This window comes from Carettochelys insculpta, chromosome 7, assembly GCF_033958435.1.
Source record: "Carettochelys insculpta isolate YL-2023 chromosome 7, ASM3395843v1, whole genome shotgun sequence".
Classification (NCBI taxonomy): Eukaryota; Metazoa; Chordata; order Testudines; family Carettochelyidae; genus Carettochelys; species Carettochelys insculpta.
The window spans coordinates 66,233,903-66,810,618 of NC_134143.1; the positions used below are offsets into that span (position 1 = coordinate 66,233,903).

At 43.9% G+C, this 576,716-nt stretch overlaps 5 protein-coding genes and 1 long non-coding RNA gene across 14 annotated transcripts; 2 read left to right on the forward strand and 4 right to left on the reverse strand.

The window, feature by feature from the left end:
• Positions 1 to 30,354: 30,354 nt before the first annotated feature.
• On the forward strand, positions 30,355 to 31,937 carry BBIP1 (BBSome interacting protein 1). The gene is made up of 2 exons (XM_074999866.1): positions 30,355 to 30,523; positions 31,629 to 31,937. The coding sequence occupies exons 1-2, from the start codon at positions 30,478 to 30,480 to the stop codon at positions 31,790 to 31,792; spliced, it is 210 nt and encodes a 69-aa protein (XP_074855967.1). The 5' UTR covers positions 30,355 to 30,477; the 3' UTR covers positions 31,793 to 31,937.
• A 7,794-nt stretch (positions 31,938 to 39,731) lies between these two features.
• On the reverse strand, positions 39,732 to 73,700 carry PDCD4 (programmed cell death 4). Of its 6 annotated transcripts, none has more exons than XM_074999190.1 (15): positions 73,580 to 73,700; positions 69,137 to 69,222; positions 68,691 to 68,798; positions 68,487 to 68,583; positions 67,886 to 67,990; positions 57,425 to 57,724; positions 56,335 to 56,429; positions 51,695 to 51,805; positions 51,243 to 51,464; positions 50,294 to 50,391; positions 47,599 to 47,713; positions 46,843 to 46,950; positions 44,897 to 45,007; positions 43,789 to 43,928; positions 39,732 to 40,417 (listed from the first exon to the last, which is right to left on the reverse strand). In XM_074999190.1, exons 5-15 carry the CDS (start codon positions 67,923 to 67,925, stop codon positions 40,357 to 40,359), a joined length of 1,401 nt encoding a protein of 466 aa, XP_074855291.1. In that variant the 5' UTR covers positions 67,926 to 67,990; positions 68,487 to 68,583; positions 68,691 to 68,798; positions 69,137 to 69,222; positions 73,580 to 73,700; the 3' UTR covers positions 39,732 to 40,356. The 6 variants fall into 6 exon arrangements, with proteins under 6 accessions (XP_074855291.1, XP_074855293.1, XP_074855289.1 ...); XM_074999192.1 differs by having other exon boundaries at positions 68,691 to 68,943; XM_074999188.1 differs by lacking the exon at positions 68,487 to 68,583.
• Positions 73,701 to 99,706: 26,006 nt separating this feature from the next.
• RBM20 (RNA binding motif protein 20) lies at positions 99,707 to 263,187 on the reverse strand. Of its 3 annotated transcripts, XM_074999197.1 has the most exons (15): positions 226,713 to 226,916; positions 222,000 to 222,228; positions 137,338 to 138,541; positions 136,045 to 136,106; positions 135,828 to 135,919; positions 135,088 to 135,185; positions 124,366 to 124,509; positions 122,965 to 123,096; positions 120,501 to 120,580; positions 116,891 to 117,572; positions 114,367 to 114,465; positions 110,433 to 111,096; positions 109,054 to 109,173; positions 107,692 to 107,813; positions 99,707 to 104,253 (listed from the first exon to the last, which is right to left on the reverse strand). In XM_074999197.1, exons 2-15 carry the CDS (start codon positions 222,011 to 222,013, stop codon positions 104,143 to 104,145), a joined length of 3,624 nt encoding a protein of 1,207 aa, XP_074855298.1. In that variant the 5' UTR covers positions 222,014 to 222,228; positions 226,713 to 226,916; the 3' UTR covers positions 99,707 to 104,142. The 3 variants fall into 3 exon arrangements, with proteins under 3 accessions (XP_074855298.1, XP_074855296.1, XP_074855297.1); XM_074999195.1 differs by lacking the exons at positions 222,000 to 222,228; positions 226,713 to 226,916 and adding an exon at positions 262,934 to 263,187; XM_074999196.1 differs by lacking the exons at positions 222,000 to 222,228; positions 226,713 to 226,916 and adding an exon at positions 257,603 to 257,640.
• On the forward strand, positions 262,408 to 319,523 carry LOC142015581 (uncharacterized). Of its 2 annotated transcripts, none has more exons than XR_012646192.1 (5): positions 262,408 to 262,663; positions 270,768 to 271,650; positions 271,852 to 271,973; positions 284,306 to 284,424; positions 319,004 to 319,523. It is a non-coding gene; the product is annotated as an uncharacterized LOC142015581 (long non-coding RNA). The 2 variants fall into 2 exon arrangements; XR_012646193.1 differs by lacking the exon at positions 319,004 to 319,523 and adding an exon at positions 285,130 to 285,195.
• Positions 303,013 to 360,962, reverse strand: SMC3 (structural maintenance of chromosomes 3). The gene is made up of 29 exons (XM_074999198.1): positions 360,851 to 360,962; positions 348,088 to 348,163; positions 341,621 to 341,659; positions 340,356 to 340,423; positions 339,303 to 339,374; positions 339,063 to 339,142; positions 337,307 to 337,385; positions 335,119 to 335,236; positions 332,106 to 332,281; positions 331,826 to 331,906; positions 329,841 to 330,005; positions 328,981 to 329,102; positions 328,101 to 328,314; positions 325,437 to 325,540; positions 325,110 to 325,209; positions 321,350 to 321,510; positions 318,247 to 318,388; positions 316,898 to 317,048; positions 315,376 to 315,528; positions 311,647 to 311,798; positions 309,427 to 309,585; positions 308,876 to 308,983; positions 308,284 to 308,392; positions 307,132 to 307,379; positions 306,794 to 307,006; positions 305,596 to 305,787; positions 305,238 to 305,415; positions 304,110 to 304,216; positions 303,013 to 303,550 (listed from the first exon to the last, which is right to left on the reverse strand). Exons 1-29 carry the CDS (start codon positions 360,863 to 360,865, stop codon positions 303,479 to 303,481), a joined length of 3,654 nt encoding a protein of 1,217 aa, XP_074855299.1. The 5' UTR covers positions 360,866 to 360,962; the 3' UTR covers positions 303,013 to 303,478.
• Positions 360,963 to 406,980: 46,018 nt separating this feature from the next.
• DUSP5 (dual specificity phosphatase 5) lies at positions 406,981 to 421,116 on the reverse strand. The gene is made up of 4 exons (XM_074999872.1): positions 420,466 to 421,116; positions 415,248 to 415,390; positions 412,014 to 412,233; positions 406,981 to 408,527 (listed from the first exon to the last, which is right to left on the reverse strand). The coding sequence occupies exons 1-4, from the start codon at positions 420,854 to 420,856 to the stop codon at positions 408,127 to 408,129; spliced, it is 1,155 nt and encodes a 384-aa protein (XP_074855973.1). The 5' UTR covers positions 420,857 to 421,116; the 3' UTR covers positions 406,981 to 408,126.
• Positions 421,117 to 576,716: the final 155,600 nt, after the last annotated feature.

A 576,716-nucleotide genomic window follows, 5' to 3' on the forward strand; every position in this document is an offset into this window, starting at 1 on the left:
AATAAAGGAAACCGCTAAATTCCGCAAGAGAGGGAGTAAAAATAATGAAAAACAGAAGCAGAACAAGCATGGTCCTGCCCCAGCGCCACAGACAATCACGTGGCCTGGCCTGGCCAGGGGCCGCCTCTTTCCGCCAACTTTCTGAGGGACAACCACCAAAACACCCGTGCCCCTTCTTTGAGGCCCCGCCCCACTCATTCAACGCCCCCCTCCCCCAATACTCCAGGCGGGGGCCATGTTCAGAGGGCTGGGGAGCACCTTTCCAACTGCTGTTTGGTTAGTGAAGGGCCACAAGGGTGTGTTGGCACGTTTGGGCACCAGGCCCCACTGCTCAAGGTGACCACATTGCCCTGTGGCAAATACAGGCCACCAGGATGTGGGGGCTGCTATCCCATGTCAGGGCTCCGTGACCATGGGAGCTGCTGCCTCATGGGGAGGCACCAGAAATGGGGGCTCTGCAGCCTCCTGACAGGGAGGATGCTAAGAACAGGGGTTTTGCAGCCTCCTGACAGACGGGCAGCAGGGAGGCAACAGCTGCCCTGTGGCAGGGTCCTTGGCAGCAGGGGCTGCCAGTCCAGGGAACAGGGCAGCTGTCTCACCAAATTGCATCCCTGAAGCAGGGGCTGCCTCCTGAGGCACAGGCAGCCAGGGAATGAGGCAGCTGCCCCGGCGGGAGCTTGCCAGCAGCAGGGGCTGCTACCATTAAGTGCTGGGGAAGGGGGCAGCTACTCCACAGGGGCACTTCCCTACATCATGAGCTGCCACCCCAAGATGCAGCCAGGGCACAAGACAGCTGCCCAGGAGAGGAGCTCTCTAGCAGTGGAGGGCCACTGTAAGACAAGGGGTGCCGTGGAAGAGGTGCTCTACAAAATACAGGGCAATTTGCCCATTAAAAAGTCAGGATGCCTGTGAGACAGCTTAAATAAGGGACTGTCCTGGAAAAACCAGGATGGATGGTCACTTTTCTGCTGCTCTGCAGACCAGAAGCCCCCAGAAGCCAGCACCACCAGGTGAGCACCCACCCCACTTAACCCCTTCTGAACCGCAACCTCTGCTCCAGTCATGAGCTCCCTCACACAGCCCAACCTTCAGCCCCACCCCTGAGCCTCCCTCAACAGCCCAACTCTCTGCTCCAGCTGTGACCCCCCGCCATCTCAACTCTCTTCCACTGTCCTGAGCCCTAGGTCCACCAAACCCTCTTCCTCATCCTGGAACCCTCTACCCTAGAGCCTGATCTCTGCCACGCCTTCAGCAGGCCAATCCCTTGCCCCAGACCAGTAAAAGTAAGTGAAGGTGTGGGAGACAGTGAGTGATGGAGGAAGGGGAGAAATAGAGTGAGCAGGGTCAGGTCTTAGAGAAATAGTGGGGCAGAGACAGAGCCTCAGTGTAGGGGTGGGGCAGGAGACAGGGCAAGGGTGTTTGGGTTTGTGCAGTTAGACAGTTGTCAACCCCTGTGGTGGACTCTAGACCCAGGCTCAGTCCCTCACCCTCCTCATTATCCCCAGCCCCTATTGTCTTCTCTGGCTGCAGTCCCCATCCTGCAGCACTGAGTGCTAGCCTTGGATTCCAGCCTCCTACATCATTCACTCTACCCTGTCCCCCACAACACCAGGCTTAGGTAGCATCCTCCAGTCCCAGCTACTGGGCTTTGGCCTCATAATCTGGCCATGCAGAGGTGGATGTCCATTCCTGGGCTTACACACACCCCCTACATCCAGTCTTCCATTGCCACCCCCATTTCCTCACCTTCCTCCTCCTTGCCCCTACCCCCTGCTGCCACTTAAGCCATCCAGCCACCCTCAGCCCCAGGGCCCCCCAGCCCTCTATTCATTGCCCCCATTGCCCTGGTTTCTGATATCTCCCTGCCCACTTCTCCATCCAGGACTTAAGCTGTTGCCAGGGTTGAATAAGGACTTGTCTCGGCTATGGCTGTGATGATCAATCCACTGAGGGTCAATTTAGCAGGTCTAGTGAAGCCCCACTAAGTTGACAACAGATCTCGCTCCTGTACTTCACCAGAATGAGAAGCATAATGTTAGTCAGCCAGCAAGTTTCTCTTGTTGACCCCGCCCAGTGTACACACCATGATAAATCAAACTAAGCTATGTTAACTCCCGCTACATTAGTCACATAGCTGGAATTATGTAACTTAGGTTGGCTAAGCTCTTTAGTGTAGAGCTGCCTCAAGTCACCTGTGAAAAGTGATATTTGTATGAAAAGTGGTATTAGCATACACGTATCACTTCACAAGGTAGCAAATCTTTTAAAAGAGAAAAAAATACCCCACTCCTCCAAGAAAAGAAACAAAAAAAGGCAAAAATGCTCAAAGCACCATGTGTGTTTCTATTCTGTTTAGGTATAATAAAAATGGAGACAAAAGAACATTAGTTTTATTACTATGTCAACGAAAACCCATACACAAAGCAAATACAATGATTTGGATATATATATTTCCTAAAGTGAATTAATTATTGTAGGAAAAAGTGCCAAAGTGGCCACTAACCAGAGTTGCAGTGCTACTAAGGATCTCCTGCATAATGACTATGCATAAGTATAGTGGGGAGATGTACGAGACCCTTGTTGACCAGTGAATAATAATTCTTTTAACACCAGGACTAGCAGCAAATACCTTTGTGTTATGGTATCTATAATATCTAGGCATTGGCCTGCCGATAGTGGGGACAAAAGGGGCAATTGCTTCAGGGCCCAGCACTTCAAAGGTCACCCAGAGCTCTGGCCACCACTGCTTCTGCTTTGGCAGTGGCTGGAGCTCCAGGCCCCGTTAGTGGTACAGCAGTGCTGTTCCTCCACTGTGCATCGCTGTGAGGAAGAGGCAGAGGGGCCCAGTGCTGCAATCCTGATGGCGCTAAGGGCTGACTAACCTAGGCCCCACCCCTTCCACCCTTGAGCTCTTTCAGGGGCACCGAGCCAGCCCCTCCCTCCCCATCTCCTTGCACAGGGACACGCTGGCTGTCAGCTGCATCGGTCAGGCAGATTCATTAGCGATTAAAAAAATAAAGAAAGAAATTAAAAAAAAAAGCAGGTAATTTAGGTATTATGAACAGGGATATGATTTGCTTCCTTGTTGATGTAGTGTATAAATATTGAACAGAGTCTTTGTATTAATGCATCCTGATATATTCCTGTTTCTAATGGCGGGGGGGAAATGTTCTTTATGCCTGGACCCCAATAAGTCTGAATCTGTCTCTAATCCTGATAGCAAGTCCCACAAGTAAAAATCTCATGATTTAAAGACACGCTCGTGATTTCCTTGGCACCTGACACTTGATTTTTGAAGCATCAGAGTGTTCTTTAAAAACAGTCTGACTCAACTACCATCCATTTTCAGTTGCTGCAGCTTCAGTCTCCTAGTTACAATGTCACATTTTCTAGACCTGATGGGAGAACGGTTGTCAAAATCATGTTAATGTTGCCTCTCCAAGCAGTAACAGGTCTTTACAAACCTGTTTCCTTGTTGGAGCAGAAACTGGTGACATAGATCTGGTTTATTTTGTTTAAAAAAAAAAAAATTTTTCCCCCTACCCGCTTCTGTTACAAAGAAGCAGCTTTCTTCCTCTGTCTTGCTTTGAGCCCTGAAGAGTCATAGCCAAGACTGACTGCACAGGATCACACAGGCTTTCTGCAACAACTAGTAGTTCAACACAGTTTAACTCATGTAATTTTAACATATAGCCCTTGCTCTAGCTCCACCCCCGAGACCACAAAGTCTGAAGGCCATGCATCTGGGTGTCAGTCTTCCTTTTGGATTAGCTGCTTTGCAACACAAAGGCCGTGTCTACACGAGCCCCAAACTTAGAAATGGCCACGCAAATGGCCATTTTGAAGTTTACTAATGAAGTGCTGAAATGCACATTCAGCGCTTCATTAGCATGCGGGCGGCCGCGGCACTTAGAAATTGACGCGCCTCGCCGCCGCGCGTCTCATCCCGACGGGCCTCCTTTTCGAAAGGACCCCGCCTACTTCGAAGTCCCCTTATTCCCGTCAGCTCATGGGAATAAGGGGACTTCGAAGTAGGCAGGGTCCTTTCGAAAAGGAGGCCCGTCGGGACGAGACGCGCAGCGGCGAGGCGCGTCAATTTCGAAGTGCCGCGGCCGCTCGCATGCTAATTAAGTGCTGAATGTGCATTTCAGCACTTCATTAGTAAACTTCGAAATGGCCATTTGCATGGCCACTTTGAAGTTTGGGGCTCGTGTAGACGTAGCCAAAATGAACTTAAGTTTCCCAGCTTGATTAGGAGAAGCCAAAATGATTCTCTAGATCCAATAACTGTGTCAATGAGCACTGATGACAAATTTATTACAGTATTATGAAAAATGGAAAAAGTTCTCCCATCTACTACTCTAGTCACCATACTGTCCTTCAGGGGACACGTGACCTAAAATACTAATACAAGTTGAATCTCTCTAGTCCAGCACTCCCTCATCTGACAACATCCATAGTCTGGCATGATTTTAAGCTAGTTGGATGGCCACATAATGGGTGTGGCCAAGTTTCCTGTAGTCCCATAAAGTTTTACGGCCACCAGTCCTGGTTCTCAGTCTTCTGTGCTGTTATTTTGCTCTAATTTACCCCTAAATGTCTTCCAGGAAGCAGTGGAAATACTGGTAATGCTGCCAGACAATATTGACCTCTCATGGCTCAATAAATTCTCTCATTCAGCACTGGTCAGTGAATGTGGACAAGAGAGAGGTTCAATGCGTATAACTAACAAAGCAAAACCTTTTCAGTCAGTCATTCTACATAGATTATCAATAATAGAAGAGACAAGTCAAATTTTCCCTATTGCAGGTCACGTTGAACTATTGTTCTGACACACTAGAGGGATGAAGTAGAAAAATTCTAAAGTATTTGCTACAGACTGGGAATTGTCACTGGCTGGCATTCATAATGGCTTCTGTTTATCAGAGGCTTTAAAAAAAAAAAAAAAAAACAACCCACACCCCCACCCCCGATAGGAGAAAAGTTGCTTGATGGTTGTCTTCAGTCTACCTCCTCTGGGGCTCCTGACACCGGCCACTGGCAGCAGATAGGATGCTGGGCTAGATGGACCTTTGGTCTGACCCAGTAATGGCCATTCTTATAATGGCCATACAGCAAGGTATATTGGATTATGCTTACATCAGATCTTACAAGCTATGTGAGGTCAGGCTACCACTGAAAGGAACATGTGGGTACTGCAGGGAGTGGTTTGGGTTTTTTTGGCTGTGCAGTAGGGCAACAACCTGCCTTCTGAGTCAGTAATGAATCCCAGGGTGCCATGTAGGTCGGGGAGGCTCTACCAAAGTCTGAACCCTGAATCTCTGAATTTCATACCTCAGTTCTGCTTATTGTACTGGCCTCTGTCCCAGAACCTGCTCTTGACGGAAATATTTCTTACGTTGCTCTCAGCCTAGCCTTTGGGGCATGGAGTTTGTTTATAAACAGAGGGAAGCATGGTGGTTAAGATAACAAAAGGCTTGTCATTAAATTATTTGAAAGTTGTTAGATGACTGAGAAACTATTGCCAGGTATGCCACTTAAAAAAATAGGACCAAGGGTAGGAATAAATGATAATGGGGGGAGTTAAATAGCGGCATACTCCAAGGGTTTGTATCCAATCCCATTCTCTCTGCATCCGCACCAATACTGTTCAACTTATTCATAAATGATCTAAAAAAAAAAAAGGGGGGGTAAGCAATGAGGTGGCAAAATTTTTAGATGTAAACGTCACTCAAAATAGTTAAGTCCCACTGTGATTGCAAAGAGTTACAAAGGGATCTCACAGAACTGGATGGCTGGGCAACAAGATGGCTGATGGAACTCAGTGTGATAAAGGCAAAGTAATGCAAAATATGATCAATTATACATACTAAATGATGAGGTCTACATTAGCTGTTACCACACATGAAAGTCATTGTGGATATTGTCCTGAAAACAGCTAGTAAGACAAAAATATACTGCCTGTATGTAAATTCATGGTATGCCCACCTCTTGAATACTGCATGCAAATCTGGTTGCCTCATCTATAAAGATATATTGGATCTGGGAAAGGTACAGAGAATGGCAACAGAAATTAGTAGCCAGGAACAGCTTTCATGAGGAGATGTCAAAAAGACTAGGATTTCACAGCTTGGAAATGAGATAATTAAAGGGGCTTTAGAGGGGCTCAGAAGTGCAGATCCCAGAAGAGGGACAATCCCCCATCCAGTTCCTAAATGGAGGCACAGCCAGGTGGCTCTGCACGCTGCCCTGACCACAGGCACTGCCTCAACAGTTCCCACTGGCCAGGGTTCCTGTACATCCAGCAATTGAGAAAGAGGCAGTATGCAGAGCTCCCACCTGCCTGTTTCTGGAGCCACAGCACATTGGGAATGGAACAAGCCCCCAGCTCCACTCCCTGACTGGAGCCAGAGTAAAAGGTCAGATGGGTGGGATATAGCCCACAAGCCATAGTTCACCCACCCCTTCCATATATGGCATTTGTCTTGATGATGTTGAACAGTTTTCCTATATTGGCTCCACTGTTACCAGAAACATAGATCATCATGTTGAGCTTACTCGTAGCCTCCGCAAATCACCAAGAATCTTTGGTCTTTCACAAGATAGCTATCGTTCCAGGCTCTAATTATCAAAGTGAAAATCCATATTTAGGAGACTTATTTTAGCCTCCCTTCTACGTGGCTGAGAAATGGGCGACTTGCATCAAACATACCAAGAGACTAAACAGCTTTCGTATCCTACACTTGCTTCAAGGACTGAAGAACGTGTTGCACACTGAGGCTCAGAGAAGGAGGCAGACCACTGCACAGATTTCAGCATGCTAGCAAAGAGGAGTGTGTACTCCTTTTCCAAATCATCCACAGAGATTCCAAAGAGATACTAAGTGCCACTTAGCTGGGGGCCACAGCTTGTAGGTGGAGTGAAGTATTACAACGTGGACTGGTTCAAGCTTTATGATAATTGCCATTAGAGAAGGAAGCTGCTGCTGCGATTCAGAGCATTGCTAGTGCATGTGTGTGTGGTACCCATTGATCTCACACACACACACACACACACACAATTGGCAGCCCATCAAAGAACTCTTCAGTGCATACACCATGCTCTGAAAAGAGCAACAGTGCCACTAACAGCCCAATTAAAATGTGAGCACCTACGATCAGATCCCCCTTCAAGTTCAACTGGATTCTTTACTTCTAGACCAGTGGTTCCCAACCTGTCACTAGTGTGGACCCCAATTGCCCCCCACACCCAAACCAGGGGTCAGCAACCTGATAATCCAGAGTCATATGCAACTCTAAGAATTCAGTTCCAGGTCTGGGCGCTGCTGCTGCTGTTGTTGACTCCTCTTGCGGCTCCCTACCCTACCGACGTTGAAATAATGGAACTAAATTGAATTGGTTTAATGGGAGCCAGGAGAACGCCAAACAAAACCTTGTATCAGAGAGGTAGCCGTGTTAGTCTGTAGCTTTGAGAACAGCAGGAACCCTTGTGGCATCTTATAGACTAACATATTTTGGAGCATAAGCTTTCATGGGCAAAGACCCACTTCATCAGATGCATGAGTGGGAGGGGTGGGTTTCAGAGGGGCATTTAAAAGAGTGCGGTCCCACTAAGGGGGGGACCCACAGCTGACAAGGTCTATTCAGAAAGGTGGAAATGCCCCAGTATCAACAGTACTTATCAAAAGAGTTAAAAAACCAGTCAGATCAGACAGGGGGATGTGAGCCTTGGTCGTCAGAGTCTAATGGGGAGATATTAGCACCCAGAGCAGAGAAGCTGCCTTTGTAAGCTGCAAGCCACTCCCAGTCTCTGTTTAATCCATGGTTAATGCAGTCAAGTTTGCAAATAAATTGCAGCTCAGATTTCTCTCTCCATTTGATTTTTGAAGGTTTTTTTTTTTTTGTTTCAGGACTGTCACCCTTAAATCTGCCACTGAGCATCCAGGGAGACTGAAGTGTTCTCCCACAGGCTTCTGTACATTTCTGTTCCTGATGTCTGATTTATGTCCATTTATTCTACCTGCTACCCAAAATCCATAAACCTGGAAATCCTGGACGCCCCATCATCTCAGGCATTGGCACCCTCACCACAGGATTGTCTGGATATGTGGACTCTCTACTTAGACCCTATGCTACCAGCACCCCCAGCTTTCTTCAAGATACCACTGACTTCCTCAGGAAACTACAATCCATTGGTGACCTTCCTGAAAACACCATCCTGGCCACCATGGATGTAGAGGCCCTTTACACCAATATCCCACATGAAGATGGACTCCAAGCTGTTAGGAACCTGATCCCTGATGAGACCGAGACACAGATGGTCACAAAGCTCTACCACTTTGTCCTCACCCACAGCTATTTCAGATTTGGGGACAAATTATACCTTCAAATCAGTGGCACTGCTATGGCCACCCACATGGCCCCACAGTATGCCAACGTTTTTATGGCTGGCCTGGAACAACCCTTTCTCAGTTCTCATCCCCTAGCACCCCTCCTCTACCTGTGCTACATTGATGACACCTTCATTATCTGGACCCATGGGAAGGAGGCTCTTAAAGAGTTCCACTGTGATTTCAACAGTTTCCACCCCACCATCAACCTTAGCCTGGACCAGTCCACACAAGAAATTCACTTCCTGGACACTACTGTGCAGATAAGCAGTGGTCACATAAATACCACCCTATACCAAAAACCCACGGACCGCTATGCTTATCTACATGCCTCCAGCTTCCATCCAGGGCATATTACATGATCCATTGTTTACAGCCAGGCACTAAAGGTGCAACCGTATTTGCTCTCATCCAGATAGACAAACATCTACAAGATCTTTACCAAGCTTTCCTCAAACTACAATACCCACCTAAGGAAATGAGGAAACAGGATGATAGAGCCAGAGGGGTACCCAGAAGCCACCTGCTACAAGACAGGTCTCACAAAGAAAACAAGAAGAACACCACTGACCATCACATACAGCTCCCACCTAAGGCCACTGATGATGCACTGGAGAGATCTGCAACCCATCCTGAACAACGATCTTTCACTCTCATAGACCTTGGGAGGCAGGCCTGTCCTCACCTCTAGACAGCCTCCCAACCTTAAATCACAAACCAGTGACTCTAGGCCTGGAACCAGCCCCTGCAACAGTCCTCGCTGCCAACTCTGCTCACAAATCTACACCGGTGACATCATCATAGGCCCCAACATCAACTATACCATCAGGGGCTCCTTTATCTTCACATCTACTAATATGTCATCATGTGCCAGCAGTGCCCCACTGCAATTTACATTGGCCAAACTGGACAGTCTCTCCATAAAAGAATAGATCGACATAAATCAGACATCAGGAACGGTAATGTGCAGAAGCCTGTGGGGGAACACTTCAGTCTCCCTGGACACCCAGTGGCAGATTTAAGGGTGACAGTCCTGAAACAAACAAAAATCAAATGGAGAGAGAAATCTGAGCTGCAATTTATTTGCAAATTTGACTCCATTAACCATGGATTAAATGGAGACTGGGAGTGGCTCACAGCTTACACAGGCAGCTTCTCTGCTCTGGGTGCTAATATCTCCTCATTAGACTCTGACAAAGGCTAACATCCCCCCTCTCTGATCTGACTTGTTTTTCCCTCTTTTGATAAGTACTGCTGATACTGGGCCATTTCCACCTTGCTGAATAGGCCTTGTCAGCTCTGGCCCTCCCTCTTACTGGGACCCCACTCTTTAAATACCCCCCTGAAACCACCCCCCCACTCATGCATCTGATGAAGTGGGTCTTGCCCATGAAAGCTTATGCTCCAAAATATCTGTTAGTCTAGAAGGTGCCACAAGACTTCTTGTTGTTCTTGAAACAAAACCTTGTGGACCAAAACAAACCAAAAGCCAATGGAAGCCCACATCACGAAGAGAAAATGGTGATGGGCAGGCCGTATCCTGCATAAGGGCTTTGAGGAATGTATCATGAGACAAGAGTTAGAATGGAATCCAAAATGGGAGGAAAAGGGGACATCACAGAGAAACTTTGGTGACAAAGTTTCCTGGACACAGTAAAAGCAGCTGGTTTAATGTGGCTCAGATCAAGATTATAGCCAAGGATCACAAGAGATGGAGAGTGACTGGAGGCCCTATGCTCCACTAGGAGCCAAAAAGATTAATCATCATCAGGGGCTGGCAGGGCAGCAGGAGGGATCTGTCCATTAAACCAATTATGTTTAGTTCCGTTATTTCAGCAGTGGCAGGTCAGGCAGCCACCCACGCTGCAGGTGGGTGAAGTGCTAAGCCCACAGGAGAGCTGGTGGGAGCGATGGCGAAGTCTGCCCCTGCTGGAGCTGCACAGCCTCGCTGAGAAGGAGGCAGTAGCTGCAGAGGAGCAACAGCAGCACACACAGCTGAAGGAGCTCTTTGGTTGAGGTGGGTTAATCCTGCGAGGCAGGTACTTGGGAGAGAGGGGGGACAGGTTTGCAGCTGAGAAGTGTTAAGCCTGGGGTTGGGGAGTGAGTTTGTGGGATGGGGGGCAGGTTTGGGAGATGACAGGGGTAGAGACTAGGAATGGGAAGGAAAGAGGGCAGGCATGGAGGGTTGATGCCAATATTGCTCCTTCCTGCTTAAGAGCCTATCCACAGGCTCTGTCTTTTCCTGGTCCTCATTTGCTCTCCAATCCAGGGGTGAAAGTAACAAACTTTCTAACGGGTACAAATCACTGTGTGTGCACTGGTCTTAAAATAGGGGTTACAAAAAGTATGGTTTGATATTTATCAAGGACTGTCTCATTCACATGCATGGCGGCTCTTCAAGTACTGATTTGGTAACTGAGTTGGAAAAAAAATAGCTCTTCACTATTTTGGTTGCAGATCTCTTCTCCAAACCATTCACAGATACCCATCAAAGCCATTTCTAGCCCCTATGTATGCTTCATTAAGTGAAAAAAGAAAACCACAACAGAGATTTTCAGACAGTAGTTAACATTATTGGAAGATGCAAAGCTGCAATCATTTTAATTTCTTTAAAACTAATTTTTTAAGATCATTTTTATTTATCTTTTGTTTTTCCTCACAGACCCCCAGGGATCTGCAGATCCCAGGTTGTGATCAGTGTTAAACTGTACCTTGTACAGACTCTTAAATTGTTCAAAGCAGGGAAAAGATCCAAGGATGTCATTTTATCCTAGACATCACAGAATGGAGTCAGAGAAATGATATGCACATGCTTTCCTTTACATCCAAAGCACCGCAGCCAAAGTCCACTGGAGTCCTTTAATTGACTTCAGAGTCCTTTGATTAGGCCCACATCAGACAGGAGTGTGTAAAATTAAGTACCTGCAGAAATTTCTGCAGGAGCCAAGCCATGACATGTTCATGTTACACATGTTAATATATCCTGAATCAGGATACAAAATTGCTCATCAAAGCTTTGTCGTTATTTTCAGGGCTCCTGGTAAGGTTACACAGATATAGCAGCAAACCTCATAAAAGTAATGTTTCTAATGCAGACTACTAGAAATTTAGTTTTATGAGGCAATTCTAGTAGAATGAGGTTGCATTTTGATCATTTCCGCTCAATGGAGAACTTAGCAGTGTACTCACAATGGCAGACAGCTATGAGCAGTATTGTTTCTATGTCACCATCAGTGTTCCCTCTAATCTTTACAATCCACATACAGAGTTTTTCCATCCATGTGCAGAATAATTTGTCATGTGCAAATGTGCACCACCAGTAGAAACAAAAAACCTAGCTGGGGGCACTCTGCTAATCACCTGGGTGGGATGTGAATCTATCCTGAGTGGGCCACACAAGCACACAGCTTACAGGGAGCATTAGTCACCATTATTCTTGCAACCATCTTCTCTTGAGTGTGAAGGATTTACCTTCAAGCTTCTTTGCTCTTCTTTTTCTTGAAGTTAGAAGTCAATCCAAAGAGACAAAAGGAGAAGTCAATCAGATGACACGACTGTCTGTATAGCCATTTTCATGAATTTTTTACGGCAGAGCTACAAAATAGGGCAATGTCAACCTTATTTTTGCAACTCAAGCTAGCTAGATATCATAGCGTGAGTCAAGGTACCTTAGGTTGAATTGCCACAAGGCTTCTATCACGTGTGTCTGCAGGGGAGGAGGTAGCGGGTAAATGGAGACACGTTCCCATTGACTTCCCTTCTGCTTCTCCTTCCAGTGGGGTACCAGAGTTGATGAGAGAGCAATCAGCGCTTGAGTTAGCAGACCAACTTGTCATCCCCACACCTTTGGTTTGGCCTAGAATGATGTGACTGTGCCATTGGGTACTAGAAGCCATCTCGTACCTGGTATTATATCATGGGGAGGAGGAGCAGGTGCTGAACAAAGCGTTCCCAGCATGGGGGAAGTCTATTTAATGGGAATCTCTCAGTCCTTTGGAACTGCCTGGCTTGCGCTAAGAGGATACATGACAGAGAACTTTGAAAAGCTGCAGACCCAGGCCAGAGTAAACAGTAATTCTGAAGTTTTTTACCTGGGATGAGAACAGCTATTTAGGGTAAGAATTTGCTTTGAACACATTCTAAGCATTTGTTATGAATTCCAATTAGTATCTTCCTTTGATTTGTCTGGTTTCACTTACAATCACTTAAATCCTTTTTATAGTTCATAAAACAAATACATATCATCAAGCCCAGTGTAAAGAACTGTAACCAGAGGGAGAAACTCACCTGTCCTTGGTAAAGTAGATGGAACTCCTTAAGAGCTTTCTCCGTGTAAAACTTTTACATAGAGTAAAAAGGATTTGTTTGCAGTTTTAGTCCCTCCAGGGGATTGGTATCCTTGATACTGAGCCTTTAAAGCTCAGCCCTCCCAGAGCTGAACTTGTTCAGGATGTGTTGCTCTGCAAGGGGGTGGTAACCCCAAATGTGTCCTGTCTGGGGCAGACCAGGGAATCTGGCCCAGCAGAACAGGGTGGTGGAGAGCCCCAGAGAGAAGGAAGATGGGTGGTAGTGGCATGATCAGCATACCGGGGGACAATTCCATGTGGATTTCTGTGATTCAACCCATCACACCATTAAACTGACCCCTGAGAGAATTGAATCCCACAGCACCAATCCCCTGGTAAGTGTAGGCATGACCTTGGTAGTGAACCTAAGGCTCCCGCAGTCCCTGTCTGTATGAGTTTTCTTCCAGATAGTAATTGGCAGCTTCTTCCCTCTCTCCCCTTTTTGCCTTCTAACACCACCCTGACTTAACCAGGCAGCACAAATCTAATCATGCAACACAGACTAGTTTGGCAAGGTACACACAACTCTTGCTTGCTGGGAGTGGCTAACTAGGTCATGGGTTGAGCCTAGGAGTAGATCCTCAGCTGATGTAAACTGAAATCAATGCAGCTGTGACAGCCTACTTACCCAGTATCTAAACAGCAGGTATCAGCCACAGAAGCTAAATTTCCCTTTCTTCCTGTGTGGACATGCACACGCGCATTTGCCCTCTCTTAATGGAGCAAAATATAAAAATTTAAGAAGAAGAGTATAGAACTGACTTTTCCTATTCTCCCTGTCAGAAAACAAAAAACAACCCTCCCACCAAGAGCATGTTTCAGATTTCCACTAAGGATTTTCCTCTTTAAATAGGAACACACAAAACAAAACTAAGTAAGTTGGATATTGTTGTTAGTGTTAAGATGAAGATTTACTGGAAGTTTGAAATCAGTTGATATTATATTTTAAACAGTTTAAAAAAATCTGGTTTGATTGTAGAAAAGGGAAATTAACTCCTGGTCAGCAAAATTCCAAAACCAAAGTTACTGTTAATGTTTTGGTAATGAGAGAGGCAAATAAGACAGCATACGATTTTTATTGAAGCTAATGCTGACAAGTATACATAGTACACAGGTTGAGAAAAAGTCAGGACAGGAACTGGTTTTATATTTGGCTAGCATGGAACACATTGCTGGAACTTCAGAGAATTAACAACAGAAACAATTGGGTAGTAACCATAAGGAATGCTGCCCCCAGAGCATTAAACCCCGTATGTTGTATTTTAATTAAGTGTTTTCCCTGTGACCCAACTGCAAAACTGTTAATTCTGCCCATGACACCATCTAACATCTGTTAGCAGAAAAGCACAAACAAGCCAATTTCTCAAACACTTCTATGAAGGGAACTAGCAGGATGCAGCTAACCAAATGCAAGGTTGAATGTTCTGGGGACAGCATTTCTGCCTGTTTCCCCCATCACCCCTGGCTCCCAATCCTAGTTACTCTCTCCACGCTCCTCATCTAATCCCAGCCTCTCCTCCAATATACTCCCTCTGTCTTTTTGTCCCTGTGTCTGTGTCCCACCAGTTCCAGTACTCCCACCCCACACTGCACCTCCTTATCTGATCCACTTCCTCTCCATCATGCCCATTCCTTCCTTGTGGTTCCAATCCCAGTCTAGTCACACTTCCCAGTTCATCTCTTGTCCACTCTACATGGGAAAAATAAATAAATAAATAAAGTTTCCTTCCCCCATGCTGCCTGCTGGGTACCAACATTAAAACCACAGGAGAGACTGGATCCTTGGTTTCATTTCCAGGACATGGCCCCATCCTGGCCCAGAAAGCAGTAGATAAAAAGGAAAGTTCCGCTTCACCTCTGTAGCCCTGATCACATTCAATCAGTTTGTCGGAGCCTATTTTTAACGTTGCCTGAACTTTCCATTGTGGCATCCTGTTTTTGGTGCCTTCTAACTTTGCTGAACTTTTACCATTGGCAGCAGCACCGATAGCCTCCATGGTCACCAGGCCAAGGTGGGGTGAGGGGAAAAGTCTGGCTCTGTGCGCTGGAAGGGGAGGGGCCAAGAGCAGTCAGTTCTCACACCTGTCTTCTTTTCTCAGTGTAAAATGTTTATGACAAAAAAATGCTTAAATTAAGGAAAAAATAAATTCTAAACTAAAAACTAGTTGAACTTGACATATAATTTTCAGGGTCTTGAAAGGACCTTGGCCACTGAGTGGAACTTCTGGAAGAAAGGAATCCACATGCACCTGGCACCTGCTGATCAGGTCCTATGGAAGGTAAAAGGGGAATGCAGGCACAAGAAGTTGTGCCTATGGAAAGGGACCTGTAGGAGAAAGGGCATGACTGGGAAAATGCACCTACAATGGAATTTTCAGGGATTTGCAGCCAGGTGAAGGGGCTAATGGGTGAAAACACTTTGTGCTACATAGTGTAGTTGCAAGTGCCTGCCCCGGGGACAAATCACATCAGCTGCTCTCCATGGGGTCATGTCTATTACGGTAGCACATCGGCACCCTGATTGACAAACAGGGGCCCTTTAGCTTGCAGGCATCACAGCAGAGGTACAATGCAAGGTATTTTACACAGAGCAGCCGCCACAGAACAGACTCTCACTTTGGAGCAGGTTTACTTAGCATTGCAGCTTAGGCCAGTATCAGGGAAGGGGAGAAAAAGCAGGTAGCTTGAAGGCTCTGGTTTGCCTCCTTGTTTGATTTGCCTCAGTACAAGTCTTTCGGGGACCTGGGTGCTTCAGGTAACAGCTGGGAACACTGGCACGAGTCCATCCAGCAACAGAACAAAAAGCTCTGCCAGTAACTAGAGGCCTTCAAAGCATTAAGGCTTTGCCATAAATGAGAGTCCTCAAATATGAAAAAAAGAAAAAAGCCAACACAGGCACAGTGAACAAAAATAAATTTATTCTCCCTCTTCCAGCATCTCACTTTTGGCACTAAAGTTACCTCACTTACAACTCTCTGCACCTGGCCATATTGAGAAGAACCGGCAAACTGAACATCATTATCTTCAGTGTCCTCCTCTTAAGTCTATAGTGATGTCCCCTTACCTACTGCATCCAAACTGAGGCACTATTTAACTGAAGGTGAGGTGGAGAAACAGGCATAGGTGTTTCCTAGATATGACCCACTAGCCCAGTATCCCATTTACCAGCAGTGGCCACTGCCAAGTGCTTCAGAATGAATAGAACAGAGCAGTTACTAAATGGTCCCTCCCCAGCATCTAGTCCCAATTAGTGGCAATCAGATGCTTAGGGACGTGCAAAGCAGGTGTTTGCATCCCTGACCACCTTGGCTACAACCAGTGATGGACCTGTCAAACAAAAGCGTATCTAAATTCTTTTTTGAATGGACTTAAGGGTTTGCTTTCATAACATCCCCTGGCAAGGAGTTACACAGGTTAGCTGCACTGTACAAAGAAGTACTTTGTTTTAAACTTGCTGCCTATTGATTACATTGGGCAGTTCTGTGTTATGTTAAGGGATAAATAATACCCCTCTTTCCCCCTCCTCCAGTTTCTCTACATCAGTCATTTTCGACTGCTCTCATCTTCTACCCATAGGGGCTTTTTCCAAGCTGAATGAGGCCACTCTTTTAAGCAGTTTCATACCCCAGCTTTTTTTTTTTTAAACTATTATTACTGTTGTTATCTCTTGTGGCCCTTTTCTGTACTTTTTTCGAAAGGGGAGGGAACCAGAACTGGATGCCATATTCAAGGTGTGAGCAACAATTTATATTGTGACAATGATATTTTTTGCCCTATATGTATCTTGGGGTGACCCTAGGGGGGAGTGGGGCTGGGGTGAAGCAGAGCAACCGAGCTGAGAAGTGGCAGGGCAGAGCAGAGGCGGCCACATAGCGAGGGCAGAGGGTATGGAGGACCAACCCCTGCTACTGCCCACTGCCAGGCCCCCCTACTAATCTCCCAAGCTTAATTCCATGAGGGACTATCCCATACAGGGCTTTTAACATTAACTATTTTGCCTGCCACTGCACACTGAGTAGATGTTTTCAGAGAACTGGCCGCAACTCCAACATACCATTCTTGAGCGGTAACAGCTAATTTAGATCCCATCATTTTGCATGTAGAGTTGGGATTCTTTTCCATTGTGCATTACTTTCCATTTATCACCTTCTATTTGGTTGTTCCACTGCCCATAATTGAGGGAGTCTTTTGTAACTTTTAAAATCTGTTTTGGATTTTAAACTACCTTGAGTAACCTAATATTGTCTGCCTGCTTTGCCACCTCACTTTTTGCCCCTTTACACAGAGCATTTGTGAATGTTGAATAGCACTTGTTACAGTACAGATCCTTGGGGGACCCCAGTAGTTACTCATGCCACTGCAAAACTGAACATTAATTCCTACCCTTTGCTTCCTGACACTTAACCAGATGCTGATTCATGCAAGTTGTGATTTCCCATTTGATAAATTCCTTTATTATTATATTTTCCTCAATAATATACAAATCTATCTAAAGTATGTTGAGCTAAAGATGTATTATCAGGGAGGCAAAGTAACTGCTTGATCATTTACATCGTTCATAACCTTGGCTTGGAAATATCAACTGTTTGAACTGGCTGACTGTCAGCTTGCACAAGAGACATTTAACTTGCTTGATAGCCTGTTGGATTTGCTATTTTCCTTTCCTCTAAGCCAAAAGTGAACTGAGGGTATTTTATGGAGCCACAAAAACTTAAGAGGCTACAGCTGTGAATTTGATCTTTTTCAGGGCTAGAGTTCTAGGTGACTGAAACAAGACAAAAATAATTATGTTGGGGGTCTGATTATAAAGAGCATTTACAAGACAGAACTAAACTGAATCAGATTAATTGTATGAATGGATACCAAGTACTGTACATATTACTTCCCTCTACATCTAATTTTTAGACCAAAAAAACTTGGTAAAGTTCGTGCATTACTTAAAAAAAAAAAAAAGTCTATTATTCCCTGAGAAGGTGACTGCAACGCAAGATAGTCTAATCACTGCTCTTATTACAGAACAGAGGAGTAAAAAGAAATTTTTTGAATTCTATACCTACTACTTAAACAAGTACAATATAAAAATAAGAATAAGCTGTTACCTTGAAGCTGGAGGACATTGAAGATGATATTTGAGAGACAGGAAATTCTGCTCAGTATCTGAATGAGAGAGAGAGAAGCAGGTGAATTTCTGGGCTAGATGTTTCCAGGTGCCAGACTGCAGGTATCAGCAAGGTCTGGCAAAGGCAGGGAATACAGGCACCCAGAGAAGAGCTATCACCCATCAGAAGGAAAGAAGCAGAACTAAGAGTTGGGAGTGGGGAGCACAGGCAGGGAAATCACAAGTTATGGGAGCCACAACATGTGACATAAGTGCTGGGTTGAGTGTGAACGGAGGGGCTCAGCTGCTTGCATCCTATGCAACTGCAGGCATAGGTCACTTTTCCCCATACAAGTTAGGCATTGATACCTATTTTTAGAGTATCTTGTTTGTTCATGGTGCCACCTTCTTTCAAATCTACCATACAAAACAGTATCACACATGTATAAAAGATGATGTAACATCTGTTAAGTTCTACCTCAAGTAATGTTTTGTACTGGCCTGACTGATGCACCAATCTTCAGAAAGGGACGGGAAGAGTTCAGAGCAGCTCTGCATCCAGAATGGAGCAGGTTAAATTACTTACTCAAGGCCACAGATGTACATAACATCAACACCAGCATTAAGAATCACCACTTTTGAAAGCTCCACCATCTGAGCTGTACAGATCAGGAACTAAGCATCTTTGGCAGTGTTACCATTTCAGGATAGTTGTATGGCCCACTCCCGAAATATCCAGTCATGTCTTAAGCTGTCCCCTAGCTCAACAGGGACCATTCACCCGCTCCTTTCTGATTGGGGTTTTAAGGCTTCACACACTGTAATAGCCACCTGTGATAGGGTGTGGTCCCCCAGCTAGTCCTGAGAGAGCTGAATTAGGTCAGGTGAGCTTAATCAGCCACTTATGAAGCAAAGAAGGGAGTTAGGCTGTGTGGAGGAAATTGCCTTCCTACAGAATAGGCAGGGTTTCCAGAAAGTCAGGAGCTTGGCAACAGTTGCAAAGCTGCAAGAAGAAAAAGGAGGAGGAGGAGGAAGAAGTAGGGAAAATGAACCTCCTTAGACAGACTTTACTTAGCAGGCCTAAGAGAGCAGGGGCAGACTAGGCCACAAAACGAAAAGCTTGGGAAACATGATAGGATGTAGTCCAGGGAGACAGCAGTAAGACAGCTGTGATGTAGTCAGGGCAGTGGGCATGAGGCCTGCCTAATGCTGGTAGTGCAGTAGGCCTTTGCGAGATGTGCCTTCACATCTCTGTCCCTTTTGCCTCTGGGCAAAAGAGGCAGCAAAGCACAGCTGCCAGACTCTACTGGCAAGACCACTGACAAGGAGGAAGCAAACAGTTCTCCATGTGCAATAACGAAAGAGTCGAAGAGAAGGATATTGGTGTTCGAAAGGAGTTGTTATAGAAAGATCCTGAGAACAGGAAGGATATGGAAGGTCACCAATGAGGAATTATATAGAAAGATACAGCCAAAAGAGAGCCTGCTGCAGAACGTTATAAAACTGAAACTACAACTATTTGGGCATATTTGCAGAATGAACAACAAACAAAAATCAAGACCCTGGTATTCGGCATAATGGACGGTTTGCATAGGAGAGGCAGACCCCACGGAGAATGGACAGATGTTATAGTAGATTGGCGCAGAGGTAGCCTATAGAAACCAAGCCACTCTGCACTGGATAGGGAAAGATGGAAGGAAATAGTGAGAGAGGCATCACATAGCGCACTTTCACTGCCGATTCATTCGCCTAACGATATAGTCCACGGAGATACTGCATGAGGTTGCTTTATCTGTCACAAGCAGAATGGGAGAATTTACCAGGAAAAATACTTGCACGTAAAGCCGCAAAAGAGACGTCATCTAAGTTTCTTATTGAAGAGAACATGACAATAGAAATTTGTTCTAAAAGTAAGGCTTTGCAGGGAGCGGTACTTGGGAAAGGAAAAAGAAACAGGATGTTCAGGCTGAATGTTTGGGAAACAGCCTGAAAAGAGGAGACTATTGAGCTGTGCAATAGTCTTCAAAGGAATGTGTTGGAATGCCCATCAGCTGGAAATATTAAAACCAGAATAAGCTAAGTACTTGGCAGTACCATAGGAATGATCCTACACATCAGAAAGAATAGTTTGATAGGTATCTTCTACCCCTCCAACTTCTCCGGAGCTGTGTTTCAAAATATAGCACAACTTTGTTGTTTGCATCGCGCGTCTGACCATTCGTATGTTATACTGTTAATTTAACGTCCAGTAAATCTTTAGGTATTGACATCACTCTTTTTGGTAAATGATTGACATCTGTGTCTGGAAGTTGTACTTCTGTAAAGGATCCACTGATTCATCACTTATTTTTTACATAGGCAGTAAAGGCTGAGTCTCAGACTTTTCCCAACCAGCTAAAGAATTATTCCCAAACAAATGCTGCACAGCTGGGAAGAAGTGAAATAACAAACATTGAAGTGATGGTGCATTTATGGCCAATCCTAGCACCCTTTTTCTAGTTCTGTAAGGCACCAGGCTAAAGCTCAAGTGATTTTACCAACACATGTAATGCACTAATCACATAAAAACTCCAATCTGGAGCATCTGGCTTGAGAGCACAGATTGGACTTTATCTATAACAGGCAGGCAGTGAGATCTCAGTATTTACTTGACAATAGCAAGTGAGACCGAATGAAAGCATAGCCAGTTACAAAACTAATTCTGTGCCCCTGTACTATATGTCTTCAGCTATTCAGCATGAGTGTAGCTCACACGCACTGAAACTCAAACGGTTTCTCTCACTGTGGAGTGGATCAGCTCATTCAGCAACAAAAAACAAGTTCTTCTACCAAATCAGGGAACAACAAAAAGTCCTGTGGCACCTTACAAACTAACAGATATTTTGGAGCGTAAGCTTTCGTGGGCAAAGACCCCCTTCATCAGGTGCATCAGGTGATCTGATGAAGGGGGTCTTTGCCCATGAAAGCTTACGCTCCAAAATATCTGTTAGCCTGTAAGGCGCCACAGGACTTGTTGTTCTCGAAGATACAGACTAACACAGCTACCTCCCTGATACTTACCAAATCAGGGGTCTTCCCTCGGGTTTTTATTCTGGCCTCAAGGGGCACAGGTCACAACCACCAAAAAAGCTCAAATACAATTATTAAATCAATCAGAAATAAACCCACGCCCTAATAGGGATTTTCACTGGCATGCCTAATCATAAATGGGTGAGGCTTACTGGGATGGTTAATTGGTAGGGGCTGGAGTAGTTGGGTGTGTCTCTGGTTCTGTGGGGTGCTCCAGCATGGCAGGAGCAACCCCTTCCCCTGTCCATAGTGGGGAGGCAGCTCCAGCCCAACAGCAGAATATCCCCTCCCAGCCCTATCTCCCAACCCCCCATTTAATCAGTTAACCAGTTAAACAATGTTTAGCCAGTTAAGTAACTAAACAGATTTTACATCCCTTGCTCCTATTAACTCATTCACAGAGGCAGAGCTCAATGTCTGACCACCTTCCAGTTTTTATAGCACCTTATGCTCTTTCTGAGAACCAACCTGGACTTTCTGTCCCTGAAGTTATCCTGTGCACTGACCCTGTGTACCTTCATGAATAAACCTTTCTTTGTCCCTGGGTGAGGATGATCTGTATTCTGCTGCCTGCCCAGGTTGCAAGGAAATAAAAGACCAACATATGTATGAAAACCACAGGACTAAAGTGTACTTGTATGGGATGAGACACACAAGCTGTATCTACACTTGCATTGCTCTTTCGAAAGAGGCATGCAAATGAAGGAAATTGAAAATGCAAATGAGGCGCTGATTTACATATCTGGTGCCTCGTTTGCATAGTCTCTTTTCGAAAGAGCTTCTTTCGAAAAAAGAAAGCAGTGTAGGCGGGGCTGTTTCAGAAATAAACCCCATCTTCAAAAGAACCCTTCTTCCTGAAAGATAGGAAGAATGGCTCTTTCGAAGACGGGGTTTACTTTCAAAAGAGCCACCTCTACATTGCTTTCTTTCTTCCAAAAGAAGCTCTTTTGAAAAGATTGTGCAAATGAGGCACCAGATATGTAAATGAGTGCCTCATTTGCATTTTCAATTTCCTTCATTTGCATGCCTCTTTCAAAAGAGGAATGCAAGTGTACATACAGCCACTGTGTTTTTATACCTGGCATAAAACAATGCATCTTCATGTTGTTATTTTGATTGCTCACAAGAGTGCTAGATAAAAACCAAAAATAGAGATTTTAAAAACTGACATTTCTGAATCCGACCAGCTTGTACTAGTTACTCTTTACTGAATATGGGATGGACATGATCGACCGAACAAAAGCCATCCCTTAAAATGCAGACCAGATGGGTCACCCCGAAGGTTAACAATTCTACCAATATTTGCTGCTTTTAAATTTTCTTAAAACCCCAGGTTATTTGATCATGCCAGAATCTCAGCCTATGGTGAAGTTGCAAGCCCTCACAGTTTGAGGAAAAAGGTGGAAAGCATGACCTCAAAAGGCTCAGAAACCAGAAGAGAAATACAAAGAACCCAACAGGTAATACTTTGTTAAAATCTCATGATTTGGGGAGCCTGACTCATGATGATGAACACTCAGAACTAGCCACATGGCTACTACTAAGCCCATCCTTCATCCATGGTGCAAGTGACTTATCCTTGGTGAAGGTAGATGTTTTTCATTCCAGACTTAAAATAACCATTCCTTTTCTAGCTGCAGAATTGTGGGGCTTGGAGCAAATGGCTACAATGTTATGAAACTCACTGGATTCTAGCAAGGCATATCTAGATGCCGCCTACTGTCCGCAAATATCCTTGGGAAGAGGAGGAAAACAAGCATACAATGTGTAAAGCTGTTGCTTATGTTGTGATTGTGAGGCTTTCTGCAATTACAAGAATGATTCATTTGTGACACAACAAATACAAAGTTGGTGTCCAGAATATATTATCCTCATGCTCCACAACGTGTCCCACACTTGAAGGAACAATGCTAGGTTTTATGTTAAGGTCTGTCTCATGTCCTTTGAGAACCATGTGGTTAGAGCACAGGACTTGGTCTCAGGCCATTGGAGCTCTGTTCCTGCATCTGCCACAAACCTGGGGCCAGATCCTGCTACTTTTGGCCAGTTTCACCAGCCACCTGGGAAGTGCACTTTCATAAGGGTAACCCCTCAGTGGAATAAAGACAGCATAGTGGCTCTGTTTATGGCATTCCCAGCACAACTGGCATTCATAAGGAACAAAAGATGTGAGCAAAGTACCTCTTTTCTCTGGCTATTTCTAGCAGTTCGGTTGGCCACTTATACAATCAGTTATATGTCAAAAAGGCCTTCACACAGACCCACAAGCATGGAACATAAAAGCCACTTTTCCTTTCCTTAGCCATGTCTACACGTGCACGCTACTTCGAAGTAGCGACGCCAACTTCGAAATAGCGCCCGTCATGGCTACACGCGTCAGGCGCTATTTTGAAGTTAACATCGACGTTAGGCGGCGAGACGTTGAAGTCGCTAACCCCATGAGGGGATGGGAATAGCGCCCTACTTCGACGTTCAGTATCGAAGTAGGGAACGTGTAGTCGTTGCGCGTCCCGCAACATCGAAATTGCGGGGTCCTCCATGGCGGCCATCAGCTGAGGGGTTGAGAGACACTATCCCCAGCCCCTGAGCTCGATGGTGGCCGCGTGGAGCGGCCCCTTAAAGCTCCCCGCCCCCTCCCTTTCTGTGCAGGAAGCTGAGAGAACGTGCAGGCGGCAGCCCAGACACGCGGCTAGCCTGCACGTCCCTCAGCTGCCACAGACACCCCCCCCCAGCTGCGATGGCCGCACACCAGCCCCCTAAGCACCCCCAGGGGACCCCCCCCAAGGGGAGCCAGGGCTCTCAGCCCAGCAGCCAGGCGGGGAAGCTGCAGCGGGGCCCCTCCTGGACGGAGGCCGAGCTTTGGGACCTGCTGGGGCTCTGGAGCGAGGAGGAGGTGCTCCAGGTAATGGGGAGCAAGAGATGGAACACGGATGCGTTTGCTTGGCTGGCCGAGGGCCTGGCCGCCCGGGGTCACCCTGCCCGCACTCCGGATCATGTCCGGAGTAAAGTGAAGGAGCTGCAGCAGGGTTACGCCCGGGCCCGGGATGCGGCCAGCCGATCTGGGGCTGCCCCTGTCACTTGCCCCTTTTACAGGGAGCTCAGGGACATCCTGGGCCCCCGGCACACCTCCTCCCCTCTGGCCACTCTTGATACCTCGGCCGAGGAGCCCCAGCAGGCCCCGGAGATGGAGTCCGCCCCAGAGGCAAGCCCCGCACCCCGGGGGCCCCCCCAGGAGCCCACTCCTGGGGCACCGAAGGAGGTGGAGGAGGAGGGGGAGTCCTCCTCCAGCGACACCAGCCTCCAGATCATCCTCCCATCCAGGAGCTCCAGCCGGGCGTCCGCCCCCCCGGTGTCCCCCGACTGTGGGAGTGGACCGTCAGGTATGTACCCCCCCGGGGCTGAGGGGCGGGGGTAATAGATATGACCAGGGCCCTCCACATGCCCAGATGACCATGGCCCCAAGGACAGCAGTGGCATGTCCCTCAGAAGAGTGCATCAGCCCCTGCCCCCCCCAGCACGACAGTGCCATGCCCCATCCCTGGGGCTGGGGGGAGCGGAACCTCTCGGGTCCCCCGGGGGGGAAGGGGGTGAGACACCCAGCAGCAGCAGCAGCAGCAGCAGCATGTGATGGAGTGGGGGGAGTGCAAATGCGAGACTCAGGCTATATATGAGAAACAAGCTGAATAGCTCCCAGTGGCTAAGGATGACCCTGGGGCTACAACTGGCAGGTTACACCTCTGCCCTGAACAAAGAGGAGGGAGGAGCCGAGCTGGGTTTGAATCGGGGGCAGCAGTTACAGGCTAGGGGAAGGGAGAGCTAGAAGGCAGCCAGCCTGAGGAGGAGGAAAGCTACACCCCAGGGGGGCACCCCTCGGGGTCTTCTCCCCAGGATGGGTTGGAAGGACCATCTCTGACTGCTGTACTGTTGCTTCTGTGAGAAACTGGGCATCTGTTGCCTAATAAACCTCCTGTTGTATCTGCTGAGTGAGAGTCACTCCTGCCAGCGGACAGGGTGCAGTGCAGGCGGACCCCTGAACCCCATCACAGCAGCATCTCCCGGGGACGGGAATGGGGAACCTGCAGCAGAGGGGTAGAGGGACAAGGGCCACGGCTCAGGGCCCACACTAACGGCCGTATCCACTCTTCTTCCCCCCTTCCTGTGTTCTGCAGCTGCACCATCGGAAGGACCGGAGAGCGCCAGCGAGGCGTCAGTGGTCCTGGAAAGCCCTCCGGGGCCATCACTCCAGGCCAGCCCCTCGGCGGAGGACCGACCGGCCCCACGGCAGGGAAGACGGCGGACTCAGCACCACCAGCCGACAGCGACGGAACCCCAGTTGCTGGCCCTCCACCGTCGGCAGCTGGAGGTCGCCGAGCAGCAGGTGGAGGAGCGCTGCCTCCATCTGCAGGAGCGGGCGCTGGCCTGGTGCCAGGAGGCATGGGGGGCCTTCATGCGGACCTTCAACCGTATCACGGACTACCTGGCCCCCCATGCCGCGCCGGCCGCCGCAGCGCCCGCCCTGCCTGCTCCACCTGCTGCTCCACCCGCTGCGCCATCCGCCGTCGCACCGCCACCCACCACCGAGGGCCATTCCGCTGAGGGGGACCTGGGGCCAGCAGACACTCGCCGGCCGTATCTCCCAGTCCGCCCGGCCCCCAGCCAGCCCCGGCCAGGGCTGAGGCCGAGGCGGGGATCCCAGCCACCCACTCTCAGCACTGGACTTTAGGGGCATGGGGCCCAGGACGTGCCCCCCCCTCCCCCTTTGTATATATTCCCCCCAGTTTTAAGTTACTTTGCTGTAATAGTTTGTATATTTGACCCCTGTTACAATGCTGATCCTTCCCCCCCCATGTAAATAGTTCTCCCCTTCCTTGTCTTCCCTTCATGTTATCCCTATTTTTATAATATATATTACATAGGTTAGATTGTCCCTGTAAATAGTTAGTCTGGTTGATAATAATAATAAGAGTTCTAAAGATATTTGAGTTGACGAACAACTGTCTGCTTTTATTTTTACAAGAAAAGTGTCGGGGGGTGCTCTTCGGTGCTCTCTGGTGTGGGCGTAGGGGCAGGGAGTGTTGTGGAGGATGGGGGGGCAGTGGGGGGCCTGCCAGCTTTCACCCCGCGGCCTCATTGAACTGGGCCCGCAGGGCCTCCCGGACCCGGGTCCCTTCGGGGTCCACCTGGCAACTGGGGGCAGCGGGTGGCTGCACATCGGCCCTGCCGGCCTCCACAGCCCAGCCCTGACAGAAAGCCTCCCCCTTGCTCTCGACGAGGTTGTGTAGGGCGCTGCACACGCCCACAATCTGGGGGATGTTGGTGGGGCCCGCATCAAGGCAGGTGAGGAGACACCTCCAGCGCCCTTTGAGGCGCCCAAATATGCGCTCCACCACCTGGCGCGCGTGGTTCAGGCACAGGTTGAAGTGCTCCTGGCTGGCAAACAGATGGCCCGTGTACGGGTGCATGAGCCAGGGCTGGAGGGGGTATGCTGCATATGTGATGATGCAGAGGGGCATGGTGGTGTCCCCCACAGGGATCTCCCGCTGGGGGATGTAGGTCCCCGCCTCCAGCCAGCGGCACAGGCCCGAGTTCCGGAATACCCGGGCGTCGTGGGTGCTGCCAGGCCAGCCCACATAAATGTCCAGGAAACAGCCTCAGCTGTGCACCAAGGCCTGGAGGACCACTGAGTGGTAGCCCTTCCTGGTTAAGTAGCGTCCTCCACTGTGTTCCGGGGCGCGGATGGGGATGTGAGTCCCATCCAGAGCCCCGAAGCAATTCGGGAAGCCCAGGATGGCAAAGCCCGCGATGGCGGCATCCGGGTCCCCAAGCCTCACGAGCCTGTGGAGCAGCAGGGCATTGATGGTGCGGACGACCTACAGGGGAAGCACATGGGAGAGCAGCAATGAGGGGTGTGTAGGGTGTGTGTGGCCCTCCCCTGCCAGGGCCCCCCTCCCATCCCCTCCCCTGCCAGGGCCCGCCCCCCACCCCGCCAGGGCTGCCTCCCCCCGCCCCCCCCGTGGGTCCTCTTACCTCCATGAGAACAGCCCTGACGGTGGCCTTGCCGACGCCAAACTGCTGGCCCACGGATCAGTAGCTGTCAGGAGTGGCCAGCTTCCAGACAGCGATGCCGACCCGTTTCTCCACACTGAGGGCACGCCGCATGGCAGTGTCCTGGTGCCTGAGTGCGGGGGTGAGCCACTGGCACAGCTCCAGAAATGTCTGCCGGCTCACGTGAAAGTTCTGGAGCCAGCAGTCGTCGTCCCACCCTCCGAGCACCAGCTGCTCCCACCAGTCGGTGCTCGTGGGGTAGCTCCACAGCCGGCGGTGTGTGCAGCGGGTGGGGGCGGGGTGCTGCAGGGTTGCGGGTTGCATCCTCCTCCCCTGCGGGCAGCTCCTCCTCTGTGGCAAGGAGGTGCTCAGCTGCCTCCTGCATGGCATGGAGCAGGGTGAGCACTGCTCCTGCAGGGGCGGCTGTGTGGACCTCTGGCCGCTGCTGCTGCTGCTGCTGCTGGGGGTCCATGACTGTGTCGCTCGAGGTGTGTGTGCCTATGGCTCTGCAGACCGCGTGCTGTGCAGGGTGAGTGTGTCTGGGAGGGGCCCTTTAAGGGAGCGGCTAGCTGTTGCCCCGGAAGCGCTAGTCTGCCCTGTGACCCTGTCTGCAGCTGTTCCTGGCACCCTTATTTCGATGTGTGCTACTTTGGCGTGTAGACGTTCCCTTGCAGCGCCTATTTCGATGTGGTGCTGCGCAATGTCGACGTTGAACGTCGACGTTGCCAGCCCTGGAGGACGTGTAGACGTTATTCATCGAAATAGCCTATTTCGATGTCGCTACATCGAAATAAGCTACTTCGATGTAGCATTCACGTGTAGACGTAGCCCTTGTTTCCAAAAGTTGCCAGTGGATTTATTCTTAAAACACCTTGTAACACGTGGGCTATGTCTACACTTGCATTCCTCTTTCGAAAGAGGCATGCAAATGAGGGAAACTGAAAATGCAAATGAGGTGCAGATTTACATATCTGATGTCTCATTTCAAAAGAGCTTCTTTCGAAAGAAGAAAAGCCGTGTAGATCCAGCTCTTTCGAAAGTAAACCCCATCTTTGAAAGAACCCTTCTTCCCATAAAAAAGGGAAGAGCTGCATCTACAAGGCTTTTCTTCTTTCGAAAGACGCTCTTTTGAGAGAATATGCAAATGAGGTGCCAGATATGTAAATATGCGCCTTGTTTGCATTTTTATTTCCCTCATTTGCATGCCTCTTTCAAAAGAGGAAAGCAAGTGTAGACATAGCCCTGGGCAGCACCTGTATTTTTTCTGGGTGGCTGCCCAAACTTTCAGTTTACAGGAAACACTGCTGTTATCCCACAAATGCATTAGAAAGAGCAGCCAAAGATTATCCAATGGGCCCACTGCACAGCATCAAATCAGAAGAGGAACACATAAGCATGTGAAATCAATACCAGAAGGAAAACTTATTAGGAAAACAGTTATTTCCTCATGCTCTTGTTATCAATGAAACTATCCATTGTTTATAATTTCCATGTACAGCTAATATTACTATGAGGACTGTTACCAGAATCCATAGTATCTTACTACATCAATGGTATATGGTCACTAAATCTAGCTGAGCGTGTGGCTAGTAGGTTAACAAATGTTAACTGTGTTCCTACTTGTGAGCTTTTCCCTCTTCAAATTACTGCAGTAAAGGGACACGTGTACAGACCAGCCAAGCAATATCATTAGCAAAATCTGAAATTACTTTTCAGCTTGGAATTGGAGTAGTACTTGAATGCCATATACATGCAGAGCCAGGAAGCTGAAACTGCATCTGTTGACATGTGTTAGTGTACCACTTTCAAGGGCTCTTCAATAAAAGTTGCTACTAAATGGTAAAGAATTTTCCAAAAAACAAATAAGTCCCATGTGCATATGAATGACAAGAGGAATACTGGCCAATATGGTTTTAAGGCATTTGTCCTTTTAACATACAGAAATAACTGCAGCCTTTTATTACAGTTTAAACAGTGACACCACTCATAAGACATGTTCTAAATCAGGTTAAAATTTTGGTCAGAATGTGAAATCTGGGAAAAGCACAAATGGGCAATATCTGTTGATGTTTTCAAACAAGTATAAAGTGAATTTGCGGTCACTGATGGACTGGTGTCATGGTTCTAGAGATGGAAGTTCTGCCCTTGTAAGGTACTGAAGGCCCTCACCACCTGCTGATGTCAGTAGGGACTGCAGAAGTCCATCACTTTTGGACAATGGTATTACATACTTCTCCCCATTGTCCAGCCAAAGACCTTCAGTGCTGACAAGGAAATAACCAATGGTGGGCTTTCCAGTTCAAGTTCCCCAGTTCATTCAGGTTTCTGAGGCAGGTAAACTTAGGCACAATTCAGGATAAGCATGCTGGACAGCCTCTGTGCTGCAGAGCCCTGTCCCTCAGGAACCAGACAGAGGCTCACCAACTCTTTCAGACAGGTGTTCATTAAATAAGCTGCCAAGTGGCAACTTCTTACAGCTTCCAACTTGGCTAGTGTAAAATAGAGAGCTCAAGACAAAGGGCTATCCCCTCCAGTCTCCCTTCATGTTTTTCCAGAACATCCAACAAACATGTTAAATGGGAGCCCTGGATGTTTTTTCACCCATCTGCACTGATTTTGTGGTGCCTTGTTAGTTCCTGATGAAAAGCTATATTGTGCTGGGTTTGTTTTCACTTGGGACCAATGTGTCCTGTAAAATGCCAACACATGCAACTGTGCATCAACCTTTAACTGCAACACATATCACACCATGGAGGGGTATGGCCTGTCCCTGGGTCCCCCCACCCCATGTTCTGGACTGTCAGCCTGTTGAAACTACAACACACCAAAGGGTAATGGAGAAGGGGCCAGAAGAGAGCCCTCAGGGCCTGAGGTGGGTTCTGTTCCCAAAGGAGAAAACAGCTGCAGCAGAATCTGGAGTAGCAGGAAGCCATGTACGCAGACTGAAAACAAATGTGGGTCAGGTACCACCGAACCAGGCTGCTAAACATACCAGCAGCCCAGGCAAGGCACCCCTGGCAATAAACCAGGGAGACCAAAGTGCCATTACTTACGAAGGTGCGGCGCGCACGGGACTTGACTCCACCAGCACCCACACAGACTGTGCCTCCTGCACACAACAGGCCTGGGACAACAGCCAGTCTTCCACATTTCTGTGGTGCTACCAACACAAAGGCTGTGCAAGCGAGACACGCACCCGGGACTACAATTCCCAGCAGGCACTGAATTAGCCCTGGACTACAATTCCCAGGATGCAGTGGGATACCCCGAAGATCACGTTTCCCAGCGTGCGGTGAAGACGGGGGCGCTAGTTATTTGGGGCAGTGCGCCTGCGTTCGAGCCGCGACAATGGAAGGGGCGACGCTGATTGGCTTGTGAATGACGTTAGGACTTTACGCATGCGCAGCTGCACGGGAAAGTGCTGGTTGCCCACGGGCGGCTCCAGCAGAACCCCCAGGGGTTACCTCGCCGCTGCTAGGCCGCGCAGCCGCCACGTCTTCCTTGCTCGCGGCAGCTAGCCGGACGCCGCCATGCCCGAGGGCAAGTCCCTCTTCCGGGAGGTGCTGCCTAAGCAAGGTGACCGCCCCACCGCCTGTTCGGGTTGTCCGCGTCTCTCCTCCGCCCCCGCCGCGTGCCAGAGCACAGCCGGGCGGGGGCGGCGGGGCCGGCTTCTCGGCGGGCCGCTGGCCCAGCTCTGCCTACCCGCCCCGCTGCTACACCGTTACCCGGGGGACGGGCCGCCCGCTGAGAAGCGCGTAGGCGGTGACCCGGTGTTTTCTTAAGGCTCATGCATAGCCCGGGTGGACAGGGGAGATGTAGCGCTCGGGGGCACTAAGTCCCCCGCCATCCCTCACAGCACCTCGACCCTCCCGCAAACAAGCCGCCTGGCGCTGGCCAAAACTCGCGAAGGCGGAGTAGGCAGGTTCCCAGTCACAGCACGAATCCTGTTCGGTCTCTGACCACGGCCCTGCCTCCTCACGGCCTTTGAGAGCAGCTGCGGTGGTTTGTAACACTCGCGTGAGCCCTGACCGTCACCTTATCCCACTCTCCTCTTAGCCAGAAAGTAGTTTTGACAACTCATGAAAATTGCTAGGTTAGCACCGTACAGTAGTTTGAAAGCTGGCGTTCCTAGGCTGCTTTTAGATGACATATAGCACTGACTCATAGCAGCTGTGCTGGTAACGATGTAAGAAAGGAAAAGTAGGAAAGCTGTAGCATAAGGAAGTAAGGCATTATGTTATATAAGCAATCAGCTAATCTGTTTGGCTATCAGTGGAAAGCTACAAATTCTCGTCATTTATTTATGTAGGAGATAAATTTGGGAAGTGTTTGTCTAGATGCAAATCTTTACACAGATCTGAATATATAAAGTGCTATGCCTCAGCTATGTGACTCTTCAGTTCATTGGCGGGGGGGTGGAATTCAGTGGTTATAAATCTGCTTCTGGAAAAAAAGAAGTCAGTCCATCAGCTGAGGTTAATGACTCATGCTCTTGCAAACCTTTTCCCCAAAAGAACAGTGTACTCTTTCTGAATGCTAATGCTATCTTGTTCAAAATTATCTTGTGTGTACACATTAGGGTTTCCAAAATGCTTGTTGCTTTTGGGACATTTATATTTGGTTGTAAAATTCATGCCAGTTATATAAAACTTACGTACTCATTTGTGTTTCTACATTTCAGGGCAGTTGTCAGTGGAGGACATGGCTACTATGGTTTTATGTAAGCCCAAACTGTTGCCTTTAAAATCTGTTACTTTAGAAAAGCTAGAGAAAATGCAGCGAGCTGCACAGGAGACAATTCGCCAGCAAGAAGTGGCACAAAGGGAACAACAAAGTCAACATTAGCATGCAAGATGACTCGCCCTTTTCAAAATATTTCACCTAAAATACTGTACCTTAATTTGTGTGTATATTATTCTCGTGATTTTTTTGCTGTATAGGTAATAAAAAGAGCTCAGGAATGGTAGAAGTTCCTTCTAAACTTTTCTTAGCTCCAGTCTTATTGTATTTTATTACAGATGTCCATAGATTTTTGCCTTAACTGAGTCTTTTGCTTAGTACGCCTACAACCTTCTGTGCAGTTGGTGTTCCATAACTGTAGTTCTTGTTTGTGTGTGTCGGGGGAGGGTGGGAGGTGTTTCCTTCAACTTACTTAATCTATTTTTTCCTGTAAAACTATTCACTCGTGGCTCGAGCTGTATAGTTAACTTTTCTGAAATGTTACAAATCCTGCCTGGCTATTCTGGGTCCACATGTTATGAGAGAAGCAGCTCTAATTAAGGTAAAGACTGAATATTGTTTACTGTTTAAAGTCCTACATAAAGTACTCCACAGTCCACATGGTTACTGGAATTGTCTTGAATTTGTGTCCAGAGCCCTCCCCTCCATAGAGGCAGGGCTTGAGGAGCTTGGGGCAACACCCACTCCCCTAGGAATGGCCCTGACTCTGCTTAATGGGCAGTATCAGATAAAGTTGATGATCCAGGTTTGGGGATCAGGTGACCAAGGGCTTCCTAAAGAAATCCCCCTTAACTTTTTTCATCTGCTAACATGCTAAGGTAGCAAAGCTCTAGTAAAAGGGACTGGATATGTTAAAACTCCAAAACCAGTCCCTTATTCCTAACCCCATAGGATACCTGCCTGGTTTTGACATTGCAGTGGTCACTGGGGAACAGGTTCCAGTCTTTTGTCAACCAGTTGCACTGGGGCCTTTGTGCAGCATGATGCAACACAGATGATGCACGGTTAATGCGTGCCTGCTGCCTGGGTTCAAATGTCTAGAACCATGGTTTCCCACCAGCTTGGGAGGGGACGGGGGGCTACTGCTATTAGCTGCATTAGTCTGACCATACATCTATTCAAAGTAAATAGTCACATGGGGGTAGGTAGCATGTTGGACACCACAGCTCAAGAACTGCATGACATCCCTGCAGTTGCTATGACTTGGCTGGGGGATTAGTGTGTGCATAAAGTAAATGTTTCACTGCAGGTTTTTAGTCTGAAACCCTCCAACTTATTTCAGCTTTTCAGGATTTATTTTAGCCAATTTGTTGCTTCCTTTTAACGGGTAAGATTTGCTTACTCCTACACCATGGATTGATACGAAATGTGCTTGTCTAGTAAGACTACCGCTCTGTTGGCTACTGTCTTGCTGGGTTGTAATCTGCCCCAGTAATTGGGTGGCATAAACTGACCTACTCCCACTGCTGAACTGAGTTCAAGCCCTATCATCAGTCAAGCAGCTTTGACAATGTGTTGTGCAAATGTTGATTGTCCTCAAACCAGTTTCTAACTTTAAGTTTACCTCTAAATTTATAAAAGATTCGAATAAATTTAATAGGGGGAAGAAGACAGGCGAATAAGCAGCTGGATACTCCAACCTTTTCCTTTAAAAAAAAGGGGCTGGGGTCATTTGTTTAAAGTGCTAATCAATGCATACACACAGCAACCTGAAATGCTCTTAAGATATTCACAGCTTCTTTTCATACAGAGGAGAGCAAGGATGCATAGCAGGGAGCTTTATACCTTAGGGTTGTGTTCTCTCACAGCTAGTGAATGTACAGCCAGCCACATTCCCTGACAATTTTGTATTAGGGCTCATCCAAGCATTAGGGTTTTTTAAAGCCCAATTTGATGACTAGGGCTTTGGATAACTATTTCCAAAAATGAAGTTTTATAATAATGCCTCAACAAATGGTGGCTGGTAGCACTATCCCTGACTGAGCAGAAGCAAGAACCATTAGGTACCTTTCTCTCTGCTGTACTTCAGATAGGGAATTGGACCTATATATGCCCATCCCAACCACATACAACCTTGCCCGACAATTCCTGCCTACAACTGAGTTACCAGCCTATAGGCTCTCCTTTCCCTCGGTTGTTGCTTAATCTGAGGAAGGAATCCAGAACTCCCCCTTCTTTCTTATACTAGCTCCAGATTCACCTTTCCACTGCTCATAGAGAAGAAAGCTGCACAAAAGTGTGGAGGACAGGCATGGCTCAATATCACTGCAGAAGGGGACAGATGTAGTCCAACATCTTATGCCTCTGATATTTCCCCTCTCCTCAAATCATATCCCCCACTGACTCCATGTCAGCCCCCTGCATCCTCTCCCAAGTGCCAGTCCACATTCAAACCAATTACAATACGAAAGTTGCTGTACAGACACAAAATAAACCATCAAGCAGCCAGTGACTTCTGAGAGAGCTTTAATCATAGCAAAGGAGGCAGCACTAGAACTGGTTACTGGAACATAAGGATGCTGAAAAATTACTTAGAAAAATTAACTGCCCAAAAACTAAGAGTTAAGGTTATCCAGCAGTGTCATACCAACACAACACACTCTAACCCCTATTTTAACAGAGGTTATAGAGCCCACATGCTGTAGGACAAAGTAGCACATGTTCATTTTGCAGCAGCAAAATTTGGCCTTAGGTTCTTAGTCTTAGCTAAGCTAACACCTCAGATTTGCAAAACGTTACCATCCCTTCATTTTTGTCTCATACAGATTTCTTTTTGAGGCATTAATGCTGACATTCCCTATACAGTGCTACTGGCAGCCTACAACACTCACTGTTGAAATAGGGTGTACAACCTCAAGCTATACATGCACTTCTCATCTCAGACAGCTTTTGCCAGCCTGGTCTGCTTAATCCATCATTCAATACAGCTGCACCTAACAGTTAATGCAGATAAACACTGCAATTCACATCAGTGGAACATAACACAAACCAAGGCATCGTCCCTTATTCATTCTTCATGTCACTTATTGCGATACTGCCCTTCCTGTCCTATTCAAGTGGCTACTACTAGCTCCAGGGGGGTGGAGTTCAGGTTGTGTTGTAAGGGAGGCAGGCATCTTTACACTCCTTCTAGATTTCCAGAGTTTTACATGTAGCTGAATCAACCTTCTGGAGGGGACAAGACACCACTGTGCAATCATATTCTGTATTAACCAATGTGGTGGTGGAGCCATACTTGTCCCAGACTACTAAGACAAGGCAGGTAAGATAATATAGCTTATTAGACCAGTGATCCTCAAGCTGGGTCAGAACCCTCTTTGGCATCACCAAAGCTGGCTTAGACTAGGTGGAGCCTGGGACTGAAGCCCCAGCCCCACTATCCAGGGCCTCAGCCAAAGTCTGAGGGCTTCAGCCATGGAAGGCAAGTTATAGGTGCCCTGCCTGGGGCTGAAGCACTTGAGTTTCTTCGGCTTCAATGCCTGGAACAGTACTTTATCCCCTCCCAGCATGTCAGCCTCTGTTGGTCTGAAAGAAGCTACACAGAGCTCTTCCCCAAGCCTGTGAACAGTTACTCAGAGCAGTGTAGCTAACTACCAGGTGGAAGTGAGATTAGCACATCAGTTGGCACATATCTCTAAGGGACAATTCAAGGTGAAGTGGTCCCTTAACATCACTGTAGTCATTTAAAAAAAAATTAGTGGGTTACAGATTGGTGCAATAAGCCATAAATTCAGGATCGTCATCAAAACCAGGAATTTTTAGTTTCTGTCAAAATTATGAGTTCAGACTCTCCAGCTTGCCTTTTGAAAGTACTGACATTCTGGCACCACTGGGCAATCTTAACTCTGCACTAAGTTTTGGACAGTTAATTTCCTTTAAAAACAAAAGGAAACAAAAACATCCATCACCCCCCCGTTCCACCTTTCATGATCCCTGGATCCTACACATGCCTATCACAACATAGAATCATAGAATGCTAGGACTAGAAGGGACCTTGAGAGGTTGTGTCCAGCCCCCTGCCCTCAGGGCAGGACCAAGTACTGTCTAGATCACCCCGGATAGACACTTACCTAACCTGTTCTTAAACATCTCTAGAGATGGAGATTCCACAACCCTCCTAGGCAATTTACTGCAGTGTTTGACCACCCTGACAGTTAGGAAGTTTTTCCTAATGTCCAACCTAAACCTCCCTTGCTGCAGTTTAAGTCCATTGCTTCTTGTTATATCCTCAGAGGCCAAGAAAAACAAGTTTTCTCCCTCCTCATGACGCCCTTTTAGATTCCTGAAAACCACTGCCATGTCCCCCCTTAATCTTCTTTTTTCCCCAAACTAAACAAGTCCAATTCTTTCAGCCTTTCTTCATAGGTCATATTCTCTAGACCTTTGATCATTCTTGTTGCTCTTTTCTGGACCCTTTTGAATTTCTCCACATCTTTCTTGAAATACAGCACCCAGAACTGGACACAATACTCCAACTGAGGACTAACCAGCACAGAGCAGAGCGGAAGATTGACTTCTCATGTCTTGCTCACAACATACCTGTTAATGCATCCCAGAATCATGTTTGCTTCTTTTTTCCCCCCCAACAGCATCACACTGTTGACTCATATTTAACTTGTGGTCCACTATAACCCCTAGATCCCTTTCTGCCATACTCCTTCCTTGACAGTCGCTTCCCATTCTGTATGTGTGAAACTGATCGTGCCTTCCTAAGTAGAGCACTTTGCATTTGTCTTTATTAAACTTCATCCTGTTTGTCTCGGACCATTTCTCCAATTTGTCCAGATCATTTTGAATTTTGACCCTATCCTCCAAAGCAGTTGCAACCCCTCCTAGCTTGGTATCATCTGCAAACTTAATAAGCGTACTATCTATGCCCATATCTAAATAGCTGATGAAGACATTGAACAGAACCGGTCCCAATACAGACCCTGGCGGAACCCCACTTGTTATACTTTTCCAGCAGGATGGATAACCAATAATAACAACATTATTAATATGGTTATCCAGCCAGTTTTGCACCCACCTTAGAGTAGCCCCATGAGGTGTACCTCATCCAGTACAGTAAATGCCCAATGACAGTATGGGTGCAACTAGACAATTACTGTGCTCTTGAATGCTTACTTTAATCACGCTGTCTTTTTAAAAGGTTTTGGGTTGTTAATACCACTACAGCTACTAATTCTTAAAGGAACAGAGGTATACATACAGGAGCCTGGATAATGATTGCTAGCATTGTTGGCTGCCGCTTTACTTGTTACAATATGGCATACAATATCAGTTCTAGAATAGTACTGGTATAGTATGTGCTTCATGATTGAAGAAAAGTACCTTCTGATTTGGAACACTTGTTCATTAACTGTCCCACAGACATCAAACTCTGTAATTATCACCCTTGTTAGATTTGTGATCAAGAGCAGTCACCTTTGTTTTTCTACATTAAGACAATAGCATAATATACTGTTAATTCCATCTAATGTTTGAACTTCCATTATACCTCAGTGAATCCATAATAGTATCTCATGCCAAGGTGTGATTATTTTTAAAAGATAAACCTATTATAAAGCAGTGACAGAGAGATAGCCATGTTAGTCTGTACTGTATCAAAACACAAAAGCAGACATGTAGCACTTTAAAGACTAACAAAACAATTTATTAGGTGATGACCTTTTGTGGGACAGACCTTCTTCTTCAGATCATAGGCCTACCAGAACAGACTCAATATATAAAAAGCACAGAGGTCCAAAAATTATTATCAAGGTTGACAAATCAGAAAAATTATCAAGGTTGGCAAATCAGAAGAGCAGAGTGATGGCAGGGGGAGTTAAGAGTTAGATGAAAACGAAGTACGTAAAAGAGTCCTGATAATGGGTTAGGTAAATGGGTCTGTTCAAACCACATGTTAACGTGTTGAATGTGAATATGAATGTTAGTTCTGAGCATTCCCTCTGTATACAGTTGTTAAAGTCCCTTTTCAGTAGAACACAAACTTTCAGATCTGTAACAGAATGGCCCACTCCATTAAAGTGCTGCGTGACAGATTTGTGTATCTGGAGTTTTTTAATGTCTGTTCTACGTGCATTCATTCTTTATCTAAGAGCATTTTCAGTCTGCCCTATGTACATGGTGTGTGGGTATTGTTGGCACTTGATGTTATATATGATGTTAGTTGAAGAACAGGAGAATGTGCCCGTGATTCAGTAATTAACATGGTTAGGTCCAGTGATGGTATCTCCAGAATAGATATGTGGACATAGTTGGCAAGGGGGCTTGTCGCAAGGAAAAGTTCCAGGATTAGTATTATTGTGGTATAGACTGTGGCTGTTGGTGAGAATCCTCACAAGGTTGGGAGGTTGTCTATAGGAAAGAACAGGCCTGTCACCTTGGGCCTTCTGGAGTGTGGCATCATGATTTAGGATAGGTTGTAGGTCTTTAATGATGCATTTCAGTGGTTTGAGTTGGGGGCTGTAAGTAATGACAAGTGGTGTTCTGTTGCTGGCTTTTGTGGGCCTATCTTGGAGTAGTTGGTTTCTGAGTATTTTTTTTTTCATTTCTTCTGGGGGGTAATTCAGGTTTATGAATGTGTGGTAGAGATTTTGTAGTTTTCAGTCTCTGTTAGTAGGGTCAGAGCAGATGCGAATGTATCTCAAGACTTGACTGTAAACGATGGATCATGTGTGTGCAGGATGGAAGCTAGAAGCATGTAGGTAAGTGTAGCAGTCAGTGAGTTTCAACTAGAGTGGTATTGATCAGGCCTTCAGTGATTTTTACTGTAGTGTCCAGGAAATGTCTCTCTCATGTGGAGTGTTCAAGGCATAAGTTGATGGTGGGATGTAGCTTGTTAAAGTGTCTGTGGAATTCTTCTACAGTCTCTTTACCATGGGTCCAAATGATAAAGATGTCATTGATGTATCATAAGAAAAAGAGGGGAATTAGGGGATGAGAGCTTAGGAATCATTGCTCCAAGTCAGCTATAAATATATTGACATTATGAGGCCATGCAAGTGAGATACATTCGCACCTGCCCTGATCCTATTGACAGAGAATGAAAACTACAAGATCTCTACCAAACATTCATAAACCTGAATTATCCACCAGGAGAAATTTAAAAAAAAAAATCAAAATCGACAGGACCAGATGAATACCCACAGACCAGCTACTCCAAGATAGACCCAAACAAGCCAATAACAGACCACCACTTGTCATTACCTATAGCCCCCAACTCAAACCACTGCAACACATACAATAGACATCAAAAAACTCCAAATACACAAACCTGTCAGCCAGCACTTAATGGAGTGGGCCATTCTGTTAAAACGACCTGAAAGTTTGTATTCTACTGAAAAGGGACCTGATCCATTATAAGGACTCTTTTACATACTTTGCTGTTTTATCTAACTCTTAACTTCTCCACTCCACACCCCCTACCGTCCCTCTGCTCTTCTGATCTGCCAACCTCAATACCAATTTTTGGACCTCTGTGCTTTATATATTGAGTCTGTTCTGGTAAGGCTATGATCTGAAGAAGTGAGTCTGTCCCGTAAAAGCTTCACCACCTAATAAATTACTCTGTTAGTCTTTAAAGTGCTACATGACTGCTTTTTTGTTTCTATTCTGAAGCAATTTTGAAAGAAGAGTGAAACAGTAAATATAAATCTGGAGCGACTACTAGCTTCAAAAGCCTGAATAAATAGGATGTCAGCGACTTGCATAAGTTAATTTTGGAAAAGCGTACGTTATAACTGAGGTAATTGCATTCCTGGCAGCAACTATGAACTGAAATTTTGGGGTTTAAAAAAAATGCATTAATTGCACAGTTAACAATATGGAGGGAAAAGATGTGATTGCATAAGTTAAACCCATTTTCAGTGAAGTCTTTGTCTAAATGTCCCTTTCAGTTTAGTTATTCATTAATCCTCTGCATAATACTACACAAAATGGTACTTTTAGACCATGTATTTTATTGGCACCTGGTTCAAAGATTATCTGCAAAGGACCTAAAGAACTTTGCAAAACTGCTTATATAAAAAAAAGGAAAAAAGAGTAACTTTACAAAAATTTATTTTGTAATACATTCTACCAGAACACTTTGTTTTTTTGAGTTTTGTAGAAAAACAGATGTTCCAGCCACCTTTACCGCATGAGTCTTAAAGACAAACAGTGCATTCCCTGGAAAAGATAATACATTTTATGGCCAATCAATTTTTTAGATTCTTTGAAGAAATAACCATTTTTCTTCCCAAAGCACAGCATTTCAACAGCAACAGCCAAAATGAGGTTACAGCAGCTTAACTTGACTCCTATAGTAAAGCTTTGCATAAACCAGTGATTTTACTACAAAAACACTGTCCTTGAAGGAAAGGAGTGGCAGTCAGATGTCAATGCAGAACATGGAATGATTAGGTCATAAACATATGGCACTTATAAACGATAGATTATTTGAAGGCACCGCCACTGAAATGTGGTTTGTTCTGTTCTACTATATGCCCAGAGAAAGCATTTTTTTCCCTGAATATAAGTTTACAAAATTACTTCAGAAATGATTTGTACCCAAAACACGCGCTTCTAAAAAAAAATATATATAAACTGTGCTAAGCATCTCTTACAATTTAGATAAATATATATTTTTTCTTTTAAACATCTAAGGCTGCAAGAGTTGGTTCCTGTACTCAGTAGCTCTCTAGCTTAAGACGACCTCCATCTCCTTCACTTACAAAGCGCTTCCTCCCCCTGCAAGGAAAAACAAAATACCTGATTATAAATGACACATTAGTGTCAACAGTCTTTTCTTATTTATCATCGCTTAGAGCGATCCCATGCACCACTTCACTGGTTCTGGGAGTAACATGGAAATGGCAATATTGCCTAATCAAGAAATTAACACATGAAAAGGCCACATGAATTAGTCTGAATATTCTCAACAGAACAACACATTTATAATAGACTTCTCAAAATTTGTCTCAAGCTTTTTCATAGGCATAATATTTCTCTCCCCCTCTCCGGGTCTAACACTCATGTGGAGTTTTAAGAGAAAGGTGCTAGCGTGACAACCATGATAATGCAGCTCTATTTAGCCAAAGAGCAGGAATAGCACAAACTCATGCAAAGCATTCTTGCCCACACTGTCCTGTCCTTGGCCTCAAGCCTAAGTGGGAGGAATAATCTTTAGGATAGAAAGTTATAATCCTCTGCACATTTTATAAAGCCTTCCAATTACAGATCTCAAAGTGCTCTGCAGACAATCTGGGGAGGGGAAAGGTTTAGTTAAACATTGCAAAAAAGCTATTTTGATACTGCTGCTACATACAGTCACTAGAGCTGAAGTATAATGGAGCTTTAATTTTAATGATTTAAAAAAAACATAGGTAGTAATGTCGGTATATAATCTAATGGATTTAATCCTCAAAGAACAGAAAAAAGGATAATTTTAAGTTCCTAATTTATGGATGCTGACTCTATCTGGGACGAGAATACAGTAAACCCCCAAAATGCACAATTACGAGTTAAGCGCAACTCAAAATCCTGCCCCCCCCAGCCCTGGCTCAACACCCCAGCCTTGCGCATCTCCAATTCACACCCTGGCTCACTACCCACACGTGGCTCTGGTTCACACACCACTCCCGCACCTGGCTCTGGTTCTGGCTCACCACCCCTCATGTGTGGCTCCAGCTCAACCACCCCCAAGGCCGGTTCAAACCCACCGCTAGCTCACCACCCTGTTCACAGCTCCAGCTTAACGCCCCCCCCTCACCTCGGTTCCAACTTCCCCAGCCCCGTTCAACCCCTGCAGCCTGGCTCACCATCCCTGCGTATGGCTTTAGCTCAAACCCCCACCCCCGCCCCAGTTCGACCACCCCCCCCACCTGCAGCTCCAGCTCAACTCCACGCCCCCCGCACAGCCCTAACCCACCGCAGGCTTAACCCCCCCTGCCCCACGCCGATGGCCCCAACCCACTGCCAAGCTTAATCCTCCCCAACTGACCCCTCCCCAGAACCACCTTCCTGCTGCTTCTCCTGCTGCAGAAGGTGTGTTGCACCATGGTAAAAAAGCCCCCCTGACTTACGTGAAATTCAAGTTAAGTGAGGGTGCGTGGGAACACCACCCTCCTGTACATTGAGACACTACTGTAAACTCACTCAGATTTTACAGACTGAGCTTACTGACATTAGGAAGATAACTTCTGTGTAAGAAACCTAGTTTTCAAATGAAAAAGGACCTTTAAAAATAAAGTATTTTAATTGTTTGTTTAGCTCAATGGGTGAGGCAATGTAACATGAATCATGTGATGATGTTATCTACATCATGGTTTCCCAAACTGAGGGGCATGCCCCCTCCGGGGAGGCATGAAGAAATTCTGTGGGGGGGGTGAGGGGCAACCCAGCCCCTCCCGTCATTCCCCCCACCCAAAGAAAGAGCTGGCATTTGCTTCTGGCTCTCAGCCCCTGCCATTTTACATGGGTGACCCGATGCAGCCACTATAAAAAGCAGGCAGCTGGGAAAGACCCACATACAAAGATGAATGAGTGTGAGATGGGGGTGAGGGAGAAGGATGGGATTAGATGTGGGGCTGGGATGCCTGGGTCGGGTAAGGGGGATGGCGTAAGAGCAGGGGGCTGGTGGTGCCTGGCTTTGTGGGAGGGGAGGGACTCAGGCTGGCAGCTTGCAGGGCTCAGGTGGCTAGCCAGCCTGCAGGATTCACAAAGCTTGGCCAGCTGGCCTCGGCATTGCAGGGCTCAGGCAGCTTGGGCTGACGGGTGGCTGGGTCCTGCAGTGTGATGCTCGGGCTGGCGGGCAGGCAGGTGACTCCAGTAGTGCAGGGCTCAAGCGGGTGGCTGGCTCAGACAACTTGGGGTTTGGGCAGGTGGCTGGCATGCAGCTGAAGCAGGCAGCTGGTACATGAGTGGGCAGCTGGGCCCAGTGGTGTGAGACTCAGGCAGGTGGCTCTGGCAGCGCAGGTCTCAGGTGAGCAGGCAGCTGGCACATGACTCAGGTAGTTGGCCAGCTGGGGCTGCACCAGGCACTCTCAAGGGGCCAAAGAAAACTATTTGTGCTTACTTTTAAATAACATTTTTGTATCAAGTGTTTTGAATTTTTTTTAAAAGGAGGTTGGATGATGGTAAAGAAGAGGTGGGGGTTGTGTGAAGGCTTCTCAAAAATCAAAAGAGGGGGCATGATGCTGAAAAGTTTGGGAACCCCTGATCTACATTATCCTGACGAGTTAGCATCAGTACATTGGCAACATGACCAACTAACTGAAAGTGAGTTAAACAGCATATTGTTCTTGTGATGTATGAATGACAATGATTACTTTTCACTTTTGACCATGTCTGTCATCTTAATGTAGTATAAAAAGTTGTCTGTCCATAAACTTTTCCCATTTTTTCCATAAACAAAATTTCTGTGGGTAGACAACCCTGATTTCCAGCTAAAATTTGAATTTCTGCTCCAAAGAATGGGAGATCTAGAGCTTTCCAAAAAAAAAAGTTGCCTTTTTAAAAAAAAAACAAAAACAAAACACAACACTGACCAAACGCTGTATTATTTCAGAGGTTCATTTTCAGCAACTGCACCACCCTTGTGGCTAATACTTTCCAAATAATTCAGCCTGATGCAGACACCCAGCATCGAAAGTTTCAGTCTAAATGCTTAAAGTTTGCCGAAGCTGTAAGCATCTGATGACGGGATTTTATAGGGTTTGTCTACACCAGAGGGTTTTGTTGGCAAAACCTGCCGAGTGTCCAGATTCCCAATGTATTCCGTTGACGGTAAGTCGACAGCTGTGCCCCACACCCCACAGAGATCTGTCAACAGAAAGTTGGTCTGGACATTCCAGGGAACGTTTGTTGACAGACAGGGCTTCTGGGACACCAGGCACCCCTGTCTGCTGTGCTTCTGGTTGGCTGTTTTGCTGATAGAGTGGTGGTACAGTCTGGCCGCTCTGGATGATGGAACGAATTGGTCTCGTGATCCACTTGGCAGTCTGGACATGATGTCGACAAAAGCTTCTGTCGACAAATCCCTGGTATTTAGACATACCCATAATGGGAAACTTCAGGCAAAAGTAACCTATCAGCCCTCGTTATAATTATATGAAAAGTACCTTGAAGGACAGAGGTCTCTCAGTGGTTTAGAAATGATTCCAGCCTGAAAGCATTCCTCTACAAACCGCTCAAGCATCGAGTATGAATGTGGCACATCCAGGTTAATATCTGGAATTTCACGGTAAACTCGTTCATAACCCTGCAATAGCAGAGTGAGGGTAATGAAGTCATATTTTGCTACAAGAAAAGTTACCCTTTCATAATGTGAAGGGATTATAATAATTTATTAACTTTTTAAAAGTACTGAAAATAATTTCCTGGAATCTACAACACCTTGGCTGCAAGTTACCAGCATGCTATAGAACACAGTATACCTAATTGTAACTACTTACTCAGTTAGATGAACTGACTTTTAAATATCCCAAAAATCAAAAGGACCTGACTGGGCATGCTAACTTGCCTGTACACAGCACAGTCTCGTAAGCAGCAACATCAGAGAGGGAGCAGTTTCTGGAGTTTTCACTATTCCTCCCATCACTGAGCAGAGAGCGGGTCATCTCCCCAACAAACTAGCTCAAGCAATTGAATAATATGTTCCTAACACAAACACTTCCCTTACTTGGGGGGAGGGGCATTGGGATAGGGAAGAGATGGACTGGTTCCCAGTGAGGGTAAAACAACAGCTATATGATGGCATTTTTCCACGCCTTATAGCAGAAACACAATTTTATTCAGCTATAACTAAATTATTTTGTTTTTATACTCAAAAAAGTAATTTTTTTAAAATCAAGTAGACCTAAATAAGAATGGCTTGTCAGGCTCCATAAGAACATCCCTATTTTATATTGCAATATTATGAAATATTTACATTTTTAGTAATTAAACTGCATTATTCAGTAAGATATCTCAAAGCTTCCTCGTTATTAGAACATATTTTAAATTATTCTCAAGTTGCAGTTCTATAAGACAACACTGTTAAAGCTCATTGGTACTCATCTGATACATAACATATATTGCTGTGTTTTTGGTAACAGGTGCAGTCACAGGACCATAGCATTACCATTGATCACAATCCATGGTATAAGGGAAGGTATAAAACAGGAATGATACTTCAAAACACAATTTTTTATGAATTCCTATTCCAGTATTTTGGAAACATACACTTACTCTTTTCATTTGGTCCAGAGTAATGACAGTAGATGTCCACAGGGACTTCAACAAATCAAGCATCATTTTAAAAGTAGTTTCTCCAGTTGATTCTAAAACCATGACAATTGCCTAAAATAAAGCGAGAGGGAGTGTTCACCTAAAAGCCAGTGCCCAGAGTACATCTTACAAACAATGAAAAGTGAATGCTGCAAACAGAGTTGTAAAGTTTCCTCATGGAGAAATGTGTATTTACCACACGCACACATAATGTAAGTATACCACCATATAACAACAACAAAGCCTATGGTGGAAAAGTTCTTTGAGTAAGGGTAAAAAGCACGAAAACAAAGATGTTACCATAATATTACAGCCTCCGCCAAGTCAAGAGGAAAGTGAGAACCAGAGCTTTCTGGACTCTTTCGAGAGGTACTCTGAATCACATGACTCAGTTGTCAGGCATCAGTTAACAGCAGTATGATGAAATAAGAATTAAAATTTACGTGCATTTAATGAGTGTAAACACCAAGACAAAAGGAGCTTCTTGAGAACGGAGTTAATTTATAAGAGTGAAAATATTTAGGTTCAAGATCAGCAAAAATGTTCTGAGAAAAAGCAGTATTACACTGTGTAATAAGCTCTCAAGTAGGAGGGACTTTCTTCTACTGTTCTTCTCTCGGGGCCTTAAAAACAGGTTAGACAAAATAGTAGTGAGTATACTACAGCGAGCAATCCTCCACTGATGAAGCACTGACTGTACAGCCCAGTGTTTCCCAATGTTATTTAGCCATGGAACACTTTTAAACTGAAAAGAATTTTGCAGTACCTCATTCCCAGGCTCTACCCCCCTTGATCCCCAAACCTGTCCCCATCTCCAGGTTTTACCTGCCTCAGCCCTCAAATCCACCCCCTATCCCCAAGCTTTACTTCCCAGCCTGCAAACCTGGCCCTCCCATCCCCAGGCTTAATTCCTCCGAGCCCCAAACCTGTGCCACCCCATCCACAGACTTAACCCCTCTCAGCCTGAAACCCACCCCCATATCCCTAGGATTAACCCACCTCAGCCTCAAACTGGCCCCCCAGGACTAACCAACGCATCCATGGCACTGGCTGGGAAGCCTACACCAGGTGATCAAATGCACCCAGCAGAAGGAAGGTTGACCTGGAGGTGTTACGCTGGCAGGGGTGAGCTGAGCTGCACCCACCAGTGAGGTGTGTCCACCAGTGCAGTGGGGCAAGTGAAAACAATGAGAAGTCCCGTGGCATCTTATAGACTAGCAGATTTTTTGGAGCATGTTTTCATGGCCAAAGACCCCCTTCACCAGAAGTGGCTCCCTGCCCTGCTACAGCTGAAATAATGGAATAAATTCAGTTGATTTAATGGCCGGATCCCTCCTGCCACCCTGCTCGCCATTAAATCAATGAAATCTAGTTCTACTGTTTCAGTGGTGAGAGGGCAGGGAGCCGCAGAACAATTTTCACTTCATGGAACCCTGAGGTTCTGCGGAACAACATTTGGGAAACACTGGTATAGCCTAACGGAATTGATAAAGACCTATTAAAAGAGCAATCCATCTGCTGAAACCTTGTGTAATAGCTCACAGCACTACCAACACGAAAGTCTAGTTTTAACAAGCTACAGAACTGAAGCCTGAGTTTCTCGCTGTTATTCCATAGCAGACAACTCTAAAATGGCTTTTTCAGTACAAAACAGAGTTAGTGCCTCATTCTCGTAATAGATTAAATTTACATCTTCCTGAAGACAATAGTTCACCTGTGCACAAGTGTAATACACTGTACTTACAGAATCTGGATATCTGATAACATTAATGTACAGGAGCTGAACTTCAGATTCCAGTTACATTACTTACACATCCACACTGAAATAAAACCTAGAGTCTCTCATTATCCACAATAAAAAAAAAAAAGTTACAAAAATAAAAGGAGTCATCTGGTTTCCATCTTACTTCATATACAAGTTCGTGGTGAAAATGGGGCACTTCTAGTTCCTGAAGGCAACGCTCAGCTTCTGATACATCTCCAGAAAGTAGGTACTCCTTCAGCAACATATCAATCTATTGGATTTATTAAAAAAAAATAGGTATAGTTTAAAATCTTACAATTAATCTGATGACTCTGCTGTGGAGACCAGCAACAAGCTAGTGACATGCATTTAAAAACCTTCTTTCCAAACTGCAACTAGTATTTTAATAAATACACATCTTAAATTGAGAAGTTATGTCTAACTATACAGACAGTATGACATTAAACACTTAAATCAAGCTCTAATTCAAAGCATGCAGTGTTTTCATGAGATGTTTAATGTGCAGCCCATAATTAGAAATAATGTTTGATAATGTCCAGGAGCCACTCAAGCTTAACATGGCTAAGATCAAAATAATTTTTCTTTCCTTCAAATCTTCCCCTCACCCACATTTTTGTTATTTATGGTTGCACTGTCATCCTTGAACTAAGGCAGGTTTGCAACCTCAAAAATCAAGTACCAAACAAGCCTATAGAGGACAAACATCCTTTTCAGTCAGTGGTCAACAGTGTTACTTTATAATACACATTTCAAAAACAGCAAAACACTGTTTAGATGTGGGGTTGACGCATCTCTCTCCTCCCTCCCAAGTCAATCAGCATGAGCGTTGACACACACACGCACACGCACTCCCTGTTCGTCTCTCCTCCACGAGACATATTTCCTATAAATTAGCTACCTCTTTAACAAGATGTTTTACAGATTGCTGGCCACCGCCTGATCCCCATACGCTGTCTATACGCTTTCCACCTTTTGTCATACTCAACATCACAGTAGCTCGGTCCAGTGCAGCTCTACAAAGCAAAGGTTTGTTACGAAATTATTCTAATAAACTCACTAGAGACTTAGTGGAAGATAAGGGAAACTTCTTGTTCTCTAGGTCAAGATTTGGTTCTGTGGGCCAGGCTATGTTCCTAATTTCATCATCATCATCCAGATCATCTAATATACTTCTCTCATTTGACACAAGAGGACAGAATAACTAGCTCCTTCTACACAGCTAGTAATAATTTCCCACAATAAAAGACTAGCAAGAAACTCCAAGAAAGTTACCCCTTGTTTCATGGCAACATGACAGATACACATCATCACAGATGCCATCCTCCTCAGGAGAGGTGCTCACATATTGGAGTAGTTCAGAAGACCCTGGAATGCAAGGTCCACCTTGATGCCTGGAATGAAGCTTTCTCATGATCTCTTCCCTACCAACTCCCTTGCTTCAGCTATATTCTAACAGAGACAGATCACACAGTAGTAGCTACCTACTGGAATTTTCAAGACAAGACAAGACAAGACATCAGATGTTCCCCTACTCCAGGGGTGTGCAATAATTTTTGATCGGGGGCCATTCCAAGATTTTGGTAAGTGGTCAAGAGACTGTTGGGTGTGGGCTCAAGGTTGGGTGAAGAAGGGAGCTTGGGGTAAGGGACTGGGGTGCAGGGTCGAGAAGTAGTTTGGTGGAAGGAGGAGGTTGTGATTTGGGGTGTACTGGGATGCAGTTTTCGGGGGGTGGGAGAGTATGGGTGTGGGAAAGAATGTAAGCCTTGGAGAGAGGTGTAAGAGTAGGTGCAGGGCCTGAAAGGGAGGTGAGGTGCAGTGCCAGAGGCAGGCTCTGGCCAGGAGGCACTTACCTAAGCAGTTCCTGGACAGCAGCACTCTCACAGTAGAGAAATGGTCAATGGGAGCTGAAAAATTGTGCTGCGCTGCACTGCCCTGCCCCCAGCAAAATCTCTCAGCTCCCATTGGCTGGTTTCCGTCCAATAGGAGCTGAGAGATTTTACTGGGGTGGGTGACAGTATGTGAAACCAGCCAATGGGAACTAAGAGACTCTGCTGGGGGCAGGGGCAACACCAGCAGTCCCCCACCTCCACAGCCACAGGCTGTATGAAAAAGGCTTGGTAAGCTAGATCTGGCCTGTGGGCCATACCTTGCCTGCTCCTGCTCTGCCCACTTGAAAAGTATGTTGTATTCCTTCTAGAGTAGAATTGGGGTCTCTCAAGGCCCTTCATTTGCTTAGTAATTTAAGGCTCCAAACCTATTGCTAAACTTAGAGTGCCTTTACCTTACAGAATGTTTACACCCTTAAAGAGTTCTCAAAGTCCTTAGGTCTGAAGACAAAATGGTGTTTCAGCAGAGGAACACCAAATACAGAGTTTCTAAAGAAACAGGAGAACTATAAGAGCTTGCCACCCCTCTAGGACGACTTAGGTAAGAAAAATTCTAGATCCCAATTGGCTACCACATTCTTACACAAGCAAGAGTACTCAGCCATTTGTTCAGGATGGTCATAGCTATATTATGGACATAATATTCACTACTTGGAGAGGCTAGATGAGGTGAGAAGTAAACTGTCTCAGAAGTGGAGATGGCCATAGTAAATGTATGGATACTTAAACATTAGGGTAAAAATCTTTCAGCCACAAAGGATTTGCATAATAGGAAAACAATGTTTTCACACTTGGGTCCCTAAAGTTAGGCAACCTAAACAGTAGCCTAGTTTTTAGAGATACCAAGTACCAACAGCACTGACATTAGTGGAAGCTATGGGTATTCAATACCTCTGAAAGTCAAGCATGAAAGGTCAACATCGTACAAAAAAAATTATGTACCCAAAATCTGATTCACACCCTCTTTCCTACTGACACCTGGCACATGGGCTTCTCCTTTAAAACAGTTTTGTCTCTGAAATATAGTCCTCTTATCCACATAGGATGACAAAGTCTGAAAAAGTGCTGCTCGAAGAACGTTAAACCTTCACAAAGCAAGAAGCAAAAAAGGTCTAATTGTTTATTTCATAAAATCAGTATGTTGCTTCTCCTGACGCTGTATTTACCTACTGATCATATGAAGTCTTTTTTAAAGAGAACCCTATCTAACAGTTTCTGATTCCATCAGAATTTCTCTTAAATATGGAGTTAATGAGCTCTTCTCAAGTGGCTGGGGAAAGGTTAAACTGTAAGACTTCAGCATTTCAAAAATGCTAGTCAAGTTTAGTTTATTGCCAAGTTACGCAGATTCAACTATGTACTACAGACTGAATTTGATAAAGTATTTAGTATCTCTCGGCATAAAAGTTTGAGGTGGGATTATTTTTTGGCTGTGTGTGTGTGTGTGTGTGTGTGTGTGTGTGTGTGTGTGTGTGTGTGTGTGTGTGTGTGTGTGTGTGTGTGTGTGTGTGTGTGTGTGTGTGTGTGTGTGTGTGTTGGGGGGGGTGCTCCCTTTGAGTTTGCTGGCTGTTTTGTTATAGACTTGTTTTTATGGTAGAACAGAGTGCCACACCTACTTTATTTTAAAAGTACAAAATTACAGGTTTGCTTGCCTAAGATTTTTCAAAACTGCACTATACATGCTAATTAGAAAGAGCAATCACTTACCGAGCCTGGACACAATCCACAGTACCTTTGTAGCTGTCTATGTAAGTACTACATAAAATCCCGTCTCCAACAGCCCTAGCAATGAATTGGCCCACTAACTGCAATGGAAGAGAAATATTTTTGAGACACTGAATTCCATGATTTCTACGTAGACAGTTTAACTTGTATCCTTATTTATGTTTTGTTTGTAAAGCAGGGAGGTTATTCAACTTAGGAATTAGCTGGAATTATTCAAGAGGTATGGCCCTGTGTGCGCTTCATTTCAGGTGCTCCACGTCACTAGGATTCTTTGATCTGAGATTTTCAGTAGAAGTACCCTTATGATCCAGTCACAAGCTTGTCATCCTCAAGCCCTGTATCAAGGCTATATGGAGCTGTGTAGGCAAGAACCCCTCAGCTCCTTGTCTACCGTGAGGTCCCACAAGATAAAAACTATGTAGCAGAGGGGAAGGGAGGCAGGTGGTGGAGCACAAATAAGGACACACTTCTTGAAGAACTCCAACTAATGCACTGAACAGATAACTTCTCCTTCTTTGAATATCGGCCTATGGGAGTTTCACTACAGGTGGATGTACTTTGAAGGAAGACGGGGCTTTGGAACTGGATCCAACGCTGAAGAAAGGACTGCTGTGCCAACAGCAAACCACCAACAGATGTATGTATCAGTCTTGAGAAAGTATACACTGATGCCCAGGGTGCTGCTTACCAAATTGCAGTAATTGGTACATTTCATATTGCCAGAGCCAGAGGAGGGAGAGAGAGACCAGAATCGTGAGAGAGCAGACAGGAAACCTTTGGCAAATGACAGAAGGGAGCTACAGAATACAAATGATAATGCCACTAAACTCTTTAAAACACATTACACCTTATTTCATGAAGCAGTTTAACTGAACAACATTAGCCATGGCAGTTAAAGACAAAGATCCAGTGCAACAAGGCTTTAGTATACCTGAGGTGCTCTGGGAGAATCCAACACTAATTCAGGTAGTTCTTTAAGTAGCATATCAAATGATTTCTCCATATCACTTGTGCTCACTACTGTCCTACAAAGGTCTGAGAGGAGCTTAGATGTCATTTCTCTGTGACTAGCTTTCCCCTCTAATGACAATGACACAGCCAACACAGGTACACTGTATTTCATTTCACCAAGATTTAAATCCCTCAGCATGTCCTAAGAAAGATTTGAAGAAAATATATTAAAATTTTAGTAAGAATGTTAAAAATTTTACAAAAGAGCATAAAGGTTTAATAAACAGTTTTCAAATAATCACAGCAGTAGAGGGAAGATTATCTGGATGCCTGAACTATGCATTTCCATATTAGTACCTCCATAATCTCATTTGTAATTGGCTATGATTTCCCATGTATGATACTTTTAAAAATGCAAACCGTAAGACATACCACAACTTCATTAGTATCTCCATGTTCAAAGTATTCCTGTAAGATTGGTGTTAAAGTTTTCTCAAAAGCTCTTTCATCCAAAGGTGGAACTACAGTTTCATAGACACAGTTCTGTGTAAAGAAAAGAGGTGTGGGCATGAGGGGTGAGGAAAAACCAGATGCTGCATCTGTCTCCTGCTCACTTTATTGCCAAACTTAAATGCAATCTAAATAATTAATTATTTTGTACTGGCAGCCAGGACTGCTATCAACAATGAGTGCATTATGCCTTTGTAACCACTGTGTGGAAACCCATTAGTTCCAGCCTGAAAAATAAATTTCCCCAAAATATAAAAGCTGAATTTACTTTCAAGCAACATTATAACTTCCAACACTGTAAGCAACTAGGATTCTTTTGGCACCATACTGTTCAAAATAAGAGTTTTTGTTTATCATACGTGGAAAGGAAGGTGACAACTTCACATCCAGCTCTGCAGGAAGGCAAAAAACAAGTGCACCTGCAGAACTCCTAAGTTTAACCAGACAACTTGCATCTTTCCCCACAAGACACCCTCTCCTCCCCAACAAAGCAGCAGCCTGTTTTTCCTCTTCTCAAGCAGTTACCTGGCTAGAGAGCCACTAACATGTAAGAAGTGTGAATGAGGAAAAGGACTTGTCATTTAATTTTCAGGATGTTTGATAAAGTGAGTTAGAGGCACTCACTGAAATGGAAACCATCATGCAGCAATTGGCCATTGGGCAGCCTGACCTTACAGGCAAGTATAGGCCTAAGAACCAGAACTCCAGCATAGTCTGTCTTCCTCCATATTCCTCAGTTCCCCACTTCTCACAGAATGACCTGCAAATATTTAGAGGTAAGTAGATGAGTTAGGGGTGCAAGAATGAGTGTGTGAAAGGAATGGGATGGACAGACAATTCCTTAACAGATGCCCTGTGCCTACATGAGCCCCTTCCTTTCGAAAGGGGCATGTTAATGAGCAGGTTCGAAAGATGCTAGTGAGGCACTGCAATGAATATGCAGCACCTCACTAGCATAATGGCGGCTGCAGCTATTCAAAAGTGCGGCTTTTCGAATCGCATGCCGCCCGTGGAGACAGGACCTTCCGAAAGGAGTCCCCCCAGTTTTTGAAAGCTCTTCTTCCTAACACCAGATAAGAAAAGAAAGGGCTCGCGTAGACCCAGCCATGATGTCTGGATGACAGGAAAAACAGATATCTTAATATGCTGCACCAAACACCACCATGACGCAGTCTGTGCTGCACACTGAATACAGTACTCATTTGTAGTTCAGGGTAGTTCAGCAGCCTCCCTGTATAGGAGAGCTAGCAGATGGGGTCAGAAGGCATGACTGAAAAGAGCGCAGCTTCAGCAAAAGGTGTATCATGATGATGCCAAACAGGGAAGATAATGAGAAACTGGTGCTTATGATTTAAAAAAAAAAATGCTGGGGTGTTCATCATGATCTGAGTAGCAGCAAGCTCAGCTTGGTTTTTTAAATGTGGTTTGTTTGGTTAGCATTTTTTTTTTGTTGGGGGGGGAGTGTGTGGGGGCGGGGAGAAGCAGCTGCTTTGGTTTGGTTTGTTTTTTACTGAGTCTAGAACTTTTTGTGACTCACTCAGTTTAAAGCAGCGGAAGGGAAAGCCACACTTTAGGATGGACATTTACAGAGACCTACAGATGTGGATGTGGACATCTGTGGTTCATTTTTTTGTTGATACAAACTTTCTATTCATGTAAGGCTCTACATGTTTATATGCACATCCTAGGCCAGTGGTCCTCAAATTTCAAGTCATGCCTTCTCTGCCCACCTACAACCCCCTCTTCCAATCCCAAGAGTGCATGCAGACAGGGGAAAGAAGCCATGGCTGGGTCCAATGATGGGGCTGAGACAGAGATGGGGTTGAATGAGGCTGAGTAATGTTCCTGTCCCATTCTCCCCACAACCATTGGGGGCTGGCACTGTTGCACCCCCCTGAATATCCCCTCTATGGTCCCCTAGGAAATGCACCCTAATGTTTGGGGGCTCTTAAAATATTGGCCAGTGCCCTAGGTTTGAACTGTCTACTTTCAGGTCTCAGCAAGCTGCTATGGACTATTTTAGAGGGCCCAGATAAAGCAGTTCCTACCTTATACCATTAGTTCTCTTTTTAGTTGTCAAAATACACCTCCCGTAAATTCTCAAATGCTGTGTGGGCAGTGGTGTCAACCTCACTGTAAGATCTTCTGACTTCAGCCACCAAATAAGACAGTTTCCTCTTCTGTAACTGGTCTGCGATACTGCGCTCAGTGCCTGGGGTACAGCGTCTGATAAAAATGTGGGCTGCATTATGGGCACATCAGGGTAGTTCAGCACCTGGGATGGCACCAGGCCTGCCGGTGCCGTTACCGCTGGTGCCTGCAAGCGCGGTGCCCAAGTTGAGTCAATGCCATCTGTGACAGTGCCGATGCTAGTGCTGAGCTCGCCACAGGAGCCTCCAACAGGGTCAGCCCTAGTGATTGTTCTGGCAGAAGCACCCCAATGACACCAACAGTGCCGTCCTCAGCACCTGGGGAGTGCCAGGTGCCCTAGTAGGGAGTCCCACAGCCTGCCCTTCCATTTCATGGACTGCTCACGGGTCCAAAAGGGCCATGTGAGTGTGCTTTGAGAGGATGCCTGCCAACCCTCATCCACAGGGCAACAACTCCAGTGCCGACATCTGCTGTGGCGCGACGATCTCGTGCTCACACTACAGACTAAGCAGGAGAAATAAGAGTCAGACTGACTCCGACTCTGATGCTGATGACCAGGTCAGCACCATGGGCCCGTGGTTTGTGCAGGCTCCTGTCTCCCTTGTGCCATGTGATAAGGCATACTGAACGGGTTCACCGTAGGTCTGCCTTGTGGAGGCTGGTCCAGTGCCAGGAACTGCAAAGGTGCCATAAAAGATGACTCCTGCCCAGTGGTCTGCGTTGGTGCCTGCGCCTGGGATGGTCCCTCTGGTGGTGGTAAGGTCTCCCGACGTGGTGTCAGTCCCAGCACCGTTATCTTAACAGGCCCCGTGCCACAATGAACGCCTCTGGCACCGAGTGCAGCCTCGGAGAGCACAGGCTCCCGCCTCATGCTGCCGTCCACGCCCATACTTCATGACCCAACTCATGGTTGATCTGGCAGACACCTTGGAGGGTTCTTGGTGCTTGACCCTTTCAGGGGACCAGCCCTGTTCTCGCCTCTTTTACTTGCGACGCACTGGTGACCAGCTTCTTAGTTGCCTTGTAGTGCCAAGCTCTGACCCCTGGTCCCGATGCTGGGAGTCTTCTGATGGCACTGACAGTGCTGGAGCGCTCTGCACCGACAATGCGCCACTCTTAGCTTCCAAAGTGGAAATGTCTGGGTGCAAGGCCACTTCCATTAGTAGGACTTTCAAATGTTGCTCTCTGTCCTTTGGAGTCCTAGGTTTGAATGCCTTACAGAAATGCCAAGAGGGTTTAAAGTCCCGCCTCAGCTCACTAATAACTAACTGAAAACTAGTTACTTATCCCTTGTAAATATCTAAACTATTTACAACAATTTACACTAACAATTACTAACTAATTCACAAGTGATGGCTACCAGCCGGAATCACAGAAGAAGAGAGATCTCCAGCAACTGACAGTGTGGCAAGAAGGAACTGAGCCAGGGGTGGGGTGGGCGGTGCATATATTGGTCGCCATACAGGGACCACTCCAGGGGGCACCGCACCAACACTATGGTTAGGGCAAAAAGCTTCTGGCACCTGGGCACGAGCCAGCGCACATCCAACTTGGAATGCACAAGAACAAATCAAGCGAAGAACTATGTTTTATTTTCAAATGAGAACAGCAAGCTGATTTCCTAGATTTGATGTGTACCACTACATCAAAAAACACAGTGTTCCACCCTGAAATGGATTTTATCTTGGTTCATACCCAAATACCAAAGACAGGAACACATGACCGGTTTTTCCCCCCTACCAACTGGAGACTGTATATAGAGCAACTGAAGAAGGAGCTAAAAAAACTGCAAGCTGTACTCTTGTCTGAAATCCTTCAAAGACCTGAAATATTTAGTATTCATCTACTATATGTCTAAGAAAGTTTGTTTGTGAGGTCCTCTTGTGCATGAGTAACTGGTTAAAAGATAAGGAACACAGGGTAGGAATAAATGGTTAATTTTCAGAATGGAGAAAGATAACTTAGTGGTGTCCCCCAGGGGTCTTACTGGGACCTGTCCTATTCAACATATTCACAAATGAACTGGAAAAAGGGTAAAATGGTGAGGTGACATAATTTGCAAATGATACAAAACAACTCAAGATAGTTAAATGGGAAGTAAACCATGGGTAAAATGGACAACAAAATGGCACATGAAATTCAATGTTGACAAGTGCAAAATAACGCATACTGGAAAACATAACCCCAACTATCCAATAAAAATAATGGAATCTACATCAGCTGTTACCATTACTATCTTTTCCAGTTAATGGGCCTACTCACATGCTTAATGATAAGTATGCACTGTATCAGGGCCAGAACGTTTAACCTCTTTAGGATCATGCCTTTACAAAATGTCACATCAATTACCAGGAATAAAAAGGCCACTTCCACCTCAGACTTCCATTGTATAAAGCAAAACATTTGCTCACCTGATCGTCATCGTAGTTGGGATCTTTAACGTCCACTTCTTCCACATCATACACTTGCCCTGGTGTACCCCAAACACCTTTACCTCCTGCACCACCTGGCCAAACATGCAAAAGTGAGGGTGGGGGGGCAAAAGTCTAGCTTATGGTGGATGCGCTACATTGAGTTCAAAATACCTCCATATTATCATCCCTCATTTGGGCATGTGTATGCAAGCCTCATATTTTCTGGCATATGCAGCAATATTTTCATACCATTTTTCCACACCCAGCCACTTAGGCTTTGCACCAATTGAGTCACGAAACGATAAGCAACATGAAGAGTGCTAAAGGTTGAAATAACCATGCTTAAATTTAAAAGGAGTCTCCCTGATATAAACTCCATTATAACCCTTGAGATCTGTAGATCGTACTGCACATTATAAAATGAGTGAGCAAACTTTTTAAGTCAGACCCTCCTTTCATCCCTGCAATTAGCCAAGGCCCCCCAACCTGTCTAATAAAATCCAAACCAATGGAAATTTCAGTTATGTTCATATGAAGAAATAAAAATCCCTTTCAGCATGTATTAGAAAATAAGTATATGTAGAATGTAAAAGCTTTATTAAATCAGTATATAAATGTGAATATACATACAAAAACAGTAACATACTTCAAAATTGTAATGAGATGGAGAGTGCTTTATATATATATATAAGGCAGGGAAGCAGGCAGTGCTGAACAGAGCAGTTGGGCTGACAGGCTGTGAGAAGGAAGCAAAGGGCCCCCATGGGGAGAAGGGAGCCGATTGTGCTTCACCCCTCTTTTGAAAATTCCCACCACCCTAAGGGGGTGCCCTCCCCAGATTGGACTCCCCTGAATGATGATATAACAATGTAGTATCCCAAAGAAAGATGCTGATTGTGCTTGGCCTAGTGAATAATACATGTAAGCATGTATACCACAATCCACTACTGAAGATGGATACCCAATGTGGCCATCCCCATAAAATCATTATAAAAAGCATTACTGAAATGGCAGAATCCAAATAGAGAAGACATGCCTTGAGATGAAACCCTGTAAGGAGAGCTCCTACTCAGAAGGCTACACCAACCTTTCTTCGGTAGTCCCCTTCCTTTTCCAGATCGGGATCGTCTGTCCAGAAATTTTCCCTTTGGGCTAGTTGGTTCAGTGAGTCCACTTTTCACTGCCTCTCCATTATCACTGACAGAGTCTCCTCTCCCAGAATCTCGAGAAGAATTTTTCCTAAACCTTCTCTTTGCTCTAGCATTAATTTTAGCTTCATTAAGGGAAGATGCTGGTATCCAGTTTCCATTGACTTCAGCCTTTATTTCCTCACTTCCACCATTTTCATCATCACCAGAAAATGGAGTGTCACTTAGATGATCAAATTCTCAAAAGAAAAAAAGATACAGAGAAAACTGCTTCAAGTGGTAACAAGATTTATCATAAAAGTTATTCTAAACACCCACCATGATTACATTTAAAATAGAAACCTGTAATATAAAATTATTGGGTTTAAAGTTGCTGAGCCAATTACTTTATTTAAGGCAAAATTTGTTGTTTTTCCATTGCCTGTGTAGTGATATAATTTACTACATATTTTAGAGTGTCAATAACTCCTCTTAAACCATAAGGGATATGACCAAGAAATGTGGTATGCAGCTTCCTCTTACCCTAATTTAAACTAAGGTCAGGATTCAGTTGCACCTAGAAAGTGGGAAATGCCTGAATCCCAGCATTTTCCAGAACATGAAAAGGGAGGTGCACCAACAGGATGGACAACATACTTCAGACTCACCACTGGTGGGAGTGAGCGAAGGGAACAGCCATGCTGCACAGTGACCACTGGGAGCAGCTGTAGCAGCAAAAGAGTGGCCATGAGGAGACAGTGCTCTCTGCCCTGCTGGAGAGGTAAGTCCCCCTCTACCTTAAGCTCCTCTCCCTGGTGCTTGGCCACAGCACCACACAGGTGAAGCACTGATCCCGCCCCCCCCCAGCAATGCCTCCAAACAATTATTCCCTCCCCCTGGCTATGGCCACAAACCCCAGCCTTGCTTCCTCCTCCTCCCCTGCCCAAACTCATGCTGGGGCTGAGAAAACCACCCCAGCCCCTCCTCTCCATCCCCCACTCTCCCTGGGGCTGGAAAAAACAGCCACTGTGCCAGGCTATGGCTCTTTTCCATGGCCCCAGCTCACCTGCTCTTCCAGGGCTGTAGCTGGGAAACAAGCCTCAGCCCCAGCTCTGCAAGACTGGGCATGGGACGGGGGAACCCACAGTTCCGCTCACTCCCGAGCTGGGGCTGGGCAAGCTCCACAGCCTTAACTCCAGCCCCAGCCCTCTCCCACCCCCACACTGCTGGGCAGGGATCAAGGGGGTAAAAAAAAACTGAAGCCCCAGTCCAGGCTCCACCCCAACTCCACTTCCACTGAGCCATGGCTGGGCAAAAAGCCACAGCCCTGGCTCAGCACTCCCAATCCTGCGGGGCCAGGGCTGTGACTAAGTTAGAAACTGCAGCCCGGCTCCCTTCCTCTCCTCCTGAGCCAGGAACCACAACCCAGACTCCCACAAGGAGATGCCAGGGCTGGGTGGCACAGTCCTGGCCCCCAGAGACCAGCTCCACCTTGCCACAGTGGCCACCCCCCAGTAAGTCACCTGAAATGTCTGCTGTAAATCCCCCGCTCTGCAGCCCCCCTGCCAAATCTCTGCTCTGAGCCCCCACTGCCCTTACCCTACAGCCTTCCAGCACCTGCTCTGACCCCTGACCTCCTACGCACATCAAACCCACCTTCCCAGTCCCTACACTCCTCCACTCCCACTCCCAACCACAGCTCACCCCCACTGCCCAGCACTGCTTCTAAACCTCCCCCCCCAAACTCTCATTTCCCCAGCCCTCACTCTACCATACTTCTTCCATGCCCTAAGGTGCCCCCACCCCAAACCCCTTCTGTGTGACATTCACACCCCCACCCCCTACCCAGTTCTCCCCACTCACACCAAAAACTGTACCCTGAGTTTCCACCACCCAATCCTCACCCAAACCCCCGTCCTGAGCCCCCCAGGCCCAAACCCCTGCCCTCACCTCTCCACCCCACCCCATACCTTCAGCCCGACCACCTCTTCCCTTCCCCTCCATATCTCCCAGCCCCCTGCCCTTCCTTCTATGCAATTCACCTCTTACCATCAGCCCACACCCAGCACGCACCTACCTCCTCAATTTGTTCTAGCAAAAGGTAGAAAGACTGCAAGTGTTGTTTATCCACCAGCTCTATGTCATTAATACAAACTTCTGCATTTTTGGAAAATGAAGGAAAAATTATTTGCATAAACAATATACAGAAAAGCCTGGTTATCCGGCATTCAGATAACTGGCACATTCAATGCCACAGGGCCAGTGTCCTGTCCAAGGCTGGATGCCCACAGCCTGGCTGGAAGTAGAAGACAAAGCAGGGCCAGCTGCTGGCCCCAGCTCTACCAACTTGCACATTTTATTATCTGGCATCCCTGGGGAACCAGGAATGCCAGATAATAAGCTCTTATTACTTTTTTATTTTATTTTCCAAATAGTGGAAACAACACACACACACACACACTCTCTCTCTCTCTCTCTCTCTCTCTCTCAAAGAGACAAGCAATTCTGGGTCAATTTGCTGACGGGAAATAAAGCTCCCCCTTGCTCCTCTACATAAATCACAAGCTAAAGAAGACGTATATGCGTGGGTAACTGAAAGGCAACTAAATGAGCAATTTACAAATAAACCAAGTAAAGTGGTTGTGTAAACAAGCAAAAAAACTACTTTAGTTTGCAATGTTTCTAGAACCATTAAAACACATCCATTGTCTAAGTAAAATTCTTGGAGCATCACTTGCCGCAACACTCATAAGCAAGAGCAAACTGCAAGAGTACACACTTGGATGTTTCTTAGCATGCCAGCAACAAAGACCTGACTTACAGGTTGATGGTAATTGTGACACTCTGCCTTTATATTTTTAGGGAAATGTTTTTGAATATTGATATGTTTTATACAAAACGTGGCATCTAACCTGTCACACTGAACATCTTGTAACCCCCAAATGTGTATACTTTATTTGTGTGCATGGATCATTCTTGTATGAAAAGTTAGAAATATGAAGTGTAAACCTGTTTGTTAATATAATACTTCTAGTTAAAGCCATTAGTGGTACTTCAGGAACTTAATAGCCCAGTGTGTATAATAATTTTAAAAAGGTATTTTAAAAATAGTAAGATATCTTTCCTATAAAGCTAAACTATTGTTGGCCCTACAAAGACATGTGACCATGCCACCTGGTGCTGAAATCCACCTTGAATTTTGTACTTTTTCACAGGGTTGGAAAAGACTTTCTTCCCTGGGAAAATACAAGAAATGGAAAGCACATAATAATTGTCTTCAGCTGGCTTCCCAGATTGGATCCCACCCTAAGAGGATACATGAAGATACCTGGAAAGAAAAAGAACTCTAAGGACAGGTGTACAGAGAAGCTGGGTCAGAAAAAAAAAAGATCAAATCTGGCTTGAGAAGAACTATACCTGAAGAAGTAAGAGTTAGGGCAAGAAATCAGATTGTCCTGGCAGCAAACTACTGTACCAGCTCTTAAGTGCTTTGAGAGTCAGCGTATCCAGACACTACAGAAAAAGTGTAGGATCCAAAAAGAACATACACAACACTTGCAGTTGGCAGCTTTTCTACATGAAGTCTGCAATCAGCTCTGCTGATCAAAGACTGGGTTGGTCACCAGTAGCGCCAGAGAAAAGGAGATCTATCGGTCAACAGCTCAGTCCAAGAAGAAAAATAATGGCAACCACTGTTACACACTGCAATAAATCATGTGCAAAGTTTTGCTGTGTAAGCTATCACTGGAAAAGTTGTAATCTGCTGAACAATGTTATCATGTTTACATGAGTGTGTTATCATAATGTATGACACTAACAGTATTTCCTATGTTTCTGCATCTCAAACATGTGCTTCTGTGTAACACACCTAAGAGAGATTTACATCAAACCCAGCCAGGCATGGTTTAGGCAAAGATTAATCTGCTTAAAGTGCACCTACACTGGATTTAATGCCATTAACTTAGTTCATTTTTTCTAGCATGAAAAAAAGCCTGAGACTTTACTTGCTACTTAAGTGAGCAAGTATAACCAGTTCATCATAGACTATACTTGCTACTATACTTATCTTTATCTTTACTATACTTATCTTCTACTATACTATAAGACTATACTTGCTACTTAAGTGAGCAAGTATAACCAGTTCATCATCTTCCATATTAACTTTATGATCAGGATGAATGTAGAAATACAGAGGCTTTTGTGAAAAAAAAAATGTGTTTCTCTGATCTATTAGCATTCTTTGAGGCAAGAAGCATGTGGAGGACAAGAGTGAGCCAGTGGATATAGTGTACTTAGACTTTCAGAAACCCTTTGACAAGGTCTCTCACCAATAGCTTTTAAGTGAAGTAAGCAGTAATGGAATAGGATGGAAGTTCCTCTCATGGACCAGTAACTATTTAAAAAAAAAAAAAAAGATAGAAAACAAAGCGTAGGAATAAATAGTAATTTTTCACAGTGGAGAAGGGTAAGCAGTGAGGTCCCCTGAAGACTGGTAACAGGATCAATGCTGTTCAACATATTCATAAATTATGTGGAAAACAGGGAGAATAGGTAAGTGGCAAAATTTGTATGTATGTGTATACTCAAGATCATGGTCAGCTTTGGACTTCGCTAGGAGTTATCAGCAACAAAATGGCAGATGAAATTCAATGTTGCTAAATGTAAAGTACTGCACATTGGAAAACTATCTCAACTATACATATAAAATGAAATGGTCTAAACCTGCTGTTACCACTCAAAGACTGGAGTGATCACATACAGTACTCTGAAAATGTATGGTTAGTGGCTGCCAAACAAAAGTGAACTGAATGTTAGGAAACACTAGGCAAAGGATAGAAAGATAGTAAGGCAAAAAATATTGTCATAATATGAAACCATAATATGGCCACATCTCAAATATGGCACACAGTTCTGACAGCCCCATCAGATTTATCAGAAATGGAAGAGGCACAGAGAAAGGGAACAAAAAAAGCTAGGGGTATGGAACTGCTTCCCTATGATACTCTTGGAGGGAATTCTGTCTCTCTGCATACATTCAGAATTCTCCACCCCATGGATGCCCAGTCTACTGAAAATACACTTTGGCAGAGAGTCATTGCAATTACACTTCAATCCACCAGGGGATGCAATGGCATTAGAAGAGAGCAGCCAGCTCATAAGCCTGAGCAGCCAGCCATGGAGAAGGGAGAGCCCAGGTGAGGAGACAACACATGGGAATGGCAGGGGGACTGAGCAAAGCAAACTGAGCTACTGGTGGGAAAAGACTGACATGAGGGCACAGGAACTACTGAAGAACAGCACTGAGCCAAAGCTGAATGGGAGGGAGGTGCTGGGCCATATGGGAACAGAAGCACATGTGCCTGAGTAAATGGGAGAGGCTACAGGTCAGACAGCCAGACTCTGCATGTAGAAGTCTTGCCAACTCCCTAACCATCCCTACTGAAGCCCCACCTTCTCCCTCCAAAAAACCTGTTCCATATTTCTCTCACCCACCCCCTCCACTTTCACTCCCAGGTTCCTTCCTAGCAATTACCTCCCTGCCCCCCAAGTCTCTGCACTGCTTCCAAGGACTGTAAGAAATACATTTCCGTACTGTAGTTCATAGAACACTAGAACTGGAAGGGACTTCAAGAGGTCACTGAGTCCAGTCTCCTGCCCTCAAGGCAGAACCAAGCACCATCTAGACCATGGTTTCCCAAATGGGGGGGGGGGGCATGAGGTGGCCCAACTCCCCCACCCCCCATCATTCCCTCTACCCCTAGAAAGAGCCAGCCTTTGCTTCTGGCTCTCAGCCCCTGCCATTTTACGTGGGTGACCCAGTGCAGCCATTATAAAAAGCAAGCAGTTGGCGAAGACCCACATGGAGCTAGCTGCTTGCAACAAAGGGAGTGTGCACTGGGAGCAAGGGAGGAGGAGGATGGGGCTAGATGGGGGGCTGGAGGTGCCTGGTTTGAGGGAGGGGGATGGGGTAAAAGCAGGCATCTGGGGGTGCCTGGTTCAGGGGAGGGGCTTGGGTGTTCAGCTCACAGCTCATGGGGCTTGGGCAGCTGGGGCAGCTGGTGGGCAGGCAGCTAGCCTGGGCAGCATGAGGGTCAGGCAACTGGTGGACAGGTGGCTGGCCCCTGCAGTGCAGCTCAGGCAGCTGGCCCTCATGGCTGGCCCACCCTGGCAGCACAAGGCTTGGTCGGGCAGGTAGGTCACGCAGGCAGCTCTGGCGGCTGGAACGGGGCTCAGGCAGCTGGCCAGCTGGGGCTGCATCAGGCACCTGCAAGGGACCAAGGAAAACTATTTGTGCTTATTTTTAATTTTAAATAATATTTTTATATCAAGTTTGTGCTTATATTAAATTACAAGCTGAATATTTTGTTACAAGGGGAGTTTGGATGATGGTAAAGAAGAGTTGGGGGGGGGGGGTGTAAAGGTTTCTCAAAAATCAAAAGGGGGACATGAGGCTGAAAAGTTTGGGACCATCCCTGATAGGTGTCTCTCTAGTATGTTCTTCAATAGCTCCAGGTATGGAGATTCCTCAGCCTCCTACAGCAATTTAGGAAAAACTTCCTAACTGTCAGGGTGGTTAAGCATTGGACTACTGTCCAACCTAAACCTCCATTCCTGCAGTTTAAGCCCATTGCTCCTTGTCCTATCCTCAGAGGCCAAGGAGAACAATTTTTCTCCCTCCCCCTTGTAACCCTCTTTTAGGTACTTGAAAACCCTTCTAAGTCTCCTCTTTTCTAAACTAAACAAGCCCAGTTCTTTCAGTTTTTCCTCATAGCTCATGTTCTCTAGACCTTTAATCACTCTTGTTGCTCTTCTCTGGACCTTCTCCAAATCTTTTTTGAAATATGATGCTGAAAACTGAACACAATAACCCAACTGAGGCCTAAGGAGTGCTTAGTACAGCAGAAGAATGACTTCCCATGTGCTGCTCTCAACAGTCCTGTTAATGCATCCCAGAATCGTGCTTGCTTTTTTTGCAACAGCATCACACTGTTGACTCATGTTTAGCTTGTGGTCCACTATGACCCCTAAATCCCTTTCTGCAGTACTCTTCTCCAGACAGTCGCTTCCCATTTTGTATGTATGAAGCTGACTGTTCCTTTCCAAGTGGAGTACTTTGCATTTATCCTTATTAAACTTCATTCTCTTTACCTCAGATCATTTCTCCAGTTTGTCCAGATCATTTTGAATTCTGACCCTGTCCACCGAAGTAGCTGCAACCCCTCCCAGTTTGATATCATCTGTATTCTGTGCCAATATCAAAATAGTTGAAAAAAAAGATACCGAACAGAACCAGAACCAAAACAGACCCCTGCAGAACCCTACTTGTTATGCCCTTCCAGCAGGACTGCAAACTATTAATAACTACCCTCTGAGAATGGTTATCCAACCAGTTATGTACCCACCTTATATAGCAGCCCCATCTACATTGTATTTTTCTAGTTTATTGATAAAGAAGATCATTAAATGCCTTATTAAAGTCTAGGTATACCACATCCACCGCTTCTCCCTTATCCACAAGGCTTGTTATCCTGTCAAAGAAAGCTATCAGATTGGTCTGGCATGATCTGTTCTTTAAAAACCCATGATGGCTGTTACCTTACTTTCTTCCAATTGTTTTCAGATGAATTCCTTAATTACTTGCTCCATTATCTTTCCCAGCACAGAAGTTAAACTGATTTCCTGGGTTGTTCTTTTTCCTCTTTTTTATAGATGAGCACTATATTTGTCCTTTTCCAGGCTTCTAGAGTCTCTCCAGGCTTCCAGGACTTCTCAAAGATAATAGCTAAAGGTTCCGATAACTCCTCTATTAGCTTCTTAAGTATTCTAGTGTGCCTTTCATTGGGCCCTGGTGACTTGCAGACAGCTAATTTTTCTAAGTGATTTTTAACTTGTTCTTTCTGTATTTTAACCTTTAAACCTTCCTCCTCCCACTAGCATTCACCATGTTAGGCATTTCTGCATCAGATTTCTTGGTGAAGACTGAAACAAAGAAGTCATTACACACCCCAGCCATTTCCAAGTTTCCTGATATTGTTTCTCCCTCCCCACTGAGTAGTGGGCTCAGTATTTGAATAGTAATTTGAATTGTGAGTCAAAGTTCTGTGTGAATATGTTAAAATTACTTTCTGAAACTTTGTATTGTCACAGACGTATTTACTCTGACATATTGATTGACAGAGGCATTTTGAAATAAATTACCAAACTAACTGAAACTAGCACAATTATACTTTGTTACTCTGACCAATAAACCATGCAGAATTTTAAAATTTGTATGGGGGAGGGGCAGAATTCTCTCAGGAGTAATATGAGGAGAAATTAAAACCACCGGAACTGTTCTGTTCAGAAAAGAGATAATGGGGAGGGAATATGACAGAGGATTGTAAAATCACAACTAGTGCAGTAAAAGTGAATTAAATAGTGTTATTTACCCCTTCATGTAACATAAGAACCAGAGCACACCCAAAGAAACTGAAAGACAGCAGGTTTAAAAACAAAAGAAAGTACTTCTTCACACTAGGCACAGTCAGCCTGTGGTAGCCATTGCCAAGAGATGTAGTGAAGGCTGAAAGCATAACTCACTTCACAAAAGAACAGGATACAAAGATATGAAACAAAGGGCAGAAATAAATGATCGGTTTTCGAAATGCAGAGATGTAATTCACAGCATACCCCAGGCAGGGCTGCCAACACAGGGCTGGCGGGGAGAGAGGGCCCGTTTTTCCCTCAGGCCTAATGTTTCAAAGAGCTCTAGAAACTGCTGGTTTGGGCCCCTCTGAATTGCTGTACCAGCAGTGGGGGAGCAGGGAGGCAAGCAAATACATGGTCTGGGTGGCACTGAGGACCAAATGACAGACTCCAGTCCTTCTGCCCTACTCCTTCAAGAGTGCAGAGCTACTCCCCTCCCCCACCCCACACACACCATCCCCAGGGCCTGCGGCAGATGTCTGCACCACTGACCCCAGTGGTCTTTACTGGAACCAATTCTACTCAATATAGTAATAAAGGATCGAATAAACAATGTAGTGGCAAAATTTGCAGATGATGCAAAACTGCTCAAGATAATAAATCTGAAGTAGACCATGAACAGCTTCAAAAGGATCTCAGAGAACAAGTAGTCTTGTGGCACAGTTGATCAGACAACAAAATGGCAGATGAAATTCAATGTCAGTAAAGGCAAAGTAATGCATACAGGAAAACATAATTCCAACTATATTTATAAAATGATGGGGGCTAAATTAGCTGTTACCACTCAAGAGAGAGATCTTGATGTAACTGTGGACAGTTTGCTGGAAACATTCACTCAATGTGCAATGGCAATCAAAAACACAAAACTGAACATTGGGAATCATTAAGAAAGGGATAGAGAATAAGACATAAGAGATTCAGAAAAGGACAACAAAAATGATTAAGAGTATGGGACAGCTGCCACATAAAAATACATTAGTCAGACTGGGACTTACAAACCTGGAAAAACAAACTGCTAAGGAGGAGCTGGTGACAGAGGTCTCTAATACTTATGACTGGTATGGAGAAAGTGAATAAAGAAGAAATATTTACTCCTTCCCATAACACAAGAATGATGAGTCAACAAATGAAGTTAACATGTAGCAGGTTTAAAACAAACAAAAGGGAGTACTTCTTCACACAGTGCACAGTCAACCTGGGGAACTCTTTGCCAGAAATGTTGTGAAGGCCAAGACAATACAGTTCAAAAAAGAACTAGATAAATTCATGGAGGATAGGTCCTTCAATGGCTATTAGTCAGGATAGGGTCCTTGCTCTCATCTCTCAGAAGCTGAGAATGGGCAACAGAGGCTGGACGGACTTGATAATTACCTGTTCATTCCTTCATGGGCACCTGGTGTTGGCCAGTGTCGGAAGACAGGATACTGAGCTAGACAGACCTTTAATCTAACCAAGTATGTCTGTTCTTAAGGTGGACCACTGGTCTGACTCAGTATGGCTATTTGTATGTTTTTATTATTCACTTCCTCAGCTTTTAATTCTAGCAACATGTAAATGAAAGCAAAAACCTCTGCTCCTAAGAAGTTTATTTACTCTTGTTTAATCTTGACTTAAAGTCACACTTGTTTTTGTGACTTCACAACTAGTCGCCATGACGGTAATTATGAACAGACTATGACAACTTCAAAGACACCATCATTTAATATTCTCATCAACCAAACCACTTGGGATGTTGAATAAATAAACCAAACAACAAGAACAGACTTCCAACTTTTACATCTGCTGCCTAATGTATGTTTCTTATAAATTAGTAGAACTGTTTCTAAATAGCTTATTTCTCCAAGTTTATTGTGAAGCTCTTAAAATACATTAAAAAACCACTACAGTGTTATTAAAGAAATTCCATTGTCAACTATACAATAGTTTAAAATACAAAAACTGAAGACATTATATACCTGTTGAGTTAATATATATCTGCTCATTTTCTACTTCCATAGTTGTTTAATTGCAATTCAAGTGAACTGACAGTAAATGGAAATCTTAATGCTTTCCTCTCAGGCCTAAAAAGAGAGAGGAAAAAAGGAAATTAAAGCCCACACACCTGTGATGCTTATCAGAAAAGACTGCAAATGCAATTACACTGAGCACAGAAATACATCTGATGTTTTCCAGTTGGCCAAAGTCTAACTGAGTTAGAGTATTAGTCTTTCACCTAGTCAAGATTCTTTTCCATTCAAATTCAAGTATTATGAATAACTGACATTTTGCAGGGGGGTGTTGTTAAAGGTACAATAACCTGCTGGTACTTGTGAAAATGGGACAGTGAAAATGTAACACAAAGTACCACTGATAAACAGCACAGATAACAGCAAAGAAACATGACACCAAAACTAAGATCAAGTAAAGCTTAAAAGCTTTACCAGTATACTTTGATTTCAAAAACAAAACAAAAACAAAACATAAATCAGTTAGGGGCTATGGTTTTTTTTGTTAGTAGTTGTACTAATAAAAGTTCTAAGGCAAGCATAGTTATACCAATGTAAAAGTGACTTATACCAGTATTTTTACTCTCCTGCCCACACAGATAGCCATATGTGGGTCTACAGCATCTTTATGACTCCATTCTGAAAGGGATGGCACCATCCACCTCACTCTTTTTTAAAAAAAGATTTCAGTCAGTAAGATCACAATATGCAAGTGAATCAGATGGGCAGTACACAAAAATATACTGGCTTAATCATTTATCACTCTCACTCTTACCTCCAAAGTTTTCATGAATCACTTTGTAGTCTTGTGAATACTCCTGGCAACTATAGTTCTCCCATGAGATTTCAATGGCTCTTCTTTCCCCGTTTCACTTGTTGCTTCCTGCAAATACTTTATTGTTGAGTGGTAAGTTTGAGACACTAGATGACATCAACCCACACCACTTCTCTTCTAGTTCACTTGCCTGGTACAGACTTACATACTACAAGTGATGAACAATCAGCAGTTGAAGGTGCAAATCTTGTTTCTACAACAATTTGCACATATTATTCAAATGTCTCATATCACACTCATTTCAAACAATTAACCTCGAATAACACAGGGTTCTCCCCCCACCCCCATGCAGTCCAATTCTTCATTTGTGTGTCTTTCTTGCAGCATTACTTCAATAATTTAAACTAAGTGTTCTGAAGCACTACGAGTGTTCTCATACTACTCACCTCAGGAAGGGGAATCAAAATCATCTGACTAGCTTAAGAGGTTAATATTCTTTCTAGTAGAAGGTTCCATTACAAATATGTTTCTCCTTTAAAAGGAAAGGAAAATATAATGATTTTGTAGTAATAAAGTGACTGCAAAGAAAACACCAGAGTGAGGAAAAGTAATTTTAACATTGCTATATTATAATAAACTACCAGCAAGGAGGACTTTTTCCCCATATAGGACCTTCCGCAAATCTAATTCTATTTAAAAAATCTGAAAGGACACCTGTCTGTTACATTCCTTAAAGAGTCATGACTCTCAGGTTCAGAGCACCACCTCAGACTATGAACACTAACAACATAGGTGCCTGCACACATCAGCTTTACAGGTCATGCCCTCTGACCCAGATTGTGTGCCTCCTCCATTAATATCTAGGGAAAAATACAGCTCTTGACCACTTATCAAACTCCTGGAGTATCCCCCATTCTACCAAAAAATATTGCTCACCTGAGTTAAGATGTGCCATGTTAGTTTTACATGGTTCTAGTTTTAAAATCAAAATGTAATGGGGGACCAATGCAAAGACCTTAAAGAAATCTAAATATATTTATGTTGACGTATTATCTTTTTAAAAACTGGCACAATGTTAGCTCTCTTACAGTCTTCTGGAGCTTCCCCAGTGCTCCAAGACTCATTGAAAATCCATATTAATGGTCTAGCAAGCTCCATAAACAGCTCTTAAATCCCTGGGATAAAAGTTATTTCAACCTGCTCAGTTCAAAGTGTTTACATTTAGTAACTCCTGCTTAAGGTTGTCTAGAGATACTAATGGGATGAGAAGAATTATAATCACAAGATGTAACTGCATCATCTGTTTTCTCCTCGTATACAGAACACCAATATTTACTGAACTCTTCTACCTTTCCTGCATTATTACAACTAATTATAGCATTTCCTCCTAGTTATATAGACCAATACCATTGTCAGTACTCTTTTTGTTCCTAATTTAATCAAAATGCTCTATATAAAATTATTGCACTTGACACTGTTTGCCATAGCGTTTTCCTTGCGTCGTTTTGCAACTCATACCAGTTTTCTACCCTTCCCATCTTCTGGTTTATATTTGTTACTGTCAGCTTCTCCCTTCTCCAACCTGCATATTTTTATTGTTAATAGCACCTTCACTACTCCTCTAAACCAGGCTGCTGTTTTTAAAATCTGTAAAATTTAGGGGATTGCTTGAACTTTTTAATGCTAGTATTCAGCATCAGATTTAAGACTAATTAAAAATCTGTTTTATTTATCTACTACATCTGTACAAGAGACATATCGGCATCATGGGCTATGGCTACACCCTCTCCCTTTTGGAGGGGGTATGTAAATCTGCAGGATTGAAACTGCAGATGAGGCGGGGATTTAAATATTCCATGCCCCATCTGCATACTCCCACGAGATGTGGCCTTCAAAATGCAGTCATTTCAAAAGTGAAAGTGCCGTGTGGAGGCCAGCACTTCAGAAGAACACCCCGACTTCAAAATCCCCTTACTCCTTATTCCAATTCCACACCTCTCTGTTCCACAGCAATGATACTCTCTGCTCGACCAATAGACTAAGCAGATACGACTACTGAGAAAAAGATGGAACCAACAGCAAGATAGTATTTTTCCAGGGTCACTTGATATATTGTGAACATACTTAAGGAAACAAAACACACTGGACATTCAAGAGTTAACACTCAGACACACACAATCCATTCAGTGTGCCTTAACAGAGACAAGAACTGTAATGCAGAGACAAAGTAATACATCTCAACATTATGTAAGTATTAATAACCTGTTACAGCAGTTCTCAAACTATGAGTCACAACCTCATTTTAAGGGGGTCATCAAGGCTGTCTTAGACTTGCTGGTCCAAGGCCAGAGCGAAAGCCCAAGGGCTTCACCCCTGGTCAGGGGCCTCAGGTTACAGGCTCCCAGCCTGGGGCTGAAACACTGGGGCTTTGACACCCCCACTGCCTGGGTTGCAGGGCTTTGAAAGGCTTGACATCCTCTCCCTCCCACTACCCAGGTTCAAGCCTCAGTCCTCCCTCTTGGGGTCAGGCAGTAACTTTTGTTGTCAGAAGGGGATTGCAGGCCTATGAAGCTGGAGACCCTGTCTGGTCTGACCCATTATTTGAAGTACTATGTGGCTGTGGTTCGAAAGGGTTATTTTTGCACATATACTCATGAGACTGATGCCACCTGAGACCTGAAAAGTAAGTGCTAAAATTCCAATATCTCAATTTATGTTTGAAGGCAACCCCAAAATATTCTTGAAGCAGAGACTTGTTCAAGGTTTAGGAGACTGCTGAAGACAGCTCTACAACTTATTACACTACTAGCTTCCTCAGAGCCAAGTAAGAGTCCTGCATGGGGGAAGCACCTGTGTCGGCCTCATTTCTTCAGTTACATGGATTACTTCCAATATCTACAAAGGTTAGTTCCTTAAAAAACCCAAGTCATCCTGAGAACACCAGCACTCCCACAGTGGAAGAGATGAGACCTCAGCACCAAGAGAAGGTATTACATTCATGGACTATGGATCCAAATGTCACAGATTTCCTCATTACCAGTGTCATTGCTGGTTGATGTATCTGAAGCTAAACTGGCTTACTCTCTGTGACAATTTTCTTAGAATGGACTGCCAATACATTGATAGACCCAAGGACCGGGCTTGTAAAATCTCTTTGGAGAGGAAACTGACAAGTGTTTACCAACAGGTTTTTTAAACTGCTTATATTATGGTAGCATCAATCAAGGATCATAGTATTCATTGTGCTGGAGAGTTTCCTGAAGTCTGTAAAACTCTTAGAAATTTCTAGATTGAAAGTCTTCTTTGACCTTGTTTGGTATGGCAATCGCTTCTAGAACTATATTTCCTCCTTCCCCCAACTTCAAGTAAAGGTTCTAATCCTTACTGCCATATCCCATATTAAACTTCAGCTATTTTGCTATGATTGTTTTTTTAAATTTTATCAGATAAATCTTGCTTAAACATCCTGGATTTCTCTCTCCCTTTAAGCAGAGACCAAGCAAGAAAACTTACATCTTGAAACGTTCCTATGTCAAGGTTACAGACTTGGAAAAACAGTGTTACAGCAGAATTTTTTGTGGCCATTTGCTACTCACCATAGCACAGTAAAAGGATCAGTTTCTACCTGATGCTTACAAATACATACACTTATTGGACAGAGTGCTAGTTTTACACAAAAGAGTTTATAAACAGCTTAAATATTAAATTATTCAGAAAAGACCTCAAATGTTACAATTAAACATATACAAATCCACCTCCCACACAAAAATCTTGAAGTGCACACTTTAAAGTATCAGAAATAATGGAAGTGGTTTTAATATAGATGTGGGGGGTTAGTTTTGTTGTGCAGCAGTCAGCTCAGCCTTTATAAGAAAAGAAAGTGACTTTATACCTTGGTGGGGTCAAACTATAAATCCGAACCAAGTTATTAACCCTCAAACTAGAAACCAACAGGTCTCTTATAGAGCAGTAAAAACCAGGCTCCCTTATCCCCACTAACCAATTCAATCCTAGTGATGTTTGGGCACAGCATAACTGTCACCACATCCTCTCCCAACCAAACTGGAGTGGGGAACCAGTGCTGGGGGAATCACCATTTCCGGCCAATGCAAATGACTCTATCTTTATGAAGACCACCACAGGCTCCAATAAGGAACCCACTTCTCTCCAGGGGTTCTTAACTGAGGGACAGAAGAAAGGGATTAGGATCCTGAAATAAAAAGGACAGGGGAGAGGAAAATATCCCTCACCATCATCATCCTGCCTACTAGAAGACAGCTACAGCAAGGGGTATTAAGAACTCACCTCCTCTCCCTATGGGGGTGGGACCACCAAGGACCATCCCCCAACCCTGCAAACAGAGGGAACCCCCAAAGACCCCACCCCCATCTCTCCTGCAGGTGTGCAGGGGGGGACCAAGGGCCCCACCCTTCCCTCTCTGCACCTGTGTGGTGGGGAGACCGATAATCCCCCCCTTCTCCTGCAGGTGTGGGGGGGTTGGGAGGAGACCATGGACCCCGCCCCACCAGTGGGGGAGAAGACCAAGGACCCCATGCCCTCTCTCCTGCGGGTGTGGGTGTGGGTATGGGGAGACCAAGGACCCCGCCCCCTCTCTGCCGCAGGTGGGGGGCTGCAAGGGGACCGAGGACCCCGCCCCCTCTCTGCCGCAGGTGGGGGGCTGCAAGGGGACCGAGGACCCCGCCCCCTGCAGGTGTGGGAGGAGACCAAGGATTCCCCCCCCGCCAGCAGGTGGGCGCTCTTCTGCTGAGGGGCGAGGAGCCCGGCCCCGCCTGGCTGTGGCGACTTCCCAACAGGCCAAGAGCCCGCGACGCCCCTTTCCCCGGGGAGACTCCCTGGGGCCTCGAGTGGGGGCGTGGGGTTCCCATTACCGTAGGCAGCGGCAGCGCTCCTCGGAGCCGCCCCGTCCCCGCCGCGCGCTGCCCACAGCCACAGCCGCGCGGCGCGCGCTGCCCGCTTCGCTGCCCTGTTTGTTTTTGTTTTCTTCTGCCCAGCGACACCGCCACGAGCCCCCGCCGCGGATTGGCCGGCTCGCTCCACCCACCCCAGCCAATCAGAGGGCGAGGGGGTGGGCAAGGGGCGGAAGAGAAGGCGTGCACTCAACCGCCAAGGAGGGAGGGCGACACCATCCGCTCGGAAGTGGGTATGTCCTACGGGGAAGGCACCACTGTGGTGGGGGGGGGGAGGATACAGACTACTGGGGAAGAAGGGTCAAACATCACTTTTTGCCCAGGATATGGGGCGGGGGGGAATGAACAAACTCTCCAGGCCTCTGAAGAGGAGAAGTGCAAAGCTATGGGGCCCGGGGCACCTTGGGCTCTCATCCCACCACTGTGTGGATTTTTTTCCCCATCCATGTGTGGAATAAATTTTTACGTGCAGCAAGGCATGTGCAAATGCGCACCAGCGGTAGAAGTTGTGGGTGCTGTGCTAATCAGCCGGGCATGGTTTAAATCTCTCCGGGGTAGCTGCAGTAGCACTCAACCAGCGTTCTGTCAGCTATCAGTGGTTAAAATCACACACAGTCTGCCATCCTCCCACCCCTTTGGAAGAGCATTCATTGCCCCATCAGCCAGCAATTGGTGGTTTGGTCATCCACTGTAAAACTCAGTCCCATAAATGTCTGGGGGCCAGTGTTCTCACAGGGATAGAGAGAAAGCCAGTTGCTTTCTGAAAGAGCCTTATCCACTGGGATCTAAAGCAGAGGAATAATCATTTTCCACTCCCATAAATGTTTGTGGCCCATGGCACAGATGCCCTATCATCTATTACACATAAGAAAAAAAGAACAGAATATCTGGGATGATGCTGAGCCTATAAAACTGGACAACAGGCAGTGTGCATTGAGCACCCTTGCAGATTTCACAGGACAGCTAGCTCCTGGAAAAACCTGATTAGGTGACAACCTTAAATACATGCAAGAAAAAATACAAGTCAAGAGGCCATAGAGTGGGTGTTGCAGTCACTGGAGATCATTAAAAAATATAGTATTTCTCACTATAAACAAGAGGAAATTTAATGTGACATAGTAGGAAAACTTAGGGAAAGATTCCTGCTGTTAAGCCAGAGAAAAACCCCCACCATCGTGGTACAGTGAGTTAATATCACAGTGAGTTAATGCATCCTATGCTCTTTTCCCCCATCCTTAGTTTAGCCCAGCAGAATGAATAAAAGTGGTTTTAAGGCAGCCTATGTGATCTATGCAGCTGCATAGTGCACAGTACTTCTGGGGGTTGCTATCACATATGCATATGGAACCCCGTTCTAGGTAAAGCCTGGGTCTCATGCAGGTTAAATTACTGATTCTCCATCTATCACCCCATTGAGGACTATGGTGGATACTTGGTTTGCTGCTTCCCTCATCCAATAGTAAGGTTGTGCCTTAGCATTATATCCTGATTTCCCAGCCTATTTAAGAGGATTATTAGAGCTAACGTGACATTACACAGGGAGGTGCATAGACCTCAAACAGACAGACCAATTTAGAAGCAACAAGAACTCCTGTGACACCTTAAAATCTAACAAATATATTTGGGTATAAGCTTTTATGGGTAAAACACACATCATCAAATGCATCAAAATAGAAAACGGAGGGAGATATAGATCTAGATATATAAACACAGCCAATTCAGCTAGGGTTGATGTGGATTACTCCCAGCAAACTGATGGAGAAGTGTGAATACCACGAGGAGAAACTGTAGTGAAATAACCATTCTAAATCCTTTTTCAGTCCACATACATCCAGAGCTGGCCTCATTGACGCTGGTCCTATGCTTGATAAGTATCTCCCTTCTTTTCATATACTAGTGCATGTGTATATGCCTACCTCTGTATTTCCACTTCAATTTAGCCGATGAAGAAGGTTTTACCCACAGAAGCTTATGCCCAAATAAATCTATTAATCTTTAAGGTGCCACAGAACTTCCTGTTGTTTTTGTAGATGCAAACTGCACAGCTACCCCTGTGATACTTGCGACCAGTTTAGTTTAGATTAAAGCCTGCTGAACCCAGAGTGTGAGACAGTGAATACATCTTGAGTAGAAAGGGAGGAAGTGGCTGGGGGAGGCAGAATGTCATATGTAAAACACAATATATACAGAACCCAGACGTGGGAAGGAAGATGAATGGGTCCCGTGCCAGTTAAATCACAAGACCTACCAAAACACAAAAGCAGTCCTGTAGCACTTTAAAGACTAAGATAATATTAAGTGATGAGCTTTCATGGGACAGACCTACTTCCTCAGAGCTGGAAAATTCTGATAAATGAAAACTGAGCATTCATAAGTTAAAAAGTTGCATTCTAAAACAAAGAGACTTAAAACACCAGATTACTAAAGGAGACATTCGTCTCAAGTTTGATACTTTACACCTCGGTCTCAACAGAGATATCAATTACCTTACACATTACAAAGACAGTTTATCCTTCTTTGATATTCGTTGTGATCCTAGGCAGCCCACTTAACTTAAAATTGCAATAAGTAATTTTCTTCACCCTCTCCCCTCCCTCCTTCTGTCCTAACTATCTGATTTGCCAGTTTTTATTTCATTTTTTTCTATCTTTTTGTTAAATTCCCTTCATCTCAGTTTTCATTTATCAGAATTTTCCAGACCCGAAGAAGTCAGTCTGTCCCATGAAAGCTCATCACGTACTAAATTATTTTGTTAGTCCTTAAAGTGGTACACAACTGCTTTTTCATTTTGTGAATATACAGACTAACATGGCTACTTCTCTGTGGCCGTTTCTACACAGGCCACTTTCTTTGAAAGTGGCATGGTAATACGCAGCCCAAAATATGCTAATAAGGCATGGATGCAAATTCCCTGTGCCTCATTAGCATACAGTCACGTGATCTGGAGTCCAGAAGACCGTTCTTCCGGACTCCAAAACGCCATTTAGAAGTGCAGTCCCGGGGGGTCTTTCGGAAGGAAGTGCTTCTTCCGGAGGCCCCTTCTTCCCAAACATTTTCGGGAAGAAGGGGCCTCTGGAAGAAGGACTTCCTTCCAGAAGCTCCCCTGGGGCCGCGCTTCTACACGGCGTTTTGGAGTCCGGAAGAATGGTCTTCTGGACTCCAAATCACATGACATAATGCTAATGAGGCACGGGGAATTTGCATCCACACCTCATTAGCCTGTTTTAGGCCGCATATTACCATGCCACTTTCAAAGAAAGTGGCCTGTGTAGAAACAGCCTGTGACTACTCTCTCTAAGACCTATCAAGTAAGGCTAGCCACTCAATAGCTGTACACTCCTGCTTATTTGCTGACAGTGAGGAAAATGAAAAGCTTGAGCTTTTCATCTTGGCAACCCTTCAACACCTGACCCCAACTTCTCTCTTGAGCAAGTGACCAAAATAAATGGAAACTAACTACATACAACATGTATTCAGGGTAGACAGCAAAACCGAAACCACTATGTTGCATTGAAATGCTATGAGCTGTCGCTCGCCATTTCAGTTCTGTTTTTATTGATCTCTCTTGCGTTAGACATTTGCTGCGAATTGGATTTATTCAGTTACTGGCATCTGCAAGCTCCTCAGTTAATATAATGCAACTTTACAGTGTATTTCCCACTGCAGTCAACAGTTTGGTTGAAATTAGGTGCAGAGAAGGGTTGGACTCGAATAATGAGGAACTGCAGAGTAAGAGTTTTGTCAAAGGCACCCAAAACACCTTTGCTCCCATTTCCATTGCATCCTTTGAAGTGCTGTGTAAAATTGCATCAGGAATTCTGGAATGTCATTTAGAACTGAACCATTTGTGAGTAGCTAAAGGATGAAAAACCCTAATGTTGTCCTGGGTCTTTCATGCAGTCACTGCGAATAGGAAAGCTGGGGAAATTGTCCTTGTAATGCCTGAAGTATCCCACTTAACTTAATAGACACTTGCAAAACCTGTTTTTCTTCCCCCATTTTTCCTCCCACTTCCTTCTGCCCTATCAGTGGATTCATCAATTTTTATCTCATTTTTTCTCTTTTTCTTTTAAATTCTCTTAGTCCAGGTACCAGTTATCAGGATTCTCAAGATCTGAAGAAGTGGGTCTGTCCCACGAAAGCTAATAAGTGATATTGTTTGTCTGCGTCTACACTGGCCCCTCCCTTTTGAAAGGGGCAGGTTAATGAGGGAATTTGAAAGATGCTAATGAGGCACTGACATGCGTATGGAGCATTTCATTAGCATACTGGTGGCCATGCGCAACTCGAAAGTGCCGCTTTTGGAGCGCCGCCGTCCATGTAGATGTGGGCTTTTGCAAAGGACCTCCTGACTTTGAAAGTCCCTTCTCCCTAATAGGTTTTAGGAAAAGGGGCTTTTGAAGTCGGTGGGGGGGAGTCCTTTCGAAAGGCCCCCATCTACACAGGTGGCATACGTTCCAAAAGCATCACTTTCAGATCATACGTGGCTGCCATTATGCTAATGAGACACTGCAAATTCATGCCAGTGCTTCATTAGCATCTTCCAGACTCACTCATTAAAATGCATCTTTCGAAAGGGAGGGGCCGGTATAGACACGGACTGAGTGTTTAAGGTGCTACGGAACTGCTTTTTTTGTTTTGTAAAAATAGGGACTAACATGGCTATCTCTCTGAGACTATTCACCAGATCAAGTGCAGTCTTAAAAACTGACATATCTGTGCAAATGTTGAAAGACACTGAACCAAAATGACCCAGAAAAATAAGATGAACTTGGAACAGGATTGCTTCTCTCAATAAACTTTGCAGCAAAGTGATAAAATGGAGAAAGGTGGAGTAGTGCTGTTCTGGCACAGCTATATCAATGTTTGAGGTTTGAAAGCCAGAAGTAAATGTTCTTGGAAACCAAATTAACTATTGCCCTTTTTTGTTAAAACTCAGTGAATGATAGGAGTTTACAGCGATGAAGAAAAAATGCACTTGATGGAATTCACATTTTTTAAAAATTAATAAAAAATTAAAAGGACAAATTTTAGCAATCCTTTTTTAATGAAATTCAAAATAAAAATTAATGTTAAAAACACAAAAAATTAACTTCATACAAATACTGTATTTTTAAAAATATATAATCATTTAAATAATAATAATAATAGTAATTTTTTCCTTTAATTTAAAAAAATTAATTGAGTTAAGGACCCGAGTAATGCTGGTTAAATCTGCTAGTAAACTATATAGGAAAAATCAAATGATCTGATTAGACTATAAAGAATGTCATAAAAGTAAATTTAGTCAAATGCCAACAGCATTGACACAGCACATCATCCTTGTCTCATGATTAGGGCACTTCCAAATTCATGGTCCATTTTGGTCAATTTCCAGACCATATGATTTTTAAAATGATAAATTTCATGATTTTGGATACTTACACCTGAAATTTCAGTGTTGTAATTGTAGGGGTCATGACCCAAAAAGGAGTTGTGGAGGGTTTGCAAGGTTATTTTATTGGGATTGCAGTATTGCTACCCTTAGTTCTGTACCATTGCTGGCAGTAGCCTTGCCTTCAGAACTGGGCAGCTGGAGAGCGGTGACTGTTGGCCAGGAGCGCAGGTCTGAAGGCAAGGCTAACCAGCAGCCATGCAGAAGTAAGGATGGTATTGCTATCCTTCTGAGCTGCTGCCTACAGAGCTGGGCCCTTAGTCAGCATCTGCCATCCTCTGGCCACCAAGATCTGAAACCAACAGCACAGAAGTATGGGCAACATGGGTTCATATTACCACCTTCGCTTCTGAGCTGCAGCTGTCGGGATGCTGCCTTCAGAGCTGTACACCTGGACAACATTACAACTCCTGCTCTCCAGTTGCCTGGCTCTGAAGGCAGCAATGCAGAAATAATAGTGGCAATACCGTGACCCTCTTAAAATAACTTTGTGATCACTGTGCAACTCCCTTTTGGGTCGAGATCTCCAATTTGAGAAACTCTGGGGTCCCCAATGAAATGTGTATCATACAGGGTAAAAGAACACAAAAGGCCAGATTTCATGAGACAACATCAGATTTCATGGTCCATGACTTTACAAGGCTGTGAATTTGGTAGAACCCTAGTGAAGATATTTGTTCTTTTACTCTAGATTATTGCAGGAGAAGCCCTCCAGGAGTCATTTATAATTACTAGCTGGATTATTTCCTAACAAGAAGAAGAAGAAGAAGAATGTGAGTGACTGAGGGCCTATGATATAATGGGTTATGTAACCAGTGAATCATGCACCAATTGCAGTTGTTCTGCATGTAAACTTCATGTTTCTGTATTTCTATGGACAACTGTTTATTTATTGCTGTACTTTTTCACTCATCAGTACTGTTTAAGGAATTGACATTCTGAGATTGTAGTCATCCCACGAAAATCCAGTTAGATCTATTTGGAATGGAGAGACGACGATGACAAAGTCTCTTCCTGTCTAGAGAGCCATACGATCTGGTAGGCAGTCACACCAAATAAGAAGCAACTGACAGATTTGGAAAAAAAAAGTCACCTTTGTCATCTACATACCATCAGCAGGTTTGGTTGATTATTCTAGGGAGAAAGAGACAGAAGGTGTCAAATCAAATGTATTCCAAACAAAAAAATAATCTGTGTAAACTGTTAATTGTTGGTTCTGTGATAAGAATGTTACCAGAATCATAGCACCCAATCTCTGTTACATCTCTAGGAATTCACCCGGACAATTTGTTGTTTATTTTTTTCCAATCTGTCCTTGTATCCTTATGCACTATGAGTAAGGGTTCTTGTTGACTAGTGAGGCAACCCTTAGAACTTCTTGGAGGGAGGTTGGAATATATGACCTTTGAAAAGAAGCATTCATTTCTTCCACAGGGCTGTGCCCTCCTATTCTTTTCTATGATTGTCGGTATTATAACAGTATTATAATTTTAAAAGGGAGAGAGATAAAGGGCTCGGTTTTCCCTTTCCCTTTTTTGTTTGTTGTTGTTTGTTTGTTCTGTGCAGTACATTAGAAATTTAGGCTTTGTTTGAACTGGAAGACTCTGTGGTGAACAAGTGAAATCATGACATAGCCTGCCAATGAGTGTTGGTTACATGCCCTACTCTGTGCCTCCTTCACAAAAGAAATGGAGCCATTACAGCTCTTAGCTTGAGATCTTGTCTCTTTAGCTTAATTGCTTTCAGTTTTGAAATGATGCTTTTGTGTCTGAAAGTTGTCAGTTCGTTTCCCAGTATGGCAGCCATCACAACGACAGGAACCTGGAAGGTGAACTGAGATGGAGAGGATTCTGGTGACAAAATGTTTAAAATGTAGATGTGTTTGGTATTAACAGGCATTTAACCCTAACTCCTAATGAACACATGGGAAAAAGAAGGCCTATGTTAAAATTTACGCTCATACACAACTTAAGCAGAAAGAAAGCTCCCAGAATACATGAGACCTCCCTGAGCTCTCCTGCAAAACTAGGCAAAACAAAATGTGACATTCCTAGTATGTCTAAAGAAAAACCAAACAGCAAATACGGCTTCAGTGTGAGGAAAATAATTTTCTGTCCTTTTTTGACTATATCATTACATTGTCAAAATATCTTTGCAGGTCACCTTTAAAGTTGCTTAATAGTTCACCCTTCAGGGTATTTTATACCAGCCAATCAATGGGAACATGGCCAAATAGCATTCTGAAATCTGTAGATGGTAGAAGAACCTTGTCTATCTTATTCCCATTTGCATGTCTCCGTCTCCCTTTTTTCTCCTTTTTGATCTCTCCAACCTCTTCCTCTTTAATCTCTTCTAATCTCTCCTCCTTCCCTGTGTCCCTGTCTCTCTCTTTTTCAGCATCCCAGACTTGTACTGACAGTTTGTAGGCAAGACAATGTAATGAAAGATGCTGAATTTATCAGCATATGAATGGCTGAATTTTCAAATGGGGTGTTGCAAGTTCATAGGTTTTTGGCAGCTTACGCAACTCCCTAAAGCCCAGCTGGCAAAGACAGCAAAATCATTTAACATTTACAACTGAACTTGTAGGCTCCTGGCAGGCCCAGACTAGTGTGCCTTTCACCACAGCTGTAGCAATTCAGTAACAGCAGCACTTTGAAGTGTACTCTAAGGGTATGGAGGAGAAAGCGAAAGAGGAGTGGGAAATGACTTAAACAGGACTTTTTTGTCTGCAAATGCTACTTTCAAGGTTGTTCTTTCAATTAGGCTAACATCCTTCCACCAGTTTTAAAACCAACTCCCCCCAGAAATACTGTTGTTCTGCCAAGAGACTGACGGCCAGATACATCTTTAGCACTCTGCTACATCAAAGCTTTCTCTGTGGACACTTTGGACCAGATCCACCACTCACAGGGAGATTGCAAAGGGACTGGCCCAGTTCTCTGGAGAGTTCCCCAGCCTAGAACATCTGTCCTGCTTCCCTGCCACCCTTAGCAGCCTCCAGATAAGGACTATAGCCATGGTTTGGAGAGGACATGTTGGCACCAGGGGTAGCTGCTGTCCGCTGCTCTCCAGTCATTCAGAGCTGTCCACAGACAATGCAAAGCTGCTGGAAGTTAGAGCAATTTGTGAGGCTGTGCTGCCCTCCGAATAGAGTCTGCACTGTCTGTGCTGCACTGCCAAAGGGGCAGAGCGCTTAACCTGGCTCTGCACTCCAGTCACACACTGCAGATGCAACAAATAAACCAGTAGTAGTATCTTAAGTGGTGTGTTCTAGTGTTTAAGGCTTGGGATTTAAAACTCAGCAGTTCTGGGCTTCGGTCACACCACTCCTGCCATTGACTGTGCAACCTCAGGCAAGTCTCTGCACTTCTTTGCTCTCCTGGCTCCACTCTGCTAAATGGGGATGATACCTTGTGCGGTGCCGGGGAGCTAAATTAGCTGATGTTCACAAAGTGCTTTGAAATCCTTGGATGAAAAGCTGCTCGATAATTGTCAAGACATATTACTAATGTAAATACACTCATCCCTTGTTAAACAAGTACTTTATTTACGAGTACTCGCTTAAATGAGGGACACACATACCTCCCCTAGTTCACTCAATGAGTGAGCTCCCCCTGCTAATAACAGACTTACTCCCTCCCTGCATCTTAAACCTGCTGCAGCCTGACACCTCCCCACCACCGGCCCCACAGACACCAAACCGCTGAAACCTAACCCCCCCCCGACGCCCCTCTGCACCCAAACCACTGAAACTTAAACCCCCTGCTGCCCCTGCACACCAGGAACTGCTGAAATTTAAACCTCCCTGCTGCCCCCATGCACCCGAACTGCCGAAATTTAATACCCCCACCAGCCCCATGCACCCCAACCACTGCAGCCTTAACCCCCCCCACCAGCCCCACAGATCCAACCTGCAGCAGCCTGAATGCCCCCCACCCAGCCCCTGCAGATCCAACCCGCCACCATGTTTTAACCCTCCCTCTTACTCATGTCCCAAACTGCCCCCAGTCTTTAACCCCCCACAACCCCAGGGTCACTTACCTTTCAAAAGCAGCGCCATCTGCTGCCACGCCGAGCACTTGGAACCAATCAGAGACTTTTACAAGTATTTTAGTAGGAATTTAGTGTCCCTCTTATGAGTTTTTGCCTACGAGCAAAAAGTCAGGAACCAAATGTGCTCGTATAGTGAGGGATGAGTTTACTTTACTCCATTACTGTATTGCTTTTCATCCCCAAAGATCCTGGAATGCAGCAGAAGCTATGAACAAACAACCGTACTAATCATTTCTGGGTTTTGGTTCATCCCAAGTCCATCTCAGGAATCTCAAGCTGTGCCGGTGACACAACAAAAAGCAGCAAATACGGAAACATGGAGCAGGCTGGTCAGTGCAGCTGGATTTGCGAGAAGTGTTTCTGAAGGACTGTGCTGGCAGCTTTAGGCATATGCTTCTTGCTCACAGGGCTAATAATGGGAGGAAGAGATGAAAGCAGCCATTAGGGGCTATGGAAAAAAGTGCGTACAGAGTGGGTGTAACATACTGGGTTTGCAATCAGACCCAGATGCAGGAGGTTCTATGAAACAGGCCATTATTGCAGCCTGCTCAAACATCACTACCTCAGGCAACCAAAGTAGCAAGAAGAGCCATTTTTTTGCAGTTCGGTAAAAAAATCAGTAATTCAAGAGCCACAATGCTTGTGAATATAACACAGTCCTTAATAAATAACATCAAACCATACTTTTTGTAACCCCTGTTTTAAGAATTGCACACACACTGATTTGTAATGTCATACGTTTCATTCACGTTGTTCACAAACTTTTTACATATTCTATTCCCTCACATTTTACCTGTGTGTTTGTACCACTGTCTTCCTGACTTTCACTCCTGAACCTTCTCTCTCTCTGGAGGATGCTAGGGGGAGTTATCCAGCATTTTGAGATCACATATGGTTTGCTATTTAAATATGAGTTGTTCATTTTAGGGCTTTTAAATGTTCACTGTTTAGCAAACATGATCAAGAGGGTTTTTTTTTCTTACTTTGCAATTACAGTATTGGGAGCCATGAAAGTCCTTAAAGAGCCACATTGCTTTTAATGAAAGCTGAGAGTTTCTGCCACTCTCTTGATTCAAGGAGCTAGAGTTTTAATAAATACAGAAACAATCACAAGACCCGCAATAAAATCATGAGAGCTGTTGATACTACAAAGATCGCCTTCTCTCTTGGGAAGTGGGAGCTCTGGACAGCAGGGAGCTGCAGGCTGCTGTCTGTCACGGCTTTAAGGGTAACTGTGTTCTCTCTCCCATGCTTAGTCAGGTCTCAGAGCTCCACCTGTCACCTGTTGTTGCCATGTATCCCATTCACTTTGGGGTTTTAAAATTGCACAGCTCCCGACATATACTCTGAGCTCCCCAGCAAAATAATCAATGAAAACCAGCCCCAGCGAGCTGCTTTCTCTGAGAGGACAATGAGAAGGTTTTTTTTTTAACCCAGTGATCTCAGATCTTCCTCAGCCACAGTTGCAGGCCCCTGCTTTACCTACACCACAGCTGGATCCACCCAATTGTGCATCATGAGCTGGACAACTAGTAGGCCCATTAAAGACACATTCCAGTAGCAAGGGTGTAAGGTTGAAAAGAGGGCGGAATGTTTGCTAGTTGAACTATGAGCACCTTGAATTGATGTGGAGGGCAAGAGCTGATCTCATTATTGAGGCCCAGAGAGGTAGTACTGACCAACTACATTATTTTGTATTTAATCCTATGAACTGGGCTACTCTGGAAATTTATGTCAATATAGCTACATCTCTCAGGGGACCTGAAAAATTCACATCCCTGAGAGAAGTAGCACTGTACCCCTATCTCCTGGTATAGATAACACCAGGGCAATGGAAGTATACTTCTGTCAGCCTAGCTACTGCCCCTTGGAGCGGTGGATTACTTACACCACTGTAGCATTCTAAGTGTGTATACCAGAGCCTAGGGTGCTGCCTGGTGTTACAAATGTTGTAACCCCCATGTAGCATCTTTGTGTACCATTGTATTAAATTTATGCACGGTTTAGGTCTGGATTTATTCTACCCTGTGTGGGTGGGTTCCCACAGCTCCTCCAAGAACAAAAAAAATGGTGTGAGGTTATTCAGTTGAGCCAGCAGGACTACAAGCAACTTCACAGGCATCCCACCCCCAGCCCTCTGGGGTTGTTTGCATATGTTGGGTTGGGTTAGGGTTTCCAGGAAACTGAGAATCAAAGAAAGGTATGAAAAGATGAGATTGAACTGACCAATGGCCTTCATTTTGTTTCAGCAAATGGATCTGCCTTTCTGTCCAAGAGAAGGCTCAGCCACTGTGAAGGGCTGGGGGGTCACAGACCTATCAGATTCCCCAAGGAAGGTGGTTGATTTCTGGTATGGTGAGTGTGGGGGGTTTAAATCTGTTTATTGTGCCTCCTGTGTTTTCACTGGAATGCTTTTGCCCTGTTAATAAATGTGCTTGCTGGGAAGATCTGAGATAACTGGTTTAAGGAAAAAAAAAACCACTCATTGTCCTCTCAGATAAAGCAACTCACGGGGAAAGGCTTTAGTCAGCTCTTATGCTGGGGAGCTCAGATAGATGTCAGGAGCTGTGCAATTTTAGAACCCCAGGTCCAAAGTGAATGGGATACATGGCGACAGGTGGCAGGTGGAGATCTGAGACTACAGAGAATATAGTTACCGCTAAAGCTGTGACACACAGCAGCCTGCAGCTCCCTGCTGTCAGGAGCTCCCGCCTTGCAAGAGAGAAGGTGATCTTTGTAGTATCAACAGCTCTCATGATTTTAGTGCAGGTCTCGTGGTTTTTTCTTGTACTTATTAAAGCTACAGCTCCTCGAATCAAGGGAGTGCCAGAAACTCTCAGCTTGCATTTAAAAGCAAAGGAAATTCCTAGCCTTCAAGGTGGTGATTGAAAATGTGCAAAACATGCATGCCAAGGGCTCCACAATTGGAAGACAAATGAACCTCAAATTTGGTAGTTTTAAATTTCAAGTTTTTTAAGCCTATCTCGTGATGGGGGTGGGGGGCAGTGACTCATCATTTTTGAATGCTTGAGGGTGGCAATCTTGCCTGTCATCTTTTCAGCTGTGCCCACATGCTGACATGAAAATGACAGCTGCTATGTACAGGGTGTTCTAGACAGGAGTGACATGCTGCAAGCCATAGGCGATTATATTAGAGGCCTATTGTGGCCTGACATTTCAGTGCTGAGCTTTAAAGTAAAAAGGCCTTGAGTCTTACCATCCCACACATCCTGCTGGGAGGGATTGCTTCTTGGTTATTCAATGTTCTTCAGAGGCACTGATCCTAAATAGCAGGAAATCTCCCATAGGAAAGAAGGAGTTTAAAGGCTCCAGGAGCTTTTATAAGGTTATTTAAGGATTCTGAACACATCTTAAGTCTGACTACACGGCCTCATCTCTTGTATTTGTGGAGAGTGATTCATCTTTGTTTTAAGGGAGTAGCCTTTGTTGAAGATATACAGGCCCCAAAACAGTGCTAGTGTAAGCTTCAAAGGCACCAGAAAGCTGCGTCTGCTTACACCATTTACCCCTTAAGGTATGTCTAAGCCTCAGGCTTGGTGCGTGCTGGGCTAAGCTTTTGTTCCCAACCTCCTCCATCAGCCACCCTAAAGCTCTCAGATGCATGTGTTGAACCTGAGCCAGTGTGCTCCTCTGGGGGCACTCAGTAGTGTAGCTTAAGCTGTGATCCTGTCCTCGCCCCTGCTAACCCACTTTACAGTGGGAAGCAGTATGGGCCTGCAGGCCTGGTCTAAAGTCTAGATCAGCATTTCTCAACCTTTTTTTATAAAGTTCCCCCCTTTTAAAAAAATTATAAGTACCCTCAGTACCGACGGTTTTCAGACACACACAATTATGTTCTACCATTGCAATACATTTGTTTAAACAACTTGATTATAACTGGTTGGTTGGAAGAAATTGCCTATAGGCAATAAACTGGCCATCATACTTATGACTGTTCAAAAAAGATAAATAAAAAAATTAGATGAACATGAAATAAGTCAATTTTTTAATTCATAAAAGAAGGTTGACACACACTGAGTTAAGGTACCTTCTGGATGAGCTCTGTGTACTCCCAGGGATGCATATACCCTGGGTTGAGAACCACTGGTCTAGATAGTCCTTCATTGCCATTGCAACAGTTGCCTGTATCTGTATCTTCTAGTTTCCCAAGTCATGGCAGGAGAAGGTTGGTAAACACTCCCCAACATAGCATTATACAATAGCAACCCATTGTAAGAATGTTAAGTAGAAGGGAATAATGTCCCTTCTGGTCTCAATGGCAACATCGACACACAAGCTTTATTTTGAAATAATCCGTTCTGGAATAGCTATTCTGAAATAGTTTATTTTAAAATAACACAGCTACACACGAGAATGCATTTCAAAATAGCACGCAGCTATTTCGAAGTAGCATGTCCAGACACATAGCCTAGATCTACACTAGAGTTTGCTGACACAACTGGGATTTTGTCAGCAAAGCTCATGGAGCGTCCACACACAAAATGAGTTTTGTTGACTGTATGTCAAAAAAACTCGGCATTTTTGTCAACAGCCTTCTGCCTCTCCCCCATGAAGCGGAACGCCTTTCTCGGCAGAATCTGTTGACAAAAAAGCCATGTGGACACTCCAGTGAGCCCTCTGTCAACAGACAGAGCTTCCAGATCACTGGGCAGCCCTTTTTGCTATGCTGCCGGTCAGTTGTTCTGTTGAGAGAGGGCTGGGCAGTCCAGCCATTTTCTGTTGACAGAGCGGATCACTTTTTTGATCCACTTTTGTCCGTGGTCCTACTCTGTTGACAGAAGTTTTGTCAGAAGATCTCTGTAGTGTAGACATAGCCTAGAGCCTATTTCGAAATAGTGCCATTGGACACCGTTATGGCTTATTTCAAAATAGCACTATTCCGTGTCTTAACAGTGCCTATTTTGAAAGAGCTATTTTGAAATAGGCATTATTCCTCCTGCTATGAGGTTTACAAAATTAGAAATAATGCGCCTGCTATTTCAAAATTTATTTTGAAATAGTGTGTGCCTAATGTAGATGCTCTCAGTTATTTCAAAGTAATGGCTGTTATCTCAATATAACTTTGCTGTGTGGCTGTAGCCAATAAGTAAACACACAACTTTCTCTCCACTCTGGTGTCATGCAATTCTCCTGTATATCTGACATTGAGTGTTCATTAATCTACCTGTCTGGCTGACCAGGGCTTGCCAAGCAAAAGCGGGAGGGATAGCTCAGTGGCCATTTAGAGATCTGGGGCAAATTAAAAAAAACATCTGCCAGGGATGGTGACAGGTCCTGGTGTGAGGGCAGGGGACTGGACTCTATGACCTCTCAAGGTCCCTTCCAGCTCTGTGAGATACATATAAGTACTCTTATACCTCAGCTAAAGGTGTTGATGGGCTAAAACCGCTTCCACATAAGTGTCCAGGGAGGACAGACAAGTTCTACCCCAATACACAAGGATCCAAGCCCTAGAGCAGCTCCAGTTGGTGAGGCAATAAGGGCCGTAGCACCCAACATGTAGCTGCTGCTTTAGAGACGGTGTGTAGAGCAATGCACGTTCTTGGAAATGGGTTTGGCTTGCATGCGTGCAAGCCAGGGTATGGGTACACAGATAGTACAGCCATAGCCTTAAAGTGAAGTAGTTGCTATGGTGAGCTATTACCTGAATGATATTTTCATGCATTCACTGCTTTTTTCTGTCACTTGCTATTTTATTTCTTCTCTGCTCAGAATGGGAGGTTCTTCTCTTCCCACTACATTCTCCATGTGCCCACAAAGCTCAGGCCTCTCCTTTCCAGCAGCCATTGGTAAGATTTGGTGACATTTTGAATAGGAACTAATTTTTTTTTGGGGGGAGGGGTTATCAGAACCTGATCAAAAGTCCATTGAATTCAGCATGAGGCTTTCCACTGATTTCACTGGGTTTGGGGTCAGGCCTTGAATAGGTTTTGATACTGTGGGCTTGAGCAGCTGAAATTCTGATGTTTGAGCAAGAGCAGCTGACAAATCAGAAGCACTTCAGCGCTGGCAGGAAGAAGATGCAGCTCATGCAGCCTAAGTATAGACAGCAGCGGAAACATCAGCCCCGTTGGCTCACGCCTGGAAAACGGGCCTTGCAGATCGCTTCTACATGTGGTGGGCTCCCAGAATGCTCTTTGCTGTGCCGATCACCAGAGCTTTTGGCAACCTTGCATAATGGGTGGGCTGTGTTTTCATGTACGCACAGTAGCTCTCCTCGAGACACTCAGATTAGACTTTAACCCTTGGTGTGGCACATCAAGACTGTGCTGCCAGCTGACCCAGAAGAGCCATTGTGACGAAGTACAGCTTCACCTCCTTGTTAGTTTCAGTGCGAGTCACTTGCAGGCTTCTCAGTCCACCTATGCTGCTTTCCTAGAGAGGTGAGTGCAACCAGATGCGAGTGATGGGGGAAGCTGGAAGACTGCCAGTTTGAGCAGGAGTATGAGGTGCAGGACTGGCAATCAGCGGCTTGCAGATGTTCTGAGCATCAGAAACACCAAACTACAGCTCAGGACTAAATAAAGTCCTTCAACCTCTTATTTATGGAAGCAAAGGGACAGGATTCTGTGGCTTATTACTCCATCACTTGCCTATTGCCAGTTTAATATCCATTGTACATATCCTCTCCCTAGGGCCCAACCCAGGAACTGGATAATTAGTTAATATTTCCCATCACTAACTTCCCTGAGTAATCAGACTAGAGACATTGGAATTGCTTGTTCAAGGTAGTGCTGGTCTCCTTGAGCTAGAAGACAGGCCCTTGTTTTGTTTGCTGTGTTTCAGGCTCTGTTCCATGTATTCTCATTATGTATGTTTAATTTGCTCTCTACCTCTGTCTGCACCTGCTGTGTGGTGAGGCTTGCTTCTGTTATCTCACACTTTCTGCAGTCAGAAAGCACAGCCACCAGCCCCTTCTGCATGCAGACAGCAGCCACAGAGCAGTCCAATGAGTATGATGCTGTGCAGTTTACCTCTGGGTACTATACTAGGAGGCAAGAGGGAGACCAGGCTGATTCAGAGGTCAGAACCTCAGCCAGTGCTTGTTTCTTTCTTTTCCAAAGGAAAAAGTGAACACTGGTGAAAGGCAGCAGACTGGCAACTCTCAAAGACTAAACGAAATACCCTCTCCTTAGCCACTGCAAGGCAGTGCATGTTCATTATCTACCCCCGCTAACCTGCCAATATGCCCAGAGGGGCTTGTTCCTGGGACTGAGACTATCTAGTGCATATTCCATCTAACTCTTTGCGGAGGCTGATTTTTAATGCCTCAGCTATTATTTGGTTTCCTTATTTCCCATCACAGATGTGCAAAGCGCTGTTTTGCAACACCTTGCTGGGTCAAGGTGAAAGTTTGCTGCCATCAGCGTGTTCCGCAGCAGTCCAACTGGCTGTGTAGTCCCCACCCAGCCGAGAAGAAACCTGTAAACAAAGCTTGCTTTACGTGCCCGTTAAAGACACATAGGCACTGTTGGAAGACGGAGGAACAAACCAAGAGAGATGTGCTAAAACATGTCTGAGGGAAGAGGGAGACGAGGTCTGCTAATTAGTAGCCAAGGCCTCCAAGCCTATGGGAGTAAATCAGTTAGATAAGCACTGCACCCTTTAAAGATCATGCTGCTGCTACACTCCCAGCTAAAGGAAAGCTGGGCCCAGGAATGCTCCTGCCAGTTGGTTAAAGGTTTAACAAGATGAACTTTGCAGCTCTCTCATGCATGAAAAGCTTTTGAATATAGACTACAGCCAAGTCTACATACAAGTTTGCACAAGTATAGTTAGTTAAATGGGTGGGAACAGCAGGATGTAAACTAGCTGTGAATGAATTTAATTTGGAAATTAGAAGACGGTTGCTAGCCATCAGAGGAATGAGAGGCTGGAACAGCTGCCCGATAGGAATAGTGGAGATAAAACTCTTAACTTGTTTTAACATGGACTTTGATGAATTTATCAGTGGGATTAGATGCTGGAGTTGCCTGTGACAGCAGGGGCTTGACTCAGTGACCCAGATGGTCCCTTCCAGTCCTGTGTCCTTGATCCCTATGCTGAAACTCTTATTTCAGGTAAAGATTGCTGATTTCAGTTCAGCTAAAACCAGTTCCTAACGGATTTAAAGTCAGCCAAAATAAACCTGGTTGAAGCTGAAATGCTCATTTCCCTCCAGCTTTTTGCACCAGTGTCATTTGCTGCATTAAACCAGCATATTTGTATGTGCAGAAAAACTCTAACATGAGCCTCTTTATACTGTCCCCAGGGCCTTGTTTGTTCAGCACAGCTCCTCTCTTGATTACCCGCATGCCTCCGATGTCCTAGTTCCGCACCTCAGTAGGGAGCCATTAAGGAAGGAGAAAGCAGAGGTGGAGGAAGAGAGAAGGGGAGGATTATGGGGATTGGACTACGTTCCATCTACCTGTGAGTGTCTTAGGGTGCCGCTGCTGGCTAACACAACACATTTCAAATGACTGAGGGCCCGATCCCCACCGGTGTGACTCAGCATAGCTCCCCTGATGTCTTGCAGCTTACGCCATGCAAAGTGGATAAGAATATCCATGGCCTGACAAGCATGAATGGGTAGTTTGCCATTCACTTCAACAGGGCTAAATTTTATTTTCATTCACCAGCTCTTAGGGCTGCACCACCCTATAGCAGCTCTGCCACTACCAGCAACAGCTCAGGTATCTGCACCTCAGTGTCATCTCATTCCATTAAGAGCAGCTCTTTCTAGCTAATACAACAAGAACACCTGTACTCAGCCAACCTTCTGGCTCCTGCCATTCTTATCACTGATGGTAACTTCCCTGAACAAACACTAAAATACACAAGGCTTATATTTCTCAGTACATGACTCATATGGCATTGCAGATGGCTCCTGATCCAGGTGCTGGCTGAAGAACATAAATATCTGCCGAAAAAGGAAGCTGGTATCTGCCCTTTAAAAATCATCACGACTTGTGATTGATAAAAAATCAGGCCTTGTGCTTTCATAGCACCACCCATCTGAAGCACTAAGAGCACTTTAACTGTGTGAACAAACCCAGCATTGTACCACCTTTTTTAGAGCTACACTAGCATCATTTTACAGATGGGGAAATTGAGGCACAGCATGGTGATGTGGCTTCAATTAAGTAGGTCCATGGCAGTACTGGCAATAAATCTGTGGCAGAGCTAGTGTAGCCCCCACATCTGTGTGTGGCTAACTGTTCCATGTAGTGGTACCTAGACCACTTCAGAGAGAAAGAATGAGTGTCCGCTACAGCCTAAGCTGAGAGGCAGCTGGCCTTTAGCTCAAGCTGTAGCAGTGCCTGTCCTAAGCTCCAGAGGTGCCATTTTTAAGTCTACCTGCCAGTTGGGAAGATACGCTAATACTAAGACCAAAAACTCGAGATGCCCATGCCTTAATCACCCGAGTGGCCCAAAACCAGGGAGTTTGCTGGGACAGGGGAGGTCTCCGGCCCCCACTCCTGGGCTTTCCTCCAGGCCATCAGCTCACTTCTAGCTGTCAGGACTGGCCACTAGGCTCTGCTCCCAATCCAGCATAGCTCCTGGCTGTTGCCCCACTACCCCTCCACTTCCCTGTTGCCAGCTCAGCCCTGGCTGTGGCTCCCCTGCCGTCAGCCTCGCTGCAGCTCCTGGCTGTCAGACTTTCAGCTGCTCCCCACTCCTGGCCACCAGGGCTGTCTAGTCCAGCAACATCCACCCAGCAATATGCAGCAGTACCGCAGATTTGCCAGACCAGAGAGTCCTGGATTTCAGAGGTTCAACCTGTACTAACCCCCTAATATAATCTCCCAATCAACTTTGCACACAGATGAGGGCAATCTTCATCAGCATCTTCGAGAGCAGTAAGGCAGGGGGGTGCAAAGTGGGGGGTGCGACATTTTGTAAGGGGGAGTGCAACATGATTAGCTCCCCACCCCCAGCTTCCACTGCATCGCCAGCCCTCTGTGCCTGCTCACTGCCAGGCTGAGGCAGCTGGTTTCCGGCAGTGGGAAGGTGTCCAGGCACTTGGGCTCCCCGCACCGTACTGCAGCTGGCCCAGCCCCACAGTGCTTCACTTATCCCACCAGGAGGAGCCGCCATTTGCCCAGCGCCTGAACCCCTGGGCCAGCGCATGCCTCCACCCACTCAGCCAAGCAGCCTGCCTGCCCCGCGCCTGGCGGAGGAAGAGGGGGCACAGCAGCCCTGAGACAAAAAGAGGGGCAGCTGGCAACTTCCTACCTTCATGGAGTGCCCTCTTGGGGGTCACTCTGGGGGTCTTCCTGCCAAGCACCCCCCCTTTGGGGCACCCCCTGGAACTCCCCAGCACCCCCTTCCTGATCATCTCACCCACTTTCAGAGTGCCACCACTCCGCATCCCTTCCCACAGGTTGCGGGGGGGGGGAAGAGGGGGGGACTGGATAATTGCAGGGCCAAAAAGGAGGGTGTAACCTGAAAAGTTTCCTCACCCCTGCATTAAGGCACCCTTTAGTAAAGACCATATAGAGCCCAACCCTGTAGGCAATATGCCCTGGGCCATATTATAAACCCTCTCTCTATGGCAGCATGTCCGTATGTTGTTTAGCAAACACCATGCATACCAACCAGTCCCTCACATTTGCATCACATTCTCAGCATCACTGGTCCAAGCACTAAGGGCGTTAGCAGTTTCTGCGCTCTTCTCTTTCATTTCTACTGATGATCAGTGGATGCTTGTGTGACATTTTGAGGACATACAGACTTAAACGCTAGTGTCCTTTTCACCACAGCAGGTGCTTGTGATGTTCCCCAGAGTGGAAGGGCAAATGCACAGTACAGGTGCAACGACCAACACCACACTAAGTCTCATGGGGAAAAGTCACTCTTCTGAGCACTAGGTGATTCGCTAGTTAGCCTTTGCAGTAAATACTTTGCCCCTCCTAAGCAGTCATTAGTGCTACCTTGCTTCTGGAGCAGCTCCCTAATGGTCTAACATCGGGGGAGGAATATGTGAGCGTGATATTGTGCTGCTGGTGCTGGATTACTTGGGGCTGTAATATTACTGACACATAAACAGGATCTCACACTGATGCTGTGCATTTTGTATAAGAGGGTCCCAAAGGACAATATGCTGGCCTAAGTCATGTTTCCCTCTTGTAACCTGACCCAATGACTGGAACATCTACTAGCACTGAGCCAAAGAAAATGTATTTTAAGTTCAGCTGGGAGAGGTCTGTGATTTTGGTCTTCTGAAACTTTGGGTCAATCCATACTGATGATTGTGGGTTCTCTGGGAATGCAGCCTTGGTTTGCACGCAGCTCTAAAATGTATGCATATTCTTATATACACAGAGAGAAAAATATCTAATCCACAAACCTACAGCGGGCAGAAGAGGCCCCAGCTGTTTAAGAGTTTCGGATGGAAAATGAAGAATCCTAATGAAAGTGCAGTGACATTTCCAGAAAGAGCACATAATTGTCCAAAGTGGACTTCAGCCAGGACACAAAGGATTAACTATTATTGCCAAAAGTGTGAGATTACCAGGCTAATTTCTGGTCCAGATTTGCACAATAGGACAATCCCATTCCTTGCAACCAGAATGAGCTGATGTTGATGAGCTAATTGTTGGTCTTGCTCTTTTGGATGCCAATGCCAAAAATATACAGGTCTAAACAAACAGACAGACAGAGAGACAGACAAGCAAACAAACCCACCCTTCCTGTTAGCTTCCTAATGATAACCCCTAGAACTTGGCTTCAGAGGTTTTGTATCATAGGGTTGATCCTCTAGTCATTCAGTTGAATTACTGAAACTCACCCAAGTGATCTCTGGGTCACAGAATCTTAGATGATTAGGATTGGACAAGACTTCAGGAGGCCATCTGATCCATCCCCTGGCTCAAAGCAGGACCAACACCAAATAAATCATTCCAGTCAGGGCTTCATCAAGCCTGGTATTAAACACTTTTAAGAATGGAGATTCCACCATCTCCCTAATAACCCATGCCAGTGCTTTACCACCCTCCAAGTGAAGTAGTTCTTCCTAATATCCAACCTAGACTTCCCCCAATGCAATGTGAGACCATTGTTCCTTATTCTGTCACCTGCCACCACTGAGAATAGCCTAGCTCCATCCTCAACCCTCCCTTCATATAGCTGAAGGCTGCTGTCAGATCCTCCCTTGTTCTTCACTTCTTCAAACCTAGTAAGCCCAGTTCCCTCAGACTTTCCTCATAAGTCATATGCCCCCAATCACTTTTGATGCCATGCGCTGGACGCTCTTCAATTTGTCCACATCCTTTCTGTGGTGCAGGGGTGTTCAAAATTGGATGCAATACTCCAGAGGGGAATAATCTCTTCCCTTGATCTGCTGGCAGTGCTCCTACTGCTTAGCCCAATATGTCCTTAGCTGCCTTGCCAACAAGGGTGCAGTGTGTTGAGGTTTAAGACCTCTAAAATATTGATACTCCAAATCAAGTGAATCTAAGAGTTTCTGCATCTCACAGGAGGCCCTGTGGGCATTATGCTAGATTCCAGAACTATTTCTCTTGTACTCCAGGCTCTAGATTTAGTTCCTTAATCAGACTCTAGGACAGGGGTTGGCAGTAATTTTTGGTGGGGAGCCACACCAAGGTTTGGTAAGTGGTCAAGGAGTGGGTGTTGGGTCTGGGATCTGCCTTGATCAGTTTGTGAGGCTCAGAAGCAGCCAATGGGATCTGAGAAATTGTGCTGAACTGCCCTGCCCCCAGCACAAACTCTCACCTCGCATTGGTTGAGGGTGGGGGAGGCATGAAACTGGCCAATGGGAGCTGAGGGATTTTGCTGGGGGAGGCACCTGAAACTCTCCCCCTGCCCCCCCGCATAGGAGACAGCCATGGGCTGGATTAAAAGGCTCTGCAGGCTGGCTTCAGTCAGTGGGCTGCATCGGGCCTACCCGTGATCTAGGCCAATACTTCTCTGAACAATCTGGCAAAACAGAACATAAGAACAGCCATATTGGATAAGACCAAAGGTCCCTCTAGCTCAGTATCCTGTCTTCTGACAGTGGCCAATGCCAGATGCCCCAGAAGGAGTGAACAAAACAGGTAATCATCAAATGATCCCTCTCCTGTCATCCATTTCCATAGGGACACCATTCCTACCTATCCTCAATAACAGCCATTGATGGACCTAACCTCCATGAATTTATCTAGTTCTTTTTTGAACCCTGTTAAAGTCCTGGTCCTCACAACTTCCTGTGGCAAGGAGCTCCACAGGCCTAACGTGCTGTATGAAGAACAATGTCCTTTTGTTACTTTTAAACCTGCTACCCATTAATTTCATTTGGTGGCCCCCTAGTTCTTATGTTATGGGAACAAGTCAATAACTTTTTCTTATTCATTTTTTCCGTACCTGTCATGATTTGATAGACTTCTATCATATCCCCCCTCAATCTCCTCTTTCCTGAGGTGAAAAGTCCAAGTCTTTTTAATCTCTTTTCATATGGCACCTGTTCCAAATCCCCTACACAGCCAACTAGAATCCCAGCACTAGTAAATATAGAAATAAATAATATACAAGACAGAGACCGGAGGACTAGCCTCTTTCAAACTCCTTCATTAGCTTGGCTTGCCAACATGGATCCTGGCTTTACATCCACTCTAAATGAACACTGACAATCTATTGCGTAAATCAACTAGGAAGTGTTGACATGAACAGTAGGACCACTTTGGCTGTTTCGTGCAAGCCTCGCTTAGCCATGGAACAAGTATTGATTCAGTACTGACTTAGAGAGAAAAGCATCATCTATTGATTCACCCATGTGACTTCCAGCAGAACTTAGATTTTCGTAGAATCACAGAACACTACAACTGGAAGAGACCTCAGGCAGTCATCAAGTCCAGTTCCCTACCCTCAGGGATGTCTGGGGGAGAGTCAGGTCTCCTGTTTTGTGATTGGCTAAGCCTGGCCCTGCTTGGCTCACATGATCCTACAAGATCACAACACTTAGGTGACTGCAAAAATTCAGTCAAAGATCATTTTAGCCTTACATTTAAAAGCAAACTACCATTTGCTTCTGTGTGCACACTCAGATTTGATAATGTCCCTTTCCTTACAGCAAACAGTGCTGGAAAAGTGCCTAAATAAATGGACTGAATTTTCAACAGTGCAAACAAATTGGATTGCATGTCAACAATGTAGGCATGGAGGGAGTGGATCTGAAAAACTCGACTTCAAAACAAAATGGTAACATATCTGAACTATGACAATAAAAGAACTACTGATACAAAAGCTGCAGCACTTTAGCAAAAGGAATCATACTTTAAACCAGAGCCAAAATTCTCTTTTGGATTCTTCATTGGAAGCCATCCCAGAGAAGAGACCTGAAAATATTTGTACGTAAAATATATTACTTCTGTGCTGCAGCCACAAGGTCAACCTTATCTGAAAGAGCTTAACGCAAAGGATTAGGGAATAGACCTGGGTTCTAATTCCTGGCTTTGCCACTGATTTACAACAGAATCATGGACTAGTCAAGTTGTGCCTCAGTTTTTCCATCAGTAAAATGGGGAGGCAGTTTTTTACTGGCTACTGGGATGGTATGAATCTTAATACATTCTTCAATCATGCTCCTTACCTTCCCTTATACACAAATGCTTTCACATTCTTTTTCCTGGCTCTTTCCTACCTGGCAGAGGAGTCCTGATGGTCGGAACCCATCCATGTTGTTCGTTTTGCTGCCAGAGGGTTTAGTGGTAGATGACACAAGACACTTCCTCTTTCCCTCCTTCAGTACTAGTTCTGAAGCATTCCAGTTCCAATCTCTCTCAAGCGCCGGGGATTATGTTGCCATTGAACCATCAAGCAAGACTTGCATTATAGTCAACAGCAGCTCTGTCCCCAAAACGGAAAAAGAATCCTGGACCTGAGTTAGCTGACATCTGAGCCTGAACTTTCATGCTCCTGAATGACACAGAAAGCAGATGACAAGATGACCAGAAAACAAATGTGAAAAATCAAGACAGGGTGGGTGAGGGGAATAGGTGCCTACCTAAGACAAAACCCAGAATAGCAGGACGATGCCTATAAAATCGGGGCACCTGGTTATCCTGAGTACCCATGAGGCACTGTGCCTCGCCAATAATATAGGTATGATACTAGGACTGTCAAGCAATTAAAAATATTAATTGTGTGCTTAATTGTGCTGTTAAACAATAATAATAATAATACTATCTTCCCCTGAACCCCAGTGGGCAATGCCCCTGGTTTGCGGTGGGGATGAGGCGTCTGTTCTATGGAGATGCAGGATTCGTCCTCTGGGGGTGTCTCAGGAGAAGGGTGCGTCTCCTAGTAGCATGGAGCGGCCCTGGCAATAACTCAAAGCAGCAACACTCAGACAAAGTGTTTGGACCACCCAGCTCCAAAGCATAGTGCAACCTGTGCTCCCGGCAGCCACTAGGGGAAAAGAAAGAGCCTTACCCGCCCTAGGAGCTATCCCCACAGCTGTGCCCCTGGCCCACTCACTTCTTAGTGTAGAGTTCCTCCAGGCGGTGCCACACAGCAGCCTGGCCCAGCCTTGAACTCCAGCTCTGCTGCAGGAAGTTTGGTATGTCCTTCATGATGGCAGTGGGTGGGGAAAGGGGTAATACTGGGCGGGCAGGAAACAAGATGTAGAGACCCCAAGGAGCATGAGGCCAAGCCACCCCACTGCATGTGGAGTGCATGGCCCACATTCCCCAGTGCCATGCCCCCTTGAGCCCAGAGGGCATGCTTCCCCCTCAGAAGGCCTTGACCCCTGCAGACAGTCACTGGAAGAGCTCATGCTGGTTTTCTGCCACCTGTGATTAATGTGTGTTATTTTTTTAATGCTTTAATTCTGCCCTGCATTAATTGCAGGCGTTTATACACGTTAACTGACAGCTCTGTATTTTATATATATTTCTGATGTCATGATAACACTCCAAAGGATTTACACAGTGTGCCTTTTAAGGTGTAGTTATGTTCTAAAAAGCTACTGTGTAACCAGGAAAATGGGGTATTTCAGCCATGTTCTCCACAAGAAATCTGATTGCTGCAGAGTCAGTTTGCATTTTAAATTCAAGCTGTGTGCTTTGTACATCATCAGCTTTTGCCACTATCAACCCAATCACACAGAATCTGCAATCACAACTTTGTGTAATAATTTACCATAGAGAAGGTGGCAAATCAATCTCATCTTACCTCTCTTCTTTTTGTCTTCTTCCTAACCTGCTCCTCTGTCCTTGTTTCCCAATTCTTTCAGCAGGTTAAATACAGTAAGACTCACAGATTTCCCCATTGCATTTGTCCTTTCAGCTTCCTTTAAATTTTGAGAACTTATAATAGTAAAGAACGGAAACTTACCTTTAAATTATTATTCTTTGGTAAACATTTTTCCATGTGGATCCCACTTCTCATGGGTGAAGTTACTCAGACTATGTCTCTACTAGGCTAAGAAAGCTGACCGCAGATACGCAATTCTAACTATGGCAATTGTGTAGCTAAAACTGATGTATCTGTGCTCGGATAACTTGGCTGTCTCCACAGGGGAAAGTCAACAAGAAAGTTTCTCCTGTAGAGCTCCCTTGCTCCTCACATCTCGCGAGGAGTACAGGGGTCGACTATGACTCCTGAGAGGTTGATTTTGCACATTTCTACTAGACATACAAAATTGAACACCAGAAGATCAACCCTGAGCAGGTTAATCTTCTGCAGTAATGTAGACCTGCCCTCAGAGAAAGGGTTTAATGAGAGAAGAGGGTACGACTTAGCATAGATCCTTAAGACACCAATAAGGAAAATGGGAGAGGGGAATATGATCAACCAGAAACAGACAGTACAAGAGCCAGGAGAAGACAGTGTCATGAAAGCCAAGGAAAGAGATGTCAAGTAATCAACCCAGCAGATGAGGGAAGCACGACGTAGGTGGAGTAGATACCTTGAGAGTTGGCTAGTAAGAGATGAGAACGGTTTCAGATGAGGGGAATCCAGGATGGGCATGCAAGTGGAGGAGAGGAATTCAGAAGACACCAGTTGTAGATAGTGAGTTCACTCAGTAAGTCAGGAGGTGAAGTGTAGAAAGGGAGAGGGAGGGGTAGGTGCGGGGCAAAGAATGGCTTACATAGAACCAAATTCTAAGAGGTGTCAATTTCAAAATGAGTATCGCTCAGGACCTGGCCTGCACTAATCAGTAATATATACATTGTGTTGGGGTGCCATATTTTGAAACTCAGTCAGTTCCATATGCATTGTCTGAGGAAGATTACCCATGTGAATTGGTAGGACAAAATTCCTAACATGGATGGGCACTGCAACAATGCTTATGGACAAACAGTTTTTCTGGATTGGTCATGTTATGAGGATGGATGATATACAAAGATGGCCTTCTATGGCCAGCTTGCTCATGGAAAGCACTCTATTGGTGGTCAGTAGAAGTGCTATAAAGATATCTTAAAGTCATGTGGCATATCTCCCAATAATCTGGAAACTCTAGTTCAGGACAAATTGTCCTGGTGACAAATTATCCTGGTAGCAAATCACTATACAGGCTCTTAATTGCTTTGAGAGACAGCATATCCAGACACTACAGGAAAAGCAAAGGATCCAAAAAGAATGTACCAGGCCTGCAGTTGGCGTTTTTTTATGTGACATCTGTAATTGGCTCTGCTGATCAAGGATTGATTTAGTCACTTACCAATGGCAGCATAGAAGATGAGATCCATTGATCGACGGCTCAGTCCAAGACAAAAAATAGAAATATACATATCTATACATTCAAATCCATTCACAGCAGGCCCCAACTTGCTCTTTCATTTATGTGGGATTTGAATGGGTCTTTCCCTGCAAGTTATTGTGAAAACATTGGCACAACTACCAACCCCTACTTATCCTCTAAAATTCTCTTTATTAAAATTCTTTTTAAGAAACACAATCTGAACACTTTGCAATCACTTGCACAGATCAGTTAATACTGGTGACACCTCCTATGTAACTCAACAGGTTCTAACAAATTCCAATGGTTTACAAGCCAAAACTTAAATTAACAAGATTCTATAAGCTCAATAAATAGTATGTCTGGTCCAGTTCAAGTATAATTAAACAAATCACAGCCTTGATAGAGAATAGAAAAACCCTGAATACAACCAGCTTGACACTAATTTAGTGTTCAAGCCAATATTAAAATGTGTCAAGTCTTGTGGGGGAAATGTTTAGATTTTTAAAACAATTTTTTTACCTTGAAGAAAGCAAGTTGCATTGTGACGCTAAAGACTACTTGAGATTCGCAGATAAAAACACATTCACCATTCAGAAAGGCTGCAGCCTTTGTCAAATCTTTGGTTGAGACATGTTGAAATGATTCATAAATATCATGGAAGCTCTTCTTCAAATAAGAATAAATATTTTTTGCTAGACTTGAGACCGCCTGGTGCTATACATATATTCATCAGAAATGCACATGATTGAAGAACTACGCCAACTACCTTTTAAGTTTTAAATATAGCAAGTCAAAAGAGAAACAGCATATTTTACAGCAGTTGAAAGAGGCAAACAGCTACCTGTACACGTGAATTGTCTCTCAGCAGAATAGATATTAGAATGATGTCTCGGAGTCAAATGCCTGCCAGCATTGCTGCTATGGGCTGTTTTGACAGAAAGATATTATACTGCAGGTCTCTAATTGTGTTGGACTGAAAGTTGATTGCAGAGATTGTTAGATTAAACGCTACGATTTGGAGGCTCTTTTCACAACAGTTAAATATAGGGCTTTGCAAAGTATAATAAGATTCCCAGGAATACAGCTGCCTTTTTGACCACATTCATGTGCTGTTTTGTCAGGAGCTAGTCTTTATGGGATAGATTTCCAAATCGCCTATGAAAATGCCTCATTTTGATCACACTTGTGTGCTTGTGCACACACAGATGTCCAGGCACGTATTATGGATGTCTTTCTGGGGGCTCTAAACATTTGGCCCTGCACCTGATAGACAGTAATTAGGCCAGAATCACCCCTTGGGTCCTGCCAGTGGAACCCAGGTTTGCAGGCTGTCAGAAGAGGAAAGGGCACATGTAAAGGAGGGACCCCACTTATTCAAGGTGATCCTGGCTGCCTGAGAGTTGTGCTGACCAGTGTTCCCTGTAATCTGAGTGGTTGGGGGGCTACCTAGGAGAGAGTCAGGAGCCGCCTAGCTAATTAGCAGAGTGCCCACAGCCAGCAGCTTGTGCATCTACTAGTGGTGCACATCCATGCATACCTTGGGTGCACATAACAAAATTTGCTCCACCCAGGGATGGAAAAAATGAGAGGGCACACTGGTGCTGACTCAGTACAGCTCCTGGGGAGCCCATCAAACCTCCAACCTTTGGAGCCATGGCTGTCAACCTCAGCTGATACCCACTTTGAATGTGACCATGTGATCTAATAATCTACCACCTCTCTGGTGAGCATGCCAGTTCCGGAACAGTCAATGATCTAAAGATCAGATGCTTACATCTGGGGTGATTTGAGACTGACATGGAACAATTTTCAGAAAAAAAGACTGTGGTTGCTGATGTGGGTGTTTTGGTGGGAGCAATTTTGGCAGATTGGCCATTTTACATTATTTTACAACATTAATCCTGCTCTCTAGGATGGAAAAGCCATCTGGAGAAAAATATGCGTACTGAACATGAAGTTCTATTGCCAGACATTTCAGTGGCCCAATCAAATAGGAGCTGGGCAAAGAATGGCTGGGTGGCGGGTGGTGGTGGAAGAAATCTGCAAATTGTCCCATTCTCCATTTTTCATCCAAACGTCAAACATTTAAAAATCTTTCCTACTACTTGCCTGGTGACTGCTTGGCAAGTTACAGGGTTTGTGGTGCATTCTGTAAAAACGTAATTCCAGGATCAAATCTGGCAGCAGTTTTAGAAGATATTTGCTTTGCTACACAAAGCCCATTGAAATTAACCAGAAATCTGAATGGTGCATTTCAGCAGGACTTTGCATTATATTAAGCAACAACTCTGAGTATTAACAATGGCATATAATAATATTTATAATTGCTGGTGCATCCTGTGTTCTCTTTACAGTCTTCTGTGAACAGTTGTTATACTTGCCATAAAAAAACGGGAATGAATACAAAACCTGTTAAAACAACATTAAGAGTCTGGCTTATTTCCATAAAGACCAGGAAATTCAAGATTGCAAGATTAGAAGAACATGTTTTAAAACCCCCATCTGAGAATGGATATAGAATTCTACAAGTTACATAAGCTCAAACATGTAGCGGTCAGAAAGCTTCTTGTGCAAGTTTAATCTAAGACACAAAGTGGACACACATTTAGAATATGCCCAAGGAATATTTCCAAACACAGAAATTTCCAAAGACCATCCAGACCATAAAGCACTGGAGAATTGAGGCAATTAACTTTCAGCCTGAACTGTTCTGCCTGCATTGGATTTCAATTGTACTCTCCTGGAGGCAGGGACTGTGACTTCCTCTATCTTTGTACAACAACGAGTATATGGACAACGCTCAAAAACTAAAATTCCATGATGACTATCTTCACCGAGCTCTAGGTGCACATATCCTGATGCCACTAGCATTTACCTTATGCCATGAACAGCACTGGCACAAAGGCTTTAGATGTCTTAAGCAAGGCCTGTTGTTCACTATACTTATGAGTGAAGTGATTTAAAATATCAGTGTTACAAGCTTAATTCAGGACATTTCCTTTCAGATCATTTCCACTGGAGGATGCTAACACTTTGACATACCCAGCCTGACCTAGCATGTGGCATCTGAGAATCCCTGAGAATTCTGCATTCATATAGGAAGCCGCTCCCAACACACAGAGTCTGAGAAAGAATAGCTGAGCTCGTTAGATACGTCAGCATTGCTTTGCTGTGGGAAACTATTTCAGGCTGTATGATTTCTAATGGCACCCTGAGCATAGACACTTGGAATATGCTGTTTAATGCACCTTCCTTCCTCCTGCACCATGCAAACGGATCGTCACATTGTGTAGCGCAACCATGAAATGTCAACATTCACTCATTTGCAAGTTGTCTAGTTCAGCGACATCATAGCTTTTTCTTTTCAAAGTGGGGAACGATTCCAGCATCCTCCTGTGGCCGATGGCTGTCTTCTTCGTCCATTTTCAAACTCTCTTCTGCAAGCTGCGTTAGATACTTCTGTAACCAAGGAAAAACAGGTGGCATTAAGCAGACTGATAATAGTCAGCACACTGTGTTTATAGCTTCAATGCACTGTTACTAGCCCTCTGCAACCCTGGGAGGTAGAACCCCCCCCCCCCCCCCATATACTCTCTGCACAAAGGAAATTGAAACTGATGTAATGGTGTTAATACAGCTCTCCTGGAACAAATTCCCTTAATGCTGACAAGCCCAGGGAGGTTAAGTGACTCGCTCAATGCCACCCAGGAAATCAGTAGCAGAGCTAGGGGGTGGCTGTTCAGGATATCCTGGCTTCCAGACCCATCCTCAACCAACTAGACCTTTTCTCCCAGCAAACAGAAACTGATTGCTCAATTCTACTCTCACACAGGCGTAAACCAGCAGTAAAGCCACAAAAGTGAACCGAATTACAGGTGTCCAAGTGGCATGACTGAAAGTAGAGCAAGTTCCTGAGTTTTGATATAAAACATGTATTTGTAAAGCATCTGACTTAGACACACACTTTTAGCAGGAGGGGACTCAAAACTATTCTTCAGCTTCCAAAGGCACTGTCCCTCCCTCCCTTTTATTTTTTTTAAGGGAGGGGGCAATAGCTGATTCATTTTTCAACCCCAAAATTTGCCCTTCAAGGTCCTTAGAGCTGCTTTTGGATTACATACAATGTTGACTTTCACTGCAAGGCTTTTGAATAAAGAGGTGTGTCGTGGGAAAAAACTCAGCACACAGCACTCTTAATCTTAATCTAACAGGACAAAATTTCATATGGCAGCAGGCCAGAGTAAATGTGACAAGAGTCTTTGAACAGGCGGGGAATTCATGGAAGTTGGTTTAATTTATCCTTAAATTATAACCTACTTTGAGTTACTGGCACACACAGATGGATTTTTATACCCTATAAGTGAATTTTTTTAAGCTCTTGTCCACCTGATGATGGTTGAGATTTTCAAAGCTGACCAGGGGACTAAAAGCCACGCCCCCTTGTTGATTTCAATGCCACCTCAGCTTTGAAAATTGCAGTCTCAGTGGGTCTGACAGCCACCGCAGCCCAGGGAGCAAGGTGTGTGTGTGGGAGGACTAGTGCAACACTCCCCAAAAGGGAGGAGCCTCAGGCAGACAGGGCAGGGCTGAGGGCAGGCAGCCCTTAGCACTGGCCAGAGCATGGCGCTGGGCCCTCCCTCCCCCCAACTCTAAGAGCTATGCAGAGCAGTGGAATGCTGCTCCCACGGTCTCAAAGGGGCACAGTGTTCTGCAGGAGCAGTGGTGGCAGCCGGGGGCTCTGGGCCACTTTGAATCATTGAGCCCCTTTGCAATTGCTCCTCTTACCCCTTCCTGTGCGGGGGCCTGCTCAAACTACAACTGCCACTATTTTTTTGCACAGAACTATAAGAGGGAGAAAATATTTTGGTTTGGTTTGGTTTAAATACAAATTCACTACAAAACCTGTACAGAAGGCAGTCAGGCATGACAGTGCGTTCCATAAAACCACTCCACATTCATATCTCAACCAGAATCCAAGGAGCCTTGGAAAATGTCCAGCCTTCATCTAATTCAGCCATTTGCAAACTTCATTGCAAGTCCCAGGGTCCCCTGTTCCCCGGGCACTTGGGCGGTCACCCAGGAGAGATACAAATGCTGCCCAGCTGATTCGCAGAGTGCCCACAACCAGCAGCCTGTGTTGCTACTGGCACCTGCACATGCCTCCGTGCCCATAACAAAATTTTTTCCACACACTGGGAGAAAAAAATTAGAGGGAACTTTGATATCAACCCCCTTCTGCAAAGAAAAATCACTATGGAACCCTATTGCAGGGACTGAAGCCTGAGGCCCCCCAAGCCTCTCTGCCCCAGGGAGAGGGGTTAAAGAGGAGCCCAAGGGTAAGGGATCTGTCATCCAAGCCCCACCACTCAGGACTGAAGCCAAAGCCTGTGCTCTGCTGTCCAGAGCTGCAGCTCTTGGACTCTGGCTTTGGTCCCTAAGTGGTGGGGCTCAGGCTTTGGCTACAGCCCCAGGCCCAGCCCCCAGCAAATCTAAACCAGCCCTGGTAACCCATTAAAATACAGCCACCACCCACTTCAGGGTCCTGGCCTACAATCTGAGAGCAGCTGATCTAATTTCAAACATATTCTATCTATGTTAGGAACTTGTCCACCCCCCAGCACCACAATCTTTAATGCGTTCAGTAGGAGAAGGAGCAGTGTCCACACTATGCTCTTAGCTTCAGTTGGGGAAGTGAGACACAGACAGGCTAAGTGGCTTGCCCAAGGTCACACATGAAGTTTGTAGCAAAGCAGGTCTGCTCATTCCATACATCATCCTTCCTCTGATCCCTGACCACCCTTCTTCCTCTCTATCTACTCACGTCAGTCTTTAATTACTAACGCCTAGACCATTCTCTGTCTAGAAACAGATCTGAACAAGCGGCTTGGGCCTTTTCTGGAAGTGATCCTCAACAATGGAATGTGATTTTCCCCCATGGTATGCTAGAGGCTGAGATAAACTGCCCAACCACGTCTCTTCTTCCAGGCACTTGGGGAGGGGATGAACTTGGCCACATGGGTGAAAAATGCAAAAAGGGAGGGTTAATTTTGAAGCTGTTATGAACAGGGATTGTTTATGTTCTAAAAGTGATTCAAACAGGGTTGAGCTTGGTTTATTTTTAGATAGGTCAATGATCTTAGTGTGCTATTGTCCTAGTGTGTGTGTTTTAAATATTTGGAAAAATACCCAAAGCAAAGGGTGGAGATTTAAAAGTAAATCTAAATAAATACACAGGCCATGACATGCCTAAGGGATGGGTTGCAAAAGATTTAGCTAGAATTATAATTCAAAATGATCTGGACAAAATAGAGAAATGGTCTGAGGTAAATAGGTGAAATTCAGCTGGACAAATGTAAAGTGGTCCACTTAGGAAGGGACAATCAGTTTCACACATACAAAATGGGAAATGAATGTTTAGGGAGGAGTACTGCAGAAAGGGATCTGGGGGTCATAGCGGACCACAAGCTAAATATGAATCCACAGTGTGACACTTGTAAAAAAGGCAAACATCTACCTGGGACATATATTGTAAGCAAGACATGAAAAGTGATTCTTTCACTTTCCTCTGTGCTGATTAGGCCTCAGCTAAAGTCATCTTTCCAGTTCTTGGTGCTGAGTTTCAGGAAAGATGTGAACAAATTGGAGAAGGTCCAGAGAAAAGCAACAAAAATGATTCAAGGGCTAGAAAACACAACCTGTGAGGGAAGACTGAAAGAATTAGGTTTGTTTAATTTTGAAAAGTGCAGACTAACACTAATCACATGTTCTGTAGCACTTTAAAGACTAACAAAATAATTTTTGTTACTCTTCAAAGTGTTACTGAACTGCTTTTTCGTTTTGATAGAATATAGACTAACACGGCTATCTCTCTGTTACTAATCACATGTTGTGTTTTACCTGAAGATTTTTGTAATGAACAGTACTTCTGCAGTGGCTTGTTTTAGCTGTTTCTTCGTTTGTGTAGAAAAGTCCACAAAGCTTACAGTAAAACCCAGTTCTTGGCACCACAAATTCCACACCTGACAAACAATTTTGAATCACATTAGCATGGCGGATGTTGCCTCCTAAAAACAAGTTTACTTCTAAAGAGAAAAATATAATTTAAAAAATGATAAAGCTAGAAAAGCAAATCCCATATCTACTACTTTCAAGTTCACCTAGAAGGCCATCACATTCTGTAACACTGATGAATGATGGGGAAAAATTTCAATTTAAAATGCTGTGTACTGCAAATACACATTGTATACATTTTCTCTTAGATATTACATGTATCTCAGATACTAGATGCACATCTTCCCAATAAACATACATGACAATATAGCCCAAAGATTTGGGACAGCAACACTACTCACTAGGGGCAAAAGTCACAATTGCATTATAGAGGTCATCCCTAGGGGATGCCAATACTACCCTTACATTAGATCAGGAGTGTGCAAAGAGGAAGTTGGGCTCCCAAGGGGGGAACATGAAAGTTCATGGGGGAATGCAGCATGATCGCGTACTGGCTGTCATGCTCATCTATCTCATTAAAATGTTGACATATGTTACTGTTTTTATGTCTGTGTATTCAACATTTATATACCAATTAATAAAGGTTTTACATTCTACAGACTTTTCTTACACATGCCAAAAGGTTTGTTTTGTTTTTTTTTCCTATGAACATAACCAAAATGCCGTCAGTTTGGATTATGTTAGACAGGTTGGGGGGAGCCTGCTAATGTGAGGGACGAAAAGTGAGGCCCCAGGTAAAAGGCTTGCTCACCGCTGTATTAGTTGACACCACACTGTATTCTGTACCTCCATGATCTGTGGTTATATAGTGCCATCAATCCATTCAGGGGTAAATCACTCTACATTTTCACATCATAGAAGCTCCACAGTGTCCAAAGAACACACTTCAGAGCTCTCTGTGCCCTTCAGATTTCCTTGGTGTGGGCAATGCCTCTACCAAAGCTCAGATCATTTCTTTATGAAGGTGCCAGTCCCCTTATATTTTACACCTTGGAGCCCAATGGCCATTATTTCAGCTGTTAATAAATGCATAATCCCTTTATCAGGGATACATATTAATCTGTAACAAAAATCTCAGTTCTTTTCATATTCCACTGTGTGTTACTTACTGTTTCTTTAAACTGTCCTTGCATTTGTTTTGAGAAATAAATACAAGTAAGTAGCCTTAAAGTGACACCTTGTTGTACATCCAAGGTATTGCAATGGATAATGTCTCATGCAGAGAGAGACATAACTGTTTAGGCCTACCTAGAGGAATGCTAAGCTCAGTGAAAACATCCTCTTGCTCCCATGATGGTGAAGAATGGGTTCTTTTAGATTTCACCTCGGAGAATTCAGGAGATTTCATTTCAAGATACCTAGAATTTGCTTAACAAATGAACAAATGGATTGAATGAAAACAGTTAAATGAACTACTACTTCTATAATCCCCTTTCACACTCATTCTGAATTGAGCCAGAAGTTAAACAAGATCTGGAAATGGAATACTTGCACCCAATCTAGTTGTTTAATAAGGCACTGCTGACAATAGCTAACCAATAAGAAACACCACACATTAACAATGTTTTTTTTCTAGAGACAATTTCATGTTCATTACTGCTCATGTTTATATTCTGAACTTTTCCATTTTGCCCACTTCCATTAGAGAGAGCGTATTAATATTGGACCTATGCCTTATACGTGTCTTAGTCTTACAGGATACTGACAAACACTGTTATTCTGTATTCATATGTTGAATCTGTGCAAGCCCAGAAAATATTGGGTTGATTTACTGGGAAGGATTAAGGCTGGTAAGAAAGATATCCTTCCTCCCACTTCCAGACATATGAATTGTTTATATAAACTACAAAGCCATTCAAGATCCCAAATCACTTCAGCCTTACAACAGAGTCGCGGATTAAGAATAAAGGACATGATTCAGATTCTGCAGTTCTTCCAGATACTGCAGTCTTGACTTGTTTGTTTTCTGGCCGTTAGAGTTTTTAATAAGCAGATATGATGAATCTTATCCTCTTCAAATATTTTCTGGCTTGTGTCACCCTGTGCCTTGCCACATCAGGTCATATTGGAAGGAACATATACGAAATAATGGTACTTGGTTAGTATCCACCCAAGCCCCCACACAAAGTCATATATTTGCATGATCAAGGACAAAGAAGTAACAACCTACAAGCTATTTTAATCTTTTCAGATGGTGGATAAGAAACACCCATTCTGAGTTTCTTTATGTGGATGGGAGGCAGAAAAATATAAAAGATCCCTCTGTTACTTGTTGATATGCAAGAACTGTAGTTCTCAATGACCATTTAAAGAGCTTAGCAGAGGCCTTAAAGAGTTCCGCTCAACTCCTGTGAACCCAGCTGGGACAGTTATAGCTGATTATGCCTTTCAGAAAGCCTGCAAGTTGCATATCGCATTTCCTTTACACCATTTGACTAAAAGCCTTTAAAGGATTAACATGGCTGTCACGGCAGCAAGGCTCTTTTACTGAGTGGGTCCTAGGGCAATCTTGGCACTATTAGCAACATTTATCCTTGTTAGCAGCAGATTAAAATCTAATGCATCTTGCACAGAGAAAAGCTCGAACAAGTCTCCGCCAGCAGAAAAGAAAACACAGAAGTAGTTACCCCTCATCTCTTGACACTCTTGGGTTCCATGGGTTGTTTCTTCAGCGGAGTCTTTTACAAGCATTTCCGTGACTTCTCGGCTCTCAGTTTCTTGTACTCCCATCTGCTTGTATGGAGCAATAAAAGTGCCAGAGAGCTGGTGAGTCTGTCCTCTGAGATGATCTGAAGGTATCTGTCCATCCTCCAGCTCTATGTGAATATCAGAGCTTGCCTCTGTTTTTTCTTCCTTTCTGTGGTAATTTGAATCCTGAAAAGTTCTGTCTTCTTGTGATTCATCTGGCTTCTGGTCAGCGTTCAGCTTTAGGTCTGATGCTTCAGTAACTGCACCATCACCATCATCATTTTCTGGACAGCCACTGGAAACAGCTATGCTTTCCTTTGCTGACCTGAAGCTCGTTTCCGGGGCTTCCTGGGCAGATTCACCTTCGGTCCTGTTTAACTGACCATGGTCATTTTTCAGTTCTGATGCGCTAATTGCATACTGAGGCATTTCTGAGCATGTTCTGTCTTTCGACTCAACTGGAACAATTTCTTCAAGTTCGGTTATATCCGGCTCCATAATTAAGTCATCTTCTCCTACTTCATCCACGGTGACCAATTCTTCCATGTTAGCTGGATACCAGGCCTCACCCTCCATCTCACTTCCACTCTCCCAGTCTCGCTCCTGCAGCAAAGAGCAACACGGGGTGGGAAAGGTGTCACAGATCATCAATATTAGGAAATGGGCTTTGGAGTAGCGATGCTTTGGACTGGCCACCACATCCTACCATGTCCACAATCTGAAGGCACCATACTCGGTGATACCATGCTCTGTGTATGTATATGGGGTTGTATATCTAATGACATGCTAACAGGTGGTTATCACGTTACAGAGAGAACCTAGAGAAAGGCATGAGTTGTACTGGGGTTGATAGGCAGATGCACAAAGTACTCCACACCCAGAAGTTTCTGCAACTGAGCATGATAGCTGGACTCATAGACTCTCTTGAGGACAAGTAGTCAGGGCAGCTGCTTTATAAAGGACGTGTAACCTGCTGGGAGAAATTGACCATGAGAGCAGAAAGCAAGCTAGTTTCCCTGAAGCCCTGTGCAGCAGGTTAGGTGCTCCCATTTCCAAGAGAAGGGAGCCCTGGCAACATTAGTGATAGGGAGAAGAAACTGGGAGGGAAAACCAGTGTCTTTCATTTTAGTGACACACCTTGAATGTGATTTGATTTTAGCCAAACTGATTTAATTTAATTTTCTTTACTGGTCTGCGTCACCATTTTTTTCTTATTTCAGTGTGTTGATGGGGAAAATGGTCTATGTCTGCTGAATTTCAGTTTTGTATTATTCTTGCAGCAGGGTTATTGGTTATCACTTTATACTGATTGGCTGGTTCATTAGTGAGCTGAACAGCTGAATGATTCCATGGTCCAGCAGAGGAGAAAGCCGGCCTCAGAACCAACAAGAGGAGGGATGAGATTGCTGCAGAGCTCTATCTGATCAGATGGTATGGAGCCACTGAACAGACTCTAGGCGTGAACTCAGCCTACACTGTTGGAACTCTGAATTACTTCCCACTGTGTGTTTGTGGGGACCGACCTGTTGAGATTTAAATTTGTTTCTTTTATTTATATTTATGTATAATTGTGAAGATAGCACATGTGGATTCTGAAGTAGCCTTATAGGTAATAGAAACTGAGCTATTATGATGTTTCTTGATTATTATGAGACTTTATGAAGTTGGTACTTAAGAATTAAGTTCGTTTCCCTTTGTTCTTTTTGGAGGTGATTGTGTGGAACCCTTGCTGAAAGCCTGCCCTGACTGCTTTCTGGGTCTCCATGTGTTTTCCTACAGGAGTTGTGTCTAACCACTTGGAGAGTTCCCCCAGAGTTACATCTACACAGATGACTTTACAATAGCCATATACTGTACGTGCTTCTAGCACTGTACTTCTTTGGAGATGTTCTGTAACTTTGCATAGTTGACATCTCCCCGTCTCAGTCTTGTGTTGAATACCACCATGTGAGCATAGCCACAACTGCCCAGAAACCCACAGCCTGCTGTGCCTAACTCACTAAAGAAGTCTTTCTTCAGGGGCAGAGAAAATTCACTTACCTGTTCCTCTGGGGAGAGCAGAGCCTTTCCAGCAGAGACTGCAAGGGCAGTGTGCTGAGTCTGTCCACTCCCCGCCATCACCTGCACCACCCTCTCCCCAACCATCACTGTCTTTTTTTGTTTTGTTTTGTTCTGGCTGCACACTGCCTCAAGCTTCTACAGTGAAAGGAAACTTGTGGCTGACAACTGCAGTCACTCCCTTCAACCAGGGACTTTTCTGTCAGAAGTCAGTTTGGACCCTGAAGGAAATTAGCCTTTAGAGCCGGTGTCAGCCACCTTTCCAAGGTGGAGTGCGAAATGTGACCCTTTGACTTCTATGTGCAGTCCGAGTGACAGTGATACTTTTTAAAGTCACTAATAGTCCTACTTACAACAGCGTAATTAATAATTAAATTCAGAGGCAGAGCTTTACCGTGTAGGAGGTGATTTTGGTAGCATTAGCTGGTCTTTTGTTAATCCACAGGCAGCATGGCTTTGAGCAAGCTCCCGGCTGCATGGGGAAGAAGGGGCAGGGCTGAGCTCCTGCCTCGTGTGCTGATGAAAATCAGCTTATGTGCCACTCTTAGCATGCATGCCAGTGGTTGATTATCCCTGATTTAGAATTACACTAACATTTTAATCTCCTCACCTACCAGATAAATACAAAATGAAATCCCCAGATAGTACTAAACATAAACTCAGTATCCAACAATGGATCTTCCAAAACATTAGCACTGGGGTTCAGAAGAGTACCGATTAATTACAACACATGCTTACTCGTAGTGTGCAATTGAAACAAGTTAGATCTCAACTCCCAGAATCATTTTACATGCCAGACATTGAAAATCTGTGTTTCTCTCCTCTCTTGCCATTTCATCCCAAGCCTCCTAGTGTCCTAGAACAGTATTAAAGTCCCCAGGGTAGATAGACTGTTCTTGACCAGGAGATCAATTTTCCATTGCAACAGATATTGAGAGCTTCCACATTTGACCACCACTGCGTAACTGTGAAGGCCTGAAGCTGGAGAATTCCCAAGGATGTGTCTCTGTGCTACTGAAATAGGAAGTACGTTATGAAATTATTTTATTAGAGAGAAATGTTTAAAAAGACATCATCTACAGTCAATCTCTGGCCCTTGCATGGGGGTGAGGGGAGTGGCAAAGAAGGTCATTGCCCTGAGGTCTGGTGATTCAAAAGGGTGTATGGCTCGGAGCTGCTGGTGTTGCTAATATAGCAATGGTGGCAGACAGAGACCTAGGCCCTTTATGTTGCTGCTAGAGGACTGTGCAGTGCGCTCTGGGTGGCTCTAAGTGCTGCCAGAGGGCATGGTATGGTACACACTCGGGGAAGTGCCGAGAATCAGCTCCCCCAAGCCCTGCCACTTCTGCCCAAGGCCCCGCCCCTTCTGGAAGCACAGAGCTGGGCCCCCCCCCCTACACTTTGCCCAGAGGCCTGGCAAGTCTGTCCGACCATGTGGTCCATCCATCTCCATCATTCTGGAAAGGCTTCATTCCAAAATCACCACCTCTTCTATTTTAGGACACACTTAACAGTTATGTAGTCTTTTTAGGCATACATTGCTCCACACACATAGCACTTGGCAACAGCAACTAGACGTAATCTATACGGGCACACAGCAACTAAAAAAAGAGCCTCTCAGAACCCCGTCAAGCAAAAGCGATCCCTAGAAGCAGAGTTCAGGATGAGGTAAGTTAATTTGAACAGCCCTTCTCAGAGTGTCTGAGAAATGGCATTCAATGGGGGTGTAAGATTTCAGTCTGCAAAATTTGCTGACAAATTCCTGTGTTGCTTCATTTGATAATAGCGGCCAAGCCCAGTTCATGAGGCACTTACCTTGTCTTTTCTTGTGCTTTCCGTAGACTCTGCTGAATCTTTTCCTTGTTTATTAGCCGAAGGTGAGGTGTTCTCAGTAACATGCTCCTCTTTCCCAACCTAAAAAAATACAACATGTATAGCTGTAGAGACACTCAGCAGTAATCCTAAACAGAGAGATTTCCATTACAGTTCTGTTCTGAGTCTTCGTGAGCAAAGGCATTCAACATGGTCACATTCCTTGTTCCTTAACTTTGTACAACTGAACTGCCCTCTCAGGAAACACCCAGAGACTGGCAGCTTCCCTCTAACAGAGCTGCACAGATTTTTTTCTTTTTTTTAAAGAAAAGGACCTTTTAGGAAAATATGGAAATTAAATTATTCATGAATTTCCAATCTTCTTTCCTCAGTTTCCCAATTAACCATGTTAGATCATGACTACAGCGTAATATGCTCCTGCAGGGTCCCCCACCCCATTGATTCATTACTGTAGGGCTGCTCAGCAATGCAGTTCCTTGCATGGGTTATATTTTGGAAAAACAAACCACAAAATCATATGGGGTGCATCTACACTAGCCGGCTACTTCAAAGTAGCTGGCAAAATGTCAAAATAGTACATGTCGCGTCTACACGTGCCGTGAGCTATTTCGATGTTGAAACTGACGTTAGGCACTGAGACATCGAAATCACTATTCCTATCCAAAGATGGGAATAGCGCCCTACTTCGACGTTCAACGTTGAAGTAGAGTGTGTGTAGACGATCCGTGTCCCGCTATGTCGAAATAGCTGGGTCCTCCATGGCAGCCATCAGCTGAGGGGTTGAGAGACACTCTGCCCAGCCCCTGCGGGGCTCTGTGGTCGCCACGTGCAGCAGCCCTTAGCCCAGGGCTTCTGGCTGCAGCTGCTGCTGCTGCAGCTGGGGGTCCATGCTGCATGCATGAGGTCTGCAACCAGTTGTCGGCTCCGTGGATCTCGTGCTGTGCAGGGCGAGTGTGTATGGGAGGGGCCCTTTAAGGGAGTGGCTTGGGGCTTTGCTGGCCCCTTACTTCGACAGGGAGCGCTTGTGTGTGTGGACGCTCCGCACTTCCTTCTGGGGTGGCTCCTTTCAATGTTCTCCGTCGCTACTTCGACGTTGAACGTCAATGGCACCAGCCCTGGAGGATGCGTAGACGATACACGTCGAAGTAGCCTATTTCAATGTTCTTACGTCGAAATAGGCTACTTTGACATAGTGTGCTAGTGTAGACGTAGCCACGGTGTTTTAAAAAACCAGTAGGTGGAGTAGAAGTGTGGGCCATCCACGCTTAAGGGTGTTCCTTTAACCGTATAAGTGATCTTAACCAAAGACTAAGTTAAACTGAGATTCTCAGACGGTCTATGTCTAACACTGTTGATATAAGATGGTTCTATGGCTGTGCACCTAATACTGTAGCCTTCTTCCAAGGAGCCACAAAGCAACCACAAAAAGATAACATGAATGAGACCCCAAAACAATCAAATGACATCACTTTGGTTGTCATCAGGGACTGAACCTGGGGCCTTCAGAATTAAAAGCAGGAGCCCCCACAGCTTCTGCAAAAGGATTAAGATCCAAGCCCCACAGCTGCAATGGCTTCACAGGATCAGGGCCAGGGTTATGTCCAGTCAGAGGAATGACAGCTTTGGGCTCCTCTCACCTTACAGCTCTGAGACTCCAGGTGCATAAGCCATGCATGCCTAGATCAAAGCTTCTGTTCTGTAGCTGGAACAGACAGCAGTCCCTTCAGACTGCCCCAAGAGAAGTGCCACAGGGCCAGGCAGGAGGTGCCTGGATCCGCTTTAGAGAGAGCCCTGTTCCGAGGCATCCTTCAGCCACATTGAAATATGCAGTAAAAGAGAAAGAGGATAAAAGTCCTGTGCAGACAAACATATTGACTGGGCATGGCAGAGCCACTGTCGGCTATAGAGACTGCTGAGCTACAACCCAGAACTCTGGTGATGTCCACCACTTTTTCTCCACATGAGGCAGGAGAGCGATCATCTAAGACTTTCCTGGAGTTTACTGCAGATTTGAAGTGCAGCAGAATCAAGTCCTTGCACATGGGAAACAAGAACAAAATATTCAGTGGCTTCATCACATAAACACTCCCCACAGAGGGACACTTGCCACCTACCCTTTTAAAGACCATTTATTTGGTATAACAGGTACTAACAGTAGTAGTGAGCCCATTCAATATGTCATTATTCTACCATTAAGTGATTTGGTGGGAGAGCTCCCTTAATTAGGACAAGAAGCAAAGGGCTTAAACTGAAGTAAGTGAGGTTTAGATTGGACGTTAGGAAAAACTGGGTGGTTAAACACTGGAATAAATTGCCTGGGGAAATTGTAGAATCTCCATCACTGGACATATTTAAGAGGTCTAGAGGATGCCTGGTCAAGCTGTGAGGAAGGGGACTGGACTTGATGACCTCTTGAGCTCCCTTCCAGTTCTAGTGTTCTATGATTCTATAAAACTTTTCTCCCTTATGTAATGTCCCCTGTTACAACTGAAGAAGCTCCTGTTACCTTGTTCTCAGTGGCATGGCCTTCCTTTGCATTATTGCTTTCAGCAGCAGCATCTTCACCTTGGTCTTTGCCTGGTTTCTTGGTTTTAGATTTATCGCTTTGCTTTGGCTTGGAGCCATCAGATTCCTTGTTGGGCCTTTGTTCTGAAGGCTCCTCCTTATCTAGGTCCTCACTGTGAGAGTGTTTGCGCTCTCTTAACCTTGCCTCTTCTTTTCTCTTAGATTTGGGCACTTCCTGCAGCTGCTTCTGATAACGATCCGATTTGGACTTAGCTGCTTTTCTGTAGTAGTCATCTTCCCGGCTCTTATATCCAGATGAAGCATAAAGGGCACTGGGTGAACCACCCCTTAAGTATTTTTCTCTGTGGCCTCTGGCTCCTTCGATCCGTCCGTCTAAGTCTAGCTTGTCCAGTGGCCTTGCGTAATGTTTTCTCTCGTGAACCCATGTGTCAGTCCAATCCCTTTTCTCCTCCCCATTTTCTCTCCAGAGTGCCGCCTCTCTTTCATCCTCCCTTCGGAAATAAGGGGACTGATCCCATGACTCTCTTCCATTTCCCCAGTCTGTCCTGCTGGCACCCAAGGGGCTGCGAGGGGAACTGCAGGAGGTAAAACTTGGTGTGCGGGACCTTGGTGACAAAGAGCGGCTTATGGGGCTGCGAGACCGTGCCCTCTCAGTCGCATGCCTGCAGTGGATGGAAAGCACACAATTAATCACGTTGCTTTGGAGGAAATCTAGGGACTCTTTAACCTGTTTGGATCCAGCCACAAATTTTGAACCTGCACCCATTTGCAGATGTACTGCTTCCCTGCACGCACCAGAGCCTGCTCAGGGGTGGACTCACAGTCACAGCATTCTTGAAAAACTCACACAGAATCTGGCATAAGAGAACATATTTCAGAGTGCCGCAAGATGGCAGTTTCTAAAGCTTATCAGATGATTAAAACAGGCCATTTATGTGTCCAGGGCGTCACCAAGGTGCTAAAAAGCGGTACATCTACTCTGAGAGGAGTAGCTGTGTTAGTCGGTAGATTCAGAAATATCAAGCAGATGTGTGACATCTTAGAGATTAACAAATGTATTAGGCCATGAGCTTTCTTGGGTAAGACCCACTTCCTCAGATGGCTGGAGTGGACAAATAGAATCTAGGGTTTATATAGCAGGGAAGGACAGGAGATGACCCTCTCCTCAAACCTATGCTACAAGCACTTCTAGCTATTTCTGAGACAGCAGTGACTTCCTCAGGAAACTACAGAACATCCATAATCTTCCTGAAAACACCATCCTTGACACCATGGATTTAGAAGCTCTTAACACCAATATTCTATATAAGGATGGACTACAAGCTGTCAGGAACACCATCCTCAATGATACCACAGCACACGTAGTGGCTGAGGTAGGTGACTTTGTCCTTATCCACAACTATTCTGATTTGGGGACAACTTATACCTTTAAGACAGCAGCATTGCTATGGGCACCTACATGGCCCCACAACATAGGCCAAAATTTTTATGGCTGACCTAAAAAAACAAGAAGTCCTGTAGCACCTTAAAGACTAACAATTTTATTTATGAGGTAATGAGCTTTTTGTAGCTCAGACCCACTTCATCGGATTTCAGCGCCAAAAATAGAATACAGGGCATATATACAGCATGAAGGTGGAGAAGGAAGAAAAAGAAAGGAAAAAAAGAGAGGGGTGGGGAGGTCACCTGCCATTAACAGGACCAGTGGAAGGAATAAATTAAGTTAAGTGGGACGGGTGCCATTCCTGTGATATCAAAGGTGGGGCTATGGTCCTTGTCATGTGTAAGATAATTGAGATCTCTGTTAAGCCCCAGCTTAAATGTGTCAAACTTATAAATGAATTCCAATTCGCATGTCTCCCTAGTGGTAAAATCCTTTTGTAACAAGATGGCTACTTTAAGGCCCATTATTGTGTGTCCTGGGAGACTAAAATGTTCTTCTACAAGCTTATGTGTATTCCAATACCTGCCTCTAGTGTAGACATATAGACAGAACTGGCAATAGGGTTTGTTGCACAGATAGGTCTCTGAGTTAATGTTTCTGTGGTATAGTGTGTGGCTGCTGGTGAGTATTTTCTTGAGGTTGGGTCAGTGGGTCTGCAGGCTAGAACAGGCCTGTCACCCAGGGCCAATGAGAACGAGGGATCATGTTCCAGTATAGGTTGTAGATCGTCAATGATGCACAGGAGGGGTTTAAGATGAGAGTTATAGGTGATGACAAGTGGTCTGTTGTTTACCTTTGTGGGCCTATCATGAAGTAGCTGGCTTCTGGGTATTTCTCTGGCCATATCAATTTGTTTCTTTACTTCTCCCAGTGAGTAATTAAGTCCACGTAGCTATACAAGCGAGATCATGACAGGGCCTAACCACATCAGACACCCTCAGGGACTCATACACATGCACATCCACTAAAGTGGTATATGCCAGCATGTGCCAGCAATGCCCCTCTGCCATGTCCATTGGACAAACTGGACAGTCTCTGCACCAAAGGATGAATGGACATAAATCCAACATCAGGAATTGGAATACACATAAATCTATGGGAGAACACTTTACCCTCCCTTGACATTCAATAGTGGATTTAAAAGTAGCTGTTCTTCTACAAAAGAATGTTACCACAAGATTACAGAAGGAGACATCTGAACTGGAATTCATTTGCAAATTTGACACATTTAAACTAGGGCTTAATGGAGATTTTAACTATCTTAAGCGTTACAAGATAATAACCTTTGATAGTCACAGGAATGGACACATCCTACTTAATTTGCTTCATCAACTGGTCCTACTAGTGAGAAGTAACCTTTTTCCCATACTTCTCCTTCCCCCCCTGCTTCCATTATATAAATCTTGGATTTTATTTCTCTACTTCAATCATCTGAGAAAGTGGGTCTTACCAGGGAAACTCACAACGTAATAAATGTGTCAGTCTCCAAGGTGCTACAGGACTGCTTGACATCTACTCTGGATTTCCTGTTTTAAAGTTGTTTCACTTTGTGACTGTTCCTCCTGTAGAACCACTCACAGTGCAAGGCCTATAAAAGCACATAACAGATAACAGACACTTTGAAAATCTGACCAATAAATAAAAATATTTTTATTCAAGGTGACTCTTTCCTCTGCATCTCTCAGCATATTTAGCTTGTCTGTCTTTGTTGATAGGAGAATGGCTTGAAATTTGTGTACTGAACATCAAGCAAGTTGTCACTGCTCAGAAATAACAAGTCATTACTAATAAAATAAATCATTTTGTTGTATAGCACTCGTTCCACCTGTCATTGTGTTTCACAGCTTTGGCTCTATGATTTATCATAATATTCATTTGTATTGTTTTCCAGCAATAGAAATGAAGTGTAAGAGAGAGAGAATTAAAAGTGAAGAAGTAAACAGAGGTGTAATGATTATTCTTACTTGCCGGTCAGCAGCGTTATCCAAATCCCAGTTTCCAAAAAATCCAGTAACCCTCTAAATCAACACAGGTAATGACCCAGAGTTTGGATTGTACAGAATTTGCTTTCTGTATTGCTCTGTCAGCTTCCTTCTGAATCAAGTTACTGAATACAAGGCATGCCCTCCCAACATTGATGAGTTACCTGTCGGCTTCACGGTACATCTCTCTTTCCTTTTGCGAGTGGATATCCTGTATGATTGCTGCCACATTTTTGCCTGGTTTCTAAGTGGAATAAAAAAATAACTGTTTAGAATTCAAAGGGACTCTAAGCTATTTTAGGTGCGACATCATATATATGAAGTAATATTCCATATAGCATTTCATTACACTAGTTGTGAAAAATATTCCAATACGTTCCCTACAGTCTTATCTAATGTTGGTAACATGGTGACTCATGTATTAAAATTATACTGATAGAAAACAGTGATCTGTTACGTGACAGCATTGTATCTTTAGGCTTATATGATAAGATCTGAGTACTAAACAGTCTCTTTTTGCTGGGCATTCACTGTAGAATATTTGCTAGGAATCTGCATGTAACAAGAGGCAAATTAGGCCACCAGTTTATAACATGGATTAAGCAGATGTGTCATTCATACTTCTGCTTCCATAGGAATAGACAGCTCTGGTATTTAATTTCACTGCTTAGCCCATTCAGGAGCATGGCCACACAACAACACAGGTAGCCAAGGGAGCTTCCAATGAAAAAAAATGCAAGGAAATCTTGTAAGTGAACTTTGAATAACTGAAATTCTTTCAAGGCCAGTTATGAAAAATTACAGAAGGTCAAAGTGCGTATGCCTCTTCAAACACTATAAATAATGCTAGCAGAACAAAATAGTCATATGGGCACTGCAAGCAGTTCATAGCAGTATAACCCATTCCTTCATGGGTTAAAAAATCATTTTTGCTGCCTTTAGGGAAAATATCCAGAATCCCTGTACTAGAAGGTTCCATGCAATTGAAATTGCTAAAAATCGTAGTAAACTTGTTTCCTGAGTAGTTCACATTCAATACCTATCTACTTTACTAGACTAAGAAAGTTGACTGCTGATTTACAACTTTAGCTGTGCCAACTGCATAGCTAAAATTGATGTATCTGTTCTCAGCTAACTTGTTCGTCTATACAGGGGAAAGTTGACATGAGAGTTTCTCTCACTGACCTCCCTTACTCCTTGCATCTCATGAGGAGTACAGGGGTTGACCGCGTGAAACTGAACACTGGAAGATCGACCCTGAGTATGTCAGTCTTCTGTGATTGGGTAGATGTAGCCTTAGAGTCATACCAGGCATCCATTACCAGAGTATCTGAGCACATCATAAGCTTTGATAATCCTCTCATGTCCTCTGAAGTATAGAGGAACTATTCTTCCCATTTTAGGGATGGGGAAATTGAGGCACACAGAGACTGGCTCAAAAGTGCATCTTTGGTAAAACAGGGAATAGAACCAGGTCATGTGAGTCCCAGGCTTGTGCTGTAACTATCTGACCATCATTCTTCCCTTGTCTACCCTACCCTCAATACTACAGCATACCCACAACTCAGCCTGTAAGTAGTTAACTAAAACCAGATGCTATATGGCTTTGGAGAGTGGGTAATAAGCTATAGAACCTTTCACTTCTAGATCACTAGATCCATCCCAGGTTATTCATTGTGAAACTAATTATTCCCTCAATATTATAATGGCAGCATATGTGAAATGCCTTTTCTCAGTCCAGTTCTTAGTGTACAGCAACCTGTAAGGCGGTCAAAGACTGCATGATCGTTCAGCATTCTGATTCCCCACAACAGATCCTGCTCTTCAGTTAAATCATCCGCAGAGGATAAAAACAAGCTATTGCTAAAAATCTTTAGGACAGCCCTGCCAAATGGTTCTGTGGCTCCAGGGGACAGTTAGTGAAGCCATTTCTAATTAAATCACATCTGAAAAATGACAGAAAAAAACAGTAGCCTCTTATTTTTGCCACCACACAGCTCCTGCAATGCTTCATGCATGGCTGCATTTTAGGCTTTTTCTTAGTCGGAGCTATACCAGTGTCTGGCCAGAATAACACAACTGCGGAAGTTTAGAATTAATGGTGTGACAGAATCAGATCAAGTAGAATGGTTGCAAATAACACAAATACAAGAAAGCCAATGGTCGAGTAAATATGTTGGTTAACTTCTGTGCCATCATTTCATATTTTAAATATTTATTGTGGTAAGTAACAACCAGTGATTTGCACAGGATTTTAGACAGGGTTCTAAGGCTAGGTCTACGCTAGGCATTAAAGTTGATTGTAGATATGCAATTGTAGCGACAGCAATTGAGTAGCTAGAATTGACTTTTCTGCATTTGACTTATCTGGCTGTCATCACTGAGAGAGGTTGACAGGAGAAACCCTATAGGTGGCCTCCCTTACTCCTTGTGAGATTGAGGAGTACAGGGGTTGACTACCGATCCCAGGTAGGTTGATTTTGCACATCCCTGTTAGGTGCACAGAATTGAACCCTGGAAGTTCGACCCTGACAAGGTCGTCGATTTTCCATGAAGTGAAGACATACCCTTCAGGTGTGCCTGTTACTCCAGAGTTAGAGTATAATCAGGAACATGTTCATCACTTACCTTCAGTTGAAGCTCCTTGTATCTTTTAGACATTCTAATGAGTAACTTGTCATCGTTTATCATAGCAGGTTTCTCTTGGTAGTACTGCACCATAGCCTGTGCTGCCTCAGTGTATGCCATTTCTAGAAAGGCCTGTCACAAAAAAGAAGAAGCTTGTAGATTTACTGTGAGCTCGGCAATAGACAGCAAAAGAAAAAAAATGTGGTACATCACCTTTAGCTCATGATATTTTTAACAGAAGCTTGTGACAGTAAATTGTAAAAGAGTTTAGAAAAGCCTGTTCGATGACACAAGATTTTCACAGAGCTGTGTAGCTTTTCAGCTTTGGCACTGAAATTGTAACAGTGAGTATTTTAATCAGTCTACTTTTAATTAAAATTGTCAATTATGAAAGATAATAGAGTCCCAAAAACAGAGATGAAGAAACCTAATAACACAATAATAAAAAGTGACTACATCTTTTTTGACATAGGAAATGTTAATTTGCTTTCTTTCCATTCTCTCGGTCACATTTGAATTTTGTGGTTAGTTGGTAAAAGGAGACAGAGGACAGGAAGAGGTGCTGCTCTTGAGATTTTCAACTCAGTTTTGCAGACTCAGTAAGAATCTTGACTTTAGTAAGCAAGACAAATCAAATGTCAATAAGTTAGGAGACATGTCAGTCACCATCAAAAGCTGGAAAAAATTGAAACTCAGAGTGGTGCTAACAAGCAGATTATAACAATTTAAATAGAAATGTATTTTGATGTGGCTTTAGTTTAAGCGGCTACTGTAAATTTCTGAATGTGCATTTACTGGACTTTTACTTTATGATTAAGATGTTACTATTTCCTACACATCCCACTTCAGTGATTTATTTCCATGTAATTTTGATTAGTTTACAATTTAAACACAACATAAGATTTTGCAGACTGCCAGCATGGTGAATTCAACTTCTGATCTAAAAATCCAGACTGTGCTTTGCATGTCATCAAAAATGACAATTCTGTGATCAGCGCTTAGAATCAACAGACTGGAAGGCAACTCATTCTTCCCATGGCTAAAGCAAATCAGCAGATAGAGGTACAAATAAATAAATACATAAATAAACAGCACTCTGAAAATACAGAGGGCACTACTAAGAGTAATTGGAACAAATCAAAATTATTCCAATTTTCTGAAATTACAAAAACAGTTTTGCAAAAATGTTTAACTTTTTAAGACAATGTTTTCACACGTTTGAACAGTTCACAGGCAATAAAAGATTCCACTGATTACAGCCACCTCTGTGACCACGATCACACTTTAAAAGCACCTCTTTTACCTTAATAGCACACTTCGCATATTTAAGTTTCCATTATGAAGAAACAGCCTCACGCAAAGATTGGTACATCTCAATTAACGGCACAAAAGGCAAAATACCTGATTAGTAGATTTCATGAGGATATAATTAGTGACCTTCCCGAAGGGGAGTCCAAGGTTAATGACATCATTCTCTGTGCAGCTTCCTTCAGGGAGATTGCAAATGTGCACAACCCGCCCTGCCGTGGATGTCCTTTGGGGAAACTAAGAGGAATAAACACATTTGTATAGAAGGTTTGACAAAATAGCACCAAGGCAAGCTTTTACATTTCGAGTCGCAAATGAGATTTCCCATTTAGCCCTGAAAAGATTAAAACTAAACTTCCCTCCTTTTAAATGTTGTCAACCTTATAGTTTTATACCTAACTCAAGATGTTTCAGAACATTATACAGTGATAGGCACAAGTTCAGGTGAGGTGCAGTGACTACAAGTGAGCTTTCATGGGCAAAGACCCGCTTCATCAGATGTGTGAGTGGGGGTGTGGTTTCAGAAGGCATTTAAAGTGGGGTCCCAGTAAGAGGGAGGGCCAGAGCTGACAAGGTCTATTCAGTCAGGGTGGAAAAGGCCCATTATCAGTAGTATATATAAAAAGAGGAAAAAACAAGTCAGATAAGAGAGGGGGGATATGGCCCATTGTCAGAGTCTAATGTGAAACCACCCCCCCACACTCATGCATCTGATGAAGCGGGTCTTTGCCCACGAAAGCTTATGCTCCAAAATATCCGTTAGTCTATAAAGTGCCACAGGACTTGTTGTTCTCGAAGATACAGACTAACACATCTACCTCTCTGATACAAGTGAGCTGCGTTCCCTGTAAGCTGAGTGGTTGGGCGGCTGCTCAGGAAATATTCAAACGCCACCCAGCTGATTAACAGAGTGCCCACAGCTACATGTTTTTGGTTTTACTGGTGGTGCACATTTGCACATTCCTTAGTGCACATAACATTTATTTTGCATTAAAATGGCTGAGCAAGAGGAGAGGGATCATTGCAAGAGTGGTATGGATAATGAGGGGTCACATTTAAATCCTTCTGTCTCTAGTTTAAACTAAATTATGCAAGAAGTAAAATCAGCCCTGTTTAGCTTAGAAAGCTGCCACTTCCCTTGTGCTTCACTGTACAGAACCAACAACTGCCCCCCTTCCGCTGTGATGCCAAAACATACTGCAGAGTGTCCTCTTTGCAGCCCCTTTTGAACACTGGCATTGACACTGAAGAGAGTTCCCAAATTGGGTTGGCACAAACTCGAGGCTGGCAGAGCGGTAATCACTTTGACATAGTAGAGCTCTATTCTGAAATGCCGCAACAGTTTCCAAAGCTGTCTCCTGTCTCCCTTAAGTGGAAAAAGAGGCTTTACACTCTGTTCAAAGAGACATCGAGATAGCTGTGACATGTCTGTAATGTAACCTAGCTAATACTACTTGGAAGGCTTCTTGCCTGGGGGATAACTGGAGGTGCACTCTGGAGGAGTTATGCTATTTGCTATGTGGTGAGGTTTTTACTGGTGAAGTAAATCTGCCTTCACTGAGACAAGGCCTACACTAGGCATTAGTCGATTGTAGATACGCAATTCTAGCCATGGCAACTGAGTAGGTGGAATCAACTTATTTGCAGTCGACTTACCTAGCCATCCTCACAGAGTGAGGTCAACGGGAGAAACTCTCTCATCAACCTCCCTTACTCCTCACAATACTGAGGTTGACTGCTGACCTCAGATAGCTCGATTTCACGTGTCCCTACTAGGTGTGCAAAACCAGATGCCGGAAGATCAACCCTGACTAAGTCCATCTTCTGCATAGTGAAGACATACCCTTAGAATGTGCAGTTCAAAGAAAAGCGCAAACCAATTATGCTAGTAGGATCAACTTTTCTGGAGCCACCACAGATGTTTGCTTCATCACCTGAGTTTACAATTAATTAAGAAAGTTCATGTCACCCAGTTTGCACCTCTGACCCATCACCCTGCCACCATCCTTTAACATATTAGCAATTGTTTGTTTTGCATTGCAGTGAAATGTAAGAGGAAGTGATCAGTATACTCTCATTTGCTTCTAACTTGGTAGATACTGGGGCCAGGTCTACACTAGACCTGAAAGTCGATCTCAGATACACAATTCCAGCTATGACAATTGTGTAGCTGGAACTGACATATCGAAGATTGATTTTTCTGGCCATCTACACAGAAGGAGGTTAATGGAAGAAACTCTCCCATCAACCTCCCTTACTCCTCACGAGAATGAGGAATATCAAGGCCAAACGTCAAGCCCTGATGGTTCAATTTAGCGCATCCCCACTAGGCATGCTAAATCAAACCCCAGAAGATTGAGCCTGAAATAGTCAGTCTTCTGGTAAGTGTGGACATACCCTGGGAAATGAATGTTATTGTGACTCTATGGCTGTGTCTACACTAGCCCCAAACTTCGAAATGGCCATGCAAATGGCCATTTCGAAGTTTACTAATGAAGCGCTGAAATACATATTCAGCACCTCATTAGCATGTGGGCGGCCACGGCACTTTGAAAATGACGCGGCTCACCGCCGCGTGGCTTGTCCTGACGGGGCTCCTTTTTGAAAGGACCCCACCTACTTCGAAGTCCCCTTATTCCTATGAGCAGATGGGAATAAGGGGACTTCGAAGTAGGCGGGGTCCTTTTGAAAAGGAGCCCCGTCTGGACGAGCCGCATGGCAGTGAGCCGTGTCAATTTTGAAGTGCCGCGGCCGCCCGCATGCTAATGAGGCGCTGAATATGTATTTCAGCGCTTCATTAGTAAACTTCGAAATGGCCATTTGCATGGCCATTTCGAAGTTTGGGGCTAGTGTAGACATAGCCTATATCTCACTAGTGCTGCTCAGATAACACTCAGTAAATTATTTAACATACTGTGACCTTTTTGAGTCAGTTAACTATTGTTTTCATATTTTCATCCATCATGGAGAGATATTTGTATCTGTTCATCTTCACCATTGTTTTAGAACAGGAAAAAAAACGAAGTTTTACAAATGCTCTCGCTTTGCAATAGGTGCCGTTACCAGGAAGATCCTTTTGCATTATGAAAGCTGGAAAACATCGAAGTTCCTAAAAGGCAGCTGGAGGACTAAAGGCTTGGTTCTGCTTGGTTCTCTCAATGCTCACTGAAGGGAACAGGAATTGAGGAGGCTTGGCATATTGTAGAAGCATACCCAAAGGACCAAAATGGTTATGAAAAGTATTAGTTGTCTTTTATCAAAATATACTTTCCCTGAAATTTTCATGTCATTTAACCTTATATGGATGTCAAGTGCCTAGACCCTAGCTTTTTCGCAAGCTTGAACTGTACATATTATATATATGTGACATATTGATATAAAGGATTTACATCACATTGATCAGCCAGAAATTTGTCCTGGAATCTCAGCCCCATTAAAGGCCGGGTGTATTGCCTTCTAGTTCAGTACTATATCTATTGCACTACAGCTGGGAGGCCATAATCTGCATCCACTCTGCTAGTTGCTCTATGCAAATACACACAAATATCTAGTAAGAAACAGTTCCTGCGTCAGGTGAAATTTTCTATCAATATAGCCCAATTAAAAACCAGCAATTCTGATTTGCCTGAGAATTTTAGGGAACACTTGACTTTGTATTCTCTGCGCCTGTGAACTCTGGAGTTGTGTGTGGTTCTAACTAGAAATGGCCCACCTGAGCTTTGATGAGGCTCAGAACCCAAACCCAGATCTGTATCTAAATTCCATAACTGAGTAAAAAGCTTTCAACCAATTCCAACATTCAGACAACAGTAACTGTTTTAAAACGTCAATAGGCAGGCTCCACAAAGCAAAAATATTACTCCAGGTTGAACCTCTCTTGTCTGGCACCCTTGGGACCTGGCCAGTGCTGGATGAGAGAATTTGCTGGACCATGGGAAATTAATATTGCCTAGCACTTTCATTGCTTACTGGGCTCTAAGGAGACATTTAGGGGTAAATTAGACCTAAATAACAGCACAGAACACTGAGAGCCAAGACTGGTGGCTGTAAACAAACTTTATGGGAACACGGGAAACCTGGCCACACTCACGATAAATGGTTATCCGGCTGACTAAAATCATGCCAGATTATGGATGTTGCTAAGAAAGAGCATTCCAGATTAGAGAGGTTCCACCTGTATTGGGAAATTCATTTTCTTTGTTTTGTTATTGCTGTTAGTTGATGCTATATGAAAATTTACAGAGCTTAAAGGATCTAACTCTTCAACTAGTCTGAGAACACAGTCAAACAGTGAAGATGAAAAATACCTGTCCTGTCACAAATGCCAAATTTACACGCTGCTATTTAAAGGAATAGCTGTGTACTGCTTATTAGGTATGGTTTACACCAGCATTTTCAAATACTTTCTTTTACTGTACATTTCCACGTAAAATCAACCTGTGGATCTGGTCATATACCATAAAAACAGGTTGAATAAATTATTAGATGCACAACTGCAGTGTTCTGTCCAATCTGTTATGTCCATGGATGGAACAACTTTCATTACGTTCACCAGTATGGATCACCCCATGGTTCCTTGTCGTGGTGAGGTGGCTTGTGTGTCTCAGTGACCCAGAGAGCTATGCCAGCAGGAGCTACAGCTCCTGGAAGGGTCACCAAAATGGACAGGGCAAAGGGCAGAAACCACAAAAATTTGGATCACCTCTTCCTGAGGCAAAAGGGATTGGCTTAAGGTTAACAACTCCATCCATTAAAAATAAAAGTTACAGAAACATCTACAAAGAAACCTACAGCTACACAAGTCTTGGGAGGAGTTGATAATCCGCTCGGATTGAGTATGAAGCGTGGTCAGGAAAGCTGAAAGGAAGCTGCCCGATAGATGACCCTTCTCTCACCCAGGACAACCACCCAGTTTGGTACATGGAACATTTGGAGCATGTATCAAGCAGGGAAGACAGCACAGATTGCAGCGGAGATGAAACAGCAAAGCTCGCAGTTGCGGGCTTGTGTGAGAACAGACGGACACTATCTGGGAGCTATGCCTGGCAACAGGTGAAACCCTCATCTACTCAGGACATGAAGAAGAGGGTGCATCACACACAGAAGGCATGGGCTTGATGCTATCAAGGGAGGCATCTGGTGCTTTAATGGAGTGGACAGCAGTATCATCATGCGTCATCACTGCCAGATTCTACGCCAAAGTGAGGGAGGTACTCACTGTGCAATATTATGCACCAACCAACGAAGCAGCTGAGGAATGTAAAACACACTTCTGTGAGAAACTACAAAGTGTGGTGAACCAGAAAGCAAAGAAGGAGCTCTTGATTTTGATGGGTGACTTCAGTGCGAAAACTGGAAGCATAAATACAAGCACAGAAAAGACCATGAGAGAAGTCGTCCAAGGTAACATGAATGAAAATGGAATGTGCCTCAGTGACTTCTGTTCCTTCAATGGAGTGGTGACAGGTGGTAGTGTTTTTCCACACAAAAGGTTCCATAAGGTCACTTGGGTTTCACCGGACCACCAGTCAGAAAACCAGATTAATCCCATCTGTATCAGCAGTTCTTTCAGAAGATCGATCCAGGCCAGGATGGTATACCACCAGAGGTAATCAAGTGTGCCACGGACACCCTCCTGGAACCCCTACATGAGCTACTGTGCCTCTGCTGGAGAGAGGGAGAGGTTCCACAGGATATGTGCGATGCTAACATTGTAACCTTGTATAAGAACAAAGGAGACAGAAGCTACTACAACAGTTACCGTGGAATCTCCCTCCTAAGTATCACTGGTAAACTGTTTGCTCACATCATCCTCGGCAGACTCCAGAAGATTGCTGAGGGGGTGTATCCCGAATCACAGTGCGGATTCCGCTCAGAGAGATCTACCGTTCACATGGTCTTTTCTTTGAGGCAGCTGCAGGAGAAATGCAGGGAGCAGAGGAAGCCACTCTATATTGCCTTCATCAACCTGACCAAGGCCTTCGACTTGGTCAGCAGGGATGGACTGTTCAAACTGCTCCACAAGACAGGCTGTCCACCACGGTTACTCAAGATGATCCAGTCTTTCCACGAAGACATGAGAGGAACCATCCAATATGACGGCACATTATCGGATGTTTTCAGCATCAGGAGTGGCGTCAAACAAGGATGCGTCCTTGCTCCGACATTGTTCGGGATCTTCTTCGCACTCCTCCTGAAGCACGCCTTTGGATCTTCAACAGAGGGCATCTTTTTGCACACAAGATCTGATGGGAAACTGTTTAATCTTGCAAGGCTGAAAACTAAATCTAAGGTGCGGGAAGTCCTCATCAGAGATATGCTGTTCGCAGATGACACTGCTGTAGTGTCACATGCAGAAGACCAGCTTCAGAAACTGCTGGATCGGTTCTCCAAAGCATGCAAGGACTTTGGGCTCTCCATCAGCCTAAAGAACACAAATGTACTTGCTCAGGATGTTGCTGAACCTCCATCAATCAGCACTGACAACTATACATTAGGGGTCGTCCACGAGTTCGTCTACCTCAGGTCCACCGTCACTGACACCCTGTCATTGGACACTGAGCTAAATAGGAGGATCAGAAAAGCGGCCACAACTCTGTCCAGACTCAGCGAGAGAGTGTGGAATAACATCAAGTTGTACACCCACACCAAAATGCAAGTCTACAGAGACTGCATCCTCAGCACCCTCCTTTACAGCAGCGAGTCTTGGACCCTGTACACCCGCCATGAAATGAGGCAGAACGTCTTTCACTTGCGCTGCCTCAGGTGCATCCTTGGAATATTGAGGAAAGACAGAGTGTCCAACAGCGCTGTCCTTGAGCAAGCTGGAATCCCAACCATGCACACCCTCCTAAGGCAGCAGTGACTCCGCTGGCTTGCCCACGTCCACAGGATGAATGATGGAAGCATCCCAAAAGACATCCTGTATGGCGAGCCAGCTTCTGGCAAAAGACCTCCCGGACACCCCCAGCTGTGCTACAAAGATGTTTGCAAGAGGGACCTCAGGGAGGTAGACATCAAGCTGGACAGCTGGGAGGAGCTGGCAGACGATCGCAGCAGATGGAGGCAGGAACTACACAAGGGCCTTCAGAAGGGTGAGATGAGGATCAGACAGCTAGCAGAGGAGAAGCGAGCCCACAGAAAGCACAGTAAGGACCTGCCAGGCACCCATTACACATGCAACAGATGCAGCAAGGACTGTCACTCTCGTGTGGGCCTTCACAGTCACAGTCGACGCTGCAAATGATTCCAAATGGAACTACGAAGGGCGCGATCCATAGTCTACGTAGACTGAAGGATGCCTACTACTAAGTATTTTATATAAAGATTTATATTATTATGTGCTATTATTATTGTGAATAAATAATAAACAGTGAAAATTTATTCATTTTTCATTTTTTATATGTGTTTATATTTCTGGGTTGCAAATAAAAGTACTGAAAAAAAAACAGGTTACAACTATATAAAGCTTGGGAAATCCTGGACTAGACCACTTCAGTTGTACCTTCTGAATTTAAGAGACTGAGAGTCTCTAAATGAGAAAGCACCTCGATGGTGTGCCAACATTTAAAAAGGATAAATAAGATGTTGTGGGTAATTATAGACCTGTCAGCTTGACATCAATCCCATGAAAAATAATGAATAGCTGACTCAAGTAATAAAGCAATAAAGAAGGTAATATAGTTAATGTAACTCAACAGACGTATATGGAAAACAGATACTGCCAGTTTAACTTGGCTTCTTTTTTTGATGAGATTAAACATTTGGTTGAAAATGATGCTGATGTAATGCACTCAGATTTCAGAAAGGTTTTTGACTTGGTATCCACTGGTATACTAATTAAAAAACTAGAATGATATAAAATTACCCTGGCTCACCTTAAATGGGTTAAAATCTAGCTAATAGACAGATCCGAAAATGTAATTAGAAATTGGGAATCATCAAGAGGTTGTATTTCTAGAGGGGTCCTTCAGGGACCAGTTTTTGGCCCTACACTTTTTTTAAAATAATGTCAGTGACCTGGAAGACCATAGAATCATCCCCGAGGCCTTGAGCAAGTTTGCAGGTGGCACAAAGACTGGGGGAGTGACAAATAAAGAAGAGGACAGGTCACAAATACATGGCTTGGTAAGCTAGAGGCATGCAAACATACATTTTCATAGGACTAAATATATAGTTGTACATCTATGCTCAAAGAAAGTAGGCCATATTTACAGGATGGGGGTTCTATTCTGGGAAGCAGTGATTCACATGGAGGGTATGTTATATAATCAGCTGAATATGAGATTGCAGTGCAGTGTGCTGGCCCAAAAGTGCTCACATGATACTTGGATGCATAAGCAGAGGAATCTTGAGTAGTAATAGGAAGGTCATAGTACCTTTGTATTTGGCATTGATGTGCTTTCTACTGGTGTTTACAATTTTGGTGTTTACAATTCCAGAAGGAGACTGATAATTAGAGAGGATCAGAGGATAGTTGAGAGAATGCTTAGAAGAAAACATGGAAAAGAGATAGATGAAACAATGTGAATAAGTTAAGAACTCACTCAGCTCTTCAGCCCAGACTCAAGAGTACTCCAGGAGAGTTAGAGAAGATTAAAGGATGAATTGATCAGAGGCTACAAGTAGCTACAGATGCAATACAAATTTGAAAATGGTCTTTTCTATATAGCCGACAAGAATATAGCACAGTCCCATGGCTAGAAGCAGCAGCTAGAAAAAAACAGACTGTAAATGAGGCACCAACTTATCAGTGATAGTAATTAACCATTGGGACAACTTTGCCAGGGTTGTGGTGGATTCTCCATCACTGATCATTTTAAATAATAATTGGACATTTTTTCAAAATATATGCTCTAGTTCAAACAGTAATAACTCAAGGAAGTCTTATGGGTTGTGTTGCACAGGCAGTCAGACAAGATGATCACAGTGGTCCCTTCTAGTTTTATAATCTATGAATCTCTGAATATCCATGGCATGAGCAAATGATAGCGCAGAAGATAAACGACCATACTGAAACAAACAAAGCTAGCAAGCAAGCAGACAGACAGAATGGGTGACTGGGATTCCTGAAGGTGAAATGGGAACAGAATCAGCTTGGATTTCCAAGATGCCTTTGACACCATAATGTTCAGTAGACCCAATACATAACTATGGAACAGAAAAAAAAATTTGGATATTACTTATAATGTAGCAGCACCCAAAGTGAACCTTTGATTTCCATATTTTTAATCCAAGCTTTTCTCTATTTCAACTTGAACTCCTATCTCTTTATATTTTCATTATTTTTCCCCTTTTTAATTTTAACTTTCGCTTTCATTGGTATTTAACTCTTGCCACTTTCCATTCACTTGGAGAAAAGTTCAGGTGACCCAATGGAGACTGTAATAAGGGAATGTTTTGTCACGTAAGAGAAATGAAGATGAATGCAGGGAAGAGTTACAACGTAAGAACAGCCATAATGGATCAGACCAAAGGTCCATCTAGCCCAGTACCCTGTCTTCCAACAGTGGCCAATGGCAAATGTCCCAGAGGGAGTAATCAGAACAGGTAATCATCAAAGTGATCCCTGTCCTTTCATCCATTTCCAGCCTCTGACAAACAGAGGCTAAAGACACCATTCCTACCTATCCTGGCTAATAGCCACTGATGGATCTAACATCTAACTTCCATGAATTCATCTAGCTCTTTTTTGAATCCTGTTCAAGTCCTGCTCTTCACAACATCCTCTGGCAAGGAGTTTCACAAGCTTATCATGCGCTGCATGAAGAAAAACTTCCTTTTGTTAGTTTTAAACCTGCTACCCATTCTAATGTTATGGGAACAAATAACTTTTCCTTAATTCATTTTTTCCACACCAGTCATCATTGTATAGAGCTCTATCATATCCCCCCCTTGGTCGCCTCTTTTCTAAGCTGAGAAGTCCCAGTTGTTTTAATCTTTCTTCATATGGCACCCATTCCAAGCTCCCAATCGTTTCTGTTGCCCTTTGCTGAATCTTTCCAAAGCCAAGGTATCTTTTTTTAGAATAGGTGACCACATCGGTATGGCGTATTCAAGATGGGGGTATACCATGGATTTCTACAGTGGTAATAAGATATTCTCTTGTCTTATTCTCTCTCTCTCTCTCTTTTTTTTTTTAATGCTGCTGCACATTGAGTGGACAACCTGAAATCATGGAAGAACAGGCAAGGGTGTGAACTTGCTGAAGCATTACAAAGGGTGCTAGCTCATGTAAGATGCACAGAATGTTTAATTAACAGAAAACTAGTCCTTTAGACTGCATGTTCTCAAACTGAGGGCTGTGACTACTCTAGGTGGGGGAGCAAAGAAGTATCCTTGGGAAAAGCATATAGAAACGCTATCCTTCCCAGGTTGCTAAATAAGAAATAAGGGTTCTGGGATGGGGAAAGCTGAACACCACTTCTAGTACTTTATACAAAGGTTTTCATGTTTTTAGTAAGAGGTAAAACATTTTGAATAAGAGCTAACTCAGAGCTTCATCCCAAACCCAAACTGCACCTGAGCCTCTTTGGGGTTTGAAAACATTCAGAAAACCATTCTCCAGTTTCATAAGCTTCCAGACTTCATCTGGGCCCACAACAAAAAACATCATAACCGCGTAAGAAAATCTTGATTCAAAGGAGACCCAAAACATCTAGGAGGTCCAAGTAAATTTGAACAAATTGCTGAAAATTTAGTGTCTTATCCAAGAGGGACCTCAAAATTAGTTCATTGCTAATTTGAGTAAGTATATTCTGTTTCTGCAAGTAAGTCAAGGAAGATGAGACTATTTTGTATTGTTCATATACTCACATTTACGCCAGATGGAGGGGACGAAAATGTAGGACCTGGCTGACCAAAAGATCTTGTTGACACAGTGGTATAAGATGAGCCAGCATTTGATGGGTAATCTAAATAATGGATGGTACACACACAGTGAAAACCTTGACTTAAATTAATGATGTGTATGCGTCTAATGAAAAAAGACTGCTTTTTAATAATTCAGTGTTATCATCCAGGCTTTTACATGAAACAATGAATTATTTGATACTGCACTAAAAACACTAAAGAAAAGAAAAACAAATTCATACTTTAAGTCAGTGCTTCTTAAATTTTTTGAGACCACAGAACATCAAACAATATTATTTTTATGCAGAACACCTTTGAAAATTATCTTAAAAATATTGTCATCAGACCAAAGAAAGAAACAAACAAAAAGAGACCCAGCAACATACACAGCAGAAGCAAAATGAAGTAATTTAATCAGATATCATACCAACAAAGAAGTAACATTGTATCTGGTTTTAATACAAGCAAATATCTCATCTGTGTATTTTTCCAAACATGTAGCACACTTGCAAGTTGTTCACAGAACACCAGTGTTAAACAATACTTTAAGGTACAATCTTTCTTCCCTGTCTTTCTAATACAGAAAGCTTTAAAAGGGACCCCTTAGGATGAAATTTTACAAAAAAAACCCTGTTAATTATAAAATTACTCTTTTTCTTTTTAATGTGTATACTCATTATTAACGAATACTTAAAACAACTAACCTTCAATGCTAGAAGGGTTGAAAACTGCTGTGTTATTTGGAGTTGAATGTAACGATGCCTCCGCTGAACTTAATACACATTGGATACCAGTGCTGAAAGTGGAAAAGAGATTTTCTTCAAGAAGTAGGAATACAACAAACACAATATGTCAAAAATTCAGAGGCCCATATTCATGCCTGGAATAAATCCACCCCAAGATCTCTAAAACAGTACTTACTTTTCAGAGAAAACCAAACATTTTTGGATGTGAAGATTTCCTTTAATGTGTTGATCCCAGTCCTATATTGAAATAAGCAGGACATAACTAATAAATATACAATAAAGGCTGGTTTTGAAATTGTCTTATTTCATATACTAAAGAAATGCTTTCAAATTCAGCATTCTGTCTTCCACAACTCTCAAATAACTGGCATTTTAGCCATAAGTAAATCTGACTTATATTTTCCACAAGTACAGTATAGTAAAAGTAAATACACATAAATACAGAACATACGGTATAGCTTTATATTTATACTACTATTCTTAGTAAATAAAGCACTCTGCCTATATTTTGTTTCTTTCTTAATACAGTAACTAATCTTGTGTTTCTTTAGCATTATGCATTGCTAGGTATACCTCTCTATTATCCAGAATATTTGATTATCCGGCAACCTCCCGGTCCCAGGGCTGCCAAATATGAAAGAGTTTACTGTAGTAGTTTCATTTAACTTTATAGTTCATGGGAAAAAACATGGCAAGAGACTCTGAAGTATGAAAGAATAAAGAATAAGAAAGAATAATTCATGAGGAAAGTAAGAATAAAAAGTTTACTGTATAAGAAGGATATTAAATGGAGTGATTGCAGTTGTGTGTGTACTTTTATTCCATACTGACATCAATTCACAACTGGTAAGTAAAATGCTACAATTAGATGCCAAAACCACTCCAGGTCCTGAAAAAGTTCCATGCATGACTTTTCTCAAGTAATTAGGTTTATGAGAATTAAATCAATTCATATAGCTGGAGTCCTCATCCTGCAAGATGCTCAGTACCATCAAAGTTCATAGTGTCCATACATTTTAAAGGTTCTCAGCGCCTTGAAGAACTGTGACCCTGCCCACAAAAATTCTCTCTTTTCATTTCAGTGTTGAACTAATGCAAATTTCAAAACCTCAGAAGTTGCCTTCAACTGAATTACTGTCTTCCCGTCTGCTCTACATATTATGTTCCTAATTACAGCCAGGTGACTCCAGTCAAGGTTGATGGGGTTACATAACTGGCATAATTTATATTGCAGTACCTTTATTACCTTTACGATGCACAAAGAGGAAGGGGTCCGTCTGGACTCTGAGAGACACGTTAAAAATTGCCGGACTTGTATTTAAAAGTCAACATAGTCATTTTTACTTATGAAAAAAAAACAAAGTGAACATATTAGTGAAACAATATGAAGAGAGAACCCTTAAAGATGAATTTAATCAAATCACTCTGCAGAGTAGACTGACCCCCTTAATGCATTAGAATCGCTTACCTTTAGATCAAAGACCTTTCTGTCACATATTGTGCAGATGTGTGGGAAGTGAAGTGGGGCTATGCCATGAAAGTCATTTAACTCATGAGGCTGAAGAGCTCTCATTGACAAATCAGATGTATTTGCGGTCAACTCCTCATTCTGCCTCATTCGGGAACTACTCAGACTTGGTTTATTATTGTTAAGTCTGTGGAAAGGAAGGGTGGGCCCAGCACCAAACTTTGTGTCAGGTGTCGGTTCTTCAGGGTTGTAGAGCTCATTTCTTATTTCATACTGCTGACCCGTGGGTGGCCACAAGTGGGCACTGGCCATGAGGTCAGGCTTGTTTTGGCTGGAGAAATTAGGAGCATTTTCCCACTGCCTGTTTGCACCTGTGCTATGTACCACAGGGCCTGATTCTCCTTTCTGACTCACAGTTTGATGAGCATTCATCTGTGGCTCACCGGAAAAGCCCAAAGATGGTATTCCTGTGGTAGGCTGTCCTTTAGAATTGGGTCCATAGAAGTCTTTCTGAAATCCAGGATGATTCTCATGTTTCAGTTGGCATGAAGAACCAAAATGACTCTCATAGGGCATCCCTCCAGAGGAGGAGGAGACTGGGTGAGACCCACTGGACATCAAGCCTTGCTGACTGCCCTGGCTTGCCTCAGCTGCATATACTTGAGGGGCAGAAATATTTTGTTTACTGTAGTCATAAAATCCTCCTGCAGCAGATGAGGGGGCAGTCTTATTTAGACTCATAACTACAGCTGGTTGGCTGGATGTCTGAGACATTATGCCTCCAAAGGGGTGCATGACAATCGCATTTGCATTTTGATTCGCTATGTTCCCGACAGGACCAAGGCTTCCTCCTTGTATCGCTAACGCCGGATTCTGTGCTGGGAAAGGTATTCCGCTAGAAGGAAATCTAGTATTCGCGACCACAGGTCCTTGCTGAGGTCCTCCAGCATGCCCCTGGGGCGTGTTAATCACGGCTGGGGGTCGTAATTGGTTGAACAGTGGCTGAGACATGGCCACTTTGGAGAGAACTTGATTCAGAACAGTTGCAGCTGCTGTGTTGCTGGTGACTGCTGTCTGAGCCAATTTTAGCCTGTGCAGGGTAAGCTGGGCTTGTAACTGAGCAAGCTGAAGACTGGCAGGAGAAGGAAGCAGCGGATTTGGAGTGCTGACAGAGAATGGATTTTTGTCCAAAAGCTTGGCCGCACTGAAAAGGAACAGTAGTTAAATTAACCAAAAAGTTAACAGCCGCCTCTTCCTACCATAACGTGACCTTGTCTAAGAAGCTCCACTTGGGACATTTATCCTGGCTAAACTTCTACAAAGAGGGAGAATGGTTTCTGATGCAGCAGTAAGCCATCTTACATAAGTGTCTAGTGCCATATTCATTTCAATTGAAATCTCACTGGGGAGATCAGTGTTGCAAAGACAGATAAAAAGACACATGTTTATCTAGAGTCTGATCCACTAAACTCAACAGAAAGACTCTCATTGACTTCAACTGACTTTAGATCAGGCCCTTTATTCATCTCATGTTTGCAGGACTCATGCCTGGGTTTGTATCAGACACACCAGGTGGGCAAGGGAATATCTTGTATTGGACCAACCTGTATTGAGTTTATGTTCCCAGCAGCAGGACAAGTTTTCCCACAGTGGACCAAAAATTTGCATCCATCTCAAACTCAACAAACCACCAAATCTGCCAGGATTCAAACAAAGTAATTCCTTCACCATAACCCACTCAAGTCTCATTCTCTCTGCTGAGGCAGCACCATTTACGATGGTGTTTTGTGATACAGACAGGTGTTCTTTAGGAAGTGGACTAAGACCACTAGCTCAGTTTTGCTAGAGCCTCCAAGAATGATGAGAACAGAGCTTTTGGCCATGAGTACAGTTAGGCTGTAAATTAGAAGGTTTTGGCCTATCAGAGCAGGAGCCTCCTAATAGGACATATGGGGGCAAGACGCCTAACTGGCTTTAAGATAGTGCTTGATAGGTTTATTGTTGGAACTAAATGACATGGTACCGATGTTCTCATGGTCACTAGTTAGTGTTATTACCACTTGAAAGTTAGGCTACGTCGACAATTACCTGGAAGGTCAACATCTGCTATGTGATTTTTGGTATGCCAATTGTGTAACAAAAATCACCTCTCTGGCAGTCTTCATGAGAGAAGGTTGACAGGAGCACTCCTCCCATCAACCTTCTTTAATCCTTGTGGCTCACGAGGAGTTCCAGGGTTGATGTGGACCACAAAACAACGTCCTGGAAGATAGAATCTAAGCAGTCGATCTTCCAGAGTTAGTGTACATGTAGCCTTAGACACACTATTACACTTAATTACATATTATGAACGATGTATCGCATTGCTAGCAGTTGGCATATCCTTATTTATATTGTGCTAGGCGAGATTTACAATGATCAGAGCTCTTACTTCATTTCTAAGCTGCTAGCCCATCCTGTAAACTGTACAAGCCAAAAAATGTTTTATGAGTGTAAAGCAGCATTGCCTACGAGACTTAGCCTGATGGGCTCATAATTCTTTGAGATTCAGATGAACAGTTTCTAACAGTTTAATTCCATGGTGTTGAAAGGACACACAATAGCATCTGAGCAGTGTAACAGATGCAATGGCTTTGTAACAGCTCCCTACTGGGCACATGGAACTAGCTCTCAGGCAAGACAATAAAATCATTTGCTCACATGTTATCAAACAAAAACCCTAAAGCACTGGGGAGCTGATGTGCCATAAATATAGCAGTTAATTTGTGAGCACCGCTAACATTGCACTACAAAATTTTCTCAACCACGGGGAGAGTATAGCGACCATGGGCCACATATCATTTCAAGGTACTCTGGGGAACTTGCTTGGGCCACAACAGTGAAGTATGTGCCTATTTTAAAGCGAGACAGGAGGGGAGACACAAGGCAACAGCAGAGACCAGTGTTTGGAGTTGCTCTGAGCAGCAGCACCCACTCTCCCTCTGCTTGTGGGGCCACAGATCCCAGAGCCCAGGCTACTGTCTGAGTCCAAATGTCTACACTGCAGTTTTATAGCCCCGAAGCCGGAAACACAGCAGGCTATGTCTGCTAACCTCAGCCAACCCTAGGGGCTTGTCTACACTTGCCCCCAACTTTGAAGAGGGCACGGTAATCGTGGCCACAGGAAACTACTAATGAAGTGCTGCAGTGAATATGCAGCAATTCATTAGGCTAATTTTCCCCCCCCGGCAACTTCAAAGCATCAAACTTTGAAGTGCTGGTGTGTGTGTAGGGGAAATTTTGAGGAGTAAAGGGACTTTGAACTAGCACAGGCACTTCAAAGTGCCCATGGCTACACGCATGCCGGCACTTCGAAGTTTGACGTTCTGAAGTTGCCACGGGGGAAAATTAGCCTAAGGAAGTGTTGCATATTCACTGCAGCACTTCATTAGTAATCTCCCGTTGCCCTGATTGCCATGCCCCCTTCAAAATTGGGGGCAAGCGTAGACCCAGCCTAGGGGTTTTATTGGAGCATAGACATACCTTTTGTGTCTGTCTGCAGTGCTGGACCAGAGAGAAGCCTGAGTGGCCATGTCTACACTGTGTGCTGCTGCCAGCAGGGTCATGCAAATGAGGGCACTCAACAATGCAAATGAGGTGCTAATTTACAAAAATGAGAGATAAGAGGCTGTCAACGAGGTGGGTTTTGGTCGACAGAACCCCATCTACACGGCTTGTTTTGTGGTGACCAAAGCCTCTGCCAGGACAGCGAACATGCAATAACATGCAAATGAGGCTTGTGATTTGTAAATTGGCACCTCATTTGCATTGTCAAGTGCCCTCATTTGCCTGACCCTGCTGGCAGCAGCACGCCACACAGACATGGCCAGTGAGATTAAGCCACCAATCAGCAGCTGCCCTCGCTGCCTAATACTGTCAGCAAGTTAAAGGGAAAAAAAAGGAAGGAAGGTGGGAGAGGAGACCAGAAACCTGGGAGCCTGGGAAGGGACATGGCTTGCAGCGTCTTTCTAAACATTGGCATCTCCAGACTTTTAAGTGCTTCATATTGCAACCTTAAGACAGTTCTCTCTTCCCCTCTGTCCTGCCGAGTTCCCATCCCCTTGCCTTCCTTAAGGGGATATTTTTAAATGTAACCAAGCACTGTAGCTAGGACTGGGGAGGTAAGACAATGGCAAGGTTGGGAAAAAGGTACAGGACGTAGATTAGGAGCATGATAGAACAGCTGTGTTAGGACAGGACCTCTGTGTATAAGGAACAGTGTGTGATATGAAAAAGTTTGAGAACTCGAGCTCTCCTATCTAATAGGGGACTTAGAAGAGGTTATGCAACCTAAATACATATAATTTTAACTATGTTTCTCTGTTTCTAAAGTATTAATGAAATATTTGCATTTATGACTCATTCTTACCAACATAAATATGCAATGTAATCTGAGCCACAGGTTCAACCAAATACTGAAGGTTTTATAAATTGCATTAAGATCCTGCTCAGGAAAGATATTTTGGATTAATAATTTATCACATTTACTTGTACACACACACACTCACACACAAAACAATCCATTTCCTGTTGATCATTTGTTGTTGCCAATATTGCAAGCCTGTGTGTTCAAAAATAACAAGATTGGAGATTAAAACCTAATAATTTTGGCATTTTCTTTTTATTTACCTTCTGATTTTTAACATCTGGGATATACAGATCACAAGTATTTTCCCCACAACCATGATGACCAGAAACTTTTTTTAAAGGAAGGGGAGAAAAGGCAATCCCAAACCAAAAAATGAAAGCTGTGATTCTCCCATACATCTCACAAATATATTCAGATGATTCCAAAGATGAGGCTTTTAAAAATACACCAAATATCATGAGATTCACAATAAAATTGCAAAACCCAGCATAACTTCATTGCTACCCTTAGTTCAGCCAATCTGTTGCTGCTGTAACCTTCATCATGGAACAGACTGTAACACAAGAGTTTGTACTTAAGTATCTGGACACCTGAATCTTATATCCTACCTATGAGACAGATGAAAAGGCTAATGAGAAAACATCCATTAGATGACCCAAAGAATATTCTGACTGTTTATTCAAAACCAGAATTGCTCATAAAGAACTGTTTGGTAAATTATCCTTCTAGTCTGCTTTGAATTACACTTGTGGGGTGATTTATTTAAGGTATGCTTGCTCAGGCCTATATGTTTGGACTCGTGAGTTTAAACAGAGTGGTCAAACATATTAGCCTTCAAAGCTGCGTAAAATTTGATCTGCTTTGTGGAATTCTGCAAGTGAATTTATTGTCTTCTGTGATTATATGAATCTGGCATTACAGGGAATTTTGTTCAGATGACATTTTTCATTGGGAACACTGAGAAAACATGAATTAGTGAAAATTTCCAAAACCACTTGAAATACAGGAATACTATTTCTATTTTCAACTCTGCACTACTCCATAGTTATGATAATTTATGACAGCTGTGTATGCAAAAGTATGCTATTTTTGCAAATTACAACTTTTTCCTGAACCAATTTTTCTGGCATAGCTATCAGCCTTTCATTGGGGACTATAAACATGGTAGCTGCATCTAGATTCAGTCTAACTGCCAGCAGCATGATGCAAGTGAGGGTTCACAAAATTGCAAATAGGTACTCGTTTGCATATTCACATAACTTATTTGCATATTCACAGCTGAAAACAAGCCACATAGACGTGGTTCTGCCAGCAAAAACCACATCTGTCGCAGAGTAAGGCTGCTTAAAACAGGGACACGGGGCTGGTGACAGAGGGGGTTTTTGCCAGCAGAACCGTGTCTACACTGCTTGTTCTCTGCTGTGAATATGCAAATGAGCCACATGACTATGCAAAAGAGTGACAATTTGCAATTTCATGAACCCTCGAGCATCATGCTGCTGGCAGCCAGTGAGTTTGACGACTTTAAAAAAAGCCATTTTTGAGTTGTCTGAAGACACAATATATTGCATACTTCCAAAAGTATGAAACAAAACTTCTCCCCAATGCTCCCTTAGTTCTGTAACAGCTACATTAATGTTTCAAAACTTTAAAAAAAATATTCACCATTAGGCTGAGGGACTAAACAAACAAAATTCAACTATCTATCTATATAGTTCCCTTGCTGTAAAAAAAAAGGAGCTGGTACTCAGCCAGCTCCCCACCCCCTCTCCCTAGACAATCCTATGGCTGGAGCTACTGAAATACCAGTACTCAGTACTGGCACTGCATATATATCATTTTTATATTTAAAGAGCTAACAAAAATCAATAAAGACTTAGTGCCAAACGTTGTCTACAGATAAGTGCACACAACTTCAGCAATCTTCCACGAGCATCTTTGGGCACATGAGGACACATTTTGTCCCCTGGAACGTTCAGGGCTCCAAAACCATAACAGTGAAGGAAATAACGACTGAAGTACAGTGAGAATAAAACCAATATAAACCAGATTAACTAGTAAACTCAAGTGTTATGTTCTTTTATTCTTCTAAACCCCATCCTTTGGTGGCAGTGGTTTTGTGTCCTAGACAACAAACAAGACCATTCAGACTGGCACTGCAGAGAGTGGAATACTTCTCGGAGAACATAGTTTTGTTTTGCAAGACCAGACTGGTACTGAAATGGAGGAGCTAAAGCCTCTTGGGACATAATACCTGAAAGCTAAAAATTTAGCTCTGGCATGGAAGAACTGGAAAGAGGGATTTAAGCTCTGTTCATATTGCTATAGCAGAACATGAGGATGCTGTGAAAATGAAATGGTTCCGGATACATCTACACTTATGGGAAGATTGATGTGCTGGCAGTCAATATTCTGGGGTTCTATTTAGTATGTCTAGGAGGCGTGCTAAATTGAACGATCATGTCACTGCTGTTGACTGCCGGTACTCCTGGCAGTGTCAAGGGGTAAGGGAAGTCAGTGGGGGAATTTTTCCTGTTGATTTCCCACTGTGTAGAAGATGGGAAAAAAACAATTTTAGACATGTCGCCTCCAGCTACACCATTCTCATAGCTGGATTTGCATGTCTAATATTGATTTTATCCCCTACTGTAGACCTGGCCTCTGTTACTGTACCTAATTAGAAAAACGGAGTGGAGGGTGCGGTAGATTCTGTGAGCAGAATTCCCTCCAAGCTCAATGCTTCTTAGAAGCAATAATGGGCTGGTTTTGATACTTGCTATAACCTCTGTAAGAATGAAATGGTGGAACTCATAATTAGTTGGAATAAAGCAGTTGGGGAGTAAGCAGGCTAAGCAGAACACCCGCTTAAAAGTGCTACCAGCCAGCTGTAATTTTGGAAATATTAAAGACTCATTGATAAGAGATTGGACAGTGTTTAGGATGCAAAATTAGAATGCAGGAGAGAGTTGCAGAAGGAAGCTGACTTAACTGTAGGGAAAAAGCTTGGAGACATGCAGGACAACCGAGCTGTTCAGGGAGAGGATTAGAACCCTGTAAGGACAATCAGAAGAAACTGGCCATGGGGTACATAAGAAATAGAAATCCACATCAGATATAACATCAACAGATGACAATGGTACACACACATGCAAGTACTTGGGGAGAAAACATTTAGGATGGACAGAAAAGTGCCTGACTTATGAGGAAAAATGCCATATCTGTGACAAATTTCATTACATTACAGCCAGGTGTTTGCCCAGAAAGAAGAAAAACAAATCCAAGCTACACACAGTTACTGAAGAGAGGAACAGTGAACATGAGGAGGACATTATGTGGTTGACTGACCAGCTGGTAAATACTGTGCAAGAGGTCCCTGGTTACATAGCAACAGAAAAAGTTGTATGCATCTCTGTTATTTGGCAGCAAAGCCATACTGTTTCCATTAGATTGTGGAGCAAGCTGTAACATTATCCTGACCAGTCTGGTGAACCGAGACACATGGCTGGAAGAGACTATCCAGCTGTTAACAATGTACAACCATACCACTTGAAAGCCCATGGAGAAATGTAAAGTTAAATTAAGAAATCTGAGGAGGACAAAGAAATGCAGATGAGACTTTGTGGTCAAAGATGATGAGACAGCAATACCACTTCTGGGCAGCAAGGCCACCCAAGCCACAAACCTGGTAAAATTACAGCTCTGGAATATAATGAAAGTGGAGAGTGGAGTGACTGAAGATACCTGGATGGTATTACCTGGCACTTGGAGATGATACAGAGAATACAAATGTCTTTCAGGGAGGCAGATGGCTAGATAAAATGGAGACTGACACCAGTGTGAGGAAAGGTAAATTGCCCAAAAGAAGGTTACCTATTGCATTATTACAGCCAATGAAAAGTGAACTACAAAACCTACAGAATCATGGAATTATACAGCCTACAGAGAAGAGCACAGACTGGATAAGAACTTTTAAGGGGACACGAAAGACACAAATTTTTCACATTCTGGGAGATAGATTATTTACCAGACACAGGGTCCAAAATGGTCATATGGAAAACGAAAGCAGACTTTGTACAGTATAGGGTGCTGGTCATCATGCATTCCAATAATGGACCACAGTCTGCTTGAGGAGAGTCCTGGAAGTTCAGTAAGGAGTGGGGTTTTGATCACATAACATCGACATGAGGGTATCTCGATAGCAATGACCAAGTGAAAATCACCAATAACAACTGATAAGAAACTGTTGAAAACCTTGAGCACTGCAGAGGCTGATGCTACTAGCAATACTAGATCAGAGAAATACTCCCTGGCAAGGCCTAAATTGTAGTTCAGCCCCAAGACTGATGAGTCTGGGAACGAAGACATGAAGACACTCTTGTTGATGAGTGGAAAGTTGTTAGCACCAGCCTATTGAGGTCCATCAACTGCTAAACTACAGAGAAACCAACAAAAAGAGACAAGTGTTGTGCTACAGCAGGTGTGTGAAAGGCCTGCCAGATCTGGAGCCAGGTGACAAAGTGCACATTAACAAAAAAGGGTAAGTTCTAGTGCAAAGCTTCTGTGGTTCAGCCAGGAAAGCAAATATCGCATCACCAGCAAATGAACAGTGGACACGGAGAGAGATGGAAGCACAGACACCCCAGGAAAATAAAAGAAACCTCTAAGGACAGTCAGAACAACATGTCTTAGGGTTCTACACTGGGAAAACCCTAAGCTAGAGTTCTTCAAAATAGACAATGTCAGGCATACCAGAAGAAAGAGAAGAGGAAGAGGTCATCTCAATGGAGACTCCAGCAACCCCAAGCCCAAAGACTGTGGTTGACCAGACTAAAGAAAACAAGCATCAGGATGCCCCAGCTGTGGGGACAGATACTCAGAAAAAGTGGATATGGAGCCTCCAAAGGAGACAGGGATTTGGAAAACAACTGAGCCATGCTTTACTAAGAGAGGGCGGGCTGTTAACAGACTTGCTCATCTGGTGACTATGTGTGACAGAATTCCCAGTTGTGTGGGCATACCGCTAGATAGACTGATGAGCTGATGAATGCAGTAACCACAAAAACGTTCAGCATCTGAAAGGAATATACTAGATTATGTTATCAGTGGTGTGTGACAGTATTCTTGACATGAGAGGGGGTGTAATGATATTAAAATGCCAGCAGATACTTTCAGAGAGCAAATGGTTTCCTGAGGGGAATTGTTTGGAAGTGACAGCACCTGGAGAACTGACTGAGAAGCCCTGTTTTAAGCAGCCACAAGAATGCTGCAGCTTATAAATTAACCCTGCGCCAGAACGAGCCCTTCCATGGCAGAAAATCCTGACATTACTAAGTATAAAACAGGGGTGAGGCCTCTCCCACAACCTCTCCAAACAGTCTCATAGTATTGAGCAGCGTTTCTTTTAAGGGCTTACTTCTTCCTGCCCGTCCCCTGAGGAAGACAGGCTACTTCCCTCTGCCAGCTACTGCTGGTTGTATTCCAGTTGTCTGCCAGCACCTCTTGCTCAGAATGTCTCATTTCCAAGACAGGGTGGGAGCTAAGGGTGCATGAAGAAGTTGCACCAGGAAGCTTTACCTCACCCCAGCACTGTTGCAAAGACAGGCTCCTCAGTGCTAGGAGGCACATGAGCAAGGGTGTGTGGAGCAGATTGCCTGGGAGGGGATAGAAGGGCTGTGGGTACCTGGGCATGCAGAAGAGTGCAGAAATGCTCTGAGGCAGGTGTGCTGTATAATGCTGGGTGGGACTGAATGAACTGGGGGGTCTACTCATAGGGCAAAATCACGCAAAAGCCTTGTAACATAACACAACAAAACCTCTAATTCAAAAATCCCTTCAAGTCTTTTTTATTCCCCATGATGGAGCAACAACCCAATTAAAAAACCTCCTTTGTAGACAGCACATCATGCAAAGGATGTTACCACAGAAATATCTGTAATAACTCTCTAAATATTTTAATTTGGACCTTATGTACGGTTAAGCTACATAAATAAGATACTTACTATAGCAGCACCTTATAATACCTGAAGGCTTCTGCACAATTTTTGTTATATTTGAAAATCAGGAAGACATACTGTGTTGTACAGATGAATGATGCCTCATTTTAATAATCACAGAGAGGTAGTCATGGTAGTCTGTATCTTCACAAAACAAAAAAATCAGTCTTGTAGCCTTTACAGACTAACAAAATAATGCATTAGGCGATTAGCTTTCGTGGGGCAGATCCACTTCTTCAGATTTGGAAATAGTGCTGAAAGTGGACTGGCATGACGAATATATGAGAGAGAAAACGGAAAACAAAATGAAATGAAAACTGACAAATCAGCAGGGGGTGGAGGGGCAAAGGTAGGGAAGCAGGAGAAGAAAATTACTTACTGCAAGTGTCTTTTAAGTGACTTGCCTGAGATAACTACCAATATCAAAGATGGGGAAGCTGTCTTCGTAATGCATAAGGTAATTGCTATCTCTAATAACAGCAAGTCGCAGTGTCGCGTTTGAGAATAAATTTCATTTCAGATGTCACATATACCACCAGGTTCCCATACTATAGTGCCTTTCAGCCCAGTATCTAAAAGGTCTTTTACAAAGTTACTGTCTCTAATTTGCAAATACGATAACTCATATACGAAATACTGTATTTTTGCAACTACTTTTGAGTGCCAATGTGAGAAAAAGAGGTGCCTGAATCTTAGCACCAAAAATCTGATGCACAGAAGTCATGAAAAGTAGCACAGTTAATCAATGTGGAGACTCATTTTTGTGCTCCAACACTAGACATCTCCCTATCTCCCTAATTATTTCGTCAAATTTATATAATGTAGCTCTTCACACCCATTCAATAGTCTGGTGCCTAGCTTATAGCTACATGCACAAAACACAAGAGGACTGCTCACAGATGTAATTAACCCACCCTTCAGCCCTTACACCCTCCCTGAAGGTCACCTATGGGGTGGGAGGCTCAGGGCTGGGGCAGTCCTGTCCATATGTGGCTTCTGGATGATGAAGTAAACATATACACATGCTATCTAGGTATTTACACTAGGCTAATCAGAATAGTAGGTGAACATCAAAAGAGAAAATATGGGATAACTCCTCCCTCTTACAAGCAGTTAATTGAATTCATCTTGTCCTTGTGACACGAATTTGAAAGAATATTTTGCAATTAGAATAACAAAATGGATCTATTTGTAGAGTTGAATTTGCATAGTTTTCTCAACCAATGTTTTTATTAGACAACTGCATATTTAGGTATTCTTTTAAGTATCCCTTGCATGTTGTGTACTTTAAAAACAAACATTGTTACATACCTATGAGTTATATATGCCCACACTTTACACACACACACACACACACTTTCTAAATATTTCTAAAATATTTTCTAAAATGTGTGTGTGTGTGTGTGTCTGTCTGTGAATCTGCTTGTTCAAGTACTCCTCCTAAACAATGAGAGCTAGTGTGCCTGGAACGGGACCGCTTCTCATAAAATCATACAGAGTAAGAGACAGAATCACCAGTTAGATGAAAGGGACTAGGTGGTGGTGTGTCCCCATCCCCTTTCAGGACTGCCCCAGCCCTGAGCCTCCCACCCCATAGGTGTCCTTCAGGGAGGGTGTGAGGGCTGAAGCTTCCCCCGGCTCAGTCATTGTGGGCTGTTCCTCTTGACCAGGGAGTGAGAGGAAAGCACAGTTTGCTGCAGTCATCATTTTGGCTTGGGAGCACAGGAGCCAGACAACTTGGACCTGCCCAAGCCGGTGGACATGCACCTCTCTCCCATGTGCTTGCTGCAGCTGCAGTAGCCATGCACAGGTGTTTGTGACCTGGTCCCAAGCTGCTGTGGTAAAACAGGGTGGGGTTGTTCCCTCATCACCAACCCCCACCACACCCCCCCTGGAGCAATGATTCAAATGAAGCATGTACGTTTTCATTTTATCTTCCAAAACCAAAAGTTAACTGAGTTACAGACCCTAAAATTGATCAATCAATTGATCTATCTATCATAATAGACACAGAAATGATCTGGCTGCAATGGAAATCAACTGCAAAGTTCCTCGTGAAATCTGTGAGAATAGGATCAACCTTCTTATGTCTCTTTTTGGTTATGTTTCATTTAAAAACATAACAATGGGATGAAGAATAGTCTTCTTTAAAGGTCTCGTCTCAGATTTGATTATTAAAACATGATATCAGTATGGTTTTGTGGGGATAAAATGAGGCACAAATTGAAAAGGAGGTTTCAGTCTCTGTTGTGTAGTTGTCCATTACACAGTTTTCTTAAAAGAATCCAAATTGCAAAGATAAGGCCATCTTAATATGTCTTTTGATACATATTTAATCTGACTCTAACTTTTTAACTTCAAAGCACAATAGTTTATGTGAATCCCTGTACAGTTTAGATAGTATAGCCCTTCATGCAGAAACTGCATTATATCAATCATTAGTTACCAGAATTCTTTGTGTCATACTGAAGATTAATTTATTGTCTTGAATAATCAAGCGTTATTCAGTCAATTTCCAAAACTAATTATACAGATTAGTGTTTAAATCCTTAAATCTTGAACATGGCAAAAGCATTTTCGACAAAGGAGGCAATTTAATCTAAACTCTGTATTCCAAATGTTATACCGTTTCTCTCCTTATGATTTTCCTTTATTTCTGCTGTCAGTCTGAGTTCTGAGTAACTGAGTGTTAATGTGTTCAGAGGTCTCCATGGTAAAAGTGAGCAGTATATTATGTGGGAAAATCAGAAATCAGTTTTGTCAAAGATCTCTGATTCCTCAGACTTGCATGGGGCAGCTGTGGAGCATGAGAAAAAAAAACCTGACAATACCCAGCGCTTAGTTTGTATCAGGAGTCACCAGGGCTGAGCCCTGTCACCTTTAATCTTGTCCGTTCATACCCCTGGCTTGTCACTTCAGTTATGAAAGTAAAAGAATTGCTCAAGCCCCAGCATCTAATAGCTTGAGTTCCGGCACTTCTTTGATTACAAATTAAACATTGGACAATATCAGCCATCTTCACATCATCTAATGATTTTATGACATTATCCTCTCGCAGAAAAACAGACACCAAAACCCCCTACAGGTATTAACTGAAATGCTATATCAACAGGATGAAACTGTGAATTGAAAAGATCTTACTTTATGTTTACATGTGTACTTATTTCCTGTGCACTATTTTGAGGTAAGATTTTCATATATTTACTTGAAAATGCACACTCTTCTCTAGCTTTATGTTCATGTGAAAGGACAGGACTTACTTAGTTTTGCTGGAACTGTATTGGATTATTACCCTTAATGTAATAGTATTGATATTTCTCTATTCTGAAGCAGTTTATTGACAAACATGTTACACGATCTATATTTTAGGAAAGTATCAGTTCTTTAGCAAATACAAACATTTCTAAATTCAGAACAACTTTGAAAATTTGTTGGTGTTTTGATTCATTTTATTTTTAAATGTTTCTGAGCGCAATGGTTTTAAATAATATTAACAAAATTCTTCCTTCTTCTTAGTCACATAGTCATAAAATGTTCAAAGAGTAATTACATGGGTAAAATCATTAGAATATGGAACGTTTCTTAAAGTATAAACGTCCTGGTACACAAATACACACAGCCACTACAAGATTTGGTTTAAAACAAAAGTTAACTTGTTACAAGCAGATCTACAATGTTTTCACTTTTTCTTGAATTATGATAATATCTTTGTCTTACAAATTAACTTTAAAAAGATCACAAGAAGCTACTGAAATACATCATCAGGGTTAGGAGATTAAAATACTGTCAGAGTTTTCGAGATGATGCAATCAGTACCATTTTCACAGTAGGAAGAGAGAGTATGACATTATGCAATCTTACCTTTTTATACCATTTAAGGGTGCCAGAGGAGGTGAGGCCAGAAGCTGTTTTTGAGGTTATGCACACACCTCCCTAATAAATCTCATTATTATTTTATCTGGTTTCTGCAGGCTGACTATATTTACAACCTTCCTCTTACAAAGTCAATACTTTAAGAGAGAATTTAAAAAAAAAACATATTCAGAACTGGAGGACTGGTCACTAGGTTTCTTGCATTATACACATGCTGTGTACATAACAAACAATATTGGAAGATGTTTATGCCATATATTCTTGGCCTCTTCAGAGACCATCACCACAGAGCCAGTTCCATACAGATTTACTCCACAGGACCCTATAAAGGAGGCAGTTCCAGTCCAATTAGGCAAATTATGAAAAATAGTGACAGATCTTGATGAACTACCACAAATGTTAATTTTAAAAGAGAACAACGGAAAATTGTCCTTTGGTCTAAAAGGTCCAAAAGGAATCTCCAAATAATCAGCTGTTGTCAAACTCAAAACACACATAATGTGTTCCACTTCATATTTCAGTTCCTCATCCACTCAGACATTTTCAGAAGACTTGTGACCTCCCAGTAATTCAAATATTGAGCAAAAAAGAAATGATGGTAAAAGAAGCTGCTTTCTGTGCCGAATCAGTAAAAATAACTACGCTGTATCTTCAAATGTAATCAGATATATGAACAGTACCGAGCATGACACACAGTACAGTGATTCTGATCCAAAGGAATAAGGCAGCAGAAAGTGGTGCATTTATGCACAATATTTAGAAGGTCGTCTCTTCAATCTGTCCACTTGGCCAGTCCATTCACTGCTACAAACACAAGCGTTGACTCTTCGCATGCCGGATAGAATGTTCGTGGCTCTTCTCAGGGTATCAAAATTACTGGCTCTCTCATAGTTTATGTTATTCCAAGCTACAGACATGAAAAATCCCCAAAATGATAAGGGAGGGGCTGCCTCTCATCCAAAGATCAATTGGCTTATTCCTTTTACAGCTAATTTACAGCTGTTCAACTTGCCTGCCCCTTTAAACTCCTGGGAAAACCATGTTATTTTTTGCCTCATTTCGTAACGTTGGGAACCCATACACCTTTCACATCATGGCTGGTATTTTGCAGCTTACAAGGCTTTATTACCTAAGATGCCAGTTGCAAAATTATAATTTATGAAAAACATACAAGCAGATCCTGTGCTGAACTGGCAGCTGAGTTTACCTCAGTGACTTGTCATGAGTCATAGTTCTATAATGCTTAACGTTTACACCAGGCTGAGTACTGAAGCATCCCTCACTATTTTTTTTTACCTTTCTTTCTCGTTCTTTGCCTCCTTCCATTAGTTTTTTTTTTAAGGCTGTGGCTACACTGTAGCTGTAATGCAAAATAACTTATAATAATAATAATTCTATTTTACACTATTATTTTTAGCTCAACACATCACTTCTGTGCCAATTGGCTAATATTGCCACCCAGTGCTTTTATGGTGATTCACAGCTTAAGAAAACTGAATTAAAAAGTCATCTGAAGAAACAGTTCTTAACGTGAAAGCTCATGACCTAATAAATTTGTTAGTGTCTAAGGTGCTACAGGACTGCTTGTTACTTAAGAAAACAGACACAGAAGTACTGGAGAATAATTCAGTTTCGGTGATGGGGATACAGGTAATGAAATTTTATTAGAAAACAAGTTTAATTAATGAGAAGTTCTCATGAAAAATATCCACCTGAGGAAGGAAGAAACTAAATGAGCTCTTAGGATTTTATCTGAATAGTCTTACCAATATAAAAGCTTCCCAAATCACTTCTAGACCAGTGCTTCCTATAAGCTGTGTGCTTGTGTGCCTGCTCAGGAGAAATTCAAATGCCTCTTGGCTGATTAGTAGAGAGCCCACAGCTATGTTTTATGTTTTTATTGGTGAGGCACATTCATACACACTTCTGTGCAGACAAAAATGTATTCCACACATGGATGGAGAAGATTAGAGGAAATATTGCTTCGCACTCTGTGGTAGTAACATGGGGCTGGGCTCCAGGCAATAGTTTTCTGTCTTATTATGTATCCCTTTTATAATGATGCCCAACATTCTCCTGGTTTTTTTGAGTGCTACCACACACTGAGCTTTTCAGGGAAGTAGCCACAATGATGCCAAGATCTCTTTGTTGAGTGGTAACAGCACGTTGAGACCCTATCATTTTATATGTATCATTGGGATTGTTTTCCTGTGTTTTACACTGAAATAGGAATCCTGGAATGGGGAGGCTAGGGACGATCTCTCTCTCTCTCTCTCTCTCACACACACACACACAGACACACACACACTTTTATAAGTGGGAGGACTAATCCCATCTGCCTTTTATGGGCCATAAGACTGAGCAACAGGGGTGATGGGGGCAAAGAGGGGACATCAGAGCAGGACATTGAGGGAAGAGGCAGTGCATGGATGGATTCTTGTAGGAAGAGGCAGTGTCGGGGGTGGGAACTCAGGGATAAAGAGCAGGTGAAGGCATCATGTGACTGGGCAGCACAAGAGTGGGACTTGGGGGGAAAGGGTGGTGTGGGGGCACAGCCTCAGTGACAATGCACCACAAAGGGCAGAGCCATGGCTCAGGTGCCTTTGAACCTCCCTGTTATACAGAACATCCACAGCTCCTGCCTGGAGAGCTGCATGGTTACTAGGTCTCCAACGCTTTGCCAGCACCTGTAAGGCCGACTTAAATTTTTATCTTTTCTTGATACAAAGCAAATATGGGATGGGAGAATGAGTGAAACACCTATTCTCCACTCTGCGAAAATTCACCCCTGAGAACAAACAGGAAGGAGCCCAAAGAAGGACAAAATCTGACTGAAGGGCTCGACAGACTGAAAATAAATTAAAACCTCTAGCCCTACTCCTGTAATCCAATCCACCTGGGAAAAGCCCTGTATCAGTATGAAGCCCATGTGACTTCAGAAAGGCACTGCCTTCATGGATAGAGTTACAAGATTGAAGCTCATGTACTAGACTAAGTAAAAAATAGACACCTGAATGGTGTTAAATAATTCTTTCCCTGTAAAGGTACTGTGAATGAATGTACCCCGGATGTCACACCCGACACGCCTTTGTAATAATCTTTGTAGAAAATTGGCTTTATAAAGGATCATCAGAATGGCCATACAGGGTCAGACCAAAAGTCCAGCTAGCCCAGTATCCTGTCTTCTGACGGTGGTCAGTGCCAGATGCCCCAGAGGGAACGAACAGCGTAGGTAACCACCCAGTGATTCCTTCTGTTGCCCATTCCCAGCTCTGGACAAGCCATTCCAATCCATCCTGGCTAACCACCACTGATGGACCTAACCTCCATGTATTTATCTAGGCCTACAATTACACTACAGTGATCTGTTGCCAGAAGTCACTGTCAGAAGAAATTTCCCAACAAAATTTCTGTTGACGGAGCACAGCTACACACAAAAGCCAATCAGGAGAATGCTCCACTCTGTCAACAGAGCAGCCGGACTGCCCAGCTGCTCTCTGGACAAAACAGGCACCTGGAAGCACAGCAGACAAGGCTGCCCATTGTTCTGGATGCCCTGTCCGTCAAGAGAAGGCCCCTGAGACCATCCACACAGCTTCTTTGTGGACAGTATCTGTCTACAGCAGCCTTATGCCTCATGGCTGAGAGGCAGAACACTGCCGACAAAAGTGCTGAGTTTTGTTGACAAAATGTATTTTTTTGTGTGAATGTTCCACCAGTTTTCTCGGCAAAACTCGCTAGTGTAACCATAGCCCAGCTGTTTATGGAACCCTGTGGAAGTCCTGGTCTTCAGAACTCACTCTGGCAAGTTCCACAAGTATTGGATTCTATTTTGCCATTTTGTTGTTTTTTAACAAACCTGGCACTGGTATCTTGGCACAGTCTAGAGGGAGGATTGTTCTATATTTTCAGTTTGCTTAATGTGATATCTGCTTTAATAAATAATTACTCATTTTAATAATGCAGCAATTTATTTTTCACATAGAAACTTTAAGTGAAAAAGATTATGCTGCTTTTGTTCTCTGAAACTTTCCACTATAAAATACATCGGAACATGGCTTATCTGATGTAATTGGGATGGGGCCAAATCAGATGAGCCAAAATGTGGATAACCTAGAGACTAGGCAAAGAGCTTTAGTCCCATGGATCTTGGTTGTTAGCCCCACAGGCAGCAAGGTGGCAAACCCCAGCCTGAGCCCCACAACCTTGTTTGGTGAATGTGGCTGATGTACAAGGGAGGTTTGAATAAATGGGGATCTACTGTAAATATATCTCGTATTATCAGCTTCTATCTGAGGCATCTAGGACTCTGTACAGAAGTTTAAAATAACCAAACAGGGCTACGAGATTCAGGAGCTCAGAAGAGGAAGACACACTCACTTTGTCAGACGAAAAGGAAAAAAATAACTATTAAAAAGAAAAATGTAAATTTATCAGAAGTGAACTGACCTTAACACAGAGCCTTAAATCCATGCCCTCCCACAGCTCTGTATACAGCATTCTTAGATGATGTGGAAGAAGAGGGGGTATACACGGCCTATTCAAATATACAACACAAGTAAATAGGGAGGAGAAACAAAAAAACACCCAAATCCACAATATGTCTTCTTCTGCCCCTATTCAAAACAACAGAAACATTGTCAATGCCCCCCAGTGGAAACAGGAATGGGCTTGCTGCGTCTCTTAGTTCACGCATATCAGCCTGGGAGTAGCTTATGTACTTCCAGCTGAAAGCTTCATGACAGTAATACCTGAACTTCTAATAATAGTACTTTGCAATACTGATGTCTGAGCATCATGCATCACACCAATGAAGAATGGCAAAACCAGACCAAAGTGATTACTTGCAACAAGTATATACCAAACTGACAATATCACATGAAGAACGGTGATCTGAAAAAGATTCAGAAGAGAAATGCCTCAAGAGTTTTACGGAGAAGTCAGGCAAATTAGATTTTTATTCATCAGATGGACATAATTGTGAGGACAGAACCTACAAAACATTCTTGAGATTAACAAGCTCAGTGAAGGACAACACAGCTAAGTCTAAGGACTGTGGGTTAAGGGGTTCAGGGGAAACATCGCTATGCAGAACCTGATGTATGTGTGAGACACTGTCAAACTCATCAGCAGAACCTCCACACGTGAATGCATTTGCACAAGGGTAAGACATTTAAACATAAAGCATTATAGCAAACATCTGGGCTACGTCTACACTAGGACACTACGTCGAAGTAGCCTATTTCGAAGTAAGAACAAAGTACTTCGACAATGATCATCTACACGTCCTCCAAGGCTGGCAATGTTGACGTTCAACGTCGAAATAGCGCCGGGGAACATCAAAAAGAGCCGGCCCGGAAGGAAACGCGGAGTGTCCACACACACAAGCACCCTCTTTCGAAATAAGGGGCCAGGGAAGCCTGTGGACCGGGTCACAGAGCACACTAGACCTTCTGGGGCAGCTGCAAGCCGCTCCCTTAAAGGACCCCTCCCAGACACACTTGGCCTGCACTGCACGAGCAGCCCTGCGTTGGTGACACAAGCCTCGCAGACCTTGAGCCCGCAGACATGGACGTCCAGCAGCAGCTGGAAGCCCTACAAGCCGCCTCCTGTGGAGCAGGCACCCTTCTAGATGCTGCCTGGGCAGCCACTCAGCAGCTTCTGGAATAGGAGCCCTCCCCAGGAGCACCAGGAGACGCCCCCGACCATCAGACCCTCCTCTCTCCCCCACACCGGGTGCCCCGCCGACTCTGGAGCTACCCCTCCAGCACCGAGTGGTGGGACCACCTGGTTATGGGGGAATGGAATGAAGACCAGTGGCTGTGGAACTTCCGCATGAGCCGGCAGACCTTCACGGAGCTCTGCCAGTGGCTCACCCCAGCACTCAGGCACCACGACACCCGGATGTGGCGCGCCCTCACCGTCGAGAAGAGGGTCTCAATAGCTGTCTGGAAGCTGGCCACTCCAGACAGCTACTGCTCCGTGGGACAGCAGTTTGGAGTGGGAAAGGCCACAGTCGGGGCTCATGGAGGTAAGGGGGCCTGGGTGAAGGGGTCATACTCTGCAAACCCTCACAGGCACCCATGTTCTCTCCCCACAGGTGGTGCGTGCACTCAATGCCCTGCTGCTGAAGAGGGTTGTCCGAGTTGGTGACCTGGATGCGGCTGTCGAGGGATTTGCTGCCATGGGATTCCCCAACTGCTTTGGAGCCCTTGATGGGACCCACATCCCCATCCGCACCCCAGACCACAGTGGTGGGTGCTACATCAACAGGAAGGGCTACCACTCTGTGGTCCTGCAGGCCATGGTTGACAGCCGTGGCTGCTTCCAGGACATCTACATGGGCTGGCCCGGCTCTACCCACGACGCCCGCGTTTTCCAGAATTTGGGACTATGCCACCGACTGCAGGCGGGGACCTACATCCCCCAGAGGGAGATCCCTCTGGGGGATACCACCACCGTATGCCTCTGCCTTGTGGGGGATGCGGCATAACCCCTCCAGCCCTGGCTTATGCGGCCCTATACAGGCCACCTCACTGATAGCCAGGAGCGCTACAATGCCCGACTCAACCATGCCCGACAAGTGGTCAAGCGACCCTTCGGGTGCCTGAAAGGCCGCTGGCGTTGCCTCCTGGCACGCCTAGACCTGGGCCTCCCAAACATCCCCCAGGTTGTGGGGGCCTCCTGCACACTCCACAACCTGGTGGAAAGCAAAGGGGAGGCCTTTGTGCAGGGCTGGGCACAGAAGACCGCAACAGCCTATCCTCAGCCAGCCGCCACCCCAAGCTGCCAGGCCCACCAGGACGGGGTCCGGGTCCAGGAGGCCCTAAGGGAGTACTTTGACCAGAGGGCCCAGTGAGCGACCCCCCCCAGCCATCCCTGCACCCCACCCCAGCACCCACACCCCACCCTCACCAAAAGCACACGGGACACAGGCTTTTGGAAAAATAAAACTATCATTATTTACAGGAACAAAAATGTCACCTCTTTTTGGCATGTAATATAAGCAAATAAAACAGATTCAATACAAATAATAACTATATACAAGTGGGGACATCTCTAATAAACTATGTACAGGGGGGTCAACTATAAATAACTATATACAGGGTGGGGACAACTATGTACAGGGGGGAGACATGGGCAGGCCACACATTGGCCCATCATTCTGGGGCGGGGGTGGAAGGGCGCGAGCCCTGCTGCGTTCGGCTGGCCGGTCCCCCTCTCAGCCGGGGTCCCCGGAGAGGCTGGCTAGGGGCTGGAAGGATGGGGAGGTATGGCCGAGGTGGGTCCTCAGCCCCGGGTGGCTCCTGCCCTGAGGAGCTGGTGGGTGGGGTGGCAGGCGGGACATCAGGCGGGGTGGCAGGCGGGACATCAGCAGGTGGGGTAGCAGGCAGGACATCAGCAGGTGGGGCGGTGGGGAGGGCAGCACGGAGGACACCGGGGGGGTGCAGACGGGCCACCAACTCCTTAAAGGTGTCAGCCACCTGGTTGAAGGTGGCCATAAACTCCCGCCAGGCCTCCCGGCGCCAGGCGGCCTCCCAGTCCCCAAATTGGAGCCTCCGCTCCATGCGGTTCACCTGGCACCCGAGGGCCGCAGCCACCTCGGGGTCATATGTGGTGCGGTGGTGGCCCCGGCAGGGGTGGGCCCATCCCGGGGCAGGCGTTGGTGTTCCGGTGGTCTCGGAGGGCTGTCTGGGACCACGGATGGTGCGGCTGCAGAAATAAGGGGAAAGGGGGAAGGGAGGCCGTGAGTACCCAGCCTTGACCTGTGGCCCACCCCCCATCCCCCCAAGGGCCTGTGTCCTCCCCCACATCCATCCCCCATTGGTGTGTGCAGTGATCCTGTGCGTGGCCCCTTCCAGTGGTCTGCCCCTCTCCCCTCCCACCAGGGATGGGGCACAGCACTGTCCATGGGTGGAGATACTGCTGGGCACTGGTGGCTGTGGCACTGTCCCTGTGCCATGGTGTGCCCGGGCCATGGCAGGCTGGGGTGTTGTGGGGATATGTGGGGCCCCCAGTCAAGTGGTGTCCCCACCCCATGCTCAGGGGGTCTGTGCCCTGTGGGGTACATACCTGATGGTGCACTGCCAGGATCAGGAGATGCCCATCTAGCGGACACCTGGCTGGAGCTGCGGGACGGAATGTCCAGCACAAGCTCCCCCTTCTTGCTGGACCATTCAGTGGCTGGGGTTGAGGGTCCCGGCTCTAGCCCTGTGGGGGCAGAGCTGGCCTCTGGACCTGACCCTGGCTCCGAGGTGAGCTGGGGCTCGTCGGCCGTGGTGTCAAGGGTGGCTGTGGGGGAGGAGGTGCCCTGGGGGCCCAGGATAGCCCTGAGCTCCCAGTAATAGGGGCAAGCGGCGGGGGAAGCCCCAGACCAGCTGGCCAAGTCCCGGGCCTGGGCGTAACCCTGCTGCAACTCCTAGACCTTACTCCTGACATGGTCAGGAGTGTGGGCAGGGTGACCCTGGGCAGCCAGGCCCTCGGCCAGCCAGGCGAACGCCTCCACATTCTGCCGCTTGCTCCCCATGACATGCAGCACCTCCTCCTCCCCCCGGAGCCCCAGCAGGTCACGGAGCTCAGAGTCAGTCCAGGAGGGGCCCCACTCCCTACCCCACCAGCTGGAGGCCTGGGATCCCTGGGATGGCCCGGAGGGGGAGCTCTGGGGGCGCTCAGGAAGCTGGCTGGCTGCCATGGTGTCCCTCTGGGCTGTGCAGGGACACCTCATGGCATGGCTGCTGCGTGCACGTTGTCAGCTCCCTGCTATGGGGTTTCCGGGTCCATGCGGATATAAGAACTGCTGGGCGCAGAGATCATAGAGCCCCACAGGGGCTGGCCAGCACGTCTCAACCCTTCAGCTGATTGCCGCCATGGCGGACCCTGCTATTTCAAAGTAGCGGGATGCGGATCGTCTACACACACCCTACTTCGACGTTCAACGTCGAAGTAGGGCGCTATTCCCATCTTCTGACGGGAATAGCGATTTCGATGTCTCGCCGCTTAACGTCAATTTGAACGTCGAAACAGAACACGGCATGTGTTGACGCGACGTGTGCTATTTCGACGTTGTGCCGGCGGCTAGTGTAGACACAGCCCTGGTGTTATAAAATCAAAATTCCCCAGAGTGAAGGGGGGAGTGTGGAGCTGAATAGGCATGTGAGGTCTACCCAGCATTGTTCATCCACAAAATAGAGCTATGTTAATGAAGGCCTCGTCACCACTAGATGGGGATGTCTGCCTGACGTAAGCAGCAAATGCTTAAGGTTGTTAGCCACTTAAAACAATTATCCTCTTAAATAAGACCCGTGTAGATGGGTAAGAAATATATGCAATGAGATTTCCTCTGCATGCTACTCCTGACTATTCCAAAAAAAAGAGGATAAATATCTGAAAGGCTGCAAGGCAGTTAAATAGTACAGATGGGAGTAGACAGAGGTAGAATATATCAAGTTACTCCGCCTGTGAAGAGAGCAGAAAGAAATCCCTACAACAGGGGACCTACCAGATGATAACGAACAACTACTACACTACTACACTGTCATTCTTCCTGAGATCCCAGCTGCTTTTTCACAATGGTGGTCACACCCTCACCTCTCCTTTGGTGGTTTTTCCTCTCTTGCCTTTTGTGACTCCACCTGCTCCGCATCTTCCTCTCCCCTGTTGTCATTTCATCAGTATCTCTCTCACCTGGTCCTCCTCCTGCTCTTTAGGGGTGTTTCTTCCGTAATCATCTTCACCATGTTTCTTCCATAATCCCCTCCTCTCCTCCCTCCCATGTCCAAATTTTACTCCTTCTTCCTCCATAACATAATGAAGATCAACTTTTCTTTCTAGTCATGCAGCTATAACTTGTCCAAGTGCTTGTCTTCTGTCTAGATCACAGCAGCCTTATTTTCTCTCACATCACCAACACCCATATCATGCCCTACCCCAAATCCATTCAAAACTTGGCTGCTAAGATCTTTGTGTGCACTGCTCTGACCACAACACCCACCATTCTGAATTTCCAAAGGCTCCATACTTGCCACAATATCAAGGTCTCGCTTTTTATCCCCGATTTCACTTGACATCTACATCTTCTTATCTACTCTTGCACCACTTTCATCTTTTCTGTCTCTTCAATGAGGCTATTCTCCTTGTCCATCTCTCTTACAATCGTCACATCTTCTTCCACCTTACTCCTCACATATGAAACGTCCACTCTGAACTGACACGTAAGGCCAGTAACTTCACCTTCCTCAGATCCCTCCTGAAGATTTATTTCTTCCATGATACTGACAAACTGGCCAACTGGATAAACAGATGAATTGAGGCACAGACATTAGATTATTAAAGCACTGAATTAAATACATGGTAAACAAGTGCATGAAAAGACATTTTGGGTACATTCTTTCCTCTCTCCTCCTCCCACTTTGCATGTTACTTGGCTTCTTACACAGTAAATTCTTCAATGCATGACTGTATCTTCCAGTTTATGTAGACCGTGTCTATTGAGTTGTGGGTGCTTTCAAAAAGTGAGTGCATATGATTTCAAGCAGCAGCCTAAGACTGTATTTTATCAGCAGAAGACTGTTGTGGTATAAAAATCTATGTAAGCAGTTTGGCATTTGTATTAATTAATAAAAGTGCAGATCCATGTCCATGTTTTCTTGAGCAAACTGGATGTTTACGCTTTGTCATTTGAATCTTATTAACATCATGCATGTTGAGACGTTACAGTAAATGTTACAGAATAGCCTAACAATGGACACAAGATAATTTTATCCTTTCTACTTAATATTTTATTCTTTGGTTTTAATTCTTTGACCCATTTTTTGATCAAAGGGTCTGCAAACTAAAGTAATCAAAAGCCAATAGTATCACTACACCTGAAGACCTATCGGCTTCTTCTTTCATAAAACAGCCCATCTCTAATCAGTGTACGACCAAATCCTGAAATGCTTATTTAAACTATAGTGAAGCAAAACAAGTATGAAATCTGAGTTAAACCCTAAGTGCCTCTAAAGTTGACATATAATTTTTTTTTATCCTCCTATACGTGTAGTGTGCAGAATGGAACTTTCAAAAAGTTCCAATAGAAAATAATCAATATTATTATTTCATAATAATCTTCTTTATTCTTTTCTATCAGAACTTTCTGAAAGCTATAAAGCATTTGGAATACAGTTATTTTCAGCACTATCATTCAATTTCTTTTACCCCACAGTCAATTAAGCTGGGGGATTCCCTTCAGATGAGGCACAAGGAAAATAATTCATAACACAACCATTCAGCATGTAGGATAGGCACGGGTGGGTGTGCAGGCACACAGACTAAATAAATAAATAATTAAATGAGTCAATGTGAGCAGCTGAAAGGACTTCAATTTAGAGTCCCAGAAAAGCGCCTACATATAGATCTCCAGAGGAACTGTGAAGAACAAATATCCCAAAAGGAAACCTGAGACCATTCTCAGAATTATAACAGCATCCAATACAGCAGGGAAGCATGAAATAACTCATTAGCAGCCCTATCCACTGTGAGAACATAATGCCAGCTCCAACATTGCTACACCTGTCCGTCTACAGCGCCTGCCAAATTCCACCAGGGAAAAGAGCACTTTTCACGTTTCTACAGCTGGATGCTGCGAAGTTAAAAGAACACACTCCCCTGCCTGTATGCCGTAGCTGCAGAAACTAGTGCAGCATCACTCAGGTTTTAGGTAGCTCTTAGTTCCCAGCCCCACATGTGGGCTCCCAAGCCGGGGTCCCAGCTGCCAACCTCATACCCACAGTCCTTACTGCCAGTCCGCAGTTCGGCCCCCTTACCACTGTAAGGCTCCCCCATAGGAGACATGGCTCTCAGCCCTGGCTCTTGGGGAGGGTGTAGACAGAGATAAGGGATTGACTTTCAGCATCCCCACTATTAAAAATCTTCCTGTGCTAGTGCCATGTGCAGCGGGATTTACCGCTGATGAATGAACAGGTAGGAAAGAGAAGCAAGAGCAGATGTAAAGGGGAAGATGGACAGGAGGCAAGTTTTCAGATCCTCTCTTGTAAATGAGAACATTTAGAATGCCAGTCCAATTTCTTGAATAGTCTTAGAGAAATAGCCCATGTTTGTCTGTATCTTTGCAAAGCACAGCAAGCAGTTCTGCAGCACCTTACCAACTAACAGGATTATTTATTAGGTAATGAGATATCTTGGGAATGACCCATTTCTTCAGATTCTGGAGCAGAACTGAGAGGAAAACTGAGGAATCAACTAAATATAAAACCTAACAAGTAAAAAGAAAGGAAGGAAGGAGGAAGAGCGAGAAAAACCTCTGGAAAGGGTCAGTTAAGTGGAATGCCTACCATCCCTGCAAATATTAAAGGTGGGGAAATTGTCTTGTAATGTGTAAGATAATTGAGATTTTTGTTGAGTCCCTGGTGACAGGTATCAAACTTTCTGAAGGCTGGAAACAAGTGGCAGTACAGATACAGCATTTCAAAAAGACAATGGCAGTGATAAAAGCAATAGGAGCCTTCCTGTGATGTACTACAGTTAGGAAGAACATAAGAACATAAGAACATAAGAATGGCCATGCTGGGTCAGACCAAAGGTCCATCCAGCCCAGTATCCCGTCTGCCGACAGTGGCCAATGCCAGGTGCCCCAGAGAAGGAGAACAGAAGACAATGATCAAGTGATTTATCTCCTGCCATCCATCTCCTGCCCCTGTACTGAAGGCTAGGGCACCATACTTTACCCCTGGCTAATAGCCATTTATGGACCTAACCTGCAAAAATTTATCAAGCTCTTTTTTAAACCCTAATAGAGTCCTGGCCTTCACAGCCTCCTCCGGCAAGGAGTTCCACAGGTTGACTGTGCGCTCTGTGAAGAAAAATTTCCTTTTATTAGTTTTGAACCTACTACCCATCAATTTCATTTGGTGTCCCCTAGTTCTTGTATTATGGGAAAAGGTAAATAATTTTTCTATATTCACTTTCTCCACACCATTCATGATTTTATATACCTCTATCATATCGCCCCTCAATCGCCTCTTTTCCAGACTGAAAAGTCCCAGTCTCTCTAGCCTCTCCCCGTATGGGACCCGTTCCAAACCCCTAATCATCTTAGTCGCCCTTTTCTGAACCTTTTCTAACGCCAATATATCTTTTTTGAGGTGAGGAGACCACATCTGCACGCAGTACTCAAGATGTGGGCGTACCACAGTTTTATATAGGGGAAGTATGATATCTTTTGTCTTATTATCGATCCCTTTTTTAATAATTCCTAACATCCTATTTGCTTTACTAACTGCCGCTGCACACTGCGTGGATGTCTTCAGAGAACTATCCACTATAACTCCAAGATCCCTTTCCTGATCTGTCGTAGCTAAATTTGACCCCATCATGTTGTACGTGTAATTTGGGTTATTTTTTCCAATGTGCATTACCTTACACTTACCCACGTTAAATTTCATTTGCCATTTTGCTGCCCAATCACTCAGTTTGCTGAGATCTTTTTGTAGTTCTTCACAATCCCTTTCGGTTTTGACTGTCCTGAACAACTTGGTGTCATCTGCAAACTTTGCCACCTCACTGCTTACCTCATTTTCTAGATCATTGATGAACAAGTTGAACAGGATCAGTCCCAGGACTGACCCCTGGGGAACACCACTAGTTACCCCCCTCCATTGTGAAAATTTACCATTTATTCCCACCCTTTGTTTTCTGTCTTTTAACCAGTTTCCGATCCATGAAAGGATCTTTCCTCCTATCCCATGACCGCCTAATTTACATAAAAGCCTTTGGTGTGGGACCGTGTCAAAGGCTTTCTGGAAATCTAGGTATATTATGTCCACTAGGTGCCCCTTGTCCACATGTTTATTAACCCCTTCAAAGAATTCTAATAGATTGGTTAGACATGACTTCCCTCTGCAGAAACCATGCTGACTTTTGCCCAACAATTCGTGCTCTTCTACGTGCCTTGCAATTTTATTCTTTACTATTGTTTCTACTGATTTGCCTGGTACTGATGTTAGACTTATCGGTCTATAATTGCCAGGGTCTCCTCTAGAGCCTTTTTTAAATATTGGCATTATATTGGCTGTCTTCCAGTCATTGGGTACCGAAGTGGATTTAAAGGATAGGTTACAAACCACTGTTGTTAACTCCGCAATTTCACATTTAAGTTCTTTCAGAACCCTTGGGTGAATACCATCTGGTCCTGCAGACTTGTTACTATTCAGCTTATCAATTAACTCCAAAACCTCCTCTAATGTCACTTCAATCTGGGAGAGTTCCTCAGATTTGTCACCTAAAAAGGCTGGCTCAGATTTAGGAACCTCTGTAACATCCTCAGCCGTGAAGACTGAAGCAAAGAAATCATTTAATCGCTCCGCAATGGCACTGTCTTCCTTGATCGCTCCTTTTATATCTTTATTGTCCAAGGGCCCACTGTTTTTTTAGCGGGCTTCCTGCTTCTAATGTATTTAAAAAACATTTTACTATCGTTTTTTGAATTTTTGGCTAGCTGTTCCTCAAAATCTTTTTTGGCTTTTCTTACTACATTATGACACTTAATTTGGGAGTGTTTGTGTTCCTTTCTATTTTCCTCACTAGGATTTGACTTCCACTTTTTAAAAGCTGCCCTTTTCTCTCTCGTTGCCTTTTTAACATGGCTGTTAAGCCATGGTGGTTCTTTGTTAGGACTCTTACTGTGTTTTTTTATTTGGGGTATACATTTAAGTTGGGCCTCTAGTATGGTGTCTTTAAACAGTTTCCATGCAGCTTCCAGGGATTTTAGTTTAGTTACTCTACCTTTTAGTTTCTGTTTAACTAGCTTCCTCATTTTAGTGTAATTCCCCTTTTTGAAATTAAATACCGGAGTGTTTGACCGCTGCGGTGTTCTTCCCAACACAGGAATATTAAAAGTTATTTTATTGTGGTCACTATTTCCAAGCGGTCAAGTAACAGTTACCTCTTGGACCAGATCCTGCGTTCCAGTCAGGACTAGATCGAGAATTGACTCTCCCCTTGTGGGTTCCTGTACTAGCTGCTCCAAGAAGCAGTCATTTAAGGCATCGAGAAGTTTAATCTCTGAATCCCGTCCTGAGGTGACATGTACCCAATCAATATGGGGATAATTGAAATCTCCTATTATTACTGTGTTTTTTATTTTGATAGCCTCTCTAATCTCCCTTAACATTTCAGCATCACTATCACTGTCCTGGTTAGGTGGTCGGTAATATATTCCTAATGCCATGTTCGTATTAGAGGAATGAATTGTTATCCATAAAGATTCTATGGAACATTTTGATTCCTTTAGGATTTTTGCTTCATTTGATTCTATATTATCCTTCACATATAGTACCACTCTGCCACCCGCACGACCTGTTCTGTCTTTCTGATATAATTTATATCCCGGTATGATAGTGTCCCACTGATTGTCCTCATTCCACCATGTTTCTGAGATGCCTATTATGTCAACTTCCTCCTTTGATATGAGGTACTCCAGTTCACCCATCTTACTAGACAGACTCCTAGCATTTGTGTAAAAGCACTTTAAAAAACTACCACTATTTATATGTCCGCCTTTCACAGATGCATTGGATTTTTTATATGCAATTGTTTCACATCTGATCTTGCCCATATATTATTTCCCACGTTCCCTATCTGACTAACTTCTAGGGAATCCCTATCTATGGAGCCTCCTGTAAGAGAAATCTCCGTCCGATCCAGGTGCTCCCTTACAAATGAGTTCCAATTCAGACATCTCCCTGTGTAATCTGATGGTAAAACCTCTTTGTAGTAATACACAATCCTTAAAGTCCTTAATGGAGCGTCCTGCCAAATTAAAGTGCTCACTCACAGATTCCTAGTATGCTTTTTGAAGTTAGAACAAATACCAAAGACAGAAGCCAGCATCAGTCCATCTTATATCGCATCTTTGCAGAGATACAGTCCAGGTGCATACTTTCCATGTACAACTGAACTGCTTCAACTACTTAAAAAAGTCATCCCAGACACCTGGGTCCTTCCCTCTCTGGCATGTCTGTTTTTCAATAATATCATTAAACAGTCACCTACTATTATTTCTTGAAGAGTCCTGACTCATTCAGAATGAATTCTCACTTATGAAGAGGCCTGTACTGCAGCTGATCCCACTTAAACCAACAGATGTGTGTGCAATATGTACACAGGCACAAGTATATCATTATAAATACAGTAGGACCTTCTAATATGGGTTGAACCTCTCTAGACCAGAACACTCTAGTCTGGCAACATCTCTTGTCCAGCACGATTTTAGTTTGCTCTACGACCACTTGCCATGGGTGTGCAAGTTTCTCCTGGTTCCATAAAGTTTGTTTACAGCCACCAGTCCTTGCTCTCAGTGTTCTGTGCTGTTGTTTAGCTTTAATTTACCCCTAAATGTCTTCAAGAGCTCAGTAAAACAGTGGAAGTGTTGGTAATGCTGCTAGACAATATTGCCCTCATGTGGTTCAGCAAATTCTCTGATTTGGGACTGGTCAGGTTCTGAGGGTGAAGGAGTAGAGAGTTTCAACCTACAGACCACCCTGTTACAGTGAAACAATTTATAGTACAGACAAAATCATAACCTCTTCCTTTGTACTGCTATATGTAAATTGTTAATAGGTGATAAGTGAACACAATAGCTAATTTAGGATGCTAACCTCTGGTGCCAAGCTACCAAGCCATAAGTACAACACAGCTGAGTAGAAATTTCAGAGATGTGCCAGAAGCAGCAGTTTGTTGATAATATATAATAGCTTATGAGGCTTTGAAAGATTTGCATGTCTTCCTGATTCTCTATTTTGTAGGAAAGAAGAGAGTTGATGTTCAAATCAACAGAAGAAAGTGGGGATGGCTAAGCCACAATCTCAAAAAGCCACTATCCAGCATAGTCCATTAAGCTTTCACATGGAACCTGCAAGGAAAACGTAAAAGAGGAAGATCTCAGACAACATGGAGAAGAGCTACTGAGATTGAAGGACAACAGTGGGGGTATGCCTGGGGTCAGCGAGGAGGTTTGTCCCGAGACAGAGTGAAATGGAGGAGACTTGCAGATCACCTGTGCTCCACTCAGATTACAAGGTTTTAAAGAACAAAGAAGTGCAGAGTTACAGAACTCTTTACCATATAAACAACGTGGAGTAGGATCTCCTCAGTCTATCCCACCAGGACTCAGCTCTCTGATTTGCCACATTTCTTTCCCCGTCGCATCAGCACAGGTGCAGCATGGTACAGATCTCAGCCCATGAGGGCTACAAGGCCTGGCCTCAGCCAGCAAAAATCACATAAGCCCAAGTCCAGCAGGGCCAACAGCCACCATGTGTTGGGGGCAAAGTGTGGTGGGGCCTGGTTCTATGCCCACAGAAGGGGCAAGACCAAGGGCAGTCAGCCCTTAGCACCACCTGGAGCATGGAGTTACATAAATATAGGTTTATAGGTAAGACTGAAGCTCATAGAAGCCCCATCAGTTGCATAAATAAAAGTTCATGTACTGCAATAGTAAACCAGGTATCATGACAAATCTGTGCAAGGGAGAAAGTCTTGAGAACCTTTAGGTTACATGTAGGACGGCAGCAGTCAACCAGAAATTTAACATATAGGTTTCCACTCCCTGCAATGCCCTTCTTGTTGATTGAAAGATTGCACTTCCTAAAACCTCTGATTCCAAAAGGTGATTTTAGAGTAACAGTAGCAAGAAAATCACTAGAAAACAAATCAGACACCATCCAGCTTTTACAAGATCATGATGTGGATTATGAAGAGGCTATTGTGAGACTGTTTACTGTTTGAAACAAAACCGGTGTTTCCCAGTTCTAATTCTGTCACAGAGAAGCCTTACTAGAAATATTTCACATACCATATTAAGCCACACAGACAAACAACCAGCAACTTAACACACTGGTTTCTGGTTTCCATACAACAATGTGATGTACCCACTGTATCAGAACTTCACATCTGCTTTATTATTTATTATTTTGCAAGAAGAGGACTCTAGATGTTAATTTACACATTCCTTTAAAATCTCCGGACGCATGCTTTTAGTGGATGGTCTAAAATGAATTAAGTAGATTGCAGTGAATCTTCTAAAAAACCTCCTCCCTTTCCCTAGAATTGAAGGAACCTTATAAATGCATTGATGCATGTTTCAGAATGTAAGGACAGAATTTCAGCTCAGGCAGGACCCATCTTTGTGTTTCTCAGCTGTATTTTTTCCTTAGTCATGTACATGTATGAGTTTATTTCATATGCCGTATATGCACAAAGCATTTTGGTTGCTCTTGGTCTTATAATAGGGCCAAGTATTTCCACATATGTGCAGTTTAAAAAATACCAGATGAAGACCAGCTCATTTCAGTGTAACATAATCCAAAAATGTATGAAATTTAAAACAGAAAGATTGTTTATCACAGCTGTAAATGTGTTGACACACACAGTGCAAAGAGAAAAAACTTGCTCAGTGCTAGTAACAGTATGTCAAACAGCATTACAAAAAGAGAGAGGCGTGTTACAGTTGTGTGTGACTTGGACAGCAATTTGAACAGCAGATTTCAAACTGCCTTGATGTGTCTGCTACAAAAAATGTGCCTCCTAATCTTCCCAAGTCTTTGCAAAGTGGTGAATTTTGCATACTTAAGGTCTCAAGTGTGTGCTATTTAATATTTGAGGCCAAAAGATTGAGTTTCCAACCCTCAAAATGCTCAGCGTCAGGGATTTTACAAATATACACAGTCTCTGTGCTCTCAGTTGTTTAGAGTTTGACACAGACAGAGACTTTAGACCTCTGTTAATTTGTAATGAGGTACAGCATTATTTGGAGTTTTCTCATGCTCTCATTTTGCCTTTGACATTGAATTGAGAAACAATATACTTCACTGAGGGCCTAATCCAGAACACTGAGATGTTGAGGGGCCTATTTCCAGTGACTTCAAGGGGCTTTGGATCAGACCCAGAATGAGCAAGGGTTTGATAGTTCAGATGTTCAGTCAAATTCACTGTTAGTGAAAATGCTGACAACTTCATGGGAGTTAGACTTTTTTGCCAGGGGTGAAGCTGGTCCCTTGGTTCTGGTTAGTCTTCTGCAACTACAGACATCCTTGATTAAATCTAGTCATGGACATGTTTTCTGCACTGCAATTTGCTTTGCCACAGAGAGTAACATAATATTGACCAAGAACTGTCAGAAAAATATAAATGTTTTACCTAATTGAAAAAATGGGAGAAAGAAATTAAAAGGAACCATTCAAGCTCACTTATGCAACACTGTAACTTATCACTTGGTTAATACCTACAGGCATATCACGTTTATAAATACAATTCCACACGATGCATGTCATAGACAACAGAATACAGTCAACCCTTGAGTTATGCGGAGGTTGCGTTCGTGCAACCCCCACGTAACTCAAATTTTCGTGCAAGTCACGGGTGGGGAGAAGGAAACAGGCTGGTCAGTTTCCTGGCTCCCAGAGTGGTGGGGGAGCCAGGAAGGAGGGAGCAGTCTGGTTCCCACCTCCCTCCCACTTGCAGGACCCAGGAAATTGATCAGCTCACGGCTGGTCAGTTTCCCAGTTTTACCAGTGCAGGACAGCTGGGAACCAGGCTGCTGCTTGATTCCCAGCTCCCCTCCACTTGCAGGACTGGGAAACTGACCAGCCCCCAAGGTGCTTCTCCCTGACTTCCTCCAGTGGTGCAGCTGTCAGCCTGACAGCTGCTCCGCTGGGGGAAGGCAGGGGAGAAAGAGCCACAGAACAGCTTCAGGTTGTGGTTAACTTGCATTAAAGCGAAGTATGTGCAACTTGAAGCCGTGTATTTCTAGGTTTTACTGTTTATGACAAGTATGTGCACACACATTATAAGATGCATAGTGAATGCACATATGCATGTACATATATATATTCCTATCATGTGATATAGTGTAGCATCCCATAAGCACACATACATAAGGGTGTGGAATGGTATAAAGACTTATCAGTAGATGTTTAGAGTAGGTGGAACAACTCATGAGAAATACAACTAATCTAAATTAGTGCCAACGTAGGTATTTTTATGCACACACATACAGGGCTCAATCCTGTTCCCATAAAAGTCTATGATTTAAGCAGGAGCCTGCCCACAAACAGGTTCTTGTTATGACCCATGATGGAGCAGCTGAACATGCTTCAATGGGTTTAGGATGAGTAACACCTTCAATAGCCTGTGCCTTTATGATACATGCTCTGTTCCTACCATAGCAAAGTTTTAGAGATTCTTTCCCCTGTAACTGGCAGAGGGAATGACATCAATGGGTTTCTCAAGCTGACTTGCTCTTTGGACATCAAGCTCATGACCTCTCCTGCTCCTTCAACTGTTTATACTCTTGCAAGAACTGAGGAGCAATCAAGTCTAAGGACTAAGACCATATTTCGTAGTGAGGTATGAAGATTTTTACCTTCTGAAGTCACCACAGCATCCTAATAAGAATGTGGAGTGTGTCCCTATGGTACTAAAGGATCCTCTTAGGACCTGAATTAGAAGTTGAACTTCTCAGTCAAACTGTAGGAATATGGATTAGCACAAAGGCTGCGGGGTGCTGCTGAACCTCTGGCTTGAAGTGGTTTCCCTCATATACAGGATTTACACTTCGGTTCAGTGGCTCTCAGCATCCCCACACTACAAATTGTTCCAGCACGTTGCCTGTAGGAAATACTTCATCCCCGGCCCCTGCCAGAACCAAATGAGGCATGGTTCACACGATTCCACAACACTTTGCCTGAAATATAAATTCTCATATTTAAACATATTACTATAGCAACTGAAAGCCTTGCTTCAAATGACGAAGAGCAGAATCTTGCTAACATGCACTTAGCTGATGTTCAAGAGTTTGGAGCTCAGAAGAGCCCAGCAAATCCACAGATATATCTGTTTTATATCCGTAGGAATCTGCATCCACAAGGACGCAGAGATCCATGGCTCACTTTTGCAGATACAGAGACAGAGGAGAATACAAACTGTGTATCTAGAACCCCAAAAATCTATGGATACCTGCTTATATTTGCAGGTACCTGGATCATTTTTGCAGAGGCAGATACAGACATCAATTTTGTATCTGTGCAGGGCTCTACAGTTCAGTTACCATGGATACAAGACACTCCTCAGCAAATGGTTAATAGAGTGCTGCATTAGGTCCACATCACGAAGACCTCATTTCAGAGCTTTTACAAAACCCATCACAGAATATACACTCTGTATCGTGTAAGTTTTATTATCAATAATTACAACTGATCAACAAAATGCTGGAGGTATAGCCTAATCATCATGAGACCCATCTCCATTGCGTTCACTTGCTGACTTGTTAAATCTCCCAGGCGTTCAGCCAGCACATCCGTTAAATGCATCTGTAGGCCAACACAAGTCAGTGAGAGTTCTCAAGTGCTTAACTTTAAGCAATGCTTACATTCTACGCTGGACTGAGGTCTTCATCAGGATGACTTAATGAGGTTGTGCTCTACAGTATCTAAGAGGGACATGCTTGCTTCATGTCACAATATGCTCCAGTGTTTGGAAATGGTGGAGACATGTCTGCACCCTCAGTTCAGAGGCAATAATCTTGCAGCATGAGATAAGCACCTCTTCATGCTCCAAGATCAAGTGCAGCAGGCAACAGCTGAATCTCCAGCTTTGTTGATGTGATGTTCCCTGGTCCAGTGCACTTAATCTAAAAGCACCTCAAGATTTTTAGACTGATATGAAATTACAGACAAGCATCCAATACTTGGAAGTCAGTGAATTCTCATGATCCACAGACACCCACAGACTCTGTGACCTTTATTATTATGCCCAATGATAGGATGGTTGACAGCGTGTGAGGGCAATTCTATTCATAGTAACAGCAAATCATGGTTCATTGCTGTCACAGAATTTGGAGATCACTTATCATGAATCTTGTCTTATACCTCAATATTCACAACCCAACACTTGTTTTTGTTTGAGAGTTAAAACAACCTCCATTTATCTGGCTTTGCTTTAATCCTGACCTAGTTATTTAGAACAGGTACCATATTATGCATCACACCCACAAACATGGAGTTAAAAAGGGGGCAGGTACCCCAGACCTCTTTGAAATGCAACAGCAATATTACTCCAACGCTCTGCAAGGCTCTGGGGGTGGAGAGGGGGGCAGTGCCATGGTCTGAGCAGCACTAAGGGTTGACTGCCCTAGGTCCCACCCCTTCTGCCCTTGGCGCCACCCCTCCTGGGACAGAGAGCTGAGCCCCTCTCCCATCTTGCCCCAGGGACCCCAGCGGCTGTCTTTTGGAGATCTATCAGTTAGCCAGTTCATACACCATTTGACAGGTGCTTTATTAATACAGGTTGAATTTCTCTAGTCCAGCATCTTGGGGACCTGCCCAGCGCTGAACAAAAGTATTTGATAGACCCTGGGAGGTCAATATTGTCTAGCACACTACCAACACTTGCTGGCCTCTTAGAAAATATGTAGGGTAAATTACAGCTAAATAACAGCAGAGAACACTGAGAGCCAGGACTGGTGGCTGTAAACAAATCTGATGGGACCACGGAAAACTTGGCCACTCCCATGATAAGAGGTCGTCCAGCTAACTGAAATTATGCTGGATGACGGACGCTGCTGGATGAGAGTGTGCCACACTGAGAGGTTCAGCCTGTAACACAGAGTGCAATTTTGTAGTCAAAATGTCACGTAGGACTACACGAAATGTATCATCAAACCTAAGAATTCTACACCTACGCAACCATCTTTATCGACCAAACTTTTGATCTCCTCATAGAATGAAATGCGGTTTGTCTGACAAGACTTATTTTTCATGAAGCCATGTTAACTGGCATCTCCCAATTTATTTTCTTCATAATTTTCCTCAGCTCTGGGAAGGAGCTGTTCTGGAAGCCCAAGTGTATGCAGGACTGTCCCTCAGGGGTGAAGGGCCTGGGTCAAAGGCCACCCACCCCAGGCCCCGTCCTGCCCTGCCTCTGTCCCTATCCCTACCCAAAGGCCTGCCCCACGCTACCCCCTCCTCCTTCCCATTGCAAGACCCCGAGGTATGAGACCCAGGGAATTACCTGGGGTGCCTGGTGCGGGGCAGCACCTGGGATCAGACCCCTCTGCCTCAATGCAGCAGCAAGAATGACCCAGCCACCTGCTCCACTCCAACACCCAACTTCCAGCCCACTGCTTCACCACACCCATGGGAAGCAGAGTTCTCCAGCCTGCTCCCCGCTGCTCTCCTGAGCCTGGCATCTCTTGAGGGAGAGGAGCAACGGGGCTGGGATGTCTGTTTCCAGCAGCCACAGTGAGGCAGAGTGCAGTGAGATGGGAGGGCAGTGGAATGGAACAGATTGCTGGGTCCCTCAGCTACCACAACTGCAGTGAATGGTTGCCTGGTGGGGGAGGGGAAGCCAATCTCTAGGCCCTATGGGTCCTGTCCATCAGACAGTTGGAGTGGCTACCCCGGGGATCCCCAAAAGACAGGTCATGGGGCAGCTGCCCCAAAGCATCCTATGGATGGGACAACTCTGAATATATATTCCTGTGGGACTGTCATCCATTTGCCTATAGCAGGCAGGGATGGAAAATCCCATTTAATTAGTTAAACATTAAGTTTAACTGGTTCACTGATTAAAAAGGGATGTGGGGACTGCTGGGGGTGGTGCTCCAGCCAGGGTGGGCTGGAGTAGCCCTCCTTTCCCCATCCCCATTCCACCACTCAGGGCTGCTCTGGCCAGGCTGGAGCGCCCCTGCCTGCAACACTGCCAGTCAGCCCTCCCTCCCCAAGAGCTGCTGCAGCCCACCATCTACTAGTGATTAACTCCTCTTCAGCGCCCATAATGATGTCTAAACTAGGTGACCCCATGGCGGGTGCAACACCTTTGGTGTGAAAACATTTCCTGTAATGTTTAAAAGCTCTCCCAATGTTTTGCTCTTGGTTGTGTGAGATCTCCAGCACACATCTCCCGAGCTGAAGTCCCCCATATCAACACATTTTTCTTTCCACTCCTTAGAGACAGGCACTTAATGAGTAATCTGCCCTGTTCTCTAGTTTGGTTTGGTGCCCTGCAAGCAGGCCACCCACAATACTTGTCTCCTGGGCATTGCCTGTTAGCAGACTGATCCATACCGGCTCAAGAGCCTGTTCCTGTGAGTTATCAATTACTTATACCACCCAATGGTGTCTTACTTATAGAATGCCTTGCCTATCCCTCCCTCCCTCCGTCAACCCTTTTCTACCCACCTTATCCTTTCTAATTGGGTTATAATTTTCCAGTTACAGATTGTGAGCTCCTAAAAGCAAAGACAGTCCTTTCTTAGGTGTCGGAAGCGTCAGCTACAGCAAATAAGCTAAATCATAATTAATAATCATTTAAATATGGCTTGCAATATTTGTTTGTATCAGCGGGGTAGCCATGTTATTGTGTACCAGCAAAACCAACGAGGAGTCACGTGGCACCTTTAAGACTAGCCCACTGTTTTGGCCATAAGCTTTTGTGGCCCAAAACCCACTTTGTCAGATGTATCTTTAAGGCGCCACCGGACTCCTCAACATTTGCTTTTGTAACCCTGAGTCTCAGTATTTTGTGCATTCCTCAAAGCATTTTGGTTTTAACTGAAAGTTGCTGGAAAAGCTGTAAGGACGTCAAAAAAAATGTTATTCAGAATGTGGAGAAAAGGATAAACTGTATCCACACAGGAGGGTTTGGAATTAACACTCAGAATAGCAAGTGGGGAAGACAAATCATTGCATGAAATTAACAATAAGACACAGAAGAATCTGAAGAGTAGAGTGATGTTCTGCTGGCAGCAGCCAAAGGAATCCAAGAAGTACATTAGGTCCCTTCCACATCTCTCTGCTACCCATGCCAACCAACCAGCTTTAGGATCTCCTCTTTCCCTTAAGCATAATCTCTCCACAATAGGTGATGGAGTTCCTAGGGCTACAACTCCCGATGTCGAGAACTGCCTTCTGAGTTCCTCTCTCTCTCTGCCCGACTGATTCAGGTCCACTCCTCATATCTCAGACGGGGGGAAAAATCACTTGCGTGTATGCACATCTCCAAATAAAACACAAAGCAGATGCCGATCCCATAACTGGGTTTAACTCCCCCAAAGCATTCTGGGATATGGTTTTTATGGGAGACTGTGACCTAGTCTACACCTAAAATTTAGGTTGACCTACATTGCTCACAGGCATGTAAAATTCACCACCTCTGCCTGCAGGCTGAACTTCTCTAATCCGGAACTCTCTCATCCAGTAACATCCATAACTCAGCACGATTTTAGTTATTCTGATACCCACTCATCATGGCTGTGGCCAAGTTTCCTGCAGTCCCCTGAAGTTTGCTTACAGCCACCAGTCCTGTCTGTTAATGTTCTGTGCTGTTATTTAGCTGTAATTTACCCTTAAATGTCTTCTAAGAGCTCAGTGAGCAGCGCAAGTGCTGGTAATGTGTTAGACAATATTGACTTCCAGTGGTCCACGAAATTCTCTTGTTTGGCACCAGTCAGGTCCTGAGGGTGCCAGACAAGAGAGGTTCAGCCTGTAGTAACATAGTTAATCTTACCTAAGCTGTGACGCAGACATTGCTAAAAGGATGGGAGCATTTTATCAACCTAGCTATCACCTCGTGAGGGGGTCTATTTACTATAGTGATGGAATACCCCTCCTGCTGTTGTAGCAAGTTTCTGCACTGCAGCGGAGTGGCTACAGCTGGCCACTGTAGTACGTGTGTTGCAGCCATGCCCTGTGCATGTAATAAAACCGTATTGTAACTGTGATATACCACGGCCCACACAGAAATTCTGAAAGGCAAGTATGTGGGCAGCTGGGTCTGTGCCTTTATGTTTCCCAGGGACTCAGGCTCATCAAGGATCAGCCTGCTGCAGCAAGCTAATCCATCACCTGAGGCTAATCAAGTACCTGCAGCCAATTACGGCCTAGAGAACCCTTTAAAAGGCGTCCCCTCAGGGAAGGAGGGAGGAGGAGGAGAAAAGGGAACGGACCAGGAAGAAGAGAGGAGATTCGAAGGAGAGTACAAGTGGAGAAGCTGGCTACAGCAACCTGGAGAAGTGTATGGGGAAGTGGCCCAGGGAGAAAGCTGTTCCACCTGGGGCCAAGGGAGACAGCCTCTCCAGCAGCCAAATGTAGGGCCCCTGGGCCCGAACCCCAAATGAGCAGGAAGGGACCGGGTTCCCCCCAGACCACCCCTGCACTCCCCAATGGAGACCCAATGACCAAGTGGGGGTCTTCCCCATTTTTGACTATGCCAATGATAAGACTGGCTCAATCGGCTGTGCCCCACCTCTGGGAAAGAAGGAGGCAGAGTAAAAGGGACACGGTGAACCTCTGAGGCTTTACTTTAATGGCCATGAAACACAGGACCCATGAGAAGCTGCTCGGGACTTTATCACATAACCCATTCCCATAAATCAGATTTGAGAAGAGAAAAGTCTTTGGTAAAAAAAAATCTTGACACAACTGAAGTGTTAGTTGTAATGAATGAAAATCCAGTTTCATTCATCTATGAGAAAACAGCAGAGCCAAGAAAATCTTTGCAACTTCCAGCCCAGGTGAATTGTTGAAATGTATGTTGCATATGTGTTTGCCAGGTGTCCAGCAATCACTTGGCTGATGAAGATTTCGCTACTCTCATTATTTCTGGTAAATGATGATATACGTGTGAAAGACAAGTTTACACCAAGAACAATGGCATCCACCAGACAATGAAAAGCAGTTGACAGTCAAGACCATTTCACCAAAATTTCACGTTGTGAGCTCATTTACTAGGGCCCTGGCCAGTCCTGAGATACTTCAGGTTTATGGAAGCAGACAGTTTCTTGGAACAGGTGAATGTTTCTAGGGCAGTGGTTCTCAACCTTTTCAGATTACGTTCAGGAGTCTGATTTGTCTCATGTACCTCCAAGCTTCACCTCACCTAAAAACTACTTGTTCACCAAATCAGACATAAAAATACATATGGGTCACAGCACATGACAACTAAAAAATTGCCTCCTTTTTCAATTTACCATGTCATTATAAAATAAATCAACTGGACTATAAATATTGTACCGGTTAAACCTCTCTCATCAGCACCTTCAGGACCCAACCAGTGCCGGACGAGAGAATTTGCCAACCCACAGGAGGTCAATATAGTCTAGCACAATACCAACACTGCCACTGCTTACTGAGCTCTTAGAGGACATTTAGGGGATAAGTCATGTAGCACATTTAGTGCGACATGACTGCTTTTTTGTTTTGATTAGCGGTAAATTACAGCTAAATAACAACACAGAACACCAAGTGCCAGGACTGGTGGCTGTAAACATACTCTATGGGACCATGGGAATCTTGGCCATCCTCCCCAACGAGTGGTCATTTGGTGAACTAAAATCATGCCACATGGTGCCATACAAGACAGTTCCAGATTAGAGAGGTTCAACCACTACTTAAGTGTATAGCGTATAAAGCAATATAACCCAGTTACTGCCTCTCTGAAATTTTGGTTTGTACTTCCTTTTACGCTGTAAATGAAGTCCTCAATTGAAACTTTAAAGGGCGCGATCCATAGTCTATGCAGACTGAAGGATGCCTACTACTACTACCTACTTCCTTTGCTAGTGCATTTTATGCAGCCTGTTGTAAAACCAGGCAAAGATCTAGATGACTTGATGAGTCCCTGGAAGATCTCTGTGTACCGCTGGGTTGAAACCCATTGGTGTAGGGGATATGGTGTTGTGGAAGTGCTATATCTGTGGATCCTAGGAGGTGGGATCAGATTACAATTCCTATGACCTGCCTACGCCAGAAAATACTGCCACATAACCAGCTCTTCAATTTGCCCCCTATTTCTGAGTCCATGCCATCTCATGAGAGGAGATAACAGGGGTCTCAGAAAGCCACACCAGAAACAGCAGGAATTTACTGGCCCATAGCCAGAAGTCAGGTTTTGGGGTTACCATTGGGTCATGTTTACCACCTTTTCTTATCAACTATGAGGCTAGAAACATTTTTCACCCACCTAAAAGAAGCCGAGACATTTAGGTAATCACACGACTCCAGGAGCTGATGCTTTAAACATCATACCAAGTACTGAGAGACCTTGTGACCGAGAGTCAGCAACACTTAATTTAGAAGATAATAAGACTCTCACAAGACTGATTGCTGTAAATTGGTGTCCAGCAAGGACAATCTGCAGATCCTGTACTGCACCAGGGTTGAAATTCACCAGGTGAAAACTTATGCATGTCAAGTGTATGAGTAGGAGACTTGCCACAACCTGGGAACAAGGGGCATTCCATGGGTTTCATTAAAGAGCAAAAGAGCAAGAGGGACAGAAGCAAGTATATCAAGCCCCCTACATCACCTTGGAATTCCACTGCTATGTAACAACTCACAGCAAATCAGCCCTCTGGCACCATAATCCTAGACAACAAACTTTTAAGGAAGAATGTTTAACTCCCTCTTCTGACTTTCAACTGGGCCAGTGACTGGGCATTTGCCTCCCAGACTCAACCCGGCTCTGGGACTGGTGTTCCCATTGCTGCAGCCTTAAAACTTGCTGGGCGTGAACATTTGCCGATACAGCAGATTTCCATCTGTTGTCGTGATCAAGCTGTGGCTGTCAATCCCACAGGCTTCCCAGGAAAACCTGGTGTTACCAATCAGTTTGGCCTACTGTACACATGCCACGCAGCAGTAAACCAGAAGAGTATGTTTTTCTTTTTTACAAGAGCAGTGGATTTAAAAAATTGCCCTCCTTAAGTCAAGCATCACAGGGCACTTAGACAAAATAAAATAAAATAAAAGCATGATGCGGGGTGTATTTAACCCTAGTGCTCTTGGAAGATCTGGGTAGCTAAGATAAAGATACTTTGTATTTCTGAAACTTGATACACATAAAAATTAGCCAAGTGTGGTAACAATTAGTTCTGTGAATTAAAAAATCCCGCTATGGGAGCATCTCGGCATATGGGCACAGAAGGATGACAGGTGGGAGAGGCAGGCAGACAGTTATCTGTTAGATGTGTGAAGTTTGTATTTCATTCATGCTATTTGTGAAACAGAATAACATTAGCCGCTAGTCATAAGGCCACAGTTTAGGAAATTACATCACATATTTGGCGATATGTGCAGGATATAAATAACTCAGCACAGCAAACCTTTCATAGAAACAGACGCAAAAGGGGATTCACTTGCCCCTGTGCAATCCATGCTGTAAAAGTTGATTGGTCTCTTGGTTAGTTTCCCAAAAACCAAAGAGGAGTCCGCAAGATTTGGAATGGAAGGGAACACATAAGCAGCACAGCCAGTGACTGGCACAAGCTGCAGACCCTATTCAGGAAGGTTTAATTCAATGCATTATAAAAGCACAAACTCAAGATCGTGCAAAGACAAATAGCTTGTTCTATCACACCATTCCACCAGCTAGAGCAGTAAAAGGAAGAGTAAACATGCATGTTAATCTGTAGCACTACACTCATGCTGATGATGAAGTACAAGTGACCCTGAAGGAAAGGCCACACACTGCCAAGACCGACAACAGAAACATAATTTGTTTTCCTTTCTACTTCAGTTAGGAACCATTCACAGCTTACATTTACAGTTCAACACTTGGGGCCCAATTCTGCAAACATCTACACACACGAGTAATTTTACTTGAGCCAGAGTCCCATGGGCCTCAGTGGGACTCCTTGTGTGCGAAGACGCTTGCAGAGTGAGGAGCAAAACATTCATACCAACCTCTGTGCAATGGCACATTTGTTGTGTCTCGTGACTTTATAATCTAGCGGCTCAGGAGCTGCAGACACAGGCATGTGTAGATTGCTGCAAGAAACAGGGCACTGGCCCACATACCTGTCAACAACTATCGATCATGTGTATCACATGATCATTCATTAAAGGGGACAGTGCGGCTGTTCATTTCACCAGCTGCTGAAATGAACCTGGTATAATTCTATCAGCAATTGAACCTTTACACTGAGGACACCAGGGCTAGAGAACTCCACGTACCTTGAGCATATCGATTCATAACCAAATACTTCAAGTGAAAAGAAATACTGTCAGGAAACACATTTTTTCCAGATAGGTTTTGGAACTTTATCTTCTTCTGCCACCCTAAGAGTGTCTGTTTGTTCCTTCAGTGGGGTCCCTAAAGCAGTGATCCCAACCTTTTCAGTAACACGGCACACTTGAATGAGACAAACAATTACGTGGCACACCCACTTCTTCCAGCTGTATCCATTGCTCATAAACGTCACACTTACTTACATTTACTATGGTTATGACCTTAAGAGAGCAGTTTGCAACACAGTAATGCTTGTACACAACAAGCTAAACAAGAATCAGATGCATTAATGTTTCAAATCTACCATCTTAGATACTGAGCACAGACACATTTTCAAAATTTAATCACCTCTACTATATCTACTTATTCATAGCCCTAAATCTGTTCCACATGCAGCATTCAGTTCAGGCATCTGACCTGAATCTTTCTGTGTTAGGATTTTCATATTTGTGACAATATTTTAACAGTGCAATTTTTAAATAAGCGAAGCAATAAATAATTGAAATTCAGTACAATTGTCACAGCGTACCTGGACAGTTCTCCCAGCACACTGTTGAAAATCACTGCCAACACAGATTAGCCCAGTCATCTAGGAAACACAGGCATAATGCTTTTCAAAGACGCAACAAACCAGTGCTTTTTTTGTGCTGGTACTTGACAACATGGAGTACCAGCACCTCAGCAGCCCCAGCCATGGGACTGGCTGGGGGCATAGGGGACGGAGAGCTGGCTAAGTACCACCACCACCCTAATTTTATTCTATTGAACAGCTCTGAGTTTTTAGTATTATAATCTAGTATTAAATGGTAATACACATTTTACGGCTGAGAAAAATTGAAACACACGGCAATTAAATCACTCAAGCCAGGAATACGACTTAGGCATCTTGAATCTAAGCACTAGATCACCATTTTTCCCTACACAGATCAGTTCAGCAGGTTAGTGAATATCTACCTGCAAACTTTTCTATGTATCTTATAGCAGGCTTCCTTTGTGTGAACAAACCTGGTTATAAAATGGCAACAGAAATGCTAAAAGTTTTAGAAAATCTGACCTATGACTAGGTCAAGGACTAAAATTAATTGTTTTTTTATTTTATTTTATTTCTTTGGATTTAAAAGCAATAAAAAAACCCACACAACTGTTTTGGGTATTGTAACAGTCAATTAATTAGTACAATCACATAACAATAACACTCACTCAGCAACATAAGACCAATTTGCTTATAGGGGAAAAAAAAAAAAAAACTAGCCAAGCAGACAAATGCTACTAGACATTTTGCAGCTGCTACATGTCACAGACACAACACTGGCCTGCAATATCTTTGACAAACCTAACTGAATTTATTTAAACATCACCAAATTAAGTGTGTCTTTAGAGTCCACTGAACTAAAAATGCAAAGTTTATTTATTATTGAGGGGTGTTGCATGCAACATCTCTGGAGAGGTGATATGGCCAGCGTAAGCCTTTGGAAGGGTCACAAGCTCCAAAAGACAATTTTAAACAATGTGCCAGACAAACAAAATTAAGAAGGATTCCTGGGAAATACCTGGCATGAGGTGAATGCAAATTTCCATCTCTGGTTATGTAAAGGCGCAACTTTTTCAGGATGGGAAGCAGTGGCTAACTACCTAAGTCATAATCTTTCCATATCAAAGACACAAACTGTACGAAAGACACAGATCCATGGGTGTACTTGCTCTGAGCTAACAGAAACACTCCTTTGTGGTATTGGCAAGAGGCCTTATTGGTCTGGGATGATCTCTGGTAAGCTTATTAGCATGCCCGTAGGTTCTTTTATTGTTTCTTTGTCATGCTTTCACATAAGAATAAATACGCTTGCTCAGAAAGGACTATGTGTCAACTTATGACTGTGGGTGATTATCCTGTTAACAGCAGCGGTGTCCAACAGCAACTGAAGGATTGCCACCCTTGTGGTTGTCGCCCTTCTGTATTCGCCACAGCCCCCTTCACTCTAACAATGCCCTCCTCCTCCCCATGAGGCAGGCACCTCCAGATCCAGCCCCCAGGGCCAAGGATCCCCAGAGCCAGCCCCCACACCAGACCAACTGCTGGCGATTCACCAGGGCCACCACCAGCACTGGCGCTCGGGGGGCCACATGAGCTTAGTGGGGCGCGCGTGCAGAATGGGTGGAGGGCGCTCCACATGTGCGGCTCTGAGGATTTGCCTTTTGCCACACCCATTTCCAGTTCGCCACATGTGTTGAGTGGTATGCAGACTGGATGCCGTGGGTTTATAGTCTCTGACAAGGAAAGCAAAACAGGCCTGCTTAGGTGCTTTGACCTGCTGGGAAATTCACAGCGTAGGCAAGGAATCTGTGCAGTCTGGAACTGGCCTAGTCAGAGGGAAGTGAGACAGGTACCCCTCACCCAAGTGAGTGATGACTGGTGAGCAGAAAGCCTGAAAATGAACACCCTCACTGGAGCACGGAGGTGATATCCAGCTGCAGGTGCCCTGAACTATGGTAGTGCAAAATAATCGTTTCTTTGCTTCCCGCATTTCGCATCCAGAATTTTAACGTATGATCTTAAAAAAAGCTTTGTGCTGCAAGCCACCAGCTTTGGCATACAATTTCTGCTGCTGGTGCCTTACCCATCTTCTTTCACGCTTCATTTTGTCTCTTGTGCTCCAGTAGTTGCCTTACAGAAAGTGGCACTTTTCCTCAAATACAAAAGAAATCTTTAAGGTAGTCTTCATTGGGGTTGCTGGCTATCTTTAGACAATATGGCACACAGATGCTCTGAAGTGTTTACTACCTTGGACATAGGTCATAATAACAGCCATACAACCAGTATTTTGGCAGTACCACAGGCCACCTGCAGTTTGGATAATTTATTACCAATGGCAACTGTTTATTACAGCCCAGAAGACAGGCAGTTAACCCTTTCCTCACACTCATAAAGCTTCCCAAAATATTACACCAGTGACATCCAGGGTGCATCTCAGCTATGAATTTTAATCCTTACATCCATAGAAATGCACAACTGAAGTGCTGACTGAAGGGATTTGCAAGCTTTCTAATACCACTCATAGCCCCAAGCTGAAAGTAACAGTTATGCAAACTGTGCCAAAACAGCAAAGGCAATTTCCTGGCAGGACTGGATAAATTATCTACAAAATGAAACAAGCCCATCTGCAAATAACTTACAAGATCGGGAGGTAGGTGAGGGTCTTACCTGCCAAGTGCCGATTTAGCGTGCAATTGAACGTGGTTGTATTTCACCCGAGAGTAGCTGCACTTTCTTATCAGTGACACATTTCAGTTCCATAGTAATAATTAACAATTTGAGGTCAATTGCTTCTTCCACTCTTTTATATAATACCTATTTAGACAGTGACATGGTATTCTGTCTATATTGTGCCTAGCCCGTTCTTGACAATATACAAATAATGGTGTTTGCAGTACCTGTTTCAAGACAAAATTAGTTTGCATGTGGATCATTTTAAGAAAAAAATAAAATGGGTCTGGGGGGTTGCCTTGCTTCCACCATTGCCTGGCCACTGGTTGGTGGGTTTGTTTTTAAAATCTGAACAGAGACAGTGATTCTCAACAACTTTTAAAGAAATTGTTCAGTGAAAGGTTTTCACTGACATGATTCATTGCAGAAGAGTTTCCATCATCTGAGAGTAAAAGCTCATTCTGTGCACAGGTTAGTGACACAAAGGTCGGGGAGCTGTCATTTCACTCATAAAAACCTACACTATTATCATTTCATCTGTTATCCCTTCCCCTCCCCGCAGCAGCATGGCTGGGGAACTCACTGCCCTCTCAATTCCAAGTCCTGTGGTTGGTGGGAATGTTGATAATACATCATTGGAGATGGGTTGAGTTGGATATCGTTCCAAAACCTGCAAATGCAATGGTGTCAAACCTGAAAATCCTAGAACAGAAGTGAGACTACGTTTAAAAAATAACTATTTACAGTTACGCTTAACAGGGGGATGCATCATCTACATCAACAAAATACAAGACAATGACAGTGGTAATCCTATGGAGGTTACCACTTGACACACAGAACAGAAAACATTAATTCAGCTATCTAGTCGTCAGTGTGCCCTCCATCTACATTGTCACACTGATGCTCACCCAAGCTGTTCTCACACATCTTTGCGCAAGTCAAGGTGTTGGCTACACATTTGCAGGGTAGTGAGCATTTGGTTCTTGCACAAGAGAATCAAATTAGTTGGAGAACTGATTTGGGAGAATATGGGATATTGCACATAGCTGGTGTGATCAGTTTGTCTTCCACAACCCATCCACACCTGACAATGAAGTGTAGTTTCAGAGGTTCTCTGTCACTCTGTCACCACACTGTTTCATCATTTGCTCCCTTGATAGCAGATATACAATGTGCCCCTTTTCATGGGCAAGTCTCCATTTGTATGATACTTTTAGAAGACTAGAAGACATCTATTCAGATAGCCTCACAAGTGTCATAATGTTGGTCTTCAAAAGGTAAACTCAACCTGTAAATGTCTCTAGTGTATTTATGACCTCTTCAGTGGCTGTCTTGCCTGTTCTGAGCATCTTTAGAGTTAGGCGAGAGTCTTTGTAAGCTGATTCCAATTCGTTCCTGTGACATTAGCGGATTTTTACATTAAATGTAAAACCATTTCTGTACCTACTGTATTAAGTTTGCACCAAATGTTGTGCCAGGTGAGGTGTCTAATGAAAGCTGGTGATTCACAGAATTTGTTTATGCTGCTTGTGTATCTGTATCATTTTTGTTTGTGAAGTCATACATATTGGCTCTGTACTCGTACAGGAAATGTTTTAGAGCTAAGGACCACAAGAGAAGGTGTGGTCTCCTGCTAGACAGGAAGATGGGCTAAAACAAAGACTCAGGGCTAGTCTACACTTGCCCCCTGCTTCGAAGGGGGCATGTTAATCAGGGTGATGGAAGATTACTAATTAAGTGCTGTGGTGAATATGCAGCACTTCATTAGGCTAATTCTCCCCCCTCAGCAACTTCGAAGCATCCAACTTTGAAGTGCCGGCATGCATGTAGCTGCAGGCACTTTGAAGTCCCTGTGCTACTTCCAAGTCCCTTTACTCTTCAAAATTTTGTGCTACACGCATGCCGGCACTTCGAAGTTTGATGCTTCAAAGTTGCCGCAGGGGAGAATTATCCTAACCAAGTGCTGCATATTCACCACAGCACTTAATTAGTAATCTCCCATCGCCCTGATTAACATGCCCCCTTCGAAGTTGGGGGCAAGTGTAGACCCAGCCTCAGACTTCAATACACATCTCAAGAATAGTAACAAAGAGGAAGCCGTGCTAGTCTATACACTATCAAAACAAAAAGCAGTCAAGTAGCACTTTAAAGACTAGCAAAATGGTTTATTAGGTGAGCTTTCGTGGGACAGACCCACTTCTTCAGACCATAGCCAGACCAGAACAGACTCAATATTTAAGGCACAGAGAACCAAAAACAGTCAGCAAGGAGGACAAATCAGAAAACGATAATCAAGGTGAGCAAATCAGAGAGTGGAGGGGTGGGGGGAAAGGTCAAGAATTAGATTGAGCCAAGTATGCAGACAAGCCCCTATAGTGACTCAGAAAGTTCCCATCACGATTTAAACCATGTGTTAATGTGCTGAATTTGAATATAAAAGCCAGTTCAGATGTTTCTCTTTCCAAAACGGAGCGATAATTCCTTTTCTGTAACACACATACCTTCAGGTCATTGACAGAATGCCCCATTCCATTAAAACGTTGACTAACTGGTTTGTGGATCTGGAGTGTTTTGATGTCTGTTTTGTGCCCATTGACCCTTTGTCTAAGGGAGTTAGAAGTCTGTCCAATATACAAAGCATCTGAGCATTGTTGGCACATGATGGCATATATGATGTTAGTAGAGGAGCATGAGAAAGTGCCCGTGATTCTGTGAGTAACCTGGTTAGGTCCAGTGATGGTATTTCCAGAGAAGATATGTGGACAAAGCTGGCAGCAGGCTTTGTTGCAGGGAAAGGTTCCAGGACTGGTATTCCTGGGGTATAGACTGTGGCTGTTAGTGAGGATCCTCATGAGGTTGGGAGGTTGTCTGTAGGAGAGAACGGACATGTCACCCAGGGCCTTCTGGAGTGTGGCATCGTGATTAAGGATAGGTTGTAGGTCTTTAATAATTAGTTGCAGTGGTCTGAGTTGGGGGCTGTAGGTGATGACCAGTGGTGTTCTGTTCTTGGACTGGAACATCATCACTGGACCTAACCTGGTTACTCACAGAATCACGGGCACTTTCTCATGCTCCTCTACTAACATCATATATGCCATCATGTGCCAACAATGCCCAGGTGCTTTGTATATTGGACAGACTTCTAAATTTCCTATTACTATTGATCTTGGGCCTTTTCTTCAGCATCACATCTCTGCAGCTTTTTAGGGAAGGTGCTGTCTTTCACTTCTGTGGATCAGACTGATTTAATAAAAAACAACAGCTATATCCCACAGCTCGTCTTCAGTTACTGCTTGAAGGTCTTTATAGCTCCTCTTCAATACAGGTCAAAGCACAATTTTTTGTCCATAGCTAGTCCTTGTCCTGACCATCACCATCCACTGGAATCTGTGTGAGACAACTCCTGAACTCCAGATGAGTCACTCAGTTGTCATAGTAAAATCCGTATTTCTTTCAGTCACTTTTACTTTCAGAGGCAACATATTACCTGCATTCTTGGTGTAGCACAAAATGGGGTGTCAAAGTGTACTTAAATATACACTGATTTTTAAACGTTTTCTCACATATGTAGCTAGCTAACTGCTCTTCTTTTGTCATACTTGATGTGATTTTGCTTATGGGAGAAAGGGCTTTCAAATGATACCCAGCTTGACACTGTATTATTAATGCTTCCACCAACCAGAGGACCCGGAGCTAGGAGTTGGGGTCGGGGCAGAGACAATGAGTGTTCAATTTACTACTCTGCTCTACCCCCACACTGCAGAAAGTGAACCCACTGAAATTATGATGCTGTAGATTTTTACAAATTAGATCACTGAATTACACATGCTCCCAGACCACCAGCTCTATTCCAACAAACAATCTCTTAGGACAGGCCTACACTAGAAAATAAATTTGACCTAAGATATGCGACTCTAGCTACAAGAACTGCGTAGCTGGAGTCAATGTACCTTAGGTCAAATTCACAATGCAGCCCCACAACAGGCAGTTGACAGGAGAAACTCTACCACTCACTTCTCTTATTCCTTGTGACAGCCAGGAGTACCGTCCTTGACGGGGGTGTTATTAGTTACGCTAAATCGAACCCCGGAAGATCAACCACGGCAGCACTGATCTTCCATTTAGCATAGACAAGACCTTAGTATTTTAAAAAAAAAAACCTCTACATATTATACAAATGTTCTGCTCTTAAACTGCCAAAAAAGGAAACATCATTAGTAGTAAGGTCTAAACCAAAACACCTACTGACAATGACAACCTATTCAGAAACAGTTCTTTACTGAACTCTCCAATTTGTTAAACATGCTGGGCACAGAAAAAAGTGCTAAGGGCCATATTTAAAGTTATTTAAACGCTACAAAGCAATTTTTCAGCTACTTTTTATCCACAAGATTCCAGTATGCAAATTTTCCATAATATATCCATTATAGTTCACCAACGTCACCATTTTCCACTAAGTTTTATTTAGAGTCAGTCTGCCACAACACCTAGGAATAGCAGTTGCTCATTATTCCATATCCAGACCTCTCACTCAAGTCAACAAGAGCTAAAGCTTACAGCAGGGTAGGGCTCATTTTAAGTGTTTATGGCAGAAAGCAGTTATGCTGAATATCACCTTAATGGTAAGATTCACAGTTGTAACTAGATTCTAGTTTTATTATCTGAAGACCAAATTTACTCATATACATACAGAACTTCTGCTGACTTCAGTAGGAGTGGGCATGTATGCACACATACATAAGCAAAGGACAAAATTTGACCAATAAAATGTAATGGGTTAGTTGCAAATCACTTGTGAGTTGTTTTAGCTAACATTCTTACCGGGGCTATTGTCTTGCTGAAGGTTACAATGAACTTAAAACTCTATCTTGATGCAGATTTAAAATTTTTAAAGTCATGTCACAAATCCCCGGCAGCACTTATTGCACTTAAGGGGCTCAACCCCCCCGCAACTCTTTTCCATCCTGTATTTTCAGATATAAGAACCATATTCTTGCCAATATCAGAACAACATTCTCCTCTTCATCATCTAATCCTGCAGGCATGTGGGATTCAAGGGTGATGACAGTTCCTCAGCATGTACCAGTGTCAGGTGCTCTAGTCACACTTAATCACGGAAGATACTCACAGGCATTCCAAACCTGGACACTCTACGAATTTACATCCTTAAAACTCAGATCTGCTGTAAAAAGTGGCTTTTCTTTAAATACAATGGACCATTTTATTAACATAATTAGAGCAAGAAGAAAAAATTGGAGTTCTGTAGATGTCTTGTAATACTCATGTCAACAATCCTCTAATACAAATTTATCAAGCAACCTGTAGATACGTATTTAATATAGAATGAAAACAACTTAAGAAAAAATAAAGACTGGAGACCCACTTGGAACATGCAGAAACTCACATACAGTGAATATTTATAGTTTACATGTTCTGATTTCTAATACACAAGTGTTTTTAAAACACAAACAGTAAAAGCCTGGTTATCCAGTACCTGGACAACTGGCACATTCAAAAGGCTGGTTGCTGTCCGGCAGCTGCAGCTGCCACAAGGCTGGCTGCCACGGCTGCTGTGGGGCTGGCTATTCAGCCAGGGCCAACAGAGCAGACTAGTTACCCAGCTGGGGCCGGTGGAGCAGGCTGGCCGCACGGTGCCCAGCTGGGGAGAGGCGGGAGAGCAGGGCCAGCTTTCTGCTTGCTCGGCTGAGGGTGCAGAGTGGGGCTGGCCATTGTCCCCAGCCCAAATAACTGGCACATTTTATTATCCTGCATCCTGGTCCTCCAAGAATGCTGGATAATAAAGCTGATACTGTATTAATTCTCAACATCTAGCAAACAAAAGAAAAGCAGATCACACAGTTTGATCAATGATAAACATACGTATTATAAAGACACGGTGACTACCCGGGTGGCAAAGATGCCTGAACATAGCAAATACATTGTGTTAAATTTTTCAGTTTGCATTTAAATGCTTCTATCAGTAGGTGAACACCATGGAATGAAAACTGTTGGATTTGGTCGAAAAGGATAAAACTTTGTTTCATCAATCAATATTATTACAAAAATCTGATGGTCACAAAGGTGCAGCTTGCAAACTTTATTGTTTCAAGCAAATTTCTCTGTTTAGCGTGAGCTGAGTAACACACAAGAATAAAATGGTGCTTGCACAAGCAATATGAATTCTTGGTTCCCTGTAATAGGTGTCTCTCAAAGGACAACAACATAATGAATGCGTAGATGTAATTCTTTGGCAGTAATCAATGTGCAGAGTTCTCAAGTTTAGTAGGTATGATTTGTTATGTTTAAATGATAACTAGTTTCTAAATATCTACCATAGTCATCCATTTCTTATGGTGCACCTGTGGCAATTAAAAACCAGCTACTTCGGGCCTTATTCTAAGCCAGTTGAAGTCAATAGAGAAATATGCAATGGAGTTTGAGTCAGACCCTTTGATCTTAGATAACTATATTTGTGACAGGTTTCTGTCAGGTGCAATCTGGGACTGGGGTACCACTGAAACCTCCAGCATACCACCCTGGACTACCTTACTCACTGTGATGCTGTGACAAGCTGCAGACCATTTGCAGTCTTGCATCCCCACAAACCTTTATGCAGCCATGGACATACCCAGCTACAGTTACATGAAGGCTTCTCCCCTAACTCCACAGCTTAGGACCCCAGAGCTACAACATCTTGCTCGGCTCAAAAGCCTGACCAAAAAGTCTATCTTCTAGGCAACTCCTTCCTCAATGTGGTCAGCACCAGTTTTTGCTCCTGAGCGATTCCCCAGGCACTTCTAGAAAACAAACACGCTATTTTACATAAAAAATATAAAGCAAATGTATTAACTGCAGAAGTGATTATAAGTAATAACGTACAGTAGACCCTCGATGTCCGCGAGGGTTCTGTTCCCATGCACCCTCACGTAACTGGAATTTCACGTAAGTCAGGGGCAGCTTTTCTTCCCCGGTGGAACATACATTCTGCAGCTGGGCAAACAGCAGGAGCCCCTGAAGCTCCTTTTGAAAGGTAAGCCCTGGGGTTGTGGAAGGCAGGTGGGGAGGGTTAAGCCTGGTGGTGGGTTGGAGCCATGGGGGGGGTTAAGTCTGGGGTGGGTTAAGGCTTTGGCAGGGGGATGGAGTTGAGCTGGATCCGCGCTTGGGGGGTTTGAACAGGGAGGGGGGTTGAGCCAGAGCCACACGCGGGGGTGATGAGCCAGAGCCGTGGTCTGGTGGTGAGCCAGGGTAGGGGTGGGGTTTGAACCAGGGTGGGAGGGTTGAGCTGGATCCGCATGGGGGGGATAGAGCCAGAGCCGTGCAGGAGTGGTGAGCCGGGCTGTGGGGGATTAGAAGCTGGACCACGGGGAGTGGGATTTTGAGATAATGTGAGTTAAGCGCAACACGAAATTGCACATTTTGAGGGATTACCCTACTGATTAAAGCTGACTACCTAAGAAATAAACCAATATGTAATCTAAGCTTTATAAACTAGATGGGATTTGAACCAAGCAATGCCTCACCCTATTAGTGTGCCTCAGTGTGTTAAAACTGAGAATACCAAATTCAGGACAAACTGCTAAGAAGGGCAGGCATCGCCCAAAGCTGGTGGCTATTCTCACATAAAAGTATACCAATCCAGCAACAAAAGCAAACTTCTATCTCACCACACTGGCTAACAATAAATCAGAGAAAAAACCACCTTGGGTATTCCAGTCCTGGATTCAACACTCAGACAACACATTTAATGATGAGTGGGTTATTTGAAATGAATTTTATCAAACAAAATGGCTGTTCTGATCCCAAAGGGCCTGCAACACACGCAGGTCAACATCCCAAAGTCAAACTATTGCCAATACTTTAGTAGCTAATATCTAAAATTTTATTTATAAAGAAGAAAAAGGTGAGAGTTAAAATTGGTTAAAAGATTTAAACATACAGTAATTGCTAAGTTGTTGGTTCGGGCTTTTAGCAGTGATGGAACAAACAGGTGGCTTGTTACGTCTTTGGCTGCTTCCAAATCACCAGACGGGACCATTTTTCCATTATAAGTTCACAGTTTTGAGCAGAAAAGAAGTAAAATGGAGATGTTTCCACAGCCTTTTATAGCTTCTCTCAAGTAAAGGGGAGCCCACGGTTCTCACTGTGGAAAATTACAGGTAACAAAATAGTATTTAAATCACATAACCTGTAATACTTAAATTCTCATGTTTGGAGTCATATGGGCAAGTCACATGTCCACGCATGTTTTTGCTTAATCATAAGAACAGCCATACTTGGTCAGATCAAAGGTCCAGCTAGCCCAGTAACCTGTCTTCCAGCAGTGGCTAATGCCACATGCAAAAGAGGGAATGAATAGAACAGGTAATTACCAAGTGATGCATTCCCCATCACTCATTCTCAGTTTTGGCAAACAGAGGCTAGTGATACCATGGTAGAGGACGTCCTCCCTACTCTAGCTGTTCACATGAAAATCTATGAAGTGTAAACAGGCTGTATCCCATGGTCCATTGTGTGTTGTGCATTCCTCAATAAGTCATTTAACTTGACTAATCCCTTCAAGATGTGCAGACTAAATACCTTGTGGGTGTTAACACAGGAGCAAACATTTGAAACCCAGCTACAGCACCAATTTTCCCAACTTCAAATACAAAAACGATACATACATACAAATAATCATATTCAGCAAATCATAAATTTTCTATTGACACTTTACTGGACACACTTTGGGCTTCTCTACACTACCTCCCTAGTTCAAAGGGAGGATGGTAAGTGGGGTATCTGGAGATTATTAATGAAGTGCTGCGCTGCATACGGAGCACTTCATCAAGCTAATTCTCCCCCACGGCAACTTCGAAGTGTTAAACTTCAAAGTGCCGGCTCGTGTGTCACCGCAGCTAACCCGCTGGTCCTTCAAAGTGCCTGGGCAACTTCAAAGTTCCTTTACTCCTCAAAATTTTGTTGCCCAGGCACTTTGAAGGACCTGTGGGTTAGCTGCGTGAACACGTGAGCCAGCACTTCAAAGTTTAACACTTCGAAGTTGCCATGGGGGAGAATTAGCTTGATGAAGTGCTCCGTATGCAGCGCAGCACTTCATTAATAATCTTCCAACACCCTAATTACCATCCTCCCTTTGAAGTAGGGAGGTAGTGCAGACACAGGCTTTGCGTAAGATTTGCTGTGACTATATAATAATAGCAGCCATGATCTACATTATCATATGTTAGTCAGATAAATGTCACCTAGCACATGCAAGTTACAGCTTTTGCAAACATGGGCCAGAATTCTTCTGTCCCATTTGGGATCCCCTCTACTTTCCTCACTCCGTCTTTGTTTCTTAGGTGTTGTCTTGTGGGGGAGTGAGGCCCTGTGATGATATCCCTTCCTCCTTTTATAGCTTCTCCCATGTGGAGGGAACTTTGTTGCCGCCCAAAAAAGCCCCAGCACAGTTTTTAGAGATGTTTAAGAATGCAAGCTAGTCACATGCCATTGCATGTTCGATGAGTCATGGCAGCCATGACTACACTAGCTGGAAAGCTTAACGGGGGGCTAAACTTTTCCCGTGACCCATCTAATTGAGCCATTAGTTATAACACATTAACTAGACTGGATGCAGACTACTTTCTAGGCATTACCCAGGAGCAAACACCTTTGAAATACAGAGTCAATATTCATAACTCCAGATACAAAAATGGTATATGCATGCAAACAGTCATCAAATTCAGCAAACCATAACTTTTTTTTCCATTGACACCTCACACGACCTATTATGTACCAGATGCATTATTATATTCTCATCATGTTGCTAAGGGGTGTGGCACACCACAACTTTAAAAAGTGTCAGACAACTCTGAGTCCTTGAATCTTTAAAAACTGATTTGCACATATCAATGGATTTATTTGCATTTCTAAAAGGACAAAAGGCACCTATCTTCCACCTGAGGTAAAAACATAACAAATCACTAAACTGTATTAAAAGAAAGCAAACAATGCCCACACAAAGCCCAACGGAACAGCCGAAGAGCACAAATCAAATTCTGCCTCCCTACGCAGCCCTCCTCAGGCAATATTCACAACTGCAACAGCTCTCCAAGTTGTCTGGAAAATGTACACAGAGCACTCATGCGTTCCGCTCACTAGCCTAAGCTGCCCCTCGCTGAATTAAAATTTAAGGTAATTTAACTCTATAACATGATCCAACGAGTGGCACAAAACAATAGCACAGTCTCTTTAGACATTAAGAGTGCTCCCAGAATGCAGAGGCCTGTGATGGCCCAAATACAGAACTCCACTGCTCTGAACTAGTTTCTCCAGAGTTCCTGCTCTTGAAAGAAGACAGGGATCTGGCCTTGGGGAAGAGGAGTTTAGCATTAATAAAGATTCAGGAATCGGGTTTGTCACGAGAGAAGGCAGAGCACTTATTCACTTCACAACAACTCAGCTATGTCTAACTCTGCTAAAATAATCAGAGATGAAACAGTCAGCAATGCTGATATTAATTTATTCATCTACCTAGATATTTGTACTGGTCACCTCAGCCCGTCCAAGAAAATAAAGAGGTGGTTCATGGCTACATGGATCTCTCTCCTCACCCATCTCAGGGTAGTGAGGGGCTATTAGTGATTTAAAAATACAAGTTGCCATCATTAACCTTCAGAGTCAAAATATACAGCACTCTTACTAGTTACTGCCTCTCTGCAGAATACAGTAAACTCTTGAGTTACGCAGGGGTGGCGTTTCTGCAACCCTCTCCCCTCATTGTAATTCTAATTTTCGTGAAATTTGAAAGGAGACGGGAACCAGGCTGTCCCCCCGCTTCCAGTTTCTCTGCCACCTGCAGGAGCCAGGAAACTGACCAGCTGACCAAGGAGTGGAGGGGAGCCAGGAACCAGGAGCCAGGAAACTGACCAACTGGCTCCCAACTCCTCTCTGCTTGCAAAGAGGGGAAACTAAGGACAGCAGCAGACTTGGTCAGTTTCCTGGCTACAGCCAGTGGAGGGGAGCTGGGAACCAGTGGCAGCCTGGCTCCCAGCTCCACTCCACTCCTTGAAGCCATGAAACTAACCAGGGTTGCTGCCCTGCTCTGCAAGTGGAGGGGAGCCATGAGCCAGGCTGTTGCCTTGTTCCTAGCTCCCCACCACTTCAGGGACCAAGAAACCACTCCTGTCAGGGATGGCAGTCATGTTAACCCAAGACACACACAACTTGGTTGCATGTATCTTGAGGGTTTACTTTACAAATAACTGGACATCATTTGCTTGCATCCAGAAAGGTCTTTTGCTCTACGATCACTGGCTTTTGTGTAGTAACAGAGAGATAGCCATGGTAGTCTATATACTATCAAAACAAAAAAAGCAGCCCACTAGCACTTTAAAGACTAACAAAATCATTTATTAGGTGGTGAGCTTTCGTGGGACAGACCCACTTCTTCAGATCGTCACCATGCCAGAACAGACTCAATATTTAAGGCACAGAGAACCAAAAATAGTTATCAAGGTTGACAAATCAGAAAAACTATAATCAAGGTGGGCAAATCAGAAGAGCAGAGGGGCAGTAGGAGTGGGGGGTATGTCAAGAATCAGCTAAAACAAAGTATGTAAAAGAGTCCATATAATGACTCAGGTAATTGGCGTCCCGGTTCAAACCACGTGTTAATATGTCGAATTGTGGGGTTTTTGAATTTAAAAGCTTAAAATCTGCCCAAAAGCACTGACATGTTGTACCACTGGATGGCAGTACAACCAGTCCCCGGAAGAAACAGATGTAAGGGCATTGGTCTGCATGCTCACCACATTCCGTTCCAGTACTGCCAAAACAGAGCAGCCTCTGTGAAAAATGGTACAAAACACATGAGCTCAGCTCCAAACTCAAAATCTTCGAGTGAAGATCTCTCTGCATCATGGAGTCTCTGCATCATGGAGTATTTAGTATTAATAATAATGACACAGAACAGAGAGCTTCCAGAAACCAAACACCACTTTTCTTTTGATTTTCCACTAACTTTTGCTGTAGGCAAAATAACATGTATTGATAGAGATAGGGGAGGCAGCAACATTCCCTCTAATTTTTTCCAGCCAAGTGCAGAATCAATTTTGTCATGTTCACCAAGATATGTGCAGATGTGCACCACCAAAAAAACACATGCTGTGGGGGCTCTTCTAATCAGGTGGCTGGCACCCTGAATCTCTCCTGAGTGGCTGCCCAGGTGGACAACTTACAGGAAACACCGGTAGGCAGTGGACTTTTTGATACTCTTTCTAATAAAAGAAATGCCATGTAAGATTGGCTGTAAAAGGAAATCTTACTCTAATTTAATCAGGTGACAACTGGTTCAGCTCCACCTACCCTAGCCCCCTGTATCCTTTTGCAATGCAATCAGCAAATCCATAATTTGCTGTGCTCTTGGGACAGCCACCCATTAGATTTTTGACTTATTGTTTTCAAGCCACAGAGGTTCCTTGTATAAACTTATTGGCTAACGTATCCACCAGGGAATGAAGCCCAGAAATTATTTGTCGTGCCCGCGTTGCAAGCCCAGAGCACGACAATCCAGCGCAGAAGATTTTCAGATTATCAGGAAGGGATAACAGGAATGTCAGAGCCTCCATTACTCAACATAGGGTCATTTATCAAAAAAAGACAGCTGTGGTGAATCCGCCATCTCCTTTTCCTCCAGGAGCAACACAGGGATTTGTTTAATTTACTTTAACATACTTTTAAGTTTCTTTTCTAAGATTCAATACTGACGAACCCCCAGCTCCCGCTCCTGACCAGAAAATTGATTCTCTGCTCAACCGGTTGAACCATGTCTTTGGAATATGAGGTTACCACCTTTTCACTTGGCCACTGAGTCCAACAGACAGACACTCCAGCAGGGAAACAGCTCACAAAATATTTTGACCAATGGTCCAGGTTCAGTGCTGTGCCCTTTTAAACCCCCACATTGGAATGAGCTCCTCCTTGAGGAGCAGGGACTCTGCTGAGTTTAAAATCTGGAGCACCTGATCTTGACAACCAGGAAAGCAATCAATTTGATTGGTCTCAATCAGGGTGAAAAACAACTTGTGTTTCTTACAGGTACTGTCCGACCACAACCCGCCCTGCCCCCTCGGGGGCAGCTCAGGGTAGGAGTGAGGGGGTTGCTACAGGACAGGACCTGTATGAAATGTAAGTGTGGGGTGGAGTCTGGGGGGCTCAGGGCAGAGGGTTGGGAAGCAGGGGGAGACAGGGCAAGGCACTGATGAGGTGGGGCTGCAGTAGTGAGGGTGTGGGGGTGCAGGAGTCAGGGTGTGGGGTTGAGAGAGGCTCAGGCAGGGGTTGGGATGTGTCAGGGTTCCAGGAGTCAGGGCAGGGGGTGAGGAGTGTCAGGGGGGCAGGTGCAGCTATCAGGGCAGAAGGCTGGAGAGGTGTGGGGTTGGAAAAATCGGGGAAGAGCGTGGGAGGGGTGGGAAGGCTCAGGGTGTGGGGTGCAGGAGTAAAGGCAGGGCTGGGGTATGGGGGGCTCAGGGCAGGAGTATGGAGGGTTCAGTAGTCAGGGCAGGGGATGTGGGGCGCTCAGAGTGTGGCCACCATGCCTGCTGGCCGCCCACACACCAGGATTGGCAGAGCCCTGCCCTCAGCCTGCCAGCTTCTTACTTGGGCACTGCCCCAGGGTGCACCCTTTCACCTTCACCTTTGCTCTCAATTCTATGAAATAGATGTGGAGCCCAGGATCTCCACATTTTCTCCTGGAAGAGGCACCTGAGCCCATGTCTGGAGAAGTCAGTAACCCAGTGAGGAGACACCCTCCTGAATGCTTTCCCAGATGAGAGATTGAGGCCAGCAGCAGTTGAAGCAGGGTGTCTGGAAGGATATGCCTACCCTCCAATTAAACACCTGCAGCTGGCGAATGTCAGCTGACTCGGACTCACAGGACTCAGGCTAAGAAGCTATTTAACTGAAGCGCAGACAGTTGGGCTCAGGCTGGGAGTCCAAACTCTCGTAACCTCCAGAGGACTCACAAATTTCAGACTGCAGCCCTCTGTGAAGGGCCATCTATTTCAAATCTTGCAAAGAAATGACACGCTATTAGCAATAGGGAGCAGCAAACACAATGCAAGAGAAACTAGCATTTAAACAGTTAAAATACTCAGAGATGTGATTACTCATGGGTGCTCTGGGCCATGCACCAAAAAGGACACTGAAGAAAGAAGGTGTCTGGTAGATTTCTTGCGCAGATGCATTTTTGGAATCCTGCAACAAGTGTTTTGAAGTATTAAATCCCTGTTGAGCCCCTTTTAGCACGTTCCAGCCCCAGCTGGGACAGTGAACTTCCAACAATGGCTTATCTCAGGAGGTAACTTCAGCAAGGAAATCTCGTTTTTCTCCCCACTTGACCCTTCACTCCCTTCAGTGCCTCTTGCACTTTCAATGATGATGCCTTATGGAACTTCTCTTTTTAACATGAGAAAACAGTGTTCCCTCTAAGCTGCGCACTTGAGCGGCCACCCCCAAGAGATTCAGGTGCTGCCAGCTGATTTGCAGAGTGCCCACCACCACCCATAGCTAGAAATCTGTGTTTCCATAGGTGGTACACAGCCACACACACCTTGGGGCACACAACAAACTTTATTCTGCCTACGGATGGAAAAAATTAGAGGGAACACTGCCCACAGCACTGCAGTGAGGTTCAGCTCTAGGACGTCAGCTCCTGTGAGCAAGAACTGTCAGCAGGAACAGGACTCCAAGTTCTTCTGCTGCTAGGGCACAATAGTGATATAAATACTGCCGGCGCTTCTACAGTGCTAACCGGGAGTTTAATTTATTATCGCCTCAGCTGTGCTTTTCAACATGTTTAATAAATTAGGCGAACCACTAGAATATGAATAAAACTAACTATTTATATTTAAATATGAGCTAACACCATTAGTTGGACAAAAATAACATTCTATCAATGTAGCTCAGGGACCAGGCTCATGTAGAACAAATGTGTACGATGGTCTATTGATTTCACTGTGTGTGACTTGGCTGTGTAACACATATTCCACATCAGCCTCTGTCCTGACTTGGTATTAAACTCCTTGAATGCAGAGCAAATAGTGCTCAGGACCAGGGGAAATAACTTGACACATCATAACCTTAGTAAGGTCATTTTAAATTTAGTCCCTGTCCTTTTGACAGTGCTCTTTTTCTAGAGCAATCATTCTCAGCCTAGAGGTCCCTGGAGGTTTCAGGGGTCCACCAACCATGGCTGGCATTAGACTCCCTAGAGCCTAGGGCACAAGGCTGAGACCCCATTGCATGGGACTACAGCCTGGGGCCTTGAGAACTCCACCCAGGGCTGAAGGCAAAGCCTGAGCAACTTAGGCTACATTACACTACCCCAGAAGATCGACCCAGGGTTTGATTTCGCATGTTTAGTATGGATGCACAAAATCAACCTCTCAGGGGTTGCAGTCAACCCCTGCACTCCTTGCGAGATGTGAGGGGTAAGGGAGGTCAATGGGAGAAAGTCTTCTGTTGATCTTCCCAAGTTAGCCGAGTGCAGATACTTTGGTTTTAGAGATGCAGCTGACATAGCTAGAGTTACATATCTGCGGTTGACTTACTTTTGCCCAGTGTAGACATAGTCATAACTTTGCAGAGCCTTCTGTGGCATTAGGTCCTTAGCAACTGCCTTTCTTGCTACCCTCTAACCCAGACCTTGGCTTTTATATGCAGAAAAACAGCTCTTCAACAGCTAAGTTTTTATAGCAGGTTGGGGGAAGGCCTTAGAAAGAAAAAGTGTGAGAACCGCTGTCCTATGTGATGGTTGCTTTTGGGGTGCTCCAGAGGTCTAAGTAGATCCTATAAAATAAATATTTTCATTAAGAATCACAGTAGCATGGCTACAATTTTATGCTACAAGAAAATTTTCCATCAACTTCCTTTACTCCTCGTGACTGCGAGGCGTGCCATGGTTACGGGGCACACCCTGAACATATGATTTAGCGCATCCCTACCAGACGCGCTAAATCAAGCTCCAGAAGATCAACCACATCACCATCAACCATCCACTGAGTGCAGACAAGCCCCAGAAGTGCAAAATAAAAACCTTATTTCTGAAAGAACAGCGATTCAGATATTGATTCTCCTGTGGGGAAAAACCACCTCAAAACCAAACAAGTCTGGTCTCTTGTGGCTTCAGTTCTTTTGTTGCGATGACAAGCCTACCTTGGACATTTTAGTACTTTTCTTTAGCAAGGATTTTGAACCGTTAAACTTGCTGAAGGAAATGGCAAAACTTTCATCGCCTTCAGCAGAATAGGATTTCTCCCCTTTTGTGTATATGTTTACTGGTCTCCAGAAAGCTTTCACAATGGAAACCCAACACAAAAGCAAAACCAAAGTAAACTTTGATACAATATCAAAACAAAAAAAGCAGCCCACTAGCACTTTAAAGACTAACAAAATAATTTATTAGGTGATGAGCTTTCGTGGGACAGACCCAATTCTTCAGATCAACCTCTTAGGGGTTGCAGTTGATAGTGTGCTTTTTTGTTTTAGTATTTTACACTCCATTCAGGGAGTGTAAAATACTCCATCCTGATTCATGGGTTGATGTCATTCACCTAGTCTGAATGCTAATGAGTGTCACTGCATGCTCAGCCCAGTCTTCTAATATTACATGTGATTGGTATATTGTACACACATTCAAAAAGCATTCAGATTTAAAGTCCCTGAACTTATGACCCCACTTGTTAGAACTACCTGCTTGTACACGGAAGACAAGCCAGCTGTTTAGACAGTCTGGACATTAATCCCATCTGTCATATCACATACAGATAAGCCCCTTCACTTTCAGTGTAAACAGATTTTTACTTAAAAAATCTTGTTTTACAATAAAAGTGTTTTATCCCCTGATTTTCATCTCTCTTTTGAATCAAGTATAAAAAATTACTTGTTTTATTAGGAAAATACAATACACTTCATGTGATAGATGTATTATGATAAACTATTAGTCTATGTACAGGTTGAACCTCTCTAGTCCAGCACTCTCTCATCCAGAAACATCGGTAGTTTGTCGTGACTTTAGTTAGCCAAATATCCATTTACCATGGCTGTGGCCAAGTTTCCCGTGGTCCCATAAAGTTTGTTTACAGCCACCAGTCCTGGCTCTCAGGGTTCTGTGCTGTTATTTAGCTGTAATTTACCCCTAAATATCTTCTGAGAGACCAGTAAGTAGTGAAAGTGTTGGTAATGCTGCTAGACAATATTGACCTCCTGTGGTCCAGAAACTTCTCCCATTCGGCACCACTCAAGTCCCGAGGGTGCTGGACTAGAGAGGTTCAACCTGTATTAGTGCAGAAGACACAATAAATAAAAAGGCATGAATGCAAGCTCTGTAGTGCATGTGCATCTGAACACACTGATCAATCTGACACCTACCACGGACATGTTTCTAGCTGTTAGCAGATAAGGATTTAAAGTTGAGACACACTAAAATGGGAAGAAAACAAAAATCTCTATCAGAACACGTCAGAACACAATGAAGTAGTCAAAAGTTTTAAAAAAACAGGAGCAAAAAGGATGAAGTTGAGTCTGCCCCAATTATTACATGAAACTTATTTATTTATTTATTATTTTTATAGTAATTGGCTAATAGTTGTAAGTCTGCATGTAAATTTTTATTTGAGACGTCAAGCTATATTGTTTTCTGAAACTCAGAGGTGTAGCATTGTGTTTTGAGTTCTGTTTTATTTCTGCAGCAAACCACAGTGAATTCCACTCATCAAAGCATCGATCTTTTGAATATTGTCCCCCCATTCTTCCATCCACCAAAACAAACATTGATATTTACCCAGAAACATTAATATTTTCCCACCAATTTTCAGCTATTTTTATTGTTGTAGTAATGATTACTAGTAAATTCCTGGGAATAATTCAACAAAATAAAAACCACAACCAAAGGGCCTTACATTATTAAAACACTAAGGTCTGAGTCTGCACCTAAGATGTAAAGTGCAGGAGTAAGCATTGGTTACTTTTGGATTTCCTTTCTTTGTATGTGTCTTCAGTGCTTTTGGTCGCTTTCCAAAGAGCACTTCTTAGGCTGAGATAGGCTAATTTTTCACAAAACTTGAACGATTTTATTTCTTCATAAGTCCATTCAAACATGTGCCTAAATTCTGACTGTTCTGGAAGGTGGAGAACACAACAGCTCTTAAGCCTACTGAGACGCACAACAGCGCTGGAGACTAAGAAGCAGCTTACACAGAACAGTCAGCAACAGTTAAAGCACCTCTAAATGTCCACACCTTTTGTCTGAGGGACTGATTCTTGAGTTGAGAGCAAATTCGGTCTCCGCTCCTCCTTAGCCCTTTCTGATGATACATTGTAATTAGCAAACTGTATGGCAGTAACAAACACCTATGCTATGTTTCCATCTGACACAAGGGTCTTTGCCCACAAAAGCTTATGTTACAAAATATCTGTTAGTCTATAAGGTGCCACAGGACTTCTCCTTGTTTTTGCAGATACAGACTAACACTGCTACCCCTCTGATATCTATGTACTAAGAACCAAAAAGTCAGACCTACCAAGTCATTTTATACACACCACCAAACAAATGCCCTACTGCCTAAACTTAGATCACTGGCCTGAATGTGAAAGGCTTTTTCTCCTGTTAAGCAGGCACCTGAGGCTTCCAATCAGCTGCCATTTCTCTAGAAGTTTCCATAACCACTGTCTCAGGACCCTCTTCGTTCGTTTAAAACCAGCAGGGCCATTTAACGACAGAAAGAGTATGCTATAAAACCTACATAGTACAATATCTTATCCAGCACAGAAAAGAGTCCAGGTTAAAGTAAACAGGTCTCATCTGTCAGCATGTCGTCAGAAAGTCTATGGCTCTCGACAGGCACAGAAGTGAGGTGGTGGCTTCTGGTGCAGACAGCCAGGTGGATGATATGTGAAACTCATCAAAGAATCTCACACAAAATATCACCCACTGCTGCTCATGAACATGAGCCCACTTTGGAGAGATTCAGTTACAAGCTGGAAAGTGGTACAGTTAACCAGTTCATGACATGGAATGACCAAGGCATGCACCATCTTATTTATGTTCTCTGCACCTGTGCTTTCTTTGGTTTAAATTATAATACTGATCTTTTAAACTGCACACAGGGAATATCCCATTTCATTCACGTGAGAGACAGTAATATATTCTATTTCCATTCAATATGCAAATAAGTTGGGATGCCCGATACTGAAGCATGTTATCAATAAGCTAATAGTAATTTGCCACCACATACATAATTGTGTATTCATATTTACTAGAATCTCACAGCCAAAGTGTACACAGCACTGCTATATGTCATCCTCCTTTCTTATTACTGTGGTCGTAATCCTTCCAAATCCTTTCCCAGACTTCTCTAATATCTGCCCAGCACACTTAAGTTCACAGTATGAAATAACTGAAAACGCTGTGGAAACCCACTGTGTGCTGCGCCTTTGCCACCCCGTCGCCAGAGCCCACACCTCCTCCTTCACTCTGACCCTTGGCCCCAGCCCAGAGCCCTCTCCTTTCCCCCAAGCCCCTCATCCCTGGTCCCACCATAGGCAAGGGCCCTCATCTCCCCTCGTGCCCCAGCTTGGAGTACTTTCCTGCATGCTGAACCCCTCATTTCCACCCCCACCTGGAGCCCACACCCTCAGCCCAGAGCCCAGATCCTCCACACCCCAACCCAGTGCCTCACACCCATGAAACTGAGTGAGGCTGGGTGGAGACTGAGACTGAACAGGAAGGAGCAGGTACTGAATGTGGGGATGGAGCCTTGGAGAAGGGTGGGTCCAGGCAGCTTAGTGCCATTAAGAAGCTGACAACCCGACTATTACCCTAAGTCCATTGTCCACCTCAAAAGGCAGGAAGGATTCTTAGAGTACACAATCTGTCACACCTTGTACTCACTATGCTGCTGCTTCTTGTAGTTCTGTTTACCGTGTACATAAGTGTACTTTTACTGTCCTCTGCCAGTTACAAGCCAGCCACACAGATAATGTGTATTTACACAGTCCTCTGCGTAGGGGAGTGATTCCCAGCCTTTGCAGTAACACAGCACTCTTCAAAGAGCCAAACAATTCCATGGCACACCCGCTTTTTTCAGCTGAATCGAAACATCACATATGTCACATTTATTTTCATTTACTACAGTTACAGTCTTACTCGAGATATTTCCAACACAGTAGTGCATAGAAGGATCAAAAGCATTAATCTTTTAAAACGACCACAGAATACACCACCTTAGCCAGCCAGCACAGACAGATTTTCAGAGTCTGCTCACTGCCATGGACGGGATGTCAAGTAAACGAGTAACCACTGAAAAGCAGCTCCCCTCCCCGCCAGCCCGTTGGAGCCAGGATGCAGCATTTAAACCACTTCCCAGCTCCAACAGGCCCCCTCCCTCCCTCTTGCCACAACAAAGAGCTGGGGTGAGGTCCCCACCAACTCATTCAGGCCAGGAAGCAGCATTTCAGCTGCCTCCCGCCACGAACGGGGTCCTGTGGGTTCAGCATGGTGACTCTGCAAACGGCTACGGCAGGGGGGAATTTGATGAGATTTCACGGCACACTTGGACAGTTCTGGCTGCAGGAGCATGCTGGTTGAAAACCACTGGTCTAGGGCAGGCTGGGTTTATTCCCTGCCTCCCCAAGCACATTCTAAGAACATTCTTCTAGCTCACATCTGGAAACTATAACTCTGAGCACACAATCTGGAGATATCTCACGCAGTGGATGTTGGGACCAGTGGTTCACCAAGTTTGCACATGATATCTTACATGACACCTTGTAGATACATGTTACAAGTGTTTGGGGGAGTAATGAGCTCATATGGGTAACAGTTTGGTGGGCCAACTGCTCGCTGACACCTAAGTGTTCCCAGGGTCATACCCATGCACCCGCTCCCTTTCATAGATGATGAAACTGTGGCCAAGTGGATTACATATCTTGCTATAGATCTCACAACAAGTCTATGACACAATGGAAAGATCAGCATGTGTCTTTGGACAGCCATAGTCAAGCAACTATTTCACTTTTATGGGTGCGTCTACATTAGGAACTAACTTTGAAGTTAGGCACTACATCAAAGTAGCTAGTAGAAAGTCTACACACATTTTCCCTTACTTTGAAGTTAACTTCGAAGCAGGGAGTCCAACTTCGAAGTCCTTACTCCACTCCCAGAAAGGGAGTAGTCCCCTACTTCAAAGTTTAACTTCAAAGTAGGGTGTGGGTAAATGTTCTACTTCAAAGTTACTTACACTTTGAAGTTGTACTTCGAAGTAAGCAACTTTGAAGTTATTTCTGTAGTGTAGACATAGCCTATGTGTGTGTGTTGGGGAGAAATCATACCATCCACAGGCACAATTTTTTAATTATTTACCGCATGTGGTGTATTAATCCAATTCCCTACCATTTCTGTTTCTCTCTGAGTTCCAATTATTGCACTGTTTTAGATGTTTTACAAATGGAGGCTGAAAATTACAGTTATTTTGTTTTAATGGTTCTTTAAATACATGCTAGTTAAGAAAAGGGATTATGATGCAATCTGAATAAAACAAGAATTGATCCAAAACAAAGTTAATTCTGAGCATCATCCAGGCAAAAGCCTTTTAAACTAATTTTATGGGGAAGAGAGTTATATGTGTGAAATGACACCAGGGAGGGTTAGAGAAGAAGGAGATTTCTGGGCTGAAGGGTAGCCAGTGTTTATTTTGAAGAACATGTAACAGAATATAATTTTTTTAAAGAGGCAGTTTATAGGGAAAATGTTTTACACCAGGGCCGTGTCTACACTAGCCAAAAACTTCAAAATGGCCACGCAAATGGCCATTTCAAAGTTTACTAATGAAGCACCGAAATACATCTTCAGCACCTCATTAGAATGCGGGCAGCTGCGGCACTTCGAAATTGACGCGGCTCGCCCCTGTGCGGCTCGTCCGGACGGGGCTCCTCTTCGAAAGGACCCCAGCAACTTCAAAATCCCCTTATTTCTATGAGCAGATAGGAATAAAGGGATTTCGAAGTAGTTGGGGTCCTTTTAAAAAGGAGCCCCATCTGGGCGAGCCATGCGGCGGTGAGCAGCGTCAATTTCAAAGTGCCGCGGCTGCCCGCGTTCTAATGAGGCACTGCATATGTATTTCAGTGCTTCATTAGTAAACTTCAAAATGGCTATTTGCATGGCCACTTCAAAGTTTTTGGCTAGTGTAGACGTAGCCCAGGTGAAAAAAAAAATGGGATTGTTGAACAATAAGGGAACAGAGCTACAGCTACACCTTAAAAATGAAATCTTTATGGGTCCAAAGAAGAGAAGCAACACCCTTCCCCATGACATTTTTTTTTTACAATTATAAATAAGATTCCTGTCATCAAAGTTTGATCTGATAAGCAAAATGGACAGCACTGCAAGTGTCAGCTGTAAAAGCTAATTAGTATTATTAGGCTCAGTATTCATATTATTTTGTTACTCCAGGTAAGAGTTATACTAATTATTTCAAGGCAGTCAAAAGGAAATTCAATCTTGGGATGTAAACATGTCAAATAAGGATTACGTGAACCACTTAAAGTATCACATTTTACAGTTGTATGAGCTCACTGAAATTTAACAGTCGCATTCCATAATTAAATATTCTCACATATCTTGGTTCCTATCTCCTTTTTCGTTGTCTTACGCCACACATAAGAGTCTATAGTATAAAAAGGACGTTAAATATAAAGGAAATACATTTCATTGTCAACACTAATCTTAAAACATTTTAATTCACCTTAAGAGAAACAAAAACAATGCAATATTTGCATAATTTTAAATATAAACAAAATACCACACATTAGCATTCCTCACCACCATTTCTGCCCGCCTAGTTTACCTATCGGGGTCCCCTCTGCCACTCAGTTACAGGTTGTCTCTACTCTCCCTCTCTTAAAGGACAGAAATATAGATTCAAAGTTATTAAAATAAGAAATAGAAAAATCTTATTTTTCACTATGAAAATACTGAATTGAAAATTAAGAAAAGGAAGCTGCCAACTGAAGTTTGGCCCAAAATTTATCATTTTTTTCCAAAAAAACCAACTTTTAACAATGCCTATTTTTGTTTTTGTTTTTTACTTTCTGGAGTACCCTCACATGCATAATGTGCAAGGCACTTCTCAAATAGCAGCCTCAATCCTTGAGAGCTGAGACAAAGATAAATTGTTTCCTTTTTTTTTTATTTAAATGGTGACAATTTTTACCTAAAATAGGCTTTCCTACATATAAACCTTCTCCAATGATGACTGTAACCTAACTGCCAGAGCACACAGAATCTGAAAATAAAACTGATTACAGGCAAAAATGGAAGCTGACTTTATTTTTTTTCCTTATTCTAGTAATGGAGATGTAAGAAGTAAAGAAACAGAACATATTAACTGGATTTGTAAAGTCAGTTTCAGTAAATTTTAACAATATATTGCTAATAATACAAGTAAGAAAATGCATTTTAAAAATTTTAAGTTAGAATTATCCCCAAGTAACCAAAAAGTCTCATACCGTACACAGATGTCTTTTTGTTGCTCATATTTCACTTCCAGTTCATTTATTTATCAGATTTTAAAAAAGCATATAAGACATTCCTTTAAAGTTAAAGGGCTTGTCCTTATTTCAGTTTGCATCTATTAAGTAATTTAATAGGCAATTACGATTAGATAATAGGCAATAATAGGTAAGTAAATTATAATAGTTAGGGCTACAACTCCAAACAATTTGTGTTTACAAGGATACAGTCAAATCAGGCTAGGGCAATATTTCCATCTTAGTTGATAATTTGGAGAAAACCAAACCCCAAACAACTTTGAAGGGAACAGAGGTATACAAGGGATGAACCTGAATCTTCATTTTCACCTGTTTCTGAGAACTTTCAAAATGACCACGTTATGCAAATATACTTCAAAGCTTCATTTTATCAAAAGTGCAGTAAAAACCCGTGTCTGAAAAACCATACAGCAATGTTTGTTAAAACAAAAAGTTGTCCCCAGTTGCTTCCAAGAGTTTATAGGACATTACGGCTTACGTCTACACTTGCATTCCTCTTTGGAATGAGGAATGCAAATGAGGGAAATCAAAAATGCAAATGAGGTACTGATTTACATATCTCATGCTTCATTTGCAACCCACCTTTGAAAGAACACTTCTTCTTATTTTGTTTCAGGGTTCTTTCGAAGATGGGGTTTATTTTTGAAAGAACCCCATTTATACCGCTTTTTTTCTTTCAAAAGAATGTCTTCCCAAAAGAGATTATGCTAATAAAACATGATATGTAAATCAGTACCTCATTTGCATTTTCTATCTCTCATTTGCCTTCCTCTTTAGAAAGAGAAATGCAAGTGTAGACGTAACCTATATGTTTTACAATATTACTTTTCCAGTGGATATCTGGATGAAGTCTCCCATCCCCCACGAAGTCCTGAGTTTTGGACACTGTATTTCTTTCTGTTATTCATTCAAGAAATTTCTCATCTGCTCCTCCTGATCTGAGCTGGCAATCTGTAGTAGTGGCCTAACTAAGTTACCACCTGGCAAGTATTTGGTCAGCCTCACAAGTCATTTTATGCATTTCACAGATGCCAGAAAAACAAATTTCATCTACCAAACCGTTGGCTTTTTTTTAACGTTGGCCTAAAGCTTTCCATGATTATCACTATACACTGGGAGAGCAAAATATTTCATTTCTGTATCCAGCTAAAGATGCTACAGTGTTCCCACTTCCGCAGTTTAAGTGCTACCAGACCAAAACAGTTGGAAATGGAACAGCCAAATGGCCGCCGACACACAAGTGTTCCCCACACATGTAAGACAGAGGGCTTGAGTCATGTGAGAATGAGGTAGCGTGCAACGTTATTACTCTGATCAAGACACTGTAAGAAGGTGTTGAAGGGGAGGGGACTTTCCACGGGCCTTCCTCTCATCTCTCTCGGGACCTCAGATCAAACGTGCACATCCTTGACGTACAATGAAGCTCCACTTCCTTTCTCTCCCTTCCTCCTCCGCCTGGCCTCTGAACAAACTCAACCCCTTACTCCAAGTTTTCTGGTCTATTTATTTGTCCCACCAAGTCTCTGTGGTGCGAGTCAAGTCATAACACGGCTTATGCACTAATACTTCTAGTTCCTGCTGTTTATTCCCCTTACGCCTCGCATTTCTGTAGTGACAGCTGAGGTATTCCCATGCTGGTTTTCCCATCTGGTTGTTTCTCTGACTCTTTTGTCATTTTCTTGTCCCCAGCAACATTTGACCCTTGGTTAAGGTCACCTTGGCTTATCCCTACCAGTGGGCTTTTGACACTTGACCTTTTGTTTAAAGCCTTCTTCTCAATCAGTTGATAAGTTGGTGAGCAAAGATGTTTTTCCCCTTCTTCCAGCAGTCCTTTTCCCATGGTTGAGAAAGTTGAAGCACACCTGTTGACACCCAGGCCTGCTGACAGTGGGACCTAGTGATTCAAAAGGGCCTGGAGCCCTGTGCCCTTTAAATCACCACTGGAGCACTGCCTGGCACACTCTGGGCTGTGCAGATGGCTGGGGGTTGTGTGTCATTGTCCTGCCCCTTTTGCTTAAAGCACCGCCCCTTCCAGGAGCTCAGAGCCACCCTCCCCACACATTGTGCCATGTCTCTGGCAAGGCTGTCAGCTCCCCTGTTCACACCACCTGTGCCGCCAGTCATTTATCTCAAGGACATACATGTGTGTACCTGGGCCCTTCTCCTCAACCAGGAAGACTGACAACAAGACAACCTGCATCCCCAACTCTTTTTACTGGGAGGGCTGATCTGCTCTTACCTGGTAGTATCATTACTGCCTGTGTGGATAAGCAGCGTGGAGTAATGGCCAGAGGGAGGGATGCTCCTCAGCAACCTTTCTGTAACCTTTGAGATGGACCATGGAAGATTAGGATTGGAAGAGACCTCAGGAGGTCAGCCAATGGGAGCTCAGTGCAGCACAATTTCTCAGGTCCCCTTGGCCAGTTTCCAGCCAATAGGAGCTGAGAGATTTTGCTGGGTGGGGGGGCAGCACACAAAGCCCCCTTCCCTTCCCCTCCACCCCCCGTACTGAGAGCCACATGGAACAGGCAGTGGGCTGGAGCTCCTGGACAGCAGGGAAGCCAGCCTGAGAGTGTGGCTGTCCTGAAGTGGCTCACGTAAACACCTCCTGGCCACAGTCTGCTTCCAGCTCTGCACCCCAACTCCCTTCCAGACCCTGTACCCCCTTCTATGCCCCTCTCCCAGGCCAGATCCTCTCCTGCACCCACATCCCCTCCCAGGCCCTGCACACCAAACCTCTGTTCCAGGTCACAACCCAAACCCTCTGCACCCTCCTCCCCCACCCCAGGTGCTAGCTCCCTCTCAGATCCGGCACACTCTCCTACACCCCTCCCCCAGACCAGAATCTTCTCCTGCCTCCATACCCCTCCCTGACCCTGCACCCCAATCCCCTGCCCCAGTCACAACCCCTCCTTCACCCAAACTCTCTCTCTGACCCCACATCCTCCCCTGTACTCCAGTCCCCTACACCGAGCTCCCTTCTGCACTCAATGTCCATCACAGACTCCACATCTCCACACAGAAGTGCAGTCTTTGACCATGTACCAAAAGCTTGGTGTGCACCCTCTCCCCCATCAAAAATTATTGCCCATCCCTGCTCCATTGGCTCACTGCCTAAGTCTGTCAGCTGCCTTCATCGGAGCAGCCACTGGGAGCCCCTGTACTTTTTACAGTCTGGGCCCCACACACAGCTGAACTGGGTGACTCAACCCCTCTCACTCAGCTACCTCTAATTACCGACTTAATGCAATCAAAACCTGCACTGCTTTCAATGCAAAGAGCCCCGCTAGAAAGCCGGCACTAACTCATTTAACTTCAGGGCAACCTATCCCCGTCACCCACCGGGCCTTGGTTTCAAAGCACAGAAAACATCCTAGAGTCCTACCAAACCCAACAGCAAATGGCCAGAACAGAAAAAAATGCCCCATTTTTGCCTGCCAATCAATAACAATAAGACAGTCATGTCCCAGAAAACACTCACCAGCTGGCCAAATCCCACATTACAATAAAACAATCAGTTTTTTACTCTGATACCAAAAGTGATACAAACTTTCCAAATTCCAAGTTAAAAATACTTTAACCATTTTATCATTATTATTATTAATGATAATAATAATGCATGCAGTAATGAAGTTATAGATAAATAATAGTAGAGTAGTATAGAAGTATAGAACAGAATAACAGAAGTTATATGTAAATAATGGTAAATACATAGATATTTATGAGAAGTGTCTGTATTAAACCTCCATGTTGTAGACAGCTATTTAGTGGTCACAAACAACCAACCTTAGTTATGCCCCATCATTCTCCCCATTTCAGAATTCTCACATGGGTTTTAAAATTCTAGAAAGAGGGAACAACATATCCCTTGTAGGCCTGACAGGTCATCCTTTTCAGTATGTTTTGGATTTAGACATTACATTTAAAAAAACATGTGAGATGTTCTGAACCGGATCTTTTTAAGTAGGAAGTAATGTATAATGGCTCTATTATAGAAAACATCAACAGAAGCAGTCTTCTAATTAGATGTAAACTAAGCATCTCGAAAATACGAAGCAGAAAAGTCACACACTGCCCAGAGCTTCTTGTTACCGTACATGGACTTTACAGGTCGTAGATTCTATTGCACTAAAGTTTAATTAATGTTTCAGAGGGGTAGTTGTGTTAGTCTACTTCAGCAAAAAAAAAAAAAAAAGGAAAAAAGGGAAAAGAGAGAAGTTCTCTGGCACCTTATAAACTAACACATTTGTAAGTTTTTGTGGGCTGGAATCACTTCATCGGACACAACAATCAGAAAGGCAATTAAAAATAAAAGTAAAAATACATCACATATAACAAAAGCAATTAAATTAAATAACGTTTTACTTCTTGAACAAAAATCTTTATATGTTTTATTTTTAAATTGATATTTTAAAAAAGGTATATAAATGTTAGAAACCTCATGAAACGTTTGGTACTCTAAACAGAGATTTGAGAAAATACTAAAAAAAAAAATCCACATCACACACATTTGAAACATAGAACTCACTAGACCACAGAGACTAATACCAGGGCTAGGTGAATAATATGCAACAAATAATTGATCAGAAATTGTCTATTTTTCCATTCACAAACTGACTGCTAAGATTTTGATTTTCCATATTATTAGTTTCTCAAAATGTATGTATTAAGCATCTTTTCTGAATAATTCTTGGTCTGCAATTTGTTCTTAAGTAATTCGACACAAGTATTAAACATTCAAAATTTGATGCTGTGATTGGATACACTGTGTTACATGGTATGAGTTCTTCTGCATGTGCATACTTCTTACCGTCAAATTTATTGTACACACAGCTTTAAAATTCAGAAAACAAAAAAGCAGGCTGGTAGCACTTTAAAGACTAACAAAATAATTTATTAGGTGATGACTTCCATGGGACAGACCCACTTCTTCAGGTCTGGAAAATTTTCCAAATTTCAAAATTTTCAGAATTTTCCAGATCTGAAGAAGTGGGTCTGTCCCATGAAAGCTCATTTCCTAATTAATTATTTTGTTAGTCTTTAAAGTGTTACAGAACTGCTTTTTGTCTTGTGAAGATACAGACAAATATGACTACCTCTCTGTGACTATTTAAAATTCAAAATTCACTTTCCCTAAATCTGCAATATTTGCTTGATATTTATGGTTTCACAGAACATTACTGCTAGTATACTCATTAAACTAAAATAAGCAGAAAACAAACACAAATAGCATGCAGACAGAATAGATGAATATTAGTTCATGAAATTCTGAACAGCTATTTGCTGTATTCATCCTGCTTTAGGGAACATCTAGAGGATACAAACAGTGCCCTTCCAGTGGAAACTGACTGAAGATTACTGTTTAGTTTTTAAAACAGCAAATACATTTTAAAAGATCTAACAAAGATAGTGCACAGCGCCCCCCCCCCCCCCGCCCCCGCAAAAACAAAGTAAAATTGTGCTGCTGGTTTCTACAGGAGCATGACTGGGTTTGGAGCATAGCAGACGGTTCTTCAGCTGGTCTGAGCTATCAGAGCTTTGTTGACTTCGGTTGAGCTCTGACAATTCACGCAAGCTGAGGCTCTGACCCCTGAAGGCTAATTCTCGCAGTTTAAGTATCAAATTTAAGAGGCAGAAAGAGAAAACAAACTTCTAGTCCTGAGTCTGATATTTCTAGATATTCTCAAAAGTACCCTATCATGGGGATGTAAATAAGGGGCATCCTCCCAACATCCTGTCTCTAAGAGCAGGTGCTTGGGCCTGTTGGGCACTGACAGACAACGCATTGTCCAAGCATGAGTGGAGAATTCCAAACATTCAGCCAGGGAGGATGTTCCTTCCTAAGTCTTAATCCCATGAACCATAAGGCGAAAATTACTACACTTCCAGCTCTTCAGAGGTCATTTGTCTAATAGACTTAACAAGGTAACAAACACAAGTCTAAACTGGGCAGAGGCTTTTTTTTTTTTTCCTTTTAAAGTTTCTCTCTCGAGCCAGGCCAATAATTGGAGCAAGCCCCCTGAGGTATAATGGTTGTAAGGCCTTGGGGCAACATGCACCAGCTCAATGCCGGTTAATTAGGGAGGGGCAGGGACAGAAACTGTCACAGATCAACTATTAAATAGATTTGATTTATAATTGGTTGCTCCAGCCTCGTGGGGCTGCCACAGGGAGGGGGCACGCCAGTGCAGCCAGAGCAGCCCCCATCCACAGGGCCCCAGGAAGGAGAGGAGGTAACAGGAAAGAGAAAAAAAACTGAGAAGTATGAATTAGGTGGGATGTCTGCCATCCCTGGACATATAAAAGGTTGGGGAAATTGAATCCTGTTGCGTTGTATGTGCGATCATTGTACGGGAGGATAAGTACTGTTGTATAGTAACAGGGAGGTAGCCATGTTAGTCTGTACTCCAACAAAACAACTGTTTGGTGACCAAAAGAAATTGTGAGGTTGAGAACACCCACAACCAGCCTTTTAGGTAAAACAATGGAGTAGCCAAACCTGCGGATGGCTCATTAAAGGGAATCTACTCTCCTCCCATCTATCCCAGAAGACTTCTCAGAGGCAACACATAGACAATGGGCACTGCTTGATCAATGGGGGTGAACCCAGTATTCCCTCTAAGATGAGCACTTCGGTGGCCAGCCAAGAGAAGGTGCTACCCAGCTGATGGGCCAAGCACCCTCAGCTGGCAACATGTGTTTCTATGGGTGGTGCACATCTACACATGCCTTGGTGCACATAACAAAATTTATTCTGCACGTGGATTGAAAAAAAATAGAGGGAAGCCTGGATGAACCCTCACAGCACAGCACAGCACAACACAGCACAGCACAGCACACATCTTTCCAGCACAGCTGGAAGGAACTATACAAGAGGGAAGTGGCATCATCACATCTTCACTCTTTCGCAACTCAACATCTGGAGGAAACATCTGGAGGACAGATGGATTTGCACTGGGGAGGGTGGGCTCAGGCTGGAATGAGTCCCAGCCTGTATACTAAAGAATTGTAACCTGCTTGTGCCATCTGCCAGGGTGAGACACCATTTCATTTAAATCATGTTTAGGTTACAGAAATCAGACCAAAAGTTTATTTCTTTGACCCCATGCTTACTACTTACAGGCTGTGTCTACAATATCACCTTCCTTCAAAGGAAGGATGGCAATTAGGATGTTGGGAGTTTACTAATGAAGTGCTGCGCTGCATACGCAGCACTTCATTAAGCAAATTCTCCCCCCCGCCCCCGCAGCAACTTTGAAGTTTTAAACTTTGAAGTACCAGCGTGCGTCTAGCCACAGCTCACCCGCCGGTACTTTGAAGTGCCGGGGCAACTTCGAAGTCCAAATTTTGAGGAGTAAAGGGACTTCGAAGTTGCCCCCAGCACTTCAAAGTACTGGCAGGTGAGCCACAGCTAGACACGTGCCGGTACTTCGAAGTTTAAAACTTCAAAGTTGCTGCGGGGTGGGTGGAATTTGCTTAACGACGTCCTGCGTGTGCAGTGCAGCACTTCATTAGTAAACTCCCAACACCCTAATTACCATCCTTCCTTCGAAGGAAGGTGGTAGTGTAGACAAGCCCAAAGTCACTTAAAATCTGTCTTTCTGTAGCTAATAAATGCATAGTAAAAGTTGTGTTATCTGGCACTCAGGTAATTGGCAAGTTTGGCTAACTGGTATTTGCCAGACCAGCAACAGCAGGTCCCGCTACTCAGTCAGGGCCAGAGGAGTGGAGCTAGCAGCCCCAGCTCATATAACCAGCAAGTTTGATTATCCAGCAACCCCTCTTCCCCAGGGATGGGGATAATCAAGCTTATACTCTATTTCATATTTTACCTAAAACAGTGTGTTTTGGTTCAAGTGCTTGGAAAACCTCAGCTCAGTTTACAAAGGCCAGTGTGTGTCCTTTCTGAACCCAGGAGGGGTCAGACTGGGTAATGAACTTCTGTGTGTCAGGCTTTCAACTCAGGCAAGATGATATTGTTCTGGAGTGCAAAGCTGGGGAGCTGGAGGGAAATTGGCTGGAACTTCTCTATTGTTGGTTCGTGAGTGGCTGGCAAAGCATTCCCGTAACTGGGTTGGGCTTGTCCCTGGCTGTGACTTGTCTCTGTAAGTTCAAAACCTACCAGAGGTTTGGGGCTACGCAGTGTGAAAGGAGTAGCCATATTGGTGGGATAGGGACCACTGATCCCATAGTCCAAGTTTCACCCCAGGAACTCCATCACACGCCCTACAGAACATAGTCAGTAAATATACTACATACCAGTTCTATTGGACTTTTCATTACATTAAGCAAACCTCACAAGACTCCTGAGAAGGAGACATTACATTTGTCTGGCAGATGGGAACACAGACACACAAACAGGTTTAGTGGCTTGCATACAACCACTAAGTAAGCTGCGGCCAGAACCAGGCTATAACCCTGCAATTAGCAGCCCCAGTTTTCTGACATATCCACAAGGCAACTCTTGAAAACCCAAAGTAAAAATCCCAAAGCAGCAACAGAAATACACAACAGCCCACCGTCCCTGCTCCAAAAACACCCAAAAACGTATGCCAGAGGGCTCACTTATGGAGTTTTAGCTACAAAACAAAGCACTAGAAATGAAACCTAATGGATCCCATCCGCAGCAAAGGATAAAACTACATCTGTATTTGGAGGAAGCCATTATTTTGAAAAGCCAACCACGAGGCATTTTAAAAATGTGGTCAACAGAAACCATAGTCCAGAGGCCAACTCATATGTGACGACTGGAAGGATTTTTTTCAGCTGTTCAAACCCCTGAAGAGAAGTGGCTGAAAGGAGAAATACCAACACATTTACTGTAGTAATGCAGAGGGCTCTGTGTTGACAGAGGTACAAATATCTGGTTTTTCAAAGAGCAGTGCATGTGCTGTTGGGGTAAACCCAGGTTTTTCAGGACAATGGAATGACAGGGAGATTATGCTGATGCCAGGGAGATGTTTTCAGAGCTATTGAGTTTTGCTGGTTCCATGAGTCGTGAGGAATAAAACTGTCCTTACGCTGTAGGGAATTAGAGATTATCTCCAGGTGATGGTCTTCTCTCAAACAACATTCTTCCCTACGTTAATTTGTTTCCCTCTCTCCAGTGCTGGTGACAGACTTTGCTGGGCACTGTGCAATGTTGTGGAGGTTTCAACTATGGGCTCCTGGAAGAGGCGGGGTTTCAGGCAGAAGAGGTGGGGCTACAGGTAGCCAGTCCTCAATGACACCCAGACAATGCTGTGCCTCCCCCAGCCAGCCCTGAGTGTTGCCCAGATTGCAACATGTAGGGCTCTGATGGTGATTTAAAGGGCAGGGGGTTCCTGTCTCTGCTGCTACAATGGCAGCAGCAGCCCAGAGCACCAAGCCCTTTTAAATTGCCAGGCCCAATGTGAACAGTTTGAATGCAAAGAAAAATGGTTATTTCCCTAGCTTTTCTATGTTAGTCATATTAAATGTTACTTATAATTACAGTAAACTATGCTGTATCTTCAGTGAGATTTTAGAGTTGATGGTATCCCTCAAATTCATCATTAGCCCAGTATATTTCATCACTGCAGTGATTTTAAAATTGTATTAGCCTTTTAATTAAATAAAGGTTTTAAAAACCTAACTACAGTGAATTTCATTCAATGTATAATTTTTGATGGTTGCCTAGTTTAATTATTTTAAATACATAAATCCATTAGGCATTATTTAAAATGTCACACCCAATTACTGTACTCTTTCCTTTCTTTAAAGTGGGGGGTTTTAAATCTTATCACTCAAAATAGTTAATGGTTGATAGTGAAATGACTTTTATGCATTACCACCAGACATTGGCTATTACCACTTTCTAATGTTAACAGAGAGGTAGCCATGTTAGTCTGTATTCTAACAAAACAAAACAGCAGAAATGTAGCACTTTAAAGATTAACTAAATGATTTATTCGGTGATGAGCTTTCGTGGGACAGACCCACTTCATCAGATCAATCACATTTCCGGTGCAGACTGACATCTGTAAGTACAGAGGTCCAAATAAATAAATATCTTTTTTTGGATCTCTGTACTTATGGATGTCAGTCTGTACCGGAAATGTGATTGATCTGATAAAGTGGGTCTGTCCCATGAAAACTCATCACCGAATAAATCATTTTGTTACTTTCAAGTGCTACATTTCTGCTGTTTCACTTTCTAATATGTTAAATTAGTTTTATCAAAACACAAAAGCAGTAAAGTAGAACTTGAAAGACTAACAAAATAATTTATTAGGTGAGCTTTCATGGGACAGACCCACTTCTTCAGACCATAGCCATACCAGAACAGACTCAATATTTAAGGCACAGAAAAACCAAAAATAGTAATCAAGGTGGACAAATCAGAAAAAAAAATTATCAAGGTGAGCAAATCAGAGAGCGGGGGGGGTGGGGGAGTCAAGAATTAGAGTAAGCCAAGTATGCAAAAGAGCCCCTATAGTGTCCCAGAAAATTTGCATCCTGGTTCAAACCACATGTTAATGTGTCAAATGAATATGAAAGAGAGTTCAGTAGTCTCTCTTTCCAAAGCAGTGTGAAAATTCTTTTTCAATAAGACGCGAACTCTTAAGTCATTAACAGAATGGCCCACTCTGCCCATGATTCTGTGACTAACCTGGTTAGGTCCAGTAATGGCGTCTCCAGAATAGACATGTGGACAAAGCTGGCAGCGAGTATTGGCACCCTTACCACTGGACTATCCAGTTACGTGGACTCCCTCCTCAAACCCTATGCCACCAATACTCCCAGTATCTCCGAGATACTGCTGACTTCCTGAGGAAGTTACAGAACATTGAAAAAGTTCCTGACAACACCATCCTTGCCACCATGGATGTAGAGGCTCTGTACACTAATATTCCACACGAAGATGGATTACAAGCAATCAGGAATACCATCCCTGATGTCACCAAAGCCAATCTGGAGTCTGACCTATGTAACTTTGTTCTCACCCACGATTATTTCCGATTTGGGGAGACACATTTCCTATTTGGCGAGAGATACATTTCCTGGACACTACAGTACAAATCAAGGATGGCCTAATCGGTACCACACTCTATCAGAAACCCACTGATTGCTATACTTACCTACATGCTTCTAGCTTCCATCCTGCACACATAACTAGATCCACTGTTTACAGTCAAGCCCTTAGGTACAATCACATTTGCTCTGATCCTATTGACAGAGACCAAAAACTACAAGATCTCTACCAAATATTCATAAACCTGAATTACCCACCAGGAGAAATAAAAAAACAAATCAACAGGGCCAGATGAATACCTAGAGACCAGCTACTCCAAGATAGGCCCAAGAAAGCCAGGAACAGAACACCACTGGTCATTACCTACAGCCCCCAACTCAAACCACTGAAACGCATTATTAAAAACCTACAACCTATCCTTAATCAGGATGCCACACTCCAGAAGGCCCTAGATGACAGGCCTGTTCCCTCCTACAGACAACCTCCCAGCCTTATGAGGATCCTCACCAACAGCCACAGTCTATACCGCAGGAACACCAGTCCTGGGACTTTTCTTTGCAACAAAGCCCGCTGCCAGCTTTGTCCACATATCTATTCTGGGGATACCATTACTGTACCTAACCAGGTTAGTCACCGAATCATGGGCACATTCTCATGTTCCTCAACTAACATCATATATGCCATCATGGGCCAACAATGCCCAGATGCTCTGTATATTGGACAGACTTCAAACACTCTCAGACAAAGAGTTAATGGGCACAAAATAGACAGCAAAACACTTCTGAGCCACAAACCAGTTAGTCTACATTTTAATGGAGTGGGCCTTTCTGTTAATGACTTAAGAGTTTGCATCCTATTGAAGAAGAATTTTCAAAGTGCTTTGAAAGAGAGACTGCTGAACTCTCTTTCATATTCAAATTCGACACATTAACATGTGGTTTGAACTGGGATGCAAATTTTCTGGGACACTATGCTCTTTTGCATACTTGGCTTAATCTAATTCTTGACTTCCCGCCCTGCTCCCCGCCTCTGCTCTCTGATTTGCTCACCTTCATAATTTTTTTTTCTGATTTGTCAACCTTGGTTACTATTTTTGGTTCTCTATGCCTTAAATATTGAGTCTGTTCTGGTATGGCTATGGTCTGAAGAAGTGGGTCTGTCCCATGAAACCTCACCTAATAAATTATTTTGTTAGTCTTTAAAGTGCTACTTTACTGCTTTTTTGTTTTGATAGTATATGGACCAGCACGGCCTTCTCTGTTACTAAATTAGTTCTGCTTATCCAAATTCTGCTTTGTGAGTTCTGACAGGTTTCACAGGATGTAAGACCTCGCAGAATGGGATGCACTTTGTTTCACAACTCAGATGCTCTTTCCATGGTTTAGTTCTGGAAGGTTATATAACCACTTTATACTGCTATATTTAGTTTTAAATATACTGCATTACAAAAACACATTTAAATAGCATTTTTCTTATCATGAAAACCATGCAATTTCATGAGCTTCTTCAACAGTTAAAAAAAGGAAAGAAAAAAATAAAGTCTGATCAGAATCATAGTCAAAAATGTGGCTCTGCTGCCAGCATCTATTAAACAAAATGTTTATTAATTAAATGGAAATAGGAATACAAGTTTAATCTATGCAGATTCTCAAAGTTCATCAAGCATTACCCTATACCAATATCTTCAGTTTTAGAAAAGTCGTTAGGATATATTTTTTTTCTGTGACCACTCAAAGTTGCTACTGAAACTTTCATACACCAACTTCTTTGCTTCTGCAGATTACTTGAGTCTAGTTAGTATCATTAAAAACAGAAAATAAATTCTGCTGTATCTCTTATCTTATCTGGTGGCTTTCTCTCTGTTACTCTTATCTAGGGGTTTAAATACCAGAGCTATCTCCCCATCATGCTGTGACCCATCAGGAATAACAACCGGTGGTGTCAACAACATAAAAAGTGATAAGGCCTTCAATTGCCACCAGCTGACCTGACAAAAGCCAGAGCTTGCTAATAGTCTCCCTGTCAGAAATAGAACTCTAACTCGGAACACAGCAGGGCACATTTTCAGAATTATCTCATAGTGAGTTGTTTTGTGAAATCCATTAAGTACTTGATATAATGGCATCTAGAGCTGGTGCAATCCATTTGAAAATAGCTTTTTCCATGATATGCCCTTGAAAACCCAAGATACTCAAGGGCAATAAGAAAGAATTTAAAAACACACCTATTGCTACATTACTTAAAGAGATTTCATGCGTGTACTTTCAAGATTCTTAGTAAAAAGTATTTATATGAAAAAAAGCCTCATGGTTATTACCAGTACATTACCACAAAGACTTTAAAAAAAGACATTCATTTATGTGCATTTTCCTAATCTACATGCTTTCTAATATACCAAACATATACATACAAAAATTTCTCACCCTTTCTGAAGAGATTTAAATAGCCATATGAAAGAGTGAAGTATCCTATTATTAAGATTTCACTGATTTATGTAACTATTAAATGTTATTCTAATTAAACTAAAATTGGCAAAGTAAATGAACACAATACCTTTCATGATGCATAACCTTTGCTTTTTAAACTGAGTTTTCTTCTCTTGCTCCCAAAAATTCAGAAATTCTCCATGCTCCTCCTGGACATTCACACAAGTTATCAAGGCTCTACTGCATGCATTTTTCACAAGTTAATATGGTTAAGTCAAGTCTTTGGCCATCAGGAAACAAGTCTGATAACAAGTGTTGGCCTTTACTGGTTTATCTTGTGAAACGTAACCAGGGACCTGAAACAGAATTTGAGGTCACAGCAAATCATTCTGGTTTTATAGTTGAGTCATCTTAAACTTTTAATCAGCTACAGAAGAGCATTTTGAACTGTCAAACATACTTAAATAAATTGTAGTTAGTTATGTTTCCACTAGCTCCTGTGATTCATTGATGATTTTTACTGGTGGCAAAAGTGCTACTTTTTAATCGTTTGTTTTTAGGCAATTTATTTTTCCCTATGAACCTGGTTTTTAATTAATTTTTCCTGAAAACATACTAATGTATTTACATATCTGATTTATTCAGATTTCAATCTATTAATAAGAAGTGTTTATCCTGTTCTGCATGGACAGAGTCCTTTAAAAACAATAAACATGCAAACCTTGAATAGTAACAGAGAGGAAGCCGTGCTAGTCTATACACTATCAAAACAAAAAGCAGTCAAATAGCACTTTACAGACTAGCAAAATGGTTTATTAGGTGAGCTTTCGTGGGACAGACCCACTTCTACAGACCATAGCCAGACCAGAACAGATGGTCTGAAGAAGTGGGTCTGTCCCATGAAAGCTCACCTAATAAACCATTTTGCTAGTCTTTAAATTGCTACTTGACTGCTTTTCGTTATGCAAACCTTGGTTTGACACCCCCCCACCTGCCCCTTTAAGAGTACTGAGTGAAGCCTATATACAAGGCTTTTCATAGGTTTGCTTTTATTGCAAAGTTGTAAATCTTGGGAATGTCCATGGCTAGGAAATGAAAGAGAAAACTACTCATAACTCTTAGGTATACAATTACATTCGTAAAAAAAAACAGGAGATTAGGGACCAGTTTTTAAAGAGCCTCTAAATTTGAGGCAGCTTTAGGAAATCTTACCCCTATTATGTATGAGAAAGAAAAGTAAATCTTTGAAAATGTAGAACTGCAATGCTATGTGCACTGCCGCTAGAAATATACCATTTTATAAAGATGTTCCACCATCAACTACAGCGGATCAGGACAAAAGCATTCTTAAACATTTCCCAGAGTACAAGAAAGAATGGACTAACACTTGAGTCAAAACTTCAGCTATCTGTAAAGTTCTCCAGCAACTTTTGACATTTAAATGAGGAGATTTTACAGAAAATTAAATGCTTGGCTCTCCAGGTATGCTTACACTGCAATCAGAGGCGTGAATGCAGCTCATTACAGTAAACCCTCGATTTAACAGAGTCTGATATAAGGGGAGCTGTCTGCTAGCCTCCCCCACCCCTGCCACTCCGCCCCCAGATAAATGCAGAGACTCACCAGCGCCATCCCCAGGGCTAGAGGAGCTGCTGAGGCTACTGCAGCAGCTGGGGCCACTGGAGCCAGAGGTGTTGGGGGAGGCTGCGGTGGGGCGTAGGAGCTCTCTTCCCCCAACCCTGTGTGAGTGGAGCAGGTTGGCGCCCAGCTGCCACTGCCTGCAATGGTGCTGAGCAGCAGCCATGAGGCTGCTTTCCGGTGGCAGGCTGGGGGTGACCACGCTCTACCTTCATGTGTGCCACTCGGAGCTGGGGGCTGGAGGAGGTGGAAGGAGCCAGACAGGCATTCAGCTCCTCTCCTGGTAATTGGGAGAGGGAGATGGAAGTGTGAGGGAAAGAATGGGACAGAGGACAGGAGTAAGTGATAGGCTGGGAAGGTCAGCGCATCATCATAGTGTATAACTATTTGGATATAACGGACTTTTGGCATTAACGGACACCTCTTCCCCTCTACTGGTCCATTAAATCGAGGGTTTTCTGTATAGATATTCCCCGCTAACTTGAACATACAGATTAAACCTCTCTCATCCGGCACCCTCACATCAATGCTGTCTAGCACTTTTACCAACATTTCCACTGCTTACTGGGCTCTCAGAAAACACTTTGGAGTAAATTACAGCTAAACAACAGCACAGAACACTGAGAGGCAGAACTGGGGGCTGTAAATAAACTTTATGGGATCATGGGAATCTTGGCCACACCCATGATAAGTGGTCATCCAGCTAACTAAAATCATGCTGGATTATGGAGTTTGCCAGACAAGAGAGTGCAGGATTAGGGAGGTTCAATTTGTAGTTATTTTAGTTGCACTAGCAGTGACGAACATGGTGACATGGGCTTCAGCGTGGTCTGTGTACATTTAGCAGCATCTGCTATTAGAAAATGTTCAACTACAATAAAATTATCTAAAAACGGAGAAATAGGCTTATTGTGTGGTTGGCTTTCCATTTCATCACTGTGCACTTTTATTGTCTTTGGCATGCAGATGTCCCTAAACCACCCAATGAAGTGGGTATCTGCATAGATAAGCATTTGATTTAAGTCAGTAACCCCAGTCTCCCTGATCTGATCTATCACCTCTGGAAAAAAATATGATTCATTTCTCTAATCTGCACCATAGGTAAAGCTCACATTAACACAAAGTTATTACCAAGATTTATTTTTCCCTGTACATTAGTTGGACAAGCTTTACTATCAAAACTTTTCTACATAAATGTTATATGGTACCTAACAGACATGTGGGAAGACAACGTCTCCATCCAAAAGGCTTACAAAAAAACGCTGACAATATGCAAATTAAGGCAGAATGTAAAAGAGCAGCATGATTCCATATTAAAATGTACCATGCACTGTATGAGTACTATAAGTTTTCATGATTTTTTAGGGTTTTTCTTTTTAATCTGCAGGAAGAGGATTTATAGACACCCACACAAGACTATACCATAGGACTTTGTTGGCTGACTGGCTGGACCGTATGGTAGACAAGTGTACAAGGTGGCATCTGGAAAAGAGAAGTTTAGGGAATGAGCGAAACAAGTGATTCATATCAGAAAGGTTTCATGCTTTTTTTTTCTGAATGTTTTTGCGGTAAATTCTTGGACACAGCTGGCTTGGAATAAATGCCATTTTACCTAGGAAACAATTACTAAGTACAGTACTGTGGCTTTACTAGTCCTTAAGAATTCCCATGCTTAAATAAATGTTTGGATTAAAATACGCAATTACATGGTTTACAAAACGGGATTAGGAGTAACTGCAAATTGAAGGAGGGAGGGGAAGTATAATGATTTAATGTTTTAACGGACACTGCCAACATTAAAAAATCTGACTTGTGCCTGATTTTTTTTCAGACCATTACCATTAAAAACTACACGTTCAACTGCTGTCACTGAACGACAAGATGCCTTGTGGCACCTTATAGACTAACAGATATTTTAGAGCACAAGCTTTCATGGGCAAAGACCTGCTTCATCAGATGCGTGAGTTGGTGGCGTGGTTTCAGAGGGGTATTTAAAGAAACTTCCACTGAAAGATTGCTGAAAATAAATACTATGTTTGACTGTGCTTTTTGTAGAGATAGTTCTCACAGCTGTGTGCCTCGCTCTTTCTGGTAAAAAAGAGGAAACAAAAATGAGGCTGTAAAACCATAGAAGTGGTCAGGCACCTGAAGGACAAGTAGGTAGCTGAAATACTGCTAAGCACTTTTTCAGTCAAATGGCCCTTTAAACCTGGTATTGAGTAGATTTTGTGTATTTGTTTTACAAGGACTCAAGTAGGTAACACACCTATGTTAGCAGAAGCAGGAACAGCGTGCGCTACCAGATCTCTCTAATTTCTGTGATTTCTAATTTCTAAAAATAATATTATATCACACGCTTGTTATTTACACAGTAACCTCAATTGTGACCTTTCCTGCTCAAGGACTGTCTGGCTTGCAAGGCTGTGGTATGTATGTCTGGCGGACACAGTCTGTGCTCCTTATGTTAGCGCTTTGCATGCCAGACAGCTCCCTGCAGCCAGTATTTAGAGCTCCTCTATATGGCATCTGGACAGCGCAGAGAAGGTTACCTTATAGTACACTAACTCGACAGTCCTAAATTAAGGTGTGTGTTGGTTTTTATACCCTCTGCCCCCTGCACCTCAATAAATTTAAAAGCAAAGACCACTTAGAGCCCAAAAGTATGCTAAAACGCCGATTATCTGACCCCCAGTTATGCAACAGTCCATTATAACCGTGGGTCGGATAATCTCCCCCAGCTCTGGCTACCGGGCGCCAGCTCCCAACAGCCCATCCCGGGGAGCCAGCCACCCTCCCTGCAGAAGGGGCCCATCCAGCCCCTCCCCCACCACTTATCCAACATTTTTGGTTGTCTGACCATCAGTTGCTCTCGATTATGTCAGATAATCAGGGTTTTACTGTAGTTGATAAACAGTTGCTAGGCAAATGCTAAGTTTTCATGTACATACTATTTTTCTGTGCTGCATTTCTATCAGCCTTCTGACAACAGCAAATTCTGAGCTGCATTTCCTGTGTCTCAAACTCAGCCACAGGACTGGGTTTCCAGCTCAGGAGTATCCATAGCTGCAAAATCCTCTGCAGTTTCAGGCAAGATATTTCTTGCCGAGGAGAAAAAGTCATTGATTCTGCTCTCCCCACCCCCAGCCTTCCTTTCAAGAGGAGCATTTCTTGAGAAAGTTGGAGACTGTTCCTCCAGGCATACCTGAGAAACCAAGGAAGCACGTGAGGAGGAGTTAGCAGGAACCAGGGTACTGGAGGGAGTCCTGGCTTCTGGAAAGAGCTGCTGTGGGGGAAGACCATGAAAGAGCGATTGTTCTCTTTCCCAGTTCCTGCCATGACCTCCTTCCTGAGGGCTCCATGTTCCACAGATGAATGCAGAAGGTGCAGAGAGAGAGAAGAAAGAGAAGCTGCCACCACATTCCCTAGCAGCTGAAAAGAATAACTGCAAGCAGCCTGTCCATAGACCAGCTGAGTCCCTGAAAGCTCTCCCCTGGAGAGCCAGGAGGCACGATAGAAGTGCTTGATGCGCTAATCTCACACAAAATGTGTTCCAACTGGCAGAACTGAATGTCAGAGAAACACCTTCACCGTTCCCAGTTACAACTACACAGATCACAGGACAGGCCAATTTTGAATGTGAAGTCCACTGACATGTAGAATTGTCTGCACCCAGTGGCACCAGAGCAACCCATTCCTTCTACTGCTGTCCATTCAGGGAAAGATGCTTGACTCACTCTTAAGTTGTTTGCACAATGACCGCATCCTTTTCAACTGACGTACGTCATTCTCTGCCTCCACACTGTCGCTTTCCCCCAGGTGCAATCCAATCTAAGACATGCCTTGTGCTTCTGCCCCAGGATAGCCAGGTGACATGACAGGCTCATAAGCTGATGGGCTTCCCTGGGTAAAACTCACTTCATCAAATGGGATTTGGAGTGGAAATACAGAATTCAGGGTTTATACAGCACATTTGTTAGTCTCTAAAGTGCCATGAGACTGCTTGTTATTTGTGATGTTATAGACTAGCACGGTTACACCTCTAAGACTTACTGAGTGCACAGTCAGCTGACTGGTGCAGCACAGCACTTCTAAGTTTGTTATATGGACTCTCCAATACATTCCCAAGTTTCTTTTGAAAGCATGCTGGCAACACGCATTCAGCTTCCCATTTTGTGCTTCTGCTATGTGCCATATTTCCAACACGTACGAGTGGTTGGAAGATAACGGTATTGTACCATCTCATTTTAATGCGCAGCTACATCTTATTCTTCCAGATGTTTGACAAATGGAAAATGATTCACTGGCTTTACCAGTTCTTGCCTTCACTTGGTTAGTTAGCTGGCCATTAGCAGATATTGTTCTTCCAGGACAGATGAAGTCACCAACCCTTTTATACCCTTCACTGCTGCTCACACAAAATTGGCAGCATTTTCTCTCCGGTCTCTATCATATTGGTCTTCTGCATGTCCCATTTTGTCAGCATCTACTTTTATGCTCATAAGACACTTCTTTATTCTACCTAATTTGGTATGCAAAACAAGGTCTCATACTTATTTCTTGCTCAGTTCGTACCAGTGTCCTTCACAGCAGTCATCAATCTTCTCACGCCAAAGCGTACACCAATGCAGAAGAAAAGTAGGGACAGTATGCAATCTTGCCTTATGCCAGTAATGATGTTAAGCCATTCTGTATCTCCGTTCTCTGTCCCAATGAGTCATGCAGACTCATCAGACAAAGCTTTTCTCAAATTAACCATCTTTGTTGGAATTCCACAGAGTCTCAGGATCTTCCATAAGTTTGCTCTGTAGGTACCATCAAACCTCTTCATAAAATCAACTACATTATAAACCTTTTTCAATAATTCTTCTCAAGGTGAAAATGTGATCTGAACATGATCGTTCAGGTCAAAGCCCAGCCTGTTCCTCCCTTGGTACTTCATCAGCAGCACTTTTTTGTTGAAATCAGAAAGACTGTGCAAAACACTTTTCCGGATACAGACAGAAATGCCACCCTCAACAGTTGTCACAAGTTAAGCTGGTCTCCCTTTTCCGAGATTTTATAGCTGACACCTCTTCTCTAGACTTAAGGGCTGTGTCTGCACTAGCCCCAAACTTCGAAATGGCCATGCAAATGGCCATTTTGAAGTTTACTAATGAAGCGCTGAAATACATATTCAGTGCCTCATTAGCATGCAGGCATCTGCGGCACTTCAAAATTGACGCAGCTCACCGCCGCGCGGCTCATCCCGACGGGGCTCCTTTTTGAAAGGACCCCGCCTACTTCGAAGTCCCCTTATTCCCATGAGCACATGTGAATAAGGGGACTTCGAAGTAGGCGGGGTCCTTTCGAAAAGGAGCCCCGTCGGGACGAGCCGTGTCAATTTCGAAGCGCCGCGGCCGCCCGCATGCTAATGAGGTGCTGAATACGTATTTCAGCGCTTCGTTAGTAAACTTCAAAATGGCCATTTCGAAGTTTGGGGCTAGCGTAGACATAGCCAAGGACGGATATCCTTTTCCCATACCAGTCAGCTCATGTAAATCACCATGCCTTCCTTTCCATCTCTTACCACAGACTGATGCTTTGCCACTCTACAGGTAGCTTATGGCCTTAGTTACTTGCTCAGTGGAAACTACTTCTAGCAATATAGGTACGTCCATTATTTGCTCAAACTTTTCAGTGTTTGATTGCATCAAGTAAAAACTCAGCTAATAATTTGGACTACTTTATACAGTTCTTTAATTTCTGAAATCTCCTAGCATGTGTTTTACATAACAGGACAAGCAATACAAATCAAACTACGAAGTGCTGAACAGGGCAACGACAGCTTGACTCAATACATCAGCCCGTATTGAATGTCTCAGAGCAACAAAAATCTTGTTACAATGAGTAAAAATGAGGGAAGATAATCACAGAGCTATACCATCAGACATGTGCATCATATAAATCATCTTCCTCCCATCAAGGAGACGTTTGCATACTGAGTTTTAGCATTCCCTAGGAACATGGTAAAATGGACAATAATATTTTACAGCCTGATAATGCCATAGATAATAAAAACCATATGACAAGTGCATAAGGTACAACCATTACAATTAGACATGGCACAAAAGATATTTTAAAATACCAGTTATTATAGCAATTGCTCCATTTTTTAAGCAGTGCTCCAGAAAAGTCACTCCTATTGAAAACTGCCTTTTTTAAACTGGGTCAATAACAGAGGAATTGCCCTGTTAGCTCCCAGTTCATCTAGTCCGGTGTTTCTCAACCTCTTTTTTTTTCCTAAAGTGTCCCCAGTACCTTCAATTTCAACCATACACATTTTTTCTGTCATTACAACACATTTGTTTAAACAACTTAATCGTAACTAGTTGGTTGGAAGAAATTGCTTACAGGCAAAAAACTTGGCATGATATTGATGATTGTGCAAAAAGGAGAAAAAAATTAGATGAACATAAAATAAGTCCAATTTTCTATTCATAAAAAACACTAAGTTAATGTACTCTCTAGAAGAGCTCTGTGTACCCACAACGATACACGTACCCCTGCTTGAGAACCACTGATTTAGCCCAATAGCCTGTCCACAGTTGTAGCCAATGCCAGCTGCTTCAGAGGATGGTACAAAAAAACCTGAGGTGGGCAATTATGAAATAATATAAGTGTAGAGGAAGTTTCTTCTTAATTCCTCGGAGATTGGGTGATGTCCTAAGGAAGTTTACACCTCTTGCAAACTCCACCCCCTCTTCTATCTCCCTCTCATGTGCCTAAATAGATGGGCCTAGAGCAGGAGATAGAGGGACCCTTTGAAGACCCTCCCATAATTCCTGCACTCCTGTTCCTTGAAGATGATGACCAGTGGATCCATAGACCTGAGACTCTACAGCACTGCTCTGTGGCAACGTAGATAGGGAGCCCCGCACAGCCAGGCTTCCTGCCGTGCTAGGGAGCGTCACTCCATGTGTATCCCCAAATCCTGCCTCTGCACAACAGACTCATATTGAGGGCTCTGCGAAATTCACAGTTCATTGTGGACAACTTCACAGTTACAGGGTTTTACACATCTTAAATTTCATGATTTCCAATTTTTAAATCTGGAATTTCACAATGTTGTAACTGAGGGGTCCTAACTTAAAAGGAGGTTGAGAGGATCATAGTTCTGGCACCCTCACGTCTATGCTGCTGCTGGTCAGCTGAAGAGTGGGGGCTGCTGGATGGAAACCCAGCTCTGAAGACAGCACTGCAGCTAGCAGCACAGAAATAAGGAGGGTGTGGCATGGCATTGCCACCCTTCTGCACTGCTGCCTGAAGAGCTGGGCCCTTTGCCAGCAACTGCCAGTATCCAGCTCTAAAGGCAGAAGTGCAGAATTAAGTGTGGCCACAACCTCCTAGAATAATCATGCGAACCCTCCACCTTCCCCTGTTGGATCAAAACCCCGAGTTCAAGAAACACTGGCTTCCCCTCTGAAATCTGGGTAATATACAGTAAAAGAACACAAAAGACTACAACTCACAGTCTGTGACATGTTAGTCATGAATTTGGTAGGGCCCTAACTCTCATCTGCCCCACTGAAGTACATTAGAGGTCTTCCATTGTTACTGAGAAGATGCTGGATTCAGATGCTTAAGAGACTGTTAAAATTTGATGGGGGGAGTGTGGCTTCACATTCAAACTGTAGTCTGTGTAAATCTTATTTGTCAGCCCAATAAATGCACCAATCCGTAAACAACATTCCTGCAGTGGCACCAGCAGAATAAGGAGCAAAAGCAAGGAGCACTTAATCTGGTCTCAGACATCATTGCCACTCTACTGCAGATGCTTGGTTGTTTTTTTTTTTTTTGGGGGGGGTGTTGTTGGGTTTTTGTTTGTTTTGTTTTTTTCCCCCAGGCCAATGTAAATATCAAGTTTTCCAATGACTAGTCTTTTCGAGGAAAAATCCCCCAAAAGCAGAAATATTGTTAAAAGCTGATATTTCGAACAAAAGGCACATTGCAGTGGCTGTGAAATATTTAATGGTCCTTAGAAAAATGGAATTCATCGCCTCAAGCACAGTTTGAACTAGTTAATCCGCATCAGATATCTGTTATCTGAGAGATTTAAGTAGTAATCAATCTTCCAGCATTCACTGACTACTGACTTGTTAATCTTTGCAGACCCTGTAATAAAGACTGTTTGGATTAATCAGCTATGGTTGTATTAGCATGATGAACTTCTACAATGTTCTGAGTTACTCATTAGGGATGGCCAAGCTTGCGCTCAATGAAGCAAATGACACAGTATAGGTCAGATCACATTCTGCCATCTGGAATATGTTACAAGAAAACTACAATACTCCAATGCAATCTAAATCTTTTCCTCGCTTACAACATAACCCATCTGAGCTCCACCACGAACACACAAGGAGCAATCTGCAGAATATGCTATTGGCTTACTACACAGGCTATTGTTTTAAACAAAAGAATCATAACGCTATGAATTTAAATTCCAGGCTCTGCCCCCTTATCTGATTTTAAATGTATTTTCAAGCTACGCTCTTCCTTCTGAGTTCACTGAGGTGGTCTAGAAGTAGATTGGATAGCTCAGGAATATGATAGCAGGATGCAGGATTTTTCATCAACAAGATGCTGCTCTGACATTTCCAGGGGTTGGTAACAACTTTTACTTAATATTTTATGGTATCCACAAGCACAGTAGGCTCTTCACAGCAAACACAAAAAGACATGTCTCTGCCCCAAAGAGTTCATCATCTAAATGACTACGGAGACATGGTGGTGAAAACACAGGCCAGCATATATTATAGTTTCCATTGTCACTAGTGGAGGTACAGGGGAAATGAACAGAATATCCCATTAGTCACCGAAGACACAGCTGAAGAATGCACTAGCATGCAACACAGCAACTAACTATGTTGAACAGTAAAGTAATTGGCACTGATGGAATTGTTCTACTTTCTGGTCCGAATAGTCAAGGATCTTAATTTTAATACTTTCTTGCAAGCATTATTACAATGCCCCCTTAGACCGCTGACACAAGGGGACTATATTCACTTTTGAGGAACTTGTTCCCTGGTTACACAAGGAACCAGAAGGAGCAGAGAAGGAGGGGTCCTAGAACCACTGTAGATGCGGGGGCCAACAGGATTGCTGGGCCTGTAGGCAAGATGTGGGGGCTGGCTCCACACTCCCAAAAAGGGCAGGGCCTTGGGCAGAAGGGGCTGGAGCTGGGGGCAGCCAGACTTCAGCGCTGCCTGGACAAGACTGAAGCACCCCTCTCCTCCTGGAATGCACTGCCTGGTGCCCCGGAAGCTATTTACATGGCCCGCGGCCCTGGCACATGCCACTGCTGCAGTAGCAGTAGCAGCAGCAGCAGCAGCAGCAGCAGCAGCAGCAGCAGCTGGGCGTCTCAGGCCCATTTGACTCACTGGGCCCCCTTTGCTCCCCCATCAGCAGCCTGCTGTAGATCCATGGGAGATCAACACAGATGGTCCAGCCCTCTAGCAGATTCCTTCAAAATCCACATGGTTCCAACTCGCTCCGGATTGGACTAAGATCCAAAAAAAGAAAAAACCCTGTGCCAGCCACAAAACAATCAGAGGCAAACTCAGGCATGGGCACCGCTGCATCTTCATCCACTTGGAGCCCCCATTCCTATTTTGTTCCTTGTTTTTCTCTTAAGAAAGGGGAAAAGCTGTCCTAGTAAGCAGAACTCCTTCACTACAGGCCAGAAATGCTAGAACTACGTTGCTATAGCAGCCCCTGGCTTGAAGTGGTTTCCATTACACATGGGGTTTACTGCTTGGTTCAAGGGCTCTCAGCATGCCCACTACGCAAATTATTCCAGCACTACTGCTATAGATACATTAAGAGTCTAATACAAGACCGGGTCTACACTTACAGGGGACCAACATGAGTGAGAAGCCAATGAAGGGACCACTGAACACTCCAGTACACTATCTGAATGAGAGAAGTGTCTCCCATCAACACAACTCAGTGTAGACACTGCAGTAAGTCGACCAAAGCTACATTGCTTCCTGCTACATTATTCAAATATCTGGAGAAACATAACTTAGGTCAACTTACTGCATTAGTTAGGTCAAGTTACTGTTTATTAGACCCAGGCCATCTGAAAGACTCCCATCGACGCCTCATTTGGGTTGGATCAGGAAGGGACAATCACTGAAGATTTATTTACCTTTAAGCACAGAGGGGTAGAAGTTAAGAGGGAAAGAACAGGCACCATGTGAATGCACAAATGTAGATAAATGTTGAAGGAAAGTGAACAATCTGAACAGATTTTCCTCTTTACACTAAGTGCAATTAAAATGGTTCCGGGGGGAGGAGTTGATGGCCTAATTTAACATTAAAATCAACACAATCATGTGCTCTGTGATGCCCTGTTTTAAGATCTGTTGATGGTAAAAATTCTTTTCACAGCACTTGTCCCAAAAGTGAAACACTAATTGGGCCCGGCCTTAGGGCAAGGCGAGCAAGATGTTTGCCTTGGGTCCTGCCCCTTCAGGGCCTCGCACTTCAATTGAGTATGGCTGGGCCCCCACTGTCTGTGTGCCGTCATAGGCCCCACCTACCAACTGGGCCCTGCTGTCGGCATGCTGCCATGGGCCCTACCCATCAGCCAGGTCCTGCTGGGCCAGCTCTGTCAATAATTTATTTCAAATATGGTGAATGAAAATCTTGCAACACAATCCAGATTATCTGTAGCCACCACCTGGTACTTCACAAATAATCATCACTAAAAACTGACACATCTGCACACTCATCCAACTGTTCAGAATACTTGCTATCATCCTCACCCTAAGTTGACAGGAGAGTCAAAGCACAGCAAATACTTTGGGACAGTATATTATTTTTAGGACTGCAACCAAAGAATAGATGGATTGAGTCTAATGCCACATTAAACCTCAGGCTTTGCACCAGGCTGAATAACTAAACATCCTTCCTGCCTATATATAGCTCTATATATTATACAATGTAATTCTGCTTTACATTCAATTTCCCAGCCTAACACAAATTTCTGTTTCAATACAGTGCAGATTACTTTGGAAGGACATGCCTTTAATTATTTTGGAGATAAAGAGTGCGTCTACACTTGCATTCCTCTTTCAAAAGAGGTATGCAAATGAGGGAAATAAAAATGCAAATGAGACTCATATTTGTGTACTTGGCACCTCATCTGCGTACTCTTATTTCAAAACTGCTCTTTCAAGAGTAAACTCTATCTTTGAAAGAACCCTTCTTCCCTTTATTTAATGGGAAGAATGATTCTTACGAAGATGGGGTTTACTTTCGAAACAGCAGCATCTACACTGGTTTTCTTCTTTTGAAAGAAACTCTTTTGAAATAAGAATTTGCAAATGAGCTGCCAAATATGCAAATATGTGCGTTATTTTGCATTTTCAATTTCCCTCATTTGCATACTTCTTACGAAAGAGGAATGCAAGTGTAGACGCACTCAAAAAGAGAGCTTGCATGTTTTGGAAGAGTTAATATTAAGAAATGTAAAATCACTTTTCAAAATTAATTTAAGCTAAAAAATAAACTTATAAATAATTTTGGTTAAATAAATAAAGTAAACTCGACATACATCCTCCTTTGCTTTATTTATTTTATCCATCCTGTATACTTCATTGAATTGTTGCTATATTCCATTGAATTGCTGCTGGCTCTTTGGCTGCTATATTGACAGTTATACTAGATCAGGTAATCGACCCCTTTATATTGTTCCTATAAATCCGGGTAAATAAGGATACTTGTGGATGACTGTTGTCTTTTGTTACAATTGCAAGTTTTAGTTGATTCTGTGAATTAGTCATGAATACAAGTACCATCACATTCATTTTCGTTAAAAGAAAAATATAGGTTCTTTCTTAAAATAAAGTCTGAACTATTTCAACTGCATGTAATTTGATCATTTCTGACACATTTTAAAAATTTTGTCAGGCAATAGTCTGGACTTCAGAATCAGAGGGAAGGGGCATCTGTCCCATGTTAATTCAAACTCTAAATCTCTAAAGGCTTGAATGGTTTAATTTAATAGCTTTCCCACTGACTTCATTGGAAGCAGATGCTACATGCTGGTTTAGTTTTACAGTTTCAGGAAAGTCTGAAACTTTTATTGTTTTACGGTTTGTTTCTTTTTTTGTCTACCTTTAAATTAGAAGAAATTAAATTTTATAATTAGTCTCTGAAGTGAAATCTAGGATCCCAATCCTGCAGTGAGTTCCATGTGAACTCATGCCATTCTTAAGGGAAAAAAAAAAAAGAAAAAAACTGCATAGCCAAGAGGCTTACATTAAACCCACCACTGGGAGCACACAGCAAGTATTTCTTCAAAAGAAAACGTCAATCCAAAGGAGACGTACCATTCCCTTCAAGGGAGAGAGCATAAGCACCTAAAAATAATACTGAAACAGAAAAAATATTCTGTTGTTCTGCTCTTGCTGGTGAAATAAAATGTGACAAAACACCATTGGCAAGCATGAAAAGTGACAGCTACACAACGACGCGATGTGAAATTCTGCTAAACTGGAGGAAAACTGTTAGTTATTAACATAAGCCTTTATAGACCAGATTTTGATCCATGGCTCTCCATGTGCCTTACAGAAGAAGGTAAGCTGCATTAGCCCCATTATTCAGTTAGGGAAACAGACAAAGAGGTGATAAAGTGACTTACGAGAGGTCACATAGCAAATCACTTGCAGAGTCAAAAATAGACTCGATGCCTCCCAACTCATGGAATGTTTGTTCTGTGTCCTAACCCTTCAACTCTGATGTTCCTTCCCATCTGTCACCAAAGGCAGCTGGAAAATAAAAATTTAACCTTGATTTGCCTCAGGTTTGCACCATATAGTTTTTATCACATGAGGCAGTTCTCAGAGCCATGACCAAACTGACTATACATGCTAAAATTCCAAGATACAACAGTAACACATTAAGTATGCTGTAAATTAAGCTTTAATTCAACAGGATTGGTTTGTAAAATACTAATGGGTCATAAAAAAAAACTACTTTCAATGTCACTATATGAAGAAAATGTAATTATGATTTTAATATCCTCAATTTAGAACAAAATATTTAATTTGGGTCGTAAACCTATTTGCAAAAAAACCCCTACAGCAGCTGAATAAATGTGTACCATTTTCAAGCTGTTAAACACCAGCAGCAATGTCTACCCTCTACTATGGCGGTGCCCAATACGTTCCCCGTTGGCCGCATGTGGCGAACAGGGCAGTGCAGTGTGGCAAAATGTGGTTCTAAGGAGCCACACACGTGGGGCGCCCCTCCAGATGTTCCGCACACACGTCCCACCACGCGGTGGGGCAAGCACGTGGCAGCAGTGGTGGAGGCAGCTACTCTGGTCTCAAGCTCCAGCCACGGCACAGGCTTCCGCCCAGGGCAGCTCCAGTGAGTAATCTGGCAGGGGAGGGGAAGTACCTGGCTTGGGTAGGGGGGCAACTGGATGGGGTGGCAGCACCTGGCTCAGTGGGGAGGAAGGCCTGTGGCAATCCATTAACTTTCTTTTGGACCCCACTGTTCCACTAACTTAATCCAATATGTTACCAAAAGGCACAGTACCGCATTTAAAGCGCTGCATACATGCTCAAGGGGGCCAACAAACATGCGGGGCCCTGGGGCAAAGTATGTGTGTGTGCGGGGCAGTGGAGGGGGGCGCTGCTCTGTGCTCTTAGAAAGGGTGGGATTTCAGGTGGAAGGGGTGGGATTGTGGCAGCCAACCCTCAGCCCCACCTGTAGGGCATGGTGCCATACACACCCCCACCCCACGCAGCCTTCAGAGCTGCCCGGAGTGCACAGCCTGGCACTCCAGTGGCAATTGAAAGGGCTCAGCTCTTTGGACACAGCCACTGCCACAGAAGCAGCAGCCAGAAGCCCCCTGCCCTTTAGAGTCACTGGGCCCCAGGGCAGTTTCCTCCTTTTACCCCGCTTCCTCTGCCCCAGTCACCAGGCCTGTACTTGCTAAAGCCAGTCAGATTTTTCAAACTAATGGTGGTGACTGCTAAACAGTTCGGCCTTGTTTCATTGAGCTATCTAAAGCAGTGGTTCCCAACCTTTTCACTAGTCTGGACCCCTTCCAATTACCTCCCCAAAATTCATTTGCACACCTCGTCAAACCCAATTCTAGCGGCTACGTACACTTCATTAAACAAAAAAGAATACTGCAACATAGACTTTGGACAGTAATTCATAATGTTATTGGAAGATGTTTCATTTAAAAATAATAATTAATTGTAACATTGCCATTTATTTAAAATATTTTTCTACGATAATTTTATTTATCTTTTTTTTTTCCACTGACCCCCTGCAAGAGCCTCATGGACCCCCCCGGCTGGGAACCACTGAGCTAAAGAAACTCATTTTATTTACACTTTATAAATGCCTCCTAACTGCTCTGTCATAATCACACCACCCTCATAAAATTTTCTTTCCACTGTGTGCGTGAGTTGGAAACTTTAACTTGGCTTTTGGTTATAAGCAAGGTCAATGTCAGATTCATTTTAAAATGGCAATTCTATGATAATCTATTTATCCTTAATAGCGGTGTATTAGCCCTCATTACCAAAATTAAAGTTGCCTGAATTTCATAGGATAGTTTAAAATACTTAAGAAGGGCCATAATGGGTCAGACCAAAGGTCCATCCAGCCCAATATCCTGTCATCTGACAGTGGCCAGCGACAGAAGCTTCAGCGAGAATGAACAGAGCAGAACAATGATCAAGTGATCCCTCCACTGTAACCTATTCCAAATTTCCATTAAACAGTTACTAGGGATACCATCCCTACCCACACCAGCTAACAGCCATTGATGAACTGACCCTCCATGAACTTATCTAGTGCCTTTCTGAACCCTATTACAGTCTTAAAGACATAATTTATGGCTTCAAAATACCTGCTAGTGAGCACACGGCAGCATCGCTGCATTAAACAAAATTAATCATGGCCAATAACAGAGAAACTCCCTGGATGGAGCTTGGTACATAGCTAGCACCTGGTGATCATGCCAAAGCCCGCTGACCAATGGGATGCTCCAAAAGGCTTCCTTCAATTCTGGAAAGCACTGCTGCTCTGCGATCCCATCCACTGTGGAAAGCAAGGAGCGTACGGTCTCTCTCATTCTGAACACGAATGTCTGGATTTTGAGTTCCATGAGCCCACAGAACACTTGGCTCCATACTTCCATGTGCAAATCTTCCCCCTTTCACACCTGCAGTGAAGCACAATCTTACTTTGGAAAGGTAGAGACAGTGTGCACAACAGCTGTGATCACAATCAACCACCTTTTCACGATTATACTCAGCTAGAGCATCAGAAAACTCACATTCTTCCGTATGTATTTGAAAACGTCTTCTCACAATTGCTGTGTGCCAGGGGCTCAATTATGCAAAGGGGCTGAGTTCCCTTGACTCTCAGTGATCTCAGTGTAAGCTAAGGGCATTGGACTCTTCAAAACTGCACTCAGTACTCCTTAAAAATCAGGCCGACAAGAGGTAAATGTTTTGACCATTTCCCAAGATATTTCCTGTTGTTTATGGTGACTATTAAACTTGTGGCTAAATATGAAAAAAAAAGTAAAATGAAAGAAAGAAACTCAAACAGTTAATTTGTAGGGTTTATTTTCCAAAGTGAAAATAAGGTTCTTGTGTAGACTGGTGTGTTCTGCATTTGTTTTAAAAACTACACATATATGCACGAAACATGCCCACCTAGGAATACCTTTAATACTTGTAAGGTGCTCAGACAGGATGGTGCTGAGCACAGTTGCAAGCACCTAGACAAGTGGATATTTCCAACTTAGCAAGCCACACTCATCTGTGCTTTACTTTAGACCTGAATGAAACGTGAACACATGCTTAAGTATTGAATAGTAACAAAGAGGAAGCCGTGCTAGTCTATACACTATCAAAACAAAATGCAGTCAAGTAGCACTTTAAAGACTAGCAAAATGGTTTATTAGGTGAGCTTTCATGGGACAGACCCACTTCTTCGGACCATAGCCAGACCAGAACAGACTCAATATTTAAGGAACAGAGAACCAAAAAACAGTAAGCAAGGAGGACAAATCAGAAAAAGATAATCAAGGGCTACGTCTACACGTGAAGCCTACATCGAAATAGCTTATTTCGATGTAGCAACATCGAAATAGTCTATTTCGATGAATAACATCTACACGTCCTCCAGGGCTGGCAACGTCGACGTTCAACATCGACATTGCACAGCACCACATCGAAACAGGCGCTGCAAGGGAACGTCTACACGCCAAAGTAGCACACATTGAAATAGGGATGCCAGGCACAGCTGCAGACAGGGTCACAGGGCGGACTAGCACTTCCGGAGCAACAGCTAGCCGCTCCCTTAAAGGGCCCCTCCCAGACACACTCAGCCTGCACAGCACGCGGTCTGAGGAGCCATAGGCACACAGACCCCGGGCGACGCAGGCATGGACCCCCAGCAGCAGCAGCAGCAGCCAGAGGTCCACCCAGCCCTCCTGGCAGGAGCAGGGCTCGCCCTGATCCATGCCATGCGGGAGGCAGCTGAGCACCTCCTTGCTACACTGGAGGAGGAGCTGCCCCCAGGGCAGCAGGGCTCAACCCCCAACCCTGCAGCACCCCGCCCCCCCCCCCCCCGCCTCACACACCGGCGGCTGTGGAGCTACCCCACCAGCACCGACTGGTGGGAGCGGCTGGTGCTTGAGGAGTGGGACGATGACCGCTGGCTCAGGAACTTCAGGATGAGCCGGCAGACATTTATGGAGCTGTGCCAGTGGCTCACCCCCGCACTCAGGCACCAGGACACTGCCATGCGGCGTGCCCTCCCTGTGGAGAAACAGGTCGGCATCGCTGTCTGGAAGCTGGCCACTCCAGACAGCTACCGATCCGTGGGACAGCAGTTTGGTGTCGGCAAGGCCACCGTCGGGGCTGTCCTCATGGAGGTAAGAGGACCCACGGGGGGAGGGCAGGGGAGGGGAGGGCAGGGCCACGCACACCCTGCTCACCCCTCATTGGTGCTGTCCCACGTGCTTTCCCTGCAGGTTGTGCGTGCCATCAACGCCATGCTCCTGCACAGGCTCATGAGGCTGGGGGACCCAGATGCCACCATCATGGGCTTTGCCACCCTGGGCTTCCCCAATTGCTTCGGGGCTCTGGATGGGACTCACATCCCCATCCACGCCCCGCATCACAGTGGAGGACGCTACATCAATCGCAAGGGCTACCATTCTGTGGTCCTCCAGGCCTTGGTGGACAGCCGGGGCCATTTCCAGGACATTTATGTGGGCTGGCCTGGCAGCACCCACGACGCCCGGGTTTTCCGGAACTCTGGCCTGTGCCGCCGGCTGGAGGCAGGGACCTACATCCCCCAGTGGGAGATCCCTGTGGGGGACACCACCATGCCCCTCTGCGTCATCGCAGATGCGGCATACCCCCTCCGGCCCTGGCTCATGCACCCGTACACGGGCCATCTCTCCGCTAGCCAGGAGCGCTTCAACCAGCGCCTGAACCACGCGCGTCAGGTGGTGGAGCGCTCATTTGGCCGCCTGAAAGGACGCTGGAGATGTCTCCTGACCCGCCTGGATGCGGGCCCCAACAACATCCCCGATTGTGGGTGCCTGCTGCGCCCTGCACAATTTGGTGGAGAGCAAGGGGAAGGCCTTTTTCCAGGGCTGGGCTGTGGAGGCCGGCAGGGCCGACGTGCAGCCACCCGCTGCCCCCAGTCGGCAGGTGGACCCCGAAGGGACCCGGGTCCGGGAGGCCCTGCAGGCCCACTTCGATGATGAGGCCGCGGGGTGAACTCGGCCAGGCCCCCCACTGCCCACCCCTTCCTCCACAACACTCCCTGCCCCAACGCCCACACCATGGAGCACCCAACCGCACCACCCCCCCAACTTTTCCTGGACAAATGACAGCACGCACTTGTGGCTGAACTTAAACTGGTTTTTCTTTGAGAACTTTGTTTTTTTGGAACTAGAATTAAAACAAGAACAAACTATATACAAGATGTGTGTAACAAAAGTAACGTGTACAAAGAAAACAATAGTAATAAAAAAGTTTGTTCACTAAAAAGAAAACCAGGGATGATAAAGGGGAGAACTATTTACATGGGGGGGGCGGGGCAAAGGGGGGCACAAAAAAAGAGACCTACAACTGTCCATCAGAGTCATTTTTTAAAAATCAACTATATACAAGGGAGGGGGGGCCACGTCCCGGGCCCCACGCCCTTAAAGTCCGGCACTGGGGGTTGGCGGTCGGGAGCCCTGCCGCGGCTGCAGCCCTGTCCAGGGCTGGCTGGGGGCAGGGCGGACCGGAAGATATGCCCGGCGAGTCTCAGCTGGCTCCAGGGGTCCCTCAGCAGTCCGGCCCTCATTGGTGGATGGCGGGACGACGGCGGACAGGACGGCGACGAGCAGAGCAGCAGGTGGTGCGGCGGGTGGAGCAGTCAGGGCGGGCTCTGCAGCGGCCGGCGCGGCATGGGGGGCCAGGTAGTCAACAAGGCGATTGAAAGTGTCCATGTAGGCCCCCCATGCCTCTTGGCACCAGGCCAGCGCCTGCTCCTGCAGGTCGAGGCGGCGTTGCTCCACCTACAGGCGCTGCTCCGCCACCTCCAGCTGCCAACGGTGGATGGCCAGCAGCTGGGGGTCCGTCGCCATCAGCTGGTGGTGGCGTGGGGTCCGCCGTCTAGCCCGCCATGGGGCCGGTCGGTCCTCGGCTGAGGGGCATGCCTGGAGCGGTGGCCCCGGAGGGGTCTCCGGGACCACTGATGCCTCGCCGGCGCTCTCTTCCGGTCCTTCCGATGGTGCAGGTGCGGGACACAGGAGAGGAGGGGGGGAAGAAGAATGGAGACAGGCGTTAGTGTGGGCCCCGAGCCATGGCCTTTGTCCCCCCAGCCCTGTGCTGCAGGTTCCCCATCCTCATCCCCGGGAGATGCTGCTGTGATGGATGGGGTTCAGGGGTCCCCCTGCACTGCACCCCGTCCCCTGGTGGGAGCGACTCTCACTTCACTCCTCAGGGTCTGACAGGAAAGATTTCTTAGGCCACAGATGCCCAGTTTCTCACAGGAGTGACAGCACCAGCTGTCAGAAGAGACAGTCCTTCCAACCCGTCCTGGGGAGAAGACCCCAAGGGGTGCCCCTCTGGGGTGTAGCTTTCCCCCTCCTCAGGCTGGCTGCCTTCCAGCTCTCCCTTCCCCTAGCCTCTACCTGTGGCCCCCGCCCTCCCCCCCCCCCCGATTCAAAGCCAGCTCGGCTCCTTCCTCCTCTTTGTCCAGAGCAGAGGTGTCACCTGACAGCTGTAGCCCCAGGATCATCCTTTGCCCCTGGGAGCTATTCGGCTCTTGTTGCTCATATCTAGCCTGAGTCTCCCTTTTGCACTCCCCCCACTCCATCACATGCTGCTGCTGCTGCTGCTGCTGTGGGGTGTCCCACCCCCTCCTCCTGGGGGCCCCTCGAGGTTCCGCTCCCCCCTGCCCCGGGGATGGGGCATGGCACTGTCATGCGGGGTGGGGCGGGGGCAGGGGCTGATGCACTGCTGTGAGGGCCATGGCCCTGCTGTCCTTGGGGCCATGGCCATGTGAGCATGTGGGGGGCCCTGGACACATATCTATTACCCCCGCCCCTCAAGCCAAGGGTGTACACCAGAGGGGGATACATACCTGTCGGTCCACTCCCACGGTCCAGAGATCCCCGGGGGGCGGAGGCCCGGCTGCTGCTCCGGGATGGCAGGAGGAGGATCTGCAGCCCAGATTCTGCGGAGGAGGAGCCCCCCCACCCCCCACTCCTGCCGCAATGGCCCGGGGTTGGGCTCTGGGGGGGGCCCCCGGGGTGCGGGGCTTACCTCCGGGGCAGACTCCGGCTGAAGGGCCTGCTGGGGCTCATCAGCCGAAGTATCAAGGGTGGCTGGAGGGGAGGAGGTGTGCTGGGGGCCCAGGATATCCCTGAGCTCCCTGTAAAAGGGGCAAGTGACGGGGGTGGCCCCAGATCGGCCGGCCGCATCCCGGGCCCGGGCATAACCCTGCCGCAGCTCCTTCACCTTACTCCTGACATGGTCAAGAGTGCGGGCAGGGTGACCCCGGGCAGCCAGGCCCGTGGACAGCCGAGCGAACGCATCCGCGTTCCACCTCTTGCTCCCCATTACCTGGAGCACCTCCTCCTCGCTCCAGAGCCCCAGCAGGTCTCGCAGCTCGGCCTCCGTCCAGGAGGGGCCACGCTGCCGCTTCCCAGCCTGGCTGCCGGGCTGGCTGGCCTGGCTGCTTTGGCTCCCCTGGGGGGGGCTCCCAGGAAGCCATGGCAGGTGCTGGCCCTGTTCTGTGTGGCTGAGGGACGTGCAGGCTGGCCGCGTGTCTAGGCTGCCACCTGCACGTTCCCCCAGCTTCCTGCACAGGAAGGGAGGGGGAGGAGACCTTTAAGGGGCCGCTCCACGCGGCCACCATTGAGCTGAGGGACTGGAGAGAGCGTCTCTCAACCCCTCAGCTGATGGCCGCCATGGAGGACCCCGCAATTTCGACGTTGCGGGACGCGCAATGACTACACGGTCCCTACTTCGACGTTGAACGTCGAAGTAGGGCGCTATTCCTATCTCCTGATGAGGATAGCGGCTTCGACTTCTCGCCGCCTAACATCGAAGTTAACTTCGAAATAGCGCCCGACACGTGTAGCCGTGACGGGCGCTATTTCGAAGTTAGTGCCGCTACTTCGAAGTAGCGTGCACGTGTAGACACGGCTAAGGTGAGCAAATCAGAGAGTGGAGGGGTGGGGGGAAAGTCAAGAATTAGATTGAGCCAAGTATGCAGACAAGCCCCTATATTGACTCAGAAAGTTCTCATCACAATTTAAACCATGTGTTAATGTGCCGAATTTGAATATAAAAGCCAGCTCAGATGTTTCTCTTTCCAAAATGCAACGATTCCTCAGCTCTCGTCCCCTATTACCACTCCTCTACTTAAGATACATTGATGACATCTTTATGATTTGGACCCATGGTACAGAGGCTCTAGAGGAATTCCACAGAGACTTTAACAATCTACACCCCACCATCAACTTATGCCTCGATTACAACATGCAAGAGATACATTTCCTGGACACTACAGTACTAATCAAGGATGGCCTGATCAGTACCACACTGTACCGAAAACGTACTCATCACTATACTTATCTACACCCTTCTAGTTTCTATCCTGCACACGTGACTAGATCTATTGTTTACAGTCAAGCTCTTAGGTACAATCACATTTGCTCTGATCCAACTGACAGAGACCAAAAACTACAAGAACTTTACCAAATATTCATAAACCTGAATTACCCACCAGGAGAAGTAAAAAAACAAATTGACAGGGCCAGACGAATACCCAGAGACCAGCTATTCCAAGATCGGCCCAAAAAAGCCAAGAACAGAACACCACTGGTCATCACCTACAGCCCCCAACTCAGACCACTGCAACGAATTATTAAAGACCTACAACCTATCCTTAATCAGGATGCTACACTCCAGAAGGCCCTGGGTGATATGCCTGTTCTCTCCTACAGACAACCTCCCAACCTCATGAGGATCCTCACTAACAGCCACAGTCTATACCCCAGGAATACCAGTCCTGGAACCTTTCCCTGCAACAAAGCCCGCTGCCAGCTTTGTCCACGTATCTTCTCTGGAAATACCATCACTGGACCTAACCAGGTTACTCACAGAATCACGGGCACTTTCTCATGCTCCTCTACTAACATCATGTATGCCATCATGTGCCTACAATGCCCAGGTGCTTCGTATATTGGACAGACTTCTAACTCCCTTAGACAAAGGGTCAATGGGCACAAAACAGACATCAAAACACTCCAGATCCACAAACCAGTTAGTCAACGTTTTAATGGAATGGGGCATTCTGTCAATGACCTAAAGGTATGTATGTTACAGAAAAGGAATTATCGCTCCGTTTTGGAAAGAGAAACATCTGAGCTGGCTTTTATTTCAAATTTGGCACATTAACACATGGTTTAAATCGTGATGGGAACTTTCTGAGTCACTATAGGGGCTTGTCTGCATACTCGGCTCAATCTAATTCTTGACCTTCCCCCCCACCCCTCCACTCTCTGATTTGCTCACCTTGATTATCGTTTTCTGATTTGTCCTCCTTGCTGACTGTTTTTGGTTCTCTGTGCCTTAAATATTGAGTCTGTTCTGGTCTGGCTATGGTCTGAAGAAGTGGGTCTGTCCCGCGAAAGCTCACCTAATAAACCATTTTGCTAGTCTTTAAAGTGCTACTTGACTGCTTTTTGTTTTGATATGCTTACGTATGTTGGTGAATTCCTGAATCTTTGTTTCATTCCTGAGAATGCAGTGAATTAGCATGGTGGGTAGGTGCTTTAATTCACAAAGATTAGCTGTGAACAGCTGATTCGCAGCATTCCAGCTCCGTGAGAGAGTGGGAAGCGTGGGGATGGAACACAAATCTGGCAATTTGTGGTACTATGAAAGTGTTGGGAGGGAGGGGGGAGGCTTAGAACTGCAGGGCTCCAGTACCCCAGTGTGTGAAGTGTGGGAGCTAAGGGGCTAGCCAGGGGTCCCACGGACCACAAGTGGAGCCAGGTATGGCTGCCTACGACCGTCTTATCTAGGATAAGGCGGCTTTACTTCTACTTTTATAGAGAGCTGCATTATCATTTACACCATTTATATAAAGATTCATTTCCCCCTGATCATTTTAGATTTGTAGCATAAAGACAACTTACTGCCGTAATTGGTTTTTAATCCCTCGTTAGTTGTCCAGAGTCTTATAGGTATCATGGCAGAAAAGAGATTTGTAGGATGAAAGTCAACTTGTTTTGAGATTGATCCAACTTCCATTGAAGTTACTGGAAAGATTCCCATTGAGTTGAAGTTCAGCGGGAGTTGGATCAGGCTCTGTATTCCCTCATTAATGTGACCATCTAAGACTAACATAACACACATCAAGAGTCTGGGAGCAATGACTGAACACAAGACCTTCCTATTGCTTTTGTTGGTGACTACTCCTCCGGGGGAATACAATAACTCAGCAATCAGAAATCCCTAGGTTAAAACAAACAGGTCTCACAATATGACAAAATGTCTTGCATTTAAAAATCTCTTGTTAATTTTTATACATATTTGTATGTTGTCTGGCATTTTTCTTTTCAAAATTTTTCTGTGGTTGTTCCTGAAGAAAACTAAACAAAAATCTGTTTTGATTTGTAGTTTTCATTTTATTTTTCAAAATAATTCAAAAATTTTAAATATATGTTTTCCTCTTTTTCACCACTGACTAAAAAAAAAAAGTGCAGGGACAGGAGAGAGAAGGAAGGTTGTTGCGTTTTTCTCCTCATTTCGCCCTTCTCTCCTACTTTCTAACTTTGCAATTTTTCTAAAGTTGGAAAAATTCTAAAGAGTGGCAAAAGGAATATCAAAACTAATGTTACGACTCTCTTTTCCAAAGAAAAACTGTGAAAACGTTAGCATGGAAAAGTTACTGTATTTCATTTTTCCTTTTGCCACTTGTAACTTTCCCAAAATTGAAAAACTAGAGTGAAATAAAAGGCAAAAAGTGAAGAAAATTAGGCCTGAAAATTTATTCCATTCACTAGCAAAAAGTAAAAGGTACAGAGGTGAAAAACAAAATGCTAAAAATTGTCCATTTTTGTAAACTAAAATGGAATGCACATTTCAAATCAAAACAAAACAAACATTTGCATTGTAACTGAAAGTCATGAACATTTTGTTCCCATGAGAAAATCTCCCATGAATAATTTCAAATAAAAACTTGTCACTTGAGAAAGAACTGGTGGGGTGGGGAGGAGAAAGAGCTGTTTTCAACCTGCCTTGGCTGTAATGCTGCGGGGTAGGGGGTGGCAAGAGGAGGGAGGGAAAATTCAGATAATCTTTTGATGTCTATTCACTAGGATTCTTGAAGACCAAGGCAGATTTTAAAGACATTGGCCAGCCTTCTATGATATCTATTATCATCACTAGTTAGTGGTTATATTACTACAAGGGGAGCACATAAATGAAATAAATACTGATAGTTAAAGAAAAGCATGTTACCTTGAGAGCCATACTTTCTAACACAAACTCAGACTATGTTAACGCAGTTATAGTCCAGTTATTTGAAAAGAGAATGTTTTGAATAACTGAGTAATTGAGTTAACAGAGGCCTAAAGAAAGATTTCACACTCACATTCATATGCTAACGCAATTTAAAAATAGAGTAAAAGACCAGCCTGACTTCACTTTTTAATTTTAGCTGGGTGATGAGAGAGCCATAAAGACAGAGAGGCGCAGCAAAAATTTTTCTCAGCAAAGCACTCTTCGTATTTTTGTATGAAGGAAATGCAGCAGGTTCTATTAATAAACTGCTGTAGTCCTAGTTAAATCCGTACACCCCGTGAAGCAGGAAAAAGTTCTCATGTACTTCCTTGGTCCACTCAGGATCTGAAAGGCACACAGGCCAGTAAGAGAATGTTCAGACGTTATACGCTGCTGAAAGGTTAACACTGCATGGGACACAGGCAAATCTTTTTTCAGGTTTCATTGAATTATATATCAATTTCTAACAAAACCAAATAAAACACTAACATCCTCACCCATTTTGAGGAAAAGAAAGCTTCTTCAGCAATAGACAGGGAGATTTCAGGAACACACAAACATGGCCACTGCTTTCACATCACAATGCATAGAATTAGGATGTTGTTGTGAATGTTGTGAACATGTTTCCTTCTATTCCAGATAACCTATGCCTAACTGAATAAGTTATGGGTGCATTTTATTAATTGTAGAGTCTCTCCCTCATTATTTAAATTGTGAGATTTTGATTAGCCTTCCCATAAAGATAAAAATGGAGCCAACTGGCTTCATTTGAGGAAAAAAATAGCTTTTGTCTAACTCTAATCAGGAAAGGAAAAGAAACACGAATCAGAAAACTGTTAATGATATGAGCAGAGACACTGACTCCATAGATGGTTCTGGGGCTCAAGAATCCACCAAAAATAGGGGATGATGAGCCCACGCAGGGCTGAATTAATCTTCTGTGAGCCCCAGCACCTAAATCATGCCCCTGTCCCTGCTTTAAGCTTACTCCATTCTGAAGCCCCATCCCCCTTAAGCCTCTTCCTCCCGAGGTCCCACCTACTGACTACACAGTGGGGAGGAGCGGCGCATCAGCCATCAAAAGCAAAAGAAGGCATCTGTGGACATGAGAAAAAACAAAACAAAACACAGGCTTGATTTAAAATCTGCATGTTCCTACGGTCTCCCAAAGCCATAAAAATCTGATGGACTCTACTGTCCTTTCTGAACGCCTTCCCCCACCTTTAATTTAAATCAAGATAATCATGAAAATGCATTATTTAAGATTCACTTTCCCTCATATATTTTTTTCTTAAGTAGGGGCTCCTATCCAGCTGACCCTGTAAACTCAATCCTCATGCAAGTGCAAGCACCAAGGCAGTGGAACCATCTGCACCCACGGTGTCCATTTAGTGCCAGATTACGAGCCCTTCACCACTGGTGAGCAGTTACGCAGCGAGCTGTCCGGTCACTCCATGGGCAATCTCCCTATCTCAGCGAGTCACCTTTTATCAAACTCAAACGGTCACAAGCTGTCTTGCTTCCCACTAATTAAACCTTAAGGGGAAAAACAGAGAACTCTCCTTGCTTTACACCCAGATTTTTGCTAGCTATATTTGTCTGTAGTCTTTCTTCTCATCATTATTTTCTTATTCTACATTTTTGGCTGATATACTGGCTAGAGTTCTAATTTCTGTACCACACTACAAAGTTTCTATCGCTTTGCAAATCATTGTCCCATACACACATTTATGAGCTTGGGGATCTCTCTCTCTATTTCTTCCTGTCATAGGCACGGTTTCATGTTTCAGTGTTGTTCAAGCAATAACAATTAGTTGTGTTTCCTTTAAAAATGTGTTTCTGTTAAAGATTTATTTCATTTGACCATCTGATATCACAACAGGCTCCGACATCATTAGCATCATGTTTCTGCCATAAGAGCAGGAAGTTCTACTGGAGAGCTGACGGCTATAAGCAGAATGCAAAGCCACTTGAAAGCAAAGACAGATGAGGATGACTGATTTTATTTCTTTTACATGCAATGCCTAAACTTATTCAAAGACTCCTTCTATCAAGGAAATATTTTAAGCCAACTTTTTTTTGGTCCCTCCCTCAAGAGCCTGCTTTAAATGTGCATTTTGTATTTTTCACCAACCACTGACTGCATCACAAACCTTTTTTATTTCCCTTGCAGTAGAACCATCAAGAACACAATTTCAAGTTCTCAATATACAAATTTTAATTTGAATTAATTACTGAACAATTATTTTCCATCAAAACTTTCACATTTGTCTGGGTTAACACCAGAGACCATTGTTGTTTCCTCCTGCCACCTTGATACACAGTTTAGATATTGCCTTTCAAATTGCCTTCATGGGTAATGATATACAGAAAAGGATTTACTAATTTATGCAACAGCTGCTGATTTAGCATCTGTGGAAAAGGCAGAAGCGAGGGAAGGGATTTGGAAGACAAATACTGTATTGGATGGACTTTGGTATGACTTAGCGTGGCTGTTCTTACGTTCTAAATTTGGATATAGTTGGTCAAAAAAATTCTGCAGTAATTTAATTTCTCTGTGTCTGCATGCAAAGAGAGAAGAGAAGAAATATCACTTATCTGTGGCAGCGATCACTCTCCAACCTTTTCCCTTATACTACTGACCAGTGTTCACTGTAAGCTGAGTGCTGGGGGTGGCTGCCCAGGAAAGATTCAGGTGCTACCTAGCTGATTAGCAGAGCACCCTCAGTTGCCCACTGCCACAACTTGTGTTCTCTTGGCAGTGCACATATGCATGTGCCTTGGTGTGCGTAAAAGGTGATAAGCAGGAGGTGATGTGCAGCAGTTCTGTATGAAATCTTGAGAACTGGGGTCCATTTGTCACTCATCAGATACTGAGATCGCATACCTTGCCCACATCGAGTCAATATGGGTAAATATCACCATTCTACTGTTTGGTATGTGCAGCAAATTCCACTTTAAAACTGATTGGCCGAAGATATACAGATGACTTAGTGGTATATTTGTAATGAGATATATCTAACAGTGGTCAGTTACGCTAGACTTCCAACTCAGAGCTGAGAAAGCTAAATATAACAAACTTTAAACTACAATTATTCTAGTGGCGCCTGCCAGTGTCACTGTCAAGCACCTAATGGTCCATCAGGGATTTGTAGATCAACTGTGAAAATTTAGTCAAATCTAAAACTTGCCAATCAAGGCCTCAGCCTTGGAACATGGACATCGACTCTAAGCTCATTGTGCTTTAACTTGAAGAAACAGTAAAGCAAAAACGTTTACAACTCTCCAAATAAGAGGTTGCTAAATTAAAAGGCAGGGAGAAAATCTCTTACACTGAGTACTATTTGGTCAATAAGTAATATAAGTGAAGTCTGAGCCTTACCTGCTCTAAATCCCTACTATACCACGCTTGGTATATGGAGAAGCTTCTTCTTTACGTCTGAAGCAGGGAACTAGTCTCTCCAGAGAAACAGAGGATACATAAGCTTTCAAGGAGAAAACTGTCTTTCCTTATTATAACAGAGTTCCACATCTGGTGCTTGAAGAAAGCAGCTGTATCTTTGCCATGTGACAGTGGTAAACAACCAAGTGGATTTTACTATTTCCCCCACCCCAAAAGATTTTATTTTACATTGCAGTAGTAGCCAGAGCCCCCAGTTAGCGTCAGAGCCCAATGGGATTAGGCTCTGGACAAATGCAGCATAACAGACAGTACCTGCCTCCCAAAGCTTTCCCAATCTAGTTGAGCAGCAGATGCAACAAGTGGGTGCAGGGAACAATCTAAAAGAACAGGAGGAGGAGAAACAGTACAGCTAATAAGAGCGTATGATTTCACAAACTATGCACAGCTGGACAGCTCTCAATCATTGAGATTGTTGGGGAGGGTTTCAGTTAGTAAATAGATGTTAGTAGTCAGTCTGATACCCCTGTTCCTAGCTATTCCATCCCATAATAGCTATCACGCTTCCACTGCCCCCAAAAGGGGCTTTAGGATCACCGGATCCATGTAAGCCAGGACCTCTTGTTTTCCTTCCTCAATTACCCCCAGTCAACTCCATGCTGGCCGAGATCAGGGGTTGGCAACCTCCGGCTCCAGAGCCATACGCGGCTCTTTAAGGAGTCACTTACAGCTCCAGGTGCTGCTGCCGCTGACAGCTTTTGCAGCTCCCTGCCCCACCACACTGAAATAAAGGAGTTAAATGTAATTGGTTTAACGGCTGGCAGGGTGGCGGGAGCAATCCGGCCATTAAACCAATTACATTTAGTTCCATTATTTCAGTGCGGCAGGCAAGGGAGCCGCCTGCACTGCAAGTGGGGGAAGTGAGCAGGAGAGCTGGGGGGAGGGGTGGCCGAGTCTGCCTCTGCCGAGCCGCGCAGTCCTGCTGAGGAGGTGGGACAGGAGCAGCAGCAGCGCGTGCTCAGCTGAAGGAACTCATCGGCTGAGGCAGGTTAATCCTGGGTTTGGGGCAGAAAGGGGTTAAGCCTGAGGATGGGGCGTGAAAGTAACAAACTTTCTAACTGGTGCAAATCACTGCGTGAACGCTGTTCTTGAAGCAGGGGTTACAAAAAGTACAATTTGACGTTATTTACTAAGGACTGTCTTGCAATCGCATGCATTGCAGCTCTCGAAGTATTGATTGTGTAACTGAATTTGAAAAAAAAATGGCTCTTCTCGCTACTTTGGTTGCAGACCCCTGGCCTAGATGGAGTCTGAGCAGAGACCACGTGGAGTCTGCCCATACAGCCCCATGTAGAGGGAATTGCATGGTCCTAACCGGTGTCACTCAAAGTGGGACATTTCCTTCATGCAGAAATAATTGGAGAAGAAAGTTTAAAATGATCTCACACAGCAACAACATGAAGTCTTCATTAAGTGATTAACATGCCACTCCAGTTTTTGGAACTTTTTCAATTCAAACTTGACACAGCTTAAACTCCTGGATACAACCGTATTTCTAATGCTAAGTCTTTAGAAGTCATAATCAGACTGCAAAAAAATGAGATATATGTAAAATCAACTCAGGGTTTTTATTTGCCTTCTGCTTTCAATTTGCCAGGTTTGCAGTTCGAAGTTTTGCTATGCAGCCATGAGGACCAACAACTTACTATTTAACAAAAAAAAAAACAAAAAACCTCCACATTCTCAGAAGCTGAGGTTTCAAGCAAAACATCTATACACACACACACACACACACTTTTCACGCAAGAATTGTGGGGAAAAAAAAAGAGTGACGTTACCTACTGTATTTGTTTTCTAATGCATAAGCTAAGTAACAGGTAGATGAGTAGAAGAACGGATCAGTTGAAAAGTTATAAATTCTGTAGTTGCTTTTTTATATATATCTAAATTCAGATAGCTGTCCTCGCTGATGTGGAGGACCTTAGGTTGTAGAAGTTTACTGAGACTGGGCATCTGTCTCTATCCATCCCTCACCTGTTTCAAAGACAATTTGTATAGATTTCCATTTTAATTAACGTTGGCCCCTGTGTAGAATTTTCTCTTACGTACAATGCCCCTTTAAATTCAGGTGATACACAGTTTAAATTCTTTTCTTTCTTTCTTTGACCTTTATAGTATATTTCTAAAGCCTTTGCTCTTGATTATTGTTGTACTGAAGCATTCCCGTGCAGCAGCTACAGTGCCTTCAGAGGGAAAGCTTACCGGTAATTTTCAGGGTGATTGTGAGGTTTGTTCAGAAAAGGGGTGTGCAAAGTGGGAAGTGGGGTCCCTTGGAGGGCTGAAATTTCATAAGGGGGGCATACCACGATCTGCTGCTGAGGCTAAGGCTCATCCATCTCACAAAAAATGTTGAAATTGGTTAGTGTTTTTACAGTAACAGAGAGGAAGCCGTGCTAGTCTATACACTATAAAAACAAAAAGCAGTCAAGTAGCACTTTAAAGACTAGCAAGATAGTTTATTAGGTGAGCTTTCATGGGACAGACCCACTTCAGCAGACCATTCCCACCGTTCTTCAAAGGGAGGCAGCCAAGCTGGCTTTTATATTCAAATTCGGCACATTAACACAGGCACTTTCTGAGTCACTATGGGACTCGTCTGCATACTTGCCTTTATCCAATTCTTGACCTCCCCCACCACCCCTCCACTCTCTGATTTGCTCACCTTGATTATCTCTTTCGGATTTGTCCTCCTTGCTTACTGTTTTTGGTTCTCTGTGCCTTAAATATTGAGTCTGTTCTGGTCTGGCTATGGTCTGAAGAAGTGGGTCTGTCCCACGAAAGCTCACCTAATAAACTATTTTGCTAGTCTTTAAAGTGCTACTTGACTGCTTTTTGTTTTGTTAGTGTTTTTATGTATATTCACATTTACATACCAATTAATAAAGTTTTTACATTCTACGGACTTATTTTCTTACACACGCTGAGAGGGCCTGGGCCCACCCCCCACACCATCCACTTTCTCACTCTTGCCCAAGACACACAGCAAGGGTACTTTTGTGGCCACAAAACAGAGACAAGCAACCCAGGCGAAATCACACAGCCATTCTTGACCAATAAACTATGTAGTACTGTAGCGACTATTTGGAAAAACCATTGCCAGGAGAGAACTACTAGCATCAAAGGGAAAAATCATTGACACAACAAGATTCAGACGTAACAGAACAGGTTAAGTACATGGCTTTCTATAACACTTTGCCTTCTAACACATTTCAAGAACAGCCAGCAAAGGACATCAGCAGCAGGGTGGGCCCATCCAAAAGACAGTACCATAAACTGCACTATAATGACCTTCAGTGAAACTGTAAACAGAGGAGAGAGCATGATGCTGGGTTACTGGCCAGCAGAAGGGTGGAAAGTGTAGCTGACCTTAAAAGAATGAACCAAGTGCCTGGGTGGCGAAAGAACAGCGCACACATGGAAGGCTCACGCTACAGGGGTCGCTAAGGCATGAATTTTAAGATGTGTTAATGGAAGAGTTTAAGTAGGCAAGAGAAGTCAAGAGCTGAGAAAAGTGCTGCCGGGTTTACTTATTTTTCTCTTCTGCATTAGGAGAGGGAAAAAAAAAATCCAAAACCTCCCAAGGCTTCAGCCCCCAGCTGAATGATGTGCAATCTTTCACACCCACAACCTTGTTATGTTGGGAGAAGGCAATTTTAGAAAATATTTCTGAGTTGGTATCCAAATGGTTATCCATGCTGAACAGATGGAGGAGGTAGTTGTGAGAATAACGCTAGTCCTGTTTAATCTCTGGATAATGGAGTGAATGTCTCATACGGTTTCTCTAGTCTATAAATTGTCATCGTTCAGTTTACTTCCAGGGAAAACGGAGTCGGGAGAAATCGTATAGAGTATCATGTGTGGTGTTAAATATACTGCATTTAGTGGGCACGCATACTCGCTGATTTCAAAACAAAGGTTATGCTTTTAAAATGTTACGGTCTCAAAGAACAGTCCAGCTACAAATGATCGGAATAATGAATCATACAAGTGTTACTGGTCTAGAAAATGACTTCAGTGTACTTTCTCCTAAAAACTACTACATTGAAGCAGACCTGTAAATAAGGCTTCTTAGTGTGCAAAATAGATTCTGCTGTGCTCTTACATATATGACGCACAAAAGCCCACACTGAGGGAGGAGAAATATGGATTTATTAGCTCAATAAAGGAAGACTCAACCTCCAGTAAGCATTGTGCTTAGACGGGTAAGTAGCTCAGTATTCTCCAAAATATGATACAGAAGTTAAGAGAAGATGCATAGGCCCTCGCTAATGGATACATCCTAGAACACTTTGGTCTTGAATTAAGTAGATCTGTCCCTCATGCTCCCAGCCCACCACAACATGCCTTTCCACTATTCAGTAGAACCAAAACGTTTAATTCTGGGTGATGTTATATTCTGGATATTTTGCCCTGTTACCAAAGTTTCAATATGCAGCAAACTTTTTGTACTGAAAAGAAAAAGCTGTAATATCGGTATCTTGGGGAGAAACCGGATGTTCTGACAACAAGGGAGCAGCTGGGTAGTTGGACCTACAGATTGCAATGAGAATGGGGAGAAAGAGGGTTAAAATTCCTTTCTCACACCCCATTTCACTCATTCCCAGTATATGCCACAGCAGCAGGCAGGACTTAAGCAGCAGGACTAGTACATGGTCTGGGTATGCCTATTAAAAAGAGCAGCAGTGAAATAACTACCTGTATTAACAGCTCAGTTATCAGCATGCTGCCCAGTTAATACCACACTAATGAAAGTCAACCTTCTATTGCTTCTCGCGCTACAGCCACAAGCTGTCTGCAGACTCAGGCAGCCATCCCTGCAAGCTTTTACATTTTAGTGGCATCCTCACAACCACTGTTTTTGTGGCAAATTTGGAGAGAATGCCCATTATGCTGCAATATGTATGTTCACATAATAGCAGTACACATGAGGTCATTGTCAACCTACTTGGCCTAAAAACATGCTTATAAAGGTAAATGAAATGACCAAGTTGTCTCCATTGAAATCTTTTGACAATAAGAGATAAATGGATGTGGTCTGATTTAAAGACAAAAATCACTTTTAATCTAATTTCTCTGCATATAGACTAAGTTTCTCTATGCAGTAGCCTCTGTGCAGTATAATTACATCTTCCCCCCTAATCAAATAATACACTACAAGAGCATTAAGCTATTTCCCACAGTATGCACAGCTTGCATCTGTTCTAACAGCAGGCAGGAGGAATTTGTGAAAGAGACTGTGTTTGATGCCAGAACAAACAAGATATTAAAAGTTTCCACAATAGCAGGGGCAGGATTGCTAGCTTTTAACCACAGCAGAAAATAAGTTTCCCTTTGGGAGGTCCTCAGTGTGTTCTGTAGAAAGCAAGAACAGAGAGGCTAGTCCAATTGCATCCTTAAACCAAGTACAAAATGGTAAAAAGGATGAGGGGGATGAAAGTAGGGAATATATACTTGGGGGTGGGAGAGAGGATTACAAAATGCCTAGCTGGAAAGTACATGAAAAGAATTCGTTAGGTTTAAAAAAAAATCAAAGTAATATTTGCAAAGTGCATAAAATGTTTCAGTCCCGCATAGCAACAGTTGCAAATAATGAATGCCTCTGTTCACTCCCCTCCCAAAACACATCTGTGGAGTCCCATATTATCAGCAACTACTTCTAATTCTGAGTTTTATACTCCTTAGAAAACATTATTGCAATACTGAATCAAGACTGAATTTGTCCACTTAACTGGCTCTTGGTACAGGAAAGAGCAAAGACAGAAATGCTATATAGGCATTTAGGGGTAGTGTTGATATGCAGGGTTACGCATAGGGATGAATTTATAATCTCAATGCTTAACAAAGTCAAACATTTCCCAGTCTCACTGATGGGAACAGTGGTATTGGATTTCCAATAAAAAAGAACTAGATCCACTCAATTTAGCAACTGTAAGAAGGAATCCTCTCCCATGTGTTGTGTTCCATAAACCACTAATTACTTTACTTATTTTCTTATCCTGCTCCTGAAACATGGATTCATTTCACTTTCTACTGAAGTCTCTTGCATTGTAACCATGATTGCTGCATCCTAGCCATGCCAGCTGCAGCTGAGCAACATTTTCTCCATTAAAATCTACTTCATATTTGCGGGGTCATCCAAAAATCAGATGATGACCATAACTAATAATAAAAGTTAGATTCAAAGCTGTTTGTTCACAGGGGGATTTTTTTATGCTTATTAAAAAGCATAGTTCTGCTTTGTCTTCCATTTCTGTCTCTGCCACAAGTCCTAAAACCTGCAACTCTGTTGAGCTCATTTCATAATAAAACTGAACAGAGTTTTGTCATGTAGCCCACAGGGAAATTCCTGGCTTAAAAAAATATATATATAAGCCTGGTTTCAGAGAGTTATCATATTATTAAAATCGCGCCATCAACTTAAAAAATTACAGTCTGTGCCTGAACATATTTTGCCTACTACTGGCTGTACCGCTTAAATTAACTAGAATAGAGGGGAAAAAAAAGATATTTTTCCAATTTGCTTACTTGAGCATTTGACAGCATGTCATGGATAGCCAGTTTCACTGTTTCCCATGTACAGTATTCCACAGAGTCACAGGTGAGAGAAAAAATATTTTAAATAGGAAGTATTAACTAAATCACAAGTACTGACAGACCAGTAGTGCCTGAAACTAATTTTAACTCATTTTGTAAGGGAAAAAAAAAACCTTCAAACTGAAGTGAATCTTTCATTTGCACTTTGTGATCCACATTTGAGTCCTTACTTGAATAGTATGCACTGACTGAGTTGGAACTTGTTTATATAGTACCAGTGATGCTCTAGGAGGTACTTCACTGGCAAAGACAAGTGACCTGTCCTGCAGAACATAAAAAGACAACATACAGACAGCTGACAGGAGGACAAGGATGATGTAGTTTCATACGGCTCTGCTTAACACCATAATGCCGGTTTTGCCTGATCCGATTTTATGTCCTTTCCAATTCTGTGACAATATTTCTGGGTGAAGAAAGCTATTGCAATTTTCCCCCCCATTTGGTGCTAAGGGAAAGGGCAAAAAAGATCACATTCTGATAGTTTCCATTAATTAAAATGATGATGATTTTGTTGGGTAGGGGAAAAGAGAAACAAAAAAAAATTAACTCCTTTTTTAAATGGCTGTTTAAATCTGCATATAAATATGTAAAGCCTCGAGCCATACATAAAATTAAAATAAAACTGTGTTTCCCCTAATATACCATTGTTAAATAGCAGCTATGCATGCACCATACATAAAAAGCTATTTGCCGTGACTAATGGATATAACGGAGCATATTTAATATTTTATTTCTCAGGATACTAAAGAGTTCTAGAGTTTGAAAAGTTACACTTATGAACAAAAGAACCCCTATTAAGCAACACCAAAACTTAATGCTAACATTTAATTTTTTTTAAATAGCCACTAAAAAAAGATTTGTTAGACGTATCCTTTTCCTAATTTGGGAACAAGAGCTATTTTAGGTTATAAGGCAAGGAAACCTCTCCAATCTTCAATGTCTTTGAACATAAACATTTGTTCCACTGTATATTTTCCTTGAGGGCTTCTTTTTCTCCCAACTCTATTTCTTATTTAAGATGTAGGAGGAAAAGAAAAAATTTTTGAAGTTTTTGATATCAAGTTGTGTATCACAGATGTTGGAAATTTCATCATCCTTTCAAAAAGTTCAAAACATGGCAGAGAGATAACATTTTCCCTTAAAAAAAAATTGCTTTGTTTTTATCTCACTATTTTACTGAACTTAGGCTGCAAAACAGATGCAATGAACCTATGTCAATAGTATCTACCAAAGAATACAAAACTGCTCCATTTCACTGGAAACTATTATAGCCATGAAAAAAAAATTAAAACTAAGTGTACAGCCATTAATTTAAAATTTTCAGTGCATTCAGTTACAGTTAATACCCCACTTGTGTATCTACTCCACTTTTTTAAAATAAGATTTTTAATGCAGAATTCAATATACATTTCATGAAAAACCCTTTACAGTATATTTAAGGTAATAATGCTATCAGTCTTTCCTAAACATTATTTCTAGATTGTTGTTCTATTACACAGCAGTGAACTACGCATCTTGGAAATCAAAAATTTACTGATGCAAGTATTTGATTTTTCTTGATTCTTAAGCATTTCCACTCAACCTCCGATAGGTGATAACAATACAGCACCAAACCTTGGGCTAAAATTAGATTTTGCGTTGCGTGAGGCGCAGCATCTAAAATATAAAACATATTTTGTAAAAGTGAACTTTTCTAGAAAAAAATAAAAAAAGAAGTGCAGACACCTACTTAACATTATTATGCATAGAATAGCTCGTTCGATATTTTATGGGATTCATCTGTGTATTTATCTATATGCTCCCAAGTGTAATGGATCATTAATCTCTGTCGGTGAACAATAAAATATTAATCATTAATTTCTATTAATATTAGATTATCTTGTTCTCTTTCCATAGCTATCTATTTTTATTATGTTCATATATATGTATTTTTTCATTTAATCGCCAAAATATCATCAATTCACCATACAGTCCTCCCTCATTACACTGATCTCATAATCAGACGGCACGGACCTCAAAGTCATATTTTATTTCCATGGCATAAAAAGTTGTTCCCCAATGCAATTAACTAAACCGTGTTTATGTTTGCAACTTTAAGCTTTCTGTAAATCTCTTTTTGGGTTCTCTATTAGTCAAGACCAATGATGTTTTCAGGACATAGAATTAAATGCCCATGTGCAGACAGCATATTATAATCTGCTGTATAGCTCTACATATTTTATTTCACTTATCATACTAGTCCACTGAGGAACCCAGAATACCTTAATTATATTTTATGAACACATTATGAATTTAAGGTGGCAATAAGAAAATTAGTTTATTATGTTCACTTTACACAAAGTAGTACCTTTGTTAAACTCTTGCAAAGTATCAAATTTCCAGTTCCATTAATTTTCTTCAAAATTGACTAACAGATTGTTTATTTATAATTGGTTACCAACTTTCGTAGTGTTGTTTTAAAATGTTTCCATTAATCCCACCTCTAGTTCACAAGAGTTGACAAGAGCTTCTCAAACTTGAAAGAGGGTTGGCCAGCGCCAGGAGAGTATTTAATAAAAGAATCAAAATGGAAACATCCCACCAAACAGTTATAAAAATAAATTAAATTCTGCAGTTGGACACTCAAAGTTAGCTTTCTAGATTAGCTGCTAATTAGTTTACTGAAGTTTGGAAAAATAAAAACAAAAGTAAAGCAATTGTTTTAAAAAGGTAACCAAGAAATGCAAAACTCATTGGAGGAAAAGAGGAATTCCTCAAAGCCGTGAACTTCTCTAGTTAAGAATCAGCTATCCTCTTTCCTACAAAGAATAACAAATGACCTTGTCCTTGTTTTAAGGCATCTTTTCTGAGGATCACAATATTAGTCCTCATTTACATTTCACTGAATTTATGCTGAAAAGCTAATTTGAAACAGCATTTTAAGACATACCATTAGCTTAGGCATCTTCAATAACCAATATGTGAATTAAATATTCGAGTTATAAAATTAATATCCAAACATTCCTCATGCAACAAATCACAGTTTGCCATTATATCGCACTGAATATACTTTGCGTGGGAGAGCACTAAACACAAACACAAACATGGAAGCACAGTTTAAATTATGGAGCAGAGTTTCAAAATAATGCGATCGAGTTGCAGCACCTTAGAAATGTTCGACATTTGCCATTTTATGCCAGGCTGCCATGATACAGAACAGTTGGCGCACGCCATGTTCTTTACTTTGTTTTAACGATAAACTTGAAGGGAAACTTCCATGTCAATTTTTAACCAGAATTTACCATAAAAAGCAATGATCAAATATGTAATGGCACTGTATCATCAGGTACTTCCTAGTTTTTAACAAAAATAGAAGGATGGTCCTGAAATTCCTTGATGTCTTCACCTCGCTAACTTTTGTGTTATGTGCCATATAAAATCTTGATAAACAATAAGATATCAGGGCCATCTTTGATGACTGTCGTCTGAAAGGTCAGACAGACTGTGTGACTGTTTATGACCAAATTTAAGCCACTTGTAGCTATGTTACAATTTATGTACATAGTAGTTCTGCAGTTACCCACCTGTGCTTTCTAATATTAATACTCTTGGTGGTCCGTAGTCTCCAACGATGACATATATAACTATTATACCTATATATTATACACACTAATATTTCAAACTGAAGTTCAGTTTCTATAAGAATAATTGGCCTGAACACATATACCATGTGTGGGAAAGTTCTGTATGTAAAATTATGCAGCCTGATTTAAAAACCATGTTGAGTATTGGTATCACAAACTAAAGAAGTGTCATGGAGAGTGTGTTATCAAACATTTTAAAATTCAATTGAAATACACAGATATTCAATTTAAAATAATCTTCAATATGTTCTGTTTATTATAAACATTGTTCTTCTGAATATGTTGGGGAAAGAGATTGAGAGTGTTTGCTGTTGACTTAGTTTTGACCGCGTAGTAGTATTTAAAGAAAATTAATGACTTAAAGGACATATGTTCATGCAGCGATAGAGTTCCACAAAACTAATTTCAAACAGTTTGCTAGAATTACTTTATAATGCACCAGAGACTTTGATCACAAAAGAGATTACTTGACAACTGAACACAAGAACTTAATACCTGTTTGGCCTGGACCGTTACGTCAAAAAGTGGTTTCTTACATACATTAATAACCAGAAATCACTTTTCTTATCAACAAACCAAAGAGCCCATCTTTAAATGAAAGGGTAAAAATCTAACAGCTCCCAAATCAATATTTACTAACGTATTGTTTACTGCCCAAATACAAGTCCTGATATTTTAAAAACATAAAGCTATGACCAGAGCAAATAAATAAAAATTAGGTACAGAATATGTAATAACTTTATAGCAATACAGTATCAGTTGTTATATAATATCCATATTTCACGAACTAATTACAATGCATTTAGTTAGTCTGGAAGCCTCTCCTTTACCCCAACAGAAATGAGGTATCACTCTTATGCAACTCTATGTGTCAGGGGTATTTTTTTTCTTTTGGATGCGAGAGTAAAAAAGTAACACACCAAAAGTTTTTTTTTGTTTGGTTTTTTTTTTAATTACCACAAAGGGTAGGAGAAAGTATTTTCTGCAGGGGAGCGGGAAGTTTTTCCAAGACAATTTTATAAAGACCCAAGAACAGAAACGTGTATGTCTTGTCCGTACCAGCCCTCGAGTGGCCCCGCTCATTCTAGGCCTGGTGACTACCATATTTATAACTCATGTGAAAACAACTTTTTAATGAACTGCGCTGACCGCCTGAAGGCCAAACCAACCCCAAACGCCAAAGCCCTCCAGCCACCCGTGGGCCCTGCTGGCTGAGGATCTCCCCTGAAGTGACCGGGATGATGAAGAACCAGCCCCATACCGGGGCGCACACTGGGCACCCCCCCGCCGCGCACCCGCGGATGCGAAGCGGCACAGTCTGACCCGGCGAGGAAAGAGGAGGGGGCCGGTTTTCCTAGGGCGACCCCAGGTAGGTCGGGGGGCGCGGCTGACCCGCGGGGGGGTCCCGCTGCTCCGCCTCGGAGGGGCAATGGGCTCCCTGCGGCTACCTGACTTTGGCAGCGTGGCGACGGCTGAGCTGGGGCCCCCGGCAGCGATCAGCCCCTGGGGGTGTCAGGCTGTGCCCCCCCCCGGGCGCCGCCCCAGAGCGGGGGGGGGGTGGCAGCAGGGCGCGGCGGGACCCCGCATCTCCCCGGGACGGAGCGAGCCCCCCCCGCCCGGCTCCCGGCGCGCCCCTTACTTGTGGATGAGCTGGGGCAGGCGGGGCGGCGGCGGCGGCATCCCTCGGCCGGCGGCCGCGCTGCGGGCATCTCTGGCGGGCTGCTCGGAGCCGCTGGGCTCCGGGGCCTGGTTCATGGTGGCAGCGGGGACCATCCGGCCGGACTCTCCCCCACCCCCCGGGGCGGTGGGGCGCCGCGCAGCGCCGCTCGGCGCCGGCCAGGGGAGGCAGGGCGCAGAGCTGGGCAGCCCGGCCCACCGCCGCCGGGAGCCGGAGCCAAGTCGTCCCCCCCCCGCCCCGCCACCCCCGGAGCCTCCCGCTCACCCCCCCCCCCCCCCCGCCACCGGCCGCTGGAGCCACCCACCGCCGCCGGAGCCACCCAATGACCCCGCCCCGCCCCGCCGGCCGCAGGAGCCACCCAATGACCCCCTCCCCCCAACGGGGGGGGTGGCAGGGGGAACTGGGACCCCATTCTGACACTGGGGGGCACAGCCAGCTGGGACTTCTCTACCCCACTCCTTGCGGGAGCCACAGTGAGCCAGGAACCCCCTCCCATCATCTTCCCAACCCTGGGGGCACAGTGAGCCGGGAGCCCCCTCCCATCATCTTCCCAGCCCTGGGGGGGCGCAGTGAGCCAGGAACCCCCTCTCATCATCTTCCCAACCCTGGGGGCGCAATGAGCCGGGAGCCCCCTCCCATCGTCCTCCCAACCCTGGGGGCGCAATGAGCCGGGAGCCCCCTCCCATCGTCCTCCCAACCCTGGGGGCGCAATGAGCCGGGAGCCCCTCTTCCATCATCTTCCCAACCCTGGGGGCGCAATGAGCCAGGAACCCCCTCCCATCATCTTCCCAACCCTGGGGGTGCAGTATGCCACGAATTCCTCTTCCATCATCTTCCCAACCCTGGGGGCGCAGTACGCCACGAATTCCTCTTCCATAGTCTTCCCAACCCTGGGGGCGCAGTGCGCCATGCTCCCCCTTTCATCCTCTCCCACCAGGGTCACAGTCACCTGGGACTCCCTTCCATTCCCGTCCTGGCCTGAGGGCTGCAGGGATCCACCACATCTCCCTGTTCCTGTGCTGCCCCTCTCCTGAGCTCCCCAGTCCTTTTGGAGCACCGACTGAGGTCCGGCTCCTCACCATTCCTCCAGCCATCCCCTCTCTCCCTTCTCCATCATCCCCCCTGCTGCAGGGTCAACGTGGGCAATGCACCACCCCAGGGGAGGTGCTCTTCACACCCCTGCCCTTCCTCCCCCTCTTTAAAGAGGACAGCATTTCCCTGCTCCCCCAAACCCAGTAGTGCTCTGCCTGAGCAGCCCCTGGAGCTCCCTGCAGATCATTGCCCTCCCGCTCCTTTTGCGCAGCCCAGAGGACCAGTTACCTTTCCTCTGCTTTGTTCATCTCCTTCATAAATGCAGGACCAACCCTCTGGTGGGTTCCGCAGGAGAACTGTTTCTCAGCTCTCTGGACCTCAGTAGTACCTTCCTCTGTCGCTTGTTTGGGGCCCCTTACAAATACGGAAGCATCCAGCTGCTCTGGAAGTTGTACCTGTATGTCTAGACAAAGGGAACCAGTGCCCCCAAAGAGACAACTGGGCCCTTATGTCTGCCATAATCATACAAAACATTCCTGTCTTAGTCGCTGGAAGTAAGTTTTGTCTGTTTTTCTGCATCTGTCCCCTTTATTTCGTATTATCACGCGTGGACACACTGTGGGGGCTAAGATTTCCTTTTGTAACCCTTACAAGTTTGAAGGGTGGTAAGGGTGTTCTTGTAGCCTAACTGGATGACCACTATCATAACCAATCTCATCATCTTTAGTGCAGCTGACTTAGTCACAGCAATCTGTCGCTTGTTTGGTTAATGGGGGAGAAAGAGGTTTCTGCTTTGGCATACAGCTGTTTGCTCTTGCTCAAAGAAAGAGTAACCAGCACTTCCATAGTGTATTTCTAGCAAAGGGTGAAAACCGTTAATACATGGACTTTACCACTAATGTGTCCATTACACACCTTGAAATCATAACGTGCTGCGGAGGGCCTGTGTCATTTGTTTATAAAATAAGAGAGGATGATTATGCACCAGTCAGCAATGTCATCACTCTCCCCTGCCAGTCACGAGTTATGGAGTCATCCCTAAAAGAAACTCACATTAGGGAATCACCCTAGAGTGTATTTTTCACTGCATGAGTGTAGAAGTTATGGCCTACAGCCTTGCAAACACTTAGATATGTGTGGAAGTGTTTGCAGAATCAGGATCTATATTGCAATAACTTTTTTCACCACTGCTTTAGTGTAGGAATACCTATGAGAAAAAAAGTTAAAGCATGCTAGTGTGATATGAGATACAGGTTTAACTTGTATGAATATTTGGATGGACACATTAGTGATGTGGGGTGGGAAGCAAGCAGTAAATTAGGCTGCTTATCTCAAACGAGTGCTATGAAAACCTTTAACATACCCACAACTTCTTAGTGTCTGATCTATACCACCGTATAACAGAGGAACAGAAAAGCAGTAATAGCTAGAGATTGTTTTAAGGGCTGCTTTCTGAAAAAAAATTGCATAATACCACCACTGTGTGTGGAAAATTTTATTTGATTCCATTTTATACCTGCTTTGCACAGGTGTACATTTCTAACCCAAGTGCAAGGTCATGGAGAGTTACACCAGTATCATATATTCCAATGTAACAATCCCTTTAAGAGCAGCAGAACAAGACTAACCAGACTTTCCAAAATGACAAGCAATCTATTCTTTATCTCTATATTTTGAAAAGTAAACATGAAGACATGTCATTTCCCACACCAATGAAAAATCATTCTTTACACTGTCTCAGAAGGGTAGTAACAGAGAGGTAGCCATGTTAGTCTGTACTCCAACAAAACAAAGCAGGAGAAATGTAGCACTTTAAAGACTAACAAAGTGATTTATTCAGTGATGAGCTTTCATGGGACAGACCCACTTCATCAGATCAATTTCATTTCCAATACAGGCTGACATTTATAAGTACAGAGGGCCAAAAAAACTAACAAATCAAATAGTATTGAAATGGGGGAGAGAAGTAGGGGGGATGTTAATTGTCCTGTCTGAGATAATTACAAGCATCACCAAATAAATCATTTTGTTAATCTTTAAAGTGCTACATTTCTGTTGCTTTGTTTTGTCAGAGGGGTAGTCATTTTTATCTGTAGCTTCACACAAAAGTCCAAGCAGTCCTGTGGCACTTTAAAGACTAGCTATTTTATTTATTAGGTAATGAGCTTCTGTGGTTAAGACCCACATCCTCAGATTTAGGATCAAACAGGAGAATACAGCATATATATAAAGGGGGAGAGGAAAAAGAAAAAAAGGGTGGGAATCATCTAGCATTAACAGGACCTGTGGAAGGAGAAAATTAAGTTTGATTGGCGCCATTCCTGCAAATATCAAAGGAAAGGAAATTGTCCTTGTAATGTGTAAGATAATTGAGATCTCTGTTAAACCCCAGGTTAAATGTGTCAATCTTGCAAATGACAATTTCTCCAGTAATCTAGTGGCAAAATCCTTTTGTAACAAGTTTTCTACTTTAAAGTACATTATTGTATGTTCTGGGAAATTCAAGTGCTCCTTTGCAGGTTTGTGTGTATTCCAATTCCTGATGTCTGGTTTATGTCCATTCATTCTTTGGCACAGTGACTGTCTGGTTTGTGCAGTCTACATGGCAGAGGGGCATTGCTGACATACGATGGCATATATCACATTAGTGGATGTGTTTTTCTCTAGTGCTTTGTTCAGTTTAGTATTAAAAGTCTCAAGCTTCCACCAATTTCTCATTTGGAAAAAGTGGCTATGCCTGGAATTCTTCCATGCCACTATAGTGAAGAAAATTCTCTGATCATCACTCTATACAGAGAGAGACTCTGCCGCTTATGGTTAATCAGGGAACTGAAGGAAATACTAGATGATTGATTGCCTTTTGAAAGGGGTGAAAGAATACTGTGAAACAAATGTCTGCCTGTGGATTAGTATCTACTTTTCAGGTTTGTGCATAAAAATGGGCACATTACATTTATTCACACACACACACACACACACACACACACACACACACACAGCTGTATAGTTAGAACGTCTCTAGTCTGGCACCCTCAGGACCTGACTGGTGCTGAATGAGAGAATTTTCCAAACCACAGGAGGCCAGAAGAGCAACTAAAATGATTAAATGTCTAGAAAATATGACTTATGGAAGAAGATTAAAATAACTGGATTTGTTTAGTTTAGAAAGGAGAAGGCAGTGAGGACATGATAGCAGCTTTCAGGTACCTAAAAGGATGTTACAAAGAGGAAGGACAAAAAGTTTACTCCTTACCATCTGAAAATAGGACAAGAAGTAATGAACTTAAATTGCAGCAAGAAAGGTTTAGACTGGACATTAGGAAAAAAAATTTAACTGTCGGGCTAATTACTGGAATAAGTTGCCTAGGGTAGTTGTAGAATCTCCATTATGGAAGATATTAAAAAACAGGTTAGATTAATATCTAACAGGGATGATATAGGTGGAGCTTGGTCCTTCCGTAAGGGCAGGGAACTGGACTCGGGGACCTCTTGAGGTCCCTTCCAGTTCTAGTTTTGTATGATTCTATTATATTGTCTACCAACACTTCCACTGCTTCCTGGGCTCTTAGAAGACATTTAGGGGGCAAATTAGAGCTAGGTAACAGCACAGAACATTGAAAGCCGGGATTAGCAGCTGTAAACAAACTTTATGGGACTATGGGAAACTTGGCCACACGTCTGATAAGCGGACATCCGACTAACTAAAATCATGCCAGATTGTGGATGGTGTCAGATAAGAAAGTGCTAGACTAGAGAGGTTCAACCTGTATTTTCATCACTTGTGAAAACTGATACGGAAAGGAGCATTTTTTTTATTGGTGCAAATTAATTGTACTCCATATGATACCACATTGATGTTTCTCCCCACAATATATATATACGTGTGTGCTCAGACTCATCTTCTCATTTTTGAACCCTTCATGAATGTGCACTATCCTTTTTACTTCTACTCACAACATGCTTCCTACTTATCCACATTTTGCATCCTTTTCTTCCCCCTCTTCCTTTCCTCTCCCATGTCTATTCAGCTGCATTGTTTCTGGGTTCTGTCTTTGTTCCATCCAAGTGGTAGTTGGAGAAGCTCAGGGCTAAAGCATAAGCATATAAGGTACATGACTAGCAGAAGGTCTACCACTGGAAAGGGCTCCATACTTCATATATTTTCACGTTTTCCTGAAAATAACAAGACCGTACAGAGCTTTTCATGTGATCCTTTTAAATTGATGTTTCTACTAGATGAAAGTGGGACAATGGCCACAGATGCTGAAAGCGAGAGTGACCTCACTAAACCTGTCTAGTGATTGTCCTCCATTGCATCTGCTGTGCTAAACCTATTGCCCCTTAATAGTCCATTGGAAGGAGGCAATGTTAGGACATACTTGATACATTCTACTTGGTCACCCCTAAACATACAACAGCACTGAAGTGGCTAACTGCATGAGCAGAAGTACAGATTACATGCATAAACTCAGGTTAAGTCTCTTGGGGTCTCTTTTAAATTCAAAGCGCAAAAAGAAAGTTTTCTGGAGAAACTGAATGGAATCAGAGCCCTTACTTGCAAAGATACTGGTCTACACTGCAGTCATTGTAACAGGGAAATCATCTCACTTTCAGAAGTCAAGACTGAGCAATTGGAAGCAGAACATTAACTCCATATACTATTAGAGAATGACACATCCGCCTTGTGCTTTGAGAAAGAGCACATTGTTCCAAATTAACAAAAGCACATAGACAAAACTCAGAGCTGGATTGAAACCCACATGTGGTGGTAAAGTGCCATCAAGATCCGAGCAGATCAAGAATTACCTGGATGTAAAAGGTTGTGAAGCATCAAAGCTATCAAGCATCTGACCACAAATTACTCATCTGTTCAGGTTACCACAAGTATATCACAGTTGAAACTTTCTAATTCTCTGGAGACTGAGCGAGCTAACGAAAGAGCAAATATTGTAAACATCTTGTCCAATTGTAGAACAACATTCACTACCTTAATTTTTTTGCATCTACCATAAAATGATATTATCATATATACTTCCACCCCTAGGCAGTGGCAGCATAATCCCTGTCCACATACTGCACATTTCAGAAACATTGGCGTGTGCTACGGATCATACCTGACATGTTTACGCATACTGCTGGATCCCAGAATACTGACTTACGTCACCAATGACTTGTGTCCTGCTCCTTTCCAATTTCAGAAATGGCATGTACTCATCATCTTAGTCACATTAATCTATTGCTTAAATTAAAACAAAACTTATAAAACCCCTTGAAGTAAAGCAAAACGCGACATTGTGAAACTGGATTCAGGATAACTACAGAAAGGACAAAATTAAAAAAAATTAAATACTCTTTTTGTGTATTACTAATACCAGCACAAAACAAAACTGATTTTTTCACATTGTTCAGCTTACATTTCACTCCATTAAACAGTAGCTTATCTCCGCTAGCCTGTTTCTAATCATTCTCTCTTCTGCATCTCATCATACACTACTACAGAACTTTTAAAATTAGTTTTTAAATACATGTAATAAGTATTTCTATTTATAGTTATATTCAAACACTTATTGCTTTATGTGCAGCCTAAATTTGGGATCTGACTGTGTCTCTTTAATATTTATATATTTAACTATAATTAAATTTTATATGTATGATTTTAGTTGTGCTAGGAGTTCTGTAAATTTTTAATTTTACATAATAAATGGCCATATTGTTTCTTTAAGGCCAAATTCTGCCCTTTCCAAAATTGTTTTTAATGCATGCCTAGCTGAGGGCAATATTCATTCTTTATTGATTTACAGTAAGTTCTTTCATACCTGACAGCCCTGGGACCGGGACGTTGCCAGATATTCAAATATTCTGGATAATAAAGAGGTATGCCTAGCAATGCATAACACAAAAAAACCCCAAGGTTAGATATTAAGAAACAAACAAAAATGTATGCAGAGTACTGTATCAACCAGCAACAGTGATATTGTACACTGTAAACTTATTCTGCATTTGCTGCATTTACTTTTACTATACTATACTTAAGTAAAATGTACTTATGGTTAGAATATTGGCTACTAAAGTGTTTCAGATAATAGAATGCCGGGTGACAGAGTTTACTGTATTTCCAAATGCAAAACTATTGCTTTTTGTGAAAGAGCTAAGAGCAGTTAAAGAAGCCAATGTTACTGACACTCTTGGACAGGTAGAACAGAACACAGCTAGTAAAGCAGGATCTCCTAGATCTTTACCGCAGGGAATCCATTTAAGTGACCCCATGTGACAGCTAGGCACAGCGATTTCAAGGGCTTCTACAGCCATATTCTATTTCGAGTTAGATGACAAACAGTCATTTCAACATCGATATTCTGGCCAAATTTCAGCATAGATAATTCATTCTCCCATCCAACTTCCTCCTTCGCTTTGAGGAGAGTTTTAGTGTGCAGCAGGGAACCCAAGAAGTGGTTGCATTGATAGAGTCAGTAAAAAGCTTTGTTTTCTATTCAGGAAGGAATGGTTACTCAAAATGTATTGCCTGCATGGATTTCATTAATGGTTTGCATGTGCCCTATTCATTCAAGATCAGATTATTTTGAGCAGTGCTCTAGATGTCCTCAGACTGCCTCCATTATCCCCCAATTCCTTCCCCAATACAAAATCCCAGAGAATTAGACTCTGTAGTGATAGGGAGGGATAGTGGGTTGTAAAAATCCGTGTGGACAACACATGAAGAACCATAATTACTGAAAGGCAAATAACCATTCTGTCTTTGTAGAAAGAGCAGCCACATGGATTCTACTTTGAGTGACTAAGATGCAGCTACCTGTTTGCTTCATGGACAGCAAGGTTCCTCTTAAACATCAACTGCAGGAGAGTCCTACCAAAATGGGCATTTAGCGTGGACTCCTCTCCAAAGGAATTGTAAAGCCATGTATTGTGCTGCATATCGCTGTTCTCCGGATTTCAGAAGTAGAGAGATTCAGCAGAGACCACCCGAGCTTTAGTAGAATGAGTTCTAATATATCTAGATAGAGCTAATCTTAATTCAAAACCATGTTTTTATACCATTGGAAACCCAATTAAACTCTGAAAGAAAATCACCGGACCCTTAATCCACTCAGCAAAGGCCACAAACCATCTAGGTGTGCCCCTGGATTTTTATTGTCATGTTGGGGTAAATGGACCATGCCCATAACAAGTGTGAAGTTTAATTTTTCCCCCATGGTTGAGCAAGGCTTGGGGAAGAAATATTGGGAGATGGATCACCTTGTTTACAAGGAATTCTGAAGCAGTCATAGGGCAGAAATGGAGAAGAGACCTATGAGTACCCTATCCTAATGAAACACTCTATAAGGGGGATTTGCCATGAGTCTCAGGACACTAGCCAAGGTGACATGGGTCAAGACTAGGGCCTCACTTGGAGAGAATTTGAGAATATGAGATGAGTTCATTCCTGAGGGGCCAGGCCAGAAGCAGCAGTCCACACCAGTGTCACATCATAAGATCAGCTTGGAGTCATGGTCGATGAGCCGCACTGAGAAGCAGCCACGCAAGTCAGCAGAAGAAGTGCCGGTGGAGCAGAGGCTGGGTGAGGAGTCAGATGTGGAGCAATGGATTAGGGTCCAGGACCGGAAGTGAGGCCAGGAACCAGGAGCCAGGTAAGGAGAATGAGCGGGAAGGTGCAGAACCAGAAGTATGGTTTGATTTGGAACGCTCTATCCCCAGAGTTACACAGCATTCAGAAAGCGTGCAGATGCTCATACTCCCCTTGTCGGCTGGCATAAGGCTTAGCTGTGGCACTCTGTCAGCACTGGCGCTGTGGATTCCTGAAGAAGTAGCTGGTATATTTTGCATTCCAGGTGGATGGCTCTGAACTCCATAACATTTAAAGGAGCAAACTCCTTGAGGGAACCATAGACCCTGAATTTGAAATACATCTAGGTCCATATCCTGAATGGAGCAGTCAGTCACCAAAGTCCTGGTAAGTACAGAGAAGGGTACTCCATTACACACTTCAGGAGGGTCTTTCCACAAGTTTAGCAAGAGGACAAGCTGTACAAAAGGGAAACAATTACAAATCAGAGAATTACAGACGTACAAGCTTAACCTCTGTGCCCAGAAAGATAATGGAATAATTAAGCAATCGATTTGTAAAGATCTGGACAAAACCAAAGGCGATAAGTAACAGCATGGATTTGTCAAGAACAAATTGTGTCAATATGATGGCTTATTAGTATAAGAAAAAAGCTTTGTGCACAGAGGGGGGAAATGGTACATGTAGTATTTCTTGACGTTGGTGACACTTTTGACACTGTCACACAAGGTCCTTTCATGAACAAACTAGGGGAAATGCAATCTACATGAAGCTTCTATAAGATCTGTGCAAACCTCGTTGAAAAGTCATTCCCAGAGAGTTGTTGTCAGTGATTCAAAGTCATGCTGAACGGCCATAGTGAATGGTGTCCCAAAGTGATCAGTTCTGGGTCTGGTTCTGTTTAATATAGTTATCAATGTTTAGATGATGGCATAGAGATTTACTTATAATGTCTGTGGATAATACCAAGCTAGGGAGATTTTGCAAGTGCTTTGGAGGACAGTATTAACATCCAAAATTATTTGCACAGACAGGAGAAATGGTCTGAAGTAAACAGGATGAAAGTCAATATGATAAATGCAAAGTACTCCTCAGAGAGGAACAATCAGTTTCACACATACAAAATGGGAAATGACTGTCTCAAAGTATCGTGGAAAGAGATCTGGGAGTCATACAGGACCACAAGCTAAATATGGTTATCCTCCCAAAGAAAATTTCTTTTAAGCTGTGAGGAATGTGACTGAGTGTGGCAGTGAAGATAGTTTCATGCTGGTTTCTTACCCTGCTGGTGTTTGCTAAGGTGAAAATTGATCTGTTCAAGCAATCTCCTCCTCCTGCCATGATGCTGAGTGGTGATTGCATCCTCTTGCTGGTTCTATTTACTTCTTATGTAAATTGCATTACTATTGTCTCTTCATGTGCTTTGGAAATACCTTCCAGGTGACAGAACTGTACTTCTTTGTGTAGGGTGGGGTAACTTCAGCCCTGCCTGGCAAATAGAATTGACAAACAATTCCCAATATGTGCGTGATTTTGAATTTGTCTTCTGTACATACTGAGCCTTAATATTTCATGGTGTGCGTTTTTTAGCTTACTGATGATATCTTACAAGATTCCTTTTAGATACGAGTCATGACATTAGTGAGTTGGATTACACAACGGGTCTAGCCGGCTGAAACTCACTACCAGTTATGAGCAAAAGCCTGACCCTCTTGCACTGAGATGCTGTTAGTGTCCCAGGGCCACTAACCCTGTTTCTTCTTCAGGATGAAAAAGTAATGAAAACAAACCACTTACCTTAATCTCCTCGGACACCTCTTTCATTGCTCTCAGTTGCAAAAGGGAGTCCACTTCTTTAACAGAGTCTTTTGAGAAGAGTACCTGAAAAGGTATGGGGAAGGGAAGTAAAAGAGAAGAGTAGATTAGAAATGAATAAAATTCTCCCATGTTTACAATCTCCAGGACCCACTAATCTGAGGTGATCCCAGTCCCGATTTCCCAGAAACAAGAGAGGTAGATGCCAAAGAAGAATGGGGAGTCTAAAATGGAAAAGATCCTCACATGATTCTGTCAGGCTGCTAGCATCAATGTCAAAATTTCTGCATGGAAAAAAAGCCAGGGGGCAGCAGAAGATGAGGCAGAGAGTGGTGGAATTGTTGGCAGCTTTAAAGTCCTCTGGGGCTGCCGCTAGGGAGATGGTTGATGTGTTTGCTTTCTTTTTGTGGCTGGAACACAGAGGCAACAAGAACATACTCTCACCCTCAAGTGTTAAGGAAGAGCAGGCTTCATCCATCCTCGAATTAAGAAGTGCCTCATCTTTGAATGGAAACCCCTCAATTGCCAGTTGGAGTTCTCTGGAGATACCAAAGGCCTGGAGCCAGGGAAGACCTTTTTCCCCTCAGATGCAGCCAGAGCATGCCCCACAATGTCAGATGCATCCAGCAAAGAAAATAAGGAAGCACCTGCAATAATCTGACCCTCCACTATCATGTTCTTCATCTCCTCTTGAAGTTCTTTTTGAGGCTTGTCTATAAACTGAGCCAACTTATTCCAGTTTGAGTCATCATACCTAGAGAGGAGGCCCTAATAATTAGCTCCCCCCAACCCTGCCAAATTTGGAGGCTGGCTGATGATTATACCTGATACCTGAAGAGGTCTAAATTTTTTTAGGGCTTTCTCTCTTGGGGTGGATTTAGGAAGTCCCTGTGACCCCTCCTGGACTGTAGTCACTATGAGTGAACCTGGTCTTGGGTGGGAATAAGAATGCCCAAATCTCCTGGAAGAGACCATATACCTTCATTTTGTTGTGGCTGGTATGGACACTGGGCACACGCTTTCACTGGTGCCAATCTTTTATGGGCACAGCAAGTCTGCAAGGTGTAGAAGGGGGTAAACTGTCCACAAGTTGTGTGAGTTCTAAGTTATTTAAAAGAAACCACACGGGTCTCTGCCATGATCCAATCTGGTTCCAGAACACTCTGAAGGCATTCACCGAGATTGAATTAGAAGGGTTCACTGTCTTACAACAAGAAGGTGAGGAGCTTACACAAGCAAAACTGAGCTGCTATCAGTCAGGCTACTAACCCAATCACTGTGCTACCCATCTTTCCCTCTCCTCTTACAAAAAGATGAGTGATTAGAATGTGGCTGCTGATTCATGGGAGCAAGAAGTGGCATAAAAAAAGCCACATTTCTGTGGTGCAGAAAACTTTCACTTGGACTCTTCTTGGCTACGATAGCCCATTATTTAGTATACAAAGATTATATATATTATTCATGTATATACACACACAGTCTGAAGCGCAGGAACTACAACACAATCTATTACAGAATAAATGAGGCCACCGAATTAATCTAATTTGAACCCAAACTAAAAGAAAACAAGTGCCCTCAAGGGAAAAGTACTTAATGGTACTTGTGAAATTACTAAACTTCCATCAGACTTTCATTTTAAATGTGGAAAAAGTCACTAGGCCCTACAGAGAGGAGGTTCTTATTTTTCATACCTGTAAATAAAAGATGATAAAAAGGCTACATAATTCAAAGTCTGCTCTGCAGCACCACGAACCCTGCTAATGCATGTGAGAGGTTGGGGCAGTCATTTGGTGCCCCCTGGAGGGGACCCCGCATGGAGGTATCCCAAGTAAGTGATATCGTAGATTGCCTAGCAGTAACTTGTTATTCTGCTGAGGAATCTGCTCCCTTACTCCAGCTGATGATATATTTATGCTTTGAAACATGAGGATTGATGGCCCTTGAAATTGTATCACAGCAAGCGTCACAGCAGATACTGTACTCATAATAATGTGTACAACCCTTGCTTTTAAAATCTTATCATCTCTATAGCATTCAGTGTGAGAGTGCTACAAGTTAAATAAAAGTTTTGTGTACTATGGTAGCCACCAGTGACCCCAAACACGATCACAGCCTCATTTCCTAGGCACTATGAACATTCCTACCCTATGCAGTTCATCATCTGGAAGCTCTTTTAGCTGGTCTATAGGGATTGTCTTTAATTTCACCCAATATCCCCTCATTATCAGAGCAACAAACAAAGGCTGCTCCCAACTGACTAGCAGATCCAATTTAGCACTTCCATAGTTTGTACATATTGCAAAGTACTTTACAAACAGGGATTTTTTTTTTAGATTATAAACTACATTGGGCAGTGACTGTCTTATTCCAACTATAATAGCTCGAGGCATACCCTAGACAGGTAACAAATCATAATACTACCTTTTGCATTACAGTTTCACCTTAACACCCCAAATTAGGCTCAATATGTTAGTTGCTCAAAAAAGATGTCTGAGAGGTTACTTGATTAGAGTGTGTAAGTGTATTTTCCTGTGCAGAAAATACCATGTAACAGCTCCCTTTGTACCAGGCTGAGGAAAAACATGATTGTTCTGGTGGAGATGGGCATAACAAGAACCAAGATCTCAAAGCTGAAGCCAAACAAATTCAAATTAGAAAAATTCTGCAAATCCATGGCTTTATATTCACAAGTATCTGCATTCACAGATGTGGATTAGAAAAATCTGTGGCTATCTGCTTTATATCTGTGGGTATCTGCAGCTTATTTGGGGGATACAAATTCTGATACAAATTTTTTTTTAATCTAGAACCCTGAAAATGTACAGATATTCATTTTATATCTGAGGGTGTGCACATCTGTGAATACAGACACAGATATCCGCAGCTCACTTTTGCAAATCCAGATCCAGATACAGTCATAAATTTTGTATCCACATAGGGCTCTAGAAATCAGGCATTTTTTTTTTTTTTTTTAAGAGTGAGGGGGCAAAGTGCTGGACTCTCCATCTCTTGAGGTCTTCAAATCAAGGCCAGATGCCTCTCAGGAAGCTATCTTTGAGCAAAATACAAAGCTATGGGGTTCAATACAGGCAAAATAGTGTAAAATGCAGAGGCCTGCAATATGCAGGAGGCCAGGTTACATGAAGTAAGGCCCTTCTGACCTTAAACTCTATGAATCTAAGATTTACAAATACCTATTTAATAGCATCTACTTAAGTTCATTCCTGAATTGGGACCAGAGATCAGTATCATTGTGCTACATGAAAAATCTCTGACTTCAAGAGCTTATGTCAATAGGCAGGACAGACAAAGGGTGGGAGAAATGGGTATAATATGCCCTTTAATAGATTGAGAGGAGTCTAGCAGAGCTGGGAATTGAAGAGAGATTTCCTGGGCATTAATCCACAGCCCATTTAAGTCAATGCAAGTGTTCCCACTGATTTTTTTTTCTTTAAATGGCTGTGTGTTATCCTTCCAGGGCTGAAGATGGTGCCTTAACCATGAGCCCAGGCTTCTCTATGCCAGTCATTAGCATTTAGACCTTCCTTAGATTTCTCCTCCATCCTGCCATTTCCATGTTCAATGGAGGGCAAATTTTCAAAGATACAACGGGCAGTTGGGTGCCCAGGAGCAATTCAAAGTCAAGGGCATCTGCTTGCCTAATTCCCATTTCTGCCTTTTAAAAATCTTCCTGTTAATTTTTATTTGTGTGGCTTCACAGCAGCTTTCAGTCCTACCCTGTAAATACTTCTACTGCTTTTCTGTGGCTCAGGTCTGTGTTATATTGTGGAGGATCTGTCCTAAGAAAACAAATCCTAATCTTGCTGGGTGCTGTGTACCACCTGAGGATCAGTGAGGCCTGAAGGCATTTAGAACTTTTAAGTGGAGTGGCCTTTGGAAATCTGGGACACACTGGGTGATTTTACTTGAGCTTCCATCTTCCATTCTATGCTGACATGTGGCTTTGGGCATTTCCTATTGCTCACTTGAAGGGCAAATTGCAGGTAGGATGCAGAAAGCCTGGATCCACTTATTAATCTCTTGAGACTTAATGACAGCATTGCTTCTGGACCTTTGAGTGCTCCCTGGACTTTTGGGGTTGTGCTGATTCACTCTGAGTTGAAATACAGCACATACTGCATTGTCTCCTTTGCATTGCCTTTTACTGTGAGAATCTTACGATTGTTCACATAGGGCCTGGCTTGCCCCGGCATTACTCTAGCTTCAGTCTTGTGTCACTCCATTGATCTCAATGGCCTATTGAGTTCCTGCACTCCTACATACATGTGATTCCAGCGATTTCTGTGGAGTCACATGAGCAGAGATCTGGCATGCCACAGTGGTGAAATCAGACCCAGAGATTTCTTATGACTTTAAAATATGGGGGTGTGGGGAGAGGGCTGTTCGTCAAAACAGTTTTGGACATCAAAAATATGTTTTTTGGTATTCAGACGGGACTCCCGAAGCAATTGACTCACTGCCCACTCTGGCCATTTGAACAAAGAATAGGAGGTGCAGTGACACCCACTGTGATTTATTTTCTGTGGATGAGCAGCAGGGAAACAGGATACCCAGGACATGCACGCACTTAACTCTCACTTTCCTTTGATGATTAGGACTGAATTTACATTATGGATTTAAGTGTCACTCTAAACAGCAGGTGGTTTACATCAAAATCAAAATGCAACCTTCAAAGTGTACCATTCAGGGGTCCAAACCTGCAGGGTAAGCAACAGAGAAAGTTATAATTGAATGCAGAAAAAAAACATTCCAATGATGAGGTTTTCGCTTTAATTGGACAGAAGTCAAAGACTTCAGAATTAAGGTTTTCACATGAGTCTGGTTTATACACACGACTAGAAAGTGTTACAAGATGGTAACAACCTATTGACCTGCTGGAATCCATAACAATTGATTAACCATTTGTTAAACATCTCAGCATTTAACTGTTTATAAACATGACCTTTGTGTTAATGTGAGACTGATTATTTTATTATGTGGTGACTGGGCACTGTAGGAAAAAAAAATATATACATATGGAGATACACATCTCATAGAACGGGAAGGGACCTCAGGAGGTCATTGAGTCCAGTTCCCTTCCCTCGTGGCAGGACTAAGCACCAGCCACCCCACCCCCCACATTTTTTTTTTTTTTTTTTTAAAAACACATATTTGCCCCAGATCCCTAAATAGCCCCCTGAAGGGATGAACTCACAACCCTGAGTTTAGCAGGCTAATGCTCAAACCACTGAGCTATCTAGACTGAATAAGTGAACTTAAACTAGGACTTACATTGATCTCAGCAAACTACTAGGTCTCCCTTGCCCAGTAATGGAATTCAATAGTTCAGAACATAATTCTTGGCATTTATATAGGCTACGTCTACACTAGTAATGAGTGAGATTGGAGGATGCTAATGAGGTGCTGCCATAATGGCAGCTGCAGCAATTTGAAACTGCCCTTCGAATTGCCGCAGCCACCATTATGCTAATGAGGTGCTGCATATTCATGCCAGTCCCTTATTAGCAACTTCTGATATCACTCATTACCATGCCCCTTTTGAAAAGAAGGGGCTAGTGTAGACATAGCCATAGTGTCTTAAAGTATAATCAGCATTTTACAGGAGGGGAAAACGAGCCAGAAAGGCAAATGGCTTTTTCAAACAAACATTCTCTTTGGCTTTCATAGCATATCCAGCAATCATCAGGCCAAACTTTTCATGCAGAAAAGTTATAGTGGAGGATAAAATAAGGCATGATCATGGAATCTGGTGGCAACTATAGGATGAAAAGACCACATGCCACCTCTTAATATTTTTCAGTTCTTCATACAGTTTAAGATGACTCAAGCAACATATATTCCATCGTTTCCACTGGGAGACTCTTCCACAGTTTTGTAGCTCCCTCTCATCATCATAGATCGTTTTTGAGGGTAACCAGCACCATACAGGGGTCAGGCCCATTAGAGATGTCTTTAGAAGGTGAGAGCAATGCATTAATCAGTTCATAAATAGCTCCCATCACTTTGGCAACTTATGATCATTTAAAAAAGTCACAAAACATAGCTGTGCCTTCTCTCTGTGTAGAGCCCGCACCTAAAAGAATACACGAACTCATGACCAAAGATCATGCTGCTCTTTGAAGAGGCTAACCGAACAGGGGTTTCTAGTGGGCCCATGGACAGAGCAGACATGGGCTCTCCACTGAGAAAGCCCTGACGTACTGACAACAGCTGAGCCCCAGAGGGTTGTAACAGCTGTGATACAACATCAGGTCTGTGGTGTTATCTCAGATAGCTGGGCTCATTGCTGTGAACTGCCCCCAGAAGCAGACAAGTAGCCCTTGCCAAGCCATAACAGTTATACGTTCATAACTGCTCGCCTAGTTTAAGAGATGAGTGAATGAATTTATTCTATTTCCAGGAGCTTTTCAATGGTAGCCTCAAAGCTGTGTCTACAGTTAACGCTCTGTGATCCAGCTCAAGTATGAGTGCTACGTTGTTCGATGCTTTGGGATAACTGGGGAATCTGTACATGAAATTCAGTTGTTCCATATTTCAGTCTGTCAAGACAAGGTGCAAAGTCCAGATCTGGATCCGCGCCTACCTAATGTTAGAAGGTGTTTGCATCTAAGGGTTTTGCTTTGACCCATCAGGAAATTACACATGTGAGCCGAAGCTGGGGAGGTAATTCCTGCATCTTTCAGATGAGCCTGGGGATGTTTTAAAAACTGCCTGGAGAAAGAATGAAAACACTGCAAATTTCTGTACCAGACCATGGCACACCAAAGGGATACGATGGAGCCACATTCCTTGTTTTCTTTCCTTGGCAGAAAGTATTAGGATTTCCTGTCACTAAGTGCTAATGCTTCAGAACCTTTGCTCTGGGAGCTCTGGATTGCTCATGGGCTGCTATAGGTTAACCCAACGAGAGTGAGATAATCCCTGCACAGAATTTCCACACTGGAGTATTTCACATCATAATTCCCAGCGCGCACAGATAAATCCTTGTTGGAAGGGTAACACAAAACAAAATCATTCCAACTAAGCAGACCATTTGTGTCCTGCATGCCATCAGAGGCCAGATTGAATAACAACACTCAGGAGGCATAGCTCCTTCAGTGTCATCAGTGAATACTCCACTAGAAGGGTCAGTGAAGATCCTTACATTAAACACACACCTGAAAACACCTCCATGACACCTGGGCCAAGGAAAATCTGGCTCTTCATTGGTACAAGCATTTCCTACTTGCCAGTTGTGTCCACACTGTCCAGCTTGTGTTTTGCTGCTCCTTTCTCTCTCCTCTAACTTCACTATATCCCTCTCCTCCTGCTAAACAGATTCCTTAAGAGCTGGGATTCTTCCCTGCTGGGTCTGCTCCAGCATGGAACCCCAGATGAAAACCACTACACTGCCCATGTTCTGTCCCAACAGACCTGTTCTAGTTTCTCTAATGGGCCCTTTGGGAAATCTCCCCTTCCCAAATGAAGCCTACTCAGTTCAGACTCTGAGGAGGATGAGTTGTAACGAAGTTGGGTGCGTGAGGACTTTATTCCCCTGGTTAGGTTGCATGTGTTTCCTACTGTCCTGTAGCAACCCGAGGTGTGTGCCTCCAAGTCCCAAGGCACAGCATCAGTGCACGGTGGTTATGGGAGTTTGGGTGTGATAGCTTCTCACATGTACATAATGGCCCTCCATGCACTTTGTAACCTAGGCAACCAGGTGACAACTTCCTTCCCTGGAAACAGGACAAAATAGGGAAGAGGTGGCACCTGGCTGGTTTGAACTGGAACTGGGCAGCTGAGCTGGGGCGTCAAACATGGCAGGAGAGGAAGGAAGGAGGGCCAGGGCCCTGGCTGAGAGACTCCTTTTGGGCCCCTCTCTCCAAGGTGGATTTTACTGACTGCTTCTGGTTTCTGCACTGACAAGTCTGTTCTACGCTTTGTCCCTGTCCGTTAACCAACCTGCTGTTCAACATGCTGAATGAGAGTAACGTGTGTGTGGATGGGGTCCAGGGTCTGGTGACTCCCAGACTTCAACAGCATCCCTTACTCTGATCCCTCAGACACCTCTCCTTAGGTGACTCGGCTGTTTCTTCTCCACCTCAGGTTTCCTTTCCACTCCTGCCAATGGGTCTGCTTCACATCATCGTGCCAAGCTGGCTCTGTTTTAGAGAGGCACAGGAAGTCAGTTGTTTCTCCTCCTCAAACGATCCCAGTTCTGCCTGCAGGGGAAGAAGCAGTAGGAGTTGTGAGACAAGCAGGAGGCTAGGGGCCAGACACTCTGCTAGTATGAATGGCCACTGACTTCAGTGCACTAAGGAGACAGTATATGATGAGTCTGAAAGCTATTCTGGGTTATCACCAAGAGGCTCCCTTATTTGTCATAGCCTAAGGCCTGGCTTCCACTGCATCTGCAAAAAGAATCTGTTAAGGAGATTTTTGGAGAGAATGGAAGGTGAAAAAGCAAGCCAGCTGAAAGACTTCTGTCATCTGAGTCCTATCCATCTGCATATTGTGTGGATCATGTAGCTCGTAAAAGTTTTATTAGTGTGCTGTCAACCCGGAAAGCCTCATCGCACCAAAAAATGTTGATTGGAATTGTGCAACATCTATGGAATTTCAAGAACAAGACAGGATTTCAAGTCAGATATTGATAATCACCACCACACAGGCTGGACAAATTTGTTTATTCCTTTCCATTCTTAATCACTTTCTGCACAAAGTCTGCCATCAGACGGCTTAGGACAGAGCACTTCTGACAGATTATGGCACTCGCAGGGGTTGAAAGCTCTTGGCCTTCAGCCTCGCGTCTCACAACATGCCCCAGACCTCTGATAATCCTTCAGAATACACTGTCCATCACGTCTTGCTGTTTCATTAGAAACATACTGTGCGTTTGTCTACTTTCCAAAAATCTTTCAAGACACCCAAGAGTTGAGTGGTAAGCCACTCAAAACAAAGGTCGGTAACGCGCTGGTAAACCACACAGAAGCAGAAACAAGGAAACTTCTAAAGTGAATCTTTATAATTACAGTGTCAGGCCTTCGGCAAAGAGGTTAAAAAAAATGCAAGCACATCTAAGTTCCATTGAAAAAATCAGTGAAATGTAGGCTTCTATTCACAGTGGCACTTTGGAAATTTAACCCACATCAATTCACCTTTGTGTTTCTATTTCTCTGTCTCCACAGGGAGCAGGTATTACTGATCTGCTTCATAGGGAGCAGGGGAAGATATTTATTTAATAAAATATTTGATCAATATTTCAGTGCTCAGTAAGTACAAAAGGTTAAAAATATTAACACAAACTATATTCTATTTTCTGTGTGAAAGTCCATGCACAAATGTGAACCCAGTCTAGAAAACTAATTGAGGGATCCATGAAACCACCCAAAAGAGAAGAATGAAAAAAAGTGTTCTACAGGCTGTAAAACCTTTTCAAGCAGGTATAGACTGAACAAGAGAATTTGCTGAACCACAGAAGGTCAATATTGTCTAACAGCATTACCAACACTTCCACTGCTTATTGGACTCTTAGAAGACATTTAAGACTAAATCACAGCTAAATAACAGCACAGAACACAAAGCCAGGACTGTTGGCTGTAAACAAACTTTATGGGACCGTAGGAAATTTGGCTATGCCCATGATATGGATATCGGGCTAACTAAAATCATACCAGATTGCAGATGTTGTCCGAGGAAAAAAAAAGTTCTGGCTTAGAGAGATTCAACCTGTATTTCACAGATGTTAGTTGAATTAAGCTTCAGCACCCCTACAGATGCAGAAAACTGAGGCTAGAAAGAGGATGCAACTTAATCAAGGTCACATGGCAAGTCCATGGCAAAGTTTGAACACAGCCCATGCTCCTAATCTGTAGCCAGCCTTTTGTAAATCAATATCCAGGCATCAAATTCTAAAGCATTATTAAGGTTTCCCTGTGCAGTTGGTCTGTGTATAAACAATACACTTGCATTCTGGGGCTTCATTCTGAGACTCAGAAGGGCCCACACACATGGAAAATATACTGTGACCAACTCCATACAATTCAGCTGAAATTGTAAAATGCTGGTAGGCTCTACTCATTGTGCAACCATTCACTTTGCTGCCAGTTTGCAGGGTGAGAAGGTGTGTCTGGAAAAGGGAGGATTGCTTCCAAGCCAATAAATGTATTTCAATACAAATGTATTTGAGAATCAGGGGTTTCTTTATTTGCCTTCCAACTCCCCAGTTCAGGATTCTGTGCCCTTCTGCTGCAGCTGATGTTATTTCAGGCATGTAAAACAAGCACTTCCTAAGGGTATCTCCATGCCATCACCAACCCCCCTGCAAGCCATTCCTCTCTCTCTCTTGTTCTTTTTATAAACTTTATCTAAACACAATGCACTGGAAAAGTCTGGATATCCTGGGGACTTTCAAGTTTTATCATGCCAGCTGGAATCAGCTATGCTTCCCCCTCACCTCCAGGCACATTCCAGAGTCACTTAACAGCAGCTCACTCCCTCTCCCCCCCCCCCCCGCCCCCGACCCCACCAAATAAATAAATAAAAGGAAGAGGGGGGGAGGGAGGAAGTGAGACAACAAAGAGGAGGGATATACTGTACCTAAAACTCTGTCGGATTCCCATCCAAACAAGGAATACTTCACCTACGTGACAAATGGCCGTTATAATTAGAGACAAAGGCAAGCCTGCCTTGATGGAACAACCTGCTCACCTCTGATACATCCCAGAAGCATATGGATCAGGTTCTGAATTTACTCAAATCCTGGTGTGAAAGGACCTAGTGTCTTGTTTCAAGACCATCTCTGGTATTTTACAGTTGTGTATTACTAGACATCAACTGTGATTCAATAAACCTCATGTCCTAAATCCTTCATATGCACTCCAGTGCTTTTCCTTTCTTTGCAGGCACAAAATATCCATGTTCAGCAGCACCTAACAAGGTAAAACTGAGACTGACCTCATGCTGCAGAAAGCAGTTGCTCTTCTGGAAGTTGGGGCAGGCACCACAAAAGGTTCAACTGCAGGTGAGAAGGATGGAGCTCTGGAATGCTGAAACCAGAATTGTGGTTTATATAGCAGTGTCCTGGGATGCACTCACCCCTAGGTGCCTCCTCCTAGCCCCTCTAGGAATTAGCTCCTTCCAGATGTTGCACCCTCTTCTGAGGGCCTCTCTGCCCATCATTCTCTCCACCCATCCCTGCAAGTCCAGGGTGGCTCCTTCACCACTTGGTCCTCCAGTCAGGTCATTCTATGTTTCCCACTTCCAGCGTATCAAATCTTCCAGCCAGCACAAACTATCCCAGGCAATCCACTGTCTGCTCTCCAGTTGTGCTACTTCCCCTGTAGCTGGAAGGAGAACCCAGGCCTGCCCTCTTCTCTGAGTTCCACTTCAGAGTCCCCCTCATTAGCAACCAAGGTCTGCCCTGTTCTACCCCTTGCTTCTTTTCCCCTGAGCCAGTCCCACTTTTCAAGATTTGGAGATGCACATCTCATATTGCTGGAAGGGACCTTAGGAAGTCATCAAGTCCAGTTCCCTGCCCTCTTGGCACGAGGCAACACTATTCCTCGTCCCCCCCCCGCCCTTTTTTTTTATTTTTTAAATTCTATTTGTCCCTGATCCCTAAATGGCCCCTTAAGGATTGAACTCCCAGCCCTGGAGTGCTTGAACCACTGAGCTATGCCTCCCCCTCTCTCCTGCTCTACTCCTGAAATCAGCTCTCTTCTCGCAGGAAGTGGTTGGAGACTCCTTTTCTACAGTACCTCTTAGCTCCTGGGCTTTATGTAGGCCCTTCCTGTTGCCACCCAGCTGAGTCTCAATGAATTAATCCCTGCTCCCTGGCTCCTCCTCCAGGTGCAGCCTCCACCATTAATTGGCTTGCCTAGTTCTTTGACCTCTTCAGGCCTTGGGTGGCTTGGACACTCCATCCCAAACACCTTTCAGTCTCAAGGTAGCTAACAAAGCAACCTTTAGACACTAGTAGTTCTGGGACTGTGGAGACAGGCATGAGTGCATATCCCAACAATCACTCAGTCCCTGTTCTGCAAACTGGAACCTGTTTCATTTACATATTCAGGCTCTCCCATACTATGTCTAGCAATATTGTGCTGTGTGCCTCTGTCACCCACACACCTGTGTGTGGTTAACTGTCCCACGTAGTGGTACCTAGACCACTTCACCTGCAAAATGCATATTATAATAAATCCTCGAAAGCATAGAGTATGCATCAGACAGCACATGGCACTGAGCTTCCTGGAATCCACACTTAACTTACAGATGCATTGCCCAGTGCATGAATGTTTGTAGGACTAGATCGCAAATGTTGATCCCATGGGATTTAAAGTTAAAATAAAGTTTGGACTGCCACAAGTTGTTCAGCGTGACGCTATCAGGGATGTGTCCTCCTCAGTCTAACCCTTTATGCTTCCACTCCACCATTCCAAGATCACCGTGGGTATTATTATTCTTAAGAATTTTGACAAGAAAAGTTGGGGAAGGGAAATGGGGGTCTGGAAAAATAACTAATTCTAATGTAAGCGAAACATAACATGAAACAGCTGTTGTGGGGTTCCAGTTAGACTGAAAACTGATGCTAGTCCTGCATGCGTATAAACAGGCAGATTAGAAGCATGCAGTTTATGTCATCTGAAGCAAGCAGTTAACACTTACCTCATAAACTCCAGTGATAAAGAAACCTGAAGGTGATCACGCTTTGATCTTACCAAGTGTTACTGCATCAATAAAAAAGTGCAGGGGGGAAAAAAAAGGGTAGCTGAGCCCAAGACAGAACACAGCGGTTACTACAGCGTGCAGCAGGTGCAGATGAGCTAGAGGCAGGATTACGAGGGAGATGACAAGACAGAATGAGCAAAATTCCAAGGGTATCAGCTGTGCTAGTCTCACTGCACATGAGCTTACTGCGGTGAGAAGAGCAAGGCTTCAGGACAACAAAGTGGTGCCCATATTTCAACAAGAAGCTTCCATGAATGTGTATCCGTCTGTGATGAGCTCCATATCCCACACATACTTGTACTCACAGGTAGGCCAATTGGAGCTTGGTGGATCAGTTTAATTTGATTCCCTGTTTTCAATAAAAATGCTTTCCTATGAACCTAAGCAAGGACTGAGACAGCATTCTTGGCGAACAAACTTATGCTAAAAACACTCGTGAAAAGGTTTCGTTTTGTTTCTAGAAAGGCAGTCCTGAGTATTGTAGCAATAGCAAAGCATGGAGTTCAGGGTGTCAAATTTGGGATCAAGGCAGAGGCTAGAAATGAAGACTTTATACACCATCTAAAAGTTTTCCTTCCCCAGGATATTTTGAAAACACATTGTAGGCCACATCCTCAGCTTCTGTAAATTGTCATTGTTCTATTAAAGTCAGCAGCCTTCAGCCGTTGATCCCAAGCAAGGGTCTAATATTTGGTAAATTTCAAAAGCAAAATAGTTGCTCTTAAATATCTTTGCATACTCATGGAAAAATAATCTACGATGGGCACAACGCAAGCCCACACACACCACACACTTCACCTGAAAATAAGACATCTGTCATTTCATTTAAAGGTTTCAGATTTTTATTCCACTCTTTTCCTGATACTCTCCAGAGCTTCATGCGTGCTTTCTTCAGCTGTACTAAATTTTGTAGGGGATGTAAAAATTTTAATCTCAAATCTTTTACTCCCTCCTTGCTGGTCAGTATAACAAATACCATTTCTTATTTTTATTATTCTTCCTAAGGGGTCCCCCAATAAGGACTGAGCCCCTTTGTGCTTGGCACTTGCATACTTCATAGGAAAAAACTGCTGTTCCCCATACCTGAGGAAGTCATCTATTTACTCCGGTTCAGCTCCACCTACTGGCCAAAGCCAAAAACTGCATTTTAGAACATTTATTAAAATACAATTTTAAAAATTCTAAGTGCAAATTTAACAATGTCCTGAACCTTAATTCCTTTTTAGAAATGTAAAAACTCCTCACCTAAGGGTTCAACATCCTGTGATGAAATTCCACCTTTAGATCTGGGTAGCTGTGAGAAGGTTGGTGAATAACATTTCTAAGTTTATCCCTATCAAAACAAAAAAGCAGTAAAGTAGCACTTTAAAGACTAACAAAATAGTTTATTAGGTGAGCTTTCGTGGGACAGACCCACTTCTTCAGGCCACAGCCATACCAGAACACACACAATATTTAAGGCACAGAGAACCAAAAAAAGTAATCAAGGTTGACAAATCTGAAAAAAAAATATCAAGGTGATATCAACCTTGTCAATCTTGATTACTTTTTTTGGCTCTCTATGCCTTAAATATTGAGTCTATTCTGGTATGGCTGTGGTCTGAAGAAGTGGGTCTGTCCCATGAAAGCTCACCTAATAAACTATTTTGTTAGCCTTTAAAGTTCTACTTGACTGCTTTTTTGTTATGATAGTATATAGACTAGCATGGCTTTCTCTCTGTACTAAGTTTATCCGTGGCACTGTGAACAATGGGAGTATTTTCTGGAGTAGTGTTCTGATACACAGGTTAATGGGAGAGGCACAGTCCCTAGGTCACAGATTCCTGTAAATCGTAGTATGTATTTACACTTTTAATTAAAGAGCAGCTGTAGTCAGAAAAAGTGAGAGGAATGGTACCTGTAATGTCCATGTATCTGTGTACTTTATGGGCCTATCCACTGACTTGAAAAAAAAAATCAAGCTTTTGCTCCTGTTAGTACCACAGAGTGAACTGGATTATAATTTTACTATACATATAACCAGCAAATTTGTCTTTTAAATTCAGGTGATAAGATCTTTGTTCCTGATGATGGCGTAAGGGGCAGAATGACCATATCTTGATTTTTCATATTCCAGAGTGAATTTTTAGATTTAGTTCCTGGAAAACAGAAAAATATTTTCACTTGTAAATTGAGCACAAAAGGAACACAATAAATAAGTAAATGGTAGGAACTGTCCCTTCAGTTACCATACTTTACAATAACTATTTAAGACTCTCTCATATTACTAAGGAATGCTTCATGGGAAAAGATTGTTTGTTGGTTTTTCAGCATTTATCTGCTCTCACTGCTTCTTCCCTTTCCTTGAAGTAATTCAGAACTCAATTCTAGTTAAGGCAAATTAGGCACATAGAATGTTTTGCTTCTGTATAAATTCCACACATCTTTATTTCTAAGGAGATTTTCAAAAAGCAGCATTTATTTTATACATTCTTTTCTGCTGGCACTTGTTTCCCATGAAATTATATTATTCTTTCTAGAAAGCATTTTAAATACCCACTCCTTAATTGCTAGCATCTAGGAGAAACTGAACTGGATGTTCTCCTTGCCATATACAGACAGAAAATAATTATTAATTTTTTGTCATACTTCAGTACCTAAAATCCCCAGTCAGGGGCCATAATGCTCAGTGCTGTACAAACACAGAACAAAAAAATTATACTTACTGACTCAAGCAGCTTACAATATTAAAATGTAAGTCAAGAGACAAAAGATCGACATAGATGGAGAAACAATGAGACAATATTAGGCAGGAAGCTAGAGAGAGATCTGTACACCAACAATCTAATAATTATCAAATTGGTTGTTTTTGTCATGTGTCAATGGAGGATGGTAGATAATGATAAAACGAGCAGTCCTGTAGCACCTTCAAGACTAACAGGTTTTTTGGTTACATAATGAGCTTTCATGGGTAAAACCCACTTCATCAGATTCTGATTAGCTCATTACTTAATAAGTTAAGTTGTTAGTCTGTAAGGTGTTACAGGACCAGTAAAATGAAGTAGCTCTGCAGATGTTTTGGGGGAGCACCAGCCAAGCATGTCCCGCAGCCGGCAGATAGCAGGATAGTGCTTGTTTGAAATTTTAACAAGTAGGTGGTGAAGTCAGCATCATGGGCTCATTAAAGGCAAACATCAGGAACAAATAGAAGTGTGGAGAGAGACCCTGAGCAGAGTGAAGAGAAGCCTTTTGTTCAAGGTGATAGAGAATAGCAGCTCGTGGAAGGATGCAGAGACGGGTGACTGGTCAAAGCAACTGAACAGGAAAATGATCTTTGCAGCAGTCTCTGTGGGTATGAATCTCTCATAGAGCTGGAAGAGACCTCAAAAGGTCATTGAGTCCAGTCCCCTGCCCTTTCGGCAGGACCAAGCACTATCCCTGACTTTTTTTTTTTTTAAATCTATTTGCCCCAGATCCCTAAATGACCTCCTCAAGGATTGAATTTACAAGCCTGGGTTTTCAAGGCCAATGCTCTAACCACTGAGGTATCCCTCCCCCCAAAAATCTATTTGTCTCAGATCCCTAAATGGCCCTTTCAAGGACTAAACTCACAACCCTCCGTTTAGAAGGCCAATGTTCAAATCACTGAGCTATCCCTCTGTCCAGTTGGCTAGCTAAAAATTGACTTATCAGGAGTCAACTTCAATGTCTGTTGCTATGGAAGAAGGTCAACGGTAGTTTCGCCTATTGACTGACCATAAACTTTGCCACTCACCATGTGTTCCAGGGTCGACTTTGACCCTGGAAAGTGCTATTTTGTGCATGCGCAAAACAAAACCCAAAAAGATTGACCCTGAATAGGTCAATCTTCTGCGGCAGAAGAGACATGAGAGGTGTTAAGCAGAAACCACTGCCAATATTTAAACATAACCTGTATGTAAGGCCCATAAAACAGCCCTAGTTGAAGAGAATGCCCAGATCACAGGCCTGAATGACAAGCAGGATGGTGGTGTCATCCAAGAGAATCAACAAAGAGAAGCACTGAGCAGAGGTGAGGGGAGATAATGTGCTAGCCTGAGCTGGCAGCTAGACATCCAGAGGAGAGGTCAGAAAGACAGGCTGAGATTTCAGTCCAAACAGGAATAGAGTACACAAGTAGATCTGGAAGCCGTGACCATAGAGGTGGTAGTTGAATTTATTTTTTTTTCTTTTCCCAGCAAGAGCACAAGTGGTTGCTCTTTGGTTTTACAGTGGATCATTGAAGGAAAATAATCATGTTAAGCCTTTGAAATGCCTAATTCCACATTAGTGTAGTGTGCAGCATAATGCTACCAGCTGCCACCATAGCCCTGCTATTAAGAGCTCTTGGAGAGTGGAATTTGACTACCCTAGTCATGGAAAAAAAAAAATCACTTATATTAAAGATCCAAAAGAGGAACAATACTGTACAGCATCGCCACCCTTCCTTCATTAGTGAGGCACAAAAAGCCGAAAACATTCCATCGAAAAGTCTACTTTGGCTATGCAGTACACACATCAGAACAGTCGATTTTAAGGATGATTTTTACTCCCCTATTTTCTGTGTACCTTGCACAGTGAAGCACAATTGTTTGTTGCAAGGATTTTTATACGTATATATTATAGGTTAGCAAGTCTGGCTGCTTTTACTGACAGTAGAGGATCATATGGCAGGAATGCATAGGAATCAATGAAGCTAATAACATTACAGTTGCACTTTTAAAACATTAGCAGACCATTTTCATGAAGTCAGCAAGCCTGCACGTGAGCTCAGATGATCTGCACCATGAGACTCTGACGAGCTTTCACTGTCCCCGTTAGACTCTTCAGTACTCCTACACTGCAGTTAGGAGTAGACTTCCCAGTGTAGGTAGACTGACATGTCTGCCAGGCCTGTGAGAGATAGGCATGCTAAAAATAGCAACAGTCTTTTTTTCCAGACAGTTGTCCTGGGAAATCTGTGAGGATGCTCAGTACATGCTTGCTGGCTGTCCAGCTTCATGGGCTCAGAATCAGCCTGAGTGTCCCCTTTTCTGCACATGAGGTAGAAACCCATACACCTACTAGCTGCACTCCGATATTGAGTGCTAGCTCTGCTTCAGCTATTGCACATGCCTCTGTGCTGGAAAGCATTGTCCCAGCAGCTGTTTAGAAATATCCATCCAACCAGTGCCTGTCCGTTACCTGCACTTACTGTTTACTATGCCAGTTTCACTTTTCAGGAAGGTACAATGATGTAAATTACTGGACTAATCTCTCCGAAGAGACAGAGGGAACGTGATACTGCACAAACCTGACTTGTGTACCAAATGTCTTAGACAGTATTTTATTTTCTAATCTGGATCATAATCTCCTTCCCACCAATCTAGGAGGAAGGGGGGGAAAAAAAAAAAAGAGGTAACCTAGCTCAGAGATAACATTTGCATCCATCTACAAAAAACTTAGGGTACTATTTCATTTAGCACTTTCCTGCAAAAAGATGTTATTGTGGAGGACAAGAGGACATCTACTTTGTGATATTTGAGAACAAAGGTATTCGAGGAACCCAGAGGCTCACTCTGCAGATTTCTTCTATAGTACCTAATACTCTTCTTGTCCAGGATACCCACTGTAAGACACGAGCTGGGTTTACACTTGTCCCCAGCTTCAAAGGGGGCACGTTAATCGGGGCGACGAGTGATTACTAATGAAGTGCTGTGGTGAATATGTAGCACTTGATTAGGAATTCTCTCCCAGGGCAGCTTCGAAGCATCAAAGTTCCAGTATGCGTGTAGCCGCAGGCACTTTGAAGTTCCTTCACTCTTCAAGTGCATGTCAGCACTTTGAAGTTGCCATGGGGGAGAATTAGCCTAATGCGGTGATGCATATTCACCGCAGCACTTTATTAGTAATCTCCCACCACTCTGGTTAACATGCCCCCTTTGAAGTTGGGGGCAAGTGTAGACAAGCCCATGCAGTGGTTCTTAGTCCATCAGGCTATGGCTATAATATGGAGGCATTTTGGAATATGTTTTGAAGTAACAGCTTCAGTAGACCCCTCTCCTGATGTGTATGATTTCAACTTAGGCATTTCTTGCAATAATGCGAGGTGAAATCTTGAGTAATGGGGAGTCGGGAACCAGGCAGCAGCCTGGCTCCCCTTTGCTTGCAGGAGCTGGGGAAGTGAACTGTGTTGCTCCACTAGTCAGTTTCCTGGCTTCTGGGAGCAGTGGGAAGCCCAGAGCCAGGTGCAGCAGTGCTGGCCAGTTTCCCAGCTCCTGCAAGTGACGGGGACCTGGCAAACTGACCAGCACCTTTGCAGTTGGTTCCCAGCTGCCTGCCACTCCCAGGAGCCAGGAGACTGACCAGTGCTGCTGCACCTGGCTCTGGGCTCCCCACTGCTCATGGGAGCAGGGAGCCAAGCACAGCCAGGACTGGGAGACCCAGAGGTGGCAGGGACCCTCCCCCAACTGGTCCCAACTTACGCAAAATTTGATTTATTCATGGTCACTCAGGAGTGCATCCTAGGCGTAAGTCCGGGGTCTACTGTACACAAAATGCATTTCAAAATAGCACTCAGCTATTTCAAAACAGCATTTCTGGCCACACAGCACTGTTTCAAACTAGTGCCATTGGGCGCCATTATCACAGAATCCCAGGGCTAGAAGGGACTTCAGGTCATTGAGTCCATCCCCCTGCCTAAAGCAGGATCAACCCTAAATAAATCATCCCATACAAGACTTGGTCAAGCTGGGACTTAAAAACCTCCACAGATGGAGGTTCCACCACCTCTCCAGTGCTTTACCACTCTCCTGGTGAAATAGTTTTTCCTAATATCCAACCTAGACCTCTCCCACTGCAACCTAAGACCATTGCTCTTTGTTCTGTTTTCTATCACTGCTGAGAACAGCCTCTCTCCATCCTCTTTAGAGCCCCGCTTCAGGAAGTTGAAACCTGCTACCAATCACCACTCGCTTTTCTCTTCCACAAACTAAATAAGCCCAAATCCCTCAGCCTCTCCTCGCAGGTCATGTGCTCCAGCACCTAAGCATTTTCATTGCGTGCCACTAGACCTGTTCCAATGCATCCACATCCTTTCTATCATAGGAGGCCCAGAACGGGACAGTACTCCAGATATGGCCTCACCAATGCCAAATAGAGGCAAACAACATCTGTATCCGCTAGAAATGCTTCTCCTAATGCACCCCAATATGCCATTAGCCTTCTTGGCCACAAGGGCACACTGACTCATACCCAGCCTCTCATTCACTGTAATCCCCAGGTCCTTTTCTGCTGTACTACTGCTTAACCAACAAAACAGTCAGTCCCCAGCCAGCAACTATGCGTGGGATTCTTCTGTCCCAAGAGCAGGACTCTGCACTTGTCCTTGTTCAACCTCACCATATTACTTCTGGCCCAATCCTCTGACTTATTTAGGTCACTCTGGACCCTTTCCTTACCCTCCAAAGTATCTACCTGTCACTCTTAGTGTCATCCACATATTTGCTGAGGGTGCAATCCATCCCCTCATCCAAGTCATTAATAAAGATATTGAACAATACCAGCCCCAGAACTGATCCATGGGGCCCTCCACTTGAAATGGACCCTCAACCAGACGCTGAGCCATTGATTGCTAACTGTTGGGCCCAACCATCTAGCCAGCTTTCTATCCACCTTACAGTCCATGTATCGAATCCATATTTCTTTAACTTATGGACAACAATACTGTGGGAAACTATCAAAAGCTTCGCTAAAGTCAAGGCATATCACATCCATTGACTTCTCCATGTTCACAGAGCCAGTTACCTTATCACAGAAGCTAATCAGATTAGTCAGGCACAACTTGCCCTTAGTGAATCCACATTGACTACTCTTGTTCGCTTTCTCCTCTTCCAAGTACTTCAAAATAGATTCCTTGAGTATCCCCTCCATTGTTTCTTCTCGGGATTGAGATAAGCCTGACTCGTCTGTAGTTCCCTGGATTGTCTTTTTTTAAAAAAAGATGGGCACTATTTGCCTTTTTCCAGTCATCCGGAACCTCTCCCAAGCTCCACAAATTTTCAAAGCTGATGGCCAAAGGTTCTGTAGTGACATTTGCCAATTCCCTCAGTACCCTTGGATGCATTAAATCCAGACCCATGAATTTGTGCGTCTAGCTTTTCTAAATGGCCCTTAAACAGTTCTTTCCCCGTGGAGACTGCCCATCATCTTCCCATAATGCATTACCTAAAGCAGTAGTATGGGAGCTGACCTTGTCTGTGAAGATAGAAGCAAAAAAAAAAAAAAAAAAAAAAGGATAGAGAAGTTACTCACCTGTAGTAACGATGGTTCTTCGAGATGTGTCCCCGTGGGTGCTCCACAATAGGTGTCGGGCTCGCCCGGCGCTGCAGATTGGAAATCTTTCAGCAGTTTCTCCTGGATCGCGCGTGCACCGGCGCGCCCCGCCCCCCTGCGCACCCCCGGCTGCATGTGCGATCCAGTCCCCACCAGTTGCTTGACCAACCGCCTTGGATGTTCCTGAAAAACACTAGACAGAGATCCGAAACGGGGAGGATGGGTGGGTGGTGGAGCACCCACGGGGACACATCTCGAAGAACCATCGTTACTACAGGTGAGTAACTTCTCTTTCTTCTTCGAGTACCCGAGGCAGGGCATAATGCTCGGCGAAGGTGTCGTAGGATGACCAGGTCGCCGCTCTACAGATGTCTTTTAACGCGATGCGCCCTTGAAGAAGGCCGGCCCTGGTGGAGTGAGCCCTGGGCAGGGCCAGCAAAGGAGCATTTTGAAGCTCGTAACACATTTTTATACAGGACACAATGTGCTTAGAGATTCTCTGTGAAGAGAGACCTTCTCCTTTTGACCTGGGAGAGAGAGAGACTAGGAGCCTGTCCGTTTTCTGGAAGGACTTAGTTCTGTCTATGTAGAAGGCCAATGCCCTCCTCACATCCAGGAGATGCAGGTGTGCCTCCTTGCCGGAGCTGTGAGGCTTCAGGTAAAACGAGGGTAAAACTATTGCCTCGTTAAGATTGGACTCCGAAGAGACTTTTGGAACAAAGGCTGGGTGGAGCCTTAAGGTTACCGCCTCTTTGAGAATACTGTGCAGTGCGGCGTTGCCATCACTGCCGCGAGGAGCTCACTCACCCTGCGGGCTGACATAGTTGCAAGGAGAAAGGTTGTTTTTTTTTTTGTTTTTTTTGTTTTTTTATTGTAAGGAGACGTATGGGAACTGTGGCTAATGGTTCAAAAGGTGGACCCGATAGCGTGCTGAGCACCAAGTCTAAATTCCACGATGGTGGAAGCGGTTTCCGAGGGGGGTACAGGTCTACCAGCCCCTTCAAGAACCTGGCAACGATAGGATGGGCGAATACCGTGGGCCCTTCCTCTGTATGCCGAAAGACTGATATAGCGGCGAGGTGGACCTTTAGCGAGGATAGAGAAAGCCCGCCTCTCTTGAGGTCCAATAAGTATTCTAGTATTACAGGTATAGGAACATCAAGGGGAGCTAACTGCTTGGTGGAACACCAGGCTGTGAATCGAGTCCATTTCTGCTTGTAAGTCCTCCTGGTGGAGGTCCTTTGGCTACATTCCAGGACTTGTTGTACTCCCTCCGTACACGTGCTCTTCAAAGACCTGAGCCATGGATTAGCCATGCTTGTAGGTGCAGACCCTGAGGGTGCGGGTGCACTAAGGACCCCTGAGCCTGCATGAGTAAGTCCGGCGCCACTGGTAGAGGGAGTGGTGGGCGGTCCAACATGCGCAAAAGCAAGGGAAGCCATTGCTGCCGATACCAAGTGGGACCATGAGCATCATGCGAGCTCTCTCCCTTCTGGCTTTGTGCAAGACCTTGTGGCAAACAGATCGATCTGGGGAAACCCCCATGTATGGAAAATGCGCCATAGCAGATCGGAGCGGATCTGCCATTCATGAGTGATTGCGAAGCGCCAGCTCAGCTGATCTGCTTTCACAGTGTGAGCGCCCAGCAAGTACGAGGCTTTCAAACATTATGTTGTTGGCGATGCACCAATTCTACAATTGGACTGCTTCCGCACATAGGGCACAGGATCGTGCTCCTCCTTGTCGACTGATGTAAAACATAGTGGAAGTACTGTCGGTATTGAATCCCGACTACTTTGCCATGTAGGTAATCTCGAAAATGTTTGCAGGTGTTGAACACTGCTCTGAGCTCCAGCATGGTTATGTGCAGTGTCTGTTCCGCAGGGGACCATAGCTCTTGCGTTACCTTGTCGCCCATGTGCGCTCCCCATCCTATGTGGGAGGCGTCGGTAGTAAGAAAAAAACAGAAATTTGTGGTTGGTGAAAAGGGCACCCCCACTAGCAGATTCTCGGAGTTTTCCCACCATGCCAGGGATCTGCGCACCTCTGTTGTGGGCGACACCACCCTGTGGACAGTGTGGGATGCTGGTTTGTAAACGCTCGCCAGCCAATGCTGCAGGCTTCACATGTGCAACCTGGCATTCTGTACCACAAACGTCACTGCCGCCATGTGGCCCAGCAGCTGTAAGCACGTTAAGATCGGCACCGTGGGGCTGTATGTGATGACTTGCACCAGCAAACTGATGGCGTGGAAGCGGGCATCGGGTAGGTACACCCTTGCTGTGATAGAGTTTATGCATGTCCCTATGAACTCTATATGTTGCGTGGGTTCGGACTTTGACTTTGCGAGGTTGATGACTAGGCCCAGCGAAGAAAAACGTATCCGCTGTGACGTGTATCATGCGTGAGACCTCTGCCTTCGAGGCCCCTTTTAGCAGGCAGTTGCCCAGATATGGGAAAAATAAACACCCCCTGTCTGTGCAGGTAGGCTGACACCACTGCCAGGGTTTTGGTAAAGACTCTGGAGGCCGAGGAGAGGCCGAACGGAAGAACTCTGTGCTGGAAATGCTCCTGGCCGACCGTGAAGCGGAGGAAGCGTCTGTGTGCCGGGTGGATTGTTATATGAAAGTAAGCATCTTGTAAGTCGAGCACTGCAACCCAGTCTCCCATCGTCCAGTGCCGTGAGTATCAAGGCAACTGTGATCATCCGAAAACGTTGCTTGCGCAAGTAACGGTTGAGGCCCCGAAGATCTAAGATGGGCCTCCAGTCTCCTGTTTTCTTCTCTGGTAGGAAGTAGCATGAATAAAAACCTTCCCCTGGAATTATTCCAGCACTCTTTCCACCTCCCCTATGAACATAAGGTGATTCACCTTCTGCTTCAGCCTCGCCTCGTGGCAGCGTTCCTGAGGTGAGGCCTGGTGGGAGGCTTCATCGGTGGAAGCGACTGGAAGGGGATTGCATAACCCGTGGCTATGATCTCCAGCACCCATTTGTCTGTGGTGATCTTTTGCCATTGAGAGTGGAACGGTCTGAGGCGATGATGGAACATGAGATGAGAGTGGCATTGAGCGAGGGTATTGATAGTGCAGCCCCCGACATACCCATCAAACTTGTTGCCTTTGGGCCTGACCCGAGGGCGTACGGCTTTGTTGAGAATGTCGCCTAGGAGTTCTGTACTGTTGCTGCTGTTGATAGTGCCCTTGGCTGTAGCCCCGTTGATATTGAGCATGCTGTGGTTGTAAGCGTAGCGTCTTTGCTGAGGATAAAAATTTTCCCTCCTGTATGGGGGAGTATAAATGCCCAAGGTTTTAAGTGTAGCTCTCGAGTCCTTAGTGGAGTGAGGGACCGAGTCGGTTGAGTCTGCAAACAGCTTTTATGTATCAAAGGGAAGGTCCACGATCTTCGCCTGTAGGTCCCTCGGGATGCCCGACGTTTGGGGCCAGGCTTCTCTACGCATGACAACTGCTGTAGCCGTTGAACGTGCCGCCGTGTCCGCCACGTCCAGGGCAATCTGGACTCCCGTCTGCGATGCTGCATAGCCCTCTTGAATAATCGCCTTTAACACCGGCTTTTTGTCTTCCAGAAGTGAATCCATGAGGGGAGTAAGCCTGGAGTAATCATCAAAATTATGGTTTGCTAGGTGTGCCCATAATCTGCCACTCTCAATAGCAGGGTAGAAGAGGAGTATACCTTCCTGCCAAACAGCTCTAGCTTCTTAGCATCTTTGTCCGATCCCCCCGATTTGTACTGAGAAGCCTTTGACCTCTGCTGGGATGACTCGACCACCAAAGAATTTGGTTGTGGGTGACTGAAGAGGAACTCCATGCCCTTTGCTGGGATGAAGCACTTCTTATCCGCTCTCTTGTTCGTAGGCGGAACAGAGGCCAGAGTCTGCCATATAATAATGGCTGACTCCAGAATGGCTTCGTCCAGCGGAATAGCAATTTTGGACGAAGCCGGGGGTCTCAAATTTTCCAGGAGTTTGTGATGTTTCTCCTGCACCTCTGCTGTTTGAATGTCTTGCGTGAAAACCACCCTTTTAAACAGCTCCTGAAACTGTTTAAGGTCATCCAGGGGAGAGACATCCCCGGGGGCCATGGCCTCATCTGGGGAGGATGAGGAACCGCCACCAGGGTAAACCTCCCTCGAACCCTTGGGCTCCTGCGGTCGATGATACACTTGCTCGCTGGAGGATTGTGAAGGAAAGTCTCGGGGTTCTAAAATTAACTCCCCTTGAGACAACTGTGTTTCTGTCCCCGATCGGGAGTGCCCACAGGAGTATTGAGTGGCCGGAGGGGGGACCTGCCCCTGGGTGTAGGCCTGTGGTGTCCGTGTCCAGCATGATAAGGACGACCGTGGCAGCATGGGCAAGGGTCCGGGGATGGAGACCTACACCACTCACGGGGTGCATACCCCCGATGTCTGGGAGAGCGAGACCTCTGCAACGACACAGATAGAGGTGAAACTGGCTTGTGATAGTACTCCAGGGGATCCCATCCCAGAAATGGTGACGGTGACCCAAGCCATGGTGACATTGGTTGGAGGAACGGAGAAGGAGGTTCCAGATGGGCCGGTGGAGACACAGACCTTCGGTGCGGCATGTGTATCACAGGGGGAGGGCTTGGTGCTAACAGCAGCGCAGCCCTGTCCGGAGTTGGACTGTGGTGCCGGGCTTTTGATTTTGCCTTGCCCCTCCCCTGCGGGGTCAGCACCGCCCCCTTCTGTGCTGGGGATCTTGGCCCCACTGTCAACGCCACGCTCGGCACCGTCAGCTGTGGTGCTGCACGGGTATCCTCCTCCGGTGCCTGCAGGCTTCGTGCCTGGCGCCCCTGCACCGTTGGTACCGCAGGGGCCGGTGCCGCCTGTGGGGGTGCCGCCAGGTCCGGCGCTTGCCTCGCTGACGCTCTGCTGGCTGTTGTATAACCGGAGACTCAGCCTCTGCCACGTGCGCTGCTGCTTGCCTGAGTATGCGGCTGGGGGCTGTGTGCTCTGCTCGCTGCAAACGCTGGCAAGGATCGAGCCAGGGAGATTTTCCTCCGTTTCTGCACCGAGGGGATCAGAGAACACTGCCCTCCTCTTATGCAACCCAGAGGGCCCTTCTGGGTGAGGCTTCTCCGGCAAGTCCAGCTGGAGAGCCTTATCAACAAGAGCATTTTACGCCTCATCGCTCTGTCCTTCCTGGCCCTGGCTGTGAGCTTAGCACAGTGAGAACACTTCTAGGTAGCCTGTGATTCCCCCAGGCATCAGATGCATTCGCTATGCCCCACAGAGGCCGGCATAGCTTCACGGCATGACTCACGCTTTTTAAAACCTGAAGAGGTCGTTGCGGTGAGTCCTTTACTGTTAATAGGGTACTTAGCACTTAATCCGTGCCTTTCCACCCCAAATACCAATCACTGGCCTGCGGGGCAGCCTAAATGGCCTTCACGGCTGCTCTTCTCTTCTCCGCTCCTCTCTCTTTTTTTTTTTTTTTTTTAAATAACCAAAGACAACAAATGACACAGAAAAAAACCACTACTTAATCTGACTCTGGCCTTAGCCTGAGTAGATTCCGTCTGCAGCCGATGGCAGTTGAGAAGGAACTGCGGGGACCGAATCGTGCACGCGGCCGGGGGCGCACAGGGGGGCGGCGCACGCCGGCGCATGCGCGATCCAGGAGAAACTGCTGGAAGATTTCCGATCTGCGGCGCCGGGCGAGCCCGACACCTATTGTGGAGCACCCACAGGGGACCACTTGAAGAAGAATGAGTAGTTCAGCTCTTCCCACATCATCTGTCACCAGGTTACCTCCCTCTTCCAGTAATGGCCCCACACCCTCCCTGATCACCCTTATTGTTAACATATCTGTAAAAACCCTTCTTGTTACCTTTCACATGCCTTGCTAGCTGCACTTCCAATTGTGCTTTTGCCTTCCTGATTACTCCCCTGCATTCTCCAACAATATATTTATACACCTCCTTAGCCATCTGTCCACGTTTCTACTTCTTATATGCATCTCTTTTGAAATTAAGCTTGACAAGGATTTCCCTGGTAAGCCAAGATGGTTGCCTACTATATTGGCTTTTCTTACTGCACGTCGGGATAGTTTGTTCCTGTGCCTTCAATAAGGCGTCTTTAAAATACCGCCAGTTCTCCTTAATTCCTTTTCCTTTCCTATTTGCTTCCTAGGGGATCCTGCCCCCACCCGCAACCTCAGGACTTACCTTTCAAAAGGAGCTCCAGGTGCTCCTGCTGCTTCCCCAGTGGCAGAATGTGTGTTCTGCCAGGGAAAAAAGGTGGCCCTGACTTAACGTGAAATTTGAGCTATGTGAGGGTGCATGGGAATGCAACCCTCACATAAGTTGAGGGACTACTGTATTTTCAAAACAGCAATTGGCTTTTCACAATTGGTAAACCTTAGTCTACGAATAATAGCACCTATTTCAAAATAGCTATTTTGAAATGCACTTTTGTGTGTAGCAGCGTTATTTTGAAACAAGCTATTCTGGAAGAGCTGTTCCAGAATATCTTATTTTGAAATAAGACTGCTGGGTAGACAGTCCCTTAGTCTTGACCAGACTACTAGGCTAGGTCTACAGTAGCCCGAAACTTCGAAATGGCCATGCAAATGGCCATTTCAAAGTTTACTAATGAAGCGCTTAAATACATATTCAGCACCTCATTAGAATGCCAGCAGCCGCAGCACTTCAAAATTGATGTGGCTTGCAGCCGAGCAGCTAGTCCAGATGGGGCTCCTTTTCGAAAGGACCCCCGCAACTTCGAAATCCCCTTATTCCTAACAGCAGATAGTAATAAGGGGATTTCAAAGTTGCCGGGGTCCTTTTGAAAAGGAGCCCCGTCTGGACAAGCCACACAGCTGCAAGCCGCGTCAATATGTATTTAAGCACTTCATTAGTAAACACAGCCCTAGAAGGACTTACGGGCGACATCTACACTACAGCGCAACTCTGAAATGCGCCCTTTTGAAAGACTGCCTTTCAAAATGACGCATCCACACATACAACATGGATCAAGATCACAATCTGCTATTTTGGAAGATCAGTCCAGCACTTTGAAAGGGAGCATCTATACAGCCATGACTGCTCTTTTGAAATAATGGGCCAGGAAATGCAAACAGAGGGGGTCGCCTGGCTTCCAAGCCCTTCCAGGGCCTGCAGCCATCCACTCCTTTAAAGGGCCCCTCCCAAAACCCTCACCCGGACATGCTGAGTGCTGCCAGGAGGTACAAAGCACAGCAGACCCTCTGCAGCAACCTGACCTCTAGCAGAGGTAACATGGCTTCCCAGCAGCTCCTTGAGGGGGAGTTCCTGCAGACCATCCTCAGCCTGCTGGCTGCACTGCTTGTGGCTGTCCTCCAGCAGCATAGGATGGCCAACTGCACAGGCGCCATCCTGGGAGCAGTCCGGCAGGGGCTACATCCGCGCCCCCTCACCCTGGTAATCTGGCGAAGGTGGGGCTATCCCACCAGGACCGAGTGGTGGGACCGCCTTGTGCTGGGGGATGGAGACAATGCCTGCTGGGTCCAAAATTTCCTGATGACAGATGACCTTTCAGGAGCCCTTTCACTGGCTTGCCCCAGCCCTCCAGCATGAGGACAGTGATGCTGCCTGTGCTCCCTCTGCACTTTGGGGTGGGCAAGGCCACTGTTGGGGCTGTCCTCCTGGAGATAAGCCAGGCTTGGGTCACACACCACCCTGGGCAGGTAAGAGGGGGCTACTGGGCAAGTGGGACCTTGCAAGGGGCTGGGGAGCACCTGGCCACACGCTCACAGACATGTCTGCTTTCCACCCCATGCAGGTCATCAGGGTGACAAACACCCTCCTCCCTCACCTGGTCGTCTCTGTCAGGGACCTGGATGTCACCCTTGTGGGATTTGCAGAGCTGGGCTTCCTGTTCCAGGACCATTTGTTCAGTAGCTATAGGTCTGGTAGTGCTGGTCTTACTTGTCTGCTGTTATTTTCTGTACAATCAGCAATATGGACCAAAATTCTAATGATTTTTCTGTGAAAGAAACTAGTTCTATTGATCTTGTATGCAATTTCCCTCTCCAAATACCATCCTCATTTGAGGTCTAATGGATCCAAGTATTTGTAAATAAGAAACTTGGGCCCCTGATAGCTCTTTAGCTGCTGACACAGCCTGCCTCTGAGGCTGAGAAAGGGATTATTGTTATTTTGGCCTGGGTGCTGCCAAGGTTCCAGAGCTGCTCACTGGAATATGAAGCATCCTTTCTTCAATATTTTTTAATTTAATCAGGTCAAAAGGAAAGCCTTTATCTTGATATTACATACAAATTTTAAGAGTCCTCTAATAAGGCTTATTAGTATTTTCTCCTACTATTTCATCTAGTTTTTCGTTCAACTTTTGATGATCTGAAAATGGATGCTCACAAATTTAGAGTTTTCTGTTAAGTCATAGATGGCATGAGACGACAGAATCTGACACGTATAAGATGCCATTTGCATGGCATCCATTCACGCATGGGAGAAAAAAAAACCCAAAACACTGGTGTGTACGGAAGAGAATGAGACATTATTTTGCTTCCTATTTCCTTTGCATAGCCAGATCCTTCACATTAAATACAGTTTTTATCTGGACTGATGGAAAGGGAATCCTGCAAAGAGAAGAACACCACATCTGAATTACAGCCATAAAACCAACTGTTTAATTGAAGCTACTTAAAAAAAACCATGTGAGGCAGTATAAACGATAAAATTATAATTAGGAGGGAATAGCTAGCACTTTTCAAAAGCTTTAAAACAGCAACAGGACACTTTACAAAAAGATTGTAGGGATAAAGTTTTCAAACTACAGGTACTGTATAAAGGTAACAGGTATCTTATAAAAGAATACAGCAACAGAGAAAAATGGGTACTCAAGCTCCTTTGAAACTAAAAATCTTCTTGCACTCTTGCTTAAAACATATGTCCAAAACTATTTTAACAATGACTAAATATTTCAGATTTTAATTTACAGCTCCCAGGTGTAGGCATAACACTATACACATCTTTTGAGCAAACTGGCAATGCATTTCCATTTAACCATGAGTGGTGTCATCTTCCACAAAGTCTTTGGCCATCTCTGCTGTGATCACATCAATATGACTAACCTAGTGTGGAGGGAAAAAAAAAAAAAAGATACATGAAAAATAATGGCTCCTAGACAGCGATGACCTCACTATAAGAAAATGCCAAATGAGACCTAGTGATGGAACAACAACAATGTGAATGGAGATAAATGGCTCTGCAACACTGGCAGATTGGGGTTATATGAACTGTGGGTTTTACCTCCTTTTCAAAAGAGGCAGATTATTATAGCTAGAACCACTGCTGTTCAAACCCAGATACCGACAGCTCAAATGCATCTCCATTCTCAATGTGTTACTAACATACAAACACACACATCTTTGCAATTTTAACTCATGGTTCTCTCATGAGAGAACTGGAGACTTCCAACCAGGCTGCACAGTCCCAAATTAAGCAGTGGCTTCATGACATGTATACTGATCTACTAGATAGGAAGTAGACTATGGTCACCATTACTTATGACTAAACAAAATGGCAAAATTTAGTTTTCCAGCCCCCTGGGTTAACTTACAGTCTCACCTGTTTTTCCAATACCAGCAACATAACTGTTATATCTATTTAGACATATTTAAAAATATTTACCTTATTTCTGAATTTTACACCATAGAATTTATCAGCAGACTCAAGCAGTTCAGGCCTAAAAGTTGTTGTAATAAACTGGGCATGTTCAGCTAGTTCCATAATCATATCTGAAAAAGAAAAGCATCCTTAAGCCAGCTATCTTTTCAATATACAGGCCACAATTCTTATGAAGAGGCACACAACAGCTGCTTTTTTCTTAAACAAAAAGCTCTTAATTTTTGTTATATTTCACATAGTGGTACCAATTACGCGTTATTATAAATAATACTATGTAGTGTACCAATGAACTGACCCTCCATTATCAGTCACTGTTTAATTTAGTAAGCACTAACCCCATTTCGATCATGAGATGTGCATGCTACACAAAGCTGGATTCAGAAAAATGCAGTTTCTACAAATATGACTATTTCAAAAACAGACTAACATTCTTCCTCGCCAACTGTAGTCTTTTAAGCAGATCTTCTGGAAACTGTATGCAATAGAAAATGTCTATGTGGCTACATCTACACTAGCCCAAAACTTCAAAATGGCCATTTGCATGGCCATTTCAAAGTCTACTAATGAAGCGATGAAATACATATTCAGCACCTCATTAGAATGTGGGCGGCCGCAGCAGTTCGAAATTGCCGTGGCTCATCCAGACGGGGCTCCTTTTTGAAAGGACCCTGGCAACTTTGAAATCCCCTTATTCCTATCACTGCCCTCCACATCTCCTTTCTTCATCACTAGTGTAGCTTTACCACCAGCGACTAATGTGCTGATAGGAATAAGGGGATTTTGAAGTTGCCGGGGTCCTTTTGAAAAGAAGCCCCCTCTGGACGAGACGTGCGGTGGTGAGCCGTGGCAATTTCGAAGTGCTGCGGCCACCTGCATTCTAATGAGGCACTGAATATGTATTTCAGCGCCTCATCAGTAAACTTCAAAATGGCCATTTGCATGGCCATTTCGAAGTTTTGGGCTAGCGTAGACACGGCCTGTATAATAAATTTTGTAATGACTTTTCGAAAGATACAAAGATAACAGACAAAGAAATACATTTTCTGTACCATGGAAAAAAATTAATTTCAATATGGAACATTTTCAGCTAGATTATTCTTTATTTTAAAGAAAGAAAAACAAAACCTTTACCTGAAACAGCTTTTCTGTGCTGAGCATCCAGAGCTTGATCAATTTCATCAAACAGGTAAAAAGGAGCTGGATCACATTTCTGGATAGCAAAAATCAGGGCAAGAGCCACCAATGACTTCTGTCCCCCTGAAAGTTGCTGCATTTCCCTCATTTCACCCTGTTTTCCTGTAAATGACACCTAAGAAAACACCACAAAAGGATGTTAACTCTCCTATACTAGAACATTAGATTAAATGCTGTTATATGATGTTTCAGTTTAATCATTCATTATAACTTCAGTTTGTAGAGCTCATTTTCAGAAACACAGTTACTGGCCACTAAGAGTAGCAACAATATTTAAACTAAAATATTTTTTTACCCTAATCCCAACTCCAGTGAACTGGTCTACAGATGGCACACTGCTCTGAGATCCAGATCCCCTCTCGCTCTCCGCGCTGCCTTCACCCTCATCCTGGGACTGACTGCCCTCCACATCTCCTTTCTTCATCACTAGTGTAGCTTTGCCACCAGGGACTAATTTCTGGAACACCTCACTGAAGTTTTTTGACACCTTGGAAAACAAAAAGTCAATGTCAATTCTGTATCTAAATGGAAAAACAGACACTGTGCAAAATCTGAAAAGCAGGTTACAGCATAATATGTAAATAGCTTCTAACAGATTATACTTTTTTAATTTCTCCTAATATGCAAAAATCTGTTCTTAAAAATAATTATTAACATTTATTGCAGAAATCCAGCAACTAACAAAAAAATGAATTATGCTACATCCTTTTGAAAGATCTACAGAAAGGTAGAAGACTCATAATAAAACAGTAAACATCACAGATAAACTTGGTGCTTCCACAGGGATCAGCGATGCCAATGGAAAGACCCATGCTCATTAATGGGCTTTAGAATAGGGCCAATTTAAGCAAGGACTGGCAATGCTCTAAAGCAGGGATCAGCAGTCCCTGGCATGGATGCCAACAATGGCAGGTGAGCCTATTTTCATCCGCAAGTGAGGCAGGAGCTCAGCCTTGCCCATCATCTCCCATGCAGCCAGGAGCTTGCTCAAAGCCATGTCACCTGTTAACTAACAAGAGACCAGCTAATGTAACCAACCACCACCCAAATTGCAAAGCTCTGCATCTAAAATTTATTAATGAAGCTGTAGCAAGTAGAACTAATATAGTGACTTCAAAAAGTATCACCGGCACTTGGACCATAGAGATTAAAAGATAAAATTTTGGAACTCCACTTAGAAAAGATTGCTGACCCCTGCAGGAAAGAGCATACACCTTGCACTGTGCAAAAATGTGCCTCTCATCTTTGGTCAATATTAGCAGCTCTGATGAGGTCCAGAGAATCATACCCAATTCTGAGGTGAATTCGGAAAGTAAGAGGATTTAATATACAGGATTCTCTGTAGATGGGTCTTGAGAGGTACTTAAAGCACTGCAAGAGTATTGTTGACTTTTAATACACCAGCACTGATCTATTCCATCCTACAGTTACCACACAGCAAAATTAAAAATTTTCTTCTGATTTCATAGTCATCTAAGTATTTCCCACATTACCTGTTTGAAAGTCAGCTGGATAGCTTCATATTTTCTGAGTTCAAGGACATTCATCAACTCCATAATAGATTTGTAGCCCCTGTCCAGTTCCTCCTGTCTTTTTATCAGCTTCTCCTTCTGCTCCGAGAAGTTAACAAACTGGTCTAAAGCTTTTTTATTGACATGACTGTATTTTTTCAGCTCCGTGTTACACTGCTCCAGTTTACGGAATAACTGAGGAAAAACAACAACACATCAAGATGACTTTGGGTTCTTTTCCAATTTGATGTTCAATATATGTGGTGCTAAACCCATAGATCGTCGTACACTTTTGTGACAAAACCAAGCATACTTGTTACCTGTTTTAAACTTAATGTCTGATATTTTTCAAAGGCCTCCTGTGGAAGTGAGCCCAATTCCCTGATTTTCTTCATGCATTCTTCCTTCTTCTTGAGAAGCATGCCTTGCCTGTTGGTCATCTTTTCAAGTTCCTTTGTGTCGTGGTTAATGGCATCCATGTGTTCTTTCTCCATGTTCTTCCAGCGTTCCATACTTTTTTGGAGATCTTTAATCCCTGCTTCTGTTTTGTCAATTGAGTTATCCAGATCTGAGGTGAGAAAAAGCAGAGGTGTACATTTACATGACTGTGTAAAATCAGCAGCTAATCTGCCAGTGACCTATTTTAAAAATTAAAAAGATTGCGGATTAAAGATTTTTTTTTTAAAAGTAGTATAACAATGAAGTTAAAAGCTGAAAAAAGTTTCAAGAGTATTTAACAATCTCATCGAGAAAATGCAGAATTCTAAATTAAAATGAGCACACTATGGGATTGAGATCACTTATACTGCTTTATCTTTAGCATGAGGCTGTGCTGTGGTTGGCTGTTCGGCTCCACAAGGATTTATGGAAAATAATTCTTCTGGTTTAACAAACCCAAAATCTTGAAGTGAAAGGCATATTAAAACAATGAATTAATTATGCATGAAAACCACTGACATCTGTAACTGTCAAATGAGTTCAGGCAAAACTTTAATAGAGACTAGGTTCACCTGAAACTGAAGCCAAGATCACAAAACTAAGAGAGACAAATAGTCTAAATCAGGACCTAGATCAGACCCCTAAATCATTTATGTACAATCTAACACTGACTAATATTACACAGTTCTGAAGCTGTCAAAATTCCGTAAAGAATTATGGAAGAATATGCCCAGAAGGAAGGTACCTTCCTAACCTCCTGGAATTAATGGTTTACCTATCTTTAAGCCAGAGGGCCAGTATCTCTTACACATTTTTATCCTAATCAGTAACAATGATTACTACAACGTTATTTACTTCAATAATATTTTGTTAAGTGAGTTCCCCGGGTTAATTATATGTTGTGTAAATGTTCTTTTATCAGTTTGAAATGTGTTTTAACTTTATTAGTTGCCTCTGGATCTCATGTTATGCCTTTTAACCCCAAAAGAATGCCATATTGCAGGGCATCTTCATTCCAAGACAGTATTACCAACCATCTGATCGTGCCAGGGTATCCTTCACTCGTTTATTGATGGCCTCGAGTTCTGATGTTGTGGCAGTAAGAACAGTGCCACCTTCTGTTTCTCGTAGCTCATTCAACTCCTGTGGAACAAAACATTAGCAGTAAAAATAATCATCACAGGAAATCAAAGCATGAACCCAAAATGCAGATGACATGAAAAGTCTTCCCTTACCCTGATCGTATGAGTATGACAAAGGCCATTAAAATACCTGTCGCAGAGGCAGGCATTTTGTTTTAAATTATACCTAAACCTCTAAAATCACATGCACTGTTGTAGTTCTATCATGATGTGAACAAAGTTTAATTATACACATGTACTTTTCCCATCTTGGATACACTATCAGACAATCCACAAATACATTCTTAAATAATTCTGCTTCAATCCCAAAAAGCCCCATAGTTCAGATTACAATTGCTTTTCTGCTTTACATATGAGATACAATAGTAGTTACTGTAATAATCATCAGACTATCCAATGCATATTTAAGAGCAGAAGTCTGTCAGATCTCTTAAGGCACAAACTAAGAATATTGGGCAAAATGGATCTAAGAAAATAATCTTACTTGTTCCACTTGGTCTAAACGTTTTCTGAGATTCTCATTGAGATATGTCTCAACTCTTGTGATGATGCCTTCCAACTTAATCCGCTCGTTCAAAAGCTGTCTATTTTCCTAAAAGAAAGTAGGCGATAACATTAACTGCATCAAAGAAAGGCTCCCAGTGAAAGGTCTGATTTTATGACAGAAGTTTGTAGAACACAAAAACCTAAAAGTATTACATAATGCCTTACATACCTTGCCTTAATATTTTTACATATGTGTAGACTGGGTGCAAACAATCCAACTTTTACACTATTAAAAATTGAAAGTATTTGAAATTTTAGCTTTCTCCAACACTTTTCAAAGACCAAATAAATATATAGAGAGCAGACAACAATTAAATACACAAACCAGAATCTCCTTCTAACATGCAAAGCTCACAGAACTACATTGTATATGATTATGTCTAACTTTTCCTATGCAAGAAAACGTGGCAATTAACTAAATGTTTGTCTTCTCAGTAAGAAATTCTCAACATTTAGTGCTGCGATATCTATCATGTCAGTTCTCCTTACTTGTTGCAACTGTCGAATCTCATCATTAAGTGCATCCACTCGTTTCTGATCATCTAAGCTGAGCTGAGACAGCAAGTCCGTTCCCAATTCTGCTTTTAAGGATTCTCGAGTTGATTCCATAGCATGTAAACTTGCCTCCAAGCTTTGCAAGCTGCGTTGCTACAGAACAGAGTATTGCATTAAATTGGATCATTCAAATGAAACTGCAGGTTTCTCTAAACCTGTCTTCTTCTACTTGTATGAAGTAAATCCATTGTAGTAGTTTTACAGGCAACATGAACAATGCAAGCACACCAATCCAACTTCCAACCTGTCAGAAATGCCAAACTACCAATTCTTTTTCATAGGACACTGCTATCAGCATCTACATTACAATCTCCAATGGGAAACGATTTTGATTTTTTTCCCCCTAAAGAGCTTACGAGAAAGGGGAAAGCCATTTTATGTGAAAAATCAGCTCGTTTGATTGCCCCTTCTGAGCCCTGCATGATATGTTTCAGCATATGGTCATCTGGTGCATCAATCCTCTACTATTTCTTTACCATCTGGCTAAAGTTCCACAATACAGGAATTATGTCTGCTCAATAATAGGATACCCATAAACTAAGTCACTAACAGATTCTTACATCTTGTGATACTGGGCATCCCATATTCATCACAACTGTATGATTATTATATGATTACAACATAGTTATGGTGCACATTGTACAAAAGTTGTCATTACAGAAGTTGATCTGCTGAATATGATTATCCAATTTGTATGCATGTATCATTTTTGAATCTGGAGTTATGAATGCTAACCACATAACTGTATTTCAAATGTGGTTGCACCTGGATGATACTAACAAGACGCTTCCAATCTACACTGCTGATTGTGAAGGGTCTATTCCAAAATAATGGGCTATTAAGGAAAACAATAAGCCTTAGTAGAAGCTCATCCCCTCTGTGGTGAGCATTCCTGGGTACACTTCATTCAGTCTATGAGTAAACAGCTGCTATCATTGGGGCAAGCACATGAGGGCACGTGACTAGATCACATGACCCTGAATTCCATTTTGGTACCTGCACTTTTCCTTAAACTGGGCTGGGAACTTCACTTGGAACAAAGAGGTTCCCACCATATGGGAGAAACTACAAAAGGGAAGTGACATTACCAACAGTCTCAATTTCCCCACAACTCAACACCTGGAAATACCTCTGGAAGAGCAAGACTTTGAACTGGTGAAGTGTTGGTCCCAGGCATGAATAAGGAAACTCTGTAGGTGTTACATACACAGGTAAACTGCTGTACTATCTCACAATGTGAAACATTGCTTGATTCAAATCCTCTCTCGTGAATAAGTTTTAAACTAGGATTTTTTTCTTCTTAGTTAAGCATCTTTGATCTGTCTGCTAGCACTTAATCTTTTTGTAGTGAATAACTAATTAAAAATCTGTATTTTTATCCCTTAAACAATATGGTTTGCTTGACGTTATGGTGGGGGGAGAAGAGGACCTCAGCTCAGTTAACAAAGGCTTGTGCACAGTCCTCTTCACATCAAAGGAAGAGCAAACTGAGTAAATGTAATACATTCATACCGCTCAAGCTTTTGGCCAGCGTAGGATGGTACAACTCTGATATCCTAGCTCAGGGGTCTGCAACCCCCAGCATAGGTGCCAAGATTGGTACACGAGCCAATTATCTACATGTGAGGCAGGAGTTGAGCCCCACACCTTCCCCCGCCCCCCGCCATGTACCTGGGAGTTTCTCAAAGCCATGCCGCCTGTGGATTAACAAAAGACCAGCTAATGCTACCAACCACCACCTAAATGGTAAAGCTTTGTATCTTTATTAATTAAACTGTTGTAAACAGGAGTATTAATGACTTTAAAAAAGTACCACTGGCACTCAAACTGTACATGGAGGTCAAAAGGTCAAATTTTAGCACTCCAGCCTAGGACAGGGGTCAGCAACCTTTCCAAAGAGATGAGCTGGGGGTATTTTGGCTGGAGCCTCTTTCTTGTTGGTTAAAGCAGTGGCTAGGCAGAGCATTCATGTACACTGCTGGCTCTGGTCCCTGCTTGTGGGATACTGGCATAAGTGCAAGCCTGGAAGCCTCTACACCTTGACACACCACCACAATTCAGAAAGGAACCAAGACTGGTGAGAGAGAGAGTGCTCAGATGTACTACAGTTGCATGTGGCACTCTTGAGGGGCCTGTCACACACATGCTACATACCTTTGGCATAAAAGTTTTCTCAGACTGCTGCCTCTTCTCTTTCAGCATTTTCATCTCTGACAAGATACTGTCTCGGGAAGCTTTGAATTTTCTCTGTTGGGTCTCAATCTGCTGCATTTGATTCATCAGTTGGTCAATTTCATTATTAATCCATACAGTGGGCTAAGGAAAATTCCAAGTTTTAAATAAGAGGTGTTCAATACCCCCCATCTCCCCGGTTACTTTTTTTTTTTGTTTTGTTTTGTTTTTCCCTTCCCAATCCCCATCGTATCACAGATTCTGTACCACGGTACCAGCAACATTTGACTGCTCTTGGAGGTCAACATAAAGCCTTTATTTAACCAGAAGAGATTAAAACAGGTTAGTCAAGAGACTATTGTGGTGCTTTATCCTATTTCCTCTCAGATGTCAGATATATCACCCAAGCAACACTCCCAAAACAGGCATACACCAGTTACCATTTTCTAGCATGGTGACCAATGGGTTCTAGACACAAATGCAAAAGAAAACTTAGTGTTCCTTATTTATGAAGTGCTGTTAGGGTTATGATGAAACATTGATAGTGAGCGTATCATTCCACATCTGCTTTTTGTAATGTTTCTTTTGACATCCTCTGAAGCAGCTTCACCAAAAATAGCAGTCCTGTAGCACCTTAAAGATCAATACATTTATTTATTAGGTAATGAACTTTTGTGCGTAATACCCATTTCTTCATATATTCTGAAGACTGATTTCAGTAATCTGTTACAGAGCCACTAAAAAAAAAAAGTAGATTGAAGCACAGAGAATTACTTCCCTGAAATTAACTTTTAAAAGTTACAGTGTGTGGCGGGGTACATTAAGCCAGCTGGCGAAGTCCAACACCAAACCCAAAATAAAAATAACCTGATCACATCTGAGTAAACATTTCCTTTCTACTTATATAGCCATATGTCCAAATTTCCTTGAGGCCTGGATACTTACTGAATGTTGCGAGCCTGCTCAGGCTTAAGCTATCTCTGTATCTGAAGCAGCTGGTGCCTGCCACAGGTTAGAGATAGGATAATGGACTATATTAACAGGCTGATCCAGCATGGCAATTCTTACGCCTCACAAGGATGACATCTGGACCCTCCTGAAGTGAAGGGGATCGCTGTCGTTTTTAACAAGACCAAAGATTTCACCCCACGTGTTCATGTTACAAGTGTGACCATTTGTCAGAGAGGCCCAACACCAAAAGAATTTAGAATTTAACCAACAGCAGTTTACCCTCTGGTCAGGAATTAGAAAGACAGAGCAGACAGGTGAACTACAAGAGAATTACAGCACTCCTGAAAAGGGCCACTATTAATTCCCTGTAGCAGCAACGAAGGGTCCTGTGGCACCTTATAGACTAACAGAAAAGTTTAGAGCATGAGCTTTCGTGAGTTAACTCACTTCTTCAGATGCTGGTCCTGGAAATTTGCAAGGCCAGGTATAAATAGGCCAGAGCAAGGCTGGGGATAACGAGGTTAGCTCAGTCAGGAAGGCTGAGTTGTATTGTCATCAGTAGATCTGGAGGTGTGAACTCCAAGAGAGGGGAAGCTGCTTTTGTATTTTCCCATCATATTAAAAGTTATTTAAAACTTCTATTAAATGTTGCCAGAGATGTTACTGACATATAAAAATATTTCAACATGAAGAAATTAAGTCTGGCATTAGAAGTTTCACTAATTCCTCCTTCAATAGCTAAAATAATATCCATGTTAGTCATGTAATCTGCATCAGAATTTGACACAGTTGTCACACTGTCTCAATCTATAAGTTAATAATTTAAGCTATAATTTATCTGCTTACAAAAACAGCTAATTTGTCATGACTAAAGAAATTTACAAAAAGCAGTAGAGTACAGAAATTAATTTAGAAAACTGACTTCAAGATCTCTCCTTTTCCATATCACAGTCTTCCATAGTTTAATACAAGTAACTACTTCATATTGGTTTCCTTTGTATTTTTTTAGACATATACGGCATATACCATGTTAACTGACCTAATTCAATATTTATCTTATGGGTGAACAGAAATGATTACTGAAATCAGAAGAGAGAGCAAAGTTTCCAAAAGCTATTTAAAAGGATGCAATGGTCAAAAGGAGAGAAATAGGGGCAGCACAATAAGATAGAAACTAAAGAAAGTGGATGAGGTTTAGAGAAGACAAGTTAGACTGTCAGACCATGACATCCAGCAGATAGAAAGAGGGATATGGAAAAATCCCTTCATTTAGGGCATTTACAATTAGACCACACAAAACACTAAAAATAACACATTATGGAACAAGTTGTAGTGACATACATCACTGGCATTAACAGGTCCATCCCACCTCTAATATCTATTTTTTTTTAAACACTTACAGGGTTGAACCTCTCTAATCCAGCACTCTAACAGGGCAACATTCATGGTCTGGCATGATTGTAGGTACCTGGATATCCACTTATGGGTCTGGCCAAGTTTTCCACTGTTCCATAAAGTTTGTTTATAGCCACCAGTCCTGACTCTCAATGGTCTGTGCTGTTATTTAGCTGTAATTTACCCATAAATGCCTTCTACGAGGCCAGTAAGCTGTGGAAGTGTTGGTAATGCTGTTGGACAATACTGACCTCCTGTGGGTTCTGCAAATTCTCTGGTTCAGCACCGTTCAGGTCCCGAGGGCACTTGACTAGAGAGGTTCAACTTGTATTTATTCTACATAGGACTGCTTTCATTTTACAGTGTTTTGCTATATCATCTTTTACTACATAAATGCTGTCCTAAGAAGCAGAGTTATGAAAACTAAATTTCAAGCATTACAAACACTGAAGATTCTCAAAAACGACTAAAATATTTTATTAGAACTATATCATAATGGACACCGCTTACGGTTTCAAGATCTTTTCTAAACATCTCCACTAAATTCAAACAATTTACTTTTTTTTCCTTTTAAATCTCAAGATGCTAGAGACTTAGTAATATTTTCTCAAAGTTAGAGCACTGCCTGGACACACAATTTGTATCTGCAGCCACATCTGCAAAAAGTAATTTGCTGATATCCACCCAATTTGTAGGGCTCTACTGAAACTACTGTAGGATGTAGTCAGCAAATATAAGTTTAAAAAAAAAAAAAACACTGAAAATTTTTTTTGTATAAAAATCATGGTTTAAGACCTAAAAAGGTACTGGCCTCTTTATACTAAGAATACAGGTATATATGAAATATATTAAATACACTAATCAAGATAAAAGCATGTCACAGACATGAGCAGTATGTGTTAAAAGTGGTTACAACAGTATCAGTAAAGGTGTTATAAGCAATCTACTGACCTTTAACAAACAATTAAGTGACATGGAAGCCATCTCAAATGGAGGCCATCATTGACTAATGTCAAGCACTATTTACAGATGATCAATCAAGAATAACACGTGTGTTACACTAGAAATTAAATTTGTCAACAATGCTAATATAACTTTGGTTCACAATTCTTAATGGATTAATTGATGAGAGCTCTCTTAATACTGTAGTTTTCTTTTAAAGCAAAAAAATATTGATTCTACTCCAATTTGAACCTCTATATAGAAGACTGCGAAGTGAAAAAAATACAATAGTCAATACACAAAATAAGCATTAAAACAATTATTCATTTTGAAATGAAGGTAGGAGAAAAAAATCAAGCTCAGTAGTCCTTAATTACCATGCAACTTTTCCAACACAATACACAAATACGTCAAAAAGGATATTTTCAATGTTTCTGCGCAAGTTTTCATTGAGTTTTGCTTCAAGTTCACTAAGTTCTTCTTCTGCCTTTCTAACATCTTTTTGCAGTTCAAGCCGAGACTTTCTCGTGTCATAATAACCTCCAGTCAGAGCACCACGATGGCTGACTTGATCACCTGTGAATACAATTAATATGGTACCTTTGTACTATACACCCACAGGGCATGTTGTTCAAAGTAGTACCTCAGAAGGTAATGATTACTTGGCTAATATATATGTTAAAGTATCGTCAATTTCTAGACATTCTATAGAATTCTGAGGAGTCATGCAAGCAGGTAATGTTTGAAATCAACTTACAAAATGTCACTTTCAAAGGTTAACAAGGTTAAAAAATGATTTATTTTTGTAAAGCTTTTTAAATGTTTATTTAATGACTCAAGACCAGCAGGTTCCTTCTCTGAGCATTGACCAGTTCAATTTCTTTCATTAAACTTCAGAAGTCACGTCATGTAATCCATATGGAAGTAATTTCATACAAGTCAATTTACATGAATAATGGGGGCATCCAAACACCATATCTCCACCAGTTTTTCAAAATGCATCATGCTACAGTGGTTTCTTGAGAAGTGGCCAAAATGGGCAGACAATCTAGGCAAAATGGGCTAACCTTCAACCACTGCCATGTGTTTAATCAAAACACTTAGCCCAAAAAGGAGAGACAGACAATCTTCTCTTAACTTATGTTATATTACATCCTTTTTACCAAGTCTTCCGCCTGACCTCCATCTGTAATTGTTGTCCTAACTGAACAAAGCCTGGGCCTACCTTAGGCCTGAAATCTTACTGTTAACTGTTTTGCACAAGAATTATTATTTGTCACCAATGGGCTCATAAGGAAGTGGATCCAGAATCGTGCAAGTAATGTGTATGGATGCTAACATTTGGAATCAAGGATAAAAAATAGACTGTGACCTCAACTGCCCTTAGTTTTTCCTTACACATGTAAGGGCTCATTAAAAATAAGAAAGTGGCAGACTGGACCATTTAGTTACTATTAAACAATCATTCTCTCTCAAAATTTGTGATGTGAGAAACTTCTAAAAAGAGATAATAGTATAGCCTAGAGAGAGTCACAAACAGAAGGCTCCAAAAACCAGAGAGAACTAGTCAAACATGCGGCTAGGTACACCAAAACAGCAAACCTGCACTTCTTGGTAATTAAGGCAGTACGTAAGCATGACATGACATTTAATAACTCTCTAGGATGAAATGAAATTCCTAGTGATATCATCTCAAGTTACAACCCCGTTCCCCTCCCCGAAAAAAAAAAAAAAAAAAAAAAAAGGAAAGAAAAGAGGACTTAACACATTTTGGACTATGACAACAACATTAACATTCAATTTGTTTCTTCTAGCTTACCAGATAAACTACCATAGTATCAGATTTTACAAGAAAACCCTAAAAAGGTAGACTAGTTTCAATTAACCTTAGTCTCCCAAAAGGCCCGTTCCCACCACCACCAAATTATGTAACTGTGATTCATACCTTCCAAAGTAATACAATCCATAGTGAAAGCTCTTGCCAACTGGGTAGACACCTCCATGCTACGACAAATAAGAGTCTTTCCAAAAACATGTTTGAAGGCTTTGTCAAATCTGGGGTTGTATCTCAATTTGCTGATCATAGGAATAGCATCCTGGAAACAAAGTAATCACATCAATAAAAGCAATGCATACCAACAATAAGCTGCACCAATATGACACACAGAGCCTGAAGCATCCACTGGTGGCACTGTATATTTGTAAATGTAAAAGTAATTTAAAAACAACCCACGAGAACCCAAATAAATGGACCGTCAAATTTACAGCAGCTTTGGTAGTTTTTAATTTAAAAAGTTAAATATTAGGAACAAGTAATTCAAATTTACTGAAAAATTAATAAAGCAAACCTGTACAGAACCATATATTTGAAGAACTGTATGCCATTATAAATAATATAAATGCCTATGAGTGTAAACACAAATTAATGTCTCTATATATGGCCATTTGTTCACTAAATAGCTGCATAATCAATTAGAGGGGAGGCTTATTACAATTCCACAGACGCACAAAAAAAACCCCTCAAAACTGACATAACTCAGTGAATACTGAAAGAGACTTAACCAAGCTGAACAAGAAAAATAAGATGAACCTGGAATAAGATGGCTTCTCAATAAACCTTACAGAAAAGAGGAGAAAACAAAACAGAGAAATTTGTAGTAGTGCTCTGCTTTGGCATCGCTAAAAATCAATGCTTAAGGTTTGAAAAACCAGAAGATAACAAAACACTTAAAAAAAATACAACCATTTAAATAAAGAATGTTTCCTTTTCTTTTCAAAAAGGAAACACTCAGCTGAGTTAAGGTCCCAAGCAATGCTGGGTAAATCTGCTAGTATTATATATTTACTAGTGAAAATATAATGGCCTTAGAATTTCAATAGTGGTGACAGAGAACTTGTTCCAAATAATAAATGTGGTTGTTCTATGCTATCATATTACCCTTTTGTCCAGGACATGTAAACAGGCACCCTTCCAACTTGAAGAAAGTATATTTGCCAGCTGTTATAACAATTGCCATTTCTATCCAGATTAAAACAAAAGGAAGCAAAATTTCACTGTGATCTTTGTGTCCTTTTAAAATCATGAAGTTTACCACTACTTTATGGAATTTACCAGGTGTTAGAGATACCTGAAAAAATGCTTTACTGAATAAAAAATATTTTATCAGGCATGGCCAGCCTGAAGACAACAGCATTATAAAGTAGGACCAGCACAAATGTGTAGCATCTGTATGACAAATACATCACTTGAAAGTAATCTACTGGAAGAAAATGAAGTCATTATCAGTGACTCACATTAGTTTCAGGGTAAGCAGTATCTCTAACATCCAGCTTGTTGAGAGGCAGGAAAGTTACTTCTCCAGGAAGGTTCATCTTATTAAACTCCATTAAGATCTTTGTACTGACCTCATCAGAATCCACAATGTGATAAAATAACCTAAAAATTTAACAGACCAAAGAAAAACCAAGATTTTATTACGCTAAAATCACTGATATATTCAATCAAAAGTTCAAGTTTCCAGGAACCACTACCAAAACCAAAACCTTGTTTTATTTTCTCTACAGTTTTTGTTATTACCATACCTTAACAAATGAGTGAAAAAAAAAAATAATGGCCACTGAAATTTTTAGAATAGGAGGGTAATTCTGATAGTACTAAAATCCTATGAAGCAACATTTAAGTAGCTATGACAGGGTTGTTTTGCCTTTTTGATTGGCAACAGTGAAAGCCCAATGAACATTTGAACTCAGGTCTTTTTTCTCATTAGATGTGCATTTTTACCACATACCCCTGCAACAGCAAGGTTATTCAGTCTCTTTTTTTCCCCCCTGTATGCGGATAATTAAAAAAAAAATTGACAAGGCCAGATGAATACCCAGAGACCAACTACTCCAAGATAGGCCCAAAAAAGCCAAAAACAGACCACTGGGTCATTACCTACAGCCCCTAACTCAAACCACTGCAACGCATTATTAAAGACCTACAACCTATCCTTAATCACGATGCCACACTCCAGAAGGCCCAGGGTGACACGTCTGTTCTCTCCTACAGACAACCTCCCAACCTCCTGAGGATCCTCACTAACAGCCACAGTCTATACCCCAGGAATACCAGTCCTGGGACTCTTCCTTGCAACAAAGTCCGCTGCCAGCTTTGTCCACATACCTATTCTGGGATACCACCACTGGACCTAACCAGGTTAGTCACAGAATCACGAGCACATTTTCATGTTCGTCAACTAACATCATATATGCCATCATGTGCCAACAATGCCCAGATGCTTTGTATATTGGACAGACTTCAAACTCTCTCAGAAAAAGAGTTAATGGGCACAAGACAGACATAAAAACACTCCTGATCCACAAACCAGTCAGCCAACATTTTAGTGGAGTGGGCCATTCTGCTCATGACTTAAGAGTTTGCGTCTTACTGAAGAGGAATTTTCACACTACTTTGGAAAGAGAGAGGCTGCTGAACTCTTTTATATTCAAATTCGACACATTAACATGTAGTTTGAACCAGGATGCAAATTTTAATCTACTTCTTGACAACCCCCTCCCCCGTCCCTCTACTCTCTGATTTGCTCACCTTGATAATTTTTTTTTCTGATTTGTCAACCTTTTTTTACTATTTTTGGTTCTCTATGCCTTAAATATTGAGTCTGTTCTGGTATGGCTATAGTCTGAAGAAGTGGGTCTGTCTCACGAAAGCTCACCTAATAAATTAATCTTGTTAGTCTTTAAAGTCCTACTTTACTGCTTTTTTGTTTTGTCTAAAGACAGGATCTGGAGTAGGCAAAATTAAGATGCTCTGTTCCATATAATTAGCTTTCAGCCAGGTGGTGAAAAGGGGCTAAAAAGCATTTTCTAAGTGACACTGGGTGCTATCATCATCATCAAAAGGAGTCAACCAGGGTAATCTCAACCACTTCCTGAGATTAAAGCTTTGTCTACAGTACACAGACAAGTTTTGTCATGAAAAACTGCCTTCTGGAGACAAAACAGTGCATTGTGCACACACTGCATTGCAACCTGTCAGGAAAAATGCCTGGTTGAGGAAACAAGAATAGTTCCACCCTGAAGGACTTGTTTCTTTTCCTTTTCTTTTGTTGACAGAAGAGCCAGTGTAGACACCACGCCTGCTTTAATCATCTTGCTTTGCTTCCAGGAGATGTCCCATGATTAGAATGTTGCTGCCCTACAGCCAGGTAAATAATCAGCCCTTCCCCCTTGCAAGCCCCAAGAATTTTAAATTCCATTTTCTGCTGCTGGCTTGGTGTGGAGAGGTCTCATTACGTCTTTCCAGGTGATCATAAATGGCTACTGCAGCAAATGCTCTTCCACTTGGAACAGTGCAGAGCTGTTGGATCTGACCAGTATATAGGGAGCGGAGCCTGTGCCGTCCTAGCTATGCTTGACGAGTAGAATTGGGATACCAATGGGCACATTTATTTCTTGAGGCCTGTGCAAAACCCAGCAAAAATGCTGCAATGCAGATTGAAGATAGAGGAGGTGAGGCAGGTGTACCGTAAGGAGAGGAAACTGTAGCTAAGGTGTCATTTTGATAGGGGGAGCTGGACACTATTCTCCATGGCGAGCTCACTTCCACGAAGAGCCCCATGGAGACTCTGGAGGGCACAGAGGTGGTGGAAAAAGGAGCTAGTCTGGAATATGAAGTGTTTAGTGAAGAGGTGGAGCTACATGAGGAGGGGGAGTGCCCAGTGGGGGTCAACTGGTGGGGCAGGCAGCCAGGAACTACTGAGGTATCTAAATCAGTCTCAGCAGTTGCTCTCTATGAAGCAGGATTTGAGATGCAGGATTAATTGGCTATGGTTTGCAGAATGTGAAGGTGGGTTTAGGGCAGTGGTTTCAACCAGTGTGCCATGGCAAACTGATCTGCTGTGCAATTTCATCCATTTCCTCTCACCACAGCTCTTTGCAAAGCAGCTGCGAAAGGAAATGACAACCCTGCAGGAGCCCATTAGTGTTTGGAGGCAGATGAAATGCTGCTTCCTGGCTTGAAACAGCTCCTGCACCCCCTCCCATTCAGGCTGCCCACTCCCACACACACCCTGACCCCTTGCTCCATAAACCCCAAGCCTACTGATATTTTAGGCACACAACAATGATTTTCCTAATGGGCCAGGTAGAGAAAATGAGAGGAGTAATTCTGGCAGCAAGTTTTATTCAGCAAAGTTCTTTTCAGTGATTTTTCTGGTACTTATCAATTTGATTAATTGTATGTACATGCAACCAAGGATGGCAACAGGCCCAATGCATAAATCAAAAGGATAAATTCCTTCATGACAGCCTTGTTCTGACAACTGGCATTCAACATTCATGAAGTCAAACATCTCTCTCTCACCCTTTCAAACTCAAGAAAAATTCAATAATTTACCTGTTCCCTGCAGTAACTTCAACACAAGTGTAGAAAGCAGGCTCACACTCAAAGTTATTCATCACAATGCCATGGTAACCATTTAGAACATGTTGGTTTATGCCTTTTCGGCGAAAGTGCTCCAAGACTTTGTTTATACTGTCTATACCATTTAGGATGGCCTATTGTGAAAAAAATATATAATGAATACCATATTAGACATCAACAATGATGTGACCTAGAAACAATGCTAATTACAGACAGTCACCAACTTACAAATGGGTTACAATTCAAACACCTGGTCATAACTCAATTTGGTTATAAGTCGGAAACAGCCTTATACAGGTAGCTATTAACTGCTCACTACCAGTAATATTAATTCACTAGCACTCCAAACATAAAGCACCAACAAAACAACAATCAACAACGAAAAAAACAAACAGCGAGGGCAGCAACAAACAAAAAAACCCCACAACTGCAGTGACAGCCAACTGAAATTGATGAACATGAAATACAAGACACAATGCAATACAGCAATGTAAATGTAATGTAAATATTGTAAATAAAATAAAGGAAATAACGTTAATATGTACATGAACTTCACCTTTATTCCTGGTATTGTTGTGCACACTTGGATTGATAATTACAAAGGTGAATTAATTGAATTTATTGGATGAGGAATTGGAGAAGGTAGGTGACAATACTACAGGAACAACATCATCAACAGCAGATTCATCTTCTGCTTCAGCAGTGCCTTTGCTTGTAGAAGACAGTGGTTCAGTGGGGGGGGCAGCAGTGCTGGGAGCTTTCTTCAAAAACTATCATTTTGGACTGGACAGTTTTTCTTTTTATTATAAAATTTCTTTATAGCAAACCAGGGTGTCCTGAATTAAACTATCCACTTATGAGAATTTTACAACATTAAGGGTCCATTTTTTCAAACATGGGCATTCCTTCATTTATTTTGCTGAAGGCTGCAGCCATTTCTTTCATCACAAATTTTTGAGGTTTCTTCTTCTTCTTCTTCTTGGGCTTTGTCTCTCTCTTCCTCTCCTACCCTCTCCACCTCCAGCTCCATTAAATCTTCATTGCTCAGCACCTTCCCAACCGCCTCAACCAGTTGCTGTATGTCTTCATTATCCACTTCCAGCTCCACTTCTGTTGCCAGCAGTACAATTTTATTGGACATTTCTTCTAGTGCCTTTTCTTTTTTAAAGCCTTTGAAACCGTTGACATATATTTTAGGATTTTCTTCCATATGCCATTCATACATTGCTGAGTGACTTCCGCCTACCCAGCAGCAATGTTCTTTGTGCCCTGAAGAATGTCGTAGGCCTTCCAAAATTCACGTAATGTTTTGGCAATTTTGCATTCTGTGGCAACTATTGCCTTTGCAAATGTGTTGTGAAGATAATATGCTTTGAAAGCAACTATGGCCCCTTGGGCCATGCGTTGGAGAATAGATGTGGTGTTGGGAGGCAGAAACATCTCTAACATTGGGATGTAAGTCATTTAAGTGTTGAGGGTGATGTGGAGCATTATCCAAAATAAGCAACGTTTTGAAAGGAATTCCTTTCTCTAGAAAATATGCCTTGGCTTCAGGGATGAAACAGTTCATGAACCAATATTCAAAGTGTAAACATCATCCATGCTTTCTTACTAGCGCAATAATGGACTGGTAAAGTAGCCTTGCTGATATTCTTGAAGGCTCTAGGGTTTTCGGAGTGATAAATGAAGAAGGTTTTCAATTTATATCCAAAAACATTCCCTCCTAACATGACCGTTGGACGGTCTTTGAAAGCCTTAAAACCAGGCACAGTTTTTGCCTCCCTATGTATGTAGGTATGGTCGGGCATTTTCTTCCAAAAGAGACTTGTCTCATCAACATTAAAGATCTGTTCTAGCAAATAATCTTCCCCTTATCAGCTTATCCAATTCTTCTATGAAAGTTTCTGCTGCTTTCGAATCAGCACTGGCTGCTTCTCCATTTACTTTCACATTGTGAAAGTCTGCATGATTCTTCAACTGGTTAAACTAAACGTGACTGGCACTAAAAGTTCGGTCGTAGTCATATCCTTCCTTTTTCTTTAAGTTTTCAAAAAGACTATGAGCCTTAGCCTGTATTGTCCTGAGGCTTAACGGCATGCATTTTTGAATTTGGTCTTCCATCCAAAGCACTAAGAATTTTTCCATGTCCAGCAGGGACCTGTTCTTTGTTATAACTGCTGATTTCATTGGCTGTGATGTAGTGGGGGGATACGTGCGTCTCACAGAGGGTGTGGAGCTCCTGCTGAGAGTAACTGAGGCAACCAGGTGACACTTCTGGACTGCAGACAAAGGAGGAGGAGGAGGTGGACTTAAGGGGTTTGAACTGGAACTAGGAGTTGGAAAGCAGTCTGGGCTGAGAGAGAGAGACAGACAGACAGACAGACAAAGGAGGGGGCAAGGCCCTGGCTCTGGGGTCCCCTTGGGGCCTCCTCTTCCCAGCATGGATTGGACTGGCGGTCTCTGCCTGCTGTACTGACTCCTATGTACGATGCTGTGCCCTGTTGGGTAATAAACCTGCTGTCCTCCTGCTGAGCGAGAGTCACTCCTGCCTGTGGATGGGGTGCAGAGCTTGGGGACCCTGAACCCCACCACATAGGCACAGACCCTTTCACTCCTTTATGAATGCGATCACTATCCTTTATAATGGTGCATACGGTGGATTTCAATAGGCCTAAATTACACGCTATGAACAACACTGTTTGACCCCCCCTTCGTATTGCCTCACTAACGATACTTTCTGTTCTAAATCAAGAGTTTTTCCCTCTTTCTTTTCTTGCCACTTTTCCTGTTACTTGCCATGATGGCCACAAGCAAACAAAAGAAAATTCTATAAGGAGCAAAATATATAAGGGAATGAAACAAAAACACACTGCCCAACCACACCCACACCCAAAATGTGCTACTGAGAACCAAAACGAAACAAGGGAGTGGGGGGAGGACATGTCATCTGCCGCCATGACTCAGATGTAGTTCTCATATCATGCTGCCCGTGCTGTTCAAAAAACTAAAACGTATTTGGTTCTCAACTTCAAAATATTATACAGTACAGTAATATGGGGTTAATGGGAGGTTGGTCATTAAGTACAAATGGTCGTAAATCGATGTGTTCGTTAGTTGAGGACTGCCTGTAGTTGTCTGGTCTTGTGCTTTACCAGTTTAAAATACAAACATTTTGTAAGTTTATAAGCTTCTTGCTTGAATTTAGTTTATTGGCAATTTCTAACTGAGATCAAGGGTCATTCACAATCTCCCTCTCAGCTCCTCAATATTAACCTCTGGGCCTTAGTAAGGCCACAGTCCTAGATCAGTTTTTTTTAGGGCTGCAGACAACTTGTGTCTATCCAAATGGGTAGCAAACAAAGTTGTCAATGACTACTCCAAGGCCACCACAAGTTCCCTCCAAGCCACTGGCAACAAGCTCCTGTTTTGGATAGAGAAACCAACAGGCATCATAACTTGAGAGTCTGAGTGACCAGTTTTCAATACTTCAATAAGCAAGCTGAATTTCAGCAAAACATTTCCTACTATAAAAACTGGTGTTAGGATGAAAATGAACAGGAGATATTTCATTCCAGAAGAATTTTAAGAGAGCTGTAGGTATTTGGAAAAGAAGATTTGTGAAAAAAATCCTTTGATAGTAGACTCTTTATTCCCTTAGATACCTTTACAAGATATGAAGCCTTTCCTCACATCAGGTAATCAACAACATTCAGGAATTCACAGTATCCCTCACCTTTCCTGTTGCTGCTCTAAGAAGTTGCTGTTTCTTCTCTAAATCCTCTCGTTTTGCAGCAAGAGCTTGCTGTTCTGCATTCTCCTCTCTCCACAGATAACTATAAAATGAGACAGTAGTCAGGTTAACATCAAGCACTGCGAGTGCCAAAAATCTGTAGGGAGTACAACTGGGGTAATTTCAGAGTAGAAGATTTTTAAAAATTGAAACTAGAGGTTTAATCCTCCAAACACATGGACTATTAAAAAATACTTTGCTATACCAAGTTAGTGACTACACAGTTGTCATCCTTTATATTTCATACATAATAAAAATAAATGTACTAACTTTCTTTCACTCTGCAGTTCATCTTTTTTGTTTTTCACTTCATAATATTTTCTGTCCAGTTCTTCAACACGAGCTTTCACCTCATTAAGATCTTGGTCCAATTTCTAATGAATATAAAAAAAAACCCTCTGAACTGTAAGACTCTAGCTTTAGATCCCATATTATCCACCTTACAATTCAGAAATAACATATGTAGCTTTTTCAATTATTTGCACTAAAATTACTAAAGTCATAAGAGAAAACAGATGTTCAGAGGTCAGCAGCAAGACTATGAAGAGAGCAGGTGCTAACAACCAGGCAAGAAGGACAAAGTGAAATTAAACAGACACTCCATTGCCATCAGCTTGGACATTCAGTTCTTCGTAACACAAAAATAATATGCTTCTATGTAGCTAACTAGTTGTACAAAAATATATTGCATATTAGTTTCACATGCCACCGCAGCTATAATCAAGATTCTAACGTGTTCTCCAATAAAGTCAAGTGCTGATACCGCTTAGCTGCAGATATTCTGTGAATGCATCATGTTTTGACAACTTGTCAGTGAATGTCCCTCCACCTCACTGTTCAGGACCACTAGTCTCCTCAGACTTAAATTCTTTTATTTTTATAGTTCACTTTTCCAGTCTCCAGACCAATTTCTCTGAAATACCTCCATTTTACAAAAATAGGCAGACAATTCTTTCATCTTTGTTAAAAGCCTGAATTTTTTTTTTTTTTACATACATGCACTTCAAAACGGAGCTAAGGCTGATGAACCAGGCTGCCTAAATATTGTTTGTTTGTTGAAAAACGGATGCTTAAGAGTTTTTCACTGTAGGAACTCTGCCACTACAAACAAACAGCCAGAGTAGTATGCTGTCTCCCTCGCTCAACCAACTAAAGAGAGCATGGATCCGCTTCCAAAATATGGTTTAAACTGTCAGAACATCTTCTTCTGCTCTTTGACTATGTTCATAAATTTCATCACCACGTTCAGTAGATCTACTATACAACAGAGATTGTAAGAGCTGCATTTGTCAACATCACATCATCAGCAGTGGACACACTCCCTGCATAGCCACACAACTGTTAGAAGCCATTAGAGACACTCTATGGCTTCTCGTAACATACTGGTGGTGGTAAGCAACGTCTGGAAAAATCAATACCGTTACACTAGCTAAAACCAACAGCATAGCACCAAAGCTAACATCGAGTTTCCCATTCAGAATCAGGAACATTCCTGATCCCTTCATTGATATTTAATAGCCTGGCTGAACTTGGAAAATACACATTACAAATGGAAGTATTTGATCTCTGATCATAAGACCAAAAATAATGTCTCTATATAAGCGTACATTATGCCCAATTCATGAATACTGTATGCTAAGTGGTTACCCATCTCAAAAAGTTGTCTTAATTACGGAAACAGAACCACCATCATCCGAGAAGAAATTTAAAAAGTGGTACTATTCAATTGAGAAGATGGATAACAGTAAGATATATGATAGACGTAAATCATGAATGGTACAGAAAAAGTGTTACTTATCACAACTCAAAAACCAAGGAATCATGTTTATTAATGAAATTTTTATTAATGAAATTATTAATGAAATTAATAAACATGGGCTTTAAAATCAAAATATAAATAAATATTTCACACAATGCATAGTCAACCTGTGGAACTCACTGCCTGGGGACTTTGTGAAGGCCAAAAGTTTGATCAGGTCCAGAAAAGAATTAGATAAGTTCATAGAGGATAGCTGCATCCAGGGTCATTAATCAAGGTGCTCAGGGATGCAACCCCATGCTCTGGGTGACACTAAACCGCTAACTGCCAGAAGCCGGCAACGGATGACATGTCCACTGAACTGTAATGTTACTCTATAATGGCTCTATTCTACTTATTTAATCTGAAGCATCTGGCACTGGCCACTGTCAGAAGACAGGATATTGGGTTAGATGGACCATTGGTATGAGTACACATAAGAAGTGCCCCAGCTGGAGAATCTGGAAGGTATTATTCCCAGTGTCTCCGAGAGCTACCATATACAAAAAGGGAAAACCACCACAGTTCAACCCTACAAGAAAGTCAATGGTATACGCTGCGGTATGGCTGGCCAGCTCCTGCAATTGCCACAGAGGAAGACAAAGTAATGGCTCCTCTGGATGCCCTCTGAGAGAGGTTAAAGTCCTGTGGGATACGAACAGTGAAAAAGGGAAACAATGGTATTTTGCTCCCATAACAGGTATTTAAAAAGGTATGAGGGAAGCAAAAGGGAGGGGTTACAATATCTGAGCTTTCAAAAAACTGGCACTCGGGAGAGGGAGTGTATCTGTATCAATATCTACCAAGTCACATTGCATTAGCGTACTATATACAGTAATGGAGTGGTTTGCTGTCTTAGAGAATGTTGCTGAACGCTGTCTAGCTAATTTGTGTCTTCCTCAAACAAAAGAGGAAAAATTTACTGTAGTGAAGAAATATTTGAGAACACAACTCTAAAAATTAGTTTTAGCTGCATTGTACATTATAATAAATTATTACAAATGTTTGCATGCAAGACCACATATCCTCTAGATTTAAAACAGAAATAAAACTAACTGAAACAATTCCAATTACGGACAGAAAATTTAGCATTTTCTCTCAAAACATCACCAAAGTACTAATTCAGAACTTCTTACACTGTATTGCTCCAGATTTTTCTCTTTATTAGCCTCTGTATCTTCTAAATCCTTGTGTATTGCTGCAATCTGACGTTTTTTGTCATTGATTGCTTGATCTAGAGATTTGAGTTCCTTTTTAATCCATTTATCCCTTTCTTCTTTGGAGGTAAACTGGCTTCCTCGGCCTTGTTTTGCATAGAGATCTGTTCTTTCCTGGGTAGCTTGAGCTAGTCTAGATAAGAGAAAAAAGTATCTTTAAAATGCATCAAATATATTTTATTTTAGGATTTTATTCAGAAGATCTCCAAATCCAAGTGCTATCAAATTAATTGTGAATGTTTAAACAGTGGTCAAAAGACTAATTATTTTTGCAAGCCACACAATCGTCTCAGAGAAAGCTTTAAAATGAGCAAAGCAAGTAAGAGGCAACAGTTTTCTTTCGTTTTGAATTTTCATTTACTCTCCAGGATTGTTTTCTCAAAGCTTGAAAACAAGTTCCCGTCTCATTTATCAAGTTTACCTTTTTCTAATAACAAAAGAGGTGAAGATTTTTTGCTTTCTTCAAGAACAGGACAACATGGCTCTAATGCCTCTTTGTTTACTAGTCTATCACTGAGTCAACAAATCTGTTAAAAATGTCCTTGAGAAACAACTATTATCTTCAAACTCAGTACCCTGCATCAATGAGCGAAAACACATGGACCACATTAAGTATTCAATGTCGCTGCTTTTCATTTTATTTTTTTTTAAATCTGTTGGCAAAAAGGCGCATTTCTTTGTTAAAAAATTAGACTCAAATGAATTCTTATTTTTAAGAACTGTAGATTATGTACAATCTTCATTATATACTGCTTTCGCATTATTCCTTGTTTAATTTTCTGAATGGAGAGCCACAGACCTAGCAATTCCTCGTTCTTCTTTTTCTTTTACACTGTTGAATTTGGGTTCCGTTTCTGCTAGTTCTTTTTGCTTCTCTTCAATTTTCTCAAGAAGCTTCTGTCTCTCCTTTAACAGTCTTTTCTAAAAGTGAATATAGTAATATTGAGTACCAGTAACATAGATTAACTATGTACAATCATTAAATCAGTGAACACAGTAACCTAATAGAGCATTTCTATGACATATTTTGAGAGCTGTAAAAAAAAAAAAAAATACTAAATAGAATCCTCTACTTGTCTCACATTGGAGAGGTAGACTCAGGGGCAACCTTGGATCAGTAAGGAAAGAAGATGTGGTATATGCTCTTTCTGAAAAGGTGCAGCTACTCTAAGGGTGTGTCTACACTAGGAACTGAGTATCAGAGAGGTAGCCATGTTAGTCTGTATCTTCGAGAACAACAAGTCGTCCTGTGGCACCGTATAGACTAACGGATATTTTGGAGCATAAGTTTTCGTGGGCAAAGACCCGTTTAGTTAAAGTTGAGTGCAACTCAGCCCTGCTACACTGACTGATCATCTTTAGATGATTCACAACATCCTCCCCTTTAGTATTTAACGTATGATTAAAACGTACGTAAGATTATGTTTACAACACACAGGCGAAGAAAAATAGATTTTACAACACTAAGCGTGCCGTACACCTTCAGGGCACAGAACTCCTATATTATTAAGTTCTTAAAGTGCAAATCAATCTTGCCTCTAATAGTTCAAGTCACAGTACCTAAGTACTGACAACACGTGCAAAGTTACAACCTAAAATGTGATCCATGCAAAAAATCACTGAATTTGCATAAATGTTTTTCTTCCAGCTGCTCCTTACTCTTTGTTCACTGTTGCCGGCAAGTTCATCTTGCAAGTCCTTAGCTTTAAGTTCCAATTTGGTCCTCTGTTTAATCTGCTCCTGTCTTTCAGCACTGAGTTGCTCCTTCTCCTCTTTCATTGCTGAAATCTTTGTTTTCAGTTCTCGAACCTGACGTTCTATATCCTACACTCAAACAGAAGTAAGTTATGTTACTAAACAGAAGATCTGTGGATATCAGTTTGATTTAATCCACATTTCAGTATTCATTAAGGGAATGAGTACAAGACAGCTTCATTACTTAACCACTGAGATTAAACAGACTGCGAAGATACAACGTGAAATAAAAAAAGGTCACAATACAAAGTCCAAAAAAATTTTCAAACTTAACCTCAATAAGATGATTGCTTAATTTGCTTTAAAATTTAAGACCACCCACAGCATAACAAATTCCTAGGCCAGAGGAGTCTGTTGTGATGATTTAGCCTTACCTTTTGAATTAAGAGTACACATTTCTAACTATCCAGCCTTGATTTACGAATTCAGTAGTTGAGTATACACCACTCCCTTAGGTAAATTTTTCCAATGGGTAATCACTCTATGATAAAAATGTACATTTCATTTCCTGTCAATTTGTTTAGCTTCAACTTTCATGTGTTAAATTGTCTTATACTCTTCTCTCTGAGGCTGAAGAGACAGTTAAAATATTTATTCCCTATGCCAATACCTATAAGGTTAACTAATGTATTCCTTACTCTTTTCCACATTAAGCTCAGTAGGCTGAACTTTGAGTCTATCACTATAGTGCATACTTTCAAATCCTTTAATTATTCTCATGGCTCTTCTCTGAACCTGCTACAATTTCTTCCTATTCTCAAATTGCAGGATGTCAGAAGTGGACATATTTCCACAACAAAATACAACCTTTCTGCTCTAACTGGAGAGTCCGCTGTTTATGCATTAAAAGGATTACATTAGCTCTTTTGACTCCAGCATTGGACTGAGGGATCCCCTTCTGCTGCTAAGCAATCATGAAGGGCAAATCTTTTCTGGGATCCTGATTCCCAAGACAGACTCCCTCATTCTCTAAGTATGGCCTCCATTCTTTACTATCACATGTATATATTTGCATTTAAACATATTATAAAGCATATTGTTTGCTTGTGCTTACTTTATCTAGGACTGCAGATCAGCCTGTATCACTGAACTGTCCCTTTCATTATTTATTGTGTGGTCTGCAAATGTTATAAGTAAAGCTAAGATTTTGTCATATTTTTAGTGAAAGTCACGGACAACTCACAGGCACAGACAACTCACAGACAAAGGAAAATTCATGGACACCCATAAACACTTCTGTGACTTTTAGGAGAAGTATCATTAACAAAAGGGGGAGCTGCCTCCATAATGCCCACCAGAGCTCCCAGTGGTCCCCACACTGACAGCTGCAAGGTTTCCCTAAGGTGGCAGGACCCGGAAACTCTGCCTGGAGCTAAAGTTATGGAGGTCTCTGTGCATCACAGAATCCATGACTTCCACATTCTCTTAGCTATTGATAAAGTTAAAACAACACGGTCAATAATCCAACTCTGATCCCTGCTAGAAACACAGCTGCTCAATGATTCCCCAATTCACAATTACATTCTGAGACCCCTCAGCCTGTTTTCTTTCCATTTACTATGTGCCATTCTAATTTTCTGTTATTCTAGGGTTTTCTTTAATTACAACTATATGGGGTACCAAGTCAAGTATTACATCATACACTACCACCTTTGGTTAAACCTTTGATCTCATAAAATATATCCAGTTGTTTGACAGGATCTATTTTCCACTGACTGGCATTAAATAGCTCCAAAGTCTTTTCTTTAAATGCACTCAGATTTGAAACATCAGACTAAAATACTCAAACAAATGTGACCGCAAGACTTTTCATGGTAATTAGACTCCATATAGTCACAATGAAAACCTGAAGTTTCTCAAGTTAGTACGCTGTTTCAAGATTTTTTTACCTCCATTTTATCTCTAGCATCTTGTTGTGCATCTCTCAGCTGCCTTGATTTTTCCCCACTTGTCTCTCGTTTGGCAGAAAGCTGTACAGAAATAATACTGCTTAATTAACAAGGTCCTTTTAATAAAGCATTGATTCAGAAAAAATATTGAGTACATTAACATTTTCATAATCTGACTACTCTATTTAGGTTCAGCAAATGTCTACACAAAACTATGTGCATGTATATAAAGTGTCCTCAAAAAAGGAAATATATAATGAAGGGTAACAAGAGGCTTTACCTCATCAAGTTTAGCACGTGTTTCATTGAGTTCCTGGTTATAAATGGTATATTCTAATGCTCTCCTCATTTTATCCCACTTCTGATACTGAGCTAGCTCTTCTTTCTCTTCTTCCAAGGTATGTAATCGCTCTTCAATGTACTTCAACAATTCATTGATTTTCTCTCGTTTACCCTCTTTAGAAAATGAGAAGCAAGACAAAGACAGTATATTATATTCAGAATTTTTTTTACATCATCCTCTTATCTTTGACTCAAGTAAAGCATCTGATTAAAAAAAAAAAAAGATTAAGATCTAGATTTACAGTTAACTTTAAGATACATCCCCTTTCCAAAAATTCCAGTTTCCCAATGTTCCTGCTATTCCAACTCTATTAACTGTCTCTTACTGAAAAAAACAGAAGCAGACAACTGTTCTGAACATCCGTGTAACAGAAAGAAATCATCCCTGGACTTTGCCCAAAAAAATCATAGCTGGGTAGCTTCCAGAATCAAGTATCAAAAATTGAAAGTTCTGTTCATAGAGTTACTTCACTCAAGACCACATTTCTAACAGAATCTAATCTAAATTCCGTGTCTCAAAAACAGAGTAATTTAAGTCAATTTGACATGTGTGTTCTATAAACTAACAATCCAGAAATTTAATGAGGATAATTAAATTGTAAATGAAAGTTTAGTCAAGACTATACAAATCACAGCAGGAGCCTTTTATAGATGGAGTGGTGTGTAACCAGTGTAGAAACTGTGGAACAGTCAGAGGCTGTCTTTTGGGGCCCTTCTCACAAATGCTGGCAGAACCATCATGATGAGGTGGAGAAATGTATCAAAGCAAGTCTTCTAGGTAACACACAGCAGATTCCCAAGGGTCAAAAGATTAAGCCTTGTTAACTTTCCATTGCGAAGAGCAAACAAATACAACTCATTTAAATAGATCTCTAACAGAAAAACAAAAATGAAAGCCAGAATACTAACACCACACTGAAGTCAAGATGGTACAAGATTCATTCTAATTAAGTTAAAGCAGACCAAAGAACACGCAACATCTATGTCTACAAAAGGGCAGCTGGTGTGCAACTTGGTGCTCAAGCCATTAAACACCAGCACCAAAGGGGGAAAGGGGGAGGGGAAAATTTTTTTTTTCCACTTCTACAGAAGCTAGAACATGGATAAAATTAACTATGATAAGTGTTTTGAGATACAGAAGGCAGATAATACAGAAGATACAAATGGTTTCTACAAACTAGTCTACATTACTAGAAAGAAAGGCAGCAGAAAATGCAAATTATACAAATAAAATTTTCATGGGAAATGGATTATGCCTGCCTTTATATAACCATCATTCCCCCAGCACTTCTCTTGAGCAGTAGATAAGACTTTAACAACATATTGGTATGATGATTCATACAATGTTTTATAGCTTTCTTGAATGAACACTAAGCTGCACTGAAGAGTCTGCTATTTAATAACAGTTTTGAAGCATAGGAAACATAGTACAAATACAACTAAAGCCAACAAACTTTTAAAACCTTTCAAAAAATTTAGGAATGTTCAGTGAACTAGATCAGTATTTTTGCCTCTGACTGATTGCACAGATTGGTGTTTTCCCAAAAGCCTTCTTATCCACAAAGTCAGAACGTACATAAAGCAATGTTGGGGAGGAACTGTTTTGGATGACAAGTAGGAAGTGTTAAAATTGATTTTGGTGTTCATTTCTAATACAAATTGATACCATAGGTCACATGCAACGCATGCTGATTTTGGATGTGTCCGAAAACCAGATAAGACAGCAAACGAATGTGTAAAAATATATATTTAATCAAAACGATCATCATGAAAAACAAAGGCCAGACAATTTGGAGATACATCTCTGAACCCTTGATTGTTCGGGATTTTATTTCTTTGTTTTATTTAAAAAAAAGAACAAGATTGGAAGGTGGGAGGGTCAAGCAGAGAAAGGTGTTACAACATCACGTGGAAGTATAAATTGTTGCCTTAACCAGGACTATATACTCCCTGGCATAACAAGACCAAATTATCTGACAACCACATCTAAATGCAACTGCAACACTCATCTTCTGTCTCACTATTCCTCATCGCAAATGCACACTACTATGGCTCATTTGCTGAAGTCCTCCATTGCTGTAAAAGCATTTTATCATTTCAGGATTTTTTTTGCACACCACTTATCACTTCTCACATCTTGAATACTCTGATATGGTTCAGGCAGCTAGACTCAGACGTACGTTATGGGAAAAACTGATGACGTACTCAGAACCACCCACCTCCAATGTTTTTGTCTCTTCAGGCACTAAGAGCCTAACCCAAAATACAAATGGATAGCAGGTACTGTGGGACGGCTATCCACAATGCATCACTGTTAAAGTCAAAGAACCACACTACTGGAGATGTCGCACCTTTGACTTGGTAAATCTGGATGCTAAAAGTTAACCTTAATAAATTCGACCTAAATTCATAATCCAGACATACCCTCAGGAAGACATTAAATGCCAGAACAAATGCATGTCCAAAAATAACTTATCTTCTGAAGTAAAAAGTGACTCTGGAGTACACACTGGTAGGAAATTTCATGGTGGCAGAATATACGATGCTCTGGCCCTAATTTTGAATCTGCTAGCTTTAAGTTTGTAAGTATCATAACCAAGCTTTTTTTTTTTCCCTTTCTTCAAGGTGTTATGTATTTTAACAGAGACAGTGGATAAAAAATTTCCTTCCTCATGACCTTTAACTCATAACTCTATGTATTAGTTAACTGACACCTACAACATAGCAGTAGGTGTTTTATAGAGAGTTTATGAATCCCTTTGAGATCTTCAGAGTGAAAAAATGTAAAGTGATTTAAATCAAGTTTATTGAACTTTTACCAATAAAAAAAAAATCATAGAAATAATTTTAACAAGCAAGTTGTAAATCCTTGAAATTAATGAACTATTGTGATACAAGCCAGTACATTCGACATAAAAGTAACATAGGGGCACAAAGACAGCTCTTTCTACCTGTTTCTTTCATTAAGGAAATACTTTCTTCTTTCCGCTCATCATACACTCTAGTACCAGCTACTTCTCTTAACAGCTTCAGTCTCTGAGAGTCAGGAGCTGTGGCCATCTGATTGATCTAGAATTCAGGAAAAGAAAAATTACAAGATTACATTTTGAACATCTTGGCCGTGTCTACGCTTATAAACAAAACTTCAAAATGGCCATGCTAATAGCCAAATTGAAGAATACTAATGAGACTCTGAAATGAATATTCAGCACCTCATTAGCATGCTGCCAGCCGTGGCACTTCAAAAGTGCCACAGTTCATTTGCCCGCGGCTCATCTACAAGGGGACTTTTTGAAAGGACCCTGCAGACTTTGAAACCCTCATCTGATAGGAATAAGGGGATTTCGATGTTGGCAGGGTCCTTTGAAAAAGGGCCTCTGTGTAGACAAGCCACAGGTGAGCGGCCAGCAGCATGCTAATGAGGTGTTGAATATTCATTTCAGTGCCTCATTAGTATTCTCTGATTTGGCCACTAGCATGGCCATTTTGAAGTTTTTTGTAAGTGCATGCATAGTCCATGTTCATCATACAGTAACAGACATGACTTAAAGCACATAAGGAACCTATCTCAAAGTTGCTTAATTACAGCAGAACTTTTTTAATTCTCACACAGTTTACCAGCACACACAGTAACTCTTTCCAGTCAGTTGTCACTAGTTTAAATTTAAGCATATATGATACATTCAGCTGAGCATACACCACGCCCCCGTCCCCTCCGCCCAGCTGCCAATTTCCAATATAGACTTGTTTACAGACACAATTCTTCAGCACATGCTTTCCCCGTCCAGGAAAATTATTCTAGTGTATCCAAAATGTTCCTCCTTTTGAGGAAATCATTTAAAAAGAAGACAGGAAACTGTATACTTATGATTCTGCTTATATATTTTTTTTATTAATTTTCAAATTCTAACAGACTTTACTGAAACACAGTATTGTGTCAGTGTTTCTTGGACTTCAAAGGGAGAACTTATATCACCAGACCTGGTGCTCTAAAATTTCTAAAAGTATGTCAGGTTCACTATTCTTCCATAAAACCTTCACAATTCTTCATCAGAATTTAACTGCTTCACCTTTACGGTATGCTTGTAAACAAAGGTTTTCAATTTACATAGCATATAAAGACTAGTATACCTACTTTGGCTTTTAACCTACCATAGGATATGTGCGGGCTGACAACTGTAGTAGCACAGAATTACTTTATAACTCAAATTTCTTTTATTTGTTCCTCAATGTGGCAAATTGTTGTATAGTTAAAAACATCTTAGGCTGCTAAATTCTGATAGCACTCTTTTTTTCCAGTTTTGCTTGGCAAATACTTTCACATAAAAAGAGTAATGAACCTTCCAGTAACCGGATAAAAAAGGCTATTTTTAGGATTATGAAGTCAAAATCATGACTACAGATAATTGCAGCTTCAGCTATTAGACAGCAGAAGAAACATATTTTGCCCCACAGGAAAACATGTTAAATACTGACACTTACAGTTCCAGAAGTTTTGGAAACTTTTATTTATTTATTTATTTATTTTGAAAGAAACAAAGTTTTGAAATAAACAAAAATGCATAAAGTGGTGATTCTAATTATTTGCATGGCTCTTCTTGGAAGCTAAGAATTTGAATAGCTACACTGATATGCAGATTACTACTGATTTTTCTCTGTACTAAGAGCTGGTGGATTATAGCAACATTATATATAAGAACACTTATAATACGGATGCTTCCGATCAGAACAATTACAGCTACTTTATTTCTACACGTTGCACCTCCCTGGTCCAGCACAGTTCTTTGCTGGACCAAAGGCGGTTTCCTGCCATGGCCCCAAGCACCTGCTTCAGCTCCCCCGATCCCACCTCCTTGCCCACTTGCTGTGGGGGTCCAGGAACATCCGTGGGCATTCCAGACAATGAATGTTGCCAAACAAGAGAATGCCTTTTTTTGAGTTGCAACCTCTTTATGAATAAAAGGAGATGTACACTGAAGAATCATTTACAAAACAGTACACAGGAAAAGCTAGTCTTTTAGTAAAGAGAAAGCCCTATTATTCATTTGTAATAATTAAGTTACATAGTAGTCCTCCAAGAAGTCTGACATTTCTTTATAAATGAGTTATTTGACATTGCTTTGCAACAACCAATCTTACCTTTCCTTGTTTGACAATATAGTAGGGATTACTGCGAGAAAACCCAGCACTTTCAAGAAGATTCATCACATCATTTTTCCTGTAAATAGTATTTCTCAGATAGTAATTATACTTTTTAAAAAGTACATACACCAAACAAAGAGACTTAACAGATTCAGCAAAATACTAAACCTACACAGCAGATATAAATACTGCATGTGGTGCACACTCTAAATTAGACTCTCTTCAAAGAAGTTTTTGTACATATCTAGCATGTATTACAACCTAAAGTGACAAACAATAAATGAACAAATAAAAACAGGAAGAAATTAAGCAAGACACAAGGGGCTGGAAAAGATTACAACTAAGAAAGGCACTCCCTCATACTACAGCTGGCTAGTACAAATGACAGAATTTGAACAAGAGAAACAGAGATACTAGATTTTCTTTTCTATAAGCCAAATTTAAAAGAGATAGTGTTTACCACTAACATATTTCTATGGTTTAATTCACTAATCTTCCAACTATGCAGGTTAGCATTTAAATGTTGGCAAACTCATAGGATTTAGAGAAGACTGCTTCCACCTATTTATTCACATAATCCCTTGCCCTATTAATATGGCAAGATTAAAAGTGTCCACTCAAGAGAAGGAAAAGCCTGGATAGGCAGTGAGAACTGAGGAATGTTGGTAAAATAAATATAGAAAGAATACACAGTGCCCATTCTACACCTGGCTCAAGTTAGTAATATCAATCTTCACTTTCACAAGCACTCAACTCATCTGAAAATGGAAAAAAAAATTTGGAAAAACTAAGTTTATAGGTGGCAAGAATGGCTGTGAACTTGATAGCCTTCAATCCCTTTCACAATAGTAGGGAAGCTGAATTGAGATAAAGGAAAGGGGAAGCGATTCATTTAACCTTCAACGAGTAAACAAAGTTTCAAGAACAAATGTGAGAATACACACATGCACTCCCATAAAAATCTCTCTAGTAGCTTTAACAGAAGGAAGAAAAAAATATTTTAAAAGGGGAACTACTTTTTGAATGCAAGTTGGAATCTGTTTTGAAACATTCATTACTGTATAAAGGTCTCTCTCCACTCCCTACCCCACCTAATTTCTTCATACACAGAGGCCACGGCTACACCTGCCCCCACTTCTGGAAGGAGCATGGTAATGAGCGCAGTGGAAGATGCAAATGAGGGGCGGATTAAAATATAAAATGTTTGCAGAATAAGGGGTCTTCTGGAGAGGGGCAGGGGGATTCTTTCAGAAGGACCCTTGTTGCCTTCTAAAGGAACCCTGTCTACACATCAGCTTTTGCTTCCAGAAGGGGATCTCCCGGAAATAAGATATCACAATATGCAAATTAGTTACAAGATATTTTGATTTGCTCCTCATTTGCATCTTCACTGCACTCCTTACCATGCCCTTCCGAAAGTGGGGCCAGCGTAGGCATGGACAGAGTGTGTACACAAGTTTGAGAGCGCTGTCTGAAACCTCAGACAAGGTACTCAACAACACTACCAATCTCTGCTGGCCACCATAACTTCAGGGTGACAAAGAAGAATAAGTGGCCTGCCCATCTGGCGTGGTTTGACAGATTCCAGCTTAGAAATTGAAAATGTTGCTTCCTGTAATACTAATGTTATTCTCTTCCCGTCCTAAGGCCTCAACATGTAAGCGCTACCAGAAGTAGTGAAGTTCCTTCCAGGTTTAATATCATTGACTAGGCAACTGACAGTTCAATTTAGGGTAAGGAAAGAACCACCTACGTCACCATTTTCTTGTCTAGGAAATATTGGTCCTTTTTGGCTCCAATGACTCTGCGAAGCGAAACTTCCTCTTTATCAATCTTCGGAAAAGAAAATGTATAAATTTAACTGCTTGTAACAATCATAGTATTTTTCAGTAAAAAAACTGATTAAAAAAAGAATCACTTTAATGAAGATTTAAATAACTAAGAATTTAGTCTAATGAGAAGATATATTTTGTAGAAATGTTTTTAAACTTACTGGTAGCCTGTTGTCTGAATTATCAAAAATAATTTCCACAAATGCTGAAATAACACGAGGACCTGTGCCTTCCTAAGGAAAAGAAATATATTTAGTTTGGTTACATTACTCCCTCTTTAAAATGATTTTTAAAATACAATTTTTCTTGATTTCTGAAGGCTTCAAAAGTTTGTAGATATGTCACTTACTCAACAATTTTCAAACTTACATTTCTGAAAATAAACTTGAAAAATGCACGGCTCAAAAGGTCATATGTACACATTGGCCCTCTGGCTATAATGCAGGAAGTAAAAAAGATGTACAATATTTATGTTTCAAAAGAGTATTATATTACTGTTTTCTGCTGCACTGTTGTAGATATCTGAGGCCGGGATATGAAACTGAAGTATGATAAAATTGAATAATTACTACATTGGTATTCTAAGTGCAGTAGAACCTCAGTTATAAACACCTCAGGAACAGAGGTTGATTGCAAGTGTGAAACATTCATAACTCTGAACAAAACATGGCGGTTCTTTCAAAAAATTTACAAGCTGAACAACGACATGACAGAATTCTGAAGATTTACTATGCAGAAGAAAACTGCTACTTTCCCTTTTTATTTTACATTTAACATAGTACTGGACTGTCTGAGGGTTACAGGTCTGCCAGAAAGTTTATTTCCTTTTCCAACATGAGGTGAGAGACTGACCGGTCAATTTGTAACTCTGATGCTCATAATTTTGAGGTTCTACTGCACTGAAACTTTCACAATTAACCATATTAGTGTCTAGTCAGGTGTAAGAGAAGAAAAAAGAGCATTTCCTATTAAACTCCAATTCAGGAGACTTTTGTACAACTTTTTTAGAAAATCAGTGGCTCCCTTGCCAAGTTACTAAAAGGTAGCATAATTATATTAATGTATACCAAAATAACTTTTGCCAGAAGGCACGGGGAAAGTTGCTATACATACTTTCAACAAGAGCTGTTTTTAAATATATTCATTTCAATGAGCTGCCTACTTTACAAACAAAATACCTTAACACACTTTTTTCTGAACAAACATTCACTTACATGCAACAAAGCCAGTCTCTGCTCTGGACGAAGGTGACTAAACTCATCACTGAGGACAAACTGAATTGCTGTAATTAAAAACAAAAAGAAATAGTACAAAAGGTCTGTTCTTTTTTAAGAACAGTATAGATTGAACATCTCTAGTCCAACAACCTCTTATCTGGCAACATCTTTAATCTGGCCTGATTTTAGTTAGCTTGACAACTACTTATAGGTATGGCCAAGCTTCCAGCAGCTCCATAAACTTTGTTTACAGTCCTAACTCTCAGTATTCTGTGCTACTGGTTACTTTAATTTACTCCTAAATGTCATCTAAGAGCCCAGGAAACAGCTGAAGTGTTGGTAATGCTGCTAGACAATACTGATCTTCCATTGTCCAGCAAATTCTCTCATTCAGTGCCAGTCAGTTACGGAGGACGCCGGACTACAGAGGGTCAACCTGTACTCACTATGCTTTTTGACCCAAACTGTATGCATCTTTAGCTTATATATAAGCAATAACATGGAAGCATTAAATCACAGGCCTCATTCTTTTAAAACTATGTTTTTGGATCCTGGCCATTTGGTCTTATCTATGCTAACTATTACTCTGAAAAATTTTCCATTGTTTTCAGGACCAGTGCAATAAACTGGTGAAATAATAGTAACAGAAACAAGAATCTGTCACCCACCAGGATTTTTACCACGTCACATAGACCTGCTCAGTGTAGGTTTAGAATACATAGTGCTTAAAAATCCAGTGGGCACTTGGAGCTCTGTATGTACTAATACTATTGCCATTGCCATTATCAGTTAAGCAACACTGATGTTAGAAAAAGTGATCAATATTTCCAAACAAGCCCAGTGCAGATGTAGCCTCAAGACTGCATAAACTATAATATGTAATATTACTTAACAAATAACATATATGTCAAGCTGTATTATATTTCCAGTCCCACAAAGTCAGAGTCAACAATTGAGCATAATGAGAAAGCATCCCAACTGCTAAAGACTGTCAGAAGAGCTGCCATAATCCATCTAAAATACTCTGGATTTTGTTTGCTTAACTGACAGAGACCATGTAAGATTGACTCAGTTAAGCCTTTGGTACTACAGTTACCAGATTTTTTTTTGTGACTTCCCTTCCCCTGCCCTCATTTTGCAATGTAAAAGATATGCACAAGTGAAACTGAATATTAAGTGCACAAAATAAAAATGAAAAAATTAACAGTTTTCTGTTTCTCTTTCACAGTCATTTAGTTGTTACACATAGCAACAATACATACCATAGAAAAAGTTACTTTTCCCAGATCCATTTCTTCCCACTAAATGGAAAAGAGAAAATTCAGAAATTTTCATGAATTTAAGTGGTATAGTAATATATGCAACTTTCGAAATGAAATTAAGAATCCAACGTTAGTGTATCTGGACAAAATACAGCCTTCCAAGAATCAAATCAACCTTTTAGCATGGGTCAGGGAGTCATCACTTGAACAAAACAAAATGATCCCTAGCACCAACTCTTTCCCACCCACCCAAAAGAGACATTGGTTTGATATCATAACTGTTTTGGGTCTAAAATGCTTTAATAGTTTTTTGTAGCTCATATCAATCTGGTTTATTATAGTCACTCTCTGTGTTTTTACTAACTTTTAGCCAGGTTACATCAGTTGTGCCTCTGGATATAGGTCTTCGATCCCTAAGTTTCAATCCCTCAATTTACAAGAATAGATTTATGTCTATACACTGAAGCTGTGTCCACACATTCCCCTCCCTTTTGGAAGAGGCACATTAAAGAATTTGGGAAGAAGGGTGCTTTCAAAATCAGGGCACCTTTTCTAAGGAACCCCAGCTACACAGCTATTTTTAGTTTGAAATCAGCACGTTCAATGGGCCGAGTGGCTGCTATTATGCGAGTCCCTGAATATTCATATCAGTGCCTCATTTGCATTTTCAAATGGCTATAATTTACATGCCCCTTCCGAAAGGGAGGGATATTGTAGCAAGGGCCTCAGTGAAGTAAGGCTCAAGATGTACAAGACAGGATCAGGTGCTGTTACATTCCACACAACTATGCTAGTATACTTCCATTCTCACCCACAGTTACAGTTTGGTTACAGGACCTTTCCTGATGACATTTCAATTAATGTGGTGCTTTTGTTACATAACCCTAAAATTTGACGACAAACAAAGAACAAACAAACCAGAGAACCTACTGAAATTAAAAAACAAAACAAAAAAAAACCCCAAAAACCTAGAATCTCTCAATAATTAAACAAGATGAGTTATAGAGATCTAGACCAGACTGATGGAAAAAAAACTACATTTTTAGCACTATAGCATGATGAACCCGACTCTGTGGTCCTAGCCACCAAGACTGGCTGCCCGGGGCAGCCAGTCCTTTTGCAGATGGACTCTCCTTTATTTTTTCGTGAAAACATACAGTTCACAATTCTAAGGAAGGGTAGAAAGGAAAACAGCAAAATAGAGGTAATGGATTTCAGGAGGGCAGATTTTGGTAAACGGAGATCTGGTAGGCAAGGTCCCATGGGAAGCAAAACTGAGGGGAAAAACAGCTGAGGAGAGTTGCCAGTTTTTCAAAGGCCCAAAAGTAAGCTCTCTCGCTGTGTAGGAAAGATAGAAAATATGGCAAAAGACTGACTTGGCTTAACCAGGAGATCATGCACGATCTCAAAATAAAAAAGTAATCTCATAAAAAACGGAAACAAGGACAAATTACAAAGGATGAATATAGGCAAACAACACAAGAATGCAGGAACAAGATTAGAAAGGCTAAGGCACAAAATGAGCCCAAACTAGCTACAGGCATAAAGGGAAACAAGAAGGCTTTTTTATAAATATATCAGAAACAAGAGGAAGACCAGGGACAGGGTAGGGCCATTGCTCAGTGAGGAGAGAGAAACTGTAACAGGGAACTTCAAAATGGCAGAAACGCTTAATGACTTCTTTGTTTTGGTCTTCACTGAGAAGTCTGATGAAGAAATGCCTAACATAGTGAATGCTAGTGGGAAAGTGGTAGGGTTAGAAGTTGAAATAAAAAAAGAACAAGTTAAAAATCACTTAGAAAAATTAGATGTCTGCAAGTCACCAGGGCCTGATGAAATGCACCCTATAATACTCAAGGAGCTGATAGAGGAGGTATCTGAGCCTTTACATATCATCTTTGGAGAATCATGGGAGACAGGAAAGATTCCAGAAAACTGGAAAAGGGCAAATACAGTGCCCATCTATAAAAAGAGGAATAACAACAACCCAGGAAACTACAGGCCAGTCAGCTTAACTTCTGTGCCAGGAAAGATAATGCAGCAGGTAATTAATCATCTGCAAGCACTTGGAAGGTGGTAAGGTAATAAGGAAGAGCCAGCATGGATTTGTAAAGAACAAATCATGTCAAACCAATCTGATAGCTTTCTTTGATAGGATAATGAGCCTTGTGGGTAGGGGAGAAGTGGTAGATGCGGTATACCTAGACTTTAGTAAAGCATTTTTTTAGGTGACAAATCTGAGGAACTCACTCAGATTGAAGTGACATTAGAGGAGGTTTTGGAGTTAATTGATAAGCTGAATAGTAACAAGTCCCCAGGACCAGACGGTATTCACCCAAGGGTTCTGAAAGAACTCAAATGTGAAATTGCGGAGTTATTAACAGTGGTTTGTAACCTATCCTTTAAATCCACTTTGGTACCAAATGACTGGAAGACGGCCAATATAACGCCAATATTTAAAAAAGGCTCTAGAGGAGACCCTGGCAATTATAGACCGATAAGTTTAACATCAGTACCAGGCAAATTAGTAGAAACACTAGTAAAGAATAAAATTGCAAGGCACGTAGAGGAGCACGAATTGTTGGGCAAAAGTCAGCATGGTTTTTGCAGAGGGAAGTCGTGTCTAACTAATCTATTAGAATTCTTTGAAGGGGTTAATAAACATGCGGACAAGGGGCACCCAGTGGACATAATATACCTAGATTTCCAGAAAGCCTTTGACACGGTCCCACACCAAAGGCTTTTATGTAAATTAGGTGGTCATGGGATAGGAGGAAAGATCCTTTCATGGATCGGGAATTGGTTAAAAGACAGAAAACAAAGGGTGGGAATAAATGGTAAATTTTCACAATGGAGGAGGGTAACTAGTGGTGTTCCCCAGGGGTCAGTCCTGGGACCGATCCTGTTCAACTTGTTCATCAATGATCTAGAAAATGAGGTAAGCAGTGAGGTGGCAAAGTTTGCAGATGACACCAAGTTGTTCAGGACAATCAAAACCAAAACAGATTGTGAAGAACTACAAAAAGATCTCAGCAAACTGAGTGATTTGGCAGCAAAATGGCAAATGAAATTTAATGTGGGTAAGTGTAAGGTAATGCATGTTGGAAAAAATAACCCAAATTACACGTACTACATGATGGGGTCAAATTTAGCTACGACAGATCAGGAAAGGGATCTTGGAGTTATAGTGGATAGTTCTCTGAAGACATCCACGCAGTGTGCAGCGGCAGTTAGTAAGGCAAATAGGATGTTAGGAATTATTAAAAAAGGGATCGATAATAAGACAAAAGATATCATACTTCCCCTATATAAAACTATGGTACGCCCACATCTTGAGTACTGCGTGCAGATATGGTCTCCTCACCTCAAAAAAGATATATTGGCATTAGAAAAGGTTCAGAAAAGGGCGACTAAGATGATTAGGGGCTTGGAACGGGTCCCATATGGGGAGAGGCTAGAGAGACTGGGACTTTTCAGTTTGGAAAAGAGGCGATTGAGGGGCGATATGATAGAGGTATATAAAATCATGAATGGTGTGGAGAAAGTGAATATAGAAAAATTATTTACCTTTTCCCATAACACAAGAACTAGGGGACACCAAATGAAATTGATGGGTAGTAGGTTCAAAACTAATAAAAGGAAATTTTTCTTCACAGAGCGCACAGTCAACCTGTGGAACTCCTTGCCCGAGGAGGCTGTGAAGGCCAGGACTCTATTAGGGTTTAAAAAAGAGCTTGATAAATTTTTGCAGGTTAGGTCCATAAATGGCTATTAGCCAGGGATAAAGTATGGTGCCCTAGCCTTCAGAACAAGGGCAGGAGATGGATGGCAGGAGATAAATCACTTGATCATTGTCTTCTGTTCACCTTCTCTGGGGCACCTGGCATTGGCCACCGTCGGCAGATGGGATGCTGGGCTGGATGGACCTTTGGTCTGACCCAGTATGGCCATTCTTATGTTATGTTCTTATTGATATGGTCTCGCACGATGTAGTCTTATTAAAAAAAACTAGGCAAATACAATTTAGATGAGGCTACTATAAGGTGGGTGCATAACTGGCTGGCTAACTGTACTCAAAGAGTAGTTCTTCATGGCTCTCAATCCTGCTGGAAAAGTATAACAAGCGGGATTCCGCAGGGGTCTGTTTTAGGACCAGTTCTGTTTAATATCTTCATCAACTATTTAGATATTGGCATAGAAAGTACGCTTATTATGTTTGCAGATGATACCAAGCTGGGAGGGGCTGCAACTGCTTTGGTGGATAGGGTCATAATTCAAAATGATCTGGATAAATTGGAGAAATGGACTGAAGTAAACAGGATGAAGTTTAATAAGGACAAATGCAAAGTGCTCCACTTGGGAAGGAACAATCAGTTTCACACATACAGAATGGGGAGAGAATGTCTAGGAATGACTACAGCAGAAAGGGAGCTAGGGGTTATAGTGGACCACAAGCTAAGTATGAGTCAACAGTGTGATGCTGTTGCAAAAAAAGCAAACGTGATTCTGGGATGCATTAACAGGTGTGTTGTGAACAAGACACGAGAAGTCATTCTTCTGCTCTACTCTGTGCTGGTTAGGCCTCAGCTGGAGTATTGTGTCCAGTTCTGGGCACCGCAGTTCAAGAAAGATGTGGAGAAATTAGAGAGGGTCCAGAAAAGAGCGACAAGCATGACTGAAGGTCTAGAGAATGTGACCTATGAAGAAAGGCTGAAAGAATTGGGCTTGTTTAGCTTGGAAAAGAGAAGATTGAGGGGCGACATGATAGCGGTTTTCAGGTGTCTAAAAGGGTGTCATAAGGAGGAGGGAGAAAACTTCTTTTTGGCCTCTGAGGCTAGAGCAAGAGGCAACAGGCTTAAACTGCAGCAAGGGAGGTTTAGGTTGGACATTAGGAAAAAGTTCCTAACTGTCAGGGTGGTCAAACAGTGGAATAAATTGCCAAGGGAGGTTGTGGAATCTCCATTGCTAGAGATATTTAAGAACAGGTTAGATAGATTTCTATCAGGGATGGTTTAGACAGTACTTGGTCCAGCCATTAGGGCAGGGGGCTGGACTCGATGGCCTCTCAAGGTTCCTTCCAGTCCTAGTATTCTATGATATAACTCTGGGAGGACCACACATTCCCATTTAAGTAGCAACAAAAGGAAATGTAAGCCAACACAGTTTGTCTATACTATGCAGCTTTTAGTGACAAAGCTATGACAACACTGCCCAGTCACTAAAAATCAGCACGTGTGAATGCTATCTGTTGTCACTTTTGTCAACAAAATACTTCCAAACCCTTGCAAGAGGGTATTGCTTTGTTAACAGCAGAGTGCTCCCATTGACAAAGCAGCATTTACACTTCCACTTGCTGTTACAAAACCTGAACCATTTTTTTTTTTAAAAGCACCCATGAACAACAAAAATTTTCTGATCAAGTTCAAGCAGGGAGACAGCCTCATATTTTACAACCTAACCAAGTCAAAACATTCCAAATGCAAAAGGGACAAATAAGCTTTGGAAGTTTTACTTTGAAATAACTGAGGGGTTAAACTAATATAAATGATCAATCATTCAGTAGAAGTGACTGGTTACATAATAAAACTAAACTATAATACTTGACAATCAGGTCACAATTTATATAACTAAATGTAAACACTTAAGAATGCAGTTTGATTGGGAATTTTAAACTAGCATTGTTCAATAATCTGTTGCAAGGAATTATATTTTAGTCACAAGCTGGAAACAATCAAAATAAGTTTATTTTCCTAATTTTTGAGGACAGATGGTACCATAAATGTTTGCTAAGAGCAAATGGTATTATAATGACCCCTCTTTTATAATTAGATACAATATATGCAGTTCTTAAGGATATTTTTACATGGTGTACATATGTATTCACCCTTTACATGTTCAATTAAACTGCCACCTGCTCATTTCTGCTAGATTTTGCATATTAAAAATATACTAACTTGAACCATCAAATGCCATTTGACAACATTACTACTCAATATTTTTACTTTTGCTTTCAAATTTGTTAACTTTAAATGACAGAATATGTAGCAGCATTCAAAATAGTTTAATCTGGCTATTAGGAGGTGTTATTTGGCATCTAGAACATAATTCATGAGATACCATTCAATGACTCTGCAGCCCCAGTCCTATAACAAACTGTGCAGGTGAAATCCTAAGTCTGCGTGGAACTTCACTAATTAGGGTCCATCTACACCTCATTGCAAGTTTAGCAATTAACAAATGGTCATTATGGCACAAGTTAAAATTAAGTTATCTGCAAACCGTAATTCTATTTGTTGCAAGGACAAAGGATCACTGACGTTACTGGAGAGCAGGTTCAAATTTAGTCAATATAGACAAAATTACCTCTGAAATCTGAAGGGTTATCAATATTTAAGATCATTTAAATACATCTGTCAAAATAACAAGGCAATGTTTATCTACTCTGTAACATGTATACAAGAACTTACCAATGACGTTGTGTTTTGAACTGAAAGGATCGACAATAGTCTGATCTCTGTAGCTTCGAAATCCCTGGATGATGACCTGATAGGTAAACAGGTTAAAGAAACTTTTTTTTAAAAAAAAAAAATCAATGAAATTAAGCTAGTAGTTTTAAAATAGGTACAAGATTTCACATTTGTAACTCAAATGTGAGCTCAAATGAATAAGTTTCTATTTCTTTTAAATCATAATACATTTTTCCTCTCTAGTCCTACAGTTCAGCTCCAACTTCTTTTTAACAAATTAAGGGTTAAGATTTAATTTTTTTCTCACCCCAAACAGCAGTTATGAGTACCTTTTTTGCTATCAGAGAAGTTATATTTGTCCACATCTAGGTAAAAGCGTAACAAATAAAAACCTATTCAAATAAATTTAGCCTTGTTGTCACAGGATAAAGCAACATAAATTAAATAAAGAGAAAGAATATAAAGATCTGGTAAAGATCTGGGGAGGCAATAAGGTGTAGAAGTGGGAAGGGTGGGAGTACAGGGTCTAAGAAGGTGGGCAGTACGGAAGAGAGCCAGAGCAAACTCTGGGATGGGGAGGCAGTGCCAGAGGACTGGGGTACTGACCAGGTGCAGCTCCCAGGAGGATGGGAGTACAAATGGCTTCATGTGGCCCTGCACTTGCAGGCACTGCCCCCCTCCACTCCCATTGGCCACATTTCCCAGCCACTGGGAGTGATGGAGTGGACCTTGCAAGCAAGCACAGGGACAGAGCTTCCCTGCACAACTATGCCCAAAGCTGCTTCTTCCCCACTGCAAGGCAGAGCCCATGGGCTGAATACACCCTGGTGGTTGCCTAGATCTGGCCTGCAAGGCTCAGTGCTCCCCACCCTCCCACAGCACGGCAGGTTGACGTTGGCACTCCAGCCACAAGTGTGGTGGGGAGGGAGGAATCCGAGGTTTCGCTCACCCCCATGCTTGGCTAGAATACCAATGTCAGCTTGTCCACTGTAGAAGGGGTGGGGAGCCCCAAGCCTCTTGGGCCATATCCAGCCTGCCAGTTCCTCATCCCTAATTCACATTATAGATTTTCACAGAAAGGTTAAACTACTGCTCATTATTTACATAGTGCTAAGAGTAGTTCACCTATTTTCCAGGCACGGAAAAGATCTTTGTCCTGATGTAGCACTGACCTATGTGCAAGTCATCCCTGCAATTAAACTCTCTCCACTCACTCCAAGATGTTCTTCAGCGCTATCAAAGCTACATATGGACCTTCAAAGACAAGTACTATACCTCTCCTGTCTGCAGATGGCATGACCCTTCTCAGGGAGAAAAACAGCATCAACAATAGGTGGAGAGAGCACTTCAGCAACCTTCTCAACAGGCCCTCCATTGTCGACCTTCTGGCCCTAGACCAGATCCCTCAGAAACCCACAATAGACAGTCTTGACTTTCCCCCTGTAATGGATGAGGTCAAAAAGGCAATCAGCCAGACCAGCTCTGGCAAAGCCCCTGGGATGGACGGTATCCCTGCTGAAATTTTCAAAGTGGCAAGACCAGTGTCACTTGAAGCCTTCTACAACACTTTGATCAGCATCTGGGAAGAAGACGACATGCCCAAAGACTTTAAGGATGCCACAATCATCTCACTCTTCAAGAACAAGGGCAACAAAGCTGACTGTGGAAATTACCAGGGCATCTCCCTTCTCTGTACTGCTGGGAAGATCTTGGCTCAAGTCATCCTCAACCATCTGATCACCAGCATCTCAGAGGAGAACCTACCAGAGGCACAGTGTGGTTTTCGCCCAGGCCACAGCACCGACATGATCTTTGCTGTTCGTCAGGTCCAGGAAAAGCGCATAGAGCAGAACTTGGATCTGTACGCTATCTTTGTATACCTGACCAAGGAGTTTTGACACCATCAACAGAGAAGCCCTGTGGATTATCCTGTCAAAACTTGGCTGCCCAAGAAGATTCATTAACTTCATACACCTGTTCCACGATATGACTGGCTCTGTTCTTCCAAATGGTGAGTCCTCAGATCCATTTGAGATATCCAATGTTGTGAAGCAAGGGTGCATGCTGGTTCCAGTGTTATTCAACCTCTTTTTCACATGCATCCTCAGCCACACAGTTAGAGACCCTGGAGTCTACATAAACTACAGACTTGATGGGTCACTTTTTGACCTTGGTTGTCTGAATGCTAAAACCAAGACACTCGAGAGGCTCATCCTTGAAGCCCTTTTTGCTGATGACCGTACACTTATGGCACACAAGGAATCTGATCTCTAGCTCATTGTCAACAAGTTTGCTGATGCCACTTGCCTCTTTGGTTTGACCATCAGCCTAGAAAAGACTGAGGTACTGTTTCAACCTTCTCCAGGATCTGCTGCTCTCCCCGCTTCAGTCTTTATTGAAGGAACAGAGTTAAAAACAGTAGAGGAGTTCAAGTACCTTGGCAGTGTGACAGCCAATAACGGCTCCTTTGACAAAGAAATCAATGCCAGAATCTGCCAGGCCAGCCGGGCACTAGGACATCTGAGAGCGCAAGTGTTGAATCAGCACAATATCTGACAGTCCACTAAACTGAAAGCGTACAAGGCTGTAGTCCTGACCAGTCTCCTGTATGGCTGTGGAACCTGGATCTGGTACAGAAAACATATAAAACTGCTGGAGCGCTTCCACACACACAACCTGAGGTCAATACTGCACATTCGATGGCAGGACAGAGTTTTGAACCTGGAAGTCCTGGACACAGCAGGAACAACGCACATCCAAGCCATGATTCTGAAAGCCCAGCTTCGCTGGACAGGGCACCTCATACAAATGGAGGAGTCAGGAATCCCTAAGCAACTACTCTAGGGTGAACTCTCCCAAAGCAAAAAGAATCAAGGTAGGCTTCGCAAGTAGTATAAAGACTATGTGATGGCCAACATTGCTCATGCTGGTTTAAAACCAAATCAGCTAGAGCAGCATGCATAAGACCGAACAGGCTGGTGTGCTCTCGTTGAACACACGTATGACAAATTTGAAGAGCAGCAACACATACACCTCATTGATGTTTGAGAGAGGAAGAATGCAACAGCAGCAGCCGCACCAACAGAGCCAGGCCAACTCCCTGGCCCCCCACTGTGAATGCCCATGCCATGCAAAGCTTGGACTCCTCAGCCACATGCAAATCCACAACTGATGAGCCTGTGCAAGCTCAAGACATCATCGTTGGATACGATGGACTACCTACAACTGGCACAAGAAGCATAGCGGCTTCTTTACCAACTGACTGAGTCTGCTGCTCCTGCACAGCTCCTAGCCTAAATACGTTACCCCCACCTGTCTGCCCACCCCCTGTGAAGCCCTCATACCAACACTTTGTTTCTCCTGCTTTCCTGTTCTGCCAGGTATTTCTTGGCCTAGCAAGCAGTACCCATCCACTGGGATCATCACTGATGGGAAATATTTGCCCTCAGGTCAGTGTGGTGGGACAGCCTAATGGGAGTACAGAATCTTCCTCACTGCTGGTGCAAAGACCAACTAGGCTACACGGTTAACACTGACCTTGCCCATTTAAGAGGAAGATGGGCTCCCAGTGACCTCTTGTGAGGACCACACCTTCTTGATTACCAGTCACCACTTGCTAGGGCCCCCAAGAGCCATTTCTACTGCAGAAGAACCTGTCTAAGACCCATGCACAGGCCAAGGTTTCCAGCAACAACTTTTACGATTTGATTATCACTGGGAAGGAGGTGGGTGAATGAGAGAGGATTAACAATAAGACTAATACCTACAGTTTAATCACTGAATATTACTGCTTCCACTTGGAAAATATAATCTCTTTTATTGGACCAACTCCTCTGGGTGAAAGAAAAAAGCTTTAGAGCTGCCCAGAACAGTTCATTAGGTCTGGGGAATTTACTCAGATTGTTTAGCACATGTAATTAACATATACTCTAAAAGATTGTTCAGGGTGAAGTGGCCTTTTAACACCTGGAAATCATAGGTGGTAAATTGACTGATTATAGTAATAAGACCGTGATTTTTTGGTGTCTACCAAGACAAAAAGAAGCAGTCATGTAGCACTTTAAAGACTAACAAAATAATTTATTAGGTGATGAACTTTTGTGGGGCAGACCCACTTCTTCAGATCTGACTGTTAGTCTTTAAAGTGCTACATGACTGCTTTTTTGTTTTGTTAAGATACATACTAACACGGCTACCTCTGTTACTATTTATCATGCAAGAGTCTACCAGAGAGTTATGAATTTAACCGTCCAGGCTCATCTTCTGAAGATTATGTACAGGAGAGATCAGATGTGGAGTGATCATTTTGTGAAAAAACTTTTGCTCATGGGTGATATGGAGCTTTTGTGTTCTTTTTCTATTGGGGCATTAAGTGCACCGACTATATGCGATAGGCATCTTGTGATAAATGTATAGTTCTCATGGACCTTAAAGCCCAAGAGGTTTCGAGAAAGATTTTTTACAGGATGCACACACACCTCATCAAATTTGAGTTGTAATAGCTTAATGATAACCAGTATGGATTCTAGCATAGGGTGACAGAGACAACTAGGAGTATTCTGTCCAAGGACTGTCTTCTCTTGTACTAAAGCAAGTTCACTTTGGGAATTTGAGTGGTCTATTCCATGATGCAATCTACTTTTCTGGTGGAATGTCCTTGTTTTTTTAAGTGTGTTACAATGTGCACTGCAGACTCTCTCCTTTGAGCTTATGCTGTGCTCTCTCAGGGCCGGGCTGTAGATGACTGACATTCATCATGAGTAGTATTGGAGGGGTAGCCGTGTTAGTCTGGATCTGTAACAGCAATGAAGGGTCCTGTGGCACCTTATAGACTAACAGAAAAGTTTTGAGCACGAGGTTTTGTGAGCACAGACTCACTTCATCAGATGCTGGTCTTGGAAATCTGCAGGGCCAGGTACAAATAAGCCAGAGCAAGGGTAGGGATAACAAGGTTAGTTCAGTCAGCAAGGGTGAGGCTTACTATGAGCAGTTAATCTGGAGGTGTGAACACCAAGGGAGGGGAAGCTGCTTTTGTATTTAGCCAGCCATTCGCAGTCTCTGTTTAAGCCTGAGCTGAGGGCGTCGAATTTGCAGATGAATTGTAGCTCAGAAATTTCTCTTTGGAGTCTGGTCCTGAAATTTCTTTGCTGTAGGATAGCTACTTTTAAGTCTGCTACTGTGTGGCCTGGGAGATTGAAGTGCTCTCCTACGGGTTTTTGTATACTGCCATTTCTGGTGTCTGATTTGTGTGCGTTTATTCTTTTACGTAGAGACTGTCCAGTTTGTCCAATGTATATAGCAGAGGGGCATTGCTGGCACACGATGGCATAAATTATATTGGTAGATATGCAGCTGAATGAACCCACGATGCTGTGGCTGATCTGGTTAGGTCCTGTAATGGTGTTGCTGGTGTAGATATGTGGGCAGAGCTGGCAACGAGGTTTGTTGCATGGATGGGTCCCTGAGTTAGAGTGACTGTGGTGCGGTGTATAGTTGCTGGTTAGGATTTGCTTCAGGTTGTCTGTGGGCAAGGACTGGTCTGCCTCCCAAGGCGTGTGAAAGTGGGGGATCATTGTCCAGGATGGGTTGTAAATCCCTGATGATGCGCTGTAGAGGTTTTAGCTGAGGACTGTAGGTGATGGCTAGTGGTGTTCTGTTGGTTTCTCTCTTGGGCTTGTCCTGTAGTAAGAGGCTTCATGGCACACGTCTGGCTTTGCTGATCTGTTTTTTCACTTCCTCAGGTGGGTACTGCAGTTTCAAGAATGCTTGGTAGAGATCCTGTAGGTGTTTGTCTCTGTCAGAGGGGTTGGAGCAAATGCGGTTATATCTTAGTGCTTGGCTGTAAACAATGGATCGTGTGGTGTGTCTGGGATGGAAGCTGGAGGCATAGCTTCCCCTCCATTGGTGTTCACACCTCCAGATCAACTGCTGGTAGTAAGCCTGACCCTTGCTGACTGAGCTAACCTTGTTATCCCCACCCTTGCTCTGGCTTATTTATAACTGGCCCTGCAGATTTCCAAGACCAGCATCTGGGGGGGGGGGGAAGCATCTGATGAAGTGAGTCTGTGCTCACGAAAGCTCATGCTCAAAACTTTTCTGTTAGTCTATAAGGTGCCACAGCACCCTTCATTGCTGTTACATTCATCATGAATAGTCTCTCAAAATGTGTTAACTGCTTATGCCAAAAAAAATCTGTTCCACCTTAGATTTAGCTGCAACACTCTGAGCTTGTCTGCACAGATCCATTAAATTATCAAGGCTGCAATTGATGTAGACACATCCATTTAGTGGGTCTGGTGAAAATATGAAAAGATGATGGGAGAGCATCCTCCCATCGACTTCAATACTCCACATCCATAAGAGGGAGAAGCTAAGTTAGCAGGAGAGCTTCCCCTACCAGGATAGATGGTGTAGACATGCATTAGGCTGAAGTAAGCAACCTGCTCGGGGGGTATGCCATTTTTTCCACAGCTCAGAGGCATAAGTTAACTTACATCAACTAAAGCAGCAGTATAGACCAGCCCTATGAGTACTTTGCCTACATCTAAAAAGAGAGCTCTGTGTAATTAAACTGCTTACTGTTTACTGGACCAACTTCTCCAAGTGAAAGGAATTACATCGCCCACTTTGTCTCTTGAATACTCTAAGACAAGCACAGCTACAACAGCACTGCAAATCTCAAATATACTATCAGTTCCACAGTTTTATCCTGGCGTGTAGGAGAGACTTTAATCTTATCAGATAAAGTATAACAGTGCACAAGAGGTTTGTATCTCAGAACTAGCTCTGCCTCCCAGAAAAGCTCAGCTAATTTTTTGAGACTATGTCTATCGCAAATGAACATAAGAAAGGCCATAGTGGGCCAGACCAAAGATCCATATAGCTCAGACTCCTATCTTCCAATGGTGGCCAATGTTAGGCGCTTCAGAGAAAATGAACAGAACCAGTAATCAAGTGATCCATCCTCTGACACTCATCCTTAGATTCTGGAAAACAGATGCTAGGGACACCACCTTAAGACCCCTTCAACTCTCCCCTGGAAGAAGGACACGTCTCCTTAATAGAAGACTGAGATGAAGCGAGATAAACAAAGGAAAACTACAGAAACCACTTAATTTTTTTTTACAGTTCTCCAGCCTGATTTTTAGTGAGAATACCTGTAATACATGCAGTAGTGATGCTGTCTTCCTCTTCCTCCCTCTGTTTCACCCAAATGAAAGCCATGTTACTGTAAAAAGTGTAATGATATCTCAAATTGCTCATAACTATGGGTAGGAAGAACAGATGAACTATTAAATATCAATACTGTTTTCCTGCTAATATTTTTATTGCTGAAGGAAGAAAGATTACACTAGTAAAACTATTTCTGAACAGTTGAATTTTGTATGCTTCCTCCTTTCCAGTATTCTGACGCCAGCATCCACCTGTTTATTCAGAAATGACAAACAGTATCTATTCTGAGACTTAAGACACCACACGCACAATCATTAAAAACATACAAAACCTCTCTAGGTTAAGACCACTAAAAATCTCCTCTCAACACACCGAAACAGTATTTCCCTCTACTACAAAAGCTCCATTCAATTCCTGCCCCTGAAAAATCATGATAAAATACAAATAATAAATGTTGCAAAGTTCATGTATTCCAGTAGCACCTAGAAGTCTCCACTGTGCCACAACCAGTACAAACATATATAAGAACATGCTCCTAAACTCCCAAAAGCTTTAGTCTAGATGAACAAAAACAAAGGACTGAAAAGACAGGAAAGTGAAAGAATGTCTTGATTCAGTGTTTAAGACCGTTTCTACACATGCCACTTTCGAAAGTGGCATGCTAATAAATGGACCAAAATATGCTAATGAGGCACATATGCAAATTTCCCACACCTCATTAGCATAAGGTCACATGATTTGGAGGCCAAAAGACATTCTTCTGGACTCCAAAATGCTGTTGAGAAGCACGGCCCCCAGGGGTCTTCTGACTCCAAATCATGTGACCGTATGCTAATGAGGTGCGGGAAATCTGCACCCATGCCTCATTAGCATATTTTGGGCCATTTATTAGCATACTACTTTTGGAGAAAGTGGCACATGTAGAAATGGCCTAAAAGTTTTATTAAAAAAAAAAAAGGCTCTGTCACAGCAGAGCTGAAGGTAGAGCTGAATTCATGAAACAATGACCCTTTGTGGAAAACAATTCATTTTTAACTCGCATGTTGTCAGCTTGTTACTTCAGCTTATTAGAACTCTACTGATATCACACAAACTGACGCAACCGTCTACGGCAGACAGGATGCAGCACAGGGTTCCCTGTAAGTTGAGCACCTTGGTGGGTGCCTAAGAGAGATTCAGGTGCCACCCAGCTGGTCAGCAGACCACCCACAGTCAACCACAGCTTTCAGCATGTGTTTCTATTGCTGATGCACATGTGCACATGCCTTGGTGCACATAAAATTTATTCTACTCACAAATAGAAAAAATTAGAGAGAACACTGGACCCAACACATATAGGGTCTTATCAGTTAAACCCAAAACTTCACCAGAAGTCATATACGTAGCTCTCCCACAGATGCAATTTATTCTTCATCTGCAGAGCACAAACATCACACATCACTATTAGGAACTACATCTCATCATCAGGATATCCAGAAAAAATTAGTGATATCAGACCACTACACTGCAAAGCCAGGAAACAGAATGAATACCCTTCATTCAAGAAAAATGATGCAATATTGACCATTTCCTCTAATTCCATTGCCCAGTATATAGTTTTTTATGGGTTAATATACACGCAGGCTATGTCTACACTAGAAGCATCTGTCGACAGGGAAATCTCGAAAGAACCTCTGTCAACAGATTGCATCTACACACAACTTGCTCCGTCGACAGAGAACTGCCAGACTGCACTGCCCTCTGGTGCCAGAAAGCGGAATGGCAGCTCTGCAAAAAGGGCTGTGGGGAACCAGAAGCCCTCTCTGTTGACAGAAGCAGTTGCACTGCACTTTTGTTGACAGTTGTCAAGCGATTGTTATGCCTCAAATTTTTGAGGGATAATACTGTCAAGGAAAATGTGACAAGTATCAGAGAGGTAGCCATGTTAGTCTGTAGCTTCAAAAACAACAAGAAGTCTTATGGCACATTACAGACTAACATATTTTGGAGCATAAGCTTTCATGGGCAAAGACCCACTTCATCAGATGAAAATGCATCCGATGAAGTGGGTCTTTGACCACAAAAGCTTATACTCCAAAATATCTGTTAGCTTATAAGGTGCCACAAGACTTCTTGTTGTTCTTGAGGAAAATGTGGAGTTCTGTTGCGACTGTCAATAGAATGCTTTAAGTGTGTAGATGCTCCCTGAGTTATGTCGCCCTTCTGTCGACAAAACTTTCTAGTGTAGAGCCAGCCTTATTGAGGCTTCCTTCTTTATTAGGCACAAAGGCACTCTCTCGTCTGACACAATCAACCAAGTTGAAATACCAAGCTCAGCTTCACCCATGCACTAAGACACCATAGCCAATACTTCCTTATTAACAGCCCCACACAAAATGAGAAGAGGTAACAAAATGGAACCTTCACACAACAGATAGGAAATCACTTAGAACTATCTATCTTTTGGGCCCTCTCAAAAAGAAGAGAATATCATATTTACCTTTGCTAGGGTAACAAGTTAATCAATGGTCCTCATGGTCAACAGCTCTAAAGGTGACTGATAAATAAAATATTCTTTTACAGGAGTACTGGCCTAGTGGACAGAAGAAAAGAAATAGGTGTGATAGATCTTGATTTCAGTTAGTCTTCTGACCCTGCCCTACATGTTATTTTCAAGAGCAAACAAGAGAAATGGGGTTTAGATGAAAGTATTATAAGAGGCTACACAACTGGTTGATAACTACTCTTTGAGTAAGGTCTTTTAAAGATCTGCTGTCAACCTGGGAAGGTATCTATAGGAGGGTCCCAGACACAGGGTGTGTGTGTCAATCTAGTAGAAGTAGTAGATACTTGAATAAAATGGAGTGGAGAGTATGGTTACAAAATTTGCAAATGACAATAAAATAGAAGGATCCTTTCCAAGACAGGATCAGAATTCAAAACAATCTTGAAAAACAAGACGTCCTGTGGCACCTTATAGACTATCAGATTAGTCTATAAGGTGCCACAGGACTTGTTGTTTTTGAAGATACAGACTAACTCTGCTACCCCTCTGAAAACAATCTTGACATATTCAAGAACTGATGTGAAAACAACAAGATAAAATTTTGTAAGAAGTGCAAAACATTACAAGTGTGCACTGAAAAGGATCTGGGATTATAGGAAAGTACAAACAGAACATGAGTTATGTGATACAGTTGCAAAAAAGGCTAATATTCTGTTTCATATTTAAAAAAAAAAGTGTTTAAAAGACCTGGGGCAGCTGTCCTGCTCTACTTGGCCCAGATGAGGCCTCAGCTAGAGGACTGTGCCCAGTTCTTAGTACCACACTTTAGGAAAGATGTGAACAAATCAGAGAAGAGAGCAACAAAATTTTTTTAAAAAAATAATAATTTAGAAAAATCTGACCTATGAGGAAAGGTTTTAAAACTAAACACACCAGAGTTAAAAGTTTTCAAATATGTTACAAAGAAGAGTGGAAGGATCAACTGTCCTCCATGTCCAATAAAAGTAAAAGTAGTAGTAACAGTAATAGGTTTTATTTGCAGACACAGAGATTTAGGTTAGATAATAAGAAGAAACCATAAAAAGACAGTTAAGCTCTGAAATAAACTGCCAAGAGAGTACTGGAGATTACAAACAGCTGGACAAACACTTGTCAAGGATTATCTAGGTTACTTGGTCCTGTCTCAGCACAGGGAGCTGTACTTGATAACATCTCAAGGTCCCTTCCAGCCAAACTTTTCGTAAGTCTATGACCTACAATCTTCATTCGTTGCCAGGTAAAACGTCAATTTAAATAACTGCAGTCTTGTGTTAGAATCAATCAGTTTATTAACTATTAGTTTGGTTTTAGACACTTAGGACTCCAGACTTTGCTGATTTTGCCTGATAATCATCTCCTTTCCACCGCTCCACCTGCCCCCACAAAAAAAGATGATTTGAGATGTGGCAATGACTGAAGAATTTTCATCAGAACCGACAATTTTAATCAGAAAAGACCTCTACACACTCTTCAGAAAGAAGTGGGTTTATCTTGCACTCCTGAATGGTACATTTGACATCAGCAATTGCTCCAGCACCTCTTAACAGCCCTCAAGTGGAATTCTTGGCCAACAAATCTGCACACCACCAGACTCCCAATGAGATAATATGTCATAGAACTGGAAAATACCTCAAGAGGTCATCAGATCCAGTCCCCTGCACTCACAGCAGGACCTACACCACCCTGACAGGTTTTTTTTTGTTTTAAATCTAACCTGCCTCAGAACCTTGAAAGGCCTCCTTCGGGACTGAATTCACAATCCTGGGTTTATAAGAGCAGTGCTCTTACACTCAAATACACAATGCCTTTTTTTAATTCATAACAATACTTTAGGTATGACAAGCATACATAGGAGTTTTTTTGCTTTTTTTAAAAAGATGAGTAAAATTAGTAGCTACACGTTGGACCTCCCTAATCCAGAACTCCCTCATCTGCAACACCCATAATCCAGCATGATTTCAATTAGCTGGACAATCACTTATCATGGGTGCGGCGAAGTTTCCCCATGGTCCCATAAATCTGTTTAAAGCCACCAGTCCTGCCTCTGTGTTTTGTGCTGTTATTTAGCTATAATTTACCCCCATATGTCTTCCAAAAGCCCAGTTAGCTGTAGAAGTGTTGGTAATGTGCTAGACAATACTGACCTCCCAGGGTGGGGCAATTTCCCCTCATTCCACACAAGTCAGGTCCCAAAGATGTGGGAGGGAAAAGGTTCAACCTGTAGCACGTACTGTAAAAACTGACTTTTTACCTTAGCCTAACATGTTTTGAAAAATGTATTCTAATAAGGGCATTCAGTTATGCTATTTTTAAATTAATGTGAAAACTTCAATCCTGAGGAACACTGGCTGCAGTCAAAGGGACCAACCAAGTAATCTGCAGCTGGAATAATTCCAGGATCAAGATTTCACGGGGCAATGGAGGGGACACACACAGAGCCTTTCGCTCTGGGGCAGTGGGTAAGACTCCCCTCGTTGCCATGCTCAGCGCGGAGCTTGTCACCCGTATGCCTTCACAGTCCAGAACGACTGAGCTCCCACTAGCATCTGATGTCAATATCGGCCCCAGACCCACTCGGGGAACGGCCCCGACCCGACCCGGGGAAGCGCTCAACGAAACCTTCGCCCTCAACACACGCAAGTGAGCTCCGTAAATGACACCCCTACCCCAGCCTGTCAGCCCGGCGCCCCCGCTGTCTCCCACAGCTGACCCCACCGACCACCCGCCCCATCGCTACTTACCCAGGGGTGGCATGGGGGGGGGGGCTCACGGGAAGAGAACTAAGATCTGGGTACAGCTGTCGGCCCCCCCCTTCCCGCCAACCCCAGGGCCTAGGGCTGGGGACGTGACCACTGCGGCGCCCCCCAGAGGAACCGTGCGCGCTCTGGCACCCGGCAAAGGAATGGACCCGGAGGCGCCACCAGCCTCCTCGGCCGCCAACCCCGAACGGGGCCTCAGAGCCGCTCACCCGAATGAGGCCTGCGCCCCGCCGCACGCGGCTCCCCAGGCCGGGGCCGCGCTGGGCCCCAGCGGAGTCTCCTGTCCCCGGCCCGGCCCGCGCCGTACCTGTTTAATGTACATGTCTCCGGGGGATGGGGGCGGCTGCTACCCCCCCGCCGGGCCCGCCTCACACCCCGCAGCAGCCGGACCCGCTCCTCGGCCCACACACAAACAAAATGGCGGCGGGACCGCCCCCCTCCCTCGGCGCGGACCACTGGGGACCTGCAGCGAGGGGGGCGGGGAAGACAGGGCCAGGCTGCCGGGGCAGCGCAGCGAACGTCGGGGGAGGGGAGGCCGCTCACTAAGACCTCTCGGGCTGTGTTGCGTCCCCGGCCGGCGCTGGGAACCGAGCGAGTGGACACAGTTAGTACCGCTCCTCACACACACACCCCCGCGCGGCTGCGACACGTGGTTTCGCCCACTAGGGGGCGGATTGAGCGCCAAAGGCAAGTGCGGCTGGAGCGGGGGAAGCAGCACGGTAGGGGGGAGCCGAGAGGAGTGGGACGGATAACGGGGCAGTGTGGGCGGGTTCCCCCAGGTGGCGCTGTGGGGGAGGGGGCGCGGAGGCATGGCTGTGCATGTGGGTTCCCCTGGGGGTCCTGGGGGGGCACGGAGGAATGGCTGTATGGGAGGGTTCCCCCAGGGGGCGCTGCAGGGTTGGGTCATGGAGGAAAGGCTGTGCCTGTGGGTCCCACCGGGGAGGGGTGGCAGGGGAGTGGCTGTGCGTGTGGGTCTCCCCACGGGGCGCTCTGGGGAGGGAGCCCCAGCGGATGCTGTGGGGTGGCTGGATATGCACATTTCCCCATTGGATGCTATCAGGTGGAGCGGGGATAGGTGGCTGTAGGAGGGGTCCCCCAGCGAGTGCTATGGTTGTATATGACCTTTCCCAGGGGGCACTAGGGAGTGGCAAGGCAACGGCTATCTTGGTGAGGGCCCACTGGAAATGCTGGAAGGGGATGGGGTCAATAATAAGCAGACAGAGGCACTCCTGGTTGTTGTATCCGGTAAGGATTAAACTGAAGGTCTGACAAACATGAAGTATGATTGCCGAAACCTTCCTGAGACCCTGTCCCTCCATACTCCATCCTCATTCCCTCCCCCCTCTCACGTCAGGATAGGGGAAGGGGCGTAGCTCTGGGCTAGGCTGATGTGTGGAAATGGACTCTGGGAGGTGGTTAGAGTGCAGGAGCCGTGCAGGCTGTGAGATTGAATTTGGGTGCAAGAGAGAGTTCAGGGCTATATATACACACACATTTCATAGAACTGGAAGGGACCTTGAGGAGTCATCCAGTCTAGTCCCCTGCACTCAGAGCAGGACCTATCACTATCTCTGACTGACTTTTTTGTTTTGTTTTGGTTAATCTAACCTGCCCTCGACACCTGAGAAGCCCCCTCAAGGACTGAGCTCATAACCCTGGTTTTACTAGGCCAATGCGCTAAGCACCCAACCATCCCTCGCCCTCAGCTAATGCAGGGTGTGGGTTCTGGGAGTTTGGGTGCAGGACAGGGCTTAGTGCTGGGATGGAGACAGGGTTTTGGGTGTGGGGTAAAAGCCCTGGAAGGGAGGGGGATCCCAAGGCTGTGACAGCAGTTTGGCCTCTGGCCAGGCAGCATGTACCTCAAGTTCTAAGTCCTGCTCAACAGAGCTAAGGGGTCACACTGCCAGCTCTGATCTGCTGCTGCTCCTGGAAGCAAACCCCCTGTCCTCTTCTATGGTTCCTAGGAAGTGCTGCCAGAGAGGTTCTATATGTTGGCCCTGCTTGTGGACACCACGCCCACTCTGCTCCTATTGGCTACTGTTCCCGTTCAAAGGAGCTGTGGGGTAGGAGTAGCATGCAGAGACTCCCTGTGTGTCTGAGCCTAAGGAGGGACATGCAGACTGCTTCAGGGAGCAGCATGAGGCCAGGGCAGGCAGGGATCTTGCATTATCCCTGTTGTGCCATCAGACAGAGCAGCTAATTTCCCAGTTTGGCTTCAGAAGCCTCCTGAAAATTTAGCCCAATTCTGGGGGAGTCTGAGGAAAACTGGAAGGGTTGGCAAGCCTAACATTAAGACATCTAAACTGCCTCACTTACTATTGGAACACAGCAGGAGTGAACTGAAGGACAGGGCTAGAATGTTAACATCTATTAACTTTCTATAAACAAATGGCATGGGTGGGTAATAGTTTGTCATGTCAGTGAAACGTCATTCGTCATCAGTCACCACCGTACGTTCAGTGACCATTGGTGTCCAATGTTTCCCTTGCTATTTCTTTCCATCTTTCCCTGCTCAATGCGGAGGGGTTTAGTTTCTGTAGACTACCTCCACACCAATCTACACATTCTCTGTGGGTCTGCTTTTCCTATTAGAGCCGTCCATTATGCTGAATACCAGAGTTTTGACTTTTTGCTCGTCGTTCATTCTGCAGATGTGCCTGAATAGCTGTAGCTTCCATTGTAAAACCTTCTGCAATAGTTTGTTTCAGCTGTATCCTTCCTATATAAACAACAAGCAGTCCTGTGGCACCTTACAGACTAACTTCATATACAATTCTTCAGAGGTGACCTGCATCCATCCTATTCTAAGGATCTTGCTATAACAACCCCTCTTGAACACCACTGTCCTTCTCTTTGAACATTTTATCACCTGTCTCATATCCATACAACATGCTGCTGCATACACATTTTCAAGACACGCAGCTTTGTTCCTAAGCTAATCACTTTGCTTTTCCAGATCTTATCCATTGCCTTCAAACTCGCTCTTGCTTTCACTATTTTAGTCACTATTTCTTTCTTACAATCTAGCTCATACACCATGTTGCTCCACAGATACGTGAACTTCTTTATGTTTCAGGGGAAAAAAAGTTTCAGCATAAAGGACTCGTGTACTACTGCCCCTGTCAGGCATTTAAGAACCATCTGTGTAGATTCAATAGCAATAGCCAAGTCCATAGTGAATTTCAAGGAGTGTCTGCCACTTCTCCTTTGCTATAAAGTTTTGCATGCAGCTGCAGTAAATGTCTAAAAAAGAATTAATGAGTACCTACTATTGAAAACTACACTTGTTTCATAAGTGGCTATATAGTGAGTCCAGGTGGTAAAGATGTGCACCTGTGGCTGTAGGAGGACAGATGCAACTCACGTTTGATACAGTGGAAGAATAAGTTCCAGATGCAGTTGAGTTGCACAGAAGGCTGCAAGTATACATCGTAAAATGTCTATAACTTGGCTATGGTAAAGGATGCAAGATACAAAGAATGTGGTGAAATCTGTTCAGTGGAATATCAAACAACTTTACCTCTAACACCAGGTATATTAAGACCTTTTCACTCCTCTATACCATTTTCTGGGGCCTGGGCACCAACATAGCCTCTCTGAAAGATGATGCCACACCTCTCAAACTAATGTTTGATTCCAGCAAATTTAAACACTGACTCTACAAGGCTTTAGATTCCTTTCAACTCCTACTTCATGTTCCTCCTGCATTTTATGGGAAGACACGATGTCGTCTAAATACATGATGTCTTCATTTCTCTGAAGTTTGTGAGTTAGTTAGTACCCTCTGAAACGTCTCTAAACAGCCATGTTAAAAAGGCAGTGAGAGAGAAAAGGGCAGCTTTTAAAAAGTGGAAGTCAAATCCTAGTGAGGAAAATAGAAAGGAACATAAACACTCCCAAATTAAGTGTCATAATGTAATAAGAAAAGCCAAAAAAGATTTTGAGGAACAGCTAGCCAAAAATTCAAAAAACGATAGTAAAATGTTTTTTAAATACATTAGAAGCAGGAAGCCCGCTAAAAAAGCAGTGGGGCCCTTGGACAATAAAGATATAAAAGGAGCGATCAAGGAAGACAGTGCCATTGCGGAGCGATTAAATGATTTCTTTGCGTCAGTCTTCACGGCTGAGGATGTTACAGAGGTTCCTAAATCTGAGCCAGCCTTTTTAGGTGACAAATCTGAGGAACTCACTCAGATTGAAGTGACATTAGAGGAGGTTTTGGAGTTAATTGATAAGCTGAATAGTAACAAGTCTCCAGGACCAGACGGTATTCACCCAAGGGTTCTGAAAGAACTCAAATGTGAAATTGCGGAGTTATTAACAGTGGTTTGTAACCTATCCTTTAAATCCACTTTGATACCAAATGACTGGAAGACGGCCAATATAACGCCAATATTTAAAAAAGGCTCTAGAGGAGACCCTGGCAATTATAGACCGATAAGTTTAACATCAGTACCAGGCAAATTAGTAGAAACACTAGTAAAGAATAAAATTGCAAGGCACGTAGAGGAGCACGAATTGTTGGGCAAAAGTCAGCATGGTTTCTGCAGAGGGAAGTCGTGTCTAACTAATCTATTAGAATTCTTTGAAGGGGTTAATAAACATGCGGACAAGGGGCACCCAGTGGACATAATATACCTAGATTTCCAGAAAGCCTTTGACACGGTCCCACACCAAAGGCTTTTATGTAAATTAGGTGGTCATGGGATAGGAGGAAAGATCCTTTCATGGATCGGGAATTGGTTAAAAGACAGAAAACAAAGGGTGGGAATAAATGGTACATTTTCACAATGGAGGAGGGTAACTAGTGGTGTTCCCCAGGGGTCAGTCCTGGGACCGATCCTGTTCAACTTGTTCATCAATGATCTAGAAAATGAGGTAAGCAGTGAGGTGGCAAAGTTTGCAGATGACACCAAGTTGTTCAGGACAGTCAAAACCAAAACAGATTGTGAAGAACTACAAAAAGATCTCAGCAAACTGAGTGATTGGGCAGCAAAATGGCAAATGAAGTTTAATGTGGGTAAGTGTAAGGTAATGCATGTTGGAAAAAATAACCCAAATTACACATACTATATGATGGGGTCAAATTTAGCAACGACAGATCAGGAAAGGGATCTTGGAGTTATAGTGGATAGTTCTCTGAAGACATCCACGCAGTGTGCAGCAGCAGTTAGTAAGGCAAATAGGATGTTAGGAATTATTAAAAAAGGGATCGATAATAAGACAAAAGATATCATACTTCCCCTATATAAAACTATGGTACGCCCACATCTTGAGTACTGCGTGCAGATGTGGTCTCCTCACCTCAAAAAAGATATATTGGCATTAGAAAAGGTTCAGAAAAGGGCGACTAAGATGATTAGGGGCTTGGAACGGGTCCCATATGGGGAGAGGCTAGAGAGACTGGGACTTTTCAGTTTGGAAAAGAGGCGATTGAGGGGCGATATGATAGAGGTATATAAAATCATGAATGGTGTGGAGAAAGTGAATATAGAAAAATTATTTACCTTTTCCCATAATACAAGAACTAGGGGACACCAAATGAAATTGATGGGTAGTAGGTTCAAAACTAATAAAAGGAAATTTTTCTTCACAGAGCGCACAGTCAACCTGTGGAACTCCTTGCCCGAGGAGGCTGTGAAGGCCAGGACTCTATTAGGGTTTAAAAAAGAGCTTGATAAATTTTTGCAGGTTAGGTCCATAAATGGTTATTAGCCAGGGATAAAGTATGGTGCCCTAGCCTTCAGAACAAGGGCAGGAGATGGATGGCAGGAGATAAATCACTTGATCATTGTCTTCTGTTCTCCTTCTCTGAGGCACCTGGCATTGGCCACCGTCGGCAGATGGGATGCTGGGCTGGATGGACCTTTGGTCTGACCCAGTATGGCCATTCTTATGTTCTTATGTCTCTGGTGCATTTGTGCATCTGAAAAACATGTGAGAACTGAAACAATCCACTGGGTGTCACAAGATCTGTTGATCTGCAGTTGCTACTTTCAATTAATGTTATCCAGATGTGATAATGGTACAAAAATATTTTGGTTCTCTGGACATTTTATCCAGGATGTATAGACTTGGGAAGTGGGTACTTATCTTGACTTCAGGAGACTTATTTCATTCACAGGCTATTCAATGCATATCTATCTCCACTGGGCTTTTTCCACAGTTACAGTGAAATGGGGATACTTAAGGTGATTTATGTTGTTCAGTCAGGCAATCCTGCAGTATGCATTTTAGCTTCTCTGTTAATGCTACCTGATATGGCAGGTGACTCCAACAGGGGGTGGCCTTAGAGGAATACCTTCTGTCTTAAGTACAGTCCAGGATTGCAGCTGAACATATTTTACCACATTCTTCATTATTCCTGGAGAATACATAAGCATCCCAGAAGAACAGCTGTTGTAATTGTGAAGCATGCCAGTGATTAAAAGAGCTAGATAGTAATTTGACAGAAGCAACTGTAGAAAATGATAAGCAGTTTTTGACCTCTGCCATGAGAGAGACTGAGACATGAGCTACATTGGATTCAGTCCCATGGTCTGATTTCATATATTTAATTTACTAGCTACAGTTGCTGGTCAGTTACATAATTGCTCTTTCCCAGAACTCCCCTTCTGGTCCAGTTCAAACCAGTAGTACTGACTGGAAAGTGGTAGCTTCACAGACTCCTGCAGGTTCGCTGCAGCAGCTTTTATCCTCAGGGCTATTATTGTACAATGACCTGTTTTCACCACAACTTTATTCTGTGCCACCACCAGGAACAACTGTTTCTAATGTTCTGGATAAATTGGAGAAATGGTCTGAGGTAAACAGGATGAAGTTTAATAAGGACAAATGCAAAGTGCTCCACTTGGGAAGCAATAATCAGTTTCACACATACAGAATGGGGAGAGAATGTCTAGGAATGACTACAGCAGAAAGGGAGCTAGAGGTTGTAGTGGACCACAAGCTAAATATGAGTCAACAGTGTGATGCTGCTGCAAAAACAGCAAACGTGATTCTGGGATGCATTAACAGGTGTGTTGTGAACAAGACACGAGAAGTCATTCTTCCACTCTACTCTGCGCTGGTTAGGCCTCAGCTGGAGTATTGTGTCCAGTTCTGGGCACTGCAGTTCAAGAAAGATGTGGAGAAATTAGAGAGGGTCCAGAAAAGAGTGACAAGAATGATTAAAGGTCTAGAGAATGTGACCTATGAAGAAAGGATGAAAGAATTTGGCTTCTTTAGTTTGGAAAAGAGAAGATTGAGGGGAGACATGATTGCGGTTTTCAGGTATCTAAAAAGGTGTCATAAGGAAGAGGGAGAAAACTTTTTCTTCTTGGCCTCTGAGGACAGAACAAGAGGCAATGGACTTAAACTGCAGCAAGGGAGGTTTAGGTTGGACATTAGGAAAAAGTTCCTCACTGTCAGGGTGGTGAAACAGTGGAATAAACTGCCAAGGGAGGTTGTGGAATCTCCATCGCTGGAGATATTTAAGAACAGGTTAGATAGACAGCTATCAGGAATGGTTTAGACAGTACTTGGTCCTGCCATTGGGGCAGGGGGCTGGACTCGATGGCCTCTCGAGGTCCCTTCCAGTCCTAGTGTTCTATGATTCTAGGATTCTGTAGTCATGGTAGAAGCATCTGTAGGGCTCCAAAAGTTGCCCCTCATGGTGCACATTTCCTTCTACCCACATCCAGCAAGGGTATCTGAATGTAGTCCACGGACGAGTTTGTTCTGTTAATCCCCCACTCAGATGTTCTTAGGATGATCTCAAATGAAAGCCATGTCTCATAACAATCTATGCTTAATATAAAAGCATTAGAAATCACAAAAGGTCATTTAGTACACAGCAACTCCAAGTTCAGTGAGAGCTGGATTTCTCCTGTTGTCTGCAGTGATTGGTGATTAATAGTCACCAGTTTAAATTCCAGCTGTGCAAATTTTTCTTCCTTTGCCTCCTGGTCCATGGAGCAGACTTATTCCAGATCCATTGTGGTTTTCCAGTTGTAAAGGTCTCCAGACATAAGACACCTCCCCATGAGCCCTTCTGTACCCAGTGTCTCGTTTTCCTGGTGTGGGTTTCCTGGGCTTGGGCAATTTGGTCCCCCATTGTCTTTGCTTGTACCTTGCCTGCAAGTGTCAGACTGTTTCCCAAGTGGTTACCAGTCAGTTATCTGCCCACAGCTTGCAATTTTTTAATTATTTCACTACCAATCATTTAATGAAGAGATGCAACTAGTAGAAAAAGATCACATCAGGTCTACAAATGAACAGCTGATACCTGCTTTAGAATTTTAATTCTGTATTATCCAGTCCTGAGGTATCCCAAAATGTTATTGTTAACTTTCTTCATTAGCACGTTATGAAACTCCCCTGTTAAACCATTTGTGAACTGACTTTTCGGAGAATTCTCTTACGGTTTGCCACTGGTCCTTTTTTGCACTGCCAGTTCCAGATTCAGTGTAGTAATTTCACTCAAACCATCTCCCAGCTAGGGTGATGAAAAACAAGCCCTGTTGAATAGATTACATAAGTAATTGGCAGGAAGGGAAACCCCTGCCTATCTCCCTGATTGCCATTCTTTCTGGTATTTCAAAAGGACAGATCCCTCCTCCTAGCAGTTGTGTATCTGGTAAAAGGCTTTACCATCACTATTCAAAAATATTGTTCCATGCTGTGTTGCCATCTCTTCAGCCCACTTGCTGACAGAGAACCACAGCTCAAAGTCTGTTGAATGCTTACAGATTCCAGTCTCGTGTGTATGGCCAGTTAAAGTTCTCAGGCAAAAGGGATTTTTGCTGTCTTGAAGATGTTGCCATACAATATAGAAATAAAAAAATATAATGGAACACATACAGGCCTGACAAATTCCTCCTAGCCCCCCCAAAGCAATACATCACTGTCACCGTTTTATAGGTATTATTGGGCAATATGTATAAAATAAATCTAGGGAAAACACAAAGCAGTCAGCCTGTGGAACTTGTTGCCCTGGGATGCTGTGAAGGCCAAAAGTATAACTGGGCTCACAAAAGTTAATGAATGTTAGGTCATTCAATAACTATTAGCCAAGAACATTATGGACACAGCTCCATGCTCTGTGTGTCCCTAATTGCCAGAAGCTGGGACTGGATGATTAGGGGATGGATCACTTGATAATTGCCCTGTTCTGTTCGTTCCCTCTGGAGCATCTGACACCAACAACTGATGGTAAGAGAAGATATAAGGCTAAGTGGATTGCTGGCCTGACCGAATATAGCTGTCCTTATGGTGAGGGCAACTCCACCTGACCACTTCAAGGTGCAACAGGGACTCTCCTGAACAGTCTACAATTCCCAGCCATCACCTCTCTTGGTGAGAATCTCCCTCCCAACCATTGCTTTTCAAGGGCACGTATTTCCCTGCATACACTGTGATATTCTTGGCAAGCAAAACTACCCTTAGTTACTGGTCACACACAGCTCCTTCTAAGCAAGCAATTTATTTTAAGGTGAAAGCATTACAGTGGAAAACAAACCAACCTCCATGTGTGTTACAAAGCTTACTGGGGTCACCCCAACTCCAGCCTCAGGCTCTGGAGTTGTTCTTCAAAACCCACAGCCAGTATTCCCTTACCTGTTTAATGCCCATATACAGAATTACTTTTCTAATTATCACCTCCATATTGGTACACATAAGAAAAGTCAGTCTGCACATGGACAGTGGTGTGTAACAGGGGTGGGGCCAAGAAGTTGGCATGTGGGAGGGGGCTCAAGGTTGAGGCAGAGGATTGGGATGCAGGGTGAGAGCTCTGACTGGAGGTTTGGGCTCTGGGGTGGGCTGAGGATGAAGGGTTTGGACTACAGTCCCAGGGAAAGAGGATTCCCCCAGCCTGCTTTCCCTGCAGGATTTGAGGGCCAGATGAGAGTGGGCTCTCCATGGTTGTGCCAGCTCCAGCAGGCACAGCTAGGGAGGGGTTCCTGTCTGCCTGACAGGGCAGGTCTGAGCTAGGTTAGGTAGGGACCAGCTGAGGTGCAGGGCAGGGAAGACGTTTGCAGACCTCAAAGAGAGCCATGTGGCTCAAAAACATCTCTCCCCCTGCAGAAGTTGGTCCAATAAAAATATTACCTCACCCCTGTGTCTCACATTTTCAATATAGACCTTTTAACTTCCAAGCCTCAGATCACATATCCCACCCCCCACACCACCTTAAAGAGGTTTCGTGCTGTCCTGCCTCACAATAATACATAATTTTTTTATTTAATACAATGTACCCCAAAGATATTTAAACTTAATTCAATAAATAGTAACAGAGGTAGCTGTATTAGTCTGTACCCCCAACAAAACAAAACAGCAAAAAATGTAGCACGTTAAATAATAACAAAATGATTTATTTGGTGATGAGCTTTCATGGGACAGACCCACTTCATCAGATCAATCTAATTTCCAATGTAGACTGACATTTATAAGTACAGAGGGCCAAAAAAAAAAAGACACGTTGTAATAAAAACTGACTAATCAAATACATAGGAGCGGGGGTGAAGGGATGTTAATTATGCTGCCCGAGATAATTACGAGCATCAAAGGAAGGGAAGCAGTCCTTGTAATGAGTGAGGTAATTGATGTCTCCGTTCATACCACATGTTAACATGTTGAATTTGAATATGAATTCCAACTCTAATTTATCACTCTAATCTGGACTGCTGGACTACAAGGACTGCTTCCCTTCCTCTGAGACTTGCAATTATCTCAGGCAGGACAGTTAACATCCCCCCACCCCTCATCCCACTCCTTCGTATTTGTTTTGTCTGTTTTTATTGCCTCTTCCCACCCTTTTTTTTGGTCCTCTGTACTTATGCCAGTTTGTATTGGAAATTAGATTGATCTGACAAACTGGGTATGTCCCATGAAAGCTCATCACCAAATAAGTCATTTTGTTAGTCTTCAAAGTACTACATTTCTGAGGTTTTGTTTAATTCAATAAAGTTATTCAAAGATATTGCAGGAAAATTTCCCTCTCTAGCACGATTGTATTGCTAAAAGAAAGAAACAGCACCACCTACTGGTGAAGCTGCTGTCTGCACTGATAATTCATTATAATACAGTGCATAACATTGACGGAGGGGAAGTATCGGAGGGGTAGCCATGTTAGTCTGGATCTGTAACAGCAACGAAGGGTCCTGTGGCACCTTATAGACTAACAGAAAAGTTTTGAGCATGAGCTTTTGTGAGCACAGACTCACTTTACCCTTCGTTGCTGTTAGTGGTGGAGGGGGAGATTGTTTCACTGAAGGTGTATGCCTCAAAGATCCAAGCCTAATCTTACATACTTTATTTGTGCCCCCACATAGTGCTAACTGAACAGAAGCTTTGCGATCCTGATAGCCACTGTAGCCTTTAGACTTGTACTGGGCTACAGCTTTATATACTAAACACAAAATTTTGTACTGGTAGAACTACATTGGGTAGAGGCTTGTTTTTTACTGAGTAATCAAGGGGTAAATATATAGGTGTGTAGCCAGGTTCCCAGGCTGCAGGGTGGTCTAGGGGTTAGGTCCCAGGTCCCAGTGTTAACTGAGAGTCCAGGTTGTAGGACTTTCAGCAGCTTACCAAAGTCTTTTCCTCCAGTTTGGGGCTTTGCCCGAAGAGTCCACATTCCCCCTCCTCAGTGGGGTTTTCCTTCTGGTGCTCCTTTTGGTGCCTGAGGAAGGGTTTGAAGGCTTTTGTTCCCCCTGTAGCCAACCCAGCAGACAGCTCTTGCTCAGGTCTTGCAAACAACAGAAACAGCTCCTGCCTCTTCACTGGTCAGCTATAAACCGAGTTAGGCTCCCTCCTTTTATTCTCCTTCCAGGCCTGGACATTGGGTGCAGGTGACCCAGGGCAGGGCTAATTACACAAAAGCTACATCTACACGGGGATGCTACATCGAAATAGCTTATTCGATGTAGCAAAATCGAAATAAGCTATTTCGATGAATAGCGTCTACACGTCCTCCAGGGCTGGTGCTGTCAATGTTAAACTTTGACGTTGGGCAGCACTACATCGAAGTAGGTGCTGCAGGGGAGCGTCTACACACCAAAGCGGCCCACATCGAAATAAGGGTGCCAGGAACAGCTGCAGACGGGGTCACAGGGCGGACTAGAACTTGCGGGGCAACAGCAAGCCGCTCCCTTAAAGGGCCCCTCCCAGACACACTTGCACTAAACAGCACAAGATCCACAGAGCCGACAACTGGTTGCAGACCCTGTGCATGCAGCATGGATCCCCAGCTGCAACAGCAGCAGCAGCCAGAAGCCCTGGGCTAAGGGCTGCTGCACACGGTGACCATAGAGCCCCGCAGGGGCTGGAGAGAGCATTTCTCAACCCCTCAGCTGATGGCCGCCATGGCGGACCCCCCTATTTTGATGTTGCGGGACGTGGATCATCTACACGTGCCCTACTTCGACATTCAACGTCGAAGTAGGGTGCTATTCCCATCTCCTGTTGGGGATAGCGACTTCGACGTCTCGCCGCCTTACGTCGATTTCAACTTCGAAATAGCGCTCGCCACGTGTAGACGTGGCAGGCGCTATTTCAAAGTTGGCACGGCTACTTCGAAGTAGCCGGCTCGTGTAGACGTGGCTAAAAAGTCCTTGTTTAGCCCCTTCACTGCTAGGCCTTCCTCTCATTCCTTTACTAGGTGCTTCATAGAACTACTGCATATTGCCATATAGAAATAAACTGTTCCAGCAAAACTCAATCAACATAAGGGCAGCTGTATCACTTCAATTGCACAGGCAGTGCATAGAATTTGAAACCACCTTACTAGTGTAGGAAATTATGCAGCCTGTACAAAGTATTAAAATTTATTTTATACAAGGTAAGACTGAAAGGAAAATATGAGTCCCTTCCCATCTCCCACAAATCAGAAGAATGTGGTAGATCTGTAAGTATCCATTGATCCTATGCTGTCTTTATGCAGCTAGCTGGGCAATACCATATGATTTTACACCTGTAGCCTGAAATATTTTGAATTTATATACAAGCTTTTATGGAAGGATGAAATGAAATTCAGAGTTGATAAGTGCAAAGTAAAGCACATGACATAAAAAAATGTACAGTAGGGTCTCAACATTTGTGAGTGGCCTTGTTTCCCAGGGCTCTGGGCAGCAAGAACTAGTGGCCGCCACGGCTTCCCCAGGGCTCCAGGCAGGGAGCGCTGGTGGCTGCCATGGCTTCCCTGGGGCCTGGGGCTGGGAGTGCCGATGGCTGCTGTGGGTTCCCTGGGCCTCCAGTCAGGGAGCACCAGCAGCTTCCATGGGTTCCCCGGGGTTCCAGGCAGGGAGCACAGGCAGCCACTGCTTTCTGGAGCTCTGAACACCTCCCCGCACATTCGCACAAATCAACATTCATGAGGGTTCTGAACAGAGAACCCTCACGAATGTTGAGACCCTACTGTAATGCCAATTATACACAGACAATGTTGGGGTTCAAATGAGCTGTCACTATTCAAGAAGGTCATCCTGGTTAGTTCTCTGAGAACATCTACTCAATGTGCATCAGCAATCAAAAAAGTTCACAGACATGAACCATTACGAAAGTGATAGATAACAAGACAGAAAATATCATTACCACTTTATGAATCCATGGTATACCACCCCTGGACCTGTGTTCTCGGTAAGCAGAGTGCTTGGGCAGTCACCCAGGAGAGATTCAGGTGTTGCCCATCTGATTAGCACACAGTGGGCAACATGTCTGTCTTTTGGGGGTGCACAGCTGCACATGCCTTGGTGCATGTAACAAAATTTATGCCGCACATGGATAAAAAATATAGGGAACACTGGTCTGGACTACTGTGCACCTCTGATCACCACATGTCAAAAATAAAAGAATATTAGAACTAGAAAATGTGGCGGGAACTGCCACATAACTGATTAGAAATTTGGAGCAGCTCCCCTGTGTGGAGAGATTAAGAAGATAGGGATTGGAAGTGACTGAGTGAGACTTTAATAAAGGTTCTTAAAATCATGAAAGGTCTGGAGAAAATGAGTAGGGTAGTATTATTTATTCCTCATAACACATGAGCCACTGAATGAAATTAATAGCAGGTTTAAAACAAGTGAAAGGAAGTAGTTCTTCACACAATGCACAGTCAATCTGTGGAACTTGTTGCCAGGCAGTATTGTGAAAGCTGAAAATATAACTGGTTTCAACAAATATCAGAGAGGTAGCCGAGTTAGTCTGTATCTTCAGAAACAACAAGAAGTCCTGTGGCATCTTATAGGCTAACAGATAGTCAGACAGTGGGTCTTTGCCCACAAAAGCTTATGCTCCAAAATACCTGTTAATCTATAAGGTGCCACAGGTCTTCTTGTTGGTTTCAAAAAGGAATTAGATAAGCTCATGGAGGATAGGACCATCAGTGGCTATTAGCCACAATAGTCAGGGATGCAGCCCTATGCTCTAGGTATCCCTGAAACTCTGACCGCAAGAACCTAGGACTGGACAATGGGGGATTGCTGTATTCTGTTCAGTCTGGAGGTGGTCACTGCATAAGACAGGATATTAGGCTAGATGGACCAGTTGTAAGCAGGTTTGCCTGTAAAATGAGAATAAAGTAATAGTACATTTTCAGAGACTAGCATATTAGAAGTTTTACAACTTCTGATTTGAGAATACTAGAATTAACTCCAAGAAATCAGACATTCTGGGCTAATTTGATCTCTGTTGTAACTAGTCTGGAGTTACACATTGTGATATTATCTGATTATAATGTGACCATAAAAATCATTCGTTGCTACCACTGTTATATAATTGTAATCAATCTTATGCCAAGTATGACTTATAGTCAGAAAGGGTTAAATATCCTGTAGGCTAACTGACCCAGAGTCAACCTGAGGAAAGAATCAGAGAGGCAGGACTATAAGGTGCCACAGGACTTCTTGTTGTTCTGAGGAAAGTATGTAAATAGTAATGAAGGCCATTGAAAGCTAGTTAGGCTAACTTTGCAGTGCTAACCTATATTGTTAGAAATTAGAGGTAATACTAGATATGTGCTTATATATAACTTATAGATGCTAATCATGTACACAGACAGTTCCTGGCTATCACTATAATTGTTGATTGAGAGATCAAAAGGGAATATTAACATTTAGATGAATCTTGGGTGAGATGTCATTGTCAAGGTGTCTCTTTAAAGTTTGTGATAAACTGCTTCAGGGAAAAAGTACCCAATGTTAATTACTATGATGTTTGGAAAACAGGAGGTTACATCAAAAGCCTATTGTTTTCCAGGACAATATAATAGGCCCCTAAATCCTGATTGTGCTAATCTCATATTTGCTTAAGGCAGGGTTTTGTAAAGTGGGGGCAGGCCCCCTGTGGGAGGAAGCCTGAAATTTCATAAGAGGAACACAGCATGATCTGCTGCTGGGACTCAGCTTATTCAGCTAATTAAAAATGTTGATATGTGTTACTGTTTATTTATATACTGATTAATAAAGTTTTTACATTCAACATACTTATTTTCTTATACCTGCTGAAAGGTATTTTTTCCATAGGAACACAACTGAAATTTCTATCAGTTTGGGTTACATTAGACAAGTTGGTGGGGAGGGCAGGCTGCTAATTACAGGGATGAAAAGTGGGGCCTGACTTTAAAAGTTTGCTTAGAGTTTCATTCAGGGGATGCCTAAGACACCAGGATTGAGAATGAGATCCCACTCCTAAGCTCATGCATCTGACGAAATGCATCTGATGCATTTGCCCACGAAAGCTTATACTCCAAAATATCTGTTAGTCTATAAGGTGCCACAGGACTTCTTGTTGCACTCCTAAGCTGTTATACTCTGAATATGATGTTGGACAGTGGACTATAAGCTATGGACTAAATTTGAAAATAACTTTTTTGCAACTTCAAAGATCATCATCTCGACTATGAAGCCACTCTTAAAATTGTTCCCATGTCTGTAGATAAATCTTTTAACCAATACTCTTTTTTATTCTTTAATAAATTCTAGTTTAGTTAATAGAAATTGACTATAAATTGGTGTTTGGAATAAGATCTGACATATTCATTGACCTGGGAGGTAATGTGTCCAATGCTTAGGGATTGGTAGAACTGGTTTATTTGACTGGGGTGTCCAGGTGGAAGTCTGAGTGAATTGCTCTAAGGGATGCTGATGCTTCTGGGTGACCATTAATGTAACAGAGAGGCTATTTTGCACGGCTTGGTAAATCTAAATATCGGAATAATCACCACTTTTGATCATTGGTTATCCCATTCTTTGCAGTTTACTGTAACTGAGTGACCTCAATGAGATTCTCTGATACTCTGGTTACGACACACATAACTTTCCCTGAGTCTGAAGTGAGGTATTCAACTTATTCTGATGCCATGGTGACAGTGGCCATGTCTACACTAGCCCCAAACTTTGAAATAGCCACGCAAATGGCCATTTCGAAGTTTACTAATGAAGCGCTGAAATGAATATTCAGCACTTCATTAGCATGCGGGCGGTCGCGGTGCTTCGAAATTGACACGACTCGCCGCCGCGCGGCTCGTCCCAACAGGGCTCCTTTTCAAAAGGACCCCACCTACTTCGAAGTCCCCTCATTCCTATGAGCAGATGGGAATAAGGGGACTTCGAAGTAGGCGGGGTCCTTTTGAAAAGGAGCCCCGTCGGGACGAGCCGCATCAGTTTCGAAGTGCCGTGGCTGCCCGCATGCTAATGAGGCACTGAATATGTATTTCAGCGCTTCATTAGTAAACTTCGAAATAGCCATTTACGTGGCCATTTCGAAGTTTGGGGCTAGTGTAGACACGGCCAGTGAGGATCTTATCCTGCTTCTAAAACATCCCTTTTGGCTTACCTGGGTGTTTTTAAATCAGAAATCCCTTTTTAATGCAATATGTTTAAAAATATTTACTACAACAAATTTAGGATCTGAAAGGCTGAAGAGAAAGTACAGAGGAGGCCCAGCATAAGTAGACCAAATCTCCCCCAGACATTTGTGCCATGAACTAAACCCAAATGGTATGGGGACCCATTCCACAAAGGTTGTATTTCCAGAGACCTTTCAGATGGCAGCCTCTACCAACTGCTGCAGCCTTCATCAAAAGATTTGATTGATGTATGTAATTTAACCACTTAAGCAATTTTTCTTTCATTCTTTCTTCCTTAACAAACCTTTAGTTTTTAGGTTCTAAAGGACTGGCACAGCATACTGTTTTGGGTGAGATCTAAGTGTCTATTGACCTGAGAATGTAGCTGTTCCCTTTGGAGCCTGGGAAAACCTGTGTGGATTTTGGGTGAGATTGGTTTTCATAACCTCTCATCTGTATTAGGAGGGATAACAGTTGTGGCACGAGGGAAGCTAGAGTGCTTAAAGATTTGACTTGTGTAACTTCTGGCTAGCCAGAGGCTCTTTGTAACTGGTTTGTTGTGCCTTGTATAGACAGACCCACAGTTTTGTACTGTAAGTGGCCTGGTTTTAGGCAACTTGCCCTGATTTGACTCTCTCAGCAGTGCCCAGAAACCTACTATATATATCAGTATACAGCAATTCTTGTTAAACCAACTACAAACCAAAGGCTAAGTCCCCCCAGCCACTTTACTGAGCAGCAGCTTTCTGGCTCAGGTGTGTGAAAAACACACATACAGCTCCCACCCCTGCACAGCACTAGTACAATCAGGCTCCCAGCACTGTTAGCTACTCCCCTGCTGGAGGTGGTTTACCTACAGAGCTGGGTTAGGGTTAGCTCTCTCTGCCATTGCTCTTGCTGTGGCCACACTTTAAAGGGCTGCCAGAGCTGCACTTTAATTTTAGAAATGCAAACAAAGCTAAAGTCTGATTGCAGCCAAGTTCACGTCATGCATCTGAACAGGCTGCATAGTCCCAATGGGCAATATAAAACTAGATAACATACTAGACAATTGGTAGCTCACCACAGATTAGTCAAACAAATCCCCAAATCCCTCCATCAAAAAAAATCTACCTCCACCTTTGCCTTAAATGATTGAATCCAGCTTGTCAGAGCTGTACCTGCTTGATGGAGCTCCGGAAAGTACTCCCCCCGAAACACAGAACAGCCTTTCCTGGATAACTCCAGGTGTGGACAGTCTAACCTCAGAATAAGTGTATCACATTTTGCTCACTCTGCATGTGTTAAGTGAAGCAGGAACAAGGCACTTGTATTCCAGAACAAGGGTATTCCTATGCAGTTACACAGGAAGAGCTGTTCCTAAACAGCTCCAAGTGTAGACAAGCCCTTAACCCCCTGCTGTGAGTTACCCTCCCATGTAGCCCCCCCCACCCCCCCAAATTAAAACACTGCTGTTTGGATCAGTGGGATTTCCTGCTAGCAGCATGATTGGCGTGGAGACTAACAGGGCTGGAACCTTCTCCCCAAAACACTCACAATCCAGATAGCCTGTCAGAGTTACACATTCTAAAACTAGCCTTGCAGTCCCTTGGTCCTGGGCAGCTGCCTGTTGGATCATCTCTCTTGATGTATGTTAGAACAGTATAATCTACACAACCCTAGCAAGTGAAACAGCAGCTAAGCATTGCTGGAGGTAGGGAAGCCCTGGCTGTGTGCCCTTTCCTTCAGCCACACACAAGCATTCGAGCAAGGGGGAAGGGATAGCTCAGTGGTTAGAGCATTGTCCTATTAAACCCATAGGTGTGAGCTCAATTCTTGAGAAGGCCACAGAGGGATTGGGGCAAATAAATGCCAGTGATGGTGCTTGGCCCTGTCAAGAGAGTGGGGGACTGGACTAGATGACCTCCAGAGGTCCCTTCCAGTTATAGGCAATGTGCATATGAGAACAAAAAAACCCAGTCCTGCATCACTTTAAAGACTAGCTACATAATTATTACACTAAGGCTATGTCTACACGTGCCCCAAACTTCGAAATGGCCATGCAAATGGCCATTTCGAAGTTTACTAATGAAGCGCTGAAATGCATATTCAGCACTTCATTAGCATGCGGGCGGCAGCGGTGCTTCGAAATTGACGAGCCTTGCCGCCGCGCGGCGCGTCCAGACGGGGCTCCTTTTCGAAAGGACGCCACCTTCTTCGAAGTCCCCTTATTCCCATGAGCTCATGGGAATAAGGGGACTTCGAAATAGGCGGGGCCCTTTCGAAAAGGAGCCCCGTCTGGACGCGCCGCGCGGCGGCAAGGCTCGTCAATTTCGAAGCGCCGCTGCCTCCCGCATGCTAATGAAGTGCTGAATATGCATTTCAGCGCTTCATTAGTAAACTTCGAAATGGCCATTTGCATGGCCATTTCGAAGTTTGGGGCACGTGTAGACACAGCCTAAGCTATAATAATATATTACACTATAATATAGCTTTCATGGGAGGAGCTGCTGCTGCTACACCATCTCTGTCTACAGAGGATCCCCTCCATAGAGGTGATCTTCCAATAACGGTATACTAGCTCTATATGGTCCTCCAACATGCACTGAGAGCCAATGGAGAATATGAGCTGGAGACTCCTACCTGTTTTGAATGACAGTCCAAGTGCCCCTTCTTAGAAAAGGACTTTTAATGTTCTTGGGGTTAAGATGCCCAGAACTGGAAGCACTGACCGTCTGTAGTCTAGATAACCAGAGTGGTTGACTGAAGGGTTCAAACATACTTGTTTTTACTGAAATTGAAGCTCTGCTTGCAAGTAGAATGCTTGGCTTTGCTTCAACACTTGCTATTGATCAGTTTTGTTCAAGGCAAGAACAACAATGATGAGCATGTGTAACCCACACACCTATGTGTGGTTCACGGGTTCATGAAGTGACACCTAGCCCACTTAGACAGAGAAAAGAACAAGTCTTCTCTACAGCCTTAGTTGAGCAGGAGCTGGTGCTTAGCTTCAACTGTAGACAGAGGCTCATGCACTAAGCTCTGGAGGTTGTTGGTTTGAGCCTCCCTGTGGGTAGTTACACATACTGTAGGGAAACAGGCCTGTGTCCCTATCTACTTCTTTATCTCCACAGGAACAAATCATCCACACCACAAAATGTTGTCAAGTGCACAGAGTAAACAAACTGAATGAAGAGAAAAAAACACTTTTTCTTCAAGTCTCTTTCAGTTATAGTAATTTTAGCTGTTACTTGTAGCAAATAGTAGGCATACAATTTTCTAGAGGAAATGTCATTTTCAGCTTGACAATGCCACTTCAAAAATTGTAACTATTATCAAATTAAAGTAGCTCTATCCGTAGAACTAGCCTCTTTCTCATTAATAAAAATTTGTTCAGAACATAATTGGCTGGTTCCTGCCTCTCCTAGCATAATAGTTTGGTAAATTACTTCCGCTGATTAATGTCAACATCCCCAGTGCACCTAGCCATATTGACTTCCCCTTAATGAAATGTTTGTTAATGAATAGCCATTGGAGGTGCATTTTACCTGTTCCTAATTGTGTATTGCAGTTTCTGCAGAAAATAGAACATATTATGCAAGAAAGAAAGAAAGAAAACATGTCATGAACAATTCCAGAAAAAGGTGTTAAAAATGATATTCCCAGCACCTCTGCACTGCTTTTAATACTACTACCATGCTCCAATGACTACTGAAACAAATAGGATTAAGAAGCAAAAATTAACTTTGTACAAGCTGCATTTGCGGAAGCACCTTTCATTTTAGGATTTCCAAAGGCTTAACATACATTAGTAAATTGAAAGAGCCTCACAGCACCACTTTGAGATACCTGATACAATCACTTTGATCCTTGTTTTACAGAAGGGTGAACTCAGCTAAAGAAAGGTTAAGGGATTTTGCTCCAAGTCAGTGCAGTAGTCTTGGATCCCAAACCCCAAATCACCCCAAGAGATCCACTAGATCTGGTTGAGGAAAAAAAAATTAGGGGAGGTTGCAGATCATAGAATCATAGAACAATAGAGCTGGAAGAGACCTAAAAAAGCCATCGAGTCCATCCCCCTGCTCTAAGCAGGACCAAACCCATCAGATCAGCCCAGCCAGGGCTTTGTCACGGCGAGACTTAAATGCCTCCAGGGATGGAGACTCCACTACTTCCCTGGGTAGACCATTCCAATGCTTCACCACCCTCCTAGTGAAAAAGTTTTTCCTAATGCTCAAGCTGGACCTTCCCAACCGCAACTTGCGACCATCGTTCCATGTTCTGCCATCCGTGACCCCTGTGAACAGCCTCTCTCCAGCCTTTTTGCAGCCTCCCTTCAGTAAGTTGAAGGCCGTTATCAAGTCCCACCTCAGTCTTCTCTTCTGCAGACTAAACAGTCCCAATTCCCTCACCCTTTCTTCATAAGTCATATGCTGCAGCCCCCTAATTATTTTGGTCGCCCTCCGCTGGACCCTCTCCAGTGTATCCACATCCTTCCTATAATTGGGGGCCCAGAACTGGACACAGTACTCCAGATGCAGCCTCACCAAGGCCAAATAAAGAGGAATAATCACTTCTTTGGATCTACTGGCAACGTTCCTCTTGATGCAACTTAATATGCCATTAGCTTTCTTGGCTACAATGGCACACTGTTGACTCATGTCCAGCTTCTCATCCACTACAACTCCTAGGTCCTTTCTGCAGAACTACTACTGAGCCAGTTGGACCCCAGCCTGTAACAATACTTGGGATTATTCTGGCCCAGATGATACAAATTACTCAAAATAGTTAAATCCAGGACAGCTGACAGTCTTGCTGGGTTCTAGGCAAGATGGAGGGATCCTCTCCATGCCCCCATAAGGGGCAGAGCTGGAGGGCAGCCAGCCCTCAACACAATCCAGACTGCAATGCAGCCTCCCCCACCGCCCCGCCCCGCCCTCAGAGCTGCCTGGGTTGTGCCATGCGGCTCTTTGGCAGAGATTTAAAGGGCTTGGGGCTTCAGCCACTGCTGCTGTAGCAGTGACAGGCTGGGACTGCTGGGCCCTTTGGCATCACTAGGCCCCTGAGGCACTTACCCAGCTTCGGCTTCCGCCTATTGGTGGGCCTAGTTAAGTCCAAAGTTGAGTGCAAAGTGTTACAAGGGGTTCTTACGCAACTGAATGACTGGTCAGCTCCAAGGCAGCTAAACTTCAGTGTCACTATGTGCAAAAGGTAACCCACATTGGAAACCATAATCCCAACTCCACAGGCCCACTGATGGGGTCTGGCTGAGCTGTTACCATGCCTGGCATTCCAGTGGGTAGGTAAGCATCTGCTCAACCTGCACCACACTCAGACAAGATAACAATTTGTTAGGAGCTGTTAAGGCAGAGATAGATAATGAGCCAGAAAATAACATGATGCTGTTGTCAGGGCCATCCCTAAGGGGATGTGGGGCCCAGAGCATACCCCCCAGCCAAAGGCCCTACCCCAGGCCATGCCACTCTGCCCCTGCTCCACCTCTTCTACAGGCCCTGCCCCATACCACAGTCTCCCCTGTCCCTGCCCCCCTGAGCAATGCAAGATCTGGGATTACCTGGGGACCTGATGTGGCTGAGCAGCAGGGGTTGCCCCTCCTCCCCACTTATCGCACTGGTGGGAGCCAGGCAGCCTGCCCCACCACCATCTCCCAGCCTGCTGCATTCTACTTTACCATGGTGGGCGAAAGTGAAGCAACCCTGGGGCTGGGGTGCTTTGCTTCTTACTGCCGCAGTGGCGCTGAGCACAGCAGGATGGGCAAGAACGGTGGAGCAGAGCAGGCTGCTGGGTTAGTGGAGATACTGCTGCCGCAGTGAGTGCACCAGGCCCCTCTCCGCGGGTAATCCCCCGGGCCACCCTGGGACCCATCCACAGGACAGTTGAGGCCGCCAACACAGGGCCCCCCAAGACAAGGGGCCGGGAGCAGCTGTCCTGTACCAGCCTATGGCCAGCACAGCTCTCTTCTGTTATATCCCCACAAATAGAATCCTAGGGCTGGGAGAGACCTCAGGAGGTCATCAAGTCCAGCCCCCTGCCCACAGCAGAATCCAATCCCAACTAAATCCTCCCTGCCAGGCCTTTGTTAAGACGGGACTTAAAAACCTCTAGGGAGGGAGATTCCACCATCTCTCCAGGTAATGCATTCCAGTGCTTCACCACCCTCCTGATGCAATAGTAGTTCTTCCTAACATCCAATCTAGACCTCTCCCAATGTAACTTGAGACCATTGCTCCTTGTTTTGCCATCCATCACTACTGAGAACAGGCTCTCTCTGTTTTCAGTAGGACCCCCCCCCTTCAGGAAGTTGAAGGCTGCGATCAAATTGCCCCTCAGTCTTCTCTGCTGTAAACTAAATAAGCCCAAATCCCTCAGACTCTCCTTGTTAGGCCATATGTTCCAGCCCCTAATCATTTGCCCTCTGCTGGACCATCTCCAGTGCATCCACATCCTTTCTATATGGTGGGGGAGCAGAACGGGACACAATATTCCAGCTGTGGCCTCACCAGTGCCGAACAGAGGGGAATAATCAGATTAACTGGAGGTTTGTGACCACCTTTTGTTTGTAGAGCATGCTGGAATTATACACCCCCCCAACCCCATTGAAGAGTGAGGAGTCCCTGATTTATTCTGTCACACTGCTGTTGCTGTAGGAGTACAGCAAAATGGCAGCTCATGGTACAAAGCACTTTAATAGGTACTTGCAAATATATAATCAGTGCTTGCTCCATGTGGCACACACATCAATGCAGCTCTTTCAATAGGTGCTGTGGTGCATACATCTTTTTTCAGAGCCCTATTTTATAAGGGGTGGTTTTCCATACATACACTAGAACTAAACATTAGCATTAGAAAGGTGACCACAAGCAGACATGGCAATTTAATTTCATTCAGATTCCCAAAGTGAAAAAACATACGCCCGTTAGCCCCTTGACTGATCATGTTCAGTGCAAAGGAGCATAAATAGGATTTCTCTTTTCCCGTGTTATTTTCTTCCCAGGTCTGGTTTTTATTATTGAATTTTTGAGACACAGAAAATATTTTGTTAAAATAGTGGATTTTGTCTGTGTGTGTGTGTGTCTATTTAGGAAAAAAAAGTAATTAAAATTTTTTATTAATACAGGTTGTGACTCCTAAAACCGGAACTCTCAGATCTGGCAGCTTCCCTCGTCCAGCAGGACCAGGGATGCTCCTGGATCAGAGAGCTGGCACTGGACAGCAAGCAGAGCCAGCCTCCTTGCAGCCCCCACAAGGGTAGAGAGACTGGGGCCAGAGGTCTGGTGCTCCCTGACAGCCCCACATGGGGCTGGAGTGCCAGGGCCGGGGTGCCAGCTGCAGTGGTAAGCTTCGGCTGGAGAGCCAGCTAACTGTGGCTGGAGGGCCAACAGGGGCAGCTGGGAAGCATTAGCCTCCCCTGGTCTGGCGAAATCCCTCATTCAAGACTGTTGAGATCCCAAGGGTGCTGGACCAGGGAGGTGTAACCTGTACATTTTAACCTACCTAAAATACTAAAATGTTAATTTAAAATATTGATTTTAGAAGTCAGAATTCAATCATCTCACTGAACACTATGAAGGGGTAATCAGGATTATTCAAATTTAATTAAACTGATCATATTCTGAAGGGAGTCTTTAACCAGTTTTGCTTTTTCTTTCTATGTTAACAGACTAGTCTTAGAAATACATCAGCCCATGCGGGCATTTGCTACAGAAAGAGTAAAGATTCTCACTGTGCAGTCCACCAACTTTGGCCAGCAAAGATCTGCAGTTCAACATTAATCAGAGAAAACTTAACAAAACACATCAAAATTTGCAAGAGCACAATACTAGTCTCATTAAAACGATCACCTAGAGATACTCAAATCCACAGTTACAGCAAATTAGAAGATTTCCCTGGTGTTGCTCAGGTCCTTAACGCGATTCATTTTTTGAAAATAAAATGAATATGTACAAGCTGTATTTAAATCATTGCACTGGGGTAGGGCTGGGGAGGAGGGGTTCGGTACTCAGGCTCTCCTGTGGATGATAGAGGACTCCCTCCAGCCCTCTCTCACCATAGCAGCTTGGGGCCAGGTGGGACGTGCCTCTCCATGGCCGCAGCAGTTCCAGTGGGCATAGACAGGGGAGGGGGTCCATGTCCCCCAGCTGGGACAGGTCCAAAGCTCACCTGCATCCTGCACTCCCAGCCAGCATGAGGAATGCAGCAAACTGTGCATTGTCCGGGAACCGCCCGCAATGTCCCCATACGAATGGATGTGGGGGGCTTTGGCCTTCCCTCCCTAAAGGGTGCCTGTGGGATGGGAGGCTCAGGGCTGGAGCAATACCGAATGGGAGTGGTGCATCCCTGCTCAGCCCCTTTCATCAGCTTGGTGGTTGTGTCTCTTTCCTGTTTGGTTTAATGCACAGCAGTCCCCTAGACACATCCCATTCGCCTGGTATACCCACACTTACCTTGCTTTAATTTATGATGAAAGGAAGCTGTATACCAAATGTGGTGATGCTGGCTCTTCCCATTGAGGAGGAGTTTTGAAACCTTAACCTTTGATTTAGCTAGATCAAAACAGAGCAGTACCTCAAATTTCTCTGTTTTAGCTCTTTTCTGCGAGGTTTATTGAGAAGAAATCCTATTCCAGGTTCAGCCTATTTTTCTGGCTCATCTTGGTTCAGTCACTTTCAACATTTGCTCAGTTCTGTCAGTTTTGACGATTTTACTTCATTTGGTGATTGTCTCTTCTCTACATGGTATTCTGAGAAACAATCCCATTCTAGGCACATCACATTTTCCTGGCACAACCAAACCTGCCCTTGCTTTAAGTTGTGACAAGAAGAAGCTGTAGACTGAGTTTGGTGGGTCCAGCTCTTACCATTTAGGAGGAGTTCTTGGGTACACAGGTGGACAACAGACAAACGTCTCAAATAGTAGTCTCCCTTTTGAAGAGTGGTAGCTATCTGAATCGATGACTGCAGAGCAGCTTGATTGACAGCACAGGGTATGGCTAGTAGTGCTCAACTGTCATAGGGTGACATTTCTAATAATTTATCATGCACAATGTAAAAAAAAAAAAAAAGATCAAAGTTTCCTGCAGGAGCTTTTCTTAAATGGAAAGCAAAACCGCAGAAGCACACGTTGCTGACCCATGCTTAGAAACACTGCCCTCAAGGCTGCTCTTATGTACTAGTCTGACATTCTCCCCAATCATGTTAAAAACCATCTTCATATCCATAGTGGGAATCAGACTCTCTGTTGGCTTTTTTTTGTGGAATACAGTATCAGTTATTCCATTGCGATGAGAGCATTTTTTAAAAAAAATTTGGGGTACTGTGGGTTGTTTTGGTTTGGAGCTTTGGTTTGATGATGGAAACAGACGTCTTCAATGCAATTCTGTTTATCTATTCCCTCCCCACCCCCATGTTCAAAGTCCGGTTTCCCTTAACACAGGAGGAATCAAATGACAAGAGACAGTTTCCTTGCTCACACTTTGAATCCTCTTCTAGTCAGAACTCAGCCCCAAAAGCTCTCTCTCTCTTGCTCTCCCCCGCCCTCGCCCCCTTTCCCCCCCCCCACCTACTTTTCTCAGGCCGTGTGCCCAGGTCTTGTTCAGGTTGTATCTTTGGTTTTCTGCTTTTTTATCTCTGTGGTGTTTCTCAGTGTTTCTACATTCCACTGTTAAATCACTACCCAGTAACACCCCCTTCACCCACATCTGCCTTGAACATATCTTTGTTTTGGATACAGGCCCCTGTTTGTTTCAGCTATTCAGTTTCATAAAGGTGCTTAACAGTTTCTTACACTGGACCAAAATGAAACGTTTAGCTCAACCCATCACACCATTTTTCTTCTGCAAATTGTTTTACTGTCAGGGTGATGGGCAGTAATTAACGCGGGGAGGCACAAATTGAGAGGCCTCACCACAGCACAGATGAGGAGAGGTAGAGAAGGAGAGAAAAAAACCTGCAAAAGCTGCCCCGCACCCCTCCATCAACTAGCAACACCTTTCCCTCCTGTGATAAGACCTGGGGCTCCAGAGTCGGGCTGGTCAGCCATCGACAGACTCACAGCTAGGAGGGTGACACAAAAGACATCCTTCTTGCTGTCAAGGAACTTCCAAGAAAAGAAAATGTTATAAGTCTGTCCATTTCTTTCCTGTGGCAGCCCCCCTTAGAAAAACCTCCGAAAATGGTTATACACGCAGCTAAGTAATGTGTTTAGTGCTTTCAGCACAGACACTCAAGTGCCCATGAAAACTAGTGATAACAGCTACTGTACTATTTTGTTCTCTCCCCTGCTGGCCATTAAGGTGCCCTAGAATACATCAGGAAGTCAAGTGTATTTTGAAAAAAAGTGGAGAGTATTGCAGTGCAGACTTAAAAGCGCTATCCAGCAGGTGGTAATGGGTCACACAACAGGCAGCATTGGTCTTAATTTGAATTTCCACGTGTCCAGTTTTCAGAGTTGCAGCAAGTGCAAGCAACATCTTCCCAATTATTCCTCCTGGTTTGGGATTGCATGGGTGTCAGTTCTGCTTACAGCCATAGTTTCCTCTCATGCTTTTTAAACAACATCAGTTAGAGTATGTAGTATCCTTCAGGAGGGGCTGAAATAGTAATAATTGCATCTTAGAAAACTAGTTACTTTAAAAATGATCCATTGTCCTGTCAATGTTCAAATGGTTTGGATGGGGAAAACAATTTTTTCTGCTCATAGACTTTCAACACAACCTTTTTATAAATAAAATATGGCTTGTGGGTGAATTCATGTATACGGGTTTCAATTATTTTACGAAGCCAAGCATACACCAGTAACAGAGAAGGAGCCGTGTTAGTCTATATAGTATCAAACAAAAAAGCAGTCAAGTAGCACTTTAAAGACTAACAAAATAATTTATTAGGTGAGCTTTCCTGGGACAGACCCACTTCTTCAGACCATAGCCATACCAGAACAGACTCAAAATTTTAGGCATAGAGAACCAAAACAGTAATCAAAGTTGACAAATCAGAAAAAAAAAATTATCAAGGTGAGCAAATCAGAGAGCGGGGGGGGGGGTGTCAAGAATTAGATCAAGCCAAGTATGCCAAAGAGCCCCTATAATGTCCCAGAAAGTTTTCATCCCAGTTCAAACCACATGTTAATGTGTCGAATTTGAATATTCCATTTCAATATTCATATTCAAATTTGACACATTAACACGTGGTTTGAACTGGGATGCAAACTTTCTGGGCCATTATAGGGGCTCTTTGGAATACTTGGCTTAATGTAATTCTTGACTCTCCCCCCGCCCCCACGCCGCCCCTCTGCTCTCTGATTTGCTCACTTTGATCATTTTTTTTTCTGATTTGTCAACTTTGATTACTGTTTTGGTTCTCTGTGCCTTAAATATTGAGCCTGTTCTGGTCTGGCTATGGTCTGAAGAAGTGGGTCTGTCCCACGAAAGCTCACCTGAATGAATTATTTTGTTAGTCTTTAAAGTGCTACTTGATTGCTTTTTTGTTTTGATACACAAGTAAGAAATTCAGTGCGGAGCTGGTGAGTAATTCTAAACACATGGAAAGGATTTCTACCAGCAGGTGGCGCAGGTGACCTCTCCCAGCATATTTCATACACAAGGTTAAAGTTTAAATGACATTAGATGGCCGAGCTTTCTAATGATTCTAATTAGAAGGCAAAAACCAATGGGGTTGCTATAACTGTTTTAGATTTGTAAATGAAACTTGGAGAAAACGTTTGCTAAATTTTGTGAAGGAGAAGCTATTGCTCGACGTTTAGATCCAGGTAACACGTGCGCACGTGCGCACACACACACATGAAGGGCCTGATCCTGCTAAATGCTGGCTAACCTCGTCCCCTGCCCCCCCCCCACGCACTTTCCCTGACATCACAGTGCATTGCGTATCCCAAGGCTCTTCAGCACCTCACAGGACCAGCCCCACATACCATTCGCCCCCCCACACCCCACAGCAGTAGTTCTAATCCTTCTCAAAGCCAATGACCAGACTGAGGACTTGTCGTCACTGCAAAGTTACCTTGCGTTATGACTCAGATGCCGCCCCTAATTTGAGGCCCACCCACACCTGAAACCTCTTCGCTCAAGGGCAGTGGTGCTTGTTACTCAAATTGACTGGCCTGAGAAGGTTAGACTAAAACCTAAGTGGGTTCCAGTCATGAGTGACTAGCACGACCACTCAGTCTAGATACACTGTGCTACCACCTAACTACAGTGGTGGGCAGCCTGCAGCTCATCAATGTTCTGTGTGTGGCCTGCAAGACCTTTTCTTTCCTATTATTAGATTCTTCTGGTTTCCAGGCTGTGTGGGCTTTTTTCCCTGCCAGTATCACTAAAGTGACGAGCACTTAGAACAAGGGGACGTGATGAGGTGCGTGCTGATTGCATGCACCATTGACTCTGAAAGCCATGTGCTCCTTCTGCCTCCAGAGCGCTCCTGTGGTTCGTTTGGCACATTCTAGGTATGCAAGGGCAGTTAGGAAAACTACCCTGCCTCCGGAGGCCGTTGTGGTTCCAAAAATCTTGCAGCTTACTGAGATAAGGGAGGCCACTCATGATGCCCACTCACTAGCTGAGGTTGCCCATCACTGCCTTACCACAATTCCCCTTGTGTGCTAGCCAGGAGAGACAAGCTCTCCCACAGTTACTTGGGAAAGACTCCATTAAGTGGCGCAGCTTAGGGCAGAGCTGATAACCAGCGCTTGTGACCATGTGTTTTAGCATCACAGTGTGGACACATCAGCTTTAAATGTTATTTCACAGCTGTGTGAGCTAAGGCAAGATGCTGCTGCTGTGAAGGCCTTTTCCTAGGACTGCCTCTGAACTTGCCTTCTGTCCTCCCCGAGCTGTGTCTCCCCACGCCTTCTGTCCTCCCCGAGCTGTGTCTCCCCACGCCTTCTGTCCTCCCCCCGAGCTGCGTCTCCCCACGCCTTCTGTCCTCCCCCCGAGCTGTGTCTCCCCACGCCTTCTGTCCTCAGAGCTGTGTCTCCCCACACCTTCTGTCCTCCCCGAGCTGTGTCTCCCCACACCTTCTGTCCTCCCCGAGCTGTGTCTCCCCACACCTTCTGTCCTCCCCGAGCTGTGTCTCCCCACACCTTCTGTCCTCCTCAGAGCTGTGTCTCCCCACGCCTTCTGTCCTCCTCAGAGCTGTGTCTCCCCACACCTTCTGTCCTCCCCGAGCTGTGTCTCCCCACACCTTCTGTCCTCCCCGAGCTGTGTCTCCCCACGCCTTCTGTCCTCCTCAGAGCTGTGTCTCCCCACGCCTTCTGTCCTCCTCAGAGCTGTGTCTCCCCACGCCTTCTGTCCTCCCCGAGCTGTGTCTCCCCACACCTTCTGTCCTCCCCGAGCTGTGTCTCCCCACGCCTTCTGTCCTCCCCGAGCTGTGTCTCCCCACGCCTTCTGTCCTCCTCAGAGCTGTGTCTCCCCACACCTTCTGTCCTCAGAGCTGTGTCTCCCCACACCTTCTGTCCTCAGAGCTGTGTCTCCCCACGCCTTCTGTCCTCCCCGAGCTGTGTTTCCCCACGCCTTCTGTCCTCCCCGAGCTGTGTCTCCCCGCGCCTTCTGTCCTCCTCAGAGCTGTGTCTCCCCACGCCTTCTGTCCTCCTCAGAGCTGTGTCTCCCCACACCTTCTGTCCTCAGAGCTGCGTCTCCCCACGCCTTCTGTCCTCAGAGCTGCGTCTCCCCACGCCTTCTGTCCTCCCCGAGCTGTGTCTCCCCACGCCTTCTGTCCTCCCCGAGCTGTGTCTCCCCACACCTTCTGTCCTCAGAGCTGTGTCTCCCCACGCCTTCTGTCCTCCTCAGAGCTGTGTCTCCCCGCGCCTTCTGTCCTCCCCGAGCTGTGTCTCCCCACGCCTTCTGTCCTCCCCGAGCTGCGTCTCCCCGCGCCTTCTGTCCTCCTCAGAGCTGCGTCTCCCCACGCCTTCTGTCCTCCCCGAGCTGTGTCTCCCCACGCCTTCTGTCCTCCCCGAGCTGTGTCTCCCCACGCCTTCTGTCCTCCCCGAGCTGCGTCTCCCCACGCCTTCTGTCCTCCCCGAGCTGTGTCTCCCCACGCCTTCTGTCCTCCCCGAGCTGTGTCTCCCCACACCTTCTGTCCTCCCCGAGCTGTGTCTCCCCACGCCTTCTGTCCTCCTCAGAGCTGTGTCTCCCCACGCCTTCTGTCCTCCCCGAGCTGTGTCTCCCCACACCTTCTGTCCTCCCCGAGCTGCGTCTCCCCGCGCCTTCTGTCCTCCCCGAGCTGTGTCTCCCCACACCTTCTGTCCTCCCCGAGCTGCGTCTCCCCACGCCTTCCGTCCTCCTCAGAGCTGTGTCTCCCCACACCTTCTGTCCTCCCCGAGCTGTGTCTCCCCACGCCTTCTGTCCTCAGAGCTGCGTCTCCCCACGCCTTCTGTCCTCCCCGAGCTGCGTCTCCCCACACCTTCTGTCCTCCCCGAGCTGTGTCTCCCCACGCCTTCTGTCCTCCCCGAGCTGTGTCTCCCCACACCTTCTGTCCTCCCCGAGCTGCGTCTCCCCACGCCTTCTGTCCTCCCCGAGCTGTGTCTCCCCACGCCTTCTGTCCTCCCCGAGCTGCGTCTCCCCACACCTTCTGTCCTCAGAGCTGTGTCTCCCCACACCTTCTGTCCTCCCCGAGCTGTGTCTCCCCACGCCTTCTGTCCTCAGAGCTGCGTCTCCCCACGCCTTCTGTCCTCCCCGAGCTGCGTCTCCCCACACCTTCTGTCCTCCCCGAGCTGCGTCTCCCCACGCCTTCTGTCCTCCCCGAGCTGTGTCTCCCCACACCTTCTGTCCTCCCCGAGCTGTGTCTCCCCACGCCTTCTGTCCTCCCCGAGCTGTGTCTCCCCACACCTTCTGTCCTCCCCGAGCTGTGTCTCCCCACACCTTCTGTCCTCCCCGAGCTGTGTCTCCCCGCGCCTTCTGTCCTCCCCGAGCTGTGTCTCCCCACGCCTTCTGTCCTCCTCAGAGCTGTGTCTCCCCACGCCTTCTGTCCTCCTCAGAGCTGTGTCTCCCCACGCCTTCTGTCCTCCTCAGAGCTGTGTCTCCCCACACCTTCTGTCCTCCCCGAGCTGTGTCTCCCCACGCCTTCTGTCCTCAGAGCTGTGTCTCCCCACGCCTTCTGTCCTCCCCGAGCTGTGTCTCCCCACACCTTCTGTCCTCCCCGAGCTGTGTCTCCCCACACCTTCTGTCCTCCCCGAGCTGTGTCTCCCCGCGCCTTCTGTCCTCCCCGAGCTGTGTCTCCCCACGCCTTCTGTCCTCCTCAGAGCTGTGTCTCCCCACGCCTTCTGTCCTCCTCAGAGCTGTGTCTCCCCACGCCTTCTGTCCTCCTCAGAGCTGTGTCTCCCCACGCCTTCTGTCCTCCTCAGAGCTGTGTCTCCCCACACCTTCTGTCCTCCCCGAGCTGTGTCTCCCCACGCCTTCTGTCCTCAGAGCTGTGTCTCCCCACGCCTTCTGTCCTCCCCGAGCTGTGTCTCCCCACACCTTCTGTCCTCCCCGAGCTGTGTCTCCCCACACCTTCTGTCCTCCCCGAGCTGTGTCTCCCCACACCTTCTGTCCTCCCCGAGCTGTGTCTCCCCGCGCCTTCTGTCCTCCCCGAGCTGTGTCTCCCCACGCCTTCTGTCCTCCTCAGAGCTGTGTCTCCCCACGCCTTCTGTCCTCAGAGCTGTGTCTCCCCACGCCTTCTGTCCTCCCCGAGCTGTGTCTCCCCACACCTTCTGTCCTCCTCAGAGCTGTGTCTCCCCACGCCTTCTGTCCTCCTCAGAGCTGTGTCTCCCCACACCTTCTGTCCTCCCCGAGCTGTGTCTCCCCACACCTTCTGTCCTCCTCAGAGCTGTGTCTCCCCACGCCTTCTGTCCTCCTCAGAGCTGTGTCTCCCCACGCCTTCTGTCCTCCTCAGAGCTGTGTCTCCCCACACCTTCTGTCCTCCCCGAGCTGTGTCTCCCCACACCTTCTGTCCTCAGAGCTGTGTCTCCCCACACCTTCTGTCCTCCCCGAGCTGTGTCTCCCCACACCTTCTGTCCTCCCCGAGCTGTGTCTCCCCACACCTTCTGTCCTCCCCGAGCTGTGTCTCCCCGCGCCTTCTGTCCTCCCCGAGCTGTGTCTCCCCACGCCTTCTGTCCTCCTCAGAGCTGTGTCTCCCCACGCCTTCTGTCCTCCCCGAGCTGTGTCTCCCCACACCTTCTGTCCTCCTCAGAGCTGTGTCTCCCCACGCCTTCTGTCCTCCTCAGAGCTGTGTCTCCCCACACCTTCTGTCCTCCCCGAGCTGTGTCTCCCCACACCTTCTGTCCTCCTCAGAGCTGTGTCTCCCCACGCCTTCTGTCCTCCTCAGAGCTGTGTCTCCCCACGCCTTCTGTCCTCCTCAGAGCTGTGTCTCCCCACGCCTTCTGTCCTCCTCAGAGCTGTGTCTCCCCACACCTTCTGTCCTCCCCGAGCTGTGTCTCCCCACGCCTTCTGTCCTCCCCGAGCTGTGTCTCCCCACACCTTCTGTCCTCCCCGAGCTGTGTCTCCCCACACCTTCTGTCCTCCCCGAGCTGTGTCTCCCCACACCTTCTGTCCTCCCCGAGCTGTGTCTCCCCACACCTTCTGTCCTCCCCGAGCTGTGTCTCCCCACACCTTCTGTCCTCCCTGAGCTGTGTCTCCCCGCGCCTTCTGTCCTCCCCGAGCTGTGTCTCCCCACGCCTTCTGTCCTCCTCAGAGCTGTGTCTCCCCACGCCTTCTGTCCTCAGAGCTGTGTCTCCCCACGCCTTCTGTCCTCCCCGAGCTGTGTCTCCCCACACCTTCTGTCCTCCTCAGAGCTGTGTCTCCCCACGCCTTCTGTCCTCCTCAGAGCTGTGTCTCCCCACACCTTCTGTCCTCCTCAGAGCTGTGTCTCCCCACGCCTTCTGTCCTCCTCAGAGCTGTGTCTCCCCACGCCTTCTGTCCTCCTCAGAGCTGTGTCTCCCCACGCCTTCTGTCCTCCTCAGAGCTGTGTCTCCCCACGCCTTCTGTCCTCCTCAGAGCTGTGTCTCCCCACACCTTCTGTCCTCCCCGAGCTGTGTCTCCCCACGCCTTCTGTCCTCAGAGCTGTGTCTCCCCACGCCTTCTGTCCTCCCCGAGCTGTGTCTCCCCACGCCTTCTGTCCTCCCCGAGCTGTGTCTCCCCACACCTTCTGTCCTCCTCAGAGCTGTGTCTCCCCACGCCTTCTGTCCTCCTCAGAGCTGTGTCTCCCCACGCCTTCTGTCCTCCTCAGAGCTGTGTCTCCCCACGCCTTCTGTCCTCCCCGAGCTGTGTCTCCCCACACCTTCTGTCCTCCTCAGAGCTGTGTCTCCCCACGCCTTCTGTCCTCCTCAGAGCTGTGTCTCCCCACACCTTCTGTCCTCCCCGAGCTGTGTCTCCCCACGCCTTCTGTCCTCCTCAGAGCTGTGTCTCCCCACGCCTTCTGTCCTCCCCGAGCTGTGTCTCCCCACGCCTTCTGTCCTCCTCAGAGCTGTGTCTCCCCACACCTTCTGTCCTCCTCAGAGCTGTGTCTCCCCACGCCTTCTGTCCTCCTCAGAGCTGTGTCTCCCCACACCTTCTGTCCTCCCCGAGCTGTGTCTCCCCACGCCTTCTGTCCTCCCCGAGCTGTGTCTCCCCACACCTTCTGTCCTCCCCGAACTGCGTCTCCCCACGCCTTCTGTCCTCCCCGAGCTGTGTCTCCCCACGCCTTCTGTCCTCCTCAGAGCTGTGTCTCCCCACGCCTTCTGTCCTCCCCGAGCTGTGTCTCCCCACACCTTCTGTCCTCCTCAGAGCTGTGTCTCCCCACGCCTTCTGTCCTCCTCAGAGCTGTGTCTCCCCACACCTTCTGTCCTCCCCGAGCTGTGTCTCCCCACGCCTTCTGTCCTCCCCGAGCTGTGTCTCCCCACACCTTCTGTCCTCCCCGAACTGCGTCTCCCCACGCCTTCTGTCCTCCCCGAGCTGTGTCTCCCCACGCCTTCTGTCCTCCTCAGAGCTGTGTCTCCCCACGCCTTCTGTCCTCCCCGAGCTGTGTCTCCCCACACCTTCTGTCCTCCTCAGAGCTGTGTCTCCCCACGCCTTCTGTCCTCCTCAGAGCTGTGTCTCCCCACACCTTCTGTCCTCCCCGAGCTGTGTCTCCCCACGCCTTCTGTCCTCCTCAGAGCTGTGTCTCCCCACGCCTTCTGTCCTCCCCGAGCTGTGTCTCCCCACGCCTTCTGTCCTCCTCAGAGCTGTGTCTCCCCACGCCTTCTGTCCTCCTCAGAGCTGTGTCTCCCCACGCCTTCTGTCCTCCCCGATCTGTGTCTCCCCGCGCCTTCTGTCCTCCTCAGAGCTGTGTCTCCCCACGCCTTCTGTCCTCCCCGAGCTGTGTCTCCCCACGCCTTCTGTCCTCCCCGAGCTGTGTCTCCCCACACCTTCTGTCCTCCTCAGAGCTGTGTCTCCCCACACCTTCTGTCCTCCCCGATCTGTGTCTCCCCACGCCTTCTGTCCTCCTCAGAGCTGTGTCTCCCCACGCCTTCTGTCCTCCCCGAGCTGTGTCTCCCCACACCTTCTGTCCTCCTCAGAGCTGTGTCTCCCCACGCCTTCTGTCCTCCTCAGAGCTGTGTCTCCCCACGCCTTCTGTCCTCCCGATCTGTGTCTCCCCACGTCTTCTGTCCTCCCCGAGCTGTGTCTCCCCACGCCTTCTGTCCTCCCCGATCTGTGTCTCCCCACGCCTTCTGTCCTCCCGAGCTGCGTCTCCCCACACCTTCTGTCCTCCCCGAGCTGTGTCTCCCCACGCCTTCTGTCCTCCTCAGAGCTGTGTCTCCCCACGCCTTCTGTCCTCCTCAGAGCTGTGTCTCCCCGCGCCTTCTGTCCTCTCCGAGCTGTGTCTCCCCACGCATTCCATCCTCCCCCCGAGCTGCGTCTGGGAGAGGCAGAGCAGTCTGGTGACCAGGGCAAGAACCAAAACTCAGAAGACCTAGGCTGTAGTCTCAGCTTTGCTGTGAGCCCTGGGGCATGTCCCTTCACCTCTCTGTGCCTCTATCGACTGGCAAGTGATAGGAGGCATGAGCAGTGCACTGAGCTGTGCCCAGGGGCCAGCCAGGCACAGGTAACCAGGAGAAGCCTAGAGCAACATGCACAGAAGACTGAAGTACCTATGCATCTACCAGTGAGTGGGAAGGAACCTATGCAGCCCCCTTCCCACCCCGACATGGAACCTTCTGTGCATACCCATTGTCAAGGCACACTGTGGCCCCCCGAGCCTATAAAAATCCCTGTCTCTCACGTGCCTATGCTTGGGTGATGGCCGAGGGCAGTGCCAGGCCTTCCCTGCCACTCCCTCAGCCAGGTGTAACTAGGTCAGGCCAGCAGACCATGGCAGGAAGGGGGAAAGGCAGCTGAAAATGCAGCCCTGGCTTGGGGAAGACAGGGCGCAGCTGATTAAGCACCAGGTGAAAGCAGAAGGGAGGGACTGCAAGTAATCTGTGAGGGCCAGCTGATCTCAGGCCAGGCTGCGTGCTGGCAGGGCTTTTCAAAAGCCACCCCATTCAGGAAAGGAGGGGGAGTGGGTGAGGCTGCAGAAGAGGAGGAGACAGATGGCTGGACAGAGGGACAGACAGACAAGTTTGGAAAAGACAGGGAGAAAGTAGCTCCAAGGAGGAGTGCCTGGATTCCCCCACCCTCCGGCCAGACTGAAAGCCCAGACTTGCCAGAGGAGAGCAGACAGCTCAACCAACCCAGGCAAAGGTGGGTGCAGCCTAACCCCTGCCCCAGCAGGAGACGCAAGCCCCGGTGAGACAGGGGGGTTCCCTGCCACACAGGGAGAAGTACCTCCTGGTACCTAGATAAGGGCCTGCCCATGCTGGGCCTGTGCTATTAGGGTAGTTCCAGCAAGGCAGAGCCCCATGCTGATGCCACGCACAGGTGTAAATTGGGCTAGCGAGGGCCCGATCCTGGTTTCAAACCAGCATCTGCTACACTGGCAACAGGCTTTGCTGAGCCCTGGGCGGGGCGGGGGGGCTCAACTCCCCCCCCCCCACACACAAGGAGCAGGGCCTTAAGCATACAGGGTGGGGCTCGGGGCAGCCAGCCCTCAGTGCTGCCTGGATCATGCCATGTGCCGCTCCACTGGTGATTTAAAGGGTCTGGAGCCCAGTGCCCTTTAAAATTGCCAGCCCCTGGGATAACGCTCCCCTTCCTGCCCCCACGTCAAGGATTCTGTACGCTGGGGTAAGCCCTTTGGGGCCCTGATCTGCTTGACAGGGAATGGGCTGACGGGGTGGGGGGGGGGCTGCAGTGGTTTAACAATGCGGCTGGACTAGATGACCTCCTGAGGTCCCTTCCAGCCGTAGATTTCTATGATCCTAAGAGTAGCTGCATCAAGGCAAATATCCACCTTACCGACAGGTCCTATGGTTCTGGAGGTTGGAGCTGTACATCTGCCATTAACTCAGGGTAGGAAGGACTCATCTCTTCCTGGTCAGAGTAATGGTGATAACAGGACCCTAAGTTGCTTATGAAGGCTTTCCCTGAACCATGGTGCTCACCAAGCTGAACAGCCATTACAAGCCCTCGTGGTCTAACAGCAAGAACTAGCAAACATGAAGGCTTGACAGCTGCACTGAAACCACGTCTGGGCAAAGAGTCACTTTTAGACTTTGTGGCACAGTGGGCGAAGGCCTGTGGAAACCACTGGAGGAAGGACAGGCACATTTCCAGGTGTCGTAGGTGCCTCCTCTGGGCTGTTGTCATCTGCAAAGTCACCAACCAGAGAGTGGGCAGCTTAAACCTGTGAGATATTTTAAAACCCTCAGTTCTCTGGTTCCTGACTGTGCAGGGCTCTGCACTAACAATGGGCTGTGGTGACACCTCAGCCTGTAAGGAAGTGCACAGAAAAGTGAGGGAACATCCCTCGGAGTGTGTGGTAAGCTGAGCTGTGGGATGAGGAGGAGGAAAGGTTTATGTGCATGAGCTCAGAACCAGTATAATTGGTGGGCAGATTTTTTTATGGTTTGCTTGTCTTCAGATGCCAGCTCACTTCTTACTGATTCAGCGAACTCGGCATTTGACAGCGGGAGGAAGCTAATAAACACAGGACAGTCCTTCCCACCCCACCACCCACTTATTGGCCCCTTGAAAGGAAGATTTTTCTATTGAGGATAAAGCAGAGGTTTCTCACCAGAGGCTGTTAAGCAAAGAACCTGTGATGGGTAAGAGGAAAGATCCTTTCATGGATGGGTAACTAGTTAAAAGATAGTAATCAATGGGTAGGACTAAGTGGGTAAGTTTTCACACTAGTGGAGAGAAGGAAATAGCAGGGTCTTCCAAGGATCTGCCCTGGGATGACCCATTCATAAATGATTTGGGAAGAGGATGAGGTGGCAAAGTGTGTGGGCTGTTCAAAATTACTCAAGCTAGTTAAGCTACTAAAGCTGCCTGTGAAAAATTACAAAGGGACCTCACAAAACTGGATGACTGGGCAACAAAATGGCAGATGAAATGCAAACCTGCTAAATGCAACGTGTGACACATTGGAAGACAAAGCCCCAGCTAGACATACCAAATGATGAGGTCTAAATTAGCTGTTACCACTGAAGGAACTGATCCTGCAATAATCATGGATATTTTGCTGACAACATCTACTGCATGTGCAGCTGTGTCAAGAAAGTTAACAGAGTGTCAGGCAGGATTAGGAAAGGGATAGACAAGAAAATATAATAATGCCATTATGCAAATGTATGGGATGCCCACACCTGGAATCCTGTGTGCTGTTCTGGACACACCATAGCAGGAATGATACTGCAAATAACCCCAGAAAAAGACAACAAAAATGATTGGGGTATGGAACAGCTTCTCTCTGAAGAGACATTAAGAAGATTGGGAGTGCTCAGCTTGGAAGAGATGACTAAGAAGGGAGAGATGACGACATAGTGAGATGAGCGTGAAGAAAGTAGATAAGAAAGTGCTATTTGTGCCATTTGGTAACACAAGAACCAGGGTTCACTGGATGAAATGAACAGGTAGTACATTTAAATCAAATAAAAGGAAGTGTTTTGTCATACAATGTACAGTCAACCCATGGAACTCCTTGCCAGAGGCTGTTGTGAAGGCCAAAAGTATAACAGGGCTTAAAAAAGAATGAGATAAGTTCATTGAAGGTAGCTCCATCAATGGATATTAGCCAAGGTGGCCAGGGATACAATCCCATGTTCTGTGTGTCCCTAAACTTTGGCCTGCTAGAAGTGGGGAGTGGATGATGGGATTTATCACTCCATAATGGCTCTGTTCTGTTAATTCCCTCTGAAGCATCTGGCACTGGCCACTGTCAGATGACAGCACACTGCACTAGCTGGACCATTGAGTTTGAGTGGTTTGAGTTTCCACTTCAGGCTTAATTTTGGGTCATCCTCTTAACATCCACCAGAACATCAGATTAGCCTCTGCATTGCAACTGGCGTCACTTTATGCTACCTGGATCTAACTCCCCCTTTGACCAACTGATCAATAAATTCAGCTCCATAAAAATCAAAAGCTTCCCAAACTGAACCCAGGAATAAAACCAAAATCGACATTTTGTAATGGTAGATCATGTTCTGTTAGGAGTTTTAACACCAAAGCAGAGGTGTCACTTTATAATAGGTACTAACTGGCTCCCACTAACAGCAGTATACTTGGTGAGCAGCTGAGTGGTCCTCAGAATGAGTGAAATTTATTTGCATCCTTTGAAGATCAAAATGAAACAAAGATGACTTGCAGCTAATGGCCCAATAGTGTTAGGCCGGGGACTGAACTGGTGTTCTTTCTCTGAGCCCTGATAGCCACATGACTTAGCATTCTTATCACGCTATTCATTCCCATGGAAGGAGCAACTCCCTCTCTTATCACGTAAACATTGTCCATGTCTAACTAATACTGCTGAAAGTGACAAGTTACATTCAGCACACACCAGAGGTATTTCTTTTACTCTGTCTGGTCACTCTTTCACCTCTGCAAGGAAGGGACTTGCTACAGTCAAGGAGTTTGTACATTTTTCTATGGTTCATTGGTAAAACAGTTGTATTTTATGGGAAGACTCCCATGGAAATTGCACCTCAAAATGCCTTCTAGCATGAACTGGGTCTCTGGTACAAGGCAGTGTTTGGTGGTAAATCACAGACCTCAAAATGAGTTTGCTCCAAATTTTGCCCTTCTTTCCACCAGGTTCTGATGGGGGCCTGTCACCTGTGAAGTCTCCATGGGAGCTATTGATGCTTTCCAGCATTGCAGTAAAAGTGGTTTTTTTGTCCACTGAAGCCATGCATAAGAATTGTCCCTCTGCTGCACCAGAACATTTCAGAGAGTCTGGGAGTACTAGCTTTGTCTTCTTATACCATTTGCTTTATTAATTTGTTGTTCTCTCATCGTCTGAAACCCCCTTTCTCTCCCCCTCACTCACAATTCCCAGCCTGTTTTCCCAAGACATAATTTTGGTTCCCCTCTCTCTCTCTCTTCCCGCCCCCCCCCCCCCCCCCGCGCAGGAGAGGGCTCCTGGAGAAGGAAATGGGAAGAGACCAAAATGAGGAAAATACCTTGACGTGGAAGACTTGGCACCTTTCTACTAATATCTGCAGATACCTCCCACTTGTCTTGGGGACCCTTCTCCCAACCCAGCAAGTCAGACATTCAGGCAAGGCAATGCAAAGCAAGGTCATTCAAAAGCATTCAATTGTTCTCTTCCTTTCTGATTCCCCACTCCCACTCCACACTTTCTTGCTCATGCACATTTTTTGAAGCACATCCCCACCAGCCCTCATGCTAAATGCCAGGGAAGCAACCACTCTTCACAGCTGGGTTTAGTAATCAGAACCGTGAGAAGCCACTTCCAGCTCAGGCGCATGCAGACTAATACACTCTCCCATTTTCATTCCCTCCTTCAAATGCCCCTCTCCCCCACCCCCAATGAATTCTCTGAAGCGTATCCGCCTGCATATGTCATGCTGACAGCCAGGAAAGCCAGCTGCTGTTCACAGCTGGATTTATCAAGCTGAGCCATGTCCGTGCTTTAGCCCTTTCTAGCCCACAGACGTTTCACCACCCACCCAGGGCGTCTCATTGGCTACCTACTGGTATAGTGGTAGAGTGGCTGGTATGCCATGTAGTGTATTTAAAAAACTATGTAAAGCACTACCTGAGGTTTTTCATTTGAAAGAAAACGTACTGGATACAAAATCAGTTGAACATTAACCAGCTTATCTCTCATTGAGCATATGGGTTCAGGGAGGCCAGAACTTACTAAATAATAGTATTTTAGCACCTTCTGTCTCAAAGTGCTTTGCAAACATTGATGTTCTTCTAAAAGATACACTCTTGTTCAAATAAAAATTAATTCAGGGAAGTCCTGTGGCCCATGATATGCAGAAGGTCACATTAGTTATCACAGGGCTTCCTTTTGGCTTTATAATCTATGAGTAAAGCTTCAAAGCCCCACTCAGAAATAGTTAGGTATTACTTTCATCTGCGTGACTGCCACAAGCTTGTTCAGAGAAACAGTGGCAGAACCAATTCCCAGGTCATGTGACCCTGCACATCAACATCCTCCCTCTGCATATGTTGCTTGAGGCAATTGTGACTGTTGTTATGGGACCTCAAAGGGCCCCTAAAAGTAACAAGCATATGTTGATCCAGCCTCGTTAGGAACCCTGGCATGCGTCAGCAACCTTTCTGTAAACTCACTCCTTTGGGTGCTCTCCTACAGGCTAGCCTGGGCTACAACTTTTGGTTATTTTGTAACACTCATGAATTGATTGCTAATTAGCTTGACTTAATGAACATGATTATTAGTGCTAATCTAGCCCAGCAAAAACCTTTGTGGGTCATTCTAGGCTGAGCCCTGTAAGACTAAAGCAGTAGCTATTGTAATTCCAGCTACAGTAACCCAGTTTTAAAGTAAAGTGATTTGTGGAGGAGGGAAGAGCCGTTTGTCACACATCCTTTCCCAGAGCTCAGTGAAATCAATGGAAAGATTCCCACTGCCTACACAAAAAACAGGAAGCTACAAGACTGCTTGTTTTCTGTGAAGCTGCAGACCAACACAGCTGCCCCTCCGAGACCACTGCCTACTTGGGGGTGGGGGGGTGGGGGTTGGACTGGGCCTTATAATGTCTTTTTTGTAAAGTGCTGGCTCCAAGCCCACTCCCTCCAGCCAATCCCGTGCTGCCGAGGTGCTGGTACTCAGTACCAGCATGTACTATCACCAAAAAAAGCACTGGGGCCTTGGTGGGGGGGCGGGTTGACTATTGCTGACTCGTTATCCAGGCCCATCAACCTTGCAGAGGGACTGAATGTCGCTTGAGGACAGACATAAACTGTCCCACTTTGCTTTGGGGGCCCAGCACTGTAAACGCTCACCCTGGTGAATAACTCTACCGACCTCAAGGATGGGATGTGGACCAGGCAATGTACTTAGCTGAACAGTTAACTGAGGCCCAAAGAAAGAAAGGTATAATTCAAGGATGGGATTTTTTACCTGCTTAACCTAGGCCTAGCTTAGTTTCCCTAGAGACCAGGTGGAACTGATGATGCGTTGTATATTGAGGCCACTGCTTCTCAGTCAAGATTATCTCCTTCCGCTCCTCCCATTGCTCCACCTACTGTTGCCTGGCTCATCCTTGGGTTGAAAGCCCTCTGAGAGCAGGGACAACCTCTTTGTTCTCTGTTTGAGGAAATTAGCATTAGCCCCCCCCCCGCTTAAGGCTCTTGGGTGGCACCACAATACAAATAATTAATGCCAATTTAAAAAAAAAAAATCTGAGCTGTTAAGCCAAACCTGAGTGCGTCTGAAACACCCACGGGCTGTTTTGTTGACACAAACCCTCATTAAAAATATCAGAGGGGTAGCCATGTTAGTCTGTAGCTGCAAAAACAACAAGAAGTCCTGTGGCACCTTATGGACTACCAGATTTTTTGGAGCAGAAGCTTTCATGGGCAAAGACCTGCTTCGTCAGATGCATGACTCATGCTCCAAAAAAATCTGCCAGTCTATGAGGTGCTGCAGGATGTCTCATTCTTCCTCATGAGAACAAAGTTGAAACAACAGCTGAACATTTAGGACATGAGTATAGAGACTGTTTCATTTTGTAGCCTTTATATAAATTCATTACATGTACCTGTACACTCTGTACATGTCCATATGCAGCCAGGGAAGAGCACTGATTCATAACTGGTAATGGAAAACTGGCTTTAGCTCATAATCTTTAATGCCCCATAAATGGCTCAGTACTTACGATTTTTCAGTTGAGATGGATGCAGAGCGAATTGGCCCCATCATTTATAATATGCATATGAAATGAAGTGGGGCTTTATAACTGAGACTCCAGTACCACCACTTCATTTGATTTACTTTGATGACTCAACCAATCTCATGAGCTATTTTTCATATTCCTTATTTAGAGGACTTACTCATGTCTCAGAGAAAGCCTGCAGTGTGATAAAGCAAATGTCAGCCAAATGTAATGTGTGGTGAGGGAAGGTGTTACCACCCCCGCCAAAAATCTTATTTCCGCATTTATGTGGTATGATAACTGTGTTTTTCCCCATAAAGAATGAGACCACATTGTCTTCTCCTTCCAATTAGCACAACCCAGTGAAAAAAGGAGGCATTGGATCAAATTCTTCTTGGTTGGCGCTCCATTGCCTTTTAGTGAGCTGTGCCTAAAGTCCTTTAAATTCTCAGTGCCCTAAGTGTTATGTTCTTAATGTAACAATTACAATATTCACAGAGAATCCTAGGTGTTCAGTTTTTGTCTCCTGAAAACTGTCTCAAAGGAAAAGCCAGGAATATTTTTAAAAAAAAAAAATTGAATGCAGACCACTCTCAGGCTATGGTTTCATTGCAAACAGCATCTACTTTTACTTAAGATCGCTAATTTGATGTAAAAAATCACAGTGGAGACCAAGTGTAGGCCATTTTTAACCTGGAGGTGGCTAGTTCACTTTAACTCTAGGGAGTTCACCTCAGTATAGCTAGTCAAGGTAAAAAACTACACCTCTATGATTTTACAGGGAGCTGGCTAACTCACTGGAAGAATATTCCCTCTTTAGTGAAAACAGCTTCAGCAGTGAGAAGGCCCTTAATCACATAAACAGGACAAGAATTTATTACTGCCATCACCACAAAACAAATAGAGACCATCCCTAAAACCAGTTAACAAACATCAATGCAAGCAGTGCATGAACTTTCACCAACCTCTCTCCACAGGCTGCCTGCGAAAGCTAAGGGTGTCTCTATAGTATGATGCACGACAAAAAGAGAAAAACTAACAACCTTGTTGGCAAGTCAAACACCAGAGGCTTTTCAACAGAGCTTTTGCTTGCAAGGGTCAAAGATCATTCAGTTGGGCTGTGGGATAAGCATGGAGGTGCACTGGCTTATGCCAGAACTTGATTTGACTCATTGTAAACGGGTTAAATCCTGGCTGCTCAGAGGGATTAACAACTATACCTACTGAGCTGCTACTGCTCATTACTGGTATCACATCACACTGGAAGTGAGGATTAATGACGCTAGAAGATAACAGCCATTTCCCCCCCCAACCCCCATAAAGGATCCTTCTCACACCAGGACACAAAATGCCTCAGAGAACCCCTGTTGTGCTGCAGAGGAAAAGGAAGTTTGATAGTGCCATTTGGAGAGAGGCTGTGACTCAGAAGGGGTGAAGAGCTCTAGACAGATGGGACAGCACGAGTGAAATTAGCCTTTGACTATTGAGCCAAGAGGATCAGCCCAGGCCTGAGGGAGCTGAGCGTGGGTGAATGGGGTTCATAAGCTAGAGTCCCTGGAATGACATGAAAACCAGGAGATCAATTGTGAATAGGTTTCTGCTGCAAAACAATAGCGTTCAGATGTTTCTTGGCTTATCTTTTATCTGACAGCTTGTAGGTGCATCTGCTATTAGTAGCTCAGCTTGGACATCTCATTTGCATTTAGGAAACAAAATCCCCCTCCCCATTATGTGAGTCACTGCAGAGGGGGGCAAGCTGTAGAAAAAGTTGTGGCAAGTTGTCGGAAAGTGGCCAGGTATGTAAAGAATGCATCCCCCTGTATAAGGTAGGAAAAAGACAAATGACTGAAAATACCACAGCTTCTGAGAAAGGCAGCACAGCATACAGGAACAGGTATCTGGACACACGGGCTCTATTTCCAGCTTTGTCTCTGATGCTCACTGCCACCTCCATCAAATCATCCAACACTCTGAGCCTCTCTTTTCCCAGCTCTAATGAACAGTTCTGGCCCCTCTCTGGCAAAGCATTCTCTGATAAAAGCTGCCTAATGAAAGGAGTTATTACCGGTACTTACACTGAGTGTGTCTACACTACACAGCTTTTAGTGACAAGGCTGTGTTGACACTTTCCTATGATAAAAAGGCAGCGTGTACAGTGTCAGCACTTTTTTGTTGACAAAACAGTTCCACCCCCACCCCAATGAGGGGGTGTCGCTTTGTTGCAGCAGACCCACAAAGCAGTATTTTTGCTTTCACTTACCGTGGCAAAACTTTGCTCATGTGGGCAGAGAGGGTTAGCTCACATGAACAACAAAAGTTTTGTCAATCAAGTGCAAGTGAAGACAGAACCTGAGGCCAGGCCCAGAGGCTCCAGCCAGCCAGGATAGAAGCAGCCAAAGAGGGGAGCAGAGTTAATAGGCCCTTACTGGGCTCATCTTTCCCTGTTGTCTAGTAGATCCAGAACTGGGCACAGACCTCCCTCTCCAAGCACTAGGAACCAGGTGGCAGCTCCCCACTCCTGTGTGGAGCCACCAGAGACTCCAGCTGGAAGGAACAGCCAAGGCAGGGATCTTCTCTAGAGACAATCTGAGCTTTGTTTAGACTTCTCTGCTCTGAGTGGCAGTTTGCACCAACCCTCCCCATCTCAGCTTCATTCACACCTGTCTGTCCTGCCCTCCTCTTCCTTGTTGTACCCTCTTCCTAGCCCCCTTCCCATGTAGTTTAACCTCTCAGAGGCGGGTGAGCCACACAGGGGTTGGAGGTCTTGCATAGGAGCCAAAAATCTCTCTCTCCAACTGGTCAGAGAAGGGTCTAGCGCTGAGCCAGAATCATCGCAAAGGCGGCTTCATGCTATGCATCTGATGAAGCGGATCTTTGCCCACGAAAGCTTATGCCCAAAAGTATCTTTAATCCATAAGGTGTCACAGGACTTCTCGTTGCGGATACAGACTAGCGCGGCTACTCCTGATTCATGGCGATTGCCACTTGCATGACATGAAACTGACATTTCCCATGAATTTCTGGGTCCCAAACGTAACAAACCCAGCATTTGCAGTGTGCTGCACGTCCCTTTCCCAATTGCTTTGTGCTCGATTCCTAGGATGCTTATGGCTCCCAAGTGCAGGACTAAACCATTCAGTTCAAACTCATGATTTGACTCTGGGAGTCCCCGTCAGGAGCATTTCCACAAACCCCCTTGAGAAATAAACCACCCTGTTTGTGGTTCAGTCTTTTAAAAAATATTTTGGGGGCCTTCTGCATGTAGCCCAGTTGCTTTTGCCCTCCCTTTTCAATGCATACCTTTTGGGATTTCTAGGACCCTGCTTAAGGTTGTTTTCACTACGCTTGGTGGTGCAAGCTTTTTTCATGAGCCTAATGGATTTGTTGCGAGTAAAGCAAGCAGAACTTTTCAATGGTTTTTGAAATTTTATTTGACACACCATAAAAACATTTCAGTTTTTCTTTCACATTCACAAGCTCTTCAGGAAATTATTGCTATTTCCCATATAAAAAAAACAACAACAATTGAAAAAGGTCAACAGACAAAGCAGCAGCACATACTTAACTCCCTGCAGACACAGACACTCAACACAGAAAAGACAGTCCATCCCCTTGTGAGAAACAACTTTACCAGAAGAAACATTAGATGGAAGTGACCATATATATGACAGCAAGTCATGGAACACTGAACAAGACCATTTTTCTGCACATAGTATGAACCAGTAACACACTGAAGGGGGTAGGATGGGGCACAGACATCTAAATTCCATCAATTACTGTTTCAATGGATGAAAGAGTAACTTAATGAAGGATGTTCAAGTATTACAGGGCAGTTTTTAAATAACAGAGGAGACAGTAACTTAGCAGGATCACTTCATTTAAAGTCCCTGGTTCTCTGTGTTAGGTAAACCCACATGCAGTACCAAGGCAAATGCGGACACACAGGAAATGACACACCTAAATAGATCAATGGTCCATCTAATCCAGTATATAGTTGCAGAGAGTGGCCAATGCCTGGTGCTTCCGAGAAAGGTGAAAACCCCTCTAATGCCCCGGATGCTGCAGCAATAAAACCACAAAGGGAAGTTTCTTCCTAACCCCAGCTTCAGATCAGCTTAATCCCCTGCCACATAAAACCAACAAGGAAAAAAGCAAAACAAACATTTCGAGTGCTCACCCTCCCTGCGATTTCAAACATTGTGCTTTTCGTTTGACTTGCTCTTTCCGGATAGTTGTTATTGCTTAAAAGGCTGTTACAAACCTTGGAAAGGGCTCCATTGTTCCACAGGGATCTGGAAGTACAGTAGTGGTTGCACTCTTTTAAAAACTTACAAAAGCATATGGGTTTGTTTGTTTTAAAGAGGGCATTAAATGTCTGGAAAGCCAGCCCTCTGTATCTTACTTTTCTCTGTAATCAGGGTCCACATACACAAGTTACACCCACTAGGACTATTCCATTTTGGAATAAATGAGTGAGGCCTTCTGTATTGCACGTTCATGAAATGTTCTTATTGGAATCACAGTTGGTACCAAAGGAACGATTGATCTCTAATGTCCAGTGGGATTTAGCATGATGTAGATGCAGTAATAGGACTAAGTTTTAGCTGATGAACAGGAGAATGAATGGGCACAGAACTCAAGACTGAGGTAGGAAATTTGAAACACGAGCCTTCAAAGTTTTTGCTTAAAGTCAGTTCTTCTGCAAAAAAAGACACAGCTTCCCTTTTGCATGAGGCAACGGGGGGGCTAGGAGTGGAAGACAGGATCTCTGACTCATACTGTAGTAATTGGCCCATGAAACCAAAGTTTGGTGAGATCAGACTCCTACGTTGTTTGATGTAATCAAATGCCTCCTCCAGGCGGAACTTTTTCGTTTTCATGAGATAAGCCATGCAGATGGTGGGGGAGCGTGAAATTCCGGCTTCACAGTGCACCAGGATTTTGCCTCCAGCTCGCCTCACGCAGTCTGGAAAGAAATAATTCATTACAGACGTCAGTTCTCATTAAGAACAGGAAGAATGCTAAAATATCCATTTCAAGTGACCATGAAAACAAAATGCATCATCTAGAAGTAGCCACATGTCCAGTCATCCATGAGGAGAGCGAGTCCTCGTCTTATTTGATACAAAAATAATTCATGATCAAGCAGCAGAGATTAAGCAAGAAGTGGAGATGGGTCTGAGTAAAATGTAGATTGGTGTCTGTATAACATTTGTCCCTTTGTTGAAGAATGTTCAGCTTTGTGGCACAGAGTTTGCTACTCATCAGGCATTTGTGAGATGCTGCCCTTCCACCTAATGTTTTCATTGTCAGTGCTCAAAGTCATCAATGCATGGGCCCAGTTCTGCCACCCAAACTCAAACAAAGCTGCAGTCATGCTCAGTAGACCTTTCACTTGGGCTAGGATTTCAGAATTGAGTTTGCCTGGATAAGTGCACTTGGGCAACTAGTATTTTTCAGGATGAACTTGAACCCCACATTGGTTCTGTGAGACAACATTGTACTTATTTGCCTTCATTTTACCCTACTGCAGAACTACCCCAAAGCACCAACCTACAAACCCTCTTAAAATGGTTCCCAAATTGGAAGACAAAATCATGGGTTTGCATTGTGTAAGTATCTTAACCACCTTTGAATGTCTCACAGTGAGCTGCTGAGCACAGTGGGCAGAAGATACACAATTGAACGTTCATTCACATAGCAAAATTGATTGTTATAACACCCAACGAGAGGTGTGGTAGAAGACTTAGAACAGAATGCAACTCTTTGCTGGCTGGGCAGAACTCCTGTACAACAGGGCCGCGTCACTGCTGTGTTACAGCATGGTTTCTCACCGCCGCTGAGACAAACTCTTAGCCAATGAGAATGCCACCTCTGTGCCTGCTCTGGGCCTTTTTGGTACATTTTCCTCTCTACCACACACACACTCACAGTTGTGTAGGACTGCAACACTTGAGTCCTGAGGCTTCCACCACAGAGTGCACAACAAACAGTATAAAGTCTCTAATTATAGACCAGTTAAAGGATACTTGGATTCAAGTCAGGATATAAATAGCTTGTGAAAACTACCATTTTCCACATCAGGAGGCACTGAGGTTACTCACCCAACACAATTATTGTTATTAGATTTAAGAAAATATTTAAAATAAGCTCCTTCCATAAAAATCTAGTTTGAAAATAGAAATCCTTGGTCAAGCTGGCTAGAGAATTATGTTCCCGAGTTCCACTTTAACGAGAAGTGGAACGCGAGTGTGTGCTTTGTACAAGGCCCTGAAACAACATAAAAAGCTGAACACATTGTCATTTTCCTTTCCCCTTGTTATCTGGTGAAGGACCAAATCCGCAGCAGTCATTTAAATTTAGTCATTGTACAAAATAAGTACATGCACTGGAACCACCACTGAAATCTACAGAGCCCACAGTGTTAGAAATAAAAAGGAAAACCAACAGTTAAACCACCCCCAAAGTGCTTGGAGAGTTCTGAGTGACTCAAACTTCTACCAGAAGGGGAAAAATAATAAAAAAAAAACCTCCCTATTGATTGTGGGGTACTGGAATTCCCCTTCGAAATACAAAAAGCCCCGTTAAGTCATCATCACCAGAAAGCAATTAGAGGCTAGAAATGTATGTTACAACCTGCAAGCTATGCTTGAGTTTTTAAGAGTCAGCTGAATTGGACTGACTGAACTAAATAGCCAGCAATGGGCAAGCAGAGAGAGAGACTCCATAATTAATTTTGTGACAAATCTCAGAAGGGTAACCGTGTTAGTTTAGCCGCAAAAACAATGATGGGTAAAACCCACTTCATAACCCTAACACAGTCAACGAATAGTCACAGAGAGGTAGCCATGTTAGTCTGTATCCTCACAAAACGAAAAAGCAGTCCTGTAGCACTTTCAGTGAATGTATCTGAGAAAGTGCGTTTTACTCACTAAAGCTTATGCCCAAATGAAGCTGTTAATCTTTAAGATGCCACAGGACTCCTCATAATTAACTTCATGGTTCCTGTTCTCCTTTCCAATGTAACTGATAGCCACCCTTTTATGATAATCAACAGCACAAGTACATTGTGCCTTCTTTTTGTAGTGCTGCACACAATTCATTGCCATGCCATGAACTCTATTCTTAGGTCTAGCCAATGTCCTGGGAGTGAGAAGTGAGGTCTAGATCTTTCAGAAGGCCTCCCGATATTACACAAGATAAGGTGACTTAAAAGCAAAAGTTCAGGATACATCCACCTCTATCCTTGGCTGGCCTCGGTCAATTGACTTGGGCTCACAGTCAACGCAGAAAAATGCTGTGTAGACACGCACCCTCTTCACAGAATCCCAGAACTCAGGCCCCGGCCTGAGTCCAAAAGTCAGCACAGCAAGTTTTACCTTTGCAGTCCAAACACAGACAGCTCTGATCAGCTGACCTACATCAAATGAGGTTGGGCCACAGTTCTTTTAGCCCAGCATAGGCATGCCCTAAGTTACTAAGCACTTGTCTGCATATAACATGCTACAGCAGCACAGGTATGCCCATACAGCTGCAGCACATTAGTGTGTAGATGCTAGCATAGGTAATCTACCTCCCTGAAAGGCAGCACATGAAAGAATTCTTTCATTGACCTGTCAGCCTAGCACTGTCTGTACTGGGACTTAGGTAGGCTTAATGACACTTCTCAGGAGTGTGAATTTCTAACACCTCCCCCCTCCTCCCACAACTTAGATTATTAAACTGACCAAATGTTTTCACATATCAAAGATTTAAATTCTGCTCTCACCACAAATCTGGAAAAAAGAGATTCAGGAAGAAACTGAGCTCTCGGTCCACATTTTCCTTATTTGCCTGCCTTAAATTGCTCTTATGGTGAGTAAACATACCTGTTTAATTTTATACAGGATTACAATTAAACTTGGGTATTTGCAATGACATCTGGGAATGCATGAAAATAATTTGCGTTTCTGGGAATGTACGTAAATGAGTTGCCACATTTAGCTGAAAGAGCCACTTTCAAACTGAAATCTCATTTATAGGAAATAACAGTTAAATGAACTTTTCCTTTCACAAGTTAATTTGTATGCTAATTCCATATGGATTTCAAAACAGAACTAGATTTAGTACTTAATGAGTGATTTTCATATTCAGGCATAGATCTAGACATAGATCTAGTTTTTAGGTACATAAGTTAGTCATTTGGAAAAGAAAAGACAATCAATTGCTGGGGTTTATTCCTAACTTTATCATCAATTTACCATGAAACCTTAAACTTTAGCACCTCCATACTTCAATTTGCCCACATGTGAAATCAGTACAATACTTAACCGTATCATGGGGCTTTTGTGATTGAAAAGCAGTTTGAGTTCCTTGGCTGAAAGATGCTAAAAGTAGTACAGAATATTCCAGATTTTTAAAAATTCAGTGACTTATTTTCTAAAAAATGATAGTGAAGCAAAGCTTTACCTACCAATGAAATCTATGGCTTCCTGGAAGTGAGAACTGATGTCTGCCATGTGATTGTCTTCTACTGGGATCCACTTGTAACAATACTGCTCTTTAAAGGACTCTGAACTTCTCCTGGAGACGTTGAGCAAGGCTGTGATGTGCAGGTTGGCGAGGAACTCACATCTGGAAGCATGGTAGGCACTGCCAAGGTAAAGGAAAGGCAGGATTTCAACTGGACCACCCTGGAAGATAAGAGATAAAAAATATGTTACTTTCCTTTCTTCTTCCCCACTCAAAATGAATTGTCTTAAGTTCTGGCGGTCATTGAACAGAAGAACATCAACAGAGCCATTCTGGGTGCTGACTCCCTGTCTGATGGTTTTCGATCCTGGCCAGTGAATCATTGCAATGGCAGAGCCCACACAGAAAAAGGTTTTCATTTTCTTGTCCACATCTGTAAGGTCCGACATCAATTCCAGCCCACTCACACGCATGATGTTTCCTGCTTCCCCTTAGAACCCGCCCAAAGTGCTTTCAGATGTGAAGCTAATTGCCCTGGTGATTTTGTGGAAACAAAAGGGTGCAATTTCAAAGAAGTGCACAAAAGGTGAACACAGAAAGCCAGTCAGTGCTTTCCCTGCAGGGCTTGGAACCCACGCAAAAAATGTTAACAAGAAACCTCACAGTGCCCATTTGTAACAAAACACCCCAACAACCTCCCATTCAACCCATACCTTCCTGATCCCTAGATATCTGTGTGATTATTGTATGGCTGCTTTGAAAGCAAACCTGAAAACAAATCGATTTAAGCATAAAGCATCTTTTCCACCCACACCTAAGAAAAACTTGCAGAGTGACAGCTGGTGTCTGTTTGCAGAGCCTTCCCCGACCTCCAGTGACAAAGCTTTGCTTAGGTGCCTCCATTTCCTGCATGCCAACAACAGCAGTAAGATGGAGGCACAGAATTTGGCCACTTCATATCCACCACTTCCTCTCTCCTGCTGCTCTAGGGCACCCACAACTCTTGGCCACCAGGAACGTCATCTCTGTTCCTTCTACCAGTGAAACAAGTGGAGACTAAATGGAGGAAGGAAGGGAAAAAACCCCAAGCAGAGGCTGACAGAGAAGCATTTGAAAGTGAGTGGATTCAGCAGGTAACTTCCCCAGACTAATTGCCACAGCCTTCATTTGCACTATGCTGAATACCTTCCTTAGTAATGCTATGTTATTCAGCACATGCTGGGAAAGCAGCTGGAATCTAAGTGCTTTCCCTTTGCAAGTCACTTAGAGATGCCATCCAAGAAAACACCTTTTATTAAGGTTCTGTTCAGGCGTAAAAAGGAATGAACATTCTCAGCCTGCTCAGGACAAAACCAGCCACCAGGTTCAAGAAACAGAATGCTACTCAATAAAACCACCTTGCACCTAGACTGACAGAAGTGTTTCCCTGGGTGCATTTGTAGGTGAAATCCCACAAGGAAGTATCTACTCTGTTTGTCCTCATCAGGGAGACATTGATCTTCTAAATATACTCTTCCCAGAACCCAAACTTTCCCATTCTAATTTCTACCGGGCTGCTCAAGGGCCTGATCCAATGAAGTGCATGGCAGTCACACTGTTCCCTCTTAAAATTAGCATATATCTGTTGTCGATAGCAGTAGTGGTTCCTTGTGTGTCACACAGGGCGGTGGCTTTCAACTTCTTTCATGATAGTTTAACCTTTTTCAGGTGTCCAATTTGTCTTGCACAGCCCCAAGTTTTCCGTCACTTAAAAATTACTTGCTTACAAAAATCACAAAAATACCAAGAAGTGTCACAGCACTCTGTCACTGAAAACTTGCAAATTTTCCAATTTGTACCATATAATTATAAAATAAAGCAACAGGACTATGAATACTGAACTTGCATTTCAGTGTATACCATAGAGAGCAGTAAAAAAAGTCATTACCTCTATGAAATTTTAGTTTGTATTGACTCTGCTACCGCTTTTTATGTAGCCTGTTATAAAATTGGCAAATATCTAGATGAGTTGATGTATCCCATGCAAGAGTTCTGTGTATTTGCAGGGGGAGGGGTACATGTACCCTCGGTTGAGAACCACTGACACAGGGGACAGAGAAGCATTGGTGATCAAAGGTAGATCAATGCTTAAGTGCTTTAATGGCTGATAATACATGTGGCCGTTCTTTCCTGTCCCCAAAGATTTTGAAAAGGAAAGTCTCCTTTTGCTAATTGTGATGTACCTGCTAGTGTAATGAGAAAGTCAACAAAATACAATATTTGAGCTAGCTATGTTGGTTAACGGTTTTTCCCATGTTTTCAAAACACTAGTACATGGCACAACCGAGCAGTATTTGGAAGGGCTCTTTATTGGACATGTGCATTGCTGATGCAAACTGCAACAGCTTTTTTATAGCCTATCTTAGGACTTGGGTCTGTTTGCACAGAGGTGGTATGCAGACATTTCAAAAGGCAGATCTACAACAGATGCAACTATCATTTATTTAGGGACTTGAATTCAAAAGGAATCACGATCCTTAGGCTGGAAGTACTTCCAGAGGAATGGACACAGTTTCTCAGATCAAGACTTGATTGCTTTTCAGTAAGGGTTGGGGTAAATAAGACACATACAAATATTGTCCCAAGATACCACAAAGACCATCTTGCACATCTGAAATTTAAATACCACAGAGTGTATTTCTTTTTCCCCTATTTTGGGGATAAGTAAAAGCTCTCTGTGGGCTCAGTCCTGTACCACTTAAATCAATGGTAGCAGGGGTGGTGTCTATGAAAATATTATGTAGCACACATTTTATATATTGCTTATTTTAGAAGTAGTTAGATTGTAAATTTTGGGGAAGTTTTTACCCCATGAGATGGAAGTAAGACTTGCAAAGAGAGGACACAGGATTGCTTAAGTGCCAAAGAAATAACCTACAACTAATCTGAAGCTCAGAAGCACAACCTTTCTAAGTTCCCCTTATCCCTGTTTCTCATCCCCTAGAGCATTTACCAGATCGCTGTGAATGTGTTTGCTCTGTTAAGTGGTTGTTTGCTGGCTCCAATCCTAGTCAACTCTTCAGCACTTTAAGACCCCGTGAAAACAGGAAAAACCACAGACCCATTCTTTGACAGCTTAATTGAAGCTCCAGATGAAAATAACAGAGTCAACAGTCAATTATAACAGGAAGCCCTGGAAAACATCTGTGTAGGGGAGGGCAGAGGAAGAATTATTCACATCTTCGCCTGCACATACCTGATCATAAGCCGGTTTGTGGGTGGTGCTCTGCTTCTCACAGTGGCTGTTGATGTTTCTCTCAATTTCGTTTCTCTCTGAAGAAATGGGTTTTACATCTACACAGCACTCAGGATATTGAGAGTAAAAGGTTTCATATCCCCCTAGACAAAAAGCAGATAAAGAAATATGAATTTTCAGGTTTCTGAACATTTAGTTAACTAAGCTGGCTCAGCTGTTAAGTTTCGGAGCTTCCAATAAATCAAGGCTACTGCCTAGTAAATGACCAGTCCCAAAGGGTGCTGATTAACAAAGAAAGTTCCATTCAAAGTGTTTGTTTAAAAAGGCTTTGTGCTCCAAAGAAAAGCTGTGCTACAGTTAACAATTATTAACTTGCTAAAAAGCGGATACACATCGCATAGAACTAGAAGGGACCTTGGGAGGTCATTGAGTCCAGTCCCCTGCCCTCTTGGCAGGACCAAGCACCATCCCTTATTTTATTTTTTTAATCCATTTGCCCCCAATCCCTAAATGGCCCCCTCAAGGATTGTACTCATAACCTTGGGTTTAGCAGACCAATGCTCAAACCACTGAACTATCCCTGGGTACAAATTAAAACTGTTTGTGAATATAAATCTGTTGGATCTGGCAAATATTAACTTCATGAGGACTAAACATTTATTTAATGTATTTTGAAAATGATCATAATTTCTAGCTCTTGATACAGAAAAGAATGCTATTTACGCTTTTTCATCCTCAATTATCACCCTATGCATTGGGACAAAAATTCTGTGTATTTGCATTTTTATATAAATAAAAGCGCATAAGTTGGTGTTTGCAGTGGGATGATGAATTGTACAATCACAAGGGACTGCAAGTTAATGAAGATGTTTTGAATGAAATCGATCCATTAAATAAGATCCATAAAACTCACTGAAATCCTGTGATAGGCTTTGACAGTTGGATAGCCCCATATGAGCTATTCTGTACCATTAAGTACAGTGTTACATTTGCTGCATTGCTAATGAAAAGGAATTAGTCCCATCATTACACTGTACCAAGAGTTTGTCATCAGCTAAACTGACATCTCTTTCACCACCATGAATATCCTGTGCATCACTTTCAAGCATGAATGTGAACCACATATGAACAGAAACCACTTAAAAGCCATTTTGTACTTTATTAATTGCACCTTTTAGTGAGTTTCCAGTTAAAGAAAAAAGGACGTATTAACAGTAAATTTAAAAATCCTTAGGGATATGGCCCTTAAGTAAATAAGGCCTCTAGATCAAATAAATGCAAGATATGCTTAGCTGACTTAGAACCAGATTAATAGTACTGTACTACAGTATCAAATAGGTTGCCAACTATTAGTCTGTAGCTTCACAAAAAAAGCAGTCCTGTAGCACCTTAAAAACTAACATTTTTAATTATTATTATTTAATAAATAAAATTGTTAGTCTTCACGGTGCTACAGGACTGCTTGGTTTTTGTGATACTCTACTATGTTTAATTCTACTGTACTACATCACCACGGATGCAGAGTACTATATTAATGGGAGTCCTCAAAACAATGGAAGTGCTGAAATCTGGAATAAGTGCATAAGAAAGCTTTATGAATTCATTACTCAAATAAAGATATAGTCATGCCGACATTTAATCTGTCTCAGGTTTATTAATAATACACACATGCAGTATTTGAGAACATGCAATGTCTGAGAGATAGGTATGCCAAAATTTATGCTGCTCTTAATAACAAGAGTGCTGGAGTTGTAGTGTTTTTTCTATTTACTTCCATGGGCTTTAGATCAGGCCTTAGAAGAATAAAAATTCCATCCATTCATAATTCAGAACTATACCGTGCAGTGCAGTTCAAGTAACTAGGTCAATTAAATAAATAAATAAAACACAGGACTTCAAAGGGGCTAATCTTCAAAGGGGCTAATAACATCCAGAGCAAATAGTTTTATTTCTAGTTTTCAAGACCTCAGACTTGCTCACTACCGTACTTTGCTTCAAACTCCCTCAGCACATTGATTAGTCTCCCAGTCTTCCTCCTGGCCTTGAGTAGGAACAATTATTTGTAGAATTTTAGCCACTGTATTTATGACCCTTATTGCTGTTTCCACTCCTCAATAAGCATAGAAATCCACCCAAGAAAAATCTGTCTGTTTTCAACACACAGGTCTGTTGGGCAGATTGTGTGCGCAAGCAGGCAAATGGTTAATTGCAAGCCTTGAGAATCAAGATATTTGCAGGCCATTCTTAACATGAGTCATCTTCTCATCTGCTCCTCCAGCCTCTGTTCTTTCTCTCCCCCTCCTCTCCATCCAACCTAACTTCCTTGAGGTCATTTCTGCAAATACTAGCTTGCTCATCAATTGAAGTCCAGCACAGCTCTCTATTTTCATCAATAACTAACGCAATTCTTGCCATAATTAGCTTGTACTATTACTCAGTGGTAAGTGATTTACTGTTTGACCCTTACACACTCACTCACTCTCTCCCCCCTCTCCCTCAGGGCTAGTAAAAAGAAACTTGTACCTCCACACATGGAGGATCTGACACATTCCTAGAGCTAACAAGTAAAGGGAGCTAACCAAAAAAAACCTAACCAAAACAAAAACCTACCACTCAAAACATGCATGATGTTACTCGGCACTAAAAGCAATTCCTTATAGAATTGTACAGGGGACTGTGATTAGCTGACACGAGTTCTGACTCGTCCCTCTCTCACATCATAATTCCCTGGGTCAGGCCTCAATTAGCCAAGCTTTCTCCCTGTAGCTAGTGCCCCCTTCTTCACACCATAGCCCCAAATGGTAAACAGTGATGAAGGGGGAAAAGCCTCAAGAGCTGTCCCTCTTATGATTTGTGTGTTTATGTCCTCACTGTACCGTCAGATGATTTTTAACACAATTTGAAATACAAATTGAGGCTTTAAGACAGTCTGCCTATTAAAACCAGCAGCAGCTTCCAGGAAATTGCCACTCCAACAATCAGATGATCCAGCTCACAAAATTCACCTGTTTTCGGATCAGTGATTTTCAAAAATGAGTCTTATTCCCCGAGCCCCCCCGGCATCTCCCAGAATCACCCTGACTTCCCAGGGTCTGCTTCCCCACTGAGTCGCCATAGCTTGTTTCAAATCACACCATTTCCTAAATGCTGTGACACATATTGCATCTTAGGTTCCTGCAGGGTCTCAGGCTTACAGTGTTTACTGCAAGTAAAAACAGGGGTGGTGGGGGCTAGGGGTGGAACATTATAGTATCAATACTTCTACTTCAAGTTGATAGAAGACACATTGCAATAAAACCCCTGCCACACAACTGCAGCATGAGGATCAATGCATTACAGGGAAAAAAGATCTCACAGGCACAGCCATGTTAGTCTGTACCTTCACAAACAAGCGATCCTGGCCTTATGCTTAACACACAGGACCGAGCATAAGAAGAATTTATGCTTTCCCAATGTTGCCACAAACTTCTGGAGTGATCTTGGGCAAGTCACTTAACCTCTACTTCACTGAGGTGTTGAAAAGCTCAATTAAACCTTTGGAATATGCTTTGAGCTTATCCAAAGGAAGAAGATGGTATTACTACATATTTCCACCATTCTCTACATTATATAGAGACTACTACTATTCCCATCTCAGGTGCTGAAAGTAGCAGGGTCTTCCTTTAGCCTTGTACCCTGGTATCATATACCTGCATCTCCCATAACTACTCTCCTCTGTTGTGTTGATCCACTCCCCTCTGTTGTGTTATTCCTTATATGATGCACAAATTGCAGTCAGACTACGTGAACAGAAGAACTGATCAAATTACTCTGTGTGCATTAAAAAGATTACACTTCAATGGATATATATTCTCACATTTGTAAGTCATACAATTTTCTCAAATGTGTAATTCACACAGCCACCTCTGATTTACAATTTCTCTCCTTTCCAAATGCCCCAGTTTCCCAGAACTGTTGCAATCATTTATTTGTTTACTGGGAGGGATGGAGGACTCTTTGTTTTACGCTTCCACTTAATGTTTTTGATAAATAAAAAGTCTTTGGTTGTGGTTGAAAACTTCAGTGTAAAGAGCTGGAAAAGCCACAAGTATTACTGAAAAAGAAGTATGGGACAGGGCTTTTGTTTCTATATGGATTCTTCTTGGAGGGCTCTCCCTGCCCACTCAACAGCCTTGAGAAGAGCACAGGCAGACAGGTTTTAGAAAAAAAGGAGAGGAAAAAGCCAGGGCAAAAAGGACAAAAGAGTTGCAAGGAGAAATGAAGGCTAAGGGTGAGCTGGGTGGGTAAAAGAATAACAACCAGAGATGAAGGATAAGGGTGAACAGGGCGGACAAAAGAAAGGGCTGATTGCTCATTTTTATTGTTTTATGACCTATACATTACACAAAAAGAAAACAAAAACAGCAATGAAAATGCTGTAAATAGTCATGGGGCGTACTGTATCAGTGACATCAGCCATTGGAGTCGGTTACTGGGGGGTCACTGTGGGCCCCAGAGAACCCAAAGGGGTCTTTACAGCACCCTTCCCAAATTACTTAGGTGTTTCTCTGCTGAGCACTGCAAGGGTTTGCTTGGATTTTCAGTTACAAGCAGGCCTTATGGCATGACTGAGATGAAAAACACCCATTCCTTTGGTGGAGAGGAAGAAAATTTCCACCATTTTAGGGGATTTCAGACACTCTGTGACACTGCCAAGTAGAACAATCCAATATTCCCTTTTTGGTAGGAAGAGGAACCGGTGACAAATAGTGCATAGGCTGTTCTTAGTGGAAAGAGCATTTACCTGTGTGACTCATTAACCCCCCCAGATGGCTCCAATTCATATCCCTGTTTAGGCCACCTGTACTTCCCTCCCCCCCACCAATGTATTCAGCTTCTGCTCTTATTCATCAGCCTCCTCGGCTCACGTCTAGTGCGACCGGCCAGGCCTGACGGGTTTATCGGGGCTTGACTTGCAAGGTACGGGAAGAACCCGAGTACAACGTTGGTCCTATACCTGGTCAGAGGAGGGCTACGGCTCTTTCCCGCTGCGTATCTGGGGGTGGCGACTGGGCCCTGGCTGGCTGGTTTTGTCTGGTTTTATCAGCAGAGACACAACTGAGCCGGGTCGCTTCCCCTCCCCCATGGTACACTCGGATCTCCCCTTTCTCTCCTCCCCCCCCCCCCGATACCCGTCCGCCTCCCGCGCTTTCCCGGCGCCCCTTCCCACCGCCCTGACCTTTCAGGAAGCAGACCCTGGCCCCGCTCTCCGGCAGGCTGGACAGCAGCGCGTTGAGGACGATCTGCGCAGTGCTCTCTTTCTTCAGCTTCTGCCAGTGCCCGGTGCCTTCATCCAGGACGACCACGGCCGCCAGCCGCGCCGCTACCGCTCCTTCCCCCGGCAGGAGCAGCCGCGTCCGGGCAGCCTCGTCCGGCACCACGAAGCGCAGGGGCACGGGGCCGCCGCGGGCCCGGCGGATCACCACCGAATTGAGGTTGACATTGAGCGCTCCCCGGAGCCGGGAGGCTGAGTAGGACAGGTAGGGGCGGCAGTCCAGCACCAGGCAGCGGGAAGGCTCCTTCCGCAGGAGCTTCCGGAGCTGCCGGCACTCCAGAGCCGTCACCTTCATCGCCGTCTTCGGCCGCAACCCTTCGGCGGGGCTGGGGGCTGAGCAGCGCTCTCCTCAAACGGCGCCAACGAGGGGCCAGCCGCGAATCAGGCTGCAAGCGGGTCGCGCTTTTGCGTGGCTTAAATTGGGGGTGCGGGGGGGGGGAGAATCCTCTCTGCTACAGCGGCCGGGAGCTTAAACGACGGGCAAACTGGAGGGGTTACCGCGGATCCCCTAATCTCCCTGCGTCCCGTCGCGGCGCGCTCCCCTCCGCCGTTGCATTTCCACTGAAGCAGCAGGGGATTCCGCTCGCCTGAGAGGAAATTTATCTGAATGGAACGCCGGCTCCTGACGGCACTGCCCATATATGGAGCGTGACGCCACCAACGTTCTAAATATGGGCAACCCCCGCCCCCTGCACGCTGGGGACACGGCCGCCGAGGCGGGGTGGCGGAGCGGAGAGAGCCCCTCCCGCGAGCGGCGCCTGGGGGAGGGAAGAAGGGGAAGGCAGAGGCGCTGCTCGGTAGAGTTAGTCAGACCTGAGCAGAGGAAGTTGAAGAAGGCTTCAAAAATTCTCCACTCATCGACTCACTCACTCATCACTGCGGGCCCCCTTGACTTAGTAATGAAAGGAAGGAAGCGTGATGGGGGAGGAGGAAGGGAGAAGGGAGGAAGGGCAGCGGTTGCTCGCCTCTTAGAATCCGGGCCTGGAGAGAAGGTGGAGGCTTCAAAGTGTTGCAGGCACCTCGTGGGGTTGGTTTAAAAACCTTAGCGACTGTTCTGATCAGAGATGCATACAGGGATCTACACTGACAGGCAGCACTCCCGGAAACACAAGCAAGGCCAGGGCTCCAGTGCAGATGGGCCCCCTGGTTACAGACATTGGTGCAGTGCCCCAAAGCAGGGGCAAAACTGCTCAAACTTGCATTTTCCCACAATTTCTAGTAGGGGTGCACTGCCCCATGAAGTACACCGGGGAGTTGCAGCCAGCGGCTAAAAGCAAGGTAGAGCCCCACTGTACACAAGGCATAGGATAAGGACGTCTTGTGGCACCTTACAGACTAACAGATATTTTAGAACATAAGCTTTCGTGGGCAAAGACCCACTTCATCAGATGCATAGGCTACAACTCTGACAAGTGGCAAAACCCAGGATCACACGTGCAAGGAGAATTAGTGTCAGGAGAGGTTTGTAATGGTAATAAGTTCTAAGGAAGAAGAATGTGGTGGCGACATGAGCTGTGGAAACAGACTAACCTCTTCCCTTTTTCCCTTATTACTTTCACTTATGTCTAAGTTCTAGATTATAAACGTTTTGAGGAAGAGAACCTGTTTGTTCTGCAAATAACCTAGTACACTCACGAGCGCTATAAGCATTATTATGTACTTAGATCATAAGCTTTGAGATGAACCATCTTTTCGGTATGGGTGTGGAGAATGTGGGGCCCCCAGTCTCTGACTGGGGGATCTCTACACTACTTCAGTACACAAGGGCATCTGGTGCACATGTGACATTTTGTTTCATTATTTTACATGTTTTATAAGATGACCATATGGACACTGACAATACCTGAAAGGTAGGCACAACTAACACATGAATGCATAAAGTCAGAACCAAACTCCAGCAGCTACTAACAATCATGGTGGCACTAACTGAAAACATTTTATGTATGCATCATTGTTTAGCTGATACCTCAAAAGTGTACAGACAGTTCACAGAACCTACTGAAAATGTTGTCCCTATCCCAAATTTCTTACAATTTAAATAGATAAATTATAATATACCTTAATTTATTCAAATACAATAAATATACTGAAATATAAGATTCATCATAACTCACAAAGTAAACAAAGACAGTTCTGACAAAGGGACAGGATGAGAAGCATGTATTTATCTCCGCCATCTGCATTAGACATACATCTCTGAAAAGTCAGTCGAAATTGCTATGAAATTTTCAGGTATTCCCCTTCTGTGAAATAGTTCTGAGGTCAGCCACATCACTGGCCCACGTGTGGTGGGAGGTGATCAGTGTTTCCATTGTGTAGGATTATGTATTTTAGTGACAAAAGCTGCACATTGGAACAACACTGCCTTGTTACCAGGTAACCTCCAGGTATCAGGAATATATTGAAAATGAACCTTCAGAGGGAAGGCTCCAATTTGGCCTCCAATATCAAATTGGTTTTTTGACCTTCCTCATACCGGAACTTGATACATAAGATAAGATAGATTTTACGTAGTAGAGAAACAACATGCAAAAAAAAAAAGTTTAAGGTGGTGTCATGAATTTTTTTTTTTTAACAGTACCTCCTTCCTCTGACTCTTGTAATCTCTCCACATTCTCCAGACAGGCCCGTCCCCACCCTCCTACTGAGATCTCCCCCAAAAGCCAGTCCATTTTGAGCCAAAAGCAGACAATCAGGTGGTACTAAAAGTGTCAGGTGGGCAGGGCCTATATGTCTGTGCTACATGTAGCAGCTTGGATTTAGGCATACTTTGCATTCCCATATCAACTTCTACCCCACTGTCTTGAAGAACTGCCTCACCACCAGCCCTGGTGTAAATAACTGTTACCACATTTTGCAGGTGGGGAATCTAACGGAAAAATGAAGTCTCAGGCTCTGTGTGATGATAACTCATGTTTCCTGTCTCCCATGCCTGAGCATTAGCCATGAACCACTCTTCCTCCCCCGCTGGGATCCTCAGTTGTAGGGAACTGACCATGGAAAGATTTACCCTTTTAACATTTACTCCCCCTCGATTGAAACAGTCAGTGGGTGTGAAGGGGGAAGTTTGAAGACCAAACAAGTTAACTTACTGCCTGAAATGAATCCTTCCTTGTTCATGTCCACAAAGCACAGTGGAAGAGGAAAAGAAACGTGCAAGGAAGAAGGTGCCAAAGTTCTACTGCCCAAGGGATGGGGGAGAGGGGCCAGTCACAGGACATCTCTTGCTTTCAGGGTGGAAGCACAAATGGAAGGTGAAGGGATAGAAGAGGGAGCTTGACTGCCCCACTCCCCAGCCATCTGACCAGTCTGTGGTCACAATGACTGTGTCTCTTACCTGTAACATCCCAATCACATTTAGGAATATGTCGGCAATACAGGACCTGATCTTGTAACTTACTGGAGTTAATCATAACAGAGAGGTAGCCGTAGAGTTACTCATGTAAGGGCTGCAGGACTGGAACCAGACTGTTCACAGTTTGGTGTGAGACATCCTGTGGTTCCTTTATTTTGCTATTAGCAGGTGCTCAAAGTGAGAAGAGACCGGGGCTAGATTCTTGTAAAGGGAAGTGGTTGCGCAAGCCAAAAACCACCCTGGTTTAGAAAGGAAACTCCCCTCCCCCGTTCCGCTTCCCTCTGCTACCTTCTATCACTACCTCCTACTGCTGTGTCATCTCTCCCCTCCAAACCCCTGTTAATCTACCTCTATGGCTATTTCTTCTATTGTTCTGGCCTTTTTATCAGTCCTCTCAGAGCAACTGGTTTCATTCCTTCTGTTTCAGTCTCAGACTGTTTTCTTTAGATTATTTCATTCTTTCCTCCACAGACTCATTCTGTTTCAATCCCAGACTCATTGTGTCTCCTTGTTCTTGGGAAACAATGAGAAACTTTTATTTTGAATTTCAGAAGCACTAACACTTGGCTCCTGCTAGAGAAAAGTGTCAGAACAAAGCTTAACTGTAAATACAGGTAAAAGCTTTCACATATGCAATATCCAGGGGACACTATTCAACAATAAAATGCTGCCTCTTAAAAGACCTAATGTGCCTTTATTAAGAATATAATTTAAAAATACTAGCTTTAAACAGGCTTAGTTAAATAAACAAACACTGTTCCTTGGAGCGCTGCATATCCTAAAAGGAAGAGATACGTGATCAGACAAATTTCCATGACCACCTCCTGTGGTATTAATATAACCAAAATCTGGCATCTCTGTGTGGTGAGATCAAGTTCCTATCGTGCTAGGTGCTGTACATGCCCATTGTAAGAGAATGTTTGCCTTGAAGAGCTTACAGTCTGAATAGAAAAGACTAACAGATCAAAGAAAGGAAAGGCTGTTAGCCCCATTTGAGGGATGGGGAACTGAGGCAGAGAGTTTAATTGACTTGTCTGTGGTTACACATGAAATCTGTGAGAAGTGGGAGGTAGACCTAGATCTCAAGTCTCAGTCCAGAGCATTAAGCCCAAAATCAGCCTTCCCAAAGCAAAAGTCCTTAAAGCTGCCCTCTGGCTCCAATTCATGAAGCTACGTTTCAAAAGCGAGAGAGACACAAAAAGAGGGACAAAAATCTCAGAGCAGACAGTTTTACATTTCTTTAAGTTGTAGAACTGGAAGGAACCCAGACAGGTCATCAAGTCTGAAATCCTGGCAGGACCAAGCACCAACTAGATCAGAGGTCTCAAACTCCTGGCTTGCGGGCCATCCCCAGCCAGAGCAGTTGCGCAATCTGGCCTTGAAGTAGCAGCAAGCCAAGCAGTCCATTACCATCTGACAAGCCCTGCCCCTTCCTGCCAATGCCTTGCCCCTTCCCCCTCTTGGCACCCCATCCTCTAAGGGCGTAGTCTTGGATTACCAGGGGGCCTGGCATGGGGCAGTAGCAGTAGTTCCCCCCTCCCTCGCACTTCCCGTGGTGGCAGGAAAATTGAGCACATTTGGCAGGTGCACTTGCTTAGCCTCCCTGTATTCCCACCACCATAAGGAGTGGGGTGGGGCGCGACTGCTACTGCCACCCAATGCTTGGCTCCCCCAGGTAATCCTTGAGGCCACATCCATGGGGGCAATAGGGGGGAAGGGATGGGGTGATGACAGAAAGGGGTGGGGTTTGGTGGATGGTAACAGACAGGCTCCCCCTGGCCTGCCAGTACTCCAAGGCTGGATTGTGCAACTGCTCCAGCTGGGGCTGGCCTGCAGGATGGCAGTTTGAGATCTTTAATCTAGACCATTCCTGACTGGTGTTTGTCTAACCTGCTCTTAAAATTCTTCCCTAGGCAATTAGTTCCAGTGCTTAAACACTCTGACAATTGGGAAGTTTTTCCTGATGGCCCACCTACATGTTCCTTGCTGCATTTTAAACCCATTGCTTCTTTTCTTATCTTCAAATGTTAATGAGAAGAAGTCCTGCCCCAACCCCCCCTGCTTTTAACAGTCTTTTAGGTAACTGAAAGCAGACTAAACTGACCCAATTTTTTCAATATTCCCTCATAAGTCATGTTTTCTTGAGCTTTAATCATTTTTGTTAATCTTCTCTGGATCCTCTCCAATTTGCACACATCTTTGCTGAATAGTAACAAAGAGGAAGCCGTGCTAGTCTATACACTATCAAAACAAAAAGCAGTCAAGTAGCACTTTAAAGACTAGCAAAATAAATTTTGCTAGTCTTTAAAGTGCTACTTGACTGCTTTTTGTTTGGATCTTTTCTGAAATGTGGCATCCAGAACTGGACACAATTCACAGAAAGTTTTCCATAATCTCCTTTTTTAAATTCAAAATTACTGATGTCAAAGACAAAGCAGCAAGCAGTGAGATAGCAGACAGTGATGCTGATAATTTGAGCTCTAGAAATAAACGTAGATACGTACCTGGGATTGAACAGTGGATGGAAGACACCAAAAACAAGATTGGAGTTAAGAACTCACAGATAGGACTGTTCATAATCCTAATAAAATAGATCAAAGAATGAATTAATAATCCCCACATTATAATTTATCTTGTTCTGAATATAGTAACTCCTCATCAAGGCCTGATTTTCTGTATTGCCATAAGCAATCAAAGACAAATGCTGTGCATTCCATCACAATCTCTCATCTCACTTAATGGCAATCTGCCCATGTGATTCATTGTTGAATCTGAGCCTTTTTTCAAAAAGGTGTTGCTAATTTGAGGATTAGTAATTGCACATGCTTTTGTGATAAACTGAGTGAATTGTTCTTTGAGTGCAATATTCCAGCAAATACAAGAACATAAGAACAGTCATACTGGGTCAGACCAAAGGTCCATCTCACCAACAGTGGCCAATGCCAGGTGCCCCAGAGGGAATGAATAGAACACAGTCATCAATTGGGCCATCCCCTTTTGCCCATTCCCAGCTCAACAGAGGTAGGGACACCATAAATCTACTACTGTAAATGACTATTGACACGGAATTATGCAAAAGTGGAGGCCACAAATTGCAAAATTAGGCACAGCTAGGTGATGGAATTGAAGGTTCATTGTGGAATGAGTGTAACAGATTTGGAATCTATTCCCAGCCTTGTCACTAACTTACCTGAGCAAGTGTCAACCATTCCATTCCTCCATTCCCTCACCCATTTATAGGGAAAAAAAGCCCCACTTTTCACAGTCTTTTGAGATCGGAGGATTGAAAACCATTCTAATACCACATATAGGGCTTGATTTTCAGAGTGGGTGAGCACCTGCAGCTTCCATTGACTCCAGTGGGAACTGTGAGTGCTCGAAACTCATGAAAAATCAGGTCATAAATGAGTGATTTTATGAACCATAGGCCTGATTCTCGTTTCATTTACATTCACATAACTCCATTGATAGCTGTGGTGTAAATCCTGATTTTCAGCAGTAGGAAGGAAGAATCAGGCCTATGTCTGATTGACTTGTGTCAATTTAAAAGCTACTTGGTTTTCTTTTTTTTCCCCTATTACTCCTGCTGGGAATTACTTCTACCTGTGCATTTCAATTGAGAAAAAAAATTATAGTCAGTCATTCCGAATATATTTTACGGTCAGACTAACTCCTGGACCAGGGGCTTTCATACTTCACAGAGTAGGGACCCTCAGCCTTCATGTTAATAGGCTACCTTCTGAACACCTCTCTTGCCAATCATGAGTAAGTATTACACCTATCTTACTACTTCTGATCCCACAACGTGCTTGGTGCAACTACAGCAATTGCATACATAAAGAAGTACTTGTATATTTAACTGTCTTCAATGTAGTATTGTTTTTTAACATTGACTCTTCAAACACAGTCTATGCTTTTTCTGTCTCTGTCCTTCCCTCACAGCACACATTGGTACCCATCTCTTCCTTTCCCAGTAGCTTAGGCCTCCTTTCCTGTAGCACATGCTACCCTTCTCCCTTACCCACTTATCTGATCTGATCTGGTTTACTCATATTTCCCTGGACATACAGCTTAGCTGTGGTTTTTCAGCCTTCCTGAACATTTGTCTGCTGCAGGTGGCTGTGGGTAGTCTTCGTTTCCTCCCTATAGCATGGCGTAAGGAAGTGGCAGATGACATTATAATTTTACATGTTCTGTTTAACTGACTGCAGAGGCAATTAGATCTTGGAGAAATGATACTATGGTGTAATGTATAGGGGGGATTTTTTAAAGCAGAAATTACCACCAGTAAAGCTGGTTCTCTCTGCCTTGGTCTTTCAGCCTCAGTTGCTTCCCCAGTGCCAACATGTTGTCTAGAGGATATCATGCAAGCAAAAGCTACTGTACCCACTATACAGATTGCATTCTGCTACATCCATCTCTGCGCCTGATGATCCACAGAGAAAGTGTCCATTACAATTCCACCCTAAAGAAGCCAGTTCTTCAGCTCCAGGCAGAGAAACTAATGGTTTTAGTTCTCTATGTCCCCTGTTCAGTTCTCAGACATGGCCAACATATAAGCAAACAATTAATACAGGAGTCAAAATATTGTATCCTCCTCTTATATTAGCAGCAGCCATTAGCAGAGGCAGTTAGGTTGCCTCCCTCTCCTTGTTCTTTACCATTTTACAGATTCTCAGACTTTGTACAGTCAAGACAGCTTATAACTAGCTTAAGGGCCCCATAGGCCACAGTTTGAGACTTGCTGTTTCTCTAGACCATCGTGAGTTGAACTTTTTACCATACAGTGTTCTTTTTGGAAAGACATTTTCCCCCTTGGGTCTGCAAAAAGATCTAGGACTTTTTCTATATTCTATAACCAGGTATTTATGATCTTCTGCTGAACATTTTACCTTTTCTTGATAGATTACCTTTGTAATGTAAAAAACTATAAAAAACTCAACTAATAGAACCTGCCAATTTCTACAATGTAACTTACACTGACTATAACACCATCGCTCCAAGTGCTCTATTAGTATTCTAAGGGTTTTGGGGGTTTTTTTTGTCCTTTCAGTGACATTTTGAATCATCTAAAAAGGGGAAGCCAAATCATTTGACTTTAAAAAGCATTTCGTCCAAATAGTCTCACATGTTTCTCATGAAAGGAAAGAAAATTATAAAAGACTAGAAAATAATTTACATTCCTTAGCTTTCTACATTTTTCCAAGGCTCCCACCTACTTAACCCCAGGTAAACTTTGTATCAGCTTATGACATCCGGTGAAAGTACACTACAGCTTATTAAAATTTAAAGCCTTTGCTCCAAGGGAAAACACTGAAAGCTCTTTTATGGATTAGCCAGTGGGCAGGATGAGGCTTGTACTTTGTATCTTTTTGATAATATAGCCTGTTAGAACATCTTTACAAAATAAAAGTCCAGTCTTGTGACTTGCAGTTTCAGCTAGTTATATTTTTTACTTCATGCTCAAACAGCTGTGTGGTGTTAAGAAGTTATATGTTCCTCTCCAGAAGTGACTATCTCTCATTGATGGAAGAAGTAATCATAATTTATGTAAAGTATTTCGAGAGCCTTTAGACTGAATGAGCAAGGATAATAAAAGTAACTTATATTTTAAAAGTAGATGAAGGGTGGTTTAAATCTGAAGGGCATGTTTGGTTCATGTACATGCTGTGGCAACAGACGCCACGACTAAGGGCTTCTCTATACAGAAATGTTTGACCAGTTATACAGGTGTAGTTAAATAGTATAGTTATACCCAATGCTTTTTTTGTATAAAAAAAAAAAGGAGGAGCCAGTACTCAGATGGCTCCCTGCCCCCTCCTCCCAGCCAATCACACAGCTGGGGCTGCCGAGATGTCCCTACAAAAAAAAACTGGTTGTAGCAGTATAATGCCCCACCCCACCCCATGTGAACACTCTTACTCCAATATAAAACAGGATCTTTTCAGTTTAAGTTACACTCCGTTCCCAATCAGCATAAGTTGATTTAAAAAAAAAGACATCTTTATACCAGAATAAGTCTCCAGGAGGGGACTCTTACTGGTAAACATATCCTGGTTTAAGTTCGCTGTGCGATATGTATTGGTATACATCTTTTATTGTGGACAAGCCGTTGAAAACCCACTTCTGTGTTTCGCTAACATCAAATACATCATAGGCAACTTCCCTGCCTGTAACTATTCACCTGGGGGCTCGGGAGGGGAAAGGAAGAAAGTTGTCCCAGACTTGACAATGTTCTTCAGATGTACTAAGAAATTTGAGGTCATAAAACAAAAAACCCTCTTGAGTTTAATTCCATCTGGAAAATACCCCTGCATTTGTAAGAATGTTTCAGAATTACCACAGGTTCTATAGCGAAGTACTTTTTAACACTGGGCAAAGTATTCACAATTAACAGTTTTCCCAATTAATTTAGCTTTAGCTCTCTGTTTCCAGGTTGTCTGCAAATACATGATATTTCTAGAAATCTGTCATCTTATGTAGGGGTGTTATCTTGTATCTAAAGGAGGCAACTATACTGCCCCTTTTCCTCATTCTAAACTGCTTTTATTACAGGCTTCGAGATACTGTGGAACCAGAAAAATATTTTACATAAAAATTTCAGCCTAGGAATTGTTTGCAGATGAGAGACATCTAGTCATTATTGTTCATTGTCTGTGAGTGGGGAGGGAAATCACATGGTATTGTTTCAGCTCTCTCATTGGATGTCTGAAGGTTTATAAATAACAAGAAGTCCTGTAGCACCTTAAAAACTGTCAAATGTATTTGATCATGAGCTTTCATGGGTAAGACCTTCACTTCCTCAGGTGACTGGAGTAGACACTTAGGCTATATCTACACTAGCATGGTCTGTCAACAGAAGTTTCTATCAGATGATACTCTTCCAATAAAACTTCTGGTGACAAATGGCAGCCAGGCTGCCCGGATGCTCTCTCAACAGAACAGCCAACTGGAAGCACAGCAGACATGGCTGCCCTGTGTCCTGGAATCCCTGTCTGTTGACTGAGCCCCCTGACCCTGCCCCCGAACATCCAGACTGGCTTCCTGCCAACAAAGGTGTTCTGACCCATGGCCAAGAGACAGAATGCCGTCAACAGAAGTAACACATTCTGTCAATTTACTGTTGACGGAATGCCTTGGGAATGTGGATGCTCTGGGGGTTTTGTCAACAAAACTCTTTAGTGTAGACATGGCCTTAGAATCCAAGGTTTACAGAGCAGGGAGGGAAGAGGGGGAAAAGGTAGAAGTTACCTGTCACTCTGTGGAGGTTTTAAGTGCGTTCTGGGAGGAAAACTTCTGACACAAACAGCTAGTGCTGGTGTCAATCAATCAATGTCCCTTCAGTTGCCTGAAACATAGGTGCTAGGCTGCTGGGATGTTGAGACCACTACTTGTCATGCTGAAAAATATTATCTCATTGGCACCTGAAAGACTAACAAATTTATTAGGCCATAAGCTTTCATGAGCTGCTGTAATACCATCAAGGCAGAACAGAACACAGGACCTCCCTGGAACTTAGGACATGAACCTCTATCACTTGAGCTAAAAGCCAGGTGCTGCTCTACTAAGGCTGCAGAAGACACTCAGTCTTTCTCTAAGTGGTCAACAAACCATACCCAGGAGGTGTGTGGGTTACACTGTAGCTCCTTGTTGCTTTTGCTGAAGCAGACTAACACAGCTATCTCTCTGAAAAATTGTCTCATTGTTTCCTTTATCACCTCCACTCCCACACTGTTCTCTCCATCTGCTGTCTCTTGTCTTATACTTTGATTGTACTCTCTCCGGGGTGGGGACTGCCTTTTTGTTCTGTGTTTGTACAGCATCCAACGCAACAGAATCCTGGCACATGCCTGGGACTTCCAACTGCTATATAATACAAATAATATTCATGCAATGAATGGCCATTCTTCCAACATTGTTATGACCTAAAATCTATTCGCAAGGCAAAGGGAACCACAATGACACTGGGAATGTAACTGGTAAGTCCCTACCTCACTTGAATGTATCGTCCTTTAAGCACAGTAAATTTCTATTACAGCTAACATGCAACATTAGCTGAAATCAGCTGTGATTTACAAGCTTTCAGTTTGCACTTCATACAAGGGCTTTTCTATGCTCTTTGACCACAGGCATGTCCAAATGATATGCTCTATCTGACCCTGCCTTCGAGCCGGATGCTGGGTGGGTGCAAGAAACACAGTCTGGGATGTGGGGGTGAAGAGATTCTCTATAGTCTGCCATTCCCAAGGCTCTACTCATTCAGAAGTGTGTGTCACAAATGGGCCTATTTCCTTTCCTGCAGCCCACAGGATTCTCTAGATTCTCACAGAAGCCACCTAAGAACCACAGCCCTAAGAGAGAGGCAACTACCAGGAATATTTTGAAGGGGCAGTATAAACCTTAATAGCCATGCTCTCCTTTCAGAAATGCTGTAAATTTTACCTTCCATCAAGGAAGATCTCACAAACTCTTTGTTTCCTTCTTCTTCACCAAAACATTGCTTGGGTCTTCAGCAATGTTGCATGTGAATTAGTAAACAACCAACCGATATTCTGCCATGCAAATCCCTCAAGTTTCTGCAATCCTTTCAATAGATCCCCTGTCAAGAAAAGAAGAAGTCCTCCTGGCTGATCTAGGTACACCAGCCTCAGAAACTGTAGCTGTCAAAAAGTGAATTTGGCTTTGGAGAACATCCACTTAACATGTTCTGTATGAGAGAACCTTGGCATTGCACAACCCTATCATACCTGTGACACAGTCTGTATCTACAAACCACAGTGGTTGTCGTGGCTGATGTTCACCTTTATTTTATATATTAACAAAACCAAACCACCTATCTACAAACTGCACAAGGCCTACCTACCAAAAATATATTTGTACTATTGCTTTAGCCCAGTCTCCTCTCCGGTGTGACTCTCAAAGTCCCTGTCCTCCCCAACCCCAGCCAGCCTCTGCTTGAAGCAAAGCCAACCAGAAGAAAGATTTACAAAAAACAATGAAAAGGCAGGGGAAGGCACACCTAATCCCTTTGGTTAAGGGTGACAGGCTTAAGGAAACACCTAGCCTAATTTGCATCAAAGACAGGACAGGGAGGCATTTCCATTAGTATACAGGATGGAAAATAGAAATTCCAAGGCAAGAACTACATTGAACTCTAGGACCAGAGAAGCAGGGAAGCACTGCATGATGGGAAAACTCTGCTCCAGATGTTAATGAGCCCATGCCTGCACACACACATCAGTGGTTAGCAGACCAATTCTAGTAATAAATCCTTTACTGATACCCAGAATACTGAGACTCCCTGATTGTATCACGAGCTCCCTGGAAGGAACAGAGCCCATAGACAGGAATGATCAGTTCCTATTATCTAGCCTAAACAAAACAACTTTGGAATATTACCTTGAGCCACCTGCTTACCCATAAACAAATCTAATATTCCTCCTTGAACCATTGTTGCTTCCCTACAAAAACCCCAACCAACACTCAAGTAAAGTATTCTAATGCCTGGATCTAACATCTCCATCGGTTTCATTGGGACAAAACAAAACAGCAGAAATGTAGCACTTTAAAGACTAACAAAATGGCACTTCACCTTCTCCTGACTGATCATGCTGGCAGCTCTGCTCTGCCTGTCTCCCAAGACTCTGGACTCGCAGCTACCATCAACACCTGGGAATCCCAACTGATTGAAGCTTCACCGAGTGGTGAGCTCTCTCTCTCCCCCTCTCTTGGTATAGCCCCCTGACCCGGCCTTATGTGATCTGTTACAGTTTGTTAGCCTTCACATTTTTTAATCAAATTTAAGTTAAGTTCAATTACAATATTGTAACTGTTTTCCTGGTTAGGCTCCCATTGTATAGTTACTACGTAGAATAACTAACTTCCATGGTTAAGCTACTCTCCCTTTCTCTCTGCTATTTTTGGCTTCTATACTCACTTTGCAGCAACACTTTTTGTACCTAAACTAAAGATCCCTGCAGTGCTCTAAAATCCTGTGGAGTTTGCTCTTTATGTGCATGGCCACCATAACAATAGTAATGTGAAAGTGGGGCACCTAGGGGCATATGAAGGTGACAGCTTGGAAGTGCTGCTCAGCCCAGCCTATAGGGACATATAAGAGGTCAGTCTGGGAGTGCTGATTAACCTGGTCCTCTCAGACGTGCTCTGTTAGTGTGTGCATGCACACACAAGCATCTGATTCTAGGGCAGTAGGAGCCTAGGGGAACCTGGGGGCCCTGGGGAATCTAGGCCTTGCAGGATAGCTCCATTGGGAAGAAACCTGCAGAAGGGAGAAATAGAGCTTCCTATGAGAACACAAGTGACACAAGAGTACATTGATAGAATTATTGAACACACCCCTCCTCCCCGAAGAATAACCCTAATGAATGAGTGAGAAGGTTTTGGACCAGAGATTGTCTCCTCTATGTTTTACAGCACCTACACTATATTGCTCTCACTTGCTGGGTCTTCTAGCTGCTGTCATAATGCAAATACATAATTATAATGGCTGGAGTGGTGCAGTGGGAACCACCTAGCATTACCAGTAGATCAAAGGTTTCTCATCATAAAAACAGCTTTACTTGGCGTAACCCATCTGCAAACAAGTTTTGTTTGAAGAGTGAGAGAAGTGTACAGTTAATTGAGTTCTCTCTCATTTCCCTCATTCCTTTTCCTCCTTTTTGTGGGCAAAGGGAATGAAAAGATCCAGCACAAAACCCCACTGACAGAATGGACGATGACCCACAGAATTATGGCAGGACATGAAGAATAATCATAAATGTTGCTTGAATTTTTAACTGCTCCTTTTCACAAGTGAGGCACCCAGCTTTTCTATTTGCATTTCTTTTTTACTGATACTGTATTCGAAGAGGATTGAAAAACAGCACACAACTTTCAGGGATACGGCATCGGAAACACCTGTAGATTTTAGGATCACAAGAAAGTCACATTGGCCCAGAGCAGTTTCAGAATTTGGGTTCAGTATTTGCTTAATTCCGTACTGATTGGGCAAACTGCATTTAGACAGACTAAAGCTGAAGTGATTGAAAACAGATCTGGTAAACATGGTTCTGTAATCGCTACAGCTGGAGACAGGTGAGCTACATCTTTCTTCCTAACTATACTAAATTCAAACAGAGCTGCCCAGCATGGAGCTTCAACATGCCCCGAATGGGAACATGGAGGTGGGGGCAGGAAATACTCTATGAGAATTTAAGCCCTACCCATAAATAGACATTGCTCAGGGCATAGCTACAATATCTTTGGGAAGGGAAGGGAAGAAACTCCAGTCCAGGATTTCACTCTGATTGACACCAGTTTACCCTAATTGATTTGCAAAGAGAAGAGACAGAGAAAATGCCATATCTGTCTCATGATAATGCAGACTCACTTAACTTAGGTGCCACTGGGACAAATCAGCAAACAATTAGCTCCTAGGGCAAATGAGTCTTTACCCAAACAGTTGGGGTTCCCAGGCAAGGGCTAGTTGATGAGTTCTGCAGACACTCAGTGCTTAAAATGGCTAACAGCCCATTTGCACTGGCTTGCCTGACGTTGCTATAACCCAGGGCTTGGTTCATGGAGGACGATAGGTGCATTTAAATGTGCCTAGATAGATCAAAACATATTATATTAGCTGGTTATATGGTAGCCTAAGCTCCTCATAGGGAGCACTGAAGTGTCCAACCATGGCAGTTATAACATGTTAGCTCTTGTGTTTTAAGAATACACGTTCATCCTAATCTAGGTAGGGCCCAACTCTTATACTATAAAAACACTCAGCAGGCACCTGGCAGAACTGATTCTAAACAATAGAGCATGGTACTTCCCAGCCTGGTGATGCAGGGTCAGACAAATGAACCAACTTTACCATGCGAAAAGGGCTGAAAAGTCAAGAGGAGGGCTGAGGTAATTAGTCCTTACTCCCCCATCCTGGTGCCTTATGAAGTTTGGTGCAATCAGGCTGTTGTTAAGGAATATATGAGCTGCAAATGTAGCTCAGTGTGTCTTTCTGGCTCCATCAGGATGAAAGCGTATTGGGCCATGGTGAAATGGGAGGTCTACAGACCTCTCCTCTGGCCCACTTTCTTCCCTTTAGTCAGTGCTGTCAGGCTTCTGGCCAAATGAAGAAAGTGAGTTAGATTAACTTTTATATTCATTTGACATGGAAATTAAAGCCATTATCTTTGCTAATGGACCATAGTAAACAACAATGAAGGTGCAATCAGACAGCTTTAAAAGCTATCTGAGGCTTCCTACTTTCCATGCTGATCTGGAAACCTACTAATATCTGCTCTCAAGCCTATTCTCAAGAAAGCTACAGGCCCAACAGACTGCATGGCCTAGTCTCCCAATTCCAGAGCAGAGTGACGAAGAAAGTGGCTAAGAGGCACTTCCAAACACCTACGCAAAGAAGCACTGTACAGAGGCAGAGGAGGACTGTATATAGGGATCTGTCTGTGGCATATGACAGTACTGATCAGAACGTGGTGCTATCGTCCCTCAGATATGTTAGTGGGTTAATGAAAAGCTCTGTACTGGTGCCAATGGATGGATGGCACTAGAAAGTGCAGACGGGCAATTTGTTCTTCTACCTCCAAACATCAGCACCTGATTGGAGCTAAATCAGAGCAAAAGTAGAAGTGAGGTTAGTGGGAAGGGGAAAAATGGTTTGCATCATCTCTTCCATTAATGTTTGTGAGGCACTAGGATATTATTGTGATGGAGACAGTGCAGCTTAGACAGAGTCTCAAAATAGCTATAGCTGTGAAAAATACCTTCCTCCAACTATGACTGGCTAGAAAACTGCCTCATCCTAGCAGGCTGATCCAGGCATTAGCAACCATACTACAATGCACTATATCAAGGCGTGAGCACAAAGACTTCAAGAACAGCTTAAATTAGACCGAAATGCATCTGTCGTAATTTTTCCACAACAGGCAACTTTATCCATTTATTCAGCTTCCGTTTTTTGTCCGAGTCCTGGGCTGAAAATTCACTGCCAGACTAGAACACAGTTATGCAGTCCAGTGACTTACTGATATCATATTTAGAATATATGTTCATTGTCTTGTACTTTAGCTGTCAGTAGGCATCAAATCACTTTGGACACACATTAAGAAGCTGTGCTACAATACAGTGGGCCTCTGTCATGCTGAATGCCACGTGGCGACCTACCAAGTGAGGCGGGATGCAGTCTGACGTGGTGAGCTCAATGCAGAAAGATGAAGACAAACATCCAGAAAAAATCATCCTTTTTCTAGTGGACACTAGTTTACTAAAGGCAAGTACCTTACTGCAAAGAATCCAGTCACTGATGGATGGGCTGAATGTGCATTCATTCAGCATTTATTTGGGTACGATGAAAGTGGTTATGATATTTGAACCAGCCACATAAGATTATCAGATGCATTTTATTGCAGTGACACATAATTCTATCCTGTTACTTCTGTACATAAGCACAGTTCAATGGGAAACAAAGCCCATTATCAAACATAGATTGTGTGGATATTTGCTGACTGTTGAATGGAACCACTACAGCAGCATGCAAAGCAGCAGCAACAGCAGCGTCTAAATATTGGAGATTTCTTGTTTCTGAGGTTAGGCGTCACCTTGGCTACAGGGCTTAGGGCGTGAAAAGATGACATCTCTGAGTGTCATAGTTAAAACAATCCCAAACCCTGCTGCAGATGCATCTAGGTACCTAGCTTCTGTGGCTGGGGAGCTGGATTATCTACACCAATGGAAAAGCTCCTTCCATTGCACTAGGGAAGTATCTGTACTATGGCACGACAAGGACAAGGACACTGCTGCAGCAGCCCCCATAGCATATATGTGCCCTCATCCTGGTTCCTTCTCTTCCATGCAGGATGTAGGGGAGGTCACAGAATAGAAGGATGCTGAACCAGACCTAGTTTCCAGTTCAGTAATGTTCTCACTCCATGGTTTACTGTTTTACCTGAACTGTATGTAACAAGGCATCTGTCATTTAAAAGGCATTGGGCTTAATGCAGGAATAACAGGACAAAAGTACACCCTACATGTCTACTACCAGCATCCTTCAGTCTACGTAGACTATGGATCTTTAAAACAATGAGACAAGAACAACAAAGGGCTTGTCTCCACCAGAGCAATGTACATATACACAGTGTGCGGCAGGCCGGCTGATAGGGTGCCTATAGAGGGAGGGAAAGTGGGCAGTTTGTCCTGGGTCTCAGCTATTCAAGACTCCTGGGCTCTGGCAACTGCTGCTACCACAAAAGCAGTACCAGCTGGACCCGCGGGCCCTTTAAATCACCACTGGGTGCCAGGTGGCTCTGAGAGCCGTCAGTCTGAGGGAACTTCAGCACAGCATGCTCTGGGTGACACTGAGGGCTGGCTGTCCCCAGCCATGTCCTTTCTCAGAGCACAGAACTGCACCCCCACACACACCTTGCCCAGGGACTTGGCATGTCTGTCAGCCCTCTGGTGTGCACTAGCATGTTGCATATGAATTAACCCAATGGATCCTGCTGGCGTGCACTAAAAGTTCCCTTCTATGAGTTAATCTTGCACTGCTTGAAATTGGACTACGTGAATGAGCTGCAGAGAACTTTTATGCTTGCTAGTTGGGTCCAACATGCTTGTGCACAGGAATTTCACATTTCCGTTGTTCACTAAAGCACTGGGCAGACAAACCCTAAGCAGCATATATCCTTGTGCCTGTGAGCTGAGAGGTGTTCTCTGGGGAAAGCAGTTCTTCTCAACAGCTCTGTTTAACCATGGACAAGGGCTACTGACACCTGAGAGTTTAAATCACAAGAGACTCTATATTTTAAGTATTCAAATGATTGAACATATGAGAGACATGAAATAAGGAGTGTTTCCAGTAACTGGTTTTTACATTGCAGCTATAGATCTCAGAGTCCTTTACAAAGAAAGTGGGGGATCACAGAGCTCTCTTTTTGAGATGGGAAAACAGCCTCAGAAAATGGAAGTATCTGACCCAAGGTTGCCTAGAATGCCAATGGCTGAGTTGGGAAGAGGCACCCTTCTACCCCAATCTCCTGGCTCTCAGGACAGTGACCTAATCCTTAACCTAACCCTGTGTTGCTGTTTAATGTATCAGCTCTTTTCTGTAGGACATATGTGATGATTCTAGCTCAAAACACTGCACACTTAGGCCTCATTCATGCTATAAATGCAACCATGCCAAGGACTTGGCCACAACACAGTTGTTCCCAGACAGATTTAAAGCCTGTTTTCATCTTAAACACGTCTGCTGTAGTCTAAGGCAGAATCACTGCTTAACTGCCAGGCCCCAGAGAGACTATAACTGTTCCCTTCATTCAATTGGATTTGTACATAAACAGGTCCTTAGAATCTTTGTACTAGAACACCAAGGGTGCTGCATGGTAAAGAGGACGCAGGAGCAGTAGAGAGCTGCGTGGGGAAGCATACAAGACACTTGCTTACGTCATGCCTAGCTGTAGTCATTTAACAGCTGGCTAGGCTTCAAAACAACACCTCAAAGTACAATTTAGCACCTAGAGATTTAACATTCTCGAGACTGGAGAATGCTGAAAACATCTCCATTCTTCCGGCTTTCCAAATGCCTTGACTGCAGTTTCTTAAAAGCTCGCCTTACTTCCCTTGCATCTGATGCAAAGGCTTTGTAGACAGTGAGAGAAGCCACTGTAGCAAGGAGGAGCTTTACTGTTTTGTTCTGTACAGATGGCCAGGGATCTTTGAATTAAAACTGTTTTTCATGAAAAATGTCAATCCATTGAAACCGAAGCTTTTCACAGGAATGCGCTGGGAGATGCTTTTTCATGTCCAGGGTGGAATTTCCAGTCAAAGACTACGTGAGCCTCAGAACAGTCATACGGTGCAGGCACTCACTTCAAGAACAAAGTCATGCAGCACAGAAATCCGAGAGCCTTGATTATTCTGCAGTGTTTTGTTTTCCATCAAAAAAATTTAGAAAGTGTCTGATGAAGAATGGGTGAAATTTTGTCAGTTTCCATGGAATGGAAAAACGGTTTTGCACCTGGCTTAATTTTTTTCCTCTATTCCAAATATTTTATGGGACATAATTCTTGCCAAAAGCACTCGGTTGACAGCCCTAGAGTGAAATCCTTTCTATATGGAACTGTACAGCACAAGCAGCAATAGCTCACGGTCATGGGTGGTGGCTATGAGAAGCAAGGGGAGGCACTGCCTTCTTGGACCTTAGTCATTTGCTTGTTGCTGAAGATTATAAAATCACATCTCTATCCACGCATTGCTCAGATTTCCTGATTTATCAAAATTATGCCGAAAGCTTTGAATTCACTTAGGCAAATGCAAGAATAATATGAACAATGGGATTGCAGGCATGGTGGTCGGCCACTCCTTGATACTAAGAGAGACTCATGAACCTCCCACCCCTTGTTCCCATTGGCACAGGCCAGCTTCCAACTCATTTGCAATCCCATCCCATCCCTGTGACAGTGAAGGCAACTACTTAGCACTGAAAAAAATAGTATTAGAAAAGTGCTCTCTTTAACTGGTGGAAAACAAACAAAGTCATCCCCAGTCAACTCTCCATGGATTGATCCCACCATGCACCAGAGAATCATAGAACATTTCAAAAGGCAAGAGACCAATGCCCCAATAAAATAAGAAAAATGTAGCACAATAATGGGCCTGATCCTGCATTACTTGTCCACTAAAAATTCCCATTGCCTTCAGTGGAATTTTTGGGCAGTCAAGAATGGTAGAGCAGGCTCATGATATGCTGTCAATATTTCATGGCCACGGACTTGGGAAGAAATGCATAATAGAGGCAAATGAGAGTTACTCTCCCTCCCCAAAAGATTTTGCTTGTATCACCGCAGAGTCTGCACTTTGCTATTAGTCCCACACAGAGCTAAAACTCTGCCAGCACATTCTTCATGAAGGGTGGTTATGGACTTTTTGCCATCCTGCAGGAACCAGGGCTGGTGACATTCAAACCAAGCTGCAAGGTTCACCAGTGAAATAAATGCAGTAGTCCCATTCCTTGGGAGGCAGCTGGGGTGTGGGAAAGGGAAATTAGTCAGCACGTAGGATGACTTGGGCTCAGTGCCAGCCATTGGCAGCACTTTTTTCATTTTTAATTGCAGGATGCACCCACATGTGAAGCTGAGGGTGCAGTGATTTTATTATATACATACGCCTATGTGTACACCACATAGCTATCTTGGCCCTGATTCACAGAGGTTCTGAGCGCCTGTAGCAGAGCTGATTTCAGCTGGAAAGGAGAGTGATTAGCACCTTAAAACTATATCTCTATACCCACTCTTATCATACAGCTCTATATGCAGGCAGCGCTAAAGCCATTAGGTCACTTTTTCACACCAAGATTCTTATTTTTGTTACAAATAGCTCCTTTAAATTAGGTGATTAATGATAGTGGTATTGTATATACACAAAAGCACTGATAGAAGACACAGAGGGACAGAAAAAGAAACAAATCTTGCTCTCTTAATCACATGTGTAGTCATACTGAAATCAATGGGACTGGTTGTGTGAGTTTGTCAGACAGCATTTTGCTTGTTGTCTGTGTACACTTGTACTGCACACATCCCTGCACAGACAGCAACGTACATCACTAGGTTAGTTACCACAGAGTAGACCTTTAACTGCCCCTCCCCTTTCATTTTTATTTTTCAGCAGGAACTGTGGACCTGCTTTCAGAGCATGGATTTCGCTCCGGTTGCTGGTGATGAGAGCTAAGGTAACAAAGTCAGGCTTAGTCAGTGACTAAATAAGACAAGACATTCTCCCATGATCAGTCTAGGTGACATCGTGAAGGTGTAGGCGGAAGCTCGGCATATTGTTTACCTACTTGGTTCTTGGTAAAATTCTGAGCTGCTCGAGAACAAACCAGTGTTTTAAACATTTGCCTCTCAACATCAAAGAGGTGAAGGAAGAAAATAACTTGATTGGATTTCCCTACAGTCAACAGGAAACTTTGTCTCATCTGCCTCTCTTTATATGTTAATCCAGCCCTCAATTTCTATCCAGTCACCCTGCAGTCTCCTGGATCTGATAAAAGCCACACCATTTGCTGCCCTAGTTAATTCTACATACAACATACAAAGAAATCTCATTTTCCTTTTCAGCCATCATTTCTGCAGGGAGGTTCAGGTGTTACTAGGGAAAGTCATAGAGAATCCGAGAACAACAAGAAGTCTTGTGGCACCTTATAGACTAACAGATACTTTGGAGCATAAGCTTACGTGGGCAAAGACCCGCTTCATCAGATGCATGAGCGGGGGGGGGAGCGTGGTTTCAGAAGGGTATTTAAAGAGTGGGGTCCCACTAAGTGGGAGGGCCAGAGCTGACAAGATCTATTCAGCAAGGTGGAAATTGGCCCAGTATCAACAGTACTTATCAAAAGAAGAAAAAACAAGTCAGATCAGACAGGGGTGTGAGTCTTTGTCAGAGTCTATTGGGGAGCTGTTAGCACTCAGAGCAGAGAAACTGCCTTTGTAAACTGTGAGCCACTCCCAGTCTCTGTTTAATCCATGGTTAATGGAGTTAAATTTGCAAATAAATTGCAGCTCAGAGACTTCTCTCTCCATTTGATTTTTAAAATTTTTTTGTTGCGGAACTGTCACCCTTAAATCTGCCACTGAGTGTCCAAGGAGATTGAAGTGTTCCCCCACAGGCTTCTGCACATTACCGTTCCTGATGTCTGATTTATGTCCATTTATTCTTTTATGGAGAGACTGTACAGTTTGGCCAATGTAAATTCCAGTGGGGCATTGCTGGCACACGATGGCATATATTATATTAGTAGATGTGCATTGCCAGCAATGCCCCACTGTCTGATCTGACTTGTTTTTTCTTCTTTTGATAAGTACTGTTGATACTGGGCCAATTTCCACCTTGCTGAATAGATCTTGTCAGCTCTGGCCCTCCCACTTAGTGGGACCCCACTCTTTAAATACCCTTCTGAAACCACGCTCCCCCCCTGCTCATGCATCTGATGAAGCGGGTCTTTGCCCACGTAAGCTTATGCTCCAAAGTATCTGTTAGTCTATAAGGTGCCACAAGACTTCTTGTTGTTCTCAAAGCTACAGACTAACAAGGCTACCTCTCTGATACTTGTCATCATGGAGAATCCATCACTTTGGCCTTTTTTCCTTATCTGCGTTCCCATTAATGTCAATTCTCCGCCCCCTCCCCCAGCCCCAGCTCCCACTGATCTTGGATAAATTTAGATAGACAATTATAAGAAGTGACAGGTTGTTTTTAAGGCTGTTATGTGGCAAGTCTTTGCAGTCTCATCCTAGCCTTTCTCAGCTCTGTAATCCAAGGATGGTCTGTGCTGGGGCCAACTGGAGGAAGATCATCGCTGCCCCTGGAGTCTAAAATTCCACGGCAGGCTGGGTCTTCTTATGAGGGCCTGAGTCAGGTAGGCTGCCTGGGAAGACTGCAGATGGCATTTGGGTTTGAAGAAATGATTCTGGGGGAAACACAGCATATTTGTTTATTGTTTTCCCTGGTATGTGAGGGGGCTGGTGCTTCCCTTAACTGACCAACAGTCTATCAACCCAGGGAATTTAAAGCAATGCTATGGGGCTCCAGTGTAATACAGGCTCCAAGCTGGGTCTTAAGGTCACAGGAGGAACTCCCAGAAACTACTGGCTGGGTATCCCTATTGTCACCTTATTAAGGATGGAACAAGGTGGAGATGGCATGGATCAGAAAAGGGGGTGGCAGAGTGTTCCAGATGTTGTTCTCCTTCCCAAAGTTATATAGAGGGCTGGTGGGTTTCTGGCCCCCTCTCATCTAGGTGACATATCTCCAGAACAGATCTGGTATCTACAGACCCAGAACTGACAGCCTACAGTTATCTTCCACTGGACTGGCTCTCTCCACATACAAGTTTTAAGGCTACTCACCTTCATAAAGAACAAACCAGCAGTCAGGTAGCACTTTATAGACTAACAAAATGATTTATTAGGTGATGAGCTTGTGTCGGACAGACCCGCTTCTTCAGATCTTTGAAGAAGTGGGTTTGTTCCACGAAAGCTCATCACCTAATAAATTATTTTGTTGGTCTTTAAAGTGCTACATGACTGTTGGTTTGTTTTGTTAGAATACAGACTAACACAGCTACGTCTCTGTTATTACAACTTCATACGGAATTAAGAACAAGTATTCAGTTCATTAGGTGGTGTAACTAAGGTCTGGCCCAGGCCCTTACCAACAAAGCAGAATGCCAAGGAACCAGAGCTGGGTCTTCAGCTCAAGCCCTCATTCCTAGGCAAAAAGGGGTGAGAGGGAGCAATCTCAGGCCCTTGCATTGCTCTCTGCAATATTTGCTTTGGAAGAGCAAGGAGCACTGTTGACTGCTCCTACCCCAGAATCTAAGTCCTTGGGATGCAATGGAAAAATCTTTGGCTGCCTTTCAAACTCTGCATCAAAAGTTAACAACCAAACAAAGCCAGCCGGCTACTGTGGATACCTGGTTTCTAGGCAGTTGAGTATACAAACTGATGGAGTACTGAGAGACACTCCAGGAAAGCTTGATGTTAATTTAGGTCAGTGCAATTCAAACTCTGCAGGGTTTAGTTAGTGAAAGCTTTGAGAGTTGAACCCTACAGTTTGCTTTGCAGCAACTGGAAGGGAATTAACACTTGCTGGTTTCAGTTTGACAAATGAGAACCTGCTGGTGACGCCCCACACTGAGCATCCTTCCACAGTAAGGGATCTGTTTATACAGATATGGCTGCTCCTTCCCAACACAACCGGTTCCAAGGACATCTAAGCTAAGAAAGTGTGTCTCCAAGGCCCTGCATGGGAGTGAAAGTTCACCAACAAACTTTGCCCATGTCCTTGCCACCACTGTGAACACGGGCTGAGTCAGGCAAGTCATGGCTGGATCCAGCCCGTGGGCTCTACCTGGTGGGGGACATGAAGCAGCTCTGGGGTCTGTGCATTGCTACCGCTTCCCCCCCACTTGAAAAAGGCAACAACTCTGCCTCTGCCACTTTTATTAGTAAAAGTCTGGATTTTTTTTTTTTTAGCTTCTCACTTGTGTGGCCCTGACTGATTTTTCTGTGGGTCAGTGGCCCCCAACCCAGAAAAGGTTTCCCGTCCCTGCTACAAAGCATTACACCAAAACCAGACTTTAAACACAGATTCTCCTGGAGGCTTTGCTCTTTTGGGGCTCCCCACAGCCCATGGTCAGCCCAGTTTCCCACAACTTGCAGCACATCACTGTCAAACTCCCTCTGACCAAAGGATAAGATACTTCAGGGCCCAGTTTCCCTTCTTTTGGCATCTTAATTGTGCTGCTATTAGCCACAGACCCTAACCTTGAGAAAAATGACCCAACCATTTTTTTCTGATTCTCTTGCTCTCACTTCCGCCTGGCAGTTTCCTGGTTTTCGGTATTTTATCAGAATTGTGGATGAGAAAACAGTCAAGGGGTGAGAACTATGCGGCCTTTCCAAATCAGTATCTGAAGGTTTCTTTCATTCAGGCTTTGAAAGGTCTGTGACCCTTCTGTGCGGGCCCAGCCAGAGTCTGTGCTATGAATGTGAGGGGGAGGGATTTATAGCATTGAAATGGAAGCCCTAAGACTTCAGCTCAAAATTTAAGGGGTAAGGCCCCAAATAAGCCATGCCTGCCACGTGCTTCATTGAGTATTATAAGCTACCAAACTGGGAGCGTGAGCTGGATAGAGAGAACTTGGAACGGTTACAATGTCCGAAGGTACAAAACACCTCCTAATTCTGGACAGTGCTTGTTGCATTAACACGAATGGTACTTAACTCTCCTTCTCCCATCTCTCCGCTCATTCACACCATGAGAAGTGATGTGCCCAACGCTACCAAGTGGCACAGCCAGAAACGGACATTCAGGAAGCCTGGGTTCTGCTTGTAGTCTGTCTACGTGGTGTAACTGGGCAAAACTCCACTGACATCAACAAACTGCAAGCACTCACACCAGGGCTGAATGCTGCCCTGTGGCGATCACTGACAATGAATAGAGACCGACTAGCTCCTGTGAAATAAGTGTTTTAAAAAATCCTTAAAGTGTCTTAATCAGCAATATTCAGAAGGGGGGCGTTATTCTGCACCATGCTGTACAGTCTGTATTTCAGTACGTGTATGTGGGGTTGCCAGCTCTCCCAGGGTCACTGGGAGTCTCCCAGAATCAGGCTTGATTGCTCAGAGGTTCCTGAAGCCAAACTGGAGGGCATCTGCTAAAAATCCAGAGGCGTGGCAGGGCTAAGACAAGTGCTGTGCTTGCCCTGGCCCCACGCCATCCCACAAGTAGCTAGCACATCCCTCCCTGGGGCCCCTGGGCAGGGCAGGGGAGGTCTCCACCCCAAGTGATGACTCCACAGGAACTGTTGCCAATGGGAGCTGTGGAGTCAGTGCCTGCAGGCAGGAGTCGCGTGTAGTGCCACCTCTCCCTCGGGGCCACAAGTAGTATGCTGGCCACATCCGGGAGAGGTTCGGGGCCAGGGCAGGCAGGGAATCCAGCAGTTGAAACCACCCCAGGTAAGCAGCACCTGGCCGGAACCTGCACCTTAACCTTCTCCCACATCCCCAGCACCCTGCCCCAGCCCTGAGCCCCCTCCTGGACCCAAATTCCTTCCCAGAGCCTGAACCCCTCCTGAATCCCAACCTCAGCCCTGAGCCCCCTCCTAGAGCCCATATTCCCCAGCACCTGAAATCCCTGTCCCACCTCTGAGCCCCCTAAACCACACACTTGGTACCCTCTCCTGCACCTGAGCCCCTGCTCCCAGGCTCAGCCCAGAGCCTGCTCCCACACTCCAAACTGTTTGGCCTGTGCTCAGAAAGCCCCCATCTCTTCCCACACCTCAGCTCTCTGCCCCATCCCAGTGAAAGTGAGTGAGGACAGAGGACAGTGAGTGATGGAAGTAGGGAAGATGGAGCCAGTGGGAATGGGGCCTCAGGGAAAGAGCAGGGCAAAAGTATTTGGGTGTGTGATTAGAAACCTGGCAACTCTATATCTCCACAACAAGCAAAGGACTGATTGTAGCACAGTTAGGCACAGTGTTAGCTGTAAATCTTCCTACCATGGGTAACAATAGCACTGAAGAGGTGGGGGCATGACCTTCAGCATAAGGTAGCAACCAGAGTACACACCAAAGAGCCCTGGAGATTCCGGTTGCTAGACCATGCTGCCATGTCTACTCTGCTATTGTTTGTTATTATTAAAGCTACGAGCATGGGTGTACGTCTCCCTACGCTCTACAATCACGCCTTCAATTGCGGTGTGGACCTACCCATAGAGTGAAAACACAGAGATAATAAACTGATACGAACAGGTGTTTATCATGACTAAGTCTCTGCCGAGGTCACAGCCCTCTGTCACACAGTTCTGAGAGCTTCTGATTAACCATCTAGCAAATAGAAAACTGTTTTGACATGTAAGGCTATAGAGAATATAGAATAATAATGTTTAGCCCTGCCTAAAGCACAGACCTCTTGAGATGCTACAGTTCTGTGCTTCTGTTATAACTACCAGCACCTGAGGACCCACTGTTTTGGTTTAGCTCATTATATGACAGGGGCAAATGCCTCTTAATCTGCACTCCCTAAAGGTCCTACGCCAGGTCCTACAGACATAAGAGCCAGCCAGGCAGTCTCTCTGCTATTCCTTCCCCTCACTCCCAGCTGCTTCCTAAGTGGGTTTCATGCTTCTCACCCATCTTCTGTGATCAGACAGGTCTCCTCCACGGGAGGGGATGCATATCTTCCTTCAAAGAGAGAGCATCTGCCAAGCGGCCGCATGAGCCCAAAGCATTCTGCCAGAAGCTCCTCTAATCTCTGTCCAGCTCAGATGGTGGCCAGCAGCCAATTACCATTACCAAATCATAGCATGAGCTTTCAGGAGCGTCACCACTTCCACGGCTTAAAAACAGAACAGCCTCCTGCTATGTCGCATGGCCAGCCTAACAGCAGTTGGCTGATCTGATTTCAGCTGTTTGCTAAGACGCAACATGCCTATTTATCATAATCAGCTTATTGCACAAGGACAGCGTTAACTAGGCTTTCCTGAACTAAAGCCTGCCAACTAATTCATAGCACCTAACCAATCTGTGCAAAGTGCTGGTACCTTGTTTTGTTTAAAAATATTTTATCTGGCATTAAAAGTGGAAAGAGAATATAAAGGGGCAGAAGGCTGGATACTTAAAATGGTAACTATCAGTGTCTGGTACAAAGAGTTCAATAATAATATGGTACAGGAAGTAAAAGGACTTTCTACCCAAGAACTGAGGCAGTAACAGAGCATAGAGTCTTAACTGAACTGAACACGAAAGACCATGTGCCAATGAATGCATCCTCTTACAAGGAGTTCATGATCCTTTCTAAATACACCAGCATTCTGCTGAGTTTCAGATACAAAACTCTGATTAAATTGCAGTTTGCAGGCAAAACACATCATTAAGCTGGAGTTTAGGCTGTTAATGCAGATAAATTACTTATAGCGAGGAAAACCTTAGCACAACAGTGTACTTTTGCTAAAGGGGAGGCCGGGATTTCCCGCAGTGGACACATTCCAGATCTTACAAGTGCAAATGAAAATGGAATTTCATCCATTCTTTCAGAACAAGAGAGTGCAAAAATGAAGAATCCACAGCACTGAAAAACATAGAATCCTAGAACTAGAAGAAACTTCAAGAGGTCATAAAGTCCAGTACCCTGCACTTGTGGCAGGACCAAGCACCATCTAGATCAGGGAGGGGCAAACACGAATAATGCATGGAGCACATGAGTGGCCCTCCTCACCTCAGGGGGCCACAGAATTCTGCAGCCCACTGGAGTTCCACCTGCAGCCCTGGGACCCCCAGCGTGCCCTCTCCGACACACCTCTTGTTCACCTGAATCCCCCATTTACCTGCTCTTCCCCCTCCTTCCCAGCACTTTTGGAGCACGCAAATCCCCAGATTCATGCTCCATCCCTGCTCCTCCCCCTCCCTCCTTCCCTCCCTCTTCAGCACTAATTTGCAGCTCTTCCAGATCTGGGACCGAAGGGGAGGAGTGTGGACAAGTGTGAATTAAGTGATTTGTGTGCTCGGAAAGAGCTGGGATGGAGGGGGAGACTTAGGAAGTGCAGGCTCTGGTGCCTCAGTGTGCAAGGAATGTGGTGGGAGGCCAGACAGGAGTTGGAGTAGAGCAGATAGAATCCTAGTGGACCATAGTTTGCCCACCACTGATCTACATCATCCCTGACAGATGTTTGCTTATGAGCTCTTAATCTCCAGTGATGGGTATACCACAAGCTCGTGAGGCCAGGACGCAGCAAAAAAATGAAAAATAGCAGGAAGTATTTTTACCAATTCAGTAAAAAAACACAATAATTCAAGAGCCATGATGCACACCAACACGAGATGGTCCCTAATAAATAACATCCAACCATACTTTTTGTGACCCCTATTTTAAGAACAGCCATGCACAACAATTTGTAATGCGATACACGTTTACAGCAGGAAATTTACAAACTTTTTACGTATTCCATTTCCTCACATTTTATGTGTGTGTTTGTACCACTGTTTTCTTGACTTTCATTCCCAAACCTTTTCTCTCTCTGAAGGATGGCAGGGGGAGTTATCCCAGGTTTCGAGATCCCATATCGTTTGCTATTTGATATGAATTTTTCATTTTTGGGCTTTTGGACATTCACTGTTTATCGAAAATAATCAAGAGGAGGGTTTTTTTGTTTTTGGTTTTTTTTTAAACTTTGCAATTATAGAGTTGGGAGCCACAAAGACATCCTTAAAAAATGCATGCAGCTCCAGATCAACAGGTTGCAGACCCTTGCCCTTGGCAATTTATACCAGTGTTTAACCACCCTGACAGTTAGGAAATTTTTCCGAAAATCCAACCAAAATCTCCCTTGCTGCAATTTAAGCCCATTGCCTCTTGTCCTATAATCAGAAGATACAGAAAATATTTTTTTCCTGCCTCCTCATAACAACCTTTTAGGTACTTGAAAGTAAGGAACTCTTTAGCATCTTTCTATAAGTAAGCACAGATTTACTTATGGATGATTCTTCTCTTGCGGGGCTGTAGAGCGTTACACAAAAAGTAAGTTTTACCTTTTAAAAGTAAATTTTAGCTTTTACATTTCCTTTGAAGCCCGTGTCATGCACGGTGTATTCGCTTTAAACAGTGGAGATGTTGTCTGTGAAGACTGTCTAACTAGTACGCTGTCCTCACAGCTCTCACATTCATCACAGAAGTTTGCAGATCATTTGGAACAAACATCTGTCTGTGCCAGTCTAGGCATATTTAACTCTGCGTCAGCATCGGCAGAGAGGGAAGGTGACATCAGGAGTCCCTTCCAGCCCTACATTTCCGTGATTTTGTGATATTACTGACCAAGATGATGTTTAAACCATTTCTAACTCATCGCCAGAACACTTGAAGTATTCACCCTGAAAAATGTAATTTAATTTTGCTCCTCTTCACACAACTTTGATCTCGGTCATTATCCCTTCATGCCTGCCTTGGACATTTTGCTTAATGACCTATAGGTAATGAGAAAAAAATTATGATTGTGTTAATTTGAAGCCCAGCTCTTCATGACACATAGCTTCTCAGGTCTCACGTGTGCAATAAGGGGAAAAAAAAAGTTACTACATGTTGAATCTGTCTTGTTTGGCAACCTTGGGACCTGACCAGTGCTGGATGAGAGACTTTGCCAGACTGCAGGAGCTCAATATTGTCTAGCACATTACCAACATTTCCACTGCTTATTGGGCTCTTAGAAGACATTTATGGGTAAAGTACAGCTAAATAACAGCACAGAACACTGAGAGCCAGGACTGGCGGCTGTAAACAGACTTTATGGGAAACTTGGCTCACCCACAAAAAGTGATAGTCCAGCTAACTAAAATCATGCCAGATTATGGATGTTGCCAGATAAGAGAGTTCCGTATGAGAGAGATTCAACATGTAGGGTAAAATATTCCAGCCAACTGTTGTGCAGCTCCTGTACAAAAGCTGGTATGCATATATACAGTCCCACCTTAGTGGTCATTGCAAGTCTTCCCATTTGCCCCCACTGTTGTGTTCTTCTCAGTAAGGTTTGGAGCTCTTGCACATAAGCCTTTTCAGTGTTGCCAGCCCTTGTGAGTTTATTGCAAGTCTTCCAATATTTGGTTTTCCTTTAGGTTTTCTTTCTTCCTGGAGTCATGTGATTATGTGGCAATATCAGTTTTTACCTACAGACCCTCACGGTTGTGCAGGGAAGCTTGAATATGTGACCTCCTCTACACCCATAAAGGCACTATACATTAAAAAAAAAAAAGAACCCCAACCTTTATTTATTTTTAAATTTGTTATGTTTAAACTCAATTGGCAATACTGAAATTATGTTACCCCCTACATTACATAACAAATCACCACCTCCAGGCTAGTGCCCCACTGGCCAAGGTAGAGAACAACCTGTGGTCTCCACAGCTATGCCCTAGTCCTTAAGTAACTTTCGTTTCTATTGCACATACTGTAAATACAAAGCAACAAGCCCTACAGCTGCACTGCTTTGGCTGGGCCCTCCTAACTGCATTCTGCAAAGGGATGCCTTGTGGGTGGAAGCTGCTCCACGTAGCCCCAATGCCATCAGCAGGCACTTCGGAACAGCACTTTGGGAATTCCAGCATGCAGTGATACAACCACAGGTGCAATATATTATACAAGTGGATGCCCTCATTCTGCTCTGCCAAGAACAGTGTCCCATGGAGGCACAAAACCCTAGGACAAAAAAAGATTATGCCTTGTAGCCAATGTCCCATGTCTATTCTTCTAGGTTCTTATAGTTACAGCCATTGTTTGTGGTAGATACACTCTAAAAGGGGATGACTGCCAATGTTCCCTCTATTTCCTCTTCCATGTGTGGAATAAATTTTGTTATATGCACCAGGACATGTGCAGATGTGCACCACCAGTAAAATACACACTGCTGTCTGTGGGTGCTGAGGGTGCTCTGCTAATCAGCTATGCAGTATTTGAGTCTCCCCTGGGTGGCCGCTCAAGCGCTCAGCTCAGAGGGAACACTTACAGCAATGGCAAGTGGGAAGGTCATAACTAAGTGTTAATGCTTGAATTACACCCACCCTCCTACGCTACATTGGGAATTTGTGCCTCTTTTTTTGAAAGAATTCCCTGACGGGGCTCACTCAGAGATAAAGCTTTTGTTACTCGTTAATACCCCAGGGTGTACTACTCTGTGCAATCGTCTCAGCTTCATAAAACGCATATACCGCTGACTCGCTGTTTATACTACATCTTGGCTTGCCGAGGAGGAGGAGCTCCAGCAGTTTCCCACTGGAAGCTGCTCTGCTGAGGCTGGGAACAGCGGTGAAGAGGAGGAGGGCTGGGTAACATAGGCAGAATGTAAGCTGAGAACCAAGAGCAGGTTTCCTCTCCCACCCACTCTTGCTGCAGTAAATGAAGAACAGCAGCAGGTCTGCAGACTGATCACTCACCACACAAAACACCAGATCCACAAGACTCCCCCACAACATCCACATCAAGGCCTTGCTCAGAGGAAGTCAATCTGTATGTGTGGGCCTTTAAAAAAAGTGCTCTCCCGTCCCCAGTCTGGTATCTCCCACACAAGACCTTTGCTACCCTTCTGGTTGACCAGACAGCTTGTCAGCAGTGGAACTAAAGGAGGACAACACCAGTGCCAAGTCAGAGCTAGTTTACAGCAGCAATTAAAGATTATATTGTCCCTGACTCAAAATGGTGTGTGCAAAACCCACCAGTTGGGTAGTCTCCTGCTGTTTAGGACAACAGAACGTTAGAAGCCACGCAGCATGGTCTGAACGGAGCATGAAACTGGGAGCCATGGAATCCTGAGTTTTAATCCTGGCTCGGTCACTAACCACCTGGGTGACCTTGGGAAGTCACCTCACTACTGTGTGCCTCAGTTTCCCCATTTGTATTAAGGAAGGTTAAGCAGAGTTGGGTGAGCCACCATGTTTAACTGAAAAGGGCTGCTGATGCAGGCAGGCATCTCAGTGGCTGAGTGGAGAAAGGTGTTCTGCCTCGACGAGCAGCGACAGATAGAGGTCTATGACCACCCAGATACAAATATTTGAACTACTCATTTCAGGCCTCTGACATAGTCTCAACTGTGCTAGTAGAGCACAAGATCGTTCTGTAACTAACGATAACCTTCAGGCCTCCAGTCTTTTAGCCTCTGTGTAAGTGGCCTAGGCTGCTACGTGACTGCTACTAAAAATAAACACATGCAGCAGTAAGATAGACTCTAAAAGCTTTTACGTCAGCCATAATCCCACCCGGAGTTGTTACTTGCCATTGTATAACTGTAAACTACAAGGAAAGAAATAGTAGAGGCAGCATAACTCGTTTCTGAAAGATTCCTTGTCTCTTAGTCACATCCAAAATTGTTGAAATTTATGGCCTGGCCTTCTCTTGAAAATTAAATTGGCATAACAGCAGCTGTCATAGGAGTGAAAAATTCACATTCCTGAGCACCCTAAGTTAAGTCAACTGAACCCCCAGAGTAAACGGGGCTAGGACAAGGGAAGAATTCTTCTGCTGAGCTAGTTATCACTTTGGGGCAGGGGGATTAGCTACAGCTTTGGAGAAACCCCTTGGATTGCTGTAGGAAGTACCTCCACAATACTGCTACAAATAGCACAGCTGCTGTAATATAGATTAGTGCCGCACGGGGCGAGCAAACTTTACCTCAGGCCTCCTTTTCAGCCCTGCAATTAGCCCCGCCCCGGCCCCCAACCTGTCTAATGTAATCCGAACTGATGGAAATTTCACTCATATTCATATGAAAAAGAAAAATAACCTTTCAGCATATAAGAAAATATGTATGTAGAATGTAAACACTTTGTTAATCAGTATATACATGTGAATACACAGACATAATAACAATAACCTATTTCCATGCTTTTAATGAAACAGGGAGTGTTTTATATATATAAACTGAAACACCGAAATGATTCCAGAACTCCCTAGGGGGCAACAGGGCTGGTCAGCCTAGCCCAGGGAGACTGCAGAGGCCCTCACGGCGGGGCGGGGGGAAAGACACCGGAAATGAAGCTGGCCCTCTGGTGACAGCAGATGGAGGCAGGCAGGCAGGCAGGCAGCTGAGCTGACAGAGACTGCGGGAGGCATTGTGGGGAAGCCAGTTATGCTGTGCCCCCTTTGTAAAATTTTGCACACGCCTGCTGTAGCACATGTACTGTAGCTATGACGTAAGGAGGGAGATGTTCAAAACTGTCAAAGGGGTTTAGGGATGCCTATGGGCACTGTGCTTCTAAATCCCCTAAGGACCTTTGAAAAATCTCCTCCGACTTTTTTAAAATCTGATTTGCTTTTCCACCTTCCATGCAGTTTGTTCACTTTTTGGGCGTGTCACTCAGCTGGGAAAGGGGCACAAGACTGGTCAGTTTCATTTGCCCACTTGCCCCTTCTCATGCCCAAATGGAGTGCCATGGCACTGGCTGCTTCCAGCAGTGCAGCAGCATGCAAAAATAAATAAATAAACAATTTCACTGGATCTTAACAAAAAAGCTTCAGGGGACACACTACAGTAATAATTTTTGCATGTTCTATCACAGGGGTCAGCAACCCCTGGCACAGGTGCCAAGAGTGGAACGCAAGCCAGTTTTCAGTGGCACAGAAAGCGGGAGCTCAGCCCTGTTCCTCCTCCCTCATGCAGCTGGGAACTTGCTCAAAGCCATGCTTGCTCAAAGCCATGCATTAACAAAAGACCAGCTACTGCTACCCACCACCAGCTAAACGGTAAAGTTCTTCATCTTAACTTATTTATTAATGAAGCTGTTGTAAGGAGGACTATTAGTAACTTTAAAAAGTATCACCAGCACTCAGGACTAACAGGGGACCTGCAATCTTGGTTGGGTCTTCTAGACCCCATCATGTGGTTATCTAAACAAAACACCAAATTTGGGTTTGTAAGTTTCCTTTCTCCCATCCAACCTTGTAAAGAAAATGTTAAGCTTGAAGCAAATAAATCAGCCCACCCCCCTTTGACATTTCATGCAGCATTTTAATTCTACCTGTTAAAAAGTTGTTTGATTTATGTGATAAGCACTATCATGAAAAAGGCATATACACAGGACTAGATAGATAAGCAAATTATCAAAATCAGAATTATGGAGTTTCATAATAACTTAGAATCGTCTTATTACAACAGCATGTAACACTGTTTCCTTTACTGGGGGGATGTAACTCTTGCTTGAATATGTATTTTAACAAAGGCTGTGTAGAACCACCCCACTGAGATCAACTGGAGCACAGGGGTCAGGGTGGGGATCCTGCTGCCCCCATCATAAACATAAGGAGGTGCCTGAGGCAGAATTGAAAGCACGTATCTGAGCTAGAACCTTTTACTGAAGGTCAGGGATCGTGGGTCATTTATTAAAAAGGGAAGCATATGAGATGGAGGTTACTGGTTTGTAACAGACACCCTGGAGCAAATGTAAAACAGGCAGGCTTCAGAGGTGGGGAGCCTGGAATCAGCTGTCTTGACCTGTTTGGGTAGTAGCAAGGTGTTTATAGCATTGAGGAGGCTGGGGATGCAAAAGAATCCTTCCTCCTTCCTCATTCACAGAAGATACAGCCTCCTATTTACTTCTGTAAAGTCTCTTAGGATAAAGCTAGTCTGCAACATGCTGCACTAAGGCCACATCTACACTTACAAGCTTACAGCACCACAGCTGTGTGCCAAGACAGCTGTGCCACTGTAAGCAGAGCTGTCCCATCCACAGGACATGCTGGGGCAGCCACTCCAACCATCCTATGACGGGGGGGACTGGAGGATTAGCTGGGGCTAAGGATTGGGCATGGCAGAAGTGCCAGCAGGGGTTGTCTCCCTGCCTTCCTGCCACTCACCACATAGGCAGAGGGAGCAGCAGCCTGCTCTGTCCTGCTGCACCTTGCTTCTCTGCAGAAGTGGTTGCCTGCAGAGAAGTGAGGGGCAGCAGGCTGGGAGGAAGGCATTACACAGCAGGGCAGAGCAGGCTGCCATGAGGTGAGTGGCAGGAGGAAGGGGAGGCAACCCCTGCTGGTGCTGCCACTGTGCCTGCCCTCAGCCCCAGGTAATCCCCTAGGCCTTGTTGCTCGGGTAGAGGGTAAGGGAGCAGGGCCTGTGGCATGGTGGGGGGAGGGCTGCCCCATACCCTGTGCCTGGGGCATTGAGGAGGGGATTAGCTCCAGCCCCTCCCACTCCCCCAGCAGGATGGCCCTGCCTGTTAGAGCACTTGTGCAGCTGCATTATGCCGACAGGAGGGAGCTCTCCTATGGAAGTAACAAAGTCAGCTCAACGAGCAGCGGGAGCTATGCTGGCAAGAGAACAACTCCCACTGACACAGCACTGTGCACACAAGCACTTATGCCATCCAGGCTTCTTTTGGGTTTTTTGGTGGCTTTTTTCATACTCCCAACTAACAACCTTTCCCAACATAAGCGCTAGTTTAGACATGGCCTAAGATAGGTCCAATCCCACAGATCCCTGTTGGGTTGAACAGCCCCAGTGATGTCAGTGGGACTACAGTAAAACCCCGATTTACATGATTTTGACTTACGTGTTACTTGGATTAACGCGAGTTGAAATCAGCAAGTGGAGTCAGCCAGGTGGTGCAGTGCTCCGCCTGCTAGCTCCAGCCCCCGGCTCCCCAGATGGGAGAAGCTGGGGGGCAGCCATGCTGCCTCGCTGGTCCACCCCCCATTCCGCTCTACTACCACTCACAGGAGCCGGGAAACTGACGGCACTGCTGCGCTAGTCAGTTTCCTGGCTCCAGCAAGTAGCAGGGAGCCAAGAACCAGATGGCAGCCTGGCTCCTGGCTCCCCTCTGCTTACAGGTGCCAGAAAACTGACCAGCGCTGCTGCGCCTGGCTCTGGGATCCCTGGTGCTCATGGGAGCAGGAAGCCAGGTGCAGCCAGAACAGGGAACCCGTCCCAAACAACACAAATTTTGACTTATGCGTGGTTGCTCAGCCACACAACCTATGCATAAGTTGGGGGTTTACTGTACTTACCTGAGTAAGGTCCACTCATGTGAATAAGGATTTGCAGGATAAGCCCTTAAAATTAACTCAATGCCTGCATGTGAATAGTAGGCTAACAGTGACTTCCATACCCCCACACTGCAGGGGACCAATAAAGTCAGTTAAATATTTAGGATGGTATTTTCAGAATGCTCCCTGTAATGGCTTAACTCCACAACAGAAGCTGAATCAGGTGAACGCCAAACACCTTTGCAAATTCCACCCTTCATTAATGTAAATTTATGATATTGGCTCATCCTGAGTCATGACATTACCCTGCCTAGTAGCCCACATATTATACACAGGATATAGTCACACTGCAATCAAAGAGAGAATCTTAGGGATGTTTACTCCAACCAGACAGTGTATAATAGCTGTGGCTAGTCTTACTGGCTACATTGGTCACATAATTTAATATTTTCATGCTGACAATATAAGAGCAACAGGAAGTTTAAAAAAAAAAGCCCTCTCCAAACAGAGTCACAAATTTTGCATTTCCACCCTGAAAAATAACAAGAAAAATCTCTTTGGATAATATTTAGCACTTTCTAACAACACGTAGGGCCAGATTTTTAAAATTACTTAAGCACCAACAGATGCAGATAGATCCCTAGGGATATTTTCAAGGTTGACTAGACACCAAACATTTTACAGTGCCTTTTATAGATGGGGAAACCGAGGTATAGAAATTACGTAACTCATCACTGGAAAAGCTTGGTCAAAATTTTAAGAAATTTCAAAAGCCCATAGTGTCTCTGTAATCAATGTTCCATCTTTAAATTAATCTTGGGCATTTAGGCACATAATTCTAATTCAACATCAATTGACTTTGGTTCCTAAGTCATTTGGGTGCTTTTGAAAACCTACCCAATGTGTTTCTTGGGTAAAAGGTTTTATGGTTGAAGCAGAGAAATAGCAAGTTGGAAATCTAGGTTCTAGTCTTGGCTCTTCTGCTGAATTTTTGTTTGATCTTCAGCAAGTCATATTACTCCTCCTTTGTGCTTTAATATTAACCCCACTGGAGAATTACATATCTATATTTCACAGGTATACCATGAAGACTATTTCATTACTGCACGTTGAACCTCTCTAATCTGGAACTCTCTTGCCCAACAACATCAATAATTTGGCATGATTTTAGTTAGCTGGATAACCACTTATTATGGGTGTGGCCAACTTTCTAGAGGTCCCATAACATTTGTTCACAACCACCAGTGGCTTACAGTGTTCTGTGTTGTTATTTAGCTGGAATTTACCCTAAATATCTTCTAAGAGCCCAGTAAGCAGCGCAAGCATTGGTAATGTGTAGGGTGGCCATATCTCCCTGTCCCAAATACGTGACAGGTAGATATGGGTGGGAGGGGTGGCTCCTCCCAGCTCCACCAAGCGCTGGGGAGCTGGGAAGGAGGTGGCAGCTGCCGGCACTCCCTGGGAGCCCTGGGGAAGCAGTAGCCCCCAGAGTGCCCTGGGAGCCATGGGAAAGCAGCAGACGCCAGTCTTCCCCTAAGGCTCTGGGGAAGCGTCAGGGATGCAGCAGCTGCCCATGTTCCCCCTGCTTCCCCGAGGCTCAGGGAAGTGACTCTTGCCAAGAGCTGTGCCTACGCAGCTGCTGGCAGAAAAGGTCAGTGAGGGGACAGACAGAATACGGGACAACGAGTCCCTTTTTAAAAATAAGTTGGGATACCTTTTTAGAGTCCCCAATACGGGACCATCCTGCCCAATATGGGATGGATGGTCACCCTAACAATGTGCTAGACAATTTTGACCTCCTATGGTCCAGCAAATTCTCTCACTTGGCACTGGTCAGGTCCCAAGGATGCCGAACAAGAGAGGTTTGATCTGTATTTGCCAAGTGTACTGAGCTCCTCAGATGGAAGGGACTAGAGAGAGAGAAAAATGGCATTCTTACCTATTGCTGATCTCTTTTTCTTGAGCTTATAATGCAGCTTCTCTCTATATCAGTTGGTAACAAAGATAAGAATATGATCTAGTTAATTTTCCTGTCACAAAGAGATTTTGCACTGGAGTCCCATTTCTATTAATATGAGTTGCAGACGCAAGAGGGTATTTAACAGTGTCTAAGAGAAGGTTGCAGTGGGAGACTGAATGCAGATTGCGTAGACTATTCTTAGCAGACAGCAGCTTGTCATGTAAGACTAGTTTGTATCCCTTCATTCAAACAGATAATTACGTTAAGGTTTGAATACAGGATGGAGACAGTTGGGACAGATTAAAAACTGCATGCACTGTCTTCTGCACATCAATGGATCTCGTAGAAAAATTCTAGCAGCCAATTACTAGTGTGTGCACAGAACTGCCCTGTTTCTTAGCCACATTATTACTCTGTACAGGTTGAACCTCTCTAATCTGGAACTCTCATGTGGTAACATCCATAACTTGGCATGATTTTAGTTAGCTGGACAATCACTTATCATGGGTGTGGCCACGTTTCCCACAGTCCTGTAAAGTTTGTTTACAGCCACGAATCCTTGCTTCCAATGCTCTGTGCTATTATTTATCCATAAATGTCTTCTAAGAGCCCAGTAAGCAGCAGAAGTGTTGGTAACACTGATAGACAACATCAAGTTCCTGTAATCCGACATTCTCTTGTCCAGCACTGGTCAGGTCCCATGGGTGCCTGACTAGAGAAGTTCAACCTGTAGTATCTGGTGGGGTCAGGAGGAGCAGGAATGTGTGAATCAGGGCTGCAACTCAGATAACCACAATTAAACTGTGAATGTTTAAAACAACTGTAAAGTGTAGTCTTCCACTCAGCATTTGTTTATTGTGATGAATGTTGCATCCAGCCACAGGAAGGTGGAAAAATAACAGGAAGGATTCCAAGGAGAAGAGCGAAGACTGGTAGTAACAAGAATTAGAGAAATAAAGGCTTTGCAAATGCAGCGTCTCAACCAGAAAATAGTTATGGGATCATCCTGGGTAATGTATTTGCATGTGCTGTCGAATAGTCAGAGGAAGGCGTTAACTTGCCCCTGTCAGGTATTATAATGCAGGTGCAAGGTCTGGACTCCCACATATAATTACTGCACTCATCTAGATTTCAGAAGTTCATTCTTTTCAACATTATTTTTAAAAGACAGGAAAAGGGCAGGTGTAATTGGCCCTTTGGCTGACAGCTTCAGCAGATAGGCCAGCGCTCAAATGGGCCAGGAAGAGCGAGATACTCTCTGAGCTCAAGCAGCGCTCTCTCCAGGTCAGCATCTAATAGTGGGGCACAGCAGGAAAAGATTGTACAGTTGCCGTTGCTACTCACACTGTACCTGCTTGCAGACAGGCAGGGTTAGCCAGCACACAGCAGTGATAATCTGAACCAGACAGAAATACTTCGAAGGAGAAAATGACTGGATTAGCACCAGTCACATAATGGCTACCTAATAAACAGGACGGTGAGCTCATATCTACAACCTTCCACCTGAGGATGCCAGAATCTTTTGCGGTCATTCATAAAACAAGCTTCCCAATCGCCAGTTGTAATAGGTGTTACTGCCTTAAAAATGTAGATAACAAAACCAAGTCACAGAGAGGAGACGTGAGAGGCCAGTGGCAGAGACGGGTATAAATGCCAACTCACCTGCATCCTGATCCTGTGCTTTGGCCACATGAGCATCCACCCCAACATTGTCCTAGGTTGTCCTGGCTGATGAGGACAGATTGGTGCTGTCTGGAGAGCCGTTGGACCGCTATGACTTGTGACTAATGAGGTTGTGGAATCCCTATCATGGGAAGTTTTTAAGAGCAGGTTAGACAAACACCTGTCAGGGATGGTCTAGATCAGAGGTGATGGTGAAGAAAGACACTGGGGGGGGCATGAGGGCACTGGTCACTTGATCCTTCCACATGACTCCTCCCTGCACCATCTGGGAGCGGGCCTAGACAACATCCCCATTCTGACCCAGGTCCCTCCTCTCCCTATCCCATCCTCAATTCTGCTCCACTTCTCCACCCTTTCTCTGCCTCTTCCCCCAACCTCCTTCAAGCAGTGCTACTCAAGGGAGCAGCGGGAGTCTGATGCTGATGGTAGGCATCATCCATCCCCCACATGCACTGACAAGGGGTGGTGGAGGTTAGAGCAGAGCCGCATTACTCCACTTTCTCTGCCCCAACCACTGTCAATGAGTACAGGAGGCCTGACCCCCTGCTGTGCGCATCAGGCCTCTCACTAGTCCACTGTGTAGCTCAGAGGCTCTGTCCCATTGCCCCTCCCTCCCATGCATGTGGAGGGGGGGGGCAGTCACGTCCTTCCAGTCCTCTCTTACGCATCATCCCAGTCTCTATGGTGCTTGGACCAGCCATGAGTGCAGGATCTGATGACTTCCTGAGGTTCCTTCTGGTTCTAGTATTCTATGATTCTATCATCCGGAATCAATCACATGGCTAACACATCCAGACCAAGTTGATTCTAACATGGTGGGGGTGGGTGGGCTGTTGTGTTCTTGTGTGACACTCAACACAGTTAATTTGCCCATGTAGTGAGGCCTAGCCTAGTCTAGAAATCAGAGGGTTTAGCAAAGCCCCTATTGAAATCGCTTTACGTTACACTTGCACAATTATTTGGTGAAAAGGCCCTATAATTTGGGCTGTGAAGTTCATGAGGCAGGGACCATCTTTTTGCCCTGTGGTTTGTCCAAGTCTAACGACTGGTACTCCTTGTTACTCTTGTACTACCAATTCCAACATATTAAGTGTTAGACCATTATGAACGAACACTGCCAGGCCACAGGAACCATACTAGCAGTCTCTTTGCAACAGCTGTCTTTTAAGATTGGGGTTGCTCTAGTAGCATGGTTTTAACTGCAGGGCCCTGTCTATGGCTAGGTCTACACTAACCTTTTCCTCCTCCTCCCTCAGATTTCTTACCATTGCTACTGTTCACACACTCTCATAGCCATAGCAATGGGGACAGGGCAGAGTACCATGCCCCTCATTAATAAAAGGGTGCACTTAATTTTAAGCATATGTGCAGTTCTCATTGAATTTCTCTGGATTAATAAAACAAAAAGCAGTCAAGTAGCACTTTGAAGACTAGCAAAATAGTTTATTAGGTGAGCTTTCGTGGGACAGACCCACTTCTTCAGACCAAAGCCAGACCAGAACAGGGTCTGAAGAAGTGGGTCTGTCCCACAAAAGCTCACCTAATAAACTATTTTGCTAGTCTTTAAAGTGCTATTTGACTGCTTTTTGTTTTGATAGTGTATAGACTAGCACGGCTTCCTCTCTGCTACTATTCTGGATTAATAATGGGCTTAAGTGTTTGCAGCATGGAAGAGGGGACATGTTTTCCACCCACTGCTCAAGATAAAAAAGGGATATGTCAGCAGCTGCCAATACGTTGTTTACATTAGGGTTTCCACTGCACCTTGTGTCAGTGGGGCTGCTCTAGTGCTGGCAGGTGTAGGAAACTGGAGTAGTCTGACTCTAGAAGCTACAAAAGAAGCCATGTTTAAACATGGCTATGTTGGAATATGGTTTATTCTTACCTGTGCAGGCAGTAAAAATCACTCTAGAGAACTCGGTTTTTAGTGAGGCTTAACTGCACAGAAGTCAAAGGGAGTTCTGCTATTGACATCACTCAGGTCAGGATTTTACTGAAGATTCTCTAATAGAACAGCAACATTTTTGTCCCTGTTTATTTGGGTATAGCCTGACCACAACCATATCAATTAGCTGTGTTTAACATGGTTATATTTGTAGTATATAGATTGACATAACTAGATTGGCTGTGTCTACACTACAGGGTTATGATGGCTTAATTACAGCGCCATAGTAATGTCACTCTAGTCCCCAGAGCAAAGACCTGGACAGAGAAAGAGCTGTTTGATCAATGTAACTAGTGCCTAATCCTCATGCAACTACTTGAATAAAGACAGTATTAAGAGCTGAAGATTCAAATTCTCCCACTTGTCAGTGTCACAGACATTTGTTGTAGCAAAGGCTTGTTCCTTACTGCAAAAGAAGGGACATAGGCAATTATTAACATACTCCCAAGAAGAGGCTAACTGATTCCACCCTTGTGAAAAAATAACAATCTGACACAAGGTGCAGTGTTTTAATTACGTCTAGTTTAGCATTGCCTGTTTAGCTCCGGACATCGTGACATATGCCAGTCAGATGTATTCCCAGGAGCTATCTACAACACAGGTGCATAAAACTTGTTAGACAACACATTTCAGAAAAAGAAGTCTCAAATGCTGTTTTCAATGGCCCATAAATTCACCTTCTGTTTGGAGCAGAGAGGGAACGAGTGGAAAGGAAAGGTATGTGGCTAAGTACTCCCAAGACTTAGAGTTGGGATCCAACTGTGTTTTGAAAATTTTTGGAGTCCTTGATAGAGCTTCTTACACTAGGACAAGTTCAGCCGGAGACAGGAACAAGCCTATTTCTTCCCTTAATAAGTTAAATACGTCAAAGCACTCTAGGCTTAGTGAAGCCGGAAGAGGATTTCATTAAAGTGACTTAAGGTTGCTTTGAAATATGCCCACTCCCAGTATTAGCAGGGTAGGGAAAAGGGCTGAGCCAAACTGATCCTCATTCTTCCTTCCACTCTGCCTGTTCTGAGGCATGGCCACCATCTTTTCTCATTGTTCGCTGTGTCTATGTACAGTGCCTAGCACAACACCTACCATGTCAGATTGGGCCTCAGGGTGCTAGTGTAACGCAAATACTGAAAAGCTCCATCACAAGTCCAGCACTAATCCAGCACTCACTCAACACAGAGCAAGAATGACTCCCTTGGGATCCCAGCACAGGCCACGCAGTTCTGTACCATGGAGATGAACAGAGGGCTGCAGTCTCCAGTGGCAAAGGCAGCAACTTTCCCCAGCAAACAGAGTGCAAACCAAGAATAAATTCCTGCTTCCACAGTGAAGCGGGAGCCTCTCCAATCAGATTTCAAAGCACTGGCAGGCACATGGTCAATTATTTTATTCTCATAGGCACAGAGGTTTAAGCAGAGGCGAAAGTAAACCAGTGCGCTGCTGTAGCAAGAAGGAGCTGGCGGACTGGGGTATGGTTGCAAGAGGAGGCATGGCCACTCCTAGCTGGACTCCCAAGGCTTCCTGCAGGCTGCCAGGCTAAGCAGCAGGCAGCCAAACAGGTGAAAGGGGCTGTCCCAGCTCTGAGCCCTCCTGCCCCCCACCATCCAGGGCCATTTTGGGAGCTGGTGGGGGGACTGCTGCAGTGTGTAATGGGACTCAGGGAGCAAAGGAAAAGTGCACAAATTGTGTGCGTTCCTCTTATACCCAGCTGCCACAGGGAGGGGCTGAGGAGTACTTCGTGCAAGCTCCGCACTTTCCTCTCACTCCCTGATCCTCAGGGGCAGGGGGAAGAAGTGCAGCAGTGTCCTACTATGTGTGACTACAGCCTCCCGGCCCTTCCAAAATGGTGTCGTTGCCACCCCGCACTCACTCCTACACCCTCTTCAGCCCCTTGCCCAGAGCTCCCCGTTTTCAGTCACCCGCCCTGACTCCTGCACCCTCCGAACTCTCCAAGCCTGACTTCTGCAAGACCCACAACTCCAATCTTCTACCCTTAGTGCCTCCTCGTGCACCCAGCCCTGACTCCTGCTCCCCACACACTTCCAGTTCCCCCCAAACTCCCACTCCCAAGCTCCTGCCCTGACTCCTGCACCCGCCGCATCTCCATCCCCTTCCCTGAGCCCTCCACACTCCACCCAACAGTGAAATTTCTTACAGATACTGTCATATCACACATCCCAATCCTGCTGCCCTGAGCCCTGTCCGGGGTGCAATACGATTGTCATATCACCCTCATATTCCACTGCCCTGAGCCCTGTCCAGGGGTGCGACATGACAGTACCTGTGAGAAACTTGTTACTTTCACCGTGGGTTTAAGTCACCTTTTTTTCCCCTTTAAACCATTCTCACTGGTTACCTTTGACCAAGAATTGAAATGTCCAGAGTCCTAAATCTTCCTGCTCTAAGTCTCTTCCAAGGCACCGAGGGAGGCAGACAAACTCAAAAGGGGTGGTCAGGGGATTTAGTTTTCAAGGACAAATCCAGGACAAAATCTGCAGGATGATGGGAGACAAGGAAGATGAATGAGGAGGGACTTGACCCATAGGAAAGAGGGTGAAAAGGCTTCACCACCTCTTTCCCTTCCACAGCAGGGCTGGAAACACGGTTGCAGCAGATTTGTAAGTTGGGAGCATTGTGTTAACCGATCCAGAAGGACAGGTTGGCCTGGAGATTTATAGCTTTCTGGGGTACCTAATTATGCGGGTGTGAGCAGAAAACATGGTACACATGTTGCAGCGTGCTTCCACTCCTCCAGTCTGCTGTCTATTGCGTGGGCAGTACAAGAAGTTACACAGAGACAAACCAGCAGGGACACTGAAACCAGCTCCAAAAAGTGAGACATGAGGTCTTATTCATTACTCAGGTTCTCTCACATTGCTATCCTGCTACCTTGACTTTCTCCTGGGGAAAAAAAATCCAGGATAACTTAGAATAGGTCATATCTCATGTCTTCCCCCAACTGAACACCCCTGCGTGCTCACACTAACTCAGATGGGGATAATCATCCATTAATGTCAGCTCACTTTTCAAAAGTCAGCAAAGCATTCTCTGGGTCACGAATCAGAGCACAGCCAGAGAGGCTGGGAGAAAATGCTTGCTTGCTTGATTGATGATTTCCTATGCTTGATTGAAAACCTGTGTGATTGTGATGTCTGATGTCTTGGCCAACTCTGGCGACTGAGAAGTGAAAGTACAAATCGTTTCAGACTGAGCTAAAGAGCCAAGCTCTGTATCTGGTGGCAGTAATGCCTTTGCATGCCATAGAGCTCAGTGGTTTGAGCACTGGCCTACTAAACCCAGCCATTTAGTGATTTGGGGCAAATAGATTAAAAAAAAAATCTGTCGGGGAGGGTGCTTGGTCATGCCAAGAGGGCAGGGAATGGACTCATTGACTTCTCAAGGTCCCTTCCAGCTTTATGAGATAGATCAGGGTACATGTAGCACTCACTGACCCATCAATTATGCTAGTGGTGGGCAACTTGCAGCCCACAGGCCATATGCAGCTTGTCAGTAGCACAACAATCCTTATGGCAGAGACATGAACATGTGAACATCATACTTATTTAAAATCTAAACATGGACAGTCCCTGTTCTAGGGGAAAAAGCTTGTCCTTGGCTAAAAGCCATGTTGCTATACTAGTCTTTTAAAGACTTCCGATTTGCAATGCTGACTTCTTGCCAAACTTAATTCCGGCAATAGCAATTCAGAAACAATTTTGAAGAATTGGTCTCCAGCAAGGTTTCCTCCAACTTTTTTCCATCCATATGTAGAATAAATTTTGTTATGTACACTGAGGCATGAGCAGATGTACACCACCTGCAGAAAAACATATACTGCTGGTGTGAGTGTTGTGGGCTTTCTGCTAATCATCTGGGTGGCACCCGAATCTCTCCTGGGTGGTCAACCAAGTACTCAGTTTATAGTGAACACTGGTCTCTAGCCTATCTCTGCTTCAGAAATGGAATATCATAGATTAAGCCATCGTTCCTGTAAGTAACAGCTTTGAGTGTTTGGAGCAGATGAGCAGCTGTCCAGACATCAGAAATTTACACTGAGATAGTCACAAAACAGCATTCTTGTTTCTCCGAAGCAAAGGAAGTGATTTCATTCTCCAGCAAAGCAAAATCCAACTAAAGTGAACATTATAGTGCACACCACAGCGTGATATAGTGAAGATTGGATAATGTTTTAGGGTCCATTCTCTGGTGAGCTCCTTCAGGAAGGGCAACAGACTGAAAATAACATTTTACATTTCTAATAGAGGTTTCAGTCTGAAGGATTCCAAAGCACTTTGCAAACTTTGGTACAAATTCTCTCCAAAGCACAAATAGCTCATACCTATGCTGGAAAACTGATGCATTGATCACTGAACCAGTAATCCCATTACCAGGATGCCCCTAGCCATATGGTTTCACTTCTAATTGTGTTCTACATCCACAGATGCGTAGGATTACACCACTGCAATCACGTTGTCCTCGAGGTATTTATTCCACAGATCCCTGAAGAAGAGGATTGAGGGAAATTTCAAAAGCACATCTGAAAAAAAAAAGTCAAATTCCCACAATATCCAGTGGAAATACCCACCATTCCCTTGGAAACTCCCAAAAGTCTTATAGGAAATTGCCAAAATGATACCATTTCATCTTTCTTTCGTTTGAGTGGAAGTCTCTCTCCTCCATCATGAAAAAAGACTTTTATTAAAACTTTTGAAAAGCAGTCACAAGTGTTTAAAGGAAGCTGTAAGGAGGGCATGGAGATTGTTCTGGCATTACTGGGAGTGAGCGAGAAATGCAGACTGGCAGTTGATGGAGTTTTCATTTCAGGAAGCAAAACAATGTCCAGACTGGACAGTGATGGTCAGAACATAGGACCTGACGTAGAACCACCAGAGAACAACAGATAATTTTTATTACATCCTATCATATGACATTCTTCCTGCTATTAAGAGAATGCAAATAAACTCCAAAACCATAAGAAAATAGTTGAGACAAACTTGATTTCAATTTGGAATGTTCTTGCTAGCTTGGTTTCCAGGAACAGATTTGATAATGGAACTTCTAGAAGTAAGAGGTGATTTTGCAGATAATAAGCCACTGCTTTTTTGGACTTATCCTCAAGTTCTGCTTGGAAAGCTACCAACTGACTTAAAGCCCTACCCAGGAGGTACTCCTGCTACTCTGAACATGACGTGCAAGACTAATAAACCCTAGATTCCATGTGTTCAGATGACTCCAAGGGTACTCTAATGTATGAAGAGAGACGTGTTGAGCAAACACTGCTTGATTTGCCCCTTAAGGACAAGACTAGAAGCTAAACTACACTGTTCAGGCTCAGATCTCATAGAAAGGCCCAAGCTATAGTTCAATCAGCTCTCTCAAAGAACATCCAAGAGATGAATCACAGCTCCAATGACACAATGCTCACCAATGCGCAAGAGAGCTCCAGGGACAGTGCTGAATGAAAATGAGCGTGGGTAACTTGAATCTTATTCTCAGAGTGCAGAAGAGCTGTTAGACAAATTCTGCCATCCAAACTTCGATGGATGATCACAGTGAGTGCACCTACACTTGCATTCCTCTTTCGAAAGAGGTATGTAAAGAGGTAAATCGAAAATGCAAATGCATTATACAATTGCATATTTAATATCTCATTTGCATATTCTAATTTCAAAAGCGCTTCTTTCAAAAGAAGAAAGCCAGTGTTCATGCTGCTCTTTCAAAAGTAAACCCACCTGGGTTTACTTTCGAAACAGCAGCATCAACACTGGCTTTCTTCTTTCAAAAGAAGCTCTTTCTAAATTAGAATATACAAATGATGTGCTAGATATGCAAATTTATAACATTTGCATTTTCTATTTACCTCATTTGCATACATCTTTCAAAAGAGGAATGAAAGCATAGATGCACCCAGTGTGTTTTCAGGAAGAAAGTTGTGCATGTGTTAGGGAAGATCCTTTAATTATATTCCATTCAGATTCTCATATCAAGCTCCCAGGGTGGTATCTGACCCCTTAGAGATATGGAGAGCTGAGAAGTTGGACTATGAGGGCTTTGTGATGAGGAAGTGCTGACTTCTTTCTTAGATCTGAGGTCCATTAGACTGTGGAACAATTGCCCAAGAGAACTGATACAAGTCTTTTTACTTGCAACATTTCACACCAGGTACACAAAAGCAATGAAGAATATGCTGTCAGAAACAATTGTCAGCTAGCCAAGGGGAAGATGGATTAGATGATGCTGGGTTTTTTTAGAACTAATTTTCTGTACTGGAGGAGACCTATCAAATCACCATCTATTTCATCCTTGTGAGCTGCTCAACATCCTCAGTGACAGTAATAGAAGAACGATGCTTAATGCAACCTAGTGTCAGATCAAGACTTAGTCCAGTTGTAGGCAATTGTGTTTTGTTTCCACTGAGGCTGGAGGCCTAGTCCAGGTTTTAAAACCACTTAATCAGAACTAAAATGAAAAGAGGCCCTCCCCTTCTCTTTTTATTTAATGGAGGTGTAACTGCTCAGCACGGTCTATAGCTCAAAATGGCGCTACAGAAAACTGCCACCAACGATAACATGTAATCCAGGACAACAGTCAATGTTAGGACTACCACCTGAAATTTCAAGAGAGTTTTCCTGCATCTAGTCAGCTGCCATCTCTCTCTCCACCTCCCCAAGCCTGGACATTAAGGCCAGCAGCCTGAACTCTCCCATCCCTAGAATATTCCATCTCCCTTTCTTCTTTCAATGGAAAATTAAGCAATTCTTAAGGTAGGCTAAAAATAAAAAATACCCCTGCCATGCCCTCAATAAAAACAAAGCAAAGCGTGTCCTGCTGTTGAGTTCTGGTCGCATTATTTTAAAGTTAATGGGCAAATGGATGCATTTCCCATCAGCCAGGACATGTATGGATATCTGTGAGACAAGACTATGCATTTCAAAAGGTAACCCACATGTAATTTGCTATTGCTGTTGCCGTAGCAAGGTCCATGCTTAGTGAATATTGTACCACACATTAAGTCACATGTTAAACAAACAAAAGAACAAAGGCACAAGTTAGGTCAGCTGAGCAGGCTTTTCTCAGGCAGAGGAATTCTTTTTTTTTCCTTCCCGTGTTTTTGTGATTAGGCCTTGTTTGCCCCTCCCTCCCACCAAACAAGGATTAACTTTTCTGGGTCCCTCTATTTCAGCCTCTGCCTGGCTTTGAGGGCAGAATGAAAGTGACTCTGACAGATACAGAAGAACAGGACTTCTATAAGTACCAGATCTGCAGGTTTGACTAGCCCCTCTTGCTTGTAAATTTACTGCACCACTAAGGAAATTAATAAGCAACTATTTTTAAAATCCTCCTCTGTGTGCAAAAATGATTGCTATTTAAAACCAGATGCTATACCTGTTAGAGTTGCAAAGCTCAGATCAGAGGGTGACCAAGTTCTTAAATGAAAAAGGTTACTGTAACCTATCAAGAGTGATATATATGTTGACATGTACTTAGAGACAAACAGTCACCCACTGAAAGCGCAGCAGACAGTGAATGTCTGCATGTCCACCTCTGTTGTGTCTGACAACAGCTCTTTTATGCATCCTATTTCACGCTAACAGCACGAAGAGTGCATACAAGGGCATTTGTCTGAAGCTGCAGGTGTACACAAACGTAACCACAAACCAGACAAAAAGCTGCAAGAGGAGGAGGAAGCTATGGCTGGGGCACTGGGAGGACAGGCACCAGTATGGGAAAAGAGGGGTACTGACAGAGAGAAGGCAACAGGAGTGAGGATATAGATGGGGCTGATCAAAGTATCATGAAGGTTAATGTTAGTGGCAGGGGCTGGGGCTGGGTGTCAAAGATTAAGCAGGAAACACCTGGCAAGCAGGACTGGCTATGCCCTCTCTCCTGTTGTCTCTACTTAAATACAAAAGTGAGGAGGTAGCCATGCAGTAGTCTGATCTGATTGTGCTCCACGGGTTCTGCCCAGCGCTAACAAAGGTGAATCCCAATCCTGGAACACTGACCCCACTTAGCAATCCCCATACCCAACAAGCAAACCCTGTCTCATTCACTGCATTTTGTCTCTGCCTGATTTGCAGCACAAACTGCTCAGCTTCTGTTTTGTCTGTAGAATTGAAAGCATCCTGAGCAACCAAGGGTAGGATTTTTCTTTTTTTTGGCTGGGTGAGTCTGGCTCAAATCATAGCTGTGCAGGGCTGCTACAGAAGGAAAGAGGCTCATGCATGAGCAGAGACAGGGACAGAGCACACATGTGCCCTCTTTTTTGGGGCATCAGCTTACTTGTAAATCAGCCAGCTCTTGCCCTTTGGCTGTTTTGTCCCCTCCCTCCATCCGCTCATGCTGAACACAGGGCAGCTGAGCTGGATGTGTCTCGTGTTTATAATTGAACACATGAGTTCTCAATAACCAGATCACAGTCAAGAGGAGAACAAGTGTCCTGTTGTAGCTTATTTCCTGTGGAAAACCTCAGATCTGAAGAGCTTAAAAGCTGCCTCCTTTCTGTAATACATGCATTCATAAATAAGATCTCCCTCTGCCAACATAAAATCCCATGATCCCTGTGCCCATTTGTTTAAGCCATCTGGTAAAACGGAAGGAAATTAAAAACTCGGGTTACATTCAGAGGTGACCAGTGCAGGGATTGCAGGGAGGGGACCAACTAATTGCCCCTGATTTTGATGACATTTGGAAAAAAATAATGAATTTTGATTTTCTCATCTTATTAAAGTACAGGAAAAAGTTCACTTTGATTTTCTTCTCTTGATTTTGTTTAAACTTCTATATTACTATCTTGATTGTTACCATTGTCTATTGTGACATGTCTTTCCTATTTTACTCTTTATTCTATTATTTCAACATTATAGGAACATGATTAAATAAATCCAAATCAAAATTGTTTGGAACTTCTGTTCTGCTGGAAATGTCAAAATTTGGGTTTCTTGGTACAATTTAGACCAAAAGGAAATTTCAAAATACTGGAATGTCCAAGGGAATGAACATTACAGTTTCTGATCGGTTCAGCTATTAAAGTGACCTACCAGTGGTGACCAGGTGAGAAAACCACGGCAAGATAGCCACATATAGCTAATAGGAGGATACAATTTCCTCTAGACTAAGTTCCATTTCAGTCTTGCTGGAAACTGAACACAATGAAAAGCTTAAAATATTAATTAAAGCAGGAATCCCAGCTATTGAATTCGGTCACTCTGATTGAATAACTAATTACAGACTTAATTCAGCAACTGTACATCATTAACTGACAATCCTTAGGGATTTTGTTACGGTGCTGGAGTCAGCATGTAATATTCCTCTGCAGTGCTGTCATTGTGTTATATGCTCCTGGGATTACTTGATAGTCTTCTCTGTGAGAGCATAATATGGATTCATCCTCTACTCCCTTCAGCAAAGCGATCTGCTGCATCTGAGATGCCACGTCATCTACAATGTGAAGCACTTAGCATTCAGGGAATGTGCTTAGCAACAGTCTGTCAGCCTCAGCTGCTTTCACTGACAGCTGCCTGTCTGATCTCATTTTAGAGTATTATCTCATTCTTATCTTCTGTAGTCTGGGCTCCACTAAAAACTTAGAATGCTATGAAATAAAATCATCTGCTGTGCACCATAGCAACACTGGCCTGACACCAGGTGTAGACATGTGTTCATGGAAGACTCCTTCTATTGACCTGCATAGTGCTTGCTGCTCAAGGAGGTGGAATTCCTACAGTGATGGAAAAAACCCTGCTGATGTTGTGGGATGAGTTTATGTTGCAGAGTTGTAGTGGTGTAACTGCAGTACCACTGTAGCCTTGTAATGCAGACAAGCCCTGAGTATCAGCAGAGTCTGTCTACAGTTTCCACTGAAAATAGCTTAGCAAAGTAGCTAATCATCAAGTCAGCACCCTGATGGAACCACCTAGCTTTGGAGGGATAAAAAACTGCAGTCTAGGGTGCATCAAAAGTGACCACCTAATTCCACTACCTCCCAGTATGCACCATCTTTCCCTATTAACTTTTAGTTAGAACTCAGCAAATAACAGATTTTCATGGGCAAAACCAAAAATAAAATAAAATAAATTAGGTTCAAGTCCAGTCTACACAATTTTTTTTTATTTTTTCCAAACTGAAAATCTTGTTTTTTTTTAAAAGTTTAAGCAAGCAAAATATTTCAGTCAACTCATGATAAAATCTTTTCCCCTCCTCTACCTCCTGCTCAAGATTTTCATTTGATTTGCTCACTTCTGATATTTCTCACCAAAAAGAAACTGGCCAAATTTAAAACTGAAATGGCTGTTTGAACATAAAGTCAAACTGAAATGTTTACAAATGGCCAAGCCAAAACATCTAGACATTTATTTTTTTTCCTGCAACTAAAACTATTAATCAAATTCCTCCTGATTTTGACAAAATTTTGCCCCCAAAATGCAATGTGTCATGAAAAAATAGTTCACTGAAAGATTTCACCCAGTTCTACTTTTACCTATACACAGATCCCCACCCTCGTTCACTCCCTCTGAAAACCTGGGGCTTATGCGCTAGTTCTTATCAGAGGTGGAAAAAGTACCCCAAAAGTTACTTGAGTAAAAGCGCAGCTGCTTTCACTTCTGGATACTTGAGTATAATCTACATGTGACGTGTGTGCGTGCACACATGCGCTTGCACTTTTCTCAAGTAGTTTTCCAGAGGGACACCAGTAACTTATACTTAAGTCCCCCACACCACACTTTTACTTCAAGTAAATGTTTTGGGTACTTTTTCTACCTCCGGTTCGTACAAACGACTAAATGCAGGAAAAAGCCGAAATCCACAGGCCTTGTGTTTCTTCTGCTCCCCTCATTTCTTGTTTACTACCAGCCTTCACATAGTTGTGCTGCATTTAGTGCAAGAGCTTTCCACTCTGCTCCTCCTGCCATCTGGAACAGCCCCACTTCCTTTCACTGCTGAGCCATCCCTGCTAAATTTCAACTAAGGACTTGCTGAGTCTCCTTTTCATATTGGCTTCATAGTGACACTCAGCTGTGCTCTGTTTCACCCAATCATACGATCAGAACAGAGCTGCTCCAATCCTAAGAATTTTTAATTCTAAAATAAGATTGATGATGCTCTGAAGTTTGCTTTAGGGGACAAATTTCAACCTTGGAGATCAAAATAATTTTTGAGCATACTTAATTCTCCCAAATTCTATCCCTACTTCATTTTTAGATACAGAGGTGAGTGTAAAGAAGTAGAGCTTTTCTTAAATTTTGATCTAAAGTTCTTTACTCTTTCCACTTACAGATTGCCCCATATTTGCCCTCAAGAAGTGGAAGAATAACTTGTGTGGTCCAAATTTGCACACTGTGAGGCCCACCACTTCATTCTAGGCAGGTTGGGTTTTTCTATTACTCATTTATCATCCATAACTTTTCATCATCATAATCAACTACTCAAACACAGACAGATATTCCCCAGTAAGAAAACCTGACTATGATTCACTATGCTAAGTTTGCGTTTTGGTTTTCTGCTTTGAAGACAGCCCATGTTTCTGAACTGCCTTTGAATGAATCATCAAATCTTCATTTACGTAGTTAAGATCCCAAACCATGAAAACTATTCTGTCCTTCAAGGTAGATATGGTGAAGGAACTTTGTTTTTCCCCTGCGTAAATCTGGGTCATTGGAAGAGCTATCTCACTATTTTTTAGACTGTAGAATTTTTCCAGTATCTGACTGACAGGAGGCTGTATAAAAAAGAATCTTTATTACCACCTCAAAAGAATGCTTTCAGTATTTTATCAAAACCTCACAATAATCAACTCAGTGGCAAATTTTGCTCTCTTAGCATTGTGCTGAAAAAGAGAGTTCTTAATAACCTCTGGTTGGTATTCTCATATATTATACAGATGTTGGTGGCTTAAATTGTGCATGTTTTCTTTTCGTGGTCACAAAAGACGTGTCATACATGATTTTATTTATCTGTGCAAATAGTCTAATTTAACACTGGAATTTTGGGGGATATGGTTTGATGCAGAAAACAATACCTTCGTGTTGCATTATATGAAAACAGGTGCTTGCATCTGTCAATGTAATACAAATGGGGAAACAAGATAAGGAACAGCAACCAATGAGTCCATCACCAATTTGTTTCCAAGGTATGATGGTAAAAGACAAGAATTCTACCCAATTTTTACACAGCATTTTTCATCAGTAGATGTCAAAATCCAACTGAAGCACAAGAAAGTGAAGTGACTTGCCCGAGTTCACCCAGAAAGCCAGTGGCAAAGCCAAAATAGAATGTAATTCTCCTGGCTCCCAGGCTGGTGCTTCCTTCCCTTTCATACTCTCCACAGGGGCTTTCAAAAAGAGACCCTTGCCAGAGACCCTATCTGTCACCCTCATGTCAATGCAGAATATTAAGCTGTCAGTCTAGCTTGGCAAATAATTATTTGTTCCCAGCAAGATTCCCTTAGGGTATGTCTAGACTATGTAGAAGCTCAACACAGTCAGGGTTGATCTTCCAGAGTTTGATTTTGCATGCCTTGTGGAGACACACCATATCGAACTATCTAGGGTCAACAGTCAACCTCTGTATTCCTCAATATCGTGAGAAGTAAAAGATGTCGATGGGAGATTTTCCCCTATTGACCTCCCTCTGTGAAGATGGCCAGGTAAGTTGATTTCAGATATGTCAGTTCTAGCTACACAACTGCTGTAGCTAGAAATGTGCATCTATGATCGACTTCACCTGCCTAGTGTAAACCTGACCTTAAATAGACTTAGGAGCCCTGGAATTCATTCTGCTCTTGCACAGATCATCCTCAGTAACAGCCAAAATAATGAAAAAACTGCATCTTCCTAAAGGTTTTTAAACCACTGATGCATAAAAATGGCACCGAAGGGAAATTCTGAAAAATTCATGAGCTAGAAAATGAAGATGTCTTTTGACGAGATTACAACATCTTTGGCAAACACATTTTAGACTCTTGCCATAACAGCACCTACCAGTAATGGAGCCACGTGGACACAGTGATTTTCGCTTTACTCCCACCCCATCGCCCAAACACACACATAAACTTCCTTCTCTTGGAATCCTTTCTTCCTTCTCTATAAATCCCCAACCATTGCCCTGATTGCTATAATGTACTCAGAAATTTGGCAGCCAGTTCACGAGAGCTCCGAAGAAGAGATGGCAAAAAACTGTGAAGAACAAATGGGGTTAAAATGCATTGAACCAGTCATAAAGGGACTTTTATTGATCACAGTCATTGCCTGTTCTGATTCAAACATCTCTCTCCTGCACCACTGTGTGCCAGTTACATTTCTGAGTTGTAAGTGTGCCACTACTCAGGAAAGCTTTGGTTACAATTCCCAGTCAGCAACATTCTCCTCCAGAGGCTTGGGGAGCATATGAAGGACAGATTTTACACACTTATGTCATCTTGGTACTCTGGAGGTCAGGAATTCCTACTGGACAGGCTGCATTTGTTTGGGAGCCTGGGAACACAGACTAATGTAAGTCTGTTCCAATGACAGGCTAATGAGTAGGTTGTTAGTTTCACCTTAAAATTAGAACTAAATAGGGCACATTGTGCTCCTCCTTTGCTGAAAGATTACTTGAGAAGGCGGTGAGCTTATTTACTATTATATAAAGCAGAGCCATTTGGCTTGACCTTATTATGTAATTAATAAGGCCATCTAGAAGGAAAAAAAATCATACTCAAACGATCACACTAGGGATAACCTTCCTTTCCAGTCCACAAGTCAGATCCTGCTTCTCAGTTTTTGTCTACAAGAGAGACATTTGGCAAACTAACCATGAAGTGATCTCCCTGCACTCCTAGAAATGTATACAGAACAGCAGAACAAAGAAGCCAAGAATCTGTACCTAGATCTCCCTTCCCAATACATATTCTCAGACTGATTTTTGGCAGAATGATCCTGGGTCGGAAACATAGGTTCTATCTCTGCTCTGCCAGCCTTCTATGTGACTTTGGGCAAGTCACTTCAACTTTGTGCCTCAATTCCCCCACTTGTTCCATGGTGATCATGGGACCCACCTCCCAGGAGACTGTGATGATGCATATGCTAAAGAACTAGGCTCCTGTGTACTATGATGATGGAGCACCTTATATTGAGGGGCTAAAGATCTGCTGTTAGGAATGTGAATTAGGAAAACCTAAAATAAGTCAACATGAGAGATGGTCTAGAGATGTAAAGCCAAACATTCTTAAAGTTCCAACGATGTATGTTTTGTGTATGGCCCATTATATAAATAAGGACCAACTATGAAATTCAGCTCCTCATTTTCCTAACACTTGAGGTAATGGAGAAATAAATCAGACCTTTGTCTCAGTCCTTGATGGCTACTAGCAGTGAAGTTCATATCTCAGCTCACAACCAAGTCCAGGAGACTATAGAATTTCATGGCAAGAAGGGACAACTAGATCACCCTGTCTGACTTACTGAACAATTCAGGCCACCGAATTTCATTCAGTTATCCCCCTATTGCAACAATAAGCTGCCCTTAACTAAAGCTGCATTTGATGAAGTGGGTTTTTGCTCACAAAAGCTTATGCCCAAATAAATCTGTTTTTAAGGTGCCACAAGACTCCTTGTTCTTTTTGTGGATACAGACTCACATGATTCACAGACTTGACTAAAGTGTATCTTCCAAAAAACCCTCCAAACCAGGGTTGTAAGTTCAACCCTTGAGGAAGTCTTCTAAGGGGCTGAGACAGGTTATGGGGAGGGATAGCTCAGTGGTTTGAGCATTGGCCTACTGAACTAGGACTGTGAGCTCAATCCTTGAGGAGGCCACTTAGGGATCTGGGACAAATAGACTTAAAAAAAAATTGTCAGAGATGGTGACAGGTCCTTCTATGAAGGTAGGGGACTAGACTCAATGACCTCGCAAGGTCCCTTCCAGCTTTGAGATAGGACATGTATATCCTGATTGTTTCACTGTAGTCTGCCCAAGCCAGGGAGCCAAAAGTGTGAAGCACCTGCCACTTCTACCTTTATTATTACATCATGGCTGCATCTCAGCAGATCGTACTATGCACAGGTCCACTGATGGGCAGGGGGAGGCCAACTGCCCTGGAGCCCAGCAGTTCAAAGGAGCCCGTGGCTCTTGGCTGCTGATTGACTTTGAGGGTGTGGGGGAGGGCTGTGGTCCAGGTGGTGCTAAAGCCTGGCTTTCCCCACCCCACCCCTTCCACCCAAGTTCCGCCCCCCAACTTCCAGGGGCATGTAGCTGGGCCCCCACACATACCTGCCCTGGGTTCTGTGGCTGTTGGCCCCACTGACTACACATGTATCACAATTAAGTCAGATGCAAATCCCAAGCATGTAAGGCTATATTCCCTCTTAGGTCTTCTATCCAGGTGTGGATTTTTCCATCCATGTGCAGAATAAAAATTTTATGTGCACTGAGGCATGTGCAAATGTCAACAGAAACAAAAACCTAGCGATGGATGCCCTGCTAATCAGCTGGGTGGCATCTGAATCTGTCCTGAGTGGCTGCCCAAGCGCACAGTTTACAAGGAACACTAATGCCAGATATCCAAGGCTAATTTAGACATGTGTCCTGGGACAGGCCTTGCTGCACATTCCAATCTGCAGTAGATGTTATTGGGTATTTGGGATTTGCAGAAACCTGAATGAAGCTGAAATCAAAAGTGTGGCCATAACCCCACCTTCCCTCCCACAGGATCTTGTTCGTTGAGTTTTTTCCATGCCACATAGTAATTCTTGTATCAGGCTCACGTCTTGTGATTGGGCTAGAGTGATGTAGGGCTTTTAATCTGAGGATCTTTACAATTAAATCTTCCAAGACTGTTAACTTCATTTCACAGATGGGTAAGGCAAGACACAAGAAGGATGAATGATTTTCCCAGTCACTGTAAACTAAAGGCGTTCTGACACGGAGACCCTGTTGTCTTCTGCTCCAACCAATAGACAACATTTCTTTTTATCTGGTGACTTACTGCTGCATCAAATCATTCCTCGCACCTATCACAGTTACCAGGTCCACCCCGATCAGATGCCTTGCATTTTAAATCAACCCTATCTTTAAAACAAAAGGCTGAGGAGAGGCAACACCCATTTGTCAACATGTGTAAAACACCCACAAGTGTCAAAACAGAATCTTATTGGTGTTGTACATCAACATGGCTTGATTCAAAGGGCCAAGACAAACTTCCATTGACTCAGGTCCAATAGGGTGCTGTTTGGACCTATGTGGCTTTTTTTTTTCAGTGAAGACCTCAGGATTAAACAATTTATTTCCAAATTCTCTGGAGTTCCAGGAAGATCTGCACTGAACCAATAAATACCCAGGTACCTTGGTAAATATTTGTCTCCCTGGACAACCATGCAACTCAAAATAAAATAGAAACAATAATTAAAAAACCTACTTGAAAGTCATCCAAAAACTGGTGTGTGCAGATAGACTTCCTAGCAACCCTGTCAGGTTGGGACAGCAATCACTCTCAGGAGGATTAAACTAAACCACTTACTCACCTATACCAGACTTTGTGTTATAGTATTTAGCTAATCCTCACCCAGGAGATAAACAGCTTATGTGATGGGAAGTCACATAAGAGTGCTGTGCAATAAAGCCTGCACCATGTGAAAGCTTGTCATTGCCTTATTAAGTTCTACCATGCCCACATTTTCTGCCTTTATGCAGGCAAAGCTATTGAAATTGCATGAAAACAGGCTGCAGCACCAGGTTCTAAAAGTGGTTCAGTTAAGAAATTCACTGTTTTTTTTTTAACCCTAACTCAGAGTGGATCAGTATCAAATAAAGGTCTCATTGCACTGTCACTGCTTAGAAAATACCACATTAAGGCTTAAAACAACAAGAAGTCCTGTGGTACCTTATAGACTAACAGATATTTTGGAGCATAAGCTTTCATGGGCAAAGACCCACTTCATCAGATTTTCATTTGCATCTGATGAAGTGGGTCTTTGCCCACAAAAGCTTTATGCTCCAAAATATCTGTTAGTCTATAAGGTGCCACTAGACTTTTTGTTGTTTTTGGAGATACAGACTAACACAGCTATCCCTCTGATATCCCTCCCTAACCATTAAGGCTTAAGTTTTCAAAGCTGTCTAGAAGATTTAGATAACTATTTCACACACATTTTAATAGCAATTAACCATCTAGCTCCATCAGACAAGTTTGAAAATCTAAGCCTTAATTGTACTTTTTTAAAAACATTTTCAGGTTTGTAGAGGAGGGTTTGCTGATATGTCAGAAATTAGGATAAAATGGCTTAGCAATCTTGCAGCTAGGGAGCTAACTAGAGGTAGTACCTTCCAGTGTAAATGGAACAATTTTGGAGCTGTTCATAAATCTTCTATTCTGCTGTGACTTTGACTTATCAAATTTAGAGTGATTAATCTTACCTAAATCTTTCATACTGTTGATTGTGAAATGCACATAGTGACAATATGCAAAGCCTGCTATTTGTTCTCAATTTCACTGCTGATTTCTGCCAACAGGATGGGATTTGAGAGGTAAACTGAACTCTGTTTGTGTAGTAACATGAAGATGTTATGTTGGATGACCACTGGCAGTCCATATATCCTTCAGTAAGAGCCACACTAGCAACTTCTCAGGCGCTGGATTTACAGGCCATGTAGCTGATTGAAAGCATCCTCCTCTTTGATTCACAGGTGTGAAGTCTCTGCTAAGGTAATAGATCTCTCAATGCAAAGAAGAGAATCCAGAGGCCATTCAGATTCAAGATGGCACATTGTATGCCAGACAGAATATCCATCCTTTCTATATGTATTGAAGAAGCTAGCACCTGAAGCTAATAGTTCAGGCAGAGGCTCACTTTGGCCACCCCTCATTTGTTCAGCTTGTGCATTTCAGTAGGAGGCTTAGTTTGTGAGCACATCAGGGATTCAGGCTATCTGCTGGTGCACATGGCAGAGACCAGAACATGGCAGGAAGCAATGGAACACATAACAACAACTTTGCTTCTAGACAGGCAGCAGTTGGAGGGATATGCACGGTCATTTTTTTCTAAGTGGAAGATTAAAAGAGTCTCATCAGATAAAAACTGCTTGGTAAGTCCATTCACTTGCTGAAAATGTAAATTCCAGATTATTTGTATTTCTCAAAATACGTCGTGTTAACGTAATGAGGCCAGTGGCAGCAACCTGAACTCAGCATCTTAGGAAGATTCTAACAATTCAGCGGCAACATTATTACTCCAAGGAATCTAAAAAGCGAAGCAGTGCTGAAAACACAAACATCAAAATGCACAGAGAACACGTATGATATTTTCCTGCATCTCCAGTACATCTTCTTGACACTCCAGGGATAGCGCCACCTTAACTGGGTATTCTAACCCAGGGGACAGACGCAGTGAGCTGGTAGAGTGTCAGCTGAACTGTGCCTGCAGAGCCCTCCAAAAAGAATTATGGAAGATGCAAGTCAGCAGAACAGAACAGAACGTTACATGGAGACGCAAGTCAGTAGAACAGAACATTACATGGAGAATTTGTTAAAAATCATCAGTGGATGCACTCTATTGCAGTGCAGTTTATTATAAAAAGCCTGGGTTCACTCATAAAATGAATCTTTCCATTTCAAACTCAGAACCTGTTGGGTTACACAAGGCAGTGAGACAATAGGGATATTCAGATAATGGAATGAATAAACTAATGCTGCAAGAGCCAAAAGAGTCCACTGTGATCATCCAGTCTGCCCTGTTGTATAATACAGGCCACAGAATTTCACAAGATGATTCTGGCTTGTTGTCCATTGGCTTGTGCCTATATGGGAGCATACCTAACATAAGCCCAGCATGATTTAGTGCTGCCCAGAGGCTGATGGCTAGTATGGAGTTTCAGGTTTGTGTAGCCCCTGAATCAAACTTTTTGAAGTTCAAAACAGTTTATTTGAAAAAAAAAACAAAACCTTTTCTAGGGTTCAGCTCAAGCCACAAACATTTAGATCTAATGCAAACACCCTCAACATTCAGAATATTCACATGATGTTGCGTTAAGCCATTACGTTTCTTGAGGGCCAGACACAAAGATCATAGCCACTGCTTCCTGAATTTCAAGACTGTTACAAGTTTAGTTTGTGTAACCCCTCACTACCATTTAACTTTTCATTATTCACTCACTCCTGGACTTTCTGGTGCTAGCCAGAACCAGAGAGAAAAAGTGAGTGCTCTTGGACATGTTCAGCCCATAAAGGTACTCAGATGCTACAGTGATGGGCCAAAAGACAACAAGCATTACTTTCAAAATGAAAAGTTCCGTTCGTCAAGCCTGCCTTCGAGTGTCAACAGCTCGTGGACCCAGATAGATCTGTGCACAGCAGGCAATTCTTCTTTCAGCCAGCATTTCCCTGTAAGAGGCTAAGCTTACCATCAAAGTTATACAGGTGGTTTTAAAGGAAAAAAATTCTTTCCTTTTGCTCAGCTGAATGCAAGGACTTATCAGGTAATTCATCACCATTACATCAACAGGCAATCGTTGCCATGCCGCTCCATTCCCCAGCCAGCAGAGACTGTAGCACATCTTGACAGTGGCCCATCCAGCTATAATTAGAATAGACAGGTAACTCTCATCTTTCACTGCTTATGTGCAGTAAGATCTTGACACATAAAGCATCCGTCCTTTCTGTTTCCCTCCCTGTATAATGAGCCTTCCATTAAAGGGGCAGGCACACATTCTACCTGGCAATTTTTTATGTAATTAAATGGTGGACCAATAAAGATCAAAAGGTGTGGAAGACACTGGTGGAAATCCAAAGTAACAAAGGAAACAGCAAAAATTTCCACCCAAACTCAGCTTCATTTTCAGCTAAGATCCACAAAGTCTGGACTATTCAAATAACCTCAAGCTGTTGGGTCTGCAAACATAGACTGGAAATCCCAAAGGAAAAACATTTCATTTGGACATTCATGATCTTTTCTACATTTGGCCAATGGCCAGCACAGCTGCCAGTGGTGGGCAGTATCTAGGCATGGATAGCAAAAATAAGTTATTCAACATTTCCTGAGCTATATGAAAAGAAACAGATGGAATCAAGGGGCAACATTTGTCTTTGGACCCCCAACTGCTACAAACTTCAGGAAACTTTGGATCAGAAGTCTTGCTTTGGCCCAATACAAATAGAGGGACAAAATTTGGACCCAAACTAGTTCCGAGTCCAGGATCATTCAAATCTCAAGTTTAAGTCTGGGCCCATCTCTAAAAAACAATAGGTTATGGTTCAAGTTTTGGGCAAAGATTCCTGAATATTTTAGTCAAACTGCTCACCCATTCCTGTCTTGAAAGGTATCTTTAACCAGCTGAAATAGCCAGGAGGCATAGACCTCTCCTTTGGGACTGACTTGTGACATGAAAAAAAAAAGTGTTGCTTAATGAATTATTCCCAAAGCAGAGGAGTGTTTCACCTATCTGATAACACCACAGACTTCAGGGGATAAATTACTGTCTCCAGGCAAGATATATTGCACTAAGCATTCAGAGGTCACAGCACCCCCAGCATCGCAGTCACTGTAAAGTCCAACTAGAGAAAGGAAAGGCAGAGAAAATGTGCATGTAAGAATAAATGGAGAAGAACATGGAACAATTATTTATTCCCCTTCCAGTAGAAGCCCTAGTGATAGCAGGGCCCTATTGCGTTAGAGGCTGTACATTCCCATATTAAGAAACTGGCCTTGCCTGTAAGAACTTAATCTACAGAAAGAAGACAAATTGTGGGAGAAGCGGGGATATTGACAGTCCCTTTTATAAATGGGGAATTCAGACAGGGATACTAAGTGACTTACTCAAGGTTCCCCAGAAACTCAGTGTCTACGGTAGGAAGTTATCCCAGTTCTCCCGTGTACTCGTCTAATGCCTTAACTACAAGATCCTCCTTCCTCCCACTAGTGATGACTGAGCCTTGCATTTTTAGTCTCTGATTCAGGCGGTGCCACACACCCCATGCAAACAGCTGCTCTTTTGGTACACTGGCTTGGAGTTCTGCTGCTCTAGCTCCTCTTCCAGACCCAAAATAGAGTCTCCCAATTTGCCACATGCATCCATCTCTCAGTGTTGAACAAGAACCACCTCAAACACTGCCATTTCTCCCCTGATTTATGTCTAGTGCAGGTGAAAAGTGCCAGGCTGATTGAGATGGATGCTGACTTCATGTTAAGACCAGCATATACAGCAGCAGTGCATGCTTCCCCATTTAAATTTAAATAGTGCTAAATTATGGAAAAATGGCACGATGCACAACACATGAGGGTTAAACTAGAGTTGCACAGACCACCCTAATTCTGGCATTTCCTAATTTTGAGAACTTGACTTGGCAACCTTAATGTTCTTGTCACAGGCTTTTGTGGGTGCAATACACAGAGCTGCACAGTGCATACATATTTGGAATGTGTTTTCTGACCTGTAGCTGGATGTTTCTATAAATCCCCTTTAACATCCATTCAAGCATTTAGCAGAGGCATAAAATTAGGTCTGGTCCTGAAATTCTACACAAGTCTGAAAATAAAACAGCATTTTCCCCCTACTAGCAGGCAAACTGGTTTGTCTGACTGCACATGCTGCAAATAGCTGCACGGCCAGGTAAGTGCTAGGTTCATTAGTACAGAATGACTGGTTTGTTACCTGGTTAGATCAGCAGGTGTCACACCCCGTAGAGGCAGAAACAGAGGTTTTACTGCAGTCTTTAGAAAATGAAGACAAGAGCATTGCTAATGAGTCACTCTTCAAAAACCAGTTTGTTTTTAAAGTTAAAAGGATTTCCCAGTGTGTTCTAAAAAAGCCTAACATGGGGCTGCATTGAGAGGCAGCGAAGCTAGTCTGGCCATTTTATTCACAAACAATTTGTGCTTTGCTAGCACTCTAGGTACACAATTAATGTCCTCTATGGCTTGCAGTACTTGCAGTGCAGGACGTAACCCCGTAGGTGGTCTGTACCAGAGAGGCGATCATGAGTCTGAGCATGTGACATAAACAAAGCATGGCACCACCACCCCCACGACCCTGCTACTCTGCCTGCAAACTTCTGCTGTGAGTTACGCAACACACCCTGTGTGCATTTACCTACAGCATCATGGCAGCTGTGTGCGCCCAGCTGGCACTTCTATGGGCTGGGCTCCACATCTTGTCACTCCTTCCTAGGAAAGGGGTCATTGGGAGTGCTGTTGTAGAGCTAAAGAGCTTAGCTCCTGGGAAAGAGATGGCTTCTCTTGCACTTCTCTCAATGACTCCTGGATGCAGGGCGGTGTGGATGGATTACAGAGGGAGTCACTGAATCACAGCACAAAGACAGGGCAGTGGAGAGCTTTTGAGAGGAGGGGATAAAGGGAAAAAATGGGGATGATGCTTAAATAAATCCAACACTGATTGACCCAGCCTCCCATCAATAAAAATAGAAAAAACTTCATGATGATGGCACTGCCTGTGTGTGTGACCCTATCCTGCTCCCTTGGCCCTGGTCATGTCTCTGGTGCCTCTATAGAATGCAAGCTCCTTTGGACAGACCCCATTTACTACTGTGTTTTTTCAGAGCTGGCCCTGAGGCACTGCTCTAATAAACACAGTTATATAACTGAGTATGTTTCTAATGCAATATGGGTGTATATTAAAGAGCTCGTTCCATTCACAGAATACAGAGTAAAATCCTGACTCCAATGGAGTCGATGGCTTGGTTCTCCTAGACTGTATGTATGGCAGGGGGCGGTGCAGGGACAAGATTTCACCATTAAGATTAACAAACGTTTCTATTTCCAAACATATGAAACACAACAGTTCCCATTTCACTTTCCACCAAACCTCTGTGCTTCAGATTTCACGATTATACCAGTGACAATAGTGAGGGAATCCATGCTTACAGACAAAGCTGTTTCCCTGAACTTTCCTGATGCAGCTCCCAAAAAATGGACTTGATGTGTTGAATGTGCCATCAAGAGAGGCAAGTGAAAAACAGAACTTTGAACTCAGGACTTAGAAAGTGAATGAAGTGATGAGATATATACAACCTAGGGGCCTCTAGTGCCAATGAACGGAAGAGGTGCTTAGGTTTTCACAGTGATCACCTGGGTTGGAAAAATACATAATCGTTCCCCAAAGGGTGGCATGTGAAGGCTGTACTGAGAGACAGCATCCCTCTGATCACCATAATCACTGGGAAACATAAGTACAGATAATATTGGAGGAGTTATATGTATTAAATGTTACATACGGACATGTTACATATATATTGAATATTGCATTCATATGATCTTGGATTTAGAAGTCAGTCACAAGGATGAACTATAGCTCAGATATATTACTTCCATGCTGGAGGTAACAGATGCCTCTTTGTCACAGGGGCTGACAGACTTGCCAGACCCTGGGGAAGGTGGGTGGGGCCATCTCCATTCCCCCAGAAGAGGCAGGGCTTTGGACAGAAGGGTGGGGCTGCAGCTACCCTCCCCTATGCAGAACCTCAGTGCTGCTTGGAATGTGCTACCCAGGTCTCTTCCAGTGATTTATAGGGCTCAGGGCTCCCTCACAGCTTATGTAGTGGTGGTGGCTAGGAGCCCTGGGCCCTTTTGAATCACTGGGCTCTAGGGCAGTTACCCCTTTGTCTCCTCCAGTAGGTGGGCCAGCTGTCTGACCATTTTGGATTATATTCCTCACAATATGCGCTATTCATTCTCAGCCAGGGCTACTAAGATACTGTGAAATATACAAGAGAGGAAAGCTCCAGGATGAAACAAAGAACAGAATCAGCATCCTGGTTGGTGTCACTTCTTACTGCTCCAGTTGGCCATGAATCTGCAGTCAATGAGGGTTGCAATCACCTAATAGCTGTAGAGGAGCCGATAAATATAGCAGCACCGGCCCACTGGGGACTAACCCTAGCAGCCCACTGCTTTTTATATTTTATTGCCCACCCCTCCTGTAGAGTGGCAGCAGGGCATAGAGGGCTGCTATAACATACTGAGCATTAAGCTGAAATAAAACCAGAGCCAGGCTGAGGGAGAATTCCCTGGGTAAATTTGCCCTAGGCCAGGGGTCTGAAATCTGTGGCTACAGAACCACGAGGCTGTTTAAAGATGTGTTTGTGGCTCCCAATGCTATAATAGCAAAGTAAAAACCTACCCTCCTGATTATTTTCAATAAATGGTGAATATCTAAAAGCCAAAAAATAAATAACTCATATTTAAACAGCAAGTGACATGTGATCTTGAAATGCTGGATACCTCCCCCAGGGGTGCTCCAGAGAGAGAGAGAAGGTTTGGGAGTGAAAGTAAAGAACACAGTGATACAAACACACACACATAAAGTGTGAGGAAATAGAATATGTAAGAAGTTTATGAATGTCCTGCAGTAAACATGAATCCCATTAGAAATCATCATGTGTGGGGGGGGGGGGGGGCTGTTCTTTAAATAGAGGTTACAAAAAGTATGATTTGACATTATTTATTAAGGACCACCTCATATTCACACACACTGTGACTCTTGAATTATTGAGGTTTTTACCAGACTGGAAAAAAGAAAACAGTCTTTTCTTGCTATTTTGGTTGTTGACCCCTGCCTGAGCAAACTTGTGTTTTGGCACTCTTTCTTTGAGTCCAGATGCAGGAGGGTTGGGTAGATTAGGGGTGGAGCTCTCTGTAAAGTGCCACCCCCACCCCCACAGCTGAGGAGCTGTGGTAACAGGAAGCGTGTGTGTATGCAAGTGGCTTCCTGAAGTCAGAGGAGGTTCCTGGATGAGTCTGACTTGGCCCCCAAGGAGGCCCGTGGAGGGGAAAAGGAAGTCCCATCCCTCCACAGGCCAGCCAGGACTACCAACTGGAGCCTGATGCACATTTGTACTCCCTGTCCATGGTGCCCTCAGAGCTTTCATCCCCAACTCCAGGCCCAGCACTCGGGCAGTTAAAGGGGCCTTGGTCTGGCTGGGAGGGAGCAGGGTTTAACCTGGCACCTCCTGCCCACAGAGCTCTGAGTGGTCACCTATACCACCCACACATAAGGTCAGTCCTGAATAAAACAAAAATGTTCTACACTGAGGAGATGGAAAAATTGGCCCTTCTTTCACAAAGGCTTGCCTCCAGAGTTCCCTGTAACCTGAGCATTTGGGCAGCCTCCCAGCAGAGATTCAGGTATTGTTCAGCAGAGCTCCCATAGTTGGCAGTGTATGTTTCTACTGGTGGTACATATCCCATATGCCTTGGTGCACATAACATTTATTCTACCCCAGAGGGAAAAAATTAGACAGAACCCTCCTTACATCTTAGATGAAGGATCAGGTGTGTTCCTTTGCACTCCAGAATACACCAGGACTATTCTTTGTCTTTATTCATAAACAGGACATTTGCTGTTGAGGTACCCTGATTTGGAGAATTAGGCCAAGGAATTCAGAGAGGAGTGACAAAAACAGCCAGAGACCAGGGCAGATTTAGAATTGCGCTCAGCTTCATCTTTTCGGGCCCCCACAGGGACCCTGCCCCTCCCATTTTTCATTATTTTTAATTCACTCTCCTCCTATATACATAATAAGTAAATGATAACAAAGTGAGCTGCCCTGATTGTTCCTGTAGTCTTCCCCCCACCCACCCCTACCACTTGAAAATTGTGGAGGGTCTCAGTGGACCATTTAGTGACATTTACAAATACTTTTTGTACCATTAACTATTGTAAAGTACTTTGGATAAGTGCGCTTTATTTAAAAAGCATAACCTTTCCCCAGTCCACCTGAGTGGATTTATCTGAGCACAGTTTGAGAACTTCTGGTCTAGATGAAAGTTTGTATTTACCTTATGCTAACAAGAAAAATGTGTACGAGTAAAATGTATAGATGATGCCTGAATAGAAAAATAAAAAAGTTTTTCTTCAGAGTAAGTTCTCATTCAACTTGAAAAAAATATTCAGGTAGCTTTCCTGCTATACTTTTTCTTCACAAATCCATCAATTAAATCATAACAAGTAATAGTCTGTAAGGAGGCACTTTCAGTTGTCAATACTGTCGCACTTGTTAGATGTTTGACTCATGGTATTTTGCAAATGATATTAACTTGTTTCAATACATAAAAAGAATGTTCACCAGAAGCATTGTGACAGGTATTGTTAAAAATAATTTTCCAAATCTCAAAACCATTTTTGAACAGTTGCCAGCAAATGGTCATATATAAGTCTATGCAAAATCAAGTTGTGCTCTCACAGCACAGATCTCATTATTTTCAATAAAACAAATGAAATGTTTCACTTCATCTTCAAAAGGATGTCCTCTCCAAAGAATCCATTCATTTTTTACTGTAGTGGTTTTTAGCATCTTTATCCATACTTCTATCAACACAACATGCAAAATAATCAGTTTTCTTTAGAGATTCACCTCTACTCAGCGATTACACTACTCCTCTATCACAAATAATGTTGATGGTCTCAATGTTGATCTTCTTTCCCTTTTAAATTGATTTAATTGTCTCTAGTTTCCTGGAAAAATAATTGCCTGAGTTATTCTATGTGTTTCATCAGATGTGTCAGAAGAACCTATATTTTCTGTTAATGTTAGTGCCTCTGCTTCCACAGACCTATAGTCATTCTTAGCCTCAGCTACAGGTTTTGTCATGGAACTTAACAAATGTACAGCATTGGGATAAAGTTCCCCTCTTCCTCACCCTGAAAAACTTCCCTGAAAACCAATACATTTTCTCTTTGAAATGTTGATGCCAATATTCCTCCCCCAAAATATTGTTTTCAGATTTTTAACCAAAAAAAGCTACACACAAAAGCCAAAAAGAAATTGTAGACAGAAATTGAAATTTTGAAATCAACAAGTTACCATTCATCTTAAAACAAAAAAAATCTTTAATCAAAGAATAGCTTTCAAAAAAAATTTTGAACAGCTTTACAAAATATCCAGCCTACACAAGGGCTGAGTGTCACAGCGTGGCTTGGGGGTCTGTGGAGGAAGATAAGTGAACCAGGAAAATATGCTGAAGAGGCAACTCCAAAGATGTAGCTGATACCTGACATTTCATCCCTGTGTGGTAGAAAAAAATCCTAAGCACCTCTCCAGTGCCACTGGCCACTCACATAAGTTAAAGCAAAAGGCGAACAACTGATGCAAAAACATGGGCGTTTTTGTAACTAAACTTATTTAAACTTTCCCCAGCAACACTGGAAAACTAAATAGCATAAGAATCAGAAACTGAAGCTCACTAGAAAAAGAAAGTTTCACTGTTGACTGTCTGGAAGTTTCCACTTCACGCATCTGACAAACTGGACTTCAGCCCATGAAAGCTTATGCCCAAATAAATGTGTTAGTTTTTAAGTTGCAATAGGACTCAATGGTTTTCACTGTTGACTGTGAATGAGATGCAAAACCATGAGGAAACACTATTCAGTGATGAATGGTGACATATGTTCAATTTTTAAAAATAATTTCTATTTTAATAAATCTCAGATGTCAGTAGTAGCACAAGAAAAGAAACTACATATGATTTTTGTTTTCAGAGAATCATTTTAGAATAGGGAATATAAAAATAATAACAACCACCTACTGACCACTTCACCAAAAGCCTCACACTCCTCCATTGATCCTCATTCTTGAGGGATTAGGCAATCTTTAAGGCAGACAATAAAATGTGACATGTTGGGACAAACAATTATTTCTTGCTTCTTGCTCCAGGATGAATTTAAGTAGCAAGGCTGATTTAAAAGGTCTGATTCACTCCAGGCACCCTTGTACAGTATATGAGAATCTGATGCTAACTACCATTACCATCACTGTCAAACTAAATAAAGCCTTTCTGAAAGCCAAGAAAAAGGAAGCTGGCCCAGCACAGTAAAAAATTATCTGCCTGCCACTCCAGCACCACACAGTTACGACTCCAGAATCACAGTGCCTTCAGAGAACAGGAAAATTTGTTTGTTTATTGCCTAAAGGAAACAAAAGGCAGTAAATTAAACTCTCAGAAATGCATGTAATGCACAACAACAGAGAGGGAAATGTGGGAAACATATTCCCTGCAGCCCTAGTAAAGCCACACCTAAATTACTGCATGCAGTGTGGGGCATCCTGTGACCAGAAAGGCAGTGGCAAGCTAGAGGGACAGACAAGAAAAACAATGGAGGAGCAGGAAGAGAAGACAGAAACAGACTTATGCAGAAAGATTAGGAGTACGTGCGGCTTGGCCAGATAACTGTAGTCAAGGGAACATAACTGTCTACAAGTATTTGAAGGATGTGAACACAGAGTGGCAAATGACACAAGGCAGTTGTACAGTGGGTGAGTTCACACTGATTGTCACTGTAGTGAGCTGTGACAGACGGGGACTGGAGAGCTCAGAGTATAAGTAATGTGATCTAGAGCTTTTCATCTCTAAATTGCCAATTCTAATCCAGATCAGACAGCAGTTTAGTGGCCTTTGCAGAGTAAGCTGGCAGTCCAAGTTCAAGGCTCAGTCAGCAGGCATACCTTCATCAGAGTGCAGCTGTGATTTAAAACTAATGCTAACAAAAGGATGGGTATCTCAGGAGACGTGCCCAGGACTGAATGGGCTATGGAAACTCAATTGCCTTCAGAGCCCCAGTAACCCCCTATGCCAGGGATTTCAAGACAACCTTTCAGGACAGAATGAGAGATGATAGCCCTAGTTACTACCCATACTGCACTACTGTCCTTTGTTGGAACTGAAGATCTAATCATACCAAGGATCTGTTGATTGACACATCCCAGGTACTATGGTGACAGGGGCTGTATAACTAACTATCTGTGCTCCTACAGTGTTATGCACTCCTCTTAACACCTCTGGGAGACGCTGCAGTGCTATTACCCCCTTTATACTGGGGATGTGAAGCACAGAGAGGCTAAGTGACCTACCCAAAAATCACTCAGGAAGTCTGCGAGGGCAGCAAAAGTCCTGTGACATCTTAAAGACTAAGAAATTTGTTTGGGTATTATCTTTTATGCACTGGAATCCATTTAGTCAGATGCATAAAGTGGAAGTGTCAGTTTGGCAGGGATATATACACAAATGTAAAGATGGGAATGTTAACATCACTACGCAGAGCATGAGTGCAGGCTCGTACAGAGGAGGATACAAAGGGTGCGAATGTACCCCCATTCCCTCATGTCTGGTTTCTCTCCCTTCCTACCGGTTGTGCTGTGCAAGGGGCGGGGGGGAACATTGCAGGGCACAATGAGGGAGCCTAAAGCACCATGGGAACTGTAGCTCCTTGGCCAGCTCTCTGCCTAGAGAGCTGGCCTTGGAGCAAAGAAGGGACTACATTTCCCAACATGCCCTTGACTGCTAGCAAAAGGAAAGGAATGGGGATGAGGGAATATTGTGTTTTTCCATTTATGATATTACAGCACAATCCTACAAGGTAACTTCTATAAAACTTCTCTTACTGTGTACATTTTTAGTAGGCTATAGTTACCAATCACTGTTTCCACTCAAATTGTTCATTAACCTTTCTTATGCACACTCATTGCATGACTATTTTGAACTCCTTCATATTTAAAAAAAAACAAACAAAAAAACAAACCACAGCAATCCACATTTACAAAAAAATCACCCACACACAGAAATTCCTGCATGCAGGCTTGCAATGATACTAAGGTTAATTCAATCAGGGTCAATGTGGTGTACACACAACAGTTGCTGAGAAGGTTTGAATACCAAAAGTGGGAAATAACTTTTTTTAAGTATCAGAGAGGTAGCAGAATTAGTCTGTATCTTCAAAAACAACAAAAAGTCCTGTGGCACCTTATAGACTAGACTATACTTATAGGCTAGAAGGTGCAAAAGAACTTTTTGTAAGGAGCTAGTCATTCCCAGTCTCTATTCAGACCCAGTTTGATAACGTCAAGTTTGCATATGAATGCCAGGTCTTCAGTTTCCTGATGCAGTTTGCTTTTGAAGGTTTTTGGTCAAGTATGGCAATTATCAGGTCTGTTATTGAGTGTCCAGGGAGGCTGACGTGCTTTGCTATTGGTTTTTGAATGTTACCATTCTTGATGTCTGATTTGTACCCATTTACTGTTTTGCATAGAGTCAGTTGCCAACACATGATGCAATATACCACATAAGGGCTATGTCTACACCCCAAAAGTAGCTTCGAAGTAGAGTGTCTGCACACACCCTACTTTGAAGTTAAGCTTCAATGTAGGGCACTAATCCATTCCAGGGAATATAGTAAGGACTTGCAAGTTGGGCTCCCTACTTGGAAGTATGGGGGGAAAAAAAAAAAATGTGTGTAGATTCTCTTCTGGCTACTTCGATGTAGTGCCTAATGTAGACGCTAGCTGTTCGTGTAGACACACCCAAGTAGATGTGCAGGTGAATTTGCCCCAGATAGTATGGCTGGTTAGGTCCTATAATGATGTCACTAAAATACATATATGGACAGAGTTAGCAACATGTTTGTTCCAGGGACTGGTTCTGGGATTAGTGCCTCTGTTAGTGCAGAGTAGCTGTGACCGGCCTGCCTCCCAGGTATGGGAGAGTGAGGGACCATCTTTCAGAAGAGATCACAGGATATTGAATCTAGATCTCCCAAGTCCTAAGCTATTGTCCTTACTATTGGATCACCCTTCCTCTCCACTGGAGCACCACTACCAAGCAACAGGACTCCACATGGGTGTAGCCAGATCCCTTTGCAGTATCAGGACTTTAGACAGACTATTTGAGCAGCCAGGATGCACACAGAGCACTACTGAAGCAGTAAATAAATCTAGACAATTTAACTGAAGAATTATCTTCAACAGAGGTGGGGAGAAGGCTAGAACCTACTTGTTTGGTCCTAGGAGTGCTAGGTGTTAAATTAACTAAATCACATTAGGCCAAGACTCATCATTGCCTTGGAATTCTTCACAGCTGTGAGCAGGGATGGGAGGATCCAGTCTCATTTTGGGGTTAGCAAAACTTTTAGAGGTTTGGAAGGGGGAGCGAGAAGGGGAAAGGGGTTAAGGCAAGTTTTGATTTATAGAGAGAATCACAAAAACAAGCTGAAACACAGTGCTGAGGACCCATTGGAATAATAAAGAGCATGAGAAAGTTGTTGAACTAACCACCGGAGGGGAAGCATTGGCTTGCAAGAAGTTCCCTCCTGCTCCCCTCAACACCAGACTTTTTCCATGTCTGAGGGTGACTAACAAGAAGAACAGTGGGTCAGACAGAAACTGGCTTTACAAGAAGGTCACCATGATTCATTACCATGTGAAGTGATTTTCACTGCCCTTTCTCCCCTTGAGTTTCCAGAAAAATCAAAGGGAGACTCAGTAAATATTGCAGGTTTTCCCTCAAAAGCCTAAATCCTACCTTAGAGCTTGTGGAGACTTAGAGGGTTTGCCAAGGTTACAGCCATAGTAAGACAAGCTCTAGAGATAAAGTCCAGATCTAGAGCTGAAAATCTTGACTAACGTGCTCAGTTCTGGGGTTTCATATTCAACCTTCTGTAAGGAACCCCAAGGCTCACTACAAAACTTTTGGAATGAAGAGTTAGTGTCCAGTTGTTTGATACAAACTACTCCCTAATCAAAGCTTGATTTCACCTCAGAAAAATTTCATGTCACTTGGCTCTGTCCTTAAGCCTCTTCGTTTCCCAGACTCCACACAGCCTTCCCACTTTTGTGCTAAAATGTTACAACTTGACTGTGAATTGGAAGCCTGTTTCTTTTGCTTACTACAGTCTCAATGGAAAAATAACAGCCTTCAGATCCTTCTGCAATTAAGCCTACATCTGTGCTTGTCCAGTAGCCTCAAATAGTCCATTAAAAGGTCAATTTGAGCATCTCCTTTAGTTCATTTAACGCTTCCATGAAGTTGTCATTGTGTGACATGCAGTGTCATATCCTCATGAAACTTCTTTTAGAGATTCTATTTAATTTTTCTTTTCCTGTTTCATTAAAGAAGAAGCATGAGAGAAAGAATCTGGGTCATGCTTGCCCGACACACATTTAAAACCGGCATATTCTTGTTGAGTCAGAAAAAGGAGCTTGCAGGACAGAGCCTGTTCTCCCTGTTCTGCAAGTTCAAAGAGAAACCAACTGATGACAAATGCAAAAAACAAATAAAAAGGTACATTACAAAACTAGTTGTCCTTGAAATATAATAATATATCTCCAGCTGCTTTGCTGAAAACCCTTTTTTCTCAGCAACAAATTTTGAAACAAATATAAGCCCATGACCGGGATTATACTTCAAAGTTTAGCTTGCAAATTTTTTCCAGAATACACAATTTAGGGCTGAATTAGATTAAATTGCAATCAATTTTAAAATAATATGTCCAAAGCCCTCTCTCTTCTAAGCTCCTCCCTCTCCAATTTTCCTACCAACAGAGGTATGCAAAACCGAAAAAATTTAAAATGTATTTAATTTGGTTCTAAATTTTCCAAAATGGTTCTCTTTTCAACTGATCAAAAAAAAGTAGCTGTGTTAGTTTATATCCACAAAAACAATGAGATGTCTTATGGCACCCTTGCCCACCAAAGCTCATGCTCCAAAATATCTGTTACTCTATAAGGTGCCATAAGACTTCTTGTCAAACAAACAAAACACTCTAGAAAGAAATGTAAAATTTAGAAACAAACAAAAATTATACAATGTTCACAAATTCAATGTGAAACTTTAATGCAAAATGTAATTTCTACCTTATAAAATTTCCCCAAAATAAGAAGAATGACTATTATTAGACCAATTTTTAAAATAAATGTTTCTCTCTGAAGAAGTGATTTGGTGAAATTTGTATTTTCCTCCAATTTGGATAGTTAAAGTGATTGAGTGCATTGTCCCATCCTCCTGGGAAAAAGCTATAATGTGTGGGTTATACATATTTCAGAGGATTGCTTACTCTTGGGGCTCCCATGTGCCCGCCGGGACCTCGTCTGTGGGGCAATTGCTGGCTGCGGCCTGGCCCCCGCATCCCTCCCTGGTCAGGCAGGCTAGGGTGCTGTCCATGGGTGCAGGTGCTGGATGGCGCCATGCTTGGGTCTGGGACGGGGCAGGGTACCGTGGGATAGGCCCCCCCACCCAGGCCACCTGATCTACCTGGGCCCCTGGAGAACAGGTCCGGGGACACCAGCCTCGAGAGCACCTGGCTGGAGGTCCCAGAGCTGACTGTGATGAGTAATGGGCCCCCCTCCTCCGAGTTGCTCCTGGCACCCGCAGGTGTGGTCTGGCTGGAGGGTCCCGGCTGCTCCAGCGGGTCTATCTCCCGGTCGAGGTCTGGGCCGCCTGTGTCCACCAACACCGATGGCTCTGGGACATCCTTCGGGCTGAGGAGCTGTTGCAGTGCCCGGTAGCGTGGGCACCTCAGGCCGGCCCCAGCCCCCGATCGGCTGCGGGCATTCTTGGCCCAGCTGTAGGCCTGCCTGAGCTCCTTAACTTTGGAGCGGACCTGAGCAGCCATGTGCTTGGGGTGTCCCCACTTCCACAGTCCCAGGGACAGCCGCTCAAAGGCAGCTGCGTTGCGGGGCCTCCCTGTGCTGTGGAGCAGCACCTCCTCCACCGCCCAGAGGCCAAGGAGGTCTTTTACCTCAGCCTCCATCCAGGACAGGCCCCTCCTTCTCTGGCCCTGGCTCTCCTCTGGCGACCCCTCAAATGGGGAAGAGGGGGCCTCCTGGAGTGCCCCAGAGTGCGGGGCGGGGGCTCACCATCCCGCTGATAGCTTGGGTGGCATGGCCGTCTGGCTGCTGGAGTGTGTATAGGGCTGAGCTCGTGCTTCTTGAGCCGTAGGCACACACTCAGCTTCCTGCATGGGGTTTCCGGAGCCTTGTGGCTTTAAGGGGCTGGCCCAGGGACCATAGAGCCCCACCAGGGCTTGCTAGCGTGTCTCCTGTGCTCCCTGGAGCCGCCACCATGGCGGACCCGCAATTTCAAAATTGCGGGCTGCAGCGCATCTACACATGCACTATTTCAAAATTTTATTTTGAAAGGAGCCGCTCTTCCCAATCCCAGATGGGAAGAGCAATTTCGAAATTCGGACCCGTTTTCACTGAAAACAATTTCTAAATTAATTTCGAAATAGAGTGCTAGTGTAGATGCACCCCTTGAGTTACTTTAAGAATGACACTCCATTTTGTTACAAAAAAATACATGAATCTTTGACCATGAGGACAACCTGTAAAATATATTTTGTAAAGCTTCTTACTTCTGACTGTTGGATGTTTTGAGGTTGCACTATATCACAGACACATGCTATAGTATCTTTAATATATATAAAATTAAATGGAGGGGGAAAATGTACTAGGAACTGTTGGGGCTTTGCAAACCCAAAAAAGATGCTTTCCATTACAATGACCTTTATTTTAGGCTTTCAGTTAAGAGCAAAGGGAAAATCTTGTGTAATATGTATGTTTCAGACAGCCTTCATTGACTTAAACAATGGATTCCTAAAATCTTTAGGGATTTAAAAGGGCCAGTACACAGAAGAGCGGTTACATAGCTAAAAGCATGACAAGTATAAATCAAAAGTTTCTTTTTTAGAACTGACACAGAAATTATATGTGGAAAGTGCATGTACAATTTATAGCACTCCAGTATAAAACAAAGATTGAGTTTTTAAAATTTCCTGCTGCTTCATAATTACTGATGTACATGTAAGGCAGTGGGATCTACTCACTCACATTTAATCTTTTACTGAGCTGCTTTAACAGGTATTCCTTACACTCAGGTAAAGAAATATTGGATAAAGAATGTTTCTATCTGCAGAGTTTGTCCTTAACAGGGAATCGCAGTACTGAGGTCTTAGTACACATCTAACCTTGTCATTCTCAATGTTTCTTCCTGTCCTTTAACTATGGAGCCTCCAGCCAGGACATACTTAGTAAACAATTATTTCCTCACTTACTCAGTCGAGATCCAAATGATTCACATGTACTAATTAAATCATTAAGGGAAGTATTTAATCCTTACTGTCCTATAAACACAGATCAGACCAGCATCAAACACTTGCATCCATTCAAATCATTGTTGCTGAGGTCAACTTCCTTCTTTGTGTCACCACATATCCATCGGGTATCCCCATTAGCTCCCTCTGCAACCTCATATCAACATCAAGCGTCTTGTGGGCACCTTTATGGCCCTGTACAATATAGCCCATTGGCTCTTGTATGTTATTCTTGTTTTCCTCTCCCTCTGCCAGGTATGCCAATTGCTGTTGCTGTATCGTTGCTTCTCCTAACGAGCACCAATCCAGTTTCTCTCATGCAACACCTTGTGCACAGAACACCCTCTCTGATGCTCCCAGGGAAACCAATGGCAAAACTCCCAAGCAACCATTCAAACTCTAATGCCACCATTCTTTTCAAAATTTCTTCATGAGATCCATGCCAATCATGATGCATAAAGGAAACAGCCTTTAAGAATCCCAAGCATTGTTACAGGCTGGGTACCGACTGGCTCAGCAGCACGATGACGGAAAGGGACCGAGGGGTTTTGCTGAATGAAAGGCTGGATATTAGTAAACAGTGTGCCCTTGTAGCCAAGAAGGCTAACAGCATGCTAGGAGGAGAATTTCAAGCAGATCTAGAGAAGTAGTTATTCCCCTCTATTTGGCACTGGTGAGGTTGTATTTGGAATATTGTGTCCAGTTTTGGGCCCCCCAATATAAAAAGGTTATGGATGGGCTGGAGCAGGTTCAGCGGAGGGCAACAAAAATGATTAAGGAGCACAAGACCTAGGAGGATAGGCTGAGGGATTTGGGCTTCTTTAGTTTACAGAAGAAAAGACTTAGGGGTCATTTAATAGCAGCTGTCAACTTCTTGAAAGGGAACTCTAAAGAAGAGGGTGAGAAACTGTTCTCAGTGGTGTCAGATGGCAGAACAAGGAGTAATGGTCAGAAGTTGAAGAGGGAGAGGTGTAGGTTAGATGTTAGGAAAAACTACTTCACCAGGCGGGTGGTGAAGCATTGGAATGCAATGCCTAGAGAGGTGGTGGGTTCTCCATCTCTCAATGTTTTTAATTCCCGCTTGACAAGGTCCTGGCTGGGATGACTTAGTGGGGGTTGATCCTGCTTGAAACAGGGGGATGGACTAGAGGACCTCCTGAGGTCCCTTCCAGCCCTGTGATTGGCTAGGCCAGAGCCAGTAAGGGATCTCCAATCTCTACTTACAGAGTATTTACACCTTTTAAAATAGAAAAAGTAAAGGAAGGACTATGCAAGTGTCTCTTTGTTTCTTCCATCCTCCCCCTCCTTTATTCACTTGTTTCACTAGCATGTTGTATCTTCTCCTTTAGACTGGACCCTCTATAGGTTGACCAGATAGCAAGTGTCAAAAAAAAAATCAGGACAGGGAGTACGTGGTAATAGGCACTTATATATGAACAAACCCATATATCAGAACTGGTCCTATAAAAAATAGGGATGTCTGGTCACCCTAGTTAGCTACATGGACTGTTTCTACTTCTGGGTTGGTGCAGTGCCCAACAAATAGACACTCCAACAATCCTAACTGGGGTTGCTGATTCTGTAATACAAAGGTTTGGTACTAATAACAAATCATACCACATTACTATATATTTGTCAAGCACCACACACTTGAAGACTACATGCTAGTATAGCAAACTGTATTATGGTATCTTTCATGGCTTCACTGACTCCAGGGGATTAACACGTGGGGGAGACCTCTAGGTTTGAAAGCTACTTTTGTCCTTTCCATATTGCAATACCTCAGGCTTTCCAGCTCCACCTCCCAAAAACTACAGGAAGGAAATGAAAAAAAATCACAAGGTTAATGTCTCTCTCTGGCAAACCTTTCAGCTGCTATTCCATTTCCTTTCAGATCCCATCCTACTGGAGGCAAACAAGGTGAAGGACAGGATTACACACTGGGCATATTTCCTGTAGTTAGTGGGTGGATGGAGCATGGCTTCCGTCGGAATAATGTCAAGGTAATTAGGAAATCCTGCAAAACCTGCACCAGAGAAGAAATAACTATTGTTTATTATTATTACTGTGGCTGAGGTGGTGGTTCCCTTCCCACCCCCAACTATCCTTTTGTTTTGAAGTCAAGAGTACAGAGCTGGAATCAAGTCAAAACCACAGGCGAAGTCTCTGGAACTTTGAAGGAGTTTTGACTGTGAACTGAGATTTAGTCTGAATTTTGCAGCTAACAACATAAAAAAAAAAGCTTGGGATCTGAGTACCCGCAAACTTGGAGTAACGATTCAAATCTGGAACTAAATTTTGTACCTTTGGCCCATTTCTTTACTAAAGATTTCGAGCATATAGCTGGGACTTTGAGTTACCATATTTGGCTAGTACTTTCTATGAACTGCCAAACCAGTCTGTCTCTTAAGATACGAAGACTCAGGAGATCTTGTCTCAAATCCTAGTTTTGCCTCAGACTTCCAAGTAACCTTGGAAAAAATATTTCATCTGTGCATAAAACGGAAGCATTCATGAGTGTAAGTGCCTCCCCTGTGGCGCAGCTGCCAACCCATGGCCTTTGAGGGCATAGATAATTGAGCTGTGGTGGCCCCACCTGAACACTACCCTGAAAGTCCCCTCTTGCTTTTCTCCCATGGTGCCTGCCTGCACCCACCTCTTCCCATCCCTGCTATGCCCCACTGCTGAGGCTTCATCTCCCTGCTGCTTCTTGCCGAGTCCCTCCTCCCCCAAGAAGTCCGCACCACTTTCTTTCTCCAGCCCTCATTCTCTACGGGCAACCTGTTGCTCAAGGGAAGGAGGTGGAAGGACTCAGCAGATGGTGGAGTCTTAGTGTCTCAACAAGCAATGGTGGGACACAGCGAAAAAGGGGTGGAGAAGAGGAGGGACTTGATTAACAGCAGGTGTGAGAGGTTTGTGAAAGTGGTCCTAGTGTGAGCAGGGTCTGGGACACAGCAGGGGTCTGGGTGGGGCGGGATGCTGAACAGGGACAGAGCCACAGGGCACTTGGGGAACTTCCAGTGCCTGGGCCGGTCACCCCAAATGCCTGAGCCATGTGCCACCCACAGAAATACCAATATGCCCTTTGATTTTGTCTATTTAAATTGCAAGCTCTGGGACAGGGACCATCTCTTACCACTCAGAGGTACTTTGCTGACCTCTGTTGAGACCCTGGGCACTAATAAATACAAATAGTAATTATTAAATTATGGCTGTTTTCTTTAGTAATCCTCTCCTAGACAATGGATGCTGAGGTTTATAAGCTCTTTTTCCCCCCCATGAGGAGAATTTCACACTGCCTCATGCCTCTTGTTTGCCTTGCCAAGCAGATATTTCTGAGAGTCATGTTTTTTGCACATTAGGAAAAAAAAAAAACGCAACACAGCCATCTCTGTTTCCAGAGGGAACTGGAACTCTAATTAATAACAGAGTCCTGCTAAAGGTGTCTCAATTAAGCTTGCACATTCAAGCAGCCTACTAGGAAATTCCCTCCACACACATGGAACAAGCTGATGCCATCTGCAAGAAATATTGACAAATACTTAAAAATTAAGTGCTGCTGCTGGGCTGCACATTTTAAAGGCCAGCAGCTGAGGCTTGTGCATAACAAAACTCCAGGTTTACTTTTCAACAGTGAGACATTTCAGACTTCGTTTGTGATTGTCATAAAAGAAAACCCAAATAAACAGACATGCCTCAGAGTCAGCAAAGTGTTGCAGATGTATAAATCCTTGAAGGTGATTCTGAAAGGATAGTATATTCTAAAAGAGATCACATGAAGAGGATACAATCAACACTGGCCTGTCGGGTAGCACGGCAGGGAAAATAATGGTGTACATTACATATACATGTTCTATTCACCTTAAAACAAATGCTGTTTTTTAAGCATGTGTCTACTACATGGAGACCTGTACCAGTATAATTATAGCTCTGTATTCATATGCTTATAACTCTCCAAGTGAACACACTTGTTCCAGAACAGCGAGTCTACAAAAGAGCTATAGCAGTCTAATTATACCAGTACATTTCCCCATATTGATAAGTCTTAAGAAAAAGCCTGCCTAGTTCATTGTAGGCACCAGGTTTAAGTGCAATAGCACAGACAAAGAGAAGCCAGCACACAAGCTGGGTGATCTTTCTGTCTGAGTCAGTTTTATAATCATAGGGCAGATGGTTGCAAAAATGCCAGATTTCCATGGAGCTTTGAAGAAACAGATCAGTGGGCAAGGTGACTAGAGCCATATCTATGCTACAACCTAGGTCAGCAAAACTTACATCACTCAGGAGCATGAAAAAACCCACCCTGTGAGCAACATAAGCACAGGTGAAAATAAGCCAGTGTAGCCAGGTGTGCTGCTCTGGCATGGAAAAGCTGGCCAGCTGCAGCTCTGGGCTACTCCAGGAGGCATGGCACACTCCCATCTGCACTCCTGGGGCTTCCTGCTAAGGCAGGCAGGTTAAAAGGGGCTGCTTGAGGGTGTGCTCCTCCACTAGTCTGGACTATTCTAGCCCCACACCTCCGCAGAGAGCCATTTAGGGCAAGCAGGGGACTGAAGTCCCCTCCTACCCCGGAGATTCATAGTGAGGCTGCTTGTTGTTCTTCCCCTCAGGGAGTAAAAGCCTCTTTCTCTTGGATGGGGAAGGAAGGGGAGGCGGCAGAGGAGTGAGTTAACTACACTGGGAGCTTCCTTCTGGCTCCTGAGAGGGACAAAAGGGAACAGCAAGCAGCAGCCTGGTACGAATCAGGGTGTAAATGGTATCCTTCTCCCCCTGCACGCTGCATCCACACATACCCCAGCCCCCTGCACTGAGAACCTCCTGATGCTCCTCATCCTGAATCCAGCACCACCTCATCCTCCTGCCCCGATCCCCCTCCACCACAGCCCCCTGCCCCCCAAAACTTACACTTCTTACAGGTATTGTAGTATCACAACTCCCCACTGCCACCACCTGTCCTGACGGAAGCCACCACGAGCAGGTGTGATACAACAGTACCTGTAATAAATTTAAGTTACTTTCACCTCTGGACATAAGTAGTAGCATGCAAACTCCTGTGTCAGCAGGAAGAGCTCTCTTGCCTGCCATAGCTACTGCTACTCAGGGAGGTGGTTTTATGTTGTCAGAAGAGCTCTCCCCCAAGTGATCGTACGCAGGCAGAGCTGCATTGGTACAGCAGTGCTGCTGACGCTCACTAGTGGACAGGGCTAAAGCAGCAGCTGCAGTCCCCTTGACCTAGCTGCCAGTCTTCTGTTCACAGCTACAACACTGGAATGAGTTCTGGGAGAACTGTGGGGAGAAGCGATATAGGAACAGAAAAAAAGTTGTGCCACGTTTTCCTCTGAGGCCAAGGTAAGTTTCAAAACAAAATGGTCTGTAACTCCCTTTCATTGGCCTTCAGACTGTGGAGGTTAATGGCCACTGGCATGGAAGACTTGCTATCCATGCTGCCCTTGAGTCTTGGGGAAATAAGGCACAAAAGTGATGGAGATCTCAGACCATGGTCAGATCCAGAGTCTTCCAGGTACTCCTACAGATCTGGGCCCAACACAAGCTTTGAAGGCTGGTCTTGTTTCGCAGTCCTGTGCAGACCCGTGGAAGATGTTGACAACCAAACAAGACTGCTAAGCTGTAGAATTTTCAACACAATTTTCCTCCCAGAGAGGAAAAGATGGGCCACAGAAATCAATGACACTAAGGATTTAAGTCCTTTAGTCCATGTCCTTTGGCCAGTCCAGGATTGTTTCCTGATATTGGATATTTCTCAAGTGTTCTGCACAATTCAGGTTTTCAATGACTCAAGAAACAGGGTTTCAATCACTTACCCTGACACATTTCAACTGTCTAGCTTGGTGGTTTTCAACCAGTGTGACACGGGACACTGATGTGGCATGAGAACTGTCCAAGTGTGCCATGACGTTTTGTCAATTTCCCCTCACTGTGTTTTTTTGCAGAGCCATGTGGGGGGGTGGAGGCCAGGAATTAACCACCTGTCACCAGCTGGGGCTCAAGCAGCAAGAAGCCACTGTGAGAGGAAATGCAGACTCTGCAGGACTCCGTTTGCGCTGAGAGGCAGCTGAAATACTATTTCCCAGCTGGAAAGAGCTGGTAGGGAGCCCTCCCCGATTTTATACTGTGGCAAGGGGGAGGCAGGGAGGACAGGAGCCTGTTGGAGCTGGGATGTAGTTAAAACGCCAGATCCTGGCTCCAACAGGCTGGTGGGGAGGGGAGCTGCTTTCAGTGGTTCCTCATTTATTCAACATTCCTAGCATGGCATTGAGAAGATTTTGAGAATGTGTCTACTCTCGCAGTCTAAAATGGTGTATTCTGTGGTGTATTTGAAACGTTAATGCATTTGATCCTTATTTAGTTTGTTGTATACATTACTGTGTTGCAAACCTCTTTAGCCGGACTGTAAATGTGACTTTACAAGTAATCGATTCAGCTGAAAAACAGTGGGCATGCCATGGAATTGTCTGTCTCAAAGTGTGTCATGTTACTGAAAAGATTGGGAACCACTGGTCTAGTGCTCACCATGAGGTCCCCCACCACCAGGTCAAAGTGAATTGTCTTTTGCATTCTTCCATACTACTGCTCCGCTTTTGGTTGACACACCCTTCAAATACTTACAACCATGAAAGTGACCAGTCATAGCCATTGAAAAGCATTTTGAAAGTTAATTCAATAAAAAAAGCAGACATCTAAGACTTGACAGGCATGTCTTTTATCTACTCTCTCCTCAGTTCCATGCATACTGTAACACATTGTGGGCTTTAAGTGCCATTCAAAACTTGACTGACAGCAAGGAAACAACATACTGCCTCTGGCTCCTAGAGTGCCCCCTTGGGCTAACAGGGCATGAGGAATGTGAACACACAAACCAATGGGGAACACTTTAACCTCCCTGGATGTTTGATAATTAATTTAAAAGTAGCTGGTCCTCTACAAAAGAATTTTACCTCAAGATTACAGAGGGAGACATTTGAATTCATTTACAAATTTGACACCTTTAACCTTGGCTGAATAGAGATTTTTAGTTATAAGGGTAATTTTCCCACCTTTGACAGAGGAGTGGGATGCATCCTACTTAGTTTGCTTCATTAACTGGTCCTACTAGTCACAGGCTAACACAGCTATCTCTCTGTATCTTCACAAAACAAAAAAGCAGCCCTGTAGCATTTAAGTTATTTTGTTAGTCTTTAAAGTGGTACAGGACTCCTCTTTTGTTCTGGTCCTACTAGTGACAGGTAACCATTTTTTCCCCTCTCCTCCCACTTCCCTGCTATTTAAATCCTGAATTTTGTTTTTCATCTCCATTTTACATCTGAGGAAATGGGCTTTGCCCACAAAAGCTCATGACCTCATTAATTTGTTAGTCTCTAAGGTGCCACAGAGGACTGCTCATTATTGGTAGAGAATCTTAACTAGCTTCAAGTCACAGCCAAGCAGTTCTGACTGTTTCTAGTAGAAGGCAGTGCTGCATATACACAATAACCAGTTCATTAGAATATTAATAGGTTGAACTGTGGAGGCTGTAGCACTCTAGGGACTTTCTGGAAGAGTTCTCAACAGCAACAGATGCCTGAGAGGACGCCAGAAGCAATGACTCGGAATTTGCTGCTCAGTGCTCTCCCTCTACCTCAGGGTTCGGGAACATTGCATAGGAATGCAAACCAGCTTCTGGGAAAACAGGTATCAAGCCAATTTAGCTCCCATCTTGTATGGAGCAACTATGCTGCCTGCATTTACCTGCTGGGAACAGGGAATGGTCAAGTAAGTCAAGAGTAAGAGGCCTAGTTTTAAAAGTTCACCAGCTGCAGCCACCTCAATCAAAAATTGAACAATTCCTCTCAACTGAGATCTTTTTAGAAGAAATGGGCTGACTCAACAGAAGAGCCTAGAAGCAGGTCGAAGACAGACTCATTCCAGCCTCCCTGGGGTCATAGGAGGAAGTGATTTCTAAAGTCTCTGCTCTTCATGCAGGAACACCCCACTGTATCATCTTCTTGGACAGAGCAGAGACAGAGGTAGGGGTGTTATCGATACATTTATGGAAGCTTTCCTAAAGAAAAGTAGTCACACAGAGGTAGCCGGGTTAGCCTGCTTCTTAACAAAACACAAAAGCAGTCATGTGGCACTTTAAAGACTAACAAAATAATTTATTAGGTGATGAGCTTTGATGGGACAGACCTGGAAATATCTCCAGATCTGAAGAAGTGGGTCTGTCCTATGGAAGCTCATCACCTAATAAATTGTTAGTCTTTAAACTGCTATATGACTGTTTGTCTTCCTAAAGATCCTATTCACAACCACAGTGCTCCTCCCATCAGTTAAGTGGAATGTGTACTGTGCTGGTAAGCACCTTGCATAAAAACACCTCACATCCCAATGGCCATTTAATAAATACCCTAAAACACACTTCCTTATCCATTCAAGGAAGACAACAGCCTTAGTGGAGTAAATTGTACCCATTTTTGTTGCTGCCTAATTCAGAAGTAACAACACACAAAGCCAGTTCCATTGATTGAAATCAAAGAGTCACTTATTTTCCTTTTAGGAGACTAGAATAGATCCCTTCTCAGAGGCTGAGTCAGTAGCTTGAGTAAGGAAAACGGTTGTTGAGCTCAAGCCCTCATCTCAGCCACTCGGGCTTAGTCCACTACAGAAAACAATTGAGGGATAGTCTACACTACAGAGTTAGGTTAGCTTAACCAGATCACTCAAGAGTAGGCAAATTTTCACAGCCTGTGCAATGCAATTAAGATGATCTAAATCCTGGTGCAAACAGCTCTAGGTGATAGCAGAATTCTTCTGTTGACAAAACTACTGCCTCTTAGAGAGGTAAAACTACTACAGTAATGGAAAATTCCTTTAGTTTCTGCAGGAAGTGTCTATACTATAGCGATGGCGCTTCAGCACAGCCACATTTCTCATGCGGACATATCCTGTGATAATGCCTTTGGCTCTGCTTGCGGCCTTGTTGTGATATATTGCTTTTTTGAGGTCACCCTGAAACAGCGTCTCTTCTCTCAGTCCAGTCACATTTATATAGCAACACATGTTCCAGCGCCATCTAGCAAACTCTAAAGGTAATGCACATCAAAATACCTAATGTTGAATAGTAACAGAGAGAAAGCCATGCTAGTCTATCAAGTATCAAAACAAAAAAAAAGTATCAAAGTATCAAAACAAAAAAAAAGCAGTCATCTAAGATAGGTGGGCTTCCTGTAGGTTGCAACAGTCATTGATAGATTTTGTGCAACTTCAGTGGAGAGCTTTTCTGAGCTTTTTTTTTTTTTTTTAATTTTCAGGTATTTTGATACCAAAAAAAGCAGTCCAGTAGCACTTTAAAGACTAACAGAATAAGTTATTAGGTGATGAGCTTTTGTGGGACAGACCGTATGGCTATGATCTGAAGAAGTGAGTCCTAATGCATCCTAATATGCCATTAGCCTCCTTGGCTACAAGGGCACACTGTTGACTCATATCAAGCTTCTCATCAATTGCAATCCCTAGGTCCTTTTCTGCTGAACTGCTGCTTAGCCAGTCAGTCCCCAGTCCCTAAAAGTGCTTGGAATTCTTCCATCCCCAGTGCAGGACTCTGTACTTGTCCTTGTTGAATCTCAAATTTCTTTTGGCTCAATCCTCCAATTTGCCACTCCCCCTATCAGCCTCAAACTTGCTAAGGCTGCAATCCATCCTCTCATCCAGGTCATTAATAAAGATATTGAACAAAACCAGGCTAAGAACCAATCCGTGAGCACTCTGCTTGAAAGGACCACCAATCAGACACTGAGCTGTTGATCACTATCTATTGAGACTGACAGCTAGCCAGCTTCCTATCTACTTTCCAGCCCGTTTATTCAATCCATACTTCCTTATTCAGCTGGCAAGAATTATGTGAGACCACACCAAAAGCTTTGCTAATGTTAAGTGTGGCAGAGTGCCCCTTTTGCCTTGGTTTAGGTCCATTGCCTCTGCCCCTCAAGCTGGAGGGACAGAGCTGCAGCTGGCCCTGTTGTCCCAGTCAGGGCCAGTCACCCTCACTCTTCTCTCAGTATCATAGCTATTGGAATGGCTGAGAGGGGAGCCTGCCACTCCTCCCTCCCCAGCTCTGTTGTAGGCACTCTTCCTCCTCCTCCTGATCTGCTCCAGATATTCCTTATCTCTCTCACACTCCTCCTCCCACCCCCTTTGCCTCCCCAGCTTTTTATGCCCAGCAGTTAGCTCGGCTGGTCCTTGTCAATTCATTGGCTGCATCACATCCTACTGCCTCTACCTAGGAGCTTAATTAACTCCGGTCTTTCTCCTAGCTCAGGCTGGGTTTCTGGGCTGCCTTCCACCCAGGGTCTGCTGGCCTGACCCTGTTACATAAGGTATATCATAGCCACTGACATCCCCATGCCCACAGAGCCAGTTATATCATCACAGAAGGTTATCTGACTGATCAGGCATGACTTGCCCTAGGTGAATTCCTGATCATTTTCCTCTCTTGAAAGTGCTTTGGAATGGATTCCTTGAGGACCCTCCCCCTACCACCAATGATTTTTCCAGGGACTAAGGTGAGGCTGACTGGTCTGTAGCTCCCTGGATTGTCCTTCCTCCCCATTCCCACCTCCCCCCCATCCCAGGCCAACATAGACAAGCCAGCAATCACTTATACCAGGACAGCCCATCATGTAGTTGATAGTGCCTGTGAATGGGGTAGTATTCAGACACTGAATGCTACTAAAACTTAAGTGACTTTGAAGTTATTTTTGTAGCGTAGACACAGCCTTAACTGTGAAATGCATCTTCGAAGTTGAGCATCTACATATACCCTACTTCAAAGTTAAACTTTGAAGTAGGGCACTACTCCATTCCTCAGAATGAAGTAAGGGAAAATGTGTGTAGACTCTCTGCCCACTACTTCAAAGGAGTGCCTAACTTTGAAGTTAGTTCCTAATGTTGATGCACCCCAGGGGAGGGTTGTTTACTTTCTTGTGCAGGAACTGACAACCAATTTTCCTTTATAGCACAGCCATGTCCCTCACTTAGGAAAGTGACCCTGAATGAAGGCTACACAAAAGTTTAGCAGAGGAAGTGGTGGGAGACTGAGTTGTTTAGCATAGACAATACAGCCTGCATCCTTAGGGTTACAGTTAATGCTACATCATGCAGCAAAGCACCAAAAATACTGTTCATTTTTGGGTCACACAGTTGCCCACAATCTAAAACTACTACTTCATATCAGTCCATCCAGTGATTTTTCTAGATAGACCCAATATGTACAATAGACAAGAGTTTAATTATTACTTTGTCCATGGAGGTGAGAGAGGTTTAGCAATGCCAGTGGCAAAGTCTTGTTTGTGTGCTATAGTTAAATCATTTTAGCAGAAGGTACTGATTGTGCAATGTTATGCACCAACCAATGAAACAGCATACCATGAACTCCCAAAGGAGATTTTCCCATGGTTCAATTGATACAAACCTGCGCTCTTGGAGCTGGCCTGCCATTGGCTGGGAGCTGTGGACAATGGAAGCTACGGGAGCAGTGCCTTGGGGGAGCAGCATGCTGAGAGCCTCTGCCCCCACAACCACCTAGGAGCTGCTGTGAGAGAGTTGTGCCAGTTATTTTCAGGAACTGCCGGTGGTAGGTGCCACACCCCTGCCCCAGCCCAGGATACACACCCAAATTCCCTCACAGGGCCTGCATCCCACAATCCCTGCCTCAGCCTGAGTGAAAGTGAGTGAGGATGGGGGAAAACAAGTAATGAAGCAGGGGGGATGGAGCGAGCCAGGGGCAGGACTTGGAGAAGGGGAGGGACAAAGTGTGTCCTCAGGGAAGGGGTGAGGCAGGAGAAGAGCAAGGATCTTTGGGTTTGCACCATTAGACACTTGGCAACCCAGGTAGAGGAGCATGTGCATCCCTGGCTATGTGAGAAGCGTGCGTGGCTGGTAGCTTGCCGCTCACCAGGCAGAGCAGACACAGCACTGCTCAAGTGTCAGGCAGACCACATCCACACAGGCACAGCTTGTGCAGGGACTCATTGGCTGTTCTACACTGGGGCCTGAAACTGCTGTCAGTGGACCTGAGCAGGAGAAATATACCTGAGAAGTTTTGGCTGGCCACAATCTTCAACGTAACAGCCTAGAAATCTTTGACAGCTCTAATTTGTCTCAGTATTACAGATCTCAAATGCTACATCATTTATTGTCCTAAAGTAGCAACATAAGTGAAAAGGTTGCAAGTGATTTGAGGTACATATATTAGTGAAATTTGTATTGGACATGCAGGTACTGGAAAGGTAGTAGCTATTGGTGCACAACTTCTCTTACAGCCAAAGTTGGAATTTCAACGAAGGACAAATGAATAAGCCTGTGCCTGGATAGGTGGAAGGACTGACATTTAAATATGTTCTTTATTTTGTAGAGGAACTGTTGGCCTGGCAGCAGCATTTTCTGTAACGTAACACAGTTGCCAAAAACACATGCTGTTTTCAGCACTGATTTTCTAATTCTGGCATCTCATTGATTTCAGACAATTTGGGGCTGGTATGTGGCTACAATGACTAAAGAATTAATAGAGTTAGAAATGCTAGCTTGCAGCTTTTTGTGCTACAGAGGAACAGGAGCATGTTCCTTGGCTCTTTAGGCAATGACATATTATTGCTCCACTCTCACTATCCACCTAAGACGCTGTGGATGGAGGACCATAATCAGGGAAAATGGAGACATTTTGTGGAAAGAGAAGGCAATTGTAGCAGAGAGAGAAAGCATAAGCCTGTTGCTTGTAATGGGTTTGAGAGCTGCTCTGACGACTGCCAGCAGTTGTACAACCCTTATATAATATTGCTGGCCAATAGCCAGTTCCTCCTCATATAATTGCTTTAGGCCACTTTTTCAGAAGACAGGAGAGGCTTAGAAGTGCCACAGCTCAGCCCTAGCTACCCTTGGCACAAGCTAAGCACTGGCACTACCTCTACCCAGAAAGGAAAAAGATGAACTTCCAGTTAGGGAGGTGGGGGGCGTGTCTACCTCCTAGCCATGCTTACAGCCCTCAGGAATGTCACTGTGCTTTAGTTTTCCCCAATGTGAATGGTAATCATAGAATCCTAGGGCTGGAAGGGACTTCAGGAGGTCACAGAGTCCAGGCCCCTGCCTAAAGCAGGATCAGCCCCAACAAAATCATCGAAGCCATGACTATATTAAGCCAAGACTTAAAAACCTCTCGGGATGGAGATTCCACCACCTGTCTCAGTAATGCATTCCAGTGCTTCACCGCCCTCCTGATGAAATAGTTTTTGCTAATATTCCACCCACATGTTCCCCTTTGTAATTTCAGACCATTTCTCCTTGTCCTGCCATCTGGCAACACAGAGAACATTCGCTCTCCATCTTCTTTCGAACTCCCTATCAGGAAGCTGAAGGCTGCTATCAGATCGCGCCCCCAGTCTTCTCTTTCGCAAGCTAAATAAGCCCAAATTTCTCAGCTTCTCCTCATAGGTCATGTGCTTCAGTCCCTTAATCATCATCTTTGCCCTCTGCTGAACCTGCTCCAGCACATCCACATACTTTCTATACTGCGGTGCCCAGAATTGGATGCAATACTCCAGATGTGGTCTCACCAGTGCCAAGTAGAGAGGAATAATAACTTCTCTAGGTCTGCTGGAAATGCTTCTCCTAATGCATCCCAATATGTCATTATCCTTCTTGGCTACAAGGGCACACTGTTGACTTATATCCAGCCTCTCATCCACTGTAATCCCCAGGTCCTTTTCTGCTGCATTGCTACTTAGTCAGTCAGTCCTCAGCCTGTAACAATGCTTGGGATTCTTCTGTCCCAAGTTCAGACTCTTCCCTTCTCCTTGCTAAACTTCATCAAATTTCTTTTGACCCAATCCTCCAATTTGTGTAGGTTACTCTGGACTCTTTCCCTACCCTCCAGCTTACTGTCATCTGCAAATCTGCTGAGGGTGCAATCGATCCCCTCCACCAGGTCATTAATAAAGATGTTGAATAGCACTGGCCCTAGAACCAATCCTTGGGGCACTCCACTTGAAACTGACTGCAACCAGACATTGAGCCATTGATCACTTTCCAACTATAAAATGCCTTAGCCCTTGTGTACACACAGAAGTTGTACCACTTAACCTTAACCAGACATATAACCCTTATGGAGGCCAGAGCTATACTCGTACTGGTTGAACCTCAAGTCCAGCACCCTCAGGACCTGACCAGTGATGAACAAGAGAATTTGCTGAACCAAGAAGGTAAATATTGTCGAGCAGTGTTACTAACACTTCCACTGCTTACTGGGCTCTTACAAGACATGCAGGGGTAAATTACAGCTAAATAACCGCACAGAACACTGAGAGCCAGGATTGCTGGCAGCGGTGCTCACAGCTGCTGCAGGCCCCAGGGCACAATAGGAGGGGGGTCAGCTCTGGGGGCAGTCAGCCCTCAGCACTGCCCAGACTGTGGTATTGGCCACCCTTCCCCACAACCTCCCTCACAGCCACAGGCAGCCAGAGCAGTGCTGCGTTCGAGTTTCAAAGGGGCCCACAGCTCTGGCTGCCATCGTTGTCAAAGTCGTAGCAGTGGTGGCTGGAGCTCCAGGCCCCTTTGAAAGGCCTGGCCCAGGGGCAGTTGCCCCCTTTCCCCTCAGTGGGTCTGGCGGCAATAAACTTTCTGGAACTATAGAAAACACGGCCACACCAATGATAAGCCAGACCATGGACTGCTGGACTAATATCTCTGTATACTTAGTGATTCCCATATGGGAAGGACAATGGTCTACATGATAAGCATCCACACAGGAGTTTGTAGTGGTATAACTGAGTTAAAAAAAAATCCTCCTAATCAGTGTTCCCTCTAATGGTTTCCATCTGTATACAGAATACATTTTGTCATATGTACCAAGGCATGTGTGCAGGGGACCAGACAGCTTCCTCATGCCCCTGGCCAAGATATGGGGACCCTCTATGCTCCCAGAAGGGGCAGGGCCAGGGGCACAGCCCTCAGTGCCACCCAGAGCATAGGACATTGCCCTTCCTCCCCCAGCCCTTAGTGGTGCCAGGAGAACACAGTACCACAGCAACGATTTAAAGGGCTGTGGGCTTTGGCCGGCACTCTTGCTGCAGCCCCACCCTGTCGGCAAGAGTGCATGAGCACCACCAAAGGTGGACCTGCACTCACTAGAGGCCACGAGGAAGGAGCAGCAAGACAGCTCCAACTCATGCTGCTCTCCATCCGCACCGCTTGCAGAGGGAGGTGGGACCACCCCTGCACTCCCCAGCAGAAAGTGGAACAGCACAGACAGAGAGCTGGGGCTGCCTTGCTGTGCCTTCCCTACTGCTGCCGGTGAGGGCAGGAGGGTGCAGAGTCACAGAGGGGCTAGAAGGGACACGTCAGCAGCAGGATGCAGCCCCCACTGCACTCACTGGCAATGGGGAGGGGAAGTGCAGCCAAGGCAGCTCCAGCTTGTTCTGCTCTCCAGTCATGCTGTATTGGTTCCCACCAGGCAGTGCTGGGGCAGTCCCATCCCTCCACTAGAGCAGAGCAGCCAGAGAGCAGCACCATGCAACCGGAGCCAACTTGCAGTCCCTTCCCCACTTCCCACTGTTGGTGAGTGTGCAGGGAGGCACGGACTTCTGCTTCCAGTGCCAGCCCAGTGGCCCTGCTAGTCCCCTGGGCCTCAGCTAGCAGAAGAGGTGGGGGAAGGAAGGGGGAAAGAGGTGTGGCCTGGAGTGGCAGTGCCCCCTGCTTTCTATCCCATCACCACTCACCTCTGCAAGGACAGACTCCTCCTTGTTTTTGAGGAAACAGACTATCACGGCTACCTCTCTGAAACTACTCAAGCAAAGTAACTCTCTCTGTCAATGTACACTGCATCTGCATTCGGAGGCTATGCTGGCAGAGACTTTGCAAAGCACTTTCAAATCCTTGGATGGAAGGCCCTTGGAGTTGGATTTTCAAAGCACTGTGGACACACATTGAATGCTGAGTTCTCCAAAAACCTGGAACTATATACTAGTTTTGCTGTGTCTTTAGGAAGAGCTAGTCCAGCTTTTAGCAAACACTCTTTACCCAGTTTACCTACTCCACTGCATTCCAATGGATACCGAAGACCTCTCATTTCACCTCCTTCAGTTGTCCCCATTGATAAACTTCTTTGTTAGGAGTCTGTGCTAATGTGATAACTATTTAGCTCCACCCTTGTTTTAAAGCATGGGCTACTGTCAGAAGCGGTGTATGAAGGCATGTGGGGGGGAGTCGCCTCCCCCTTGCATCAAATTTGCACCTGGGTTTGTACTGAGCATGCTCACATGGACTAAACATGATCATTACCACTGCTAAAGCCAGCTGCCCTCACTTTGTCATCCCCGCCCGCCCGACTGTCTCTGGCTACTGTGTTCAACAGTCCTTTCATGAGACTTGTGCACATTATCATACATGTACATGAATGCCATGTGGGCAAATGGCCTGGCTCATTTAGAGTAGCCCCAGCTTTAGACCTAACCTGAATATATTTTGGAGCAGACATGGCCATGCCAAGCCTCTGAGACACAACCAGCTGACTTACTGCCATCTTAAGCAGGCTCCACTCACAAGCCACACCTCCCAGTGGAATCCTCAGAGTTAGCCACTTTTCAGTTTCCCACTTATTTGATGAAAGTTGCTCACCAGCCTCATCTACAAATCTTTTGTGCTCTACAGCATTCAGAGTCAATGAGGACTTATCAAACCCCAACAGGATGGGCATTAGGAAGGAAAATGCTCACAGGTTGCTTTAACCAAACAGAGTTTGCCTTGGGAAATTCCCCTGGGACTCCCATCACTTTGGTTCTGGATTCAGATCTGCAGGAAAATTCAGTCCCACTGCGAACATGTCCAGTCTTGTTCTGTCCACTTCCATGTTCCCAGTTCACCCTGAGTTAGCTCTTCAGCCTCAAGCAGTAGTGTTGATGACCAGGCACAGACTCAGTTATGTGAGCTGCATGGGACAAATGATTTTCATGTTGTTGGAAAGAGAGTCCCTATAATCAAGTTAAAACAAAGGACAGAACAACTGAAGGCTGGTGGACCAAACTGCACTACAAAAATGGAACCATTTTAAGCCAGTTCTCTGGCAGAGTTGTTTTTGCAGAAGAAAGAGGGATTTATTGAGAGCAGATTTCTCTCTCCTTCCTTTAATTCTACACCTCATACACACACTTTTGGTGGGTGGCACATCTGGCTCTACATCTCATTGTTTTCTTGACTGAGAGTTGGCAGAGGTTGGTGGGTGATTTTCATGACAAAGAATCTTTTGTTTGGAGCCTCTCTGAAGCTAGCAGATGAAAAGTGAAGACATGCAGTAATATACAATGGATGAACACAACAGAACTCTTCCAGGGTTATTTTTGATAGCTTCTTTTTATACTGAAAGCCATCCTTTTGTTAAAGAGTTACTGATGCTAAATCCCATGAATTTCTGTATAACACATTTATTTACATTGCTCCCCCAGCTCTAGTAAGAGCTGAGCTCAACGGACGGAATACTCTTGTCTGAATATAAAATTTTAACTGGATACCCAGTGTTGTCTTAAAATGGGATTAGAAGGCCAGGCTAGTGGATAATGCTGCAGTTTAACACTACTTCCTAACACCACCCCCATATTACAATGGGAGGGCATAGTGATGTAATTCAGCAGAAATGCTGTTCCAGGCAACACCAACACTGATTCCCCTTACACTTCTGCAGCACCTTCCAGTCAAAGATTTCAAAACCACCTAAAATATTAATTGGCTCACACTCAAACCTCATTCTAAATAACCCCCAAAACTCTGAACCTCGCAGCTCAGCTCCACCTCTTAAAAATCAGACGGGAGCACTGCTGTGCGACAGGGAAGCCCTATCCTCTTTGTACAAAAGACTCATGAGACGTGACTTGGCCAAAGTTACTTAGGAAGTTCTTGGGAGAGAGGGGATACAATCCTGTTCTTTTGACTCCCAGGCCTATCCTTTTACTCTGCTGAATATGTACTGGCTTACATCCACTGAAGTATCATGGTGATACAGAATCTCAGAGAGAAGCTGTACCTCCGGAGCTTTTTCCAGCAGTCTGTGGCAGTTTAAAGAGTAAGTTGTGTCTTTGTTCTTTTACATCAGAAGTGCACAGACAGGCAGTGAGACCAGACACCTGCACTTCCCATCCTTGTACTACAGTTTCTGGAAGTTCCCATCCATTCCAGATGGTTTCCAAAGTTTATCTGCAGATACTTAAGGTACATGCTTCCTTTTAAAAAACTGCTTCTCTCTTCTGCTGAAAGAAATGCCTACTAATTGAAAGAGGCTGGATTCCAGGCTTTAACTAGAGGGTAGTGTACCCTGAGAACTTCACATCTGTCAGTTACAGTTGCAGTTCTGGCACATATGGCCCAAAGACCCTCTTATACCATTTTATGTTGGAGATTGAGTTCTGCCACTCACTCTCACTTCTTTTTGTTCCAATTTTGTTCACACAGCAGCCAGCATAAATCACTGAAATACAAGTCAATGTTAATGACAAAAGTAACTTTACAATAGACACCCCTGAGCACAAAAAAGGGGCTTCCTGTCTTCTAGAACAAATGGTTCATGGAGGCTTCAGACCACCTCAATCACAATCACAGACTTTTCACATGTCCATCTTACTCAGCTTCTAGCTGAGATGTCTAGTGATCTACTATTAGCACGAAAAATAAATAGTCCCCAGGTAACAAAGTTCCCTCCCAAAATTCAATACTATAATGGGGGCAGGAAGAGATCCTCAATAGGACAAGACAGCACAGATGTGTGTATACAACTTATTTAAAATGTCAGTGTTCTTGCATCTGATACAAAGTAATCAGGGACTCAAATCATATACAGAGAATATGTACAGAAAATTCAGGACTGGGGACTCAATGTGCTAGGAGAGGTACGCCCACTCTTTGTCCAATACAGCTTAGTGGTATTTACACTTGTGCAACCTATTTAGAGACATTTATCACTTACCTTGGTAAATTATAGTGCACCATGAGTACACTGAAGCCTTCTGCTCATGAAGCCAAACTAATTCAAACAGACTGAAAACAAATCCCCACATAGTCAGCTCCTGGGACAAGCTGGTCTTTGGAGCAAAGACACCTGGCTGTCAGCCACAGAAAAGGACAATATCTCCTCCAGGCTGAGGTCTATAGAACATGAATCAAAATAGATTGTACAACAGGTGCCCTTTGAGGATAAATCCTTGGAAAAATGCCTGGATCAGTTTAACTCAATGAGCATTAATACTGACAAGAATTTAAGGCTCTCTAGTCAAGGTAATTTGTCTAACATTACCCTAGTCTTGCTTATCTGGGACAACCTTTCTTACTGGAGGAGGGTAGCTGCAGGCTAAATCAGTTGGTTCCTCTTAGGAAGGATAACTAGCAAGTGCTTTGTCACAATAAAGCACTTCCCTTTATACTAGTCTATTCTTTTCTGTATAGATTCATAACATGCTCATGACCATAGCATCCGCAATGAGGGAAAAAAGTTTTTTTGTTACTGCTTAATAATATATAAGAGAAGCCTGTTAAAAGAGGCTTGTTTATTTCATTAGAAACATCACATTTTCCCAGTTTCTGCTGAGAACTAGGAGGTTCTGGCATTACAAGAGACTGAAGCCCAATCAATCAGAAGAAATGTGTAGTGCAGTTGTCCAGCCCTCCTCCTCTCCAAAATATAGCCCTTCTTCTGGTCTTGCTAACACCTATTTAATTTAAGTGACCAATTTACATTTGGGAGAAAAGCTGTCTGTGGAGAACATCCCTGCCTTCTTCCATCCAGGGCTGAAAAAGCTACTTCTCTTAGTCATCTGTTCCTCAAGGAAACCTCCAGCCAAAAATTAAAAATCCCCCACAAACCAAAAATTTTGAGATTTAGAATCTCTAGAGAGAAAATAATCTGAAAATACCTCTTTACTTCTTTTTAGCTGTAATCACCCAAGTCTGTTTCTGCCCTGACACAGCCTTCAGGTGTAAAATATGCAAATACAGCATGCATTCTGAGGCCAAGTGCCTTTACCAAGCAGCCATTAATTGCAACAGACTAGAAGAAAGTCTGAGGGAGTGTGTGTCCACAGAAGCATATGGTTAATAATTTGCTAGACATATGTTGTATTCCCCACAGGGCACAGAAGGGGTTTTTGGATTACTGGGTGTAAATAATTGGTTATCTGTTCAGCATGTATGGGGTCTAAACATACATTTTATTTCTCCAGGGAGATATTTCCCTAGCCACTTCTCAAAACACTAATCATGATTTGCATTTCTTTCTCAAAGCAGTGCAAATGCCTATTGGGGAAGACTTTTGTTTAGTGCTGGACACCATTTTTTGGTGGGTGGAGGGCCAAATTATTCACAACACTTTCGTTCCAGAATTTCCAGCAAAAGTCTTTCATTGCACGTGGCCATACACCAGAGTGGAACCTAATTATTTTTTCCAATATTGCAGTACAACATGTTTACAGAGCTTTGAATAATAGGACCATATGGTAGCATTGTTAGGAGGAGGAAAATAGGAGTCTAGTCTACCAGTGGGGGAAGAAGAAGAAGAAAGAAAAGCATTCAAAAATGGATAGAAATAGAAAACAGCTTGCCAGATATAGAGTGAGCAAAAAGCAGGAGCATGACCTTGAAAAAGACAGAGAAAAAGATTTTCTTAGTGCTCTCAGAAGAAGCATTTAAGGTGTGTGTGTGAGAGAGAGAGAGAGAAAAAAAAAGCCTTTTCCCCGCTCCATCTGGTTTTTGATGACTACACACACCACTCACCTGTGTGGGAGTTTCAAAGCTGAAAAAACCCTCTCAGCTGGAATCAAAGGCATCATACAGTGTGACTAGGGCTGTACCTGACCTTTCAAGAAGGCTCTGCTGAACAATTGGACTCCAGTGTGGTCACCACAACCTCCACAGCACCAGGCAAGGTGAAAGGCAATTGTGGGAAGTGCTCTTTATTCATTACCTTTTATTGAGCTGTATTCTTGATTGTGCCTCTCTGAGAAACCTCAGGGACATTTCTTTCTATTCAATGCAATGAAATTTCCTCTCTCTTCCTGGCGAGTGCATTTTAATCAATCTATGATGGACCAATCAGCTTAATTGACCCAGTGAGCTAATTTTAGATTTTCAATTTACGTTTGTTTCAGATGAACCATAAGAATGAGCAGTATAAATGCTCACACTTGACAGATCACATTTTTAAAGGGCCTCAAAGCCGCCTCTGTAATTGCACCTGCAGCCCTTTGCATGCATAAGTAACTGCAGTAACAAACTAAACTAACATAGCTACCCCTCGGTTACTTCATAGCAGTAACAAACAATGGCTCTTATTTACCTATTCTGCAGACAGCATCGGGTGGCAAAATTCTCCAGATAGCATTTGTTGTGACCAGTTGGCTACAGGTACAATATTAGAGCCTATGTTATATAAATGACTCATAAATGACTGAATCAATTACTGAAAAGAAAGATGGAAAAAATTACATTATCTAGTCCATGGGTGAGCAAGCTTTTTATGTCAGGCCCCACTTTTCATCCCTGAAATTAGCAGGGCCCCCCAACCTGTCTAATGTAATCCAAACCAATGGAAATTCTGGTTATGTTCATATAAAGAAAAACCCTTCGGGTTTGTGTTAAGAAAAGTATCTACAATGTAAAAACTTTATTAATTGGTATATAAATGTCAATACACATATATAAAAACATTAACATGTTTCAACATTTTTAATAAGATGGATGAGCCTGAGATGCAGCAGCCAATAATATTGTGTTCCCTTATGAAATTTCATGCCCCCCTCTCCCACCCCTTTGCATGCCCCTGATCTAGTTCATCACCCTTCCAGTGAAGGATTAATTTCTTATATTCTTACTTGTATTAGGCCTTATCTCTACTACTGGTTTTTCTAGCTGGTGTATTAAAAATTTATTTAGTTAAAGTATTGCGAACTCCTGTCTGAACACACTTAAATTAGTTTACAACTGTCATACATCAATTTAGCTTAAACCAGTAAGGAATCAGTTTAAGGAATATAAATCAGTTACAAAGTGATTTGTTTGTCCACATACAGATTTGCACAGATTTAACTGAAATCCATTCAAAAGCCCAACCTCTTATTAACCAGGTAAGAGTGCTGTGCATAGACCAGCCTTTAATCTTTTCCCTTAGGTTAAGTCCCTCTATCCACCCAGTGCAGAAGGTGGATTGGCCTTGACATGAGGCAGCACTGGTGGGATTGTTTTGAACTAGGAACAAAGACCTCCGGGTTTTAAAAGGACCATTTTTTCCAGTCTTTTGCTGTTTGGAAGTTTTGTGATTTTTTTTTTCTTTTGCTGCCTTAAGGGGAAAAGGCACATAGAAGGTTCTACTACAAAGCCAGAGAGTCCAACCCAAACAGTTTATTTTTTTCTGGGCTTTCTGTGTAACTGGATAGCTAGGTTAGAATAGACCATGAAAACAGCCCAGTGCATGCATTTGTAGTCAGGCATAAAAGCCCTGGAGAAACCCATCTTCCCAAATCAGCACACCAAGGCAAAGACAACCCCAGACATGAGCCAAATGTTCCAGTCCAAGAACGGCAGACTGGACCTCGGCTCTGAGGTGTCAGGGAGAAGTAGCCCAGTAGACGCAGAGTCCTGGGAGAACAGCCCTACACCTGTCACACAATGAAACTCAGGGTGCAAGCTCACTAAGGAGGAGATGGAGTTCTTTGTAAGATGAGGTTTGCAGAGGTTAAGCATATGGAGGTGGAATTAGCAGCAAAGCTGGCAGAAATTGAACAGAAGACTAGGAAGCAGGATGCTCCAGGTACACCATCTCACCACTTCGCCCCAGCTCCTATCACTACTCAACATCCTAGAAAGTTCATCGTGTACCAAGTGGGATATAATATAGAAGACTTCTTCATAAATTTTGAGATGGTCTGTCAATATACAATATCTCCCCGCTCCAGATCAGTACCTGATCAGTGTAAGATCCCAACACACTGGGCCCTTAATTAGAGTGGCAACTAAAATGCCAATGGAGAGCATGAATGATTATAACCTCTTTAAACAGAAGGCCAAAGTTAGTATGGGGGTCCTCCCCAATGAGGCTCATTGCTGTTTCAGAGCCCTTAGGTGGAGAGCAGACCTGCTATTTGCCCAACATGTCTGCAATACTGACACAAATGGGGAGACATGGGTAAAAGGAGCAGAGGCTATGACTTGGGAAGAGCTATTTTTCCTGGTGAAATTTAAACAGTTCTTAGAGGGTGTTCCTACAGAGATAGATAAAAATTCTAAATCTGTAGTAGCGGAGGGGGGCGATTGGAACCAAATGGGCGGAAGTACAGAAGCAAAACAAAGTTACCAGCAGTTTATGGGGTCACCAGAAGGGACACCCAGAGGAAGCATCCTACCACAGGGGTCAATTCAAGAACCCACTTCGCATGGAAGGAAGCTATCCACCTCTAGGGAGGCCACAGATATACTCTTATCTCAACACCCCATTCTCCAGCAACCCACGTTGCTCCAACGATATACCAGTTGTGCACTGTTTTAAATGTAATGAGCTGGGGTATGTAAAAGCCAACTGCCCCAAGAACACCAACAGAGTGCAGTTCATTGCTCTGGGGTCACACCAAGAGTCCTCAGGCCCAAATGCCTCTCAGATATCCACAGAGCAAAGGGAAACAATCAGTGTGGGTCAAAAGAAAGTTACTGGATAGAGAGACACTGGACCACAGGGTTGCGGCTACACTATTCCACTTTTGGAAGCAGAATGCAAGTAAGGAAGATAGAAAATGCAAATGAGGCATGGATTTACATATCTTGTGCTTTATTTGTATATTCTCACTTGATCTCTCTTCCAGAAACCTTTTCCGGAAGCAAAAACAGCTGTGCAGACAGGGTTCCTTTGAAAACAAACCCAGTTTTCTAAAGAACTCTTCTTCCTGAAACAAAACAGGAAGAAGGGTTCTTTTGAAAATAGTGTTTGTTTGCTTTTGAAAGAATTCCAACTACATGGCTGGTTTTGCTTCCAGAATCTGCAAATGAAGTGCAAGGTATGTAAATCTGCACCTTATTTGCATTTTTGATCTCACTCATTTGCATTTCATTTCTGAAAGTGGAATGCAGTGTAGCTGCAGCCCAGGTGTCTGCGATCCACCAGTCCCTAGTAAACCCCAAACTCATTGACCCAGGGGCTCAAGTAAAAGTTTGACCCTTCAAGACGGACTCTTTTGACCTGACTACAGCCAAGTTGCATGTTATATACTGTCATATGGCTCGACTTTTAATAGCGGGTCTGGAAACCATTTTATATGTCCAGTGTGGCTATTGGCCCCAAATATTGTGCTAGGGATGCCATGTGGGGTGTCAAATGAAAGCTGATGATACCCTAAATCTATGTATACTACTTGTGTGTCTGTATCATGTACGTAAGTGAAAGTTATAGATTTTTAGCTCTGCAGCTATATGAGAAATGTTTCAATGCTGACGTTCACAAAGGGAGGTGGGGCTCCACCCCAGCCAGGACAATAGACTGATCAAAGGCCCAGATGGCCAACATCAATTTTGTGATGGTGGGGTTTACCTACTGGGACTGAAACGAATGGAAACTCAGCATGGTGGCCCACTAGGTTGGCGGTAAGCCAAGACCTACAGAGAAGAATGGAATTTTCCATCCACACATGAAAAGCTATAAAATGGGCCCTGGCAGGTACTTTCTTTCTTCTTCAGTCCTCATGAGTTAAGCCTGTCTGGACTGGGGGCCCATCCCTCAGAGGCATGATGTGGATTTAGCAGTGTCCATCTTGGATCTTTTGTCTTGTGGTCTCCAAAGGTCCATGTGCCAGCATGTGGACCCCAGCGGGCTGGATATACAATGCTCCAATGACTGAATCTAGGTAATCTGAAATGAACTTTCAGAGATTCTCAAGAATCAGCAAATAACATCACTGGCCTGCATCAGTACTTATGACTGATGCATATAAAGTATTGCTTTAACAATTCTTTTCTCTAACCCTGTTCTTTCTTTTATATTAATAAACCTTTAGGTATTAGATCTAAAAAACTGGTGAGTGTGTTGCTTGGATAAGATTCAAGTATATATTGACCAGGGTCTAGGGCTGGGCCCTTTGGGGTCTGGAAGAATCTGTGTGGTGGTTGGTGAAACAGGTTTAAGAGCCTCTTACCTAAATTTGGGAGTTGTTGGTCTGGGCTGGTATATCAGCTGAGAAGTCTGTGGGTTTGTTTGGGTGGCTTCTGGCTGGCCATTGGGGCTGGCAGAGGTGCTGTGGTGGCTGGTTGGATTTGCCTTAGTGAAAAGGAAATCCCAGCCTGGGGCTATAAGTAGCCCGGATTTGAAACAAAGGTACCCTGAATTGATTTCTTTAGCTGTGCCCAGAAACCACATCCTATGCCAGCTAACCATGTGAAACAAATACAGTGGGTAGGAATGGTCACCTGTAACAGGGCTAAGCAGGCCTCCACACCTAACCCAGTTCCTGAGCTTTCTACCAGTGACCTGTCTGTGTACCTAGATACCCTAGGCTTAGAGACCCAGACAGAGGTGATGGGGCCAGACCCCAGACGAGAAATCCCAACTGCAGCAGCAAATCCAGTTCCTGAAATCCAGGTGGAATCAGCCCCAGAGCTGGAATCAGCCAATGAACCAATGACAAAATTGGAGTCAGCAGCAGAGGGCACCATGGATCATGCAGCAGCAACTGAACCAGTGAAAGAGGCATCACCAGAGCCTGCAATACAATACAATCCACCAGCAGAAAGTGGTTCCCAACCAGAACAGATATCCACCTCAGCTGCATCACTTCCAGAGGAACAAAGCCTGATCCCACAATCCAGTGAGGAGCTGACATCTCCAGCACTGAGAAAGCAGTTCAAGGCAGGAGGCTGATCAGAGCCTCAATGGAGCTTGAATGGCGGCCCAGAGTGACCCACTGCCTCTCAGCTCTTTTAACTGGCCCAGGTATGTAGTAGAAAGAGGACTTTTACACAAAGAGATTCTTTCTGGTGGGCACAAGGACTGGCATGCTAAGAGACAGTTGGTATTCCAATTACGTACAGGGAAAAACTCTTGAGCTTAGCTTGGGATCATCATAGAGTCCATGCTGGGGTGAACAGAACCAAAGACCACCTGGGAAAGTCATTAGACTGAGAAGGGATGGGCTAGAATGTATCTAGTTATGTCTAGTCTTGTGAGGTATGCCAGCAAGTAAGGAAGCCCCAAGACCAGGACATAGCATCTCTCCAGCCACTCCCCATAACTGAGGTTCAATTTCAGAACATAGCTGTGGATATTATGGGCCCTTTCCATAAAAAGACTTCTAGAGGGAAATGGTTCATACTGACTCTTGCTCCCTTGAGCTCTTCTGCAATTTGGCAATTTCACAGGCAAGGAACAATGTTGAAGATGACTAGCTAGATTCCACCACACAGCCATGTAGTTTTATTAATACCATCCAAAAGAACTTTCATAAACCACGGTGGATTAGATACTCACTCTCTGCCTAAGGAGACCATGAGTAACGGGTATGCAACAATGCATTAGAATTTCTGTATTGTCAACTTATGTTACATCCTTTCATAGAGTGTTACATTTGTGTCATTGCTGACTAATATGACCCAGTCTAATATAACATGAAGCCTAATAAACATAATTGAAGAGCCGGAAGGGAAATAGTTAATCAAATAAAGTTATGTTGGAAATCCTGCCATTTGATCTGATTGCTTTTCTTTTCTTAAACACATGATTCTCAGAAACTGGGGACAGCTTTAAAGGCAAATCATTTGCATTGTACAGGGTAGTAATTGGAGAATCCAGTACACTCAATCTTTCACTAATCATCTACTCTTGGCAGTTTCGTCCATGACTTGGATTAACTGTGCTGAGGGTGGGGTTGTGCAGACAGGAAGTTCCCATACCCTGTAACTTCCATGGAAGTGGATTTACTGTATAAATATCTGCCCACCATTCAGTGGAGAGTCCTCACCGATGACTCAGGCTGTCTCTGACCTACAGAATGATGAGCAATAGGTATCAGCTGCAATCTCACTTCTCTTCCCACTGGTGTTGCCAGCAATGCTTAGATTGTGAAAGAAACTGCTACCATGAACTTTCTCTCCTGCAACAAGGTATATCAGAATTAGATAATCTCATGATTTTTCTTAACATATCCCTTAGATACATTTGGCTCTTCCCTTACTTTCAGTTCTCCTGTTTCTTTTGAATATTTAAATATCTGTATTTAAACTACTACTACTACTACTTAACCCTTGTACACTGCATGGAGCATATGTCTTCTACGAGTCTCCTCCACTTCATCATGTCTTGGGACAAAACTTCTAGCTGGCTCCAGGAGTATCCCAGTTGTTGTCTTTCAGTCTCAGTAGATCTTCTCCACGTTGTCCAAGGTCTTCCTCTTTTGCATTTTCCTTGCAGGTTCCATGTGAGAGCTTGATGGACTATACTGGATGATGCTTTTCTGAGAGTGTAGCCTAGCCATCCCCACTTTCTTCTCTTGATTTCATTGTCAATTGGTTCTTGTTCTGCTCTCTTCTAAAGCTCCTCATTTGTGACAAAGTCTTTACATTTGATGTGAAGGTTGTACTTCAGGCATCTGTTTATGAATGTCTGTAGGTTGTGATTTGAAGACTTTTTGGTATGACAGGTCTCATATCCATAGAAGTGAATGAAGACAGAAATCAATAGACCACTCAGGGACGAACAGGCCGGCTTCCGAAGTGATCACAGAATAGTCACTCGAGTGGAACTCGCCCCGTACATAACCTTTATGGACTTTGAAAAAGCCTTTGACAGCATTGACAGAGATACTTTGTGAAAATTGGTGCAACACCATGGCATCCCATCCAAAATTATTAATTTGAATCATTCAACATATGTACCCTCGACATGGCAAGTTATTCACAATGGTGTATTGACAGAATCCTTCAGCATGCTGTCAGGAGTGCGACAAGGGTGCCTATTGTCACCTTTTCTGTTTTTGATCACAATGGGCTGAATTATGAACAGGACAACAGATGGCCATCAACAAGGCATTCCGTGGACACTTTTTAAACAGCTAGAGGACATTGACTTTGCTGATGATGTCACCCTCCTTTCACACCAACATGAAAACGTGAAAGAAAAGGTCACAACACTGGACAAAACTGCCTCAGTGACTGGACTGAGCATTAACAAGGGAAAGACCAAGACAATGAGGATCAACCAGTCCAGGAACAACGTCATACTAGGAGGGGATGACCTGGAAGATGTGGAGCAGTTTACCTACTTGGGGAGTATTATGGGCATAGATGGAGGAAAAGATAAGGATATCAATGCCAGGATAGGGAAAGCAACAGCTGCATTCAAGGCTCTTCATTGCATATGGAGTTCACAAATAATGTCTGTGAAGATGAAACAACAGATCTTCAACATAAATGTGGAGTGTGCCCTTGTATTTGTATGTAAACAGGATAGCCTAAATCCTGCTCTCTGACGTACCCATGAAACCTCAATTAATGGTGCTGCCTGGCTGTAATAATATGATGGGGCCTTCACAGCAAATATATTTACACGCTCTTCTTCCAAACTACACACCTTATGGATTGTCTGCACCCCCTATATATTGATGGGTCTGTGGTTGACCACAGCAACAGAGTTCAGGTCCGTACCTGAGCTTTCCAAAAAATGCATGCAGTCTGAATGGTGTTGTGGCTCCACCTCTCTCCCTTTTAGTTTGCCTGCGTCTAAGATTATATAGCTGCAGAAAAAAATGCAAGAAGCCTGGGAAACAAACAGGAGGAACTAGAGGCCTTGGCACAGTCTAAAAAGTATGAAGTAGTTGAAATGACGGAGACTTGGTGGGATGATTAGCATAACTGGAGCATAGTCATGGAAGGGTATAAACTTTAGGAAGGAAGGGCAGGGGAGAAAAGGAGGAGGAGTTGTGCTCTATGTGAGGGAGTATTATGATTGCTCAGTTACAGTATAAGGAGGGAGAAAAGCCAGTTGAGTGTCTTTGGGTTAAGCTTAGAGGTGATATTGTAGTTTGGTGTCTGCTATAGACTGCCAGATCAGGGAGATGAGGTAGGTGAGGATTTCTTCAGACAGCTAAGAGAAGCTTCCAGTTCACAGGTCCTGGTTCTCATGGGAGACATTAATTATCCAGACATTTGTTGGGAGACCAGTACAGACAATCCAGGACAATCCAGCACACAGACAATCCAGGAAGTTTTTGAATAATGTTGGGGATAACTTCCTCGTGCAAGTGCTGATGAAACCAATCAGGGGCCATGCACAACTTGACTTGCATCTCACAAAGACGGAAGAACTAGTAGGAGATATAGAAGTGGATGGCAACCTGGGCTGCAGTGATCACAAGATGGTAGATTTCAGGATCCTTATAAAAGGAAGAAAGGTGAGCAGTAATATACAGACCCTTGATTTCAAAACAGCAGACTTTGACTCCCTGAAAGAACTATGGTCGGGATCCCCTGTGAAATGAAGATGAAGGGGAAAAGATCTGAGGAGAACTGGCAGTATTTTAAATAAGTCTTGCTGAAGGCACGGGGACAAAAAATCCCGCTGCATAGTAAGAAACGCAAATATGGTAACCAGCCAGGTTGGCTTAACAAGGAAATCCTTGGTTAGCTTAAACTCAAAAAAGGATGTGTATAAGAAGTGGAAACTTGGACAGATGACTAAGGAGGAGTATAAATATATGGCTGAAAAATGCCAGGCAGTAATCAGGACAGCAAAGGCACAATTGGAACTGCAGCTGGCAAGGGATGTGAAGGGTAACAGGAAGGGTTTCTACAGGCATGTTAACAATAAGAAGGTTATCAGGGAAGATGTGGGGCCGTTACTGGGTGAGAGAGGTATATTTGCAACAAAAAAATAGAAAAATATATGTTTGTAATACTAATAATTACAGGTGTATCACTACTGCTACTGGTTCACTAATCAGCTGTGATTAGGGTAATTTTCTGGCTCACGAAGGAAACAAATGCACACTGTTTTCACTAGGAAAGCAGTGAACAAGCAACTGAGTAACAGATATGTACAGACCCAGCCCCAAGCTGTTCCTCCTCCCCTCCATGGGCTCTGCATCAACTCTTCATCAGCTCCCATTCCCCAGCAGCACCCCTCAGTCTCAGTCCTCTTCCCCGCCCGAAGCCTGTGTACCACCTCCTGCAGCCAGCCCCATCCCCCAGCTGCTTCCTGCCCCATGGCTTTGCACTGGCTCATGCAGCTAGCCCTGTATCCCGGGCACACTTCTCTTCAGCAGCCAGCTGTTCCCTGCTCCTCTGGAGTCCTCCACTCTGAGCTTACACTGTTTTCCCTCTCCTAGTGAATGGTGACTGGGCACAGAGCCTGCAGAGGGGATATCCAGGGGCTGCCAGAGCTGGTGCTGAACCTGTGGGCCAGAGCGGGAGAGAGGACAGGGGATGGAGCTGGCTGCAGGAGCTGGGGCACAGCCGGAGGGGCAGAAGCAGGGAGGATAAGGCTGGCCACAGCCCTCCAGCTCACATGGCTTGCCACCACTTGTGCTTGTCTGCTCCCCTGAGGCTGGAGGTGTGCATTCATATGTGTGGATATTCTTAAGCCAGATGTTTGTAACTTGGGGAGTGCCTGTATTTTAAAGTAGCCTTATTGAGGGTATAGGAGCAAACCACCCCAGTGTGCAGAAAGAATAGTAAATATGGCAGGATCCCAGCTTGGCTTACCAGAGAAACTTTTAGTGAGTTTAAACACAAAGATGAAGCTTACAAGAAGTGGGAACTTGGACAGATGACTAGGGAGGAATATAAAAACATTACTTGAGCATGCTGGGGTGTAATCAGGAAGACAGATAAGCAATAGGAGTTGCAGCTAGTAAGGGATGTGAAGGATAACAAGAAGGGTTTCTCAAATATGTTAGCCAGAAGAAGAAGATGAAGGAAAGTGTGAGATCCTTACTGAATGTGGAAGACAACATAGTGACAGATGATATGGAAAAAGCTCAAGTAGTCAGTGCTTTTTTGCCTCATTTTTCACAGATATGGTCAGCTATCAGACTGCTGCACTGGGTAGCACAGCATGGAAACATGACCGGCCCTCAATAGTGAAGGAAGAGGTTAAGGATTATTTAGAAAAGTTGGACAAGAACAAGTCAATGGGGCCAGATCTGATGCATCTGAGGATGCTGAGAGAGTTGTCTGATGTGACTGCAGAACCACCAGCCATTATCTATCATTATCTTTTCAGGGAAGGTCCTGGACAACTAGAAAAAGGCAAATGTAATGCCCATTTTTAAAAAGGGAAGGAGGAGGACCTGGGGAACTACAAACCAGTCAGCCTCACCTCAGTCCCTGGAAAAATCATGCAGCAGTTCTTCGAAGAATACATTTTGAAACACTTGGAGGAAAGGAAATTGATCAGGAACATTGAACATGGATTCACCAAGGTCAAGTCATGCCTGACCAACCTAATTGCCTTCTACAATGAGATAACTGGCTTTATGGATATGGGGAAAGTTGAGGATACCTTGACTTTAGCAAAGTTTTTGATATAGTCTTCCATAGTATTCCTATCAGGAAGTTAAAGAAGTATGACTTGGATGAATGGATAGAAGTGGACAGAAAGCTGGCTAGGTTGATGGACTTGATAGGTAATGATCAATGGCTCAATGCCAAGTTGGCAATTGGAATCAAGTGGAGTGTTCCTGGTGTTGGTCCTGGAGCTAATTTTGTTCAACCTCTTCATTAATGATCTGGATGATGGGATGGATTGCACCTTCAGCAAGTGTGTGGATGACACTAAGCTGGGGAGAGTGGTAGATGTGCTGGAGGGTACTGAGAGGGTCCAAAGTGACCTAACAAACTGGAGCATTGGGCCAAAAGAAATCTGATGAGGTTCAACAAAGACAAGTGTAGAGTCCTGCACTTAGGTTGTGTCCATCTCCTGGAGGAAAGCCTTGAATAAATTTAAACCCAGATTATTTATCCAAAAGTCACTCTTTCTCTGTTGTCTCTGGAGAATCCAGTGGAAACTATATATGTGAGCCTCTCCATGCTGTGGTATCTCTATGGCCATGTTACAGACTGTGAATTTGTCTAATCATCCTTCATTGTTCTTCACTCCTGGTGGTCTGTGGTGATCCTTTCCCTAAAAATTACACACAACCCCTGCCCTGCAATAATACATAAACTTAATAATATTAAGAGCTCTGAAAGATATGGCAGGAAATTGCTATGTCTGTCACAGTATCAACAGTTTTTGCTTCCCATACTTTTTTCAGTGCTTTGTCCTTTACCATATTAATAAATACAGAGAAAGAAATGCAATCTGACCTTTAAAATTTCCATATTTTATCCTATTTCTTTTCCAATCCCACCAAGATTGTCCTGAGCTGGAAAGCATATTCTGGTTCTCTAGGAACTGGGAGTTGTGCTTGAAAATATCCTCATGATTAGGTGGTCATCCTTTGTGGTTTTATGATTTCAAGTGGAAATTGCACGAACGTCTGTGTTTGGTTTCTATCTGAAAATAGGCACAATTTTGAGGTTTTGTCTAAAGGAACAATAATACATCCTGATTCAAGAGCCTTTATACTAAATAGATCAGTGGATAATACGCAGCCCTTGTTGCATGTGAAGTGGATAGCTGGAGAGCGGGATGCTAAAATAAAGTAGTATTTGTAGATACATAAAAGAGACTAATCACACCATCAGCAACAGCAGTATGAGGCTATAGAGATATCGCAAGAATAATAATAGGCATCAGCTTAAAGTATTGTTTCTGCAATGTCTTTATGGCCTCATCTTGCTATGACCAGTGATTCTATTACAGTATGATTTGTGCATCCAGTAGTAAAGTTGGTGCAATCACAGCCTTCTGATTTCTTACAACTACTTTATGTATTCAGGATAAAGGCATAACTTCTTGTTCAGATGAAATCACCAGCATTTGGTTTTGGTTCTCGCTGATCATGTACCACACCTAGTACCATAGTAGCTAAGTATCTTCTGGGAAAAAAAGCAAAACCCTGGAGTCCTACTACTACTACTACTACTTAACCTTTGTACTCTGAGTGGAGCATAGGTCATCTACAAGTCTCCTCCACTTCACTCTCTGTCTCAGGACAAAACTTCTACTGACTCCATGAGTACTTCAGTTGTTGTCTTTCAGACTCAATAGATTTTCTCCATGTTGTCTGAGGTCTTCCTCTTTTGTGTTTTCCAAGTGGGCTCCATGCGAGAGCTTGACAGACTATGCTAGATGATGCTTTTCCAAAAGTTTGGCCTAGCCATCCCGACTTTCTTCTCTTGATTTCAGTGTCAATTGGTTCTTGTCCTGCTCTTTTCCAAGTTCCTCATTTGTGACAAAGTCTTGCCATTTAATGTGAAGAATTTGCCTTAGGCATGTTTTTGTTAATGTCTACAGCTTGTGATTTGAAGACATTTTAGTATGCCAGGTCTCACATCCATACAAGAGCATACTCTTCTCATTTGTGTTGAAGATCCACAGTTTCTTCACACATATTATCTGTGAATTCCATAGGGAATGCAGAGTCTTGAATGCAGCTGTTGCTTTCCCTATCCTGGCACTGATATCCTTGTCTGTTCCTCCAGCTGTGCCCATAATACCCCCCAAGTAGGTGAACGGCTCCACATCTTCCAGGTCATCCCCTCCCAATATGATGGTGTTGTAGTTGGACTGGTTGATCCTCATTGTCTTGGTCTTTCCCTTGTTAATGTTCAGTTCAGTCACTGAGGCAGTTTTGTCTAGCGTTATGACCTTTTCTTCCATGCTTTCATGTCGGCATGAAAGGAGGGCAACATCATCAGCAAAATCAATGTTCTCTAGCTGTTTGAAAAGTGTCCACCGAATGCCTTGTTGATGACTGTCTCTTGTTCTGTTCACAATCTAGTCCATTGTGATCAAGATCAGGAGGTGGCTTGTGTGTCTCAAGGACTTGGAGAGCTGTGCCAGCAGGAGCTACAGCTTCTGGAAGTGTCATCCAAACTGGACAGGTCAAAGGGTAGAGACCAGACAAATTTGGATCACCTCTCCCCAAGGTAAAAGAGGTTGGCTTAGGGTTAACAATCCTAGCCATAAAAAAACAAAAGTTACAGAAACATCTGCAAAGAACCCTACAGCTATATACCCACTACTGGAGCCCTATGGTTTGTTAAATCTAGAGGTTTCCTACAAGATGAGCTTAGCATGTAGTGAAAGATCTTTGCAAGTAGGTCTTTGCTTGGATGGAAGTTGCTGAACCACTTTTGTTACTTGGCACTGATAAGTGCTATGTAGAGTTTAGTCTCACTTCTTAGCTTTAGTGAGACTGTGGCCTTGGCTGAATACTCACATCTTGCATTACCCCAGTGTAGCCCTATGCTATTGTGGAAGCTGCAGACAAGGAACTGAGACATGAACAGCTTGTGGAATCCTAGTAAGGGGCCTGATTGACGTGCTGGGACTAGTTTGCCCCTGGCTGGGATTGCCCATAAAGGTGAACTGAGCCTGAACAAACAAGGTTTAGGGAAAGGGAACCTGAATGCAAAGAATCTAGTTCCAGCAACAATAGGAGATGCAACCTCTGTCAAAGAGGAGGTACACAGAGAACTCAGAACATCCAGTTAGCCAGAGTCATTGAAGGAGGCTCTTCCAATCTTTGGGATCATGAGTACTTCAGGAAGGTGATACATTTGGATACTCTCTCTCTGTATTCTTCATGTCCACTAGCCTATCATTATAGGCACATTCATGGGAGTGAAGGTTCAGCTGAGCTTTGAGAAAGAACAGTGGTTACCCATAGGAAATGGCTTCAGCTTTCCACATTATAAACTCTAGGAGGCTCAAGGATACCACCACAGTGACTCAGGAGCACATACTTCCTGGCTGCATGGTGACCTCAGTGGTTTTGCCTTATAGGACTTTGTGCAAACATCTTACAGAGTTTTAATTTGGGGATGGGAGGGGTTCTGCCATCATGGAAGAGAGAACAGTGGTAGGAGAGAGAGAAGCGTGGGCTGGCATGCTACTTCTTGAGCCCACAGTTCTGTATCTGTGAACAGTTCCTGTAAACAGCTATGGTTAGGACCACACAAGAGCTGGGAAGGCATGGTGGGTGGCTTCCAAGGAAGAACTTTCTGTTTGATTTCCAGAAATAGCAGCATATTTGCAGAGTGTGCATATACTCACATGGGGGAGGGGGGTTCTACATGGTCCTTCAACTTTGCCACACCTACTCTATTCCTCACCATTGCCATATACCTCTTCCTGAACATAGCTAGGGGCCCAGCAAAAAGGGGCCCAGATCAGGAAACACTGTATAACAGTTTGCTGCAACTGTCTCTCTAATATATCCTGTTTTTGCCTTTTACCCAGGAATTTACAGATGGGCCTGGAGGTTATTCATGTGAGTGGGAGAAAGCAGAAGGGAGGAAGGGAGCAGAAGGGGAGGAGGAGGTGGAAAAAGCTGCAGGAGCACAGCTTTTTTTGTGAGAGAACAGAAAGGAATTTATGGTGAACAAAGCTGTTGGTGATTTTTGTGCATTTTAAGAAGTTCACCTAGTCAAGCTTTTGAAATGGCATGTTTTGCTTTTGGCTATCAGTATCAACACACCATATGGGAATGCCTCATTTTGTGCTTTACAATATTGTATGGATTTTAAATTGATGTATTTTCACTCCTGAAGCTGCATTGGATTGTATGCTCTTTTCTTTTGACCCAAGACACACAGAAATCTCTATTTTTTAAAAGAAGTCTGGAAATCCCTTTGCCTATCTTATCCCTGACAATGGACAGTATTACAGCCTTCAGAGGAAGGTGCAAGTGGCCAACTTCAGAATAATTTGCAATAATTAGGACATTTTACCTTTGGGGACAAATTAACAGTTGACATGTTGCACCAAAGCATGAAGGATCACCTGTATGCCTTTTATTGCTCTTTCAACCAAAAGTGTCATCCCCATCCTAACAAAATATAATTGCACATTGAGACGCGTTAACAGGAGCACTTTGAGCAGATCTAGAAAAGTTGTTCCTCTCTATTTGGCACTGGTAAGGCTACACCTGGAGTATTGAATCCAGTTTTGCCCCCCCGCGCACCCTGCAGTATAGAAAGGATGTGGACGTGCTGGAGCAGGTTCAGCCTAGGGCAATGAAAATGATTAAGGGGTTGGAGTACATGACCAGTGAGGAGAGGCTGAGGGATTTGGGCTCATTTAGTTTGCAGAAGAGAAGACTGAGGGATGATTTAACAGCAGCCTTCAACTTCCTGAAAGGGAACTCTAGAGAGGAGGGAGAGAAACTGTTATTAGTGGAGACAGATGGCAAAACAAGGAGCAATGATCTGAAGTTAAAGGAGAGGACTCGGTTGGATATCAGGAAAAACTACTTCACCAGAAGGGTGGTGAAGCACTGAAACGTGTTGCCCAGAGAGGTGGTGGAATCTCCATCCCTAGAGGTTTTTAAGTCCCAACTTGACAAAGTCCTGGCTGGGATGACATAGTTGGGGTTGATCTTGTTTGAAGCAGGAGGCTGGACTTAATGACCTCCCAAGGTCTCTTCCAGCCCTAGGATCTATGATTCTATGAAAAATACTAGAATGACAGCCAAGGACACAGAAGCCTTTTCTTTGGTCACAGGTTAGATGTCATATAAGCAGCAATAGAACAAGTCTCCCCCTGCTGACCAGCTCTGAGCTAGAGCGATCATCACTGTGAAGGATGTGAGACCAATATTACCACACACGTGCAGAATGAATTTTGCTATGTGTACCTATATGTAGGTGATGTATGACACACACCAAAATTAATGCAGTGGCTCAGAGTATGGGAGAGGAGCTCAGGTCTGAGGCAGGTAACTGGGGTGCAGGGGTGAGGGCTCCAGAGTGGAGCCAGTGATGAGGTGTCAGGCCTGGGGAAGAGATTTGCAGTGAAGGGGGAGCTGAAGGATCCATCTGGGGGATGAGGGCTCTGGGATAGGACTGGGATCAGGGATTTGAGGCACACATTGCCCAGAGGCTATAGTGGGAAGAGAGGACTCCCCCAGCTCCCTCTTGCCATACTAGCACCTGGGCTGGGGGGAGAGGTGCCTCCCCTTTGGCTGTGGCAGGGTCTGTGCGGACATAGGTGTCAACTCTGTAGGTGCTTCAGGGCTGGAATCACAGAACACTAGAACTGGAAGGGACCTGAAGAGGTCATTGAGTCCAGCCCACTGCCCTCATGGCAGGACCAAGTATCATCTACACCATTCCTGATAGATGTGATAGTAATGGAGATTCCTCAACCGCCCTAGGCGATTTGTTCCAATGTTTAACCACCTTGACAGTTAGGAAGTTTTTCCTAATGTCCAACCTAAGCCTCCCTTGCTGCAGTTTAAGCTCACTGCTTCTTGTCCTATCCTCAGAGGCTAAGAAGAGCAACCTTTCTCCCTCCCCTGTGTAACACTCTTTTAGACACTTGAAAACTGCTATCATGTCCTCTCTAAGTCTTCTCTTTTCTGCACTAAACAAGCCCAATTTTTTCAGTCTTTCCTCATAGCTCATGTTCTCTAGACCTTTAATCATTCTTGTCGCTCTTCTCTGGACCTTCTCCAATTTCTCCACATCCATCTTGAAATGTGGCACCCAAAACTGGACACAATACTTCAACTGAGGCCTAACTAGTGCAGGGTAGAATGGAAGAATGACTTCTCATGTCTTGCTCACAACACTTGTGTTAATGCACAATCATGTTTACTTATTTTGCAACAGCATGACACTGTTGACTCATATTTAGCTTGTGGTCCCACTGTAACCCCTAGATCCCTTTCTGCAGTACTCCTTGCTAGACAGGCGCTTCCCATTCAGTGTGTGTGAAACTGATCATGCTTTCCTAAGTGGAGTGCTTTGCATCTATCCTTATTAAACTTCATCCTATTTACCCCAGACCATTTCTCCAGTCTGTCCAGTTCATTTTGAATTATGACCCTACCTTCCAAACAGCTGCAACCCCTCTCAGCTTGGTATCATCTGCAAATTTACCAAGTGTACTCTCTATGCCAATATCTAAATCATTAAAGATATTGAACTGGTCCCAAAACAGACCCCTTTGGAACCTCACTTGTTATGCCCTTCCACCATGAGTGTGAACCATTAACAACTACCCTCTGAAAACAGTTATCCAGCCACCTTACAGTAGCCCCATCTAAGTTTTATTTGCCCAGTTCATTGATAAGAAGATCATGCAAGACTGTATCAAATGCCTTACTACAATCTAGGTATATCACATCCACCACTTCTCCCTTCTCCACAAGACTTGTTATCTGATCAAAGAAGGTTACCAGATAAGTTTGGCATAATTTGTTTTTTACAAATCCATGATGGCTGTTACATATCACCTTGTTTTTTTCCAGATGTTTGCAGATGAATTCCTTAATTACTTGCTCCATTATTCTTCCTGGCACAGAAGTTAAACTGACTGGTCTGTAATTCCCTGGGTTGCTCTTATTCCCCTTTTTATAGATGGGCACTATATTTGCCCTTTTCCAGTCTTCTGGAATCTCTCTGGACTTCCATGATTGTCCAAAGATGATAGGTAAAGGCTCTGATACCTCCTCTATCGGCTCCTTGAGTATTCTAGGATGCATTTAATCAGGCCCTGGTGATTTGCAACTAATTTTTCTAAGGCGTAACAGAGATGTTATAATTGAGGCATAAGTTGATGTCTCAGAGACTTTAACAATCTACAGCGCACCATCAACTTATGCCTCAATTACAACATGCAAAAGATACATTTCCTGAACACTACAGTACTAATCAAGGATGGCCTGATCAGTACCACACTGTACCGAAAACCTACTGATCGCTATACTTATCTACACCCTTTCAGTTTCCATCCTGCACACGTGACTAGATCCATAGATACAATCGCATTTGCTCTGATCCAACTGACAGAGACCAAAAATTACAAGAACCTTACCAAATATTCATAAACCTGAATTACCCACCAGGGGAAGTAAAAAAACAAATTGACAGGGCCAGATGAATATCCAGAGACCAGCTACTCCAAGATCAGCCCAAAAAAGCCAAGAACAGAACACCACTGGTCATCACCTACAGCCCCCAACTCAGCCCACTGCAACGAATTATTAAAGACCTACAACCAATCCTTAATCAGGATGCTACACTCCAGAAGGCCCTGGGTGACATGCCTGTTCTCTCCTACAGACAACTTCCCAACCTCACGAGGATCCTCACTAACAGCCACAGTCTATACCCCAGGAACATCAGTGCCGGAACCTTTCCCTGCAACAAAGCCCGCTGTCAGCTTTGTCCACATATCTTCTCTGGAAATACCATCACTGGACCTAACCAGGTTACTCACAGAATTACGGGCACTTTCTCATGCTCCTCTACTAACATCATATATGCCATCATGTGCCAACAATGCCCAGATGCTTTGTATATTGGACAGACTTCTAACTCCCTTAGACAAAGGGTCAATAGGCACAAAACAGACATCAAAACACTCCAGATCCACAAACCAGTTAGTCAACATTTTAATGGAATGGGGCATTCTGTCAATGACCTAAAGTGTGTTACTGAAGAAGAATTATCGCACCGTTCTGGAAAGGGAAGCAGCCGAGATGGCTTTTATATTCAAATTCGGCACATTAACACATGGTTTAAATCGTGATGGGAACTTTCTGAGGGGCTTGTCTGCATCCTTGGCTCAATCTAATTCTTGACTTTCCCCCCCACCCCTCCACTCTCTGATTTGCTCACCTTGATTATCTTTTTCTGATTTGTCCTCCTTGCTTACTGTTTTTGGTTCTCTGTGCCTTAAATATTGAGTCTGTTCTGGTCTGAAGAAGTGGGTCTGTCCCACAAAAGCTCACCTAATAAACTATTTTGCTAGTCTTTAAAGTGCTACTTGACTGCTTTTTGTTCTAACTTTTCTAAGTAATTTTTAACTTATCTTCTAAACCTATCCCCTTCCCACTAGAATATACTACTCCAAGAAAAAAAAAGTGAGTGGTTCGATCCTACTTCTCCCCTCCAGCACTTTCCCTGTGTTTGTGATAAGCTGTTCAGGAATGCACAGGAGGCACTGGTGGGAGGAGAAGAGCAGGGACAGAAACAGGCTGAGGGAAGGGTGTGGACTTGGGGGAAGGGGTGTAGTGTCTCAGCCTCTGTTATCTCTCTTGTCTATCTCAATTGTAAGCTTTCCAGGGCAGGATACCTCAGCCTCCTGTGTGCCATACTAAACACAGTGAGCCCTGCTCTTTGTTAGCAAGTTCCTAGGGCTCTCCAGTGGCACATATAATAAATAACATTTGACCACCACTGAGCTGGGTTGGATTTGAACTGAGGATTTGGAGATTGCCCTTTAAGCCAGCTCCTCATTCATCCACTCTTCCCAAAAGGACACTTTTGCCACATCCAGGATGAACTGCAGTTTTGTCTCCTAATTTTTTCTCCTGTAGTTTTATTAACGGTATGAAAGCAAGCAGTAGTAGCAATACCTCTGTCATGCCTTTTCCACCCCTTGGCAGCCTATGCCCCAAAAACCTGTGTAATTGCATTTTCAGAGCATGCTTTCTTGAGATGTAACTATAAAATACAGTAATCTGTTTTCAGTAATAAATCAGAGTGATTTCAATGTGGCTTTAGTGTGAATGTCTCTATTCATGTGGCTATTTTTGATACACAGTTAAAACAGGAAAGATAAAAGGATCAGAAACCTTCTCATAAGTTACATGATGACTAAGGGACCCTGTAATTGTGTTTGCCACAGATACTGGAAGAATAGTGTTCATAACAGGTTTTTCCCTGCAATTCCTTACTACTATGTTATCATCATTGGTCCAGGTTATGTCTTGTGTTAGGTGTGTTGCTTCTCATTGGCAAAAGTGAGGGGGGACAGGATATACTAGTTCAGCTCACAGACCTTTTGGTGTTGAAAAAAGCATCCATCTGCACCCGGCCCTTTGCATAAAGGCAAGATTGTTTGATCTTTCCCCCCCCAAATTTTAGCCTTGAATATTTCCAGCACTGATGACTCTAAAATCTCCCTTCCCATCTTCCTTCACTGTTCTTGTAACTGTAGGGTCAAGTTCCTATCCACGTATAAAGGGAAGTCACAGTTTACCAGTACTGAATTTGCCTAAAAAGAGTTTTAAAAAATGCTAACGCTCAGTTTTCCTTTCTGAAATTTAAGATCACAGACTTAAGTTTTCAAAAGACATTGTGATTTGAGGTGCCTAGCACAAGACATCTCAATGGGGACTGGATTTTAGAAGTAGGATGCTGTAATATCACACCTTGTAAGAGTGGTTGGCAGAGCAGAGCAAAATGTACAATTTTCATCCCAAAGGAAAACCCAACATTTGTTTTCATTCCAAGTTGGGAAGCTAAAATATTAAACAATTTTTTCACTGAAAAAAATTCTGCTTAGAAGCATGATAACATTTCATTTCAATGTTTGCAATCAAAATGAAACATATTTATACTCCCCAAACAAAATGTTTCATTTTGATTTGTTGAACTGACTAGAGAGACATCTTTTCAAGTCAGTTCCATACGAAACTGCATTTTCCCATTGTGGCACATTGCCACACACAAGCTGTAAATTGGAAGCTCGACTATCCCATGATCCCCTGGGGGCCAGATTATATCTGTCTTATGATGCAGTCCGAGTCATGCAACTCAGCACTGCCGGGTGCACTGTAGGGTCTGAGGGAAATCCATAATGGCAGTCCCTCCAGGGAGCTCAACCCCGGAAGAGAATGTAAACCAAACTACAATTCCCATAAGGCAGTGCACTGAGAAGGAAATACAGTTTAGTGTTTTATTAAACTGATTCAAAACAAGACCGTTCTGCTCAGATAAAATTACAAATTTTCCAGTTGATACCAACCCAACCCAAAAATGAAATATTTCAGTTTTACTGATGGAAAAAAACAAAATTCAGCAAATGAAAGCTTCCCCAGACAGAATGCCAATTGTCCACTGAAAAAACTGTGTTTTCCAGCAAACAGTTATTATGATGAAAAACTCCCAACCAGCTGTAAAGACAGCCCTCCTGCCCACTGCCCACAAACAAGGGTACACACTCTAGTCACTTTTGAAACTTTAGGTTATTACTGTTTGGAAACTAGTGAGAATAATTCATCACAGGCCTCTGTCTAGTATCTCTAATTGCCTATGTCTACACTAGCACACTATGTCGAAGTAGCCTATTAAGAACATCGAAATAGGCTACTCCAATGTGTATGATCTACACATCCTCCAGGGCTGATGCCATCGATGTTCAACGTCAAAGTTGCAATGGAGAACATCGAAAGGAGCCGCCCTGGAAGGAAATGCGGAGCGTCTACACATACAAGTGCTGCCCATCGAAATAAGGGGCCAGCAAAGCCCCAAGCCGCTTGCTTAAAGGAGACACACTCGCCCTGCACAGCATGAGATCCACACAGCTTACAACAGGTTGCAGACCCTGTGCATGCAGCATGGATCCCCAGCTGCAGCAGCAGCAGCAGCAGCTGCCAGAAGCCCTGGGCTAAGGGCTGCTGCATGCGGCAACCACAGAGCCCCGCAGGGGCTGGACAGAGTGTCTCTCAACCCCTCAGCTGATGGCCGCCATGGAGGACCCCGCTATTTCGATGTAGTGGGACGCGGATCATCTACACACACCCTATTTCAACGTTGAACATTGAAGCAGGGCACTATTCCCATCTTTTGGTAGGAATAGTGATTTCGATGTCTCGCTGCCTAACGTCGATTTCAACATCGAAATTGTTCACAGCACATGTAGACGCAATGCATGCTATTTCGACATTGTGCCAGCTACTTCGAAGTAGCTGGCTAGTGTAGATGCACCCATTATGTATATAGACTTTTGTCCTACCCCTGCCATTATTTTCTTAAGCTGAAAACACATACACACAAATACACACACATTTAAGAGCTCTTAGAAGAAGAAAAAGAGAAGTATTTATGAGCATTCTCAGGTTACACATTCCTACATAACAAGCTGGAGCAATTCTTAGAAGAAAATGGCTGTCATCTCTGCAGGCTCCCAGAGTTCTTGAAGGAGCAACATGCACAAGGGTTAGCAATTTCTAGCTATGTATAACACATGCAGAGTTCTCTGAAAATTTTCTGCTTTATATATGTCTTTAAAAACTTTGTGATTAATAATTAAATGTAGGTATCCAAATGATGTCTAACTACAGCCTAGTACAATGAAATAATTGCCTTGTTTTACATATGAATCTCCCTCCGATTAATAGTGGCTGTCTTTGTGAGCAGTGTCAGAGTGTTGAGTCATTCAATTCATCATTCCTGGGCCCTTTTCTGGGAGTATTACTGCCTCATCTGTTTCCCATACATTATATTTGTGCAATAATTATTCCTAATTTGTGAACATTTCCAAATGGAATTTCATAGTGAGCTCAGTCCATTTCTACAGTTCATTGTGAAATGTGATGAGGCCTGGCTTTGAAAGGATTTTTTAAATATTTGAATTACAATAGATAATTCCAAAGGGTTATCATCAATTTAAATTTTTCTGTCAGCAGAAAAATGTATAAACTCCTACAGTATTAACAGTCATTTATTCAAAACATGGTGAGATAGAAGGAGAGATGTGTAATTGGCTGTCAATGGGTCCCTGGAACATCCCAGCCAAATTGTGGGGATCTGGCTGGGAAAGGGTTAAGTAGACTTTCATGGCTCATTGAAACCTATCCAGCTGCTCTGTTGGGATGTCAGAGGTGCGAGTGAAAGTCAAAGGATATGGGCAGAGCCATCCTGAGGGAAGAACTATAAGATTAGTCAAACTGGAGGAAAAATTTCAGCTGATCTTTATTTTTATTAACAGCACTGTAGCATCTAAAAGTGCAACTGAGATCATACTAAGCACTGTGCAGACATAGCAAGAGAAAGTGTTTTTCCCAAACATCTTACAGTCTGCAAAGACAAGACTGACAAAAGGTGGGAGAAAGGAAGTATTACTGGAAGCAATTTTAAAAACAGAAGCCTATGTCCATATTTAGGTGCTTCCATTTGGAGTTTGTCCACAGCACCTAAATGGCTTAAGAGCCAAAGTCCATTGACTTGCTCCTAAATCCCATCTCTTCTAATCCATTTCATGTGCTTTGGAAAATCCCACTCACACACCTCAGTCTGCTGTAGGCATCTATTTTTGAAATTTTTGGGAACAAGCATTGTACAGCTAGGGGGAAGTGAGGCATAGAAAGGCTAAGTGACTACAGTCAAAGTCACATAATGAGGCTGGGCTAGTGACAGAAACTGAATTAAGATCTTCCCAAGCCACATTCCAATGCAGATCTACTGTACCACATTGCCTCTCCTTCCTCCTCTTCATCTTTATATTCCCTTGTTGTTATCTTGGTTAATGAAGCCAAGCTGCATGCGGGGGCTGCACATGCTGAGCAATTAGGAATACGACTTGTAAAATAGATTCAGAAATGAAAACATTTATCATATTTCATTTTTAAGCCTCATGAATCATCAAAGTATTTGCTAGCGACCCCAGCACAAAAGACATTAAAAATAACTGCTTTCTCTAGAAGTTTTAGTTATTGTGGCTCTTTGAAGAAGAACCCTCTATTTTTGTATATGGTACAATGTATAATGCATCACTGGCACTCATAGAAACTATCTTTTTCTTAATTGTTTTTAAATGAAGGAACGTATCTTTAGTTACCAATTCTAACAGACTAAAAACTGATGGAGGGGCACAGAAGACTGATGGATGAAAAATGGGGCAAATAGGATCTTTATTCCTAACAAACCACCATCATGGAGGAAAACACAATTTAATTTAAACACTTTCAGGCTCTCCTTGCATAAATATAAGAATGTGCAGCCTCAATTTTTATTTCTTTTGCAGGATACAGTTAAAATTAGACTGAACAATGTACTGGAGAATTTATTCCAGGGTTCACCACTACACTGGTCCCCACATCGGAGACAAGAAGACCTAACAGATCTTGCATATCTAATTATACATGTAACGCTAGCCAGGAACTGCTTAACTGCAACTCAGCATGAGTCTCTGAGTTAGAGGACCTAGGTTCCATTCTCTGTCACTGCCTTCCAATGTGACCTTGGGCAAATTGCTTGGTCTCTGTGCCTCAGTTTTCCATCTATTTAATGGGGATAATAGCACTACACTTCTGTGTTGCTATGTGCCCATATATTTAGAGAAATATGTTTTTGAATATGCATAACTCAAATATACTTTATGAAAAACCGGGTAAGTAGCCTGTCATTGTAATTCCTTGAATATGTATATTCTATTTGTGTGTACATATCATTCTTGTATGTTAAGTTAGAAATATTAAATAAAGATCTCTTTTATTAATTTAGGTCTTCTAGTGAAAGCCATTATTGGTGTTTAAGGAACTTACTGGCCCAGTGCTCAGAACAATGATCTGTGCATAGTTTTGTTTTTCTGCAAGCCAAAGATGTGACCATGCCATCTGGTGCTGGAATCCATCTTAAATTTAGTATTTTTCCTGTATGGTGGGGGGGCACTGAAGGGAGGGTGGGGGGGTGAGAAATGAACAAAGGATTCCTGCCCTTGGGAAATTCTATTTAGGGGATACGAAGCAAAGAATGATGGTCTTCAGCAGGCTTTTGAAACTGCCTCCCAATCTTAAGACGATACACAAGAATACTTGAAAAAACTAAGAATTGTAACAAAACAGATGGAGGAACAATTCTGGGACAAGTCAAAGAAAAAAGATCAACTGTGATTTGTGAAGAACTGCACCTGAAATGAGCTAGGGTGAGAGATATGATTTGTGAAAACCTTTCTTAGCGTATTAGGCTTAAGTTGCATGTTGGCTGTGTCTAGATTCAGTCCAGCTGCCAGCAGCATGATGCCAATGAGAGCTCATGAAATTGCAAATGGCTGCTCATTTGTATATCAGTGCAGCTCATTGACCTATTTGCAGCAGAAAACAAGCAGTGTAGATGTGGTTCTGTCAGCACAAAAACGCCCTGTCACCAGCCTCTTATCCCCCCAAAAAAATCAGGAATAAGAGACTGGCGATGGGTGGGGGGGGCGGTTTGCCAGCAGAAGCACGTCTACACTGCTTGTTTTCTGACGTGAATATGGACATGATCCATCTGAATATGCAAATAAGCATCCATTTGCAATTTGTGACCACTCATTGGCATCATGCTGCCAGGAGCCAAACTGAATCTAGATGCAGCTGTTATGCTTTATTTTCATTTAGTCACTTACATTGATCTGTCACCACTTGCAACCACTTAAATCCTACTTTTTATACTTAATAAAATCACTTTTTTATTAGCAAACCCAGTGTAAATAATTGCGGGGGAGAAAGGGGGAGCAACAACTGTGCATATCTCTCATTAACAAAGGGATTAAACTTTATGAGCTTTCAATGTGTAAAACTTTTATATAGCCTAAAATGGACTTATTTGGGGTTTTGGTAAATTTTAGGGGCTGTGCTCCTGTTAAGTCCCTGTACCTGAGCCCTCCTAGAGCTGAATTGTTATCAGTGTTGGTGTTACTCTGCTGGGGAGGCATCCTTTAATAATCAAGAATTCCAATCCTACTGACAAAACAGAAAAGAACAAATTCTAGCAAGTCAAATGTAAAAATATAGTAAGGCAGGAAAAGAAAGAATTTGAGGAGCAACTGACTAACACACAAAAACTAACAGCAAAAGTGTTAAATTACATCAGAAGCAAGAAGCCTGACAAACAGTCAGTGGAGCAACTGGACAATCAAGTTGTCAAAGGAGCATTCAGGGAGGATAAAGAAATTAATTCTTTGCATCTGTCTTCACTGCAGAGGACATGGGGTAGAGACCCATATTTGAGACATTCTTTTTAGGTGACAGATGTGAGGATCTGTCACAGACAGTGGTGTCAATACAGAAAGTTTTAGAACAAATTAATAATTAAAGAGTAATACATCACCAGGACCAGAAGGTATTCACCTGTAGGCTGTGGCTACACTATCAGAGGATTTTGAAAGGGGAAATCCCAATCCTTAATTTCGAAGAGAATCATTTTGACATGAAGCGACTACACACAAAGTGTGGATAGACGTTGTGATCTGCAACACTGAAAGGACCCACCCCACGTCCTTTGAAAAGGGTGTGGCTACACAGCGCAGAGCCTCCTCTTGAAAGAATGGGGCAGGAAATGTTGCAGGAAGTGTCGAATGGCCAATAATCCCTTCCTGGAGCACGGGCCAGCCGCCCCCTTAAGGGGCCCCTCCCAAGCACACCCCAACCCCCGTGCACAGCACCAGCAGAGCCTTGCTCAGCCCCAATACTGCAGCGCTTCATGGACCTGCAGCACCTCCATGACAAGGATGTCCTTCACATCAGGGCCAGCTTGATGGTCATCCTCACTGCAGTCCATCTCAGGCTCTGGACTGCCCCCTATGTGGCCGCCTTCCTGCAGGTCCCTCCCGCCCCCGGTGCACATGGAGCACCCCCTTCCCTGGGCCCACCGTCATCTCTGGCAGTACCCCACCAGTGGGGAATGGTGGGAGCACAGAGTGATGGAGGAGTGGGATGATGAGCCGTGGCTCCAAAATTTTCAGATGACCAAGGTCACCTTCATGGAGCTGTGCCACTGGCTGGCACCAGCACTGCACCACCAGGACACACTCATGCAGCCTGTGTTCCCTCTGGAAAAAAGGGTGGCCATTGCCATGTAGAAGCTGGCCACTCTGGACAGCAACCGCTCAGTCGGCCACAAATTCGGGATAGGGAAGGCCACCACTGGGGTCATCCTTCTTGAAGTAAATCAGCTGGGACCATGCACCCACGATGGGTCCCCAGGGAGGGGGCCAGGTGTAGGGGCCAGGGAGGGGGCCAAAGATAGGCCCCCCATGCATGCTGCCACATGCTCACTGGCACTTTTGCTCTCCACTCTGTGCAGGTCGTTGATGCCATCAACCACACCCTCCTGGACCGGCTCATCCATTTGAAAAAATCAAATGGAGAGAGAAGTCCCTGAGCTGCAATTTATTTGCAAATTTGACTCCATTAACCATGGAATAAACAGAGACTGGGAGTGACTCGCACCGTACAAAAGGAGCTTCTCTGCCTCAGGTGTTAACATCTCCACGTTAGACTGACAATGGGCCATATCCCCCCTGTCTCATCTGACCTGTTTTTTCCTCTCTTCATACATACTACTGATAATGGGCCTTTTCCACCCTGACTGAATAGACCTTGTCAGCTCTGGCCCTCCTTTTTACTGGGACTCCACTCTTTAAATACCCCTCTGAAACCACCCCCCAACTCATGCATCTGATGAAGCGGGTCTTTGCCTACGAAAGCTTATGCTCCAAAATATCTGTTAGTCTATAAGGTCATTTCTACACAGGCCACTTCCTTCAGAAGTGGCATGCTAATACACTGAGCGAAAAATGCTAATGAGGTGTGGATGCAAATTCCCTGCACCTCATTAGCATAACGTCACATGATTTGGAGTCCAGAAGACCGTTCTTCCGGACTCCAAAACGCTGTGTAGAAGCGCGGTCCTGGGGAAGCTTCTGGAAGGAAGTCCTCCTTCTGGAGGCCCCTTCTTCCCAAAAATTTTGGGAAGAAGGGGCCTCCGGAAGGACTTCCTTCTGCAAGCCCCCCTGGGGCTGCGCTTCTACACTGCATTTTGGAGTCTGGAAGAACGGTCTTCCGGACTGCAAATCATGTGACGTTATGCTAATGGGGCATGGGGAATTTGCATCTGTGCCTCATTAGCATCTTTCACTCCGTGTATTAGCACGCCACTTCTGAAGAAAGTGGCCTGTGTAGAAATGGCCTAAAGTGCCATAGGACTCTCTGTTCTAATAAAGTTAACTGTTACTTGTTCCAAATCATTCAAGCCTCAAGACAACTATTTACAGGGTGGGAGGCAGGAGGAGAACTCTTTAGACAGGGGGTGGATAGAAGGGAGCCACAGTGCCCCGGGGAGCCACGACCACCCCAGGTCCAGGGCCCCCTGCAGGGCTGGAACGGTGAACCTCCAGATGGAACATCGGTAGGTACAGGTGCAGTGGAGGTGCGGCAACATCAGGCTACCGCGGGTGGGGGTGGAGCTATGACCAGTGTGGGTGCGCTAGCCTGCAGCCACCACACTGGCTCCTCTCCTTCGGCTGTGCTCAGGCAGGGTGGGAGCAGGGCAGCAGGTGTGGGGGTGGTGGGAGGTGCCATTGATGGAGCGGACGGCTGGGCCAGGTGAGTGGTGGTGGCCTGGGTGAGGGTGTCAAGGTACCCGGCCACCCAGTCCCAGGCTGCCCACTCCATCGACAGCCAGTCCTGCAGCAAGCGGTTTTGCTTGCACCACACAGCTGTGTAGGCCACCACGAGGTCTTCCACCCAGCTGCGGTGGCCTGCCCACCCAGCGCGGTGCCTGGTCCTTGGAGGCATCACAACATCCCCCTGGCCAGCTGCTGCAGGGCTCCCAGGGATGTTGAGGAGACTGGGGTGGCTTGTGGACATTGAGGCTGTGAAGACATAAGAGAAGAGGGTGGCACCCCATCAGTTACACAACTGGGTACTGTGGGCCCATGGCCACATCCCTGTCAACTGTCCCCCCCAACCATGGGGGGCTGGGGCATCCTGGGCATGGTGGGGTCCGTCCACGGGTGGGTTGTGTGTGGGGCTCAATCGGCCCCCCATGCCACACCCCCTTCGTGGCTGTCCATGGCCCCATACAGGGATCCCCACATGCGGGCCTGTCCTTGATGGTGACTGCGGCCATCTCCAGGGACCCTGGCCTGTGGCCACTGGCTGCGTGCCCCGACCTGTGCTGACAGCGGTGGAGGTGCCCCCCCCCCCAAGCCCCAGGGTGCCTGACACACCTGGTCCTACCTGAGGGTGCTTAGGGAGGCTCGGGGGAGGCTCAGACAGAGGTGGTCCAACTCACATACTCCGAGGACATAGCAAAGTAGAGTGCATCCTTGCTGCTTCACTCTCCCTGGCTGTCCCTGTCGTCATGCTGGGGCTCCAGGAGCAGGGTCGGGGGTGATGCTGAGAGCCCTGGCTGTGGCTCCTCCCCCTCTGGCTTGGCAGTGTCTAGGGTCCATTCCAGGGTCCTGCCTCCCTATAGCCAAAGAGCTTGTCCAGTTTCGCGAAGTAGTGGCAGGAGGCAGGCGCTGCCCCCAACTGCCTGGCTGTGTCCTTGGCTCTTGAGTAGCCCTGGTGCAGTTTCTTAACTTTGGAGTGCACTTGGTCAGGGCATGGGGGGTGGCCCCTTTTGGTCACATTGTCAGCCAGCCGGGCAAAAGCAACCATGTTGCACTTCTGCTCCTCCATATGGAACTGGATGTCGTCATCTCCCCAGATGGCCAGGAGATCCCAGACCTTGGCCTCCAGCCACAGAGCATCCCTCCACTTCATTGGCTGCCTAGGGTCCTGTGAGCCCTGCTGCCCACTGCCTTGGGCTCCCTGGGGCTCCTGCCTGTCCATGGCCCTGGATGGATGGTTTTATGCCATCCTGTGGGGTGCTGGAGAGTGTAGGTGCAGGCATGTGCTCCTATGGCTGCCAGCACATGGTCAGCTTCTTGCACAGGGTTTTTGTGTCCCTGCAGCTTTAAGGCAGCTGGAGCTAGCAGCCATAGAGCCCTGGGTGCTGGCCAAGGCATCTCTGTGCTCCGGGGGGGCGGGGGGAGCGGCACTGTGAAGGACTTGTAATGGCAGTCGGGAGAGCAGCTACACACATTTCTTTTTGAAATTGATGTCAAAATGAGGCATTGTTCCCAAGACGGTAGTGGAACAACACTTTCAAAATGACCACCTTTTTATTTCGATGTTAATTTCAAAATGAGCAATTTGTGTGTAGTCGCTCTGCTGCTCATTTCTAAATCAGCCCTCCTTTCAAAAGTGCTTTTGAAATTACTTCCTAGTGTGGCCACAGCCAAAGAGTCCTGAAGGAACTCAAATATGACAAAAATATGACAATACTGAACCACTAACTTTGAAATGTAACCAAGAGCTTAAATCAGCTTCTCTACTAGGTGAATGGCAGATAGATAATGAAATATTGATTTTTAACAAAGAAAATACTTCAGAGGTGATCCTGGTAAAGACAGACGGTTAGCCAAACTTCAGTACCAAGTTAAATATACAGATACATATGTATGTGATATTGGGGAAGAGTCAGCATGACTTCTGTAAAGGGAAATCATACCTCACCACTCTATTTGAACTTTTGAGGGAGGCAATAAGCATATGTAGTTGGACTATCAGAAAGCTTTTGACAGGGTACCGCACCAAAGGCTTTTACTCAAACTAAGCAGTCATGGGATAGGAGGATCAGTAACTGATTAAAAGATAGGAAAAAAGGGTAGGAAAAAATGGTCATTTGTTACAATGGAAAGAGGTACACAGAGTAGCTAAGCTGGAACATTTGCTGTTCAGCATATTCATAAACGATCTGGATAATGGGGTGAACTGTGATGTGGCAAAATTTGCAAGTGATACAAAAATTATTTAAAATAATTAAGTCCAAAACTAACTGTGAAGAATTATAAAAGGGATCTCAATAAATTAGTTGATTGGTGACAAAATGGCACTGGCAGATGCTATAGAAGATGAAGCATATACACAACAGTTGAACCTTTTATCTGTAACTCTCTCATTTGGCAACATCCATAATCTGGCATGACTTTAGTTAGCCGGATGACCACTTTTGATGGGTGTGGCCTAGTTTCCCATGGTCCTACAAAGTTTGTTTACAGCCACCAGTCCTGCCTCTCCATGTGCTGTGCTATTATTTAGTTGTAACTTACCCCTAAATGTCTTCTAAGAGCCCAATAAGCAGTGGAGGTGTTGGTAATGTGCTAGATGCTACTGACCTCCTGTGGTCCAGCAAATTCTCTTATTCAGTACCAATCAAGTCCTAAGGGTTCTGGATAAGAGAGGTTCAACGTATAGAAAGAATCAACTTCAGGAGAGTAGTAGAAAATAATCAATAGAGAACCAGAATAAATAATGCTATAAATGGACTTCTGCTTCTCTGAATTCAAAGTTGATGAAGTAGTTCTGTTGAATTTATTAGGAAATATATTTCTGATTTCTTGTGAAGTAGATCTGACAGAGAAAGGGAAGTAAAACATTCAGTTTCAAAGTGCATGGAAGAAAAAGCCAGACCAAGGTCTCAACTATTAAAGCTTTATATCTCATTTTAATCACTTTTTAATAACAGTGAAAATAAAGGTTTCACTGACTTGAAACTGAAAAAACATTGGATTTTGCTTCTGATTTTCTCAAGTAAGTCATTTTCAAATGAAAAAAATATGCAAAACAAGAGCTACTAAAGCATGTGGGAGTTCAATTTAATTTATTCTATCTTGTTCCGTTCTCAATTAAATACCTTTTTGGACCACCATCTAAATGTATCAAGTGAGAAATATATTTATAAACTGATTGACTGGCATTTAGTTAAATCTTTACTATTCATTTGCTCTCTTCTATTCCAGAATTCAAATTTCCAACAATCTAGATTAGACCTGTGTTAGAAGAGTAGTATAATCTAACATAGACAAAACGGAGAAACACAAGCATTCATGCCAAACTTCAACAAAATGTGGTTTTATATAAATCCCTTTCAAGAACTTGCAATCTGCATGCAAGGGTATTCTCTTAGAAAAATCTCTGCTGGGAAATGAAACCGATTGCTTCTGTGACACCAGCACCTATGTGCAATTGATTTTAGAAATTTTAATAGAATGTCATTGAGATTATTTTCAAAAGTAGGACTTGGAAAACTTCTGTCTCCCTCCTCCTTGGTATGAGGCTCCCTTAAAATATTTGATTCTGTGTATCATACTGTAGGCTAGAGCTCACCCAAGCACCCAAAACCAACAACATTACTTATCTCTGGGTTTAACACACATTTGCTTTTATTAACCATCCATGATATTGATATTGATTTGCACTCAACATTAGCAGTGGTATGCTGGAGAAACCAATAGGAACACACAGATAACCACAGTGCATTAGAGCAGTCTGGTCCAAAAGATGTAGACACTGCAGGGTAAATCCTGTTCCTATTCAAGTCAATGGAAGTTTTGTTATTGACTTCAACGGGGCCAAAATGTCACCACTTATCTCCAAGGATGACCAGCCTCTATTCAGAGGAGGGCACAGCATTCATCTCTTCACATACAAATAAGAATTTGAGACTTTTTCTGCTGTAATTACCTTTTTTGGTGAGCAGTTGGGAAAGGAGAGGAACTGGCTGCAGCCAGTTGTGGATCCTCAAAGCTTGACCAAGTCTAGTCCCAATCTTATCAATACAGAATTTGACAATAAATGAAATTCTCTAATATCATCATATAAGGCTACATTCAACTCCAGTTCACTGGGCACAACTCCCACTGAAGTCCATGGAGTTGTACCCACTTGTACCAGGGAAACATTTGGCGCAGGGAAGATTAAGCCACAAAGATGGGTAAACTAAGATACTTTGGAGCATAAGCTTTCGTGGGCAAAGACCCACTTTGTCAGATGCATGAGTGGGGCGGTTTCAGAGGAGGGTTTAAAGGGACTGAGACTCCTTTTTTAAACCCTCCTATGAAACCCCCCGACTCATGCATCTGACGAAGTGGGTCTTTGTCCACGAAAGCTTATGCTCCAAAATGTCCGTTAGTCTATAAGATGCTACTGTTTTTGAAGATACAGACTAACTTGGCTACCCCTCTGATAAAGACAGGTAAAGAAGTCCTGCAAAATTCTTTTAAAAGAAATTTCCAAATTAAAGTTTATAGACATATATATTTTTCACAACTTGGAACTTCTAGGCTCTGGCCAGGACTGGAAATTAAAGGATCAAATTACCACTTTTCTGGTGAGATTTCTTGCTGAAATGTACCATGCAGATAAGCCTCCAAACTTTCATGTGGTTTTCTCAACTTGATCTGTGTTTGAGAGGAAAGACTGCAGTTAAAGCAGCACTATAAGAATCAAAGTCTATTCCTAGCTCTGCCAAGTTACTCTGTGACCATAGGCAGTTAGACTTCCACTGCCTCTGTAAAAAGGGCACAAAAATGCTTACCTGCCATACAGGGGGTATTGTGGGTCTTGTGAGGATGCTCAGATGCACATACAATGTGATGTGTATCACACAGAGGTCTCTATAAATAAATAAATAAAACCTTGACATTTTGAAGTCCACCTATCACTCTTTTTTTTTTATTGAAAGATAACCTCAAGTCACAAAATGTGCACCAAGATGTCAACCACTACCAGAGTTCAGAGATGGCTAGATCTGGAATTTTAGCATTTGCTTATTACAGAGATACAGGCAATTTGCAAGCTGGAATCTGAATTCGGATTTTCAACACCCTCCAATTTCTGTGGACACTAATACCCAGAGTCTTGGTTTGGATGTTCCTGAATGTAGCTTGACAGCCGAAGAAGACATCGTATACCACTATTTTTACCTATATTGCCTGTAGACATATGGGCCTCATACAAAGTTACTGGCTTATGTTGTTTAAGCATCTGCAAAAGCTGGGTGCCTGGTGACATGAGTCATCTGGAAGCATCATTATCAGTGAGGTGGAAGGGAACCTGTCATGAAGGAGGAATCTGACAGTACTGCAACAGCAGGTAAAGACAGATGAATCACTGCAAATAAACTAGAACTATGTGGGCGTTGCCCAAGTAACAGTCTGTTGACTGTGTTGCATATTTTTGTGAATACATCTTCAGAGAGTTCCTTGCTGATGCATCATACAGCTGGATAGCAAAACGCTACATGGTGCATCAGGTGTGTGGGAAGCAGCATTCATAGATTCACAAACCTTTTTGCAGATTTCCCAGATGCTGTTTATGCACTTGTACTACCCACACTCCTATGAGGAAGGTGAAATGAGGTTTGTGCTAGTGCAAGGCAACAGTAACGAGTGACAGCTCAGTAAATCAAAGCCTGCTTACCCCCAGAACTGTTCACGAGAAGTGGCAGCCAGCTTCCTTCCTTCACAATGCACCTCAACCCTATGGATTCCTCTAGGGTTGATGAAACAGTCATTCATTCTCTGTCCTGAGACCACCAACTATTAGAGGGAAGGAGCTGGGCTAACTGGTTAGCTTCCTACTGTAAATATAACTAACGCGGCCAAACATCATTTAGATGATCACTAGAGAACTGTGAATCAGGCAGACAGAAACCTAACTACCCTCTCTCCATTAAATGGTCTCCATAGAATGAGGATGAAACTCACTGTGAGTAAAATTATACACTAGTCACAGCGCACATGAGCCTGTCTGATTAGCTAGAGTTCTCCAGTCTTCAAGCCTGTAAAAAGGAGACAATTTGTGAGCACTATGGCACCATTTCAAACAAATACAAAAAGGAATTGAATGTGCACTTGGTTCCACCACAGGAAGTGAGAGATGCCTCACTTGCCTTTATAGAACAGCCCAGCTGCCTTTCCTAAACATGATACCTAGAAGATAAAGGATTAGGGATGATCTACTGAGAAAAACCACTGTAGCTACTGACCTCAAAGGATCACTGTCCTTTGTGTCAGGGGGAAACTAACAATTCTAGAATAATGAAGGTAAGGGCATTTGCAAACACCTAGAAGATAAGTCAGCATGGATTTATCAAATTATGTCAAGTCAACCTAATGACTTTCTTTGACAGGGCAAAGCCTTGTAGGTTGGCAGAAGCAGTACATGTGTTACATTTTGATTTCGCTCTTGATACTATCGAGCACACTGGTTTTCTCAAAGTGGTGTGCCATGAGATCTGAAATTTTGACAATTTCTACTCCCTGTGGTGCTTTGCAGTTTAAATGCTGTGTCCTGGCTCTAACAGGCAGGCAGGGAGGGGAACCTGTTTTCTGGAGTTATTTCCCTCACCCGCAAAAAATTGATTAGCTGCTGAAATTTTCCACAGTTATTTGATTACTCAGCATCCCTAGCATGGCATTGAGCAGATTCTGAAAATGCGTCTGTGCTCACTGTATATGATGGTGTATTCTCTGGTAGACCTGAAACATTAGTGCATTTGATCCTTGTTTAACTTATTGTATGCACTACTGTGTTGCAAACCTCTTTAGTAAGACCACAAAGGTTGTTACAAGAAGGGGGATGAAAAATTGTTCTCATTAACCTCTGAAGATAGGACCAGAAGAAATGGGCTTAAATTGCAGCAAGGGAAGTTTAAGATAGATAGGTAAAATTTGAAGTCATGGTGGTTAAGCACTGGAATAAACTGTGTAGGGAGGTTGTGAAATCTCAGTCACTGGAGATTTTTAAGAGTGAGTTAGAAAAACACCTGTCAGGGATAGGCTAGATAATACTTAGTCTGCTTGAATGTAGGGGACTGGACAAGATGACCTCTCAAGCTCCATTCTGATCCTAGGAGTTCTATGATTTCCCTGAAATAGTCAAAATGGAATCTCTGGGTTGCTGTGTATACGCTAATAGTGCAATTCCCAGCACAGGCCACTTATGGTATTTCTAGAGTAAAACCAGTTTCTAGTGTACCTACCATCATGCCATTGAGATTTGCTTGGAATTTTACATGCAGAGGGCAGTGGTTTGAAGCAGCTATTTTGAGGAAGCTCTTGCTAAGAAGTGAATATTTTCCTGTTACTGCTGCAGGAACATGACCTTTGCTTGATTATTCAGGCATATTCAGTTTTCCCCAACATAAGAGAAGTGATAGTTTGAGGTCAGAAGGACAGCTGTTCATTTCAAAGGGGATTTCCCCAAGGACTTCTGCATTTTTAATTTTATATTTTGCTGGGAGAGCTCATCCATCTTGAGACAAAAATGAACCATCCCAGGTAGCTATTCTTCACTATTGTTCCACTGTGGTGCTAGTGCACTGTGCAACTTATGAAGGATGCCAGTACAAACAGCTGAAGAGAGCACTCATGAACACTGAAGACAGTGCTTAGGACATTTCAAAGGTGAATAGTGTATAGCATGAGAGATGTAATTCTGTGTGAACATGTGTAATTGCAAATGCAAGGAAAATCACAGGTCCTGAGTGATTTTCAAACATCATGAAGGCTTTTTATGATGGTCAAGGTGCCAAACAGCTAATGAATTCAAGTTTGGGCCTCGGACTGAAATAAGTGGGAGCCCCGCACAGGTATAAAATAGAGGAATTAGATGTGATGGATGTGTGTAGCCACAAAACCATGCAAAATTTACAACTCGGGGGAAGTATTTTAATTACCATATACAGAAGCCACTATGCATGGACATTTTTCATAAAATCTGACCAATTTATGAGGCCTTATTTGAACCAAACCAAGTCTCAGAGCCTCTTAAGCTTTGCTCATCACAGAATTCCTGTGTCTTGAAGCTCCTAGCTCTCATCAGGTGCAGAGACAGGAAAGTGAGTCAAGATCTTATGACTAGGACTTTGTGTTTGTCATGGATTCCATGAGTTTCCACGATCTCTGTGACTTCTGCAGCAATCAGTACAGCTGACCCCAGGGCTGAGAAAGCAGCTGCCTCCAGGACCAGTGGCTCAGGTGTGTCCAGAGAACAATCACATTGCCTACAGCTGGAGCAGTTCTGCAACCAGCCACTGTTCATGCAGTCCCTTGAAGCCATCCACACTGGGTGCTACGTAGGGGGTCCCTAAGCTTCTGGCCCAGGACTGTCCGAGCAGCAGCTGGTGTGGCTGGCCCCAGGAACAGCCTGATCAGCAGTCCCTGAAGCATCCAGAGCAGCCGCCACTTCAACTGACATTGGGAGCTGGTGCTATTGGCCCTGGGCACTCTTCCTCCCCTCCACCATCTCCCACTCTGTGCACTCTGCCACTCCAGCAGCAGCCACCTAATCACTGCAGCACCATTCCCCCTAGGAACTTACCCCCTGCAGCAGCAGCCCGTCCAAGAATTAGTCAGCAGTATTTATAGGGTAAGTCACAGACAGGTCATGGGCTGAGAGTTTTTATTGTCCGTAACCTGTCCATGACTTTTACTAAAAATACCTGTGACTAAATTGTCACCTTACTTATGACAGTGATAACACTGAGCTCACAGAAGACACTCATTGAATTTTGGATTCAATTCCTAGCAGAGATGAGCGTGAACTGAAGAACTTAGTGACCAGTGCTGTTGTACGGATGTAAGACCTGGCATACTAAAAAGTCTTGAAACCACAAGCTACAGACACTTATAAGCAGATGCTTAGGTATATCCTTGCATCAAATGGCAAGACTTTTGTCACCAATTAGGAGCTTTGGAACAGAGCAGGATAAGAGCCACTTGGAGTTCAAATTGAGAGAAGAAATGGGGGTGGCTACACCACACTCTCAGAAAACCATCATCCAGCACAGTCTGTCAAGCTCTCAAATGGAATATGCAAAGAAAATGCAAAAAAGGAAGGCCTCGGACAACGTGGAGAAGATCTACTGAGATTTTAGGACAATAGCTGGGGTGCTCTTGGAGTCAGCTAGAAGTTTTGTCCCAAGACAGAGTGAAGTGGAGGAGACTTGTAGATGACCTATGCTGCACTGGGACTACAAGGGTTTAAGTCAAGCTGTTCCCAACCTTCCCAAACCTAGAAGATGATCAGATCCAGGATTTGGGTCTATTGGCAAGATTATGGGGGACAGTGAGGTGAAACTGAAGTTGTGGCAAACCTTATTTCAGCTATGTGCTGCAATAATATGCCATGAAATCATCATCTACTTAGCAATCACTTAATCTTTGACCTGAAAAGGAGCTCTATCCCAGGAGAGAGAACCAACAGTATCTAATCAAGGATTGTCAATCACAGTGCATGTGCAATTAGCTAGAGTTGCTACTGATAACAACTAATGAATTCTGAGTGGAGAAACCTTTCATAGCAGGCTGCTGTTTGGGTTGAAAAACCAGTCACAGATTAAATAAATAAAATAGAAGCCATCATTTCAGCTGCTGAATTTTCACCACCTACTCACACATCCCTACACAGATGCACTTTGGAGTCTATCAAATATAAGCAATCATTCTCAGATTTTTCTGATACATAAGGAGATATTTAATTCACTTCTAGGGGGTGCGAGGTTTTTAATATGAATACAGCAAAGGGAGCTGGCTTGCTGAGTAGAAGATGGTTATTCATCTTTAAGGCTTTTGTCCCACCCGTTGCACTTCCATTCCATTTTTAATAAACACCCGCAGCTATATGACTGGTGTATTGCACATAATCAGTATGTTGGGTGACTAGCTTTGGTTAGCAGGGGAGGGATGTTGCTCACATTCCAGGATTTTTGTGCACTGAATATGAATAACATGCAGATTATACTGCACTGAATCAAAATCTGATACTTTCCCCTTTTCTGCTCCTGATTCCACCAAAATTACATGAGATTGGAAGGTGGCAAAGGACAACAGTAAAGTAGGGAGTGCCTCATCTGCAGAATGAAGGTATGCTTTTGCCCATCAGTGAATATTTGCTCTCAAAGGGCACGAGGCTGCTGACTTAGAAGTTTGCTGCTACTTCACTCTTGGAACAGAATGTGGGAGAGTCACAGCCTGATATTCCATCATCTCCACCCACACACTTCCTACAGCTCTGTCCAGTGCCTGCAATGCAGTAGCTTTTGCCTGAGTAGCTTGGAAAAGGCATGTGCTGACATCTTCCATCCTCCTGAGCCAGTTTTGTTGCCATTCTCTGCTGGAAAGGGGAGAGGGACAGTCCATGTTCACACTCCAAGAGTTCACACTCCAGATACATACCAGAAATAGAGAAAGAGGAAACTTGGTGTAAGAATGAGGAGGAGGAGGAGGAACAATGATTTTCAGTTCTAATTCCAGCTCTGCCCCCGAATCACACTGTTGCTTGGACCATGTCACTTAACATCTGTCTGTCATGTGTGAAATGAGGAGGTTAATTCCCTACCTTTCAGGATGTTGAGAGAATTAGATGAAGTTTGCTAAATGCTTTAGAGACAAAGCACTATGCAGCTGTATTATAGATAAGCCAATTTGCTCCATATCCTTCTTTTATAATCACTTAATTGGTATATTCAGTGAGAAGGAAACACACACCAGTACTTTTCTATTTTTAAATCATGGTACCACATATGCCATGATCCTCAAACATTATAGGTGCTGATTGACTAAATAATTATTGCATGTTATCCTCATCAGTTGTGTAGTCTGCTTGACAAGATGATTAGCTGTATTTTCTAATTCAGAATTTCTCTTTTGTTAGTACAAAGCCCCCAGAAGATATATTGAGGTATTAAAACGAATAAAAGATAATTCTTTTTCGCACAGTGCACAGTCAAACTGTGGAACTCCTTGCCGGAGGTGGCTGTGAAGGCTAGGATTATAAGAGAGTTCAAAGAAAAGCTAGATTAATTCATGGAGGTTAGGTCCATAAAAGGCTATTAGCCAGGGGGTAGGAATGGAGTCCCTGGCCTCTGTTTGTCAGAGGCTGGAGATGGATGGCAGAAGCCAAGTCGCTTGATCATTGTTTTCGGTCCACTTCCTCTGGGGCATCTGGCACTGGTCACTGTCGGCAGAAAGGATGGTGGGCTAGATGGACCTTTGGTCTGACCCAGTAATGGCCATTCTTATGTTCTCATTTACCACAAAATGTCAAATGCTAGCATTATATGATCCCCAAAAGTATCCTAGCCTTATCTGTGTTAGTCAGCTTGTGACTCTGAACTTGAATGGTGTCATAGGCTGTGTCTAGACTGTGGGAAGCTGTCAACAAAAGATTTGTAAATTGTGCACTGCAATTTGCACATCTTTTCCCAGCTGTTCTGTTGGGAGAGGCTTTTCCAACATTTGGCCCGTCCACATCAGAACATAAGAACATAAGAATGGCCATACTGGGTCAGCCCAGCATCCCATCTGCCGACGGTGGCCAATGCCAGGTGCCCCAGAGAAGGAGAATAGAAGACAATGATCAAGTGATTTATCTCCTGCCATCCATCTCCTGCCCTTGTTCTGAAGGCTAGGGCACCATACTTTATCCCTGGCTAATAGCCATTTATGGACCTAACCTGCAAAAATTTATCAAGCTCTTTTTTAAACCCTAATAGAGTCCTGGCCTTCACAGCCTCCTCGGGCAAGGAGTTCCACAGGTTGACTGTGCGCTGTGTGAAGAAAAATTTCCTTTTATTTGTTTTGAACCTACTACCCATCAATTTCATTTGGTGTCCCCTAGTTCTTGTATTATGGGAAAAGGTAAATAATTTTTCTATATTCACTTTCTCCACACCATTCATGATTTTATATACCTCTATCATATCACCCCTCAATCGCCTCTTTTCCAAACTGAAAAGTCCTAGTCTCTCTAGCCTCTCCCCATATGGGACCCGTTCCAAGCCCCTAATCATCTTAGTCGCCCTTTTCTGAACCTTTTCTAATGCCAATATATCTTTTTGAGGTGAGGAGACCACATCTGCACGCAGTACTCAAGATGTGGGCGTACCATAGTTTTATATAGGGGAAGTATGATATCTTTTGTCTTATTATCAATCCCTTTTTTAATAATTCCTAACATCCTATTTGCCTTACTAACTGCCGCTGCACACTGCGTGGATGTCTTCAGAGAACTATCCACTATAACTCCAAGATCCCTTTCCTGATCTGTCGTAGCTAAATTTGACCCCATCATGTAGTACGTGTAATTTGGGTTATTTTTTCCAACATGCATTACCTTACACTTACCCACATTAAATTTCATTTGCCATTTTGCTGCCCAATCACTCAGTTTGCTGAGATCTTTTTGTAGTTCTTCACAATCCCTTTTGGTTTTGACTGTCCTGAACAACTTGGTGTCATCTGCAAACTTGGCCACCTCACTGCTTACCTCATTTTCTAGATCATTGATGAACAAGTTGAACAGGATCGGTCCCAGGACTGACCCCTGGGGAACACCACTAGTTACCCTCCTCCATTGTGAAAATTTACCATTTATTCCCACCCTTTGTTTTCTGTCTTTTAACCAATTCCCGATCCATGAAAGGATCTTTCCTCCTATCCCATGACCACCTAATTTACATAAAAGCCTTTGGTGTGGGACCGTGTCAAAGGCTTTCTGGAAATCTAGGTATATTATGTCCACTGGGTGCCCCTTGTCCGCATGTTTATTAACCCCTTCAAAGAATTCTAATAGATTAGTTAGACACGACTTCCCTCTGCAGAAACCATGCTGACTTTTGCCCAACAATTCATGCTCTTCTACGTGCCTTGCAATTTTATTCTTTACTAGTGTTTCTACTAATTTGCCTGGTACTGATGTTAAACTTATCGGTCTATAATTGCCAGGGTCTCCTCTAGAGCCTTTTTTAAATACTGGCGTTATATTGGCTGTCTTCCAGTCATTTGGTACCAAAGTGGATTTAAAGGATAGGTTACAAACCACTGTTAATAACTCCGCAATTTCACATTTGAGTTCTTTCAAAGGGCCAAAGGGGGGCCAAATGTCAGCAAACCTCCCTCTGTTGACACATTCCTTCTTCCTCTTGAAACAAGGGGTAAGGGATATCAACAGAATGCTCCCAACTGGCAGATCTCTTCCAAGAGCTCTGCCGAATGGACATGTGATCTGTCAACAAAACTTCTGTCGACAGAAGTTTTGTTGACAGAAGCCCAAAGTCTAGACATAGCCCTAGTTACTGTAACCTGCAGTCTCATACTGCAGCACTGTAACAGTTCAGAATGTATCAGTCCTAAAAAAAAATTACAGAATATGTATTACCAGCCAGGTCAGTGTTTCCTTCTGTACATTTAAATTCAACATTATAAGAGCAAATAAATTAAATAACCTGGCACAGCTACACCTCAGAATTTCCCACAGGGTAACTTTACTGGCAAATCTGGGCTATAGGCTACACCACCTAATGTTGCCAGATTGCACATTGCTAGTAAAAAGAGCTGGAACTCAAGCAGCAGCTATAAAAATAATTGAGATGCTACAGCCACAATTTATAAGCAATATCTGTTGTTATTTAACACCTATTGTTTCACTTCATTTTTTCCTCTGTTAATCAGAGAGTTGTTTCATTACAGTCTACGTACTAGCTAAGGAGAAAAACCAGCCATAGACACCAGTTCTCAGCTTCATATAGGGTTGCTAACTGTCTAATCACACAATGAAAACACTCTTGTTCCACCCCCTGCCCTGCCCCTTCTACAAGGTCCTTCCCCCACCCACTCCATCCCTTCTCCCTCCATTGGTTGCTCTCCTTCAACCTCACTCACTTTCACTGAGATGGGGCAGAGGGTTGGGAAGTGGCAAGGGGGCTGGGCTCTGGGCTTAAGCTGAGGATTTTGAAGTGTGGGAGAGGGCTCTGAGCTGAATATGGGACAAGGGTTGGGGGAAAGAGGGGGTAAGGACTATGTGGGGTTAGACATGGCAGGGAGTTCAGAGCTCAGGTAGGGGATTGGGGTATAGAGAGAGTGTGGGCCCTGAAAGGGGGCTCAGCACTGGGACAGGGATGCAGGAGGGGGTGCAGGGTCTGCCAGGGAGTTGGAGTGTAGGAAGGGCCTGGGCAGGAGGTTGGGATGCAGGAGTGATGTGGTGTGTGGGAGAGAGCTTGGACCTGAAATTTGGGGTAAGAGTGAGGGTCAGGGTGCAGACTCTGGTCAGGTGGTGATTACCTTGGGCTGCTCTGTGCCCCTGTGGATGATGCAGTGGGGCTAAGGCCTGGCCCCATACCACTCCTGGATGTGACCAAAACATCCCTGTGACCCCTACGGGTAGGAGGCCAAGGGGTTCTGTGCTGCCACTGCCTGAAAGCACCACCCTCAGGTTTCACTGGCCACAACTCAGGATGGAAGCGGTGTGTGGAGATCCTCTTCCTGTCTACCTTGGGGTCACAGGGATGGATCTGCTGGTCACTTCCGAGGGCTAGTGTGGGGCTGGGCAAGCAGGGATCCCGCATTAGTGGCTGCACTGCCAGACTTTTATCAACCAAGCTCTCGGTTTGGCTTCAGAAGCCACTGGGAGATCGAACCTGATGCTGGGAGACTCTGGGCAAAACAAGGAGAGTCGGGAACCTCAGCTTTACAAAGATCCTAGCCCTGTTTGGGTACTTTTGTTTTTCACAAGAGACTGAAGGCAATAGATCACATTCTCCCACTTTCTGTTAAAGAAATATCATAAAAATAAGGATCCCCAAAAAAACTCTCAAAAGTGAGGTATGTAAGTTGGTACACGGCATGACATCCAGGCCTGAGGTAGAACAGTCAGCACGCAGCACCCCTAGTAAAATGCAGGCTTGCAAAAATTCCATTAAAAAAACATTGCCAGCCTGTGCCAGTCTAACCCCCTCCTCCACCCTTAGTTATGGAATACCCACAGCCTTTCACAATGTCTTCTGGGAAAATAATGGCAAAATGTCACGTAATTGTCCAACATGTGCTAGAGGTACTGCCATTGGGAACAAGTTATTGACTAGTAGTGATGCCTTCCTGGTGTACAACTTGGTGACTGAGTGCTATGGAGATTTTTGAGGATGTGGAATTTCTGGAGGATGTTGGTAGTGTCTTGCTGGAAGTCAGCCCTTAGTGTGGTGAATTGGCAATGACAAACGTGACACCTGAGGCCAATTTAAACCTTTCCTGAAAACCAATCAGATTAATTCTTTATGTAATGCCTTTACCCTTTGTGTTACTGCATTTGGAGTTAGATGGACTCGGACAGGGGGAGTAAATAGTGTGATAATGAGACTAGTCTCTCTCAGAGCTCGCTACATCCTTTTATACTATACTACCACATCAACAGGGTGCATCATAAGAACAGCCCTAATGGATCGGACCAAAGGTCCATCTACTCCAGCATGCTGTGTGCTGACAGTGCTCAATGCGAGATGACCCAGCAGTGGCATCATTTAAGGTTTTGGTTGTGGGGGGCAGTGGAACTGACAGCCACACTGGGTCCCAGGTCATGGTGGAAGGAGGCCTGTTTCCATGTCCCCAAAAGGGGCAGGGCTAAGGTCAGTCAACTCTCATGTTGCCTCCCAAGCTGGGAGAGTAGCAGAGAGGCACAACACCTCCCCAGCCCATGTGAACTGCTCTGCTCGGCAGTTCAAAGGGTCCAGGTGATCCCAGCTGCCCTTGACAGGCTGGCCTGTGGGCAATTTCCCCCCCTGACTTTTGCTGTTATGTGTGCGTGGCTGGGCTCTCTCCCTTCTTTCTGGGGGGGTGTGCGTTCACGCACGTCTGCTTTAAAAATGCCTTCATTAGTGACTGATGGGTGTGGTGACATGGTGGCATACATCTGAAAAAGCACACGTGACCTCAGGATTGGTGCACAAGACAAAACTCACTCAGAGAAACAGCAGACACAGAGATGCATAAATAACATAGTGTGCTACATTCCTCACAATCCTGGGCAGAGGGGAGGCAGGAGCCAATGTTTGGCAGTAGCAGGATTCTTGGGGGAGGAGGGGCAGCAGCTCCCCCTCCCAATTGACGCCCCTGTGATCCAGAAGGAGATAACAGAACAGGTAATCATTAAGTGACACCTCTCCTGTCACCAATTTCCAGCCTCTGACAAACAAAGGTTAAGGACACAATTCCTACCCATCCTTGCTAATAAATATTGATAGATCTATCTTCCATGAATTTATCTAATTCTTCTTTGAACCCTGTTAAAGTCCAGATCTTCACAACATCTTCTGACAAGGAGTTTCACAGGTTGATTGTGCAGGGCATGAAGAAATACTTTCTCTTATTTATTTTAAACCGACTACCTATTAATTTAATGTGGTGACCCCTAATTCTTATGTTATGGGAACATGTAAATAACTTTTTCTTACTTTCTCCATACCTGTCATGATTCTTATAGACCACTGTAACATCCGCCCTTAGTCTCCTCTTTTTTAAGCTGAAAAGTCTCAACCTTTTAATCTCTCTTCTTATGACACCCATTCCAAACCCCCTGATCATTTTTGTTGCATTGGCACAGATTCTCCTCTTTTTCTACAGAGCCAGGAGTGCTACTAATTTTACACTGTGACTATAATGATTTCTCATGCTACCTTGAATGTATTCTTCATGAAGGGGATTAAAAAAAAAATTTGCATATAATGCCTGCTAATTAGCAGTTTTCCTCTTATGCCACTATTATTAAGAAAAGAATAGCTCATGCTCATAACAAAGGGATAAGATCATTTTACTATCAAACAAACCACTTGCCCATAACAATAAATCAGAACCGATCATAAGCAAAGTTTGATGTGTGCATGAAGAGTGGGAGAGGAACTCAGTTACCATCTGAATGAATGCGTAGAAATGTGTTAGACGCTGGACAAGGCATGTGTGGGCTCACAGATTCGTGATGGGCAATGTCATCAGTTTTTGCTAGACATGAAGATCCCATTAGCTGATGACTCATATACTATCAGCTGCAGAAATATTATTTTCCTGCTCTACTGAAAGCCAGGCAAATTGAACCCTACAGATCTCAAGTTTCAATTTCTTTTATTCTGAGTCTCTCTTGTTCTAACTCTTAGCCCCGTTTCTGCTTTGGCAGTATCGCTTCTCCATTGTTTTCAACATCTGAAGTGCAGCTATCAAAAAACTAAGAGGCTAGTTAAAAATATCTACTTCCATATTCATGGAACTTCAATCATAGTATGCAGGTTCTGGGGAAAGAGGTGTTAAAATTTCCCATTCAACCTACTTTAGAAAAAACAAAACTGTAATTAATATAAATGTCTAAAAAGTTGGAAATGAAAGAAGAAGGCAGAATATTTCTTGTAATTAGGAAAGCCACCTTTTCTTTACAACAATAGAGTTCTAACCAGCTGGGACACTAGAACCCATTGCATGTTTCAAAAAATTGCCAAACTATATAGCTTAATGGGTAAGTGTATAGGCCATGCCAAAGACTGTGCTTTCAACTCCTATTAATGATTAGGTGTTCAGATACCAAAGGTGGTAGTTATAGTATAAAAACGTGAACAGAAAAGAAAGGGGTAAATTCCAATGCCGGTAAAAACATTCCACCTGACATGCTCCAGGGTTCCACTTGAGTTGCACACAGTATGCTATGCTTTGTTTTGTTTTGTGTAGCCCTATCAGCTAACAAACAAGAACTCCTTTGAGTCAGTATGGCTTTCAGCAACATTTTATCCAGAAACTTTTGGCCTGTCTATGCTGGACGTGGTGAGTAGGAGAATTTAACTGGTTATCAGAATGATTAGCGATGCAATATTAACCCAGTCAGATGTGATCTTAAAGTCAGCTTGGTTAAAACAGGTCAGATCAAGAAGAGCTGGACTGATTGATGGCCTTGAAAGCAGGCCAATAAAAATCTCTCTCTCTTTTTTAAACCCTTTGGGCTTGTAGTGGAGCACAGGTCCTCCACAGTCATTCTCCATCTCTTGTAAATCTTAGCAATAGTCCTGATTTGATCCCATGTTAAGCCAGTTGCTTTTACTTCGTCCAGGAAGCTTTGTCACCATGTTTGTTTGGGATGTTTCCTTTTCCTCTTTCCCTTTGGATTCCATTCTAAGGCTTGTCTCATGATACACTCCTCAAAGTCCTTACACAGGATAAAGCCTGCCCATCGCCATTCTGTCTTCTTCATCTGGACCTCCATTGGCTTCTGGTTTGTTTTGGTCCACAAGGTTTTGTTTGGCATTCTGTCATACCACTTTAGCTGGAGAATGCGTCTAAGACATTTATTGGCAAACGTCCGAATTTTCTGAAATGTTGCTCTGGACAACGTGCCACATCTCTGAGCCATACAGCAGTACTGATTTCACATTGGAAGTGAAAATATATAGCTTGGTTCTTGTTGAAATGGCTCATGTACACCAGACTGGTCATGATATGGCAAAGGCTTGTTGCACCTTTAGGATTCTCACACTGATGTCCTCTTCAGTGGCCCTAGTCTTGCTGATAGCACTCCCCAAGTATATAAACTGATCAACATCTTGCACTGCTTTTCCTGCAACTGTAATTTCTTTTCCTGAATATACAACAGATACCATGAAATTGCCAGAGAAGTAAAAAAGAGTCTTCACAGGGATAAGAGGAATTTCATAAATGAGATTACAGAAAAAGCAGAGGTAGCTTCTAAACAAGGGGTCTTGAAAATCCTCTACAATACAACTCGTGTCTTGAGCAAAAAGAAAAGAAACCCAAACGGATCGGTCAAAAACAGAGAAGGTAAGCTACTTATCTCAGTGGATGAGCATCTAGCTAGATGGAAGGGCATTTTGAAGAAGTGTTAAACAGACCACCACCAACAAACTCACTGCAGCTAGAAGCAGGAGAGCCCCTAGATATCAACGCTGAGGCAATTGCAGAAGAGGAAGTCTTCAAGGCAATAAAAAATCTAAAGAATGGTAAGACAGCAGGACTGGATAATATTCCACCTGAAGTACTAAAAGAAGGAGTAGTGGTTACAGTGGACCAGCTACAGTTTGCTAAATCTGAAATGGACAATGGAAGAGATTCCAAAGGATTGGAGAAAAGGACTGCTAATGAAACTCCCTAAACGTGGAGACCTGTCACTGTGTGAGAAGTGGAGGTGGATTCCCCCTCCTTTGCATTCCAAGCAAAGTACTAATCACAATCATCCTGGAATGAATGAAAGATGCCATAGACACACACTACGAGAAGAACAGGCAGGTTTTAAGAGAGGATGATCCTGTACAGACCAGGTAGTAACACTTCGGATCATAGTAGAATGATGCATCGAATGGCAAACACCACTCTACATCAACTTCAGAGACTTCATGAAAGCCTTTGACAATGTGGACAGGCAGTCCATTTGGACCATCATGCAACATTATGGAGTCTCAGGCAAGCTGATTACCATCATCAAGAAATCGTATGAAGAATACTCCTACCAAGTCATCCATGATGGAAAATTGTCAGAAAAATTCCAGGTCACAACAGGTGTTTGCCAAGGCTGCCTTCTTTCTCCATTACTCCTCGATTGTCCTAGACTGGGTCACAGAAACAGCATATGCCAACTTAGGAAGGGGAATCCAATGGACCCAAACCAGGAAACTTGAAGACCTGGAGTTTACAGATGACTTAGCCCTCCTTGCAGACAAACTAGAGTACATGCAAGAGAAGACAGATGCACTACAGGAAACAGCTGAGCGAGTGGACCTCAAGATCAGTCAAGAGAAGACCACGTTAACACACATTAACGGACAGGAAAACGAAATTACAACTGAAGGAAAAATAGGTGTGGCTGTCTCAATCCAATTTTATAATAATAAAAGTTTGTTCAATATAAAACAGGACCATAGAAGTGAGAGAGTTAATAGTTCATTGCAATTCCCAGAGACACCCAATTCCAGTGCCAAAATCCCAAAGTTGTTCTCGCCTTTATCTTGAGAAGGAATGGGAGAGGGAAACGTATCCTGGTTATGATTTATATCACAGTAAAGCAGAGAATGATGTCAGCACATTCAATTTCTAGATGAATCCATCATTGTGTTAGAGCTCTGCATTTGGGAATAAGCACAAGAGTTAGGCAGAAGATAGAAAACATGGGCTGTCTGTAACTCAGTGTGAAGCCTGTGAAATTGATTTGTGAGTGACCTGCTCACCATTTGCTTCTTAGTGTGATTGTAGGCAGAGGTGATGTGTCAAGGTTTGTGTGTGTGGTCATGTGCCCTTGCAGATTTTTGCCAGTGTTTATATGCCCTAGCTTGAATGTTGTGGCATGCTACCAGAGCCTTTAAATCACAAGTTTTTTAACTGGGGGCACACCTCTCTAGTGGTGAGCACAAGAATATTTCAGGATAGGGGGGTTGGGCTTCAGCCCTCCACCCTTACCCAGCTCCTTTTGGCTGGGATGGGAGAAAGTACACAATGAAAAATTACAACTCATGGAGAGGCTCAGCTCAAAAAGTTTGAAAACTGTTGCTTAAAATTCTGCTCCCTCCTCTTATCAACAGTCATGCCTTGTCTCTGATTGTAGGTCATTTGCATCGCATTACAGGCTTTTTCAAAGCTTGTGTTTTTGTGGCTTCCCTCATTTTCTTTTTTAAAAGTACAGAGTTGCCTTGATCTGGAAAGACAATAGCATGTTTGACAAGCTCTATATATTGTTTGCCTCAGCTGCAAGCCTGCCCACGCACCATTTAGGTATCGATTACCTAATCTCTATGTTGCCTTGAAATAGGAAGAGCAAATTTGGTTTTTTTAATCACTGTTTGCTTTGCTGAAGAATATGATTAAGACACAATTTCAGCTGACAAGTGATTGTAAAATAAACATTCACTTGATGAGATTAGGTTGCCCAGGAATTAGTTTTTTTAACTGTTTAAAATATGAGACAAAAACTATCAACTTGGTTGGAAATGTTATTGATTCAGTAAGAATCCATTTGAAATAAATTTACTGAAAGCATGCTCAGTCCAGAGGACCATGTTATTACCGTGGGCTTAAATAGCTATTGCCAGTAAAGTGGACCAGATGACTCAGTATCAGGGACTTTGTCTTATATATACGAAATGCAACAGCTACAACTCCACCCCCTTCACATTTGCCCTCTGGTCACCCTAATTGCCATTGAGTTATGAAGACAGGCCATCTATGTCCTGCTGCAGCTGTTTAGGCTTTTCCCACCAGATAAGATAATCATAATATGCACCCATCTGTGTTTTCTTTTAAGTCTATCTGAAAGCTGCAGCTGGTGCAAATGTTGGTTGCTTACCTTTGCCATAAATGTGCATGGGAATTAACAGCAATGAACCTTCAGGAATGGCAGTGAACCCAAAAGAGTCAAGTTCATATTTTTTTAAAGAGCTGAATAAATAATCCACATGAAATAATTTATTCAGTGACATCAGATTCCTTTCCTACTCCTGTTATATCCTGGGCAAATTGTGAATTCCTCATATTTCATACCCTTTTAATCTTTTTTATTCTGTTCCTTAATTGCCAATTCAGATTGTGTTGCTTGGCTGAGAATGATCAACATAAGCACTTGCAGAACAAATACTTGCATGAGCAAATTTAAAACTTGGTTCCTTGAATACTTGCACAAGAAACCAATGTTAATCTTCTGTGGATATTTCTGACAGTAAAAACCTTTGCTCAAGAGGGGATTAAAGAGAGATGAAAAGAAGTCATGTACTGATTCAGAGTGATAGTTGTAGAAAATCAAATTGTGGCCTTGTCCATGTACAAGCTAAGATCAGGTTACTCAACTCCAATGTCAAATCAGTCTTACTGTACAGAACAGAAACTTGGAGAACAACTGTCAAAAAAAATCCAGATGGTTTTCAATAACTGCCTCTGTAAAATCCTCTGGATCCACGGGTCACACACGATCAACAACCTAAGACCTGTGGCAGCTGATTCACTAAAATCAGGAAGAAAAGATGGATTGGACATACCCTCAGAAAACCAGCCACCAAACACCACAAAGCAAGCCTTAAGTTGGAAACCACAAGGAAAAAGGAACAGAGGGCACCCAAGAAACACCTGGCATATAGACCCGAAGGCAGACACTAAAAAGACGGGAAACACCTGGTCAGAACCGGAAAAGATTGCTCAGAACAGGGATGCTGGCAAATGGTTGTCAATGGACTATGTCCAAGATATAGGAGTGGAAGAGGCTTACTAGTACTATATATAAATCCTTTGACAGTTTCAGAGTGGTTCTGCAAGGATGCACTCCCAGCCTCAGAACTCACTAGAACTATTAAAATAAGGCTGACCACCTGGAAATTCAGTATGGATTGTGCTGAAGGAGCAGGACCTATTGAAAGTTTTGGCTCATGCAGAATTACTTCTTCCCTTGTAACATCTGTCAAAATCCTGCAGAGACTATTTGTCAAACTCACAAGTTCTTCCCCAGCCTCAGATACAAAAAGTGCTGTGCAATACTACCACCAAACCATGTGCTGCCTCTGTCATCATATACAGCCCCTAAATATTGTGGCTCTGGGCCAACTAATAAGTCACATATATATATCAGAAGTTTATTCACCTGTACAGTAAATGACATTCTTTGAGATGGGTGTCCCTGTGGGTGCTCCACATAGGCTACGTCTACACGTGCACGCTACATCGAAATAGCTAATTTCGATGTAGCGACATCGAAATAGGCTATTTCGATGAATAGCGTCTACACATCCTCCAGGGCCAGCAACGTCGATGTTCAACTTCGATGTTGCGCAGCCCAACATCGAAATAGGCACAGCGAGGGAACGTCTACACGCCAAAGTAGCACACATCGAAATAAGGGAGCCAGGCACAGCTGCAGACAGGGTCACGGGGCGGACTCAACAGCAAGTCGCTCCCTTAAAGGGCCCCTCCCAGACACACTTTCATTAAACAGTGCAAGATACACAGAGCCAACAACTAGTTGCAGACCCTGTATATGCAGCACGGACCCCCAGCTGCAGCAGCAGCAGCCAGAAGCCCTGGGCTAAGGGCTGCTGCCCACGGTGACCACAGAGCCCAGCAAGGGCTGGAGAGAGAGTATCTCTCAACCCCCCAGCTGATGGCCGCCATGGAGGACCCCGCTATTTCGATGTTGCGGGACGCGGATCGTCTACACTGTCCCTACTTCGATGTTGAACGTCGAAGTAGGGCGCTATTCCCATCCGCTCATGGGGTTAGCGACTTCGACGTCTCGCCGCCTAACGTCGATTTCAACTTCGAAATAGCGCCCAACACGTGTAGACGTGACGGGCGCTATTTCGAAGTTACTGCCGCTACTTCGAAGTAGCGTGCACGTGTAGACGCAGCCATAATGTGTCTTGGTGCCCTGCACTTACAATTGGAGATTTTTCAGCAGCGGTACCCCTGGCAATGACACATGCATGATATGCAGCTTCTGCTCCTAGCAGCTCAAACGTCATGTGCCACTCACCATCCCTCAGTTCTTTCTCTACCATGGAAAAGATGTTATAAAATTGAAGTAGTGGCGAAGAGGGATGATGTGGAGCACCCACATGGACACCTCTATGCAAGAACATCAGTTATTGTGCAGGTAAGTAACCTGTTCTGCTTTGAGGAGTGTCCCTGTAGGTGCTCCATTAAGGTCATTAAGGAGCAGTATGATTCTGAGCAACACTTAAGAGGAATGCCCAAAATGAGTGACAGTTGATGAGCGTTGCTTGATCACATAATGTTTCATAAAAGTGTGCAATGACGTCCATGTTGCTGCCTTACAGATATCATCAATTAGCATGCCATGCAAGAATGCCCAGGAGGCAGCAGCAGTTCCCTGAGTGCGTGCGTACCACTTGTGGTGCAGGTAGGTCATGTAGCAGAGCCTTATACACTGAGATATCCACTTTGAGAGTCTTAGTTTGGAAGTCGGGTGTCCCTGAGAGCATTCTGTATTTGATACAATCTTGGAGAGTTACAAAAAATTTTTGTTCTTTGCAGATAAAAGGCAAGAGCTCTCTCATCTGACATTCAGTGTGTGGAGTCTGGTGTGTTCTGTGTCTGCATGTGGTTTTTGGAAAAAAGATAGGTAAGTATATCACTTGATTGACATGAAAAGATGATGTAATTTTGTTAGAAATGTTGAATGTTATCTTAATCTTTGGAATAAGGCACTGAGTGGATCAGACATAAGTGCTGCCCATTCTCCCACTCTTCCAGATATAGTAATGGATATTAGAAATGACATTTGCATTGAAAGATGTAGCAATGAGTATGTGATCATAGGCTTTAATGGTTTTCCCATAAGTTTGTGTAGTATCATATTTAAGTCCCATAGTGGAGTGGGTGGTTTTATGAGTTGGGGTGTATTATTGTGCATCCATCAATCACAGTGTGTCACATGGAAATAGTGCAGCTCCCACTGAGCTCTTGCCCAGTCCAGCTCTGGAGCAGTACCTCAGGCATTTTGTATTGGCTGCTGCGGCAAACAGATCTATAGTCAAAAAACCCTATTGTTGGATAATAGTATATAGAATATGGGTTTGCATCTCCCATTCACGATTCTAGTGAAACTGTCAGATGAAGACATCTGCTTTGGTGTTCTGCTTCCCTGGAAGATATATGGCTGAGACATCTATGTGGTTATTTATGTACCATTTCCAGAAGGGTGTAGCCTCTGTACATAGGGGGTGGGATTGTGCCCCACCTTGTCAACTGCCATAATACATATATGCCTCCATGTGTCTGTAAATATCTTGATGGCTTTGTGGTGGATTAATGGTTGGAAATGTTCTCAAGCTCTGCATACTGCTCTTAATTTTGGGATGTTGTTAGCCGATGGCTGGGGGCGAGGTACCATGTGTGCCCTTATTTCATCCGAGTCTGTAACTGCTAGGACGGACAGTCCCTTCGCAGCAGGCAGCCAGGGGTGGCTGATGGATGCCCCAAGGATTTATCACCCAAGTCTTTAACTGCTAGGACGGAAAGTCCCTTCGCAGCGGGCAGCCAGGGAGGCTGATGGGTGCCCCAAAGCTTGTACTGAGAGCCTCCTTCACCCAAGTCTTTGACTGCTAGGACAGAGAAGTCCCTTCACAGCGGGCAGCCAGGGAGGCTGATGGGTGCCCCAAGAGTCTGCCCCATGGAGGCGGCACGACTCAGCGCCTCACCAGTAGCCACGCTAATACAGCCAAAAACTGGCTGGGTTCTTTTATTTGTGTTCGGTTTGCACAGTGACAGGAAGAGTCAGGTTAAAACTTAAACAGTTACTATTTATTTGATAGGCAAAAGCTTAACTGTTATGGTTACAAGGCTCATATTTCAATTCTTAGGTTACAAGCAGCTAGCATATAACAAAAGTACTTTAATTCATAGATCTATTATTAAATGCGTGCAAAAGCAAAACACATAGCAGGTCTTACTCTCACCCCTGCGTTACGTGGCTTGGCGTGGCCAGTGCCTGTCACTCAATCCCTCGGGAAGAAGAGTACGAGGAGGGCGTCCCCTGGGACCTTGGGAGGTAAAGACCTTCCTGACCGGCAGGTATAGGTAATTGGAGCTCAATTAGAGGGGGCTGCCAGACCCTCCTCTATACGCCTTGGGTCACCTACACTCTTCCTTATCTTTAAAGATGCCAATTGTGTTAGATCGTCTCGTGACGCTAGTTCTCACAGGGAGTTTCAAGGCCTTAATTCACACCTGCGAGGTGGAGATAATTTAGACATTCTTTTCTTATGGGCGGGAGATTCCTCTCCTGGGATGAAGCGTGGGAGTATCAATCACCAGTACTAGCCAAGGGCAGCCTGAGGCCCTGGTCGTCTGCTAGCACATTTGTCTTTTGTTGTCTGGTTTCGGGCCATTCAGGGTCATGATGAGGCAGTCCGTCTATGCTCTGAGGCATCAAAGACTGTGCTTGCGATTAGCACATCTGTGCTCTCAGGCATTCCAAGACTGGGATGTGTCCTTTTGCTCCGAAGCACCTAAGAGGGGAAAGATGGAGTAGAGCAGGGGGGATTCTGTCTGACTACAGATGTTTATGTGGAGATGTGATTCTTGTGTTGTCCAGCATCCCTATAACAAGTACTGTGCCATGTGAGCTTCCCATCCTTCTGTTTTGATTGTAATTGTTGTGTTGGGCTGTTTGAAAGAGATTCCTGTGCACATATTGGTTGGTTCTAGCCACTATTTCAGGGTAGATTTTACTCTGAGGGGCATGCCTAACTTTTTATTTAGGGAGCTCCTGTGTGGCTTGTACATTCCAATGAGCCATCCTTGCAGGTGTTGTGGCAGACATGTCCCAGAAGATGTAGGCATTGTCTCACTGTGACTGGGGGGCTTTACATGATTATGATGATGATCTATTTTAATGCTACAAAATGAACTGGTGGAAGCATTGCTGTGGCCTGGATCATGTCTAGATGTGCCACTATGAATTCCAGCTGTTGAGAAAGTGATAGCTGGGATTTGTGAAAGTTTATTTGAAAGCCTATATCGGTTAGGAACCTGCCCACAGTCTGAGTCATGATAGTTGCCTCATTCTGTGAAGATGCTACTATTAGTCAGGTAAGGAAATATTTTGATGCCCCATTTGTCTAAATGGACTGCTGCAACTGTGAATATCTTTGTGAAAATTTTGGATGCTGTTGTGAGGCAAAAAGCAAGGACTCAATATTGATAGTGTTTCTGATTAAGGGTAAATTTGAGAAACTTGATATGCACTGGATGTATAGAGACATGGAAGTAGGCATCCTGTAGGTCAAGCGATGACAGCCAGTCTCCTTTGTGTAATAATGGGATAACAGTCACTAATGTTACCATTTTGAAGTGCTCATGCCCGATATACTTGTTTAATTGTCATAGATCCAGTGTAGGTCTCCATCCTTTACTTTTCTTTGGTGTGAGAAAATATTGGAATAAAATCCCTTTCCCTTGTATTGTGGTGGGTACCTCTTTTATGGCTCCTGTGTGCAACAGGTGAGCTACTTCCTGCCATAGTAGGATCTCATGTGAAGGGTCCCTAAAAAGGGACAGGGAAGGTGGACTGGAAAGAGGCCTGGAAATAAATGGGATGGACTAACCTGTGTGGATTATTTTGACAACCCATCAGTCCATGGTGATGGTGAGCCAGATGGGGTAAAAATGTAGAAGTCAGCAGTGGAAACATGGATATGTCGGAGGCTGTTGATGTAAGAGATCTGTTGAACCCTTGACCAATGGTTCAAAGTGACTGACAGCTTATTGATGGATGTGAAGTAGATGATTGCTCTTGTTATTGTTGCTGTCAGGGCTGTCTCTGTCTCCAAGGTTCATAGGTATGTTGAAGGATGGGAATGTTGGGTATAGTAATGCCCCTGCTTTTTATTGGTTTGTGGCACAAACATACCTAAGGTCTGAAAAGTATTACAAGAGTTTGTAAGGTATGTGGTGATGTGTCAGTAGAGTTTGCAAAGAGCTTTTGGGCCTCAAAGGGAAGGTCCTCAACTTTATTTTGTATCTACTTAGGGAACATGGAGAGATGGAACCAGGAACGTCTGTGCATCACAACTGCTGTTGCCAGCGAGAGAGTTGTTGCGTCTGCAGAAGCTAGTGGTGCCTGAAGAGACATTTTGGCTATGAGCGAGCCTTCTGCCAAATTTGCTTTGAACTGTTGTTTTTATTCCTCTAGCAGATTTTCAATAAAAACTTTCATGTTATCAAATAAACTGTAAGTGTATTTTGCAAGAAGGGTGGAATAATTGGCAATTCAAAATCCTAACAATGCTGACGAATAGGACTTTCTTCCCATCAAGTCTAACCTCTTTCAGTTCTTGTTGTAAAGTGTGGATGGGAAATGAGTTTCTTTGGCCCTGTGTGTACAGAGTCTACCACCAAAGAATTAGGGGTGCTGTGAGTAAATAAGTAAAGTGGTGCTACTGAAGAGCAGTATGGTGGGTACCAAAATTAACACTAAGTCTGATTGGGTCATTAGTGTTGGCACTACTGTGAAGGTCAGTACTGGCATCTGTGATGGAGCCAGTAACATAGCCCTGGAGACCAATGGTACTAGGGCTACTAGGGGTATCACCACAGTCGGTACTAAAGATGTCTGAGTTGGCACCAGTGCCGATTTGGCTTGCTGCTGCTTGTCAGCAGTTGGTACCAATTTCTTCGGTGCCAGAGGCAGGAAAGTAGAAATGTGTTTCTTTGGCTGCGCACCAGTGGTAGGGATAGGCTTGTCTCTGGCCTTTTCCCCTCAGTCCATCTGAGTTCATGCTGGGTCTGATGCCTGAAGGTCTGAAATGGACTGTTCCATCAGTTCTGAGGCTGTCTTTTTTTGCCAGAGAATGATTTTTCTTAGGCTGTTCTCCATGGGGCAAGGCTGAAAGCCTATGTTTTGTTGCCTATTTGATGGTGGCTGACAGTGATATTTGTCTTGGCAGGGACCTAGCTTCAGGGTCTGGCACTGATCTAAGTAACTTCTCCATGAAGTTGGAAATCCCTGGCTTTTCGAGATCTTCTCAAAAAATCTTTGCAATGTGCATGTTTTTGGGGAACATTGTGTGTGGCCATCTGAGATGGGAATGGGCAGCTGACATGAACATCATTTAAAAGCTGGGTAGCCAGGCATGGCTGGTGTTTTTTGGCACCAAGGGACTCTGAGGAAAAAATATATTTTTAAGGAATGAAAAAAACATGTTGCAGGAAGGTAGACTTGGAGCTGCTGAGGTTCCCACCTACGCCAAGGGCAGTAGAGAAGGAACTGAGGGATGGCAGGTGGTGCGTGATGGTTAATGGCCACTACAAAACACGAGTTGTATACCACACATGCGTCCCTGCTGGGGATACTGCTGCTGAAAAATCTGATTATAAGCACAGGGCACCATGACACCTTATGCAGAGCACCCATAGGGACGTTCCTCAAAAGAGAACCTTCAGCTTATCTCTAAATGTGTCGTATATGCCCTCAGCTTTACCTGGTTGCTCCTATTGCTAAATATGACTTGCTGTGGCCATTACAAAGGACATGGGAATTTTAAAGAATGTGATTCTCAGATGTCAGTCCCCAGTAGTTCCATTTCACTGCTGTTGCAGAGCAGATATATGCTGGTGTTTGAGCTTTGGGAACTCACCCAGTTGGTATGTAGGCAATAGGATGAAGGACGTATTGGTACTACCCAAACGAACAGATTAAAAAAAATCTAAAAAAAAGAATTAACAGAGGAAGTTCAAAGCTAGCTTATCTCTCCATATGTATAAGATAAACATCAACGGGCTTACATAAAAGGTCCTTTAAACCTTTGTTCTTCAAAAATTGGGGGGCAGGGGAGGGGAATCTTTCTATGCCTGTATTGTTTGATGTTCTCTCTACTTGTGGAAAGTTTTTTTTGGTGACTTATCCACAACCTATTCTCCACCCCTCTTCATAGGAGCTGTCAGCCACTGAATTTCTGAAACAATCCTCTATGATGCATATAATGAATGTGACCAGATTTTTAATGTCACCTTAACTTCCCACACTGTCCTTCCCAACGGGCATGGAGTTCAGAAAGTGAGAAAGGAGCTACCCACCCACTGCCTTATTTCATCTGAGCAGCTGCAACCTGAGTTGAATCACAGGCTTTTCAAATTCTGGGACCTTTTGTTGAGTTTGCCTTTAATGCAATGAGCTAAATGGGATAGAAGTCCTGGGTATCATTAACACAGAATTAATTCAAAATGTAGAGCTTAGATAAAAGCAGAGTCCAAAGAGGGCTAATCGGTGCCTGGCAGCCCACGCTATAATCACATGCCGTTTGCTTTGTTAGTCATCTCCTCATCAGTGCTCTCAACCCACTCCTTGCTCCTTCTGCAGTAAACTTTAATTAACCACAGAAACACTGAAATTCGAGACACTTGCTGAGCATACGTTACAGAGATAGAGAAGTCGAAGGTCTCACACCTCAGGTGCTAGAGATACATTGTGGGGCCAGAGGGAAGAAGCCAACTACATAAGCAGCACTTTTAACAGGAGCACTTAGTTAATAATTGTTTTAAATAAACCC

What these genes read in the sequence shown, in the direction of transcription:
- BBIP1 (XM_074999866.1), top strand. Translation starts at nt 30,478, where the DNA reads ATGCCCGAGGGCAAGTCCCTCTTCCGGGAGGTGCTGCCTAAGCAAG. An exon ending in GGAGGTGCTGCCTAAGCAAG is followed by an intron (nt 30,524 to 31,628) that starts GTGACCGCCCCA and finishes TCTACATTTCAG; the next exon opens with GGCAGTTGTCAGTGGAGGAC.
- PDCD4 (XM_074999188.1), bottom strand. Translation starts at nt 67,925, where the DNA reads ATGGAAGTAGAAAATGAGCAGATATATATTAACTCAACAG. An exon ending in CTCTGGACCAAATGAAAAGA is followed by an intron (nt 43,929 to 44,896) that starts GTAAGTGTATGT and finishes CTGCTATTGCAG; the next exon opens with GGTTATGAACGAGTTTACCG. An exon ending in AGAGACCTCTGTCCTTCAAG is followed by an intron (nt 40,418 to 43,788) that starts GTACTTTTCATA and finishes TTTTCCTTGCAG; the next exon opens with GGGGAGGAAGCGCTTTGTAA.
- RBM20 (XM_074999195.1), bottom strand. Translation starts at nt 263,067, where the DNA reads ATGGTCCCCGCTGCCACCATGAACCAGGCCCCGGAGCCCAGCGGCTCC. An exon ending in TGTTTGGTTTTCTCTGAAAA is followed by an intron (nt 135,920 to 136,044) that starts GTAAGTACTGTT and finishes TTCCACTTTCAG; the next exon opens with CACTGGTATCCAATGTGTAT. An exon ending in ATGTACCGTGAAGCCGACAG is followed by an intron (nt 117,573 to 120,500) that starts GTAACTCATCAA and finishes CATCCACTGCAG; the next exon opens with GCATGCGACTGAGAGGGCAC.
- SMC3 (XM_074999198.1), bottom strand. An exon ending in AAAATCTGGAGCAATACAGT is followed by an intron (nt 325,541 to 328,100) that starts GTAAGAAGTTCT and finishes TATATTCATTAG; the next exon opens with AAATTGGACCAAGATCTTAA. An exon ending in TACCCTGGCACGATCAGATG is followed by an intron (nt 307,380 to 308,283) that starts GTTGGTAATACT and finishes TTCTCACCTCAG; the next exon opens with ATCTGGATAACTCAATTGAC.
- DUSP5 (XM_074999872.1), bottom strand. Translation starts at nt 420,856, where the DNA reads ATGAAGGTGACGGCTCTGGAGTGCCGGCAGCTCCGGAAGCTCCTGCGG. An exon ending in CAGGGTCTGCTTCCTGAAAG is followed by an intron (nt 415,391 to 420,465) that starts GTCAGGGCGGTG and finishes CTTTTTGTCTAG; the next exon opens with GGGGATATGAAACCTTTTAC. An exon ending in GGAAGCCATAGATTTCATTG is followed by an intron (nt 408,528 to 412,013) that starts GTAGGTAAAGCT and finishes ATTTCTTTCCAG; the next exon opens with ACTGCGTGAGGCGAGCTGGA.